Raw genomic sequence first — 418381 nt, 5'->3', positions numbered from 1 at the left:
TGTTCGTAACCTGTGCAAGGTGGATCAGTCACGTATATCCTGCTAAGATGTTTGTCCTTCAGTAAGTCTGTAATCACAACACTCTGAGCCGGCCCTGCAGGGCTTCATCTTTAGCTGCTGGCCTGGTCCGGATCAAGTCTTTAAGTTTGGTAAGTACGGTTTAGTAGGGATCACACGCTGCAGACGGCCAGGTTATCCAAAGGAAGAGCTATCCCCATGAAGGTGATTAAGTACCTAAAGAAAGGCTGGGTGAGAGGCAGGAGACAACTTTGTTTGTCATTTTGCACGCTCAAGGAAGGTGAGCTCATGATAGGATCAAGGAAAACCAGATCTCAATTTGTCTGACCTTTTCCCAATCCTCACTCTATACACTATTTAACGTTGTAAAATAGTAAAACCTTCCATGAGGAAGTGCGGAAGGTTTAATTGCCTTCTGATTGGATTATTTGTGGTTGTCATCTAACAGGTCAATTGAGGAAAAACCTGCTTATCTAATATTCAAAATTTAACACAATTACAAATCCCTTTTAAGTCCCCACCACTTCAACACAAAAATTAAATATCAAGCATCAGCCACAATGTGAAACAAGGACAACATCTTTGCTTTGGAGTTCAAATTAAGGGTACAGCCTCATTTTCATGTAAAGAAAAGCAAACACACTACTTACAATTTTACACTCTGCTGTATTAAAGTGATTCATTGGCTGAATTAAAACCCCAAACTGCTTCTCCATTAAATATGTCACTTGTTATTTGTACTTGTACACACCTTTACTCCTTGAACATCTATATATCTCAATATCCCATGTACATCATTGCGTATTTTTTAATAAATGATATTTATGTGTCATGTACACTACGTACCCAACCTTCATGTATTTCCTATTATAGCTCACTGTTAAACATTGTTTTCTGTCCTTTTCTCTGCTCTGATCCAAAAACAATTCTTATTAAAAAGCCAAACTCATTTTTATACAATCATCCAACAAGAAGACATAAGCTTCATTGTCTATCGTGTTTTACGTTTGAACATTATATGTTTTTCCCCCTGTATACTGTTTTTTTTTTGTTTTGTTTTTTAAACACTGGTCTTATTAATATTGAAGACTTTGTCTTTCCTATAGCCTTGTTAGTCTGTTTAATCTTTTCTGTTAATGATAAATGTATTTTTCTTGGATGCTTTTCTATTAGGGCTGTCAGTGTTGATGCCAGTCCAAAGTTAACATTAATCTGTGTGACTTTGTCTCTTTAGGTTCACCGTAGTAAAGTAGGGCAGCAGTTGGATTCTACTCACTTAAGCGCCTTACTGCTCCAATTGTGATGAAAAATAAGGGTATGGCTCCTTTGGATGTCTCATTTAACATAAAAAAAACTTGCAGGTGGCTCTGTGGACAAGTCAGAAGCAATCTACACCTTGTGATAGCAAGTATTTCACTTCTTTAGTTCAGTTTAGCTATTCTCATTTCTTTTTCTACGTGCAACAAAATATTTTTGTCTTTGGTAAAGCTAATGTCTTTATGTTTGATCAAAAAGATGTTTTGTATTTCTTTCAAAACAAAAGCAGATATTAATCCTAAGTGGAAATAAAGTACCCTTGGCTTACAACAATACAAACTGCAAATTAAAAAGCAAAACAAAGAACAGTATATTGAGGATATCTCTTAACTTAATTGTTAACCATCAATGCGTCATTGTGTACATGCACTCCTGCATATTTCTTAATGTATAAGATAACAGCGTTAAACTCTGTATTTCATAGAATATGCACTTTAAAGTCATTACCTCTGGTTTCAGACTAAACAGTGCAGTATCCAATCAAATAATAAATCTATTAGTGAAGTTCATAAATGTATCAATTTGTAATAATCTGATTAACAATCAGGACATAGGTTAAAATTGCTTCATATTTTCGAAATGGACTTCAAATGTAAAATAATTCATAGACCTATGATTTAAAATGAGAAAAATCACAATAAACTTTCACAATTCAGCTTTTGAATGTAATTTTACAGAACAGTCTGACAGCCCGTATTTTATATCCTTAAACATTTTAGTATTTAGTGGTAATGCATTATTTTCCCAGTTTGGAATAAACTAACTTTATCACTCTATCACAGTGTTTCCCAACCATTTTTCCTTGGAGCTCCACCTAAGAAAAGTGGAGCCCCCCCCAGGACCCAGAAGAGAAGAAAAAGTGACACCTTTCCAGCAAAAATCCACAAAGATTTTAGTTGTTTCACTGGTAAAACCCTAAAAACAGGCCTATGCCTGTTTTTCTGATCAAAAGACTGTTGTATAAACTACTTAATAACTGCTTCATCATGGTTTTAATCAATATTTGCAAATCTATTTTTGGCAGCTTCAGAGCAGACAAAGCCCCACAAAAGTGAATGCCCAAATAATATTTGTCAGTCACATGTTGATTTTCACACATTGCATGATAAAAACAACAAATACTCTGCATGACAGCTACAGAGGTGTAAAAACAAGGCCTTGCCCTTGTAGTGTAATCTCAAGAAATCTGGACACCAGGTGTCCTTACAACAGGTGTTGGATTACCAGTCAGGCTTTCCAGGACACAACCTGTGTCCTGCGAAGTTAGCGTTTGATAAGAGGACTAAACACAGGTAAGAAAGGTAAACTTGGGGATTTAGGTCCTCAGCCCTGACTTCAAAGAGTCTTAGCAGGTGATTTTGGGCTCATCCCTTCGGGGCTTAGGCTGTGACGATCTGACAAATCTTGACCATCAAATCAGGTGTCTACTTAACGCAGCACAGCCAGGTTGATCGGTGAGATGGCCGAAGAACGGTCTGCACATCCGTTTAGTGTAGCCGTTTGAAAGGGTATTTAAAGGGTGATCCCATTAGGCTGGATTGAGAACTCCAAAACAGGTCCAGGAAGGATTCTGACAGCAGCTCCTGGCAGGGAACATTTACAGAACACATGCTCCCATCTTCGTCACGGAGGAGGAAATAACCTTCAGTGTTGTGTTGGTCAAAGAGGATAATTAACAGATGTCACAGAAGCCAATTGCAGGTTACATAGCTGTCAGAGGTCTGAATTTCCACACTGCACCTGCTTAAAGGTTGTTTCTGACAATTGATGGCATATACTCAATCTGATCAATAGTGATGATCACCAAAAGAATGATATGTTAATTTGAGAAGCCATATTCTCTAATTTAAGCTTTGTAGAAAGAGGCATAACCAGAGGAGCAATACTTTGCACAAACAAACCAAGTTTTTATTAAAACAATCTGATAATCGACTGCACTGAGGAGCTACAAGAAGGTCAACTGCCTCAACACATGATGGTCAAGGTCAGCATGGCAGGTGCGGGAGCAACAACCATGCACAGATCAGGAGGCAGAATCTATGTTGTGTCAGCTGAGCGAGTTAGGGTTAGGAAGGCAGTGCACTGATGAAAGATAATACAGAAGTTAGGATGAGAGTTTTAATTGTCTATAGTCACACATTTTGTCTAAAGTGTTGTAATCAATACTAACTGTTTTGCTATTATTTAAAATTTAGGGTTTACATAGAAATTGTCACCAATGTAGGAGATTTTTTTAGTGCCTGACTCATCTAGCTAGTGTGAAACACTAGCCCATCCTTTATCATGTTAAGTGTTTGTTTAGAGTCTTGTCATGTAACCCTTGGTTTTTATCAGATGGCTAAACAAGCTGAGTGATTATCATCACCAGGGCAGGAAGGGTGGGCAGTGGCAGAGGGACTTATCATGTCCATCATATTCGTTTGGACCTAAACTCATTTGCACCTCGTCTCTTGGCCCCAGAGCCTCATGTCTGATGTGAGAGGATGACACCTCCCCTTCCGTTGCCCTCTTCCTATGAGCCCCTCTCCTCATCTAATGAACTTGAGACAAGCGCAATTACCGTTAATGTGTAGGATAGGATCTCTGTCCCCTCTGTGCCATGAAAAACATCCGCTCACCCTACAAACCCTCCTCCTGAGATTGTATCTTTAGCTCCTCCTGACACCACACATGTAAATCATTCACAACAAGAAGTTTGCTGTAAGGGTGGGTTATGTGAAGGAGCTGCTATCTCTGAGGGCTTGGATCGCACAAACATGGAGCCGAGGTTTGCTATCACCCACACTCATCTCACACAAACACAGACAGCCCAAACAATGACAAGAACTAAATCTTCTGATAGCACAAATAACATCCTGATATAATTATACAATCAGGAAATTAACAAGACAGTGTGTCTGCTGCAGCAGGAGAATGTACCCTGAACTGAATATGAGGGAGGAGAAGAGGAGAGAGTGGACGGCAGAGGGCTGGAGGGGTTAAACAACACTTTGAGTGCAGGGTCCCTGCACACAGACCACTCTGTAAAATCTGCTAAGATTGCAGTTTGGCTCAAGACAGTCTGGCTGCAGACCACAGATCTCAGACACCTCACCTAGCAGACTACGACAGTGAGGCACTGCTTGTGTCAGAACGGAAGGGTTAGGCTACTAAAAGATATAAGTTAAAGCTTGACATGCAAAACCTGATTACAAAACGTTTCATATAGCCGACCAAGTCTGCTTACAGGAAAAAGCTTGTCCTCCATGGAAACACTCAAACACAGCTAACAAAGCTAAGGCTAAATTAACAAAGTTGTGTTAGCTATATAAGCTATGTAGGTAACAAAACTATGTTACTAACGTAGCTATACTTAAAGCAAACAAAGTTACTTTAATTATGTAAGATAATGCTTCTTTTGCTAAAGCTATACCTGTTTTAAAAGTAGTTTAGTTAGTAGTCTTACTACGTAGCACAAAGCCATGTTAGCTTTAGCTAAAGCCAGCTACCAGTTGCATAGCTACTTCTAAAATGGGTCTATACATGATTTAATTCCAGTTTAATTTCATGAATGAAATTGCACAACTTTGTTTATGAGTGATGTTGAATTAAGATAAAAACAACAACTAAACAATGCAAATTACATCCCTTTCATTACAGAAGCAACATTTCATGGTAGTTGTCTGCAAAAGGATCTGCAGTCTGCAGCTAGATCCCTCTCGTATGACTGGATCAGGTGATAACATAAGGGATATTTACATTTTAAAGAAATAGATCAATGCGATCAATTACTATATTCGAATAGCAATGAGACAAATTTTAAAAATGTGACTGCTCTAAAACCCACATTTCCTACACTGTTGAAAGAAAACTATTAAGAGTTATTAAGAGTGTCTTTGAACATGTATACACTAGAACTATTGCCTCGCAGTAATGTACCTCTGTGAGGTGTAAAATTGTTCAACAGTCAAATCACAATGATGAGCAAAGAAATTCCTTTAATGGGTTCATGCTTAACACCCCCCCCCCCCCCCAAAAAATATAAAAAAATAAAAAAACACAAAAACAAAACGTATAGCCACTTCAAAAACAATGCTTCAACAAAGACAAGGCTCAGGTGCAGGTCACTGCAACCTCACAGTGCCATCTGACCTCCAAAGTCTAATCAGTTCACCCTCAAGTCCAAGCGAAGGTTTGCCCGAAATCTGGCAAAAATCCCTTAAAGCATTCTTGGAAACCGTGTTGACAGGATGTTAGGTAACAGTGACTGCTGACTGTGCGATGTGATTGTTGTATTAGTTTTGGATCATATTATGATTAACTTGATAATATTAACAACTCTACTTCTAGTCATTCTTCATGACTTTTTCTGCAAAAGAGCTATATATATTCAAACAATTGTTAACGGTGTCCTCTCTTGAAAAGTCACTGAAACGTGTCTTAAAAACGGTATTTTGCTGACACTTCTGCAAAGACATGTAGCGAGACTACAACACTGCTGACGTTTTCTTCCATGTTTGATCATTAAAACATACCAGTTTGTCCAACAACGCAGATGTACTAGCTTGCCAAATGTGAATTCATGCAGCACAACAGAAACATGTCAGCAACTGACATCAGTGCATGACACATTATTTGGCAACAGGCTGATGTTTGTTAAACAGGCTGATACCAATGTTCAATTGATGAAATGTAAGTAATTAAAATAACAGAAAAAAGCATACATAAACATTCAAAACCAAAAACTACTCAAAACTTTTTGTAAATTCTTGTTCAGTTCTGTATTTATATGATTTCTGAAATATTCAAGAGACAGCCCTATCAAAAGTTTTTCTGATTTTAATAAATAAGCACACAAAATCTCAAAAAGAGTCAGAGATCCACAGTTATGTGGTTCTTTCTGATGTAACTGTATAACTATAGCTGGATCAGCACAAGACCCACACATTGCAACAGTACTAGATTGTGCTGGTGAAGAGAGAGCTAAGCTAAAAGGCAAACCTTCCAATTTATTTATCTATGCTTAACCCTCACCTATTACTATGAATGTTAGGTAGTGACTAAATGATTGAGATCTGCTGAGCTCTGCCTTAGCTTGGACACTGAGCAGAGCACAAAGCTGCTGTTCCTTGGTATCTAAAGCAGCCAGTTGAGGTGGTCTAGGTGTCTGATAAGAACACCTCCTAGTCTCACCCTTTTAGATGTCCTCTGGCCATATACAGGAGAACTTCGGGTAGACCTAGAACTTGCTGAAGGAATTGTCAGGGCTGGGACTGCCTCAGGATCCTCCAGAAAGAGCTGGAAAACATCACTGGTAAGAGGGGTGTCTGGGTCAACTTGCTTTACCTGCTGCCACCATGACTCAACCCTATATCGGGCTAGAGAAATGGATGGATGTCTTTTACAACTTTTTCAACAACTAAGACTGATTTAATACTTTTATATTAATGTCTATCCCCAAATCTAACCGAGCCTTCTATTTACGTGATCAAACTGATCTATTTTCCAGATATGTTGCTCCGAGGGACTAAGCAAATAAAGAAAACATTTTGTTGACTAATTTTGACAGCATGTCACACTTCTACAAAGCAAACAAAAACCTCAAAGAAGCATAAGTAGTCATCTCTGGCAGTGTACTCAGAAATAATGATGACTGAACGTGAAGTGATCAAGCAGGTGAATTAGTGTCGACTTTAAGTATTCAGTCGCCTTTGTTTCATTAATATGAGGTTAAGTACTAACTGGGTGGAGGAGAAATTACGAGGACACTGACATGACGATCCATTTGTCAAAGTCAAAGAAAACAAAGGCCAGAGTGAAAATTAATGAGTTCCCTCAGATTACCCATCCTTCCAAAGCTTATTTTTCCATTAGCACTCAGAGCTGCTGAAAGGCCCAACCTGGAGAGGGCTTTAGCTGAGAGACAGCTGTCAAGCAGGCTAAGAGAGCAAACACTACACTTTTATCCATACCAATGAGCAAACACACACACAGACAGGCAAGCAAACACATGTGTGCGCAAACACAATTCAAAAGGTGAGAGGTAGTGCTCTCTCTGACACCCACGGGTCCTGCTGCCTGAGAATTTTTTCAAGCTCTAGGCTCCACTCCCTCGCAGCTTAAACTCCTGTTGCTCTTGCATGTGTTTGCCTCGCTGCTGTTTGTGTCACAGTGTGTGCTGAGGAGGTGAGAGTGTGTGTGGATGCTTTTGTTCAGATGACACGAGTGTTTACTTTGGGAAATCTCTGTTTGGTTTGTGTACGCTGCAGGCAGTTGACACGCTCAGTGACATTATCATCACTTTCTGAATCAGTTAACAGCCATACTCACAAAGTTCATCAAAACAAAAAAACAATGGGTTTTCAGGCAGATTTAACACCTAATATCAAATTATATTATAATTTTATTGTTAGATGAATATGTCATTCAGTACAGTTTGATATGCTTTAGATCATCATACAGACAGAATTAACAGTGACTGTCATCTACAACACTATGGTCTGGGAAAAGGCTTTGAGAGAAAATGCAGTTGGTCTATGAAACAAGACAGTGCTCTACCTTGACAAATTATTGCATGTCAACCTAAAATAATAAAACACAAGACTCTAGCGAGGTGTGATCTTGACAAGAAAACACAATTTGAAGGTGTTTTGGCTCTTCAATAGGTGTTTTTTTTTCTATTTTCTTCCTAAATGTTATCAGCAATGCATTGGTAAAGTACAGGAATACTCAAATTCACAGTCTAATACTAGAAAAGCACTTGGAGAGTATAGACCTCCACCATTGGCCCTATCTCCCGATAGTAAAGAATCCTTTAAAAAATTCCTGGATTCAGAAGGTGATCTGGATAACTCCCAAAATCTAATCAGTTCTTCCTTATACCATTTCTGACATTTCTTGAAAATTTCATCCAAATCCGAGTTACTTTTTGAGTTATGTTGCTAACAAACAAACTAACAAACTAACTAACAAACCCTGCTGATCACATAACCTCCTTGGTGGAGGTAATTTAATATCTTATCTCTTTTTACACTTACTACTAATTTTAATTTCGCCGGCTAAAACTGTGACTGAAAGTGTTTGTCAACACACTTTTTTCCATGAAAAAGACTAGACTACAACTAGCCAAAAATAGATCTTTGATGACTAAAACTGACAAAAAGTAAGTTGAGTTTTGGTTAGGATGACTTAAGTGAGACTAAAATGTAATTTACTTTCTGTCAGACATTCAAAATCCATGCTATTTCTCCACTGTGGATAAACCCATCAAAATACAGCACATATGTAGAAAGCAAGGAACCTAGGTTTGGCAGGATGCACAGAACACACTATCATGATTGGTACTAGATTTAGGCGAGAGAATAAATGCTTGGACTAAAAGTAAAGACTAAAATGTAAGGAGTTTTTATGAACTAAAACTAGACTAAAATGTTTTTCAGGGAATATTGGGATAGTAACAGGGAAGAATTGATTAGATTTTGGTGATGATCCTAGCACCCGTTCGGTTTTCCTTGCACTTCGAATTTTGAACACCATAGTAATCAATGGGAGTGTGAGTTCCTTGGTGGCGCTGCTTAGGTGTGGGTCTGCCACCTCAGACGGCCATTCTAGTGTTTACTTGTGTCAGATGGCATATTTTATTAGGTCTCATAAACTTAGCACAAAAAGTAAAGAAGTATGTGTTTGGTATATTATTTCTTTGTTGTAACAATGCTTCTTGGTAATAAATCTTATACCCTTGGAAAGCCTGTTTATTACCCTTTTAAACAGTGCTACATTTGTAAGGAACATGCATTTGAAGGATGAGCAGCAGAGCTGAGTATGTGGGTTGCGCCCATGAAAAATGTGCCAAATCTTCTCTGCCAATGCCAAACAGCTTATTTTGCTGTTGCTATTGACTCTTGTTTTGAGCTTCTGGCAGCACCTGTGAGTATGGGCCTTGCTAAAGTGGTCAGCAGGTGTCTGCTCCAAGAATTGGCATGCCACATTTGACTGATCTGGATAGGGCCCGTGCGATAGGGAAACTTCAAGCTGGTGTTCTGCAAAACCAAGCTGGGACATTGTTTGGAGTGAGCCCTAGTACCATCTCCAAACTGAAGGCCAAGGTCCCTATAACGGGGGATGTCAGAGACAAACCATGAAGTGGGTGTCCCAAGAAGACGACATCTCAAGAAAACTTACCTTTTGTGAAAGTTTATTTAGAGCTCAAATTTGGGCCATTAAATACAAAATTCAGCAAAGAAGCTTTGGGGCTTGGTGACAAGTGTTAATTAAAATAATCCAATTTGTAATTATAATGCAATGAAGAGGTTTCAAATAGAGAATTTTGCAGATGAATTTGGTGGTGATTTTTTTTTCAATTTCACACAAAAACACAGAGCACCCAGATCATGTCACCAGAATATACTCTCTAGAAACAGTCTTTACAAGTCATACTCATTTAATCCAATCATCTCAATTGCAAAACCCTCAAAAATGACTTTTGTTTTGGATGTCACAGCTGAGCATATGCAGTTGAAGTTCAACGTCACAACAGTACATGGTAAAAACATCGAAATCAGGGGGCTTTAAATAACCTAGATGACATACTGTGTGTGCCAATCAAGCAGTGATGCATGGGGACCGGATACTTAAAATCAAAGCTAAGTTATCAAGACTTGTGTGTATTGGAAAGAAATTCTGTCAGCTCTATTCAAAATAAACTTCATATCTTCTTTTTAGCTAGTGGCAACAAAAAACATACAAGTCTGGCTGTAATTTGTCTTCTCATGTTTATGTGGCAGGGTGGACTCTACAGATGATCTGCACACTGAAGTGACAAACTATGATGTTAATGGTTCTTCTTTCAGGGATAGGACCGTTGGTTTTGGACCTGAAACTGCTTAGCCTGTATCTTATAAAATGAATCCCCCTCTTGAGACCCTTGTCTCTGTCATTAACTTGTTCCTACATTCTTTCAAGCACTTAATTTCAGCAACAAGTAAATCTGTTAGGACAGATTGGCAAAACAAAAGCGACAAGAGGAACTGAACGATGGCAGTGTCTTGTTGTCTCTGGGTCAGCCACTCTCTTCTGAGAGATCGCAAATGAGCAGCATTAGCTTAAGAAACAGATGTCTCTTTATTGTTGCCGACCCAACAGGCATCAGGGTTAAATCCTGCAACAAAGCCTGATGGTGAGCTCATGAACACTATTCACACTTTATCACTAGTCTCCTGATGCAAAGTAAGGGAACAGCGCCCCTCTCTGTCCACCGAGAGCAATACCAACAGGATGACTTCCTTCTCTGCAGGGCAGTGTGTCAAGGGCAATTAGGCTAAACGACTCAAGCAGGAGGTGGGTGAAGGCAAAGACAGCATGTCTGCGACACCTCTGTGTCACAGAAAAAGGATTATAAGGTTGTCCCGTGATCAGTATACATACAGGCACGCACACAGAAATACAGGCTGTCCTATTAATTGGAAACTATTATAAGCACAACAGGGGTGCAAGGGGCTTTGTCCCCCAGAAACTGGGTCATGAATGAAGAAGGGAGAACAGAGGAAACTGCATACAAATTGGATGTGGGGGTGGGTCACTATCACCTGCCCACCCTCATTGCACATGGTAGTGTTTGGCTGAAATTTCGCTCAGCTCAGATGAGTCCGCCTTAAACCTCCTTTTGTGTTTCTGTCAATAATCATGTTTGCACTCTCATGATCCTATGGCTTTAGCACTGATAAGTTATTTGCTGCTGCACCCCTACCACCTACATGACTGACTGATGTATGGCTTTTTCTGGTACACAGAGATCAACACGGCAGTTACTGACATGTTTTCTTTTCTTCTGCTGCCTTTTATCTCTTCATTCTGCCTCCCAGTTTTAAGGCGTTTGAGCAAACAGAATCTTAAAAAGAAAAAAAAGCATAATACAAAAACAGCATGAGTCAAACTGTACAAGGAATGCTTGGAAGTTCATGTTAGGATACATACTGACAACATGAGGACATGCAAAAGATAACCTCAGTTATATTTTTCCAGTTACATGAATATTTCTTGAGATACTAAATCAAAACAGCTGAGTTCAAATCATCAATTTTGACAAAATAATAATAATAGCTTGGATTTATAAAGCATCTTTCATGAGACCCAAGGTCGCTTTAGAGTGGAAAACAAGACACAACACAAAAGACAAACACTAAGTTGAGTGTATGCAGGGGGCAGGTTTAGGAGAGACTGTAAGCTGTGGTGAACAGGTGGTTCTTGAGGAGTTTTTTGAACATGTTCAAGGATGGAGCATTGCGGATGTTTTCAGGAAGGGAGCTCCAGAGGATGGGGGCTGTAAAAATATAGCCCTTTCAAAGATGTTAACTGTAGCAGAAAAAAACTAAAGAAAATGTTATAGGGTCTAAAAAGTTTAGCAACTGTTTGTTTAAACCAGCAGTCTTGAAAGTGGCTTGAAATGCTGTAATGTGATCTCTTCTAGCCAATTTACTCCATCCAAGATGGTCCATTCAAACTCCTTGATCCTGATGCACTCAGATTTTAAAATGTCCCAGACATATTGAACAAAGGACCCGCACAGAGAAAGACCAACTAGCTCATTTAAGTTCCTTTATTCTTTACCAAAACCAGCTGTTACATCGCTCTCTTCAAAACAATGACCCCATTGAAAAAAAGAAGTGCTCTTTGTTTTGCAAGACATCCAAGCTAACACCTGAGCTGCCCAGTAGTGGTTAATTTCCAGTTAGACAACAATGCCAATCATATCACCTCAGTTTATAAATGATTACAGATTTCTTATTATCAATTAAAACTTTTTTATCTTTTGCCAAAAGATCAGTCATTGTAAGGATTCACTTTGTTAAGCTGTCAGACACCAACAACCCATGCTCCATTACAACATTATGATGACAAAGAGACTTGTTTTTCCCTAAAACCCTGCACAAACCAAAGGATTTTTAAAGTTTAAAAAAATTTATAATATGAGAGACCCCACACATGTGGACACATAACAACAGATTTAACTGTCCTGTTCTTATAATGCAGGGGTGTCAAAACTATGGCCTGAGGGCCAAATGCAGCCCGTGGTATAAATATGGTCCACATTAGAACATAAAGCCTCTGTTTGATTGTAGTGTATCTCTTAGTTTCAGGACAAGGCTGTGATACTATGCTAATTTTGAAAACAAACATTTTGCAAGAATATTTTTTGCAATTCATTTAATTATTTTTTGTGACTACATTGAGACAACACTTTGAATGGCAGACATATTGGCGACCAAATAAATAATGGTATCTTGATTTATAATGACCTGATAGCTTATGGTAGCAATAAGCAGTACCAGTGGCATTCCAGGGGTGGAGCCAGTGGTAGCCAGGGCTGACCAAGGCCTCCTAAAAATCTTTAAAATTACTGGCTGATTTTTTCTTCACCCATCAAGGAGCCATTTGAACATACTAAATCACTTAGCATATCTTAACCTACATTGGATTGGTTTTACTAACTTTAATATCCTCAAGTTGAGGAATATTAGAGTGGCCCCACCATCCTTTTATTTTGCTGTACGTGGTTCTCAGTAGAAAACGTTTGGACATCCCTGTTATATTCCTGTGTGTGGTGTGCAATGAGATGGCCAACACAGCACAAAACACACAGATTCATTCACCAACAACCAGAGTCTCCACTCTCAAAACTCCATGTTTTACAGGACACGGTGTATTACTAGTGGTGTTTTTTTTTCAAATTAATGAGTTTTTCTTCCATTTCATACATCCGTCTAACTCAATACTTAAATTCATTATCGTTGCCACAGCTGTGCTTTGTTATGCTTCCTCCTTTAGTCAGCTTGCTCCCTGATTGGCCATTTCTCCATTTCACATGACAACCTCACCTGTCGTCAATGTTCCCCTCACAGGAAAATCAATAACTTGCTCAGAAAACAGCGCCAGAATAGAGTGCAACTAATGTAAAACATTTTTTTTAAAAACATGCTGCGTAAACTATGTCATCACTGTTCCAAACAGTTCTTTATAATTTAGAACAACTGCCTGAAATGTTTGATACTTTGAAGTGTTCACTATCATGTAAGAAATCAATGCCAAGTGGTCAGGTGTGGATAACATTAGCGGTGACAGCACCACCAGCCTTAAGTCATCTTTGCAGGTTAACGTCCACAGGCCTGTGTTACCTTGTTTAGGGCTGAAGAAACCAGGTTTGGTCAGAGAGAGGCCTTCTGCTGATAAGGGTTCCATATCTGCACACAGATGGCGGTTTTGTATATTGCTGATTCATCGAATTTGTATGTGTCGTACGGTGCTATTGGCTCTGCCATGATGAACTCACAGGGTTAAGTTCTTATAGGCTGGCTGGAGAGAGACCTATTATCTTAGCAGCAGTGTTGGTTTAACGTGTTTTTGAACTAAATGAAGGTTACTTGACACCATGACACGTCCTATGACCTGACGCTAGTGGTAAATGGGGCAGCGGAGGGTCAAGTGCTGGATTAGGGGGATAACACACTGACATTACTTCAAGCTTAGGTTTATTCTCTATATTGTATCCAACATACAAATAGGACATAAATACCATTCAACATTGATTATTTTTCAAAGCCAAGCAGCAAAAGATTACTAGAAATACTAATCATGTTATCTTGGTTGTAACTAATTTCAACTGACCTTGGATTGAACTGTAAGTTCAGGGGCTCTGGATGAGACCCCCATCTGCACTGACACCCAACGTTTTACTTTCCCTTCAGACTATTTTGTTAACGGAGCCTGGTGGCTTTGAAAAGTCTGGCAATGTAATGGCATATTCTTAATTAAAACTTCTTTTTCTATATTATTAAGATAAAACAAAAACAAGCACTTTTAATGTAAAATCTGATAGTTGGAAATTCTGACCTTTCTTTAATTCATCAGTCATGGTTACAATAGTCACAGATAAGAAGTCTCAGACAGACTAGATTAGATTAAATTAGATTAGATTATATTCAATAAAATAAAATAAAACAAAGTGAGCTGAAGAATGGGGTAAAAATAAAACTTTGAAGTTAGAAATAAACAAGTAAGTAACAAGCAGTAAGTCTGTTATCTCTACTTTTCAACACAACTCTGTCAAATCTCTCAAACAGCTAAGATTGAATTTACAGACGAATCTTTAAATATAGAATGACAAAGGTCTGATTTGATCCAATGCAGGTTGATTATGGAATCTCAATAACTCTTTTTCTTTATAAAACTGAGAAATAAAGGGGGTAACAATACAACCTTTAAATGAGCCGTCTTTAAGTTTATTATGGAATGACAGAGACATTGTTATCTGCACCTGCTCTGCATCTGACATTTTGTTTTTTTCCTAAAATTAATATGTAGCTTGTTGAGATGCTCTCTGTCTAAAATCATGTTAGTGGACTCAAATGTATTGATTATGCCATGAAAACAATCACTCAAACAATGTGCCACACTTGTAAACCCCAGACAGACATTTGTCAAGTTTTCTTTTTGACACACTAAGTCTGCTTGACTTGATCTCTTAGGCTGAGAACTGTAACTGTAAAACCAAAGGACACCTGGATTATCAACAATGCTCTAACTGAGTACCTATAGCTGGAAAGGTAAAAGGTCAGCGTGAATCTACAAGACTGAAACGCTGAGCCAGAGTGTGCAGGACAAGCTATGTAACAAGCAGCAGAGCTACAGTAAACCTATTCATAACATTAAGGTTGATGCATTAACTGACTTGTGTTAAACTTTATACCAGTGCAGAGCTTTAAAAACCCATGCTCTCAGATCTTTAAAGGTTTGTTATTGATCCAGATCAGTTTATCTTTACACCGCTACAAACTGTTAAACAAACCTTCTCACATATTGTTTTGCAAGTGTTTATTTGTAAGGATGCACCATAATGGATTTGGAAATTATTTGATATACTGATATTTACAAATTAACTTTAGCCGATATCAATACAGATATTTAAACATAGTTCAGACCTAAAACTTCAGTCCTTAAAGCAAACAAGTGAAAGTCTGAGGATAAAATTAACATATTTCAGTCCTTAAAACAGACATTAAAGAGTAAAGAATGCCGATGAATAAAAGGATGACTTAAGCTAAAACTCCAATAACACATACAATGCTTAACAAATTTATTAGACCACCAGCCAAAGTAAGGTTTATGCCACAGCTGCCCTAAATGAACAGCATTGGTAATTACCAAAATCAATTTTTAATGTTTCTGAAATGGTTAATACACCAATATGTAGAAGCTCTTTAACCCAAATGATATTTTTAATGCTAAAATATAAATATTATTGTTATCCATGAATTTTCAAATTCACTGATTTACAAAAAAACTGAAAAAAATAGTAAAGCACATTACTATTTCTTGATTAGTATGTCAAATTATAGTTATTTACTTGCATTCCTGAACAGAAAAATGAGTTTTAGTGGTTGAATGTTACACTTGTTTAACTTCTGACTTCTCAGAGAAGCCCAGTGAGCCAGCTCAAATTTGGGTATAAAAAGGTGAATTCAGTTTGAAATTCCTCATTCCTGTTCAAAATGGTAAAACGTTTTTAGTTTTAGTTTTTAGTTTTAAACAAGTTTTTGAAAGATTTCTAAAATATTTATATTTTTTCATTTTTATGACAGGTGGTCTAACAAATTTGTTAAGCACTGTACATCGTAATGCCAACAAGTACAGTTGAAATAAGCAGATTTTTAAAAAATATTTATTTTGAGGCTTCTTGCCTTTATTAGAGAGAGATAGGATAGTGTATAGAGCCAGAAACAGTGATGAGAGAGTGTGGAATGACATTAGAGATGGGTGTGGTTTGGGTTTTTTTTAATACTGGTGCTAAATCAATACATTTAGCATGGTGCCAATGCCTAAATGGTGCCTGAATCGATACTTATGAGAGGAAAAAAGTGTGCTGAAAATAAGTGAGAGACTAAAAGCTGTCTGGGTATCATCAATGGCTAACAGAAATAACTTGATGCCAGTTTTATATGGGATAAGAAAAGGAAATGTGGTATAACTTAACACATAAATTACACAAATTCCTTGATTTTACTTTTTTTATTTGGTTTTGGTTTTCATTTGGGGATGGTGGGGTATTGAAATGAGGGTATCAATATCTATGTTATAATTTAGTGCAGTAGGTATCTGATTTGTTGGTACCAGAACTGGATTTCAACACTAATCCCTAAAAAACATGGTGAATGAAACACAGACCGGACCTGAACCTGGGCCGTGGGCGATTGTGTCGTAGACTTTACATCCTATTTCACAGCTACAGGTTAAAGCAATCTACTAGAGCAATTCCATATTTTTTCAATACCTTTAAGGCCCTATTATACCCAAAAATAGCACCAAGTTTTTTTCAAACACTTTCATCACAACATCACTCAAACCTACAGTCTATATGACAAAACCTGAAAATATTCAATATGGTTGAGAATTTGTGTCAAATCACGTTTCACAAGGTAAGAAATGAACGCTGTACTTTGAGAATAGTAACCTATTTACACACAGGAATTAGAAAATTAGTCTTATATTACAGCTGGCAGAACAGAGGAAAGATAGTGTTAAATCTCACACGATGAACCGGTGTATTTTCATAAAGGCAGACGCACAAACACAAGCACACATGATCAAATTGCACTCTAACTAAGCCATGCTTTCATTGCACCACAAAAAGTAAAAGGCTGCAGGTTTTTTTGTGGAGTACATTAAGAAAAAGTCACCTACACAGTTAGCGTGGAGGGCAAATATAAAAAGAGATGGGCTTTTGGAACTGAAGAAACAATGAATCAGAAAAGCAACTTGAAACAGCACCTGTTATGGAGCATGAGGACCAGGGTGGAGGATTGGGAAGGACAAAGGCTGAGTATTATGCTGCTGTTATAAAGACCAGGTAAGCCTGTTTGCTTAAGAGGTGTTGTCCGGTGCCCCAGCGGCTATGTATAGCGAGGACGCCCATGGCCTTTGTTTTCTAACACGAACAGGGGGTGTTGAGAGCGAGCTGTGGACACTGATGCGTGACTGAATTAGACTAGTAGCACTGGGTGAGACTCCAAAGGACACCTGGATTATCAGCTCTAGCATGAATACAGACAATCGAGTTAAACTGATACGCAATTTTCATAATGGGCTGTGATACATAAATGTTTGTGGTGACTACAGGGACATTATCGGGCCAACAATCTGCAAGAAGTCAGTGGTTATTGCAGCATTTAATTATCTTTGAGCTTAAAGCTTTATTTTCAAGCTTTTTAAGCTTAAAGAGTTGTATTCAATGGAGCCAATCATCATTAGTCATTTAATATTATAATTTCAGTTTATTTCAACCAATTTCAAGCTGAGCTGAGATCTTAGATTATGCCAATCAACAACAAATACGTGTGCTAAAATGAGACACTAATTGCTTAAAAACTGTTTATTTTAAATTCAGATTCAGAAAAAAGTGAAAAAAACATAAAGCAAAAATTGCATATTGTCAGGGAAGCACAAAGAGGAAATACTAAAGATTTTATTTTAATGCATTTCACCACAATAATAAGTAATTTTCAGTTGTTTTCTTGAGTTCTGGGTAATTATTTCCGCATAAAAATTCTCAACTGAAAAAAAACTCATTACCACTGTGAACCATTCTTTTTTTATCCCAAGATAAAAACATAAAAAAGTCAAAGTATTTAAAATTAAGTTGTTGTCATGGGAAATTAGAGTAAAATAAAAAGAATTCATGCATCTACTTTACCAAAAATCAGTTTGAACTTTTCCTGCACTTTTTTTTTTTTTTGGCTAAATGAGAGAAGTTATTTAAATGTCTCCATTCAAAAGTATTCAAGTTGATCTTCATGAACTTTCCACTTAATCTCAATATTCAGAAAGTGAAGAATTTCATGTACAGATAGTGTTGTTTCCAGATCTTACTGGATACTAAAAATGTATTTTTCTCTGAAAATAAAATTAAACTAAAACAAAACATACATCGCAGAGACTTGAATAATAAAAATCGATCCTCTTATGGGTCCAATTTACTTAATGTATTTATTTATCCTTTATTTTGAGTTCAAGGGAAACTCAAATTTTGACACTTGATATTTCCTATTTGTTAGTAATACATAGATATAAAGTCTTCATTTTTACACAAAAAGTTTTTTAACAAAGCAAAGGTTGGAAATGGTGAATGTCTGTCTTTCAACTTGATGATTTCAAAATGGTTTATAAACGCTGTTGAATTTCCTGTTTACCTAACAACTCCTTTTTGCAGCTATAAAGGATATACCATGTATATTTATGCAGAACTGTATCTGAAGAAAAAACTATTTGTCAAATGTGTTGTTAAACCGGGAGGTACAGATATTTTTTAGGCCACCGGGTTGAAAAACAGACATTGGTCATTTAATCTAAATCTGTGTTGACAGTGGATATAAGTTGAGCGTCAGCAGTATGCCACCCAAACACTAATGTGGGAAAGAAAAAGTCTGCAGGGAGATTTGTTGAGCCTTACTGATGCCTGTCTGTCCTCACCTCAGTGTCGACCTGCCAGCGCGTCAACAAAAAAACAGGATTAATTCATACTTCAAACAGAGGGTTAGGTGCATTCATGTGCACACTTTGGACTTGTACACAACACTTTTTAACCCTTTTTGAAGTCTGCGCTCGTGCATTCAGCCAGAGTTTCATTGTAAATCAGAAAAGCTGCTGAATACCCAACGCAGAGCTCAGAGAAAGTGGAATCAACCTGTTCAAACAGAGATGGGCTGAGAAGTGTCATTCCCACGGCGAGGTGTGCCAGCGAGCTTTGAAAGTGTGATGAGTCAGGGCAAGCTCTCGGGTATGTTGCCACAGAATTAAACACTGAGTGTGTCCTGTTTGATTTTAAGAGCCTCTCTGCTTAAATGGTCTTGTCTGTCAGCGCTTACAGATTCCACTAAGAGGCCAGGACAAAGAACTTTCCCGTCATTACTCTGTTGGGATTTTCCTCAGTACTGCAAATGATTGTGTGTGGTGAGAATAGGTGTGAGATAATTTGAAACAGGGAGGAAACAGTTTGATGCAAAATATATATTTATATACTGTATCACTGGTGCTTTTTCCAGTCACACAAAAGCCTACAAGTTATACTTTTCAGGGTTTCTGCATTCCTCAGAAAACCTGAAGACACTATGACAAGTTTTAATCCACGGTGTCCCAACACTTAGAATATTTTTCAGAGGTCTGGACCACCTACAGCTTTGTGCTTCCTCGCTCCTCCCATTCTCTAACACATTACCTCGCATAACTGTGAGTCCTAAATTCTAACGTAGCTTTGTGACGAGTACATTTCTGACAGCTTTTAATACCTCACCTTTCACCCGTACTTTGTCTAAAGAAAAGAGCAATCCATCATTTTTGAGGAGAGAATAGCATAGCATTTAGCGGGAGATGAGTGAGAAGTAACATGTTTGATCTGCTGAAATATTTGCAGAAGGATTCCCAAACGAAGGAGTGCCTAAGCATATCTGAGGGAGTTTCCCCAAATGTGCACAGGGAGAACAATCACACAGCAAAAACTCCACCCAAGGATCATTTGGATCACTCCAATTTTTTTTTTGCTATCATTAAAGATCTACTATCACCTTACTAGATGAGGATGACTCTTTCTTAACTGTCAATGGCATCATTTCATTAAAGATGTTTTAGGGTTCCAGCCTCAAAGAGGGACAACCCTGTTGTTTATGTGCCGTTTTTTATTACTATATATATATATATATATATATATATATATATATATATATATATATATATATATTCTTTTTAACCTGTCCTGACCTGTCCAAGAAGTCAGCAGCACATGTCATAAGAACAGTCACAAAGAAGTGACAGTATGGATTAAAACATACAACTTTAGTGGTGCAATAGTGTTTTCAAAAAGAAGTGCAGGAGCTTTAACACAACAACAAACAACAATGTAAGATTTAAAACACAGGCACTGTTCAATGGTCTCACACTGTCTGTCCCTCAGGATAGAACAGAAGGCTCCAATTGGAATAACTTCAGAGAGTTTCAGTTCAGTCTGTAAAGTATTCCATGCAGAGGGGGCAGCAAAGCTGAAAGCTCTATCCAAATTCAGTCCTTACCAGAGGAACAGATAAAACTAGTGTAGTGCAAGAACGCAAGGCACAGCAACTGCTTGTTTTCTGCAATAATGCACACAAATAAGGGGGAATCAAGCCTAAAAGAGCCTTATAAATTAGGGTCAGCCAATGTGTATATCTGCAAGCACTCAGAGAAGGTAAGTTTGATTTCATATACAAATCACAATGGTGGGTGAGACGATTGCAGCCAGTGACAAATCTCAGTGCTGAATGAAAAACAGTGTCCAAGGACTTGAGACATTCGGATGACACACTCAAATAAAGCACATCCCCATTGTCAAGAATGGGCAAGAAGGTCGCTGTCACTAATTTCTCTCTGACCCTGAGAGAGAAGCAGGTTCTATTTCTGAAAAAGTACCCAAGCTTTACCCAAAGTTTAGTGACAAGATTATTTAAATGTGCTTTAAACGAAAGCTCCTGATCTAAGATAAAACCCAAGTATTTGTAATTTAAAACCTGCTCTATAGGTTTTCCTTTGGATGTTATATTTGTAATGTTCTGTGGTAGCACCTTTGTATGAGAGAAAACCACAAGCTTGGATTTATCCGTGTTTAAAACCAATTTAAGATCATAAAATGAGACTGAATAACACTAAAAGCTTCTTGTAGAAACTCAAAAGCCTGAGTGAGTGAGGTTGAACTGCAATAAATAATGGTGTTGTCTGCATAAAAATTATGAATTATTACTATTATGAAATGTTCAAATTCCCATGAGTTAGATTCGGGTAGACACATGAAACTTTCCAAAATGACTTGAAAGTCCTTGCGTTATCTTTGAACAGAAATATGGGCCTAATCAGCCAGATGGTGCCACTGTATTGACTGACAGAAAAAGTGATTTTTGAGGGCCAGGCCCCTAAAACCCTTGGTCTGATTAGCTAGAAATGCGACAGAAAAGTCTGACTCAATGTGCTCTACAAAAAAGCCTTGTGGACCATTAAAGTCTGCTATGGTGGATTTCTTACCACTTTGTTTTTTTAGAAAATCACATTTTTGACATCTCCTCCTACAACATTGGTCTAATTGGTGCCAAAGGTACTCTTCAAACATAGCTAATTAAAACTTGCATTGGGCTTTTTGCTAACTTTTTTTTTTTTTAAATTTGAAGATAGCCTAAAATGCCAGCTTACGCAGCAGCTTGAAAAAGGTTATGTGAGAGTTGCATTTTTGATGCTTTTTTTTTTTTTTTTTTTTTTTTTTTTTTACAGCATTGCAGTAGCAAGCGAATTAAAAAAAAAAAAAAAACATTTGAAACTGCTTTGAGTGCTCTAGGTTACCACATATAGCTTTGGTTATCCACCTTATTCCTGGGGCTGCTACTGTAAATCTAAATATGGGTGAAACTTCCGGTGCTAAGGCAGAAGTATATAATTACATGTAATTTAATACAGCAGCTAATGACAGATGCTAACTACGAACAACAGTTGTTTGATAGAAATTCACCGTGAATTTGTATATATTGATATATTTTTGAAATCACATGTTCACATTGTTTGTTTTGTAAGCTGTAAGTAAGTAAATTAGGTGGATACTACAGTATTCCTGGGGGGTCTACTGCTGTAAATGTGGTTGGTACTTCACGTACAGTAGCAATAATAGCTAAACACGATTCTTCCAAGGGATTACTAAAGTGATTTAGCCTCAACAGTGGTTGTTCTGAAATAAATATTTTCTGCAATAAATACTTCTTAATTTTTGTTAACTCAATAAAGTTAAATGAGTTGAATGTTTAAATAATATTTTCTGTAATGCTCAGTACCTGTTGCTTCGGTTGTGGTACAAATTACAAAGTTAAATATACAGTGCTTAACAAATTTATTAGACCTCCAGTCATATTTGTCTCAGAGACCATTCAGCATCATGAAGTGCTTTAATGCGGACTCTGTCATTTTCAGTGAGCTCTCCATGTTTACCATTTTGAAGAGGAATGAGGGATTTCAAACTGAATTCATGCAAATTTGAGCCGGCTCACTGGGCTTCTCTGAGAAGTCAGAAATTAATCAAGCATAACATTCAACCACTAAAATGAGTTTTTCTCTTCAGGAATGCAAGTAAATAACTATAATTTGATATATTAATCAAGAAATGATTATGTGCTTTACTATTTTTCAGGTTTTTTTGTACATCAGTAAATTTGAAAATTCATGGATAACAATAATTATTATATTTTAGCATTAAAAATATAATTTGGGTTAAAGAGCTTCTACATATTGGTGTATTAACCATTGCAGAAACGTAAAAAGATATTTTGGTAATTACCAATGCTGTTAATTTAGGGCAGCTGTGGCATAAACCTTACTTTGGTTAGGGTTAGGGTGGTCTAATAAATTTATTAAGCACTTTATGTCTTTAACAACAGTGTTTTGAACATGCAGTTCACTGTTTAAATGCATTTGGGATGTAATTCTTTCAATATTAATTCAAAACTTGACATTTACCAAACTGAAGAGCTGATAACTTCAGTCATGGATAATTTTATGTAATATAATTCTCACATTTTAAGAGGGATTAGTTGGTGGAATAAGGATTTCAGCGACCCCACAAACTAGAAATGTTATCTGAAGGTGGTGTCCAAACTCATTTAACAAAACGTGATCGTTTATTACTATACTGAAGCTGAAGCTAATAAAGTTAGCTAAATATGCTTGTCTAGGTTATCCGAGGTAGTGTCATCACTTTGTACTCCTAAGTAGAGGCCAGAGAAATAATAATATTGTCCCGATCGAGGTGAAGCAATTGAAAGTTACATATTGCAATGTCCAAATTGCTCTAAAAATTGGGTTTCACATCTCGTATTCAATGCAAAGCCTGATTTAGATAGAAGGGACCAGGGGACTAGGAATAAGGTGGATAGCAAATCTAGCAAAAAAAAAAAAAAACGTAATTTGCAAACATTTATTATATTTTTAAATGAGCGCGTTATTGATAAATGTCAGCTTAATGACAAACATCTTTGCCATAACTACCCAGTATAAATACAATGTGTTAAAATAAATTCGATCACATCATATTTATGATAAAAGATTTCATCATTATAAAAATCAAAACAAAAAATGTGTAAGCTTCACAGTTATAAACCTTCATGTGCACATCATAAGGGGATTGGTCAAATTTGCTGAAAAGCAGCAATGATTGAACAAAATGAAAGAATGTACGGAATTCGTTTTAAGTGTGTCCATGGTAGCAGATGTGACTTGATAACGTCCCAGAGGGGCTGACTAAACCAAACACACTGGTTAGCATTAAACAAAGATTTTGTTGTTCTACTTTGACTCACTAGTATTAGCTATGCTACTGAAGGTATACAACAAAATATATTTTAATAAAAGAAGGATTGTTGTATCAAAATAAAATAAATACTGATTGACAGTGTATGACATGACTGGATTAATGTCATATGCAATACATACCAATTCAATCCTACGTCCTCCACGCCCTTACATTCCACCTCTCTACAAACAATTGTTTCTGCATTAACGCAGTATGTTGGTACTGGATTTACATCTTAAGCTTCAAAATTGTTCCATAGGACTGGAATTCCCAGGTTGAAGTGCTATCTGCAAGAGGATTCATTGACGTTACTTTGAGGTGTTTCCTGTTAATACCATCTTCAAGATCTCTTCCTTAAAGCAGTTATCATTCATGACACTGCCCCTGCGTGCTTGACTGGCCTGTCTGCAGTCTCAACTGGTCATCCATTGAAAACATCTGGCACAAAACTCCTGAGAAATTAAATGTTTGGAATGAACTGTACGCGTAGATGCAAACAGTCAAACTTTTCATTCTGACTTTACCCACAGTTTCTCCTGATAACCTTCACAGTATTTTCTCTGAGTTACTTAAGGCTAGAATGCAACAGAATATAAGTGGAAAAATTCCCTGTAAGCAAGTAGAAGGGGAATTGAAAATGATTCCCTACAATCAGCGCATGACCATAGAATGTAAACATGCAACTGGTGCAGCCCCCATGTTCATAATTACTGTGACCATCTTTACAGCCCAGCTAAATCTTCAGGCACCTGAAAATAGATCATATGTAGGAGAGTGGAAGAAGCCAGTGAAGTGTTTCTACAAGGTCCATCTTTACAAAATATTTAACATGAGGTTGAGATAGAGGGAGAAACTGTTCACTCTTTTTTTATGCAGCATACAGAGCTAATGGGTGCTGTGAGGTCATCTCCTTGCTCCTAAATGAGAAGCAAATGTTTTACAGGACAGATTTATGGGGCATCATCAGCTGAAGTAGTGCAAACTGTGCAGCTCAGTAAAACATGTTGAGTATAAGAGCAGGTACGCAATGAAAAGGGGGTTTATGCAGTGGCCTACTAATCATACTTTCAGATTTGTGGAGTTGTCCATGATTTAACTGTGTTCTCTGTGTTCTCATAGTCTTTAGACAATATATTATATTTTTGTTTAGAAGTCACGGTAACTAGCAAGATTAATTGTCTGGTTGATACGCACTAGACATGAAAAAAGCAGACCATCTTAATTTAGTGCAGTCTTGTGGCTTATATACTTATAAAGGATATTGTTATCAAAGGAAAATAAGCACAGCCAAGCATCAGCTGTAGCCACAGTCACTTAGTGCACTTAGATGCACACATAACAAGCTACAAACAAGTAAAAATTACTTTATCACTGTTAAAAAAAACTGTGGTTTTTGCCATGTTGTTACCTTTTGTCTTGGTTTCTTCTCAGAAATTTTCAATAAACATGCTGTTTGACTACCAGGTCAAAGCATGGCAAGGGAACTTCAGAGCATGATCAGATTTTGCTCGTTAATGCATCCTTGACATTGTATTAATTGTACCTATTGAATTTATTGCTGATCCTGTGGATCTGTTGGCACTGACATTTGAATGTGGTTGCTTATTTGCTGCAGTGAATGTTTTGGATTTGTTTGTCTTTGTTCTCTGATTGTTTAGATCATTTCAATAAGGCAGGGTAAACTGTAAACTGAATTGCCCTTCAGGGATTAATAAAGTTGTCTGAATCTGAATCTGAACACCTAGGGAAGTTTGGGGCTAGTTGAGGTGTATACATGCAAGAGCAAATTTAAATCCTAACTGCATTATGTTTATAAGCTCAACTTTGAAAAATGAAACTCAGTATGATTTATGATTTCAGCTGGGCAAAATTTTGTACATGTATTTTAAAAATCAAATTTAGCTGGACTGATACCAAGAATGTCATGTCACAGTGATGATCACAATTTAGACTGGCACCAAGTGCACTGACATGAACAACAAGAAGGAGGCTGAATCTAAACTCAGATAGTCTGAGAGCATTTTTTATGAAACCCTTGTGCCTTTGTTGCAGTCGTCTTCACCTAAAAGTGATCATATTCTGTGTTAAGCTCCGCATCTAGCTGAATAGAAAAATATGTTTTTCAAGTAGTCGTTAAAGAGTGTTTAAGATGCTGTAAAGTTGGAATCATTTACATTCATGATCGCAACTGAAAACTATCAGTTACAATCAGTCCAATACTAACTCAAGGCCAAAAATGTCAGCCTGTGGGTGGTATTTTAATAAGATTCTGGTGATCACCAAAGTAAGCAGAACTAGCCATCCCTTTGCCAGACACTAAAAAGAGTACCAAGATATTCTGCAGATTTAGGAAGCCTGGGAAGGTGGTGATTATCCTACTTGGACAATGACCAGGACGTAAAGCTGTCATCCTCAAGAAATTGATGATGGCACAATAATTAAGAGGTTAACAAAGTTAAGAGACCAAGGCCTTTGCCAAGGTGATCAGTTACAACAAAGCAATGCCTTTCAGAAGCAGTGGGGATATTCCACTTCACAAAAGTGCTCCCAACTGTTACAGTGCCACAGTATTCAGCCACTTGGATGTTTTTCCTTTTCATTGATGTTAAAAATCAATCATGGCCAATATAATTTGGCTTTTTGATGAAAACAAATCTAATATCAAAGTAAAGTCAACTGAATAAAAATATGTTATGAAAAATCACTGACCGCATAAAGATTCACCCCCTTTAAAATGACTGACCTAATTCAACAGAGGTCAAGCCAGTGGGCAGCTGGACCTAGTCTCACAATTAGTGAAATGGGGATGACCTGAGTGTGAATGTGTCTCAAGTGTTTGTAGTACGAAGACACTTGTGTCTGGAAGGTCCATTCACTGGTTAATCGGTATTCCTGGCTACCATTATACCATGAAGACAAACGAACACTCCAAGCAACTCAGAGAAATGGTTATTAAAAAATAGTCAGGGGACTAATGCGAAGAAAAAGACCATAGCACCAAACATTCCCCAGAGTTCAGTTAAATTCATCATCAAGAAATGGAAGAAATATGGCACATGTGTAAATCTGCCTGGATCAGGCCATCCTCACACACTAAGTGACCTTGTAAGAAGGAGACAAGTGAGAGAGGCCACCAAGACATCCATGACGACTCTGAAGGAGTTACAAGCTTCAGCAGGTGAGATGGGAGGGACTATGCATACAACAACCGTCGCCCAGGTTCTTCACCAGTCAAAGCTTTATGGGAGAAGGGAAAAGAGAAAGCCACTGTTGAAGAAAACGCAAATTAAAACTACTAGGGTTCACCAAAAGGCATGCGGGAGACTCCATGTTCAAGTAGAATAAAGTTCTTAAAAAATGCATTTTTTGGCCATGAAACAAGACTCTATGTTTGTCAGACAACAAACACTGCACATCACCAAAAACACACCATCCCGCTGTGAAGCACAGTCTTGGCAGCATTATGCTGTGGGAATGCTTCTCAGCAGCCAGCCCTGGAAGGCTTATAAGGGTAGAGGGTAAAATAAATGCCCCAAATATGGGAAAATCCTGGAGAACAATGTTTTTAGTCTGTAAGAGAACCATGGCTTGGAAGAAGATTTACTTTCCAGCAAGACTATTAATCAGAGCATGCAGCGAAAGCAACACAGAAAAGGTGACGAGGACAAGGTGAATGTTCTGGAGTGGCTGAGCCAAAGCACAGACCTCAGTCCAACAGAATTTGTGGCTGGACTTGAAAAGGGCTGTTCTTGCCCAATTCCCATACAAACACGACAGAGCTAAAGGAGTTTTGCAAAGAAGAATGGAGTAAAATTGCAGTGTCCAGATGTGCAAGCCTGATTGAGACCTATCCAACCATTTTCAGTCTTGCAGCCAAAGGTGTATCTACTAAATACTGACTTGAAGGGTGTAAATATTTACAGTTGAAACCAGAAGTTTACATACACTATATAAAAAGGCACATAAACTTTTTTTTTCTCACCGTCTAACATTAAATCAGATTAAACTTTTCCTGTTTTTGGTCAGTTAGGACTACCAAAATTATTTCTATTTGCTAAATGCCAGAATAATGAGAGAGATGATTTTTTAGACATTTTTTAATTATTTTCTTGAGAGTCAGAAGTTTACATACATTTCATTAGTATTTGGTAGCATTGCCTTTAAACTGTATGACTTGGGTCAAACATTTTGGATATGCTTCAACAAGCTTCTCACAATAGTTTGCAGGAATTTTGGCCCCTTCCTCCTGGCAGAACTGGTGTAACTGAGCCAAGTTTGTAGGCCGCCTTGCTCGCACATGCCTTTTCAGCTCTGCCCATAAATTTTCAGTGGGATTGCGATCAGGGCTTTGTGATGGCCACTCCAAAACATTGACTTTGTTATCCTTAAGCCACTTTGTAACCAGTTTGGCAGTATGCTTAGGGTCATTGTCCATTTGGAAAACCCATTTGCGCCCAAGCTTTAACTTCCTGGCTGATGTCTTGAGATGTTGCTTCAGTATTTCCACATAATGTTCTTTTCTCATGATGCCATCTATTTTGTGAAGTGCACAAGTCCCTCCTGCAGCAAAACAACCCCACAACATGATGCTGCCACCCCCATGTTTCACAGTTGGGATGGTGTTCTCAGGCTTGCAAGCTTTCCCCTTTTTTCTCCAAATGTAACGATGATCATTATGGCCAAAAAGTTCAATTTTAGTTTCGTCAGACCACAGAACATGTCTCCAAAAATTAAGGTCTTTGTCCCTGTGTGCATTTGCAAACTGTAATCTGGCTTTTTTTATGTTTCTTTTGGAGTAATGGCTTCTTCCTGGGAGAGTGGCCTTTCAGCCCATGTCGGTACAGGACTCGTTTGACTGTTGATAATGACACACTCTCACCAGCTTCAGCCAGCATCTTCACAAGGTCTTTTGCTTTTGTTCTTGGGTTGAGATGCACTTTTTGGACCAAAGCACGTTCATCTCTGGGACACAGAACCCGTCTCCTTCCTGAGCGGTATGATGGCTGGACATTCCCATGGTGTTTATACTTGCGTATAATTGTTTGAACAGATGAACGTGGCACATTCAGGCATCTGGAAATTACACCCAAGGATGAACCAGACTTGTGCAAGTCCACAATTCTCTTCCTGATATCTTGGCTGATTTCTTTTGATTTTCCCACGATGTTACACAAAGAAGCAGTGTGTTTCAGGTGTACCTTAAAATACATCCACAGGTGTGCCTCTAATTAACTCAAATGTTGCCAGTAAACCTATCAGAGGCTTCCAAGACATGACATCATCATCTAGGCTTTCCCAAATTGTTTAAAGGCATAGTAATCTTAGTGTATGTAAACTTCTGACTCTCAAGAAAATAATTAAAAAATGTCTAAAAAATTATCTCTCTCATTATTCTGGCATTTAGCAAATAGAAATAATTTTGGTAATCTTAATTGACCAAAAACAGGAAAAGTTTAATCTGATTTAATGTTAGATGGTGAGAAAAAAAGTTTATGTGCCTTTTTATATAGTGTATGTAAACTTCTGGTTTCAACTATATGTAGTCACTTACATTACATATTTTATTTAATTGACATTACTTTGTAGAAGTGTTTTCACTTTGACATGAAAGAGATTTTTTTTTTTTCAAAAGTCAAATTATTTTGACCATGATTGATTTATAAAAGCAATACAAGGATAAAGCATCCAAGGGGGTTAATACTTTTTATGGGTACTGTACCTTAAGGGATTCTGCTTGAGAGAGGAAAAGGTAAAACAGGAAGATAAAGTTGAATTTGAGAAGTGGTGCCATGTTGAAAAGAAAACACTTAGTTTTGATCCCCTGAGGGCGATGAATATTGGCATTAAACTGGCAAAAAGAAAAAAAGAAAGCATAGTTGCTGGATATATATCATTATGTGAAAATAAGTGGTTTGCCAAGGAATGTTGCCATCATGTTATATAAGAAAAAAAAAAAGTTCATTCACACCAGTAATATTGAGTTTCTCTTGATTACTTGTAAATAATACAGGAATTAACTTTCCCTATGTTGTTTAAAAATCCTATCAGTTAAACTGTCTCCTAAACAGCCAACTTGATTTACCCTTTTGTATGCTGATGACATTATTGTTTTGTATTGATTTGCTGACTGTACTGCTTTCTGTTGAGAAAATACTTAACTGTGGTATTGATTAGTCTATATGACAGAGGGGCACGTCTTATTACACCTCCAAAGAAGAAATTCAAGTGTATTGATTGTAAAAAGATTATGATGGACCCCCAAAAAATCAATGTAAAAATAAAATGGAGCTGTGTAAACATTTCTCTCTCCTTTATAGTTTGAATCAGCAAATTAAAAATAGCCGAAGAGAGTCAAAACTACTGTAAGTGATTGCCAGTCTATAAAACCCATTTCAGTATTTAGATATCAAAGCTTATTTCAAATATACAACAACAGAGTCATATCAACCTACAAAAATTGTACGACCAGACAAATAAAAACTTCTACATGGTACTGTCCGCAGAAGTTAAGAAGTTTAATGGATCAGAGTTTCTTATCTCTGTTGGTGTTCCACCATAAAGAGAGGTAAGGTTTCATAATGGCTAATTGCCAGTACTTAATGCTCTCCTGCTGAGACCTTCCTACAATATGCACAACTGAAAAGGCATCAGGCTCTCAGCTGACAAATGGTTGCCACAATCACACTTATAGCATTAACCAGCTTATGGTGTAAGCACACTAAGATGAGCCCAAACAACGGATGTCTATATCAAGATTAGTCAACTTATAAAACCACCTAGGCAGATTAGGTGTCTAATTCGACTGACCCTCTGAAACAAATCTGGGTTTATTATCCAAGGAGCTCCAAACCTATGACTCAAGCCAAGTTCTAACAGCTGTTGCAGGAGACAGATTGCTTTGGATCCTCTCCACTAGATGATCCGGTCTACCAATCCTTATCAGGCTATATACGCTTAAGGAAATCAATACCATTACCTATTCACCTAATGCACAACTATGACTACACCACTTTAATTTAATTGGGATAAGTTGGAAGTAATTAAAGATATTGAGATAAATAAACGGCTTCTAAATCATATCTATTTAAAAAAGACACAGGCAACTTTTCAAATGCATTTTTACACCTAAAAAAAAGATGTCTTGTGGAATTTCAGTGTTTTTGGCAATTTAGGGAAATTTTAAAAATGTATTTGAATTTTTACTATTTTGTATGCATCCAACTTCTATGATAAACATGATCAACCAGCAACCAAGTATGTCTTCAACTTTAAAATAAGGGGGAATCACACTATTAATATCCATGTTTGTTTAATTCAATGTATTTTGCACAACTGTTTGCAATTTTTTTGTAAAAACTGTGCATACTTGCATTGTTTATTTGTTCAGAGACTCCTAGAAGATGGACACTTAAAGATGAGAGACAAGGCAAATGATTAATTCTCTTTATTTTTTCAATGTTTAATGATGTTTAATGTTCAATGAATGTTTAATGTTTAACATTTTCATGATATCAGATTATTCTTTAAAGGTATCTTAGTGAGATAATGGAGGTTTGATGATTGTTAACCAATTTTGCAAATATTTTACCTATTTATATATTTATTGATTTCTACTTTGCTTATATGCTTATATGTATGGCTGCTTATTGTCTGAAACCTGATTAATCTCAATGAGGCTTTCCTGATTAAATATAAACTAAAAAAAATACAATTAAATTAAATTAAATAAGAATAAGAAAAAGTAATTCTGAGACTGATGTTACAGTTGAACCCATTATAGAAAAAGTAAAATAGGAATCAAATAACAGAAATACACAAACCCCTCATATACATACAGAATGTATACTGGGCAATAACATATTTAGAGAAAGGAAAAGACTAAAGTTAAATGTGTAGATTATTTTACAATATATGTGAGTCAATTAAACTACCAATTGATCAACCATCCGTAGAAAGTCAATTACCAGATACTTGGACACTCCTAAACTCAGTTTGTAAATATTTTAAGAAACATCTGGAAACTTTTGCTCATCGCAGCTTTTTTAATTTCAGGACAGTTTCATTTATTCATTTATTTATTTTTGAAAAAGCAATTTGAAGACATCACCTTCGGTTGTGTTTTTGTTTTTTGTTTATTTTTTAATTCTGGACGTTTTATAGATCAGGAGATAAAAAAATTACATACTGTTTAGTCAACAGATTCATTAATGGATTAACAAATGGATTCAAAAAAATTTAGATTCAGAATAGCAATGTTTATGTTTTTCAAAATAAATCACTTTCCTGATAATAGAGTATGTGTCTGAATGGGTTTTACATACAGTAGTAGACACAGACTGCATTGTTTCCAAACCTGCATCTAACTGCAAATATAAATCATTCAGAATGGAAAAGAATATTTACAAAGATACTTGCTAAACACCTTAAATTCAGTCATCTGGTACATAACTGTACATCTTTCATAATTAGGAATTCAAATTCTAAATATCTGGGGGGTTAGATCCTTTCTGTTTAAATGTTACACAAGTTCATCCTGGGCTACAAATAAATCATTCAGATGAAAATAATCACCTTTAATAACCACTGGGCCATGAATATTGCCTTTTATTAAAGGTCACTATATCAGAGCTTGCAAGCCTCCAATCTGTTCTGTAACAAAGCACATTTACACACATGGTGTCTGCATGCTGTGTTCTTATCTGACGATGAACAATTATTAAAGTAATGCCTCCTGCAGTCACTATATATGATTATGACAGGAGGTTGGATATAAAAACTTGCAGGCAGGTGTTGAAGGGATGAGGAGTGACATGTTTTGGCACCAATAACAAAGTGATAAATGATGGGGAGGGGGTGCTTATGACAACAAACTGAGATTAACAGGTCAAAATGACAAGGATCGATGATGCCCACAAAGTTGTTGTGAGTGTGTCACGCCCCACGCAGAGAGTGTTGCGGTCTGTTGACCGGCTACATGCAGACTGCAGTTTGGGTGTCTGGTGATCACACTCAGACAGACTCCACAGCTTTACATGCAATATGGTGTCTGTCAAATTCACAGATGAACAGCAGGAACTCGAAACGCTTCATGCGAGCTCTTCATGCAAGCTCCTCATGCAAGCGTCCGAGAAAACAGTGAAGGCTGGACCAAAGTGTGCCCTAAAGCCCTCACGGCAGAGGGGGGCAGAGATGTGCGCTCGCCTGTGGGCTTAGTCCGATTCACACTGTGATCCAGATGGCACCAAATGTGGAGGCCTTTTCACAAACAAGTCTTCATCTTAACTTGCTGTACACATGAAAGAGGCAAAGGTTCCTCTTTGGTACACAAAGCATAGACTCAGCCAGCACATGGCAATGACTGTCACAAAAACAAAGGAGTATTTATGCAAAGTTCATAGTGACATTCATCGATGTTAATTTTCAAACTGGCAAGATGCCATGGCACACAACTTTAGTCCCAATCTACAATACACTCTTTGATGCCCCTTTGTCTGTGGTACGCTTTCGTTTTTTTTTTTTTTGTTTTTTTTTGCTATACTCATCAATGATAATGTTTATGGAATTACTTTTAAGTTTTTGAGTGGTGTCCGTTCTTCATCTGTTTTGGTTTTCAGGGTTTTAAGCCTCAGTTTTTATTTGGGAGGCTATAAGATAGGTTCAAAGACACTCAAAACCAAAATGAGCGCTTTTTATTGTTGCAGTACAGATTTTTACTGACTGTGCAATCCCTCAGTTCCCCTGTCAATCACTGAACCATAATCAAAATACAATAAATGTCACAGCATTGCATTGACTAGGAGTTGCATGGATGTAGTCTCTAACATAACTAATTGGTTTCTGAGTCAGTATGAAACCCACTAATGGTGGTCACCAAAGTTTAAATTCTGTTCCATCAATTTTTAAATCTATGCCAGTCAGAACAGCTACATCCAAACTTACACAAAATTATCTGTAACTTTTAACCCCTTATAAATCACAGCAGATGGATTTTTTTTTTGAAAAATCCATCCTCCATACACTACTACACTACTATAAGAAACTACAGTTTTTTCATCAGGAGCTTCAATTTTATAAGACCTGAGGTCGCCACTTGCTTAGAACTTTTTGGGCAATGTTGTGCCTCCATTTATTAAGTGGACAGAGAGAGAGAGATTGGAACACTGAGAGGAGAGAGTAGGGGAAGGCATACGTCAAAGCCTTAGATCAAACATGGATGCATGATTTAATCACTAATGTTAAACTGGTCCCCAAAACTTTTTCTGATAAATATTTTAGATGGCAATATTTTCATGCTGGAATTAAATCACAAATTCTTTTTGTAAAAAATCATCAGGCCAATATTACCAGCACTAATATTGAAACAAAATGCTCAATTTTATTTCTGTTTTTTTTTCAAGCTTTTGTTCTTGGGTTTTTGTGCCTGTATTGTAGAAAGGGGAGTGGACATAGTCTGAAACTGGCAAGAGAGAGGAATAACAATAAGGAGAAAGAGAAATTGCCTGGGCTACCTGCTTTAGGGAGAAGAGACTCTGTAAACAGGGCCCACAGACTTAGCCTACAGGCACCCTGCAAAATGTTAAATCCAAGCATTCAACCTCTTTATCTAAACTTCAAGTATTTATGTTTTCTAATCCTGCACTGGCTTATTTAACCAGCCAAGTTAAGGAGTCCTCACTTATGAAATTTGAAAAGTAAAAAAAAAAAAAATCCTGAAATTGTGTAACACTAATGTGTCATTTTGATCTGAAAAAGAGAATTATTGGGCTTAGATGGTTTCAGATTGAAAGTAACAGAGTTTGGAAAGTTACAGTTTAACCTCAATTTACAAGTCAATCAGGGTTAATCTTTTTAATCTGGCAGGTCACAGTGATTATCTTCAGTTTTTGCTGGGTTCTCTGAGCAACTGTTTCAGTTTTGATTGCTACAGATTTAATAGATTTAATAGAAAAGAAAGTTAGTGGAAGACAATAAGAGGAAAAGTAATGATCAACTCTAAAAATAAGAAAAATAATTAAAATATCAAAAATGATGCAAATGCATGCAAACTAACAAAATTACAAACTTAATTTTAATTTAAAGGCTTTGCAACCAAATATTTACAATGTAAAGATTTTTGTGAGATACTGTACACAATTTAGCACTCCTTTACTTTACTACCAGATATATTAACCAATTAAATAACTTAATAAGTTCATAGTATTAGATTTTAAAAAGCTGAATGAATGTGTTTCCCAAGTCCTTAAAACACATTCATCCTAAACTGAAGCTTTGTGTCTGTCTTTCTATTTAATGCTCTACACAAATATTGTTCTTATATGTATAAAAATAGTCACATGCACTGAATACTTCATGCTAGAAAAATCAATTAAAAAAGCAGCTTAAGGATTTACAGATCCATAAAAACTGGCTGAGACATTAAGAGAAGCTGTGTTACTTTGTTCTGTGATGACTGTAAATGGGATTATGGTGGGATAGGAGTGGCTATTGATTAAAATGGGCCTTCTGGCACAGTATGTACACATGAGAAGATATATAGGTGCCAAAAAAACAAAAAGGACCCTACACAATCATTTCAAGTTGAGTAAGCTAAGAAAACTGAAAGATAATTGCAGTTTAATCATTACCCTGAAAGATTTGAGGCATTTCAGGAAAGGATTTTACCATCCCTCAGATGTGCAACACATTCAGACCTTGAGTTTCACCCTGAATACTCAGCATCTTTACTGTTCTGTAGTGCAAGTTTGCTCTAACTAAAGAAGATACATTTTTACCACTCAAATAGATAAGTAGGTAGGTAAGTGGGTAATAGGAAGGCAGATGGACAGATAGGTATAGATACTTCGTTGATCCTGGGAGATAATCTGAAGCTCATGGATGAGTGAAAAAAAACAACTCTATACAAAAGTCTAGGAAAATACCCTAAAATTCTTAACCAAATTCCTACAAGTTTCCTGGAAGATTCCAGATAATTAAATTAAGTTTCTGTGAAAATTTCCTTAAATTGCAAAACAAGTTCATGAAATTTATAGAAAATGTAAAGGGAAACTCCTGATGAGAATTTCTGCAGGTTTCAGGAAAGAATCCTGACAGTTTTAAATCCAACAGAGAAAAAAGGACAGGAAATTCCAGAAAATATTTCTTGAAAATTACAGATAAAAAATATATTTTCTTTTCAATAAGAAATTCCAAATGTTTGGGGAAAAATACGCCAATGTTCCTGGGAAAATCATTCTACAAATATTCTGGTGAAATCTCAGCCAAACAATAAATAATTAAGACTGGTATTACTCTTTTTATTCACCAGTTATCTCTGACTCAAATTCAGCCTTTATAGAAAGCATTCAAAACCTTAAATTTCTTTAAGCACTTACATGAAGGAGCTGAATAATTTTTCAACAATTAATAGGGCAGTTATAAGTAAATCAATTCTCCCCAAAGGGGCTGCTTGCTACAAAGCTATGCAACTGAGCCAGACAAGTCTTCAAACTTCATGTACACACTAAGACAACATTCAAGTGTTCACTGATCTGGACATGTTTTGCACAATAGTGTTGATCATTTGGAGAGTGTTTCTGCAAGCTAGACATATCAGGAACTCTAGAGCACCTTCCAGCATGTTTTCTCACATTTATTCAAATTCTGGTAGTTTACCTGGTCTTGAGTGGTGTCTCGAGGGTACTGGAGCTCTGCTGCAACAAAAACTACAGACTGAGCAGGGCGTTCAGACAAACAGCCTTTGCACTGCAGAAATCTTGTGACAGAGCCCTCTTCTGGGTCCCAGATGCTGTTATATGCTGCATGTATGAGAAGCACAAACATTTTGTTTGTTAATAACATAAGCGCCCTTGCATGCTTCTAGATCATTTCTCATTTTCAAAATAAAAGTCTGCATCAAATTATGCAGTTTTAATCTGTATTGCTGATTTGAAGACTTAGTTCGTTTCGCATGTGACGTACTGCCTTGAGGCATTCTGTGTATTACATGATTTATCACAATTATTACTTTAATAATTTTCCAGTCAATCCAGTTCCAAACCCACCAGTGAAACTGTTACCACAACAGGGTTGTAGTGCAGCCTGCAGAGTTTTTAGAGACTTGACATTTCTGACCACCAGAAATGTTGGGTTTTGATCTGATGGCTGAGGTGGCTCACACTGGCAGTGGCCGCTTGATTCTGCAGCATTGACTGTGTTTTTTCTCAGAATAGAGAGAGGTTTAAATTCACAGTCAGCACTTTGTAACGCACCTGAAAAAAAAAAGAATTCATCAATGCTATGTTAGACATGTCTACTTGAATTTCTGGTTTAACTTATTTACATGGGGTGATGTTTCTCATAGGATACCCTGTGCCTGAGGTAGAAAGTTCATCTTGCACACTGAGCAGAAGAGTCCCAAAGAGCACGGCTTCTGGTCTTTGCTTCTCTGAAAGCAGAACAAGAATTCAGTCCGTGGCTCTTTCTTGTCATTTAAATTACCTGGTCTTTAACTGTAAGTTTGTTTTGGATGCAGACATTTAGAAATGTTTCAATAAACATATTTGACGGGTTAAAAAGACACATTTTCTTATTGCCTCCACAATTATGTTATGTGATCGGGTGGGTTTGTTTGTTTGTTTGTTTGTTTGTTTGTTAGCAACACAACTCAAAAAGTCATAAACGGATTTTCATGAAATGTCAGAAATAGCAAAAGGAAGAACTGATTCAATTTTGGGAGTGATCTGGATCACCGTCTAGATCCAGGAATTTTTTAAAGGATTCTGTACTATTGGGAGATAGGGCTGCGCTGTTACCACTTTACACCAGGAGATGACAGACATGAGTAACTTATTCAAAGTTTTGGAATTTATAGAGTTTGAAAGATGAATGTCCGGTTAAGGAGACGAGTCGGAGCGTAACAGAGAGAAAGACAGCGAATTGTAGCGAGAATACTCACAATGCTGGGAGGAATAGAGGAATATTCACCCTCTGCCATGACTTTCACACGTAGCGAAGCCAATGCTTTGCCTCACTGTGTCTCCACCCCACCAGGGAGGGAGTAATCGGCAAATTAGATTTTGGGAGTGATCTAGATCACTGTCTGGATCCAGCAATGTTTTCAAAGGATTCTTCACTATTGGGAGGTAGGGCTTATGGCGGAGGTCTGCGCACTCTGAGTGCTTTTCTTGTTTTAAATGTGTAATAGACGCCTGAACAAAAGGGGCAATATAACGTGACAAAGTAAGAGGACAATGCAGGGAGGGAATGACCAAATTTACAACAGCAGCAACAAAAAATAAACAACACCAAAAAGATAAAAATAGAGCAACAACAAATTAATAAAATATATTTATATGTATAACAATGTACAAGGTTGCTGCACACTTTTTGATTCACACAAAGTTAATAAAATCATTAAATTAATACAATATTTGCACCATGTCACCTCATACTTTTTCAGATGTCATGTGGGACTAAGTGCATGTTAAACTGACATCACATACCTCTTTTCCCATTTAGACATTTTTTTTATATAAAGATTTTTTTTTTTTTTTTTGGCTTTCTTATCTTTATTTGAGATAGGACAGGATAGAGTTGGAAACGGGATGAGAGAGTGGGGTAAGGCGGTAAAATAGCCACAGCCGGACCCAAACCTGGAGAACCTATGTACATTGGGCACAACCTGACCACTACGCCATACGACATTTTAATTCTCACAGCCATCATGATGATGTGACTCTTTGACATCGTCTGTGGTGTTCCTAAAATCACCTACCAAATGTTTACTGTAGCCCTAATTTTTAAGCTGTCCTTAACTGTATTTTGTACCTTTTAGCTAAACTAGAGGGACAGTAATGCACTATCTCTGAGATGAACACAAGCGCTCATACAAAGATAAGCAGTCCCAGATAATGCAGTGCCCCCCCCCCACCCCCCCCCCCCCCCACCCCACCACCTCCATCTCAGTTTGAGAGTTTACTGTATTGCCATCGCTACTTAGATTGGGGATCATGGAGCCAGTGTATCATCTCATCCAAATATGTTTCTTTGTGGGCGTTTAAACAAATTCCAGTTGTTTTCCAGCTCTTCCACTTGCTCTTACAAGCTTTAAGCAAATGAAACACATTCAACTTGGTTGTGATGTTTGTCATTTCCAGCTATGACATCTGACTTCCGAGGTAAATGGAATGCAGCAGAAGTTCCTGAATGATGACTTTTGGGATTTTATAGAAAATCTGCACATATTAATGATTTTTTTATTGCACCAGTTTCGAACCGGTACACCCAAGAAGTCTTCTGAGAAGAATCAAGGACATTTGGAGCAACTCTGTGATGTGCAAATCGACACAGACACATAGATGCACCACCAATTATAGTAGTAAGATGTTCTATACAAAACATTGCATTAAGAAATAGACGATATGCTCCTTTAGTGTGATTGGCAAAAAAGTCAAACAGTACCTGACATCCACTTAGCTTTCTTTTTGGAGAAGTGTTGTTAAATCTCTTGCATCTCTTCCTGCAGGATCTCTGTACCTTTATAGCTTAGTTGGAAAATAAGGATAGCTAAGTGTCAGTTCACAAAAGTGTAATTGGTCAATAACATTGCGCCTCTAGGGATAATTCAGTTAACTTCAACTAGTGTGTGCAACACCAAGTTAGAAAAGTATTAAGTGCCATCTGAGTTGAGGGTTCTCCTCTTTTCAGACTGTATTGTAGCATCAAAAAAATTTAAAAAACAGCCCAGAAAGTTAAATTTCACCCTGGAATACAGTTAAGATTAAGCTGTATGAAACAAAACCATTACATTTAATGCTGTTGAATAATTTAGTGTTAACACTTAGACATTTCTTGCAATTCTCCCTTGATAAACAGAAGCAGAAGTAAAAATTAAAGAAATATTCAAACAACAATAACTTCAGCATTAGGGAGGCAACAGAAATTTAAAGATGTAGCCATGCATTTGGGAAGCAATCAATCAATATAAGGCCACGATGGTCTCAGTTACTGGGTTTGTCCTAAATAATTGTTCCTAAAATCTAAGAGCTACTATTACAACAGTTACAGTTGTACAATTCCTCTTCTAGAAGTTACATTTACCAACTAATTTACAAAAGCAAAAAACACCCGAACATTTCAATGCACTTTGAGGGTGAGGTGCGATTTCCTCAAGAAGTCTGGGTGAGTCAATGTGTGAATACAACAGGAAATATTCACCCCAAGCAACTGAGGGGGCAGGGCAGCTAAGCAACAGGTTTGATCTTCATACACACAGTGAAGCTGGTTCATATACTGTTTTTTTAGGTCACCATTCTGCTCTGTTGCGCATTCATTGTTAAAATACACGGTCTAAATATAAAGGCAGGAACCCAACAATGTGTCAAATTCTGTTGCTATGTCCGTGATCTTGGATATGCTGTAAATAATACTGTGACCATGACAGAATCCTCTTAACATCAAGGTTTGTCTCCCAAAGATTTCAGTGGGATGCTCTTCAATTATCAGCAGTGAAAAGTGCTTACCTTTCTGTTTAGTGTGCTGACTTTCTTCCCCATCAGTTCCTGAACTGGCAGGACTACTTCTTGCTGGTCCAACTTTCTGCAAACCCCCTCGGTCTGCTTTCTTGGGAGTCACAATGTCCAACTCAATCTTTGTCGAACAAACAGGTGTGGTAGGAACATTTCTAAGACCTTTAGGCCCCCTTGCACCAACTGGAAGCTTTCCAGCTTCAGACAGTCTGTTTTTCACTCTGCGTTGTAACGTTTGTCCTGTTTGCTGGCAGGTAATACAGCTATCTTCCTGATTTTCTGGCTGACAAGTGTTCCTTTTTATGGAGCTGTATAATTTGATTGGTCTGCTCTTCTTCCTCTGGGTCTTTACTTTTACCTCATGGTCTGTTCCTGTCTTTTCTCTCTTCCTCTGGCTGTTCCTGGTCTCAATCTGTTGAAGGCTGACTCTCCCTACACTCTTCACATTGTAGCCTCTACCTGTTAATTAACATCCAGTTTTAACATTGGGAAAACAGAAATACAGGTGCATCTCAAAAGACTTGGACTTCATGAAGCACAGTGGACCAACACCTCTAGATAACATAGTAACCCAAATCATCAGCAACTTATTTCCTCTCTTCTTCCCAATTATGGGACCTTGATTTATTTAGTATAGTTCCAAATGAAAAGAAAAGGGCCCCTCTGGCTGCTCAGTGGTATCAGTACCAGTGACTGGTTCACTAACCATGGTATGACTGTGCTTGATTGGCTAGCCAACTCACCAAACCTGAACCACACAGAGAGCAAATGCTTTTTGTTAAGAGAAAGGTGAGAGAGATATCAGAGCGAATAATTCAGATGAGCCAAAGGCTACTACCAGTGTAACCTGGGCTTCCATAACACCTCAGCAATCCCATGTGCAGATGTCCTCTATACCAGTGGTTCTCAAATGGTGTGGCAAAGCACACTAGGTGTGCCATGAGAATTTGTACAACCGTGCGACTTCTATTAGTCACAATAAACCCATTCTTGTCCCTGTTTTCCACTTATCGCCAATGGTGCCCCATTTTCTCTTCTCTTCACCACTTTTTACCCATTTGTCTTGTTTTTTTTTTCTTCTACCCTTCTCTGCCACATTTAACCCAAGGTGTAAATATATATATATATATATATATATATATATATATATATATACATGGTATATATATATACCGTGTATATATATGTATATATATAGAGAGAGTATATATATATTCAGTATATATATATAAATGTATAAAATGTATATGCAAGTTCATAAACTGAATTTCATATTAAGTAGGCTATTCAGTGTAATGACTAATGATTTCTTTGTTTCGTTCAGTTTGAAAAAAGATCTTTATCATGATCCCAAAAGAGGGAACTAAGCCATTAGCTATTTTTTGTGTGTACAAATCTTTATTTATAATTGAGTTAATTATTCTTTTTTTGAACAAGGCTTTAAGTCTGTTATTATTTTCAAATAGTTCAAGAGAGACCACTATAAATGAGCAGTGTTATTAATGGTTTTGTGCCAGTCCAGTCGCTGTTGTCATTACATTAGTTTAAATACCCACACTTTAATGATGAGAGGATTTGCCATGAATTTAGTCATGCATTAACATTTTAAAATGTTCGGGGAAAAAAAAATCCAGAAGTTTTAAACTTTAAAGTGTTTATCAATTACAAAGTTTAATAAATTAGACACTGATGTCACAGAACTTTTAAATGTCATTTTTTTCTCAGCCAAAAATACTTTGTGCTGTTTAGGGGGTACTTGGCTGAAAAAAAAAACATTTCACAGGGGGTACATCGTTGAAAAAACGTTAAGAACCACTGATCTAGACCATGTAAATGTTTCATTTGTTGAATTATATTAGGGGGGAAAATAACTTTTTCATGACATTCTATATTTTAGCTGTATCTGTATTATTTCAGACTTACCATGTTCTAATTTTTTTTATTCTATAAAGCTGCAGTGAGCCAGAATGACACACTGGCAGAGTCACCAACAATGGAAGCTAACCTTCTAAAATTTCAGCTGTGGCACAACAGCTTAGGTGACATCGAAACACTGCCAATCTATTTGGGGAAAAATGAGGGACAATAAATTTCATTTTAAAGTTTAAAGTAATCAAATGGTTTGTTGTTAAGGAATTTAACATGATTTCTAAGGTACGACTTTAACAGTTGCCAAAACATTGAGGATGTATCCTTAATAAATTTCAAATATAAATTTCACACATATCCTCATTCTCACTTCTACGGGCTGACTATTTTGACTTGCTTTTATTCACCATGTGTTAAGGATATATGGGTTTGGTTTGTGTTTATGTGTCTGCTCTTATGTGTGTTCCTATTTAACTGTTGCTTCACTTTTATTCGTCTTATGCTTAGTATCAGGATTTTTTCTTTTTGTTTTAACATTCTGCTACTTGTTTTACAAAGTACTGTATAAATAAAGGATAATTATTATATAAGATTAAGCTTTACTCTACTTATTTTGTAATTAAATCTCTTAATTATTACATCTTTATTATCAAACTACTACCCAGTATTTTATTATTAAGCTGTGACATGAGAGACAAATAAAAAGCTGTAAAGAGATGACTTTGTGTTTTATCCTGGTGTTTTACTCCTGTTGACTGAGCCATACCAAAAATTGAATTTTTGGAAAAACGGGGTAAATCTCTGAGATATTAATTTATAATGATAGGAAACATTTCTGTGGAATTTCCACTTTGTGATTTTGGTCAAGCCTTGCACATTTCTTAAAATAAAAATGTTGTCTCAGTGAAGCTTTAACGACTCTGAATTCAGTGTAAAGGACAAATTAGTCTAACAGGCAAAAAGCATTCATTCACAGCCATTACTTTCAGTAATGCGGGCTTCCTATTAAGTGCTTTTAACACACATTGGTCAGCCTCTCCTCTCCACGCTCTGTGTCCTGATGATGTTAACGAGTGGTCGTGCATGATTAAGGGTCTTTGGGAGGCAGCTGATGAGCAAAGAAAGGCTTTAATGGAACACTTGCCTGCTTTGCTCGTCTGCACAAATCCCACATTGGTGAAGTTTGAGCTGTAATGAGACAAATCACATCAGCGTAATCATGTTTAATCTTATTTTTCTGTCTTCCCTCGGCCCAGCCCGTTTGATGATTGTGCATTTGGCATTGGCTTGATTAAATGACCACGGCCCCTCAGACTCCAACAATCAAATGTGGCCATTAAACTGCTGATTACACAAACTACTGTACTGTGCACACAGGTCACAAAATAATCTGTGTTGTTGTTAACCATGAATAAAAAACAAAAGAAAGGTTAAGGTCTTAATGGCAGTAAATTATAAAGGAGAAAAAGTAAAGGACTTAAAGCATGGAAATGCCACTGTAAATCAAGGAAAAGGTATCTTAATTTGTTAGGCATCATTATAAGCTACTTATCAGAAAATATATTTTAGACATTTTGTATAAGAAAAACATTTGATCATCAATTTATTAGGTTTCTCTGGTCTAAGCTGAAACAATCCAGCAAAAAATTCTAAACAATGACATTTAGTTTGGTAAGAGTTTAAGGAAGTTGTTAATATACTTAAATGGTAATTCTAATCAATCACTATATTTTAGTTTGCTTAAAAATAAAATGTAAAAAAAAAAAAAAGAAATAGAAACAGTCTTGTAATATGGCTTCAAGATAGTTTTCCCTTCTGCAAAATGTGCTTTGCATCTTTTTAAAATATTGTTCATTTGGTAGCATACAATTTTAGTGCCAACAAAAGGGCATAGGTGGTTTAGTTTCTTTTCTTTGCAGACATATAGGCCAGCTAACACAGTTTTCTGTCCAACTCTGCAACAGTGAAGCTGTTCAGATTTTTCTAGTTTCTACTCACTGATCTCACTGGAGAGATGATTTTAAATCTGAGTCATATATGTTGGTGCACAATATCTAAGTTTGAGGTGTACAGAGCTAACATGACATAAGAATTTTAATCTTCAATGTGACACCAGCTAAATATCAAATAATATCAGTACTTATAAAAAAAAATATATATATATATATATATATATATATCCCAAAGCACTGAAGAGTGGATAGTTTCTTTTTAAATGCCAGAAGTTATAGGAAAACTCCCTCACACTGTCTAAATTACACAAATACACTGGACTGATTCAGCACTAAAACACTGGTGGATGCATTGGCTTCTCCAAGGCCTTTGATTTTACTGGCAGAACCCAGGCTTGTTCAGTTGGAGGGTGTTACATCACAAAGGAGTACCACAAGGTTTGGTACTGGGCCCTCTGTTATTTACCATCTATTTAAATGTCCTTGAACAGAATATTTCCAATGCATCTTTTCATTTCATCACTTGCACAAGTTCATGCATATCTTCATCATGCTTTTTATAAGGTACAAGATCAGCTTTGTGAGCAGCAACTTATTCTAAATGCGGACAAAACTAAAGTAATATTTTTTTACTTCTTTAAGAACAACTTCGATTACACTGTCTGAGAAAACTGTTTTTAAAGACACTTGTGAAATTAAGGAGTTATCCTCTTTTAAGTACTTAGGGGTTCTGATTGACCAAAAGTTGACTTTAAAAGAGCATATTCAATATGTTCATTTAAAGGTGAAGGTTTTACAGGGATTTTACCACAGAAACAAGTCCTGTTTCTTTTCTATGGTCAAAAAGAGACTGGTTGAGTCTACCTTTCCTCTTTTCTTATATTATAGGATGGATTGCACAACCCTTGTTTGTTTGAATTTGTGCAATTTGTTGTTCCCAAAGTCCAAACTAAGATGGTAAAAAAGGCTTTTAGGTTTTCTACACCTTTTCCATGGAACAATCTGCAGACTGAATTTAAACTGTAAAATATGATGACTGAATGCTTTTAAAGCCCGAGTGAAAACTCTTAAACCAATTGTTCTGTATGCCACTGTTTCAGCTGATGTTATTACTTTATCTATAGCTTTGTGAACTGGGTGTGTCTGATTTTTTAAACTGTGTGTGCTTGGTCAGGTCTTATGGAAAAAAGGATCCCTGATCTGAATGGGACTAACCTGGGTAAATAAAGGTTAAATAACTAAAAATAAAATAAAAACTGATTAGAATTTTGACTGTGAATTACCAGGTTTATACATATATGCTTGACATGAATGCTTTCCAAATATGTAGTCACACTCATACCACTTATATTTGCAGCACAGGATTACAAAACTGGAATTGAAATTGAAAGGTTGAGTGAGGCATGTCTAAAGCGTCCACGTTCCTCGGCCATATTCTACAAACACATCATTAAAGCAGAATTAACTGATTATCTGCTGAAAACAGATTTATGGCTATTTTAATGACTTGTTAAAACGCACATTCAATCAGCGCTGCCAATTGTTAGTTATGTTTTTAACTGAGAATGGCCTTAATAAGATGTGCTGTCACAGTGGATAAGCAGCTGATCTCAGATGGCTGGAGCCTCATCATATCCACATTTAAAGCTGTATTTGTGTAAGAGTGCAGTATTTCTAAGAGTGTATATACTCATTTTCTGAGGCAGCTGTAACACACTTAACTGCTTAACAGCCTGGGCTATGTCAACAGTGACACGTTGTACAGTTTTATTCTTAAAACACAAACTTTCGCTACAGTTATTCCTTGACTGAGTGCTCCTGCATTGAACAGTCTTTGGGAAATGCTGATTTTAAGCCTGTTTCAGTTTTGATTATCTTGAAGGCGCATCTCAGTGTGTTCGAGCAAAAACTATAATGTAAAAAAAAAAAAAAACAAGGCAATGTTCAGCCTGCCCTGATTCCCAAGGTGTCAAGTAATAGCTGTGCTCTGTCACAGCTGGGAGCTCAAGACAACCTTTGGCAACCAAGGAACATAAAATTTTCCTTGACAATACAAGACCATCAAAAAAATAAGCTGTTGGTAAAGTAGTATAAGCACTAAATAACCCATTTAAGGTTGGTCAGACTGGGCAAAATGGCAAAGGACATCTGCCATGGAAACAGCAGCAGTCTGTATATTTTGTGAAACTGTATAAATAAAGAGTGTAAATCCTAAACCTTCCCTTATTTTTTTCCTGGTCTTAAAAAAATGTAGTTTCATTGGCTGAAACTCAGCCAAACGGAGTGAGTTAAAGTGTTATATGTGTTAAAGAAGAAGAAGGAAGATAGAGACTGCTATTGGCCTTACCATGACCTGGAAGAGAAGGTGATGTGGGTGCTCCACATCATTAGCACAAGAAAACTCTGGATGCAAACCAGTTTCAGTTACTCAACAAATTTAATACTTTTTAAGATGTTTTTCAAGACCCTCTGATTATATTTTAATATCCCACTGCATCTTCAATTTCTAACATGTTACACTGGTGGCACAGTTATGTGCTAGTTTTGAGGAGATTGTAAGATAAAAATGAGACAACATAGTCAAGAAAATGCAGCTAGTGGATAGTCTGATCTGTAGCCTGTATTTAAAACTGAATATAAAAACAAAAGCAGAAAAACTGGCCTACAACCTCATTTGTCAAATATAAAAATTCTAATACTTTTTAAGACCCTGCAGAAACAAAACCTGAGCCCTGATAGCAACAAACATAATTTCCAAACTGCGGGCTCTGAAGATTTTGTTTCTTTTGATTGCTGCTGTTTTTCAATATAATCTTCACTTATTACTCGATATTCAGAGGTTTCAATCTAATAACTGGCACAAAGGCCTGGGGAGCAAAAAAGACAGCTCAGGTCAGTGACAGCTACTGTGAATGCAAAATGAAACCTTTTTGCATCGCCTCACAACTGTAGAGGTAGAGTTATTTAGATAAACTCCAGATATTGGACATTTGTAACCCTTACATGAGGCACCTGGGACACTATGGCATAACTAAAAATAGAGACCTGGACTTTGATGATACAGGATCTTGATCCATCTTCAGGATGCTGTGAAATGTGTTCACACCTCGAATTAAGGTGTCCTATTTGTTATCAAATCACCCAGAAGCAATTTTAATGCAAGGTTTAGAAATACCAATAGTTATTAAACTTCTCTGCAATGACTTTTATCTCTAAAATGAAAACAAAGTATTGAGTAGCATGTATGCATAGTGTAGGAGAACTCCTGCAAGATTAATTATGAAACATTGGAAATGAAACATCATCTTAACTATGCAGAAACGGAGTAAATGTACGGTTTGTATTCCTAATGAATTACCTTCAGTGAGATCTGTTTCAGTATTGATGAGAAAGGCAATCATTGGAACACTTTTTGCACAATAACAGGCATTCAACATGTTGGGACTTTATTTGTTGATAGTGTTGTTTTCTGTTTATTTGCATGGTTACACATTCTGCTTTCTTACAGCATCCCTTATTCCATGCGGTTAATTACCTGTAGAAGTGGAGGAAGCTTGCTGTCTGGATCTGGACAGTCTTCGGAGCTTATTATCTGTCTGCCTAATCTGGTTTTCTTCTTGCTTTCCCTCCTCAGAACTCTTCTCTGGGTTGGTTTCTTCTTTCGGTCCCTGTGACAGCTCTGTGCTCTCCCTGCTAACTGAACTATTACTCTGCTCATTTAAAACCAAGGACTGCTCTCGCTCTGCAGCCTGCCTGGATCCAAAACTCTCTGTCTTCTGAGGAGTCTTTGTCTCATTCAGTGGACTGCTATCGTTCTCTTCTTCCTCAAAAAGTTCTGGAGTAAAGAAGATAGTCTGGTCCTCTTCATCTACAGGGTCTTCAGCAGAGGGTGGCTCACCTTCACAGCTGGAAGGAGACTCTACAGACAGATTATTTGTCTCCACTTTGACCTCATTGAAAGAGTCTGGTGTCTCTTGTTTTTCAGAGATCTGCTCTTTCTCTTTGCCCTCTGAATGATTCAATGTTTCTAGGTGTTGGTTGAAGTTATGGGGTGTTTTCTCTTTGAAGATTGGCTTCTTGAAGCGGGTGCTGACAGGGCTGGAGGTGAAAATGCTGAAGAGGGCCTGAGCTTTGCTTTTTTGATGTGATCTGGGCTCTGCTGGGGGGTTGTTTATAGTCTGCAAACACTCTGCAAGAAGAAAACATATACATTAATGTTACCCAAGACAAAAGAGGAAACGATAAAGCCTCTGGAAATTTGCCTTTAAATACTGAAAATGTTTGATAGGAAGCTAGATTAGCTTAGGTTATGTGTATCATAGGGTTAATTTGTTCAACAGTGACTAAATATGCCTCCTCTTCCCAAAAAACAGTAGAGGACAGGATGTAATGAGAAAAGTGACAAAATTAATCCAGATCACTCATAACTGATCAGTAAAATCAAGGTGAATAAAATCATAGTATGTAAAATAAGGGTTAAATATGCCATACTAAAGAAATACAAAGGAAAATAAGCTAAAATGCCCATGAATAAATAATTAATCAAGAACAATATTGTTGATACAAGGTAATGCATGTTGTTCAAAAATCACCAAAAATCGGAGTGAAATTTTTAGTTTCTGATGGTTGAAAACTCTAGTAAAACATATTCAGCTTATGTTGTCATTTAGGTCCCTTTTTATGATTATGTGGGCTTTCTGTTTCATAGTTAGCAGTTTCTGCATGCATCTAGATGCATCATAGTCAAGATGGTTAACGATGGCTGTGAAGTGCTAGCTGCTACCTTAATATTACAGATTTTATTTTATGATGATATTATTCGATTTCTACCTCTACCAAAGATCAACACAATGCCATAAAAAGTAGATCATCAGATATCTGCATGTAACTCCAGCAGCTTTGATTCCATCCTATCCTACTGGACCTCTGTTTGAACAGTGCAGTAGAATTTCATCACGTGCACCTTTACATGTCGACAAAAAACTAATTCTGTTTTGTACTCAACTTGTCCCTGGGCAGTTCTGTGAAATATGTGATTGAAGAATCTAATTCATACATATTCACATGCCATTGATGCAGCAGTGGGAGCAATTTGGGGTCAAGTGTCTTGCCCAAGGACACATCAACATGTGACTGTAGGAGCTGGGGATCAAACCCACAAGCCTTCTGGTTGCAAGAAGACCAACTCAGACTACTGAGCCACTGTTGCCCAAATATGCGAAATACATTCTTAGATCGTTTACAAATAAACAGAGGATGCATGGTCTAAATTGCACAAATACACTGGCAAAGATTGGGTACCAATATGTTGCCAGTGTGTTTGTGCAATTTAAAAATTGTGCAGAAATTCGCCCCCATTTTTTACTGATTAAAAATGAGAAGTTGTCTGATAAAGGGTGCCTTGGACTTTCTTTTTCCCTGCCATAGATCAAAAAAGGAATCAAACTTGTTTGATTTCTACTACAGACATATCAGAGATTAAAATTCTGGATGTCTAGATTTGTGTTTTCAGAGGCTTAAAGACTCCCAAGGTGAGACTGGTATGCAGAGTCGCATGGCCACTGATGCTGTTTTATGAAGAAATAAATAAATTTGGGCTTACGCTCAATATAACCCAAACAAAGGTCAAGAGGATTTAATTAAAAGCAACAGTCCAACATCTGCTCATCAGCTCGCTCCAGCACCACTCAGGCACGCAAAAGACCTTACAGTAATGAGGCAAGCCACTCAACTGATCCCATGGCCCCCGCCCCCAACATCCTTCCCCCACCCCAAACTACGAGGGGTGGGGCCGTAGAGGGGTATGCTGCTGCCACCACACACAATTCAGCTGCTCTGCCTTGTCGTGACCTCTAAGACAATAGGCGTCCGCCTGGACAATGTGCAAACACGTCACCTTAACATGTTTTCTTGTGGTGATGTCATGCTTGTACATTCTTCAACAACAGAAAAATGACAGGCAACCTTAAGCTCGCTGTCTTTTAAAGACACAGCTGCCTATGGTGCAGGACTAGTTAGGAAAGAAAGACAGAACCCAGATATTGGGACACCATAAAAACTTATTTCTAAAAAAGTCTGAACTTTTCTTATCAAAAATATCTGATTACACTCAAGTCTAAATAAACATCTTATTTTAGGGTATTAAAAACAACAATAAGACCTGTGTGGTTTGTTATAAGTAATCTTATGGAAATTTCATTTCAAGACATATAAGGAATTTCTACTTTTGCTTTTTGTGCAAATTTAAGCAATCAAGGGCTTACTTTTTGCAGTTTATATCATAAAATAAGTTTCTGACAATAAATTGAACCAATACACTAGCTTAAACTCGAGTTTTTGTAGTTTAAAAAAAACAGGGTAATTCAAAACCTTGACAAGCTTAACTAGTAAAGCATTATCCACTTTAGGCCAAATCATTTTTATCACATCCATATTAAAATCAACACAAGAATATTATGTCATAAGAAATGCAATTTAAGGGAAATAATAAAAAGGCGGAGAAAAGCATCATTTGATTGAGCCTTTTGTTAAGTGTAGTCTCAATTCTGGGGACTCTCTTTAAAGCATTTAGCCTGTGGCTGTAGTTCTGTGGCTGTTGGATCCTAAGCATGCTCCAGCGAGCTCCATGACTGCCTGGATTGCAGATTGTCAGCCTTCAGGGTTTTTAGTTAGTGAGATCACTCTGTCCTATGTAAAACCAAAGGGTAACAAAACGAAAACTTAACCAAGAAGTAATTTGTTCTAAAGCCAACCAAATCAGGAAAGGTTTAAAAAAAAAAAGGTGGACTTAGGCAGCAAATATACTTAAATTTTTAGACAATGATCATTGTAAATAAACACTCTTTCACCAAAAATGTAATGTGAAGAGTGCTATGCACAATTGCATTTTTTTTCCAGGGTCTTCCTGTATATATTCTAGAGAAGAGGTTTTCAACTGGTTTGGCATTAGGAACCATTACCACTTATGTGAAATTGGGACCCAAATTTCAATTACACAAATTCATTTAATGGAAAATGTATCAGTTTGGACCTTACATGGAACAAAACACGACTGAAACAAGGAAATGGGACAACAGACAACACAAACATTTCTTCATTAAGCATATCGTTACATTTTCCCAAAATAATGGGGATATTTGGTAATTTCACGAGGAACTTGTTCACTATCTTGGGAAAAGCAGCTTCAGGATTACTACACAAGTTAAAAAAAATCATACAGAAGACTTTTTAAGACAATTTCAGAACCTATGCTGAGAAAAATTTACACCTCTTTATGCATGATAAATGGTCTAATAATAACAGGGAAATGAGAGTCCTTGGTAAACTGGACCAGGGCTGAATATTCTGCCCAAATTGAATGATTTCTGGCACATTTAATGTCTCTAACCTATCAATATGCTTTATGGTGAAATAATCATAACACATTATAGGTGATGTGCTCAGCTGATTCTAAACAATTTAACTATTAAGGGTGGGCTGCATGAATAATTAAGAATGTAACCTGTAGCCCTGATGTTAGAGAGCTGGACAAGTAATTTACCATGGTACAGAGTATATTTAATCACAGTGAGTCTGACAAAATCAGAGAGGGGTTTGAGATCCTCCCACAGTAAATCTAGAGCATCCAGCACTGAATTCCCTGAGTTCTGGAGAAGATTTGTGCAACAATTTATGGAGGAAGATGTTTCAGAACTTTGGCTGGTAAACAGAGACTGAATGAGGACATGCCGTAATCTCAGTGACTTCGAAAATTTAAAACCTATCACTGGTTAAAATCTGACCTTTCATAGCCTTAGATTTTAAATGTGCAATTCAAGACTATTTAAGACTTTTCTTAAATAGTCTGCAGGAAACCTGAGCTTTGTTATCCCAAGAAATGAAGATAAATGAGGTATAATCTTGGGAAATTTTCTTGTTACCACAGGAAAACTAAGCAGAATAGGAAGTATTGATGTATGTCTGCTCAGGACTTCGATGCACCAAAGACTTTCCTGGCACACTTTTTTAAGACATACCTTCGGGACCCACTTCGTGGCCCACCAGTTAGTTATTTCAGCCTGTTAAATAGCCCTCGATAAATAGCTGACACACAATTTTCCATCGATTGGTCTTCTGTTTCTATTTGTCCTTTACTGTCATTCACATACAATCTGTTCTTAACTCCATAATTGTTTTCAAAAGCATCTTGTTTCCTCTTTTATTGACGTAAATCTTGTTGTAAGTGGATAATTTTCTGTTGGCTGTCTTTCTTTCTTTCTGGCCTGTTTAGATCATTTAAATTCCTCAGCAGTTTAAACTAAAAAAAAATAATTCTGAGACTAAAAAGGACACATCAATAGGAAGCTCAAGGGTTTTCTCCTCTAATCATCAATCTTCTTTTGCTCACCTGCGTTTTCGTTTCTTTCTGCTTTTAGCTGTGTATGAGAGAAAAAGCTGATGTTGGAGGGGCTCAGGGGTTCCGACAGGTTCACACATGAGCGTGGTGTCTCAGGTTCAGGGGTCTTTGTTAGACTCTGTCCCTCTGCAGGTAAAGTTGAGTGACCGTTTGGAGATGCAGAGCTCAGGGTTTGACTGTCTGTGTGGGCCACCTCTGTCTTCTTCTGCGCCTGAGTGAAGGTCGCCAGAGACTGCATGGCATTGCTGAATGTGTCATGATGCTGGACAAGCTGGCGGACCCATTTAGACAGACCTGAGATCACACAGGGCACACATCACACAGAGACAAACAGTTTTACAGTGGATAACTATTGCCATCTAGTGTTCAAACTGAGAGCTAAACATCAGTTAGTACCTGTGATGTATTTATTTGGATTATTCCTGTACCGATCATCCACTAGAATCAGAGCCCCCCAGTCATTCCTGTGACGGATACACCTGCAAAAAGAAGTTTGAACATTTAACTTTAAGGATAAAAAGCAAAAATAAAACCATGCATACTGAAGAGGATGGACATACCTCCCCAGGGCCTGGTTAAGAGCTCTGTAGGCCTGGATTTCATACCAACGATGGCCTGGGAGAAGACCCCTGGACTTGCAGTGCTGGTCGTTGTACTTCATCTTCTGTTCAACCTACAACCATCAAATCACAGGCTGAATACAAAAAGATGAGTCACTGAGTAGTCAATTCACTAGTACTGCAATGAAATTAAACAGGTTGTACAGAAGGCTTTTGAGAATGATAAGGAGTGCTTATTTTGCTTTTAAAATTTGGTTTTATGAGCAATCACACCTCAAATTTCTGTTGTTCCAAACACAAATTAATTTGAAATCAAATAAGGAAAGGGGACCTTGTAATACAACACGACCTGTCTTTATGCTAGTAATTCCATGAATGAAAAGACAATCAGAATCGTTTAAGGAATGAATAAAGAGGAAATCTCAAGTTTGTAGTATCCATGTAAAGCACACTGTATATGCCCACTCAGTTATTGCCCCTCATGCCTCTCTTTCAGGCGAACTCTTCCATCCCTTTACCAGCCGTGGAACAAATGCCTGACCCAAAATAAATGCTTTTTTTTTTTTTTTAATTTTGACATATGTTAAACATGTAAGAGAGCCAATGCATTGAGGACAAATAATAAAAGCATTTCTCCCTAAAGTCTGTGAAGAGCAACTATGATCAAAACAGAGGAGGCAAAAAAAAAAAAAAATTCCACAGTTGTTGTGCTTCTTTCTATAGTCAGCTCACGTCTCAACTGGCTATCCATAAGTTAGCAACATAAGTTCTCCATGTTGCGAATGATCTGATGTCATCAGGATTCTCACAACAAAACACTGGTTCCTAAAAAAATTGATCTATAAATATTTGTGACTAAGTGGTTCAGATTACCCTTAACACACCTGACACTACCAGATAATTGGACAAAACTAATTTTAGAACCATTAAACAGCTAAGGATTTTGTGAAACCTTTTAGAAGGGCAGAAATCAGACCCAAAATCGGCCAGATTACCTTGTAGTGCTGACTCTGCATTTGTCAACAAAATCTCAACTACATAAACTATGTGCATTTGATCAAACTGGTTGCTGTCCATCAGTTACTTAATTCCTCTTATTGGATTTTAAATGTAAGGGATCAAGATAAGCTGTGGTAAAAATGGAACTTAATTTGACACAGAGTAAAATTAATAAAAATCATTTTTTATGTCAAAAAGTACAAAAACAACCAAACTTGCAGAGGGAGTGTTTATTTTGCTCATTCTGTCTTTGATAACACTCGCAAGAAGTACTCTGGATGTCTATTGAAGTGCTACATCGGGTTCAAAAAAATTTCAGTGGGGTTTTTTTATTCCATCAACGTTTAAGCCACCCTGAACACAAGATAACATTATGCTGGAAGCATAATCTTTTTCACACCAGATGCAAACAAAGACTGCCAAGGCAAACTAAAACATTTTGACAATAAAGCTGGTACAAAAATTTCAAGATGCACTAATAAACAGCCTAACTTGGATGGGCTAATTTATTCATTACTTCCAAGCAACCAACAATTCATAGCCTCATTTTGGTAAATGAAAAATTTATAAAAGAGCTTGATCAAAAAATCAAGTATGCATATTTAAAAGTGTTTGTCTAATTAAACAAACTGATTGAAAGTGGATGAAAAGCAAATTTTATGACAATTAATATGAACTCAGTTGTTTTGGAAGTGATCCTGACACAACTTATTAACAAAGCAATGACTCACTATAGAACACCTATTATAGATGCTGCCATAATGGCAGTAGCATCTGGAAAAGATGGTTGTACGCATGTCAAATAAGAAAGTACTGGTTGGATTAATCTTGGGTATAAAGGTGAAAATTAAGAAGATGACATATCTGGGACAAAGTAAAGCCCAAACAAATACAACTGAGGACCTAAAGGGGTCGGTTCTAACTGCCCCCGCAGACTGATATGTTCTGAAAGGGGAAAAGAGGGTCCAAACAGAGAATGGGGGGTGCGAGGGGGCAAACAAGGTGGTCTAGGTGACATGAAGCATCCCTGCACAGAAATGCCAGGAAAGCATCCATCCATTTGCATCTGTCGCTGCTGATTTTAGCACTAACCTTTCAGAATTGACAAGTGAAAAGTTCAGCTGGCGTCTGACGGGATGCCATGCAAGGCAGCCTGCTGAACGGGGCTTTAACTGCTTTTGACAGGTACCGTGTGTTCGCCCTGAGCCACCAAACACGGGGGCCGTGGCAGGTACAGCCTGCTCCCTCACGCGCATCACGCAATGCCACTGTGGCCTGTCTGGGCATAAACAAACAAGCAGAGTCACAGGAAATCCTAAATGTCGTTCCAAAGTTGGACTATGACTAATAACACCTTACCGAGAAGCATGCAAACAACAGAAAAAAAACCTGAAAATCTTATTATCTACATTTAGAGAATTTATGGGCTGTATCAAGAGATATTTAAATCACAGGTTTTATAAGTGCAAACACTATAGCAATGAAGAATGTCAGTGTGATGCAGCTCCTTCAGCCATGCCACAGGAAGTCTTGTTAACACTGCTGGCTTCATGGTGAGATGTTTGCCAAAGTATGAGACACCAGAGCAGTTAAAGAATCTACTTCTAAACCCTCAGCTCGAACAGAAAGGCCAGTAGCCTCAAGCCGACAGTGTCATCTAAATCCAATCACAGTCCACTTCAGGGTTCGAGCCATCACGTCCCCGCTCTGTGCCATGTCATAGTCCAATCCAACATGACAGGTTGCATATGTGAAAAAGCCAATTCTGGCTGCTAGCAAGTCTCGCAAATGTGCAAGAAACCACAAGCTAGAAGGGATTAGTTAAAATGTCAGGAGATCACTCGCTTGCTTTGGCCTTGTCCTCTACAGCTACCTGTTCATCCTTAAAAACATATATTTGACCAGTAGGCATGATTCGCAGCTGAGCGCATCTGTTTGAGCTACATTTTACGCAGGGTGTGTGTGTGTGGGTGTGTGTGTGTGTGTGGGGGTGTGTGCATGCGTCGGTGTCAGTGTGCACGCCCCTGGCAGTCCAGGACATCTTGTGCCTGTCACTGACATTGCTGAGCGCCTCATCTGCCACATAAGGCAGAGCTGACAGCTGAGTGGCTTCTCTTGAAAACAGTGTCCATGTGTGCGTGTTTGCTGCACACACACTCACAAGGACGTCTGACTATCACACTGCTGTCCAACATGCACGTGGAGCAACTAACACCAAAGCTACAAACTTAAGACAACTTATTCTTCCATAGTTTTCTTTAAGAGATACACTTACAGCTGACAAAAAGTAAAAATTAAGTTCCTTGATATGAGGGCAGATACTTACTTTTGCAAAAATCACAGCTTCTGAATGCTGCAGAACAGACCTAAGTTTAGAACCTGAATCAAGTCTCTCTTTAAATAATGTTTCAATCATCCCAGTCCTGTCACAGTTTTTCTGACACAAATCACGACTTTCCAAGACTTCTACAATTGAAGTCAACCTTCTCACAGGAAATCCCAAATATCTTGAAGTTTCTATCAATTTTGGGTGCGGGTGTAATTTCTATTAACTAAGAAATCTTGGTGACATTAATCTGCATTATTTCTAGATCAACCTAATCAGTAGAGGTATCTTTACTGCACCCTCCTGGTAGTCTGAAAGAACTTTAAAATTAACATGGCAAACCTTTGCAGCATAATTAACTGATCTAGTCTCATGTTGTACTGAAAAAGCCACTGAAGTAGAGCCAACTAGCATGCATCAGTCTATATTCACATAATTTCTGCAATCACAACACACAACAATTGCAATACAGAGCAACTTCTGATAATATCTGTTGTAGGGCTGACAGCTTCCACTGATTGGTCAATAGTTTGTTTGAAAAGCTTTTGTCCAACCAAGATCACCCTGGTTGGCGTTTTTTTGTAAATCAGTAAATTTGAAAATTCATGGATAACAATAATAATTATATTTTAGCATTAAAAATATCATTTCGGTTTAAGAGCTTCTACATATTGGTATATTAACCATTGCAGAAACATAAAAAATGATTTTGGTAATTATCAATGCTGTTAATTTAGGGCAGCTGTGGCATAAACCTTACTTTGGTTAGGGTTAGGGTGGTCTGATATATTTGTTAAGCACTGTACGTACTACAAAGTGCAACACAATTCTGATGGTTAGTTACATTTATTGAAGTTAAAAAGAAAGCAAATTAAATAATGAAATAAAATTAGGCTACAATTGTGTTTTAGGGATCCTCTCTCAGGAAGTGCCACTTCCTTATATTTGATTTTATTTACTTTCCAATTTGATGGTAAAGTAAAGGAACATTCAGTAATTTTAACATCCTCTACTGGGGTCCAGAACCCCCTAGTGGGGGCACCAAAGATCTCAGGAGGGGCAAGCCATTGTCTGCTCTGAGGTTGTCAAAATTAAATTTGTAAATATTAAGTAGAATCATGATAAAGCACTTAAACAGTTTTATTCAATGGACTTTTGGTATGAAAAACCTGTGAAGAGCCACTTGCTTAGGGTTTTATCAATTAAACAATTAAATGGCTGTTGATTTTTGGCAATATTATGTCGATATAATGTTTTTGTTTGGGTCTTGTGGGGACTCAGCTTGTCTTTGAAATGTGTAGGGGGGCTCCAAGGAAAATGAAAAACTGAAAAAAAAAAAAAAACTCGGAGGGTGATTGGATGAACATTCTGTCTGTCACATCTTTACGGGCCAATCAAAGAAACAAAACACGTGACATATAGTCGTTACTGAGGCTCACCACTACGGAGGAGTAAACTCCATAGAGAGCTGCATAACGCAACTGTTGACATGTCACTACACGACCTTTGTCATTTTTGAAAAGAAAACAACTCAATGATGTTCTATGTTTGTCTTTTAATGAAGAAATTTCATCAAGTTCTGATAAAACTGGCACTTTAGCAGCATCCATGCTAATGCCTTATGCCATAATTCAAACCAGTCTCTTGTTGCAGCTTGCATACGTCACAACTCAGCCGCACCCGAAAGTACTGCCCCTTGACGCTGATTGGTCCTGTCACTTTCTAACCGGTCCCAAACGGTTCAGATTGGAGCTTTGCAAGATGGATTTGCCAGTAAGAAACACGGAAACGGGCAAATCCATCTGCTTTGCAAGGTTACTGCTCTACTTCATGCAGGAGTGTTACCTTTCACATTCTAACAAGAAATAAATCTCTATCATTCACACAGTGGTCTAATGATGCCTTAAAGCTGAACTTTTACATTACAGGAATAAGATCAGTTTCTCAAAGGGTGTTCACTAAAAATTTTTTCAACCACATTTTTGTTTGCGAGTTGATCCACTGAAAAAATACCATATCTGGACCTGGAGAACACATTTTAAGGGCTGCTTCTGTGACCCGTTGAATCCTGGCTGTATGATGATGATGAACTCTAATCTATTTGCTCTCTGCCTCAGTCTCTGTTGGTGGCAATGACGTGTCTCTATTTGACTGGTATCTGATCAAAACGTTGTTTAATTGAATGCTTCAGGATGCTGAGGGCTTTTGAAAAATAAGCTATAACAAAGATGTGAGGGCACTGAATTTTGAATAAATAATAATTGAACGTATGACATGTGCATTTGGAAAAGAGAGAGAGGAAGCTCCAAAATGGGGCTTGGATCGTGGAGCCTGTCTTTGCTCTGTAAAACTGTCAAATCAGTAAATGAAGTTTATAAAATCCCCTGACATCTGCAGACACAAACTGACCGCTGTCTCATAGGAGTGAATCATGCAGGCAGTGCATAAACTTGGCGATGTGCATACTTTCAACCTGTGCAGTTTCTTTACTAGAGAAAGAAGAGAGAAAACTTTTTCTTTATTTAAACCTTTCATTTTACCACTTCACCGCTACAGTGTTAGCATAGTGCCATATTTAAAATAAAAATGCTGGTCGAGTGCCTGTCAACATCAATGCATCATCTTCTTTCTCTTCCTCCATGATTTTCACACCCTGTATCATTTTATCGCATGTTACGTCATAATAACAGCAAAAACAAGTGCACTGGGCCACACAGATAACCGTCCGTGCGAAACAGTATGATGTCCAAGCTTACAGCATTGGCATATATATACATGACTGATTTAAGCGAAGCCTCAAAGCAGATAATTTGCCCCATGGAATTTTTTGAATGGAGTCAAATTACGCTCCATCGCTCTACTTGGATCACCATCCTCTCCTCTCTCACTACCTCTACTACACTTTCTCTCTGTCTCATCTCTCTTTTTTTCCATAGTCTGACCGATTCAATTCTGGCTGGATGAGAGCTCATGGACCAACTAAACAACCAAACAATGGGAGGATGTCAGTCCAAATGATTTCACTGTTTATAATTTGACAATATGCGAAAAAACTGTGAGGCGTTTGCTTGTGTTAATATCTTATGTTACTGTCTGTGTTTTGGTACACAAAGTTGCCAGCATAGTGGTGTAATATAGACTGTGTAGCCTCCTCTGCTCTCTATTTGTAGGACATATCAACTTAACATTACTTTGGCATCTTCATGAGACATCCAAAGGGCTTGAAAATGTCTGAGTATCTGCCAATCTCTGAATTTGAATGGACCACTTTCTCTCTTTCTCACATTAAATCAATCTGTAATTCTTTTTAGAAGCCTCAATACTTTTTTTGATAGCATTAATTAATAAAATATTGTGTTGTTTGAAAAAATGGTATTGAAAAGTGTTAAAAAGTATTAAAAAGAATCAAAAGAATTAAAAAGAATAAAATAAAAAATATAAATATAATATAAATATATTATATATATAATATAAACTTAAAAGTATAGAAAAGTAACACAGCATAAAAAATTTTGATATCCTTAAGTGGGGGTCATGTACATCATTGTACAGCTCTCCTTTGATTGATAATTCAGCTGATGATATGTGTACAATGTCCAGACTGAGACTGGAGCATCTATCACCCACTCTTCTTTATGATTTCCATAAACTCTCCAACATTCCTCTGAAATCCCCTTTATCCATCCGTTTTACATGCTTGCAGGCCTTAAAATTAAACGTCTCTTGTGGTTGTCTTTAATAAAGGGCAGCAGCAAGAGGCTGACTGAGCCCGTCGTTAAATTTACAGCGATGCCTTATCAGTTGTAAGTGTCTTTTTATTGCTTGTTAAAGCCGCTTATTGTTTGACTCACTCACGCAGGACGTGACTGTTCACTGCAAACATGCTATTGGAAAAACTCAACATAAATGTAATTCCACCTTGGCAGGGCTTTCTCTGCAGAGGACTTTTCAAGTTCAACCTTTGATCTTTGTCACAATAACACAACAGGCCAGTAAAAAGCCATGCTATGTGCTTATGCTGGAGCGTCTGAGAGTTATGCCTGTCTGGGAATGCAGGCCGTGCAGGCATGTAAAGTGCTACAGCAGTTTAAATGGAGAGAAGCTGGGTGCATGCCTCTTATCCTAGCAATGGGGGGCTGCCATGCGAGTGTGGCGTAGAATGAATGAATTAATATGTCTGGGTCCATGTGTGCTCTTAAGAGAATGTGCACATGTTAGCAATAGTGCATGGAAGTGACAATGTAAGAACATGTCACGCATCTGTGTGTGAGCATGTGTGGGAACCAGAGAGCTAGTTTCAGCATAAGACATACGGTGTAAATATGATCAGGTGTTAATATAGAGCATTCATGCAGGTGAAAATGTCAAAGAACAGAAATGAACCCCAACATGTTAACAGAGTTATATAACAAAGCAGTGGAGCTACTGGTGTTAAAAATCAAAGGAGGGTTTCCTGTAGCTGCTCATGCAGATTACGCAGGAAGAAAATAACAGAAGTGCTATTTGAATTCATACAAGCCATGTATTTAATTTTGATTTAGTTCAACAAGCGATCAAAACTGACTGATCAAAATGAATATTTTCCTTGCAGAATAATTCTGAGGGACATACATTGTGATCATGTAGTCGAAATTGGAGCCATGTCTGTAGTTTGGTGATATTTTCACATAAAGGAGGAGCTTTTTCGGCCCGGTACAGTCCTTGCAACAGGTGAGTAGCAGGAAATATACATTAGAACAGACGGGTCGACAATGATACCCATGAGGAGCTTTTTAAAATGCTCGATTGATATCAGAGAGACCAATATTCAACAAAATAACATTAAATTATAATATCAAATTGTTGCTTTAATCTTTTTTAATCATTTTAATTTTTTTTAATTTAACATTTTAGACGATTTCCCGTGATACTCCATTTGGAATATCCATTTTGAAAATCTCTATTTGAGGTTTCATGTAGCCCTTGCACATGACCCATCAAACAGACTGTATAATCTAAAACAAATGGTATTAAAATGTTTTGTATTGGCAACTTCTTTACAGCGTCATTACTACTACTATTGTTTTATGTGTAATTGTGTTAGTCTGTCCAAATACCTCTGAGCTTCTGAACACATGATTAATGAACTGTAAAAAAAACGCCAGACCTAAATTTCACGAATATGTTGGCAATATTGACTGTTTTCCCTGTCACTGTAATCCCACTACATATCAACCTATTAACTTAGTAATCACCTTACTACCAGTGTTACTGTTAATCATCCAACTATCTGTACAATGAGAGCATGTAAAAAAGATAAAATAAAATATTAAGCATTCTTTTTTAATGCGGGCTCACACTCGCCAATTCAAGTGAATGACACATAAGCTAGAGTCCATGGAAGAGGGAGGGGAAAACGTCAGAGCAGTTCAAAGGGCAAAGGACATCTTGAGATGCGTGGAGAAATGAACATTACTTTCAATGCACAAAAGGACATGATTGTGACAGTGAAGTGTAAACTGTGCCAGGGCCAGAAACATTTCTCCATTGCCATGAACTCTGCATGAAACTTTTCCTGATACCTGCAAAAGCAGCATACTAACACAAAGCTAGAAGCTAAAGACCCCCAGGGCCTGAGTGAGGCTATATAGATAATGCATGATGCTGATACCCACCATGCAGCCAAAGCAAGATTATCAACAACAGCAACAGGTAACCACAAAAGCTGAGATAAATGGGCTAGTGGCAGCATATAGCATGGAGGAAATATTATCAACTGTTACCTTGTTCATGACATTTTTCTGTGAGGGGCTGTTTTGGTCTAATTTTCACAATTTAGCTGTCATCTTTGTTGGATGAAAGAGCAGAAATGGGAGGTCTTGTGTGTGTTCTTATTAGAATAAGGTTTGTGTTACACAGGGTTTCCACTACATGTAATTGATCGTGGCGCACCGCCACACCAAAATAAAAGCCACCATGCCTTCAGAATTATCTTTTTTTTCTTCAGATGTTAAAAATGTAAATTATATTGTATGAATGGATCCATATAAACATACAGTCTATATTTGCGCACATTTACGAATCATAATAGGACTGTGAAATTGTTATCATGAAATGTGACACTGCTCTGTAACTTAATTTTGAAAAATGAACACCGGAGTCGCAACTTCCTGTCTGTTGTCACACACAAACGGCTGATAAACTTCACTTTCATTTAGTTTAGTACATCCCTGATTATAATCCGATGATTAGCGGTAAACCTGTGTAGATATATTCATCATCAAGCATGAACAAACTAAAGTTAGCTTGTTGAATACGTGAGTGATAAATGTTTGTAAGTTATCATAATATGAATAACTTTTATAGGCTGAGGCTTACTTGAGGCTCCTCTGGGATGAAATAATTGCGAGAGGACGTAATAAAAGCAGAATCCCACTATAGGAGTCTTTCATTCAAATTATATCCCCAGGCTGTTGTCATTAGTATAATCTTAAAGTGTTTTTGTATGTTTGAAAGGAGGGAGGCAAAGTAAAAGCTTAAAAAATATCATTTTCATTTTTTTTTTTGTTTATTCTGTGGCATGTCCAAGTTATTTAATTTAACAGAACTAAAAAAATGTCTTTTTCTTTCAGTTTTCAGAATACAGACATTTAAACTCTTAACATTATTTTGACAGCTTTGGAATATCCATGTTCAATTTTTAGTTAAGGTACCCCAATGATATAATATTTGTAAAAGTCATGGTAATGTTACCATATTTTATGTTAAAATTTCTGGGGGTAGGCAAAGCCCTCCCCCACAGTTTCAAAAAATCCTGGAGGAAACCCTGAAACACATACAATTAGTTCTGCCTTGTAACATCACTTCTTGTGTTGACATTACTCACATTTTCTTACATATTTTACTACATGGAATAGTGCCATTACATTATATTACGCTAACATGGGAAGTATAAAGTTAAACATTGTATTTCTCATCAGCAATTAAGGAACAGAAGATCTCCATGGGTAATGAAAAAGTAATGTAACTAGTAGTGTAAGTAGTTACTTTAAGCTGTAACTAAGTAATGTAATGCATTACTATATTAGAAAGTAATTATTAGCCCTTTACAGTTACATTGTTATATTGCGGTATTACAACCCCCCTTTTCCCCCCCCAAAAAAAGACTGTGATGGCGTACTCAACCCATGTCTGAGCATAAGATCACAGAAAAATGTTTTTATAAGCTCTGTCTTCACTTTTTTTGTAACCACACCTGTAGCTTTAAGTTGCATTTCTGTCCTGCTGATGTGTGTTAAGCTGCTACTGACACTACCACATTTCCTGGTGTGGGCATTCACAATAAGCACTCAAGCAAAACATGAAATATGGCATACCATGGCATCAAACAGGTTTTGATGCCATGGTATGCCAGGCTTTTTACTAGAATCAAATTTAAGTTTGTTGTTCAGGCTTTGTGAAAATCATTTGTTTTACCAATCATTATAAAAAATAGAGATATATGTAACATATCACCATTTCGCTAAAAACATGGAGATATGATTATAAGTCCATATGACCCAGCCCTAATACCTGGGTAAGTTAGTCTGTCATTTGAATGCCATTACTAGTACTTCTTGTATTGACAACATAGATGTAGACAGCCATCATTATTTGAGTGTGATGCCTTTACTAGGTTCTCATCTCTGTATGTCAGGGTGCTGCAGAAATATCTATGCTAGTTTAGCATGCTACAAGAATTAGCTGCATGGCTTTTATAGTCATTAGTGTCAGTGTCCCCGTCCTCTAAGCAGTGTAATGGGGTTAGCTCAAAGACCTCTGCAGCCCCTGAGAGCCTCTCTGGGGGCCACACTGCACTGGAGATATGAAGAGGATGAGTGAAAAAGAAAGAAAGAAAGAAAGAAAGAGAGAAAGAAAAAAAGAGAGAAGGGAAGAAAGAAAGAAAGAAAGAAAGAAAGAAAGAAAGAAAGAAAGAAAGAAATTCCCTTATCATTTCCTTGCTAGATTACATCAGTTTTCACAGTTAACAATTCAAATTTAATACATTTTTTTATTTGAATCAGGAATATTTCTTGCATTAGTATGTTTATATTTTACCTGTTTGATGTAGGTCTAGGTATAATGGTCATGCTCTTGCACCATTTCAGAGCAGTCAGAAAATGCTAAAGTTATCATTTATTTGGAGTCAGGAAAAATATGCTGCAAATAAATGTAAGGTATAACATATGTAAAGCAACTGACAGTCATAAAACTGGAATTTATATCTATTTTTAAATATAATCTTTCACATAAAATAAAGACATTTTAATTCTCCACTCATCCTACAGTTTGCTGTCTCCACAATCTGAGCAAGCAAACTTTTAACATTTGGAAACTTTATGATGACCAAATAAAGGGCATCAGATAGCACCCATGTAGCTCTTATCTGTTCTGATTGTCGTGAAAAACTTTAAAACAAATGAAATGCACAAGCTTTTACTTTATAAACAATCCCTCTCCAGCAGAGCAGACACCTTACACAGATTCACTGACCACAGTGAGAAATAAGAGATACTAAGATTCTTCATAGTGAATCAAACCAGGACAGAGTAGTTAACAGACATCTAGTTCTTCTCTGTGCAACCTGTAGATGATTTCAAAATGCAAGTAGTCCTTCATGAATGTGAATGTAAATGTAATTCTAAGTGAACTAGCTACTGCTATAACATTATACTACACATAAGTTTTCAGATTGTTATTGTAAAAGCTATCAAATATATAAGATCTGTATAATGTTGAGATTATCTGATGAAGTCAAGTTTCTTCATCAGAAAATGTCTAAAGTTTGTAATCCAACAATCTCTGCTGCTTTAAGAGGCACCAGGCAGCAACAGACACTGCATTGTCAAGGATGCTTCCAACCTTGCCTGCTGCATTTGTATATACTTATCACACTTCGTGCTGTGAGGTCATCACAATATCGAAGAATGCAAATGCAGATTACACCCCATCCCTGCTGTAACCACATTTGATAATTCCGAAGAAAGGCTAATAAGAAGTGAACCACAACACCAATCCTTATTATCAGTTACTTATATTTTGTTGTGTTCCAATGGTTTATGAATCCAAATTCATAAGCCTGGTGTGACTTTAGAGGCAGAACAAAATCAAATTTTCTGCAGTCCTCATCACCAGCCTTCCCTGATTCAACTGCACAATTATGATGAGCTTTGGCAGGAGACAGCGAGCTCTCAAAGGAGCTCAGCACTTGTAGCAAATAAACAAAGGTTGTTGATGTGAGCACAGAATCTGTCATTAGAAATTCAGTCTCTTCACGCTCGGTCAGCTCCACCTTCTCCCTAACTAGCTCTGGCTCCTTCAATCCTCCCCCCTGGTGTTCTGCTCAATCCACACAGCTCCTGTTTTATTCTGCATCAGGCACATTATTTTACAAGTTTTATGCAATGGAGTTACAGCGAAACATCCCTTTCATGACACTGTAGTCTGACTTTAATAAGAAGTTTTTCTCTCATGTGTTTAGCCTTGCAGCAGATTTCTAAATCACGTTTTATCATACTGACTGGATGTAGAATCAGGGGGAATTTTTGTAAGAAATGTGTGCAATTAGTTGACTCAACAGTTAAATAAAGTCATCCTCAATAGTCAGCTCTGTAATTACAAGTTGATTCAATGTTTGTATAAATGTAGGCCCACTGTATTGGTTCAATGTTGTGTTTGCAGATTTTCAAGTTCATATCACAATGTCATGACTGACACACAGCTGTTGGCTGCATGTAACAATCAATCATGGACATATGTAAGTAACATAACAGCAATGAAAAACAAATTTCAATGCTTACATTTTTTTGATTGTCTCGTCACATCCCCTATAAACCATCACATAAGTCAACCTCTCTACCACAGGATGTTATTAAACTTCTCTTAACTAATATCCTATAGTATAGAAATGAGATGACTTATGACGCTGGCAATAAAAAAAAGGCAGAGACTTGTGTGAAATGATCTTTGGTGATTTAGTATTACTTCATTTATGAAGTGCTTTTCATTGGCCACTAAAAAGGTAAATGTGGGTATACAGGTGTAACTGTTGGCCAATCTGTTTTGTAAACCAGACTCTTGGGCATCATTCAGCTGTGTTAAATAACCTCTGTTCCATTTAGACCCTTTTTTGAAAATTTTCCTACCTGGCTAAAGAATCTGAATTAAATTCTTCATGCAGTTTACAGGTTAAGTAGTCAATAAGATTCCTGTTTTGGTTCAAATACCAATGATGTACCTGTGGACCAGGAATGTTACCTCAATAAACCAAAACTCATCTTAACAACAACATGTTAGTTTGTTGCAATTTTCTTTTTTTTTTTAAAGATTTATTTTTGGGCCTTTTCATTCCTTTATTTGATAGAGGAAGGACAGTGGATAGACTCGGAAATGGGGAAGAGAATGGGGAGAGACATGTGGTAAGGGGCCACAGGCCAGATTCGAACCCGGGCCGCCCGCGTACATGGGTAGCGCCTTAAACCACTCAACCATCTGCGCTCCCAGTTTGTTGCAATTTTCTGTCGTCCCAAATGCTCAACCGAAGGTGAGAGGTTTATCAATGGTCTGAAATATAAACTGTATTTTTAGTTTGGAAAAAGACTCAATTATTTGCTCACAGCTGGCCCTGATAATTGGCAAACAAGTAAATAACACAATGATATTTATTGTTGTCCACTGCAGAGCAGACTCAGATTTGGCGTGATTTGTTGAAGGAGGGGTTTTGCTTTTAAATTATGACCATGAATCTCAAAAATCAACTTTTGTTGAGTTTCAAAACCTTCAACATTCTTTCTTCTCTCTGTCCTCTCTTTGTTCTTATAAAAGTCTGATATCTCTCATGATTACTTTATCTCTTAATGTCAAAAAGATTTGTTCTATGAATATAATTTCAGAAAATAGAAAATAATAGATTTTTAAAGTACTTAAATCAAAGTGCTGTTAATGGCTTTAAAAAGTAACACCAATTTTTTAAATCTAAAAATAATCTAACTAAAATTTTGAGAAAAAGAGACAACTGTTGCAAAAATTTAATGGATTTGATGGTTTGGACAACAAATAAGGTACCATTTACACTTTCTTCATTTTTTTTTCTTGCTTCTGTCTCGGTACAAAGGGAGAGAACAAGGACTTTATGGTGGTGCTTGAATCTCTTGAATTGTTCAAACATATTTCATGAAAAACAATTTCCCTATGAGAACAAGGAAAGGAACAGTCAAGTCCAGCACGGAAGAATTACCTTCTTCACAGCCATACATTGGATCATCTACTTGTACTAAAACACAAAGTAAAAGACACAAATGTGGATAGGAATAAGGATCAACATCCTGAGAGCTGACGGTGGTGAAGCTGACAGCTTTGGCTAAGGTGAAAGGGTCTGGGAAGCTTCAATCAGCCACACGTCTCCACACACTGACAGATCAGGTTAGTGAAAGCTCCGTTGTGCCCTGACAAGAGGACGTGGAGGAGTAAAGGGGAGGAGAGATGGGAGGCGGGGGAGAGAGTCAAACTTAAAGGTCAACTTTATCTGCTAAGGACGGGGCAAACACAGCAACATCGCTTTGGGATTTTTTTTTACGGATCACCAAAAAGAGATGCTCTTATTTGGCATGCATTTGAGTGTGTGAGTGGGTGTGTGCATGAGTATATCTGAAAGGTATATTTTTGTGCTCATGGTATCCTAAGTTAAGGTTTTTGGCCAGAACAATGAATATGCAAATATTTCACAGTATCAACAATAAAACAATGCCAGTGGAGTTAGCAGTGTAATTCTGACAACAGGGATATTTACAATATATTTTAATATTTATTGATAATAATTACATCTGATGACAGATTTGTGAATGTTTTTTTTTCACTAACAAAGCTGACCAGGGTACAACCTCAGGTCAAGTCAGGAATGGGTTTCAATTTCTCAGTCAGTTACTTTTTGAACTGACTGGCCAGAGAGGATGTTGTCTGGGATTTCTCTGAGGTCTGAGGCTTACAGGTGTGTTCACATAAGCTTTTGAGTTCAGGGGTACATCTGTAGTCCTTTAGGTTCAAAAGGGTCCTAACTGAGTTAGATAAGAGCTGTATGAATTCTCTTAAAAAGAAGGAAAGAAGCTCCATTGCTTCCTTTATTTTCTCCTTTAGCATACGATATGCTAGACCATCCTTTACAAAAAGAGATTAAACATGACCCACAATTCCTTGCGCCAAATTCATGTAAAGTGACACACCACTCAGCCTTTCATGAAAACAAGCAATCAAAATGATCATTGTATATTTGAATGTCATCTTCACTGAATTAAACAATAATTTTCATTTAATCAAACTTATTATTCATACTGATGAATATGAGAGGAGAAACGGATGAGTGGAAGACTATTTTTGAAAATAAAACTAACTTATTTCACCAATGAGATTTTCTTCTATTTTTCTTTTATCCGACATCCAATCAATCTAATAATAACAAATTTAAACTGCGCTAGTGACACTTATTTAAAATATTTAAAATTCAAGTGATGAAAATTAATCACTGACAATCAAAGAAAAGTTTCTGATGTTTTAAAGATATTTAAGATTCTATGAAAGCAATTGGTGTTTTTCTGTAATAATTGATATAAAATAAGATAAAAAAATATTTAGCTGTGACAATGGAGTGTTTATCTGAAGTTGTAAGAACTGTATATGTTACTTATGAGATGAATGTAAGCAAAACCAGTGTATAGAAATAATGGTATTAGTAGTTTAGAAACTAGGAAAAATAAAATTAGAGCAAGATGGTTTTATTACACAAATACAGCAAAAAGGGAATTAAAAATCAGTCTTGAAATATTACTTTATATCAAACGAGTTTCAATTAGGGTCTTTTATTTCTTTTTTTTTTTGATTTTGGATTTTTGCCAATACCCAATATATGCTGATATTTACAGATTTATTTGAGCCGATATCCATACAGATATTTAAATGTTTTACACAATTTAAGGTTTAAGGAAAACACCTTTTCTTAAAACACACTTTAAGATTTAAAGAATGAGGAGAAATAAAGAAAAAGATCTCAACTTAAATAGGTCTGTTGGTCCAGCCTAAAACTCCACTAATTTATTAGTATATCAGGCAAAATTTTACAGTCAATGTATGCCGACATTCACGGCCAGAACATCGTATGTAAATATTGGAAGAAATTTTGATATCTGCCGATATACCGATATCAGGTTGATAATATTGTGTATATAAAACCTTCAGATGTTCAGACTGACTTAAAGCTGCTTTGTTCTAAAAGGGCCTTTCATAACCTGTGAAACCTTTATGAGTACATATACATCCCTGAGATTTTCATGTTTCTTCATTACACAACTCAGAAATAAATAGATTTTAGTCAATCATTATAATTTTTACACAGTAGTCCCAAGTCACATCCATCACATTTGCCTTATCTATCCCTATTCTCTTATCAACACTTTTCCTTGATGCAGGAAAAGTTTTCATTGAGGTCAAAGAAAATGGATAGGATAGGATAGGAAAGAATTTCTTTTTTACCTTTTTGATGGCCAGCAGATGATTGCTATTGGACTGTGCTGTTTCAGTGGGAGTGTTTAAAAATCAATAAACACAGGCTGTTGGTTTTGAACAATGCGTCTAATGTAGTGAACTGTATCTGATGTTTTGCAAAACAGTTTGTGCAGTGCAAAACGTGTGTGGCTGAAAACTGTGTAATCTGAGCTGACAGTTTGCTCCATGAGGGTCAGGTTTTTATTACAGTGTATAATTTTTTTTTATTTGGTGTGTAAGGAATTGTAAAAAGCTGGAAAGTGCATGGCATGGCATGGCATGGCTTGGTTTGGTATGGTATGGTATGTAAAGTCCTATCATATGGTATCGCATCATATCAAATCTCTGTAAGAGTCTGGGCAGAATATCTAGAGAATATTTTTAATTGTATTCACCTGGAGGTCTTTGATGTTTGGGAAGGGAATTCCAATAGTAACCACGGCTCTAGCGTTGTCGTCTGTAAAGTCTAGTCCTTCACTCACTTTTCCTCTACAGACAGCAATCAGCAGTGCACCATCTAAAAACAAATACACACAAAAAGCATTAAACAACATCATAAATAAAGAATGTATACTGTCATTGTCAACTATCTTAGATTAAACTGTATTGGCCCAATTTTGATTGTGCATGTTACAGCTCTCACCTCTTTCCTCACAATACTTGATGGCATCGTAGTACATCTGGAGCAGTTCATCAAAATCCCCTTTTCCTCCTCCACGAGGCTCTGTGATAACAGTTTTCTTCAGTTCCAGCTTCTCCCAAAGACCTGTGTTGGTCCACCTGTCTCTCAGTTTGTCCAGCATCTGACCAAGTCAAAGAAGGATTCATGTCATAATTGAGAAAGTCAGCCTCGGTGTTGCTCGAAAAAGTAGAAGTCAGCAGCACAGGATTGGAATCCTGAGGACACACTGAGTGAGATGTAGATTTTCTGCCTGACACACGGAAGATAGTTGTTTATTTGGCAAACATTTGCTGTTGTGCCTGTCTCTTTATGTGTTCATGTTTCTTATATGTTTGTATATGTAGCTGCTATTAGTCTGTTGTAAACTTCTTTAGCAGCTTCATTAGTTGCAGAAAGGTCTAACCAGTGGTGTAGCAGTCACAGAAAATAAACATTCGTATGGCATTCGTGCTGTACTATAGCATGGGCAGCTGCACTGCTCTGATAGACTAGAGTGGGAGTAATTTACTCTGCAGTGCAACTTGCCAGCAGATCGCAGTGCGGCGGCTGTATGTGGAAATTGGAGATAAAGCAGATGGAAGTCGAAGAGTTGAAGACTTTTGCAGTTACTGTATGTGTTTTTGTAATCTTTTGGAGGATTCTGAAGCATTGTAGGAAAGGTTACAAATAAGGACAAGTCCAGCTAATAATTTATGGGGAAAGGTATCTTCACAAAATTCGGAACTGAATGCCGAGCAACTTTGAGTAATCACACTGCAACACATAAGGAAGCTTTTGCAGCGTGAAACATTAAGTTTGCAGCAAAGAACAGAGAGCATCCAGCTGCCAGATGTTTGATGTCCTGAAACAGCAAAGATTTCATTTCTGTAGTAGCTCCATCTGAAAGCTGATGGGTTTAACCCCCCTCTGTAATAAAATCACTGTTCCTGCACTATTGTTGGTGCAAAAAGTCAGCAGCTCTCAGGGGAAGCACATTGATCTAAAAGCCCTCATCCTAGCATGGCTCCACTGTCTGTGCTGTGCAGATTATATCCTTGAATAAGCATGGCTTCACAATCAAAGAGCAGCTCCAGTGGATTGGAAACGTGTTAGAAGGGTCAAGTAGAAGTTCTTCTCAGAGTCAGCAGAAACTTCGCAACATGGGGAAAGTGACAAACAGTGAAGCCTGAGCCAAGTGCAGATGGTGCCACCAGATGGAGGGAAGGTGGTAGTATTCAAGAGTATACATTTTCTGTTAACCAGCATGAAATCAAGCTTTAGAAACAAACATTTTCTCTGTAGGTTTTGTGCAGAACAGAGAACATCAAAAGCAGACAGCGAAATGAGACTGTATGAGCGCATTGATATTTCCTTGCATGCCACAGTGAGAGTGGTGAAATGAAGCATGGGGAGGATTTCGTCAGGTTGTTGCCTCCTAAAGCAAGTGAGGGTGGGACGTTTGCATCAATAAATCATGTCACATTCCCTAAATATGCAGTGTTACATTGACAAGGACCCCCCTTACGTGCATTCTCAACTCAGTAAACTGTTTTTCCTTCATTTGCTTTCCAGCGTAATCCTAAGCGCAGGATGAATAATTCATGTTATGTACTTTAGGAAGATCTACCACTAAACAAAACAGCCATTATCTGCCAGGCTGCACTTAGAAAGGAGCTGAATCCATGAGGCAAAAGAGCAGAAATGATAAAATGAGTTTTTTTATTTTTGATAAATTTGCAAACATTTCTAAAAAACTTTTTTTTACATTGTCATTATTGGGTGTTGTGTATAGAATTTTGAGGAAAAAAATGAATTTATTCTATTTGGTATGGGGCTGTGATATAACAAAATGTGGAAAAAGTGAAGCGCTGTGAATACTTTCCGGATGCACTGTATATGACACCTTTAGAACTTTATTCATATCATGCTCACCTTTTTTGTTCTTCACAATATAAGATCCAAATCAGCTAGGCAGCCTATAGTGATTGACCAGCAGTATGCCTGATCAGAGAGACTTTTTTCTTTGATGGCCTATTTGGTCATCATTGAGTCTATATTCAGGACTATAATGAAGCTATAATTCCTGGTTCTGGCCTCATTCTCTTTAAAACTGAAAAATGAGGAAGCTTTATGGAGGAGAAGCAAAATGTCTTCAAGAACCTCAATCAAGTCCAGTTGCCCCCTTGACAAGGTTTAGACCATGACCTGGATACATGAGAACCTACACAGACATGGCTACCAGAGGCTATATGCAGCAGTCCAGCTTTGTATGTATGGACTTGAGTCAGAGCCAGATGATAACTACACTTTCTACATAAGTGAAACAACACAAATGTGACTTTGTATGCAGACTCAAAGGTAACTCACTAAGCTGATCACATGTTGAGCTCAACAGAGCAACATTATTTTAGTGGCTCCTATGCTTCCTAAAGAAACAATGATGGACCTTCAAAATAGTTGAGATCACAGGCTACAGGTTCTTTGCAGATGACGTCACACAGCAGTGGTTCAGCATAGAGAAACACTATCAAAAATGCCATGTTTTGAGCAGTTTACTACTAGGAAAAGCATTCAATGTGCAAAAATATAATCATTCTTGATTCTTAACCAATTTTTGTGTCCTGAAAGCATTGAAATCTTCAGGCGAAACAAAGTTGAAAGTAAAACTCGACAGAAGCCTGGACGAGTGGCGTCACACAATGCTTGCGCATGGTCAAGTTCCACAAAGTGGTCCGGTTTAGTTCAGTGCAGTTTAGCACATTAAACACTGATCTTGCCCGAGTTTCCTAAGCTGATGTCTGTCCTCTCTTGGTGGAGAGAGGTCAAAGACTTCCTAAAAAGGGCAAAAAGGGGTGGTTCTGCTCCTGGACCCAACGAGATTCAACATAAAGTGTACAAGTACTGTTAGTGACTATGGAGGAGACTCTGGAATTGCCCACCAGATGAGTGGCTCATTGCAGGGGGATGCTTTATCCCAAAAGAGGAAAACTCGTCATGCATGAAGCAGTTTCAGACCATCTCACTTCTTAATGTGGAGGGGGAGGTATTCTTTGGAATTCTGGCAAACAGACTTACAAACTTCCCGTTGAGCAACAAGTACATTGATTTTTCAGTTCAGAAAGGGGGAGTTCCAGAAGTTTCAGGTTGCATTTAGCATACAAATGTCTTCTCAAAAATAACTAAGGATGCAAAGTGCAATCAAGGAGACTTGACAGTCCTGTGGCTTGATATACCAAAAGCGTACAGAACTGTCCCTCACAGACTGGGGGAACTCAAACTACAGGCATACCACGTCCTACAGAAAGTCCAGCACCTTCTGCAGGAGGACGTTAACCGCTTCAGGATGTGATTTATCTGTGGGGATTTCACTGACACTTGGAAACAGTTGGAAAAAGTCATTGTCACTGAATGTACAGTCTCAGTGATCCTGAGAATGGTGGAAAAGCCAAGGAGAGGGGCAGTTCTGGCAAGTGGCATCCAGCAGGCTCTAGTCAAGGCATTCATGGATGATCTGGCAATAACTGCAAGATCAGTCCCAGGAGGCAGATGGCTGCTGGAAGATCTATGCAGGATCATCAAGGGCGCCAGGATGGAATTCAAGCCATCAAAGTCAAGAAGCCTTGTCCTGAGGAAAGGGCGTGTCCAGGACCGCTTTTGGTTTAGGATTGGTGAGGTGCTGATCCCGACAGTAAGCAAAAGACCATTAAGAGCCTGGCAAAGTGGTTCAGTGCTTGGTTATTATAAATATGTTATATGTTACAATAAACTGATTCTTAAATAATTATTTGGTTATTTATTTGTTAAATCTTCCAGATGTCAGACTCATTTGCATGTGGGGAGGCCTTTTTAACAGCATAGGTAAACTTTACATATAATACTGGTCTGTGAAACAGTCTTAAAGTTGCTCCTGATGTGGCAGGTAGGCAAAAAAGTTAATTTCTAACCTGGCCCTGTGTGAAAAAGTAATTGCCCCTGTTGTTAAATCATGAGTTAACTGTGATTAACCACAGTTTTTGGAAACCTGAGTTCAATTTTCCTGGCCACACCCAGGCCTGATTACTGCCAGATTTGCTGAATGAAGAAATGACTTAAATAGAAGCTGTCAGACAAAGGGAAGTGGACTACAAGATCTCAAAAAGAAACACATCATGCCACGATCCAAAGAAATTAAAGAACAAATGAGAAACACTGACTGACGAGACAAAAGCTGAACTTTCTGGACGGTGTTTGGCCTGTTACATCTGGAGTAAAAATAACAGCATTTGATAAAAAAACATCATGCCAACAGTCAAACACAGTGTTGGCAGTGTGATGGTCTGGGGCTGCTTTGCTGTTTCAGGACCTGGACCACTTGCTGTGATTGATGGAACAATAAATTCTGATGTCTACCAGAAAATTCTGAAGGTGAACGTCCGGCCATCAGTCCGTGCTTCAAGCGCTCTTGGGTTATGCAGCAGGACAATGACGCAAAACATACCAGCAAGTCTACCTCTAAATGGCTCAAAATAAACAAAATTAAGGTTTTGGAGTGGCCAAGTCAAAGTCTGGACTTAAATCCAATTGAGATATTATGGTGTGACCTTAAACGCGCAGTGTTAAAACAGTTCTGCAAAGAAGAGTGGGCCAAAACTCCTCCACAGCGATGCAAAAGACTCATCAACAGTTATCACAAACACTTGATTTCAGTTATTGCAGCCAAGGGTGGCACAACCATTTGTTAGGATCAGGGGGGCAATCACTTTTTCACAGAGGGTCAGATAGGTTTGGATTTTTTCCCCCCTTAAAAAATTTAATTATCATTCAGACACTGCATCTTTTTATTTACTTGGGTTGTCTTTGTGAAATATAAAAATTGGTTTGATGATCTGAAACATTTAAGTGTGATAAATATGCAAAAACTCAGGAATCAGAAAGGGGGCTTATACTTTGTCACGGCACTGTATGTATGGTGCACAACAACACAACACATGCCTTTAAACTGGTAATGACAATGTTTCATAAAACATTCTGTGGCAGAATTTATCAACGCATCACTGATACTGGTTTAGTATCACCATGGTTCAACACCACCATTACATCAAACAGGTTTTAATATCACTTGATTTTTACTAGACTCAAATTTAAGTTTGTTAATCAGGCTTTGTAACAATCATTTGTTTTTTCATTATCAAAAAAATGAGATATGATTGTAAGTCCATAAGGCCCAGTCCTAATACCTGGGTAAGTTAGTCTGTTATTTGAAGTCACAGGACTGTTGTGACACAAACGGCAAATCTGCAAGTGTGAAGTGTTTTACTGTGCAGTCATATGTGTCTTTAGCACCTTCAGCAAATGCTTTCAGCCATGGTGAGTGTAAGAAATTACAGACACAAAAATTACATACATGAGCAGCTTCATGAATAATTCAGGGTCAACATCTGACAGAGACGTGGTGTTTAGTGGGCAGACTGGGCCGGGCTACAATACTTCCATCTAATGGCTCACTTCACACATGTATAACTCAGTATAATTAACAGATTTTAAATATGAAAAGCCCAGATTGCAGTTATCATCACCCTGACAATTTCTCACTGGAAGAGCTAAGATAGAAACAAATGTTTTTTTCAGCAACAAAGCTTTAATGTTTGCTTTATTAACTGAAAACTGAGTAAAAAAATGAAGTGGTCAACAGTAGTAATAATAAGTTAGGATTTTTTAAGCTTAAATCATATGCTTGTCTTGGTCTCTCTAATGTGCAAACACATTCTTCTTTCTAGTATTTTAAAAGAGAATGAGTGACAAAGTTCTTCTTATCCCAGTTTACTTCTACTCTCTAATTTGAGAGAAAGATTACCTAGAAAAGGACCTTGGCAATTGATAAATGAAAAATATTCTTTAATTGCAGCTGTATTTAGAGTAGCTGTTGTTCAAATATTATGAACATACAATTACAAACATTATTTGAAGAGATTATATTTTTAGAAGTGAAGCGCAGTAGCCTTTACTTTCTGTCACATTTACACATTGTCAGTTTAGACCTGCTTTCAACATGAACCATAAACCCATTTGTCCTCAAAAGACAGAAAAGTTGTGAGGTGAAAGTAAATTTATTTGTTGCCCACCGCTTTTAGACTTTAACAAGACATCCTAACGGAGCACAGTTGGGATTCCCAGGCATCATAAATGGGAATGAGCAGTATTTAGCACATAAGAGGGCACAACAAAGTGTGAATTATTTATTGCCCTTTCTAGGCATGGTAGGTGCAATGTTCAGCCTCTGCCAGTGACACGGTAAAGTGGGCCAGGCCTCTGCCAATTGGGACAGGGTGGTGAAACAAGTAGCTAGAAGCAGTGAACTGTAGTCTTTCTCGCACTTTTACACTTCCCCTCTCACTATCTCCCCATCTTTCACTTCCACCGCATCCGGCCTCTCTTTCTCTATCTCCTTCCCCTTGTCCCCGGTGTCAGTGAGCTGTGTGGCGACACATCGCAGCTTCTCTACTGCCTGCTGAATTATGGAAGGGGTCTGGAGGCGACGGCATTAATGAAACATGCAGCCAGGAGCCACATTTCGCAGTGGCGAGGGGAGACGTGTTGTTGCAGTGTAAATTATTCAGCCCCAAAATATCACAGCAACCATCACGCCAAGACGGGTGGCAAGAAGCCACCTGCCACCTCTGGCCTGCCACCCTTCCCCTGTCGTCTGCTCTACACATCCCAGCCACACCGCCGGTGACAACAGAGCACTGCAGAAACACTGCAGCTGTCCAGAGAAGAAGACAGACACTGAGGGGGCTAATTGTTTTCCTTTGACTGAAATAAGCTAAGAAATGACCAGAATACAAAGTTCTTATTTCTACTGAGTGGAAATATGCCTGTTATTTTTGTAAAAAGGCCATCTCTCATTACAATTAGTCTCTATTTTAATAAAATAGTGGTATGTGTTCATGAAATCACGACTCTCTTCATCTGATTAAACTGCTACACACCGTCTAAATGGCACCAATACATTGCCAAGGTTTCAGGACCACTAACTTTTGCATCTTTATGAAACTCCAAAAAGAACCTGAGAAACATCAAAAATTGCCAGCCTGTGGAACTGAACAGACCACCACTGTTCTCTTTTCAGCTTGTGGCAGCTTTAGGCTGGCCACAAACTAGACGATTTTCAAATCTCTAACCACTTTAAAAATGTAGGAAACCACATAGATAGGGAAAAATTCAAACAATTTTTCATCTTATTATCCTCTTAGCACACACATTAGATGACTCAGCCGGACTGTGAGACCACTCAGACCACACACCTGCCGATCTGCCAGCGACCTCATGTGATCATGTGATTTTAGAAGAAGTGGTATGCGTTACAGGTACAGCAAAAATCATAAAAAAAGGAAAAAAATCTAGACGAAATCCTGGTTGGAATAAAGGTACAGTTGTGTTTATGCTTGTGACTGCTGAAAGCATGTCTGATCTGGCTGGTGATGCTGCCTGGCCTGCTCACTCTCATTGGTTGTTGTGGGTACTCCATCATAGGCACCTAGATGCTTAACATTTATGTTTCAGGATCTGGGAGTCTATGACCGGATTTGGAACAGTAAACAATTGTTTTGGCACTTTTTGGTACAGCTGTAGTATCAGAAAGTGAATCTTAAAAAAAAAACATGGTTTCAGAAAGTATTGAAAAGTACAGAAGGGTTGTAAATTCTCTTGACCTTAATTGGCAATCTGAATGAAGTGAACTACTGTATTTCCCGTTTGTAGTGTTTAGTATTTTATGCAACTTAAATCATCCATTTAGTGTAAACTGCATATTCATACTGCACCTATGAGCTCCTCAAACAACAAGAATTGAAAATAAGAAACACTATAGTAACAAAATAACTTTGCACAACATCAGTGTCATGCTTTGTGACAAAACTTTATAAAATTGCAGGGAAAAATGCTTCATACAATACAGATGACAATATCCTTCATAAAATTTACTGTAAATAAATCCCATGAAAACCAACACTTGTTATTCTGTCACTAATTACACTACATTGCCTTGGTATTATAACTAGAAAACCCATTGAGGAAAATGTTAACTTTTAAACTCATGTTTGATTGTTTTTTCAGATTTATTTTGGGGCTTTCGCCTTTATTAGAGAGATAGGACTGTGAAAGTTCAGCAGTTATTCATCTGGAAATCAAACATTACAAAATAATACAGTTTGCAATATTTTGAAGAGCCATAAAATTGCTGTCTTTCTTTGAAACTGTCTCATGAGTATTAGGGTTGTCAGGATATCATAATATTAAACTTAAATATACGATTGAAACTCAAAGGATATCTACACAAGTGCCCACAATTAATCTAATCACAATGTCATGCTGTCCAATTACATAACTGCATAAAAGGCAGGAATTAATTTTGCATTAAATAGTACTTGCAAGGTTTAATAAAATACATCGACACCGTCCTAAAATATTGGCTTAAGTCATATTTTCAAGTTTTTCAGGAGACAGAATAAACTGAATCAAATCTAGAGTGAATCATATTTTTTAACCATTCTACACAAAAAGGTTATGACAACAGATGACTATTGACATACAAATAATCCTGTCAATCAGTTTTGTTAAATAAGAGAATTTGATGACTTGGGCCAATTTATGAACATGCCTTTGTGACTTAGGCAATTTTCAACCTGACTTAGGCCATATTACTTCTGGAATAAGTGACTTAGGAAAATCAATATACTTCTTTTTTTCCGGTACTGTGACAGACCATCAAGAAGGGTAAGACACAAACATCAAAAAATGTTAGTAGAGCACACAGAGATTCAGGAGACAGAGTCATGCTGCTCCATCTCTTTAATGACAGTCTAACTGTCATTTTCACTGGATGGTTCCTGATCAGAGTCAGAATAGTCATCTCCTACCAAAAAGGAAAAACATTTAAACTCTTTGAGGCATATCTGGTGCCAAATCTTACCAGTGCATTCTGTGATATCAGCCATCATTGGTCCCTGCTGTCTACAGCTGAGAGGCAGAAGAGCTACAAATGCATTGAGATGTATTGGTTTTATGGATTTATCCACAGAGGAAAAATATGGATTTTGACAGCCAGATGAAAACTAAATTGCATTTAAGTCTAGTTTATGTTTCTAGATTAGTTTACTTCTTGATGAAAACTAAACCAACTTGAGTTTAAGTCATCAAATATGTATTTTTAGCAGGTCTTATGTCCTATTCGTACAGGACTAGAATTACCTAGGGACCTCTGGTAATTTGTAACAATCATGGAGGACATTTATGTTTTTTAATCCCATCCAAAACCAGCCATGTCTGTATTTTGCGGAGTAAAATTTCCAGGGCAAATTACCAGCCATATTTCAGTGCAAAAAGTCCACAGGTAAAACTAATCCTATAGGAATTGGCATCTCTGTTATTTAGGGGGTAATTATGTTTTTTTACAGTCCATGCAGCTTTTTCTGCTCCTTTTTACAATTGAAAAAATCATAGAGGCTGTGTAGGAGATCGTTTACAAAGTTTTGACACATATAGGCTATTCTCTTCAGTTAAAAGTAACAGGAGAGGTTCATATTTCACATCAGACGTCTCCCTTTCTCATACATTAAGGGAGGGATGCTCGACTTTCTCTTTTTTCCACGTCCGATCAGCTGCAGATACATACAGATGACTAATGTGACTTTGATGGGTAACAGAAGTAAGAGGAGATATTTCACTAGTTTATTAGTCGTGGACAGCTTTTTACAGATCTAAAACATATTAAAATACATAGAGAGAGGGAAAAAGCCTTTTTGTCTATGATAAACTCTGGTTAATTGTCTGTGTTGGACACATGAAGGAAACATCTCCTGCAGAATGCAATGTGCACAACACTGTATTTTTGTATGAACTTTAAAAATAAAATCCACTGTGTATTTCATTGCTGCAGCCATGCAGCACCTTCATGTTTTCCTCCAGAAATGTCTGTAAATTTTACATTACAGACTTCACTTATTCTGTGTGAATGTACTGCACCAAACACTGACATCTGGAGTATTTCACAAATGTCAGAGTATTTTTAGTTTTAGATGACTAAATTAACAATGGTATGGTCCCAAATGCGTAATACTTTTGAAAAACATTCATTGCAGCTGCAGATTCTGGAGCTTCTCCAGTCTTTGCTAATTATCAGTAACTGCTAGCTTCATGGAGCTATTTTGTTGACTAAAATGACTAAATAACTGCAACATTTATAGCCTAGCCCAGTGGTTTTCAAAGTGTGAGGCAGGTGCCACAGAACTTTAGGGGAGGCATGGAACCATAAACCAGAAAAAAGGTGATTTGCTTTGCTAACCTCTGCTGTGCACGGAGCAAAATTGATAGACTTATAAATTAGTTACTATAGGGACAATGCTATAGAGTCAACTATTCAAGTTAGGATTTTCCTGCATTGATCCCGATGATGCTCAAGTCACAGTGTTTAATTTGCAAAGATTTACAAGCTAATGACAGCATGGGGCTGTGTAAACCTTTGGGTCATTTTAAGACTGAGCAAAAAGTCTTGTGACCAAAAAAAGTCTTGTGACCAAACTAGGGGAATTTTTAACAGGAAGTGAAAGGACTTTTGGTCACTAATAAGTGCACTGATAAAAAAAACAAGTACCAGGAAAGGCTGAAGGTGGAGAATGGTCTGCTGTTATGTAATCCTACATCAACTGTACAGATGAAAATGTATAGTTCCCACTAAATAAAAGGAAAAGGCAGATGTTTAAGGACATTTTCAAACCAAAATATCAAAAATATATTAAAGTTAAAAATGTTTAAAGTTTAGATATAAATGTTTGAAATGTTGTTGTTTAATTTTTTTTTTTTAATTTGAATCTTTTATGTGGGTGGGGGTCCCCCAAATGAATAATTTTTTCTTAGGGGAGGCTCACTCTCCCACACTTTGAAAACCCCTGGCCTAGCCTTTAAGGCAGTAAAACTTACTACTTATAAATAGGGAAAGAGTCCTGCAGCACAGCAATAACTTCACTAGCTAGGTAGAATTTCTTTCTTTTTGAAGTGGCTGCCATCTTGAAAAGCCTATAAAATGGCCTAAGTCTCACTCTTGACTTAGGCCATTTTACAAAATGGGTAGGATCACATGATCCGTTCAGTGGAGGATGTTGGTGATTTTACCAGAGGTGCCCAGCATCATAAAAAGCTGATTGAGGCAAAAAAAAAAAAAAAAAAATTTTTTGTCAAAAAATGACTTAGGCCATTATCTTATTTACATGCAGAAAGGCCTTTAAGTTTACTAGAGTGCCACTATTGCACATTGCAAGTTATTTTGAAAGCAGTGCCGTAAAAACTCAAAATTTAGCATTTTTTCATGCTACTAAAACTTTTTAGGGTTTGAGTTAACAAATGAACACTTCAAAACTGTCATTATTTCACTGATAACCAAGCAAGAACACTCATGATACCATTTGTATTGTATTGTAGGCAGTATAATCGCAAGCGCACATAATTACCAAATTGTGAAGCGCTAGTCTATACTATTTTTAAATTATGTCAAAAATTATATGTTTTAAGCAACCAATATCGGGTAATTTTGTGTTTGTATGCAACAAAAAAACTAGCAAACTCTGATTAGAATATCAAAAACTGCAAGATAATGCAGTGGCAAGTGCTACAGGAAGCTGCTCTCATCTTTCTGCATCTAATTCATGTTTTGTGCTGCTTACTTGTGATGAACCATGATTATTCTCTGCCGTGGGTTGCAAGTTCAATCGTCCAAGTTCAACCACATAATGTTCAGTTGGAGGGTTTTTAGAATTGAAAGACTCTGAATCTTCTGTGAATGTAGGGAGGTAAAAAAATCGCTATTTGGGGACGCTCGGATGGCCTTTGGTCAACCACCATGTGCGCTGGCAGCCCAGGTTCCGGTTTCTAGATTGTGGCTGCTGAGTTTGGACCTGCTGTGCCAACTCAATGTAAGCAAATAGTATTCCAGCTCTCCCTCATCAAACTCATCAAATACACAATCCAACAACTCCAAAACGCTCTCGTGGACAAGTTATGACATGTACACTCACCACGCTATTAAATAATCATGGAACATTACAAGACGGAGATGATTTAAAGCTAAATGCAAAGCCGGAACTACACTCCAGACATGGCTGCTGCACTGTGTCACTCCGCCCAGTGGTTCACTCAAGAAATAGTTCTGAGTATTTGCTTCATGCGTCGTAATGTTACATAATTATACGTTATTATTTCATAGCGTGGTGAATGTGCAGGTCACAACTTGTCCACGAGAGCGTTTTGGAGTTGTTGTGTATTTGATGAGTTTGATGAGGGAAAGCCGGAATACCATCTGCTTACATTGAGTTGGCACAGCAGGTCCGAACTCGTGACGGCGATCTAAAAATAGCTTACAACGACAGCTAAAGGTAACGAACCTATTACTGAGACTATAGGGATTATCGCAATGGACGAATTTGCCAAAATGTTGAAGTATCCCTTTAAGATTTCAGCTTTAATGTGTCATGTCTTGCTCTCCATTGGTTTGTCATGTTGATGTTGATGAATATTAAGCCACTCTTAAAGCAAAAATTCATGCACCTAGTCTTTGTTCAATGGCTCATTAGGTTATCGTCAAATATGTATCTAAATAAGTAGAAACAGGTGAACCTGTTCGAAAATTCAACCGGCACTTAAAGATGAGGGTTTTCATGTTACAGACACTGATTTAAGGAAAAGCTGCAGTGATACCTGGACTTTTTTTAGCTTTATAATCTCTTATTTGTTTCCAATATTTCACTCTATCTTTCCAATTCACTGACAGCCACAAACAGCTGCAGTGGGTGACAGTATCATAACAAATAGATGACTACAGCTACATTTGACCTCTGTTATCCATGTCTGAAACTCTAAGGCTCCAAAAAAAAAGCTCCAGCTTAGTGAAACAGCAGTAACCCTGAAGTTTCCACTGTAAAAACTCTTATAAAACATCACCTCAGCTCTAGAGGAATCAGGAGGGATATGCTACATGGGACAAATTGACCCATGACTCTAACTTCTCCCAAACACAGACAGAAAGTGTCTCACTGAAATAACAGCACTCCTGGAGCTGTGTGATTGGTGCCTCAGATGCCCCTGAGCTGCAGCTGAGGACGGTGCGTGCTGGTGGGTGTTCACCCTGCTCTCCGCTTTGACTTTGATTTGACACGTGCTCTGCAGAGCCCAGGCGCCAGCACTTGGTTCATCTTCACACAGACAGCGAGGCGACATCACCTAATGGCCCTTATCTCAGTCTCCTTTAAAAGCATCTTGCATTCCCTGCCATCTTTTCACCTCAGCAAACCTCTCTTTTCTACCATAAACCATCCATAACCCTCTCCTCAGTGGAGCATCAGTCCTTTCCTCTGGTGGCTTTGACCGGACAGCAGGGCCCTTTGTGGTTTTAATGGGAGTTAACTGGGGGGCTGTTGAGGCTGAAGTGCTACAAAACCACAGTGAGGCTCCATGGGAAAAGGTGTATTCGAGACCAATACTACAGGCATACTTTATGTGTCTGGACATCTTAAAAAAGAAATTTACTGATCTGTGTGCTGCTGTCCAACATTAGTGTGGTTCAAGACACCAGGATTTTAAATTTCAATATGACACTAGTAAAGATCAAACAATAGGAATGCTAAGGATGGTAATTTCAAGAAAGTTATTGTCAGAAAGTCAAAAGCAAGTCTCTGAAACAATCACTGCCCCTTTCCTTAGCTCTCTGCCTGTCTGCAACAGCAAAGTAATCTCAGTAGGATGCTCAAAGGGACTTTCAAAGCTAATTTCAGTGACACTCTGAAAAATACAGAACTTTCCTGCATGTTAGTGTGGAGATGTCAACTAGGATTCGGCAGTACCCAGTGTTTTAAGAAAATGTTTCTTTCACCAGGTCTAAAAACAAACAAACAAAAAAAAACATCCAGCATTAAGAATCACTGGAAGAGTCTTAAAGAACTCCAGTCCGTGTCCAGTACATTTTTGTTAATATCAGTGGGATTTGCAGCAGAATATTTTTCTTTGTGTTGTCTGTAGGGATGATGAAATTCTTTCAGGTATTCAAAACAAGATCCATGAGAAAGCTGGATAGATTCCTAACAGTGGCAAGCTAAGTCCTGATGTGACACAGGCTTTTATTTAAGTCTTATCCCTGATGTTGCAAATGTATTTGTGTAATTAGACAACATGCAGGAGTGTGCATCTATCTTTTGGAATTTAACCCTTAGAGCTCACGGCTATTTTTTTCACCATCATGTCTCATTTTTTCTTTAAAAGCTTGTAAAACATCAACCCTAGGGTGAACAGTCAAGCTCTGAACATCTATTTTTTTTTCAGGACAACCTAGGGTTTAAGAATATATCTACTACAGTAATTTCACTTGAATTTTGAAAAGTTAAATGACTCTAAAGACAAAAGAAAAAAAAAATCAGAATATGAAATCCAGAGATTTTTATTGATGACACACAGTAAACAATAATGACTAAGCTTTTACTTTGCACAGACTTGTTCTCCCATCTCTTGGGGACAAAACAGTGAAAGAATACTTATTCTGTGACTGATGGTTTCAAAATATCTACATATATACAAAAAAATCCATGCGCTTTATTGCAGTTAGAATTATTTGTGCCATTCCTTTAAGCAGTAGAGACACAACATCTTGCTATTGAAGGACAGCCCCTCCCACAGTGCACTGCATGTTTATTGCCCTCAACAAATATGGTGCTACCCACCGAAGAAAGCTGCAGTAAATGATCGAAAATGGATTAAAAATGGACAAAAAGACGCTTATTATCAGATCTGACACCGTGGATTTAATCTTTAAAGACTCTGAAAAGTCACTGAAGTTCCGGGCTCGCTAGAACGGCGTCCTCAAAGACTACGGAGACATCAAGGGTAGCAAACAAAATGATCAGTTTTCAGAAGAAGAAAAGAGTGCCTATGACATGGTTCAAAATTTATTAACGTTTTTCTAAACTGTTTCACTTCTTGTTATATATGACAGCGCTGTCCTCAGAGACCCCAAGAAGTCAGCCAAGATCCAGGCTCACTAGAAATGTTCTATAAGAGCTATGAATGCATGAAGAACATATTTAGAAAGGCACAACACAGGGCTTTTACAGGAGAAATTAAGTTAGCGTCTATGGCTTACGGTTCAAAAGTTACCAAGCAATTACCAAAGGGGTGCTCCGTGAGCTCTAAGGGTTAAAAGAAGACATTCCCCAATATTGGATCCATACTTTTTTTGCTGTAATAAAAAAAGGCATCGTTACTGTTTGATGTTTACTAGAACAGTATCTTAAAAAGCGAGTATTGTGATAATCTCTCTTTATTGTGTCTGCAGGCCTGTGTGCATCTCTGCTCTCTCTGCCCATCACAGAACAAACTGTATGAGGTGCTGATAGCCATCACCTCGACACACTGAACAGGGATGTCTGGAGATGACCTATCCTCTTTATGTTGCCCACACACATGTGAACACACACATCACAGGAGGGCAGACGGGACTCAGTGGCACCAACAAGGCCTCCATGGGCTCCAATTAATACCCCAGCCCTTCATATCCCCTCATCTCCTCATCTTTAAGAGCTGACTGCAGATTAAATATTAATGTGCGTGCATAGAGAGGGAGATAGAAGACTCCTACATGGCTATCAATAATAAAAAAACATCCCACAGCTCATGATCGCTCCTCAGCTGGCAGCGCAGGCTCACAAAAAGGAAGGTAAAATGAGAGAACAATGAGGCCTATAGTCTTAGTTTCCCCCTCATTTTGGAGGGCGGTTTCATCAGCTGTTTGAGGAAGCAGCTAGATAGCAAGCAAACAAGGACTGTAGAGGAATCAAACCAATGATCACTCCATGTGACACCATGAAGTACAAGATGAGCACCAGCTACGTGGATTTGCCAAAGGCAAAAACAAAACTTGCCAAGGGCAAAACATAACTGTGAAGGGCCACTGTTTGTTGGAAAACATTGTATCTTCTTAACAATATATTACTCAGCAGACTGTTAGTGACACCTGGCATTCATGATATCATTGAAACAGCACACTGAGTTTGCTAAAAAAAAATCTAAATTGGTTGTCCCCTGGTTTAACCTGAACATCATCACAAGTAGAGTTAATAGATAAGAAATATTTAAAGAGAAAAAAGGTAAAGGTTTTGTCTCCATTGTAAATATTGGGGAGCTAAAGGGATTACATATAATAAAGTTTTTTATTTTGGTAAAATAATGTTCTACATGATCATTATTTGTTGTTTATAGTGATTACATTACTGAGTGTGGAAATGTCTCCCAGTGCTTTGCTCACAGAGGATTGATCTTGTGTCCCTGTAAATAATAATGAAAAAGATCTAGTTGGCATCAAATTTACTAGTTGGTTTAGGTATTTATTGATATTTTCATTAATTTAGGCCCACAGTGCAAGTTACATGTTGTGGCAAAGCTGCAACGAAGCCACCAACCACTAGACGGTGTCTGGGCTCAGGTAACTGGACCTGCTCTATTCACTCTATTTAAACCAGCACCGAGATTGTGTGGCATCCTGTAGGAATGAAGCTGGCTAACTGTCATATAACCACCAGACCAATATTTAACCACATTCAGCACAGGTATATGGGTGTTTACCTGCAAGAGAATTGGAGGATGGTGATGTTTGCAACGCTAAAAAGATTTATCTGATTTACTCACAAGCATTGTGATTGAGCTGTTACTGGTCCTTTTTATTTTTATTTTTTTTTAATTGTTATTTTAAATATATTCTGCACCTTTTTAGTCTTATTTTATAAGCCAGATTTAATCTACGATTTAATTGATTTTATTTTGTGGATTCAAAATCACAAAAGTGAAAAACATGTAACTGTATTAACATAATTTAAAACACCTAAAGTTCCATAAAAAGAGTTGAGCTTCTTCAACTAAAAGTTAGGCTTTATTTTCTTTCTGGATTTTGATTGCTAAATACCATACTGTTAAAAACACGTCTCTTTCATTATTTACTCTATACAGTGAATGAAGAGTGTGTTTTTCTTATCTGGCCTCACATGTGCTGTGCTTCCCACAGTAAGTATGTCCATTGACCAAAATTGCAAATTAAAGTAACACGTAACATGTGCAATGTGGACAAACACACAATGATAAATGAAAATCCACTTGACCCTTAGTAAGCTAAAGTGACAACTGAGCTCCGGTAGACATTAATTATTCATGAACAAAAACGCACAGCAGACAAAGGAGGACAAAGTGTCTATGAGTGCGCTCTCACAGGCGCCCTCATTAACTGAAAGAGGATACAGTTCTGTGAGGATGACGCCATTAACAAGTACTTGACAAGTACCTCTATTGATTAGAGCTGATCTATTGTAACATACAACACCGCTGACAGCTGCCTCTGAACTGTGAGATCTGCTGGAATCTGGTCCAGGCTTTAAAAACTGGAGCTGGTTTTGTTAAGAGCAAGTTGACAGAAATACCTTCAAAGAACTAAAGCAGAACTAAAGCAGAGAATATGACTCCAGGTTTTGTCATGGTGTCTAGTGCCTCCAAGTGGTGAAAAGTTAAAATTTGTGTTTGCATCACAAACCATCTACCATATCTTCTTATCTGAAATGTAAATTTACTTCAGTCACAAAGCATCATTGGGCATTTTGTTTCAACAATGAAACCCTAAATCATCTGTGAGTACAACTACTTACTGCGTGTATCACTGAGTAACCAGAAAAAAAATGATGATTCTTGATGATTTATTCCTCAATTGTAAAACATAAGCCTGCTCTGAGGCTGTACTAGAAAAAGCTGTGCTTTAAGGTACATTAAGTCAAAAGTTTGCAATTAACTTCTCTTTTTAAAATGCCCAAATAAGACAACTATGAAAATGTTAAGATACACAAACTGATTATTTTAGTGTTTCATACTGTCTAGCTAAATAAGACCAATGTAACTGAAAAGTAGAGCACAGAGAATAGAAGATAGAAAATAGAGAATAGAGCAGTTACTGAGTAACTTAAATGAAACAAATCTAACACATCCAAGTCTTATTCATTACAGCTTAATTTCATAGGATATGTTTTCTGTTTTATGACAGTGTTTTCCAGATGTGGATTTACCTTATAAGATGGCAGAAAGCAGAGCACACCCTTAGCCACCACCTGGCAGACATGTAGAAGCAAAGCGCCAACCTCGTCCTGGAAGGCATACGTCTCAGCATGTTGAAAGGTGGCACACAGTTTTCTGCCTTGGGGTCCCGCACCAACAGTTCCAACCCAAACCTAGAAAACATAGTTGATACTATTAATTGACTTTAGTTAATGGATAAATATGAGTCTTATATAAGGCAATCAAAGCAATTCATCTTGTTATTGTTATTCTTTATAAAAAATATTTTGTTTTAATGTGATTTATGGCATTTTTTTCCAGAATAGTGAGGAGTTGTTTGACCAATTTCTCCAGACTTCTGATCTGTAGCCTAAATTGTAACATCCTATCTTTAACAGAAAAAAAAAAAAACAGAAATCTTATGATCATTGTCATCCTTGATTTAGTGTCTGCCCTGACTGTAAAACCCAGATTTCCCACAACCCTGTGTCTTTTTGATAGCACTACCATGTCTCCTCATTTCCCTCCTACCTCTACCTTAGTAGAAAGAATCAAACCTGTGAGGCTGTCTGTTGAGTTTCTACCAATTAAACAGTCAGACTGTGACATCTGCTGGGCAGAAGTGAAACTGGGGAAGGTTTAGGATTTCCAGAGGTTTTAACTTCAACTTGATCCACCTTAAGTATACAGTATATATCAAAGTTTTGTCAACACACTGACATGTAAATACCTGGTCCTAATCTAGATCAATGTATATATTAATATATCAACTTTAAAGACTGGGATTAATAGATAGCTCTGATGTCAATGAAAAAAAAAAGAAATATATATTTTTTTAATTCTGCATAGGTCTTGCATTGATATGCTGGTCCAACAACAAAAGACACTGTAAATATTTCCAATGTATTTAAGGTTATTGCATATATAGAAAAAATAAATAGAAGTATTCACATGAATCATCCTTCAGTGGTGGAAGCATGTTGCCTTTTGTGTCCACAAAGAACCAAGACAGATGAGCAGACGCACACACAGCTTCAGGTTAAAAAGCCAAATGCTTGCCAACAGCTGTTCCAATTGAGTTATCACAGATTACAGTGATTCTTTTGATTTATTCATTTCAAAACCTTTCACTTCTGTGCACTGAGGAGTCAGGAAGAATAAAACAACAAATAACCAGAATTTTACTTTTCACCCACCCACCTTATGTCCCTTTCAACCAATGCTTGATTTCAACCAATAAATAAAATGTTTTAAAATGTATTTATCAGTGTTGTCTCTTTAAGGTAAATTCAACTCTGTTTCAAATTACTTTAAAAGGTAGCAAACAAGCAACATGTAAAAGGCAAAAAATTAGAAAGGATTTAGAGAGTAATGCACACTAAGATGAATTCAATACAAAGAGTAAAATAAAAGATGGGTGATTAAAAAAAAACAGGGACAAGATATAAAAAAACAAAGCTATAAAACAGTTACTTAAATACAAAGAAGGGATGAGTAATAATTTTAAATGTTAATTAAACTGAATTAAACATTTTTTTAAAGATTAAAAGAATACAAGGTGTCATTTAAATACATTAGAAAAAATGAAACAATCATTGTTAAACAGAATGATGATAGTGATAACAACTTAAATAAAGAATATACATACAACATAATTTTAGATTCATTATGCTAATGGTAAAAAAAAAGCCAGATTGATTTAAATAGTCTTATATTGTGTTTTTTTTTTTTTTTTTAAGAAAAGCAGGAAAGTTGCAGTTATTAGTTAAAGCCTTGGACACTTGGTTTAACCTACTTACCTGAGATTTGTTGATGACATGGTTGGCCTCCAGCTGGATGGTGAATTTAACACCAAGTTCAGAGGAGAACGAACCCATGGGTGACAGAGTTCCTGATGTCAGCACGATGCTGTGAACTGACCCACTCAGGTCAGAGAAAGCCTGCCAGAAAGAGACACAGAGGTAAATAATGCTGTTATTAAATAACATTATAGTAAAAGTACTGTATATGTTGGCAAAGAAAAACTGTTAGAGGTAGAACTGTAATAAAGCTAATAGTTTAAAGCATGTTAATAAAGCATGTTTACAAAGCCTAATTGTGACAACACTTTTGAACTTTTGTGGAATTGGTGTGACTAGATTAACATTGTTTTGAAATGTTGAGGAAGCACAAGAGGAGCAATAAGTATGAAACAAAAAAACCCTGTTGGCACAAGAATTGCAAGGCAATTTAACTAATTATTAAGACTTATTAATGTTGGCCCACAATGCTGGTTTAATGTTGTGTGAAAGCTACTATTCAGCCACCTGCCACAGATATGCCACTGGGTAATGGGCCTGCTCTCCTTGCTCTACCGCTCAGATGTAAACCAGCACAGTATACCCATGGCATCTCTTGAGGCAAAGCAGCTAAACTGGTTTTGACCATTCAACTGGAGTAATGTGTACCACATTCTGTACAGGCATGTGAGCGTTAACTTGCAAGACTGGCGTTTGCTTGCTCTGCTAACATTAGCCACACTCTGCAAACCAATTTGACAATGACTACCTGCAGAGGAATGCACATCACAAGGTGCGAAATATTGCAGTGTCAATTAAGAAGCTGTCAATTTAATTAATAAGAATGTAATAATTGTTCAAAGTTGTTATCAAACAGGCAACATCCAACATGATTTTGGGCAGTGTTTCTCTGTACTGAATAAATTTTGCAAAATTTTAACTGTTTTTTAATTTTTAAACTAGTTGGCTAGTCTGAATTTAAAAGCCTGTTTAATCAGACAGGAAAATGAATCATTATACTGTATAAATACAGTGCTTAACAAATTCATTAGACCACCTGTCATATTTGTCTCAAAGACTGTCCAGCATCATGAAGTGCTTTAATGCGGACTCTGTCATTTTCAGTGAGCTCTCCATGGTTTACCATTTTGAACAGGAATGAGGGATTTCAAACTGAACCCAAATTTGAGCCGGCTCACTGGGCTTCTCTGAGAAGTCAGAAATTAATCAAGCATAACATTCAACCACTAAAACTAATTTTTCTGTTCAGGAATGCAAGTAAATAACTATAATTTGACATATTAATCAAGAAATATTAATGTGCTTTACTATTTTTTCAGTTTTTTGTAAATCAGTAAATTTGAAAATTCATGGATAACATTAATTAAATTTTAGCATTAAAAATATCTTTTCAGTTAAAGAGCTTCTACATATTGGTGTATTAACCATTGCAGAAACATAAAAAATGATTTTGGTAATTACCAATGCTGTTAATTTAGGGCAGCTGTGACATAAACCTTACTTTGGTTAGGGTTAGGGTGGTCTAATAAATTTGTTAAGCACTGTGCATCCCTAGCACACACACAAAATGCTAGTCCTCCCTAACAGTTATAACCTGTACAGTGGCAAAGTGCTAGTCCTCAGTTTCTATCTCCAATGGCGGCCCAGAAGCCGAACAACTTGACCACACTACTATGACTCTTACATTGTACACACAGACAAGGTGTAACAGGGCATAAATATCTCGCCTTGAATAGGCAGCATATAGAGGGATTATAAATTCTTTATGTTAACAGACTACAGTAAAGCATCAGTGGCATCTCCATGTCAGGCTCTGCCACGTCTATCCTCTCACCACAGCAGGGTTGAGGCACCAGAAGCTGAGCGTTAGGACTTCTGTCTTGACTTTAACACTCTGCCGTTGTCTTTGGCGAGGTCGGACAAAAAAGCCCTGTGCGTCAGGGACATCAGGTGGGACCTGATTTGTCCATGCATAGGTCCTCTGCAGAGCCACACGGTAGTCATCAGCAAACCTACACACACAGGGAACAGCTGGTTTGTATCCTTTATACATAATGCAGACTGGTTTGAGTTATGTTATAGTTGATTTCTGTTTGTCTCTGACCTGCAGTTATCTCTAAAGAGGAAGTCCAACACCACAAAGAGGCTTTTTAGGACAATTGATGTAGCTGAGCTGATGGTTGGGACTTGCACCATGTCCTCTTTACCGTTAATGAGACCAACACGCTCCTCTTTCTCCAAAACTGCAGCCAGGTTTTGCTTTAATATTAAAACAGAGGGAAACTTGTGAGAAAGATTACATGCTGCAGCTTACTATTGAACATCTTAAGCCAAAACACAGAACTGATTTCATGTGTTTACTTATTAGACATATTCTGCAGTGCTGGGCAATTAATTGAAAAACAATCATAACCAACATTTAGAGCCAGTAACTCACACAAACCTGCTGTGTCCATGTCCGCAGGGCAAGTTTGTGAGTTTAATTTTGTGGAAAACAACGATAAAACTAATAGCAATAAGCTATGATTAAAATAATCAACCCTCAGTGATGGCAGTTTTTTTAACAATAGCCAGATAAAAAATTTAAAATACATAATAATATTTAATATAATTGTATAATTATATATATATAATTATATTATATATATATAATTATATTATATATATATATATATATATATATATATATATATATATATATATATATATATAAATTTTTTTTTTTTTTTTAAACAACAGTTTGTGGTATTTTTTGGTATATTATCCTTGTTGATGTTTAATTGTAACTCGTGTCAGTGCCAGTAACTTACGTCAATGTCAGTTTTCAAGGAAAGAACATCTGTTTCACCTGAAATCTTTATCAGGAGTTCAGAGCAGGAAAATTCGTTTGAAAATGGCCGGTCAAACTTGAATAATCACCACTCCGGTTTAATTACTACTAAGGGCACAAAACTGTTTAAAGAGAACGGCATTTTATAGATTTAGCCAAATAATTTTGTTCTTGAAGTACTTACGATTGATGCATTAAACTTTAAAATACACAAAATTTCATTTATTTGCTTTGAAATTACACAGATATTTACAGCACAAACCGAGTCGGAGGTGGAATAACCATTCATTAACCGTAATCGACAAGAAGAGTTCAATTAATCATGATTATTAGTTTTGCCATAATTGCCCAGCTCTTTTCTACAGCCACCTTAAGTTGGCTTTATTGAACTCACAACAAGACTTCACAGTTTCAAAGAATGTTACACTACTACTTTATTAATTTAATTCAATATCTCTGTTTTCTGTTATGTTTATGACTTAAATCTCTGAATGCTATCCCTCTCCTTAATCTGGACAGCTATAGTAGATTTCTGCTTGATATCTGAAAGCAAACTAAAAAAAATAAGTTGTCAGTAAGCTGATGGTTAAGATATTGATTTTACCTTCAGAATGTCGAAGGTGTCAGCAGTGATACCGAGGCCGTAAAAGATCCCCACTATGTCCTTCCCACTCCAGACTTTAGAGGCGCTCTCATATCCCCGCTCTGAGAGGAGGCACTGACTTTCCTGGATCCAACTGCACCATGGACAAGAAAAACACATCTTAGCACATATCTGCTCACATAATGACCACAACAGATGTCAAAGGGGTGGTATAAGGTACTCATCAACAGTAAGTGTGGAATCAACAGCTGATTACAGCCAACATGGTCCATGTTTGTAAAGTAGGCTGTGGCGTCGGAGAACCAATTTAACAGAAGGGACTAGCTGACGGACTAGAGCATAGAGACTGGATTCACAAGGGAGTAGGGGTGATCAATATGTAATTTCACCATCTTCAAACAGGAGAAAATATGACTGTTGTCTACTGTGTGCAGTACTACTATAGTTATGTTCCTTAAAGAACAATGTTAAATAACTGAAACTATTCCTCTGAGCAGCTTAAGGCAATCAAATGACCTACTTGATAAGGCTGTAGCAGAAGTCTCTGAGTGGCTCATGCTTTGAGCGTCTGATATTAATTTTGACCATCCCATCAAGATCATCTCTGGACATCATCAGACTGTTGTTGTCTAAAGTGTAGCTGGCACTCTCCCTTGCACAGTCCTCGATGTTATGGGCCTCATCCAGCACTAAGATCTGGCCATCCAGGTTGATATCCATCTGATGAAAATGAAGATAGAGAGGGAGACCCATCAGAACCAAAAAATTTCCTTCAAACTTTCTCCCTGCTTTTTCCGTGATTCTTTAATTTTTCCTCCAAACCCTACTCACGCTCTGTCTGATCATCGGGTCCAGCAGGTAGTTATATGGGCAGAAGATGATCAAGGCCTCCTGCATTAATTCGCGGGCTGCGAAATAGGAGCATGAGCGGAGCCGTTTGCCTAGAGAGACCAGGTCTTCAATGTCCCAGGCATGATTTAGCCCATGGACCCTCTGCAGTGTGGACTGATCCCGCATCCTCTGCACACCATGGTAGTAGCGACATGATCTACCCTGAAATGTCATATTTTTGATTAAGTACAACGTTTACTTACACAGGCACCAAAATGTTTTACATTTTCAGAGTTCCCAATGTGACATAATTACATTTTTGTTTTGTCTGGCAAACAAAAAACAAGGCTTATTCAATTAGGGTTGGGAAACGAAGTGTTTATTAATTATCTATATTTTATACTCTAAAACCTTCAAATGACATATTTATGACAGCTGCTTTTATTCTGCTATACATCTCATGTTGGTTTAATGTTTTTCTGATCAAGTGATTGAATGAGGAGTATAAATTTCCCTCGTTAAGTGGTAAAATTGTCCATGTATCTGTAACATGCTATTTTAATAGAAACAAGTGGTGGATAAAAGTTGTAGAAAAGCATGCTGAAAATCAATTTAAAAAAACATTAAACTGGAAGTAGTTTGGTAAGAGGATTAAAATCATGAGCAGTCTTAAGAAACAGAGAGAAACTCCAGGATTTCCGATTCTAACATATATGGGCTGTTTTATTTTCTCTTCTCTTGTTTCCTTTTGAACTAAAGATGACTTACTGTGTTTCATATATGATCCTTCTGCTTCCTGTGATCAGGTGTTGCAGCTATTGTAATGGTTAACATGCTCTGACACTCATACAGTGAATGTAAAAGATGTGTAAAGATGCAGCATCTCATGTACCAACGAGTAATTACTCCATCAAACCAGGTGTCTACTTTAGACATCCCACCCTGTTCATTATGAGTTTAACAGCTGGAGGTGACACTGAATACTGTACACCAGAGGGCTCAGTAACTTCCAGTCACAATAAGAATGTCAGGATTGAACTGTAGCACAATGGCATGCTAAGCTTGGACACTTTGTTGACACTGAACCCTGTCTACTACGAGGCACTACGAGGAGGGGGTTGGAGGGTTTAAAGACCATACAAAAAAAAAAAAACACGCAAAGGTAGGCACCTTACAGAAAAGTTTCAAAAGGCAGCAACAACCCCAAGTAACGAAAAATGAAGCCAGTGCATAATTGCACAAATACACCGTTTTCTTATGCCCCCCAATGTCGATGCCATTAGTTCACAGCAGGAACGCATAATATTGAATTTTTGCCAATATCCACTATGTTGATATCTTCATGTATTTTTTGCAGATATAGATACCAATATTTAAATGTAGGTCAGACCTAAACCTTCTGTCTATAAAACACACAGGCTAAAGTTTGAGGATGAACACCTAAATATGCTGAATGTGGTTATACATCAGTCCAGCGGTTATATATCATTATAACCTGGCACAACCTACATTAAAATACATCTCAGTTTTGTGGACCTGAAAACCACCAATTGCTCTTCTCCTGCGAGATGCCATCTGTCCACTGTGCTTGTTTTCAACCAGGCAGAAGAGCAAGAAGAGCTAGCCCATTAGCCTGAGCTATAGGTCCAACTTTTGGTGGGTGGCTGAACTACAGATTGGACATAACATCTAAACATCATTCTAGGCCTGCATTAATAACATATTAATAATAAGTTCAATCGAATAGTAATTCTAGTGCTGACTAGTGAGTGTAAAATGTTTGTTTAATTAGCTAACTGCGTACATCTCTAATCCAACGATGATTAATTCTGCCTCCAGAAACCAACATGGCGATGGCCACCATACTGTTTGAGGGTTCAAAGAGGCTGTCGGCAAACCAATCGGTGAAGTTACTGATCCTTTATTCCTGCAGTCCATGGTTAGGACAGACGGCTGACTGATGTGTTTTTCTTTGCATAAATCACTGTGTTCATACAGCATAGTAACCTGAACCTGACCAGACTACACCCTGAGGTGACGAAGACACAGAGCAGTGAGTGAGAGGGGTTATGACTCGGCCATATGACAAAGTGAGACCATTGCCAAGGGAGGCAAACACCTCCAATGACAGCATAATTGTCCTCATTACAGTAGGCGCCTCAACTTTAGGACAGTATGGGGGGTTACAAGTGTCTCATGTCTCTATAAAAAGCTCCTCAATGGCTCTTGACCTTTCGGTGTGTCAAAAAGAGCCTGCTGGACAATTGTGGATATTGTAGCTGCATAATTGGATCTCTGAGACTACACTGTTGAAAGAGTTTTGTCTGGTTACATGTGGGTTTATGTTACATCCATCCACCCAACCATGACAGAAGAATAATTGTAAATGAAGGAAAATTAATGTATTAGGATATAAAAGAGTTATAAAATTCTAGGTCTGATTTATGATGTTTGGTCTTTAGTGCAAGGAGGGGATAAACATTTTTTAGGAACAAAGTATGTCATTTCAATTGTTTTTTTCACCGACATGTTACGACACAAAATTTCTATCCAGTTTAAAGAGGAGACCCCTCCAGGTTCATATAAATTCACTGTGAGGCAAGAAAGCAAAGATAAACAGAGACTTATCTGCTCTGAGTGATGCACTTAAGCAGATACCAGTAGCTGGCAATAAACCAGTATCAGTAATTTCACCAGTATGATTAGTGTCACAAAAATCGATTTTCGCCACACCGTCATCTGGGGTCAAAATGCATGTGTTGCACTGCAGTATACACAAGGCATAACCGATGCCAATGATAGCTCAAACTACCAGTCATAGTGGTGGACAACAAAGCATAACAGTGATACAGCAGCTCTGTTTGACCTCCATCATCAAGAGGTTTTGCTCCGACACTTAAGAGCAGCCACATAAGTAGTGGAACATCACCCAATTCAGTCAATGTCATTAACGTGCAACACAGCAGTGAGGTAAAACCTTGATCTCTCTTGTACAAGCTTGATGTGTTTAATGACAATGGCATACAGCAAGTTCCCTCGTGTTGCAACTCTGTCAGCCTGTCTGGGCTTTAACACAAGTCGTGTGCCAGATCAGCTGATTTGTCTTGAGCTCAGAGCTGTAGCAATTAGCATTACATACATATGACAGCATAAACAAAAGTTTTTTAAGATATAATTTTAGCTTTTTAGGCCTTAATTTATAGACAGATAATCAGATAGAATCAGAAACAGGGGTTATGACTTAGTTCTTCGTCTATTCCTAATGAATCCAGAGATTTTTTAGGGAAGGTGTTCATGTGAAGTTACTGGGTTATATTGTGGTTCGTTCTTAGTTGCTCATTGTGGCATAACATGCAATCGGTGAGTAGATTTTGTGAGGAAGATAGTGGTATTGATAACAGTATAAACATCATAGCTCTAGCATATATTTAACTGATAGTTGATGGCTGTTAAAGAAATTAAAAAGTATTTGGAAAATTCATTTATGGATTTGAGTACTTCAATAGAAAAAAAAAGCTAAATTCTCTGCTCTGAGCTTCTCAAAAATGATTTTTTTCTGATTTCTTTCTTCCTTTGTAAGTTGATGGTCTTTGGACAGTGGGCAGAACATTTACAGGACTTCATATTGGCCCCATTTTTTTGACAGTTCATTACCAAATAAACTAATTAATAAACAAAACTTTTCTTTATTTATTTATTTATTTAACCTTTATTTAACCAGATTAGTCTGTTTTTTAAGGTAGACCTGAAGGAATATCTGATAAAAACAGAAATCTACCATATACCATAAAGCTTTTTGATTAAGGGTCCATTTAGATCACTGTATCTGTATGACTATTTATAGCCCCATCTCAAATCCACAGTTTTACTTCTGTGAAGATAGTTATTCTACATTTATATATTGAAAACAAGTTTACAGCTCAGTCTGAGAAAATAATAAATACAGAAACTGAGTTTATCTTCAAAACAAATAATTTCATTGATTAGATATTTCTTTTTCCTGCTTTAATCTTCATGTGAAGCTTAAAGTCAATTCAGTTCTTAAGCAAAGACTAATTATTTCCTACTCAATGATTGCAAATTGACCTCTGTCCTCCCTCTTTGCAGATGAAGGGCCAAATTTAACACATTTTATGCACAATAGCTGTGAATAATTTTTTTTTACACAATACCAACTATTTTAAAGCATTTAGGGAGAAAACTGTGAATACCAAAAAGACTTACATGTCGTGTATTACTTTAAAGTTAAACTGAGTTTTAATATAAAGCTGTGTGTGTTTGTTAGTATTCATGCTCACATCTTTGGCGTCCAGCAGGTCCTTGCAGCGTTCATTACGGTTGGCGTGAGGCGCCACCTCTGGGTTGACACAGGTGTGGTCTCTACTGGACAAGATGGTCATGGGTGTTCCTGAGTAGACGGTGCGCTTTAACTCGTGAGCGATCTGGGTGATCTGTTTGTGGGTGCGTGTGCCAAAGAAGATCTTTCTAATCTTCTTTTTGCCTTCTTGATCTTTGTCCTTCATGCCATCTTTGGCTGAAGCACATGAGCAGCGGGAGCAGGGTTCAGGGGACTGGAGGAAGAGAAAGCCAAAAATATTGAGATTTCATAATCCTGTACAAAATCCCTGATGAGTCCCAGATCTGATTCTAAATACTAGCAACTATAGCTTTTATGTTGAGTTTTTCAACAGTCACTCAGGGTCATGTTGATGCTGTAAATTCTGTTACTTCCATGCAAACACATTAAATAGCTTTCTTGACGTAAGATCCAAGTTACTCCTTTAGCATATTTAATCAAAGTGTATTTTATTGTTTTTTTTGGTCATGTGTTTCTTTCTGTTTAATGCAAAAGAATGGTTAAAAAAAAATAGGCAGTAACAGTTAATTTGCTTTTTTTGATTACCACATCAACTCTTTATTTATAAAGCAGGCTTTGGTGATCAAGCAGTGAAGCAGCTCTGTGGCAGAAAATGGAAGATGTTTTAATTTTTATATTTTAGAAAACATTATCATTTGTACAAAATTTTTTTACCATATATGTTTGTATTTTTACGTTCTTATACAATCCTGATACTTTTTGAGACTATATATGTTGACCTCAGACCTTCCACTTTCTTCCAGTCACAGCATTTGAGTCATTAAAGTTCCAATAAAGCATCCAAAGTCAGAAAAAAATAGCTACATACTGTATGAGGATCACACACAGCCTATAAAGTCTCTCTGTCAGGCTGTCTTGTGCCCTCTTGAAAACAAGACATGAACAAACATATAGAATTTGCATCTATACATACGGTGTCCTGTCACTCAGCAGCAGGTGACCTTTAGAGGATGAAAGATGATCATCCACTTTTGTGTGGGCTGAGAAAATCTAGCTGCTTCATAATTGGCTGACCGGTGACGTGTTGGAGTCTTTCTTTCTCCACCTTCACAGGTGAAGTGTAGCCAACAACGCTTATGAAACTGATCCTGCTTATGTGATGAGCTCTTTTAAGTGGGGAAGTAGTGTACCGATATGAAACAAGGCAATAATAGTTTTCAATTTTCAATTGTTTAAATTTTTAATTACGTTTTGATTTTGACTTTAAATTCTAGTTCAGTTTTAATATGTTTTCATTGCTGGTTTAATTTAGTCTGTTGTTTGTTTTTTAGAAAATGCTTGCCTTTACTCTAGTTTTCATTAGCCTATTTTTTTTCAAAGTTTTAATCATAAATGAGATACAGGAAGGGATGAGAAATCCAAAATGTCAGAAAAAAAGGCTTATACTCAAAATATAACATGGTTCTAAAAAATATACTAAACACAAAATATGAACGACAACATGTACAAAAGCGAACCATAAAACTTGGGCTTTGTCTGAAATAAATTGACAGAGATTAAAAAGTTTCTTTCTTTCTACATTTATGTTCTGTGTTTGTTTTTCAACACATGACACCGTTTAAGAACAGTTTCTCTTTTTTTTCAATCTTTCTTTATTGACACAAATGTTTTTGTTTTTTGTTTTTGTAAACAACAAAAACCGTAATATCCATTCATCCATCCCTTGTCTACACTGCTTATCCTGTTTGGGGTGGCGGGGGGCTGGTGCCTGTCCCAGCTGTCAGTGGGCGAGAGGCAGGGCACACCCTGGACTGGTTGCTCCTGGCACGCTCACGTTACCTTCAGCCAATTTGGAGTCACCAGTTAACCTAAGGAGCATGTTTTTGTGGTGGTAGGAAGCCATAGTAAAACCTTAATATAAAACAACAAATGCAATAGAGAATTTTAATAGTATTGGCATTTTAAAATCTGAGTTTAATTAACACAAATTAACTCTCTTTCAACCTCCATTATTTCCTTATTATTCATTATTTTCACATTCGTAAAGATGCTAAATGACAGGTGTTCATCATTAAATTTGCTATCCACCTGTACCTTACATAACCATTCAGCTTTAGCTTCATTTCCACCAAGCGTTAAGTTTAAGTGAGCACAGTTTGGTACAGTAAACCCCAAAATCGTTTGCATTTCAACAGATACATGTATCCTCACTTGGTGGACAGTGCTGTGGGCAGTGCGGCAAGACTCCACCACCAGAACATTTTTTTTATACCTCACAGCGCCTTACAATTCCCTCTGCATGTCCTCATCACTGACAATCGCCAGAAAGATCTGCACCTGTGAGTTCATCCATGGGATGGTTTTTTGCGCTGACATCATTGATTAAAAACATTGTCCTGATAATATTCTTCTTTCAAAATCCACAGGATATTTATACATGCAGGTTCTGTGTTTGCCTTCATTACCGCTGTTGCACAGGAAGTGACGATTCTTTCCTCAATCAGCAAACTACAGTGTGTCTATTGTGTGTGTAGCGCCACCATTTATGGATGGATAGGTAAGCTTGGCACCCCTACGGACTTTGAAAGAAAAGCATGACGATACGGGCTGGTTATTTGGGACCCTTTCCAACTTTTGATAATAGAAAGGCATATAAACACAAACCATGTTGTATCAAACTGAACCAGACTGTTCAGTGGAAACGACCTTCCATATTTAAGGCTCTCAAAGGATTATAGTTTTCCATTGTGATTAATTGGAGATTTTCTGTAGATAATCATGATTAATTGCACCCCGTTTATCACATTTTAAAATTCCACAATTTTGCATTTTAAACTGTTTTTGTGTCCTATTTGATTTTTCTGTTGTCTAAGTGTATTTGGTTTCATGTTTAGAAACAAACCTACTTTTATTGGTTGATCAAAGATTTCAACAAGGACTTACCTGTGGAAAAAGGAACTTGTTAAGGATTGAAAATGAAATAAGACACCCTTACAAAGGTTCAGATGGCTTTTGATTTAGTCACTGAGCTGTCTGAAGTTTGTTTTTATGAAGTAAAATAAGACATGAAGTAGCAGTGTTGAGCTCAGTTTACATCACTGTGGCTGCATGAAGATGCTGATGTGCCTTAACCAAAGTGTATTGAAAGGGATAAAAAGCATGCATTTAAAATAAATTAGTGCACTAATTGTGGACCTTGACTGATTGCAATTATCTCCATTAATCTTGACGGTCCTACTTATTTTCTCATTTCAAATTCTTTTTCTACATTTCAAATTAGTTTGTTTTTTAATCAATATCTTTGAACTCATGTTGAAATCACACTGAATTAAAAGCAACTCCAAATGTCGGCTAAGCTTACAATAACAGATTTGATCTGATGGAAGTAGTGACCAAATGCAGCTCTGTTTTCAGTTCATCTGTATCAAATGGAACAGGAAAACTACAATTCATTCAAATTAGATTGAATTATTATATTTGACAGAAAACATTGTTTGACCTCCTATTACATGTTTATGAATTGTAAAATTTTAAGAAAAATACTGATGCTTCCTGCAGCCTCTTCCATTTCCATATTACCCTTCATCATAGTGAAAGCTCAATTATATTTTGACAATTCCTGCAGCTCTTTGGTAGTCTTCAGAGGTAACAATAAATGTGCACGCCTCATCCACTTTATGAAATTATCTTTAGACTCTCATAAAATAAATAAATAAATAAATAAATAAAATTGTCTTTTTCTTCATTGATGAGCATATTTGTGTTAATATCAAACCATCATTACTTAGATGCTTGACATACAGGTTTTAACACTAATTCCTCAACAAATTACCTGATGACTCTACATAGGAATGAGCGGTATGTGTCGTCACGCATGGCAAACTATGATGGGGATCAGAAGGTAGCACTTCTGATGACTGACGAGGAGCTCGAGTTTCCCGGCGGCTCAGATTTTCCGAGCATGTTTGCCCATCAAATATTACAATGTGTGATGGAGTGTAGGCCAAAGGGAGCCCTTAGAGAGCCGCCTCTCAGAGTTAAGAGGGATAACGAGCCCTGAGCTCATGTGAAAAACAAACAGAGGTGCTGCAGGGCCCCAACACCAGTTCAGGTTACCTTTCTCCTCTGGAACAGTTACGCTCCACAGCCTGGGCCCTGAGCCCGATCACCTTACCTGCTGCTGCCACATTAAACAGAGCCATCCAAATATCCTGCCCCAAGATGGCCAATAATTACTTATTCATTGGCAGGTGGGGGGAGGAGGGAGTGGGTTTTGAGCAGTGTGGAAGGGCCTGCTGATGAATAGAGGCTCTTGTCAAAAGCTGCAGCAGGAAACAGCTGACACAAGAGTATCCTTTTACACGCCTGCCTCCCCAAGATGCCACGACAACAAGGTTTCAAGCCTGGCCCCACAGCCCGGAGCAGACACCCCCTGGAAAGGAATGTAGATAACTGGCGAAAGAGGCAAACGGGACGCCAGCTCTACTGGCAACAAGGACATACCAGCTCTTTCAGCGAACGGCAATTCCAGTGGTGTCGCTCTTTGGGTGCTATTAGCAAAAAAAAAAAAAAAAACTAACTTTGTTCACCAAACAGCTACAGCCGGGGAATTAAACTATCACTATTGCGATTAAGCGTGTATCGAAAATTATGATAAAGCCCCAAAACTGTGGAAAGATTAAGCAGCTTTTGTTAAAGGTCAGACATTAAGAACTCCCTAGCCTACTTGACAGCATCACTTTTGAGAATTTCCAGTTATCTAGTTTTACATTCTATAAGGTTTTTACTAAGCAAGTGAACTGAAGTTATCCAAAGCGGGGCACACAGCCAAAAAAAAAAAAACAAGTAAAGGAAAACTGAGTTAATTACATGAGCAGAAGCTCAGCGCTTTCTGACATCCTGTCCAACAAAGCTCATCAAAGAAACAATTATTTTCAACACGTGGTTGTGGTTTCCCATGTTTTACAAATGTGTATTGCTTAGTTTATTTGAGAGGGGAGGAGAGCACTTAGGATACTTCAGCTAAAAAAATCTTTTACTTAAAAAAGCTAACTATATTTGCAGCTCTGCTCACAGCCTCTCAAGATATCCTGTTCAACAGAGATTTTGAAAACCACTGAACAGGAGTCCCCTGAGGGTAATTCTGCTGAAGAAATCCTACAATAAAAACAGAAAAAAATATATAACAGCTGCAAACCTTAAAACATTTTTGAGAGAACTGCATGTGGGCTGATTTAGTCAGTAATACAAACAGATCTAACATTAGCAGCAGCTCAGCATCCCTTTAGCTTTTTAAGATACCCCTACCCATGGTAGGACAGAGTACAGCCATGTTTTGTCACGACTTTAACATGCTTACTTAATGAAATGGAGAGTTGTATGAATGTGTTTTACTTCAAAAAAATGTAAATAAGGGATCTTTATTTTTCACAATTTAAAAGGTTTTACGGTATAGACATACTACACTCTTGTAAGTTTATCAAGTTTCTTTAGGTATATCAAGTTTAATTTGTAAAGCCATACAAAGTTTCCACTGTGCACCTGCACTGCAAAGGTGTAAGTGTATGCAGCGGCTAAAGCTCTCTTGAATTGACAGAACAGAGGTCAGTGGTGTTACTGAACACCTAAGAATATTCACAGGTAGGCTTCTGTTGCTCTGCTCCCTGCCAACACCTGAGAGATGGAAATCTCACACTCCAGGGGGCCAGTTTGAGGGCAGCGAGGGGCCGCAGGCAGAGGATCACTTAGGTATCACTGGCGCCTCTCACTGGACGCCAATTTGCTCCTCATTCCACAGCTTTGGAGGGCTTGGAATTCATTCCAATAAGGGTGGGCTTCAATAGCCAATACCTGGGAAGACATGACACCGAACACCCCCTCCTCCTGATATGACCACACTGTGCAGGTAGAGGCCCTGGCAAATATCTGCCCTCCGAAGCACCTGTTTATCCCTCGGGCGCAGTAACCAGCGGGTGAACCCCATTCAATATTTATCCCCGTGGCTTTCACAGATCAGCGGCCCAGGCGAGGCAAACCCTCTTAATTAAAACTGGAGCTTGCTTCAAAGGAGCCCATTCAGGCCGTCAGTCAGCACTCGCGGGACAAAAGAGCCCGGGTCATGTAGCTGCAGGGAAACCAGAGCCTGACGCGCTTTTTCGACTTCACTTTCCCTCCTCCTCTTTTTCCACCTCCCACCATCCGGGGCTCTAAATCCAAACAGCACACCTGTGGCAGGTTAAGACTCACTTTTACAGAGTCAAACCATTCCTGTGAGCATTTCTAATGATTATGTTTTACCTCAGGTTATTAACAAAGGAGCCAGATATCTGTAAGAATATAAAAGCTATTTGTATTTGATACACCTGGTTTTGTTTTATTTCTGACAGGTAATGATTTAGCATATACAGGTACATCTCAAAAAATTAGAATATCATGAAAAAGTTCAATATTTTTTGTCACTCTTTTCTGAAAGTGAAAACCATGTGTTATATAGACTTGTTAAACATAGAGCGATATATTTCAAGCCTTTATTTCTTGAAATGTTGATGATTATGGCTTACAGAAATGAAAACCCAAAATTCAGTGTCTCAAAAACTTAGAATATTACATAAGATCAATTAAAAAAGGATACTTTAAACAGAAATGTCAGGCGCCTGAAAAGTATATTGATTTCTATGCTTCCAATACTCGGTTGGGCCTCCTTTTGCATGAATTACTGCATCAATGTGGCGTGGCATGGAGGCGATCAGCCTGTGGCACTGCTCAGGTGTAATGGAAGCCCAGGTTGCTTTGATAGCGGCCTTCAGGTCATCCGCATTGTTGGGTCTGGTGTCTCTCATCTTCCTCTTGACAATACCCCATAGATTCTCTGTGGGGTTCAGGTCAGGCCAGTTTGCTCTTACTTACTTACTTTTCAGAAACCTGACATTTCTGTTTAAAATATCATTTTTTTATTGATCTTATGTAATATTCTAATTTTTTGAGACACTGAATTTTGGGTTTTCATTATCTGTAAGCCATAATCATCAACATTTCAAGAAATAAAGGCTTGAAATATTGCACTCTGTGTAACAAGTCTATAACATGGTTTTCACTTTCAGAAAAGAGTGACAAAAAATATTAAACTTTTTCATGATATTCTAATTTTTTGAGATGTACCTGTATATGCTAAACTTTGTACCAAAAACCTTCAATTAGTAATTAACAAAAAAAGATTAATTACAAATGTTCAAAGCTTCCAAAATGAATTGTCATTTTATATTAGGGCTGTCAGCATTAATCTTTTTGCAATTACAATTTCATAATTAGTAATTAAGCATTTTAACCGCATGCTTAATGCCCGCCTCAGCACACTTTGGTTGAGCCACTGCCATCTCTCCCTGAAGCCACAGGGATGTAAAATATTTCAACCACAGCTCCTAAATGTCTCATTAGTTTAAAAACTCACCGACGGCTCGGTGGACAAGTCAATAGTCATATGCACCTTGTGTTTTTAAACATTTTCCTTTTCTTATCTGATTCTCGGTCTCCTATTTCCTTTTCAATCCATAATAACTTCCTTTCCCACAATTCAGCTAATATCATTATCCTCTAACACCCCAAAATTGCATATTTTTCTTTAAAAATTAAAGCAGGCATGTATCCAGACAGGAAGTCAATTACCCTTAGTTTAACACAGAACAAAACTAAAAATAAAACAAAAATGTTTAAGGAAAAATTGTGATATTTCAAAAAAAAAAAAGGGGGGGGGGGGGTGCAATAAATTAATTGAAATTCCAGGGATGCACAATATCATTGACCTGTGACCAGCAGATATTAGCTTAAAAGGCATTTATTGGTATCAGTAGATCTTAAAATTTCTTCCTATATTGAAAACCAGTATTTTGGCTATAAATATCAGCATTTGACAGGAAATGTTTGCCCTTTGTACAAGTAAGTTTGTAAAGTTATAGACTGGACCAACAGACCTATGACAGTTAAGGTGTTTTTCTTTGTTAATTCTCAATCTTTAAACTTCAAAGTGTGTTTTTAGTATTCAAGTGTGTTTCTTTGTTCATCCTTATGACTTGAAATGTGTTTAAGGACTGATGTTTTAGGTCTGAAATACATATTTAAGTATCACTAACGATATCAGGACCAGCTAAAATAAGTACAGAATTATCTGCATATCGAACATCTGCAGAAAAATCCAAAATCATGCATCCCTAAGAAATCTTGAAATAAAACAGTTAAAATGTTTCCTTCTTTAACAGCCCTACTTTATATTATTACTTTATTTTACATTTATCATCTATTCTGACTTTGACGTACATTCGTCTTTGTGTTACTGCAACACCTGAATTTTCGCTCTGGGGATCATAACAGAATATCTGTATTATTTTGTGTTCTTTGTTTTAGTGTCTTCTTTCTTATCAATCAAATATAATTCTGTATTTTGTCCCCATGATTGAACATTATTTGTTCTTCTTGTGAATTTTTGGGATTGGGAACTATTTGGGGAATTTGTGAAGGTTAAACATTAGTTTTGTTTAAACATTAGTTTTGTTTAAATTAAGTGCTTTAGATACCTTGTCAACTTTAATTGATATGAATTTGGCTTTTGTTTTAAAACAATTTAGAATGAGTGCATTCCCTGTGATTTATCTAAAACTGAGGGTAAAAACAAGGACACAGCCATCTGTTTTCTGATTTTATATGTGCTGAGATGTTATACAGCATACAGTTTGTATTAAGATGCATGAGGGTTCTTTTTCATTGTTCTTGTTTATTTCAAAAAGAAAAAAAAATATGACCAGGAAAATTTGAAGAGCAAATAATTGCTGACTATTTTCTCTTACACTGCTCCTATTTCTTGTCTTTTATTAAAATATGAGAAGTTTTTGTTAAGACATACCTGTCTGTTATATTCAAGTGTGTCTCACTGTAAGCCTATCCACACCTAAAACTCTCAACACAGCCTTGGTCAATTTGGTGGTGTGTATCGCCACCCAGTGGTGCTAGTTAATAGTGAAAGTAAACCCCTGGCCTGACACAAAGAAAAAATCTGCCTTAAAAACTATACTACAATGCCTGCCTCATCCATGACAAGGTAACCAATCTGATTTGATTTTTGAATCGCTTCCTCAATTTTAAATAAGTTGCATAAATAAGAGTATATGAGTCGAAAGAAGAAACAGTACTAGTTTAAATGTAGTGTAATGATGCCAGAGTATACAGAGATTTGGAGCACTGAAAGCATACAACAGACTATGCTTTCACATCAAGAGAAGCATAGCTTAAGCTCATTCGAGTAAGGATGTTTTCACTTACACAGCATGATGAAGACAAACCCAGTGCCGGGCTGTGTGGCTCTGCTGTCCAACTGTGAGGACCTGGCGGCTCATTCTCCAGCTCCAGCTCATCGTCATCGATGAAAACAACTCCCTGCTCTAGACGCTGCCTCTTACGGCTCTGGGGATCAAACACACAAACATAGTTGAGTCACATTTTTCAACAGCATTTCTGCAAAAGAAATAGCAAGATCATTTCACAGGGCCATTTCTGGTAGTGTTTCTCTATGCAGATATCATTCTTCCCCCCATGAGGAGTTCTCCGATGCTGTGTCACGTCCTCTGCAAAAACCTATTAGTAATGTTTCAGTGCTGAAATGAGAAATTATCCAATTGGGTGTCTAAGGCTCCGCTTTTCCTCTTTTTCCATTGTTGGTGGATCCAAGAAGCTATTAATAAGCTGTAAACCAAAAAACATCTTCATGGATAATTTAGGTCTGATGAATCTACTTTTTAGGTCTTTGAAAATTCTCACTTCTGAATAAAACCATAAAAATAAACAACACACATTATGTGTCTGTTTCACATTCTCTCCCTCTGCTCTGTCACAAGGAGACCAAGTATTAACTTTTAAATGTTTTAAAGAAGCTAAAGAACAGTTTTTGAAACAATGAAAACATATTCAATCTTTCATCTGTATCAGTTCAAGATGTATGAAAATGTCCTTTTTTTAACCCTGTGAGACAGCCAACATATCCAGCACAGTAATTAATAAAAATGCCAGTATAAATGTGCAACAGCATGTGCAAAGGGTCAACAACTACCTTGGGCTCCACAGTTCTGATGCGTTTCCTTTCTTGCCGGAAGTCATCATCTTTTTCACGGTCAGAGGAGGACTGTCCAGTCAGGAAAGATTGGAACTTCTCAGACAAGCGAGAGGCAATAGTTGGTTTCTTTGGCTCCTCTGTTACAGAGCCTGAAACCCACAATTTACAACTTTTATTCAATAAAAAAGTATTTTTGTTTACATAGAAACTTTGTCCAGATTAATGATAGCAAAACTTAACCGAGCCTAAACTGAAAGAAACAGAAAAATAATTACCATGTGCAGGTGCTGGAGAAGCTGGCTGTGCTGTGTCTTTGCAGGGTGAATCAGTGAGGTCTATAACAGGAGGTTTGGCTGCTGGGGTAGTTATGGTCCTCTTGGCCTTGCTGTGACACTCGCACTGACAGGAGCTAACATTAGACATCTTCAAATCTCCGCAGCTCGTATCTGTCTGGCTCTTGTCTACTCTGGGGCTCCCTCCTTGTTGCTGTTTAGCTGTTTTTGCATGTTAAAACAAAGAATTAGCTAACAGTAACTCTGACCATTGGATAGTACAAGGGGTAAGTCAAGTACACAAGTCAAAAGATATTTAGAACTTCTAGGAAGTATTGAGAAAGATAAAAATCTGTAATCTGGATCAGAATAAACAACATACATATATGAGTGTTTATGAAAACTTTGATAAATAAAGAGGAAACAGGATTTAACAAAAACATCGGTGACACTTCATGTAAAAGAAACATGTTTTCAAATTAATCTCCACACCAGTGTCCTGTTGAAACAGCTTAGTATAAGTTCTGTTTCAAGTAATGGTGTAAGGTTTACACTAAATCCTACTTATGAACTAGTTAGTTTGTGACTTAATCACTGTTTTGTTGCACCACAGAGATGCAAGGTTCATCTCAACTAAGAAAGCAAAATGTCCAAGCTAGCTTAAACATTGTATCAGTGATGAAGTTTTAACTCGTTGTGATCAAAGTATTTCTAATGCAGTGCTGCATCCTGTGTCTGTCTCTGAAAAAGGCTACAATCAGAAAATAACCTTCTAACTAATGTTAATCCACAAACAGACACTAAAATGTTTTTTTTAATTTGATGTGAAAATATGTGAAAGAATTTTGTTGTGGACAACCTAAGTATAAGGCTTTACTGACAGCTGACAGTGATATCGAGTGATGAAACCATCAATTACAACATTGAGTAGGCTAATTTAAAATTGTTCTAGTACTGGAAAGATGAAATCATCTCCCCTCATGGCAAATTAAAGCAGGAGTTATCATTGTATATGTCTGAAGGATGTAAAACCCAGTAAACCCAGTAAAACCCTCTGCTCCTCCTCGTCCTTTCAGTTATACAGTGCCATGAAAAAGTATTTGCCCCCTTCTGATTCCTGAGTTTTTTGCATATTTATCACACTTAAATGTTTCAGATCATCAAACCAATTTTTATATTTCACAAAGACAACGCAAGTAAATACAGAATGCAGTGTCTGAATGATTATCTAATTTTTTAAGGTGGGAAAAAATCCAAAACTATCTGGCCCTCTGTGAAGAAGTAATTGCCCCCTGAAGCTAATAACTGGTTGTGCCACCCTTGGCAGCATTAACTGAAATCAAGCATTTGCAATAACTGGTGATGAGCCTTTCACATCGCTGTGGAAGAATTTTGGCCCACTCGTCTTCACAGAATTGTTTTAACTCAGCCATATTGTAGGGGGTTTCCAGCATGAACATCCCATTTAAGGTCATACCACAGCATCTCAATTGGATTTAAGTCTGGACTTTGACTAGGCCACTCCAAAACCTTAATTTTGTTGTTTTTGAACCATTCAGAGGTGGACTTGCTGGTATGTTTTGGGTCATTGTCCTGCTGCATAACCCAAGAGAGCTTGAGCTTGAGGGCAGGAACTGATGACCAGACGTTCACCTTCAGGATTTGTTGGTAGACAGCAGAATTTATTGTTCCATCAATCATCAAGGTCTAGGTCCTGAAGGAGCAAAGCAGCCCCAGACCATCACACTGCAAACACTATGTTTGACTGTTGGCATGATGTTTTTTTTTGTTTGTTTTTTTTTTTATCAAATGCTGTTTTAACTTTACGGCAGATGTAACGGGCCGCACACCTTCCAAAAAGTTCAGCTTTTGTCTCAGTCCGCAGTCTTCATTTGTGGATAATGGCTCTGAACGTGGTTTGCTGGATGGCTTTGTAACCTTTTCCAAATTGATAAATTTCAATCAACTTTGTTTCTCATTTGTTCTTGAATTTCTTTGGATTGTGGCACGATATGTTTCTTTTTGAGATCTTGCAGCCTACTTCCCGTTGTCTGACAGCTTCTATTTAAGTTATTTCTTCATTCAACAAATCTGGTGGTAGTCAGGCCTTGGTGTAGCCACTGAAATTGAACTCAGGTTTCCAAGAACTGTGGTTAATCACAGTTACCTCATGATTTAACAACAGGGAGCAATTACTTTTTCACACAGGGCCAGATAGGTTTGCATTTTTTCCCCCTTAAAAAAATGAAATAATCTTTCAAACACTGCGTGCTGTATTTACTTGGGTTGTCTTAGTGAAATATAAAAATTGGTTTGATGATCTGAAACATTTAAGTGTGATAAATATGCAAAAAACTCAAAAATCAGAAAGAGGGCAAATACTTTTTCACGGCACTGTAACCATATTTTACATAAGACTTTATACCTACCAGGAGTTAAGAGTAACATTTAAGGTGTAACTCTTACTGAAGCTGGAGGTATCTCAGCTGATAAAACATCTTAAATGTTATTAGTGCATAAACTCTGTCATAGATTAGAAATAATGATCAGGATATGTTTGAACTCATGCAGAGCCTGGGATACTATGCATTCTCATCGGTTTGAGGATACAAGTAAATTTATACACTTGTTTTCTTCTTTATTGTCATCACTCAGAACAGACTCACCAAATTGAGCCTGCTGCCAGCCCAGTGCTGAGCACAACAAAGCCAAGCTCTTCCCACTTCCTGTTGGACTCTCCAGTAAACAGTGCTGCCCATAGTTCAGACCTCGGACAATCTATGAACAAAGTTTAGACACAATCACACTGTCTGTTAACCACCTATGTGGTTATCTTTAAAGTTAAAAAGCCAATGGATATGTCCAAAGCCACATACTTTCATACTATTCATACCAAGTACACTATCATGATGGTAAACTAGCAGCATAAAAATAAAAATAACAGTAATGAATGTATGACTATTGTTGCAAAATAAATGCCATACCTACAGCAAAGTGGTTATTCAATGTAGTTTAGACTGGAGACATACGGTTTTGGACACAGCCAGTGAGATCTGTACAATATACCTGTACCAATAGATTAAAATGGGCTTGTGCTGTACAAGACTAATTTTCTAAGTACTTACAGAGTTCATCATGGCCAGCTGGGAGGGATATGCTTTACAGGGGAAGTGGATCTTTACCCCTCCAATGGTGTACTCTACTGGGGATGCAGCCATATTTCTGTGTCCCTGTTTCATAGAAATGTTAATCATAAACAGTAAAAACAGTCAGCACACTTAGTACAGTAGTAATGTCTTTGAATCTGGACAGAGCAGTAGTGAATAGACCAGCATCACCTCTTGAATCAGAGCTGTATTATACTTATCCTTTATCTAATTTCTCATGCCAATAATCTCAGTCTGGGTCTTGGACAGCTTGCTATTAGCATATACCAACATAAGGTCAAAGTAATGATTGTTTAGGAACTCACACCATTTTCTCCAAAATTCATTGCTGTTCCTCCCCAAATCAGGTTCCTTGTTATGTTTTTTACTTCAAGTTCCATTTATTATTGGTGAAACTTGTTAGGTACATTTTAACACATGCACTGTAATCATGACTGTAACATTACAACATTTAGTTCAGACAGTGTTCTGACAGGACTTCTATGAGAGCTGATATCAAGAAAAACATCACTGGAAACTTCTCACACTCGGCCACTTTGAAATCCTTTTGTCCTGAATACTAAAATTACAGCAGTTTGTCCTGATAAGTCTTGCTGATAGGGTTGCCATAATGTCAGAGTTTTAACTTTTACATGATACAAGTAAAAATGAAGCAATATTGATGACTGTTTTGATAACAAGGGTAAAACACATTAGTCCAACATGCCCAACATTGGGTCATGTTTTTTACTGTTAAAAATAACCGGCAAATGTATGTTCCTTTTCTGAATTTATCAAATGCATTCGTAGGCTTTCAGTACACAAACTCTGCCAGTGTATTTGGGCCACCTCAGTACCATTTCATACTTTGCAAAATACCAAAATATCAAACATTTTGACAACCTATGAATCACATATCAAACTGTCATTGGATTCACCTCATTGTTAATTTAAACACATATTCTTTGAGCAATACCACACAAATATGAGTGGTTTTGTACTGAAAATTACCACTGCCGTGATTTGGTTGTGTAGAGATAAACACAGCAGTTCACATATTCAGCACATCACAGCCTTGTGTATCATACTGGTTTTATATAACAGTTTAACAGCTAAGTCATATAAGGAGACTTAAAAATGAGAAAGAAATAGAAAATTATAATGTTTCCACCACCAATTCAACTAGTTCTGTATCTCAACTGAAAGGTGGAACTTGCTTCCAGTCAACCCAGTATTATCCTGCACCAGATGCCAGCAAGATTCATCTGGACAAATCCTATCTGCTTAAATGTTAATTTACAGTATTCACAACACCATTTATATAAACTGTAAAATGTTACAGTGATGTTGTACTTTATATTAGTACAACTGGGATGCCTCTCGTTCAAAACTAAAGTGGTCTTCTTTTTGACACAAAAACAAGCTTGGTGAAAACTCACTACCAGCTAAGATTAGACAATAGTTTCTCTAGTGCCGGAAAAATGATTTGTTGGTTTCACATGATACCCGTGTTTGTTTATCATAAACCTCAAGTTGTTCCCTAACGTTAGCCTACTTACCTGAGACTTGAGGAACAGCCACTTGCTAGCTTTGCAGGACAGTTACCTAGAGAGAGGAAAAGGTGCGACAAATACTTCAAACGTTACAGTTTTATTATAACACCAGTATCTCATATTTACACGGGTAAAACTGGACAGGAAAAAAATATAACGAGTCTGTTCGTCTATAACGAACAAGTTTGACGAACGCTAACCGTACCTGCTCATGTCATTTTTTCCATTAGCCTTCCCGCTCAAGTCAACACAAATCAGATTGGCTAGCCATGAAGTTAGCTGTGTTGCACAAAGGAACTTCCTAAAATTAATTTCAAAATAAAAGCCTCAATTCATGTAACCCCTACTGTTCTGTAGTTTGATGCATTTGTGTTTGTTTGATTTGTGCTGTATTGTCCAGTCCAAACTACAGCTGTGACTCAATTCAGGTGTAGCAACCCTGGCAGGACCCTTCATCTGAAACCTGAGTTGACAGATCAGACCTATCTTGAGAAGGTCTGGTCTACTAAGGATTTCTGGTTTTGTCACCAGTTGTCCCAGTCCCTTACCTGTTCCTTGCTGTATAAAATGTAAATGTGTTTAAAGAATCATGGCAGTTTACAGATGCATCCCATACAAATGTTGAAACCATGACCACAATATAGAACCGCTTGAGTTTGTAAGTTTACAGACTCTTACAGAGAGTTTACAGATCTGTTCCCACAGTGTATAAAACCATGCCCACAGACTGCAAATTAGTAGGTAAGGATTATTAACAGACATACATGGTTTACAGACAGATCTGTAAACATAAATTTCATAGTTACAGGAGGCAATTTTCTTCTCAGTTGATAGTGGTGGGCTCCCTATTTCTAGAAACACTTCTTAGAGGGATCAATTGGCTACCCTTTAATATTTTTGTGGGAACAAAATGTTCCCTTATGAAACTAGAATTTCATGCTTTTATTTTGAAAGACAACTTTAGCGCGTTGGAACCATCTTGACCATCACGGAAGTGACGTTGGTAAACATCCGCACGGCACCGTCCCGGCTTTAAAGGTACATTACAATATATTTTCATAGGTAAATTAATCACACGCAAATGCAGAGAAGCAGAATATAATGCTCAAACACGAAATAAATACATTTGTTTTTAGTTATCTTACTGCTCAGATGGTTAAATAAAGCACGTGGCTGTATTTGTTTGGCGTAATACAGGAGAGAGTACTGGTTGTAATTTTAGGTTAACGGTTGCATTAATTTCCGTCCATTATAAAATAAGTAGAAGTGTGTTGAACTTTGTCATAAATTTGCAGTAGCTACAGACCCATACAGACCCATCTTACAGACCCATAATTAATTAAGTAATGTAGCCTACTGCTAATGCCATTTGTGAATCTAACTGAAAATACAACTCTGGAGCATAATATTTTTTGTTCTTTTTCCCTTCCATTTCTGTTAACATCAAAAATAACAAACAACACTGTTAAATTTAATCCAGCAGTTTTAGACCAGCCCTTACACTTCCTCATAATGGCCATAGTAAAGGCATGTCCGGGCAAAGCACTTGTCAGGCAGCCAACACACACTTGAACTCTGTGTAGCATGTGCTACAGGGCTTGAGTCACTCTGTTCAGATAGCAGAAGATTTAACCAGAGATAAACCTACTGGTCCCAGTTTGGAGTACAAATCAGGTTATTCTTCCTGGCATTATTGTAGTTGTAAATGTTAATGCAGTGTTTGTTTGATCAGTCACATGCCATACTAAGTTGTTCATGTCGACACCACGCATACTTTTACAATAGTAACTGGCACTGCATCAGCAAGTCTTATGTTGTCTGCTACTTCTGTTTGTGTCTTTCCGTCTCTCTGGCTGTTGGCTCATCACAATCGCAGGAGATGCCTGTTCAACACGGGTCTGCTTCTGCTTCCTTGCCACTGTGTCTTTGCTGAATGTTGCCTAGTGCTGTGCACTCATGGTGGATTCACCTTGTGTGGTAACTAAGTTAAGAATTGGCACTTTACTAATGAAGTTGTATTGATTGAAACTAGAACAAGTTTGCAATAATTCATTTGAATTGTGTAATTTGACTATTCTGTTATATTTTGTTTTGTAAAACAGAAAACCGAAGATACATTCATACACAATTTTACACCCTTTTCACGATAATGAGTTAAATTTGGTAGTTTCTGCTAATGTCTGTGGTCTACCACGTTTTTAAAATTGTTTCAGATTTTAAAATTGTCTTGTGTGTCCCCAGCATTAGACACACACTAGGCCACCAGCACACCATTCTCTTTGTGATACCTTTTCAGAGACAAGAAGTACATGCGAACTAGACTAACACATTGCAGCGTGTAAAATGTACTCGGAAGGTGTAAAGATAAGATTTTCTGAGGACAAACAATCACTGAGAAATAAAAAAAAATGTTAAAGGAGATGGTTTACCATAAAACTTTGAATAAAGGCCCATCCCATTTTAAGGCGCAGTCCCTTTATTAATAGCCTGGTTTTGCTGCACCTTTTGACAAACAAAGGCATGACTCAATCAGACAAGCCTCTGCATTTAGTGTCAAAACAGTTTCAAAATAGTCCCAGTATGAAAGCAATTGTTTTAGCATCTCTCAGGCAAAATTTGTGATTTTAGATATTCTGATGTTTGATCAGCTTCATATGCAAGCAGAGCACTGGTAAGGGATTGTATTATTCTAAGCGTCTCATACAGCTACAGGTTGGCAGAAACAGTTCCATCATACAAAAAAGAAGACCAAATAAGAGGTTTGCACTTCCCTTGGTAATCAGGTGTAAATTTATAATTGTAGTCTGCTGTGCACAAGTATTGTTTGAAGATAATTAAAGGCCTGTCCTGAACTGAGGCCTGTCCTGCATAAGGGCAGGGTAACATCATAGACTGAAGTAAATAAAAGTCCAGGCTATCCATTGAAGTTTTATGGTACAACATATTGCACAAAGAGAAGAAATGAGTGTTGTTTTTCTCAATGTGAGTGTCAAATGAGGGGGTAAGATGAACAAACAACAGTAAAATATTCTTACTCATTTTACCAACTGAAAAATCAGGAGGCAATGACAATCCAGAAAATAATAAATCCTCCTTACAAAACATAGAATTACTTCACTCAAGGGAGCTTTTTATTTCAATAGGGTCATTTCCAGACAACTGTTTTTCACATTTACACTGTACACATGCACTTTATGCTACTAGCACAGTAATTATCTGAATCAGGGATGTTTTTGAAACAAAAGAAATACAAGAGTAGATTCAAGGGATTCTCAAAACAGTGTATAAAATCATGAGAGATCCAGAGACAATAATAGCCTGTGTTAAAAGAGAAAACATGGATATCATCATTGCATCAACAGCTTCAATTATTAAAATACAGATGTTTTATGAGGTACATAATGCTACAAATTGTGTTAGAAATTGCACTTGTCTTAGTGAAAATACGTCATAATGTAACAAGGGTTCACATGGGCTGTTGATGTGTGTCTGGTGTGCTTTTTGTTTTGCAGTCAATCATTTTTTGTTTTTTTTTTTCTTTTAATGAATTAAACATTTCTGGTGTGTGACAAAAACATGAGGAACAAAGAGGGCAACACCAGGGCAAATTGTACTTAAATGTTAAGTTCTTTCTACTCTGAGATTTAAAAAAAGGAAAATTATTTGTCTTCAATCATCTTCAGTTTTCATTTTAGGCTCCAATCAAATCACCCAATTCAAGCTGCATTATTTAAAAAGTATATATATATATATATATATATATATATATATATATATATATATATATATATATATATTAAACAACTATAACAACTCCCTTTTCTGAGACAATTAAGTTCACAATAATAGTGCAAAAATATTCTCATATAAAGTCCATGCAGAGTGTTTTTACCCACAAACGAGCCTTGTGCATACATCAGTAACAATGCAACTACAGCTGCAGCATGGAAGGACAATGGCTTGTACATGGCAAATACTATAACCAGTCAAACAAGGCAGAAAAAGTTTTTGCAAAAAGAGACAAAACATGGTGTGGTGATGCAAGACAGGCAGTAAGGAGTGACTGCTTGTGACTTGGCTTTTTTTTTTCCCTATTCTCGGGATTGTGTGGCCAAACAAAGACAAGATGACATCACTGCCACCTCAACACAGCCACATAGGAAGCGTGGCAGCATAAGGTGACCATTACACATGGATTGTAAACATCAGTTTTTGTGTCGGTCCCTCAGAACCAAAGGAAGTCTTTGTTTGAAAGCCACCTGGATACTTGGCAAACACACAGGGGAAAACATGTCATTGCAGAAACAGACACGCAACAATTTCAGCAAAAGCTTCGGCAGAGTTGAGGGCTAATAAAAGGAATTCTAGGAGACATATAAAATCACTTTTGATGTTTTAAGAGGGGAGTCGGCTTAAAGAAAGTGGAGCAAAAATGAAAGAAACTGTCAGAAATAAGTTTATATTGAATGACAAGATGATTGGATCGATGCCTAAACACCTGGGACACAGTGCTTGTCTGTTCATCAAAAAACAATGGATTTTTTGTACTAAGTAACACCTGAAATTTGGCTCCTTTTATGACATTTGAATTGATTATCTGCTCAAGTTTTCAGTTAGATATTTTTTATTTTTCAAAAGATATTTTTTCCAACTCCAAGGAGACTGTTTTTGTGCCAGATTTCTGTCCAAATTAATAATAAATGAAAGCCGCACAAAAAAAAAAAAAAAAACATTTGATATTGGATGACTATTACAGAGGCAAAATCAAAGTGCAGATGCAGACCAAACAGCTGCACGCTCTTTGTGTGGACAATTTGTGCATGCTGCAGCTGTTCCAGTGAGACAGCCTTCATGTGCTGCTCAGACAAGGGCTGTCATGATGCTAGACTTTTAAACTTTGATTAGATACTAGTAAGACTTAAATAATACTGATGCATGTTTTGATTCTACAGAAAAAATATTTGTCATAACCCAATATTGGGACACTTTTTGTTTTTAATTAACAGCAAACTTTAGGAAAAAGTCTCAAAACATCAGAAATGTTCAAAAGCTTTGCTCAGACATGCAGGGTGACCCAGGTGCTAGGATGTATTTTGCAGTTTAAACTTAGAAATCATAATTTAAAACCTCACAGGGACTGAGATGTGTAATGTATGCATGCTCTTAAAGAAAGAAAAGAAATGCTACCAACCCTTATTCGATAAATTTATATATCAATATACAAAATGTAGTAGCTTATGGTGTGACTGTAGCAGCGCCTTCAGTTTATATTCAAGACAAATTTCCAGTGATTAAATAAAACACCAAGAATACAAATACATAAATATGTGTAAAGACAGGGTGAGCATACAGTGATATACAGAGAGTGAGAGGAGAGGAAAGCTGTGGTGGAGCTCACCAAAAGTTAATCATCCAATAATACAAGAATGTATAAAAATATATATATATTTGTTTAAACGAACACTTACTTCAATTCTCATCCTAAAAAATGCATATTTACACCAGCATCATTAGTCATAGTTATTTCTCTCCACTTTTTTTAGCAAAAATGAAGGGTAAGACACGAATGAAACTTCTGATTATGTAGAAAGAATCTGTGGTAAAAGATGCATTTTAAAATTAAAAAAACAAGATGTTTTATTAAAAAAACAAGCACCCAAAAGACAGAATTTCAGGGTTCCAAATCTGAACTGTACTTTTGCAAAATCTAAAGTGTTGAAGAGAAAACAGTCAAATGTAAATGATTAATTTTAGTTCAAAGATTTGAGTCATAATTGTACATTTAAACCCAAAATTTATCTTTTGCAGTGAAAGTCTGTCTTTTAACGAAGTATAAATTATTTTAGATAAATGCAGATTTGGGCCTTCTTCTTTAAAAAAAAAAAAAAAATCACAAATCCAACCTACTTCTCTTTTTGTGTTTTTGTTCTTCTCAAAAAAGCACCTTTGAGAGATAAGGAGAAAAACCTGGACTTCAAACAGATAAAAACAACTTTTTAAACATTGTTGTGCTTCCAATCTACATTTCTTTTAGCATTAATCCTGATTTTTTTTTTTACTTTTTGTTCTATTTTTCAAATTTATGTAAATTAAGTAAGAAATTTTAGACTTAAAGGTGCAGTGTGTAATATTTAGCCTAATAGCATTTAGCGGAACAAACTTGGTAAAAATGAAACATAATCTTGAGACTAAATTAGTGTTTTATCACCTGAATACTTTTTTTTTTAATAATTATTATGATCATAGAGTAAGCCTTTTATTCATACATAGGGAGGGTCCCCTCCATGGAGTCCACCATCATGGATTATTGCATCTCGCATGTTTATACAGTACCGAAGAAGGGAACAAATAACAGAAGCCCATTTTTTCATTCCACTGATTGCCACAATTACCGCCAGAAGTGAGCATCACAACATAGAATCTGACTGTTTCATGTTGCTAATGTTCCCTAATATTACACACTGCACCTTTAAGACAGAATTCTGAGTAAAAATCAAGAAAAGGAATTTCATTTTAGGATGCTAAAGCCTGATTTATATCTTTGCATTGAAGCTACACTGTACCACGTATCGTAGATTTGTGTAGCCCTGATTCCTGCACAGAAACCTACACAAAAATTTAATTACATGTTGAAATGACAAAGATGGAAAACCCAGTGATTGGTCAGCTAGGACAGATCCGGTGACTACCATTCTCTGAGGTATGTCTACAGGCATAATGTTTGCAATCTGATGTAAAATAAAAATCTGAAGGTGATGAGCAAAATCATCTGAACACATCAGGAGTGCATTTCCTCAACCATGTCTCTCAGTGACTGAACAAGTGAAAAAAAAAAAATTGCTAAAATTGCAGTGTAATCAATTGCCTTTCAATATTTACCAGCTCAAATTCCAATGTTATATGGTGTTTTAGTCACTGAGGTTTACTGGACACAAACGAGCAGAGAGTGGCAGAGTACTGCAGAGCTTGTAGTGAGCTATGTAGTGCTCAAAATGTCAGGCTACAACAGCATAGATTCAACACCAAAGTATAAACCAGGCTGTAGTTCAACCACAAAAATCTAATTTCGACCCATGTCATATTCAGAGCTAGAGCAGAGTTGGTATGAGCTGTGATTGTTAATGACATGTGAAAAGAAATACCAAAAGAGGCAGCAGGTTGATGTTTAGGTGTGTGCCCATTTCAGCACACACACACTGTGTTTTTGTTATGCTGCTGCAGAATGGGCGACACATTGTTGGTCTCTTTCTGTTTCTTCTCTGCGTTGTGTTGGCCCAGCGGCGGCCTGTCAGCAGTCCTGTCAGCAGTCCTGCGCCGTGCTTTCTTGGCCGGCGGGCCAGTGGGCGACAGCGAGGAAGCGTCAAAAGTTCGTTTGCTGTTTGTTGTCCTAGTGCTGACCGTCCTGTCAGGCGGACTGGACTGACTGGGTAATTCAGTGCTACCGTTGGAACACAGAGGGGTCAGAGAGAATGGGTCAGACAGATTCATGTGGTACAGGCTGTTGCTTCCTGATAGTCCGTCTCGTCGCTCCAAGGCAGGGAGGAGGTCACACATGGTGGAGGGAGCGTCTTCCTCTGGAGGCCGCTGAAGAACAAGATAAACAAAGTAAAAACAAACTTCAGCAATCGGGGTCTAAAATTCACAGGCACCACTCACTTGCCAAAAGAGTGTACAATCTTAATCTTACCAATAAATAAAGTGAAGTGGGGCACCAATGACAGATGTGCCGACCAGTACTAAGCAGTGGGGGAATCAGTGCTCAGGTATTTTATTCCAGAAAAAAATGTACTAGAGTGAAGAAATTTTCTGCTACAACCAAAATCAATGAAAACTTGGACGTTAGATCATAGTTATTCACAGGGGTGGAAAGTAACTAATTATATCACTCAAATTACTGTAATTTGGTAGTTACTTTGGGTACCTGTAGTCTTTGTTTTTTAAATCAGTACTGCTACTTACAAAGTTTTAACCACAGAAACTGTACTTTTACTTGAGTTCAGTACTCGTATTTTTTCCACCTCTGTTGACTACAAAGTAGCATATAACAATTGATTCCAAATCACAACCCAAAACAGCCCATGTTTCTGGTTGACTGTTGTTGTTTTTGATCTGAGACACATATGCACCATAGATGAAGTTATCTACAGAGTTAGAATTCCCAACTGTGACTTAAAGGAAAAATTTACAGGTAAATATGTTGGCTTGTGATAATTCTACCATGTCTACAGTGTAAAGATGAAAAAAGTTCTGAAATCGGTGCTTCCTAGCCTTAGATATTTCATGACAAAGGTCAATTCAGCCAAAGGATTCAAATACTCTAACACCAAGAATGCACTGGGCTAGGCAGTGAAGACACAAGACAAATGGTTAATATGAGCCATCTTATAACCAGTGGTCAGCATACAAATGTAGAAAAGTCCTTCACAGTAAGTCGCTGTGCATGTGATTCGCATTGTATGGATGGATGCCGCACTCGACCAAACAACAACATACCATAACCATGTTATGCGAGGTTTATCACAGCTTCCAAGAGGAGAGAAATATTATTTAAATTTACATGCACTTTACTTTTTCAGTGTTTATATAGAACTGTCATGTTTTTTACTTTTGTACTCCATATGCACAAATAAGTTATTATTGTGCAAATTTTTTATTTTCAGATGTTTTATTGCTCAAAAAGTGAGGTGACTTAACAAATATGTTCACATGGGCATGAACATAATTATTAACAAACTGTCAATGGGTTATTTGTGTATTTCTACTTCTTACTGAACCGACATTGAAGGATTTAAGTCAATATCGAATTGAATCGATATCGAATCGCAACCTAAAGAATCGAAATCGAATCGAATCGTGAGGTTCTTAACAATACCCTATACCCAATACCCAGTCCTTACTTGAGTACAATAGTGTACTTTTTCTCCTCTGGTTATTGATGCATTATTGGTGCAATGCTTGTTGCCATTTATGCATGTAGGAACATTTTTAACAACCATATATATTCAGCTGAGACTTCTCAATTAATTAATCTTCATAATAACTATCTTCCACACAATACAGAGAGGAGGAATAATACCCTCAAAATTATGCTGCTATTACAAATCAAGGATGTAAATCAAAGTAATTATACCTTTCTATTAACATTTTTTTTTCATTGTAAATGAGTCTTGAGGACAGTTATTTGTGGCACCGATGTTTTATAATCCTTTTCAAATCAATTTGTTTAACACATATCAAGCCATAAAGTGAACCAGTCTTTCACCATCAAACCTGTGTTTTGTGAAGTAAAAGCACTGGTATTCTCAATAGAGTTTAGTGACTTGACAGATGTGCCACTGCATGCGTTTGTGGTATTTTGATGTTTAAATGATTATTTTCAACCAAACAAAATAGATTGCAATAACTACAAAAAAAAAAAAAAGAAAAAAAAATCGACAGATTAGAAAACTGGCAATGTTTTTGTCAAAGGTGTCTGTTGGTGCTTGAATTCTTCTTTTTAGCAACAATTAAAGAAGATCAGAACACAGTGAGATAGGAGGAAACCTGGCACTAGAGGCCTGTTAAGTGGAAAAATAAGGAATGAAATACCTGCAACTATTCATCAACTACAACTAAGGGTAGGCAGTCACACGTCTACTGAGGACTGTAGTTGATATATAATTTGTGGAGACACCACAAATGTTTGTTTGCAAGCCCTGATAAAGGGCTTTTTTCAATTTTTTTTTGCCTTTGCTTGGCTAGGACAGTGGATAGAGAAGGAAATCAGGGTGAGAGTGGCCAGACTGGAACCAAAGCTGACCGTTTGGTGGATGACAGCCTCCACACCTGGGGTGTGACCTAACCCCTGAGAGATCAGGCCTTTGAACTATATGCTCCTTCATTTTTACATTCTTCATTCTGAAAGTGCCTGGCATATAACATTTCCTCTCTTTTCCAAAAGCACCAAACCCTCATAATTTATTTTCTGCAACTCTGACCACATTAAGCAACCGATCTTGGCCTTTTATAAAAAAGAAACTTTTTTTTTTTACCTGAAGGAGAGGAGTGTTAGCGCGGGAGATGGAGGTGGGAGGACACTGGGAGATCTTTGATAGGTCAAGCAACACTTCCTCATTTTGCAATGTGTCTTGGGAAATCCCAAAGTCCTGCAGGGCGATGACAATGGCACTGGTGTTGTCGGCACGCAACATGCGCTGTCGCCACCTCAGCAGAGCATGGCTGACCAGATGGCGAGCACTCGAGACTCCACAAGGTGCCTGCAGCATGAAGCCTTGCGGTTATACTCACATAGTCAGTGGACTTCATTGTGTTATAAATGTTATTTATGTTTCATTACAGGACTAAAAGGAACATTTCACAGAGGCAACTCTTTCTTGAACTCACCATTGCCTCATCATTATTCTGACACATGGATATGGCTTCTTGCGGTGGCACCATGTTCCACAGACCATCGCTGCCCAGGATGATGTAACGGTGTTTTCTGGGGTCGAGTATCACCACACTTGTGTCAGGCTCAGGAGAAACTACAAACTCCCCGCTGTAGAAGTCATAGCTCCACAGATCACCTGTAGCAGAGAGGAGAGCAGAAGGCTTCAGCTGCATGATGACTTCCTGGAGGAATGACTTCCTTGCGAAAAATTTATGTTTTTTTATTTGCTGGTCTAAACAGTCTGCAGAAAAGTCACAGTATTTTTGTAAATGCCAACAAAAAAACTTTCAACCCTTGACAATGTTTGATTAATAGGAAGACAGAAACCTCTGTAGGGTTTGCTCAGGGATCCAAAAAAAATTAGATTTAACAATGCACTCAACTTGGTATGTAAATTATCACGATGCTAGGTTCGTAAATATTTTTTTCTCAATACAATTTTCTTAATCTCTTGTTGAAAAAAAGTCAACTTAGCAATAAATGGTCTTATTTTAATTCTCTAACAAAAATGCTAATTTCTATATCTGTTCTACTTCTTATTAGCTAAAGTAATCTTTTTGAATTTTGAGATTCAATAGGAGGTTTTGGGCAGATCCAATACTGATCTTTATGATGGTATTTGCTGTACCAAAGTCATTTTTTCATCATGTTTTATACCTGTTATTTATCAATACAAATGAACAATATTTGCCTGCAAATTGATGGGCAGAGAGATGATTTACAGAGGAAAAAGTGTCTGTGTTAACCCTCAAGTATGTTAGTGGTTTTTCTCTTCTGCTGATGAGCGTCTCATGATTGTAACGCCAAAATTTTCCATGTATGTGTATGGCTCTGTATTAGTGTTTGTTTTTTGCTGCCTGCATATCATAAAACAGCTTGAGTGTGGTAATCTGTGACCAGCATCAAAAGCCAGAGCTCAGAAGCTAAAAATCAGTAGATTCTGGTCACCTACTACCAATCCAGTGTTTCCCCTACCATTCTATAAGGGGGGCGCCCCACCCCCCCAAAGCTGTAAACCTAGGGGGGACACTATCAGAACATGTCTTTTTTTTTTTTTAACCGTTATAAAATCACAACAATCATGGCAACAGAAAAATAATATAATTGTCTTCACTTCACAGGTCATTCACTGAGATTATTGTTGTTTTTCTTACCTAGAGCTCGAGCTACTGCCAGGAACGGTATCTGGTCGATGACGGTGCTCCGACGGACCGGGCCGTTGTGACTCAGCCTCGGCCTCTTCCAGACAACCCGGTTCACTCCAGACTTCTTGATTACACTGTTGAAAATCAAGGTGAGGAGAAGACAGGGGCTGTTTTATATGTGTCCTCCTGATACCACAGAGAATTACAAGATGCAGGGTTTTGGGGAACATCACAAAATTCAGTTTATTTTTTAAATGTTCAGTTTAGTTTAGTTTGTTAAGTTTATTTGTGTCAGGGACAATGTATGAAATTACATTAGTCTAAAACAGAGAGAAGATGCTTTGTACCAGATTTAGCTTGCTAGCTAATTTCCATCTGTCATCCCTGGGCAGGTAAACAATGACAATGGAATACAGAATCAATCAATCATCTACACACAAGCATGCACGCACACATCTGCATTCATTCAGCCACAATACATATTTCATAGCAAAGGATATCAAATTACATATATTAAAATCCAAATATGATATTCTTCACAGTTATAAAAAAGTGATTTAGGGGAGCAGGTGGCCTAGTGGTTAAAGGTGCTCCCCATGTACGCGGGCGGCATGGGTTTGAATCCGGCCTGAGGCCCTTTACCGCATGTCTCTCCCCCACTCTTGACCCTGTTTCCGACTCTATCCACTGTCCTCCTCTATCTAATAAAGGCACAAAAATGCCCAAAAATAAATCTTAAAAAAAAAAAAAAAAAAAAAAGTGATTTAGATGCCAGATTAATGCTGACAAGACTGATTCCTTAAAATCCCCTTTTTCACTTTGCGAGAGGAAATGTGGAGGTCTGTGCAAAGTTTCAGATTGGTTGGAGGACTATTCCATGCTTTGATAGCTTTGAAAGAAAAAGTACTGTGCAAAGGCAGAGCCACACTTAGGAATACAACAGTCTCCACTGGAGGCAGACCTTGAAGATCTGCTAATATGCTCAGAGAGAAGTTTAACAAAGCTCTTCAGTGGCTGAGGAGCCGCATTATGGATCATTTTATACACTAATCTGAATACAGGATTAATTATCAACGCTGAGCATCTTATGTTTATCAAGTATATCACAGTGATGATACTGTTGTGATTTTCTGTCTAGGATTTTCAGGGCTTGTTTGTGGAGTGACTTGATGGGTTTTAAGACAGTTTTGTTTGCCTGAGACCAATACGATACACAATAATGACAATAAGATAAAATCATAGTATTTAATTATGTTTTAGAGGCTTCAACTGTTAAAGAGTTCCTAATGTGTCTAAAGTTTGCTACGTTATACTTCAATGTTTGACACAGCATTTTAATATGACTTTTGAATGTAAGAGTGGAATCTAGTGCCACACCCAGGTATTTAAACTCATTAACATTTTGATCATTTTTCCATTGACATAAATATTTGGGAAAAACCATATTTCTCTGTTTGTTTAAAAAATACATTGTGACAGTTTTGTCAGTATAGAGAGTGAGACAAGAGTCCTGAAGCCACATTGTAACTTTTTCCATTGCCAATGACAACTTTGCAGCCACTTGTTCAGGATCTTTCCCACAGGTAAACAGGACCGTATCATCCGCATACATCAGGGTCTCCACACCTTCACACACTGATGGAAGGTCATTGATGTACGTGCTAAACAACAGTGGTCCTAAGATGGAGCCCTGTGGCACTCCTGAAATGTGAGCTTTTAAAAACAATGTTTTATCGTTTATCTGCAAATACTGGGAGCAAATAAGACTGGATACAGCTTAATACATTAACGGAGAGTTTAAAAGTTGATAACTTTGAAAGGAGCAATTTCGGAAAGTGTTCACTGAAATCTCTTTATTTGGTTGATATTTAATTCTCCTGTTATAGCTGATCTTTCAAGGTTTGCAATCACATCCTTTAAGAAAGATTTGAGTGTATATGGAGATGAGTTGATTTTGTTTATTCTGTTTTGTGACTTGGGTGTAAAAAACTGTTAGCTCTGGTTTAAGACCAGATGCAGACCGGAAAATCTTAGGTTCTGTCTGACAAGCAATATTTGTTGTTTTTGAAAATGGAGTCTAGTGGCCATAAAAAAAACAGTTGCAGCTGCTATGGTCTAGAGACAGCTGCATTACCACTTTGATCTATGTAATGAAGCTGCTTCATACTCTTATCTGCTAGCCAGTAAGTTCATTTCCACTCAGTTTTTATGTTGTGAGTGCATCTCATTTACACCAATAGCACTGATAAAAAGGCATAAACCATGTTGGCATATCATTTTTATGCCATGGCTTAACCCAGTGACCCAAAATGAAAACATCAGAATTCTTCTTGGCAGCTGTGGAGTTTGCCCTGACATGTAAGCAGCACCTTACCATAATTCTTATCTGTAGACATACCACAGAGAGTTAAACACATTATCCCAGGAGGCAGATAACACTTTGATCTGCTATTGTGAAATACAGATGCTTCTTGTTTACACTCACTTCTTTGTTGTTGACAGGCTGGTGACTAATGTAGATGAATAAGCTGTTACTAAACCAGACTATGTTTAGTCCAAGACATGAATGTCCTTTTCCTTCTCTGAACTGCCTCCACTGCTACACTGGGTGCTCAAACTGCAAAAACAATCTTGACTAAAACAGAACAGACTGGCTCAATGTGAGCACCAGTGGTAACTATATACATAACATGTCTTGACAGGGTTTCAAAAAATGCTTTTCCTGTAGATTTTTGTTTCTATATAAAAACTTTTTGAAGCAAGAAGAGCACAACATATTAAAAGCTACTTATGGCTCTCTCCATGAATTTGTATGCTTTTTGTGATTGCTGCAACCTAAAATGCCCAATTTAACAGCAATTTTGCAATCAAGTTGCAGTAAACTTGGCAAGGTTGTACTTTTTCAGTGATATGGCAGGAGCATGTGCAGTAGTTAATATAGCTGCAAATAAATAAAGGCTCAAGATGATACTAATCAACCATGCTTTATTTACATAAATGTGTTAATGTTTAAAGTGTCAATCCCAGCTACCACTGCAACAGGTGGGGTACACCCTGGACAATTCGCCAGTCAACTGAAGGGCTGACATATAGAGACAAACAACCAGGCACTCACACCAATGAGAAATTCAGAGTCACCAAATAACTAGGGATGTTCCGATACCATCTTTTTCCTTCCCAATACGATACTGATACCAAGGTACTGGATATCAGCCTATACCGAGTATTGATCCGATACTGGTGGGAATTTTCTGGACTGACTGTGCAGACTAGCAAATTATTTTAGGCCTATATTTGACTCAGAACACAGCTGAACAAACAGAATCATAATGTACAGCATCTCTCATGGGGAACCCATGCATGAACAGGAAGAACATGAAAACTCCACACAGGAAGATCCTGTCCATGGGCCCTGGACTCAAACCAGGAACCTTCGTGTTGTGAAGGAGTAACACTGAAACCCTGCCCTTCTGTGCAGCCCATAGTAAAGATAATATGAACCTTAATTTGCACATTCATACGCTCTGACTGTTTTTAGTGCAAGTTCTTTTGTATCTATCATTGCAGCGATGTGAAATCAGTCTGGATTATGTGTTTAAATTCTTAATATTTTTACCACTATATTCTGCTCAGAGTGTGTGATGGCAGGCTTGATTATGTGCTGCTAACAAAACTGCCAACTGCATACATAGAAACTCGGGATTAACTAATCACACTCATAATCAGCTTTCATTCACAGAGTTCTCCTTTGTTAGGGTTAGTTAAACCAGATAACAGTAATATAGTCAGTGTGTGGTGCCTTGCTTAGTTGTGCAGGTCTCTGGAGGGACTGAATTGTGCAATTTTACATTAAAATATGTGTAGAAGCAGGTTAGGGTTAAGACTTACCTTCCTCCGAGACCTTCAATACGCTCCCTCTCTCTGGGTAGTTCAGGTTTGTGGTCTTGCGTGACTTCCACTGCTCTTATGAATGGGACTGTGGGGTCATCCTGCACCCCCAAAACCACTGCAGAGTCCCCAACATGGGCCACATACATGCGGTTTCCTCTGATCACTACGACACTTGCTGTGGTGCCAGATGTGCTTGGAAGGCCGGTCAGTGTCTTTGGCCATTCAGCTGAAAAAACAAATGAGAGAACCTGAGTCTTAAAACTTATGTTTTCTAACAAAAGTAATATCAGAGTTATGTAATTGATATTCAAAGTTACATTATGTAGAACTATTGCCTTAAATGCCTGTATTGATTGTATTAATTGAGGTCTTTTATTTCCTCAAATATTGACAACAGTTTTAAAGGACAGATATTGTAAAAGGGCATTTGTCTAAAGTGACTTTCCAGGTGGAGCCACAGGAATTACAGACAGAAACCACTTGTTTATCATTGCCATGGAAATGTTGTATGTGACATGAACAACAAAAATTATCCTCTAGTTCCATCTGTCAATCGACCAAGACTTTGTCACGTCACAGCAAATATTGTTTCCTTTTCCAAAGAATTGGTACAATCTAGAATTGTAATACACCTGATGATCCACACCCAAACGTGTAAACACCATATTCTACTGAAATACAAGAACTACAGATTCAGCTGAAGTTTGCAACTTTTGACAGAAAATTAATGCCTCAAACCAGGTCTACACAATTTATTGTCATTTTATTGTTACAGCAATATGAGCCTTTGCACAAAGGACATCACAAACCCCTGAATTTATGGCAAGATATCAAGACCTAAAATATGTTATAAAGCAAAGCTTTCTCACTCATTTAGCCAAGCTCTCAGTCTCAGGTACCCACAGATTAACTGGTAACAATTAAGTGGTGAAAATTTGCACTTTGGATTTATTTTGGACTCAGTATGATATCATGCAAATAACTTTAGCTGGAGATGACAAAATATTAGTTCATGAAATGTAAGAAAATAAAAATGTTTTATGAGGAGGTCAAATTTACAATGGAGAATATCATTTCAAAATCAATATTTCTTGATCCAAAGCACTCTCTGTTGACCGACAGTTTTCTACTAATACTCAGCCCCATTTGAAACACACTGTTTTTATCAACTTCTAATCTCTGTTAAAATGCATCCATGCACAGAGCCTGATGACATCAACGTACATTTCAAAGCTCTGTTCATAGGTCAACTCCTTACGGTGTAAACAAAGTTAAGCATGTGCTTTACAAACACTATCTGTGTACACAATCTGTGAACAGTAGCTTAACAGCTGACATGTCCAGGCACATGCACACAGACACCTGAGCAGACTGCTGCTGTCTGTACCAGTAGCAACACCCTCAATGGGCAGGCTTTATATTTAGTAAAAATGAAATTTATGCTAAACATTGCATATGGGATACAACATAGACCGAGACTCAAAGAAAAAAACGTATCAATATGTGGATTAATTACAGGGAATTAACTTGTGAACATAATGTACTTCGAGGTACTAGCTTTCTGAGGCAGACTGTAATGATGTGTTCATGTGCTTTTAGGGTGCTCGGAGATCCAACGTTGGAAAGTCACTGATCCTACTCGGTGGGTTTACAGTTTTTAAGTAGTTGAAAAAATCGACTTGGTAAAAACGATGTTCATTACTTGCCTTATCTTTAATATATTTTAAACTTAATTCACCAAAATCTTTAAAATAGCAAAAAAGTACGACTGTAACGTCCCAGCATCCGGATGGGTCGGGGATTAAATGACGTACATTGTGTGACGGTATAGCGTGTGACCGTGTTATATTGTGACTTTCGTCAGAATGAGTTTGCGGTTGCTATGTTGAAATTCAAAGAGTATTCCTCGAATTGTATTTTTCTGTCAAAATGCACCCTCGGATACAGTTGCACAACAACCGATATACGAACATTTTTTATATGATTCTTGTGAAAGTCAAACCATAATGATACCCGTGATTAAATAAAGATTATCTTTTTTGTTTTTTAAATAAAGCTTATCCGTGTTAGCAACTCGAAGCTGAATACGTCAGTTACTATCGTGATGACTACAGATGTTGAAGACGGAAACTGTGCCAAAAGAATGCCTCTTCATTTAGAGTAACATGTAAATAATGTCCTTAATAATGTAAACAGTCAGTAGGTATGTATTAATTAAGTTAAAAAACGCCCTGCATTACTGAGAGATTTTTCTTCTTTAACATCTATGTATTTACGACAACCACTGACGCCAGCCAACACGGACGCTTTTTATTACAGCACACTTACTTTTTTTTTCAAGCTTTGGTACTTTTCAAAGCGATATATTATTAAAGTGGACGTGGTATGGAAAAGTAACAAACTACCGACGTTTTTGAGAACATAGAGCTTTATAACAGAACTTTGCAAAGTTTTGGTAAACTTACGTAGCTTTTTCCACATTGCATGATGGCAGGCTATAAATCCTTTGCGTATAGCAGCACACACCTCCCGGTCACATTCCGACCAGAACCCCCGTTGTTTCTTCATGAATTCCCACAAATACTCCCGTGCAAACTGTGCAGCCTCGCGCCCCCCGTGTCCGTCAAATACGGCGAAGAACGCCACCGACCGGCGGGAACGACACGCGGGGCTCGGCTGAGCTCTAGTCGGGCTCTGACCTCCCGGTAAAGGTGTTTCCACTAGTACACTTTGGTCTCCCGTTCGTACTGGTTCACATTGTGCTTCTGAAACCAGAGAGGTCCCGAAAGGTTCAACGCTCCGGTCTGTGTTGCCGGCCGGTGAATGAACGGTGAGGATTCCGCCACTGTTCTCATCAGGTTCATCCGACGTCGGCTCGTCTTCTCCCGGCTCGGGCTCCACTATGACCTCGGTCACATCTTCCATGTATTTCCTGCCTCCTTGGTCGGTGAAAACACTCACTCGCATTAAAAGATGGTTTTCCATCGCTCCGGGAATAATCCTCTCTCCGAATTTTTGGTTCTGTTAGCATATAAAAGTAAAAGAGTACACTTAATGTAGCACTACGTCCTGCCTTTGTTTATGTGCGAGCGTAGTAGGCATGCTCAAACGCGATGACGTCGGACGTTATCTTCTTTGAGCACGTTGATTTACAGTACTAATGGTGCTCGAGCAGCTGTTGCCCTCTACTGGACAGTTTTATTGAAACTTTAAGACTATCCAAAATGATATTCCTCTAAAATGTCGATATATTGAAATATACAGTGCTTAACAAATTTATTAGACCAACACCCAAAGTAAGGTTTATGCCACAGCTGCCCTAAATTAACAGCATTAGTAATTACCAGAATCCTATTTATGTTTCTGCAATGGTTAATGCACCAATATGTTGAAGCTCTGTAACCGAAATATTTTAAATGCTAAAATATAAATATTATTGTTATCCATGAATTTTCAAATTTACTGATTTACAAAAAAAATGAAAAAATAGTAAAGCACATTATTAGTTTTTGATTAACATGTCAAATTACAGTTATTTCCTTGCATTCCTGAACAGTAGTGGTTGAATGTTGTGCTTGATTAATTTCTGACTTCTCAGAGAAGCCCAGTGAGCCAGCTCAAATTTGGGTATAAAAAGGTGAATTCAGTTTGAAATTCCTCATTCCTGTTCAAAATGGTAAAACGTGGAGAGCTCACTGAAAATGAAAGAGTTCACATTAAAGCACTTCATGATGCTGGATGGTCTCTGAGACAAATATGACAGGTGGTCTAATAAATTTCTTAAGCACTGTATATTGACAAGTCAACAATTAAAGTATTGAGATCCTGCAAGAATTTTTTTTTTCAAAGACACTTAAAACAGTTAAAAGTCATAAACCACTCAAAGGAGGGGGTCATATTTTTCCATTTACTACAGTGACTATGACAGCCACTCTCATGTGAAATAAAAGTTATCATGTTTAAGAGAGATGAGTTTAAATTGTCAATATGAAAAGAATATTAAAAGTTTAAAAGATGGAATTTTATTACAACAACAACAACAGGTTTATTTCACACACAAGCAACAATTAAACAATGTACAACATTTTCAGCAATTGCCTAGTTGTGTGAAAAGGGCTCCCTCCAAGGAAGTTATTTAAAGCTTTCAATAGGGGGCCCGATTTTCTACAGATAACAACAACAAATATGATATCATTAATCTTGAGTAATAACCAGCTTTTAGAGTTTCCTAAAAAAAAATAATTCAGACACAGACTCCCAAAATCTATTCAGTTCTTCCTTATGCCATTTCTGACATTTCCTGAAAATTTCATCAAAATCCGTCCATAACTTTCTGAGTTATGTTGCTAACAAACTAACCAACTAACTAACAAACCCTGCTGATCACATAACCTCCATGGTGGAGGTAAAGAGCTTTCTTAATGTCATTGATTGTCCATCATGGGGTCCTTTATTAAAATGGCCGAATTCCTCTATCATGTAAAACCTTCTTTAAGTTAAAAATCCCTGAAATTATATATTTTTTATCGTAAACAATAATGAATTTCATTGCAAAATGTAATCAGTGACTTTGTTGATAATATGCATAAATTTAGACTGATGCTTTGTGTGAGTATACATTTCATGGTAGATCATACTCTACCACAAAGGTAATTACTGTTCTGTTAGTTTGTCACATTAACAACCTTAAAGACTTAAAGAAAAACTGCAAGCTGATACAGAAATTGACTGACCTCAGTACTCTTAGAACATTATGCCCATATTGACGATGGTACTGTCGTTGACTAATTTTACTTACTATGTTTTGAACATGGGACATTTGCTTGTAGTGGAGTATTTTTTCAGTGTGGTCATTGTCTCTTACATGCATTTTAGCAAAGAAGAGCCATAGGTGTTGCCTATCAAACCGTTTTTTTCCCCCTACATCTCCGTTTAGGGGTCCCATAACCTAATAACTTTATTGTCATTGTGAAACTTCTAAGAATTCTAAAAAAAAAAAAAAAAAAAGACGAAAAATAGAAAAAAAAAACAATCAGTGACTCCAATTCTAAGAAGCTAACACAAAACACACCCAAGCTCAACAAAGTAATAAAAAAAGATAAATATAACTTTTTCAAAATCAAAGTGGTAAATGAGAGCAAATATCCGCAAATGTGATCATTTAACAGTGCAAAGCTGTATGACATCATTAAGTTAACATTTAATTGAATGTTATATTTTCAGATATCATCCTTATTATTAGTTGCACAGGATTACCTAAAGGTCTAATGGCTACAATAGATGGAAATAAGCAGTAGCTGTGAACTGTAAGTGAATCACCCCAGTTTAATGCTCTCCACTAACACTATATATTAAACTAATTGCATTGTCTCTAATAAAATAAAATACATTTGAATTCACTTCTTATATTCAGGATTTTCTTTTTACAATCAATAGAAATATTTTGTTAGCATTGCACAACGTCAATTCCATCATCCAATTCTGAAAGGTACAATGTTCTTTTTCAACATAACTTGAAGTATATTTTCAGTCCATATTAAATAATTTAGAGAGACAATGATTAGTTGGCTATACAGTGCATTCACAAACTACTCAGACCCCATTCACTTTTTCCAATTTTGTTATGTTGCAGCCTGATGCCACAGTCACAAAACAAAACAAAAAAATCCTCATTAATCTACACTTAGTATAATGAAAATGTGAAACACAATTTTAGAAATGTTCACAAATTTATGAAAAATAAAAACCAAAATATGATGTCAGCATAGCTCTCAACTTAAATTACTTTTGGTATGAAAAGGAACTGTTGTTAGGTTGGGTGCTTAAATCTTGAAACATTCGTGGGAACAACTTAGTTGCAGCACCTTAAGTGATTATTTGGAGAATGTGAATGTGAATGTGAATGATTATGATCATTTGAAAGGATAGTTAGATTTTGGTGAGAAACAGTTGTTTGGAGGTGAAATGTGTTTATTTTCTTACTGTATAAAATCATTAAATCAAGTAATGCAACTTTGTTTATTTTCTAAGTCTTATTACCTTTTATCCATTAGACTATTTGCATTTTAGCTTGCTGAATAGGCTTTAAACTTTTTTAGTCTGTGATTTTATTATTGAATTCACATAAACACGTGTAATTAATGGATCATCACATTGTGTATTACTGTAGGGTAGTTGTTACATTGCTCTTTGGGAGGTTTTTGTTCTGTTCTGTTAAAAGTAAATTAAAGCATGTTGTTGACAGAATAAGATTGGCTATTGTTTCCTTCTGTCAAATGACGCTGCATGAGGTCCTGGTAAACTACAAGTTGACTGACCAGCTACATCTGCTCTTTAAAGGAAACAAAACAAACATCATGGTATCAGTTAATGTCACCCTTAAATGATTGGTATTGCCAGGAAAAAAAAAACTTGAACGGGGCAGCCAAATTTACTCAAGGCCTGAGTGATTCTCTTAATTATATCCCACGTGTTGTTAAAACTTAAAACAACAACCCTGACGAAGGAATAGACGATTCGTTCACAGTATTTTGAGGTCAAATATTTATAACAACAGAGGATAAATACTTATTTTTGTTTTTGCATTAAAAAGACATATTTCTGCATCGCCTGCACAATTACGTCACTGCGTCAGCGCCAGTTAATGTTTGCGTCGGGACGGGGGGACGGAACTGCTGTAGGGTCGACGAGTAATTGAAGATGAAGGGAGAAAATGGAAATTAAACCGCTGGTTTTATTATCGTGACGGCAGTTTGATTGTTTAAAATTCCCTTTCAAGGCGAATGTTATATGAGGCCCCGCAGAGGACGTGTTTTAATCGCTGTGAGGTAGCGAATGTAGGGAGTGTTGGGGAGGGCTGTAGCTGCTGGGCTTTTTTTGGAGAGGGAAAACAACATGGCGGCGGTGGAGCTCGAATGGATCCCAGAAACACTGTACAACACCGCTATCTCCGCTGTGGTGGACAACTACAGTCGGTCAAGAAGGGACATACGCTCGCTCCCAGAAAATATACAGTTCGATGTCTATTATAAGGTAAGACTTAGCGGGGAAGAGGCTCAGGTATATGTGGCAGCAAGCAGTCTGTACGAGTTTGGAATCAGCTGCTAACACTGTTGCTAACGTTAGCTGAAATACGGTTATGTTAGGTTAGCTCTCCAGGGCGAAAACTGTCTTTTCTTGTCAAGAAAAGGTCTGTTTGCTTTCGGCACCTTATGTTTCACAATACCGAACAGGGTTCACGCTCGACCATTGCTGAATAAGAAGCTATGAACGCCATTGATCCTGGAGCTAATTACATCAGTGATTGTGCAAATGGATTGTGTCACCCATTTAAAATAATACTGTTTGATTGCTGAGTAAGATGTTCTCATCACTAGGCTTGTGTTTTTCCAAGGACTTCACAAAATGCTGCGTATCCCGATACATGGTTAATTAGAATATGTTATGGCCTTAACCGCACCCCCCCTGCTGTATGTGACTGACCCCACTGTGGAGGTCCTGTATACTTGCATTGTGTTGGTGTGTTTTTGCGACCTCAAGAAGCTCATTCACCTGTCAAGCCTGCTGATGAGATGTGGTTGGTGAACAGCTTTAATCAGACAATCAGAAAGGGGTACATAAAGACATACACCTTTTCAAAGCAGGGAAGATAGTGTAGTTTACGTCGTGGTGCTTGTTAGACTCGAGATAATCTTTCTGTTTAACCTTGTGTTTTCATATGCATTCATAAGCGTTCTTGTATTAGAAATTGCATATATGACATATTACTAGAGGATACCTCTAGAAGGAACCACAGAGGTCAGGCTGTATACATCTACCTGATGTGTAGGGTTCTAACTACAAACATGGCAGTGAATATGATAAAACTAACAAAATCAGCATCAGTGATCAATAATAACATCAGGTCAGCGCAGGTCCAGTGCCAGAACACACCTTTAGCACCGAATGTACTCTCCTTGTAGAACATTTTATACATGTATTGGTTTCCATTGCTTTGGTGTTACTCAGTGGCTGTGTGAACTTGTGATGTTTAGCCAAATGCATTTGGGGAAGTTGTTATCACAACGGCTGTTGAAAATAGAGTCCTCGCAAATGCTTCTTGGCGTCATTTTCCCCTTTTAATGTCAAATATACTCATCAGCTACATACTGAATGAAAAACCAAACAAATACAAATGGACTTGGGCTTTTAGAGCACCTTTCCAGTGGTCTGACTACTGAAAGTGCTCTTACACTGCTCTCACACCTTCCTGTTCAAACCCATTCATTTCACATTCACACATTGATGGCAGAGGTTGTTATGGAGTTTTTTTTTTTTTTTTATCCCATTTGCATACGCCATTACATATACTGATGCAGCAGTGGGAGAAATTTGGGGAAAGTGTCTTGTCCAAAGATACATTGACATGTGACTGGGAATGAACCCATGACCTTCAGATTGCCAGTCAACCGAGTCTACCTTCTGATCCACAGTTGCTGAAAGTCATCAGTTTACAGGTTCAGTTGTTGAACCGATAAACCAATCTTATTACCATTGTTTTAACAGGTTAAAACGTCATTTTTCTGAAGCAGAATTTATCTCTCACAAGCGAGTTCGACAGGCATGTTTGTCTGTGTGCAGTGACAAGGACACATCATTTGGATTTGGATATTTATGATCTTTGTAAAATTTTCTTTAAAACTTTTTGCCATTGTTGTTCCTGCTGCAGTGTTGATTGTTAAATCACTACACTGCTCATGCCACATGTGTGCATACTGCATCACGTATGTGTTGTGTTAATTTTTTAGGACGTGCACAGCTGACATGCCAAACTAATGTAGTGGTTCCATGGAAACCATCATGTGTGCGCATTATCAACAGCAAGTAAATCTCCAGAATCTCCAGCCTTAGGAGGCAGTCTTTAATCAGATGAGGCAAAGGATAAGTTAAATTTCAGATCAAGCACACATTCACCTCAGTAGATTTGTCTTGTTTGACAAATTAGCTGTAAGGGTGCTGTTTCACTTGCTATTTGGTTTAGTAAGTTAAGCATCTTTGTTAAATGTTGTCATTAAACCTATGTTAGATTATATTTTGTTATTTATATATATTCTTTTATTTGATCAGCCCCCATGGCTCTTTTCATTGCAGTGTTGCCTCATAGTTTGAATGGTAACACAAATGAGATATGGGCAACTGACAAAATGGAAGAAAAATAGAATATGTGCTTAAATGAAGGACATCTAAACTGACAGAGATCTCTAGCTTTTACTTAAGACAGAGTGGGCCTTGATAGATGGCTAGTAATCAGGTTTCCTAATATTTATGTTCTTGATTTCAAGTACAAAAAACAAAACAAAACATGGAGTTTGATTTGGATTTGAATATAAAACTTTCATTTAATGTCAACTGTAAACAAACACCAAATAAACTTAACATAAATGCATTTAAATAAAAAATACAATAGCTTATATAAAGTGTTGCACCCCATGTACGCTGGCATTCTGTGTTCAAGTCCTGCACGTGGCTCTTTCACCGCATGTCTTTCCCCACTTTCTCCTCCCTGTTTCCAACCCTATCTACTGTCCTATCTCTCTAAAATAAAGGTAAAAACAATCCACAAAATAAATCTTTTGGGCTTGTTGGCCTGTCTACTAGCTCCGCTCCTGATCAGGATGTGAACCATTCTCCTTGAAGCGGAGAGGGGATATGCTGATGGCTAATCTCCACAGACAGAAAACTTTATAGGAGTGTTGGTGCTGAAGATTATTACACAGACATGCTTTGTAAATCAGATCTTGAGATGGAGCAGATAGAAGTGCCATAGTTTTAGGTAGGACTGAATGACCTACAGAAGCTGAGGTCTTTTCTTTATTCATCCTCATTTTTAAATCTTAAAGTACCTAAAAGACTAAATTTTTTAGTGCTGAACTACATTTCTATATTTGTATCAGTACTGATATTGGTATTTCCTAAAATGAAATACAAGAAAATATTTTTGACATGATAAGATATTCAATAAAATCTATGAGAGACTGATACTCTTATTCAACATCGTTTAGCTCTCTTAAAAACACTCTGGTCTGTGAGGCAGTGCTCCTCTTAAGGCGACCACCTGTATCCTTATGTCGCATCTGTATCAGCTGCAACAGGTGACATCCATAGTGTCAGCTGCAGAGTCTGGCTGCCTGCGGTCCATACACGGAGGATTATGTGCGATGTGTGAAGTGCCATTGGGCTTGTATTTGAAATGCGCCAGTAATATAAAATGAATTGATTTGTCACAAGTTTCAAACATCGTGCCCAACTTGAGTCTGAAGCCAAGGCCAAGTTAACCTAAAGACTCATCTGCCTGTCTAGCACACACACAGACACTATCCTTGCTGTCATCACACCAGTGCTATGAGGAAAAAAAACCTCATCGCACAGACCATTTTGTGTGCTGCACTGTACAGCTGTGCTTGTTGTCTTCTTTTATGCCTTGCGTTAGGGTGCAAGTGTTTTTTTAATTGTCTGGAAAAAAAGATACCCATAAAACAATGCATGAATCAGTTTCTGCATTAGTTTCACATCATTAGGATAACGATAATCATTATTTACAGTCTCTTTCATAGAAACAGAGGCATTTACATCTTCAGTCACTTATAGGTCATTTCCACCAAGCAGTCTGGCTTAATTCAGTGTGGAACGGCATGCATTTTTTTGCGTTTCCATAGAGCAAAAGTTGGAAAGGGTCCCAAAAAAACAGCCTGTACCGTCCCACTTTTCAGCACCCTTCCATAGGGGTGCCAATCTTGCCTACCCGTACCAAAAAGGTGGAGCTACACACACAACAATAGGGGCTGCACTGACGTCACGTCAGCACGCGACTCAGCTGCTCGCCTCCGGGCTTCAAAACACCGAAGTCTGCGCTGTGAGAAGTGGGCAAAAACGGGAGAAAAGCGGACTAATATCTGCCTAAATTGGAAATATTTGGACTCGACAGAGATCCAAACTGTTTCCTAGTCCATGGATATTGATATTTGGCCACAAATCAAGTTTCCTGACAGTTATCTAGACCTGATTTTAAGTACACATAGCAGAGCCCAAAGGCTCACATCAACCCGATTCATCCGCGATGGATGAGAAACTAAATTAATGCGGAAGTTTTGTGATTACGAAGCCTTGGATCAGTTCATTCTTCTCTGTAACTAGTTATTAATCTACTTCTTACTTTAGGTAACCTGTGAAAACATCGCTCTGTGGTTGTTGAATGTGTTTGTAAAACTTCAGGCTGCAGACTATTTTAAAACCAGATCAGCACACCCAGGATTTCTGACTTAATCTGGTTTGATTTTAACACCAGCTGAACTTTTCCTTTCTTTTTAATGCGGTGAATTCTCACAGTGCAGCTCTAAACTTTCAGATTTTGTCATATCAACTGTTCTAGACTAGATATATTCACATATAAATGTAGCGTTATGAGTCAAACTGTCTCTGTACACATATTCCAACAGCTGTGGAGCTGTACTGACAGTGGTTAACATCATTAAAATATAGTTATTTTTTTAAAAAGCACTTTCAGCTGAAATAAAGCTGTTTACTGCTTATTCCCTACTGATTTCTGTCACTCTTCCTTTCTATAACTCTGCTCCTGGAACAGCAGACTCGCGCTGCATGTGACTTCACATTCATCGCCTTTACAGCCCGCCCACTAAGCGAGGGCATGGGTGTCTGTGGAAACACAAACTATTTTGGTTTAGCATACCAAACCATACCAAACTGAACTGAATCAAACCGGACCCCCCAATGGAAACACGGCTATTCTGGAGGAATTATGCATTATCCAACAAACTACAACCAAGGACCTGTTTCATGTACAGCTTAAAATATTTTTACTTCATTGCTTTTCTCATTCTTGCTGCCTTAGTGAGTGGTATTGTGTTTGCAAAGTTTTTCTGTCACATTTTATATCTGCTACTTATCAGTACTAATCTCAAATATTCCCTAAACAGTGATATGTCTAGCTGCAGCTCAACCTTTTATATCACATGCTCACATGCCAAGGCTTTATCATTCAAGTTTACCACCACAACCAAAGAATATTACCAGAATATGGCAAATTAAATAATTCTTCAGCATGCTGTATTCCCCCTGGTCACGACAGGGGGACAATGGGAGCATGCACATATGGCAGCCTGGGTTGGGTGGAAAGGTGCTGATCAAAGCTTTTCTTCTCTGCCGATGAGCACCTTATGTCCATGGGGCTGATAGGCTAGCTTGTGTTTTTGTGTATGTGGTTGTCATGTGAGTGTTTGTTTCAATGTGTGAGTATACCTGAGACCAAGACAAAAATCTGATATGTTTGAGAGGTCCTGTGAGAGATATCCTTTGTTAAATGTCAACAAACTTGTTCAGAAAGTTCTAAGATTCTTTTAACCAGATCGTCTGTAAAATTGTCTCAGACAGCAAATGTAAAAAAGCAGTAAACTTAATAGACTTGAGAACAAAATTCCATCCCCTATGACCCATATATAATGGCTCATTAAGCAAAAAACAGGACTGCTTTTGAGTTTAATCATGACAGCAACCAGAATTTTGAAAATGTGAGCTCATGAATACAGCTCTCTTTTAAGTTTTGGCATCTGTTCCGTCAGCCACATGATAACTAAATCTGTTTATGTATGGTCTACTCCAGGATCTTACTACTTGACCAGTGTAAAGTGGAGCTAAGACATTTTTCCTTAACTAGACACTGGAAAACACTCATGTTTTGGGATTTCACCATATTTGTTTATGACTGCTAAACTGTCTCTGACTTTTAGAAGTAATGAGAAGGCAGAAGCTTTCCTCAAAGTTTCCTTACATGGTGGTGGCTTGTGAGAGAATATGTGTCATCAAAGAGATGGAAATGGTTACAGTAGAACGAACATAGTCTAAACACACCCTAAATCAAAATACAGAATAATTTCTTAACTGTCACTGATAAGGGAATCAGTAAGATTAAGTATGAATGATGTTGATGGATTGAACCAATTGGGAATGGGTTTTCAGCTGGAACCAGTTCTTGATTCCCTTCCCTAACTGTCTGTGGTGTAATGTGATATGAATGTTGGCCACTTGTGTGGTATATTGAACTATTATGATTAGCTGTGCTCTGTGATTGTAACCTTGCAAAGCAGATGGATATGTCCGTTTCCTTGTTTCTCACTGGTGAATCTATCTTGCAAAGCTTCCATTTGAATTGTTGGGGCCCGGTTAGAAAGTGACAGGACCAATCAAGCGACGAGGGGCAGTACTTTCAGGCATGGCAGAGTCATGACATAAACAAGCAGCAGCAAGGCTGGTGTAGTTATGGAGGAAGAGATTAGCATGGATGCTGCTAAAGCGCCAGTTTTATCAGAACTTGACCACAATTCTTTGTTAAAAGAAGAACAAAGAAGTGAGCAGTGAGTTGTTTTCTTTTCAGAAACAACAGAAGTCAAGTACTTACATGTCTACAATCGCCATGTTTCGTGTTATTCCTCAGTAGCTGCGCACGCGCAGCTCGATAGCGGCTACGTCATGTTTTGTTGCTCTGATTGGCCCGCAGAGATGTGACAGACAGAACGTTCATCCAATCACACTTTGAGTTTCTTTTCAAAGTCTCTGCCTTTTCTCAAAAGTTTCCTATTGAAGCTTTCCCAGATGGATGTGTGAAACACATCCATCTGGCGTCTCAGGTTACTGTGATGGTACTTTTTCCAAAAAATGTAAACAGATGATGATTCAAATATTGGACCTTTAGTTCAATTTCCAATTTCAACTTGTGTTGCTCACCAGTTAATTAGAGAACTGTTTGTGATTATTGTTGCTGGTGAAATGCAAACTCAGAGAATCATCGTCTTTGATGAAGAGAAAATCAGGTCGCTTGTCAGTCACAGTGCAAAGTGTTTGGATCAATCTCTGTTGATGGATATGATCATTTTATTTCTTTCCATGCCTTTACTAACTTTAAATTCATTTTTTTGCTTTTTATAAACACAGAAAAAAATGTGGAAAAAGGACATTGCTTTGCAATCAGTGAAAGATTTAATTGGCAGATGAATAAAATATATACAGACTCACAGAGGCACATAGATAAAAAGATGTTTATGTCTGCTACCCTTACATGTTTAACATGATTCTCACTCTGCAGGAAAGCTGCAATGACCCCTCGTACCCCAAACTGCAACATCATACTTAAAACAGGTGTTTCTGGATTTTTGTCCCAATTCTGTCATTACACTGAAAAGTGCTGAGGCACTTTTGCATAATTTGTGCTGGCATTTATAACAACAGACGAGACTTTGTACGATAAAATGTTCTCTTTACTGAGGAACTTCTGGTTTCACGCTTTCAATCCTGATTTGCAATGCGAATTTGGGTTAAACCATTTTCTTGTCTTCTGTGATAAAAGCAGCGATATGCCTTATGCAAGACTGAAAAAGACAGCTTGTGGCCATGTTTTAAAGCCCATGAAGAGCTCTCAATCTGCATTAAATGTCACGGAGCAGATATTGTTTATTATGATGAGCTGATATCTTACTATCATATGTGTGCAGGCAGGGTTTGAGGTAGCGTTAGTTACCTTTACTAGGTCCCCTTTGAAATGGGAACTGGGTCTAAGATGAGCTCCTGTTAATGTGTTTTTGACCTACATTTGACCCATTTGTGTGAGACTGCTTTCACAAGTTAGCTTGGTCATCACTGTTATGAAGGCATTAAAGCTACAACAGTCACTACAACAGCAGCACCATACAGTGTTGTGTAATTAGATTATATAAATGCGATCTGAATTTAAGTTTTGTTTCTCATGTTTTCCGTGTCTTTCTGAACCACTCACAGTATCTCAGACACTCCCTGCTTTTTTGGTTCCACTTAGAAATACTATTTTATAGAGTATTTTTTATACTTGTGCTGTGATGTTTGGCTTGTGTTAAAAAGATACTATATTCTTAACAGTTACCTTATTTGATATGCCACATTGCAAGCGGTAAGAATATTGGGTTTGGGTAGTCTTTGCCACAGCAGCGACCCTGCATGTGGTTTTGTGAAGGAGATTTGGGCTATACCTGACACAGTGGCGCAAACTGAGCCTCAGTCCATGGGAAGATGCTCTGGGTGTGCAGCTGGTGTGATCTTTATCTACATGATTTAACTGATTCATGATGTGTTCTGCTTGCCAGAGTTATATTCTACGCTCTGTCATTTATTCTGTTAATACATCCAATTACAAACAGCATTGATTTAAATTTTTTGATTTAAAGAGGAAAAACTACCTTCATAGTGTCAGATTTGGGCTTTTAATGACTTGTATTTTGTTGCCATGGTATCAAACAAGTATCAACATAGTTAGACTTTTACTAAGAGTGGGTGTAAGTGTTCCTTCAATAAAACTAAATAGATAAATGAATAATTCTCCATTTTGACTAAACATTTACCTCACATTTATGTAGCAATCAACAAGCATTTCACTCTAAATGGTTCTTAATTTTCTGAGCCTTTAGGCCTGACTTCTATTTTTGAAATGATTCAGTCAGTAGTACACTCAGCAGCTGTTTGGTCACTTTCAGTCACTGGGAAGTTTCTCACAATTTTGATGACAAAGTTAACTGCTTAATTTCCTTCCACCCCTCAGTGTTTTAACTCATCATTTTTGTAACCTTTAAAAAATTTGCTTCGTAGAAACTGGGAGTAGTTGTGGAAGTTGTTGACTTAACATGCATGAAAGACATTCAGACTGCCTAGTCTTGGTTTTCAACATCCTCCATGCTACATTGGTTCCACCTAGCAAAATGCACAGGTCCACCAAAACAAAAAATCCACCTGTGCACCGATGACAGTGACTTTGAACATACACAGACCTGCCATAAACACAGAATAATATAAAACTGAACTGAATAAATTGGCTGTGATTGCTGCATCTTTAATCAGGGGCTGTGAGCAGACCTGGTGCTAGCGTATTTCTATTAGTGCCTAGCTGGTGTTAATGGGAAAGATCTCTGGGGTCTTGTCCACACAGAGATGAAAATCTATTCCTGTTTCCTTTAAAAAGTTTTACTTGAACATGAATAGTTTCAAGAAATGTCAGCATAAGCACAAAACTATTCAAAATGAACTATGCCAGGCATGTAAGTAGCACTGTTAGGCTGCAATGAAAATGCATCAGAAATAGAGAAGATGATTATGGATCAAGCACCCAAAACTTTCTCCTGGCTGCCCTTCTTGTTGCACTCAGCAATGGATCTAATATCATGTGGTGTATGCTGTTCTTCATAACCATTTGTTGCTCATGGGGGTAGTAGAGTACTAGATGACATTTATGTATTTTGCCATTATTGTTGATGTTTTCTGGGCTCGCGCATGCATGTTTAGTGGGCTATGACGTAATTGTTTCAGGAAGGATGCACTTGGTTGTACACATGGAGATGAAATTGTTGCCATATAGAGATTTGTTCACTCTGGACCTGGTTTCAAAAAGTAGCATTTTTTGACTCCCAAAACGCAGGCTCCATGTGAATGAAACGCCAGTACAATAAAATACCCTTGTGGATACTCCTAAATGGGCTCCGTGTAGTTGGCCCCTTGGTTGGTCATCATTCCCAATGTTTTTTTGAGAAGCTGAACTGTCCACAGAAATTGACTCCACAGAAAAATGAAGAGAAAAAGATACTAAAACCAGAGAAAATGCAAAACAAAGCAGTTTTTCGAAATAAGAGGTGATCTCTTTCTGACATATTAAAGACTGTTAGCCAGCTACTTCCAACTTAAGCTGGGTGTCTGTCTCTCTGTTTAGATGTCAGATAACTGAAAGTCTTTGGATAAAATTGTTAATTAAAATTCTCTACTGTAACATGAGAACAGGACCTAAATCACACAAAGTGTCTTGGTGTGCCCCTGCTGTCACTTTTGGAAAACTCTGATAAACATGTTTTTTAATAGGTAAAACTTGAGTCTGCTGTTGGTTTAAAAGTTTTTATACAATTTTTCACATTTTAGATTCAAGGCAGAAAGGATTCTGGCTTCCTGCTGGATCTCTAACGTGAGGTTGTCAAATAGGAAATAGATAAATATTTGTGAGATTTTTTTGTGACTGTGCTTCATCGTGTATGAGTTGATTGAGTTCACTTGCCGTACAAATGGTATGCAAGTAAGCAGCTCTCATTCTAAACCTCGGCAACATTACTAGCCAATCAGAAGCCCTTTAGATTTCATCTGATAAATACTGTTAAGAAGCCCCCCCCCGGCCCTCCCATAGACCCCACCATGGAGAGCTACTGAATATAACCGCTTCCAGCTGAGTGCATTTTGATGACAGGCTAGACATCAGCAGATTTTTTTGTATCAACTACACAACAGACAACATTTTAAAGAGTACCGTATAACACAAATGCAATAGAAATCATTCAAAGTAAGATGACACCCCACCATTGCTGAGATATTTTGACCTAGTCTGATTAGCTGTACGCTTGTGACTAGATATAACACTCCTAATGGATCTGTTGACATGGTTTATTTGCATCAATAGTGAGCATCCTTCCTCACCTCATCCCTCTATCTCTGTATGTCTTTCAGCTTTACCAGCAGGGCCGGCTCTGCCAGCTGGGAGGAGAGTTCTGTGAGCTGGAGGTGTTTGCTAAAGTGCTGCGGGCTTCAGACAAAAGGTGAGAACATAATGGGGGTGAAACTGTGCCTGAAACCTCACACTGTCCTCACTGACCCATCAGTTATCTTACCTAACAGGTCTGTGTTCCCTTTAAACAGGTGGTTATCAGAGTGGGTTATTCTTTTTGTGCTAACAGCTAAAGTCATTGAACACCAAATAGAGAGAGGGATTTTTAAAAAGTGGATGTTGCCACTTTGAAGTCACCCACCAATTTGTGTAACACTGTTTTGAAGCTTAAAGTTTAGCATTTTTTCATGGCCAGCTTCACTTATTTTAGTCTAGTGTGACCACATTTGGACTACAGGAGTAAAAGGATGTTAAAGACTTGTCAATCACAGGTATTAACTCCATACCATATTTTATCCTTTATTTTACTTGAAGACCACATTGTGGTCGTTACCATAATCCCATAACAAAAATGTATGGTGGGGTAATTTATCAGCTGAGAAGTAGGCACATTTTCTAATATTTGTAAAGTGCCTATTAAAAGTTTACATTCCCTCAGCAAAAAAAGGTTTTTGCAATATAACAAAACGAGGCCAAGCCACATCATTTCAGTTTCCCACCTTTAATGTGACCTAAAAACTGTAAAGTTTAATGAAAAAACAAACCTGATTACATAAATATTCACATCCCTTGACTGATACTTTATTGACACACCTTTTTATTTCAATACATCATCCATTCCTTTTGGTTTGCAGTCTACGTGAACTTGGTAAAATTAGCCCACTCTTACAAAAGGGCTGAAAATCTGTCAGATTACAGGGGTTTTTCCTGTGCACAGCCCTCTTTAATTCACCTGACCTAGAAAAAAGTGTTTACATTTTTTGCCAGTTTCTGTTTTTTCTGTTTTATAATTTTTTTTGGAATTCCATTTTTTTTCTTACACTAATTTTAGCATAACAAAGAGTGTCCTGTTTATGTAAGTGAATAAAATGATCTCTAATTAAACAGAAATAACCTTAAATCTATTGATAAAGGGCCGCAGTTGGCCTAGGAGCCGCAGTTTGGATAACCCTGATATAAAATAATTAACCAGTGTTGCTCATGAGCAGGGCCAAAGCGAGCCAGCCCCACCTCCAAGGGCACACTGTGCAGACTTCAGAGCGGTTCGCAGGGTACGTTCTGCAGAGGGGATTTACCCCTTCTGCTACTGATACCTCCCCATGATAAATTTTCAGCCCACAGGTAGCTGGGGAGGTGCGTTTTATCCCTGCCTCTGCTCCAGCTGTCCAACTTTGTTAAAGTGGTGGCCTAATATCAGCATTCACCATATGACCTAAACATTAATGACACAAGACCAAAACTTGAGATTTTTGTGCATACTATGGTCCGATAGCTGCGAACGGCTGAAGGTCTCACTCTGACAAGTGGAATCAGGTAGGGATGCATTATATTGGATTTTTGCCAATGTCCGATATACCAATATTTTAAAACTCATTTTGGCTGATACCGATACCAATGCAGATCCAGGATTACAGCTTTTTCTGCACCAACTAAAAACAAAGGTTTGACCCTTTCCCCTTCCAATAGACAAATAAATTCAAGACTTAAAAAAAAATGCTAGAAATGTTTAAAAAATGTAGCCCATGACAGAGTCTTTGATTTATTAACTTGCGCCAGTCAAGAATGTATTTCCCAATGCCCAATCCAAATAAATGATTGTGTTCATTTTCTGCTCTCTAGAGACCCCTTAATCGACCATCAGAAGAATGTTCTTTAACTAATAGGCTTGAAAATCCTGTCCACATGTGCGTCATAGCAAAAAAAAGCATTTAAACCAGAGATGAAGGTGTTACAAAAGTTCATTCTGTGGCAGAAATTTTACTGGTGACAGTTTACCACCCACCACTAAAACATGTGTCTTGAACACCATATTGCACAGTTCATCATAATAATAGGAAAAATTGGTGATGCATTATTTGGTCTTTATGTAGAAATGTGTGATGGTTGATTTCCATTTTCCCCTTTATCATTGTGTCTTGGATTTATTAAAGGTTTAAATTTAACACGATCTATAAATGACATCAAATCTCCTCTGTTCTCTCATCCCCAGACACCTCTTGCATCACTGCTTTCAGGCCCTGATGGACCATGGTGTGAAAGTGGCCTCAGTCCTGGCTAACTCCTTTAGCCGCCGCTGCTCTTATATCGCAGAGTCCGATGCCCACGTCAAAGAGAAGGCCATCCAGTTTGGCTTTGTACTGGGTAAATGTTGGGGAAGGGGCACAGGGGGTTTACACAGACAGTGAGATGGCAAACAGAAGCCATTCATTCACTCCACTGATGTCATCATAGCTTCAGCTGATTGGAAAAGTACATCAGAAATAGGCCAGATCATTGTCAGCTGGCTGTGTTAACTGTTATAGTTCAATAAATGCATAACTTTCAGATAAGGGAAATATTTCTTTCGCTTTGATGCGATTCCTATCCGATTGGTCTCTTTAAGCTGTGTTACTTCCAAAATGAGTATATGTTTAAAATAAAACAGAATTTATCCTCAGTTTTCACAGGTGAAACATGAAACTCTGATCCATACACACTTTGAGTAATTTGATATTTTGGGGTTTCCAGGTGGCTTCCTGTCTGATGCTGGCTGGTATGGAGATGCAGAAAAAGTGTTTTTGTCGTGCCTGCAGCTGTGCACACTCCACAGTGAGGTCCTCCACTGCTTCAGAGCGGTGGAGTGCTGTGTTAGGTGAGTCAACATTGTGTTTTAGATATATATTATTTCAGAGGCATGTTTTTTTTCAGAAATAATCATACATTTTCCAATCTGAAAAATTGTCCTAGAATATTTTAATCATTCAGGAGGATGGTAGTTAAGCCCTAACTCATTATTTTTAATGATGCATTAAACATATCAAGAATAATATAATAACCACTAAAATGAAATCATAATAAATCAAACAAGGAACATTTTTATGAGCTGTATTAAGTTTATTATCAGGTAAAAGGGGATTTTGATTTTAATTACTCTCCTTTGTTATGGTTAATCAATGATATCTGAATCAAATGGGCTCCTCAAAGCATCCAGTAAGTAAACTGCATAGGTACACCTAAGATTGTTATTCAGGTTTTTTCTCTCATCTCCACAGGCTGCTTCATGTCCGCAATGGGAATTGTAAGTACCATCTGGGGGAGGAGACCTTCAAGCTCGCTCAGTCTTACATGGACAAACTAGCCAAACATGGCCACCAGGCCAACAAGGCAGCGCTATACGGCGAGCTCTGTGCCTTGCTCTTCGCCAAAAGCCACTATGATGAGGTACGCATAGCTGATCATTACTGTGATATTACTTCTTTGTGGGTTTTTTTATTTTAAAGATTTATCTTTGGGTCTTTTTATGTTTTATTGAGATAGGACTGTGGATCGAGTCAAAAAGTGTTTTTGCTCAATATTTAATTCAGACTCCCACTGCCAGATGTGGCTGTATCTCTGGCTAATGGGCCTACTCTTCCTGCTCTACTACCCAGATGCAAAACAGCACAATGGCCTGATGCCTGGCAGGCATAAAAAAACATTAGTTAGTTAGTTATTTAGTTTTAATTTAGGTAATGGAGAATGTTGATACACTTTGTAAAAAGGAAATAAGTAGGCTATACACAAGGTATTTTATGAAGATGTCTTATGTCTGTTGCAAGGGAATAAAAGTTTACAGATATATTCATCCAGATTACATAAAAGAGGATAACTTACACCCACATCACTGCTTCCTCCTTCTTAATGCTGTTGTTGCCATTTTAATTTTGTATATAATGTTACATAATGTCACATTAGAATATGAATGCAAAACTTACAAATTTATGTGACAGTCTTGGCTTTAGATGTGAAAAGGAGTAACCCTCCAGCTGGTACAGCTTTCTTTTATATCACTTAAGACAGGAACCTGAAAAAAGTTTTACAACAGATCTTTGTCTTTATTTTGTCAGGCATACAGGTGGTGTATAGAGGCTATGAAGGAAATCACTCCAGGGTTGCCTGTCAAAGTAGTGGTTGATGTCCTCCGGCAAGCCTCCAAGGTATCTGTGGTCACATTATTTAAATGGTTTTAGTCTTTGATTTTTTGTTTTTTTCGAGCAGCTTGTTTAGGAAATCCTTTTGAATGAACGTTTGTGTGATTTGTGACTCTTCTTTCCTCTGCAGGCCTGCGTGGTGAAGAGAGAATTCAGAAAAGCAGAGCAGCTGATCAAACATGCGGTGTTTCTAGCAAGGTAACAGTCTGTGTCTTGATGTAGACTCAACATAACTTTTAGTCCCTTTCTGAGCATGAATTCTGATTCAGTTTTTTGTGTCTTACAGAGAACATTTTGGACACAAGCATCCCAAATACTCAGACACGCTGTTAGATTACGGATTTTACTTATTAAATGTAGACAACATATGCCAATCAGTCGCTATTTACCAGGTATGAAGAGTAACAATTTTTTTTTTTCAATTTCATACTCCTTATTTTCTTTTAAACCAGTGTAGAATGTTGTCTTATTAAAGTTCTTTGTTTTTTGTGTAAACTTCAGACGGCACTAGATATCCGACAGTCTGTGTTTGGGGGAAAGAATATACATGTTGCCACCGCCCATGAAGACTTGGCCTACTCCTCATACGTGCACCAGTACAGCTCTGGGAAATTTGACAACGCTCTGTGAGTACAATGACTCTCACAATCTTTGTACTATTCCTAGACCAACAGCTAATTACATTAGACATGAAGCACAAGACTGTGACTCTCCACTGTAATGATCTGTTCTGTAACTCTGTGCTGAACGTTATGTTGTTTAGCTGCAGGCTTTCATTGTGTGCTCATCACAGGGATTTAGCCCTTAGACACTGTGACATATGATGGAAAGAAGCTGAGGGAAAGACCTTTTCCCTAAATTGGTGACATTGAGAGTTTTCTTTTAGGAAAAAAATAAAAGAAGGAGGTTTTTAATCCTCCATTTGGGAAAAGAAAGTCAAAAAGTGTTAAAATCACAATTAAGACCTTTGTTGAGAATATATGTTCATAATACAGAATATATGTAAAGAATACATCCTTCATAAGCACCATGAAGTCGTGATTTTAGGAATATATTTTGAATAGAGTCAAAATGAGCAGAATAAATCTCATAAACTGCAGTGATTACAATTACGTATAAAAATTGAAATGCTGAATTAAGTTAAGATTATGCAAATTAGGATCTTATTTGAGAAATACATGTTGAGTTTTAACTGAGAAAAAAGTAGCAGTGTCAAAGAGCAACTTTAAAGTAAATCAGAGGACAAAAAGGTAAGAGGTTGATTATATTTTGGTAATTAGGATAACATAAAAAATAATGCAGGAATGACAAAAATAAGATTAACAGATTCTACAAAAAGTATACAGAATGAGTTGGTCATGATCCAGATGCATAAATAATTGTGAGAAGATAGCTGATACACTATATTGCCAAAAGTATTCGCTCACTCATCCAAATAATTGAAATCAGGTGTTCCAATCACTTAGTTCCAGTGAAAGAAACTTCCATACTAAGAGATTTTGGACAATTCCACGCTCCCAACTTTGTGTGAACAGTTTGGGGATGGCCCCTTCCTGTCCCAACATGACTGTGCACCATTGCACAAAGCAAGGTCCATAAAGACACGGATGAGAGAGTTTGGTGTGGATGAACTTGACTGGCCTGCACAGAGTCCTGACCTCAACCTGACAGAACACCTTTGGGATGAATGAGAGTGGAGACTGAGAGCCAGGCCTTCTCGTCCAACATCAGTGTGTGACCTCACAAATGCCCTTCTGGAAGAATGGTCAAAAATTCCCATAAACACACTCCTAAACCTTGTGGAAAGCCTTCCCAGAAGGGTTAAAACTGTTATAGCTGCAAATGGTGGACCGACATTATATTAAACCCTATGGATTAAGAACGGGACATCACATAATTTCATATGCGAGTCAAGGCAGGTGAGCGAATACTTTTGGCAATATAGTGTATGTTGTCATTTGGAATCATCAGAGATTATCCCAAATGTAGATTATGGAGACAAAATGACAAAAGATAATGTTAAAACATAGAAAGAAAAAAGGCAGTTTTAAACATTAAACCTGCAGTTTTTAAAAAGTAAAGATTAAATAAAAGAATCAGTGTGGCATTTCTGAGAATTGTCAAACAAAGTAACTCTTAGGCAACTTGTTTCCTCAGTGTTAAAGAAAAATCATTCCTCCATTTTTAAAAGGCCTATCCATTAAATTCTTTTTAATGGGTCTTTATGGGCCAGATTCACTCGTCACACTCGTTTTTCACTCGTCTCTAATCTGAGCTTCAAAACAACGTTCTTCCATGGAAACACGTTGTATTTCTTGGAAGTGTTTAGCCTGTATAAAATACAGTTTCTTTCCAAGTCTAAGTTGGGCTCCATGTTTGAGTCAGCTGCTGTGCTTTCCTCTCAGATTCCATGCAGAACGTGCCATAGACATCATCACTCACATTCTGCCTGAGGATCATCTGCTGCTCGCCTCTTCCAAGAGAGTCAAAGGTGAGAGCAGCTAATGTGTTACACATACTGTGTTAAGGGCCGGGAGGGGAAACGTGCAGGCGCTTTATCTTATGGGGAAGTTCTTTCTCATATATGGGATGTATTTTTTCATGTTTTGTCATTTTAATGAATAATATGTGCAAAAGGTTTTGGAATTTCTCCAGGATATTGCTTTTCCTTTTAGATAAAAAAAGTTTCATCATAATCCTTGGGGAAACATGTGCTCTACCAAAGTGTATCTTCGACCTATGGTTTATTTTTTGCCAGCAACAGAATTAGTGTTTCCGACTTTTAAAAAATGTTACATGAAGAACCCACAGATAAAAGAGTTTTTATGATTGAGCAAGATTATTTCTAACCTAGAATAAGTTGTTTTATCCAAAGCCACTAGACTCAGGTGGCAAAAAGAGTCATTTTACCAGACAGGAGTTGCCATCTAACTCTGGTATATTAAAAGGTCTGTTTCTCCTTATATAAAAAACACGCAAGCTTTTTTCATGGTTGGGCTTTGGTGATATGACGTGCTGCAGCCATTACTTAATGTTTTTGGCTGCCATTGGTTTATTTAGGTATGTAGATTGAATTCAGAGTGTGTAAATTTAAGTTATAGGTGACATAACTACCCAAAGGGAATTACAGAGAATTATGTATCATACATAACTCCCCATGGTCCCTTTTGGATCTTGTGTTCTGCTAGAGTACACAGTGAAAAAAGAATCAAGAAGTGCTAGGTCTTCTAGGATACAGAGAATCCAGATCTTTCTAAAAAAAAACCTCTGTATTCAGCATTTGAAATAAGATGAGTTTTTGTTGATTTTTTTATTATTTCTGCAGGCACTTTTGTTACCTACCCTAAAGGGACATGTTTGTGTCAAAGTACACTTATCAGTGTAAACGTACTTTAACACGCATAATAAATCAATGCTTGCACAAGTTAAAAAGCCTGGATTAGGTGATGCATTATTGATAAACCTGTATGAGCTCACTAGACACGTGTGCATGTTAAAAAATATTTTGTTGTCAGTTTTTCACAATATCAGTCAAAAATTGAATATGTTAGAAGACAAAAATAAAACTATAGTACTTGTTTCTATACCACAGCAAAAAAAGTGGAAGACTTGAGTACCAAGTATTGTGTAATTCCTTGTGTTTATTATTTTAAATGCAAGAAAACTCCTGCATGCTGTCTTAATCTTTAGAAATATGATGGGAAGGTATTTGTGTGGTTTAGTCAATGCTCTCTTTTTCTTCTGCAGCAGCTCTTGTTGAAATCTGACTGTAGATATGAAGCCTTTTTTAATCCTTGGTACTTTTTCATACTATAACTTAGATAAAAAGCGTATCATTTTAAAACATGTTAGCTAAAAGTATTTGAGTTTCAAAACTTTTGAGAACTATGGTTTTTGTAATGAAAAATCCTTGAGCCACAGGTGAAACTAGCACCATCAAGTTGCTGTTATGTATTTCATCTCCCAGTTCATTTTACTTTTGCTTCCAAAATCTGGCATAAATCTGTAGCTATATGAAATCCTGCACAGAGATCTAACACATCCCATGCTGTATTTTCTTCTGCTCAGCTCTTATCCTCGAGGAAATCGCCATCGACTGCCACAATAAGGAGACAGAAGAGCGCCTTCTTCAAGAGGCTCATGACCTTCACCTCTCTTCACTGCAGCTAGCAAAGAAAGCCTTCGGAGAGTTCAACGTTCAGACAGCAAAACACTATGGCAACCTCGGACGACTTTACCAGTCCATGAGGAAGTTCAAGGTGGGGTTTGATGATATGTCACACATGTTCTAGCCCAGTAATCTAGTTCTTCAATTGAAATACATAAATCATTTAAAACAAACTTGATGAAGTTTAAGTTTCTTCTTCCATTGATTTGTATGAAAATAATTAGAAGCACGAGCAGCCTGAGATTCATATCAAAGGTCCAGAGTTTGTCCTGAGAGCATGAATGTCCTTTTTTTGTTTTTACCTGTAAAATATTGGTGGATTGATTTTTGTTTGAAAAGAAATGATATCATGCCCACTCAGTTTCACTTATTTTTACTGGTGTTTGATCCACATCTGTGTGTCTTTGTGTGTTTATTTCTGGCTGTCCACGTATTCAGGAAGCAGAGGAGATGCACATCAAAGCCATCCAGATCAAGGAGCAGCTGCTGGGTCACGAGGACTATGAGGTGGCTCTATCTGTGGGTCACCTGGCCTCACTCTACAACTACGATATGAACCAGTATGACGACGCAGAGAGGCTCTACCTACGCTCCATTGCTATAGGTCAGACACAAGAGAGATCAGGGGGATGTGGTTGATAAATACAGCTGAATACTAACCTTGCAAAGCAGATGGATATGCCTGTTTCCATGTTTCTCACTGGCTGAACCGTTTGGGCCTAGTTAGAAAGTAACAGGACCAATCAGCAACGAGGGGCATTACCTTTGGGCGCGGTGGAGCCGTGGCGTAAGCAAGGCCAGTGTAGATATGGCGGAAGACGTTAGTGTGGATGGTTGCAAAGCGCCAGTTTTATCAGACATTGACAACATTTCTTCGTTAAAAGAAGAACGGAGAACAGCACTGAGTTGAGTACTGACATGTCTATAGTCGCCATGTTTCGTGTTATGCAGTTCTGTATGGAGTTTACTCCTCGGTAGTGGCTACGTCACATGTTTTGTTCCTCTGATTGGCCCGTAAAAATGTGACAGTCATAACATTCATCCAATCACATGCCAAGGTTTTTTTTTTTTTTTTTTTTTTTTCAAAGCCTCTGCCCTTCCCCAAACACTGTGTATGAAAATTCTTGGATGCTCAATTACTTCTTGGTAATCTGACTGTTACAGAAAGAGAAAAAAAGCTTTGTTGCTGCACCCTAGAACAGCAGGTGTTCATGTTATTTACACTAAATAGTAAAGTCTGGTCAGGTTGAAAACCAGCAAAAATCTTCTTTCATTGTCTTTCCCACCCTCAATAGTCCAAAGTGGGGCAGTGAGTGAGTTATTAAAGAACAAATTGGTTTGATATTTGGTTTCATGTCTTATCAGATTATTGTTCTCAGTATTGCCTATCAGCTTTATGATGGTTTCTTGATTTTTCATGTAGGGACGTCTTAACATAAAATCAAGCACAAGTACTTTTAGGTTTCACTTGTGAGACTTTTTTTTGTCATTTTTATGTAAATGTTTGAATTTAAGATTTTTTTTTTTTTTTTTTTTTTGCAATGATCAGAATTTATTTAAATTTCTAAGTTATCTTATTTGACTTCATTTTACCTCAAACAATAAATCATTTTTAAACAACAGCAAACAACAAGGGATGCCAGGTTTCCAGTGGCATAATATACTTTTGAAAACGCACAATTTACGCTCTTTAGTTGCCGTCATAGCCAATAAAATGGGTTTCTTTTCTTGACCATTATGATTTGTTGGTACTTGCCATTACCCAAAACGGCCATGCAAGGGTCAGTTTTTTTTTACTACTATAAGATTATAGATATTTGGTTAAGTATAAACTAACAGGAAGTATTCAGTCTTTATTTCAAGCATGTGTATTAGCTCTCTACTACTTCTTTGAAAGTTTTTACACAACTGATCACCAAAATACTCAAAAAAAAAGTATGAGTGAAGAAATCAAGATTTAAAGTTGACTTTGTTTAAGATAAGTTTTACATGATGTAAAATTGAAACAATAGGAGTTTAAACATTTTTGATCTGTTTTTTCAGTTTTCAGTCTGAAATTAAGTGAGAAAAAAACCTAAGCCATACGAAGCGAATGCTCCTTACTGATTTGTGATTCATTTCCATTGTGTACCCTTCGAATGGCTCCCCAGCTGAACACAGAGTTCCTGCTGGAACTGAAAAACACTTGGAAAAAAAATTTTAAAAGATTTTTAGAACTTATTGCCACAAATGTACTAATAGGTCATTGCAGCTCTAATAATCCCTCTGTGATGTTTCTGTATGTTTTTCAGGTAAGAAGCTGTTCGGGGAGGGCTACAGTGGGCTGGAGTACGACTACCGAGGCCTCATCAAACTCTACAACTCAGTGGGAAACTATGAAAAGGTGTTTGAATACCACAACGTACTCTCCAACTGGAACCGGCTGAGGGACCGGCAGTTTGCTGTGGCAGACGCCTTAGAAGACGTCAACACTACGCCGCAGCAGACCCAGGAAGTTGTGAAAGCCTTTCTATTGGCCCAGAGCCTGGGCCCGACCCGCCCCTGTCTTGGCTGATTTAATGAGGGAAGAGAGGAAAAAACAGACATGAGGGCTTTTGCCTGGTGAGAACCGTAATGAGCCCAAATGTGATGCTTCGGTTGCACACAGTAAATTAGTAACACAATAAATTCAAGCGTCGCCGGCAAGTCAGCTGCCAGTACACATGGACATACAGAACACACATTTAGTCGTGGATTTAAAAAGTAGAGAAGACACTGTTATCAAACCTCATCGACACCCACACCAACCATGGAGATGCAACTGCAGACTGAACGCAGCTTCACCCCACAGAGCAGAATGAAGCATTTCTCTAAGAGAAAAGAGGAAAACATGGCTGAGAGGGGGGATTAAAAAAAAAAAGAAACCTCAAACGTCCTATAAGGATGACTGATAACCTTTCCTCTTCTCTTGTCTCGCTCACCTTTTTCTTTCAGTTTGGAATCGGGAGGGCTTTTTTTGTTGATGTTGCTTTTTATATTTGAACCAGTGTAGCTCTGAATGCCATGAGACTCATCGCAGTATCGACCATTTTCTCCAGGGCTACGCACACGACTGGACCCCACACACAAATACACATCTGCTTAACGCGCCTCCATCAACATCACTTCAAGGAACAGAGATGGAAAACGATGGATATTTTTGACACTTGTACAGTGAAATAATAGAGCAGATTGTACACTTACATTTTATTGAAGGCTTCTTTTTTTCTTTGTGAAGAAATGAAAGTGCACCCTCAGATAACTTCTCGGTGGAGAGATTACAAAAAGAGGAATGTGTTCAACCAGTGGGTTTATTGTTACACACGTTACATTTTATTTGATCTCTTTCCTTAGTACTGATCTAGAATAATTAAAAGGCCAATTATTTATATGCAAAAGTATATGTTATGTAGCCCTTTTGTTTATGCTTTTTCTTACCAAGTGAGCCATGAATGCTAAAGAAAACAGCTCAACACTTTTACTATAAAACAAAACACAGGAGTGTGAAGAGGAAGATGCTACATGTACAGATGCTCAGACGCCCAGTCTTTGATTTTTTTATTTTTTTATTTTTTTAATCTCTAAGGGGAAATCTGTTAAACAAACCTGGGCCTTAGGGTTACAAATTTTGGGATCTTGATGATGAAAAGGTACAAGAAAACCTGGGAAAAATACATTCTTAGGATTTCTGCAGCTAGCAGCTGTGAGACAGGCAATGTTTGCTGCAGAAATCCTGAGAGCAAAATACACTTTATTATAGGAGTAGTTGTAAAATATGTTTTTGTTCCTCTTTTACAGAAAGAAACCCTGCAGAGATGCCCTTTTTAAAAAGGAGAAAGCTTTTTTTTCCTCTTTCTGAAGCTAGAAACTCTTCAAAGCCACTAGACTCCGCTGACATAAACACATTGCTGGTCCACCGCTATCTCAATCAGCTGTCAATTTGGGTCAATAAAAACGACAGTGTTGTTTTGATTCAGCTGTTGGGAAAAGGAGAACAAAGTAGGGATGTGCTCATTTAGGTTACTGCATGTTAAAACATAATGCAGGTACATAAACAAACACAGGGAATGGAGTGTGGCATCTCGTATGAGTAGCACAGTTAGTATTTTAATCTAAAAGATATAACTAAAATATATAAAGGCTGTGTTAGGTTAGACTGACTTATCAAACTGAGCACATTCACAAATGTGATTGTTAAGGAGAATTAAAGGTAGGGTGGCACTAGCTCCACCGATGCACACAGCCAATTTTAATTGACATAATTTACCTGCTGACAAATTTTTTCAGAAAGCACACTCAATTTCAGTGTTTCCTTACATTTTAACTAGTCAGTCTGAATTGAACTTTCCATCCAACAGTCTAAGAAATAAGCTGACTGGGAAAATCCCTACACCAAAGTCAAACAACACAAACTACATGGTGGCTGAAAAACTTTAGCTTTATCCCAAAAGATAAATGTTTCTGTCAGTAGAGTCAATGGCTGTGAAAGTGATTCAAAAACTGTTTCTGGGTAAAAAAAATAAATAAATAACTGGCCTTTATATAAAAAGGTCTGTTTCTTCAGGGACTCTTTCTGTAAAAAAAAAAAACACAAAACTTCAGTGGAAGAACTTTGATCTGCTGCTCTTGCCTGTAGGGTTAACATTGCACCCATTATAGCACAGTTATTCAAACAGTTTAATCTGGATAAACATGATCCAAATTTGGTTATCCACTCTTTCCATAAGAATCATGTAATCCAACTTTACTTAATCACAGTTTTTCAAGGGAAAATGAATTCAATTAACCTGGGAATACTAAATCTCAATTCTGTAATCCCAGTAAACTTGAATTAGATATTTAGTGCTTGATATTGATGTTGTTTGGATAAATATTCTGTAAGGGTAGATTTTTCATTTTCCACAACTTTGAGGTGTACCTTTTTTACTTTGTCAGAGAAAGCCCTAAGGCAGCATTGTAGTGCAAATATCACTGGCTGTGAGCCAAATCCTCCCATCTCCAAAATTACCACTTTACTGGGAATGAAAGGAGTGTTGTATTTTTAAATTAATTTAACACTGAATGGTTGTAGTCAGCATCTTTTTGACATTTTTTATTGCTTTAAAATTTATTAAAACCCACTGACAGATGTAAAAGATAACTAATATCACTGATTAATAGAGAAAAAAGAAAAGTGGAGATACAAGATTTTGTCCCAACGCCAGCGATATAGTTTTAAAATGTCTTAAAATATCAACTACCATGTAAAAAGTAGTTTTGATTGGCCAGTCAGTTTTAATCTAGCCTTTTGCGTGAACCAGGATAATCCAGATCAAAGTTGTCCTAATCCTGATAAAAAAGTTTTCAACAGCACAGACTTGAGGTTCTATCTGATTTTTGTCTTTTAAACAACCTCAATCCCAAAATTTGAATCTGATAGCTGTAATTTCATCAGATTACTAATGAAAAGTCAGACCCTGGTGTAGTTTATAATCTTTTTCTGCCTTTTCATCATTAAGACCACGCAGTTTGTTAAAAGTCAAGCCTAGGTTTAAAGTCCTCCCCTCTAAAGAGTGTTGTCATGTGTGATTGTGTCAGTAAACACAGATAGAACTGGGTGCCCAAGTGCTCCACTGATGAAAATGAGCCTTACACCAGCCTGCAGTTATCTGTCTGTAGACGGACCCATACTTCTAAGTGCTAATTAACTACTATTAAACCCTTAAGGGCACTACAATGGGGACCAATATTGTATTTTTGTGTGTTATTTGTGTGATTGAGTGTGTATGCATTCGTAGTCGGCCTGTAAACATGAGCATCGTTCCTTTTCTGCTCCAGTCAGATCACCTATCAAAACAAAACAGATTTCTTCAAAAGTGTTTCACCTTTTAACCCCACCAGACTGTTTCATTGCAGAAGCTCATCAGTTGTTTTCTCATGAAGCTGCATGCCTGACATTGATGATCCAGTTACGTATCTTTAAAATGTCAATTTCAGTATTCAAATTTTGAAGGTTTGTGAAGATACCACACATTTAATCTTCAATACAGTATTATTTTTGAATTAAACCATACTTTTACCTGTTTGATACCATAGCAATAACAGCAGAAGTCTCAGACACATCTTAATTGTCTTAATTGCTTAAATACATTGGCGCAGTGTGGTGCAGAAATTCTGATAATAATTTTTTGCAATTTAGGGAGTTGTTTACAGCAGTTAAGATTGTTGAAAAAAACTGAAGAATGGTAAAAATGGAAGCTTTTAGGCTTAGAATTAAACAGTATCAATGCCTGTTTAAATACCACTGCAAGAAAAAAATCAAAGTCCTATGCCTCTATCATTCAATCATTTTTTTTAATCACCTAATATTGGAATGTGAATTACTGCAAAATGTGTAGTTAAGAGCTCAGAAAAATACTTTTCCCCTCAAATATATTAACTAACCAACACAATTTAACATTAAAAAAGAAGATGCTTATCCAGAGATATAAAGAAGCGACATTCCAATATTTGAACAAGATAAGGACAAAAATCTAGCCTATACGGAAGTCTGCACAGTTACTGTCGATAATCTGTAAAGCCCTATTTTTTCGTGGGTCCAGAACCACAGTATGGGCACCACTTGAGCATCAGTATCTTGTCTTGTGGGTAACTTAGGCTAAATCTTTCAAAGTATTATTGTACCTGATGAAGACGCCCCTGGAAAACGTTTAATAATGACCAAAAGAAAATGTTTTCAGTATTTTAAATAGAAGAATTTCAACATTGCTTCTGAAATAGCAGAAATGTACAAGTCGTTTTTCAGACCATAGATGAATTAAATTGGATCCGTCTGTATGATCTAGATCTCTTAGAGTTCATTTAGGACATTTTCACTTCAGTTTGGGGGATATTGACCATTTGAATTTTGCAAAATGATTTTTTTAAATTGACACGAGTGTCATGATTGCAGCTCCATGGAGAAACAGCTGCTGAGACTTTGCTCTGATGGAAAACAAAAAAACAGAGTCCAGCTTCAAACAAGTCCAAGCATTACTACAGCAACATTTCTCAAATCTGATGCCTTTGAGAAGAATCCCACTGTTTGTGTTTTTTCTGTTGATGTAAAGTGAATGAGGAAAACAAGCTTTGCCTTGCTGTTGCTTCAGTGCTGTCGGGACATCTCCCTCTCTAGCAGTGATGTGAGTGGCTCTAGCTGAGGAGGTCCAGCCTTAGCCCCTTCCCCTTAAACGGACGCTCAGCGACACTCTCGGTGCTTTGGCTTCAACAGGCGCGCCCTCCCACCCTCCTGACAAATACATTCACCGGTGGACACACAGAGCTTTTTCCTGGGCAGACGAGGAATTGAATGTTATGATCCTTGTTCTGTAAAAAGAGAAAACAGCAGACACACATATCCTCATGTCCTATGATAACTGCAGAAATTAAATCCACCCTCAGTTGCTCCTGAACTAAATTTGGTACTTCTTTTGCCACCTGTTGCATTGCAGTCTGGTCTATGTGGGCTACTGTTTTGGAGCAAATGTAAGGAAGATTCTATACCCTCTGCTATGGACATGTCTTTTTAGGAAATATCAAGCTTTTGCTTTCAAGACTGCAAAAGAAAAAAAAAAACAAAAACAAACAAATGGAGCAGGCGGTCATGGTTGCAACATTTTCCATGGTGGGCTTTTTCAGATTGATATTTTAAGAGTCAAAATCGCAAAGGATCCCAACAGAGAAAGACTTGGAGTAAGATGCATTTTTTCCAGAAATAGCCACTTTCTTCAGAGTTGCCAAACTCTATTAATAAAAAGTCATTTTACCCTGCAGGACTCTGGAATCTCTTCATAACATCTTCCTGCATTATTCAGTTTATTTGTGCTGCAGTGTGTAACTTTGGTAATTTTAATGGTCATATTACATTTCAGTGAAATATATTTGTGTGGAAACACAATAACAAAAAAAGAACAAACTGATTGAAACAGAGGTAGACCAGCAACTCCATTGTCCTTTATGGTAAAATGAAGTGGAGTTTGGTGGCTTTTAGTAACCTGATGGCTGGTGTAGCCAATAAAGAGGCATCTCTCCTTAATCAAAGCACATTGCATTCACTTGTAAAGTTTTAAAACAAAGGTAAAAGTTTCTCTGAATTAACAGCCCAACTGCTCATCAACAGTAGGAATGCAAGATGTTGGATTTTTGCCAACATATTTCCAAACTTCTAAAACTCCACAAACTTAGTGTTCAGCGTATAAGGTGAGGCCAGGGATGGGCATTGTTTGAATATTCAGTTATTTCTAAAAAAAAAAACAAAAAACAAAAAAAACAACATTACATGTGACTACAACCTTAATTTAAAGCTGTGTTTGCCTCCCTTTTTTTTACTTGCTTTAATTTGGAACTACCACCAGATGCTGGCTGTAGCGCATTAGATAACTGTTTTCTAACCATCTTTAAAAACAAAAAAAGCAGCTTCTGAAACAACTGTGGTGCTAAGAAACTAACTTCACTTTTACAAAGAAACAATCAATTTTAGAGAACATTTTTACATAAAAGATCATTAAAACAATCCATTTGACATAGTGTTGTGTTGTCAAGTAAAAAAATGTTTTCCATGTTAGATTCAGTAACGCTAAATCTGTTAACATGTAAAAGGCGATTTCCATTATGTCTTTGCATCAAGCTAAACAATCACAGATCTTCTTCTGAGCCAAACTCTCAGAATCTTTAAAATTTCTTGCAACTTCAAATATTAACTTTCTTTGAGATGCACGTCCCTTACTGCCAATACGTGAGACTGATCAGCTGTAGATATCAGCAGAAATTTTCATATCTGTTGATACTGACATGCTGATAATCTTGTGCATCCCCTGTCAACAGGGCTGTTTTTGTTGATTAACATTAAAGTTATCTCAGAAGAAGATAAAATCTTACAAAGATGAAACAGAAAATCAGCTGTTTTACTTAATCACCAAATTATCTCATTAATATGAAAACAAATGGCTCTTTATTTCAGAATACATGATGTAAATAACTTAATATGAAAAAAAACATGTTTTCTGAATTGAAAAATTATCTGGTTAATGAAGGAACAAAGAGCTGTTCTTTTCTGAATTTTTGAATTAATCATCCCATTAGTGTGGAAACAGGGCTGTGTTTTTCTAAATGCAGTACTACCTTGTTAATTTGAAAAACCTTTTTTTCCCCCGCTGTAGTTCTGACCTTTTTGTTAATTCAGAACAAGTGAATGCATCATGCTTCCACAGTCTTTTCTGAAGGGAAACTTGCATTAACAATCTGACAGCAGCAATACAAAAAAAAAAAAAAAAAAAAAAACAATTCTAAGGCAGCCTTTCTATGATAGTGTTTGCCCAGATGTATTTGTAGTCATTAAGGTCTATTTGAAGACAATGAAGCAAACAAACTGAGGAATTCCAAAATGATGTCTCTTTTATACTAATTCAAAGCCAAAAAAGTGCTTTTTACCAGTGTTGAAATATAATTGGGTGTTTTTCTTCTAACAATAACCCTGAGAAACCAGCTGACTGAAGGAATGTAAGACTCAGAGGCCAATCAAACCAACAGGTCGTCTTTGTGTTCAGCTGATATCAGAAAGGTAAAGTCTGTAGTTTTATTACTGGAGGGGTCAGAGGGTTCAAGGTTGAGGGCATGCTGGGAAAAACTGGACAGAAGTTAAAGATGTTTTAACAAAGCTGTGCCCTGAGAGCTCAGAAGATAAAATTTCATGAGGGGATGTTTTCACTGTTGTCCTGTTACTGCTTCACTGTTAGCTGCAAAAAAACATTAAAACTTATATCACTGATCACAGATGCTACCTGCTTCTCTCTCTTGTGTTTACACTTTGATTACTTATGATGGATAAAGGACTAAATAGAAAATCCAGATTCCAAAGTCTCCCTTTTTTCATAAAAGGAAGCTGATCAATATTAAAGCCTTAAGCTTAATTTTTACCCTTAAGAAGTTAAGTCATCATTGTTCTTGTGCAACAAATAGGATTTTTTTTTTTTTAGAATTTAATCAGATAAAACAATTTGTATTTGTATCAAAAACTTAATCTAAATATGGTCGGCCCTGTTTGTCATAAGTCTGATGCTCACTTAAACCTTTCAGGTATTAGTGATATATATTTATTTATTTATTTATCTTTACCCTCAGTGACATCAAGCCTGGTACTGTGATGGATGCCCCCGTTGCGATACAATGGTTCGTGAAATTTCATCCCTACTGGGTATTCCACAAACTCTAAGTGATATTATTAAAAAGTGGTAGCGTTTAGGAATAACAGCAACGCAGCCACGAAGCAGAAGACCACATAAAATCACAGAGTGGGGTCAATGATGGCTAAGACATGATGCGTAGAAGTTGCCAGAGCTCTGCTGACTCCATAGCTTAAGAGTTCTGAACTTCCACTGGCATTAATGTAAGCACACAAACTGTGCGGCAGGAGCTTAATGAAATGGGTTTCTATGGCTGAACAGCTACATGCATCCTCACATCACCAAGTCCAGTGCCAGGCATTGTATCCAATGCCTGAGTGATGTAAAGCATGCTAACACTGGACTGTGGAGCAGTGGAAACATGTGGAATGACAAATCCCACTTCTCTATTTGGCTGTCAGATGGATCTGGTGAATGTCGGGAGAACTTTACCTGCCTGACTGGATTGTGCCGAGTGCGAAGTTTGGTAGAGGAGGGATAATGGTATGGGGCTGTTTTTCAGGGTTTGGGTTTGGCCCTAACCTGACACGCCAGATGGATGTTTCACACATCCATCTTGGAAAGCTTCTATAGGAAACGTTTGGGGAAAAGGCAGAGAGGCTTTGAAAAAAACTCGAAGTGTGATTGGATGAAAGTTCTGTCACATCTCTACGGGTCAGTCAGAGCAACAAAACATGACGTAGCCGCTATTGAGCTGTGCGTGCGCAGCTACCGAGGAATAACACGAAACATGGCAACTATAGACGTGTAAGTACTCGACTTTTTTTTTGTAAAAGAAAACAACTCACTGCTGTTCTTTGCTCTTCTTATAACCAAGAAATGTTGTCAAGTTCTGATAAAACTAGTGCTTTAGCAGCATCCACGCTAAGCTCTTCCTCCATAACTGCACGAGCTCTTGCTGTTGCTCGTTTACGTCAGGACTCTGCCACGCCTGAAAGTACTGCCCCTTGTCGCTGATTGGTCCTGTCACTTTCTAACCAGGCCCAGATGGTTCATATGGGAGGTTTGCAAGATGGATTCGCCAGTGAAAAACAAGGAAACGGGTGTATCCATCTGCTTTGCAAGGTTAGTTTGGCCCCTTATCTCCACTGCTTTAGCATACCGAGACATTTTGGACAATGCTATGCTTCCAATTTTGTAGCAACAGTTTGGGGAAGGCCCTTTTCTATTACAACATAAAGACATGGTTTGATGAGTTCGGTCGGTAGAACTTGACTGGCCCGCAGAGCCCAGGCCTCAACCCCAATGAGCGCCTATGGGAGAAACTGGAACGGAGATTGCGAGGCAGGCCCTCTCATCAAACATCAGTGCTTGACCTCATAAATGCTCTACAGAATGAATGGACACAAATTCCAACTGAAAAACTCTTGTGGAAAAGCCTTTCAGGAAGAGTGGAGGCTGTTATAGCTGAAAAAGTGGGCCCAACTCCTTATTAAAGTACATGCATTTGAATACAATACCATTACAGTCCCTATTAGTGTAATGGTCAGGCAGCCAAATACTTTTATCCATACAGTCTACATCTGGATAACACTTCTGCCTTTTGTAGTCAAAACAAGAATTTCAGCAGCAAGAATCACTGGATTTGGAAATTCCAACTGTTGGGGAAAAAGTTCTTAAGCTCTGTTTTTACTGATAGAAAAGACTAATTAATTCCCTTGTTATGAAGAAGTACTCACATGCCTTTGGTCAAAAGTAGACTTTCATTTGAAATGTAAACAGTTATGATAAAATTTTGCTAATTTAACATATTTGATGACAATAAAATGTGTGAGATAGTGTGGAAATAGTCATTAAGCCGTATCATTGGATGTGATATCTGTTAAAATAAGACAGTCTGAGAACATAGGGTGTGGCACTAATCTCCCTCGTAGGCCTATAAACAAAAGTGCAACAACACTTACAAGCTAAAAAATTTTTTTTTAAGTGCAAAACTTATTTACTAGTTTCACAGCCACTTGCATTAAATTAAAAGAAAGCATGAAAATTAATCTTGCAGGTTTTTAAATCTGAAAAAATAGCCATTTTTGGCAGGTTCAAAAAGAGAGTAAAGCTGTGTTCAGATTGTCCCTAAAGGGACAAGGGGCAAAAAACATAAATAACAGAGTTAGAGGTGGGCACCATAAACTATTGTGCACAGGAGATGTTTTTTTTTCAGTTCATGACTCTTCAGTGGCTCTGTACTGAAGTAGGAGCTTCACCGTACTACAGTATGTACAGTAGTAGTACATATGTGCAATTCAAACATTAGAGAAACAAACACTTCATAAGAGAGCATGTTTTTCTACTGCACTGTCCTCTTATGAGTACTTCTTTTACAGCTAAATATAATAAACTCATTTTTTAAAAACCATCCCAACTTAACAGATATTACAACTTATTCAAAAAATTATCTGTAAAACTGTTCCTCCTCACTAGTAAAAAAAATAGGTTTACCTTTGTTCAAACCAAAGTTAAGCACATTTTTAGTAACATCACTGTAATATTCTTGCTGCAACTAGGATTAATATATAACTTTAAACAATTAAGCTAACTTTATTGATTTTATTTACTTATTTTTGTATTAAAAGAAAATGAATAATACAGGTTCAAATAATGCAGTCTAAGAGTACAAAACAATCATTTTTTTTATAAGATTTTATTTTATTAATAAAATCAGTCAGAAGACTCCACAAACATGCACAAAAGCAGAGAGCCATAGAGAGCCACATGCACAAAAAAATCAATGCATCAGTTTAAAAAACAGCATTTAGCAAAATCCATTCAGCTGATCTTTAATTATATTTACATTAAATCCTATGTTGCATTAATGCAACTAGATCTCTGATACATGCATCATTTGCATAATCCTAGTACTGGTGCAACCCTTATTTCAGAAGCTGTACATAAAGCAAGAGGTCAAATATAACACTGTTGTTGATGTGAGTTCATTTTTAGGTCATTTGGTACCTCAACAACAGCCATTTATTTCAGAGTTAGAGCCCTGAAAGAGAGAGGTTAATGATCAAGTTAATTATTTGAAACTCCCTTAAAGTAACCAATGCTTTTGCTCTCTGATAAAAAAAATAGAAAAATTCAGGAAACTAAATGTAAACCTTGCCTCCAGGAGAATATAACTGACTGCTGAGTGTCTTTCAGCTCTTCTTGTCGTCTTTCTCCTCACTGGTCAGGTACTCAATGTGCGTCCTTATACACCACATCTGCAGAGAAACAAGCAAGAGCTTAGTCATTGCAGAAATAGGAGACACTTATGATATTGTATTCAAATACAAGTACTTCTTACTCAGGCTTTAATTTTGTAAAGTTTAAGTTTGAAAAATGTAAGTTTACTTCTGGGTCACGTGACCGTCTTTTCTCGCTTCCTTACTGCCTTATTGTAACAACAACAAAAGGAAAAGACATACAAAATCCAGTCCTTTTTTTTAGAGTTTGTTTCTTCGTTTCAACGTGTTAATTCAAAAACCAAAAAAAGGTTACTTTCCAGAAACAAAAAACAAGTGAAGCAGGCCGTTTTCTTGATTTCCATACGGTCAAATGCTCTTTCAAATAAATTGTGCTTTAGTACCCTGACCCAGCACGACACTGCCATCACTGTGCTGAGTGTATGCCAAACATAGCATCTTGTCTGATGGCCAAAAGGCACCATTTTGGTCTCACCAGACCAAATAACTTTCTTTCACTTGACCATGGAGTCTCCCACGTGCCTTTTGGTGAATTTTAGTCAAGATTTAATACAAGTTTTCTTAAACAGTGGCTTTCTCTTTGCCACTCACCAAGGAAGTTATGTGATCGGCAGGGTTTGTTAGTTTGTTTGTTAGCAACATAACTCAAAAAGTTACGGACGGATTTTGATGAAATTTTCAGGAAATGCCATTAGGAAGAACTGATTACATTTTGGGAGTGATCCGGATCACCGTCTGGATCCAGGAATTTTTAAAGGATTCTGTACTATTGGGAGATAGGGCTAATGGCGGAGGTCTGTGCTCTGTGAGTGCTTTACCAGTTAGTGTTGTTATTGTTTGTACCTCTGCTGACAGAGCAAGCAGGCGACCTGCAGCTAGCAGCACAGTCACTAGATTCTGCATCCACAGAGGCAGGTACATCCACTGGGAGAGTAAACCTTTCTGAGAGCCGTACAAACACAGAGGGAGGCAGTGCAGTCCACTCACCACCCACAGGCCAAGAGGGGTCCGAAACCCTGAGAGCACACACATATCAATAAGCTCATAATCTGTAATGAGTCAGCATCAGCTCATAGTCAGTGACAGATATGTTACCGTTGTCCATGATGGCTCGTATGAGCCAAGGGCTGCTGCTGAAGCTGTTCTTCCAGTGATCCCCTCTGGTGTTGTGGTTACACACAAACACACACCACTCCACAGCAGACACCATCCAACCCCACTGAAACACAAGCACAACATCAGACAATGATAAAGCAGCGGACAGCCCCTGTTGCATCAAACATTAAGTGCATTACATTAGGTTAATTCAGAGTTGAAAGTCTTTTAGTCCACTAACAACTGTTTGAAATGTCTTTTTGTTAAGGAAAGCCAAAAATAATTTATCGATATAGAATATTAACAGGACTGGTACTCCATGCACTAAAGAAACATGCAATAAATTTCCCAAAGTTTACAAAATGGTAGGTTTTTCATCTAGAAGAGATGGCTTAGGCTGTATCATTATCTGTGTCATCATTGTCAGATGTTGCTTAAGCCAAATTATGTCTCATGTTTCAAATAAATAAGTACATTTATCTTACACCTCTTCTACTCTTGATGATCTCCAAAGTGGCTTTAATTTAAACTGGCTGTCACGAATAACAGTATGTGAAAGTTAAATCACAGCTTAATGTTAGCTTCAGGTATATATTTGCGTCTCCTGGATGTGTGACCTCAACAAGGCGGCTCCACAGCATCCCTCTCCCCAGGTTGTCCACCACTACATCCAGCCAGGCCCCGAACCTTGACACCTGACCCAGCCTCCTCGCCAGCCAGCCATCCACTCCTGCACAGAGATCATCATAATCAGAAACAACTCACATATGCTGCACATTCAGAAAATATTCCTGATGATAGAGGAGCAACTTGTTAAGTTCATCTGTTGAATCCTTCAGGGCCTAACATGTCCTGAGATTCATTCTGCTCCAATTCAAAGAGCTGGGGAGCTCTAAAGCCACAGAGCAACACACTTTAAATTTAAGTTATAACTACATGTGTTTTATAAAAGCTGAATATGTCATAGGCTTATATCCCTGAATGAAGACACTGCTTGTGGTTGCAAGAGGTAGAGTCACCTCCTGCTGGACATTTGAGAGAATGCAGGAATGCATACTGCAGTTAACAAAAAAGGTTTTACCACTTCTTATGTAGTATATGTTCTAAAAGCGTAACCTTAGACTAATATTTGACATCACTGTGGCTACGTCCATTTTTGTACACAGTACCAGAGTCAAAGAATAAAGTAACTAGATGGAATACAGCCATTACATATTTTGTTTTTCCCACCCATGCTTTTTTCCTGTGATAGGACAATATTTCCTCTGTTAAAAGGTTCAGAGTTTAAGTTTATTATTTTATCAAAGTCCAGTACTACTTTGATAGTTAACTACAATGCAGCAGCATAAAGTCCACATGTCAGTCCAGGTGAACAGCAGTGAGGAGGAAGCTGTTTTAAAATGTACATTATTCTTGTTGATCCCTAATGTTAGTATTTTGTCTTTTGCATTTTTGTTTGAAAATTTTCTACACCTCTTGCTGTTTGGCCTGACTCCTGTTGATTTATTTTCAGAGTTCCTTCTTTGACTTTGTCTCTCAAACCATTTGTTAAATGCATGATTTTACACTTCTAATTTATTTAAATTATTCTTATACCAGACTTTAATTTTTTTAGCAGATACAAATTCTTCCTGGACATCTAAAAAAACAAACAAACACACAAGCAAAAACTATTGAATATACTGCTATTAGATTCAGCACTAAAACACACAAAAAAGACACCAAAAAAATTGCTTAATTACTTTCCGCATAGTTGAACCAAAGAAAAGACACTGAGAAATGTACTTGAGCTATTTAATTTACACACAGTTCACAGCTCTCAAATGCTGGAATCATATATAAAAAAATACCATCAAGAGCAATGGAGATGGAGTATAAAAAGATGAAGAGTGCAGGTTTTTCATATGCAGCCCATGCTGTAACCACTAGAGCAATCCTGATGTAACCTGAAAGAGACAAAAACACTCAGAACTAAGGTTGTAAAAAATGATTGATACTTTGATACCCTTTGACAACTCAAGTTCAAAAATGATAACATCTTCGTCTCCGATGTACAGCATAAAACTACTAAAACTAAAAAAAAAACAACAAAACCTTGATTAATTGAGACAGGAATCAGTCAGTCAAAGACGAATAGCACAAATATCCTGGCAACATTTCAAATCAAGTATTAGTGTGATATAATTTTAAATGGCATCATGTAGGTCTGTGAAAAGGATACAATTACTGATTGCTATCAATCTCAGAATTTCTGTAGTTAATTGCAAATAATCGCATCCTTTAACTGCATTTTAAATTTCCACTGTTTTACTTAAAAATATATTTTTCTGTCATTTTGTATTTCACTATAATCTTAAACCAAGGGTAACTGTTGTGCTGTTTGGATACTACATTTTTACAGGTATAGTGAAGATCTCAACATGAACTTAACAATGGATGAAGGAACCTGTTATGGATTTAAAGAGCAATAAAAAGGTAAATGTTTGATAACACAAAGTCCAGATGACTTGTTCACTGAGCTGCCTGTCTGTGAGGTTTTTTTTAAGTGAAATGAGACATTAAGGAGCAGTGGTGGACTTATTTTACATCACTGTGGCTGCTGATCTGGCTTAACCAAAATTTGTTGAAAAAGACAGCAAATCCTGCAATAAAAAGTGCATTTATTACAGACCTTAGTTGAATGTAATTAACCTTGAGAGCCTGGGTATCATATCATGGTTTTAAAATCTGATATTTTGTCATCCCTACACAAACAGTGACTCAAGGCAGTCAGGTTAAAGCTCCTGTAGGGAAAAACCTGTTTTAGTTGATTTTGGCACCCTCTATGGACAAAGTGATATGTTATCTCTTCACTATTTATCCTGTACATGTGAAGTAAAATTTTATCCTGCTGTCTTTTAGTGAATATATTATATATTATATACCAAATCTTTGCCTTGTTTATTCTCAGTTAGGACTATTTTTGCCAAGCTATGGACTTATTTGTCTTTCAGGTATTAAAAAACATAATAGAAATGATTACTTTTGACCCTGGTGATCTTGTTTGCTATTGTAGCTCAAAAAAAAAACGCATCAGTACCAATTTCACACGCCCTCAATAACTCAAATAGCTTGAAACGGGCTGAAATTTGGCCAAATGTAAAAGTGGCTCTATCCTGACATTACAGTTCCAAAATAACAAGGTTACCCATAGTCTCTTTTCGAGACAATATTCTGCTCTAAAGATGTAAGTATTGGCCTGCTTTAATGTAAAAAAAACTTCTAAGTACACTGTACTATTCAGGCTATCTGCATAATGTTTAATATAACAGCCCATGGCATGTTTGCAGTGTCAGTACCAACCTTTACCGGGTACACGGCTGCCATATGTCATAAAATATAAACACTAATAAACAAGCTACACAAATACAACAACATTAAATTTTATTAAGGGTCTCTCACCAATGATATTCGGCCAGTACAGCAGAATGTGTCGTCCCATGCCCGCTCATTTGTGATAAAAACAGCCGAGCCTCACCGCGGAAGAGAAGATGATGCAACCTGCCTTGTTTACAAACCGACCTGTCTATCTGTTTACAGCGGGCACATTGAGCCAGTTTTGATACATTCGCAGACCTCTCCTTGTTAATTTAAACCAGCGTGCTAGCAACGAGGTGGGGAAGTTTGTCGCTTTAAATGTGGTGTGCTGTGTGCGCTTTCTTGTTCACTGTATGACGTATATGGATGACGACGCAAACGCACGCTGACAGCACGTACGCCGAAGCCCATTCATAAAGCTGCCAAGTTAACAGAACACTATTTTGACAAAGAGATGAATTAAGTACTCAAAATTTAAGTCAAACAATGTGCTAATAAACACAAAATGTGTGTTCATGTTAAGGATTGTATTGGTACACTCTAGCGAGAGAAACAAGACGTAGCGAGGTAATTAATTCAACAGCTGATATGTATTTCAAAGTTATCGATCGTGATATGGCAACAGTTGAATGCCGAAGTCGTCAGTTTGTCCTAACAAAACTGGAATGATCTTTTTTATTTTGAGAAGGCGCTAAATAAGTCGTCTAACAGACAGAAAAGCTTAAACGTACCCATTTATGTAGGGGTTTTGTTTTAAGCTTATTTTAAACGGCTTGACAATGATTGTAGTGTAAAGGGGAATTTACGGAAGCCCTGGACGAACAGACACACATGCATTTTTTCACTCTTTTTCTGTTAGTTTTGGATAAATTTCTCGACTCATTAATTGACTTGAGTTTATTGAATTCAGTACCATGTAATTTGATAGGGACATTACAACCCCCAACAGGATAGAAAATGGATGGATGTATTATTTCAATACAGTATAAACTGGTGTAGCCTACTGCCAAGAGAGTACAGCTGATCATTTCAACCTTTTATAACGGTTAAAGCTTTGCCAAAAAGGTTCCAGTGACTTTGAATAGCAAAAAACAATTCTGTATCTGTGTATGCAGCCTTGTCTCCCAATCGTCTTATCCATTGCAAAGAAACGCAGCTCAACCTTTTGAATCATCATGATATTTTGGGTAAGGCTTCCTAAGTCACATTTCATATATCAATTGTGAAACTATTACATCTGGTAATGTCCTAACACAGACGGTCTCGCATTTATCTAGCAAATTATCTTAAAGGTGCATTGTGTAGAATTTGGAATTTTAGCGACATCTAGCGTTCAGATTTTAGAATGAGCCGATCTGTTACCAAAACATCACATCACTAAGCGACGAGAGCCTGTGAAGACCAAAAAAGACCGTGAACTGGACATCATTTACAGCAGTGAAGAGGTGAGGGTTTATTCATTCATTTTTGTAACCATTATTTTTATAGATTATAGGTCAGTCTTCTTCTCCACCTGCCTTCCAGGTAGCTTTCAGGACCGGCGGGCAGGTTCGTATTTAAAAATTGTGTTTCGCTCTTTCTGTCTCCAAAAAGTTGCCGGTTCGTTATGTCAGCCTCCGTGAGGGCAACTATGAAAATTTAAAAAGCTTTTTTCTAATTTTGTAAAAAGAAAACAAAAGTTTAAAGGGGATGATTGTGCACTTATTTTAACATAGGCTACTTCACATAAATATATAAACATTATATCCCATTTACACCGTTTCTGTTTGGCGAAATGCAGCCAAATTCTACACACTGTACCTTTAAAGTGAAGGTCAGATATTTTTTATGTTTTCTCATAATAATAATAATAAATATAATAATTTGGAGTAATAATTTGTATTAATAATAATTTTTCTGTGACTAGGCAACCAGAGCAGTTGGCAGCAAGAAAAAATGCACTCTTAAGTTATATCTTGGACTTGTAGTGTTTTTCACAATTAAGCTGAACTCCTGGCTAGCTTAAAAGCTAACAACAACTGCCAGTAGCTGCGACGGAACACTGCCTGATCAACAGACTACTGAATGCTATCTTTTGAGATAGCATGGGGCAGCACGTACAATGCGGAAATGCTTCACCTGCAAACGGGACATGGCGGGGTAAAAATGCCTTCAATTACGGAGATGAAGGGAAGGATGGCGGCAAATTTTACCGGATGTTCAGAGAGCAGGAAAAAGTTTGGCGCATGTCTGTGCGGAGGTGTGGACGTTTCCATCGCAGCCCGCTGGACGCCACACAGGTGTGCAACAAAGTTTGAGTCTGATAAATAAAATAGTAATTGTGAAGCCGCTTTGACTTCCGTCTCTTCACTACTTTAAGAAGACATTCAGAGTCAGTTCAAGGTGAAGTTCTTCATAAGCCCACTTATTCTTGTTTGGCCTGTGAAAATAAAATGTAAATTTAAAATTAAAAACGTGTTTGCCTCTAGAGGTTGTTATTTGGTTAACAACTATTGGCTGTCACTGAAGAAACCTGGTGTGAACTGTTACTAAATTCTCTAAAGCCAAGTTATCCTTATCCTAATGTTTACCATCCCTTGAAACTCTTCTGTTTTTAGTCTGCAGCCCTGTGCCAGTTTTATTTATAATCTGTTATCTCGCCCTGATGCAAATTTCTTGTCTGAATTCTCTGATTTTATGTCTTTTGTTGTCTTGAATTATAACAAAGTGATTTTAGCTGGTGATTTTAACATTCATGTTGATGACTGCGCAAACAGTTTTGCTAATGAATTTTTAAACATCGCTGAATCTTTTAACCTTGTTCAACATGTGCCTGGGCCAACTCATAAACACAGCCACACATTGGACCTTGTCTTTACTATAGGTCTTAATGCTAACTCCTGTATCCAAAAGGACGCTGTTTTATCAGACCACTGCCCCATTGTATTTAATGCCCTCCTGCCCAGCCTTTTTACTCCTTTTTGTGCCCCTCACCTTTCTTTCCGCCCCATAAACCCCACCATTATAAACACTTCTGCATTACCTTTGCAGCTGCCCTATGTTTTAGCTCCCTCGAAACACCCTCTGCAAACATAAATCCAGACAATGTTGTCTTTTTTAACCTCTGCTTGCTCATCCATCTTGAACACCATTGCTCCTCTAAAAACCAGGAAACCTAATCCCAAACTCAGCCTTGGCTCAATGAAACAACCATTGCTCTGCGACAAAGCTGCGGAAAAGCAGAGAGGAAATGGAAAAAAATAAACTCCAAATCTCCTATAATTTACTCAAAGATTCCCTCTCAAAATACCAAGATTCAGTCAAAGCTGCAAGGATAAATTATTTCTCTGATATCATTGCAACAAACCATAACAGACCCAAGATTCTTTTCAATACTATCAACTCTGTGATTAATCTATCTGACAATTCTATCCAAGTCTCTTCCACCCTAACTTGCAAGAATTTCAGATAATTCTTTGTAGACAAAATCACCAACATAAAAAACCCAATCAAACCTTGAGCCAATATTCCACCAGACCTGCCACGAATGATGCCTGTTTTTAATCACTTTGCCCCATATGTCTTCCAGAATTACAAGAAATAGTTTGTCATCTTAAGCCCTCATCTTGCCCTTCTGATTGTATTTATTTTCGTTTTTTAAAAGAATATTTTCATACTGTTGGTCCCAGCATCCTTTCCATCATCAACAGTTGCCTCTCCACAAGATTTTTGCCCTCTGATTTCAAACATGCAGTAGTACAGCCTCTTTAGACACAAATCTTTAATCAAATTTTAGACCCATTTCCAAACTCCCTGTGGTGATTTGCAGTTTTTAGTTTTATTGTGACTATTTCCTGTGTAACCACTTCCGGTGCAGAAGTTTTCTCTGCTGGCTTTACAGAGATTGGGCGTCTCTGCTGGCTCTGGCTCTCGTGACTCTGGCACACCTGCAGCTCATCACCCAAATCACCACGCTGCTCTTAAGCTCTGCCTCTTGTCTACACTGGCGCCAGATGATTCTGCTCACTCCATGGTATTGGCCGACTCTCTGAAGCTCTAAAGTTTCCACTGAGTAATTTCTAGTATTTACTACAAGTGTACTTACCTGTGACTAATCCTGCCTTCTCCTCCATTCATTCCAGTGCCTCCACGAGCCGCCTGCAAGCCCAATCTCTGCCACGCTGCCACACTCTCTCCCTTGGAGTCCTCTACTCCTATTACTACTTGACTACTTGAGAAGTTCCAATCATGTTTTAGAGAGAACCACGGCACGGAAACTGCTCTTTTAAAAGTTCTTAATGACTTGTTTTTAGCAGCAGATGATGGCAACTGTTCAGTTTTAGTTCTTTTAGATTTGAGTGCAGCGTTCGACACAGGTGACCACAATATGCTGATCGCCAGGCTCAAAGATTGGGTTGGGATCCAGGGACAAGCTCTAAATCTTCTTAAATCATACCTGGAAAACAGAAGTTTTAAAGTATGCTTCGATGATTTATCCTCCTCTTCGGCCCCCCTTGTCTGTGGGGTTCCTCAGGGGTCTGTTTTAGCTCCCCTCCTGTTTTCAGTGTATATGATGCCACTTGGCACTCTCATAAAAAAACACGGCTTAAACTTTAATTTTTATGCAGATGACGAACAGCTCTACCTCCCACTAAAAAGCCAAATCCCACAGTGACTACAATTACTTTTCCACTGCCTCCAAGAAGTAAAAGACTGGCTGGCTCAAAACTTTCTACTCCTAAATGAACAAAAAACTGAAATAGTCCTATTTGGCCCACCAGACTCCACCAGCACCCTACAGAAAGGCCTTGACCCACTATGATCCCAGCTTCAACAATCTGCAAAAAATCTTTGTGTGATTTTTGACTCTGCTTTTAAGTTTGAAAAACAAATAAATTCTGTAGTAGTGAAAGTCTGCTTTTATCAACTATGTGCCTTAGCAAAAGTTAAACTGTTTTTATCTTTTACAGACACTGAAAGAATTATCCACACTTTTATAACATCATGGCTTGACTACTGAAACTCCCTCTATCTGGGGTCAGCCCGCTTTGTCTCACCTGCAATACGTGTAAAACGCTGCAGCCAGATTTTTAACAGGTACACGCAAACGGGAGTACATCACCCCTGTACTCGCCTCCCTTCATCGGCTCCCAGTTGATTTTAGAATACATTTTAAAATTTTATTGCTGGTTTTTAAATCTTTCCATGGTTTAACCTCCTCCTATTTATCAGACCTTTTAACCCCATATACCCCACCTTGGTCCCTCAGATCCTCTGGGCAGTCCTTCCTGGTTGTCCCTAGAGTTAAACGTAAACTCAGAGGTGACCGGGCTTTTTCAGTGGCAGGTCCACGTCTGTGGAACAATCTGCCTCCTCAAATTAGAGGGGCTAACACTATACATTGATTCAAGGCTCAGCTCAAAACCCACCTGTTTTCCATGGCTTTCAATACTGCTTAGACTTCTCTAATCAAAGAAACATTCTCCTCTGAATTGAATGTGTACTCCCTGCCATGTTATTGTGTCTTGTCTTGTCTATGATCTCCTATGTAATGTTTGGTTGTTTCTAATTATGCTTTAAGTGTGAAGCACTTTGGTCAGCTGAAAGCTGTTTTAATGTACTATATAAATAAAGTTTACTTACTTAAGGTATGAATGTTTGTTTTACTCAGATTTTTGTGGGTTTTTTTTTGCTAAATGACAAGTTAAATTTTGATATCACAGTTGAATCTGAATTCAATGGCTTTAAATAACATGAAAATATATATGCAATGACTGACAAAAAGTATTCAGTGGTATTTTTTTTGCGGACAGTAATGCATTACAGTTTCTTCTATTTGACATCACAATGCTTTGCAAAATAGACTACCAATGCTTATCAAGGAGTGTAGTACTTTACACTCGAATATTGACATTTGGGCCAGAATTGATTAACACCACCATGTGATACTCAAATGTTTTCTGGGAAAAAGTTTTGGGGTTTAGGGTGAATTCAGGTAAAATTACAGATATGATTGGAGCATCATAGCTCTTTAAAACTTAGTTTACAAGTAAAAAAAAAAGAAAAGACAAGTTAAAATTTGAATGTAAACTTCATTTTAAAAAGTAATTTCAGTGTCTGGCCCATTTTGGCTGAACTGGTTAAATGGGCCACCATTTTCAGCTGAACCAGGCCACATAAATCTACGCTCGTAAACAGATTTTAAACAGAAATTAAGGGTGATAAACAATTTTATGAGTCTAAATGCATGGAATTGCAAAGTCTTAGCAATCCTTTAAAAAATTATGTTGCAGACACTACAACAAAATGACAGCCACAGGAACAAGGAAGTAAAAAGAGACAACGAAAGGAGAGGAAAAGGAAGGAATACTGAAATCCATGGTACAGTTTTGATAAAGTTTTTGTCAGCATATACAGGTGCCACTCAAAACATTGAATATCATCCGTCCATTTTCTATACTGCTTATCCCGTTGGGGGATGGGCTGGAGCCTATCCCAGCTGTCATTGGGCAAGAGGCAGGGTAAACCCTGGACTGGTCGCCAGTCAATCACAGGGCTGACATATAGAGACAGACAACCAGGTATGCTCACATTAACACCTACAGCCAATTTAGAGTCACCGATTAACCTAATGAGGATTTTTTTGGTGGTGGGAGGAAGCCGGAGTACCTGGAGAGAACCCACGCACAGGGAAAACATGCAAACTCCGGACAGAAAGGCCCTGACTGGGTAGCGAACCAGGGACCTTTTTGATTGAATATCATGTATAAGGTATTTTTTCTGATGTTACATCAAAAAGTTAAAAACTTTTATAAATTCTAGATTCATTTCATACAAAGTGAAATATTCCAAGATTTATTTTTGTTTTAATCTTGTTGATTATGTCTCACAGCTCACACAAATCAAAAAAACCCCACTATTTCAAAACATTGGAACATCACAAAACGTCAGTCAAACAAAAGGATTTATAATACAGAAATGTTTACTTTCTGGAAATTATGCTCAGTTGTGTTCTAAGGAATTGTGCTCTAAGTGCGCAAATTATTGCATCTATTCGATGTAGCATGGAGCCAATCAGTCTGTGGTCTTGCTGGGGCGTTACGAAGCCCAGGTTGCTCTGATACCAACCATCAGCTCATCTGTATTCATGAGTCTGGTGTCTCTGATCTTCATCTTGACAATTCCCCAGATATTCTCTATGGGGTTCGGGTCAGGCAAGTTGATCAGCCAATCAAACACAGTAATACCATGATAAGCGACTATTTTCTGCCATTTTTTGCCTTCACTGGCTGGTGGCAAGTCCTGTTGGAAAAGGAAATCAGTATCTCTGTAAAGCCTCCCAGCAGATGGAAGCATGAAGTGCTCTAAAATCTCAGCGTTGACTCTGGACTTAATAAAGTACAGTGGACCAACCCCAGCAGATGGCGAGGCACCCCAAACCATCACTGACTGTGGAAATGGAAACACTGGACTTCAAGCACCTTAGATTCTGTGTCTCTCACCTTAGGTTCTAAATGAAATGCAACATATCCTTCATCTGAAAAAAAAAAGGACTTTGGACCATTGAGCAACAGTCCATTTTTTTTCTTTTCTCCTTAGCCCAGGTGAGATACTGATAATGTTTTCTGTGGTTTAGGAGTGGTTTGACACTTGTAGGCCATTCCCTGGACATGTCTGTATGTTGTGGCTATTGATCCACTGACTCCAGCCTCAGTCCACTCCTTGTGAGGCTCCTCTAAATTCCTGAATCTGCTTTGTTTGACATTCTTCTGAAGACTGTTGTCATCCCTGTTGCTTGTCCATCTTTTCTTAGCACTTTTCTCTTTCAGTCAACTTTCCATGAATATGCTTTGATACAGGCTCTGAGAACAGCCTGCCTTTTCAGCAATGGCCCTATGTGGCTTACCCTCCTCGTGAAGGGGAGCAATGATTATTGGCCACAATATTCTAATATTTTGGGATAGTTGATTTTCGTGAGCTGTAAGCTGTAGTCATCAAAAAAAAAAAAAAAAAAACCCTACGTCATTCCCCAATCTCTCCCTGTTTCTGGCTCTCCCCTGTTCTATCTCTCAAATAAAGAGAAAAAAAGGCTCAAAATAAATCTTTGAATTAAAGAGTTTGCATATGAATCACTGTTGGTTTATTTTAAATTGAAAAATGTAGTTTAGCTCTATACTCCAGCTTTGATATTGAAAAATGATTTTATTTTCTTCATATTCTTTATCGTACAATTATTCAAGAGGCACGTGCTGGAGATATTCTAAGGTCAAACAGTTTACCAAAAACTCGTCCATTGTTTTTAGTTGAATCCACCCCACTCTTTTAATAAGGGGGCAAAATGTGGTTGTCCACTCCTTGTACAGGCCTAACAGGAATAGCAGTCTCCACTAGGTGGCGCTACTTACTCTTGATAACAACCTGAAATCACTGACACATGCATACATTGTGGTATGTATGACTGCGTCTTAAAGGAGTAAAACTGTTTTTATTATTTGTAACAAAGGAAGGGGGGGAATAAAGTTAATGACGTTGAAAATTAACTGTTTCTGTCTGTCAAGTCAGCCTTGTTTACAGCTGTTTAAAGAATCTGATCAACTGACCTGTAGAGTCAGATCATGTGACAGAATGGAGGCGTCGCTGTAAACGTTCAGCCGTTCACCACATAAACACAGCACCAGGAAACCAATTTCACAATTAACGGATAACGGATAAGGAAACGAACTATTCCGATCATCTCAGTTTTGGTAACGTTTATTTCCTCACATCGCAATGAAATGAGGGGAGCATGGGGGCCAAAGAGTCGAGGATAGGATTCCTGTCGTATGACGAGGCCGTCAAGAGAGGTAAGCCGCCAAAGCAACGGGCTAAGTCCACCTCTTAGCTTAGCTGTCAGCTTCAGGCCAGCTCTGTGATAGAGGAGGATGTCCTGATCTACCGTGAAAATCTAGCTGTTTAAGAGGCGTCCATTGTTGGACATGTTTAAAACCTGTCAAAGTAAAGGACACATAGTTTTCAGAACAGTTATGATACGCTGATAAGTACGGCTCAGTTAAATTTCAGAAGGCCGGGCGGGTTTTTATTTTATGTCAAGTTAAACAAACGCTGTGCCTGTGTTCTCCGCAGTCGTCTTCATTAGAGAATACGCTGCGTTGGGTGCAGCACGAAGGCATTCCCTGTTGAAATAGCTTTAATAAATAGCTTCTAACCCTCATTAGGTTTATTAAATCTACCCCGATTGATTGGATAGCCCAATTTATGTGTCAGTTTCACGGATTGATGTTTTGTGGTGCGAGTGTCTTTAATTGAAAGCAAGGTCACGTTAAATTGAGAGATTATTGTACAGAGTTTGGTGCGGCATTCTAGCCATAGCCACGAAGGCGCTGCTAGTGTCGGCTAACGAGGAGGGATGGGCAGGCTGTGCCAAAACAACATAATAGCCCGCCTTGAATGTGTCATAACTTCTTGCCCGACTTTGCAGTGCACCATTTTCTCTAGCTGTTGTCACCAAAAATTGCTAACTGTTATGTACGTGCTACCATTAGCTTGCACGTCTGTTAGCTCGACAGTTAGGTAGCTAGATAGCTACAGCTAGAGGGGAATGCCTCTAGACTGTTTGCTTTAGCCTTCGTCTAGCGGATTTTGAGCCTAGCCATGTGATATAGGCTAATCGTCTGTGTTGGTGGCAGGGTACTTCTCAGACAGGTTGTTTTCTTCTAAACAGGTTACACTTTAGTTAGCCACTTAGCTCTGCAGTGAAGGCATTTTGGAAGAACATATGTGCTTGTTGTCACTTCATGACAATTTAGCTTGTGGACGTTTACTTAACCCTGGAGGGGCCATTCGTTGATCCCTCGTAAACATCACCCAGAGCCTCCGAGTGCTGCATAAACCGAGACATCAGCCACATTCTGTTATTAATGTTATATTTATTTATTTATTCGCTTGGCATCACCTCATATTTTTACTACAGTAAAGTAACAACCAGAGCAGTCGATCCTTGTAACAGAGGCGAGGCAAGTGTGTTTACATAGCACCACTCACTAAGTAATTCACAGTCCTTTACAGAGTTAGAACATTTATAACACTAAAGAGCATTAAAAGCTACCAAAATTACATTAAACATGTAATGTAAAAAAGATAAACAAAAATATGAACTTAAAAAAACAAAATTATGTCCTCAAATCTTGCATCTGCTTGGTGCCCCCATAGTTCTGGCTCTGCTAGCCCTGACTACTAGGGATGCACGATATTATCGGTAGTATATCGGTATCGGCCGATAATAGCTTAAAAAGTCAATTATCGGTATTGGCCGATAGTAAAATTTACACCTATGTGTATGGCCGATAATATGACGTCATAATTAAGCGCACGCGATGACGCCTGACCTGCACAAACAACAACAATAAACCACATGTCAGCTGTGTGGGAGAAGTCTGAGGTGTGGGAACAAGACAGCAAAGTAGATGTTTGAATCGCTTGTAAAGTACACCAGATGCGTGGAGGAGCTCGATAACATGCCTTTAACACCACCAGTTTAATTTTGCATCTAAAAAAACCCACCAACCTGATGACTACAAGGACTATAAAGAATGGCAGAACTTAGTCATTCAACAAAGCTAAAAAATACAGCAGTGACCACCCAAAGGTAAGGAGCTGAACAGGAAAATCATTGAATTTATAGCTCTTGATAATCAGCCTTTCAGCGTGGTGGAATATACTGGCTTGTGATGCATTTAAAGCCCCTCTACATTATACCTAGCAGGCGCTTATAGCCTTACCTGAACTGCAAAACTTCGTTTCCAGTCACGTAGAGAAGCTCTTCGTTAGCGCTGAACATATTAGCTTCACCACGGATATATAGACATCATCACATTTAGCCTCACTGCCTCTGTGGATAGATGAGGACTTTACTCTTTAAAAAGTCTGTCCTACACTCACAGGAGTGCTCACTCAGCAGCTGCAGTTGCAGCCGCCTTTGATAACATGTTTAGATAGAGACAAAAAGAACATGCATGTCGTCCTACGTGACATGCGCGAAACATGGCAAAAGCAATGACGGACTTCTGAGTGCCGTCTCCTGTGCACACTCAAAGGTGCACGAAGGTGTGTCCAGCATTGGAGATGTGGATGTCACTGTGTTGTTACAGCGCTGTTTACAGTGAAATGCCCATTAAACTTGGTTGCTTAGTTAGTTTGTGCTGTTTAAAGCAGAATCAGGAGAACTACTTTAGTCGAAGTTTTATTTCTGTTCATCTTGAGACTCAGAAATTTAGAATTATAATTAAGCTCTGAACTATAGCTAGTTTTTTTTTTTTTTTTTTTTGCATTTAAGAATCTGTGTTGTTGTTTTTTAAAGCCCCTTGTCAGGAGTATCTCAGGGATCCATCCTGCAAACTGGCTGAGTAATAAGGAGAATAAGTCTAAATGTATAAGCTATTTCTTTTTTGCACTGTGGAGCTCAGAGTAAGCAGGTTGTTTTGCTGCTGCTTATTGCCCTCAAAAATGCAGATGACTTTGGCTGTACTATTAAAAATACATGTAAGCATTTAATACACATGTAACCCAAAGACATTACTGGAAGTTTGTCATTAGTGTATGGCTGTATTTGAAAAAAACCAAAAAAAACCCCAATATATCCTTCAGTTCTGATAAAAATCAAATGTTTTGTCAGTTTGTACAAAAATAGACTACCAATATTTAAAAAAAAATTGTAGTCCATGATAGAATTGGTGTTTATAACAGTGGAAAAAAAATGTAATTAAATATCGGTATTGGCCAAAATTAGTTTCAAAATATCGGCATAACGGATATCGGCAAAAATCCAATATCGTGCATCCCTGCTGACTACACAGTCTTCCTTTTCCAATGGACAGACCCACTTGTCTTTCCTAATCGAAATGGTTATTTAAGGCCAGAAATACTCTTGCGGTTCACCTTGCATTTGCATATTCATCTGGCTGCATCATCAACGTTCTTGTATTATGTGATCGGTGTGACTAGAGGACATCAGGAGAGAGCTCAGGCAGTATACAAGTACCTGATGAATAGGATAAAAATATCAATTACACTAAACTAAATTCTGATTTTAATAAATAATCCTAAGGTTTAAAAACTATGTTTTTTAAGTTGTAGTACTTTGTGCAAATAAACTGGATATAAGCTTTGTTGTAAATTTCTTGTACATTTTTTACAGCCTGTCATGGATGCAAAATGGTATCAAAGCATTTTATTCCATAATGATTATAAAATGTGATTTTTTTTTTTTACAAAGTATCTTTATCAACAGTTTATTTAGTTATAGTTTAGTTTATCTGAAACACCTTTTTATTCATGACAATAGTAAAAAAGAAAAGAAATAAAAAATAAAAAAGCAGGTTGGTCCATGTCCATTTTTATAAATCAATCAAACTAGATAGTATTGAGAGCTGTGATGAGAAAGGGCTCAGCAACCAAGCTTGACAGTTTAACAAGCACTCATAGTAAAAATGAGCAGGCTTTTTTACAATTATTTTTCACCTCACAGGGCCACATACAGACACCTTAGTCTACAGCGATGACTCCCTCACTCATGGTGTCACACTTTGTAAACATTTCCCACTTGAACATGAACTAATGAATAACACATGCATACTTATCAACTAGCAATGCAACATGAAAATTAAAGAACAGTAAAATAACACAGTCTATCCCTAAAAGCAATCCCAGAAGTCCCTGCTCCAAGTGACTGCTGGATCACCACAATAGGATTGTATAAATGCCTTTAATCCAGCGACATTTCTTGACAATAACATCCTCTTTGATTTGTTAATAGTGGAAAATGTTTCCTTTTTGGGTCAAAACTTGTTCAGTTTCCTCCTAAACCTGTATATGAAGCCCAAATCATCTTTTCAGCTATTGATTGATTTAGGCTTCATAAACTTCCCATGCACGAGCACACATGGTTATTGTTTAAGTCAGACTGGAGTTAGCTGTGCCCAGATGCAGCTGAACATGATAAAATTGACCATACTGTGGTCATTAAGTAGCCACTTTATTAGGTACATCTTAATAGTACTGGGTTGGACCTCCAGAGCTGCTTAACTCTTTGACACATAGATTCAGATAAGTCCTGGAAGAAATCCTCAGAAGTGCTCTATTGTATTGAGATCTGGTGACTGTGGAGGGTAGAGTGAACTTACTGACTTAGTCAATACACCAGCAACTATGTAAGCTCCATGCATGAAGTAGCTGTTGATTTTTTTATAATTAGCTAACAACCTTATCTGAGGAGAATGCTGCTACACTAAAACAAAAAACTCTGGACTTTAAGAGGACATATAAATACCCCTGAGAAAGCGACAAGGCAAAAAGTCTAGACTTTTGTATCTCAGTCTTTGCAAATTACCTTGCTTCTAGCTATAAGTGCATCATTGAGAAACTTACAGCCAAATTAACTGTTGTTGTAGAACTGAAAATCTACATTAAATTTAGCGTAGAATAAAGCTAGCCAGGCTTGTGCAGTAAGTTATGCATTGTCGTTGCAATTATGTAAGATGTGGGTGAGCATTTATCAGGACAATGTTAAACCCTGTGGCCTTCATGTTGAACTTTACTCTCTGGGTTGGCAACAGATAAACTTTGTCAGATTATGAGAGAGAAGCTGTTACACATTCATCCAGGACGCTGTCACATCTGTAACAGAGTCCCACCACAGACTAACCTGTCTCCTTTACATTCATTTGACCAAAGCGTAAGCTATTTCCATCTGGGAACCTCCACTGCTATTTAAGTCGGTGTGAGACAAACCTTGATTATTGCCACTCATTGTGTGGTGGTTTGGACATTCCTCAAGCTGACTGCCTTTCCCACTCTGATGATCACATGTGACCACACACTCACAGGCGGTGGAATTATGCAGCCATCCAGCCTTATCTGACGAGTCACATGGTAGCCTTCCCTAATTCCCACATCAGTCTCCACTGCAGCAATTACAGGGTCGGTTTTTATCTGAGCTCGACCTGGTAGGACCGCAGCAGGATAACAGTTGGGGAGCATCCTGTGTCCTTAAAGGTTATGCTTTGATTTGGTCCTGTAGTAAATCCTGGTTCATTCAGACTTCCTGCAAGCCTGGTTATAAAGGGCTGATTGTGAACTCTGTCTTCACTTTGTTTACAATTTTCTGATCAAAACACTGAACGCTGCCACATGTTTAAATATTTTAAAATCTAAAGTTGACTGTCCGACATCCAGTTCTCCTTCAGTACACATGCATTTAAAAAAAAATCCATAGTAATGTTTGCAAAACACTGATTACTGTTGTCTAATATTTCTGCCTCTCCTGGTACCACACAGTTGTTTACTTCACTAACATAAGGTAGGAATTGTGATATGAAGCCCACTATAAATTTAGTATGCAGCAATTCAGTGATAATTTATATTCAAATTTAATTTTTAATAGGATGCCCAACTGTCTGATCTTTAGGTATTTTATCCATGCAGTGCAGGCCCATTTCATCTTCAAAACTGCAAAGTAAGTGTGGAAAGATGAATAAAGTTATTTTGGATTCTGTGAAATAATAAAAAGCTAAGATCAATAGTAGCAGGAAGGACTTGTGTACTTTTTTGTCAGTTAGGTCTGCACAACAGAACATGAAGGTTTACAGCAGGTGAATAAGCCTAGACAAACTTCATTTATTTTGGAAAACTTTCAAACTTTTTTATATTTTAAATGTACATTGCACTAAAATATGAGGTAATATAAGTTTAATATATTATGAATTAAAGGTCACCCTATCAGGACTAAGCAGAAAAAAAAGTCTCATAGCAAAATAGAGACCTACCAGATGGGGTGGCGATTCAGCCCATCAGATTTAAAGAGGTGAAAGTTGTCTTTGTTTTCCCAAAGATTCATAAATGATGATTAAACATTTATTGGCAAAGGCTGACAGTTTTCTCTGCTGGTTCCTGGTATGCCTAATTAAAATGTGTGATAAAGTGTATCTGGAAGGAAGGTAAAGATTAAAGTCTGCATGCTTCACTTAGAGAGAAAGGTCATGAACAGTGTAGCCAATCATGGTCTTGTGAGGAAATACAGTTGCAGTGTTAGATATGATCAATTATGAGATCAAATCTAGTGTTTTTCAGATCCAGTTCTTGTTTCTGGGCAATTGTCAAGACTTTGAATTCCTAGATATTGACGCTTTTTAGCCTAACAGGGACAAAGATAAAACATTTATCCCTCTAGGATTGTGAATGTTCAACAAAGCAGCCATGTGATTTTGTTGGGGTTACATAAAGGTCAGTGTTTCAGCAATGTCCATTCCAAAATAGTGGTACTGTGGCAATAAAATACTTCCTGAAGGCGCAGCTGACTGATAAACATCAGTTTGGCAGCCTTACCCACTTGTGGGTCAGAGCTGTCAAAAGCCCTATTCAACCATGCATAAAACTTCCTGATTTTAACTGGGTGATCTGCATGTTTATAGCCTGACCTGCCATATAGACTGTTTTATATACCCTCTCCATGGATATATTTCACTTCCATATGAGAATGCTCCCATATAAAACATTTGGAAAGGGTAGGACGTCTAAAAAAATTCTCAGACGGTGATTGGGTGAACTTTCTGTCTGTCTCATTCAGTACAGGTCAATCAGAGTGACAAGATAAAATAAGGTTGTACACATGTGCAGGTCCATTAGTAGCCTGAGCTTGGCAAGCAGACACTGCCATAGTTTATGAACAGCGGAGCTTGTTGGTGGATAAAACTCATACTGAGGCTAGTTGAGAGAAATGCTGTTTCAGTGCTTTGCACTTTATTTGATAAAGAGATGTGGTACATTTCTTTATTTGTGGTACATGCTATACTTTAGCTTCATCTGAGCTACATTGTATCATTATCGTCTTCCAGTACAACCAAACCTTACCTGCTGCTACCGCCTATGTTCTCCTCAAACTGATTGGTCAAGTCTGTTCTCAGACCAGGCACAATCATTTCAGAATGGAGCTTTGCAAGATGGATCTATTTGGTGACAGACATGGAATATGGCCACTCCATCAGCTTTGTAAGGCTAGCATGTGCCACCCCTTGTCTGAATTATCTCAAGAAAGCAGCCTGCAAATCCTTTATTTAAGTAGGAAAATAAAATTTTGATGGCACAAAGGTTCACATTTTACGACATTTTATGTCCGTTTCTAAAACAAATACTGTCACAATAAGAGTAACAATTTATTTCTATGACTGTATAAACTTGGTGTTTCTTCTTCTTTTTTTTTTTTTTTTTTTTTTGCAACAAAAAAGGTGATTACATCATTACTAGTATTGGCTAAGATCAGTTTGGAAGTACTGGCATATCCAATATTTTGATTTTGAGTCATAATTTGATCCAAAAGAGTAGCAACCAAACTTGGTGTTTCTTCTTTTTTTTTTGTTTTTTTTTTTTTGCAACAAAAAAAGGTGATTACATCATTACTGGTATTGGCTAAGATTAGTTTGGAAATACTGGCATATCCAATATTTTGATTTTAAGTCATAATTTGATCCAAAAGCTGCAGCAACCAAAAGGTATCGTACTGTCAAAATCACATTTTGTGCAATTGACACAAATTTGTTTGGAATTGAAAAAAAGAAATTGCTTGATATTTAGGTACCAAGGACTTGTATTTTTGTTACTATGCTATAAAACAGGTATCAGTATTAATGATTTTACTAAAGACTGAAGTTTAACAATCCTGCTGGTTTTCAGTAGTCTGTCACCAGATTCTTAGTGTCACTCTAATTGCCTTTTCAGTGGAGGCAGCATCTTCTTTTAACAAATGTTGCACTCTTCAAGTCAGTTATTTATTTGGTTTTTGAATCAGTCATAATCAAACAGTATCACATGATGACAAACTGAAAAATCAATGAATCAGATTTGGTAATTACTGCATTCGTCACAGATACAACTTCTGTTTTTTTTAACTTTATTTATTGTTGTTTTTGACATATACAAAACATATTGGTAAAATGAAGATCATGACATATAAGACAACTTCTGTTTTTAATTTGTGTTTTGTGGCTGGATATTTTTTAACTGTTGTCATTTTGACTCTGGATTATATTAAAATAAGGCTGAGGTGAAATTCTTACCTATAATGGCCTTTAGCTTTTGTTAAGCTACATGACTCAATGTGTTCTCTTTCCCAGAATGAACCCAGTTGTAACACCCCCATGTGCAGACTTGGTAATGATTTTCCTATATGGTGATATGGATCAGATTCCTTTTTGCAGATTTCCAGAGTACCTGGGAAACCCTCCTGGGTCATCTGATCCTTAGTGGTTGACCACTGTGCACTTGAGCATTGTAACAGCAGGGATCATCAGTCTGACTCCTATGACACTCAGCCTGATAGTCACCTGAGATGTTCACAGTCTTCATTTCTGCCTGGCGTCAGCAGGCCTTATCAGCCTCAGGGGCAAACCGCTGCTTTGCATTCTTACCTTGTGTTCCTGGTTTGTGGATGTGGGTTGAATGCTGCCGCCACAAAGGTTTACAGTCTGCCATTTGCAATGGAAACATGGGGAGGCTTTCATTGAGATAGGTGCAAATTTGCATAAAAGATTGCTGTATGACAACGGAGCATTTTAGTATGGCTGTAGCTAGCATGACTGTTAATTTGACAATTTATGATTGCATGCAGTAAGTTTGTATAATGGACTTAAACATGAATATAAACCTCATGTTGCATGTTCTTAGCATTACAGTTTAAATATCCGTGCTCTTTGAAGAATAGTACACTTTAACAGTTAACTGGTAGGCTGGCACAAGCTTCCTAATCTGAGAGTGACTCAATCATTTTGATCTCAGACTTCCTGTAACCTGCATTTATCACTAACAGACGGTCTTAAGCTTTAAGTATTAGTCAGGATATCGGCAGAGGTGTGTTTGTTATTTATTCACCTCAACAATGCAATGCACTAAGCTTTGAGGAATGATATTGCCACATCTTAAATAAAGAATACTAAGGGAGACAACCCTTGTCCAACACTTTATTTCAGTACTATTATCTCCTGACATAGCCCTTTTAATGTTATGACAAGGCATATTCAGATACAGTACTTACACTTCAAATGGTAACCCTAATGCACAGTTGAGTACCACTACTGGTAACAGGTTTGGTATAGAATAACTTTTTGAAAGGCAACATATGATGTGAACCCTTGTAAAGTTTTCATTTTTAAATGACTTCTAACAGCAGTTTTGAGTTACCCACATAAACCACTTCATTTAGCAGTCCACTAACAGATTGTTACTGTTGCAACATGGGGAGCAATTAAAACATGTCCTGCTCAAGAGCACACCTTCAAATGATTATGTAAGAAACCACTTTTAAAGCATTTTTAAAGCTCCCAGACTCCATTCACAAAATAGTCACAGAACACAGGAGATGCTAATCTACTGCTGAATAACCAGTTAAAATATTCATATCCCTGTGTTTTACACTACGTCTTGTCTTTGATCTAAGCTAACCTCTTTAAAAAACTAAAGTCAAGTCACATTATTAACTTACAGTGCTGTGAATCTCCCAACATCTCACAGTTTGATTTGATTCTTTGGGGCATGATTCAGTCCAAATTAACACAACATTTACAAAAAAATCCTTCCAAATCTTCAAAGAATGGAATCAACATAAGCCACAAAGTGAATAAAGTTCCAGTCATGTTTCCTATCTCACCATTGTGTAGACTCTGTGAGACCGCACTGGTAAACTGCATGTGTCATATCATGATGTGATGTAGTACATTGTACTGGAAACTGCCATAATGTGGGTAAGCCCTTGTAAGCTGCAAATTATCATTTGGTGTTAAAATTGTCAATAAAATGTGTTAAAAATAATATAGCTTTTATGTTTGCAACGCTTTTGTCAGCTGTTGGTAATAATAAGAAATTCACAGAGAAACAAAAATTACATTTGTTAGTTTTTTGTTTAACTTGCAAAATACTTGGATAACATGAATACAATTTTAATATGAATAACATTTGCATACTCAAGTCAGCTGAGTTTTTATCAGTGAAAAACGATGTTAATATGTATTGGAAGCCTTGATGAACACTTAATCAATCAATCAATCAGTCAATCAATCAATCAATCAATCAATCAATCAATCAATCAGTCAATCCTTTATTGATCCCCCGGGGGGGAAATTGCCTTTCAGTTACATCCCGTCCAAGAAACATAAAAAAAGACATTGACACATAACAGGGGGAGGACAGGAGCAGGAGAATTCTATTGTCCATTTAGAATTAGTGGGCTGTGGTGTGAATAGGAACACTGGACTGTCATTTGCAGACCTTACATACTGAACTCATTGGGTCATGCCTCCTCTTACCTGACCCACTGTATTCAGTATACCTATTTATATTGACTAAATCCAATAAAAAGTAAAGAGTAGCCTGTTTGATTGTGTTTTAAAAAATGCATGATGTTTCCTTTTTCTGGCCCTTTTGGGTCCTGCCCTTGATGATTATCCTGTATTGCTGAAGAAAAAACCGAATACTGGCATAAAAAATAAACTAAAAGAAGCAGTGAGAATGAATTAAAACTAAATCGAAATTTAATTAAAAACTAAATAAAAATAAAAACTAATTAAAAAAAAATCCCAAACCATTACTACTTAGTTAGCTGCATGACTGACAAGCCAGGTTGGATGAAGACAAGAAGGGTTTGAAAAATCTGAAACCATTAAAAACTAGAAAAGCACTCAGAGAGTGCAGACCTCCGCCATTAGCCCTAGCTCCCAACAGTACAGAATCCTTCAAAAAATTCCTGAAACCATACAGTGATCCGGATCACTCCCAAAATCAGTTCTTCCTTGTGCCATTTCTGACATTTCCTGAAAATTTCATCAAAATCCATTCACAACTTTTTGAGTTATGTTGCTATCAAACAAACAAACAAACAAATTAACAAACAAACAAACAAACCCTCTCAATCACATAACCTTCTTGGCAGAGTTAATCATAGAAATTGAAAACTGCATTTCTGGTTTGAATACATTTTTTGCATACTCCCCAAGCAATTGTAACAAAAATAAATCAACCCACCATGGCAGGATTATACTACCAGCTAGGTCTGGTTGATTTAGAGCAAAAATCATAACTCAGCATTTTTAACTGCCGAAACAAAACACGTCTCAATATTGATAATAAAACGGAAAACAAAAATGTCCCTTCTCTGACAGCTCCACATAAGCCACATCCTAATGTTACTCAGACACTTTCTTTAACTGCCAGCTGGACAGTGTCAAAATCAACATGAAAAATTACAGTTTTGATTTTAATGCAATGACTATAATCTCAGAAATAACCCTCTTTCACAATTATCATGATTTTGCAGTCTTCTCTGAATTCTGTTGTTTAAAATAACATGAACCTTTTACAGAATGTATTTTTTATGCTGTCTTTAGCTAAACCGAAATAAAACGATGACCAAATAATCAAAATAGCAGTCACTAAGTTTGAATTGTTAATGAAAATAAGCAGTTGTTTTTTTTTTGTTTGTTTTCTTTTTTTGCTTCAGGTATTTTATTAATTTAGGACAGTGATTAATTTAAACTTAATTATGTAGGCAAGCTTTATTTTCTTCATCCATCATGGCAGTATTTTTTTTTTAACTGTAATTTATCTTATCTTACATAGAGCCTGAGAAATCCTTATTCTAAAAATGGGAACATGCCTCATGCAGTTTTATTGATAAGTAAATTACAGTGATTAAATTCTGTGTTTTAGTGCTGGAAGTCTGCAGGTTCCTCATGTTATGTACCTGCTTCAAACTGTGTTTATTAATCTACAATGTTTGTTTCCTTTCACAAACGGGAGGAAGTGTGGAAAATGTTTACCATCTGATGCCGTGCGGACTGACTTCATCATGCTTTACTGCTGTTTGTTTACATCATACTCAACATCAAACAGTAACCACCACACTGATAGCAAGAGACATGTAGTTCCCAACTAACACGGTGTTTAAATTTGTACTATGTGGCTAATATAGGAACCCTCAGTTGTATATTACACATCCCTATAACCAGCTGGTGTTTTGTGAGGTAAAATGACTGTTCTATGGAGTTCTTTGGAGAGAGTGAAGCATCTGCTCTAGGTTTAAAAAGATTCCTCTTTTTTAAGAAGATCTTTCTGTGTATGGTTCCTGTCTGAAAAGTTGTCTGACACCTAAAACAACAATCAGATAAAAAAATCCCCATTGCAAAACAGCAGGGATTATTGTATGATTATTAGGATTTGTCAGATCAATTAATGAGTAGCTTTGAAAATTAAAACAACCCATATTTATTTTATTTTCTCTTTCAGCCTCGTTGAAAATAACCTCAGGGTGAATGTGGGTGAATGCCCTCAGGGTGAAAAGTAAAGACCTCTCTAAGAGCAGCTCTCCCTGTATGTTTGTGCCTGCAGGCGTTTGTTGGCGACAGGACTCACGTGAGCTCAGTATTTACATGCTGCTCCAGACACTGCTGTGTTTCCAGCAGCCTCGGTTTATTTTATAGGAAAGAAAGGTACCAGTTCACAGCTGGCACTTTGCTGGGTGCTGATGCAACATTTTTGTAAGGTGGCTGTACACTAGAAAACCTGCTGCCAGTGTGTGTGTGTTTGGACTGCAGGTGTGTGAAAACTTAGAGGGAGAAAGATAAGGATTCAGTGGTGTGTATCAGGCAGTAACAATCCCCTAGGCTTTGTCTGAGCACTGTGTGTTTGGATTAAAACTGTGTTGGTGCACTGTGTTGGAGCCATTGTTTGCTCTGCATTGAATTGTAACCATTGCAGTTAATGCAGCCCAGTGTCCACCAATACACCCATTGCATCACTGCATCAACAATACACAAAGTGTTCTTCATAATGTGAACTGCTTTGTTTTCTGTCCTGATTTGTCCGTCCACACGCAACGGTCTTTTCTGTTATACTGTGGTTGTAATGTGTTTTAAGTAATACAATAGAGCACTTATTTTCTAAACATTTTCTTTATTCACCGCTTAGTTCCCTGCTTGATCTAACGCTGTCTAAATGATGAGTTAAAGAAGAGTCAGACACTTTTGGAGAAGGAATGACAGCCAACAGAGATGGTAGATGAGTTTTTTTGAGTGTTAAGTTGTTGTGGTGATGATAACCTTTCACAGCATGTCCTAGTAGCATGCAAAGTGAGTGAGTGTGGCAGCAGCAATGATTGTTTCCTATTAGAGTGTCCTAACAGCATGTTGATAATGCAACATGATGTGATAGGTGTTTTCAAACCTATGCTCCCTTCCTTTTTTTCTACTCCTTCTGTCCTCAGGTCGATGAATGAGGAATCAGAAGCAATGAAAGAAACGTCCAAAAACTTTTTTTTTTCTTGATTTCCATTTTCATTTGGCCCAAGAGTTACTCATGGAATAACCCTGTGATCTCTGCTATCCCACAGTGATGCTAGCAGCAGTTTGGATTCAGATTTGTGGTCAAGCTGCAGCAGAGTTATATCAAAGAAATGAGACCCACAGGCTGGGCTTTTTACAGCATCCACTGGCCCATAAAGGAGGAAACGCACTTCTTCTGGATGCTAAAGCACATACTTTACAGTGATAAACTGATATTCTGCTCAGATGTGTTGTATGTTCAATGAATGTTTAGACAGAGGATGGACAGCAGTGGTGATCTATAAACAGGCTGTCTGCAGGGACCGTGGGTTTATCTATCCTCCATCAGTGGTGCATCACTGATGGACAGTCCACTCTGGCTGATCCGTCAACCGGCTGTCTGTTTACCTCTGGCATGTCACTGTTCAGATTGAGTGAGTGCAGGCTTCAGCAGAGTGAAGGTGTAACAACAAATCAGATAATGAGCCCTTCAGCAACCCCACTGATCTCCTGTTTATTTATAATACCTCTCAGGAAATAGCACAGCTACATGATGAACTTCACTGAGTCCTGATGGAAATGGATTACAGTATCCATCCTTACTTTAAATTACCAAAATTTGCAAGCAAACTAATGCACACTGTCTTAGTTGCAGAAATACATACATAGTTATTATGAGAGCTGTGCATCTTCACTGTTATCACAGTTCAATTTTAGTATAGTTATCATGCCAATGATTTGGTTCAGTATCACAATGCATCATGATTCATCAAGATGAGTTGCATCCTCAGTTATAAACTGTAGGCTGTAACTAAATTATATGAAGTAACAATAAAGAATTAAAAACAAATACTCTTGTTTCAAGTAAAAGGTTTGCCTTTATAAATACACAAACTGCTTTTTATAAAGACAGATAAATAGGCTGATTTTTTTTAAACAAAAGGCTTAGTTAGATTTCCCCTTTATTTTACTTTTAGGTTGACAAGTTTTTAAAATTATATTTGATAAGCACTGATACCTATTTAAAATAAATGGCCCCATCACCTTCTTCTCTCTTACCTCCTTACCTCTTACCTTGAAGTGCTCAGCAGTGCAAATCGCTCCCTTTCTAGTAGAGGTCGACCGATACAGATTATTAGTAGGTCATTAAGCTGATAACCAATTTTTGGAACTGATAAGCAAATGTGACACAATTTGAATTGCATGATCAAAAAAAACTAAGGAAAATAAAGAATTTAGCCCAAGCCTATCGGTATGAGAAACGGCATAGAGCTAAACAGTTGGTGCAGGAAAATAGGAAATAATTCCATATGCTCACTGTGTTGGTGACACCCAGGCTTAAGAGTTGATTGGCTGGAACTCATGCTACATCTAGCCTATCAGATTGTGATGTACACATGAAATTTGATGTGACTGTGGAGTGAAAATAAACCCAGAGGGGAAGACGCACCTTGCAGTGGAGCCAAAGTCACTTGATTAATTGTACTGATTATTACCTCCGCCAAGGAGGTTATGTGATTGGGTGGGTTTGTTAGTTTGTTTGTTCATTTGTTCGTCTCTTAGCAGCAAAACTCAAAAAGTCATGGACAGATTTTGATGAAATTTTCAGGAAATGTCAGAAATGGCATAAGGAAGAACTGCTTAGATTTTGGGAGTGATCCGGATCACCATCTGGATCCAGAAAATTTTTGAGGGGTTCTTTACTATTGGGAGATAGGGCTAATGGTGGAGGTCTGCGCGGTTACCACTTTACACCAGGAGATGGCGGACATGACTAACTTCAGTCCCAGCAGCATGTTTGTAGTGTGTTTCTATTCAAAGTTTTGGAGTTTATAGAGTTTGAAAGATACACACCCGGTTGAGGAGATGAGTCGGAGCATAACAGAGAGAAAGACGGCGAATTGTAGCAAGAATACTCACGATGATGGGAGGAATAGAGGAATATTCACCCTCTGCCATGACTTTCCGTCGTCCGGTGAGACCATGGGTGCTTCCGCCATGACAGTCCACACGTAGTGAAGCCAGTGCTCTGCCTCACCATGTCTCCACCCCATCAAGGAGGGAGTAATCGGCGAATGAGATTTTGTCCACACTCCGGTCTGTCTCAGGCATGGCGGCGCAAACCATGTCTATTCAAATAGAGCAGATTAATCTGAACAGTTTGAAAAACATGCAAAGTAGAGCTGGGCAATTAAATCAAAAATTAGATTAAATCGCAATATGGCATGCTAAAATTTTCAAATTGCAGAAGATGCAGTCTTTCTTTAACGTGAAATTTGTGCCAAAATAGGAGTTTAAAACTTTTTTGCAGCAGTTATGCATTACAGATCATGCAATCAGCCACAGGCAATTTTTTAGAATAGTCTACAAAAATACTACTCTTTTTTGCATTTTTCTTATTAAATATGAGAATTACATAGTAATTATAACTTCCTTCAATACATCAATTCCTATCCAATTTGCAATGCAAGTCAAAATCATCACAATTAGATGTTTTTCCAACATTGTTCAGCTCTAGATTTATCTAATATTGTGATGGTTATAATACAGAATGATTTATTGCTTGTAATTGTTGGTAAGAAAAAAAAAAAACACAATATAAGGAACTTTTGCAATATAGGGGAAAAAAAATCCTAATTAGATTATTTTCCCCAAATATTTCAGCCCTAATGCAAAGTATTTGGTCATCTGCAAAATACAGCATATTGCACAGACTCTGATTGTAAATCATCACTACATCAACATATGTCTCATCCTGTGGCACAGCAACAGGTCACCAGGAGGTCAGTGGGTGACAGAGCTACTATGGCACCACTGACAAAGAAAAGTAAACTTTTGAGGAAGTTAGAGGTTTGTTAGAATCATTTTTATGTACAAATGAAACTAATGCCGTTTTAAGGGAACGTTGTTCTCACACATCTAGACAGAGTTTGATTGTACCTGGATTTTTGAAAATCAATCATTTTGAGACTTTGCTTATTTATTTACTGTGTCATTTGATGGCATGTTTGCTGCACAAATGTGTCTGTCTCATAGTAATGTTTGGCATTATGGCATCTAATAATCATGACCGTACTTTTTCATAACGGTGTGAACTGATGAAATTCTGCTGCTGGAAAACTGTGCAGTCTCTGCAAGTTTGTGTACGCTTGCAGACTCACTCATAGTGCCGGTTTATGTTACTTAATAACTTTAATTCAGTCGCTGCATCGTCATGTCTCCTTCTTGTCTCACCGTCTGTCAGTCACACATCCATCAGCTGTTCGCTGTGCGTATCATCAATCAGAAGCTTAACATGTTTAGCGCGACGGGTCGTTGTATACTGAAGTGGTAAACTTAGCAAAACTAACTCAGTTTGAGCACCATAGAGTCCACTGTTATCTCCAAAAAGAGAAGTTTTAGCCCCAGTTAAACACGCCCTGTTTGTTGTCTGACATCAGACAGAGCAGAGTGCACACACATTAACACATGCTCATCTGTGCATAGTGTCCAACACTGTCAAAGCTCATCTGAGAAAAAAAAGACCACAAAACGATAAATTTATCCATTTCTCTGAATAACAGCAAACATGTTATTGACAGAAAGATGTCTTTGAGTGTTTTAAGTATGGATGTCCTTAAAGAAGATGAGAAATAGTTCGATTTTACTGATGCCGCTCTTTATATTTCAGTCTGTTGTAGATAGTTTTTAAAGTACTTTCTGGTCTGATTTGAAGAACATTAAAATGTACAGTTTGAGTCAGAGTTAGACCAGACAAACTGTGTGTAACTGATAAGTATAGAAACCTGAAGGGTTTTTTTTTTTGTTCTTATTTTTGTTAAGATGATTTAACATGCATGTATATTTTGATCCTAAAACTGAAGTTGCTGTATCAGAATCCATCAATGAGAGAATTTTTGTTTTTTTTCCTTTTAAGATTTATTTTGGGCATTTTTGTGCCTTTATTTGATAGAGGAGGACAGTGGATAGAGTCGGAAACATGACGTGTGCACGAAAGACGTGCAGTAAAGGGCCTCAGGGCCATCCACATACATGGGGCGTGCCTTAAACCACTAGGCCACCTGTGCCCCAATGAGAGAATTCTTTTAGTATAATTCAACTTAAAGTGATTACATTGATTAGAAACATATTTTTCAATATTTTAGGACCACTTTAAAGCCTACTGAGTCTTAATTGTTGTACAGAAACTGAACATTTTGAAGAAGCTGTGCTGTAACTGATTTAGCAAAGATTAAAATGTGCTTATGTGTTGTAAATGTGTTTGAGCTGAGGTTTTTATGGGACAAAGGTAGCTGCTGGGCTCTGCAGTGTCTTTTCTCCTTGTCTTGTGAACACTGTCAGCTCTACATTACAAGACACACAAGGCTGCTCCTTTCTTCTGCCTCTGAAGCTCTGTACGCTCTGCTGATCCACGTGTGTGATTGGCTGCCTGCAGGGCCACTAAAGCCTGTGATTCAGCACTTCAACGCTAATCATATCTGCGCTCCTATTGGGTGGCTTTTATCTCTCGTTCATACTCGAGCCCGACAGAAACCATATTTTGTTAACAACACCTGGCTGTTCTGGGACACATTTCCAATTCTGTCTGTTCTGGGACATGCTTTAAAATTTAACCAGACACAGAGGCAGAAATGATGCTCTCTTCTCACACTGTTTCACACATCAACACCTGGAAGCTGCTCAGGAAAACCAGCTGTTTATGTCAGCTGCTTGATGGCACAGCCAGGTTTATCCTCTCATTTGGTCAGAGTCCAATGCTTCTCAGTGTTGACAATCTCAGGAGATGAATGGTTTGGGTGTTTCTGCCCCCTGGCTGTATGCACACCTTGTATGATTCTCCACAATTCTGTGTATCAACAAAGAAAACATAATGAATTATCAGTTAATTTATGTTACTTTGAAGGAAATAGTCTGTCTGACTAAACTAAGTTTTTGAGTTATGCAGCTGCTTTAAATATGCATGATTAGCTGCCTAAAGTATTACTGATGGCACCCTCGGTAGCACCTTTAGTAGTCCAAACCAGAAGAAGTTCTTGGTTAAAGTAAATATTATGATACTTTATTGAAAGTAATCCCACATTGATGGTTAAATGTTGTGTCTGAGCTTTAATGTAGCCACCCACCACTAGATGGGGCTGTTGTACTGTGTTATGGGCCACATGTCTGCACTGTTGATTTTAGGTTAGTTTAACTGGTACAGCCCTACAAGGTGCCATCTAACCATTGTATTGGTACTGGCATTGGAATGAGGAGTGTAGGCCTTCAGCGGGAACTACAATCTCTTCTAGTGGTGGTTTTTAAATGTTAAAACTCAGTTACGTTTAAAAGGATATTAAAAATGTTCAAATATTCTTTTCATTATTTTGTTTTGTTTTTCTTTCAGGTATTAGACATGTGACAAGCAAATGAAAGATAGGAACTTTTGTTGTTATGTAGAGGTTATTGTGTGGACAGCTCCTTGAAAACTGTAATACTGAAGGTGTTGCAACATGTTACAGATGCTGTGTTAGCGACTGTGGAGCTTCCAACATGTTTCTTCTGTATTCAGTTCAGTCCTTTATGTTCAGTCTTCAATTAGAAAAAGTGCTCTGAGAACATATATATGGCCTCCGTATTTTTAGGGGTTCGGAGGTGGGCCGCGAAAATTTTTGAGACTTAAAAGTGGGCCCTGAGTTGGAAAAGGTTGGGAACCACTGGCTTAGACACAATGTTTAACCAGCATTGTGGGTCAGCAGTCATCTGTTCCAACCATTATCCGCACCGCCTATCCCATTTGGGGTGCCAAGGGCTGGAGCCTATCCCAGCTGTCCTTGGGTGAGAAGCGGGGTACACTTTGGTCACCAGTCAATCCCAGGGCTGGTCTACACTCAAAAAAATCAATAGTTATGATAACCAACTTCTTATTCTGGCGCAGATTTGTGAGAAAGACCAAGTTTAATCAGTAAATCAACTAGTAGCACTGTGCAAAAGTAGAATGTTATCCTAAATTTATCTTCACAGCTGACTAAGTGAAGGCTCATACCTGGTTTGGTTGATCTGTGAGAAAATAATCTGCTAAACAGGCCCTTGGGTAGATTTATGTATGGGACTATTTCCTCATTTGTTACAATGACTTCCTCAAGTATTGTTATCACAGTGAGACTGCTGGTCAACCCGCAGCCCAACTGGGACTCTTAGGAAGTCTCTGATTCCCATAAAATAACAACTTTGATTGTTTAGCCGCCAGATTTTGTGTTGCCAGACTCTGTCCTTTTGCTTCTTGTAATAATAAACTGTCTTTAATGCTGACATAGTAAGCATATTACACCTTAATAAGTAAGGGAATGTTCATAGCCCCCAAACAGTCCTTTTAAATCTCAGCTGTCAGGGACTAAAAAGCTTTAGGTGATGTTGTTGCCTGTTCCGATTTTTTTTTTTTTTTTTTATCATGGGCCCTTCCACAGCACATGCAACAGAGGGAATGAGAGAGAGGACTGTGCTTTAGTGGCTAGTCAAGGAAGAGTGAGGGACACAAACAGCAGTGACACAGAATATGTTATTTCCTGATTGTTTCACAGAGGTTACTTTAAGGAAACAACTTGACATGAAGATGCAGGATTTTGTTTGTACTGAAGTAGTGCTACAAGTGACTCTGCTCTGCCCTCTGCCACAGCCTCCAGTCTGCTGTTTTAATTCACCAGTCAGCAAATCCATTTATTCAGTTCCTTTATCAACCTATTACAGTACACGTTAATCTTAAGCCCAGTTTAGAGCAAAGATTCGCCATAAGACGAGACAGTTTTAGAACTTCTCTGTTGACAGTTGCAGCTTTCTGAACTGAGGTTTTGCAGCTTGAATAAATCTGTCTGATGCAATCGCTGCTTGTCCAGTCACAGATAGCTTGTTTCAGGATATTGCAAGCAGATAAATGTGAAAAAGGGGAATTTACATCTGGTTTTGTTAGGCTGTAAACGCCAGTTTTGTTGCATAAAGTCTCGCTATAAATGCGTTTTTTTAGTTTTCACACAGAAACCTCAGCCTATAAACACACCTCTGCAACTGATGGAGACCAGAGTGATAATGGGTAGAAGTTTCTGTGTTAAAACTTAAAAAATGTAGATCTAATAATTTTCAAGAGACAGCTGCACTCATTGACAGCGCTGTATGAGATGATACACAAGAAATTATAGGCCTTTAGGAGCTGAACTTATCAGTGGAAAATGTGTTATAGATATCTGCAGATATCTTTCTTGTAACCACAGAGCTATGATTTTGATGACAAGGAGGATTTAATAATGAATCCCCCTTGTGCACCTACATGCGGTATGAATGTGAACAACAATGATGACAACAACACATAAAAAAAGGTTAATGTGCAGCACTGCCCCTATATAGAGTCAGATTTATTGTGCAGTAACTTCGGAAATAAATCGGTTTTGAGAGTTGTTGCCATGGAAATGATGTGTCTCCTTCAGTTGCAGCAACTTGTAGGTGTTTAATCACAGAGTGGACCGTTGCAAGCAGTTGCAAGTTTGAACTTGTCTCAAAACGTTGGTCTGAAGTGTCTGATAGCAGAGGAGACATGCCGCAAAGTCTCCTGGTCCTTAGAAATTTTTCTTTAAACTTCCCAAAGAATTTTAAAAGTTTTGAAAGAAAGTCTACACCCACAATCAACCAAATTCCCAAGTATTTCCACTTAGATTCACAAAAATCCCATAAAAGATATGTAAGTACTAAAAAATTCTTAAAGCACTATCCCCCCACCCAAAAAAACCCCAAAACAATCAAACTCTATCCAAATAAAAAAAGTATTTCTTACAAAAATTCAAGAAACCCCTGAAAATTGTAGAGCAAATTCTCCAAACATTCCTAGAATATTACTTAAACTTGAATTCAGCAACGATCTAATAGCAGAAATTATTACTGTCTGTAAGGAAGCCAAAATGAGATGTCCTCATATGTACACCCAGGGTCTCAGGAGGTCAAGCAAATAAGGCTGCAATTAAAATCTGTTTAAAAACCCGGAGTAAAGCAATCTCATGTTTATAACTAGACTCTAACTCTTGCTGCTTTAGCTTAGTTCATTAGACAAGTCCTTGGTGGGCAAAAAAAATCTTCAAAATGACCAAGATTTAGAAAAACTTGCAGATTTTTTAAAGTCTGCAGTGTTAGCTCTGCTTTTTGATATGCTGTCAGATCTCTTTGTAATGGATAACAATGACCAGTGTCATCATTATTAACTATGATCAGAAGTGTGTGTTTTCTATTCTTTTTGTTATCCCCCACCCCTGAAATAAGTGAGATGGATGTGCAATAATACCCTGACCATCCCATAGGACACTTCATTGTCTCATCAATCCTCAGCTTCATCAATCCTGTCAAACACCTGCGTCCTTGTATTGCTCTCCAAAGCATTTTCTTCTAATTTATTTGCTTCATTTGCTCATTCAGATCACTTTGTTTGTGCAGCGAGCAGTAGATTAGATGAGGTTAAAGTGTCAACAGAAAAGGGAACCAAAGGAGAGAAGTTTGTGTTTGTAATACTAGAGAAAATGTATTTTTTAGTGTGAAGCTGAGTGACAGCAGTTAAGAGTTAAACTAGAGAGAACACTCATGCTGTGTGATGTGTGAGTGGTTAATGTTACTGTGAGGAAGAAACTATATCAGGCCAACCAAGATATGCTTTTTTTTATAGGTGAAGGGGGAAGTGTGTATCTGAGAACAGTGTGTTTGTCCTCGTTGAACCTTGAAATTAGATGTTTACTGACTACGTCTCTGCCAGATTCTCAGTTTCACAAGTTGAATCAGATTTTAGTGTTGGATATGCTTTTACTGTTCCTTCCTTTCCTTCATTTACATCAGTCTACATTAGTCACTGTTTTACTTACAAAATGCATGTTTATCATGGTTTTGAATTAGCAGTCTGTTGTTCTGACCATCAAATATTTATAGCTGGTTAATTTCTACAGGGCTCCTGTCAACTATTACAAAGACTTACAATATATTTTTGAAATTCAAGGTCATATGAAATGAAACATCTTTAAAAGTCTTATTTTTACTAGTGAGAGATCAGATTTTTGTATTTGCATGTTGACTGAGACATGTTATCAAAATATTCTTCAAATCTGCACACTCTTTTTAGAAGAAAGTGATTGGTGAAGATGAAGTAACCTGGCTTCAAGATTACAATGACAAGGAAAGTTGGCAGGGACAAACAAGAGGAAACATTAGACATGTTTGAATTTGTCATAATAAAATTTAAAGTGATTGAGTCTTATGAAGTCTGAAATGCCAAAATATCATTTAACAGTCCACTAACCCAGGCACATCAGTAATTTTTTAAAACTGATTCTTGTGAGCTGAAGTAGATCCAATATTGATCTACCGGTGTGGATTTTTATCCATTTTTTAAATCTTTTTTTTTTGTCATTGATTTCCCCTAGCTTGAATGCTAACAGCCATATTGTTTCCCCAGAATGCTTTGTGAGGGGCTGTTAAACAGAGGCAGGCTGTTCAGTCATCACCTCATGCATTGTGCATGCTTAAACATGCAGATCATTGTGGAGACCACCTGACTAGCGCATGATGGAGAGAAAGAGAGATAGACAGGCTGTGATGTGGCCCTCTGTGTCATTGTTATTCTAATATTTGGTTGTAAAACTGAGGGTAATTAGCAGGAAATACAGCTTTAAGTTGAATTATATTGGAACATCTCTACTGCTTTCATAAGATGCCTTTTTTGGAAGTGGAGGAGACTTTGCCGGATAATTTTGCTCACAGTTAAAACCTAGCAATCAGGAACACCCGGGGCACATTTTTAGGCAAAACAAACAAAATTTGTGATGAAATTATTATTAGATAATGATAATATTTTCGCATGAAATGAATCATTTGTCGTCTTGCAAGGACTTGTGAAATATTTTGTTGGCGGTAAAGAAACCCTGGACAATCAACTCTGATTGAATCATAACCTTCAAACTGAGGCCATAGGTGGCAACTCGACTCTCAGCCCCCTCAGACTTTGTGTCAGAAGCAAAGTCCTCAACACAAGAAATGACCAGGGGTGTTTGGTTTGTTTTGGGTCTGTCTGTCCAGGTCATCAGTAAATATCTCAAGAATGCTTTAAGAGATTTTCTTCAAACCCTACACTCATGTACGGTTTGACTTGATTAAATTTTGAAGGAACAAGGTCAAAGTCAGGTCATTGTGATCTCAACCTTTCTGAACACAAATATTTCAAGGATGCACAGAGGGATCTTGGTCAAATTTGGCACAAAGCTACACTTTGACTTGAGATTGAACTCATCAATTTGGTCAAATGTCACGGTGACCTTACATATTGTGAGGTCACAGTGACCTTGAACCACTTGGCGTTTGAAGTGGCCATACTCTTGTCTTTCATCAAAAAAATGTTTTTTGTTTTGTTAAGCATGTATATGCATACAGGCAGTGTTAGTCTGTTACTTCTCACTCCAAACTAACATAAACAATAATAGACATATAGCAGAATGCCAACAATGCTAAGCCAGGTGGTAGTTCATTTTTTAATGTAACTGCTTTATTTACATACTGGTTTTTTTTTTGCAGATGTGGTGACCCGTCTGGAGGAGGAGATCCTTCTCATTTTTCTTTGCTGTCAAAACCTTTCCAACATTATTTATTCATTTGAATTTTTTTAACCAGGAGAACCTCTGTGCGATTCAGAATCTCAATTTACAAGATTGTCCTGGCCAAGACATGTAGCACACATTTAACAGAGTTTCAAACATGATACACTAAACATAAAAAAACACTAAAAACACAGATCAACCACTCCTGAGTCACAGAGCAGTGTCACCAATCAGAACATCTATATGTATCTTCCTCCAGTGCCTTCAATCTACTTTTAAAACAATTTTTAAGAGACCAGCTCTCCAAGACATCCCCTTTCCAGGCTACAGGAGCAGTATACCTGAAACTCCTTTTACCCATCTCAAGACAAACTTTGGGCACAGATAGCAAAAGTAAACTTTGTTACTGAGTCACAGAGCGAAGACTGTACGTTTTTGAACTTGTCACATGAATAAAATCACACAGGTATGATGGAAGCAGGTCAAGAAAGGTCTTATTAATGAGGACATGCTAATCATTTAGCCTTAAAGTGGTCAAAGAAGGCCAAGCTACTGGATCATACAGACTACAATGATGAATTAAGAACTTAAGATTCATCATAAACCTCAGTACCTCATGGTCCAGTAACACAAGAGAAACATAATTTTGAAACTGTTTTTTAGAAAGTTTAGTTCCTACTGTGTTCATAAATTAATCTGTGTACAATGACACAGCTAAAAACACAAGTACTAAGATTTTATTGAAAATTTCAACAACTTGTGAAGTTTTGCTGTTATTTTGACATTATATGACAGCTAATTGACATGTGTGGTGCTGTTGGTGAACCATTATGATTTATCCTTTAAACAACAGGCGTTCACAGCTCTTATTTGTTTTCACGTTTAAGAAAGGATGGAATTTTAGACCAGTTGCATGTCCACACTTGATGTTTCTTTTTCCTCAGAACTTTGCAGCTGTTTTTTTTTTTTTAATTTCTGATTTTTGTCAGTTTTTTGGTCAGCCTTGAAAACAGAATATGGGCAACACTTCAGTCACTACCTTAAAATATATGTCAGAGTTGAACAAACAGTCGGTGTTTGGAGCAAAATGTGGATTTGCACAAACAGCTTTATGTGCTTTTACAAGTTGCTGGGATTATAGAGCAAAAAGTCAAATGCTGGGATTTGTTGTCATCTAGATAGTTACATGTGTGAGTATTTCTGCTGGATAGTCATTAGTGTTTAAATCTGAGGCTGTATGGAGTCTATCACCCTCTACAGGCTGGTGTTAGAACACATTAGAAGCAGATGTTTGAGGCTGATTAAACTCTAAATTAGGTGTATTACTTACACAGGTGTTAGTAGAGTTGTTCTGACCAACATTTGACCCAACAAAGTAAATGAAAGCTTGTATAAGTTGGCATGAGGCCAGATAATAAGTAAATTTATTATCTTTTCAAAATCTCTATGTGCATCACTGTTAGAAACACAGACTGCCTCTCCATTCATTTATAGAGAGTTTCCTTGTCAGTGCTATAAATATATTTATTCGATTGAAATTCTTTTATATTTATTAAAGTTTTCACTCAATTTTTATTTTAAAAAAGTTATTTTTTTATTTATTTTTTAATCACTGTACAACCTCAAAATTCAGAAGAATTACCTTTACAAAGGATTACCTCCTAAGGTGCAGAACAAAGCGGTACAAAAATAGCTTTGTTCCTGCTGCTAATACAAGGCCCGACAAGCTGTAGTGATACTTGCACATATCTATTTGATCTGTTTATTTATTTTGGTTCTGAACATGCTTTTACCTCGGCTTTATTCTAGAGGGTTTTTAATGCAAGTGATTTTCTGTTCTCTTTTATTGAGTGATATTCCTCCATCCTACATGTCCTGATCAGGGAAACCTTGAGCACTTGAATACTTTTAATTCTTTTTTGTGCTTCACGTTACACGTGCTATGTGATTTTGTGTCCAGTGGACGTCACAATCTGCACGGCTGACAAACAAATCTACCTGTGGGCACAGATAAAGGAACCTGGACCAAAATCTGGAATTTAAAATGTTCTACGTTATTCAGTTAGTTCCTACTTGACTGGTTTAAAATTTGTGTTTTTTTTCTCTCATCAATGCTCTCTAATCCTGAATATATTCTATAAAACAGAGTAGAGCAGCTTAAGCTCTTCTCGCATGAGACTGGAATTACCAGAGGATCTCTTCATCCGAATATTGTGCAGCACATTTCTAAGGGATAAGAGGAGTCATCTTTTAACTTGATTTTACTGACATTATCCCCCAGATATGATGACAAAGCTCTGTGTAGCACTCTCTTGCTTACACACTAGAAATAGACTTCTAAATTAAAGCACTCTGAGCAGCTGACAAGAAAGACAAAGGTTTCTGTGCGCACACTGGAGTGAAGGTCAGATATGACAGTGCACATTTAGCTGATAGACGATGGTAAAATTACCCTTTACCATTACCTTTTTATTTCTGGCATTTATTTCTGTGCCCTTTTGATGTGTTTTCAAAAGTTGTCATATATTGAACTAGGCTGATGATGCTCAGACCACTACAACTTTAAGGTTTGGCTGTGACAAAGTATTTTCCCGTTCCTGATTTCTTATTTTTTGAATAAATGTTGCATTTAATTTTTCAGATGATCGAACAAATTTTTAATATTAGACAAAAATAATCTGAGTAAATTCAAAATGCAGTTTTTAAATGATGAAAAAGCCATCCAATCTCAATATGGGCTTTTATGTGTTTTGCACTTAGGAGAGGCTTTAGTATCAGGCTCTTGGCCACATCTCTTTCAAAGGTCCTTCTCCCACAGTGGCTGAGTTTGGCTGGGAAGCCAGCTCTTGGAAGAATCATGGTTGTGCCAAAATTCTTCCATATGAGAATTATGGAGGCCATTGTGCCCTTGGGAATCTTCAGTGCAGCAAACAATTTTCCACCTTCCCCAGATCTGTGCCTTGCAACAATCCTGTCTCTGAGCTCTGTTCCTTTGACCTCATGGCTTAGTTGTTTCTGTTATGCATCGTCAGGTCTTCAATAGAGAGGTGTGTGCCTTTTCAAATCATGTTCAATTTGATTAACCACTGGTGGACTCATGTCGAGGTGTAGGAAGATTGAGAAAAATGGGAGGCACCTTAGCAAAGTTTCAAGTGTTTTTTGTAAAGGGTCTGAATACTTATGTGAAGTTTTTTTTTGTTTTGTTTTGTTTTTAAATAAATTTGCAGATGTTTTCTAAAATTCTCTTCCCACTTTGTCATTATGGGGCACTGAATGTAAATTAATGAGAATAAAAATGAATTTTTTTCAACTGTATCATCAGGCTGTAACATAAGAAAAATGAACATAACTGAATGGGTCTGAATACTTTTGAATGCACTGTAAATTATATAAATTCAATGGCATTTAATCACATAGCCACCAGTGTTTTTTTAATTTACTTCCAATGCATTCTACAGGCTTGTATTCACTTGTGTATAGTTGCTTTCAAAATTGGGAAGTCATATTTGACTGTTCTTATTTTGTACTTATTTTCTGCCTTCTCATTCCCACTGTGACACACTGTTAAAAACCTTAGACATTAAACACTTACTAATAATAAAAATGATGAAAAATGAGTATAAACTAAGATTAAAATTACAGAGAAGTTACAGAATATGAATACTGAATCTTAAAACGTTGTTATAACACTGGGAAAAATGTCAACAGATGCCATAATAAATTTGCTTAAAGCCTGTTCTAATCTAGTGTGTCTCTCCTCTACTGCCAGTGTATTTTATTTCAGCAGCAGTGCATTCTGGGTAGTATTTGCTTTTGGGACTGCATCCCGATACCATCCCTGTGTGTTTGTACATGCTTTTGTATGTTTTATTGCTCTGTTTTCATCCACTTTTATTGCTGTTGTGCATCAGAGCAGCATTAAGGTGCTTTGAATATTTTAATTTTAAAAATGAGCCTTGACACACTGAGCACAAAAGGACTGAGAGAACAAAAGAACACAATTACATTAAACACAGTTTTTTAATGTGTTAAAGTGACAGTCAAATAGCTTTTGCAGATTCTTTCCAAACATATATTATGCTCATCAGTTTGTGAAGTCTGTAGGCATTAAGAGGATAGGTCTGTGACATGTTTAGTTGAGCTTAGGATCTCCGGAGACAAGTGGTTATAATAAAAACTTCACACTTAAACTTCTGGCAGTCAAAAAGGTCTGACTTATATATTTTTTCTAGATTCACTAGCCTTTTGAAGATGACACTTTGAGGGGTTTATTTGTTTAGAGTTTTGGGACATCCTCCAATAATTTCTAGTTTGTGAGCAGTTTTTACGTTTGCAGGTGTTACAAATCTTCACCTGTACACAAAAAAAGGTTGGCCATAAAAGGAATCATCAATCCTATTTTGATTTCAGTAGACAACCTCCACTTTATAGTTGAAGTAATGACACAACAAGACTCTCAATCATTCATTTAACAATGATTGGGTGTTTCTATACATTTAACTCCACTCATTTGATTAGATCTGTGCCTAAATTCTGCCTTTAAAAATATCTTTTACACTTCATGTAGGCCGCATTCAACCGCACTAGTGCAATGAAGGTAACAGGAATTTGATTAGTAGTGCTAAAAAATAACCAGACTCTTCTCTTCTTGTGTCCTTCTAGTCACTGATGTGGAATTGAAGCGTCTGAAAGATGCATTCAAGAGAACCAGCGGCATCACATATTACATGACCCAGCAGTGCTTCTACAGGGAAGTGCTGGGAGATGGAGTTCCCCTCAAAGTTGCAGAGGTGAGTTACCTGCAGCATGTGCTACTTTATATGATAATCAGGTGTAGTCAGTCCTGAAATGTTGTCAGTATCAGCTTAGATAATAATAGCTAGAGGAAGTGAGTGTTAATAACGGATGAAGGACAAGCTTTGTGCCATAACCTCAGTCAGAGGAAGACTAAAGGTTTTGTCCAATGCCATGTTTGAAAAATGTATCTGGATTGAATAAAAATGGGGGTTCCTGGTGAGAAGGTTTTGAATGGACTCGTATTTAACTTGTTTGTCCCTAAGAAATGCAATTCATGAAGAGGCTGGTTCAAAAGACAAAATCTATCTGAAAGTGGATAAGTAAAAAATACACTTTGTCGCCCAGCCTCTCAGGACACCTTGTGTTGGAGTTGCATGTACCCCATGAACACCGTTTGATCATTTTTAAACTTAAAATCTCAAAAACCACTCATAAAACCAAATGAAAACTGACTTTCTCCAATGGATTTCATTGGACGTCCAGGCAGCAGTTATCTGAGTGTATAGGAATGGCTATACGCACTGTGATTGGCTTATCGCGTTTGAGGGCGGGACCTAGCCGTAGTTCAATTCAGGCAACTTTTGTCACATTTTCTGTGGATGCTCTATCATGGGAAGCAAATAATTCCTATGCCTGTGCTTTTCCTGAATTTTCCAACTGGCTGAACAGCACATGCAGTGCCTACATGTGCCTGGATTCACTGCCTAGCTTCACCCTGTTGACTGTATATTAATATGGACAGGGCTTCTCTTTTTCCTTTCATTATAGCTAACTGAAACCAGAAAACATGCGGACATGTAGCGCTGGTGACACATTTTGGAGCCAAGATACATACAGAAAGGAACTCTATAAACTCCAGAGGCTCCATGGGTCAATGAAAGTTTTATTTAATTTTAATTTTTGTTAAATTTTTTCAAGCTATCCTCCTCTACTATGAAAATCTGTAACAGAACTCTCATGCAAGCCTTAATGGAGGCTTGATCGTGAAAATAGATCATTGTGTCTTAAATGTTACAGTCGTCACTGCCCTTGAACTTCCATGCATCGGTTTTGTTGAGATAAACATTTAAAAATAAAACCACAAGATGTTGCTGTTTCTATCAACTTGTACAAGTTACAGCAAAATTAAATGAGAAAGTTTGATTAAGTTCTGCCTTTTTAAAACACATTCTTCATTATGTTTTTCTGCTCTAGCTGAACTCCAGGCAACATTTCAACACTGCCCCTATGATTAGTGGCAGTATTGCGACGTTTGATCCGTATCAGTGTATGGATAGAAAGCTCTGTTCTAATCTGTATCAGTTTAAAACGCAGAGCATATATGAGCCTTAAGGAGAAACATTTGTCAACAGTGCTGCTAATCGAGATGTTTAAGATATGAAAATTTCTGCTGATACTTACATTCAATATTTTGGCTATAGAAATGTGCCTGTATCACCTGTACATATTAACCTTACGAACAGTTAAGTTAGTGAAGTCTTAGGTTGGACCAACAAACTTGGTTCAGCTAAAATCTTTTTCTTAATTCATCATCATTCCTTACATTTTAAGTTGTGTTTTATGGACTGAAGTTTTGGTCTAAACTACATTTTTATCCATTGATCTGATATCTATGTCAACTGAAATTAATTTGTAAGTATCAGTTTATTGGATATCAGCAAAAATCCTATACCCTGCATCCCTAACCTTGATATTAAATAGCGCAACAGCATCCGAGGAAGAAAGTCACCCATGACCCATGTGCCATCTGTTATCCTTGATTAGGTGGTGAATATATCTATAATGCAGCCAAGCAACAGGGAGCTGTAAATATTCTGGCTTCACTCCCTGGCAGCTGTTGCTTAGTCCATGCTAATATACATTTTATGCTTTGGCCTCTTTAGGCCTCTGCTTCATCTCTTTGGCCATATTACCCATACTGCTGCCGATCAGCAGAGGGATCTAAACATTCTGGCTTCACTCCCAGGCAGCTGCTGCTTATTCCATGCTAATATACGATCTGTGTTTTAGCCTCTTCAGCCCTCTACTGCATCTTTTTGGCCATATTACCTATACTGCAGCCAATCAGCGGGGGAGCCAATCTGCTGTCATTTTTGGCCAGATACATCCAAAGATAATTATCAGTCAGTCATATGGGCTGGGCAATAAATTGGAGGCAGTTTTTCAGGGGCCTCAACCTCTGAATCTTGCAGAAACACAAGTCTCCTGTGGTGCATAACATGATGCAAACACGATTCTTACAGAGCGGAGTAATTCAGAAAACACTCAAAACAAACCTCTCATCCTCAGAGTGCTTTGAGTGTCTATAAGGGTTATCCTTAGTTTAAACACTGCTCAATATCTACAGTGCATTTACTATTAAAGAGTTCATTAGACAGAGCAGCATGCCACCTCTCTCTCCTCCTTCCTTTGTCACCATGGCAGCTGTTACTGCGGTGACAGCGGTCCTGATCTGAGGCTGCGGCTGGTCTCATCTAACAGAAACAAGGCTGCTGCAAACTGAGACAGTTCAAAGAGAGCATGAGTCAGTATAGAAACAGACCTGCTCCTCATAATGTGTTCACCTAATTTTATTTTTAAACATATTCTTCTCAGAGATTTGTTTTCTTTCATGGTTCTGGTTTACAGATATAGTGGTGCTAAACAGAGAGCATCCAAAAGGCCGTCGTGTCTTAGATAAAAATAGAGTCTGCCTCAAACAGAAGACAGCTAATTTGATTATGATGCCAGTTATTATGGTTAAAATTATTCAAAGCTGTTGAGATTTACATTTTTATTAGTTTGAAAAGAGCTGACTTTGTCTCACTTTAAGTTCAGAACAATACACAAAAATTAAAAGAAAGAGAATCTTAGTTTTTGACTTAAAGTAAACTATTTAAATAAAGATTCTCTTTTAATCTTTGTCGTAGCTCTAAATAAATGCATGTTTACATTCATCCATGGTATGTAATCTCTTCGCTTAATATTGATAAACTTCAGCTGCTAGCCATCTTGTTGAAAGCAGCATAAATTTTCATCCCCTGTGGGCGAGAACAGTAAATGTCATCACACATGGCGTGGGTGCAGAGCAGTATTAATGCATGGCTTACTAACTTCAAAAGGGATTTTCCCAGAATCTCTAGTATGCTGAATCAGTCATGCCCGGGGTGTCAATAGATAATGGCTAAGTCTGCACACCCCATGCACAGAGGCTGCTGTCCTCGAAGCTGGCGGACTGGTTAATATTAAAATGATCTACAGTATGTCCAAGAGTTCATCTTTCTGAGTTGGGTTTTAAGTAGATATCTAGTATAAAAAATAGGGGAGCCTTGTGGGTATACCCTTACATCTCATGTTCAGAGACTGTTGCTTGAAGCAAACAGGCTCAAATGCAGCATGTGGCTTCTCTCCCTCATTCCCTTTTTGCCCTGTCCCCTGTTTCTAACTCTTTCCACTGCCATATATCCTAAAAAAGGCATAGAAAGCCCCCCAAAATCTTAAACAACAACAAGAACAACAGTCATGTCCGTGAAATACTATTTCACAGACATTGGCTATAAAATCTTTTGGCTTTTGTGTGACTCTGACTTTTGAATGGATATCTTTCTTCAATTCACCAGTTACATTTTCCACACTTGATCATTTTAAGTACTTTGATACTTTTCAACACTTTCAGTGTAGTACTGCACTCCTGTTATTTTAATTTTTAATAGTATCAAAAAGTTCCAATTCTTAAAAAAAACATTTTAAGCCAGCTAAAATTCATAGACAGGGATGTCACTAAATCTCCCGCTATATAACAGCCAACAAAATACAGCAAGTTTCAACGGAGGGCATAATCTGCTTTTGTTTTTCTTGTTTAACATCAATTGCTAAAGAAGGCAGAGACATGGTAGAAGCAAGTAAAGATTGTGAGTTTTTTCTTGAGGAAATGGACAAAACAAAAACAGAGTAAATATTGCAGAAGATGAATGAATGGCACAAATAGCCCAAAGAATGTAATGCAACACTGTAGTAAAAGGTGATAAAATTGCAATGCCAGCCCTTTTTGATTAAAGTTTAACTCATCAACTCACACTAAGTTTTGTTTTTTACACATTAAAGTGTCTTTTTTTATACATATCATTGTGCTATTTCCTGTATTTCAGGTGTACATTTTATTATTCTCAAGTTTGTTTATTGGCACATTGCACTGTACTTTACCTACTTTGAGACTGACAGCTTGTATGGTGCACTTGTGGCAAAATCAAGGGTCCCCTAGGAATGATGGTGCTAAAAAACTAATTCATAGTTGGGAAACACCCTTTGATTTAACTCAGTAATTCCTCCTTTTGCTGAATCTCATCCTTTGCCACAGGCAGGAAGTCACTAACTCAGTGGATGCATTCACTCGTGGTGTAGAAGTGTTCAGTATTAAAAACAACAATAATCCATCAGAAACATGAGCAAAGGAATCCCAGAAGGGAAGTTGTTAAAAATCACTTTCCCCTTTTTTTCTTTGAAAATTTTGATAAGATCATTCAAGCTTCTAAGGACAGAAGCCGACAGACACACCTCAGCCTATTTGATACACCAAAAAAATGCTATTATTGCCATATTTTTATGTTCTGAGGAAGGAAAGCATTTGGTAAACTGTGATAGTTAAAGATAGTGCAGATTATGAGCTTGACATAGGCTCACCCTGAGTTTTGGAGCTGAAATGATCTGAAAAATCTCAGTCAGGTGCACCTCTATTAAAGAGTCGTAGCTAAGCATTTATTGGGGTAATATAGAGAAGATATTTCTCCATAAAGTTGAGAAGAAGCAGCAGATGCTCTCCTTGGCTGGTAATTGTTTCTGTCTCTAATGCAATAAGTTTGTCGAACAGGGTTTGTCCTGTAAATTTATTTCTACATCTATCATGACACAAATAAGGTTTTACTCTTTGAGTCTTGAGAAAGAAAAATGTACTTTCTGTGTACATGAAGTGACCTTTAAGTTTCCAGTGGAGTTCCCCAAGTCTGAGCAGTTGAGTACTTCTGCTGTCCTATATATGTAATATTTCGAAGCGGCTTTAAAATCCAGTAGATTAAGACATTCACTCAGCAATTTTATGAATTAAAAGTAGATGACACTACTTTATTAATCCTGATATTCTAAAGATCAAAAAAAGTGCTGCCTTTGATGTTTAACAGTTTTAAACGTAAGATGTTTATGAAGGAATCAGCTGGAAAGTGATACCTAACTGCATTTTGCAGGACTGTGGATAAAGAGCTGAATATCTAAGAACTCACAAAACTAGAAATATGGGTTTTTATGACACCAGATTTAAAAATTTCTGGTAAAAATCAGACAAGTCAAAACCTGCTTTGGAACAACGCAGTCAAAGATTTGTTTTGATCGAGGGGGGGGGTAGTCAAGTGGTAGTCAAGTGGTTAGGGCGCGCACCATGCCTCCGCATGTCTCTCCCAACTCTCCTCCCTGTTTCCGAGTCTATCCACTGTCCTCCTCTATCTAATAAAGGCATGAAAAAGCCCCTCCAAAAATAAATCTTTAAAAATTTGTTTCGATTGACCTGAAAATGTAGACACATTCCTGCACAAAGAGGGACTGAGATACAGCAACAGAACAGCGATTTCTGTTACACATTTCCTTATGTAGCAGTCTTTTGTGTTGCATTCTTTGTTTTCTGTCCACACACGTCACATCTGTCATGGTGACTAACACACGTCCAATTAAAAGAATGAAAAACTATGAATTATTTTTGTGAGTGTAGACATTTCAGTGCAAAATTTTAACATGAATATCTACTACCTTTAAAACTTGTGAACATTTTGACATCCTTACTAGAAATTCTCATGTATGGTTGTTCATTAGAAATAGAAATCCTCTGGGTGATATGATGTAATATGACCACCATACTCTGATCCCTTAGATATAACTAGTATTTATCACGTTTTGCATTTTTATGCAGCAAAAGGGATTGTCAAGTAGACAGACAAACAACAATCAGCCACCAAAACTTACCTTAAATGTCATGCACCTGACAAACTGAACTTATGTCTGAGTTTAGTTATCCAAGTTTATTTACAAATACTTTAAACAATGCAGCTACAGGAATTTAAGAATTAATAGCTGCTTTATTTGAATTATAATGATAACCTTAGTAAAGATAATCAAACGAGCGGCTTGTTCAGATGCAATATCCCCAGATAAAACATGATGTCATTCATACCGTCAGATTTAAACAGGCTAGAAGCAGTTTCATACTAACATGTAGAATGTGGAGGAAGTGTAAACTGTATTTTTTAAGTTGTTGCTCACTACATGTCATAAAAGTGCTACAAACAGGAAGTTTGATGTTGAATTTAAAATTTTTCACAGTATGACACACACTGACTTCTTCATTAGTTAAACCACAAGTGAAGCTGCTGCTCCTGTGTATGTGTGTGTGTGACCCACTGACACAGACACACTTCATTAGCTCACTGACTGCAGAGTCACCTCCTGCACACTCACACACGCTCACATATATTCGACACGGCTTCATGGTTCTTCTACACACTCACCCACACCTCTTTAATCTTCTGTTTCACGCTCTGCTGAATGACCACAGCGCCCCCTCACAGCGGTTTATCTTAATTCTGTTTAGATGATGATAACAATTTGTTATAATTTGGTAGTTTGCTGTAACGTGCAGTAAAAGCCAATCTAGCGTCAGAGTTAACAGTCAGTGGTTTGTGTCAATTATTTTTTAAGATGAAATGCCAAACATTTGCCCTGTTAAGATAAAGATCTGCTGGTATCTGTTATGATGTAGATGAAAAGTCTTTTTCAGTTTGGCCTCTTGGTTTGGCTAAGGATGTCACTATTTCTTCCAGCTTAACAGGATTTGATTTGATTTATTTATCTTGAATGTACAACAACAAAAAGAAAAATATATTGCTCAGTGTAGTTGTGTCAACTTGCCAGTCCAATTTCATACACATAAATAAAAATATACATATGTATATATATATACACATACACATATGTATATTTATACATATCTACATACATATATACACACATATGCACACCCCACATTGTTCGAGAAGGGGTAGAATGAAGCTCAGTGCTTATCTTGTCCTGCCCCTACCTTACATTACCTTATCAATTAACAAAAGTGTTTTTGATATCTGAGCAGTAATCTATATTCTTACCTGTAACAATGCAACATAACCAATACATATATACACATAGCCTACCTTTACACACGCACATCAAAAAAATACATATATACTGTATGTAGATGCACACATGCATCTATGCTTACCTATATACCTACACATACAATCTAGAAGAGCAAAAGTACAAGTCTGTACTTGCTCCATGTACACTTCAATTCATGTTACTTCATGATGAGATCTTGGTACCTGAGCAAATAATATACCCTCAAAACATGTAAATATACATATAACCAGACATACCTATATCAACTTACGTCTTCTGTAATACTTGCCCATCTACTTTTTAGATTCATATTCTTTGTATTGATCTAATAATACCTGCATGTAACAAAGTTTGAAGCTCTTTATGTTATTACACATTTTAAGTTTAACATCCAAGCTGTTCCAAAGAGTAACCCCATGGACTTAGATGCACATGCTTTTTTGAGTTGTACGGATTGACGTCTGTCGAAAATTAAATTCCCCCCTTAAATTATACCCACCTAATTTACATGTAAAAAATCTCATTATGCTCTCTGACAGCACTCTATTTTTTGCTTTAAATATAAACTGAGCAGTTTTAAACTTAATTAAATCCATAAATTTTAATACTTTTGAAGTTAAGAAAAGCGGGTTGGTATGATCCAGATAGCCTGCATGATTTATTATCTGTATTGCTCTTTTTTGCAGTGTGTATAACTTCTGAAGGTTACTTCTGTTCGTATTCCCCCATACTTCCACACAGTAAGACAGATATGGAACAATTAAGGCACAGTATAAAGTATGTAATGTATGTTGCTTTAGTATATATTTGGTTTTATTCACTATCCCAATGCTCCTTGATATTTTAGCACAAAAACATTTTATGTATGGTTTCCAGCAGAGCTTATGGTCTACTACAACACCCAAAAAAAGGAGTGTGAACCACCCATCAAGTTTCAAGTTCATTAAAAGCAGATTTTGTTTAAAAGGGGACATAAACAAGACTGAAGAAGATAGACTAATGTATCTGCTAACCTGTTGATCATACAGCAGACATTGTGATTATGACATGATTAAAAGTTAATTTCTCATGTTGCTTTCTGTATTTCAGGTGATCTACAGCTCGTTTGGAGGCTCGTCCAAAGGGCTGCATTTCAACAATCTGATCGTGGGTTTGGTGCTTTTGACAAGAGGACGCGATGAGGAGAAAGCAAAGTGTAAGTTTCCCCTGATCATTGATTGTTTTTAAACTGCTATTACCATACCTCCACCCTACCCTAACCCGCGAAATTTGCTTTGCAGTTTATAACGCAAAATCTATAAATCGCGGCAAGACAAGAAATGAATTTATCATACTAAGAAATTATTCAATATATTTCTCCTAGAGATGCATGGATTGGTTGGTCATTGGCTTATTGTATAAAAAAGATATTATCAGTGGATCAGACTTTTTTGTTGTCAAGGATCAGATTACCTGTAGTTAAGGTGTCTGTGGCTGAGAGAAGTACCTCATCTGTCTGCAAAAGTTTGTGCATTAGTCCTTCTTGTAAGCTTACGCCTCACCCTTCTGTAAAGGGTAGAGTATGTGCACATGTGCATTCATTTCATCACAGATTCATGCTACCAACTGGCCTTGCTTTTAGTCATTTTTGCAGATCTGTGGGTACAGTGTCAGGGGGGAGGGGCAGTGGGACACAAATGCAGACCGTAGGTTTCAAAAAGTTATCCTAGAAGGATAACCACTAAATCGCAAGCGATAAAAGGGAAAGGGGAGAATACCAAAGCAAAATGATAAGCCCAACTAATAACTCCCGCTCTAATTAATAGTAGAAAAGAGAAACTGAACCACTGCCGCCGTGCAGCTGAAAAGAAACTTAAACTTGTAGGGAGAGTGAGACAACTGTCTTCAGAAGAAACTCAAAGATGCCCAGACTGGGGTTCAAGAGAGAAACAAAGAAAAGCTGGTTATACCTCCAGCATCAACCACTGCCTCTGGGGTAACTTGTAATTTAAATGAAAAAAGCTCTGAGGAAAGAGTCGACAGTGCTTGAGAGACTTCCCATAGAAAGACACAGGAAAAATCCCAAGGAGATGCTCTCAGTACCTCTGAAGGTGAGATAATGAGTCTGCACTGAGAGCTGCAACCCAAGAGCATATATAAGCTCTCCACACCTGGTCTCACTCAGTGCTGATCAGCCACACACACCTGGCCCAGCCCTGATTGACTCAGCCACATACACCTGGCACAGCACTGATTGATTCAGCCACAGCGAATGCCCTGTGTAATCCCCCTCACATACAGTGGTTATCATCAGAACATTGTCTGAGCACAGCATGACTACTTTCAGTGGATTGTTCATAAATAAATGTGGCCTGAGAGTTATGCACATTTAGGGTCAATACTGAGTTTACTAACAGGTAGACTATATATATCAGTTTTCCAGGAGGCTCTTAAGCCCTATCTTAGTTGCACCTCTTAGTTTGTTTCTAGATTGATTAACCTTACAGGTGTCAGTAACCTGTAAAGGATCTTTCTGTAACAGCTGTCACCTGGAGGTGTTCATCTGCAGGTGGTCAGCAAGTTTTGATTATGAAATGCACAGTTTAAGAATACTGACATAATGTCCTGTACAGGGAGAAGTGCTATCAATGGAAAATGTGTCAAACCTGGTAAAACGCTGCTTTTTTAATTGTAAAAGTTGTAGAAAAAGCAGAACAGACCTTCAAAAAACAAGATTACCTACCCAAATTAACTACATGCTTTTTCAGACTGAATTACTACTATCACATGACCTATGTGTATGCTGAAATACGTCAGTTTTGCCCTAGATCTTTGACTTTCCTTTATGTCATAATCGACATCGCACTCATAAAGTATATTTAATTAAAAGAATAACAGAAAAGACAGCTGAATAAAATCAGAAACTCTTAACCTGCTCTCCACTAGGTTAGGGGAACAGTGTGAAAGAGTCTGCTTTGTGAGACTGAAAACTCTTTTGCTCAATATACCTGACATACCCATTTCTCGCTTCGGAGTTCAGCCCTCTGGATTAAAGCATTTGACACATTAATTATAATAATCTTTTGAACATTAAAGTTTTATCAGAGTCTACCCTTTCCAAAGAGCCTTTCAAATGCAAAATGTGCATAATGGAAGCAGGAGTTCAATGTGTGTTTCTCCCTCATTGTTATTCTGAAAGCTGATGTTGATGTGTTGCAGGCTGAATAATCCATCAGGATGCTATTGACATTGTAGCTTCTATCGTCTGCACAGAGGCCTGCCTTCCTGTGATAAAGCTCAAGTCTCCTCTGACTCTGTGCGTGTTTGTGTGTTTCTGTGTGTGTGTGCTCACAGACCTCTTCAGCCTGTTTGCCAGTGATCTGGGTGGATATGCTGCCAGGGAAGACATTGAGGCAGTTCTGCAGGTTCTGGATGGAGAAGTCCCAGCGTCCCTCAAGAAGTGCTTCAGTGAGGTCGGTAAACACAGCACAGCACGTCTGTCACGACTAAAGACACACGCATGTGAACCCCATAAACAAGTCAAGTGTGTCTGCAAACTCATGTGATTAGAATTCTGAAGAGGGGAGCTCAGACTGATAGCTTTCCTATCACCCACATTCTCCTTCAGGCTCAAATCACACAGTTTGTATTCATTACTACAGAGGAGTTTGTCACATGCTCATAAAACAGCTATTGTTAAGAGTTTCACACATGGAGCCAAAGAGATAATACAAAGTTTGGCTTCATAGCAAGATATTGTTCTGCTTATTAGAATACAAAAGAGCCTTTCAAGTCATAAAACCACCACAAACAACTCTGGATAAAAAACAGATTTAAAATTGCTGCCTTACAACTCCAAGAAAGTTAAATATCAGAAACATTAAGGAAGTTACAACAAAAATGGCAGGAAGAAAAGTGTAATTAGCATTTGACAACTATTGCAAATATGGAAGCTTCTGTTTGTTGTTCATACTGATGAATTATTTTTTTTTTGCTGGTGAAAAGTATAAACAACTTGACTCTGATGTTCTTGTATAATTGACTAGCCACTTTCAAGTGGCTAGAAAATGCAGCTGTTTCCATCTCCTGTTGGCTGCAGTGGGTGCACTGTCTGTCTTATTTGGGAATACAGCTTTGTCTGTGCCATCCTCTGTTGATGGCTAGGTTGTGACAAACACTACCTGCACAAATAAAATAAGATCATAGAACTTCTACATTTTTACCATAATTTTAATGGAAAACACCAATTTTTATACACATATTGATTACATCAATTTTCCCCATAATAATTATTAAAACATTGCAAACTGCTTTGGCAATGCAGACTGATGTTCTCCATGCCAATAAAGCTTGTTGAATTGTGTTGAATTCACCATCTCTATCTCCCTCTCTGTCTCTGACTGACAGGTTGCTTTTTTTTTGCAATTTATTTTTTGGTCATGTTCCATTGGTTGATGCCATCTTTCAAAACTTCTGTCGGAAACATTGTTTCCCTCTCTTTATCAAAGCATATTTAAATTGTCTAATGAACTGATAAATATTTACCAATTTCAAAAAAGTTGGGGCTTTGTTTGAAATATGAATAAAAACAGAATACACTTATTTGAACGTCCTTTTCAACCTCTGTTGAATACAGCACAGAAGCTATTTAAGGTTCCAAATGTTTTTTTCTTTTTAAAAAATATACTCAGTCTGAATTTGATGCTTGCAACACATTCTGGATGTTGTTAATATATGGTTTTTGCTTTGTATGTTGGACTCTAAACTTGCATTTGTAGATGCAGCAATGTACTGTGTTAACTGACAGTAGTTTGCCTAATAGTATCCAAGCCCTTCAAAGCATGATGCCATGATGGGCTTGGATAAGACGGAAGGTAACAGGGATTAAGTATTGGTTTTTGGACTTATGCCTTACATGGGGCAATTTCTCCAGATTTTCTAAAATCTTGATGATATTATGGACTGCAAGTGGTGAACTTCTATGTTTCTTGTAACTTCGTGTTGAGAAATGGGAAACTAACAGCACTACTTTCCCATGAAGTCTTTCACAAGGTGGAGAGCCTCACTCCATTTTTGATTGTGAATGAATGAATGAGCCTTTTATACTCAATGATGGTGCTGTCACCTGTTAGCAGTTAAATAGGTGTTGAGAAAAAGAAGAACTTGCAAATCAGTGTATTCTGACTAAATTCACATTTTACATAATTTCCCAACTTTTTCAGAATTGGGGTTTGTAATTGTATGCTAGTCCTATCATTATTAATCCTATGAAAACAGAACTCCTGCAAATGAGCTTGGTATCATAGTTTGCATCATTCTATTTAAATTAATCTTAAACAGTGTTTACTTTTGAAGCCATTTTGGACTCAGATTTAGTCTTTGTTGTGTCACAATTACATCAAATTTGCTCTTATGATTTCTTAAAACAGTTTATTCCCTTATTCAGCATTAACGTTGTTGTCTTAATTTAGACACTAAAAATGACTGAATGGATAACTGTTGTCATCGGTTTCTTCGCAAAACTAACACTGGTCTATGCATAACTGTTTTTAGACTTTAAGACTGCTTTGCAGCAGAAATCCAAGCAACTGTTGATTGGTACATTTTTTCAGTAACAATGAACAGGTGGACTATGTGGACACAAACTACCTGTATGATATCTGGGTGGATTTTGACAGAAATCTTGTCTTTCGTTTGACAGACCAACAGTCTAATAATGTTTTCTGTTGTGTTCCAGGGTGACAAAGTGAACTATGATCGTTTTAAGAGCTGGCTCCTACAGAATAAAGAGGCCTTCACTTTGTCCAGATGGCTCCTGTCTGGAGGAGTGTGTGTCACACTCACAGACGATAGCGACACACCCACGTTCTACCAGACCCTCGCCGGTGTCACACACTGTGAGTACCAAAAACACTGAATGATATTTAAAGCATGTTGTCCTTTTTCATGTTGTGATTTTGAATATTTCCTTCATCCCTTGATTCCATTTGTATTTCCATATATATCTTCTCTACTGATGTACTTTCTGCTGAAGCTTGTACTAAATCTGCCCCTTATAAATAGCATAAAATGAAAGTCTACTTAAAGTGTATCTTATAACACAAGAAGCACAGAGCAGTCAAAATTATGAAAAGACATATATCATGCTTGTGTTTTATGACACCACGTTATGTGATCAGATTTTAGGGTAATTTTTCTATAACTCTAAAATCTGTATTTAAATCTGTATTATTTTGAGAAGACAAGACAGTAGATAGTGTTGAAAATCACAGAGAGAGAGATCAAAATTACATGTGGGGAATGGCTGCAGGACGGTCTCAAATCAGGGCCACCCCCTTAGAAGAACAGTTGCCGCACCAACTGAACTGCTGGGCTATCTGCACCCCATTCAGATGCACTTTTAGTGCCTCATCTAAAAGTTGGCTGTGTCATATAAACTGATGCAACCAGAATAAAATGCTGAGACATGTGCCGCTATAACAGCAGCCGGCTGCACATAGCACATGACCTGACAAGATTAAAGATTCACTCCCATTTATTGTGTAGAGCAAGTGGCCATGTCACTGCAACAGCCATGCTTGGACAATGTAAGGTCTTAAACACAATATATATGTCAGTATACAAAAATGAACACTATAAACCGACAATTTTAAATATGAAGTTAACTCCATGACTGTTGAGTGGTCATTCAAGTAACTCCGTGCCACTGGACTGTAAAATAACCCCTTAGACAAACTATCAGTCTACTTCTTGATATTTGTTTGTTTTTAATTTAGTGCTATCACTTGGAAATGCTTAAACCTGACTTAAGCTGTGATCTGCTGTAACCTTGCTTAAAAGTGTTTGCCTTTCTCTGCTTTATCTGTATAGTGCCAAGTAGGAGGTTACCCAGCTGTATTTCCCCACCTCTTCTGAAAGAAATCAGTTTGAAAAAAATATAGTTAGCTATCAGAAATACTGGACATTAATTTGCTGCTCAAGTCATTTGGCGGGGATAATGGTTATGAATATTAATCATACTTATTTAATATTGTGCCTATAATCTCGTAACATTATATCACAGTCAAGAAATTTAGATTTTAAAACAAACATGTTGATTGTTATCTGACTTTTGATTTGCTCATCTAAAAGATAAATTTTATTAAAGATTTTAATTTTTCATACACATATATATGATAACACAGAAAATCAAAAAGTATACAGTGATCTTCTTTAAAGTAAATTTAGCCAGGCTTTATTTTGCCAATTAAGGACAGTGGACTGGAAAAAACGTGTCTTGTAAAGAGAACCTGGACTCTGACTTTAATCTGCTTATCCTCTTAACTTTGTGTCTCTGAATGTGTGTTGGAGAGAGAGAGAGGGAGAGTGACTGACACTCCTGATCCATGATTCTTTCTAGAACAAGAACGTGAAGCTTGACTCATGGCCGAGCTTAGCAAAAAGAACCCTCCGCTAACGTTTTAGCAACTGATAGCACCGTAACATTCTAAGAGCAGAAATTTGAGGGAGGAAAAGGTCGGGATGACGTAGATTTCTGTGAGCTGTTATCAGACGGAGGTTAATATGCTGAAGGCTGGCGGTGGCAGCACCTCTCCAAGGATGTTCCCTGGATAATGGTATGGTATCTCTGCTGCAGGTCGGAGAGAGTCGCACCTCTAGGTGGGTATCTGGTCAGAGGAGTCACCTAGTGAAGTTAGTCATTGTGCTTGCTTTTCTGTTATAGCAGCATTACATGTTTTTTTTTTATTGTCATTAATGGAAAAGGCAGCTTTACTTAAATAAATATATTGGCTTACTGGTACATATGTGCTAATTGTTAAGGCTTATTTATGCTCTGTTTTGTATGAAAATGGATTTATACATTTAAATGGTGCAACTGCCACTACCCGTATACTCGCATGTGTCCTTTATGCTGGGACGTATGTTTGAAAAACAATTATCCACTAGAGGGTGCAATCTCTCTCTTCTCTTTCCTTGTTGTTCAACTGGTGTCCAGTTCGCGTCCCGTTTGATCTCCTCTCAGTTGATCTGCAGTTGTCTTTCAGTGTGCCTGAGTGAGGTAACATCATACATATCGTTATAGTTTCAAACCAACTCACATGATGTTTCCTCAAAAAGTTCCAAAATTTTCTGAAGTATTCTCTGTTTTGGCTCAAAAGTTAACTACATCACATGCTAACGCCCCCTTAATTTCTAGTGGTATTACAACATTTTGTATGTTCTCTAAGCACCAAGAAGTGTGCCTAAATATGGGTGACATGAACGCAAGAAGGCTCCCTCTGTGTCTGTATATTTGCGTATCAAACATAGTGCATAAATGAGCGCATAGACTTGCAAGAAGAGTTGGATTCTTAAGTCTTATTATGGTAAAAACTAAGGTGCAGGGTAAAACCTCAAACCAAAAGTTCAGTGTAAAAATTCCTTCAAAGAATCACACAGAACTCTGTTTTCAACACAGTTCCTGTGCAGTGATATTTTTCTCAGTTGTACATCACATACAATTTATAAAGTTCTTAAAGAGTAATGTTTTTTTAATTGGGCTCTATGTGCTACAAGTTTGACATGATACAGTTAACAGATTTTTCTGGAAAAAAAAGTAAACTATTCCTTTTATTCCTTATGTAGGCAGTCCTTGACTGAAAATGTTTTAGAAATATCAACTAAAAGCTGTGATTTTGTCAAAGACAGGCACAGATGGTAAACGTGAGCATTTGAGAACATTAAAGGCAGGATCCCTACAGAGAAAGACTTCTTCGTGAAAGAGGAAGACAAGTTTTTGACATGAAATATTACTGTCCTGCCTTCAGTCATGAATACAGTTGTTTAACCTCGCAGGACATGGGGATTGAATGTCTACAGATGAATCAGTCAGTTACTTATTTTTGTGCACAATACAGATATTGTTTTGTCTGAAGGCTAACTCTAACTATATAGGCACAAGACAAACAAACCAAATATTTGAGACAGAGGCTGGCCAGCCAAGTGCAGTCTTTATAGCAGTAGTATGACAAACTGAGTGTTTTTTTTAATAGAGCATGCTTGATTAGGTACATTTCCTGCAGAGATGACCTATTTAATACTTACTTATTAAGACCCTAAGTAAGAATTAGTACTGAATGAGTTTTAATGACAGTTCAGCCCTTTTTATGAGTCATTTTCTCCTTTCCCATAATCCATCGTCTTTCCTAACAGATTCAAACAGACTGGTGTGTCTCTGGTCATCTGAATCTAAAGGATGGCCGGACTGAAAGCTCATTTACGTCTAAGAGCCTTCAGCTTTTGGCAGAGTTGGCTGCCAAACTCAAATTTTTAAGTCTACAGTCATTCCAAGGATTTAAGTTCAATCAAAGACACTGACAGTGATGTTACCTGGAGTAATACCATAGCTTTACATCAGCGGGAGCCTTGAATAACCACCATTATAACTTTCAAATAAAAAAAAAGAAATATTAATAGCTTCTAAAACACTTTAACCAGGATGAAAAATCAGCCAGACTTAGCAAGATTTAAATCAGTTCAGAGGATTAATGATTAATTGATTAAAATGGTAAACTTAAATGCTCCTTTAATGTTAAGGATTATTGTATTTATTTACTACAATTTGGATTTAGTTTCACCTCTTATTACCTCTTATCAAGCTTCACTGCTGCCTACCGTTCTTCCACTGTTGTCTTCTTTTATCTTTGGGCATTCAGTTGTTGATACCCTCATTCCCAGCGTAGGCTGGTGCATTACTCTATAGAGGAAGGGAGTGCAGTTTCTAACCAGTGGATTAAGATGTACACCGTAGTTCATGATCTTAAGGCTAACATATAATTGAAAGTTACAGTAACCTCCTAATAGAAGATCATTTTAGCTAAAGAAAGTATTTTTCTTAAGTTAAGAGATGGGATGTCAGTTTCTTATTGTCTCTAAAATTTGTAAGCCTGTAGTTGTCATTGATCAAACGTCCGGGCCTCTGGGCTTTATGAATCAAGCTCAAGTACTGGCAAATCAAAGGAGTATTAGCCATGACACCTGTTAATCATTTACACTACAGAAGACTTAAAAAGAAGATGTCATTGTACTTGACATGTAAAAATAAGACAATTTAGAGAGATATGTTTTGTCGTTATTGTGACTATAAGGATTGGTTCTTACTTAAGGTATACTAAAATGCAAAACAATCTCCTCTTAATGTATAAGAAAGGGAGGACTTAGCCCAACTCTCCCATCTCTTCCAGCAATCCCTGCTCATTCTCATTGTAATCATGAAGAGCCATAAATAGTGAATCAGTTCGGAGCACAGATTTTATTTTTCAATTAGAATATTGTTAATTGGCAGCAGGAATTCAATACATCTAACACACTAGTAGGACAAACACATATTGCTGTATCAATATTGTATCCCATGCTCCTATACAGGGTATCCGCGGGGTCTTGAAAAGTATTAAAGGTGATAAATCAATTTTGGGAAAATTAAGACCCTTAAAAAGTATTAAAAGGTCTTATCATGACTTTATAAAGTCTTAAATTTTGAAAGTATTTTTTCTGAATTAGCTGTCCAAGAGTTTGAGTCCCAAAAACATTATAAAAGTGTGTGAATTTATTCATTTTTATTAAAAAACAAAGATGAACAGGTACATAAAAAACTAGGCTATTGTGGGTGCGTTTGTAAATTGTCTCTTAGAGTGCCAGATCAAGCTATATCACTGATGTAAACGGTTACAGCTTGAAGTGGTGGTGAGGTATTAAAAAATATTGAGAAGGTCTTGAAAAAGTCTTAAAAAGGTATTAAAATTAACTTCAAGATTCCTGCATATACCCTGCTATAGGATCCCTGATTGAACACCATGTTTCATTAAACCACATGCCATCAAAATAGAATAAAACCCAGCTGTAATGACAAACGTGAACTTATCTGCTTTCATATTCACCAGGACTATTAAATCATTTATACAAAAGGCTTCAGTTTATTCAGAGAGTTTATTCAGATAATCAGAGTTCAACACATCTGCTAGCCTAAGTTACTAGGACTCAGTTACTTATTTTATGATTCCTTTGTTGGAACTAACTCTCTTGTTTATGCCAAGTTTGTGGCTGAGCTTTGAGACAAAAAGGTAGTCCTGAGTCTGTGCAATGTTGCTTAATAATTTATAGCCGTCATATTATTTCCATCTCCATACAGCCCCTTTACGCTCTAAATCATTGATTTTGCACTCAGTGCTCCCTTTTAGTTTGTTTAGGTTGAAATGCCTCAGGCAGGAAACAGAGGTGAACAGCCACAGTAAAAAGGTGACGGGGTTCCTCACAGTCAGGTTCAGGTCAGCTCTCCTGAGGTTTGCAAATACTGACATATACTTCACTCAAGAGGATGTACTTTCAGAAAAATAACACTCTTTCAATAGCAGATGCACTGATTTGACATCTTAAGAGCTGTCAAAGTTGTTGTCCAGGCTCTGAAATGACCTCAGAGTATTTAAGTAAAGAATCTCCCCTCTGAAAAACATTTCTCCCAGCAGTTTGTGAGTAAATCTAACTGAATTTCCCCTCATATTTAAGTGTATCAACAGTAGATAAAATAATGCAAAACAACACACTGTATTATGATGCTTGTAAGAAAACAAATGAAATTGATACCTCTTTCAATCCCACAGGAACAAAAATGGAAGAAGTAGACACAATGCTTCAATGCAATCATTTTTTGTCTTTAATTAACAAAAATTGTTGGAAAACTCCTGCACACTACTTATAGATATATTGCCAACATATAGATGTAATTTAAATGGTGCTCTCACTTTCTTTCGTGCATTTTTCAATATTTTTCAGTAGGTTTTGTCATCCCTTTAGACACCATTTTTTTTCTCATTTTTGTCTTAAACTATGTTTCCATCATGCTGCATCTGTCATGCTTCATGGAAACTTTAACAGATTTGCCAAGTCAAACTAAATTTATTTAAATAGCTCATTTAAAAATAGCTAGAGCAGACCCAAGTGCTTTACAGACAAAGGTAAAAGAAAGATAGAAATAAACATATATACTAGGGGTGTAAAGGTACGTGTATTTGTACTGTACCGATTTGGTATGGGCCTCTCGGTACGGTAACGATGTGTACAGAACGAATACATGTGGAATGAAGCTCGCATGCAGACAGAATTAACAAATTAACTTGACCTTCAACTATCAGCCTTGGACACCCACACCTCCCCCTGCACCTCCTGCACCTCGGAGCAGGGGGAGAGGGGACTCCTTCATGTCTGCGTCTGTGTCATAGGTAAAGTTATCCTCAGATTTCACACGGCTCTAACTTCTTTATCTGCCAAGATGGGCTGGGAAAAGTTCTCCCAAACTTTGCAGTAGGTCCCATTGGTTAAAAAAGTAATCCAGTGCTCAAGTCTGTGTTGAAATCAGCAGGAAGGATGCTAATTTGCATACTTAACAAGCTAACATAAGTTGTATAATGATGCATTCAAGTTGGCTGGGAAATTTTAGTGTTTAAAGAATGGGTAAAAATATGTCAATATACCAATTGTAAAAACCTAGTAATTCAAAAATATATTTATTTATTATTATTTTTAATCATTGGAGAACTTTTGGAAGGAGTTCGCAGCATTATTTATAATTGAAATGTTATTTATTTAGCCAATTTATTTTAATACAATTTGATTTAAAAATAAAACATAAAAATTAAAATTTATTTATTCGCTATAATTACCGTACTAAAAACTTACTGAACCGTAACTTCAAAACCGAGGTACGTACCGAACCGAAATTTTTCTGTACCATTACACCCCTAATATATACAGTACATATAAGGACACAATGAACAGAGACAGTAAAGAGACACTGGGTAATGTTAACAGAAAGGCATATCAAAGACAGTTAAGTTGAATATGAAGTCCAAAGGAAAAAAACATACTCTGAGCTGTGATTTTCAACTAACCAAGACAGTTGGCTCATCTACTGTGGGGAAGCAGTTTGTTCCACAGAGGGGCCTGCAACTGAGAAAGCACGATCATCTCTGAGTTTCCTCTGAGCCTGAGGGACAGCCACAGGAGACTGATCAGAATACCAGAGTGATTGTGCTGAAATGTAGGGGATTAAAAGTTAAGATAAATAAGGAGGAGCTAAACCATGGGGGGATTTCTGAAAAGTAATACAATTTCAAAATGAATACTGAAATCAACAGGGAGCCAGTGGGGGTAAGAGAGCCCAGGGGTGATGTGCTCATGCTTTCTAGTGCCTGTTTAAAAATCTGGCAACAGTGTTCTGTACATACTACAGACATGGGACATGGGGAGGACCTACTGACTCCTATGTAGAGGGAGTTATTGTAGTCTAAGTGGGATGTTATGAAAGCATGGATGACTTTCTAAGTATCATGAAAACTTATAAAGTCTTTAACTTGGCTAAGGAGCTTAACTTGTTATTTTTTTGTTGATCATATTTAAATGAAAAATCAGAAAATCACTCCGTATTTTTTGGCAAACAGTTTACAGGATAACTTACTGTGTTATTGACTATTATGCAAATTAAAACCAGTGTTGATGTTTGGACTGCATGTTGCAGTGATGCAAAATGAAAATGATGAGTAATTTCCCAAATTCATCAAAGCTTCAAAAATATGTGTATTAGAAAAGGAAAGTATTTGAGTTCAACTGTTTTTGGTGGGAATGAAAAATAAAAATTGAAAAAAATTGAAAAAAATTAAATAATAATTATGGTAAGCTACAAACATCTGAAATGTCCAGATAAACATATTTTTTTAGATAACATAAGACATCATTCTCATGATAAAGAACAAAAATATGGCTATAAAATGACTATAATAATGTTTAAAGACACATCTCATTTCAACACTTCTAACAGGTGAATTTGCTTCCTAAACTGACATATTTTTAAATATCTGAAGCAACTAGGTCTCAATTTTTTGCTTTTTCTAATAAAGATTTGATTGATTTTAACAGAGTTGTTGATTTTTTTTACACATTAAGTGTTCTTTTCACACATTGTGTCATTTCCTTTCCCTTTTGGGTGTGCATTTGAAACATTTACCATTTTAATTATTGACACATTGCAATGCACTTTTTATACTTAATAGAAATTGTCACCTTGTGTTGAACACCTCAGTCAAATTCAGGCATGTTCAGACAAATATGGAACTAGAACACAAATGCAGAGCTAAGAAACACCCTTTGATGAAATCAGTACACCACCCTTAAACCTTTAAAGCCAATTATATCATATTTGATATGCAACTTTATGAAACCTCTATCTATCTCAACATGATCAATAAGTAACTTAAGAACCTTTTAATACATTCTGATAAATTATATAATTGCCCTTCAGTGGATTACCAATTGAAAGATATACGTAATGCAGCAAATGTGGTACAAAAATGTGCAAATTTTGGTGAAGAAGGTTAAAAAACATCTCATTTCCAATATAATAATTTTCTGGCTATTATTTGAGGTATCAGGCTTTAAAGGGTAAACTGCAGATCAGCCCTTGCCACCAGTTAGAAGTGATCCACTCAGTGGATAGCTTCACTCATGATGCGAAAGTTTTTAACATCAAAAACAATAATAATGCACCTGCAACAAGTGCAAATGAGTCCCAGCAGTTATCGATGTACAACAGGCAACATCTAAACACATGTAAACACTCTTCCCAAGGGCATGATGTCCCCCATATTTGAAATGGCAGTTAGGCAGAGTGTAGATCAAGTGCCTCTTAACAGAATTGGATAAATACTTAATAGAACAAGACTGAAAAAAAACTTCAACTATGAAGCCCATTTCTCTGAGAATGGGGTTGAAGTTAGACTTCAGGAGTTAAAATCAATTCTGAAATGTTTAACACTGATATTCAGTTATTCAGAATTTGTCTTTCCGAATTGTAGCTTTTCATCAAACTTGAGAATTAGTGATTAAGACCTCAATAAACCAGGTTAAAAACTAATGGGATTTTTTTTCCTCCCCTATTTATAGCCAACAAAACGTGACAAAACCACTGAAATGTTATTTTCATTTATTGCCTGATACATGTGAAATTGATGGTCAAAAGTAGCCTCCAACAGCTGCATACCTTATTATAGATTAAAGGTCCTCAACAGAAGATTATTTTTAGGGATGATATTGGATTTTTGCCGATATCTGATATGCCAATTACAGATTTATCTAAGCCGATATCGATACCGATGTTTAAATATGTTTTACATTACTAAAATTTCAGTCCTTTGAACACAATTTTAGGTTTGAGAAAGAAAAAAGAAACAAACTTTTTATCTTTAAACACACTTTGAAGTTTAAAGAATGAGAAAGAGTAAAGAAAAAGATTTCAACTTACATAGGTCTATTGGTCCAGCCTAAAACTCTACTAATTTATTAGTATACGTATGTGGTCAAATTATACAGTTGAAATATGCACAGCCAAAATAACGGATGTAAATATCGGCAAAAATTTTGACATATGCCGATACTGATAAAGGGCCGATAATATTTGTCTTTTAAGTATAATGTTTTTTTAATCATCAAAGTCTGGTCCTGGGCCTTTTTACCCTAATAGTGTCTATTAATTTCTGTTTTTATATATTTTAGCAGTTGGCTTTATGAGGTGCCCCACTTTTCAAAGGAAATACAAATTGTTATTTGTATTGTTTCATTGTGCTATCATCTCAGCTGTTTGTCGGATATTTATGCCTCTGAAACAATAATTAATTTAAAGTATATCTTCATGTTAGGATACTTTATACATTCCTTTTCTGGCCAATCAGCCTGTTCTCTACATAGCTCTGATTTGTAGTCTCATTTAAAGCAATCCAGATTTGGTCGTCTTGCAACGTCTGTATCTGGATCAAGGTGATCCAATCAAATGCTGCTTTGAACAGCTAGCTCTCAAGGGACACCGATAAGCTGATCTTTGATATTGAGAAATACAACTTGAATCGATTCCTGTAATTCTCTTCTCTTTCTGCTAATTAGGTCTGAAGGATTGGCAATACCTTTCTTAGACAGGCCGTCTTTAAAGATTCACTATCACTCAACCGCAAGCATAAACATCTCTGTGCCTGGAAGCTGTGACCAATAACTGCTAAAAACAAGCTTCTTGGAAGATGTTTTATGACCTGACTGGGAAGTCTTAGTCCGCTTTGTGCCAGGAAGTGACCGTCATTTTATTTTCTCTTTTGTGTGTATGTGTTTGACACCTGTCATATGAAGTGGCTTCATGCCCAAGGCTAGCTGGATAGCTGCTGAATCCTATTACCTTAATCTGCAGATTAGCATGTTTAAAAGGGAGGCTGGCCCAATGACCCTTACAGAGCAGTATGTACTATATTGGTCTGATTTGTTACATGGTGAGTCATGAAACATCTTAGATTTGCTCCGCTAACATTGCAACCATCCTTTTCACTCTTCATGCTAGAGCCAATTATGCAAGATCTCCAATTCACCTCAGTATAAAAAATGATAACATTTTTATGTTCTCACATGGCATATATAACCTGTTGTCAAAATCCTCAATACTTTGACACATTTAGATACACATACTTAAAAATGATACTATCATTTATTTAAATGAAAGAATCAAAAAGTAACAACACTTTGGGAAAACTACATCTGTAGGTGCATAGGAAAGAAATAAGTCCATTGAAAATGGCAAGCAAACTAAATTGAACCAAAACTGCAATTTTGGATCATTTGAACAATAAACGACACCATTTTGGGTCTATTGATCTTCTAATTTTGTTGCCCTGGTATTGAAAGAGGTGTCATTGTTTGATTTACATTGAAGTGAAAACTATGTAGAAAGAGAATCGCAAAGCTTGCTCTTGTTTTCTATTCGTCAAGTTATGGCTTGATTAAACAATATTCTGAGTTCTGGCTTCAAGAAGCATTTTAAAAGTGATTTATTTAAATTCCAGTGCACATGGTCATGGAAAACACCCTTTTGGACTTCAATTTCAGTTTTTATCTAATCCCCTGTACCACAAGTTATTAGGCAGGATTTATATTAAAATGTTTTACTTCATTGCTATGTCTAAATCCTTGGCTGAATCAGCACTTTGCCAGTCCTGCCGTTTTATATTCTTTGCTGTCAGTTTTCTGGAAGCTCTGCTGGCACTGAAAGTTGCACGGGATTCTTTTAAGGTTTGTACAAGTGCATATTGAAATTGACTTAACTTATATGCTCTGTCATATTTAATGTAGTTCAATGTAGGTTTGTAGTGTTGAAAGGGCTTTTATAATATGTCAAAACCTTACTGTTCAAACTGTTTCCTGAAATCATGTAAACAAGAGTAAAGTTTTGCCTCTTAAAGCAGTCAGAGTTCATCTTAGTATTAAACTATTTATGATTATCAGTCCTACCCTCACTTATGGTTTTGAGCTTAATGTAGTGACAGAAAAAAAAATCAAACTGCAGATTCAAAAGCTGAAATGACATTCCTCCAAAGAGTGGCAGTGGTAGCCTGGAGTAGAGGCCCTGATCCTATGCATTGGATGAGCCAGGTGGTTTGGACATCTGATAAAAATTGTGTCCTGGTCACCTTCTTTTGAGGGTTTTTGAGTATGCTCAGCAGGGAGGTAACCCTGAGGAAGGCCCTGAGCTAACTGAAGGGATTGCATCTTATCAGGCCTAGGAATGTCTCAGAATCCTGAGGAGGAGCTGAAAAAAATATAGTGACATCTGGATCAACTTGCTTAGCCTGCTGCCATCACAGCCTAGATAAACATTGGATGGATGGATGGATGGATGGATGGATGGATGGATGGATGGATGGATGGATGGATGGATGGATGGATGGACGGATGGATGGATGGAAAGAATGGATGGATGGATAGATGGATCCATGGATAGATAGATGGATCCATGGTTGATCCATGATTGATCAACGGATGCACAGATGGTTCCATGGATGGCTCCATGAATGAATGGATTGATGGATGGATGAATGAATTAGACAGATTTATGGCTGTCATGAATGCATCTTAAACATGTTGTCTTGGTTTTGGCTTTTCTGTCAATAATAATGGTAACGATATATGAACCACCAACTAAGATGATCAACGAGTGTCTTTAACTGTAACTTTATTACTGGATAGCCCCTTGAGATGACCCATCTCATTTTAGAGGGGGTCCAACACAGAACATAGAAAAAAAACACATTTACATAAACATACATGTAACAAAGGCTCTCAATTACCCACCTCCCCATACATCAGTCCCTTTTTCCACTATACCTACATACAAAGACAAAAGAACATTGTGCCTTGTGGTGTAGATTTTAGAAGGAGTCAAGCAAAAGATAAGTTATTTTCAATAAAGAGGACTAAAACATAGCAATATTAGAAACAGTAATAACAATAGATATGCCAGAGTGGCTAGAGATAGTATGATATTATGATAAGAAGACATTTCCATTAGAAGCAGAGACATGGAGTTTTGAGGTAAGTGAATAATGATTTCTTGAACAGGCTCAGAGAATTAATTGTTCTTATGGCAATGGGTAAGTTATTCCAATCAGACGGGGCTTTGAATTTAAATGCTCGTCTACCAACTTCCTTTTTGGTGAAGGGAACGCAGAAGGGCTTGTCTGAGAGGGTATGGTGATGTGTAAGGTATTAGACGTTGTTCTAAAAAGGCAGGACTTGTCAAATGAATCATTAGATTGTCTGGAGCCAGTGGAAGTGTCATCTTGCTTTGAGAGGTAACCAGTTTAGAGTTTCATACAGGGTACAGTGATGGGTTAGATAAGGGCATCTTAAAATGAATCTACAGAGGCTGTGGTATATAACATTGAGGGGCTGAAGGTGTGATTTGGTAGTGTTCTGATATACAGTGTTAGCATAGTCTAGTATTGGTAGTAGTAGTTGTGTTACAATTTTTTTCTTCATTTGCTGAGTGAAACAATATATAGAGCGATATAGAGTACCTAGGCTCCAGTTAAGCTTATTTGTTATGGAGTCAGTCTGCACATTGAAAGACAGCACTGGGTCAATCTAGAGACCTAAGTACTTAAAAGAATTTACATGCTCCAAAGGAGATCCATCAATTAAAGAAATATTTAAGGTTGTAGAGTCATCAAGGGCTTGTCTTGTGCCAAATGTCATGCTGCAGGATTTCTTTTTGTTCAGCAGTAGTTTGTTGGATAAGAGCCACCTCTGAATAGAGCCAAACTCTCTTTAAAAGATTTTTCAATGGCAGATCTATTTTTACTGGATGTGTAAATTACTGTGTCGTCGGCATATAGGTGTACGTGGCAGTCAGAGCACATTTTAGGGAGATCATTAATAAATATTGAAAAAAGCAGTGGGCCAAGAGATGAGCCTTGTGGAACTCCCTTTTCAATGACCAGATAGTCGGACCGGCTGCCGTTAAGACTGACACACTGACGCCTATTGTGAAGATATGAATTAAACCAAAGCAGAGTACTCTGAGAGACACCAATAGAGAAGAGCTTATCCAGAAGTAGGTAGTGATCAATAATATCAAAGGCTTTAGTTAAATCAAGGAAAACTGCACCAGTGAGCTTGCCTTGCTCTGAAGCGATAAACACATCATTTGTAAAATTAAGAAGGGCTGTAGTTGTGGAAAAGTTAGGTCTAAAGCCTGACTGGTGTGGGGACAGAATGTAGAAATCATTACAGTATTGTGACAGTTAGTTAAAGATTAATTTCTCAAAGATTTTAGCAAAAGAGTAGATAATAGATATTGGACGATAGTTATGTATGTCATAGGGATTGCCTCCCTTGTGGAGTGGAGTGACAGAGGCACTTTCCTAGGCTAACGGGGAGGGCATTAGTTGACAGGGAGAGGTTAGATCACATAATGGAAATATCAAAATAGGAGCTGCTAACTTAATAAATTTAGTTACAATACCATCTGGTCCCGATTTGCAGTCAGCCTTTAGTTTGTTTACTGTACGTAGAACGTCAGCAGGATGGATTTTACAAAAAGAAAAGGAACTTGTATAGGGGGAGGTAGTAGGAGAGTCAAAAGCTATAGGAGGGTCAAACACACAGGGGCTGCTAATAGTGGAGAAGTGTTGATTAAAGATCGTTGAGGACTGCAGTTCTCCTTCCAGCTGCCATCAGTACCACCAGGCCTCACTTCTCTTGTTTTCTTGCTTTTCTGTGCAGAAGCACCTCCCTGATTTGTCATTACTATGTTGTTTTTTTTTTAACTCTGTATGTTTTTTTAAACTCTGTGTTTTTGACCCCTCTTGTTTCCTGTCCTGCAGTGGAGGAGTCTGACATTATCGACTTGGAGAAGCGCTACTGGCTGCTAAAAGCTCAGTCCAGAACTGGACGTTTTGACTTAGAAACCTTTGTTCCGCTGGTCTCTCCCCCTATCCATGCTTCACTGAGTGAAGGTAAGACTTAAAAGTCAATAGTAACAAAATAAAAGTCATAATAATTACAAACACATTACAAAAAAAAAGGAAGACAACATAAGATAAAAGTACGTCTATAAAAGTGAGTTTCTGGAAGTGATTAAAAGACGTCACTGGTTCTATATGCCTTATCTTCTCAGGCAGGTTGTTTCACACTAGAGAAGGTTTGTTAGCATATTTGAGCCTCACTTTTTGAATCTTAGACTTTTGAAATCTTTACAGGCTTATCTTTTTTGTAAGTATTGTCTGATGTTGTGTTTTTCAGGCTTGTTTCACGCCTTTGATGAGAATCGGGACAATCACATCGACTTTAAAGAGATCTCTTGTGGACTGTCTGCATGCTGCAGGGGGCCAGTCGCTGAAAGGCAGAAATGTGAGCCATGCTGTGGTTTTAATCAGTACAGATAAATTTATCCCAAGGCTTCATAAATCCAGTATTTTCCTCTTTGTAGCTGTTATCAGGGGATTTAATGTAAGCTGCACAGTGAGGGTGTTTTTGGAAAGTGGAGGATTGTAGGTCATTAGTACACAATCAGTGGTGCTTGAAATTACATTTGCAGAAAAGGATTTCCTGCTAATAGACTGAGCAGCATTATGTGGCTTTTCTAAGCCTAGGAGAATATGTTTGCATCAGTATTTTGCCTCCTAACTATCTTTTTTCTTTCCGTTTTCCTCTGCTAGTTTGCTTTAAAGTGTTTGATGTGGACCGTGACGGAGTTCTGAGTCGAGATGAGCTCCATGAAATGGTTGTGGCCTTGCTGGAGGTTTGGAAGGACAATCGCACAGACACACTGCCTGTAAGCTCATGTATACACCCACACACTGAGCAAAGATACAGGTAGAGGCTGAAGTCTTGATTCACTGAAGGATTATGTTGCTTTTTCACAAACTAAACCTGTGCAAAAGAGTACAAAAGACTTAAAATACACAGGAAGGGGTTAATGCAGCCCCAACTATACCGCAGAGAAAAGACAATATCTCTGTGCTGGTTGTGCATTTTCAATTTAGGCATTATGGAGTCATTTAGGGAAAAATTGACTTTTCTATGCAAATGCAACCTCATAGCAAAAAGCCTCTAATTTCCAAACATTGACACTAACAGTCTCACACAGTCAGGGTGGGGAAAAATTAACCATCTGCTGAAAGTTGATGGTAACTATGTTGCAGTGTTTATGAGAGAAGTCAAATGCAAACTTTTCTATGATCAGGAAAACAATTCCACCCCTGTATGAGTTAAAAAATGAATGATCTGTAAATTAGGTCTTTCAATATTATTTTTAATCTACAATTATGAATGTTACCAGGGGATTAAATAATTTAGGGCTATCAGCAATTCACAAGTTGTCTGAGAGTGTTTTGCGTAAAGGAAAGGTACAGACAAAAAAAGGGGGAAACCTCACAGAGCAGGAAGACATTTTAGCTGTTTGTGCCTGAATGTAATTCTTATTATCTTTGTGATTCACATCAAGAGAGGGATTCAATTGCAGTAGAGTATGATGTGAAATTTTTGCAAATGCAAGTCTTTCTAAGTAAGCCCTGAGTGTGCACAAAGGATGTTAAAATTTCCTTTGATAACTGGTTTGTCCATTTGTGACACTGAAGATAATCTTTTATGTTTGTATTTTTAAGCTCATAAACTCATTTTGTATGGCAGAACAAATTCAAAAAATTAATTCATATTTAGAGCATCTCAAATTGCTCTCAGACTGACATTTTCATATAGGACAAGAAGAGAAACTGGTTATTATAATTTAAAAAACTTTTGTACCATAAAATTGTTGCTGCTTCATTTTTTCACCTCTTGAAGTTAGCCACTGAGCCGTTCCAATTATGCTATCCATACCTTTGTAGCCCTTATGGAAGTGAACCTGGAACTTAGGTGACTTTAGGGTATTTAAATATTAAATCCGCACCAGTTAATATGACATTGAACATCTTCTTATCAAGTTTTAGTCCTTTTCGATCATTGTTTTTCTTAGCTGCTAATGCTAATAGCCATATTGTTTTCCCAGAATGCATTGTGAGGGGCTGTTTACCAATGGCAGGCTGTTCCATCGTCCTTAGATGGCCTGAAAAGCTTATAATGGAGAGAAAAATTGAAAGAGCCTGAAATGTGGCCCTCTGTTTCAGAAACTGCTTTGAATAATGGTTTGGAAACAGCCAATGGAAAAAGTGTGAGGACTTTTAATGAAAATATGTCAATATTTTGAAAACTTTCTTTCACAGAATGATTATTTTTCACCTCTTGTTCTTTTTTGCAAAAAAAGTTTACAAGTTTGTGCAAAAACGTCTGCTGTTTGTAACAGATAAAAATCTTTTGAGTTTTAATTTCAGTTTAAAGTTTTCTTTTGTCTTAATAGTCCCCTTACTTTTTTGTATTTTTAAATGGTATTAGTGCCATACACATAGTAGTAATAATAATAGCTTGGACTTGTAAAGCGCCTTTCATCGATCAATCAATCAATCAATCAACCAATCAATCAATTAATCAATCAGTCAATCAAACTTTATTTATAAAGCGCTTTTCATACATAACATGTAACTCAAAGTGCTTTACATAAAAAAAAAAAAAACATTCCCTCAAACCCATCCACCCACTCCCACTTTGCTTAACATAGACAATTAAAGTCATTCAATATGTATAAAAGCTAAGAACTAAAATATAAAATAGTATAACTAAAAAATTAAGGTAGGAAAAGAATAAAATTCATAAATAAATACAAATTGAAGGCCTAAAATAAATAAATATCATAAATATAAATAAAATAAATAAATATCAATCGAATGCTAAGCTAAAAAGCTGTGTCTTGAGTCTGCTCTTAAAACATGTTCTCTGCAGCCCTGAGGTCCTCCGGCAGGCTGTTCCATAGACGAGGGCCGTAGTACAGTTGATTCCATGTCTCCTGATGACACTGCCATGAGACCCAAGGTCACTTTACTGAAGAGTGGAAAACAAGACACAACACAAAAGACAACTACTAAGTTGATTGTATGCAGGGGGGTAGGTTTAGGAGAGACTGTAGGCTGTGGAGAACAGGTGGTGCTTGAGGAGTTTTTTAAACGTGTCCAAGGATCGAGCAAGGATGGAGCACATATTTTTAAAGCCTAGGTTATCCCGAAAAAAGAATGTTCAGAACTTGACCACACCTTTTTAAGAGCTTTTTAAGAGAACAAGTCCATGTGAGACAAAATGGTTAAAAAGTAGCTGAAGGCTCAGAGGGTTCACACAGTCAAAGTAGAATATTGAGAATTTCTTCAAGCAAAAATAAGCTATGGAATATAAAAAGTAAAAGGAAATAGCCGGAAATCGTTTATTTCACCACTTTCAAACAGTTGAATGCTTTGTTAATCTTACATTTCAAGACCTTGACTGTTGTGATTTTTCCACACCAGCTGATGAGGATGAGCTGCTGCATGGTATTTGCAATTTTATGCTAATGTGTTTTGTTATCTTGCAGGAGCTGCACAGTAGCGTATCAGACATTGTAGAGGGCATCCTGAAGATGCATGACACAACCAAGGTGAGATACACTACTCTTGCTGACAGAATAATCAGCTTTTTAACCTTCAGATGTTTATCTTTTGACTTTTGCTCCAAAAAAGAATGACACTTTCTAACGCCAGCGTTGAGCTGGATCAGTTCCACATGTTGTCACTGGAAGCTGGAGGGTTGGAACTAGAAGGTTGTCAAAATGTACAGTACTAAGATTTTTTTAATACCACGTGTTGTAAAATAACACAGTCTGCATTCCTTTAATGATTGTTAGTATCCGACATTTTTTTAACCGTATTGTATCATATTTTAAAAGAAAGGTGCTACAAGATAAAAAGAGAGAGAGGACTACCACATACAAAAGTTGACTGCTTAACTCTGGTTTTACTTAATCTTTTTTTAGGAGAACTCTCTCAGTTAGTGAAATTGATTAAGCTGTTGTTTTCCTTCCTCTCCAGCTGGGTCACCTGACCCTGGAGGACTATCAGATCTGGAGTGTGAAGAGTGCTTTGGCCAATGAGTTCCTAAACCTGCTTTTCCAGGTCAGTACTCACATCCTGCTGTTATACAACTTTGTTTTTGCTGAAATTAAACTGAATTAGCCGATTTTCTAAGTATTTTATACATGTTTTATGTGCATTTTTTCATGTGCTTGTCTTGGTCCAGGTCTGCCACATTGTCCTTGGCCTGAGACCTGGTACTCCTGAGGAGGAGGGACAAATCATCAGGTACATATCTGTCTCATGGTGTTTTCATACATCCACAGAACCCCTGAAAATTTTACAAATGTTTTTAAGTGAGCTACCTTTGTGAATATAAACAGGCCATTTTTCTTAACCCTGACTTAATCTGCATATTCCTTTGTGAAGTCAGGATGAACCAGTTTGTGAAATTAACAGGAAAGCATCACAGAAATCCCCTGTAAGCAGGGTTGATGATTTCTGTAATGGTAAAATCTCCTGTGTAATTGTCTCACATGCAATATTACATGCAGCATTGATATTAAGGCAAAAGACACTGTAATTTAAATATGAATAAGAAACTCAAGAAGATACTAGGGTGAGCCTGAATTTACAGGACTAAATGTTTGAAAACAGCCTTTTTTACAGATTGTGTGTTAAACTTTGTAGAACAAATTGGTTCAATGGTTGTGCTTTAGTAACGTGTCTTTTCTTTGTCTCTGTGTTTGTGTTTATGTGTAGGGGTTGGTTAGAGAGAGAGAGTAGACATGGGCTGCAGCAGGGTCAGAACTGGTTCCTCATCTCCATGCTGTGGTGGCAGCAGTGGAAGGACTACGTTAAATATGTAAGTCAGCTTAAGCACCGGTTCAGACCAAAGACTTGTGACACTACAAGACCATTTTAGAACATTGCTGAAGACCGTTGCAGATGTGTGAACTGAGCTGACGCAGCTCTGAATAAGACTGGGTGATGGTGTTACTGTCAGTTTGTGACATTTCCAACAGCTGGTTTTAGAATGTCAGGCATACAGAGTGTTTCAACAGCCAATCAGCACCTTTAATCAAGAGAGGAAGTCTGCTGTTCACATCAGTTTTACTTTTTATGAATGGGATACATTGTACATTGGTAACAGTATATCTCTAGGGATATAGTTTACCTGTTGCCAGTTAGAGCAGCGTTATCATCAGCCGTTTCCCTTGTTAAATACAGTCTCAGTAGTCACTGTTTGCTCTGCCTAACATATGCAGCACCAGTAAGAGTGAAAACTGAACCAAAGATGGATGTCACTATTGAAATGTCGTCTCTCCTAGTTGCAGTGGTGTGAACTGACAGGCTTTCAGGACATAGTGGCCCGTTACAGGCAGTTTAAAGTTTAATCTCATCTTGTCATGAATCTTTGGTCTGAACTGGGTTTCAAAGATGTGTAAAAAAGATATGGACTTATAATAACCCTTTATCACTTATTATATAGCAGCACACTGGGATAGATGTAGTGAACTCAAAGAAAACAAACAGCACATTAATCTCAGGTAAACAATGACAGGGCAGTCCCTGCATCTGTCTTCCCACACAGGAGCATAAAGGCATCGTGGTGGAGCAGCCGTCCATCCTGAGCTCGCTGCGGACCCCCATGGCCACAGCCACTGTAGAGCACAGTCCACCAGACAGACTGGGAGGACTGGGAACCTTTAGTCAGGTCAGCCCCACTGAGGAGAGGTCACCTGATGCCATTTCCAGTGCATCTGAAGCTACAGAGAGCGGTGAGTCTGGACACTGCAGTTAATCACAACGCTTACTAACAAGGATACTGCTGCTTCTTTATTTTCAGGCTTTAAATTATTATTTTTTTGTTTCCCTGCTGGTTTAATGCAGCTTTACCATTTTATTCAGAAGCTGCTGTCCAAATACGAAGATGAAACTAAGACAGGAACTTTTCATGATTATAGCTGTGGTACCCAGTTCACAGTGCGTTTATAAAATAGATTAAGCTGTTCGATGGGAAGCTATGTTAATTTGTTGCTTGTTACTTGCCTCAGATCAGCCCTAGAGTTGTCAAAATTAAAAAGGATTTGATACATTTTCAATATCATGTGTTTTAAAACAATACAATCTGTTATTCAATGAACCGTAGTAACAAAAAGAACCACAATTTAAAACTGCATTTGTTGTAGTGGATCTCTTTTCTTCCACCTCTGCAGATATTTTTTCTTTGTAGAATATTTGCTATCAAATATCGCTGAAGTAATCATAACTAAAAAACAAGGTGAGCATTAACAAACAAGCAAGCTGCAGCTTAGCTCACAAGCTGTGACATCCAAAGTCACTGAGAAATAAATTTTTTTAACCTCATGTTTTTTTTTTTTTTTTTAAAGGTTGCCTTACAAGTTAGAGAAATGTATTACTTTCTGTTTCTGATTGATAATTTTTTTCCCTCTAATCTGTCGCTGCAGCCTTGAGCCCTCAGGTAGCTCCCTCAGCTACAGAGAGCTGTTTTGCCCGTCAACACAATGTGTCCGACAACAACAATCAGTGTTTTTCCGGAGCTAACGGACACCTCCCCTCTCAGCTGGCAGCACAGAGACCCGGAGCAATCGACAACCAGCCCCTGGTCAACACTGACGCCATGAAGGCAAGTTGGTTTGTTGTGTCGTGAATAAAACATAGACTGTTTGGCTTATTTACATGAAATGTTTTAAATCTAAACTGTTTTTTATTTTCAATGTGCTCAGGAGCTTGGTCATGAGTTGTCATTGGTCAAATGTAGTGGAATGAGGCTTTTTAATCATTGAGATTTGATGAGAACACATTGGATATATTTTATAAAAAAATGTGATTCAGTAGATTTTTAAAAACGTACAAAGTAAAGTCAAATACAAATATTAGGTTTATTTATTTGATTGTGAAGAGAAAAAATTGTTTTTGAGTCGTGATATTGTTAGCCTTGCCTTATTTTAAAACACACCACAGGTCGTCAGAATTTAATTAACTTAAAAAGGAGTACACAAACCAAAACCTCTGAGCTCACTGGTTACAAATAATTTTGTCTACTTTCTTTGAATAGCTTAACCCTGCAATCCAATAACCTGGCAAGATTCCATGTCTGTCATTAGACAGATCCATCCTGCAAAAGCCTCAAGCTGAACTTGTTCTTGGTAGGAGATACATCACACCAACCAGTCATTTGAGAAAAAAGGGACAGTATCAATCAGCGTAGTCTTGTTTAAGCGACTGCAAGTCTGTGAACATTGGCGACAAGTGCAGGGATTAGCACAGAGGATGCTAGAGCAGCATTTTCTTTAGTGGTCTTCATGCTACTTTTTACTTTTTAAACCTTGATTCATTGCTAATAAGAATCAATCACTATCAGTATTTTCTAAGAAAAAAGTTGTGATTCAATTCAAACTCCTTCCAAGAATATTAGTTAAATTTAAGCAGACACACTAATGAATTTAGCCCCACAATTCCTAAGACAAGTTAAAAATAGAGGACTGTATCTATTAAAAACCACAGGCAAACTCTGGCACACTGTCTAAATTGCACAAACACCTGGCAGTGTTTCAATAGGCACCAAATATTGGGCATTTTTTTGTTTTAGTTGCCAAAAATTTTAGGAAAACTGCACACTGTCTCTATTGTTTTTGTACAATGTTTCTGTGCAGTTTGGGCAGGGCTCTCTCTTTTTGACTTGTGGCAGCTTTGTTTGAAAAGGCAACAAGAAATTGGGAGCTTATTAAAATATTTGGTACTTAACAATGTGAATCATCAAATAACATGGATGATATCATTCTTAAACAAGCAGTAACTAAAATATGCTGAACATTTTAACAACTGTAGTCCTTCCCTAGCTCTCAGTCCTGAAGGACTCATATTATTGTTGTGAATAAAATAGCACTCTTCTTGCTGTTAAGAGAACTTGGGTATGAGGAAACTCACATTAAAGAGACAAGTGTATGTTGTCCTTTACTGAAGGGTAGTTAAAGTAAAATCTAATGAGGTTTTATCCTTGAACAAATAGGCTTTAGGTTTGTTTGTTTATTTCTGTGTCACACTGAAATAACGTATTTTAGAAAAGATGGCATGTAACCTCCAGTTTTGTCTGCACATTTTAAATTTTTAGCAGCTTGTGTGATTATTTCCAGATAAAACAATGTTTTAGTTTGAGCTCCAGTTTTGGCAAGGTGATGGCTACATCAGATAAATCTCTCAGTCAACACTGATCATGCATCATGTTCACAGCTTTTCTCTGCTTCATGTTTGTCATACGAGAACAGGGAAACTCCTCCGTCTCAGAGAAAACTCCAAGATCAATATGATCACTCAGGATTTATTGTCTGAGCTGATCGACAGAGACATGCCATTACGACACAGCTGTGATCTGGATCTTTGAGCCGCTGGTTTATATTTACAGACATCTTTAACACGTACCAAACAGTGTGTTAGAGGAATATTTCTTCCAGATTCCTCTTAGTTCACCAGATTCCAAGTTAAGAGTAACTCCTCCTCTGCTGGTCTGAGCTCTCAGTGACCAGATGATGCTTCCTCTTTCTTCTGACTTATCTCTGTATTTTGCTGTAATAACAGTGGATACGATCCCTGTCTATTATCTGTAATTCAAGCAGGCAGAGTGCTGTTTTTTTCTGAACATGTTTGAATGCTTTGTCCCTGCAGGCCCCCACGTTAACCATGGAGGGCGGCCGACTGAAGCGCTCCTTGCAGCTGCCACTGGGCAGAGACTTTGAGATTGTGCCAGAACCGGTGTGGCGGGCACTCTACCACTGGTACGGTGCCAACCTCAGCCTGCCACGACCGGTGAGTTTATACTGAAAAAACACACTCATTATCTACTGTGGATAGCTGTCACTGTGATGTTAATGTGGGATTTGTGAGCTGTACATGGCATATGAACAGGTTAGACTTAGGCAAGCGTGGATTTAACTGATTATACATTATTGGCATATCACTGCAGTTTCTTTAAAATTTGAGAATGAATAAAACAATATTTATAAGAAAAGTAGGTGGACTGGTGTTATAGCCAGATAAGTCTAAAATACATGTCATGATGCTAAAATGAAGTAAATGTAAAAATAAATACATTAAAAACAAATAAAGAACCTGTGCATCCAAAATTGAATAAAACATAGTCTGACCATTTGTCAATTTATAATAAATAAGTCTTCCTTGAAATACTTCTTTTTTTTTACCTAAAACATCACTAATGCAATAAGACTGTCAAGATTTTTTATGCCTCATGTTTAAGGGCTACAGAGGAAATCATCACTTTAATGATATTACAATACAAGCTTTTGCAACAAAAAAAAACAACTGAAATGTCTAACTTTATAGCAGTATGTAAGAAGAAATATTTTACGAGCAATTCTTTCTCCCTCACTCATTATTGCATAGGTTCACATCATTTTAATGCAGTCAGATGAAATTCAAACTAGTTTTTTACCACCATCAGATGAATTGTTCCAAATTTTATTATGGGAAAAAAAGATCTTGATTTACTTTAGATTCACAAGAAACATGTTAGCTAAAGCTGGCATAATAAAATGAATAAATATGATTTTGAGATTCAGATTAACACTGCTTTAACATTATTTTGTAGCACATTTCCCCAAAAACTGATCTCAACAACCCTATCATGTATGATGCATACTTCAGCGAATGGTTAAACATATTTCTGTCCAAATATAGCTCTGATGTACCACCAACTGTCATTGCTTAATGAAGCATTGTTTTTCAGACAAAACAAGCTGTAAACATAGTTAGAATACTCTGGAGCAAGTGATGCACAAAATCTAAGAACTTGGCCATAATGATCCTTAAAGCCATTCAGGGTAGAAATCTGACAACTCATTGTTTTTATATATATATTTATATATATATATATATATATATATATATTTATGTAAGGGTTTTTGTTTTTATTTTGCTCTTTAATCCTTTATTAAGGGAATAATGTAGTTGGTAGAGAACTACAGAGGTAATACTTCCCTCTCTCTGGCCTTGTAGGTGATCTTGGATAGTAAGACAAGCCAAGCAGAGCTGGAACTCTTCCCCCGCTACCTACTCTTCCTCCGTCAGCAGCCGGCCACACGCTCCCCCCAGTCCAACATCTGGGTCAATATGGGTATGACCAGCCTGCGAATGTTCCCTCCGTATTTACCCGCAGCAAGAGGTAATGTAAGCCTGCAGCAAGACCAGAGCAAGCCGTCGACAAATGCTTCATTGAGTTCCCTGCATCCCTCCCTTTAATCTTCCCAAAGTGGACTGATCCTGCCCTGGCAGTGCTCTGGAGTGGGCGGTGGGATAAACCAACAGCCCATGAAGGGGACAGACTGCTGATCTCTCGAAACGATTTGAATCTTTCAATTGTCACAGACTTTGCTGCTCATGTGTTAGTTTTGACAAAACACTTGTGGTGTCTTACATTCACTTTCATTATTATTTTTCAGTATCAAAGTAAACAAACTTTGAACAGTCTTGGACCTGATGATATTGTGGCTCAAGTTGGAAATATCAGACAGAGCTTTACAGCAAGGCAGTAGACACACACGCTCTTTGAATTTGATTTGTCTTGTTTAGTATCCTTAACCAAAATTAAAAATACTTCTAAACCAAGGAATGTTGATCTGTTTCAAATAGATGTTCACCCTTAGCTCCAGATTGATTTCATCTGAAAAAATGTTTATTTCTGCTGGAAAAAGTTTGGCATTTCCCTCTGGGTCTCTATCCACATTGCTAACACAGCAACATTTCTTCAGATGTTACAATAAGGATAGAAAGCTCTACTTTGAGTCAGGTTCCTTTTTTACAATTAGAAGAAACCTGATGAATCATTTTATTTCTCAGGTTTTCCAAAGTAGAAATCACACATCAATCGTTGAATAGATGCATAGGAAAGTAATGTGTCAGTCAAATGTTACACTACATTCACTGGCATTGTTTCACAAATACTAGACCTTCATCAGACAAACGGTTTGCTGTAGTGTGCAGGACATCTTAAATATATAGTTTATGCAAGCCTACAAAGAATTAACATCATGATGTCAGAGCCCAAATGATCCATTGATGGGTAAATGTCCAATACCTGCATCCTGACTGAGAGTGCACTTAGCAAAACCAATCACCATTTTACCCCTGCAAATTATGTGCATCATTCACCAACATTTTTAAAATATTAATATTTGTTCCCAAGAAAAATCTCTGCTAGATTTTTGACTTGTTCTTAAACTGCTGAATAGTTCATGTCTGTGTTCTTAAATTAATGAATGCCATTTCCTTACAAGCTGGAAGCTCAGGCATGATTTTTCCCTAATTAACATGGAGCCACACCCCTTTTTTGCCCATAAATGGGCATGAGACTGCAGAGCTGTGGGCACACAGCACATACACAGAAGTCACACAGGTTAAAAAAGAGAAGTAGAGAGAGCACAGGCCAGATTGAGAAATTTAAACAGTTGCATACAAGATGTAAAAAATTCTGGAGCAACTAGGAAAGGATATATTGCAAGGCTGATTTAATGACATTATATTAAGTACTGTCAGTATTAAATTACTAAATACACACAACAACAACAAAAATATGATCATTCATTTCACTAGTTCAGACAGCAGTGCTGTCAGAAATTATCATTCTGTTATCAGGACAAAATAGACAACTGTGGCAGTAAAATAACTGGAAACAGAAGGGAGTAGTAGATCATATCTCATATTGTTTGCAAATTGAATATGAGTTGGTGGAAACCCACATTTATTCTAAAATCTGACGCTGTGAAGTGATGGATCATCTTTAAATACAATGATAAGTTACCCATAGGTGGGTTTATTGTTTCAAATAAGTGTTTAGGAAAAAAAATCTCTCTGGAATATTAAGTTTATATTCATAGCTTAACATTTAGCAGTTAGGATCAAATGTTGCGTTATGAAATCATAGTTGTTCAAATCATGTATTTAATCATGTTATTTAATAATACAAATGTGCTAATTTAAGCAAAACAGTAAAAAGGAAATGTAAGTTGTCATATGCTATTTTATATTTTGGAATTTTACAACTTGAGGTCTGATAAGAGTAGATATAACAATTTTCCTTTTTTTGCAACTTTATAATTTCAAGTGTTACACCTCATGGTTTACATATTTAACTTTTTTTCCCCAACAACAAAATTAAATACAAGTATATACAATTTGGCAAACATTCATACATAACTTATGTCATGGCATTAATCTGTTCTGCATAAGAGGAAGAATTAAACATTCAACAAACAGACTGGTACGTTCTCTCAGACACACTTTTCCATTTGGACACTCACACCCATTCACCCCTACCTACACAATATAACTAAAGCAAAGAAATGAATAAAGGGAGTATGAAAATAAGTAATTTTTTTTTTTTTTAAGAGCAGTTGGTGAATGATGTCCGGTGTCTCTGAGTAGGCATTGCTGTGTTTCATCACCAAGTTGTGGCAAGACTACCAGTTAGAGAGGGAGTCTTAAAAAAAAAATAACGTATGAAACATGTTGAACAAGCTGATAGAAGCATCGGCCCATCAGTTTGAACAGAGCTGAGAACAACAAACCCAGAGGGAGTTCTAAAGTAATTAAACCACTTTACTTATTCTAGCATATTAAACTGTTGCATATTCAGATGATGGCATAGTAAGCCTTCAAAGGATTTGCAACATTACGACACCAGCTGTGTTTCCCACCCATGGTGTGACTTCTGAGGACATTGGCATTTGTTTTCTGAGCCAGCCTTATGATGAGGTGCCTTTTCCCCACTTTCTCTTTGGCTTCAGTTTTTAACCCTGAAGAGATCCATTTGTCACATAGTAGGAAAAAGGATTCATTTTCTTGTTACGTTATGGAGACTGTAAGCCAGACTCATTTCAGTCATTTTATTCCAGTTAGCTTGTCTTTGGTATAATCTATGCAATGGTAGAAACCCTAGATATAGACCCACTCAGTCCCGTGCATGTTGTCCCTTACATCATGTCTAAATGGATCTATTGGACAAGTCTAAACTACAAATGAGAGTGGAGATGTGTACATTTGCTCTGGAGTAATCAGGTTGGAGATGGCATCATCAGCTCTGAGCTCGAGAGCACTGCTCCACTTGAAGTATCAGGTTTCCCTGGAGAAGCTTTGGCCTCCATCATTCTGAGTCAGAGCAGCTACTCAACATTTAGTACCTCTGTTGTGCACAAGGCCATGTATCTGCAGTGGATCTAATTCTGCCTCATATTCGATATAATGTCCTCCAGGAGCTTGAGGGCAGCAACATAACACTTGGACAAGTGTACAGGACTGTTTTTTTCTGGTTGAGTAGCAAAGCTGTGCAGATTGAAAGAAGTATTAAAATCACTTCTTTGAAGAATAATGTGAAACTGATTTTAGTTTTGTAAGGCTTTAAACTGATTTAATAAAACTAATGTGTTGTTTTGTATTTGATTTAATCTAATCTAAGTCCACTAAATGCACCACTTTGATTGACAAATCAAGTCTGTATTGATTGACAGAAAAGCCCTTTCTTGCTGCTTCCTTACAACTAATCCTCAGTCCCCAGAATGTTGTTGGTGGTATTATTCATTTGTCTGCGTCTGTGCCTCTTCTAATTTACAATAGAGGGTATGCATTTGCATCACTTTCCCACCTGGACATGCCCCCTGTGTCAGACAGCCAAACAACCAAAAATATGTCTGCCTTTAGAGATTGGAATGAAACAGACAAATATCAGCTTTGAAACACCCTCCCCTACATTTATACATTATAGATCACATAGGTCCACCTATTAACTGTGCCATGTTTTTGTAAAAATAAAATATGGGTCGCATATTTGAGGAGGTTTTTGACCCTGTATAAACCACCTCTAAACTCATCAGAGACAATACAGTGGTCTAGTTGTACATGTCTGAACCTGAGTCAGACCCCACTATGTGAATGAAACAGCTCATCTACAGCTTTTTAAATCAAAGCTAATGTTGCTAATCCAGCTATGTGAATGACACAAGCTTATATCCAGGCTATTACTAATTTTGCTAATGTTATTAACTTGTACTTAACATCCAAAAAACAGAATATCCTGGTATTTTAAGATACTTCCACTTTGTCATTAGATTTATCACTGATAGTTGGTACTAACCCCTATTTTAGAAGGAGCTGCAGCTAGTCCTACAATGACTGCCTAACAGTGAAGAGGCGCACCAGTGTAAATTGTTTGATTTACATAAACAAGTCTTTCCCAACTGTTGACAAGATATTTCCATAAACAATAAAGTCCAGCTGCATCCCTTTTAGGTCCTCTGAGGCAGAAATGCAACGTAAAGACACATCTTGGTCTTTGCAGCCAACAACAGAGCAGCCTCTAGCTGAGCTCGACATTATTGTTGAAGCTCCTCACTCGCCAGGAAAAACAATGGCAGACTAGCAGATGTTTAGCTCAGAAGTTGTGGGTAGATACCAGGTGAGGGGTGGATACTATTATGACTGTCATTATAATGTCACAAAGAGAGACATTTATCAGGCTGAGCAGGCTCAGTAGCCTATGATTGCTCTGTCACTGACTGATGCCTCTGGCATACCCTCGATTTGAAGTCCTTCCAGATGGGAAAAAGTCAAATGATCATATAAAGATTTCTAACAGGCTGTTGAGATCTTCACTCTCATCTTTGTGTTCCCTAGCGGGCAGCGTACCATCACCCAACGCTCCTCTGAAGAGGGTCCTAGCCTACACAGGCTGTTTCAGCCGCATGAGCACCATCAAAGACATCCACCTTTACCTGTCCCAGAGACTCCGCATCAAAGAGGAGGACATGAGACTCTGGCTCTACAACAGTGAGGTATGCTGCACACTGTCACCTCTAACTTTTATGAAATGCCAAAGACTAATCAGTCATGATGATATAAAATTTCTCCGGATGACTGGTTATGTTAACAGGATTCGTATTACAAAGTTAAAGCCTTTAATTATTTTAAAATCTAAATTTGTGTTTCAATTTAGTTTCCAGTCATCTTGTCATGTTATCCAATAATGAGCTTGAATCAAAAAGTGGCTCATTTAAGTATTATTGGTATTCACAGCTCAACCTTGTTCATGTATTCAGAACACTTTTAGGATGATAAAAACTTTGTTGAGGAGCTCTAAGCTAGATATGACTTTTTTTGCTGTGAAGTTTTCATATGCCTGTTATACCTGCTGCTAAAATAGCCTTTTTCAAATATTTAAACCCCAATGAGTTATTGTGACATGCAGGTCAGCATGTTATTACAGCACATAGTTTATTGGTGAATAAAAACAAGAAACGACCCAATATTTGGTGTCCACCACTTCTATTTTTAAAGCAGGCATATTAAAAGGGGTATTGATTATGTTTGTTCATTTCAAGTATCATATTAAAGTTCTGAATTTGGATATTGTCATAAATCCAACAGTATCAACTCCAAAAATGTCCGCATCTCTTTACGTTATATGTACATAAATGCAAAACTAAAAATGAGCTGATGCAAAAGAAACAAAATGAAGCTTCTTAATTTTTCATCTGCAGAACTACCTCACTCTCCTGGACGATGAAGATCACACACTGGAGAGCCTGAAGATCCAGGACGAGCAGCAGCTGGTTATTGAAGGTAAGGAACACACCTCCATGTTAATGTCTAATTTCTTTCCAGGAAAAAACAGACAGACATTTCAAACTACTACAGGGCTCTTTGAATCATGCTTCTCTCTTTCCACAGTCAGGAACAAAGACATGAGCTGGCCTGAGGAAATGTCCTTCATTGCCAACAGTAGTAAGATGGACAGACACAAAGGTAAGCTGGAAGATGATCACTAAGCTTCTTTGTTCCCTGAGGGCCACATAGAAGGTGGTTTGGTTGTTGTGTTTGAATTCTGCTCATTTTTGTGGAACATGGGGGATCAATTAAATTTTCAGGAAATAATTGACATTTTCGAATCGTAAAAAAAGTAAATATTTTATGCAGTTCTGTAAAAGATGTTGAGTCTTGTGTTTTAAGTCTGATCAGTACGTCTTTGTTTTCTACTCCAGTTCCTACAGAGAAAGGAGCGACTGGCCTCAGTAACCTTGGCAACACGTGCTTCATGAACTCCAGTATTCAGTGTGTGAGCAACACAAAGCCCCTCACAGACTACTTTATCTCTGGAAGACACCTCTATGAACTCAACAGGTGATGTCTCGGCTGGTTTCACTATTGCATAAACTCTGCCACTGTTTCTCTCAGCCTGTAGCTTTAACTAGCATGTTTTTTGGGCATTTACAGAACAAATCCCATTGGGATGCGAGGTCACATGGCCAAATGTTATGGTGACCTGGTGATGGAGCTGTGGAGTGGGACACAGAAGAACGTAGCTCCACTTAAACTGAGGGTGAGTGGGGTCAAAAACATTTCAGTTTTCAATGAAACAGCCAACAGGGCTAAACTACACCCACATTTTTTATTTTCTTTAGAATGAAACTTTGCTGACTGAAAGATGCGGCAAAACACTAAAGCCATTGTCTAATGTGTATTGTTACTGTTTATTCACACAAGTACATACAGATTACATTCATCCTGTACAGAATGAACATGAAGCAGACACCATAGATGTTTTTTGAAGATGTTTTGTCATGCTTTTAATTTTCCTCCACTTCCTGCAAGCTGAATAAACATGAAGCAAAACTCACTGCCTTCAAACTTTAAAAATGCTTTAGACTGAAATGGAATTATATTAAGCTGTCAATGCCATTAATAGTTGTAATATCATGTGTTTTAGATAAAATTACTGTTATTCTAGTAATGGATGATACTGAAAATTACCAAAGCTTTAAAAAAAAAAAAAAAATTAAGATCTTAAGTTGCATTTTAACCAAAAGCTGCTGCCAGTGAGGGAGAGCAAGAGAGCACACTGTCTTAGCTGCAAAAATGCTCTTAGAAAGTTTTTGTTACAGTGTGCAGGAGTTTCTCTGCATTAAAAAGAAATAATCAAATACTGGGTGCCTAGTTCATGTATGTTTGTTGCTGTGGTGTCAAAACATTTGATTTGACTAAAATCCTGGTGCCATGGCAGGCATAAAATTAAGCTTTTGATGTCATTTCTTTCTCTGAAGTGGACGATAGCAAAGTACGCCCCACGCTTTAATGGCTTCCAGCAGCAGGACTCTCAGGAGCTGCTGGCCTTCCTCCTAGATGGCCTTCATGAAGACCTGAACCGCGTCCATGAGAAACCGTATGTGGAGCTGAAGGACAGTGACGGCAGGCCGGACTGGGAGGTCGCCTCCGAGGTCAGATATTACACACTATAATAATTTCTCTAGGAGCAAGTTGTTCAGATTAACATAGAAAAAACATAAATTAACACTGTGACATGCAGATGTCAATAAATTTTCCACCAGAGAGATGAAATATAAGGTAAAATCTGAAATAATACTGATGCTAAAAACAGCTCATAAACCAATAATACATACACAAAGTTAAATGACGACCATGTGTTCCAATCTGTGGAGTTATAGGACTGCTAAAGGAGCTATTTAAAAAATATACAGTGCATTCAAAAAGTATTCAGACCCCTTTCACTTTTTAATCTTTTTTTTGTTGCATCCTGATGCTACAGCCAAAAAAAGTTATATTTTTCTCTTATTAATGTACACTAAATACCCCATGATGACAAAGTGAAAAACAAAATTTTGGAATTTTTTTCAAATTTATGAAAATTAAAAAAATGAAATATCACATTGAAGTTAGTATTTAGACAGTTTGCAAAAACACTTGAAATTTAGCTCAGGTGCCTCCCATTTCTCCAGATCATTGCTGAGATGTTTCTACACCTTGATTAGAGTCCACATGTGATAAAGAAATTGGTTGGACATGATTTCGAAAGGCACATACCTCTCTATAGAAGGCCTTACTGTTAACAATGCATATCAGAGAGAAAATCAAGCCATGAAGTCAAAGGAACTGTCTGCTTTTAATCCTTTATTAAAATCTAATAAAGGATTAAAAGCAATATAATTATTAGGCTGCCCCTGAAAATAACCTCATTATCAGAAAATGTAGATTTTCAGGTGAAGGGTACTATTTGAAATGTATTTTTTTTAATTTGAAATTAAGAATAATTCCTCATTAAATATTAAATCCAGCAGCTGATCACAATTTTCACAAAATAATCATTTGACAGCCCTAATAATGTATTTATTCATGCATTTACCTAAGTCCTTTTCCTTACATACAAAACTTTCCATACATCTGTTTAATTGATTTTTTAAAGTTTTAGCATGATGTACAAAATGTAAATAAAACCAGGCTTTCCTAAATCATTTATTTTTTATCTTTAGATTAATTTTAAATGATTCATGTATTTTTGTTTACATTCATTCTTAGAATTTGTATGTGCCAAGCTATCAGTAAATTGGTGTTGTATATTCAGAGAAAAAAATAACAAATTAATATGAAATTAAATGATTAAAAGGATCCTTACATTGGTGCCTTTTGAGTGAAAACTATTCTTAGATACAATTAATGCATTATTCTTGACAGTTTTTTCGAAGCTTTAAATTGTTGCTGTTTGTGTTGCTGTTTGTCCTGTGGGGAGGGATTTACAGGATTAGTGGAGAGTGATCTCACTACTTACTGTTAGTGTTTTTGTGTTTGTGTGTCCATGTTTGTGTTCAGGCATGGGAGAACCATCTGCGCAGAAACCGCTCCATTGTAGTGGATCTGTTCCACGGTCAGCTCAAGTCACAGGTGAAGTGTAAGACATGCGGACACATAAGTGCTCGCTTTGACCCCTTCAACTTCCTGTCCCTGCCACTGCCCATGGACAGCTCCATGCACCTGGAGATCACAGGTGAGAGAGGGGCAAGAGGAGACTCTGAGCATGAATGTTATATAACAGAACCTTTGCTCATGTGTAATGTCGTGTCATGTTTGTAGTGATCAAACTGGACGGCTCCACGCCTGTGCGGTATGGCTTGAGGCTGAACATGGATGAGAAGTACACAGGGCTGAAGAAACAACTGAGTGAACTCTGCAGTCTAAAGCCAGAACAGATCCTGTTGGCTGAGGTCCACAGCTCCAACATCAAGGTATGAGTCTGTTTTCATACTGATCAAATTAAAGGGAAATTCTTTTTAATGAAGAATCTTATATAAGGTGCTTGGCAATATTAGTGCCATTAGCCTCCTATGATTTCAGCAGTCAGAGCCTCTTCGAACAGGGCACTCTTGGAGAAGCTAGGCTAAACAGTGTAGCAGGCAGGTACAGTTTCTCTGCATGATGTAGTGTTATGTAAATATGGGCTAAAAAATTATGTTGGCTAAATTGTATGCCATATTGAACATTTTTTAAGTGTTTCTTTTTTTGCCCAGAAAACCTTTGTGTTTGGCACTGTTTTGCAATGTAAGCTTTGGCTACTGGCTAAAGTGCTGAAGTGCTCTTCTGTGTCAGCGTATCTAAACAGCTGTTTGGGTTTCGTCAGAGGAAGCGTCAAGCAACTAATATAAAACTAGTTTCTTTCTTTCTTTATTAGGATCCCCGCAAGTACTAGCAAAAGCATTAGCTATTCTTCCTGTGGTCAGACAGGTCATACACATCAACACAATACAACACAAACAGCTCAACTCAGATTTCCACTTCAACAGCTGATACATTGTTTTCATAAGGTAAACATATTGTGTTGACTATAGCTTTTCTTGTTTTAGCCAGTAGAGGAATAAAGCAACGGCCATAAACTTACTTGGATGTTATATTTCTGCTCAGCTCTTCTGGTCAGGGTTGTTTTCTCTAATTTAGCTTTAAAAAGTTGAAGATGGTTGTTAAAACACTGGCGCCAAGTAAGTCAGGGAACTCTGGATGAAGAGTGATGCAGGCTGCGGGCATCTGTGAGCTGCTATCCTTGATCAGTAATTATCTGAAGAAGTGTTAGGTCCCACCTGTGACAACAATAGCTCTCATGGACATGGGCTCAGAGTTTACACATCTACACCACCAGGTAACTTAGGATCTCTCCTACTAACTAGTCTCCACTTAAGTTTATCTCCCCTCTTTCTTACCACTGAGTCTCCATCTGTAGAAATTCCTCTTTGTACTTTGGTCCATACGTGTATCCCCTTGTATCTACATCTGGCTGCTCATCATCATCACTTGAGTCGAAGTCACCCCCTTTGGTGATGTTTTAGCTTAGCTTCTTGTTGTTTCCTCTGGTGAAGCCTGCAAATCCAAACAGCTGTTCAAACACGCTCAAGTGGAAGAGCATGTAGATGAAGCTTGCATTGTTGTTGTTGTTGTTGTTGTTGTTGTTTTTTTTTTTAACTAATTTTCACTTTAAATTACTTTACATTGCACAGAGCAACTGTAACAGTCTGCTATGCTGCATCACCTAGCTTCTCCAAGTGCATCCTGTTTGAAGGGGCAACGCACACTGAAATCTGTAGAGAGTAATGCCACTACCATTGCCAAGTTCCTCATAGAACCCAACTTCAAAAATACATTAATATCCCTTTAATTCAAAGTATTACAGTATATGTTTGTAATCTGTGATAATCTGTTCAAATTTCTGCAGGCTGCACATAAAAAACTGATTGTCTGCAGACATGATCTGCCACTCTGCTGCAACTTGTGCTCGCCATAGAAAAAAAAGATTAAAGATTAAACTAGGACTGTCCTGCATACGCTCATATGCCACAAGAGTACACCACCACTACTCTAACAACATCGCTTATTTACTTCTGATTTATAAATTTTAGATATTTGTATTTATAGATATTTGTATTTTGTATGCATTAATTTTCAGTTGAGTGTTGAACAATTACCTGTATAAGTCCACAAAATGCATGGGATGTAGAAGTTGTCAAATCAGTGTGTGATCATGTGTAATGAACATGATCTCAGCATTGATCAAACAATGTTAATTATGTGTTTTGCTACAATCCGGCAGCCCTAGCCTGAACCCACCAGCAGAGGACAATCATCTAATGACTGTTAATCCAAAATAATCCACATGATTTATATGTCTGACATGTAAGTACAGCTGACAGTCTGCCACAAGATGTCATGCAACCCCAGCATCATTTTCACCTCTCACGTTGATAGTTTGACTGCAAACAGAGGGTCAGGCAGGTCTTTTATTCTGTGGCTATACCAGAAAACCCTAAAAGCTTGGTTGTAGTTTCCAGAAGATGAATTGTCATCAGACTTGAGCTCATCAAGGTGAAATTAAACAAATCAAGGAAACATTCTGTAAATGTTTTTTTCTGATCCACAGCATCATAAAAAATCTGCTCATCTACACTTTTTTGGATGAAATTAGAAATTGTAAACAAAAATATGGTGCCATAACACAAGAAGGAGCGAATGAAAAGGGAAAAATTAATTTATTTTTACAAAGTGTCATGTGAATGTGATTCAGCTGTCTAAGATAAAGCTACTACCTGTTCCTCCTTTTTATCACTCAAATCATTCTACATGAGTCTAATGTTGTAGCTGTTTGATTTCCAAATATTACCTTGACTGTGTTTTAGATAGTTTTACCAAATACTTCAAACTTATCCCAATGAGAGATCTGGGTCAGTCTTTTGGCTCAAATTGGCCTTAGCTCAGCCACCACTCCCCCAAAACCCAGATTAATAGCATTTCAACAATCTTTGTAACCTAAAAGTGCTTTTCAGAGTTTTTTGAATGCCTCTACGTTCTGCTATTTCAGTAAGAACTATCCCCGTTCTGCTCCCTGTACTTTGTAGTTTCCAAACTTTGTTGTTCCCCGAGGCTAACAACACACAAACAAAAACAAGAGTTAAGGGGATGACTAATAGATCCTATAAGAAGTCTGGCATTATATCTTCTACACATTCATCAAATACAGTGTTTAACAAATTTATTAGACCACCTGTTATATTTGTCTCAAAGACCATCCAGCATCATGAAGTGCTTTAATGCGGACTCTTTCATTTTCAGTGAGCCCTCACGTTTTATCATTTTGAACAGGAATGAGGGATTTCTAACTGAATTCACCCAAATTTGGGCCGGCTCACTGGGCTTCTCTGAGAAGTCAGAAATTAATCAAGCATAACAGTCAACCACTAAAACTCATTTTCTGTTCAGGAATGCAAGTAAATAACTATAATTTGACATATTAATCAAGAAATATTACTGTGCTTTATTATTTTTTCAGTTTTTTTGTAAATCAGTAAATTTGAAAATTCATGGATAACAATAATTATTATATTTTAGCATTAAAAATATCATTTGGGTTAAAGAGCTTCTACATATTGGTGTATTAACCATTGCAGTAACATAAAAAATGATTTTGGTAATTACCAATGCTGTTAATTTAGGGCAGCTGTGGCATAAACCTTACTTTGATTAGGGTTAGGGTGGTCTAATAAATTTGTTAAGCACTGTACATGAGGATATAAGACATAAGACCTGATGTGGCTCATCATCTCACATGGATTTAGCCCTTTAATGCCATGACTCACCTCTCCACGTGCCATTCTTCTGCCAGAACACGCTTCCTCCTGACACTGTTTTAAGGACACGTTGCTGTGGTCATTGCAGGTTTTCTGGCTCAGAAAGGAGCCAGCTGGATTAGTGTAAATATCACTAATCTAATTGCTCCTGCTCTGCGAAAAAAAGAAGAACTTTCTATTTTTAGTTCTGTGCACTTCTTTACTCAGCAGGAAAGTAAGCAGCTTCTTTCAGTATTAACGTTTGGCAGTTTTCTTCCTTTTCTGTGGTGTTGTTTTCTTGTCTTTTCCTCTGGAAACTTTAGGCAAGGAAGCAAAAGAAAACACATCACATGGCAAGGCATGAGTTAACAAGAGTCTGTAACTATTTCCTTCTACAATATATAGCTTGTGTTTAAACCTTCATGATTTCTGTGTATCTGTTTTCTGTTACCGTCCTGCTACTAGTGATGAACTCTGTTATGTTTTTTTTAATTCAGAACTTCCCCCAGGACAACCAGAAGGTGCGTCTGTCTGTCAACGGCTTCCTGTGTGCATTTGAGATCCCTGTGCCAGGTTCACCCACGTCTCTGAGCTCACCTACACTGACAGGTGAGCCTGTTGAGTTATCTTTTAACTTCTACCTGCAGGGATCTGTCTGAGTCCTTATAGATGAATTTCCTCATTCCTTTGTACGGTTATCTTCTTTTTCAGACATCACCCCAATCGCTAATGGTTCAGCTGCGAATGGAATCCTGGGGAACAAACCTGTCCTCATTCCCAATGGAGGACCCAGCACAGGGGTCCCCTGCAGCCCAGAGACCCCGCTTGCCAATGGGGTTGCAAACGGACACATCACGCCGATACAGGAAAGCCCCTTCATTGGATACATCATCGCCATGCACAGGAAGATGGTGAGAGTTGTAGAAATATTCAACACATCTGCATACACCTACAAACACAGCTTAATTCTCACTCACTGTCATACAGACTCACTTAAGAGCAAACGAACCAGATTATTAGGGCGCAAGCACCGACCTAGACATGAGGATCCTATTGAAATGCAAGAAATTTTTATTTATCTTATCTATTTGGGGCTTTAACATACTAAAAAACCCACCAAACTTTCCAGAAAATTGTTCCCTAGTTACTATATTGGTGGAATCTTGCATCGTGCAGTGGCCCCATGGTGGTTCCAGACGTAAGATAGGGGACTGGGTAAGAGCTACAGGCATAGAATTTGGTACACATATGTATCAGGTATGCTTACAATACATATTTCCAGCTTTTCTTTTTTAAATTGAAAAAAGGAGAAAAACTCTCCCAACCCCTCCCCATCAGAACAAAGGACACACAACTCCATGTATAAGATTATTAAATTAAATTGAATTAAAAAGACATTCTTGGGTGAGGATACACTATACCTTGTTTTGACATATGTAAGTTCACGTGCGGTTTAATTGTAAAGTGAGCAATTTTAACATATGAGGTGGGATGCAAGGGAAAACAGGCCAGCCAGTCCAAGCCATAGTCTCATTAAAGAATAGACTAACACAAGACAATACTTGTGAGGCCAAAAACAGTACACTGAATATTTAGGAAATGGTACTGAAATGAAAGAAAAGAAAAAAAGTAGATAAAGATGAGTTACCGAGATAGACTGGAATCAGTGGAGGGCAGATAACCTAATAGGAGAAGCCAACTAAACACATTCAGGCAAGACATCTAGTCCCCCTACATATGATAGAAATGGGTCCCATATTGAATAAAATTTGTTCTTAGTCTCTCTCAATGAGTATTTTATCTTTTCTAACTGAATGAAATTCATTAAGTCACTAAGCCGCATGGATAGTTTGTGTGGGTTTGTTGGTTTCCAGTGTAATAATATTCTTTTTAGGCCTTTTTAGGCCTTTTTTAACTTTGTTTACCATTTAACCAGTGCTACCAACATTTGGCTATTATAATGTTTTGCATTATTACCCACGCTGATGAAATCGGCAGGGGGTTATGGAAAGGGTTCCGTATCTTTCTATCTTTATTTTTTTCTTTCTTTCTTTGTATGTGTACAAGATAACTCCAGAACGGAAAGTCGGATCTTCACCAAACTTTCAGGGAATATTGGGATAGTGACAGGGAAGAATCGATTAGATTTTGGTGATGATCTGCGCACCCGTTCGGTTTTTCTCGGACTTCGAAATTTTGAACACAATAGGAATCAATGGGAGCGTCAGTTCCTCGGTGGCGCTGCTTAGGCGTGGGTCTGCTGCCTCAGACGGCCATTCTAGTTCTGTTTAAATTTTGTTTGATTGTACATGATATTTTTTACCCTCAGATGTAGCTGATTATCCATCTTATTTTATGGGATTTTTCATATACTACCTTCATCAGCTCATCCTGCTCCTACTGAGATCTCTTAAACACACACAATCAAACACAAATACTTCTCACACAGCAGCTTATCCCACTCTACCTCTCACTATATCTTTGCCTGTGTGTGTCCTCTCTGTTAACAATATTCATCAGCAGGTTTTAAATATCAAGTGAGCCAAAAAACAACCTCTTGTTTTGAAAAAAGTTTCACTTGCAATTTCATTGTGACTACAGGAGAAGTCGCTCTCTGTTACTGATGAATTCTGTCATCATGATTGAAAAACAATAAGTGTACAACAACTAAGAAAACAAGTTGGGCTCAAATTAATGATTTAAGAAAACACTCTGTTTCCTTAAATTGGTCTATATCAGTGATCTGGAGCAGGTTTTGAATCTAAATTTGGGCACAGATTTTAATGCAAAAATTAGGCTTGAATTATCTGAAGTGAGTGGAAAAAAAGGCAATGGAGCAAGTAGACTTGATTGTCTTGGAATAGGAGGTTTCCATTCAAATTAAAACACCTAATCATAAGACCCTCGAAAAGTACATTTTGCTTGCTGCATAGCAAATATTTTTACTCGTTACCATTAAATCAGGCTTTGTTTTTTATGCTTTATATCTAAGTTAAGATGTTTATATGGACTTGTGGCTCCTAATAAGTGTAATTTTTACTAGAAATCTGACAATCAATTTGAGTTTTTTGCAGGGCACAGGGCAAGGAGAGGTCTTTGACGAGGTTAATGATCCAGCATGACTGAAAAAAGGAACCATTATACTTGGTTGGCAGAGTCTGTGTGGGAAAGGTTGCTGTTATATGCACTTTGTTTGTCATAAAACAGAACGATGATAAACATCAATGCCAATGTTTGAGCTGTTCTGATTTCCACATTCTTTTGTCCCCTGCAGATGCGTACAGAGCTGTACTTCTTGTCGTCGCAGAAGAACCGACCCAGTCTGTTTGGCATGCCTCTCATTGTCCCCTGTACGGTTCACACCAGTAAGAAGGATCTGTATGATGCCGTCTGGATCCAAGTGTCCCGCCTGGCAAGCCCGCTGCCCCCCCAGGAAGCCAGCAACCACGCACAAGACTGGTAGGCTGCCAGCTGTGTGAGAGAAGGCTGATTGTGAAGGGCTGACTTGGGCCATGGTGTAACGTAATGCAGTAAAGATCATTAGGATTGGCCTCAGTTGATCCAGACTATCAGAAAAGGAGCTGATCTGTATCAGTGATCTAAAGACAGATCCATTACCGCTTCCTTGTGTAATTTACTCCCAAAGTGCCCCGATCCAAGAATAATTCTGTAAAACTTGTGATATCACACAGAGTATGTGACTGTAGAGAAACAACAACAAACTGCAGCTTTGTTTTGACTTTTTGCAGATGTAATATGATTCTTGCCCTTAATTTTCCCTCTTTGATCCACAGTGACGACAGTATGGGCTACCAGTACCCCTTCACTTTACGAGTTGTTGGTAAAGATGGTAACTCATGTGCCTGGTGTCCCTGGTACAGGTGAGATTATCTTATATGTCTTTGATTTGACATATTACACCTTCCTGATATACAGTGCTTAACAAATTTATTAGACCACCCTAACCCTAACCAAAGTAAGGTTTATGCCACAGCTGCCCTAAATTAACAGCATTGGTAATTACCAAAATCATTTTTTATGTTTCTGCAGTGGTTAATACACCAATCTGTAGAAGCTCTTTAACCCAAATGATATTGTAATGCTAAAATATAATTATTATTGTTATCCATGAATTTTCAAATTTACTGATTTACAAAAAACCTGAAAAAATAATAAAGCACATTAATATTTATTGATTAATATGACAAATTATAGTTATTTACTTGCATTCCTGAACAGAAAAATGAGTTTTAGTGGTTGAATGTTATGCTTGATTAATTTCTGACTTCTCAGAGAAGCCCAGTGAGCCGGCTCAAATTTGGGTGAATTCAGTTTGAAATTCCTCATTCCTGTTCAAAATGGTAAAACATGGAGAGCTCACTGAAAATGAAGAGTCCGCTTTAAAGCACTCCATGATGCTGGATGGTCTCTGAGAGAAATATGACAGTTGGTCTAATAAATTTGTTAAGCACTGTACAGAGATACCAGTTAATGCTACAAAGAAGTTCTGCTGTAACACTACCTTTCTTTTTTTACACTGGACAAAACCAAAACATCTCTTTGCTGCTTGAGAAAATAGAAGGAACAGTCCTGCCTTAAACAGGCTGTGCAGAAAAGATCATTGTCCAAACTGCATGTCTCTGACTTGGTGGATGGATAACACACAAAAACATTCAAAAATGTTTCAATCTATCACTAAGTCATGGATTTTAAAAAAATATGTTCATATTAGTTGAGGAATTGTGTTATGTGTAGTGTAATATCTCTTCAGCATTATGTAATAAAACAATTTTAATTTTTGTTGCTAATAATATGAAAATTACATTAATGTTAAGAAGGGCAAAAGTTTTTAATCAGATTAATAAACCTTGAACTGACAAACTGAGACTTTTGATCAGATCTGTTTTCATGTTTTTTTAACTATGGAAGTTAATCCTTACTGGTGTTGGCAGATTCTGTCGGGGTTGTACAGTCGAGTGTTGTGAGGACAGAGCGTCTGTAGGAAATGCTTACATCGCTGTTGACTGGGATCCCACCGCCCTCCACCTCCGCTACCAGACTTCCCAGGAGAGGGTAAGAGCATGTGATGATTTAAAGCTTTATTTTTGCACTGCAGGACCCACAACCTCAGTTTCAGAGTGCTTCTTGCTAGTGCTACTTCTTCCCGCTGTAGTAACTACTAGGTCTGTTTCAATCTTGAAACCCTTTGACAGTCATTGTAAATCATCATCCCTTAAACCATGGGCGACTCCCAACCCTTCCCAGCTTTTTGCTGTGCAAGGACAGCAACTGCAATATCCTACTCCAGCTGCTGAGCCCTCAGCTCCTGTCCCTGGTGGTCACCGACATGGTATAAATTGAGGAAGGACTCACCTTTGCCAGGGAGACTTGCTAAAGGGTGATTGGCCCTATTGCTGTTAGCATGCTAGACACAGAAATGGAGCTAGATAAGTCACTGACTGAGAGCAAGAGATGCTAGCTGATAGCTCTATCCTGTGTTTCACAGGATAGAGCTGGAGGCAGATATAGATTCAAATTTGTCCAACACGGTGTGAAATATTATTTGGCTGTGCAGCTCGTTAAGAACAAAAGAAAGGGCTAAACTTGAGTTGGGAAGATATGGAAATCGTTTTCTCTGTGATTCCAGTGAAGCCAGAGGTTAACATTTGATGTGAGACAGTCTGGCTGCAGACCACCTCTGTCAGACACCTGCTCTGCAGAACACTGCTACCAGACACCTCCACTGTAAGGATAGAAACAAGCAAAACTTTCAAAATAAAATCGGATTAAACTTTGGTTAGGGTAAGGGTCGGGGTTGGGACACCAAAAGTTAGACGTTAAAACCTTACAAATTTTGTTAATAGGCAAAACCTATTAACAAAATGTTTAATCTAGTCGACTGAACAGTCAGCTAACAGGAAAAAATCCTCCTCAGTTAAAACACCCTAATGCAGCTAACGTATCTAAAGCTAACAAAACTAGGTCAACTCATGTTACGTTTGATAAAAGTGACATAGCTATGTTAGTTAATGAAGTTAATTTCACAGAGCTACATTAGCTTTAGATACATTTAGTAAAGCTGACATTGCTTACGTGATGTAGCTTACATTGCTCACATAGTTAACATAGTTAAGATTAACTGTCTAGCTACATAGTTAAACCTTAGGTTGCAAAAGTGGGCCTACATTTGTGTTATTACTTCAAAAACAGAAAAGATGTACCGGTGATTTGCGTCACTTCCTGACGGTGGTGCGCCTCACAGTAGTTGTATGTAGGCCATCTTAGAGCTGCAGTCTGCAGTCAGACTCCCCTCTTTAAATGACTAACAGGCAAGACTTTGTTTTCCTACCACCATTCACCATTGAGTCTCTGTTGAACAGTGAAATGTAAGTTTGTTATGATTGTTATTGGCATTCACTCTTGTGGTATGAGCTAGACAAAGGGACAAATTACTATGTGATTTATATGATCCGAGATAATAACATTACGGTGCAGATTTGTCAAAAGTTTTCTTGCTGGAGTGGAGGCTGGATTTGTCACTAATGTGTTCAAAGAGTCACTGAATCAAAGCATTGATTGACTTTGACCGCACAGTGTCAAACAGATTTGTGGCTTGTAATTTTAAGACTTGATTATTTTGGATTATCAGCTGCACCTCTATGCAGAGATCTGTTAACAGAGACTAATAAATCATTATAAGAATGGAGGAGCTGGTGTGTCATTGGCACAGGTAATATTCTGCTTGTTTATTCTTGTCAACTTGCATCATTTTATTGGAATATGCCAAGGCTGGTAATTTGTGATTATTAAATACAGCTTAAATTGGAAATGTACACAACACTTAACATGCTGAAAACACTTTACATAGATTTAACATTGAGAGTAAGGGTTTTTTCACCCTCTGCAAATGTTCCTCTGCCTACATTCTGCTGACAGTTTTTTTTTCCAGCACAGACTTTTAATTTTACAGCACCACTGTGGTTAACCTAGACTTTATTTGTAATGTTGGAGATATGATCAACCTGCAACCCTGAATGGGGTAGCAGTGTAGAAAATGAATGTATGAATAGATGGATGTGTGATAAGTGAACCTGCTGAACAGAAAGTGATGTAGTTCAGATTTTGGCCACACAGCGTCACCAGTGAGCTGCTCATTTAGTTCAGGCAGCTACTGAAACGGGTCTCTAAAGGTTGAGGAGAGTTTTAAAGAACGCAGACAAAAAAATCATCTATCGTCTCAACTGTATTTCCATGCAGATCGTGGAGGAGCACTGCAGTGTGGAGCAGTCTCGCCGTGCACAGGCCGAGCCCATCAGCCTGGACAGCTGTCTAAAGGCCTTCACCAGTGAGGAAGAGCTAGGTGAGGATGAGCTCTACTACTGCTCCAAGTGTAAGACGCACCGGCTCGCCACCAAGAAGCTGGACCTGTGGAGGCTGCCCCCCATCCTGGTAAGGGCGAAACTTTTCCTCTATATCAGACCAGTGGTAGACAATTTCAGTAGTTGTAGGTATTACCCTGATTTTTGTTCTCCTCTTCAGATTGTGCACCTGAAGCGCTTCCAGTTTGTTAATGGTCGCTGGATTAAGTCCCAGAAGATCGTAAAGTTCCCGCAAGAGAGCTTTGATCCAAGCGCCTTCCTGGCCCCCAGAGACCTGGAGCAGCATCGCCTGCACTCTCGCAGCGAGAGCGAGGACCTGCTGAGGGTTGGGGAGGACAATCTATCCTCCATCTCTGCCCCTGCTGGCTTCTGCAACCTCAACAAAGGTACAACATACAACTTTTAGCCTGATCTAAAGTTACTGCAAGTCACCCATAAACTAAGATTCAAGCATCTGCCAAAAGACATGGGCTGTGTCCGAAACCATTCACTCATTCCCTACTCCCTATCCACTATATAGTGAGCAGCATATAGTGGACTATATAGTGGACTCAACTGCAAAACACAAAAATGATTTCGGACACTACTCTGGCTGCGGGCGATGACGTCATCGCCGTCTCACATTTAAACGTTTAGCAGCAACGGCTCGTAAATTTCCTTGACAACGGCTGACGATCAAAATTAATGGTAGAATTTCAATAAAAACTGCTACAAAATGTAACGTATTTTCACAAAAAATAGATATACTAATAGATAAAAAAAAAGTTGTTTCTATAGTGGCAACATAATATACATTTTTTTGTGTATTATCACTTATTTTTGCATAAAGCTGATGGCCTCATGTCTTGTAATCATCATAGGGGGAAAAAGTTACTCTGTTTTGAATCCTTAATATTATCTTACAGATTTGGCAAAACCAATAAACAAAAAAGCATTTTAAAAAGTTTTCAAATATGTTCCTGTGCTCCTCTCATTCGTCCGTCATGCTTGAGAGCAGCGACCGCGATGCATTATGTTAAATATTGCTGAGCTAGTGACCATCGGTTGCTCACTACTTTTCACAATGCATTGTGGGATAGAATGAGTGCACTATATAGTGAATAACAATGCTCACTCAGAATTCGGACACCACTACAAAATGGCGTATTCACTATATAGTGCACTATATAGTGAATAGGGAGTGATTTTGGACACAGCCATGGTCTTGTAGTAAGAGAAAATGCACTTCTGCACACAAGCAAATTTGAGTTGTTTTCACAAGATGCTGACAAGTTCACCTGTTATGTGGGGAAACCACTAGTTATCCTGAACAAATGTTTAAACTCTATTCATCACAAGGAAAAAATACAGCGAAAAATAAACTGTTTTGAAGTATGTTTCCCTTTGGGCAGAGGTCTCAAACATGTTGCCCGCCTCTCACCTACACCTGGCCCCATCACTGTGTCAAAAATTTAATACAATTCAGCCTGCATCTTTTTTTTTTTTGTTCTATTTTTTTCTAGTTTCTGCATACTGATCACACTGTCCTTTTATGATTTTTGAAATAAGACATTAATTCTATAGAATAAAGCATTTAATTTGGCCTTAAATGAAAACTTCACGCCGGGGTTGTGAAGGATGTGTCAAGGACTCGGCTGTGTTGTGTTTTTGTCTACTTGTTGGTTAGATACAATACAATACAATAACTTTATTTATCCCTGCAGGGAAATTCAATTGTCTGGATGCTCTCTCATCTGTTTACAATAGAATTATAAAGTCTAATTGCGGATGGCTGGTTACAAACCAAAAAGCAAAGTGGATGAACACAAACAGTGCAACCCAGATTTTTGAAAATTTTCAATCACCCAAATCTATTCAATACAGATTTTATACATCTTATTTTACACCATTTTCCATTGACAGGTTTAAGATTTGGTAATCTCTTGAGGAATTTCTTTTTTATCTTGGAGAAGCCAGCAGTACTATCAAAAGAAAATGAGATAGAAAGCTCGAGATGAATACTGAAATTTACTCGTAATCATTGGAAAAGCTAAAAACAAAAAAAAATCGTGTATGAATTTCCCATATGTCCATTTATGGCTTCTGTATAGAGAATTTCTGCCACATTTTATTTCCTGGCACACATTTGCAACCCACTGGGAAGAGTTCTGTGACCCACTTTTGGGTTCTGTCCCAACCATTTGAGAATCACCGCCTTAGAGGGCACTTTTTCCCCTTGGAGAGCACTCTAGAAGGCATCCATTATAGGGTCATTAGCAGTTAAATAAAGCTGAAAAACAGTTCTAACATGCAACTTACATGAGCTCAGCACTACAGTCTGTTATTTGAGAAAAATACCAATGGTTTGTGCCAAAAGGAGATTATCTAGTAGGGTGCTCTGATTCAAAAAAGAACAAAAGTACATAAAAAATAAATTGATTAATCAGTCTTGACCAGACTCTGCAGCCTTACTTTATATGTGTACTGGTAAGCACCTGTAAGCACTTTAACCTAGACAGACTGGGTTTAAACAGCAGAGAAGTTTCAGGCCCACTTACACAGGAAGCGTTTATAACTCTGTGGTTTCTCTGCAGCCTCTCCTGCCTCAAGCAGGAAATCGGCACCTTCTCTCAGCCGGACCAGCAGCCCCTCCTGTAGCCCAAAGACCAGCTCCGGGGGACGCAGACAGGGTCGGCTACGTCTTCCCCAGCTGGGCAGTCGGCACCGCCTCTCTAACAGCAAGGAGAGCCTGGACGGAGCTGTTAACGCTGAGGCAGATTCTCGGGATGGTGCATCGCAGGCAGACACAGAGGGGAGCACAGGAGGGACGGCGGCATGCAGCCATGCTGGATCAGGAGATGGGATCACATTAGAGTCACTGAGCAGCACAGAGGCATCCAGCAGCCACTGTGATGTGGTTTTAGTGAACGGTGAAAGCAACGGGCTGAGCTCAGACTGCAGCACAGAGAGCAGCATGGACCCTGACAGCTCACTGCTGCAGCACAGAGACAACATGTGTCTGGACGCCATCTACAACCTCTATGCAATATCAGTAAGAACACCCATATTAGTTTTTTTTTTATATCTATAAATTTGGGACTTGTTATGCCTTTTTTTTTTTAATAAAGATGGGTTGAGAAAGTAAAGAATGACATGCAGGAAAAGAGCCGCAGGTGACACTTGAACTCAAGCTGCACATGTACAAGGGATGCAACCTAACTGCTTATCCATCTGCGCCCCGCAATTGGTGCACATGTTGAAGGATGCGCTTGTAAATAGGCCAGATTTTTTTAACTTACTTTAGGTCAAAATAAGTGTAAGATTCAATAAATGCCGGAAGCCGAGCCTTTGGGCAAATGGACGCCATAATTTAACAGCTCTGGGAAAAAAATGAATTTCTTTGTCTTTAATTCCGCTATTCACAGGTTTATGTTTGACATTTTACTTTAATTTATACAACGTTTTTCCTATCTTGCTAATGAAATAGTCTCATTTTGGTGTTTTATCTTCAGAAAATGGCAAATGGCTAAGAAAATAAAGTATTAGTACTATTTTAGACCTCTAATAATGAAAACAATACTAGTTTCTAACCTGTTTAAAAGAGTTCAGAAATCAGTCTTTGTCCAGTGGAATAATCCTGATTTTTAAAATTAACTAAAAAAGCCCTATGGGGGCGCAGGTGGTAGGATGGATAAGGCGCACGCGCACCCCATGTATGTGGGCGGCCCAGGCTCGAATCCGGCCTGAGGCCCTTCACCGCATGTCTCTCCTCGCTCTCCTCCCTGTCTCCAACTCTATCCACGGTCCTCTCCTCCATCAAATAAAGGCACAAAATGCCCAAAAATAAACCCTTAAAAACAAACAAACAAACAAAAAAAGCCCTGTAGACCATAATAACACATTTTGATTGGATTTGACCTCAAACCAAACTGTAAGTCATTTTAAAGTGGTGCTCAACCAGTAGCTATTTTGAGCAAGCTGCATATTCCTGTTTGTGGAGCATCAGTTTTAAAGGACCTATAGTTCCCTTACATCGTTTTGTTTGACTTGTTTGAATAAGGCCTGTTATCGAAACGTGATTTTAAGGTCTCTATGAACATGCCAAGTGAATAAGGGCATTTTAAGAGTTGCTTCTTATTAATTCTTTTAACATATGACTCCTATTCCAAAGACCACCTCAGACATCTTCTTTTTTTGGGTCAATTTAGCACTTCTTTCTACGGTATTTCTCCTAATTTTAATCACAACTTTCATTCACATTGCTCTGCTCTCTGTTGGTCTTTAACATTGACATGAAGTTCTGCCGCTCTCAAAAATTCAAGCAGCTCAGCTTTGTTTGATGGCTTCTCAGGTGATCGCCAAATAAACCCCTCAATAAGCAGAATGAGGTGTACATGGGTCGACATTGACTGACACTAGAAAAAACATGGTTGCCATGCATGATAAAAATGCTGATTCAAGGGAAATTTGACGTGGTCTCTTATTTTTTCCTTGAAACGTATATCTATAAGCTTTTATTTGGAAAGAAACAGACTCTTGATTGTTATTCTAAGTGTTTAGCAACATCAAAGAAAGGATCCCTACAGAGATTAACCTTTTTGTTCAGATGTTTTCCTTGTATAAGTGCAGAAAACACCATTTAATTTAAAAGAGTTGCTTGTATACCACGGTCAGAAATGGTTTGTAGGATTAGTATAAAAAGTTACCACCTTTATAGCAGGTGAAAGCACAACAAAGGTAGCAGTAGACCAGCAACCCCTGTGCTCTGCCTTTGTTCTTTTAGTGAGGTCTAGTTCCTTTAAAAACAGCAATGGTGCAGCTTTTTCTGGTTTAAAAATGATGTAGGAAGAACAGTTGGAGCCTGACAGTGACACAAACAACAACTTTTAACAGGCACATTGGTCCTAAAAGTTTGTTTGAAGCACTTACAACCATTTTTGTTGCTACACAATCTATCAGAAAAATTGAACAACTTTCTGTTTAAATTCAAATCAAGTCTAATATTAAGCCAACTCTCTTCTTTTTTTTTTCTTGCTCCTCTTCCTGTCGTCAGTGCCATTCAGGAATCATGGGAGGAGGGCACTATGTGACGTACGCGAAAAACCCCAATGAGAAATGGTACTGTTACAATGACAGCAGCTGTAAGGTAAGACAATAGAGCAACTTAATCTCTGTCTTCACATATTTTGTAGCACTTTAGTTTGGCCATTTACCATAATCACTAGCCATATGTATTATTCAAACTATTACAGTTTCTATAAAAAAAAATTAGTCATTAAACCTTCAAAGATTTAGTTGTGTGCTGCAATTTGAGCAAAATTCTGTTTCCTTCTCATTCAGTGAGCTCTCCTGATATAAAGCATAACTACAAACATTGGATTTAAAAGTGTTTGTGCTTTGTTTAAATAAGTGGCTAAGTAAGCATTTACCTCAGAGTCAAGAAACTGAGTTACTGATATAGAAAGTTGAACAGTTGGTACAGTTAAAAAGCAGCAACCAAGACTAACATGCATTAAGCAAACATTATATTGAAATCTACAGTAGCAAAACTATGGAGGCCCACAAGCAGCTCCTGCTCTGAATAAAAGAAAGAGCAACATTGGCCCAATCAAACTCACAGGCTGGAGAATACTGTTGTTTCTCAAGTTCTTTTGGCCTCTAATATAGAGTGATTCTGATACCAGTATTGGAAATACATCCAACTGAAGAACATACAGTTCAATATATGACAAGAATTGACGACGGTTATTATTAAATAATAACCTGTGACCACAAATTGTAGCCTCTTACTTTTTATCCTCTTAAAGCTAACCATTGTGCCCTTCCAATGCTACTATCCATGCCTTCGTATCCCTTATGTCAGCTTTTTGAGTAAGCCTGGAACTTATGAAACTTTTTTCGTTTCTGCTGCTAGCTTTGAATGACGAACACCGTAATATATCCAACAATGCTTTGTGGCAGGCTGACAACCAATGGCGGACTGTTCCATCATCACATCATGCTGTGTCAAACTTTGCATGCTTAAACATTCAGATCATTTTAGAGACAGCCTGAATAGAGCACAATGGAGAGAATGAGAAATAGATTGCCAGTGATGTGGCTCTCTGTGTCATTGTTTTTTTTTAATTATATAATAATATTTCCACCAGGAGGTTCACTCCGAGGAGATTGACACCGACTCTGCCTACATCCTCTTCTACGAGCAGCAGGGCGTCGAGTACTCCCAGTTCCTGCCAAAGATCGACGGCAAGAAGATGGCCGACACCAGTAGCATGGACGAAGACTTTGAGTCAGACTACAAGAAGTACTGTGTCCTCCAGTGATCGTCTTCCATCACACCTGCTACTGCTGTGAGCGGGGACATTCAGATCGTTGTGGTCACAAACTGCTAACAACCAGAGTCGGACTGTGCTCTCTGTGTTTAGGGACGTGTTGCAGCACTTTCTACACTTGATCACAAACTTGGATGAGTGCAAACATTCGCCAAGGCGACAATGAAGCCCTGGTGAAAAAAAAGCACTAAACTGGTGCACTTTGCTGAGCCCGACAAAACAAACCCTCCTCGTCCTCCTACCCCTCCACTCGCCATAACCTTCGTGCAACATTTATACGCTTGCTTATGCATCTTTGAATGTATGCCTGTGTGGCCAAGTCATGAAGTCCTGCATCTATCAGCTGTGATGTCAGGAGATGAATCGACAATTAAATCTGACGTCACCTGGATATATCATCTGAAGAAAAGCACAGGAGTTCCAGGTGTAAACTTGAGGCCAACGATTGGTTTTAAACGGTCAAATTTGATGCAACATGATGATGAAATGTGGTATGTAATATGTCGGATACTCTATAGACATTTTAGAAGATGCTTCTCCAAAGGTTTTATTAGTGGTAGTGTCACATAATTCATATGCTACCTCATCACTTCATGCAGTGTCAGCCAACTCCACCCTGATCATCTATGACAGTATTAATAATCATTAGAATGTTGAATTCCACTGTAGGAGTCATGGTGCACACATTTCACTGCGCTCTCACACATCCTTATATGGATATGAAGAGTGTGTTCGATCCCGCTGCTGCCAAATAGCCTGCATTACCCATAATGCCCCTGAAACTCAGAACACTTTAGTGTCACTCTGGGTATGTTGAGGAGAGGTGCCATGATTTCAAAAAGGAGACGCTACAAGATTAAGAGACAGTATATGTTTTTGTTTTTGCATCCTGTTTTTTTTTTTATATATATATAAATGATTAATTTTATTGTACTTTATCTTCATTTTTTTTAAGACTTTAAGAGCCACTTCAGGTAAAGGAATGATATCAATCTCAAAGTTACACAGAGAGGTGCCAAGCACTGTTCACCTGCTGCAGCTCTCAACAGTTAGTCCATGTCCACACCGATGTGTTCATTTTAAAATGCAAAACCTGTGAGACATTCAGACCCAGAAGTCCAGTCCGTGCGAACTAAAACAGAGAAAAATGGCGCTGTAAGAGAAAAAGAAATTATCAAATGGACAGCCACAGTCTTCACTGCAAAAATTACAGTTTCATGGGGTACATTTCTCCAATTTCTTGTGAAAAATATCTCTCTACACTTTCACCTTGCAGGTCCAGATAAGTGTTATATTTTCAGGCCTGAGTTGCATGAAGTAAGTAAAAAATGTGCCAATGCATCGAGCAAAATTTACTTGTTTCTTCAAGTAAGATCAATGTTAAGGAGAAAAGCAAACATAAGCATTGTTGTGAAGCAGTTCATTAGGGATGCACCAATATTGGTGCTGATACCATGCTAAAGTACGTTTACAGTATTGTATCTGATATCATTTTGAGAGAATGAGAACATGTCATCCTCCTATTATTTGAGCAGGTTGGCAAAGTTTGAGTCATGTCTTCAGTTTGGGGATATTTTAGCATAAATGAGGTTGACATAACACTGCAAGATGACACTGCAAACTATGCACTGCTAAATTCTCAAAAAGAGTGAGGAAGAAACTAATGAAAAATATAAACTTTCAATATACTTTACGAACTATCATGGTTACTAAGTATTCAGATTGATTCTGACATTTGTCCATATTTGGTTGGGTTGAGTACCCAAATGTAAGTACTTCTACTTGGTTGAGAGGGGTCTGGCTGCAGACTGTTGCTCTCAAGCACTCCCTCTTGCAAACCATAACTGTGAGACACAGCATCCATCAGAATGGGAATACACACTAAAACCTTCAAAAAAATAATTTTAAACTTTCGCTTAGGCCAGTGTAATAGTTAAGGTAAGGTTAGGATACCAAAAGTTAAAAACCTGACCTGCAAAACCTGATTACAGAATGTATAAACAAGGCTGAGTAAACAGCCTGCTCACAGGAGAAAAGCTTGTACTCCATGAAAACACTCTTAATGTAGCAAATGTAGCTCCATTAGCTGCATAAGCTAGTAGCTGAAGCTTAAGCTCACAAATCTCATGATATACCAACAAAGCTGTAAGCCTAATGTCAGCTACATAAGCTACATAGCTGTGTTATCTGTGTAACTCATGTAGCTACTGTACCTCTAAATATCTTTGCTAGACCTAACTTAGCCACATTGGCTTATGTAGCAATGTTGACTAGCTAGCACATCTTTGTCAGCTTTAGCTAAAGCTATCGTAGCTATAATGGCTTACATTGTAACATTAACTACGTAGCCAGTGAAGCTATTTGGCTTTGGCTAAGGTTAACAAGTTAAAGCAAGCCACCATTAGTGTAACTTCTTCTGAAACAGGTCGATACCTAATTTAATCCTGGATTAGACCTTTGAGCTTTATTTCTTTTTATTGCTGAAATGTTTGTTAGTCTGTAACATTTGTAATCTACATTTTCCCCCCAAAAAACTCTAAAACTGTGAATACTGGAAAATTACAGGACTTCTGTTTCGACGGAGACAGTGTCTCAAAGTAACGGTCTGTGAGAGGGGGCATCCAAGATATACAGTCTACAGCAAGACAAGAGTTGGTCTGGAAAAATAGTGCTATTGGTGTATCACTACAATTTATTTAACACATTTGAGTAATCCCAGGCCCTTTACATCTTGCCATTTTTCATGGCTGCTGTTAAAGAACAATGTTCTGCATTTTATTGGGCTACTGCTTCTTAAATGCACAGGTGGAATTCCTGTGTCCAGCTACATTATCAGCAAGGAATCTTTATTTGTACCTGTAAAGGTTAATTTGTTGTGCAGACAGGAGTTTCAGTGTTCCAAAAATAAAAACAACAAATAACAGCAAAACTAATTCACAATTTAAGACACATCCTGGTACAAAATACATTAAAAACTAACATTAAAATGTTAAAACCAACATAATTGGTCAAATCAAGTCACGATAAAGTTCTTACATAGACACCAAATCAGAAATTTAAAACATCCTTTCATAGTTAAAGGGATTGTGCTTGCTTTGCTGAGAATAGCTACAGCTGCAGGCACGAAAGTGTTGCTGCAGTGTTTTGTTCTTCCCTCAGGAGTAACAAACCAACAGCCAGAGCAAAGAAGCCAGCTCAGACGAAAAACCCACGGCAGGTAGCTGTGAATGTGCAAATCAAACAATACTGATATCTGTTTCAACAGCACATCAAAAAATAGAAGTCTCGTTAAAGGATCTTAGTTACATTTTCTTGTTGCACTGTTTGACTCATTACAAGCACCACAGACCTTACTTTTTGCTTTTTATACTTTGAAATAAGATTCTTTGTGTGGACTTGTCTGGTTTATGTGGCTATAGAAATTAGATATTTTTACTGATTTTTAGATAAATATACTCTTGCTAAACTTTGAGATTTTTTGCAGTGAAGTGGATGTAACTTTTCTTCATTTTCAAGGAAATCCCTCTTAAGATACTGGTAAACTGTATTATCTAATTGATATCTATATTCAAAACCAGAGCCTCAAGATGAGGTGTTTATTTGTTGTGTTGAGAGCTGCAGCAGTTTGCCTCCTGACAGTAAACGCTTCACTACATAACTGGACCTCCAGCATTTCATTTTTTTTCTGTTCGCTGTGTCTAAACATCATCTTCCTCTAAACTTCCGTTCCTTATGTCTTGTCTTCTTCATGTGAAAGTTTGAAATAAACAAACCCATGCGTTTTGCTGTGTGGAGTCCAGCGGGGTGTGAAGCAGCACATGTGGAGCTCCTCGGGCTCGGTCTAATCACTGTGAACTGAAAAGCAGCTCCTGAAATTCCCCCTCCTTGTCTTCACTTCTTTAAGCTGCTGTATTTATGACGAGAAGGCGCCAGCGCAGATGTTATTGGAGAGATATTTGTCACTGAATGAAACTTTATTTTCCTTTGCATTTGTTGAACAAATGGAAATGTACAGAGTGATATTTATGTTTGTTTGCTCCGTCTTCCTTTTTTCCCCCCTCCACCCTTCCTGCCTATGTCCATGTTTCAAATTTCATGAATTTACTCAAAGGGAAAATTTGTCTCTTGAGAACCCAGCTTGAAATGTTTGCTTCATTTTAAAGGTGCAATAGCTGTCAAATTATCATGTGTTGGCTGTGAATGATCCCTGAAATCGGCTACCTGTGTGATGCTAAGCTAACCACACCTGTAGCTTAAACTGTATCCGCAAAAACAGTTCAATTCAGCATAGTTCAACAGAAGTGAGCTTGGATGCTCAATCGATCAATATATGAACCACAAGGACGCTATGTTAAGCCCCTTCCTTCCTTTCAAGCCCTATCCACTTGTTACCAACCCCACCAGAAGAGTTGTTCGGTGTGTCGGCAGGCAGTGCAATCTACTACTGAGCTGTCTGTGAGTGTCTGTAGCCACTTTTTATTTAAGTTCATTTCCGTTGGATCTGAACCAGAGTTGTTAATTTAAAGAACTTTTTTTGTAATGTGTTTGTTGAAAGAACGTGACATCGCACTGACATGAAAAAAACATGTACATAAAAAATGTGTTTTGTAAATAAGCCAATGAAAACGATGTATTTGAATATCAACTGTACAAAATACTGTACTTGTAGTTGTATATGGAGTGATACCGTTGATCTGTAACAAAATACCCAAGCAACAAATTAAATTCTGCAGAGGAAACGACGACACCGGACTGACTTCAGTGTGATTTGTTGTGTGACTTTGGGTTTTACAAGATAAATATGGATAAAACATTCTAACTCAAAGTAACCAATCAGATATCAAGGAGAGTGATTTTACATCTGTTTCTGATTTGTAAAGTAACTTTTTATTCAGGAATTATTTTTAGATGCATTTCACTTGTAATTCAAGTCTCATTTTGTGACTTGAAAATTTTGCACAGACATTGTAACATAGAAATCATATACAGTGTCTAGAGAAAGTATTCACCCCTTAGATGTTTTACCCTTATATTAATTTTAAAAATTAAAACATGTAATGTAAAAAACGTGACCACATAAATATTCACCCCTTCAAGTCAGTATTTAGTAGATGCTCCTTTGGTTAATCTTCTCCCAAGATCTACAGACTGATTGATACTGATTGACAGATAAGATTGTCCTCCAGGATTTTCTTATATTTTGCCACATTCATTTAACCCTCTACCTTTACAAGCCTTCCAGGCCAACTGCTGAGAAGTATCCCCACAGCATGATGCTGCTACTACCATGCTTCACAGTAATTTAGAAAGATAAATGTATTTTAGTGGGTACATTTAATCTGTTTTACCTTTTTTTTTTTTAACAATAATGGTTACAAGATGAACAAACTTAACGGACTCCACCCAAAAACATTCGGTATTTACTGCCAAGTGTGCAAACATATGTGCTCATTGCCTAAGGCTCTGCTTGGGCATAGTTTTCCCAGAATCCTTTTGGACATAAGACACTTTTGCACCATGAGTAAAGTCTCTAGCTGTTTCTCAAAGCCAAGGAGGATCCTCAATTGTCCTCAAATGGCTGGTTTTGAAGGATACCACGTTATCAACTGCCGTTGGAGGACTGTTCCAATCTGGAGGATCCTTAAAAGTTTTACAAAGAATGAATCCTTCAAACAGAGAATTTCTAAGGATGCACATGTGTATCCTCCATGTGCAGGAATTATCCACAATTCATTGTGGATAATTGTGCATTATTTCCCTTCTCTTAACAAATAAATTGTGAAATGCCAGGAGGAAGTCAGGTGCTAGCGTGATCAATACACTTTTAAATGTCCTGTTTCCACTGTGAATATGTTGTCATCATCATTTTATATCACCAAAGTAAAGCTGGGCGAGTAAAAGTAGTGCCATATAATCTGATTATATTATACATTTATTGTATGATTATATTGAATAATCAATATGATTAAACAATCATATTATTCTATATATTATGATTATATGATGATATGATCTAGCTTATTTGATGGTGGCAGGTAAAACTTGTGAAAATTGTTGTTAGTACCCCTCCCATTTTGATTTCTGATGCCACCGTGTATATGGGCGTGACCCTTCCTATAATATGAAATAATCACGCACACTCTCTAGCCTGTTCCAAATGTGTGTTCAAGAGTTGCAAGGGAGGACTCTGGCCTCACCTCCAAAGGTCCTAACTCAGGAAGATCCTTCCCCCAGAGGAAGGATCCTGGACTTTGAGAAACAGCTTCTGACTCAGGTAGAGAAGACCCACCTGCGTGGAGCAACCATAATACGCTGTGCATGGTATTCTGAACATGATAGAGGAAGAGTGACTGGCTCAGTGTGCACCTTTCACTTATGCTTACCTACTTAGAATGGCATAAATGTTCAAGACTAAAGTATGAGATGGAAATAAGGGAAAACTGCAGCTGAAGAAGAACACAAGTTTTATGGGAAAAAAAACTTCAACAGGTTTTTTGTGTGTTTTGGATGTAAATCTCATTTTTAAGCAGAGGAAAGTTTCCACAGTTTAGTTTGACTTGAAAAAGTCAAAAATAAACCAACATGAATGTACAAATAATGATAACTCTAAAAATGTATTTTCACTATATGAAAATTAGGAGTATTTTATTTTATTCATTTATTTATTTTGAACATGTATAAAAGTAAAAATAAAAATAATTTAAAAAGTAAAACAAACAAACAAACAAACAACAAAGAACAATCTGAAATTGTCACCATAACAAATACAGTCACCCATGCTTTTGTGAAAAAAAGGGAAAAAAACAAGAAGGCTGTTGACAAAATCTTGCATTTGACGCATGTTTACATGTTCAAAAAGGAGTAGTCAGAAGTAAAAACGTATTTTATCCTACCCCTTTATTACCAGTTACTCCAATCAAGATTTTATTTATTCTTTTTTTTTTTTCCATAACTATAATATTTACAACACTGAAAATCTATTCAGAAACCAATGGTTCCTATAGTATATTGACTATAATTTAAGCTACATACAAGCAGATATACAGATAAATTTTCACCTATCTGTAATACATCAGTTCTGTACATACGGAACTCTATACGCACACACAGCAAAAAGACATTACAGAACTGGAGAATAAATCCATGTTTCTCCTAAATCCTGCCATCACCGTCCTGGGAAAACCGCTGCTCTTCATCCTTGTATTTATTTAAGATTTGTATTTGGAATGTTCTTTTAAACTTACCAATGGTTTTACATTTCTTTAATTCACCTGCTAAACTGTTCCATAATTTAACCCCTGAGACTGACACACACATGCTTTTTAATGTTGTTCTGACACGATGCATTTTTAGGTTCAGCTCCCCTCTTAGATTATAACCTCCTTCTCTCTCTGAAAACAGTTTATTTATATTGTTTGGGAATAAGTTATTTTTTGCTTTGAATAATATCTGTGCTGTTTTAAACTAAATCAGATCGTGAAGTTTAAGAGCTTGTAGTTTTAAGAAAAGTCTGTTTGTGTGGTCTCTAAAGCCTGCATTGTTGATGAATCTGATCGCCCTTTTCTGCATTATATTTTTTCAAGATTACTTTTATATGTGTTTCCCCACACCTCTACACAGTAGGTCAGATAAGGTAAGATTAATGCAAAATAGAAAATATACAGAGCTTTTTGATTGAAGATCTGCCTTGTTTTCCTCAGGACAGCAATGCTCCGTGCCAACTTTCCCCTAACATAATTAATATGTGGTTTCCAGCAGATTTTGTGGTCTAGAATTACACCAAGGAATCTAATTTCATCTACTCTTTCTATGTTGACATTATCAATGTTTAATTTTACATCTATATTTCTCTTATAATGTCCAAACAACATAAAATTAGTTTTGTTCAAGTTTAAAGACAATTTATTTGCATCAAACCACCTTTTTAAGGTGTTTAATTCTTTTGTCATCACCTCCAAAAGCTGCTGTAATTCCACACCAGAACAGAAAATATTTTTGTCATCTGCAAATAACACAAATCTTATTACATCAGATACTCTGCAAATGTCATTAATATACATAATAAATAGTTTTGGTCCTAACACTGATCCTTGAGGCACCCCACATGAAATATTCATAAGACTTGATGTATTCTGATTTATTTGTACGTACTGTTGTCTATTTAGTATATAACTCTTCAACCAATCCAGAACATGACCTCTGCAACCATATTTCCCTAATTTTCTTATCAATATATCACGATTGACTGTGTCAAATGCTTTCTTCAGGTCTAAAAACACTCCTATTGTGAACTTCTTTGTATCAATACAGTCTGTTATTTCTTCCACCAATTCTATCAGTGCCATGGATGTCAATCTATTATTTCTAAACCCATACTGACTGTCTGTTAGCAATTTGTGTTTCTCAACAAAACCATCAAATCGTTTGATGAATAATTTTTCTAATATTTTTGAGAACTGGGAAAGTAGTGATATCGGCCTATAATTTGTGAAGCAGTGTTTATCACCTGCTTTGTAGATGGGAATAACTTTGGCTATTTTCATCTGATTTGGAAATATCCCTTCCTGAAAAGACAGGTTAAAAATATACAGTAGTGGTTTTGCAATACCATCAATAACATTCCTCACAGTCAATCATATCAATATCATCTACATCTGTACTGGTTTTGTTCTTAAATCCTTTGACTATATCATAAATTTCTTTTTCTTCCACAGCTGTTAAAAACATTGAGCTATTGCTACCCTCAACATTATCAGTAGGATTGATTTCTGTCCCATCGACCTTTATTGCTTCTGCCAATTTTGGTCCTATATTTACAAAAAATGAATTAAATTCATCTGCTACTTCCTTCAATTTTTCAATGCTGCTTCCTTCATCTTTGAAATACTGAGGATATTGATTTTGTTTTGTTCTATTTTTAATTACACTGTTTAATGTATTCCATAATCCTTTTGTATTATTTTTTATTATATTCAAATCTATTACTAAAGTATTCTTTTTTACAAGTTCTCATGATATTGGTTATCTTATTTTTATATTTTTTATATTTATTTTCTGCTTCAATGGTTCTTTGCTGAATTCTCACAACAGCTTGAATTCTCGATATAGGGTGTTCTTTTTTTTGCAGGCATTTTGTAGCCCTTTAGTCATCCATGGTCTTCCTGTGTATTTTTGTTTCTTTTTACATGGTATTACTGGACAGTGTTTATCGTGCAGTATTTTGAATATCTGTAAAAATGTTTCATAGGCTTTGTTAACATCGTTCTCTTCATATATGATATTCCAATTTTGCTTTATTAGCTCATTTTTGAAAATGTTTGGTGTCTTCTCTGTTCGGATTCTTTTATATGTAGCATTACTTTTGTTTCTGTTGCCCTTATAATCACAGTCATAAACAGCAAAAACTGGTAGATGATCACTAATGTCATTGATTAATAACCCACTTTTAATATTATCCTCCATTATATTTGTATATATATTATCTATTAATGTGGCACAATGTGTTGTTATTCTACTTGGTCTTGTTATCAGGGGAAATAGCCCCATGCTGTACATGGTATCAATAAATTCTTCAGTACTTTTGTTGTGATTCGGATTTAGCAGATCTATATTAAAGTCTCCACAAATGAACACCCCTTTGTGGTTTAAGTTTGTAAATAATTCCTCCATGCTGTTTGTAAGAATGTCAATATTGGATCCTGGGGTTCTATATACGCAACTGAAAATTAAGTTTTTCTTTTTCTCCATCCAAATTTCAACTGTAAGACATTCCATCACATTGTCAATAATAGTTGTCATCCTTTCAACTCTTTTAAAGTTTAAGTCTTTATCAATGAACAATCCAACCCCTCCTCCTTTTTTATTTGTCCTATCTAAATGAAGGAATTCATAACCATTTAATTCAAAGTCACCACTCTTTTTAGGGGTTATCTTGTCTCCGATATGGCAATTACACTGAATGGTCTTTTAAACTGTCTCAGATATTCCTTAATGGCTTCGAAATTTGCATATAAACTTCTACTATTGAAGTGAATCATTGTTATTCCATCTTTTACCTTTATCTTTATACCAAACTGATCATCTGTGTAATAAGTGCATTCCTTTGTCAGTTTGTTGAAGAGAATTTTGTCAGGGTCAGTGTTGTTTTCATACTCTACTATCTTAGGATCTGTGTCTTCACAGTTTGTAATATGTAGTCTGTCGAACATTTGTGTTGGTTGTTATAGTTTCAGTCATATCCACATCATACATCAGCAATTTCACTCAATAACCGTCATCGGTCTCATCAACTTGTTTGGTTTTACAGTGTGCTCCCAGTTTTAGTGTTGCTAGACACTTCTGTAAAACAAGTGATATTACCAACTCAGTCAGTGATTTCCTTCCTTTGGACTTGGCTGTGACCTTTACACCTTACCTCATATGAGTGGAAAAAAAGAGCACAAATATTATTGTGTAAAGCCTATTAATAAAAATGCATACGATGAAATATTCCTAGTGTTAAAAAGAGTAAATATTACTCATTTTCTTAAAGTAATAAGTTGTAGAATCTAGTAGTTACTTATACTCAAAATATTGGGTAAATTACAGAGTGCCTCAATTTCACTGAGTAGATTTTACAAGTTGTTTTTGGCCTCTCTCACTACTCTCCGTCTCACAAGGGCACTCCGTTTGTGAGGAATGATCCAGGCAGATTTAAACATGTGCCATATTCCTTTCATTTCTTGATGGTGGATTTAACTGAGCTCTGAAGGAAGCTCAGCACCTCGGGAATTGTTTTTTTATCCATCTCCTGACTTATACTTTTCAGTAACCTTTTCTTTGAGTTGCTTAAAGTGTTCTTTTGTCTTCATGGTGTAATAGTAGCCAGGAATTGATCTCAATTTAACTAATTGTGAGACTACTTGCACTAATTGGCTGGACCTCTGTTGAATTAGGTCAGTCACTTTAAAGAGGTGAATATTTATGCAATCACTTATTGTACATTACATATTTTTTGTTTAATAGACATTACTTTGTAGAAATCTGTTTTCATTTTGACATTAAAGAGGTTTTTTTTAATTTACTTTTTTGTCAAACAAAAGCCAAATTATACTGCCCATGATTGATTTATAAAGTAAGTGATAGGGTCAAACATTCAAGGAGGTGAATATTTTTTTATAGGCACTGTTCATAACATACATTTAATTTTTCATCCCTTATTGTCCTTCCATGCAGGAACTTGGCCAAACAGAATTTCATCTGAAGTTTCTGTTTTTGGTCTTCCTCATCCTCATCCTCTTTTCAATCATCATAGTCTGCCACCTCTTGAATACTCTTCCTCCAAGGCTCTCAGATTGTCTGGCCAGCTTTGATATGAAGTGTACAGCACACTTCAGCTCTCTGAACCGGCTTACTGATTTCATCATATCATTAGCCACATGTGCTTTCAGTCTTGATTGTTTTTTTATGAACTGTGACACCATGCTGGGACTGTGCTTAACTTCTGCCATGTATGCTTATCACTGTGTATCACAGATGATCACAGTGCAAATGAGTTTTAATGTGTGACAATGTGTTCATTTTTTTTGTCAGAGTAAATGAGATCTGCAAATTTTGCCTGACTTGGTAAAATTGTTTGAAGTTTTGCCAGATGGGAATCAACTTAATTTAGACTATGGATGATTTGGTTTAGAGAATGGGATCAAGTGTTTTAAATACTGTGATCAATTACTAGTAAATTTAGTATATTTCATTGCTCTGTAAAGCGAGGTAAATTGCTTCACAGTATGAAATGTATAAAAAAAATGACCTCGCCTTTCCTAAATGTGTTTTTAAACCCCCTTTCAAATATGTAAGTTAAACAGCAACATTTTTAAAGACGTTAGAACCAAAAGTAAGACCCTCTTGTTGAATAGGTTAAAGTGTGACATTCTCTTCGCTGCTCAAACCACCTGCTGCTACCGTTCATTTCCTCTGCAAATGTTGTGGTCGACATGCACGCTAACACAGTACAGCTAGGCTGGAGGCTCTGACCACGCACATTTAAGCTTTTCTGTGTAGCTTCATGTTTATTCAGTGAGAGCATGCAGAACAGGGACACAATAATGACCCGTTTCTGATCAGCATGTTTGAAGAATGCACTGTATGAAGGTGAAGTTCTTCTAAAAACCAAGGTAAGGCTGATTTAAGCTGTAATAGTTAGCATGTAAAGTCCATGTATATTCGTATTTCATTTCTGCTGGTGCTGTCTTTCGTTCAGTGTTTCACATTTTCTTAATATTTTCTCAGTATTTTTCTTTGTCATAGTTATATTTACTTAAAAGAAAGTCTTACATTGAGTGTTTGAATCTAAGATGATAGATTAAAAAACTTTAGTCGAAAATATCTCATTACCCTTTTCTTAAGTTACAAGTCCTCACAACTTCTTAATTCAAGATATAAAAGGCACAAAAGAGGTCTGAGCTCCTTGCAAGAAGCAAAATCACTTTCCAGTGTCTAAGTGTATTGAAATGAAATATCTTCATCTAAATTAGTACATCCAGTTAAAAGGCACTAAACAGCTACACAGCTTGCTATTTTGGATGTTTGTTTTTTTTTTCATTTCAAGCAATTCAGGATTTATTTTTGCCATATTTTCATAAAAAAGATGTTTTTCTGTACTGGTAGCTTAAGTATGATGAAGTGTTTTTCTCTAGGAATTAGATGCTAAGATTAGAATTTTGCAGTCTATCTTTAAATTTGCAGATTCCCTGATACCCCCTGAGTCAAAGCGCCCTTGATGAACAGGAGACATGTCTGGTAACTCAACAGATGACTCTTTGTGTTCAGGTGAGGATTCATATCCTGCTGAATTCTCTGACACTTTGTGAGCTTGTACTCAAGCCAACTGTTTTTCCTGTTGTCTCTTTCAGAGCCGCTAGTCTACAGCCTGATTGGGGCCCTCTCCTTCACCATCGTGGCGTCTACGATGCTTTGGGTCATTTACATCAAAAAGTAAGACAGGTTGAAATTATTTCACAGAGAATTTCTTGTCATGTGTTTTCATCCTCTTATCATTTGCAGAAGCTGCAATGAAGAACATTTATCATGTCTTGAATATAACTAATCGGCTGGACTAAACCAACAAGCGCAGCTACCGCTGAGCTAGAGCTTTCTCTAAAACTCCTTTAATGCGGTTTAGTAAACAGGAAAAGACAATAAAAGACTTTCTGTCACATTATGTAAGGCAGTGGTTCTCAGTCACAGCTTTTTTCAGCCCATCTAGAAAAACTTATCATAGCATAAAGTCTATGATGTATGGAAGCCATATGCAGACATACAGTGTTGTAAAAAGGTATTTGCCCCTTCCCTGATTTATCAAATTTTTTTTTTTTTTTTTTTTGCATATTCCTCACATTTAAATCACTCTGATCATCAAACAAATTTTAGTAATAGTCAAAGACAACCCCCGTAAAACAAAATGTAGTTTTTAATGATGATTTCATTTATCAAGCCTCCCTTGTTAAATCATGAATAAATTGTGATTTACCACATTTTTTGGGAAAGCTGAGTTCAATTTCATTGGCCACAACCAGGACTGATAAGTGCCATCCCGTTGAATCCCTTAAGTAGAACCTGTCTGACAAAGTGAAGTATACTAAAAGACCTCAAACAGCAACACATTATACCGCCATCTGAAGAAATCCAAGAACAGAAGAGAAGCAAAGTCTTTGACATCTATCAGTCTGTAACAGGTTACAAAGCCATTGCTGTGACTTTGGGACTCCAGCAAACCATGTTGAGAGCCACTGACCTCAGTTAAGGTCAATATTCCTAATTCAACAATAAGAAAGAGACAGTGCAAAAATGGCACCCATGGGAGAGTCCCAAGGCCAAAACCACTGCTGACCACCCCCCAAAAAAACAAAACAAAACAAAAAACCCACAAATGCTTGTCTTACATTTGGCAAAAACAGCTTGATGATTCCAAAGACTTTTGGGTAAATATTCTGTGGACTGACCAGACAAAATTTGAAATTTCAGCAGTCAAACATGGTTGTGGTAGTGTGATGGTCTGGCGTTGCTGTGCTGCTTCAGGACCTGGACTACTGGCCATAATTGATGGAACCATGAATTCTGCTCTCTGATAGAAAATCCTGCATGAGAATACCATTTGTGACCTCAAACGCTCATGGGTTATGCAACAAGATAATGATCCCAAACACACCAGCAAGTCCACCTCTGAATGACTTAAAAACATAAATTAAGGTTTTGGAGTGGCCTAGTCAAAGTCTCGACTTAAATCTGATTGAGATACTGTGGTGTGACCTTAAATGGGCAGTTCATGCTGGAAAACCTTTGATTATGGCTGAATTAAAACAGTTCTGCAAAGAGTTGGCCAAAATTTCTCCACGTGAAAGACTCATTGCCAGTTGTTGCAAGTGCTTGCAGTTGTTTCTGCCAAGGGTGGCACAACCAGTTATTAGGTTTTATGCAGCAATTACAGTTTCACATAGGGTCAGTTATTTTGTGTGGCTTTTTACCCTTAAAATTAAATCATCAGTAAAAGTTGCATTTTATATTTTCTCAGGTTATCTTTTTCTAATAATCAAATTTATTATATTTAATGATCTGGAAAATTGAAGTCTGATAAGTATGCAAAAAAAGAAACAGGGTATATAGAGCAGTCTCTATGGTTCATAGTATAATAAAAACATATTGAATAAAACTTTCTGCAATAAGGGTTTTTGAAAAACACAACAGGCAAGGAGTAACCAGGGAATCTCTAATCATATTAACACCATGTTGAACTTATGTAATATTAGTAAATACAAAAAAACACAAAATGATATAAAACACTCAGAGCATGTTTCCATGTTTGAGACAGCAAATAAAGCTACACTGTTCAGTGCACAGTGCTCTATAATATATTTAACTTCCTTGTAGGTATCGTGCTTTGGTGAGGAGGGTTCATGATCTGAAGGGGAGTAAATTTTTGCTGGGTGTCAGCCCTCGGCTTGAATTTCCCAGCACACCTGTGAGGCCAGTCCCAGCAGTGGTGGAAGGAGAGAGGGAGGACCACAGAGATGAGGGCCCTCAGCTCCCCCAGCGGCAGAGCAGCACCGTCCGTCTGTCCTCCGGGAGGCTGTGGAAAGGCCGGCAACAGGTGACAGAAACACCTCCCTCCTCATAAACACATGATGCAAAGAGAGAGAAAGAGATTTCACCATGACAGATATTTAATTTTCAAGATGTGTTTGCTTTGAGTAAGCAGTCAGATGCAAAATCACCAGAGGAGATCAAAAATAATATGGCTGTGTATGTTTTTCAGCAGCTTTGGCTTCCAGTGTTAGTGCTTAACCTGAGTTATCACCTCAGCTCAGTTGTTCAAAAGATACAATTTAGAGGAAGACTGCTCACTTTTTTCCATTTTGTTACCAAGGATCTTAATTTCATCAAAAATTTGAAATTGGGTTGTTGTAAAGATTTAGACTAGAGCACAGCAAAAAAAAAAAAAAATCACAGATAACTATTACATTCCTCAGAGTGCGCATTTTCACACAGCTGTATTTCAATACATTTCGTAAAAAGTATTTTGCATTAAAAGGTTTTTTTTTAACTCAAGTGAAAGGTGCAAAATGTGTTTAGAAAATAAATTAAGATCTTTGCCCTTGTATTTCACCACAAAGCATCATTACTGACCTTATCACATTACCATTCTGTCTGCTTCTGATGCTACAAAGAGTCCTGGTTTCACAAAGTCAGATCTGAACCTGCTGCAGCTGATCAAAGCGGGGAAAGAGGGCGTCTTCTACCAGGCCAGGATGGCCAGAGGGACATGTAAAGGCCACAGCATGTTCACCTGCAAGATCAGCAAGGAAGGTACTTACTTCTACTGAAGAAAAGTTCCAACCCTAAGAAACAACAGATCTTTGAACCTCTGCTGCATTGCTGCATGGACATCTAAGAAATATGAGTCAGAAGTACCACAGTGTTAATACTGAGGTATTCAGTGGTTTCAGTTGCACTTGTGCATAAACAGCCATGAGAGGGGTAAGAATTCAGCTTTAACCATAACCTTTTGGCACTGTCAAAATGTTGCCAATGTATTTATGCAATTTAGTCAGTTTGCAAATGATTGTCAAAATTTTTGTATGAAAAAAACCATGATCCAATAGTGCCTAAACCTGCTCTATTTGTTGCTGTTAGAACAAAGCAGGTGTCAATATGATTAGAAATGTACTATCGTAGCAATGTTTAAAATTTAGTTAAATTTAATTCAGGTGTCTAGATTTAGTCAGTGTACCAGATACAAGCTAAGTATTTATTTCTCTTTCTTTTTTCTCAAGGTGTCCGGCCCAAACACGTGGAATCAGAAGTTTCCATCATGAGGAAACTGGTTCACCACAAGAACATTCTGCAGCTTCTGGACTGGAACACTGTTGAGGGTGAGAGACGTTTAAACACAGACTTTTATCTTCCCCCTGTTCAGAAGTCATAAATAAAAGGTAGCTGAGCTCCCTGCCCTCTCTTTTTGTGCAGAGCCTTACATTTTAATCATGGAATACGTGAGCTACGGCACCCTGAGGACCTTCCTACAGACCAACAGAGTCCACTTGAGTGCCGACCAGGAGCTCCAGAGCCTCCTCACCATCGCCTCCTACCACATCGCTCTGGCCATGCAGCACCTGCACGCCAAAATGGTAACAACCTCATGTGATGTCATCAGCTGTAGATTAAAGTATAGAAAATTATGCTGTGCCTGACTGATGCCATCTCTTCTCAAGATCATCCACTGTGACCTGGCACTGAGGAACATCATGGTCAATAAGTTTCCCTGGGAGGTCAAAGTGGGCGAGTTTGGCCTGGCCCGAGATTTATCCAGTATGGCGAGCCGCCGCAGCAGCCGCTGGAAAAACCCAAGAGTAAGACAACAATACACTCAAGTCCAATCTCCTTTTCCTTTTCTTAGAGGGGTCATTTAATGGTAATGGATGTTTGGTAATAGTCAGTACTTACTATTGGGGAGGCAGAACAGCCGATCATAGCCCGATTATCTCCTGACCAGATGGATTGATTGCTGCTATTTCAAATTTTGATTGTACAGCTACAAACTGTTACAGAGCCAATAGCCCAACTTTAGGGCATTTTTTTCATGATTTATGCTTAACAGGAGAAACCTCAGTAGGAAATAATGGCAGCAAGGGAAAACATTACTGGTACATTGTGAGCCCTAACGTCATGGCTGACAATTGGTGTTGAACAGTGTTAGGACATAAATAGTGGCCTTTGGTCATGCATTGTCATACAGTTATACGGTGTGACCTGGCGACCAGCCGCAATGTTTGTACAATTGTGCAGTGTATGCGGGGTCGTTCCTCTGAAAAACACAAGCCTGCCAACATTTGCTTGCAATGAAATCTATTGTTTCAAAGCGATATAGCCTTTCTGGGGGAGGATCTGTGATGTGGAATGATCAAAAGTTAACATTTACTTTAGAAAATAATTACTTTCTCTGTTATTCTGAGTTAGTATCAGAATTATCAGATAGTTTGATTCAAGTATTTATAAATTATTTTGTTTTGACAGTTTTTCTAATTTTTGTAGCAGGTTTCAACATAGATGGGCAGATAAGATAGGATGGGTGGGCACAAGGAAAGGTGAATGTATTTTCTGTCAATTGTTCGAGAAAAACACATTTTTTTGCTCGGACATCTAATGTTTTTGTTCGTGTGGAGATCCACTCTCTGCATGCCACAGTAGTCAGTTTTATTTAGAGTTCTGTGTTTGTATGAAAAAATGTAAATAGACAAGAACAAATCTCCATAACTTGTGAAGCATTAACCAATATGACTGTCTCCTATAGTCACCTGGGTTCTCTATAGCATATCATTGATAAAATAAGATTAAAAAAAGCAGAAACAGCACATTTATAGCGAGCAGTGGTATGGCGAGTAAGAGTTCCACAACTGTTTCAAAGGTAGGACTGTGATGAATGCCACCTTTGTGATAAGATGGTTCATGAAATGTCATCCCTGCTGCATATTCTACAGTGTAAGTGATATCATAAGAGAGTGGAAGCATTTAGGAACAACAGCAACTCAGCCACAAAGCGGAAGACCACGTGAAATCACAGCAGGGTCGATGACGGCTGAGACGCACTGTCCTTAAAAGTCACCAACGCTCTGCTGATTTCATAGCTCCAGGAATCTGAACTGGTATTCCACTGTTTTATCAGTGATTGGATTCAGCCCCTTATCTCCTATGAAGGGCAGTCTTAATGCTTCAGCATACCAAGGCATTTTGGACAATGCTATGCTTCCAACTTTGTGGCAACAGTTTAGGGAAGGCCTTTTTCTATTCTAACATGACTGTGCCCCAGTGCACAAGGAAAGGACTATAAAGGCAAGGTTTGATAAGTTTGGTGTGGAAGAACTTGACTGGTCCACACAGAGCCCTGACCTCAACCCCATCAAGCTTCTTGGGATGAATGGGCACAAATTCCCACAGAAAAACTTCAAAATCTTGTGGAAAGCTTTCCAAGAAGAGTGGAGGCTGTTATAGCTGCAAAGAGGGATCAACTCCTAATTAAAGTAGCATTGAATACAATGTCATTACAGTCCCTGTTGGTGTAAAGGTCAGGCATCCAAATACTTTTGTCCATATAGTTTCTTCATCCAAAAATAAAGAAATTATATCCTCCAGTGTGAATGCACTTCTGAACTTTTACAACTAAGTGTAAGTCTATAAAGTGTGAACCTGTGAGGGTCATTCAGCAAAATCCTTTGTAACAGGAAATTGGCGTTAGAGGTGTGGTCTTTATTCAGACAAAGACTAGGAGTGAGGTTAACACCGTCATTTGCTCCTCTGTGGTGTTAGTTACATTTATGTGTAATAAATCCCATGTTGTATCGTCCATACTTACAGCAGCGGGTTCCACTGCGCTGGTACCCACCCGAGTACTTCAAGAACAACTACTACAGCTTTAAAGGGGATGTGTGGGCGTTTGGCATCGTGCTGTGGGAGATGCAGACATTTGGTAAGTTAATGCTATGGTATTGCTATGACCACACCTCCACGGCCTTATCAGATTCTTTGTTGAATATTTTGAATTAAGCTCCTCGTAATTTTTCCTTTTCCAATACCATTTGCTCCTACAAGTGGTATGACTCTTTCAGCATCTCACAGTTTGATTCCATTTTGATTCTTGTGGTCATGACTCCAAAGAAAATCCATCCTCCTCTCAAACTATTTCTCAGATCAAAAATATATTCCAAAAGAAAGGTGCTTTAGAGAAGAATGAGCCCATCAAAAATTGCGGCCAAGTCTGTGCTCAGTCTAAACTGTGCACATGTTGACAGAGGCAGTTGTTTGCATGCTATTTTAGTAATAAGAAATAAGAAAATACCCAATACTAGGTGCCTTGGAATTATTTTTTATTTGGTGCCACAGTAGACAGATATACGATTTGTTTATATCATCATCTAAGTTTAAATTCTTGTGAGGTGCTTTTTTAGATAACCATAACTTTATGTTGCATCTTCAAAACTATGTTGCAGATTAAACTCACACATAACAGTAGATACAGTGGTGTGATATGGGCTGCATTGTGGCATTTTAATAATTTCAAAACATTATTTTTATAAAGCTGTCAGTTTTTTGCGCTGTTCTTTTATTGGCAGAAGGACAAAGAGAGGATTAGTTCGGCTTAAATGGTCGTTGACCCAAAGTTTATTAAAGATTACAGATAAAGTTACAAAATGTCACAAATATCAGCCATCTGTGTGTCTTCACCCTCGCTCTGGGCAGAGATAGGAAAAGGTGAGCCCCCAGAGAAGAAAGCTCCAGAGCACAGAGAAGTGTCTCTCTTTTAATCCTCTGGGGAGGATTCTCCTACACTTTCTGGTGAGGAGGAGTACTGTGAATTACAACACTTCCCAGTCCAGTGTGGCCTCCTCAGTGTGCAACAAAGAGTGGTCTCACTAACGTTAACCTTAGCTGTTCTCCTCACTGTATACAAAAAGAGCCACTCACTTATAACTCTAACCTTAGCAGAGGAAAAGGTTAACTATATATGGAAAATACAATGTATTGTCTTGTAAGCATGCAACCCCTCTGTGTTAAATGCCTCTCTCAATTGTACAAGCTGACCTAAACTTTTACATCTAAGGCATAACACTATCTCTTACAATGCATTCGTGTTTAAGCCTTAGAAATATTTTACAAAGCAAAAGGTTAAGCAAAATGTCTAAAAAGTTTTTACAAGTGTTTTTGATTTTACTAGTTAAGAAAGAATTAAGAACTGAGATCAGTTAGTTATTTATCAATTTTACCAACTATAACAGTTGGGGGGGGGGGGCTAAATGTTTAATTCATTCCCTATAAGAACCTCTTACTCTTCTTGGGCCCTGGGCACCTTTGCCCCACTTTGATTGCACTATCATGCCCCTAACAGGTGCCTATTAAAGACTATATTAAATTGGATATATAACACAAAATATTCTTCATTCTTCTAATCATACCAAGGTACATTTAAAGGAAAGCTGGTAACATCGGATTTGTTTGACTTTGGAATATATTTCATATCTAATTTTTGTTATTGTAAATATATTATTTTCAGGTACACTTCCATACCCCAACCTGGAGACATCAGACGCAGTGGTGTATCACATCTGTGTCGGTCATAAGAACACAAACCCAGAGGGATGCAGACCAGAGATGTAAGTGAAGACCGGGGGGGTCACGTTTAATTTTAAAACCAACATTTAAAAATCTGTTTCAGAAAAGATTGCCATGCACCAACAGCATCGTCAGCAAATGCATGCAGTGTTTTTTGCACCACTGGTTTGACTGAAATTTGGCAATGCAGCATTTCACTAACAAAGAGAACACCAAGGGTATGGATTATGAATAGAAGAGAATGAGAAGGTTGGATAACGTGGAGAGCCTAAGGTTCCTGAAGATGAAGGGGGTGGAGGATTTCTAGGAGCTTTATTGTCATTTTAGAGCAGGGTGGTACTGGAGAAGTAACAAAGAGGCAAAAATAAAAGATATTAATGTTAAAAAGCAACACAGGATATGGTACAATAAGAACATACTACTCCTCTGCACAGCACAGGTTTAGTGAAAACCTTTGTTGAATTGGGCTCTTTACTTTAAAAGTCTTTACACGCTGTTTAGTTTCAGTAGTTGTTATTGTCAGGGGCGGAAAGTAACTACATTTATTTCATTCTGAAACAATGTGGGACAATTTTAGCAGAGGACTTGATTCACAACAGATTCACAATGCTTCATAACTCTTGAATGCCTTTAATGTCTGTTCCTCACAGGCTTCACATCATGAGAGACTGTTGGTTGGAGCCGTACACTATGAGACCTTCATTCCCAGATATTGTCTCCATGCTGGAAAACATCATTGAAAACGATGCGGTGAGGAATAGATCATTATTGAAGCAACAGCTCATGCATGTTTGTAACACAAAATGTTAACAGTTTGTCTTCATGCTTCTGTGTGACTGCTGTTTTGTAGTTGTTTTTTAACAAAAACATATCTGTATGTATTTTCACCCCAGGATTATGTGGATGTTGAGAGTCCGCAGCTTTTGGTGAAAGATGAAGCTGAGTACAATGAGGCAAAAGGTCTACTAGCAGCCAGTGTCTCCCTTGAGGATAAAAATCCCATCTAAATAAATGTACACACTTATCAGAGCAAGGATAGTTATGCTCAGATGTGTGCTTTCAGAACAGAAAGACTGTGTTTAGACTATGTTTATCTATGGCTACAACACTTATTACTGTATGATGTTAAGATTATATATATATATATATATATATATATGTATATATATATAGAAGTATGGACAGCATTTTTACATAGTAAATGTTGTTATGGGTAAAGTCCCCAAAAAGTGAACCTCAAATTTGCGACTAATGTAACTGACATGTATTTGGATTTTCTAGTTTGACCAATGTCTCATCTGCTTACACTGAGGAGCTAGAGCTTATGACTGAATGCAGCCTGTCAGTAGTGAGCTCCAGATATTTTGGCTTCACTTTATAAGAACTGTTACATCATCCATCTTTTTATGAAGTTTATCTCTGTGTCTCATTTTTGGGTTAGCATTTTTCAAAGAAGTCAAGGAATCTCAGGATTATTTTTGCTTCAGATGATGTATGGGACAGATCTTCTCTCACTTGGGAAGAATTATATTTGTTGGCTGCATTTGGAGGAGATTTTGGAATGGCATATTGCTCTTCTGTGAGGTGGTTAGTCCTTGGATCAGAAGTGGCCACAAGTCAATTTGAAAAATCAACAGATTGTAAAAATGAAGTCAATATTTAAATACTTCAATGTATATCATGTGTAGATATAATTTATGAGAGTAGAAAATCATGTATTATATGTAAAATGTGTTTGTACACTCTTGTCATTGAGAAATGAATTCTCTTGATCTTGAAGGTATTCTAATAAAGTTAGACTCGGTCATTTTAGTTATTTATTTGTTAGGGGTGGGCGGAAGTTTTTCCCCTGCAAGGAGGGGGAACAGGTTGAAAAAGTCTGATTCCACCTACGCTATTTTTACCCAGTCACTAGCGTACTGACTCAGTTTACCCGTCACTAGTCTATAACACACATAAAAGGGCTTATTTTTCTCTGATGAGGCCCAGTCCTTCTTTTAAGTGGACAAGCATTAGGTTGAATTGACATCTGCGTACAGTCCTAGACTCTGCGCTTAGATCTCTTCCGTATTCTGCACATTTTCAGGAAGTTTCCGTATATGAACCACCGGTGAGACCATCCATCACATCATGCTGGTTACCGTATTTTGTATTTTCGAGGCACACCTAATGCAGCACGACCAATGGCCTTTCCTGTCGACGACGGATGGTACATTCAGGAACGCCCATATCTCCTCTGTGAACCAATAGGATCCATTCTGGGAACATGCGTTTCTACGACATACTGTTGCTTTACTAACTCACTTGGTCCTACTTTACTCTGTGGCCTGCACATAATAACACTAAAATAATGTCTCTTCGTGTGTTAGAGATAATCTTCTTCTTCTATTTCGCCTCACATATTCCTATTACTTTATTTATTGACTTACAAGCGCTGTTACCCGGACATGTGTACCCTCAGTCGGTAAGCACCAGAAGTGGAAAACCCCCGTAAATATTCAAGTTTGACTTAGTGGTTTTGCACTCTGACTCGGTCTTTTCTGCAGCTGAAGGATCTTCTGAGCTGGTACGCAGAGGACTTCAAGGACCCGATGGTTATGGATCCTCCGGAGTGGTTCAAGTCCTTCGTTTTCTGCGAGGCTTTGGTTCAGTTGCCTTTCTTTCCCATCGCAGCTTATGCCTTCCTCAAAGGTTAGTGGACACCAAAGGTATGGTGCAAAGTCTGTTTGCTGCATGAACACTCAGTACCAGGTTGGATTAAAAATACGTCTGTTTAATGCAGAGTGGCTCAGACATCAAGTACATTAACACGCTCATGGTGTTTGTAAAAGTGCACGGCTGACATTTGAATTCGGCATTCATAAAGTGACTTCATTAATAAACATTAGACAATGTGTTTATTCAAATGACCACTTCTGTATTCCCATTCAGCCCGTGTGAGAATTTTTATTACATTATTTATTTTATGAATGCATTTTATTTTGAAAGGACATCTTATGAGGGACAGGTTGTTTTACAGGACTGAATGATTGACTCTGAAATATTACTTCTATATTTCTAAACCTGTTTTCCAGTTGAACAATGCGCATTAAACTAACAGCTTATCTAATGGAGTTTTGCTCTTCTTTAACTTGAGAGACCAGCACAAAACTAGCTCAAACCTGACCTCTCTTGGATATTTGTCATAGTAACATAAAAATGGGTCTATGGTTAAAGGGGAGGAAAAGTAGGTAAACGAAAGAGTATCTTAATAACTTGATTAGATCTAGGCTAAGCCTCACTTTATTTATTTTTAATACTTTTATTATTACAATACATTTTCATCTCTTACATGGTGATGTGTTACGTGAGTGTATTGCATTCACTTTAGGAATGTTTTGCTTTTCTAAATTATCTGGACGGTCATTAAAGTATTATGAGAAAACTGTCATTGACAGTCTGAAACATTTCAGATGCAGCATCATAGCATGTTGTAACAGCTCAGCTGAACCTGGAGTTAACACCGCAACATCTCACATTCATCTGGAAAACCTCTTATACAAGGCCTTTAGTAAGGTCAGGACTTAAAAAAAATCTTGTAAGGTAATTGGACAAATGCTCTATCTGTCACATTCGTGACCGGTTAATTAGAACAACGACAAAATAAGGTAGTAGACGTGCAGCAACAGTACTAACCTGAGCTGTACAGGCTAGCGCTGCCACAGTGTATGAATGGTCGAGCTTGTTGGTGGCTTAAACTCATGCAGAAGCCTATCAGAAGAAGTGCAAAACCATCTCTGCTGAGAGAAGCTTTCGTCAGGGCTCTTGCTCTCGTTTTAGTAAAGCTATTGCTATCAGCTTCCAGTACTACCCGACCCCACCTGGGTCTGCCACAAACATCATAGATTGGAGTTTTGTAAGATGTATTTGCCTGATGACAGACATGGAGTCTGGAGAAGCCAAAGAATTAACTGACAAGGTGCAATAATATTACTGGATTTTGTACAAATATGACTTGGCTAGTGTCTACCACAGCCTGTTGTTTGTGAACTGTTTGCATATGTATGTGTATGTATAGTCAACTGTTGCCATGAGTTCTCTAGCTCTTGGCTAAATGGCTGCATTTATTACATTAGTTAAGGTAGATTTTTATGATTTCAAACCTGTAGGGCTTACTTGAAGATTAACAAGGAAAGAGAACTTTTTGGTGCATTGGCTTATACTGCAATACATTTTGTCAGAGTCAGAGGAAAAAAAACAACAAAGCTCATGTGCTCAGGAACTATATCTTCAGTTTTTGGGCTGAAAACTTCATCCAACAGAATTTGGGCATCTACAGATGCCTTTGGTTGTAGGAAATAGGTAGAAACATTAAGTAACTGATTGTTGTAAAATGTTGCCACCAGCTGATATTCGATATATTCAGACACAGTACAGCTGCTCTCCATGGGGAATTTTTTTGTTTTTGCTTTGACTCATCACAAGAGTACAGTGGAAATACATTTATTATACACCATGATCATGAATTGCTCCATTTTGTTTTATACATTTTTTCTAAACAACAATTTCTATCAAGAATTCCTTTTGTGGTTGATAAAATTGTCTCTTTTCATCTCTCTCATTCGTCAGGTGGCTGTAGGTGGATCAGGACTCCAGCCATCATTTACTCCACTCACGTTGCGACTACACTGGTCCCAATCCTTGCACACATTCTCTTCTATCAGTTCCCTCTGGAGCCTCACCCTGGTCCTCAGAACCTGGGGGAGCGCTGGCTGCTGGTCTCCATATACGCTCCTTACCTGCTGGTTCCTGTGCTGCTACTCCTCACAATGCTGTTCTCCTCCTCATACAACCCCACTGCCAAATCCAAGCAGAATTGACCTATAAACCACGCCACAGCTTATTTCCTCTGACTTTCAGTTATTTTTTCTGAATCTGTGTAAGACTTGAGTAGGCTGTGTGACAGTACTGTGATTTTAAGGAGATTACTCTTGTTCAAAGATTGCTTTTAATTAAAGGTAACACTAGTTTAACAGTTGTTTTTTGGTATTTTTATTGACACAAAATATTTTAAAGTTTCCTAAATGACAAATTTGTTTGTTGATTCTCCAGTTACATTTATAATTGCATTTCATCAATTATGATAAAGGAAAAAAAACAAGTAGGAATATTCCCAACTACAGACCTGCAGCTGACACGGATGGTGATGCCGTGTGTGTGTGTGGGATAGAGTGAGAGAGAGAGAGGAAATGACTGGAAACACTTCATCCTCAGTGTGTGAGACTTTTTTGAAAAGGATTTCTGTCACAGTCTGCCCCGTCTTCACTCGTACAGTGTAAGCACATAAATCGTTCGCGATGGTCATGCATCGTAAGTGATTCAGGTGCATGTCAGTGTACATTCTGCCGCGACCGTTGTAGGGTCAGCTTGAAATTGCACAGTGTATGCCAGGCTTAGGTTAAAGAAGTCTTTACAGAATTGCATTAAAAAATAAATATCTATCATTATCTGCGGGACTCTTCTGTTGTATCAATATACCAAGGACTGCTACATTTGTACATTATATTAAATAAACTGCCAAATAACTGTATAAAAATTTTAGTAATAATGTATCTTTTTCATTTTCAGTAGCTTCTCAGTAAAACTGTATGTCTATAGCTGTTTCCTTAGTGTTTTTTATGTAAAAGTGTGCATTTAAATAGTATAATAAAAGGCAAATAACAGATGCAAAAAACAGGTAAAATAGTTAAACAAATTTGTCATTAAGGAAACTTCAAAATATTTTGTTATCAATAAAATCAAACAATATTTATCCAACCCATACTACTCTTATTTGAGGATTTTTCATTAAAAGTGGAACTGGATTTAGTAATGAGTAAATGATGAGATGCTATTATAAATGTAGAAACTGGTGAATCAATAGGAAATAGCAATCACAAAGTCATCAGCTTTGACCTCACTTAAAAGATAAGACTGAAAATAATACTTTCAGAGAAGTGCAACTGTGATAAGCATTATTACAAACAAGGTGTTTGTTTTTTCAGTTAGTTATTGTAGTTCACAAGGTTGTGTCATCAGCATGAGAAATACAATCACATTTTCATATATACTTTTTATTTCAATTTGAATTAAAAAAAAAAAAAAACAGGATAGTTCAGTCAGACTCTGACAGAGCTGGTCACTGAGGAGGATGTATTCTGGCATATAGGGGTATATGAAATGACCTAGTCTGTTTTATAACCTGTCTGGAGAGAGAGATGAGAGTCTGGGGAGGGTATGTTTCTGGCCCTTTTGCTGGTGCACCTTACACAGGATTTTAGTTACCTGTCATAGGGTCTAAATAGCATGCCTCAACTTGATAAATGCTGCTCGTTTGCCCCATCAATATGCTCATGTCCTCTCCAGTGAGCACCCACAAAAACTTTCAACATCAGTGCTCTTAAAAGTAACTGAAACCCTGGACTATATTGGAAGTCATACAAAGATGAGCAGTTGAATAATAAGAGTCATAAATGAAGCAAATACAAAAAAGGGGATGGGACAAAATGAAAACAATATCAACTATAAAATCCGTCAACAGCTCAAACCAACAACTGAGATTTCTACCAGTTCATGCAAAGTGCCATGTTAAGGTGTGCAAATGTACAATAAGAGTGTAAAAAGAGTTACCTGAGGGCTGATTTTTAGTAAAGGAAACACACTGGTGATAAATGAGACCTTCCTCACAGGTGACCTGAAACAACAGTCTGAGGCAGTTTGTTTTAAACGGCCTAAAGCCCAGCCTGCCAACTCCCTGAGATTTTGCCGTCTGTTTTCACCTTCATGAGACTTATTAGCCATTTAGGTTTTCAAACTATGCAGCCATACAAATGCTTTAAACAGATTCAATAGATTTTCTGTTAAGGAGGGTCTTTACCTCAGAACAAACAGATAGCATTTCATTTTCCTTAGATAGTCTTTGCTATATATTATTTTGAGGTAGCATCAACATGTGGTTAAAGGCAGTTTTTCTTTTTTAGTCAGTGAGCTTGGTGGGGACTTTGAGAAGCAGTGTCCTTACCTTTTTTCGCATCTTTTAAAGAAAAGAAGAAAATAAAAATTTACCAACTGCTAGAAACCTTTTGGGAAAGACACTTTCCACCGTAGGTATGACCCTGAAAACTTCCTATGCTCCACAGATAACGGAATTACTAGAAGCGTGACCACAGTGGTCTTTGTCCACAGCCTTGAATAATGAAGAGTCCAGTATATTTTCAGTGTAGCCTTTGTTCAAGAACGTCAGTCAGGCAGTTTAAAGACTTAAGTCTATTACTACTTAATTTTTCAGCCACCAGAGGGCGTCATGTTTTAATATGTGGCCCACTGGGTCAAGTCAAAGGCCTCCTGTATGTTTCCCTAGTATCTTGATTTGCATCAAACAATACATTTGTTTTGAAATAATCTTTTTCCTGTTTGAAAATTATGCTTGGCCATCAATACATAAACATAGCTTTTTTAAGTTTTCTATAACATGTATCTCCTAAGGAATGAAGATGAACAAAGAAGACTTTGATTATTTTAGCCTGTTAATAGTTAAACTTGTAAAAAAAAGTCAATTTTTTATTCTTCTAGACAGAAGACATTTCACAGTCTAAGAAATGGTGGTTACAGATTAAAGAGATGCAAATACTTTTTACATCTTTACTCTGAATGCCACCTGCAACAAGATAGATCTCAAAAGTCCAAAATGCACGATTCTATTTGCAACAACAAATGATCTATGGCCACACTAACAAGCTGTTTTTGAGTATGACAATTAATTTCATCAACAGTACCTAGCTTTGCAGCATGTACCACATATTTCCCCTGAGATCGCACAGGGAGTTCTTCGCTCAAGGCCAAAGAGAAACTCTTGAATGCTGGAAGTTTAAAGAGATCCACATGACCAACATGATAAGGCCTCTGGAGCTCGACAGCTGGACTGCTCTGCAGTGCTTCATCCTGCCATGAATAAGTCAACGTAAAATAAAATAAGGAAATCTTAATGAAGCTTTTCTGATGATCAAAAGCAAATCATAGCATGACATTGATAGGTCACTCTCCTGCTTCAACATGTTTATTTACTCCAAAAACCACAGACATATGTCTGAAAGTCACTGGGTAACACCATAACACCATAAAGGTTTGCCTAACTTCACATTTCCTATTAGAAACTTCTGCTTAGCTTCACTCACCTCTGCTGTTTCCTTTTTCCTTTTTTTCTTCTTTTTCGACTGAAGACTCTTTTCAATAAAGACTGAACTTTACAAGGTTAATAAGGGAGAAATGTTTTTTTTTTTCAAGTGGTGATACTTTTCTGGTTTGCACTGCAAGACATTCTCAAAGCATTCTGAAGTAGCTTACATTACAAGAGAGAGGGCAGTCACTGCCATCAGGGCAAAACCTCATATCTCCAAAATCGCTTTTCATGGTATAAAAAAATGCTGTATTTTTTAAATAATTTGACACCAAGTGGTCATGATCACCATCTTATTTGCATTTTTAATTGGCTTAGATTTGTAAAACCCCACTGACAGATGTAAAAGGTGATCACTAGCACTAATTAAAAAAAAATACAAAATTAAAAATGGAGATGTAAGGTTCTGGCCTGACACCAGCACAGTGCTTCTTAGAAAAATCATGCATATAATGAAAATGATGGCTTAGTTTGTAGTAAATAGTGGATCTGTTTTTTCACTGAGAAACAAGTTTTCCTCTGACAAAATGCACTTTTTTGTTTTCTAGAGAAATTAACAGAATTTATGTGGACAAAACAGCGTTGTTATCCCAAAATGAGAAAAAAAGACGCTAAAGTCCCAGAGAAAAAAAGGTCAAATTTACATCACATTAGTTTATAACGTATGTATGTTGAGAATAGTTCAGAACCACACATCCAGAGAACAACCACAATCGGCTCTGTAACAGAGTTAAATTAAATTTTGAATTTCTTAGGGCCATCTTATCAAATACCAAGACAGTTCATATACTTAAAATGTATGGCTGCATCCAGGTTCTCATGGGAAAATAAGAACCTTACTGGGGGACTAACTCTCGCAGCGGAAGGAACGGTTAGGCCAGCCTCCGCGGAGGGATAGTGGATAAAATGGGAACAGGGCACTATTTGTCAGTATTGTTTGAGTCATCAGCAGGAAGGGAGGACCTGCCCCCGTCTGTTGTGATGTGACAGCTCTGTACAGTGATTTAAATGTGTACAGTTTGTGTCAGTCATGTGAATGACAAACAGTCGCGGATGTACATTTAAAAGCAGTGGACGGCTGCTTACAGTGCTAACGTTAGCTGTCCTGTGAGACTCGACTGCGGAGGAAACAACGAAGTGTTCTTTTATTTCACACGGATGAAATTGATGCCCTGTGGATGAAACGTCCGTGTTTTTCAAAAGGAGACTTATATCCTTCTTGTCGACCCTTCCTGAAGAAAATAAGGACTAACGTTTTTGGATAAAGAACAGCGGCTATGTTGACATTTCTGTTGCATCCTTGAGGTTTTGATGCTAGCTCGCTGATGTTTGCTAGCATTACATGCTGTTTCTACTTTTTTATACCATTAAGAAGCGTGTTTGATTAGCTACAGATGAGATAGTGTTATTTAGATGTTATTGTGGGCATGTTTGCAGAGATTTACCATGGGCAGCAGCTATGACTCTATGTGTAGCAGCCTCTGCGTTGTTATGTCACAGTCAGGCTAGCAGATAGCTCGCTCTCTGCAGCTGCTCTCAGTCTTTTGCATGGTCATGTCCTGCAGGGTTGGCATCATGTAGACTGTGTCTCTGAATACGTTTGGAGACTGTGGATACACAGAGTGTTAGTGAGCCTCCTTGGAGAGTAAATGCAAAGCTGGATTGCATCTATCCAACTGGGTCAAAGACTGACAGCTGGCACTGATAACAGTTTAGCTCGGGATTGTTGCTAGCCATGCTCAGAGCCGTCTGTTCTGTGTGACATTACAAACATCCCAGCCTGCTTAATAAGAGGGCATGAGAGAGCATCATGTCCTGACTGTGACTCTTCTTTATGCAATAAGAAGGGACATCAGCAGAACTAATATTTAAGAATATTTTTATTACTGACCAATTGGCTGATCGCTGCAGAATTAATCTGTACATGAAATGTCATATAATTAAGAGAAAAACAAATTGAAATTTCCTCCAAAACTCCAAAATTAGGACGTCAGATTGCCTTTTTTTGTCTAACCATCATCCTAAAACCATAGGATTCTTCTTTTTCTATCATTTATAACTAAGAAAAGTTGCATATCCTCACATTTATGAGTCTGGGACTCACATCCTTGGCAATTGTGCTTGGAAGATTGACGAAATTATTAATCCGATATCAAACCAGCATCCCATCATGATGAAATAAATCTGCAGTGAAGGAAGATCAAGCATCTCCAGTACTGAAGGGATTTTTTTGCTCCAGGATTTTTCAAAGCAACATTTACCCACCTGCTCATCATAATGGAGACCGTGGGAGATTTTGAATACAGCAGAAAAGACCTGGTTGGACATGGAGCCTTTGCTGTGGTGTTCAAAGGAAGACACAGGAAGGTAAATACACAGCTTGTGTCTGCAGTGTTTCTCCCTCTTCTCTTGCAGGAAAAAAAAAAGGGGGCAAGCTTCATCTGAAAATCTGGGTCAGTGCAGGATGCAGTTCTGCAGCAGAGGCGGCATATGTAGGCTGTTACCAATTTTAGAGGGTGGTAAATGTATTGCTTGTGGGACTTAAAAACATAAACTGTTGTGATTGTGAGAGGGGATTTTGATGTTATTTGAGGAGTAAGGTGGATAAATGTGTTGATGTGGTTTGGTTCATTCATGAAACTAGGATGAGTCAGGCAGCAGTGAATGACTTGCTGACGTAAAGATGGGGCAGGAGGGAGGATGGGGTGCAGTGTTTTTCCTTTTTAAGGATCCAAGTGTCTTCCTTATGTAACAACAGTACATTCATCCTTATCTTTATTTAAACTTTATTATTTAGATGAGGGGTGTCTTAATAGGAGAGAGTTGCCAAGAATAGCGACATAATTTAATTTAAACAACAAACCAGGCAGAAAAACAAAGGAGGTCAACATTAAAATGTCTTGTGTTTATACACATGAAGCCTTTATTCAGTAGATTTCAACAAGATGATGCATGAAGATTTTTTCATGCAGTATGTGCAGAAACCTGACACATTTCTTTCCTAATTCAACCAAAAGCTTAGAACCAGAAATACTTAAGCAATCACCAGGGTTATATTCAAGCATTCTAATTGTTCATGCACAATATGTGATTAGGAATATATAACACACAAACTCTTAGTGAAATATCTGTAAAATATGTCCATTATATGCAGGAGAAGCCCTAAGAGGAGGTGCATTCATAATTTATATTATTCCAGTTTCCTGAGATAAAAGGGCATTTGACAAGATTGTAACTTATCCACCCTGTTATCTCAGGATAGAAAACACTGTTTTCCTATGATGTAACAAATTAGTTCAGTGTTTTCTTGAGATCTTGAGAAATGTACATTTCATCATGGGAACACAAGTGTTGCTGATAAAACTAATCCCAAAAACTGGGGATGCACAATGTTGGATTTTTGCTAATATCTGATATGCCAATATTTGAAAATTAATTTTAGCAGATACTGATATTAATAACGACATTTATATGTAGTTCAGACCTAAAACTTAAGTCCTTAAAACACACAATTCAAAGTTTGAAGATGAACATATGAAAACATTTCAGCCCTTAAAACACACTTAAAAGTGTAACGAATGATGATGAATAAAGAAAAAGACTAAAGCTGAAGTAGGTATGTTGGTCCAGCCTAAAACTTCTTTACCGTATTTGTTTGTGTAACTAATATTTACATCCCATAGGCTGATTTTTAAAGCCAAAATATCAGTCGTGAATATCGGCAGAAATGTTCAAATCCGTTGATGGTGTTGGGTGTCCCTACCAAAACAATTAAAATGTTCTATTAGCAAGGTAAAACAGGGTGAGGTTTTTCTTCTTTGTTTTTTTAGTTATACAATAAAAATACTTAACATGATGTACAAATGCATGGGGAAGTATAAATAGACTAAGAAATATATCAATAAATTGAATTTCCCTCAGGATTAGAAAAGTATCTATCAATCAATGAAATCTTAAGAGAACTGTGCACCCAGTAAACATAAATGCTAAGAGATGGGATCTGTACAGTAATTATGGATGCTAAATGATATCTATGCTTGCATTTAAACTTAAACTAAATTAGATATATGAAATTACAGCAGTGAGTGAGGAGCTGGCAGTTTAAAAAAACTCAGATTTACTTTGTTACTCTCAGAAAAACTGTGTGAACACTGAAAGGGGTGTGGTTATTTATAACAGGACATGCTGTTGGTGGGTTTGTGTGTGTGACAGAGATGCAGGAGATGACATCATGTTGTCCCCATTGCTGCTGGTGTGAAACAGATGGTGCTGAAGTCCTAACCAAACGCCACATAAAGCCTCCCATCACTCCCTGCTGCTGTAGCAGCCTCAATCTCTCAGTGGAGAAGTTCCCTTTCCATTTTATCCTTTCTGATAGTGGATGTGGATATCTGAATTTGATAGCAGCTGATACAAATACTGTTGGGATTTCAGTTTGAAAATACTGTATCAATCGTACTATTACCTTGGGTTGCTTAGATACTAAAATGTTAAACTTTGATATGATACTGGTACAAATCAAACAATATGGATACCTGTTCTGATACTACAGCAAAATTCTAGGCAAACTCCTACACACTGTCTAAACTGCACAAATGTGTTGGCAAGAGAAACACGTGGTTATTTTCTTTGGTTGCAGCACCCTTTGGTTAATCGTATGACTGAAGAGGTGCAGTTTTTTCAAAGCTTTGGTACTATAAAAACACCAATCCTCATTAAAGCAGAGATTACAACATAATATATGATTGGGATAATTTTGTATGGCTGGTTTCAATTAAATCTTTGACATATCCCTCTCCTTTTCAGATTTAAAGCATCAAACTACAGACATTTTTTTTGTTTTTACAATATGCTGCTTTGTTCAGGGTTTCTGCATAATTTGATAAGCAATTTTGTTTGTTCTGGAGAGAAAGAAGCCTCTGTGGATAAATTTAGTCCTCTTTAAGACCTCATGAACAAATGATTTTAGATGTGGGTTGTCACATTATCTAAATATTTAAACCTTGATATGGTTCTAATAAAAATCAAATGATACCACAGCAGTAAAGATCCTGGTGGTAGACACCCAGTATGGGAAATTTTTTTTTTTGTTTTGCTTGTGGCAGGTTTTTGTTAAAATATGTCTGAAGATCTGAAGAGTTTTTAAAGCTTGGTGCTGTTAGATATGAATGCTTTTAAAATAACAGTGATTTTGTCATTTTGAATGGGTGGAAACAAAATACTATAGTATAGAAAAATGTTGATATATCTTGTTTTAAACTTACCAGATTATCTACAGACAAGCAAAGCTAATGTTGGCAGCACCTTAGCTTGATGGCCAATAAACTGTACTATCAGTATGGTGCACAGACTGCTTGACTCCAGCTGCCAATACTTGTATCTACATCTGAACAACTCCACTGCAGACAGTCTTGTCTATTTGGAGGCACATCCCTATACTGCCTTACATGCCTCTCAAGCGCATGGTCAGTGTACAAATATTTAAGTCTTATCATCCATGTGTCATTTAGTCTATTTATAGGATAATGCAGTCCATGTCAGAGGAGCAGGAAAGTTAGTCATATGCAGTGGAGGTGATGGATCTCTTTGCTTGGGGTTTTTGATTGTTACACTTACTAAGAGCTCATGGTACATTAATACAAATAAATGATAAAAAAGCTCAGAAAAGACAAGGCTGCACACTCTGTTACGGGAGTTTTCTTTGAGGTATTTATATCACCTTGCTAAAGATGCAAGTTACTGGTCCACGTTGAGTCTTATAAACTGATGACTGATATTCAAATATTCCAAAATCAAGTCCCATCTCTACTGATGTGGATTACTGAAGCAATCTACCATAGCATTTGTAAAACACATTATTATATCTGTAAGACCCCTAAAACATAAATATTAAAGCAAGATGCGATCTTCTATTACAATGTCATTCTCACACCTTTGGGTCAGTGTCTGGCCGCAGTGTTGCTGACGCTAATCTCTTTGTCGCTCCATAATCAGCTGTGATTCATAAATGAGATCATGCATTATTCTGGAAAATGAAAGCTCCTGTTCCTGTCTGTGCAGAGGAGAATTGCTTACTCTGCAGTGCTTAACTCCCCATTATGTGGTGCACTACCCGGCCATTACTTTAGTTTCTCCCCCACCCTTCCCCTCTCCTCCCCCTCTCCTCTCCTCACCCCTCCAGCATTACATGACGTGCCAGCGAGGTCACTTCTCTTATTTTTTCATTGGGTGTTGTGTCGGCTGCTCAGTCACACTTGGCTGGGCAGACTGTCAGTGATCTGGGGATGGATGCAGCTTAGTTGGCAGTGTATTATGGACACACACTCGCACACACATGCTCTCTCAACCTATACTGGACTCTGTGCCAGGCTCAGTGTGAAGTGCACCCGCGGGACAAGAACATCTCCTTTTAACCTACATTCATTTGGGAAACATGTCCTTTTCATCCAAAGTATAACTTCCTTTGCTTCCTCTTGTAAAAACTGGCTCTATGAGGCAAGGAAATTCAACTATTGAGATGTATCATGATCAAACTTGTTTCAAAAGCACTGGTGAACTTGTAAAGGATCTAGTTTTCTGTCAAGTTAACACTGTAGCAGTCAGGCATTCATTTTTACCTATGCACCAGGCAGTACTGTTTTTTTTCCAAACTGACTGCTTTCCATTTTAAGAGGTCTGGATGTTTGTCACTTTTCAGGTTTCAGTTGCTGTTAACTTTCCAGTTCAACTGGATAAAGGATTTACTCATCACTTGCCTGTAAACTATGAGCAGTGTTGGGAGTAACAGAGTAATACGTTACAGTTACGCTGTTACTTTTTATGATAACTAGTAGTGTAAGGCGCTTCTTTTTAAAATCATTAACGCTGTTACAATTACTGAGAATTTAAAACACACATTACTTGTTACTTTTACAGCCAACAAGTTGTTGATGAAGGTCAGTAAACATCTGGTTTGGCAGATGATGTGACAGGACCGTAAGTACATCAGCATCCTGTGAGAGAATAGAGCCTCTGCGGACACACACAAACAAACACAGGCACTAAAGCACGCACACACATCATGGCTGAGCACTCGAGCGTGAGCTCTCTATCTTGGAAACACTAGCATTACTTTTCCCTCCTCGGGATAAAGGACAAAAAAGAACAGGGAAGTAAACTTTCCCACCACCAAGAACAGTTATTCCAACCTTGTGAAGTACTGAGTTAAACACACGTTACAGCTAAGCTAGTTTCCAGAGAGCCAGATGCTACAAACACCGCTAACCCAGGTACAGCTAATGTTAACCTGGCAGACCAAGGAGGAGCCACTCCATGCAAACAACCACGGCTGGATTTTAAATCACCACCAGCTGTAAAGTGTGTCACCAAGGCAGCACTAACAGACTGATAGCAAGGTATGTTCTTAAAGACACGCTGATATAAGCTGTAGAGTCTGCTGCATTCAGAGAAATAATGAGGAAAAAAAACATAAGCTGAGAGAGGACCGTCATGCAGAAAGAAATTTAGAGAGCAGCTGGGATTTATTCTGTACACCTTAAACAGTGTGCAAATGCTTTAACAGTGTCATTTGTTAAAGCAAATGACAAAGTTAAAAAATCTTCTAGATGAAACACTAGAAGAAACCTTACCAAATTGGAGCTAGTGTCTGTATGGCTCCTTGGCACAGCCTCTTTTGAGTTCCTATCTGCTTTAGAGAAACATCGTACTCAAATTTAGCTTGAAAAGGTCTACATTTTGGTTGTTCCCTGGGATTTTAGCAATTACTGTCTTTGTCTTGAAACAACAAAGCTGGTTGTCCCATGGTATCAGGTTAAATTCTTAAGAAAATGACGTCAAAAAAAGGCGTCAAATTCCCATCTTATAAATTACCTTGAAAATGGCACACAGACTTAATAAAACAATTTTCTCAAGTTCAGCTAATGCAGTCAGGTTTCTTCTGACCTCTGTGATTGTTAAGATACTCTTAAAACTGGAAGCAATATCAAGTTAATTTAGATAATAAACAAAATTTCATAACTATTAAAAATATCTGCTGAAAAGAAATGAATTTTTTTTCCACCATGTTTCTATCACCATCTCTGTTTTTCACAAGGGCACTGTGACAGTCTCTCCTGAGTTTATTTCTGGGTACTCAGCTGGGTGTTTGCATGTGTAACACATGATCCCAACGCCTGTGAGCTCACGTGATCTCAAGCAGTCTTTTTATACCTGCTCCAGGAGCTCATATGGAAACATTATCCAAGTACAGGGGTAAAAGTCCCCTCTACCCTATCGTTAGCTTTTAGTGTAAGTAGGCTGGCTGCTGCGCTGGCTGTCACCAGAGTGCCTCATCATTCAACGTGTCATTCAGCACGATAGGGTAGTCTGACTGTCAGAAACCCAAGTGACCTAGTGTTACTGGAACGTATAAAATTTCCTTTGTCCTTCAGGCCGGCTCTCACAGAGATGCTGACAGAGTAATTTAGGCCAGCAGGCTTTTAGACCGCACTCAGACACCCACGAATTTCTTATTTAAATGTCAGTTTCTTTTCAAATAAAATTCAAGTACAACTGCAGTTGGCTTGTGAGAGGGATTCATCTGCTCGATTTATTGGCTGCCAACTTCATGCAGAATTATTGTAAATCATTGTTTTCAGATAGAAAAAAATGTCAAACTCAACCATTCAATTTTTCATCCTGTTGCCATAAACATGACATTAAAAGCAATTAAGTTATGCTATTGAACCATTAGTATAAGTTATTTAAACTATAGACTTTATCATGCTAAAATTTGAGTTTTAGAGGAAAACTTAAAAAAGGTAACAACTTTGCTTTAAAAACCGGATTTACCAAGGTTAAGGCAGCTAAATGTCACCAGAGCATCTCACCAATGGGACAGTAATGTGTATCACATGGTATGGATTGATATGGTATCGGATCTTATCTGTACCGGATAAATTGTATTGTATCATATCTAAAAGATCCTAACGTAACATATTGTATCTTAAGTTTTGTATTGACCCCCAATATATTGTATCCAAGTTTATTGTATTGAATCCTAATGAAACCTTTGTAACATATGTTTCCTAACCTATCCCATTTGTTGTACAGTACAGTATCCTTCATATCCTGTCATATCTAAATGCATTATATCTGTTGTATGGTAAATATCCTAATGTACTGTATTGTATCCAAAATTGTATCGTATGGTGTTGTATCTATGTAGCCTAACCCATCATATGCTATTATTTCATCACTTGTTGTGTGTTATCATTGCAATTGGGAGAGACTTAATACACATCTAATCCATAGATGCCATAATCGGAATGGAAGAGGGGAGGGTTATGAATGAGTGGTGACTTACGAATTATTTCCTACTTGAACTTTTGCTGAACTCTGTATTCTGAAGTGTCATACCCTTATGTATTGTATCCTAATGTATTCGTATCATAGAACAGACCTGCAGACAAAATATCTTCTTTTTTTTCCAAGTTTTTGATTATTTGCTGATTGTTTGGTAGAAGTGAAATAATCTTTTAGTCTATAAAATGTCAAAAAAGGAGAAATTCTCACTTCAATTTCTCAGAGCCAAAAGTAATGTCTTTAATCATTTTTTTTTACCAGCATTTAAAAATCCCAAACCTTTTTCATTTATTGTCACTAATAACAAAAAAGCAGCAAATCTCTAACTTCAACATACTTGAACTGGAAAATGTTTGATACTAAGAATTATAACTGATATTAATAATCAGCTAATCCACTTATCAGTGCAACCATAGTTCAGAGCTGTGTTCTAGTAAATCAAGGCAAGTAAAGCAAGGCAGCTAAAATGAATGCCATTTATTGAACTAGTGTAAATATGGTCTCTTTCTATTGATTACAAGATGAGACAGCCAGGATACATGGAGGCTTATCCTCCACACTAAACATCATCCTGAGGGCGAGTGTGACCCAGCTGTGTTTACAAGCCCGTTTGTTCTCTTTTTAAGTGGGAGTAACATGTTCATGCACCTTTTCCAGTGTTGAGTGTCAGTTTAGAGAAGGATGGAAATAGCATATTTAGGAATAACATAACCTTTTCACATATGCACTAAACTCCTCATATTATGGTAAATTATTGGGGTGAATTGCATGTGTGAATGCGAACTGTGGGCTTTATCCAGACTTTTTGCCTGCAACCCTAAATAAAATATCTGCCAGGAGTTGGTGTGAAAATGCAGCAGGAAATATTAAGGAAAATTCACTGTGAGTGGGTGGGGATGAGGATGTTTATATGCAACCGCTGAGCTACCAGTTTGATCTTCATGTCAACATAAAGCTGCGTCATACTCTCTGGCTTGCTAGCATGTTCTTTTCCAGTCCTTCATTTATGCTGTGAAAATGTCCACTCACATGTCGAATTGATGTGATGGCAAAAACTGTCATCATAGTATCGGGCTCTGTTGCCAAGTCTGTCATCTTGCATGTGATGCAAGCACTAAATTGATGTCTGCAGCTCACTTTTACATCCTGTCTTTTCCTTTGAGACCCCCCTTCTGGCAGGAAAACTTTGTCAAAGAGCAACTTGGGGAGATCTCTGAGGCAGATTGCTGAAATTCTCTAGAAATATTCAGGAATGTATTTGCAAATGGGACTATAAACCAAACCTCTATGTTTATATTAAAGCTACATAATTAAACATTTCACAGTGTCAATGACATTGGCCATAAATGTTTATCTAAGTTTTTTTCCCTCTTCCTTGTGCTCCCTGCAGAAGACTGATTGGGAAGTGGCCATCAAAAGCATCAATAAGAAGAACCTGTCCAAGTCACAGATCCTGCTTGGCAAGGAAATCAAAATCCTGAAGGTGAGTATGACCCTTAATTGCCTCTCACTTATCTCTTCAGTGTAATCAAAGAACAATCTGATACTGACCTTGTGTTTGCCTGCACCTTTGGCAGAAAAGAGGCCTTGACTTTATGGATAGAAATGTCATTAAAGAGGCTCCAGTAGCTGCTGCTTATCTTCTAACTTGTTTTGTGTTTTTATTCAGGAATTGCAGCATGAAAACATTGTGGCACTTTACGACGTTCAGGTAAGATTTTAACCTTTTCTGCATTATATTAATTTGAGTTTCATGGGAATGTAAGGGAAGAGATGCTTGTTTTTCATCAGTATATCATTATTCCTCTCCATGGGAGTTGTTATTTTCCTAGAGGGTCTTTGAAGGTGGGTGGGTACAGTATGTCAGAGAACTCTTCTGCTCCAGTATCTAAAAGGCAAATGCTAAAAAGCTTGAATCATAAGAGTCTGTATCCTTAATCCCCCAAACTGTCAAGAGGATCTGTAACTATTGACGAGTCCTTCAGTTTGCTGCTGAGTAAGATTTCCCTCTGTCTTGCCGACACAGCTGGATGATTCAGGGTTGAATTATTGCAGTTGTTCCGTTCAGTCAGTCCAGTTGTCTGTGTTGTATAGCCTCTACAGTTACTCTACAGGTATGCAGGGTCTACTAAAAGCCTGACACTGTGGGGCCATGAGATCATAGTGACAGTAAACAACCTTGAAAATAATCATCAAATGTCCCACAGATACAAACTGCCTACATCAGGCAAAATCTGAAATGCGTTTCCTGTTTTCTGGGTTAGGAATATCATGTTTATTGATATGTAGTTTTTTAAAACAGTGCACGATAAAGAAGCATTTGTGCATTGTGTTTTTATATTGATGAAGTTGGTTGTTTTTGTACCAGAGTAGTCTGTTTGTCTGCTTGCCAATATTTGACCAACTGATTTACTAACCTAAAAGAATTAACAGGCTTACTATGAAACTTTTTGAGCAGATTTTTGTGGGAAAAGGGCTTCTCACATCTATTTCATAAAACAGGTACATGGGAGGACAATGAGCCCATCTAAAAATTACAAGAAAACTCTCACAAACTGGCTAACTTTCATAACAAATAATTTATTACAAGATTCAAGACTAGACTTTAATCAGGTAATGTTGTTAAATTATCTTAAATTAGCTTGTTGCTAAACATTTGAGTTCATCAAACTTAAACTTATTTTCTAGGATTAGGTTGAAATGCTCATCTATGAGGAGAATTGCTTCAGTTTGAAACATCTGCCTCTTTCTACAGAAGTCATTCAATTTTAGAGGAATAATTTACAACAGATTAACATGCTTTAATCACACCCTTGATAAACAGCTACCTGTGTCTCCCTTGCTTCTCCACTCTTATAAACTTCAGAGATTTTGATGTGAAGCTGCAATTTCATGTGTGCATCTCTAAGAATAGATGCTACAAGCCTACAACACCAATACAAACCACTTTAAATGCTTTTGACTAAACTGTGAAGCCTGTGGAAAGTATGACTCAGTGGAAAAGAGTGCATTGTTCTGAATGTGAAAGGCCGTACAGTGAGTGCAGTTAGAGCACAGTGGTTGATGCTCATCTGTGGGACCACGGTCGCATGTTCACTGGAGTCATGTTTCACACATCCTTAACAGTTTCAGAACTTCGTGGATTGAAAATAATGTTCTTAGGCAGTCACTGCTTGAGGCAGGATATATGACTGTGTTTTTTAAAGCCTCCTCTTTTTAGCAATTATCATCGACGCATAAAAGATGCTAATACCTTTTCTGCACAGAGAGCTTGGTTTCTCCTTGACTGATGGTGTTTTATGTGCAATGTGTCTGATTGCCTCAATGCAGTGGTTTTTGGTCACATAGCTTAAACACATAGTTTTTACTGAGAAACTTCTGTGCTTCATTTACTATAGTAATTGTAAATGACCGGGCTTACCTTAGCTTGTACTCTGTTTTTTTTTTTTTTTTTTTTTTTTTTTTTTTTTACCAACCAGTTAGTTGTAGAAGTGCAAAAAACTGCAGTTCTGCAAGTGTCCAGTTGAGTCTGACTGCCAAAACAAGTCACTCTCTATCGGCACTCATATTAAAATGTCTGCTTTAAAAGCAGAAGTAAACTTCTTTGCAATCTTGTACAAAGCAGTGTTTGTCTCTATAGCTCCTTTCTTTATTGGTTCACATTGTCTGGGAGGTGAATTCTGTTTATTTACTGATTTGTTTTGATTTGATCAAGTCAAAGAGTAATTTATTAATTGCTTAAAAAGAAGCGTGGCTGACGCACCGGTAGTCGAGGGGTTAAGGCGCACGCCATATACGCAGGCGACCCAGGTTTGAATCCAGCCCGTGGCACTATTTCCTGCATGTCTCTCCCCGCTCTCTCCCCTGTTTCCGACTCTATCCACTGTCCTATCAAATAAAGGCAAAAAGGCCAAAAATAAATCTTAAAAAAAAAAAAAAAAGAAGCGTGGCTGAGCTGACTGCCACTTGAGCTGGTTGTACTTGTTGATCAGGAGGTTTAAGGCCTGCCTTATTCCACATGCTTGTCTGTTTTCTTATTGATCTGTGGTTACGTTATGCCATTTCTGATATAACAGCTGCTATTGTTTGGCCTCAGAAAACTTCTGCAGAAATCACTAAAAGACTGCGCCCATGTTTTTTACAGCCTACAATTTTTGCTGGTAGGAGCACAAAATTAAAGCTAGTGTTAAGGTAAAATCTAAAGGCATTCAGTCTTTGTAATCTGCTCTCCTGTCAATCAAATTTTTTACCTGTAAGTGCAGAGAAAAGTGGTTTTAAATTGGTTATAATTAACTACTCTTTCTTTTTTTGCAGGAATAGCAATCAGAATCAAGGTTTACTGACAAATATGTTTAAAAATACAAGGAATTGTCTTTGTGATTTTTAGGTCCAAAAATTGAAGAACCCAGAGATATTAAAGTAGAAAGTAAGTGAGTAACAGAACTCACACTGTCAGGGACTAAAATGACATGGAAAAAAAAATATCCATAACGTAAAGGAAAATGTACGATATAACCCTGTATGTCCAGCAGGAGAAATAAAAGAACTGTACAGTTGAGAAAGTTGATTTTTGGCACAAATATGTATTTTACAGAATAGAAATAAAAACAGTTGCTGTATAAACAGATGTTATCTAAGTCCAGTGAGCACTAATGTAACGCATCATGAGGAGATAAAAAAAGAAGAAATGAGGTGAAACATTTGATGATGAAGCACTTCCCACATAGCAGAGGTTCTTCCTGTGTTTGTGTAAGCCTCCCACGGGGACCTTCCTGATCACTCCAACCACTCCTCCACCCATCTCTTAATCCTTTCATCAGACCAGCTGATGTAAACTCTTCCAGAGGCAGATGACGGAGGACGGAGGAGCCCAGTTGTTTTTCTGCAGGCAGGATAAGACAGAATATTTTACGGCCATTAGTGACAAAGCTTAACAAAAGGTAGTGGTGTAGAAGAAGGTTGTCAAGATGTTGCGTACATTGAGGTTGTTTTTATATCTGTTGTTTTAAAATGGGACAATCTACATTATTTAAATGATGGATAGTAAAGGGCAAGTACAAAAGCATTAACATTTGTTTCACCAAGATAATGGATTTTGTTTTAGGGGGAAAATTACTCAATAATAAATGGTCTTCAGTAGTCAGTGCATAGTCTTGGCGGTAGACAGACATGGAAATCTGGCTGCACGTTGTGCATTCTCAGTCCTTCAAAGAGCACTTTGTCAATTATGTGGTTTGAGTTGGTTTGTCCGTTTACTTCCCGTCTTTGTTTCTTGATGTAATCGGTCTGTTTTTTTTTTTTTTCCCCAATTCTGCCTCTGTCACATTCACAGAAAAGCTTTAAGGCACACATTATAACTGTCTGTTTTCCAGCTGGCTTTCTTGTCCCCTGAAGCATTGGCCTGTCTGCTGCTGGTGTAATGGTGTGCATTTCCTCTCTGGGTGACTATCAATAGACTGCTTTGCTGCAGCTCTTTTGTAACAAACACCAGCTGCCACTTTCCTTTCCCTCTTTTTTATTGTTTCCATTCCTTGTTGACTTTGTATATTTAGCTCACTTTTCCCATGTTTCCATTGACATCACATTCCTCACTGGCTTCTCTCCGGCTGCATCAGCTGTTGTTGTTGTTGGAACCACGTGCTGTATGAATGCATTTACACAACAGAACAGGAAGTGTAACCAGAACTGCTTCGTGCAACTGTCGAGTCATGCCAAGTTTATTTTGAAGGAGAAAAAGCATGGATATTTATTTGTTATTAAATGCCTTTCCGAGGACTTTTTTTAGACAACAACATTTCGTTGGCGACGGAAGTTATCATTGATTATCGTTGACAACGGCAACGAATCATTGCATCACTAGTATCAAATCAAAGTTTAAAATTCAGGTATTTTGACAAACCTTGGGGTAAAACAGCATTAAAAGCAAAGGGTTTACATTACAGGCCCTACTGCTGACTGAAGCAATTTACTCAAAAATCTTTAGAATTTCATATCACCTATACTCCAATTAATGCCAAATAAGGCCCAGATTAAACATGCCTGCATGATCTTTTTAGTTTCAAAGATGGAAGCATCTGCCAACCAACAGTCTGAAATTTTGACACAGATTTATCGTAAGAGTGATGTTCTTGCCTTTATCATAAGATTAGAGGTTATCTATTTCAAGTCTGATGATAATGACCCACAAACCTGGCCCTCTGACTGGCCTGATGTCTACACTCACTAGTTACTGATAGTTCTGCTGACAGTTGCTAGTGGTTGGGGAAAGGGCAAGACTTTGAGTCAATAAGAGCCTCATAAAGAGTGACGACTGTGCATGACCTTTTGATAGTGGTTCAGGGTGTGCAGATACTCAGACAGCAAAGGATACTGAGTTCAGGCTGGTTCTGGCCAGCTGAATCTGATGTTTAGATGAAAGATTTCAACACTGGGATCAGATTGTTTTTTAGCAGCACCAGATGAGTAACAGTGCCTGCTGGTAGGTCTGTAGATTGCTTTGCCTGTTTGTTCTTTGATTAAATAATGCCTGAATAACTCAGTTTTTAAGAATCTTTCTTGTGTTCAGACCAGCCCAAAATCAACATGATCGTCTTGTAGTGCATACCATTATTCTTTTGTTTCTTATAATATAGCAGAGATAGGGGTCTCTATGTGTAGCCCCTGAAAGCTATGGAAATACATCTGGTTTGGAATCTTGTCTTAGAATCATTTTAAGAGCTTATTAAAACAAAGCCTTTTTTTAACAATTTGCCTTTAATTTTACACTCAGTTTAATACCACAAAATCTGTGGTCTCCAAAACCAAGTACACTGAAAATCTGCAGGGCTACAAAGTCCTGAGAAAGAACTGTTAGTGTTTCTTTTGTGCGTTCAGCAAAGAACAGAAGAAATGCTGAGGTAGTACGGTGTGGTGTTAACGCATTATGTCACATTGTGGTGCTGAGTGAATAAACACTTCAATTGTGAAACTAAATGGAACAGTCAAAGACCATAAGCAGTTCTGCCCTGTGTTTATTCAGTGTTCAGCCTGATACAATGCAGTCTGCTCTATACGGCACAGTGTGAATACAAACATAAAGTCAGCTGGGGTGTGAGCTTTCAGTGTCTGGGACCTAAAATATTTCTGTCTAGTTTGGAGAAATCTCTGCTTCACAGTCACTTAATTTTAAATATCCTGCTGTGAAAAACTGAGCTTGTTTGTGTTGAACTTCTTCTCCTCCTGCATATCTCCATCTGTCATAAGCTTGCTGGCATCCTGTAATTAACAACTGATACTAAAGCTTAGTGCATGTTTGTTAGCACAGAAACATACTCACAATGAAATGGTTTAAATAAGGATACTTTAAATAAACAACACTTACCATGCTCACCATAATAGTTAATGAGTTTAAGAATAACTTTCAACAGTGAGAATAGCATTGATTCAATTTCCACAAGCCCCCTGGTTGCCTGTTTTTAGCACTATAAAACTATAGTTATGTATAGTGGTTCTTTTCTTTTGAGTTCATACAGCTTTAAGACACTAGCTCAGACATCAGCCTTCAGCTAAAAGATGCGGTGTAGCTCGTCTTGGTACTGACACTAAATGAGTCACATTTGTACGGAATCCAGTAATATAACTGGACCATGCCCGTCAGCACTTTTTTCATTTCTCACAGTGACTTTTCTGTTGGGCTGGGCGATAGGGCCTAAAATTGATTCACAGTATTTTTTGCCCTTTATAGTAACAATGATTTCTGGATGTTGTGAAAATGGAAGAGATAAAGCATTTCAATGCACTTTTACAACCCCCTGTTTTCCTCTAATACAAATCTGTGATGGTACACTCAACTCATGTCTGAGCACAAGATCACAGAAAATGTTCTTATATGTTTACGTTTTCACTTCTTTGTAACTGCACATGTAGTTTTAAGTTTCATCTCTCTCCTGCTGAGGTGTGTCAAGCTGCTATTGGTTAAACCCTGTCATCCATTGCGGGCGTTCACATTAAAAGCACTCGAACAGAATAAATACAACAAAGTTATTGTGAATAACTTGTTGATAATAGCATGTTTAACATTAATTTAGCTTAGCTTTAGCAAAATTGCTGGTATGTATTCAGAGCTACCGTCTTCACAGCTGCTTTTCTAAACTTGTAAAAGGACTTAAAACAATCGGAAAAACACTCCTTTGAACAGTTTTTCCACCTGTTAGAAAAAGAATTGCCGCAGTACTGGGCTTAAGACAAACCAAGTTGATCCATTGCAGCATACCGTTTGTGTAAAACTCCAGACAGGCTGACAGAGACGCTGTGCAGGGTAACTCACTGTCTTTTTCTGTTATAATAAACATTAAAATTAGAAAGGAGAGAAGACACATTTTACATGTTTATTACAACAACACACACGGGTTACATTAGCTTGTTACCGGGCTGTTCTTTAGTGTTGGAGCAAAACATGCTGATGACTGGACTCCCACTGAGCTGTTGTCTATCATATATCACACTTCTATGCTAACAGTGGCATTGGTTATGCCTTGTGTGTGCACTACAAGGCAAAAATTTAACAGGTGATGGTACTGGCACTGGCTTACTGCCCACCACTACCCTCTATTTGTCAGCAAATGTGTATTGTCTATGACAGGTGGTAACAGCAGAATTGATGTTTTGCAACCGTACAGTTGTACTCTGAGACCTTCGTCAGGTGCTAAAGTGCACCAAACAGAATTTGCTCATATTGCTGCCTTAAACAAAACTTTGACCTGATGATGTAGCAAGATGAGATGTCAGAAGGAGAAAGCACTGCACATACATGTTGCGAGGAACCGATCTAACTAACTACCATTACCTCTAGGGAAACCCCAAAACACACTAGGTGTTATATACTGGTGCAACTTGTTTTTAAACACCTGTGTTTGGCCTCTGCCAGCTCTTGTAAATGCAGCAAACCTCACTGGTGGCTTTTGTGAACCCCCGTCTGTTTCAGTGGGTAAAGAGCTACCTGCCTGCCACTCAGAGAAGCTGTGCATTAACAATACTCTGCAGGGCTCAATGTGGGAAAATGTGTGTTCATGACAGATTGCTGCTCCCTTTTCTCTGCTGTACTTTAGAGATCTGCTCATTTGGTGCTTTTAATGATGGTCTTAAGTACACAGCTGAGCAGCTCCCTGTCCTCCTCCATTGAGCTTTTAATGTTAAGCAAGCTGCAGCCATGTGAAGCAGACGGCTCTAATTATACGGTGTCTTATGTCGAGGTTCTATGCTTCACTTCTTATTCTCTCTCCTCTTTTCACTTTATTGCTCATCTTTTTTGGTAACAGAGATGACAGGAAAACTTGATTTAGCATTAAAGATTATTTACTATTTATTCATCCAACACTGTTTGAATTCAAAAGTCCAATAGCATGCCAAATTGTCCAAAGTAGGCCTTTTTGAAATAGTTTGGGCAGCCTTCTATTTTCAAATACAAGTATATAGAAGAGAATAGAAGAGAAAAACACCAAAGTTGCATTGATTTGAAGAAAGCAAAGCTGCTGCTATTGTATGCTGTGCCATCCTCATTTGTCATCTACAAAATATCCAGTTTAAAAGTGTCTTTTATATAAAGTTCTTCTTGGCACATCAGAATTACAGATTTTTTTCCCCCAAGGTACTCTTACCAGCATTTTTCAACAGCAATGTGGGTTTTATAGAGGACATAATTGTCTCAATTGTAACGAAAGCAGCTCTATAAAAAATGAGGCCAGTGTAGCTGTGCAGCTCTGCTGAGTACGAACAGCATTTAATCACAGCCATTTAAAAAAAATCATTATGAGCTATTATTTGCTCTCTTCAGATGACAATCAAAAGAAAATAATTAGGCCATGTGAAGCTGTATGTGGTGGTTTTGTTGTATGGTTGCATGCAAAAATTATAGTTGTTTGCTTTCTTCTTCACCAATGGACTAAAACTCTTCTACAGTCTTTAAACAAGTTTGGACATCTTGCTGGTTAAATGGACATGATTTAAACTCAAGATTCTTAGGTGAATTTGAAGCTCTAGTACACCAGCCTCGAGACATGTTTTTTTCAAGGTCAAAACTAACATCCATGTGCATCACTGTTTTTTTGCATTGAAAATAACTTTCAAAGACTGAAACATTTGCATTGATAACAGACATGGATGGAAGTTTGTTTATGGAGGGTCTTGGGTCATTAGCTAGTCCTCACAAAGGCTGATGTTGCTGCTGAAGAACATTATGTTCTAGCCTGGAGAGGGGCCCCTAGCCCACTGTGTGTATGTGTTGTAATTACACAAGGTATTGAGGCAGGACAGACAGATAAAGGGGGGCTGAAAAAAAATGGGGGCAGTACATTTTCTTGGCTAACTTCAAGGGGAACAGTGAGTTTTCCTTAAAATCCTGTGGAGTGAACCTTGCTGGCCTCTGTCCAAATTCCTGCACAGAGCTTATTTTTCTCTACAGACGTTAAACTGGCTGAAACTAATGTTCAGAGTAAAAACATCGCTGCTCACTTAGGCACAAAAACATTAAGCCCTTTTCACATGAACTCCTGAAAATGTATAGAAAATTTCAGGGCAGACTTTTTAAACTTCGCTTAATATTATTTGATTTTCACTTAAATCTAAGACTCTTCCATACCATGGCAGAAAACACACAAGTCTGTGTTTCCAACTTTGTTAGTTTCTTAATTCTAAAACTCAAAGTGCATGCAATCTCCAGCACACTGTCTAAATTCCACAAATATATTAGGTGTTTGGCGCAGAGATGTTGCCAGTGTATTGTCTCTTATGCTTGCTACAGTTTAGGGTTTCAATATGACAAGATCTACTTTCATCGTCACTTCTTCCCTATAGCTCACAGTAATTTTTCCTGGATATTTCCTGCTGTCATGCATCAGCTCAACCTGACTTCTTTTGGAAATTTCACTCAGAGACCGACAGATGAAGTCTTGATGAAGTTAAGGGGGAAAAATTTGTCCACTGACATTCACACATGCAGCTCAGCCTGAACATGGCTAAACATTTTCAAGAGTTTTGTGCATGTGTGAAACAATTATACTTACTCACACTCCTGCACATGCACAGTCATCTGAATGGAGCATGTGCTCGCGTATAACATATTTGATGACCGCTCACATGATCTGCAGAACACATGTGCCTCTGTTACATAACAAATGTTCCACAGAGACTGTAATAGAGCGAGGAAGTTTTGAACACAAATGAAGGTGCACGTTTTTGGGATGTTCTGATCTTTTGGCTGTTCCTTTTTGCCTTCTACAGACAGACAAATGTATGTACTGATGGAGGTATTTTATTGATTTAAAACTGGAAAATGTCATCTTGTTCTGTCTGGCCATATTGTCTGGGCCTTTGGTGTTCTATCGCCATCTGAGTATCCTGCTTTGTCCGTCAAAATACTTTGTAAGCTTCTGTTTTAAACCATGCAGAGGAATTTATTCCTGTCCCAAATGAATTGTAACTATTTTGTACATGTTCTAGATGTGGATATGTATGGCTTATCATGGAATCTATTGTTAAACCACGTTTATAGGGAATTACAATTAAGTTTTATATCCATAAACATGTTTAACTTTAGACATATTTTCTGCATGGGTAAATCAGATCTGATAAAATTGGATATGGATTAACTAATCCAATTTTTTGTTGCATGTGGAGTAGTTTCTGAGTTGAACATTATTTGAGCAGCAGGCGAGGAAAGCGGACATCTTCAATTGAAGAGAAAAATGTATAAAATTTGTGAAAGATGTCAGAATTGACCTACTCTTTTCCCCCAAAGATGAGAAACTGTTGGCAAAAAAACCCTAAACATTTTGTGTATTATATAGGGGTTAACTGCAGCTCTGCTCGCTGCTCCCTCACTGGATGTTTTGTGTCTGAGCAAGAGTAGTAATACTTGTGCTATTTTCATCCCCTGTATTTGTGTTGTTTGTCCTTTGTGTTCACATACTATTCTTTTCCCCCTTGCTTGAATTCACAGAGATCCTCTGTTTTGATCTGATTGTTGATGTTATATTCCCCTGAGTTTATTCTTTTGCTGTCTGTTAAAGTGCTTTCTAAACATTTGTTTTTAAAGGTGCTATATAAATAAGTTTTGTTAAAAAACTATGGTCAGCAAACCACTTTCTAGTAGTTTTGGCACTGTAGGCAGTTGCCAAATCCTGCTGGGAGAGAAAATCAACTCTATGAAGCTTGTCAGCAGATGAAGGCATGAAGTGCTCTGAAATGTCCTGGTAGATGGCTGTGTTGATAAAACACAGTGGACCAACACCAGCAGATGACATGGCACCACAATCATCACTGACTGTGGAAACTGAAAACACTGGACTTCAAGCAATTTAGATTCCATGCCTCTCCACTTTTCCTTCAGAGTCTGGGCACTTGATTTCCAAATGAAATGCCAAATTTAGTTTCATCTGAGGCTGGCTAGAAAAGCCAAGGATCCTCATTAGGTCCCATTTTTAAAATGTACATTTCTAAGGATAAATAAACAGGTTTACAGCCTGGAACAAAAAACAACTCTGATATCAAGCATTCAAAACTGTGTTAATTTAAACTGTTCTGGTTGTATTTTATAACACACCCATTCTGATTGTATTAAGGCAAGGAGTGATGCATAAATCTGCATAACAAGGTCTCAGTCTTACCCAGACTACATCTATGTTTTCTGCAGTGTATGGTCGTAACACTTCATACACTTGCAAAATAACAAACTTCTTCCTCTTTACGCAGGGCGCAGCCACACTGAACATCAACAAACAGTCCTGACCTTTTGTCCTCTGCCTTAATTAGTGTTTTCCTTCTGCAGCTGTCAGTGACACACACTCATCTGTCATTGTGCTCCGCTGTTATGTTAAAGCACGCGCTTTGCTCTCAAATGACACCAGTTTACTCAGAATTCCCCGGATTACACTTGTGGGACTGAACCTCACTGGTTTTCCTCAAACCAAACACACTAACACATACGCACTCCTTCCCCCACCTTTAACCCCCTTCTCGTGGAGCTGTGTCCCATCCCCCCATATTGTTACATAACCTTGCACTCCTGGAGTTGCAGCGTGACGCAATAACTGAACAACGCACTGGACTCTGTTGATTTTGGCTCCTACTCACTCTTGGCAGCATGGATTGTTTTTGTGTTTGTGTGTGCACATTTATTGTTGTCAGTTTCATACCTGAGGATAATAAAATCTCTTCATGTTTCCATCATCTGTCCTGGCTACTACAGGGAAAGTTAATGATGACAGAGGGACTATTTTTAACTTTGTTTGGGAATATTTTGTGCTTGGACAGAGTGTTTGGAGCTGTATCAATGTCCAAAGTCCACATATTTCTTATCAGATATGTGAAATACACTTTCTAGGAGGCATTTTTAACAGTTTGAGCTGTTCAAAAGCATCTCCTTACAAACAAAGGCGCCCCTGTTAACCGCTGTCCCCACCTGCCTCTTGAAATTCATCCCACTTCTGAGCAATTAGGCAACAAACCAAGCCGAGGCATCCGACCAGCCAGAGACGACAACACTGGAACCTGCCAAAGCACAAACCTGGAAAAAAAAGAAGTGTTTCTCCAGGCAGCAGCTTTTCTTAGAAATACTGTTTTTTTTTTTTGTTGTTGATATCAGTTTATCTGACATTGATTGAGCAATAATGTTCTGTAGTGAGCTCTAGCGCCTGTGCCTGCTTTTGTGTGTTTAGGTGATGTGCATGTGACGTATGATGAGTTATCCCCATCCCAGGCACCCTGACACTGTACTCCCATCCCCCTACTTCACCAGAATGTACTGCATAATACACCCTCATTATGTAATCCCCCTATAGCCCCCCTGCCCCGACACACTCTCCCATAGATACAGTCAGACTGGATACTGGTGGCCCTTCCCCCACCACCACCTGCCCCAGTTGGAAAAAGCACAGTGTTGGATTGGAAAAGACTGAGCTCCTTAACTACCAAAGAGAAGCCCATTACCTTGGGGTCACATGCAGGTTGACTTGTATGTTGGCATGGTGCTGAAGCTAGTGATCAGATCACAGGATTGGAATATGTGAACAGTTAAAGGACTTTAAAGATTTTGGACTCCTTTATGTTGTTGTGAGCTGTTAGTAAACTGAGCAAGGCCGTGAAAATCAGGGGCAACAACAGGGCATACTTTGAGAAAATAATGTATTGACTTGTTCACCCTTAACCACTTCCTAGTAAACTAAATAATTTACAGGTGCTACATAATATGAGAAGAAATGCATACACTGTTGTCAATGTCATTAAAAGCTAGAATTAACTTCCATATACCTTTCTTGGCAGGCTTAAATGTTGGCATTGTATACTTATAACCTTTTCACATGGTGCTTTCACACATGCACAAAACTCCTGATGTTTTCAAGGAATGGTGCCTTTTTCATTCATTCCTACCTTACCTGTATTTTTAAAAGTTTCAATGCGTGTATTTCTGAACTCAAACCATACAATTATCAACCCTCTGATACTGACGTTGTATATGACAAGTGGCACAGGTTATTAACAGTTTGATCCATAAATCGTGGCCACGTTTTTTCCTCTGGAAGCCCTCTGTTTTGCTGTTCTAATGATGCTATTCCCACCTCCATAGCCCTTACAGTATCTTTTCTAGTGAGCCTGGAACTTGGGTCCTTGTCTGGAGTCTTTAAAGATGAAATCCACTCCAGTAACTCAGACATCGAACGTCTTTTTAAACGCCATTTTTTAATCCATTTTTGGTGGTTTCTTCCACTAGCGTGGTATTAGCCATCATGTTGCGTTCCCAAAACAGATGTCACATGGGCTGTGTCAACCAATGGCAGGTTGATCTGTTGTCATGTCATAGTTTGCAGTACAGTGCATGTGTAAACATTTTGAAACTAAAGGAGAGGGCCTGAGTCAAGTAACATTAAAAAATACAAAACCTGAAATTTTTACTATACTGCATTCAAAAAAATGTGATATTTCCCGAAAAATACTTTTCTTTTTTTGAAAATAAAGGTATTGTTTTAAGTAAAGGCATTATTGTAAACTTAAAGTCCTTCCTGCAGGTTTTTTTGTAAATCTTTCAAGTACTGCTGAATACAAAAATAATTGCAGCCTTTTATGGGATTATGTAATTGCACAGCCTGACATTGTGATTGGGATTAGATTAATTGTCCAGCAATGCCTTTGCCTGTGTTCTCAGACCAGAGTATTGTCCATACATGCAAATTAACTGTTGCATTATATTTTTGTTTGCCAGTGTGGTCAGCACTTTTGTGATTATTGTGATTCTGTCAGAATTAGCATAGCGTTGACATAAGGCAAACATTCTCATTATATTGTCATGCAGTGGGTTATGTTGCTTTGTTTGCCATCTCCACATCATTCTTTTCTCGTCATGTTTTACTTCCTGAGATCCCCCAATCTAGTCCCACATGGATAGTCGCCCACCATAGTGCGGCACTGATAATATTCAGAAGAGACAGTGATGTAATGCTGAACTGATTTAGTCAGTTTCATTGTTGTCTCATGTATAGTAGCTTTACTATGTAGGAATTCGAATAACTCAGGTAGGTTTGCATACAAATAAGTGAATCCGTCTGATGGCAAAAATGGTCTCTTGCTGTTCATTTTAAGTTGTTTTGGCAAGTTTAGAATCTTACAAACTGGCATAAGTGATCCTTTCCAATATACCTATTTATTCGGGGACTACTGACAGTTTGCAAACAAATGTGTGTGGACCCAGAAGAAACTTAGAGGATAAAAAGTAAATGGACAATATGATGAATATTTGAGTTTTTCAAATGTAGAATGTGGGGAATTAAAGTCCTTTCCAGCAATTCTATCCTGAAGAATCTCTTTCATGTTATTTAACATCTCTGTGCTATACACACCATGAGATTGCATGATAGCATTCAAAAATAACTGTTGCTGCTGTTTTCTAGTTTTGGATTATGTTTTCTCATGTCTGTGTGGAGCAGCCATCAGCCGCTTCATGATAAATGACTTCTGTAACTGATTCTATGTTTCTTCTCTTCCAGGAAACACCCAACTCTGTTTTTCTGGTCATGGAGGTGAGTGCAAACGTGACTCGATATTTCATACATCACAACACTTGCTTCACAGTGCTTAAAGACCAGCAGAGTTTTCCTAGAATCCTTGCATATTTTTCTATTTACAGTGGTTTTTAGTGTACATTTCCCCTGCCTTTCCTTTTTTTGGCATTTTCCTCTCTTGTTCTCTTCCCCATTTGTCTAAATTTCCTCTGTTCATGTTGAAAACATCACCCTCGGCATGCTCCCCTACTTTCCATGCTTATTTCACAACACTTTCCTCTGGCTGCAGGGTAGAAAACAAACCATGACAGCAACTCAAGTTACTCAACGAATGTACACCCATCTGTTTTCTAGGAATCATGTTCCCCGAAAGCCTTTGCCAAAACACTTGTTTTGATCTATGTTTAGACCTCTCTACAGTACACCCCATCAGTTATCCTGCTGAACTGCCATATGACAAGGTTACATTAACATATAGATACCTACAAAGCAAAGGTTAAAGAGGAGAAGGGCAGTTGGTTGTTTTACATAAATGACACTTTGTGGTTCAACTGTAAAATGCTTTATTAAAGGAACACAGAGAGGTCCACACCCTTGTTGCTAAGTCTGTGTAAATTATGTTTAGCTTAGCATGGGTTTCCCAACTTTAATGTGATCTTTAGATTACACAGACTGTGTCATTTAAAATACATGGCATCAAAGTACTGAAAGTATTGAACATTTTTGCAGTCATTCGTCGACTTCATACTTGAATCAAACAATTTTGTTTTTGCTTATCTACTTAGCTGTATTTTTTTCACTTTTAACTCACTACACCTTAACTCATCTTCTCTTATTGTCCCTCCTGAGAACCAACTGTACTCTGACAGAGGTTGTCAGCACAGATAAAGATAAAGTCAATCAGCAGATTAATTAATGAGCCACCCTTAGACAGTCTTAATACACTGAAATGTGCTTCTGAGCTTCTCATTCTTGCACCTGGATGCAAATGTTGCTGATGTTGATTGTTTGTTTCCCCACATGCAGTACTGCAACGGAGGTGATCTTGCCGACTATCTGCAAGGTAAGCATCACACTAATCTGTCTGCACCCTGCATACACACACAGATTATTGTTCACCATAACAACATTGCTAATGCTGCCGAGGAGGAAAAGCCATGTGACTGCAGCTGTTAAGAGTGTAGGTGTGGGAATGTGTGCAAGTTGTTGTGCATTTATTATTTATGTGTAATGGCTGGTTTGGAGAATAATGTAGGTCTGTATCCTGTGGAAGAAGTTAAAGAGTGTGTATGTGTACAATAAATGAGTTTAAGTGTGTCCTCATATCTTCTATGTGGAGGCGTCTGTCACTGTGACTGAGTACAAAGGGTTCCTTCTTTAGTTCAGAGCCAGTCAGCACAGTGTTTAGGCTGTACTGTAGTGCTAGTTTCTAACAAAGGTCAGCATTTCTGCTTGTGGGCTTCAAGTAGGCTAAAGGACAATTCTGATGTTTTTAAATATATGCTTCTTCATTAAGTTAGGAGATTTATCACACATTATGTAAATTCTGCCGCCAGGGGGCTCTCAGTTGAAACTATATAACAAAAGATGTGGTTGAGGGTAGCAGGGAATTATGGGTATGATTGACTGTGAATCAACCCCAACCCCCAGATGAGAATGAGCTGACATATGTAAGCCCTTGTTCTAATGAATTAAACAATGTTATGTTACAGTATGAGTCATCTTATCATCTTATAATATTGTTACACCATTGATACTGAAGCCAGCTAATGTTTACTAGCATTAGCTGCCAGTGCCAACAAACACAGAAACCTTGGTGTGCCAGTTTGACTGGTGTTAAATAAACTGGTCACAGTCCAGGCAGGTGTTCTGGAGGCGTGGTTTTTGAAGACTCTGGTTTACCTTCCAAGTACTAGTAAACATGCAATTACACTGTTTTAAAAAATAGACTTTATGCTGGCAGAGAGATTAACATCATGAGAAGAGTCTACATTCTCTTGTTGAAAAATGCTGAAAGTATTTGAGGAAGTGAAAGTACTGAACATATGCAAATAGATACTGTAGGTTTAGCAATTTTCTTTGACTAATTTAGGAATTTCATTGCAAAAATTCTACATATTGTGTCTTTAAGCCTTGACTTGTATTGTGCTTTGTGCTTAAGGATGATGTGCTGTTCTTCTTCAAGAGTTTTTCCTTCACCATTCAGTACATAGGATGATAGCGATGATATGTCCATATTTTTTTGATCCAATTCTCATAATTGATACAAAATAGCTATTCTGCATAAAATAATTAAACTTACAACAGGCAATAGATGTAATTTTATTGCAATGACTTATGAATGACACAAATAGCACAACCCACGATATAGCACATAAAACGATGACACCCTGCCAACTCGAGACACCAAATCAAATTAATAACGTACACTGTGAAGTGGACTTAATACTCTGCTTGCCTTGATGAGTGCTAGAGCCACAGAAGTTACTAAGTGCAGCTGTGCTAAAAGGGTTTAGATTGATGCTTGCCACCTGGGGTCTGCCGAAATGAACCAACATCTCATTTAAGTGACAAAAAATTGAGACAATTCTGTGTCCTTTTAAAGCTTTCTATCAGGGATGCAAAACATTACCAGCATAATGTTTGTATCGACATAAAAAAGCCAAAAAAATGAAAAGTCCATATTGATAGATTTGAAATTTTCAGCTGATATGAATGAAAAAAAAAAACAATCTTAAAATAAGTCAGAAAACTGATTTATAAGATAATTTGTTTATACATTTTGTTCATAAAAAATTTTAATTGTGAAACTTCTTGATCAAATCTTGTCAGAAGAACAGTGCCATCATTCGTGTGGTATTGTGCATTGACTGTTTTGTTCCTTGTTAAAACTCCCCACACTTCTTATTTAGAAGTTCAAAGAGTGTCAAAAAAAATCACAAAATATTCAGGAGGTGTTAACATTTTTGCTGTGTTCAGTTTAACAGGGTTAAAAGCAGTCCACCTCCTGGACTCCCTCCAAACGAATGGCAGTTTGCCAATCCATCTGTTAGATAACTACAGGTGCCTCTTATCCATAAAAACACTGATTGTGTGGCTGGAACTGCTCCTCTCTTATCATTGTACTTTTGCATAAAGCACCTGCCCCACATTAACAGTTTCCAGAATGGGTCATGGTCAGACCAGTCATGGGTGGTTGTGAAACAAAACCCAGAGTGTCACAGAGTTATACTGTACAAAAACTGTCTGTCCACCTTGATCTCATTAGTCACGTTGAACACTGCGGAGGTAAACGACCATCTTACTCATTACATAAGAGGATCTCACTGGTGAATGATTCCACCACTTACACAACTTTTCCATGTTAGAAGTTAGAGCTCCGTGGTGGGCAGAGAGCAGCTAACCCCTCCAATCCTAGATTAATGTTGATAAGCTTACTGGTTGATCTTTCCCTATGCTGCAATCACAATAGCTTAATAAAGAGAGAAGGAGAAAGAGACGAGAGAGAGGAATCCTCTTACACTCACATCGGATTAGACTTATTTCACTATCAAATAAGAGGACCTTCATCGCCTCAGTTTACACCATTTACTTCAGGATTATGACTGTAATTTGATAATGATTAGCTTCACTCAAGAGAGACTAGTAAAGACTTTCCATGGAGCTTTGGCTGCAAGCAAACCCTTATGCACTGTCTTAATTGCCCAAATACGTTGGCAGTGTTTTGATACCATAATGTTGCCAATGTATTTTTACAATTAGACAGTGCTCTCTTTCTTTTTTATTAATGTAGCTTTAATACTTCTGACATACAAATCCTATTGAAACCTGTTTTGATGCCATGGTGCAAAACAGAAGTTGTGGATGTCCAATTTTAGTTTATTTCCTGTTTTTAATTCCAGTTTAATTCAAGTGTCAGCAACTTTGACAACCTTAATTTAAACCATAAGTGTACTCATTAGACAGCAGGAAGCATAAATGAGATCAACAGGCCAGCATGAGGACTGAAGTTAGGACCATGCATCCTTATGATGTACTTAGTGGAATTTTCTTGTAACAAATACAGTTATGTTTTTTCTTTTATATATGTTGTTTGTTTGGTATTCAAGTAGTGCAACAGCATGCTCTACAGGCATTGGGGGTTTTTTCCATCCTTTTCTACATGTTGAATCATTTATCTTGATTTTTGTGCTTTTAACATGAGCCTTATGATATAATGGTAACCACAGTAGAAAGACAGCTTTATGCAGCACCTTGAAATGCAAACAAAATCACTTCTGACTATTTCTTTGTAAAACTCTGACCCAAGGAGGTTTATTGTCCATCAAAGTCCTTGAACCAAGAAAAAGTGTTTTAAATAAATGACTTTAGAGAAATCCTAGAGTATCACAGAAATGACTTACTTTGGAAGTAAAGCTTGAAGCTATTAGACTGATAGAGGGCCATTTTTTGATTTCTAAGCAACCTTTTAAATGCATTAATTACTCATAGAAGACAAACATACTGGAGAACCAAGTAGTAAAGAGACACTCTGCTGGCCTGAAACTCATGAAAACATGAAAAGACATTGGAGAGTTCTTAGTCGTATTACCTTAACATCATTTTATATGCACTGACAGAGCTGGTTTGATTTAAGTCATCTACTGATGTGGTTTATGCCTTTTTTTCCCTCTTTTCTTCTTAAGCTAAGGGGACGCTGCGAGAAGACACCCTGAGGGTTTTCCTGCAGCAGATTGCTGCAGCCATGCGCATCCTCAACAGCAAAGGAATCATCCACCGTGACCTGAAACCACAGAACATCCTGCTGTCATATGCAGGCCGCAAAAAATCCAACATCAGTGGCATCCGCATCAAAATTGGTGAGAGAATAAGTTACAAAATCGTGTTGATGGGGAGGTATTTCCAGTTACAACAAGAGGAGTTTTACTGGAAGCTAGAAGATATACTGTCAGTATTTTCATGATCTATCTATATCTGTTTTACTGAGAATTTCTTTTACTTCTCATGTCACTTTTGTCAACTTTGATGGTTTTGGCAGTGCCTTTTCTGGTGCACATAACTGTTTATGATACAGTGCTGCTACTACAATGACATAATTACAGTTAAAAAGGAAAAATTCAGCAAATGCTATCCTCAAACTTTGTTCTGTATGAAAACACTTGTTAGACTTGGAAAAGAGCTGGGGGCGCGACAAAATATGCCTGAGGTGACTGCCTCACAATCTAAAATGCAGGGAAAACCCTGTGTACTGTTAACTGCAGAATGAGTTTTATGTATTTTATACATGCCGTTACTGTGAGGTGATTTTTTTTTCTGTTGTTTTGATACTTTTGGATACTGTGTGTTTAGAAAAGATACAATCTGCTTTTTTAGAATCATTGATTGTATCAAAAGTACCAAAGCTTAACAAAATGAATCTTCGCAAAAAATCACCTAGTATTAGCTGCCAGGGGTTTGTATTTTGTTGCATTACTCCCCTAACTTTCAGCCAAAAAGCTGCTCTTCTGTCCACCCTCAAACAGTTTTTGAAATTGTAGCTCTGCAGCTGAAGCATTTATCATGGCACTGATGTTACTCATTATTGTTTGGGTCCTGTTTTGAGTCCTGCTGTTCTAGAGTTTAGTTTTATGGGTTTTAAAAAAACGTATTTTCTTACTGGTTTGTGTCCTTTTCCTGTCCTGCAGCTGACTTTGGCTTTGCAAGGTACCTCCAGAGCAACATGATGGCAGCCACTCTGTGCGGCTCACCCATGTACATGGTCAGTGTGTTTTACTGTCTGTGTTTGACAGCAGCTGATCTCAGTTGCATTTAAAACGAGCCGTCAGCTTTCTCAACTCTGTGTTGCATAACTGTGCTGGCCTGCTCTGGATCTTTACTTGTGATCCTTTAACCTCTGCAGGCCCCAGAGGTCATCATGTCACAGAATTACGATGCTAAGGCTGACCTGTGGAGCATAGGGACCGTCATCTACCAGTGTCTGGTTGGAAAGCCGCCATTCCAGGTTCACATTCTGCCCAATTTACCAGTTACATACGCAAAAATGTGCTTCTTCTCTAATAACTTGTGTATTTATATTTTTAGGCCAATAGTCCCCAAGACCTGAGAATGTTCTACGAGAAGAACAAGAATCTGCAACCAATGTAAGCCTTGTTTATGTTGTTTAAGCCTAACATCAGTGTTTGATGGGGTCTGTCCTTGATTAAAGCTGATTATTAATAAGACAAAATTATTAGTGATTGATTTGTAGATGTTCAATAAAAATGACAGAATTTATGAAATGAGAGGACAATAAAAGAGAGCGGATAAAAATTTGAAGTGTATTATTGTATGCATTTAAATTGTTATATTTTTGATGCATGTTTTAAAGAGGATTTATTTATCTATTTTAAAATTTGGCGTGGGCATCTAGACAGACAGACCTGCTTTATTCAAATTAAGTGAGAGTTGACGTAATATCAGGAAAGCAATGTGGTAAAAAGGGTTAAACAGAATACCTATAAACAAATACAGACATAAAAGATTATTGAGACTTCAACATTAAATCTCTATGTTTAAGATAAACTGTAGGCATGAACATAGGGTAATGAATAAATGTTTTCATGCCCAAAATTCAACTGTGTCTAAACACAGCCTCAGCTAACCCAGCTGTGGACTCTCCTCTATTTACATCTTCATTCGTTCATCGTACATTCCTCTCATCCTCTGATGTGCCTCAGAATTCATGTCCTACTGTTTGATGTACATTGCAACTAAGATTTATTAGATCACAATAAAGTGACACTCAGTAAACTTATTAGAAACAATGTTGTTAATGTTTCCATGCTTCATACCCAGCATCCCTCGGGAGACATCCCCACAGCTCAGTGACCTTTTACTTGGGCTGCTACAGAGGAATCAGAAAGACAGGATGGACTTTGGTGAGTGGTGAAATAAAATTGATGTCTTTTACTGAAAAAATGGTGAAAGATTTCTCAGATTTCCAGATTATTGTGTTAAACTCTGCCCTGTACTGTTTGTTCAACAGATGCATTTTTCAGCCATCCTTTCCTGGAGCCAACGTCCACCATTAAAAAATGTAAGTTCATGTTGCCATCAAAATAAGATCATTTCTTACACATGCGCAAAATCAATAACACACACTGATCGTTCTGGAGCATGTATTGGCAATTTGTGCCTATCTCTGTGGCACATCCCTATCTATCTCTTTCTATCTCGGTGTGTATTCTTTGCAGACATCAGAAATTAGAGTATGATCCTGTCTGTGGCAAAAATAGCACCGTAATTGGACTTGAAATCTTTCAGAAGTGCACAACAGTCTTGAATAATTCCTGAAATTCTGGTGTGAATGCCTACGGTTGAAAACTTTATCCAATATTTTTCCTTTCAGCCTCTTGGTGAAATTTCTGTAAAAAGTAAGGCTAAGCTCATGTGTCAGCATGACCAGAAGTATTCAGGAAAAATAACCTCAAGACAGTTGAAGGGGCGATGAAGTTTAATTTCAACAACTGCTTGGATTTTAATAACCACAATATTGGTGTCTTCCTGGTCTTTTCTGCTTGGCTTTATGTTTTTTTCTACTTATTTGTTATAGTAGCGTTTTTACAGTTACATGTAGTAATGGTATTACTGTAAAAAAAAAAACTGTAATCAAAGTATCCGACTTGCTTTGTCAGCCATCTTACATTTCAGCATTGCCTTTTGAGGTCCTGTCTTGCATCCTACCCAAAAGTGAAAACCTCTTGCTGTGAGGAATGAGTGAACAAACAATTTAAGATCATAGGGTCTCTTTCTTGAATTCTTGACTTTCTTAGAATTTTCAAGAGTAAATACGTGAAAACGACTTTAGTGACTTAAAAAACACGATTAAGTGTATATTTTTTTTCTCTCAGCGTGTCCGGTGCCAGTCCCCAGTGCCTCCAATGCAGTGGCAGACAGTTCCTGTGGCAGCTCCCCATGCATTCGCTACAACTCTCCTCCTGTGAGTTTTATTTTCTTTATTAATCTTCATTCAGAGGGGATTACACTCACACTCTAACAAAGGTATTAAAATATGCCTCCCTGCTGTGCTTTAGCCTGCATGCATCTTGGAACACAAGCACTACTTGAAAAGCAGTACAAGGTGTCATGAAGGGGGAAAGTAAAGACTCCAAATATTTGTTTCATTTTAGCCCTTTTACTTAAAGATGGCCTTACTTTAAATCCTTTTTAAAATGTTAAAACAATACAATCTCTTGTTATTTTAATAATGAATAGTATCAAAAAAGTATTGAGCTTCAAAACCTACAATTTTTCAGTCATTTTTTAAAGAACGGGAGATATCAGCAGTGCTCTGTTAAATTTGCAATCTGTAATTACTGATCTTTATCAAGTGCTTTTGTTGCCTCATACAGAGGCAAAAGTTACACTGATTTCTCTTTCAAACACAGAGAGCAGAAGAGGTAAAGTCCAAATAATTGTAATTAGAATGATAATCTACTATGGTATTTTCAATACCACATACAAAAACTATTTCTGGTTTTGGATTGATCAATAATAATGGATTTAATAAAAGTATCAAAGCTTTGAAATATATTGCTTTAAGTTTGAAATTTTTATTCAAAGCTGCAGCGATAGAAAGAGAGAGCATCGTCTCATATTCAGACTGTTCCAGTGCATTTGTGCAGTTCAGACCATGTGCAGGAGTTTGCATACATTTTTACTAATTAGCAACAAGAAGTAACCCAATTTAGATTTCTAGAACTTCAGCTTTTTTTGTTGTGTTATCAAACCAGTATTGATGGAGTTTGATTCTTACTGGTATTATATTGAAGTTTGATTATTCTGTAATCCTCTGTTTAATATTGCTCCACTGTTACTAGTCTAAGCTTTACTCCTACAAATACTTCCACTACTTGTTATAGCAATCTCTTAGATCTCATCTCACAGCAGCAGTGGGAATAAAGGGCAAGTCTATTTCCCAGGATGTCAGAGTTCTCTAGAACAATGTGATTACATTAGTTTGACAGTCCAGTCAGCTCTGCCTTGCCTGGAAGCTTTAATTGCATCATTCAGGAGGCACACTACTATTTAATCCTGTTTTTCCTCTTCTCCACCATCCCTCTCTCTCTGTCTCTGTCTGTGAACACTCAGTCCCTTCCAGACATGCAGACACTCGCAGAAGACGGTCTGTCGTCTCCTCCGCTTGGCCCACCCAACTTCCTGCAGCTCTCCAAAGAATCTGCAGGAAGCACGAGCAGCAAGAACTCTTCCTGCGACACTGACGACTTTGTCCTGGTGCCTAACATCTCTACTGACAGCTGTAAGTTTCAACACAGAAAAAACAACCGATTTCCTCTAATTAAATCACCCAGGCGTTATTTTGTAATTATTTCATGAGGACGGTTATTTGGCCTTTTTGGTAGATAAGCTGCTTTCTGCTCATATGCAAAATGGACAATTGTTATCTGTAGGTAAGGAAAATGTGCCAAAAAAGGATTTAAATAAAATCCCCATTACATTTGAGTTAAGGACTATCCCAAGCTTACCAGTACTATGAGTAAATTAAAGAAAATTAAATACAAAATTGTATCATTTGGCTGTATTTGAATAAAAAAAGCCAACTTTTTCTGTTAAAGCCAGGGTTCCTACTAATCCTTAGAAAGTCTTGGATTTGATTCTTGATTCTTGATTTTTGTTTTTCTTGCTAGTGGTCTAAAACTGATGACAGTTGAGACATCTGAATATTTGAACAAATACTTGCAATAATACAAGAAATAAAGTCTGAACATGTTACTATTATTAGGAGTCTCTGTTGCTTTCACTAAGAAGGTACTCCTTATTTTGAAATAAGAACTCATCAGTCCTGACTTTTTTTTTTCACACTGGGAAATAGACTTCAGACTAAATTGTTTCAAGGTTTCGCTGAAACAGACAGGAATATAGCCTGTCTATATATAGAGTTGGGTAACAATGAGCTGAAACAGATGTGCCTATTTTCTTATGTCAGTGTATATTTAATACAAATAAGACATGACTTATGAACTCAGAAGTGAACACGTGGACATACTTTCTATTCCAGCATATAGGGGTCCTAAAATTGTTCTTATTTATAGACACACCAAAACTTTGATACTCATGTAGTCATGTCACATTCATCCCTTGATCCCTACAGCAAACATGCTAACACACATACACTGAGCACATGTCACCAAATCCACAGTCAGTAAGTTAGACAGCTGCTCACCATTTCATGCTGTAATTGTAGACATCAGTCCACAAACAAGAGACACTCAGACTCGGCCTTTGACGAGTAAAATGAACCCTCCTGCCCTGCACCTGCTGCTACACACATACACAAATGCACCTGCAGGCCTGCACTCAGACAATGAACAGAAAGCATCGACAGTGTCAGCTGGCCTTCTTGAGTGGTGTTTGATCACCTGATTAATGCTGATGGAATCATCTTTAAAGCCTGATATATCTTCATCACCGTATTGTTTTCTTCCTCCTCAGATGATCAGCCAATGGGAGTGGGTCGCCGACCGTCCAGCGAGTTCCTCATGTGTGGAGGGTGAGTATGGTTCTTGTATATTTTGGAGACCATAATTACATTTTTTTACTTGTTTGATAACTTAGACTTGGCCCCAAATCTTAACAGGTGTTGAAATTGTGAGTGAGCCCACACATGACAACACATAGCAGAAGATTAAAGAGTTTTCTTCCCAAAGTGTGTGGGGAGCAAAGATATCAACAGAGCAGCACAGCACGCACAAATAGATTAATTCACCAACAACCAGAGTCCTCACTCTACAACTCGAAATTGGACTAAATCTCTCATTGTCAAACATGTTTTTAGAGTAAACAAACATGGCCAACTTTAGACTGGAAGTATCGGAGATGATGGTTTTTGATGGACTACAATTCACTGAAAATTCAAAAAGAAAAAGGAAAAACTATGAATGAAGTTGTTCAGACTGTGAATATGGAATGTTTGTGTGAGTGCACACACTGGAAGTGAATGAAAATTGATTTGCTGTGGTTGTTGAGCTTTCTTTCCTCAGTCAGCTCACTTCCCAGTTGGCTATTTCCTAAACATTTGACAATCAGCAATTAATACTGATTCTTTGGAACAGTGAAAAAAACAGAACTTGCTTTATTTTTCCAGAAGGAGGAATCAGGGCCAGATATTGTGGACCACACAATAAAGAAAGTCTGGAAGTGTTTATGTGACCATGAGAAACCTAAAATCATCCCTGAAACTCAGATATTAGCTATCATGTGGAATTCGGTTAGATTTTAACCAGCTGTAAGAGGGTCTGAAACAGCTATAATTTTGCCCTTTATTGCCTTTTTTCAAAACAAGAAGGGGGTTACAACTCCCTCTTTAATTCTTTGAAAATCAGAGGGTCTAACAGCAGGCTGGTAGATTTTTAAACTATTCAGTTATTTACAAAATGACCAAATGTCCATGAAAAATATTCATGAGTATACCTCATGATTTACACCACCAGAAAGCTCTGATGCTCAGGATTCTGACCGTGTTAGCCCTTCAAGGAGAAAACCACCACAGCAGTAACAATTAATGCATATGTCAGGCTACAAACAAAAAAATAATAATGAAAGTGACACAGCTCATCGTGAAAGGCTCTCCTGTGCTCTCCTGATTATATTACTCCATCAAAAACAGTCCTGCTGCATCAAGAAAGAGTTCCCATAATCCAACTGTCAAATTTTTGTCCAAAAGCATGATTACACCCATGGATCCAGATGATCCATGATCCATGGACTGGTTTTGTATTGTTTCCAACTGACGCTGTGGTTTTCAATTGTCCACTGTAATTGTTGTAATAATGTCTTTTGTCCAGGCAATTATTAAAAATACAATATAGAAAAGTTTCTGTTGACCTTGATCCATTTTGGAATCCAGGTTTGAAAATGCCTGTTTTTTCCTTACTGCAGCTGCACTACACACCACACTACAGAGTGTTACCTTTATAAAAACATTTTTTTTGTGATTGTACTCCAAATGGTTCGCAACATTTAATTTGGGCATTCCTGGATAGGCATATTTGACTAATTTTAGCCAGACTTCTGAGGGGTTTTAAGCTGCCAGACTCCAAAGAAAGAGTTAACCTGGAGTTTCTGATCTTGAGCTGCCTAAAATTTCCTTGTTTGTTTGAGACTTGAGCTTTTAAGGTAGGTCAGATATACCAAAATAACACATAATTTAATCAAATATCACCCATAATCAAATAATAGCACATAATGTACAACAAATAATACTCCTATAATAATATATCAAAAACCGTATGTACTATTGATAACAATGGCTGAATACAGAGACTACTGTATTATCTTCTGTCTGTGACTAACCCAAAAAAGGGGGATTGTTTTCTGTTTATGTTGTAAAGTGTTCACATGTTAAACCACAATAACATTAAAAGAGACTGTCAACCCTGCATATTTTCAAAAGCAGCCCAGCAGTATCACAAATTCATCAGCAAGGTTTGCAGGGTATGAACTGGATGTTGACAAGAGTCAGAGCAAAAAATAGATCAACTTTGTACAGAAGATGTGACACGATGCTGTGAATCAGATTCCACCTCACACACAGCCTCGAGTTCATGTGTGTGCATGTGTTGGGTCATATCATCTAGTCTGGATGTTTCTGTGCCAACGAAGCTTCCTGGGTTGTTAAATTTCTCTGACCACCAAATAAAGAAAACACCCTCCCTCCTCTCATCCTGACATCAGATATCACAAACACTTTCTGTCCGTTTGTCACGCGTGAATCCTCTCGCCCACCTCTAAATCTGCTCGATTAGCGAGTTATGATTCACTGAGCCAAAACAACAAGGTGGAGCTGTGCTAAATAAAGCTCCTGACCCAGCGAGGGCTGCGGGATAAGAATAGTCTTTTTATGTACCCTCTAAAACTGGCCTTCAATAACAAGCCTTGAATGTTATTACTGGGTTCCAGCTGTGTATTAACAGATAACATACTCACATGTACTCTCACACATCCTTTAAACACAGTATTGGCCACTGAACTCTCACTCAGCAGAGTTGATCATACTGACTGTACTGACTGCAGGAATACTAGGAGTCATCCGGTTACCTGCCATTTTAAAATGACACAGCCTACATGCTACTTAATTTCCATTTTCTAGATCAGTGGTTTCTTACTGGTTGGGCATCAGGACCCACCCCTTGTGTGAAATTGCAACACAAATTTTCAAAAGAAATTCAACTGCTTTGACCCTAAATGGAACAAATTATGATTGAAAGAAGATGATAAAACAGCATGTTTAAAAAGCACATCATTACAGAAGGACATGCATGTATATATTTTGTTTTCTCAGTTTTCCCAAGACAGCATGAAAATTTAGTAATTTCATGAGGAATTCTTTATTATTTTGTGGGGAAAAGATTTGCTTTGTTATCCAGGGAAGAGAAGATAAATACATTGGAAACTTGAGGAAGATACAGAAATGCACTTGTCATCAAAGGACAACCTAAGAAATGTATGATTGTACTATATGCCCACTAGGGCTAAAACAAACAATTATTTCAGTCATCGATGAATCGGATGATTATTTCCTCGAATCACCAATGAATCGAAAGGTTTTTTTTTTCCCTGGGGGGAGGGGTGCAAAAACTATCTCTCTTCTCTGTCACACATACACAGACACACACACCACCCAACTGCTCCCCTCGCCCTGTGACTGCAGCTCACGCTTTTCCTTCCTCTCTTCTGTTGAAATTTTTAGCAGACATTTTGGACACAAAATGCGGCAAATAGATCGCTAATGTCTCATCTCCATCATAGGACACTGTTGATGATGAACATATCTACTCAGTTTTTCTGCTAATCATCAGAATATAATCAGAGAAGTACTAAACTAAGCGAAAGTAAAGTTTATAAGCCATCTGTGTGTGATATACACAGCTCTGTGCCACACCAAGTGACGCCATAGTTGCGCGGCACAACTAATCGATATGTAAATTTGTTGCCAACACTTTTAATTAGCAATTTTTAGCGATTTTATTGATTCGTTGTTGCAGCCCTAATGTCCACTTAGGGCCTCACTACATACATCATGGAATTTTTTCAAATTTTTCATTTTCCCGTCAAATATTCATGACCCATTGGACACAGTTTCACAACCAACTTATGGGTCTAGGCCCACCAGTTTATAACCACTGATCTAGATAATTATACTGTTAAACTGTGTTGCTCCTATGACATACCATTCATCCACTGTAATGGTTTGCATCCTGGCAGTAGGCCAAGGAGAGGCCCATATCCAGTAGTTTTCTGATTTATAACCATTTCTAGTGACAGTCCCTGTGGTCTGGATAGTTTTATATAGGTGCTACCTGAAGGGTTGTGTGAAACTGAAATGAAAAAAAAATGCAGACATCCTGCTGCTGTCTGTCACTCTTTGTTGTTCCTCCCCCTCCCTTTTTAGATAACCTACAGCCAGACAATGCTTTACACTTCTTCCACCCTCTTGTTTTAACGTTTGCACATAGCCTCTGGCAAAACAGTTCCCCTTTCGTGACACTCACTCTGTTTAGTCTTTGTTGCTGTCTTCACCCCGTCTTCACCTTTAAGTCTGCAAGCTTTTCTCCCTCCCTCTATTTTTTCTTCATGGCAATAGCTCTTTTCTAGATACATAAATCAGTTAATAATGGACACCAACAGAGGAACCACTTTTTCTGGTTTACAGGAGGCATCCTTGCAGTCTCTTGTCACACTCAGAGCTCATAAATCAGAGGCTTTTTATCCTTTGTATCCTGAATTGATTGCAGTTGAGGAAGATTTAGGTAGATATAGGTAGATAGACGTAGGAACAGGGATACTCTGTGGGCTAGAGAAGAAAGCTAGAGATTACAATGAGACAAAGAGATACGGTGCTGAGGGAAGAAACAAGAAGTGACAAATGACATAAAAGAAAGAGGATGGCATGGTTTGATACCATCCCCCTCTCTTTAGGCTGCTCTGTAAAATCCAGGTCAATGTAGAGGCAACTGACTTGTCTCTCTTTTCTTTACAACCCTTTAAAGCAGCTGTTCACTGACCTACAAATTCAGCAAGGAAAAAACCAGCAATGCATACCAAATATAAAGCCTTGGCTGAGATCAATAAAGCTCAGAGGGAGATGGAAGGTCTCTGTCATGTGTCTGTGTATCAGGTGGTTGTGGAGAAGAAAGCACAAGGTTTATATCTCTAAATCCAACAAAGACACTGCTGTCTGCATCTTTGTCTGTACTAGTCTTTGCCTCACGTGTCCTTCACTCTCTCCCCATAGACCCTCCCAGGCTGCACATCATTACATAAGAGTGGTTCCCAACTGGTGCCACTCTCTAACGGCCATTTCCTTCATTCCTCCTCTTTTTTCTCTTTATATGTAAGCAGAGGCCTTCTGTGGGTGACTCGGTCATGACTCGAGAACATTTTGTCTCCTCTAGAATAACAAAAGAATGCAAATGAGCCATGTCTCTTTTGCACTTCCCCTCCTGCCTCTGCTTAACACAGAGGCTCACATGTGCCACTGGCTGGCCCTGCCTCCAAACCCTCCCTCTGCAGAGATGCTGTGAGATGATTGGTGCTGCTTCTGTGTTTACATGGGGAGACTGGCCCCTTTTTTTTTCACCCACTGACTCTGCCCTCATGAGCAGAAATGCTAAACTTAACTCCTCAATACGCCCTCATAGCGAGTTAAGGAAGAACCTGCGGCTGCAGAAACAAGGAACTTCCTTTTAAAAATTAACTACAAGGGTCTTTTAGGGGATTATCATGGGTTTGGACACCACTGAAGATGTCCTGCACGCATGGAGACAGCAGCAGCAGCTTCGAGCAGAGTTTTTAACCACCCTTGCCTCGTTTTTCCCCCCCAGGCAGCCGCAGCCAACTTCTGGACAGACCCCCATGGTGTCCCCAAGGGCCGAGACCACCCCCATCCCTGTGCCCACGCAGATTCGCAACTACCAGCGCATCAAGCAGAACCTCTCCAGCAGCCCGACGCCCCCAGTGTACACGTCCCCCAGGTAAGAGCCACTTTTAGAGGTTGAGGAAAACTCAGTCAATTCAGCACAATTTCAATGTTTGTTTTAGATATATATATATATACTAGTATGTTGATCAAATTGTCTTGTCAGAGCTACCATACTTGAATAGTATGTGTTTAAAATTATAAATGTTTGTAATTTTGATGATCTATCACATCAAGAAGTAGCAAAGCTTTTATAAACATAAGATCTCTGGTCATATTTTAACCCAAGATGCTGCAAATGAGAATGCTTAAGGGACAGATATTACTTGAGTGTTCCTGAGCTGTTTAACAAGTAGAATTCTCAACAGAGGTCCCTTCCCCTCCAGATTTGGTAGTTAAACTGTAAAAACGCTGAATTAAGTAGTCTTCATTTAAAAATACTTACTTCTGCAATGTTTATATACAGACAAATCTATAGATAACATTTGATTTTTACTAAATATCATATGAAAGTTTAAAATCAGATATAGTGACTACCCAAGTAGGTTTCTCCTCATTGGCACTTCATTTTCATACTCTAGGTATTGAAAATCAGGGCTGTTATTTCATCAGCTATGAAGTTTCTCCCAAATTACATCAGCTTGAGTTTGGTAACCCCCACCCTGTGTCAGGGAGTGTTTATTGGCAGCTTTGTGTAAAGACAAAGCAGATATCGAGGTAGAGGAAGGAAGATGAGTGGCACCTTTATTTCTGTTGTTCTCATTTAAAGGAAGACTTCAGTGGGCTTTTTGTATTGCTCATGTGTTTGTTATTTCAGAGTTTGGCATTGCATGTTCCTTGGTGGCCTTGTATTCATTTCATGGTTTGCTACCTTTGTCTTTTACCTGTAAATACCTCCTGGGGTGTCTTTTTTGGCAACCATATGAGTTAGAGCCTTGAAGTCGTTTTTTCAGTTTTTTCACTCTCAGTTTTCATGTTTGTTTGCTGCAATCACAAATATTTTCTGTTGATAACAGGCAATTCAGTCCTTCTTTTGTCTCTTTTATATCTTTAAAGAAGACTGTTATTTGGACTTGTCGAATGAATGGTGAGGGTGTCTGCTCAGGTTGTATTAAAGCTGTAACACTTTACTTTCCCCTTTATCATACAAAAGTCTGTCCTTTTTAATTGAAGATCTCAGCAATCACACAAGTTCCTGCAAACTACTGCAAATTCCTTGCAGCTCAGATTATAAGTATGATAAGAGCAATCTGCAAATACAGTGCCCACACGTTTATTTTCTTTTTGAATCAAAACTGTGTCTGTACTTGCCAGTGCCATGGTCATGGGTTGACTAACCAGCAAAACTGGCTGAGGTATACAAGGAGGAAGCAATTAAATACACTTAAGAGCTCATAATGTGGTTATGAAACAGAATCAATCTATTGCTGCAGATTCTGAAGGAGCAACAAAAACAAACAAGACAGTCTGCTATTATATTTTCTTTTAATAGTTCTTTTAATACCTGTTACTGCTTGGTTGAATTTAAACAAGATAAACAGCAGGCAGACAGAAACAAGGGAAAAGGGGAAACAAGTCGTGAAGGGGATGTGAAGGGTCCTCAGTGATGCAGACTGTATTTCTTTCTGCTGCACGGCTGTGAAGCTCTGATGTTGGTGGTTCAGATGATATTTAGTTGCATGTTCCATGATTCTAATGTTATAAGGCAGTTGCCATCAAAATCATTGAGGTTGCTTTTGTATTTGCTCATTTTATCCAGTGCTCTCTCACTTACTTGCGGCAGCTTTTGGCTTAAAATAAAAAATAGTGATTTTTAAAGCTTTGGTACTATTTTGAAAATATCTGTCATTACTTTATGATAGATTTTGTTGAAGACATGATGATGAACAGTCTTAAAGTATTGGAAATTTTGACCAAGTAGGATATTACTGGCATGAAAAATAAAATAAGTATGCACTTTTGGATTTTTCCTGATGGCTTGCTGTTGTAGGTCATATAGAAGCATCAGTATTTGGTTAAATTTGTTACATAACCTCTCAACTTCTTTGGCTCTGATTGGTTTGTCATGGCTCTTAAAAAAGTTGCCTTTGTATCAACACAATCCTTTCCTTTCTATTTTCCAGGTCTGGCACAGTTAGGCGGTCCAACACCAGTCCTATGGGGTTTCCAAAGGTGAGCTCGGGGTCTCCCAGCTCCGCAGATGTCCCTCAAACAGTTAGCAGGCGTCTTTCCACTGGCAGCTCCCGACCTTACTCCCCTTCACCTCTAGGTAAGAACATGTCTAGACATGTCTCTGCTTTCTAATAAAACTGCCCGGACATGATTGGAAGTAATATGCCTTTCTGTTTACAGTTGGAACCATCCCTGAGCAGCTGGGCCACTGCTGCTGTCATCTTCAGAACCATGAGCCTCGCAGCCGCAGCTCGTCAGGAGGTCAGTTCACACCCAAAACTGGGTTAATGTACGGTTAACTGTGCCTACTAGTTCACATAACATTCATGTGATTGTCCTGGTATTATAAGAATGAGCCACAGTTCTGAGTCTTTGTTTTGATTCTCTTGCATGTCATGACTCTGCTGTTGAAGGAGTGCGTGAGTCACCTTGAGTCACGATCCTTTTTAAAAGACTGATGTGGTGGTTACATGAACTCTGCAGATGTCTAACAACTTCTTTTCTGTTTGTGTCAAGAGGTTTGCTGTCATGGTGACCATGTTTTAAAAGAGGGAAGCTACAGTGCACATAGTGTCTGAAATAAAGCCTCATACAGACGGAGAATAGCGCTTACAGTCCCCAAATTGGAAAGTCACACAAACAAGAAGATTATATGACTTAGGCCAAGTCTCTGTGCAAATGTCATGAAAGTGTTACAAGAAGCATCACACCCTGCTGCTATCTTCTGCCCGAGGAGGCTGTGAGACAAATAAGTCATGATGTTATGTCTTTTCTGACATACCAGATTTCATAATTGGTACCAAAAATCCCTTTTTAATTTCTACAAATTCTTATAGAGAATCCCTGTATTAATTTTTTGGTGTCTGAAAGTACACAATGTTTTGGAAATGGTTCAGTAGAGTTCTTCAGCAGATGGTTGGGCTGTTTTAGCTGCCAAATTTTCTTTTTTGGCCAATCTGTTGTGCCTTTTACACATACACACCTTGAAAATTCCAGAAAATGTTACTATAGTGTGTCCCAGAAATCTTCCAGAGCTTTTCCTTCATATATGCCCCTCTCAGTGAGGCTTTTGTTGTGCCAGATGTGGAAGTCAGGGGTCTGAGGAGGCAAAGACATATCATTAAAAGTGCACGGCTGAAGTCCTTCCAAAAAAGTTTTGCTCCTCAGTAAATAAAGGTCCATCCTCGTAGGAATCGTCTCTGTAAAATTTTCAGACACTTGCCTAACAACAATAACAGTCAGAGCCTCTTAGCAATAAAAGATGTTTTCACAGCTTCCAGCTAGAGCAGTCTACTGATGTCATTCCAAAATATTTTGCTTGTATTTGTCAGTCTTTTCCAGAAAGCATCCTCTATCTTTTGTACTGATAGCAAGCCATTCTTTTGCCTCTTCCAGGGTCCCCTGTCCCATCCTCTCAGCTCCTTGGAGCTCGCCTACAAAGCGCCCCCACCCTGACTGAAGTCTACCAGACCAGACAGAAGCTCCACAAGCAGTTATCAGACCCCGTTCAGCCCTCATCGTCCTCCTCCTGCAGTCACTCCCCTCAGCTGGGCAGACCGGCCAACCTCGGTTCGTCTCCCACTAAACTCCTGGGTTCCTCCCCACGCACATCTGACTGGCTGCAAAAGTCCCCCCTGCCCACCATTATTGGGTCTCCTACAAAGGTAAAGGGCAGTATTTATTAGCTTATCAACATGACCTGTGCTGCAAAAACTCTTATCTAAGCAATGAAATGAATGAGATATTTTTCTAAACTCAGGCTGTATTTTTACCTCCACCAGGGACGTCATGTGATCGGGAGGGTTTGTTAGTTTGTTAGTTTGTTTGTTAGCAATATACCTAAAAAAGTTATGGATGGATTTTGATGAAATTTTCAGGAAATGTCAGAAATGGCATAAAGAACTGATTAGATTTTGGGAGTGATCCGGATCACCGTCTGGATCCAGGAATTTTTTAAAGGATTCATTACTATTGGGAGATAGGGCTAATGGCGGAGGTCTGCACCCTCTGAGTGCTTTTCTAGTTCTTATTGTATCTTGAGATTACCGTGTTTATCTGAATTTGTCAGGTAAATGTAGATTATAATAAGCTTAATGAGATATTCTTGGATTGAAATTAGACAAACATAATTCTACCAAATAGCATTTTTAAAAATTTTAACTGTTATTTCTTTCACCTTTCAGACCATTTCTGCTCCATTCAAGATCCCCAAAACTCAGGCATCTTGTAACTTGATGGCACTAGCAGACAGCCCTGTGCCCACCAAGACGTTGGCAGATGCCAGGGATATTTGCGCCCACCACTGCAGCCCGTACTTAAGTGGACGCCCGGCTGCCCCTGAGGCCAGCAGAACCTTTGGCAGGTTGGTGTTCTGTCTGTTTCCTTCTCATACCCAGAGCAACTGTGCCATGAACTGATAGTCTGAATAGGCCATCTGTTAGTTGTGTTTTTTATTTAACTGTGCAAATAGAATTTAAACTAAATAATTTGAACTATCAAAGCAAGTTTAAAAGTCAGCTAAACTCATTTTTCTCACACTGCAGTGAGGAAAGAACATTAACAGTAAAAAGACATTTTACTGACGTTATCTGTGGTCCTTCTGTAGGTCTGTCAGTACAGGTCGTCTGTCTGAGCAGCCAATCAGAATCACTCTTGGTGGACAGGCCTATCAGGGCAGCACTGACAGCTTAAACACTGAGCGACCCATGGACACAGGTACACATACATTGTCAGACAAAGTAAACAACAGATTGCATTTGTTTGGTTATTTAGTTTCTACATGTAATGAATAATGCTTTTCTATAATATTTTATTTAAAACTTTTGCATAAGCAATATGTAAAGTGATGATTTGTACTTTAGAACGATCATGATTTCTCTTCATCACAGCCCCTGCAGGTCCCACTGGGCTAGTTCAGGGAGGGTCAGCAAGTCCCCGCACCGTCCTCTTCACTGTAGGTTCACCGCCAAACAGCAGCACCCCTCCCACCTGCAGCCATCTGGGCACACGACCACGCACCACCTCAGGTAAGGACCCTACAGCTGAGTGGAGCTAAATTCATGTAGTTTACAATATAGGCAGTCATTTTGCAGAATTTCCGAGTTTACATGATTAACTGGTAAAAAAAATACTCTTTAAATAACCTCAGTTAATTTTTTCACCCCCTTTACTGAGACTTGCATTGATGGCTGAAATGCAGACTTACAGCGAAAATTTGCCATGAGAAAAGCAGGCTACAAGACTTTTTTATACCACTGATAGATTTGAGTTGATTTTAAAGGTTTGTAATTTATTCAATCAGCAGCAGCTAATTGATAATCAAAATGAATGGATTTTCATGCTGTGGTCATGTAGACCTTAAAAAACTAATTTTGGGGTGCTTCAGCTTTCATCAGGAAGTCAAACCATATATGACTATGCATATATTGAAAACGTATAAGTTTATGCTATGAAAATGATTGTGATTCAAATTAAACATTTAAAGAAGTAGAAACACAAAAAACTGCAAATCTAGCAGCAAAGAGCTGCAGCTCAGAAGGAAATCCTGAATACTTTGAGTTAAATTGTATATTTGTCAGATGTTAGTGATATGAAAAAAAAATCCATCTATCACAGTTGGATCCTTTCTATAATATTGGCAGAAAACATGATACAATAAGATTGAAATACCAGAAAGCACTTAACGTAACTTAACCTGGGTAAGGGATATTTTCCTCAAGGATTATGTTGCAGCCACTGCACTGCACAAACTCAAATATAGGCAAGTGTTTGTCTAATTTATAGTGCAAAAATCTTTATTTTTGCTTTTTCAGCCTTAAAATAATATATTTATCTGGATTAGTTTGGTTTAGTTTATTTGTTTCAGAGACAATTTATGAATTAATGTTAGTCTCAAAAAGAGAAAGCATTTGTACCAGGTGTAGCATACTAGCTTATTTCCATCAGTAGTCCCTTGGGAGATACATATAGGGACATTGTCATGAGAACACAGCTTATGTAGGTACAAGGATGTATTTTTTACAAAAAAATTTGATGAATGCACTTGCTAAGGTATGCAGTTTTGCAGTTGGTGACTCAAACAATCAAAGAAGGAATTTTTACATTTTTAGCACCTTTTAGTAAACCCCAAACCCCCATGTTAGACCAGGCCAAAAGTAGGATACTGGTGCTCTTAGTGCCATGATGAGATGTGTCATGAACCCCAGGTTAATGCCAGGCACTCTTAAAGATAAGAGTGAAACTATGTAATTCAAATGCCTGTATTTAATCTGGGCATTTATTGTATAATCATCAAGAAAGGAGAAGACACTGACCACTTTTGTCTGCACATGGCCTTATTCAGGATGTTGAAGTGCTAGAACAGGGTTCTGGTTTAAATATTCTTTAAAGTAAAGAAGTGCCCTCTGTGGAGATATTTCTCAATAATATTAATCTTTTGATCTTCTGTTTTTCCCACTTGTTCTCCTCTCAGTGGGCTCCAACAGCTCAGCTGGCTCCTTGTGCTCCACCAGTGGTAGGGTCTATGTTGGCTCTCCACCTGGCATGGCCATGGGCTCCTCTCCTCCTGGAGGTTTTGGTGGAGGGCAGACTGCCACTGGGGCCGAGGGAGCACCCAGCAGCCTGCGATACGTCCCCTATGGGACTTCCCCACCCAGCCTGGAGGGGTTCATCACATTTGAAGCCCCTGAGCTGCCTGAGGAGACTCTCATGGAGGTAAGGAGATGTTTGGTTTCTCATTTGCAAAAAAAGAAGAATGAAACCATGATGACTGTTAAAATGAGAAATACAGATCTGATCTCTCTGTACACACCTCAAACCACAGGAAAATCTGACATGACTATCTTTAAAACCACATAAATAAGGAATGAAAGCCCCAAAACTGGTCTGATTAACGTGTAGTAGTCACTAGACCTTACCCCTCATTATTACACTTGTTTGTTATTTTGCAGCGTGAACACACAGACACCCTGATGTACCTTAGGATGATGCTCTCTTTCACGGACTGTGTCCTGGAGATGGCTGCAGTCAGAGCTGGAGGGACAGAGCTCGGTGTGTCAGCTGCCTCTATCTACCCTCCCCAGGACAGCGTGGTGGTGGATCAGATCAGCCAGCTCAGCAAAGAGTGGGGGTAAGTAATGACTTCATGTGGAGCTCTTCACAGGTCAGAAATGACTGACTCAAACCCTAAGAGACACTAGAAACTTGTTAGATCCAACCATTTTCTTGACTGCAAAGCACTATGCCACTTGTCTGAGTGAAAGTTGTTTAATGAAATGCTGGCTTGCTAATGAAAACTGACAGGAAATGCTGACTGATTAGAAAGAAAAAGGGATGTCAGATACAGGACGCTGGTCTCACTTTTCTCATTGAACGTGGTGGCAAAATCATATTTTAGCTCTCTGTTTTTTGCTGTGTTCTTTTGTAAAGGCCACTTGTTTTTTATTTTTGTGACAGAGCTGTCAGCCTTAAGTCGGTCAAACCAGTCAGCTCAAATGTTACATGTTTGTAAAAACAGCAGGGACCACAATGACCTCATTAAAACCTAAATCCACCAGGTGTTCAGAGCCAGAGAGAAAGACCTTTAATCTCATGTTGTCTGAGGAGCCTCTTTGTTCTGTGCTGGTGCTGCAGTGCTTCAGCGGCTCAGTTGGTCTCATAGTTTGTGCTTGTGCTGCCCCCTACAGGCAAGTGGAGCAGTTGGTGCTCTACATGAAGGCTGCACAGCTCCTGGCATCCTCCCTCCACCTGGCCAAAGCTCAGATTAAATCAGCTAAACTCAATCCTTCCACTGCAGTCAAACAAGGTAAGAGCTATCAATTTACATGGACCTTAACACCAAGATTATCTGCTCTGTTTCACCCTTATCAGCAAGAGGATGATGTTAAAACTTATCCATCTCTTAACTTCATATTTATTAGTGGTACTGTACTTTAAAGAGATAAAATCATGACATTTTCAAACACCAGTTTCCCTCTTTTCTTTTTCTTTAGTGGTGAAAAGTCTGAACGATCGATACAAAAGCTGTATCTCCCTCTGCCGGCGACTGACGGACAAACTGAACCACTTCTTCTCTGATAAGCAGAGATTTGTGGATGAGATAAACAGCGTCACTGCAGAGAAACTTATCTATAATCATGCTGTGGAGATGGTGAGTCTCAGATACAAAATGTCAAGTCATTAATTATCCTTTTTATTTCAGTTTTTTGAACCCCTCACCACTGCAATGTAGTCTTACGTAGACTAGTACTTATTTATTTGATATTTAGTTTCAGTGCTTGTTCAAATAGAGCAAAGTTCAAATTTGGTGACAAATGTAGCTGGCAATTAAAGAGTTTGATCGATTTTTTTTCGCTTCTGCAACACTTCTTAAAAAAGAGACCAAAAACCAAATTAAACTGGATTACAAACAGAATTGAAAGCAATCGTCCTTTCTTTAACATCATAAATTACAAGAGTATCTCCCAAATATTAAGTGTTTAAAATACTTCAGAGTATTAAAACACTTGAGGCTTTTTAACAGCTTCCTCTTGGTTTATCAGTTAGGGTTGGTGGCCAGGATACAGCTCCCAAAATAGTAAAATTCAAGTATTCTAGCAATCCTAAAGACACTGGTGAGCCTAACATGCCAATTATGTGTGTGTTTAACAGGTCCAGTCAGCAGCTCTAGACGAGATGTTCAAACAGACAGAAGATATTGCCTACCGCTACAGCAAGGCGGCCATGCTGCTGGACGGCCTGTCCAAGATCCTGCAGGACCCGACGGACATAGAGAATGTGGTCAAATGTGAGTAAAAATACTGATACTATGTCACACTATATGTTCATACAGGAACAGCCAGTATGAACACACAAGTTGCATGCAAAATAGTTTTTCTCATATTTAAGTATTTTTCTTAGACTGACTGGAGAGTCTGAATTTTTCTATAGAGGGAAAACATTTATTTGACTTAAGTTATTATGCATCTGTTAGAATACATGTCGAATTTTATTTACTGCTGACTAATTGATCTACTAAAACAAGAAACAGTCAACTGATTAAGCAAGAGACATATCTTGATTAGTTATTTATACTCTGTATATAATACACAAGTAAATATAAGTATACCATTAAAGTGTGGGGTAGTAAAAAGGTGATACCATGGTTTCACTTGGCATAGCTATAACTCATTATTGTTATTGTTAACTAGCAAACATAAAGGGGTTTATTTTAATTGGGCTATGCTTGCTCTAGATGAAGGTTGTGTAGTTTTGGTCTCATAAAAATGCTTTTTTGACTGTTTTTAAGTTGTTTGGTGATAATTAGGAGCTCTCTTATGCCATCAGACTCTTAGTCCCTTAGTTTTAATTTTTAAAGACTGGGCTCAAGTGGCATTGTGTTGTTGTGCATGGAGCAAAAAAAAAAAAAAATCTTGAGTTGTCACAATATCGTTTCTCCATACTTCAACAGGACTCAGCACTAAATTTTTAAGATACAACTTAGATAATGTGTTAAAGCTGCTTACAATTAGGGGTGCCCTGATTAGGTTTTTGCTGCTGACACCAATGGTTGATCCCATAGGAGTGAGACTTACTGATTGATACTATTATCCATATTGAGCTATTTATTGTTTTGGTTTAGCTGTATGGAGACTTCCTGCAGATGGCAGCGTAACCTCATAAAGGAAGCGCAAAAGTCATCCTTACTCGGTCAACAACACGCTTTTACAGAGTCTGTTCAGCAGAGCAGCACAAAAACCTCCCAAGGAGCAATGCAGCAAGCATCCTACAGTAAGGAGAACTGAACTACACAATGGGATGATTCATTCTTTACATGTGTAAATTTAAACACAATTATTAACAGTCTAAGAAAAAATATAAAGCCCACTGAAGAGACTAAACCGTTGAAATGGTCTAATCAGAATCCACATATATATTAAAGAATTACTTCTGTAGTCTGTGTAATAACTATTTTTCCTTTAGTGTTTATCAACTCGTTTTTAACATGGTTTGTCCTGTGTTTTTTCTGCAGACAAAGCAAGCGTGGACCGCAGAATCTCTGCCCTCTGCTACTGCACCGTCACACTGTACGAGTAGCAGCGCTCACACAAACACACAGAGGGACCTCAGCGCATCCTGAGACTGTCGACCTTCATCCTCACAGAGCCGCAGGTCCCTCCTGTAGCAGTTGAAGCACTTTTCATTAGCTTGTTTTCATCTGTAGATATCATCAGTTATTATTTTCTATGGCTGCATCACAGACTGAACTTCAACTGATGCACAAACCTCCAACCAAAGATGACAAACAGATCCAGAAACTGAAGGCTGAAACTGGATAATGACATAAAGCATGCACTTTCAAGTGCAACTTTTAAACTTAACATTCACAAAGACTATTGCTATCATTCAGGATATCATTTATTGTTGTTTTTTTTACAAGAAGAAAAAGACGATGCTTGTGACTCTGAGACTGTCAAGAGTCTTGAGTGAAGCAGTTAATCTTTTTAAAACCTGCTCACTCTATGATATCCATGATTATTTACTCTGTTTTTAAGTTGTTGTTTATCTTATTTATTGGTTCAGAAGATATTCCCTGCCTGTCTTGAAAACCTAAAGTATTGGAGTGGAAGAAACAGAAGAAATAAGCAAAAGGCTGACGGCCGATCACTGTATCAGATCAACAACACAAACTCCTGTTACAGAAAGCAGGCAGTGGAGTAAGTCAGCGACATGTAGATTTTTAACTGCTTTGTTTAAAAACGTTTTTTTTATTTAATTTTGTGTGTGTGTTGTTAGCCGAAGCACTTTATCATGGTTTGTGGAGGAAGAGGAGGAGTATCTATAACGCGTTCTAGAAGTAGAAATGTGAAGATGGAGGCTGGAGAAATCACTCCTCTCCCACTCTTAAAACGTACCTGCTCTGTGTGCATGATCAACAAGTCAAGAGAATGCATATATTTCCCATAAGGCCGAGGAACCAGGGAAACTCGGAACAGCCAAGAGTCATTGGCTGCAGCTCAACTTGACAAGTTACCTTAAAAAAGTTTGATTTTACTAAAATACTACAGCTGTTTATGTTCTGTCAGTATCTGTAGCTACTTTTTTTTAACAAGACTTGATGTTTGCTAAGATGTAAATATTTATAAATACCATGTGTGGTGCATGTGATGATCCTTCCTTCTCTTTTTGGGGGGAGGATTGTGTGTCTGCCTGTGCGAGATCAGGGTTTTGGAGGTTGTCAATGATGCTGTCAGCTGTCAGTCAAAGAGCACAAATCTTTATATGTACATAACTGAATTTGATACCTTTTCTTCATGTCTGCCAAGAGGGTTTGATAAGGATTAAACATTTTTTGGCACAACAGGAGTGTGCTAAAGAATAAAATTTAACTCATGGCAGCTTCAAAACTTTGCAGAAAACCTTTCTACACAGGACTGTTGAGATCAATACACATTTGTTCAATTGGTCTCATGAAATGTTCTGAAATGAGTGTAAAATCATCAGATTTAACTCATTTGGTAAAATTTCAGCAACTTGAAATGTCAAATCTGCACTGCCTATCGTCCACTTGGTTCCTCTTTCTCCCTAGAGTCCTCTGCTGTGCTCCCAACAGTGTATGTACTGTATGTATGTTTGTGTGAGTGTGTATTTATGTATAAAACATACACACAAGCTCTAGCCAGGTGTGCATTAAGGCCAGTAGAAACAGTCAACGATGGAAAAAAGGAGGTGCCTTCTTGTAAAAGCAGGCATAGGCCTACTCCTCTGTACAGGTGTGAATAAATTCTTTTTCAGTGTAAAAATGTGTATAAATGCATTCACAGGCACCGTGGCGGCCTGTTTTCTCTGATGTACTGTTCTTTTTCCTACACATATCTGAGTTTTTAAGTTCCCTCATCCTTGTCTTGAGCACTCTGAACCACACGAAGCCTTTTACTGCACACACAGAGACGAGGGACGAATCAATCCAATGACACCTGAATCTTTGCCCTCGTCCATGGACTGTTTCAGATAAAGCATGGGTACCAACCAAGTCTGCATTTTACCCTGTAGAACCTCTAGATCATTGAATGTATGTACCCTGTTTATTGTTTTATGCCCCTCTCGCTTGTTCTGAATGCATTTTGAAGAAGCCCTGCTGTCAGTCATGTTCCTGAAAATGCAACTCTTTTCCAAGCACCGATTTTTTTCAAAGAGAAATGTCAGTGTCGTGTCTCACCGAGAGGTGTCGCTCTGTTCTTTATGGAACACGAATACAGTCTTTGTTATTAAAAAGAGAAAAAATAAAAATGTCTCACTGTGTTTGATTATTTTATCAAAATTGTCTTCCTCAGGCTGAAACTACTGATTGTCTTTTTCTATTCATTTTGTACATTTCAAGGAGTAATATTTAAGTTTAGGAAAAAAGCTGAACAGATTTGCAGAATCCAATTGATTTCCTTAAATTCCCTTTTTTTTTTTTGCCCCAGCAGCAGTTAAAATCCAAAGACTTGTGGATTTAAAAATCTTTACAAAACAGAAAGTGTTAACCAGCAGTTTTGCTTTTAAAAAAACGGGAAAGATAAAACGATGGGTGAAATATCTTAAAAGGTTAGTAAAGATTACATGTCATAAAGTGTATTTGTTTAAATTTTTTGTCAATATGATCACATTGCACAATTTTTTAAGCAGACAAAGCCTGTTTTTTTTGTGAACACAATAATTTAGGCATTTCATTAAGGGTGAAATAACGAATGACCACTGCCTGCTTTGACATTGTCAAAATTAGATGTGTATTTTTTTCAAAATCATGATTCAAAAACAAGATATATGACAGTGAGAGGAAAAAAGGTTGGGAACCACCGCTCTAATGCACAAGTTTCAGAAGTTTATGATCACTTTTGTCTGCTTATAACTCTGAACCTGAACCCTTTGTGCTTTTTTATATTTTGAAAGTCTATCGCCTAAAGCTGCACCCTCCTGCAAAATTTGTAAATACTTGAAATAGCTGTCCGAACGCCTCCTCTTCAGTACCCTGGGGCTACCTTTTCTCCTTATACCTACTCTGTATTTCCTTGTAGGAGGAGGAACTCAGATGGGAGCTTTCTATTCTGATTGGTTCTCATTTTGATTGACTTTTAAAGAGACCAATTGCCGACTGCGTTTTCGAATCCTCATTCAGACGTTGTCGTATTATCGGAAAAAGAAGTTTTCAACTCTAAAACGTCCCATAAAATCTGAAAACACTGCTTAAAAAGAAGAGGACAGTTATCATAGCCACCTTGCCACGTTGAAAATCTATCTTCAGTACACGCAGTTATCGTATCGCATTCGTTTAGGTTTTTCCAAATGTCCAAATGTACCCGCTTCTGATTTTTTGAGTCCTTGTAATTGGTTACAGAGTATTAAGTTGTCACAGTTGTTATTTTTTTCAGTCAAGAATTAGGAGCTTGAATTAATTCTTGGCGAAGAAATGCAATTGCTTTTAATTCCTTTGTTACAGTGGCGTCTGAAGTTTCGTTAACACACTGAAATTTCGATAACATGAAGCATCCAAGGTGGACTTGAATGCAGCACCACTTTTCACCCCAGCCAGCAGTGTCAATAGCTCGAACTCCAGCGACGCAGCTAAAGGTGCGGTTTCTGTCTGATTTAGCTTGTCTTGTTTACGTTTCCTGAATGTATAGCTTGTATTTGTTCATATATTTTTGATATAGCTAACTTCAAAACTATATTTTCAATGCTGTTGCTGACATTAGCAGCCAAGCTAAACCAACTTTGAGGTGGATTGTGTTCCTCCGTTAGCTAGCTATAAAGTTGTAGTGACCCATTTGTTAACAAGCCTCGATATTTTTACGCTAGTTGTAGTTTTTAATGACTGTATTAAGGTATTTTTGTTTACACATATGTTTACTGTCTGCTTGCTGACGCTATTATAGTAAAATTATCTAGTGTTTGTTGGAAGAGAACGATTATGATAGTGAAACATGCAAAAAATATACCGTTAGTCAATCCTGTGAATTGAGTAAATTACATGCATTACACATTTTTGAGACCTCTGCATCCTCAGCGAAATAAGACTTAAACCAATGAAAAAATAAATAGAACCACATACCTGCAGTGCACGAATAATGTGGGAGCAGAAATCCCGTTCATCTGGATCTTTCTACTGCACACGAACAAATATCAAAGTCAGTCAGTGATACAAATGTCATTCTTCAGGATCAGTTTTGCCTGTTTCAAAAAAGAAAAATAAAGTAAAAATCTTTATATTGTTTCTAATACGTCAGTATGGATATCCGCTGTATTTAGGCAACATATAATTTAAATTTTCTGATTTTTGTTTGTAGTAAAAAAATGTGAAATTGTGTTAATTGTAATCGTAGTACATCAGATTTACAGGTCAGGTCAAGTTTCTTTTAGGTTTTGCAGCCACTGAGATCGAAAGACTATGAACAATACAGCAGATGTAACATTAACCAACATATTAGTCAAAAGGTCATTCCATAAAGCGATGTTTACTGTTTTGCACATTAAAGTTGAATGCTTAAATGTCATAATTGGAAACATCTGGAGAGGAAACTAAGATACTTGTTCCCAATATTGAATTTTTTATACACTGCTGTAATACAAAAACATATACTCACTCACTTTATTAGGTACACCTCTAGAATTGTGTTTGACCCTCTTTTGCCTTAAGGACCTCCTTACTTTTTTGGTTTGATTCAACAATGTGCTGGAAAAATTCCTGAGATTTTAGTCCATATTACTATTACTATATTGACCTGAAAGCATCACATAGTGGCAGCAGTTTAGTTGACTGCACATCCAAGATGCACATCTCTCATTCCACCACATCCCAAAAACTCTCTTCAAATAGAGATCTGTGAATGCCATTTGAGTACAGTTAGCCTCAGCGCCTTCAAGAAACCAGTTTGAGAGGATTTGAGCTTTGTTTCATGGCAGGTTTTCCTGCAGGAAGAAGCCATCAGGATATGGGTACAACGTGGTCATGAAAGGATGGACATAGTCACTCAGGTGGGCGGTGGCATTTGAATGATGTGCTGTTGATACTATGAGCCCAAAGTGTGCCCAAATATTATCTGACACACTGTTGCAACCCCATCAGAGACCTGAAACGATACAATTTAGGATGGATCCATGCCTTAATGTTTTTAATGCCAAATTCTAGCTTAACCATCCAGACTCAAATAAGTTTCCTTGAAAATGCTAGATGGAAAAAAAACACAACAAAACTGCAGACAAAAACAATCACACATGACTAGGTGTGGCACATTTATGTGATGCAAAAGTGCTTGTGTTACTAAATGTACATTGTGTTTGTTAAATAAATGAAAATTAAATCTGAATATTACCATTTTAGATGTCAAGAGAACAGCTGGTGGTGCAGCTGGCCAGGAAGTCGTTCAGAACAGGGAAAACTAAACCTCTGGAGTTCAGGATCCACCAGCTGAAGAGCTTGCTGCGCTTCATCTCAGAGAGACAGGGGGACATCGCAGATGCTGTCAAAAGAGACCTTGGCAAGGTAGAATAAAGAAAGAACTCAGTGCTCGTTTGCGTATTTTATTGAGCTTTAAAAGATCAAAACCTATGTGCTGTCAGACTGGACATTAAACACAATACTGTAAGAAAGAACTCAAACATTATCAAGTGTATTTGTGTCTTTTTTGGTCAAAAAAGAAAGTCCTGTTACATTCGTTATAAGCCACATTCATCTGTGTATGTAAGTCCATATATGCATCAATATGTAACAAAGAAAAAGTTAGGCCGGAATTTCTTAAAAATGTGTCAATGCAGAAAACAAAAATAGTCTAAAATGACACTTTTCTTCATCCTAACAATGATAAAATATGTCTGTACATGAGACAGAGATATCTCATTTTAAGAAAATCAACAATTAAAATATTCTTGCTGCATTTGCAGGTATTTTTGCTTTTTACAAGCATTTCAAGATGATTTTTTTGCTTTTAAATAAGATGTTAGTCTGAACTTGTATGATTATTGCAATCTTATAATGTGGGATATTTTTGCCTCCATTTTATACACATGCACTTGCTAAGAATTGAATTTTTGCTGGTAATTGGTTGAAACACAGTATAAATATATTGGAATTACTGGATAAAGCACCTTTGAGCTATGTCAAAAAATGTTGCTCCCCTGTACGTGTCCAAATTTGTAGTCACAAGGTTAATCAGAGTGGGTTTTGCTGAAATGTAACATCATGCCTAAAACTAAACACATTAACTTTAACTACCTCTTTTGTTTTAAGTGTATTTTGTCATCATAAAATGTTCTTTAATGTCTGAGGAAAATGACAAGGAGGATTTGGAAATTTTATGTTCTTAAAAATGAATTAAAGCACATTAAAAACTTATGAGTAACTCTTGACACAAACATTGACACAAAAGTTACTGGTTAGTTTCTGTCTGTTTGCCATGTCTATTAGACCATAAAAAATCTAAATATTTCTCAGATCAAAGATTTTTCATTACCCTGGATATGGTAATACATCATAAATAATGATGCATGATTAAAGAATCAGACTCCTTAAATATGATTGATCCAATGTGGACCTAACTATCAAATGAGTTTTTTTTTACTTGTACAGTGATGAGTATTCATGTATGCTCATGCTCACAGATCAATAATATGCCTACTGTCTGAATTTTGCTTTCAGAGTGAGAAGGGCACAGAGCTGTTTGAGACCCTGGGGTTGGAGGGAGAGATTGAGTTGGCTATAGATAAGCTGGCAGAATGGGCGGCTCCTCGGCCAGTGGAGAAGAACTTCCTGACCATCACAGACGAGGTTTATGTTCAGCCAGAGCCGCTGGGAGTGGTGCTCATCATCGGGGCCTGGAACTATCCCTGGGCTGTCACCCTGCAGCCGCTGGTCGGAGCCATTGCAGCTGGTATGAAAATACAAAAGACATCATTTGAACTTTGAGAAGCTCTAGAGTATCACCGAAGCTTGTTGCCCTCACATGAGAAATAAAATGTGTTTTCTTTGAATTAACAAGATAATTATCTCTAGTGTTGGGGATAACATGTTGTAAAATTAATCTGTTAGAGTAGTCAGATTACTTTTTTGTTGTAATGAGTGATGCAGCGCACAGGTACAACAAATCTTTGTTTTTGGAGAAAGTAATCTTTCAGTGAAAAATACTTGTGTTTCTCTCTCTTCTTTGTCACTTAAAAAGTATAACTTCTCAAAAGCATGTGCACAGTTTCTGTTTCTCTCATACCTGTGGGCAGGTAGCTGTGTAGGTAAACATTCATGTGCATTAGTAAACATGTTTATCTTGCTGATTCAAGTTGTGAGTCAATAGAAAGGAAAGCATTTTCTTTGTGTAAATATCCCCATTATGTTTGCATTCCAAAGAAAGGGAAAAGAACAGTATCATGATGAAATAGAAGTTGCAGAACCTGTTTTGTATTGTTTTCTTTGAAACAGATGTATCTCATACTGTATATCTCCGTCAGATTCATAGTTTTCATATGAAAGAGATGTGTAGTTATGTAGTCTGTTATTTCTGTTTTAAGGCTGAAGATTTATAGGTTATGGGCCATTAACTAGACTGTAGGATGAATGAAGAGTCAATACATCCAAAGGTAGATGTACACCAGACTGTGTGCCATTTGGACAATATCACTGACATGTGTTACATGTTGCAAAATGGTTTTAGTAACAGAAATGTACCCTAACCCATCCTTTTCTCAGAATGTTATTTGACACAAGTCCAGTCCCTTTTAATGTCAGTAATCTTGTAGCTTAAAAAGTTAGTTTTAAAAGTAACATTACAAAAAACAGATCATATCAGAACTATGAGGAAAAATGTCCAGAAAAAACAACTCTGTTTTTCTGTATTAACAAGTTAATTACCCCCAATTTATAAAGTTGGTTGATATGAAATATTTAAAAAATCTGCTTTGTTTTTCAGAATGATTAAGATACTGGGAGGTATAACTGGTAATAAATTAAAAAGGCAGGTCATTTAGTCCAAGTTATCAGTACACAAAAAAGACAATCAGGGATAATCAAAAAGAAGCAGGCAGAAAGGTGGAGTAAAAATAGAAAGATCAGACATCATACCTGAGGAGACTGAAGTGGACACAAGGAGACATAAGAGAAAATACCATGTGGTTAAATAAATAGATAGGTGCAGTTATTAAGGGTGGGGCTGGCTTGCAAGGTAGGAGCATGGGGAGTAGGCTCTGAAAAGACGGAGGAAGGATGAGTTAAAACTTCAAAACAAAAACAGGAAATAGTGATGAAGATATACATGGAAAAATGTAACTTTATTAACTTGACAGACTTGGCTGTACCACATATGTTGTATCTTCTTAATTGAACTTTAGCAAATCACAGCAATTTGCAAAGGCTGTATGAGTAAACAGATTTAAAATGAACTAGGACAACACAGTATATGCAGAAATAAAGATTCATGCCACTGTAGTCTGTTTCTTCCGGAGATGTTTTGCGATGGTTTTGCATCTCAAAACGAGTACAAATATTATCTTGTGCAACCGTAACATCACAAGTTACTGTAATTCAGTCTTCATATGATGAGCTAATGTTTCCTTTAACTCCAGGGGGCACTCATGGTTTAGATGCAGTCAGACTTGATTAATATGATATGTGGACATCAGAAGGATAATTGTTAGTGAGTTCACATCTAATGGGGATCCAGTATAAATAAATACATAATTATATTTTTGAAAAAAAAAAGTCAAGACAAATGGATACTACAAATTAAACCAAAAAAAGCTTAAGATAAGATGATTTTTTTTTTTTGTTTTCTCTGAAGCAAATCTTTATTACATCCTTACACTGTATGCATCTCTGTAATCCTCCAGGTAATGCAGCAGTGATAAAACCATCTGAGGTCAGCTCTCACTCTGCTCAAGTCATGGAGGAGCTTCTGCCTAAATATCTTGACAAAGTGAGCATCGGTGGTCCTCTTCTTGCTCTCAAACTGGTGTTAATGTAAAGATAGTGTTAATATCTGCATGTTTTCTGTGTAGGACTTGTACCCAGTGGTGACAGGTGGAGTGTCAGAGACTCAAGAGCTGCTGAAACAGAGGTTCGATCATGTCTTCTACACGGGGAACAGCACAGTGGGCAGACTGGTGATGGAGGCAGCAGCTCGACATCTCACCCCAGTGACCCTGGAGCTGGGAGGGAAGAGCCCGTGCTACATCGACAAGAACTGTGACATAAATGTTGCGTGTCGGTCAGTCCACTTTATAAATGGAAGCTTCGTCAAACCCTCCGATGAGCGATGCATTGATCAAACACAAGTACCAGCTCCAATAATTGAGAACTGATCTAAAATGATAGAGGTGAAAATGTGGCTGTCCACATCCTGGTGCATCCTGTTTATCCCTGTTCTTTTTATACATTTATGAGCATGTTTCAACGGATTGCATGTTATTTTGCTAAGGGATTATATATAACCAGACAACATTTTTCTTTTACTAACACAGCCGCATCACATGGGGAAAGTTTGTAAACTGTGGTCAGACCTGCATCGCCCCAGACTACATCTTATGTGAACCGTCCATGGAGAGCAGAGTAGTGGAAGAGATCAAGAAGTGCATAAAGGTTGGTGTTAAGTAAAGATTGGTGACTTATCTGTCTATTATGTAGTCAAAAATAAGACAACAGTTCACACCTCTTGAAGTAAAAAGAGAATGTTCAGAGAAACATACAGTATATCTGCATCTTCTCCCTGAAAATCTGTAAGTTGTTTTTACTCAGGAGATGGCATAAATTTGAACATTATGCTCTTTTACTCCAAACATCACAGGAGTTTTACACAGAAAATCCTAAAACCTTTGAGGACTACGGGCGCATCATCAACCAGCGGCACTTTAAGAGGGTCATGGCTCTGATGGAGGGGAGCACAGTGGCTGCAGGAGGAGACAGTGATGAGTCTCAATGCTACATAGGTATGTCATATGTCATATGTTGACCAAAACATGTGTTCTGTATTGGACAGTAGAATCTTGTTTACTTCTTTTTTATATGAAGCATTGTCAGTAACGTTTGAGCCTGTTCTTCCTCACCTAACAGAGCCCACCGTATTGAAGGATGTGACGGGAGAATCAAAAGTGATGAAGGAGGAGATCTTTGGTCCATTGCTTCCCATCATCACTGTGAGCGGTGTGGACGAGGCCATCCAGTTCATCAATGAGAGAGAGAAACCTCTGGTAGTGTACATCTTCTCTCATGACAACAAGGTAAACACATCACCACCTGATGACCTGATTTTTTTTACTCCTGTTTTTGAATAACTAATACCAGGCTCAGACTACAGAGGTGTTGAATTCCTGACTAATGTAGAAATCTGGCTGTATCAGAATCAGAATCAAGTTTCAACACCAAGTACATTTTTCTGTACAAGAAATTTGAGGAATACCTTCACTTATGGTCTTACCCCCTATTTTGTGGCTGAAAGGAGCAACCGACCTGCATCAGCTGAAATCATTTACATGGTAATCTTAAACAATTAGAAAAGTCCATAACAAAAGCAATGATGTAAATTTACTGCTAATGAAATAACATGCTGCTAAAAGCTGAAACAACATTATTAAAGGTTCTGCTAAAACCTGATTGATGTAAAGTTAAAAACATACAGTAAAAAAGACAGTAAAAAAAGCACTGAAAATCTGAAGCTTTTCTTTTTTTAGTTTCAATCAGAATCCAAAATCAGAGTGTTTGGCGATTTTAGTACCAACATGAGCTGATTTACCACTTAACACCTAGTAGCCTTACTCAAATCAGTGGAGGTTTTCCAAGTTTGTTATCTCCACACTGGCACACTTTTTAGTCAATTATTCAACAAAATCTTTCTTCTACTTAGTCTATGAAATATTAAGGGTAAAAAAGCATTTATAAACTGTAAATTCTGGACCATTTTCATCACTGATTAATCCCCAAAAGCTGATTAATACTGTATTTTGGCTTTACTTTGTTAGCTATCATTACAACCAGGTGAATGCAGGTTTTAACATGTATGCTTTCTTGGTAACAAGACAAGTAAGATATTAAAACCAAATATAGTCTGTGACACACCTTTTTAAAATTCATATTTCTCATTATTTATCTGAGCAAAAAACAGTAAGAACACTTTCATTTGATTTTATTACTAGAATGAAAAAGGAATCACAACATAATAAATTGTGCTTTTAATTTTGCAATTTTGAGTTCTCAATAGACTTAAAAAAAAGGAGGACAGACCAGAAACCTAGCCTACTCCTCAGACATGCTATATGGTGCACTCAATGGGAAGGTTATTATTGAAATTGTTGGTGGAAATTTGTCAATAGGTTTTTTTCTATAGCAAGAACTGGAGCTGAGAAAGTACCTTTTAGTTTTTGGGGGTGGGGGATATCAGGTGGGGACATGAGGCTTTGCCTTCTCTGAGATTATCAGAATCAGGTTTGCATATTTTAACCAAACACATCATAAAGCATGTTTGAATAGTTTTAACAAAACTCTTTAGGTAAGAAAAAGGTGTAGAGCTTTGTCTTAGATTTCCTCAATGTAATGGGGAAATTTGTGATGTGTTTGACAGTAATTAATATTTTTGCCCAGGTGGGTCATGGTGGGCCTCAGCTTCCGTAGATAAAAGTAGGAGGGTCTCAGAGGAAAAAAGGCTGGAAACCAGAGCTTTATATCAGCATGCCTCTCCGATTAGTCATTACTCGTTCAGAAGGAAAACACCTGGATCTCTGTTGATCACTTGGCCAAATTCTGAGTATTCTGATGTTTAGGGGGGAGAATTGGTTATAAATTGGCTCAAAACTTCTGCAGTCGGAGCCTCAAATAATTTGTTGATAAGATTGAACCTACAATACTAACCCTAACTCTTTCTGATCCCCAGCTGATCAAAAGGGTGATAGCTGAGACATCCAGTGGAGCTCTGCTGGCCAATGACTGCCTGGTTCACTTCACTGTCAGTGCTCTGCCCTTTGGAGGAGTTGGTAAGGTTTTACACTTAAATTAACCTGAAGCTGACACACCTTCACAGCTGACGCCTCCTCTCACTTGTCTCTTAGGTAACAGCGGGATGGGCTGCTACCATGGCCGACACAGCTTTGACCAACTCAGCCATCTGCGTAGCTGTCTGATCAAACAGCTGAAGATGGAGGGGGTGAACACCATGCGCTATCCCCCTCACACCGCCAAGAAGCTGGGCTGGGCTCGATTCTTCCTGCTGAAGAGGGTGAACACAAGTAGGCTGCGGCACTTAGCCATGCTTGCCATGTTGGTTGGCCTGGCTGCATTTGTGATCCAGGTGAACAAACAAAAAATACACAAAACACAGGATTGCTGGTAAATTACTGCCCCATTATTAGGGTTCAAAATACGAAAATAAATAAACTTATGCTTTAATTGTGAGGTCTTTGATAGTGTTATTATGTGTCCAAACTTTAAACTGCAGTCTATTGTCCTTTCTGAAGCCACACAGTCATTAGGCCATTATTCATATTAATTCTACAATGGTTTATTGGTGTCCCAATTTGATATTGCAGAAGCACAAGAGAGTAGGGCACTGTGGGATACGCTCCATGTACACTCACAGTCAGACATGCACACATACAGTGCATCCACGACCCTGTCTCACCCCTGTAACGCCTCTGTAAAGCCAACCAAAATGTTGCCAATGCATTTGTGCGGTTGCACTCCTTTTCTATGGTGGCAGCTTTTGCTTAAATATGTGAAGATCTGAACTTTTTTTTTTTTTTTTTTTTTTTTTTACTTTTACACTCTTTGTCACCATTGATCTCAAAGATAAAGCATGAAAGTATGGAGAGTTTAGAAACATCACCTTGTTTTATGTAACAATTACAAAACCTATTGGATTTCATAGAAAAATATGTGTTTTGTAGCTGTGGGGTATTTATGTGATGACTGTTTACAGCATTTTAAAAGTTCAATTTTTCCCGAGATATGAGTCCTCCTCCCCCGACATACCCACAATCCTACTGTTCTGGACTTTAACACAACAATGGCTTTGTCTCATGCAGACAATGTGTGGTGTTGTCTAGGAAATCTAACCTCATAACGCCCGCTTATCTACCCTCCCTTTAATTACCCAGCATGCTTCACTCTCCTCTGCTAAATGGCTCCTTTTGTTTGGGTCCAACCCACCACCTTTGTTGACGTGCACACTTGCTTTGCTCCTGTGGACAATTAAATGATCTGTTATAACGTCTGACTCTGTGTCATGTTTCTTTCAGAGATTCCTGCGATGAAGATGAAGACGAGGAGGAGAATAAGGCAGTCTGAGGTCATACCTGTGAAGGTGTCCATGTGATTATTCACACCACACCGTCCATATCATTTCTAATTCATGTAGACTTTCATGTTTTATTTATGTATCTTAAATTTCATCTGTAGCATTTTGTTGTTACTGCATGCTGCTATTATAGTTTTTAATGTTTATATGAATTTTATCGCAATATAGTATGTAACATTACAATTTAAAACAAAAATCAATGCACACATAGAAAACAACTAAGATCTATTTGAATTATTATTATTTTAAGATCTCCGTCTTCTTTTACATTTCACTGTGGTCCAAACTTTCAGCTATTAAATTCCAACTATAAAACATATGTTTCTCTGTGTCAACTCTGTTTCACTTTTTTAAGGATGAGTCTATGAAAAGAAAGATGTTTTGTTTAAAAAAAAAAGCTAAAATTGTAAATAAAATGCAATAAAATAAATGTGAGCAACATGCAAAAAAAATTACATGAGAGGAGGATTTTTTTCTCTTTCTTTCTTTCTTTCTTTCTTTTGAAATTTGTTACTGCTTTTGGTCTTGTTCATCTTTCTGACTCCGTATTAAACTTAGTCCAATTTCTTCTTAGTCTTGTCCAGACATTTTCTTCTTCTAAATCAGTCTCCTTCTGTTATTCAGTGTTATACCACTATTCTCTCAATATCAATTTTTTGTCTTTTTTTGTCTTTTTTGTCTTTTTATTAACAAGCTCCCAGGTTTGTTGTTTAAATGTGCTGTTATCAAGACATACTGATCTGAGTGATGACACTGAGGAATAAATAAGGTCAGTCCATAATGATGATAATAAAACTTAATTATTAGACAGAGGCTGAAGTTATGTATTGCATCAAGTAAAACTCCAGTGAAAGTTAGCCAAAGAACAACTGAGGTCTTTAATTCGAACAGTGCATTGAAAAAATGTGTATTTTTTTTTGGCAAGAAAAATGTTTTACATCATGATCAAACTCTTTAATACCTTCTGACTAACCAGAAGGAAATAAACCTCAGAAAGCTCTGGAGTTGTTGCTTGACTGCTGTTGACTCGATTGCTTGTTTGTGTTATAGTTAAAGTAGATGTTTTGTTTGAATTATGTAAGTGTTATATTTCACTGAAACAATCACCTGGACTGAGAATGTACATATGAAGACACCTGTAACCAATCAGGTTCACAGAAATCACAAGCGATGTCCTGTTTGGCCAATCCTCAGGGAAGAGATAGTCTTGAGTCAGCTGCTGAATCTTGGCTGACATTTTGCTCCTTCTGTGTCGAGTTTCCATCATTGATTGACTGAGATTTTTATTTTGAACATGTTAACAAATAAAAGTTTTTACACTAATGCAAAAAGGATAAAGAATACATAAGTGAACATAAACAACACTTCAACAACATATTTATTAGAGAGCAAACCATTTATGTGTTTAATAAGGAGAAAGAAAGTTCTCCAACCCCTGAAATTTCTCAAAGTGTTTATTGTTTTAAAATGTATTATGTAAGCAGTCATAAGAAACTGGCACTGCAGTACTATCCACTGAATATGTTCATGTCAGCTTCAGCTCAGTGTTGAGAGGAGAGATTCTCCAGTGCATCTCTGTCCACATTTACACATGACAATGCTCCACAGGCATACAGCAATAGTGTTTTCTTTTTTCTTTTGGGGCTTTTTGCCTTTATTGGATAGGACAGCTGAAGAGAGACAGAAAACATGGGAAAAGAGCGTGGGGGAAAACATCAAGAGACTGGAAACTGATCCCACAACTACCGGTTGAGGACTGCAGTCCCAGGACAGGGGTGCCTGCTCTACCTACTGTGCTAAACCAGCACCTGAGTAATAGTGCTTCATGACAAAATATGTAAGGCCTATCATTCAAAAACTAGAAATAAAAAATGCTTCTGATTTAGCCCAGCTGTGTGCAGGTGGAAATGGAGTTATGTATTTGTGGGGAAAGTTTTAAATCAGAATTTTCATTATTAGAAGAGTTTATATAGCTTTAAATCTCTGCAATATATGTGAGATGTTATATAAGGTGAATTTTGTGTTTTTGGTTTTGTGTGTGCATTTTTGAAAAAACAGGACATTGTTTCAGGATCTGTTTATGTTATAATAAGTCACCTGAGTCATCTGAGACACACTTTCATGGGGCTGTCACACTTTTTCAATCAGTGAATCAATCTTTGATTGTACAGTGACAAATCACAACATGATATTACTAGAACCTTTATAAAGATAGCAGGTGTCCACACAAAAACAGCAACAACAATGAATTAGATACATTTAAGGCCATACATTTATCTTAATGTTATTTTCTCTTATAGGACTACAATATCAGTAATAATGGTTAGAATCTGTTTAGTATTAGAGCTATTAAACTAAGCATTATTAACAAAGATAAGATCATTTGTTGACAAATACCATTTCCTAGTAAGCTGTAGTTTCCCCAAAAGCAATGGTTTAAAGGTGTTATTGTGATGAGGGAAACAGAAATCTGCATTTATTGCGCCACCATGGGAGCATGACTGTGTGTGTAGGTGGAGTCTGTTATCAAGGCTTTCAGTGTTTGAGGCGGTCTGAATGAAGCTGCTGGTCACAGCTAGTAATGTTCCCTGTAAACTGATCCTGGAGTAGCCTGCATGCTGAGCTCAGTCTGTGTTTGTGTGTCTGCAGCGTGTCGGACATCTGAAACGCTTTGGATCACATCAGTGACCGATTATTCTGCAGAGAATTTACACAGAAAATCCACTTGATGCTCGTTTACTTAACCTCAGGTGAGTTTACTGTTTAATAACTGTAACTTTTATTTTATACATTGAATACAAAACATTTTAAATGAAATGAAATAAAAGGCAGATGTTGCTAAAATGTTTGATGACAATTGCTGAATACAGAAGGAGCATGTTATTCTAGAGTTAAAAGCAAATCAGCCTCAAAAACAGATCAAGGATCATTCTTCACCTCTTTACTGCCTTAACTAAGCCTTCAATTTAAACAGCCTAATGATGAGGTCTGCTGTGATATCAGGATTTTAAACTTCGACAACAAACAATTTGTATATCTGTTTTACTACAAACAAAAATACAACTCAGAAGCACTCAAAACTGGGCACTTTCAGATATCAACAATTGCAGGCAATGCTCTGGTACAGAAATATTGCCAATGTTTTTGTTCAATGCTGACTGTGTGCAGGAGTTTGCAGTTTCAATGGATTCATTCTTCTCCTCTGACACACTTTTCTTCTAAAATGGACGTTTTCTTAGCTTTCTTGCTATTCTTGATCATTAACAAAGCTGAGATTGAACAGTCTAAAACTGTGTCAATTACAGAGTTTGCTTTCCTGGGGAGTTCAAAAGTAGGAGGGACACTTTTTTAAAGATGAAATTAGACATTATATCACCTGCAGCAGCTAGCTGCAGCCAGAATGGCCAAACAGTGTGATGGCAGATGACCTGCTTGAGACAGTGTGCAAGTGATGTGTACAGCCACAGCCACTGATGAATATGGCTACAGGGGTCCTTACTACACCTTGGTTCTTCACTTCCTACAGGACACAACCGGCCTCCCCTCTTAGTGCAGGAATAGCTCCCCTTCTTACCTGTCTTTCCTACAGGTATCACTAAAGGTTGCACACATCACCCTCCTGTGTCAACCATGTCCTGGGCACTCTGTCCCATGAGGGCTTTCATATAAAACAGCAGTATTTCAGTTACAGATGATTTATAGAACTATATTAATGCATTCACAACAATAAGAGCATTGTTAAACCAGTTTCATTACAAACATCATGGTTTAAGATCAGGAACTGTTCTGCTTTAAGAGAATCTGAGAAAACATAAGATGTGTCTTTGTTATTGAAGAATTATACTGATATTAAAACAGCACAGTAAAAAAAACAGATGTAAAATCAGCATCATCATAAGATGTTAATTGATGTAGAGTACAATACAGTAACGACAAAGATAAAAAATCAAAACAGAATTGTACCCATAGATATTCCTTGAGGAATCCCATATTCGATGAGTCTGTAATACACAAGCTCCAGGGATTAAAAAAACACGTATAGTTTCTATCATAAAGAAACACTTATTTCTAACCTTTTTAGATCATTATCCTGTGATTATGTCTGCAGCTCCAGAGACTCGTCCTGCAACGGTCTGCATGGAGAGACAAGCAGTGAGACGGGCCAGAGAGGCCTTCCTGAGTGGGAGGACTCGACCGCTGGAGTTTAGACTGCAGCAGCTTCACGCCCTGCAGAGGATGATCAAAGAAAAAGAGCAGGAGATCTGCACCGCTCTCAAACAGGACATCAACAGGGTGAATGCAGATACAGCCCTCTGCAACACTGAAATGTACCGGTGCATCTAAAAACATATTAGACTTATTCATTTCTTGATTCAGTAAGGGAAACTTTCATACATTCTAGATTCATTACACATAAAGTTAGAAAATGCCATCCTTTTGTTTTATAATCTTAACGATTTAGACTAATATCAAATATCCAGTACCTCAAAATATTACTTTGTTACACAAAACTGATTAAAAATGATTCAGTATTGACCACTTGAAACGTTTGTTCACTTATACGACCAGTGCTTAGATAGGGCACCTTTTCTTGAATTCCTGCATCAGTGCAGCATGGTAGGAATGGAGGCCATCAGCCTGTGGCACTGCTGAGGTACAATGGCAGCCTAGGTTGCTTTGATTGCAGCCTTCAGCTCATCTGAATTGTTGGGTGGAGTGTCTCTCATCTTCCTCTTGATAAAACCCCGTTGAACCCTGAGGGGCTCAGGTCAGGTGAGTTGGCTGATCAGTCAAGCACCGCCTCTAGTCCAGTCCTTGTGAAGCTCCACTTAGTTCTAGAATCGGCTTTGTCTCATGACTGTGGTCATCCCGGTTGCTTTTACACCTTTTCCAACAAAACTTTCCTTTTCCAGACAACTTTTCAAGAATATGCACAGAATATGAAACACAATGACAAACATGATAAAGCACTCTGCTAACAGATAGACATTTTACTAATGACTTTCTGTGGCTTATCCTCCTTATGGAGGGTGTCAGTGATTGTCCTTTGCTTTGCTTGTGTTTTGGGTTAAATAGGGCTATGTGAGTCTATGCGAAACTACACATTATGCCAGTGGAATTGTTAGACTTATAGTGTTACATGCACATCAGTGTAGAAAGCAGTTCTCCATGTCCTTCCCTTCAAAACAAAAACAAAAACAAAAACAAAAACAAAAAAAAAAAAACAAAGATGCCACTGTGGTGAGCACCAACATGTTGTACTGGTGACATACTTCTGTCAAGAGGGCTGTCAATCAAGACATTACACTCCTTTTTACATAATTACATCAAATCTGCACAGAAAAATGAAAGCCTAGACATACATCAGCATTCTAAGAGCTAAAGACCTCATTTTCTCTTCTTTTAGTGTGAAATTTTTCACATATTCAGTGTTCACCAGTCTTATTTTCAGAACCCTGAAGTGTTAAGATACAGGTAGTAGGTTGGATCCTCTAGAAAATACCTTTTATATAATTTTTTCAGAATCTGTAGCTTGTTTTTATTGAGAGACATCAAATATGTATCAGATTTATAGATAGGAATGGCCAGGTTGTGAGAAAAAGCCAGGTGCAGGAATTTATGCATTCAAGTTCAAGGCAAGAGACACAGAAGACATCCTTTTTTTCTGATTTAAAGAGGACCAAGAGTAGAACCTCGTAGAACATCTTTACTAATGTTAAGATGCCTTGACTTTTAATAACTGGAAACTCTAGTCTATTCTGTGTTAAAGAGAAGGGATAGTCTTAAAAACATTTAAAGGACTGAGTAACATGCATTAGGTAGGGAAATGAAAAATACAGAGCAGCATTTATTATTCTCTGTAGCTTTAATAATACTTGTAGGCACAGATAATGTAGATATTTATGCTCTATGGATCAATATATTTGGACTTGTCTGGATGTAAAATGTATTTTAACTCCAGACAGAGTTTACTGGGAACTTTCAAGTGCACAAGAGTCAGTCAACCCCTGTAGCTGAGATGTTATAATTCAGCACATTCACGCTATTCAACAAATCTCTACACCTTTTGTGTGACCTTGCAATTGTAACAATTTTTATGAATGCTCTGCTGTGACAAAGCAGACATAAAATTAAACCTTTGGCAACAGAATACCATTTGTTCTCATAACATCATAAGCATTTTCAACCTCTCACAGCTATTCTTTTGGTTAGAACCTCCCAAAAATGCAAACACATAGAAATAGATAATTTAGCAAGTTGCTGATCAACCACCTACACCATGGAGCTTATTAATATAGCTTCAATGTTATCTTACAACTCTGTGAGCCTTAATTAGTCAACAAATGATCAATATTGTCACAAAGTAGTTTATTGATTTAGAGAAGAGATTCTCACAAATAGATTGCATAAATAGATAGTACTTCTTCTGCGCAAAAAATAACGTGATCTAAAACAGTGTCATCTGCATATCATGACAGTATGCTGTACTTTCTTACAGAGTCAGTATGACACACCACTCCTGGAGCTGATTGGCATTGAGAATGAGATCAAGCTAGCGATAAAGAAGCTGGCGGAGTGGGCGGCTCCTCGGTCAGTGGAAAAGAGCCTGTTCACTATAAAAGATGAGGTTTATGTCCAACTGGAGCCACTAGGAGTGGTGCTCATTATCGGAGCATGGAACTACCCCTGGTCCGTTACACTGCAGCCACTGGTTGGAGCTATCGCTGCTGGTAAGAAACCACAAAGTCACAAGTACATCAATGATTCCTCATAGTGAAGCTGATGCCAAAAGCCAGAGAGCAGAGTTATCCTGTAGAAGCTGACATTCCATCCATTATCTGCAGTGCATATCCCGTTCGGGGTCGTGGGGGGCTGGAGCCTATCCCAGCTGTCATTGAGCGGTACACCCTGGACTGGTTGCCAGTCAATCGCAGGGCTGACAGGGAGAGATAAACAACCAGCCACACTCCAACTCACACCTATAGGCAATTTAGAGTTACCTATTAAACTAACAAACATGTTTTTGGAGAGGAAACTGGAGTATGTTGAGAGCCCATGAATGCATGTGGAGAACATACAAACTCCTCACACCAATGCCCTGTCCAACCAGGATTTGGACCAGGAACCATCTTGCAGTGAGGCAACAGTGCGAACAGTGCATAGACGTGTAATCTTGAAGATTAATGATGGATTTACAAGCCTGTTTTTGCAAACTCGTGCCATGACAACATGAAAAACCTGAAGGCAGAATTTTCAAAATAGTCTAACAGATAAAAATATAAATCCGAAACTTTCCAATAAAACCGAGGATTCTAAGTTTATTTGTTCTAAAATAACATATGACATGACCTTGTAAAGTAATTTTGGGTGCCACATTTAATTACAGGAGAAATTAAATAATCAGTGTGAAATATGGCCCATGCCAAGGATAGGTGAAACAGTCTATCTGGTTTCACGTTAATTCCATGATGCACATGCATGTTTTTTTAGTGGTATCTAATAAACCTCTGCCCTGGCTGCAGCTGGTTAGAGCTTTGCTGGGGAGTATTTGAGGTATCCACAAACCTTACAAATACAAGGAATGAAAAAAGCAAATCTCCACAATCTTATAAAATGGCCAACCCTATGGTTACTGTTCCCTTGTGCCCTTATTTTTTTTCCGCTTGATATTAGCTTAAATTATAAAAAAATAGTTACAATCCTAATTACAGTCCAAACTGCAGAGGATCAGAGGAAGATGATTATTCAAACACAATATGAAATGAAAAACTCCATCCAGATGTTGTAAGACTATCTCAGGTCAAAAGCTGCTGGTCTGTAGGTGTCATTGACAGAGAAATCTCCTGTTGTCAGCATCAGTTAGACAGCTTGGTCAGCCCTGCATTCTCAGCCTCCTACCAGTCCGTTCTGCGTCACTCGGTGATCTCACTCCATTCACAGGAACCTGTGTTCTCTCTCTCTCTCCCTCCGTACAGGCAACGCAGCTGTGGTGAAGCCATCAGAGCTCAGCGAGTGCTCGTCCCTCCTCCTCCGGGCTCTGCTTCCACGCTATCTAGACAAGGTCTGAACACCGGAGCTATTGTTTAAAGAAAAAGCTGCAGTAACGTCAAAGCCTTGCACCAACACATCACAGTGAACTGTGGATATGTTGGTCTCTAAAGCTAAAGGGAGTTATTGCATCAGCTGGGCATATTCATCTGAAACGCTAACTGTAAAAGGGTGATTTAAGCCAGGGCCTATTTTGACCTGGTGTGTCTCAATACATACTCATTTGTACAAAATGTTTTAGCAAGATTTTAAGGCCATTTTTGCACCTGAGTCCCTCCTTCTGACAAAATCGATCAAAACTATGATTGTTTGACAGGTCTAAAGACTTTCCCATCAGATTTTCCAGTGGTGTGGGATGTATTCAGAGTGATCAGATCTGCATCGATGAATGCCATGTCCACATCAGTTTCAAACTGTAAAAGTTAAACATCTTTGTTAATAATGTTTAGATATCCTGTTGTTTGGGGAGGGCCCTGAGGACAGACAAGGGCACACTTTTGGATTGTCATGTGAACAAAATTATGGCCAACTGTGAAGCGAGCTGACTGAAGACCGAAGAAAAGTAACTGTTACTCCCCCAGCTCATGCCATAACAGCCCATGTTCATGCCGCCTCCATGAATTTTTTGGATTGCTTTTTCCTCCACATTAGTTAACTCTAAAGTTGTGTTTGGCTATGAGTGATTTAGTGAATGATTTAGTTTTTAGAGAGAAGTGGTGAAAGGTTGACTGTTTGGTGTGTTTTTTGAAGCTCTATGGAAACAAAAATGTCTAATTTATAGTTTGCTATTGTATTTGGGCTTTCTCATATTTTCAGTATTTGTTGAGTTGGAACTGTGTGAGCCAGGCTTCAGCTGAATGCCAGAGAATGAGCTGAAATGGTTGTAATATCAAACTGGAGTGCAAATTTGTTTGCTTTTTTTAAGTCACTGACAGTCTTGCCTTTTCCTATCATTCTAATGTCTTTATTTTTTCATACAAATAACGCAAAAAAATTGTTTGATGATTACAAATGTCTGCAAAAGAAGAAAAATATCATAGTTGCGAAGTTTCTTGAAAGGAGAAGCTCTTTATGGAAATTACTTGGATATTTCACTGCTATCAGGATAAAATTACATCTCATTTTAAGTCACTTCTGAAAATTTTATTACTTTGTCAACAGAAATTTTTATTCTAGAAATTTTGTTTACTATGTCAGTTAATGAAAGTGTTTTAAACATTTTAGCTCTCTTTATTTAGTTTGATTTCTTTAATGATAGATCAGACGCTAGTATTCCCTTGAAGCCATCTCTGGTTGTGTGTTTCTCCACTACAGACTGAAGCAATCTTTTAAAGCAATTCCACATCTTATGCATGCTTTTATTACCTATTACCACTGGTTCTTTGTTCTTTTATTGTTGTATGTTTGATACTTTTTAGAATATGATGGATGAATGTGCTTATGGTTTTTTGTTTTGTTTTGTTTTGTTTTGTTTTTAACCAGGATTTGTACCCAGTGGTGACAGGTGGCGTGTCAGAGACTCAAGAGCTGCTGAGACAGAGGTTCGATCACATCTTCTACACAGGAAACAGCACAGTTGGCAAAGTGGTGATGGAGGCAGCAGCTCGTCACCTCACACCAGTGACCCTGGAGCTAGGAGGGAAGAGCCCGTGCTACATTGACAAGGACTGTGAGATCATGGTCGCCTGCCGGTAACGCACAAACCAGAGTCACACATACATCAGTACAGCTGAATCACATGCTGTTTCTGAGGTCTCATGATGATGCTAACTGCTGTGTCCTTACTATGTGACCTGTTGATATTTTCTACTTAGACCAACCAATAGTAGCTTATTCACTTGTATTTAGAGAAGAAACAATATCTACCAACATCCAAGAAATTTTGATGGTGTCTTGGGTGGGAAAAATCCAATGTCTGGCGCTTGGCTCTCTGCCCTTATACATTTTGGCCCTTGGGAAAAAGTAATTGGGGAACCCTGCCCTAGGTTCTACAACTCAAAATGTCTTCCTTTGGCATGGAGTTCAGTGAAGATTCTGCTTTTGATGATGAAAACCAAAACAAAATCATATCAGCTCCTCTAGATGCAAAGATGTATCTGAGTTCACACTGAAGTTTGTCTTTGCAGTCGTATCACGTGGGGGAAGTTTGTGAACTGCGGTCAGACGTGCATCGCTCCAGACTACATCCTGTGTGAGCCGTGCATCCAAGGACGGGTGGTGGAGTGCATCCGACAAACTCTGCTGGTACCACCTCAGATCTACCTACCTAAAAATTAACCAAAACTAAAGATACACAGCCTGAAGATTATCCAACACTTTCTGATCCATCCCAGGAATTTTACGGCGCTGATCCCAAATGCTCACCAGACTATGGACGAATCATCAACCAGCGTCATTTCATCAGAATCATGGGTCTGATGGAGGGTTACACTCCTGTGATTGGAGGACAGAGTGACGCCTCACAGCGATACATCGGTACGAGGAAGTAAAAAAGTAGAAATACTTGCTAACTGTGCTGAGGAGAGTTCTAAAGACAGTGCACTCAATCACAGATAGCCCGGTTCAGACCATGTTTAGATTTTAATTTTAAATTATGTATTCACAGCCACGAGGCTGAAGTACTTTTTCAGTCTTTAAGGAAATTCAATTCTTTTGTTTAACAGAGCTGTGATCAAGAGATCTGATTGGTTATCAGATAGAGATCTTCCCAGGACGATCTTCCAGTCCTGGTGTTACAGTTTAATGAGTGGCCTTTTTTTTTGGTGACATTTAGCTGAAGGTGTCTGTTAATGTTGTTACATTGATTGTTGAAATTAGGAAAGATCCCTGCAATTTTTTTTTTATGAGTAAGTCAAAATATGCCCTAAGATAAAGTATATTAATGTAAAACTCACACAAACACGGCCATGGAAGCACTTAGCTGAAAGTCACCAGTTAACAGGGTCTCTTGTTGAACAGGTACACTGATATTGTTTCCATTTAATTTTTCATGAATCTTTGTCCACTTCTAAAACAGAAATTATTCACTTAAGGCTGTTTAACAGACATGTTTGTGACTGTGTAGTGACAATAACTATGTTCAGATGTAGATAAACTCGATCTAACAGCTCTTCATAACTTTAGCCAATGTTGTTCATGCTGTCACATCCACATCCCCTCTGCCTCTACAGTCCTACCAGTAATGCTTCTACTGCATCTTATTTCTGAGGACTTTCCGGCTTTATCCTGAACATAATCTGCTTCAGGGCAGGTTATGTTCAGGATAAGTTCTTAAGTTTGTTCATGTTTCATATTTCCTGAACTTGAAACTGTGTAGAAGCCCCTGTCCAGCTCAGCTCCTTTTTTACTGGCTTTATTGCAAAGTCAGCAAGCAATGATCAGGAACTTCTGACTTTCTGAGAGGGGTCTGGCTGCAGACCATAGATCTTAGACGGACCCATCTCAGAGACTGTTAATCTGAGAAGCTGCATCTGTCAGAACAGATACACATGCTTAGACTTTCAAAATAAATCAGTTAGTTTAGGGTCAGGATTAAAGTAAGATTTAGGAAAGCAAGGTAAAAGTAAAAAAACCTGCAAAACATTTCTTAGAGCCAAGAAAACAGTCTGCTTACAGGAAAAACTCTGGTCCTGCATGATAACACTCTAACGTAGCTTATGTAGCTCAGTTACCTGTGTAAGCTTTGTAGCTATCATAGCTAACGCTCACGACACCCATGGCAATATATATTAGTGGTGCTACAAAGCTAACATCAGCTACATGGCTATTTTAGCAGTAGCTCATTTGCTAAAGCTCACATTGCTAAGGCTAACTTAGCTACATTGGCTAACTATGAAGCTAGCATAACTATGTTAGCTTTTGCTAAGCTAACAAAGCAAAAGTCAGCCGTTTACAACATGTCTACACATAATTCAGTTCTGTATTGACCTTGATTTCTGTTTATTCATGAAAATGTCACTTAGTCTGTAATATCTGCAGCATAGTTATTTCATGAATGTGACTGCCAGAATTTGTTTATGAATAAAATTAATTAAAAGAAAATGGAAATATTTTGTACCAGAAAATTAAAGCACATTTGCTCTGATAGAGACGACATCTCACATGAACGGTCTGTGAGAGGGGCCTTGTGAGATCCTACAGCTAGAAAGTCTTAACTTTTTTGATCAAACACCCTAGTCTGTCCAATAACATGGTAGTTGAATGGGAAGTGACTTAATTAACATATTTATAGTGTGAAAATCTTAATTTATTTATTTTCTGATAATCTCCATGCAGCCCCTACAGTGCTGAAGGATGTGCCCCCTCATTCCAGGCTGATGCAGGAGGAGATATTCGGCCCCCTGCTGCCCATCGTCACTGTGAGTGACATGGACGATGCCATCCGCTTCATCAATGAGAGAGAAAAACCTCTGGCTCTCTACATCTTCTGCAAGGACAAGAAGGTGAGAGGATGCAGCAGCAGGAAGGATGGGATTCTCACATGTTGTCTGTTTCTTTTCAAAACCCATCTCTTTTGTTTCTTTTAGGCGATAAAAAGGATGATCGAGGAGACAACAAGTGGAGGAGTGACGGCCAATGATGTCTTGATGCACTACACGCTGAACTCGCTCCCGTTTGGTGGAGTTGGTAAGAATCAAAATGCATGATTTGTTTTTGCATTTTCACACATGCACAAAATGCCCCCAAAATTTTGAGGTGAGCTGCTTATCTGAACACCATCGGACAGATTATCATCCTGACTATCTGGACAACTTCCAGATAGCCTTCTAGTAAGATTTCTGTGTAAAGTCAGGGGGAGTCAATACGTGAATACAGAAATATCCAGAGAAACTCAGGCTGAGCAGCTGGGGGTTGGTGATGTTTATACCCTGAATGACTGGTTTGAGCTTCATAGAAATAGTGAAGCTGCTACATTTTCCCACTCCCCATAATGTTCATGTCCACTCTTTGTTAATGCTATAAAATGACCAGTTATACATAGCATTGATATAAAGATAAATAAATCATCATAGCATTTGACTGTAGGACTGTCCACCATGTTGCATATGGTGCAAGCATTCTGCAGCATCCTGTTTATGCCATGTTGCTTCCTTTCTGAGCGCTGACTTCCAGGTTTTGTATTTGATCCCCTCCAGGTCAGAGTGGTATGGGCCGTTACCATGGCAAACACACCTTTGACCAACTGAGCCACCAGAGGGCGTGTCTGGTCCGCTCTCTGGATATGGAGAACGTCAACCTGTCTCGTTACCCGCCTCAGGACCGCCGGCGGGCCCGCAGGGCGCGAATGGCACTCAGGTCCCCGCTGATAGACATGTCAAAGAGGACGTTCATCTGGGCTGTCACCGCCACCGTCATCGGCTTTGGCCTCTTTGTCACCCTGATGGTCATCCTCCTTATTGCTGCAGGACTCAACTGCACCTGCTGGTACTGGAGAGGCATCTACAACTACTTCTGGTGAAATATCTGTAAACTCTGATCACAAAACAAGTGCTTCTTAGTGTTTATGTTCAAAACATGTTTTTATTTTGCTATTGTCTATCCACAATAAAAGATTTATTGTAAAGGTATTTTAGTTTATTTTTCTTTTTACACTAATAATTCTCTAATTGTTATTATGGAAACCTAATCCTCCAACAATATTCCACTCTTACTTCCAACACTGATTACATATGGATCTGATTTCTGAAGATGTCACTCAGAGATTTACAGACTCAAAAACTACAGGTACCTGGGCTCTTAAATTTTTTCCCTCACTCTCTCTCTCTCTGGGTTCTTACTCTCTGAACTATCCTTTCATGAGAAAGGCATACAAAAATCCTAAATATAAATCTTAAACAAACATAAATGTGCTAGTGTGACATACCATAAATAGGATATAAAAAGATCAGCTTTGGGTGCACATGGAAAACTATCGTACCCCCACCAGGGACCACCCCTTTTGCACAAGAAAGTCTGGTTTAAATATATTTTCTTGGGACCACTGAAGTCCTGTAAGGACTTTCAGAGTTTCTTACATGCCACCAAATCCACTGCTCCACAGGTACAGTTATGATTACTCTACGTGGGCACAAGATGGCAGCAGAGAGCTAAAGCAGAGTTCCCAGGCCTCAAATGAACAGATAAAGATGAAGAAAGGACCCAACCCAAGAAACACTGTGACCTTATTTGCAAATCATTTTTCTTTATTCACTTTTTAAAGTTACAAATCAAATCTATAAATGAAAGATGTAAAGACACAGATGTTTTGTAGTTAAAGGCAAAACATGTAGCCAAGATTTAGTTATGTTTTGAATACATGTTGTTGACAATAAACCTCCCACCACACAAAGTGTAACATAAAGATAAGATGTGACAAGTTTAATGTGTTCATTTTACTCCCAAAGTGCACTTCAGCCTCTCTGAATCACATTAGCAAGCATCCCATTAGCATCAGGCTCTCCCTGCTCCTCTGAGATCCTTCTAAGCTCCAAACAGACATTTTTATCACTTAATAGTTCTGTGGATGTCAGAGATTCAGCTTTTAAAACAGCAGCAGGAAACAGCTGATATCCTAGCTGCCCATTTCAGCTCTAACAGGCTCGCTGGAGCTCCTTTGGGTTACTGGAGGCCGAGAATACTGTGAAATACTAGCAGAAATAAACTTCTTTCCTACTTCAGTGGATAATTAACATGTCTTTATACCTGGGCCCCCTTTTACATATGTGTATGAGTCTCCAAAAGATAAAAAGGAACAAAACTTTTGGAATTGCTGCAGTGTAGTTTTCAGGCTGCAACTGAAACAGGAGATTCAATTGTGCCTTGTAAATCTTTAATTTTTTTTCCATGTGCCTTGAAAAAGTCAAAATAGAGTTTATTTTACAAATTTCAAAGCCATCAGACGCCGCTGACACACACTCACACACGCGTCTAAAAAAACTGTATTTCTACTTTGGCAACATCCACAAACAAAATGTGCATCTAGGTGTACAAGCTGTGATTCACTGCCTCATTAATTCCTCATGTGATTTTGCTGCTGTAACTTCATCTCCTATTTATCCCAGTGTACAATGCGTACAAATTCTTTGTTCTCTCGGCTTCCAGTTTTTATGAAGACCTGTTTCAATTTCTTGTCCATGGTCGCAGAGGGTTTACATTGTTAAAATCCTTCTTTGTTTGGGGTTTCTCACACTCATAAGATGTTTAGCTAAAGAGAATTCTCTCATCAGTTGACAAAAATATTATAGTTTATTGTAGGATTTAATCTCATTTTGCCAATATTCAGTGTATTTAGAGTTATTTCCTTCGTCCATAATTTTAATTTGTGTTTTGGAGAGATGATGTTGCTCTTGGTTCTTTAATTTTTCTTCTGTGCTTTTTCTGAATGCTAGAGAAAAAAGATCCACCTATTATTGTAACTTGATGTCATTAGACACCAAAAATTATAAAGTAGGGCCAAGATTTAAAAATCTATGAAATACACTTTAACCTGCAAGCAGCTCTAAAAAAGTAAGAAATTCAAAAGGACGTTTATTACTTCAGTTCCAGTCTTGTCAGACTGAATCTGCATTGATTAACCAGCTGTGTGGATAGTACTTTATTTGTGTCAGTTAGAGTTTATCACTCAGGTCTGATTGGTGTCAGTGCTGTTTCAGTCCCTGTAGGTCAATGAACATCAGGACAAAGAGTTCAAACCCTGTCAACATTAAAGGTGTTGCACCATCTGAGATCGTTTCAACTTTGACTGCAGTTTTACTTAAATCTTAAACCTACCTCCTACTTGGTGTGAGGTCCTCCATGAAATATGCAGTCAAATAATAACAATGATAATAAAAATAACAGTAACAACAATAATAATAATAATAATAATAATAATAATGGATTAAAACCCGGGCCGCCCGTGTACATATGTGCGCCCGGACAAGGTAACACTTTTAACAGCGTACATATTCTTACAGAAATTTACAGCTACAATATGAACCCTATTTTTAATGAACACATACTCTAACTGAAATACCAGCAGAGCCCATGTATGCATTATCTTATTAATCAATGCTTGACATGTTTACGTAGACTCTCTTCTTCCTGTATCTAGAGAGGGCTCTGAGTCAAGGTTAGAAGGCTGCAGGATATAGAGGACATCCTGAATGCATGGTGAGTTTCTAGGATGCTCTGATTGGTTACAATTCTTAGAAATGCTGCATGACAGGATGATTCACCTTGGACATGAAAAGAAAGATGTAAGCATTCTGAAATAAGACATGATGACGTTCTTTGTTGACATGTTGTATGTATACTACGACATTAGTGTGATAAAGAGTGTTACCTAAACAGTCAAGTGGAGTTTTATATTTATAGACGGATAGTGTGATTCAGGACCTTCATTCTGGCGTCTACAGCATCATGTTTGACAGGTCTCAAACTGTCTGACCTGTTTTTGAGATATGTCATGATGTCAGATGACTCACGCTCTGCAGGAGACTCTTCTGTGTAGAAGGATGTAGGTGCTGCTGGATTCTAAAGTTTACTTCTGCAGATATTTGCCCTCATTTGTCCTCTCTGCAGAAAACATGCGCTGCCAAAGAGCCGTCAACTAAGCAGCTGCATGACTGAACTCGGCTGGCAGCAGACCTCGAACACTACAAACACACACTCCTGCTCGGAAGGAAAAATATCCCTGCCCGCACATATTTTACTGTGCAAAGATTTGGCCTTAGGGCTCTACATGTGAGGTACAATGTTTCTCATGTCTCCTATTTAACTCGTAACACTGCATAGAATTCATTTTATTATGGAATAGAAACCCTGTTATTCTTCACTTTGAATCCAGAAAAATGTAAAGGTGAACATATGTTTGCGTGCGTATGTTTAAGTGTTTGGAAGTCATCCTGCAGAATATTTGGCTGCTACTGCTGTCTGACTTTGATTAGTGGGTTATTTTTTCAAAAACATTCCACAGATGACAGTTTTTGAAAAAATATGTTTCAGTTGAAGCTAAATGTACAGGAACACCCCAGCTTCATAAGGAATTACCTTTATTTTTTCTATTAAAATGAAAATAATTGAAAACAAAAACTCTGTCAACAACAGCCTGACAGTAAGGTACATTTTTAGGATGTATAAAACATGGACATAATCTCAGTGATGTCACTCATTGGTTTCTAAAGAAGCCCAATGATGGCAGTCACCATATTAGAAATGCTGTCTCTGCAGCTTTCAATCAGTCGAGCTTCAGACAAAGAGGTGAAGCTGAGGTGGGGTTTAAGTCGACTGACACACATCTTTAAAGCAGAGATCAGACCAAACGTTTTCAGCACAATTATTAGCTGACCAGACAGTTGTGGGGATTCAGGATCCATCGGCCCCAAAGGTCTGTTGTTTCAGCAGATGCCAACATGTGGTCAGGGGCGGAGTCAGACAGCTCAGAAACATTTAAAGCCACAGACACAAAAACAGCTCGTTCTGAGCAGGGCTGAAACAGAGGGGTTTTTAAACATACAAGAATCCAATACTGGGGTGGTTTTTTTCAGCAAGAGACTTCACAGGCATGTTTTGGGGACCTCTGAGACCAATATAAACTTGTCTTAAAAGGGTAAAATATCTACCCTTTGAAGTTTTAAGGATCATGCTGTTCCCTCCTCCAGTGCTCACAGTGGTTCAGTCTACCCCAACCCCCAAAATCTTTTAAATGCATTATTAAATGAATTTGCATAAAAGACTAGATACATCAGTAAAATATAATGAAAAAAATCAGGAAGTAGCTTGTTCAATCTACTGAAAATGTACCATAAATTCTGTGTCTGGCAGATTCAATTAAGCATTGTTATTCACATTCAAGTTTAAAAATATAAATGTTGGTTGGATTAACTGTGATGAAAGCTATTTATTTGTCCTTTTTGTTAAAAAGGTTATTAGTATTGTTTATTTAGATTACCCTGCAATTAATGAAAAAAGAAAATTACGTGGCTCTTTTATTAACCAAAGTTGCCAATCCCTGCTTTGGAGCATCAACTCTTCTGAAACCTATTAACCTGATTTTACACCTGATAAAGATAGTAATTATCCCTAACTTGGGAGGTTTTGCCCTCTGCCTCACTAGCTAAAGTTAGCTGCGATATGCTAAAAAACTGAATCTGGGAATGAGCATGCCAACTTTAACAACATTATTTCAATCAGGAGAGACTTATACGAGTTTAACAATGATTTATTTTACAAGTTTGGAAATGTTTGGCAATATTTGGAATTGTGAAATGTCTTTGGCGTATAGACTCCATCGTGATGTCTTTGAGAATTTGAAGGGGTAGTGAGGCGGACAGTAAAATAGGATACCCCACTGGAGTCTAGACACTGGTAGTGGTGATGGAAGCCGTAAGATAAGATAAGATAAGAGACTTCTGAGGAGTAGAATTCAGAGGAGCTTGACCCAGATGCTGATGAGATGTATTGGAGGTAGCTGGGGAGGAGGAGGGTTGCAGCAATCGCACTGAAATGACTGACTGTGAAGGAAAGAGAACAGATTTTGAAAAATATCTGCTGCAGTATGATTGGATTGAGAGAGGTTGTGGCTGAAAGGGATTGGCTCAAAGCTTAAGTGAATGGACGCCCATTGATGATTACTAGAGCAGGAGCAGGTGCAGGAAAAAGGGGGACAGGTGAGTGAGTGGTTACTAATGAATGAAAGGATGAATTGAAATGAAATAGTCTTCCTGCTTGAACTTATGCATAAGCTTCATATCAGAGGAAAGAGAAAGCAAATCATGAAAATCTACCTGATAGTTTCACATAGAGAGTGTTGAGGGAAATATCTTCATCTAAAATTAAAAAAAAAGGAAAAGTCTCCAGCAACAGATGCTGATAATGCATGAGGTATTTTGTGTTTTTTTGGTAAGATAATTATGACAAATGATCTTACTTCACTAAATACATTTTTTCTGGTGGATAAAGGGCCTGAATAATCTCACATAATACATAAAAAATGTTAAAAAGTAACAGTGCTGAGTTTAAAACTGTATTGATATTATGGTTGAATGGTATTATTTAAACTGTATGCTTTTATTGTGAGTAAAGTTTCTCTAAATGTAGGGTGGCTTATTATAAAGTAAAATGTCTTGCAATATTGCAAGGATGGATGCATATATTTTCTAATAAATGTAAACAATAAATGTAAACTGGTGGTAAAGTCTGCCTTTATACATTATTTATTTCTATATTTTGTTAAAGTTAAAAATTTTAAAAAGCTGCCACGAACTTTTTTTTTTAATTTCAAAATAAGAGAAGAAATGATTCTTGCAGTAAGAGGTTTTATAAGGTTTTATTGCATTCTGAATTTTTACACAGCAAAACATGACAGCTGTAGAAAAAAACCCAGACCTTTATATCCATTAGATATGAAGGCAAATGTTTGCACAAATATCAGATTCCCCCTAAAAAAGGCTTCATCCAAACACGTTCAGAAACAATGCTCAGTCAGAGTGCATGTGTAGAGCACCTGTGGGTGGGTCAGTCCAATCAATGTTGGAGTTGCAGCTGTGAGATTTACCTGCTTGAAGAGGGATGCAGCTAATCAGTGTGAGGGAGGAGTCACTTTATTTGTTCCTGTTTAAAGAAGGCGCAGAGGAAATGTTCTGTTTGCAACAATGCAGTCCATGCAGCTTTTTGTGGTCGGCTTGGTGCTGACATGTCTCAGGCTTAGCGACGCTCGATTTCTCAGTGTGAGAGGGCCAATGTACCCTCAGGTTGAGGATCAGAAGCCTGCAGGGGTGGAGGCTGAGTCGGCAGCAAAACCTGAGAGAGGGAACTCCAGGGAGTCTGCTCAACACACTGCAGAAGTTCTTCAGAGGAGGACGTGGCCAGAACTCAACCCGTTCTCCTGGAAGTTTCCAAATGATCCAGTAGAGCCGGAGCACAAAGCTCCTGTTAAGTTTGAACCACAGCAGCAGAAGAAAGAGCGTGTTGCTGTGAGGTGTGGGGAGAGTAAGGTCCAGGTGGAGGTGAGTCAGGACTTGCCAGGTCTGAGCCGGAACGTGAAACCAGAGGAGATGACACTCGGTGGTTGTTCAGCCACAGATGTCGATGACTTGTCCCATGTGCTGGTGTTTGAAAGTCAGCTGCACGGTTGTGGAAGCAAACTGGTGGTATGAGTTTATTTCATTTATTTTGCACTATGAGTCATGTCACTTTAGCATTTAAATAATCGTTCTGTTTCCCCAGATGACAGAGGATGCCTTTATTTATGCCTTCACACTGGTCTTTAAGCCCAGAGTCTTAAGCAGAGGAGGCATCATCAGGAGTCAGAGCGCCATCATCGGGGTGGAGTGTCACTACCCGAGGTGAATGGAAGCCTGGATCAGCCTTAAAAGACCCTCAGTAATATCTGTCGGACATTTAAAAGACTTGTGTGCAATATGATATTAAATAAACTTTTTTTTTTACATCCTAATAACTGTTTTTGCTTTCACCCTGACTTTTATGCCAACCATACAGTTTGAAAAAATATAACCAATTTCCTGAGACTTGCAAAGACTTGATATCTTCAACTACAACTGGAGTCCTGTTGACTATTTCCCATCATGCTCCTGATTGGAATGACTTAAAAATCATTTGCACTTGTGCAGAAACATGAAATGGCTCTTCTTGCATGTGCAGTTGTTTGTGTAATCTGCACCGATGAGGTTGTAACACTAGCTATGTAGGCTAGCATTTTGAACTAGCAGGCAATACTTAAGGCATTTCTTCATTTGCCTTAAGTATTGCCTGCTAGCATTTTGAACTAGCAGGCAATACTTAAGGCAAATGAAGAAATGCCTTCCCATGCTTTTTAAAAGTAAACTATTATAGGACTAATGTTTGATTTACATGGCCTATCCCTATGGGGATCATTAGGGATACTGGCTAAATGATAAGTCCTCCTGTAGTTTGCACCAGAATTAGTCTGTTGACCATGTTCTTTATATTTTTAACCAGTTCAGTGCCACAATCACAGTCAAATTCTCTGTCTACACTGTAATGCCGTTCTAGACTGGGTGTGTGTTTGCCAATCGCACCTGCTTCTTCTGCTGTTACAGTTCTTTCTTTCTGCATCTCAGTAAATCTCCAAGTGACTTGTTGGGCCGGGAAAATATCACAATAAAACCATTCTGTACAAACTAGGTAAACTTCCTCAAAGAAATGCTTAACCGAGTTTTTACTTGGAAAAGAACAAACCAGAAGTGTGATTAAATTGTGTTTATTTTGCCCACCACGTATTCTGCTGATGCAGAAACAGAAAACTCCAGCAACAACTTCTTCAGATCTGCACTTTTTGGCTTGTAGCATTTATCAGGGTATTCTACTGGTGGGCGTGCATATTTGCAAAAATGAGGTAAATATGGCTCTTACTATCATTTTCTTGCCCTCTATTCTCTGGATTCTCCAATACAACCCAGCTGCACTCTGCCTGTCTCCAATGGCTGCACTACAGACCACAGCTGTCAGACACCACCACTGTCAGGACAGAACTACAAGCAGTTAAAAAATAAAAAGGTGTTATAATTTTAGCTAATATTAGAGTTAGGGCAAGGAGATCAAAACTTAAAAGCCTGATCTGGTTAAAAACAATGCAGCTGACGTACCTTAAGCTAAAGCCAATGAAGCTACTTTAGCTTATGCTACTTTTGCTAAAGCTAGTGTAGCTACGTTAGCTTACGCGTGTAAGCTAATGAAGCCAAGTTAGTTTTCATAGCTAAAGTTATTGGAGTAGATACATCTGTTTTAGCTTTGTTTGCCAAAGCTAAAATTGCCTAAGCTAACATGTCTACATTAATTATGTTACCTGGAAAGCAAACGTAGCAATGTTGTCTTATTTAGTAATGTTAATTACATGGCTAGGGTAACTACATTAGTTTTAGCTAACGCTAACATTGCTAAAGTAGAAAATGGGAAATATCTTGTACCGGCAAATTACATCACTTCCATCCTGACAGAAGTGGCGTCTTACAGTTGTGGTCTGCAAAAGGGAGGGTCTGACAGCTGTGGCCTGCAGCCAGACCCCTCTCAGATTTTCTGTCAGGTGCTCACACAGGAAGAAATCAAAATCAAGCACTTATGATGCCAAAATGCAGACACCATACAACCAGTCTGAGGTTGCCATAATGCAGCCACCTGCCACTGGGTTGCCACTTCAGTTAAGGGCTACTGCTATGCTGCTATACACAAAAGTAAACAAAGGTAAATTGATAGCACTGATAACATCTCGTAGAAACAGCACAGTTTAGGACTATTTTAATGTAGAAAACGGGTTTGGCTGTGTTGGTTAGATTGACTGAAGCATTACGTGACGACATTTGGCACTGGAATGTGAACATTAACTAGGGATGCACGATATTGGATTTTTGCCGATATCTGATATGCCGATATTTCAAAACTCATTTTGGCCAATACCAATATTTAATGACATTTTTTTGCACTGTAAAAAAACACCAATTTCATCCTATACTACAAATATTGTTTTTTAAATATTGGTCATCTATTTTTTAGAAACTGACAAAACATTTGACTCTTATCAGAAATGAAGAATGTAGTGTTTTTTTTTTTTTTTTTCTCAAATACAGCTTTACACTAATGAAAAAGTTACAGTAATATCTTTGGGTTACATGTGCATTACATGCTACATGTATTTTTAACAGTACAGCCAAAGTCATCGGCATCTTTGAGGGTAATATACAGCATAATAACCTGCTGACACTGAGCTCCACAATGCAAAAAAGATTAGCTTATACATTTAGATTGATTCTCCTTATTACTTAGCCAGTTTGCAGGATGGCTCCCTGAGATACTCCTGACAAAGTGCTTTAAATAACAACAACAACAAAAAGATAGATTCTTAAATGCAAAAAATCTCGCTATAGCTCAGAGCTTAAACATGATTTTAAATTTTTGAGACTCAAGATGAAAAAAAGAAATAAAACTTCAACTGAAGCAGTTCTCCTGAATCTGCTTTAAACAGCACAAACTAAATAAGCAACCAAGTTAAAGGGCATTTCACTGTAAACTGCTCTTTAACAACACAGTGGTAATCCACATCTCCAATGCTGGAGACAGAGCACCTACGTGCACCATGCATGAGAGACTTGGCACACGGAAGTCCGTCATGCTTTTGCCATGTTTCACGCACTGTCACCTAGCAAACATGCATGTTCTTTTTCTCTATTTTCCATATCCAAAACATGTTATCACTCCTATGAGTGCAGGACAGGCTTTTAAGGGTGAAATCCTCATCTATCATCATCCTCATCTATGAGGCAGTGAGGCTCAACATGCTAACAGGATGAACACTTGATGTCCATATATCCGTGGTGAAGCTAATATGTTTAGCTTTAAGGAAGAGCTTTTCTACATGACTGAAAAAGAAGTTTTGCTGTTCAGGTAAGGCTATAAGCTAGGTATAACATAGCAGGGCTTTAAATGCATCATTACCCTGTGGGAGCCTGTATATTCTACCACACTGAAAGGCAGATTATTAAGAGCTATAAATTCAATGATTTTCCTGTTCAGCTCCTTACCTTCGGGTGGTTGCTGCTGTACTTTTTAGCTTTGTTGAATGACTTAAGTAGAGGCTGTTGACGAGTTTTCCCTGGTATGAAGTTTTGTCATTCTTTATCTTAAGAAAGTCCTTGTAGTCGTCAGGGTGACGGTTTTTTAGATGCAGAATTAAACTGGTGGTGTTAAAGGTGTGTTGTTGAGCTCCTCCTCACATCACATGTACTTCACAAGCGATGCAAACAGCTACTTTGCTGTCTTGTTCCCACGCTTCAAACTTATCCCACACAGCTGACATGTTGTTTGTTGTTGGCGCACGTCCAGGGTCATCGCGTGCGCTTATGATGTCACATTATTGGCTGTACAGATCGGCATAAATTTTATTATCGGCCAAACTGATATACTGCCAATAATATGGTGCATCCCTAACATTAACCCATGTAGACAAGTGAAGGTTGGCAGTGCTACTATTAGCCACGTACTGCAAACCAACCCCTATCTAATCACTGCTGCTCTGATCAATATAGCGTAATTTACCCAAAAGCTATTTTTTTAGCTCTACCTTTCATTAAGATTACTTTAAGAACAACCCTCTGCATAGTGTTACAGCCTTGCTTTTGCACTTGCACTTTCCTTAAAAAGGCCACACTGCCCAATGTTGTGCCGAGAACTGTGTCTACCAAGAATAACATGCACCCAATGCTGCTAATATGTCATGGCATCTGATGTGGCTAATTCACAATCGACAAGTAACCCATTCAGCCCCACCTCAAAATGACCAAACTTCCCTTTAAATGGACTGATAAATGAAAAAACAAACCAAAGGAAAGCAATACCAGGAGCAGTCTTGGAAAGGATTAAAATGCCTCAAAAACTGTTAAAAAAGATCAAAAAAGACAATCCATGTGATTGTGGATGTGATGAGTCTAAAAGATTTTATAAACACAGTACCTTTTATTGACTGTCTTATTTCAGAAACATGTGCCAGAGTGTGTGAAAGCATTGACCTGGTTTCCTTTTCCTCCTCCGCCTCACTCTGATACTTGTCCTGACACGCTGATGATCCAGAGCTCCTTCTGAAAATTGTACAGTCAATCCTGGCTCAAGAAAAAAAAATCTTCTGGCTGCTGAGGACAATAAATCCTCTGATCCAGCAGAAATGAATGATAACAAACACGGTTTTAGAGTTAAGTGAGCAGAGCTGTGATTGTAATTTATCCTGAATTTATTTTTCTGTAACATTCCTAACTGATGTTTGATCGCTGTTGGAGTTCAAATTTTGTCAAACCATTTCAGGATTTCTTGAAAGTCTCATTCATGCTGGGACTCACGTTGTTGACAACAACATGCCAAGACAAGATATTTTTATTCTCTGTGAGGGAGTTTTTCCTGGAAACACTTCACTGTTAATCATCCGGCAGCTGTTTTGTATCCTGCAACATCATGGTTAGAAAAGAACTTTCATGTTCGTCACATTATTGGTGAGATTTGTTTTCTGGCCGTTCCACTGACCTCACTGTTACACAGCTCTGCTCCATTTCTCTCCGTGGTTCACTGTGTGCTTTGGCTTTCCAGTTAAATGCATATAAACATCTAGAATTTCATTTTGCATATCAAAACAGGTATGCACAACAACATCTGTGGAGGGTGTGTGATCTGTGCCTTTCATCTCTTCATCCCTCCTCCTCCTCACAGCTTCAGAGGCTCATTCACTCAGCACATGGGGCTCAGAACTGGCTGTGATACATAGCATCTGGATGCTTTTTTTATACATGTGCACATTTAAAAATAAAGTCTATTTCTGCAACGCTGTAATACAGAGGTACCCACATCTTACTAGTTGTCTTTCTAATACTAATCCTGTGAAAATATAGTTTGAATATGATCTGGATCATAAGCTAGATCACAGAATTTCATATTACTTAATTTTTTTTAAACAATAAGCTGCATTGGCACTGTGCCAAGTTTTTGCCCACAAAAACCAAACATTTCCTGTGGTTGCAGCTTCCAAAGAAAAGCCTTAAGCTAGGTAAACAGAAGTTGACTTTTATTTTGCAGGAAAATTTGACTACTTACAGGAAATACCTGAATGTGGTGTTGTGCTCATCAAATGCAAATGCATCAAGGCTATGGACAAAACAGCAAACATTTTTGTTCAGTCCATAGTGAAATATGATGAAGGTGTTTGTGTGCAACCACAATCAGAGCTGCAGTGTCCTTCAGTTTGAAGGTTGTTTTAAAAATACACAGAAAAAAATCTGGGACATTTCAAGGGACAGGCCTCTCAAAATGGGGACGTCTGGTCAGCCTTTAATGGCCTGGATGTAGCTGTAGAAAAGCAGCAGTTTAATCAGACCTCGACCACATATCACTACTACATGCAGGGTTGAGCTATGGGTGGGGTTTAGTTATACTGAAAGCTGACTGCCTCGACTGTGAGAAATACCTCAGATATACCTTTAGCATTCGGCTTGTTTTACCAGAACTGGACCACATCTCCATATAAAATAAAGAATAAAAACAACCCTAAAAGCTTTTCATGTTGGGAAAGATGTTTTCACTCTTCTGCTGACCTGCTTCAACGTGAGTATGTGATGGGGGAAAAGGCTACTTGCTTGGCTGCTGGTGCAGTGATTAGCTTGGAATTAGCCACAGCTGCACTTTTGTCAGAACTGGACAATAGGATATTTCTTTATTAAAACAAGCACAGAGAGCAACACTGAAAGGTGTCAGAGACAGAAACGATGTTTTCGCTCTTCTGCCAACCTGCTTCAGCGTGACATTCTAATAGTTACGGGGAAAGGGTTAGTTGTTGCGAGTGGTTGTATACAAGCCCTGCTAGTTGAGTGATTAGCTTGGCCTTAGCCACGGCTACAGTTTTGTCCAACTAGGACAAAGAGTCTATAAAAACAAGGGCAGAGAGCAACACTGAAAGCTTTCTGTGACAGAAAAGATGTTTTAGCTCTTCTGACCTGCTTTGGTATGGGTTTGCGATTATTATCGGTGGGGTTGTCCGATGTATCTAGGGGCTGCTGCTGGTGTAGCTGTTAGCTCAGATGTAACTGTAGGACAGTGCCAGTTTAATTGGAACTAGGGGTGGGCGATATATGAAGTTTACTTGATGTATCGCAGATTTTGCCACGCACGATGTATAAAATGACTATATTGTAAACACTGAGTCTAGATTATGTGGACGTTTTGCGCCGTCAGCGTGCATTTCTCACTGGAGTTTCGCTTCTCCCATTGTCCCTAAACGCATCTCTCACAGCAGAGCGGTCACTCCCCCGCCTATCCAGAAAACTCTCCTCCGCACATGCGCGTTTTTGTATCAGCGGAGGAGAGAGAAGCATGGGCGAGGGAAGGAGGTAAACACTATGAGTAAACAGAGCAGTGAGGCGAGTTAGTGGCTAGTTAGCTGCGTTCAGAGACAGACAATGAGAAATAGCGCTGGGTCTGTCATCTGCCAGTGGTTCAGCTTTAATAAGAAAGAGGTTGAACTCATGTGGTAATCAATAAAAAATGCCACAAAATAACTCTGAGATAAAGGCAACAGTGACACAACACGTTGCTAAAGACATGAGCCCAGTGTTGTTGAAAACCCAGGATATGTGATTTGCCTGGGCGCAAACATTTTGCTGAAAACTCCCTGCCAGAGTCATACATGTCAGAGAGAAGACGGCCCAGCAGCGGACAAATGTGATCCAGTCCTCCATAAGTACAGAGCCTTATCTCAGCCTAACAGTTCAAAACACAGACAACTAGGAGTTTAAATGTTCCTGCCTCCGAATGAGCTTTGTCCCCCCATGTTCACACAGGAGAGTTTCCTGAATAAGCTCTAAAGACGCTCTCATGTTATGAACTTGTAAGAAACTGGTCCAGCATTCATCAGCACAGATAACAGACTAATATAATCACAGCTATGGGCCTGAATAGAGGACTAGACTGCAGGGTTTTGACCTTTGGCTACAAGCAGGATTGGTGAGTTTTGTGAAGGTTTGCTTCACTATTAATGAGGAAAATAATTATTTTATAATCGGAAATAGTAAACATAACACAGAAAACATTTCAGAACTCTCCATACACTGAAAAAGACCGAGTATTTCACGATTTATGTTTGTTTGATTTGTCAGTAAAAGTTTGAATGACGTCCTTTTCAAAATAAAACTGCTAAATTTGACTTTATAGTGTTTTTACCCTTTCCGCATACACTTCTTTAATCCAATAGAACAGTCTATTTTAATCATCAGACTTGTGTCATTTTGGGCTGAATTAAATATTATAAAGCCACATAGAGGACATTTCAAAGTATTGCGATATATATCGCGTATCAGGATATAGCAAAAAATATTATCAAGATGTACATTTTAGGCCATATCGCTGGACCACATCCCTTTTTAAAACCAGAGCAGGGAGCCACACTGAAATGCTGGTCTTGGCAAAGATGTTTTTGCCCATCTCCTGTAGAGATGTGTCCCCTTCCCGCACAACAGAGCACAGAATAAAGGGAAGATATTTTCTCCTGTGCTGTGTTTGACTTGATGTGTGTGCATGTGTTTGTGTGAACGACTTTTAACCAATCAGATGCGATAAAAGAAAAGCTGGAGGGGAGGGGCTTGGAGGGGTGGGGTGAAGTTGCTCAGTGCTCCATGCACCATTCAGTCTCCACTCACACACACAGATAGAGAGAGAGAGAGAGAGATGAGAAAATGTAGCCACATACATCTAAGTAACCAGTAATAATAAGTTCCTTATAAATAAGGACCGGTACCAGGTTGTGTAACATGGCTTTTATACAAAACTATGTAAAACTTTGTCATTCTTTAAGTTTTATGGTTTATTTATTGCCCCCATGCTCCAATTACAGTTTGATTTATTTGGAAAATATACTGAAAAAGCATTGTAATGTATTTTATTATTATTATTGTTTAAATTTAATGGAAATCACAGAAGATTACTCACACTGTTTTATGCTATATATAAAATAAATAACTTACAACATTATACATATTAAAAAGTTAAAGAACTGGTGCTTGTCTGACAAAACATAGTTATATCAAGCATTATGTAAAATTTTTGCTATTCTGAGAATAGAATGATTTAGTCAAACAGTTTTTGGGGAAAAAAACATGCAGTTATATCAATCATGGGTCAAAAATGCTTAGACTTCACTCTCATCTTAGGAAGTCATCGTAAAATATATTAATTATGGTACTTTTGGTTATTGCTGTACTGCTTGGTGTTTTAAGCAGCAAATGATAATCTTTGAAATAAAAGTAATTGGTTGCATCACAGTGGAAAATTATGATAAAAATGCTAAAAATAACAAGAAGGAGCCTTGAAACTTTTAATGATTCTTTAGACATTATGATAGAATAATAGATTAAGTCGGGGTAATGAATGAGGCTAGGTTTGCTGGTGCAGCTAAAACCAGAGAAAAAGAGCTGTTAGTGCAAACTGGGAACAGCTGTTGGCACATTTTAATTGGGCCTACCAGTCTATACTGGGTACTTGGTGTTGGGTCTTAACAACGGATGCCATGGAGTCAGCCAGGAACAAGTTTTCAAAATGGTAGTTTTCCAATGAAATAAAAGCATTGCGAAATCATTTAGGCCTGGTTGATATGACTATTGACATTATAATATCAATACACTCCATTAAGGTTGTCTTGAATGTGATATCAGTTAAAAATAGAGTTGTGATAATGCTTAATCATCACGATCCATTACGCATTTGGTATCATTTCCCCACGCTGTCAATGTTTGTGCACCTACGTCTGTGTTGGTTTTATGTGTTTGCTGAGAGTTGGTCAATAATAAAACTTTCATCTGTGTACTGAACATGCATTTTAGCCTGCAGTATTGATTGGTTTGGGGAGTTCACCATTGTTTACCATCTGTCAAAGCTGTACGTCATTAGCAGCTATGTAAACAGACTGAGCCTGTGTTAGTCATCTGTTCTCATTAGAGCATCGATTTGCTGAGATTATGGTTGTTGTGCAAACAGCATCATTTTCTAAGGAGGGAATTTCTGTTGCCATGAACTGCTCTGATGTCAAAGGTGCCATTTAAATATATATGTCTTTATTTGTTTCTATTACAGTTTATTACACAGAAGTTGGATCTGCATTAGCAGTTTTATGATCAGGGAGAAGAAGAATAAGCACTACCTCCAACTTAGCCTTGTGTTTTTCTTTTCAAGACCAAAGATACAGTCAGTGTTGTGTCATATTTTGAGGTATTTACAAAGAATGACACATTTACAAACTAAACAGAATATGATCAGTCTATCTATATATTATTAAAGATACACTTTATGGACAAAAGTATGTAGTAAAAGTAAGACATTTCACCAGCAAGGATTGTAACGACATTATATTCAACTCAGGTACTTTAATATGGAGTTGGTCCCCCTTTACAAGTATAACTGCATCTACTCTTCTTGGAAGGCTTCACAAAAGATTTTGGAGTGTTTTTGTGGGAATTTGTTTCCGTTAATTCTGTTCAGCATTTATGTGGTCAGGCACTGATGCTGGACCAGAGAGCTTTGCAAGCAGTCCATGTTCAAGTTCATCTCACAGGTGCTTGATGGGCTTAAGGTCAGGCAGGGGCGGACTGGGACAATAATTCAGGACGGGAATTTGATTCCATCCCAGACCACTACCACCTGATTAAAGCAAAACACCAAGAGTGAGTTAGGTTGGGCACCTACTGATGTAAGAGTGTAAAATAAAAAAACAAAGGCTCTGCATGTGCTCACACACAGCTTTTTCTGTTTCTTTTTCCTACAAAATAAATGTTTCTGTTGTGTTGCAATAACCTGTACTCAAGTCACATAAACGGAAATTATTCTGTTTCATCTACTGCTACACTTATAATGTGCAGGCTCTTAATCTCAATTGGATTTTACCTGGTTAAATAAAGGTTAAATGAAACAATGTAATACAAGGATTTCAATATTCATATAATTCATTATGTTGTGTCTATGTGAGTTAACTATATACTAAAATGTGCAATATAATTTGTTAAAACTTAAAACATTTGTTTTATTAAGTCAGTTTTAGCCCAATCAGCTTCCACAAAGTGGAACTAACCTCCTCATTAAGCTAGTCGTTCTGTATAGGCTAAGGTTGTGTGTCTGTGTTGTCACCCTTACTGACGAACATGTCAGTAATTTTACAGCACTTTGCTGCATCTGCAGCCAGTGCTTTTATTTTTTTTGAGCCTCTCCCTTTCTGCTTCACCTTTCCTCTTGGGTTGGCCATCTCGCTCCATTTTTCAATGTTGTGTAATGGACTGTTCATGGCAGGTTTGCTGTCCAGTGTTAATGTTAAAAAAATTTAGCCAGTTCAGAGTGTGACTGTTGGCGGAGTTCTAAGATTTTCGGAGAGTCGGTGAACATACCAGTTAGAGAGATGCGAGAGTTTGCTGCATGATGAGAGACGGCGAGATTCTAGGAAGTCACGGCAAGTAATGTTTGTTGTGTTGGCAGCGGCTACGGCCACAGTAGCCTGTGTACTTCTGCAAAAATAAAGTTGCAGCGAAACTAACTAACGTCGCACCGTCTGCTTGTTGAGGGACGTTACAGTAGAACTATGGGTGTGGGAGGAGGGGGGTGGGGGCGCAACTTGGTGTGTGTCTGCCTGCACTCTGCAGTAGAGAGCCTCAGAAAAAGAGAGGAGGGGGTGTGTTTGTGCCCTACATTGTTGGTCAATCAGAGTGAGCTTCATTGAGGCAGATACCCTGATTGTTTATTAAAAAAATCATGTGCGACCCAATCCGAGCCCTGGTCCCGACTCTTGGCAATCGCTGAGCAGGCCAGTTCGGCGCCCAGGCCACCGGGGAATGTCCTGGTGCTCCCGATGGCCAGTCCGCCACTGAGGTCAGGGCTCTGCGAGGGCCAGTCAAGTTTTTTCACTCTGAACTCATCAAACCATGTCTTTATAATCCTTGCTTTGTGTCCTGGGGCACAGTCATGTTGGAATAGAAAACGACCATCCCCAAACTGTTGCCACAAAGTTGGAAGCATAGCATTGTCCAAAATGTCTTGGTATGCTGAAGCATTAAGATTGGCCTTCACTGGAGATAAGGGTCCAAGGACAAAACCTGAAAAACAGCCCCATACCATTAGCCCTCCTCAACCAAACTTCACAGTTTGCACAGTGTAGTCAGGCAGGCAATGTTCCCCTGCTCCACCGTCCGGCGTCAGTGTGCTTTACATCACTCCATCCAACTTGGCATTCATCTTGGTGATGTGAGGCCTGCATGCAGCTGCTCGGCTATGGCAACCCATACCATGAAGCTGCTGCCATACTGCTTATTTTTTTGACATTAATGCCAGTGGAAGTTCAGAATTCTTCAGCTATGGAATCAATAGAGTGATGACGACTTTATGCACCATGCTCCCTAACAGTTGTTGACCTCTATCTGTGATTTTATGTGGTCTAGCTGACTGTGGATTATCCAGCAGGGAGGAAATTTCACAAACTACCTTATAGCAAAGGTGGCATCCATCACTGAGCTCTTCAGAATGAAACATTTTCTAACTCAAATTAGTTTGAAAACTCACTGTGATTGCTTTTAGCTAAATAAGGACGGGCCTGATATCGGTCCTTGCCCAAGACCTCCAATAGCTTAAATCACCCCTGAGGATGCAACCTTGTCTCTACAAGGTTAAAAAGAATCTTTGATTCTCATCCTAAAACAGTGTAGCCACTGAATGGAATTCATTCAGGTTATTTTTGAATTATCTACATTTTGCCAGTTTAAGTGCTGATGTTCAGTAATAATGAAAAATGGAATTGATTGAATGCCTCAGTCAGACGACAGCTACCCTTTAGCCATCAACCTATTTGAAGGGGAAGTGTTCTGTTATAAGATCAAGCAGTAATGTTGGCCAGCAATTTTGGGATGCTAACAGAAGCTTTTGTCTGGCATTATCTTATACTTTATCAAATAAACTGGATTCCTCTCCCCTCACATTTTCGCTCTCTTCAGTTGTTGACACACAGGGAGCAGTCAAATTTGATTTGTCTTTATCATTTGAAACCTGAAAACGCCCTGGTGTTAGCTCAGTGTGCAGAGTCTGGGCGTAAGCAGTCGTTGCTGGTGTTTTGGAGCAGGTTAACAAGGCACAAACCTGGAAAACAGCTTTGAATATTTCCTGCTTGGCTGAAAATATGTGGCAGCACAGGGGTTATTTTTGAAACTGAAGCTTTTTGTCATCTGCTATCACTGAACGCCCACCCGCAGTGACTCACACAGCAACATTATACGCTTTATTAATTTCTTTGTTTACCGTGTTTGAGACGTTTTCGAGTATGCAGAGGATACATTTTTGAGTCTGCTTGTCTGCACTGAATCATCATATTGTTGTCATATTTCTCTGGCTCTCTGTCTGTTCTTTTCGCCTCACTTGTTTCCTGTTGGAAAACAGTTATGATGGTTTATAAAGCTGCTGCACCGTTTTCTAATCCTTCGCTTTTTCTCCATTGCAGTGACAGTTTAGTCCAAGTTCGGATAAGCAGAGGGCTTAAATTCTCCAAGTCCTATCTGCTGACTCTCTAATGGTCACTGTAATTAAATATGTTTGTTTTAAAACTTAAAAGTCTGATTAAATTGAATGCATCAATGTGTCCTGCATATGTAAAGTTTAAAGCATAAAACAGGCTAAGGTTACATGGCCAACCAGTTAACCATCCTTAAGTGTCTTCCTTTCTCTACAAATGAAAATGACAAACCTCTCATTAATATTGATAAAACTAAATTCCACATAAAAAGTAATATTGTCAGAGTACCACAGAATGTCACAATTTCTAGATTTTTTGGGGGGCGTTTGTTTTGTTTTGTTTTGTTTTTTTTTCTTTTTGGATAGGAAAGTAGATAGCGGAGGAAACTGTGGTGAAGGAATAACATGTAGGAAAGGATCCACAGGTTGGACATGAACTGGGCTGCCCACTAGGAAGATTGTATCCTCTGTACTTGGACTGCAACCTCAGCAGGCTAAATTTAAATTCATTTAGGTTTTATTCAATTTTCATGAAACTGATTCAACAATTAATCAATCTTTATTTGTGTACTGACATCCAACTAACCGGTTCATCTATTTTTACACTAATACTTTCCAACTCCTTCTGGGGGATCCTCAGGTGTTCAGAGACCATACAGGATATATAATTCCAGTGCAGTCTGGGGTTCTCTAAAGTCTCCTTCCAGCCAGGCTCGCCTGGATGGCCTCCAAAAGAGGGTGCCCAGGAGGCATCTTGATCAGATGCTCAAACAACCTCAACTGGTTCCTTTGGATGTGAAGAAGCAGCAGCTCTACTCTTAGTTCACTCTGGGTGTCTTATATTCTCACTTTATCTATAGGCCTGAGCCCAGCCGCCCTCCAGACAAGACTCATTTTGTCTGCTCGTATCCACGCTATCATTCTTACAGTCATTATCCAGTGTTCATGACCAACCGCCTCACACTCAGCTGCAATCCATCCCAATGCCTGCTGGAGGTCCCCAGCCGTGGAAGCCAAGAGAACCACATCATCTGCAAAAAGCAGAGTTGGCATTCTGAGGTCCCTGAACCAGAAACCCTCAGACAAAACTCTCACTTTAGAAATACAGAGACCTGATGGCTCGCTGCAGCAATCCTGGGATCCCATATTCCTGCAGTACCCCCTACATGGCCCCCCAAGGTTCATTATTGTAAGCCTTCTCCAAGTCCACAAAACAGATGTAGACTGACTAAGCAAACTCCCAAGCTCCCTCAAGAAGTCCTGCGAGAGTAAAGAGCTGGCCACTGTCCCACAGCCAGGACGGAATCTGCAAAATTTAACTGGCTCATGAAATAAAAGGAGATAAATAACTTAATGACAATATCATTCTGAGTAGAACATGTTAAGAACAATCAGTTGCAAAATTTAACACGAAGGATACATAAGTGCACCACTGAAATGAAACAGAATGGAGAAACAACTAGACACCCATGTATGAGGAAATACAGAGGTTTTTTTGCTGCTTCTCAATTTGCATATTTCCCATACTAGTCATCCTCTTTCATGCTTTCAAATCTGCAAAGTTGTAGTTCCATCATAGACATCATATCACTACAGATCCTGTAGTTGACATGAGTTTCTCTCCAGATTGCAGATCGATGTTGCACAACATCTCTACATGCTGCCTCTTGCACACCAGCCTTGAATGCTTATAGCTGTAGGGCAGTGATGAAAATATTCACACTTGGCAAGGTCTGGGCTGTCATCACTAAACATCTGACTCACTCTTCACCAGCAGCGTGTTGTAGTTTTGGTTCATCTTTTCACTCTAGATTTTAAAAGTATTTGTTTTCATTTAGAGGAAGAAGAAACCAGGAAGTGAGTCAGCATGTTCCATTGAATTTCGTACAAATAGTTTGAAATAGCTGATTGAGTAAGTATTTGGGCTTTTAGAGCTCTGGGGGTCAAGGTGAAGTGTAAGATAAAGGTTTTATTTGAGGTTCAGTATGTAGAATTTGCACTGAAATGTCTCAATACCTAAAATAAAACATGATGTATTTTAGTAAAGTGCCTAGTTTTGCAAGCCAGAGAAATGCTTAATTTCCATGGTTGTAAAAGGACGTGTCCACTACTACTGTAGCTGCTGTTCTGTTGCTCTATCTACTGGCATTTTGTTAGTATTGCCTTTGAGAGTTTCTGGACTAAAACATGTTGTCTATAATATATGAACAGACAGTGAATGACACTTTTATTAAATATTTTGCTTATGCTTATTATTTCTTATTATGCTGTCTAAACTCATCAAGGACCCACATAGTGATGAGGTTTAGACTAAACATGTGTAGAACTCAACTGTCTGGTTCTGGAAGTAAAAATCCCATCAACTTTCTCCATAGTGGATTTGATTATGACACCATGTCCTGAATGGATGCAATACAGGCAAGCATCAGCTACAAACTAAGCTTGATTACATTGGTTCATACTGAAGAGTTCTGACAGCATACCAGCGATGCAGCGTGAAGTGGCTTGAAGCAGCACGATGTGACACATTTTCCCCCGTTCCTATTTTCCTCTCTGCTTGTGTTGAGATCAGTGAAGAACAAAGGAACAGGTAGATAGCAATGCACAAAGAGTGTCAGAATATTTCCTTGATTTTTTTTCACTTACCACTCTTTGGAGCGTATTCGCTTGTTTTACAAAGTGTAGATAGCTGTGTATTGATAATATCCACGTCTGTCTTAAATCTGTTGTGTTCTGATTTGTGTCAACACAGAGACAACTATGTGGCTCAAAGCTGTTTAATGTGGGTCAGTAGAAAAAGCCACAAGTCTGTTTTCCTGCTTTCAACATAAAAGCACCAGATGTCATATTTTTTTACAAGGAGAAACTGAAATTCATCAGTCAGGGAATTAAAGTGTGTGAGCAATGTAACACCGTGCTAATGCTTGCATGCTGTTAGACATACCACAAGCTACCTGGGTGTGGAACAATTATATGTGCTCCCATATAACACATAAGTTGGTGCAATATCACCCTTTATCAAAGAAAAACATGGTTTATTCAAAATATTGGGAAAAAACAACCTGCACTACCACAATCCTAGAGTGTCACAGTAATGTCTTGCATTGGTGAAGCTGATTACTGCACCCAAGAACCTTAAATGTTGGCTACTGATAATAAATAGTAAATGGACTCCTGTTAGATCTAGTTGGACATCTTAATGCAATTATTGGCAGCATGTATGTGTGTCTGTCTCGATTTACACGCAACACCATTGTCCTTGAAACCTCTTTAAAGACTTCTTGGTCGTACTGGTTCGAAACTGGTGCCATAAAAAGCATAAATATGTACATATTTTCCATAAAACCCTAAAATGTTGCACAGAGTCATCATTTGGGGACTTTCCCTGTACAACGTATAAATTTTTCTCTTCTCTCAGTTCTTCTTTCGCATCCATGGGGGGCTTTCTTGGCACCGTCCCTTCCTTTTTGCTGTTCTGTTATGTTGTCAGGTCGGCCTCATACACAAAGATTTGTGGTATTGTTGCTATGTAGTTGCTCACTTACTTGCTTCCTAATACTCCCGGTTCACTTTGCCGCCATGCTAAAGAGGAGAAAGTGTTTGTTCTCAAACACACGTGCTAAAAGAAAGAAATGACTAATTTGGATTGGCACGGTGAGACCGATGTCTGATATCAAAATATGTCAATACCGGACCTGGAACTGATATTGAATTGGATCTGGGTCATCTCTAGTCAGACTATAATCACATACCTTGGTCAGAAGAAGCTGTGCATTTGTTGAAAACTGCATTTGTTGTCTTGTTGCTTCTGCTTACATGTTGTTACCTGTCTTTGCTGTATCCATTTATATCCAGTACAGTACTTTCACTTACCCAACGCTAGTATGACCGCTGTTGAATCAAAGTCCAGCCACTGGGTTCCCCAACACTCCATATTCACAAACTGAGGGCAATGGATGCTATGCACATTGGACTCTGTTGGACAAGGTCCTTAACTCAAAATGAGAAATAAGCAGTGAAGTGGGTGTGGCTGATCAAGACTGGTCTCTAGTCTGCGTATGTGGCAGTTTTTATACTGTTTATTTAAAAACCCCTGCCCCTCAAACATTTTCCTGGTCTCTCACCAGTAAATTCACCAGTTTAACTAGTGCACTAAAGCTTCTGTTCGTTTGTTGACACTAATAGTTAATGCAAGAAATATTAGGTGGCTTCAGTATGGAAGGTGTTACAACAAAAGCAAAGCACAATGACTTTTACTGTAACATAACATTGTTTTACTCATTAAAAGTAGGAACCTCTATGTTTTAGTTGTTGTCATTGAGTGTCTTTTTGATAGAATTTATATACTGTGCATTTAATGTTGATAATAAGTGGTTTTCTGTATCACTGAATAAGTTTGAGCAGTAAAATCAGCCTTTTCTTCCTCATAGCTATCAGTTACTGCAGCGTCAACCTAAGAAGCGATTAACAGGGGCACTGTCAAACTTAATGAGCATGTCTGGACGACATATTGGACTTTCTCCACCACTCTGAGGAGGAATCTCTGACATGGCACAATCAGAGGGTCCTTATTTGAGGAGTCTATCGTCTTGATTGAGCTCAAGTTTCGCCAATGAGGCACCAGCCGGGGCCTGAGCTCCCAGGGGCATTAGCAAAGTGGGAAGGAAATACAATAAAATGTCAGAGCCAATTAAACTGTAAATACATTAAGGCCTGCTTGCCCATTGCTTGCTTATTTGCAGGAAAATGATTCTTGGGAAGTTGCCACCATCCATTTTTGCATAATGTGAAAACACTGCAACATGCAGGATGTAAATCATGCGTCTGACTCCTCCCTTGCCATTATGACCATTAATTCAGCTCTTTGTGAAAGCTCAAGACAGCAGAAAGATGAGTGATGGTTTAATGGAGAGCAGAGCAGGCTCAACTCTCCAACATGTTTCCTCACTTCCTTCAGCCATTAGGCAAGAGTGCAACATTTCTAAATGTAACACCTGAATAATAATAAAGGCATGTCGTTAAGGAGCAAACAAATGATTTCTTTCATTATTCTTGAATGACATAGGATTATTGATTAGTCTTGTGTTTGCTGTCTGATTGATGACATTGTTTGTGTCAAAGGTATTCAAGGATATGAGAGCAAAAAGACTGTAAACCATAGACGTAACCTCAGTGTTGTCCACTGGCACTGTGGAAGGGCAGGGGGACCCCAAATAGCCACACTGCAAATCATAAATAGCAATGACAGCACCTAGAACCTAATAACTGACAAGAGAGAGAGATTTATAAACCACAAACCATGTGTGCTTCTTAACAAAGTGGTCCTGACTGAACTAGCTATTTCAGTGCAGTTTCCACTTAACCAGCTGACAAATTGTTTTCATAAAGTAAACATTTCATGCTGACTGTATGTTGTCCTTTTATCACCGATCAGAAGAATAAATAAACAGCTGTTAACATACTTGGATGATAAATTACCATTCAACTCTTCTGGTCATTGTCGATTTTGACAAATTATCCCCGGAAAGTGGAGGAAGGTCAGTAAAATACCACTGTTTAGTCAGGCAGGGAACTCTGGATGAGGAGTGATGCAGGCTGCAAATTCTGTGAGCTGCTTTCCTGATCAGCAATGTCTTGTAGAAGTATTGAGAGTCTCACTCCTTTTAGCAGTAGCTCCATTGACATGGATTCACAGTTTACACACCTACATCAGGCAACTCAGGATCTCTCCTGCAGATAAGCTGAGGTGAGAGCTTGTACTGCAAAATAGTGTCAAGCACACTAAAAGTTTTCATCGTAGTGTACGCTATAAAAAACAATGTTGAGTGAACAAACTATGAAGTATTGGGTGCACTTTTAATAACCTAAGTTGGCTACTTGATACAACAAATTATGCTGGGTTTCTTAAGTAGCGTAAGTACCAAGTGAACACAAAATGTTCTGCCCCCTCAACATTTTCAGCTACTAGCATGTTATGTCAACTAAATGGCAATATGAAGTACTAAGATGGGCCCCTCAACTAAAAAAACCTGTGAAACTTTGTACTTAACTTTTTACATTGGGCCCTCATATTCATTTTTACAGTGGACAATTGAGCCAACATTATTTTTTGGCCTGATTTTTTAATTAAAACTCACTGAATTATGAGGAGCACCAGTACTGATATATAGTCCTGTGTAGCTTAGCTTTCTGGCCAAGAGGCAGATCTCTGGAGGCTAATGTTACTACTATTGCTTAATACCTCATATGACAGAATACTGAAATATCCCTTTAAGGTAAACGGAAAAACATTATATCAATGCTGTAATTGGCTTTCCTATTGGACCACCTTGGGTGTTCATTGCATACCCAAAAATATGCCCCTCCATGTGAATATTTTGTATAGTTCAAGTTGGAGACAGGGGATTAGATGTCTGGGTCATTATGGAAAAAAAAAAGGTTAAGTCAAAGGACTTTTAAGGGATAGATGGGACATTATAACACAGAGATTCTAGTTAAAAAAATGATGTGGGAGAAGGAGCTCCTCAAAGGTTAGGCCACTAAAATCTGGATATCATGGCAAAAATGACCATTCTTACTGTATGGTTTAAAACGACCCCAATCGTTGTACTTTATGGGGACTTGCTCTACACAACCAGTCATGAACCACAACATCCAAAATTCACTTCTGTATCTAAAAAGGTAACACTGCTTGCACTGCTTTCTCTGCTTGGTGGGGAATAAAAATGTAACCTCCTGAAATGCTTCAAACTCATCCAGCGTGTGCATAATTTAAAAATGGCCTGTTTCTTAGTCTTGCCATTGCTGTGACCTCTGTTGGAGGCCACTAATCTGCTCATGTGGTGTGTTTTACTGCTGTTATGAATGAGTTTTAAACTTGGAAGTTCTGAACACCACAGAGCTTTTGACCACATCACAATGCCACAGCTGCATAAGATTATTCTGTGTTTTTATTATACCAACAAACAGAATAGATTAAAGAGCCCAACTTTAGGCCCTTCAATGAAAATAGTTGACAGAAAAGCTATTGACACTGCAATTAGGTTTGCCAACATTTTCAGTAACAAAGGACAAAACATGTTGTTTGGAGCTCAGTACCACAGTAGTGTGGATATGATTTGTGTGTTGTGTACAAACTAAAATGTGCATTTGATCTGTACTCTCTCTAAAACTGTATTATTATGTATTTCCCCCCAAAACGACTTTAAACTGACAAATTATGCCACAGAGTGCAATCTGAGATTCATTACAGATGTAATTTAGACAGAAAATGAATGAAACCATGACCTAAATTGCCACACACTGTCATTTAAAGATGAAATTATGACAGTGGAAATAAATTATTCCACTGTTAACATGGTGGACCTTTGATTGGAGCCTTACATTATAAAACAAACAAAAAAGATTTTACAGCCTATATTCCCCAATTCTAGGGAAATTTCTTACTGCTCTTGGCAGCTTCAAGCAGACCTTTGTCACAAAACTGCAAGAATAGAAGACTAACTTGTTATTTGGTGGAAACCAAATGAGTGCCTACAGACCTTTTGCATCTGATATTACACAGTCTGTTCTGTCCAGCCCCACATAGATGGTAAAAGGGGTATGTTACTCATTGGATGCTGTGCTAAATAAATACTCCTGTCAATGAATTCCCCACAGTAATTTGTGTAGTGCACATTTTGGAAACAGAAAGTTTGCAAAGAATGAAATGTTATTATCAGATGCCTACAAATCCTATATAGGGAGCAGTGTGTTAAATTAGGGAATATAAGCAAAAACTAAAGCCCAAAACACACACAAACAATCACCTTTGTTATTCTTTCTGAACAAACCCACACTAGCTGCACCCAGACCTACAGATGGACGCACCACACTGCAGCACTTCACTCCACTGCTCTATTCCAAACATGGCTGACCACGGCTGGCAGTGTTTTTTGGCAGCTGTAACTCTGTATTGGAGGGCATAAACAGAAATTTAGCGCTAGAATAAGCTGCTGGTGAAATATCACTGCTTCTATGTTTTTTTCATTTATATGTTTAGGCCCTAAGTGGGCTCTCAGCTCTTTTATCCAGCACCTAGCCCAGCTGATGTTATTTGGTCCCTTCTGTGGTAGCGCAGAAACAAGATACAAAAGTCCAAGATGGTGGACTCCATGCAGGGGACCCTCCCTATAGTAAAGGTAACAACTTATTCTAAGTCAACAAAAACAATTTCATATACAGGAAAAAACACCAATTAAGACAGGCCTATTTATTCATATTATGCTTTATTTTTACCAAGTTTGTTCCTCTAAATGCTACCAGGCTAAATATAACACACTGCACCTTCAAGAAGCGATATACAGCATTTTTGATTGCAATGTCTCATTTGCAGTAGGAGCACTGAATGAGCTGATGTTGGCAACATCAGGATTATGGTTGAAAATGTGATCCTGTTTTCATTTTCAACTGAATGAGTTGTTGAAAACTGAAAGTACATTAGTGAGTTTCTCTTTCTGTAGTGTGATGAGCATATTTTCAAATTTGAATGAAAAAATAAAAAAGCAGGTATTCACTAGGACAGCGGCATGGCTTTTGTATGGGTAAAAAGATGATAGATAGATAGATAGATAGATAGATAGATAGATAGATAGATAGATAGATCAATAGATAGATAGACAGACAGGTAAATAGATGCCATGTTAGTGTTATCATCGGGAACTGAATAGTGTAGAAATGTACTTTTTAATTCAGAAATTAAAAAAGGACTTATATGCAGTTTAAATCACAAAAACTAGAAGTAGAAATTAAACCTGCCACCTGAATAAGTAGCAATTTTAATCTTAAAAAGTCCAGAAAAACAAAACAAAGCGCTTTCTCAGCTGTAACAGCCATGTAATTGTGCAGCTGAAGTGCTTTAGTCTGAGAACTGGTCACAGTGTGCTGCTGCTGCTCCCCTGCCATGACAGAGAGGTTTTGTACAGCTGTATGGCCAGGGGAACAAAAGAGTTTCTGAGTCTGATAGTGGCCCCGTCCACACGGAGATGAAAACAATATATTGCTGTTTCGTTTTGAAAAAGTTTTCCGCAAAGATGGGATTGTTTCAGGAAATATCCGCGTAAGCACTGAACCACTGAAAACGACTGAAAATGCTGTAGTTCATATGCCAAGACTGTACATGGTGCTGTATTGCTGCCATGGAAATGCACCAAAAGAGAGAAGAAAATCATAGAAAACTGACACAAACTTTCTTCTAGTTGCCTTTCTGGTATGTCTCGGCGTTGGATTTAAGAACATATGGTGTATGCGTTTTGCGGCGGTGGTAAAGGAGCATCAGATTTTGCTGTAAAAGCCATAACAAACTCTGTAGCTTTTGTATCATGAACACAACCCTGTTGTCAACCATTTTTGTTTTGGCCGCACAGGTGTCTTAAGAGAGCTACGCTATGTGTGACGTAATCGTTTCAAAAAAGATGCAGCGGGCCGTCCACACAGAGACAAAACGGTAGTTGTTTACAGATTTGTGCACTCTGGGACGTGTTTTCAAAAAGTATCATTTACAGTCACCCAAAACGCTGTTTCCATGTGGATGAAACGCCAATATGACAAAAAAACTTTTGCATGTACTCCTGAATTTGTCTCCGTGTGGACAGGGCCTGTGACTGGAGTTTGCTGCTGAACTCACTCCTCTGCCTGGTGAAGTTGCAGTCCAGGGGGCGGTGGGCATTGTCCTGAAAAGCAGTCTATCAAGTGGTCCTTCACTCTGCAACAGTCACCATAGGGTCCAGCTCTGTGCCAACTACAGACCCAGCCTTCCTCACCAGCCTGTCCAGTCATGATACACTTCCATTTAAAACTTGCTTCTGTGCTTTTGATGCTGTACAGTTACCTATACGTGCTGATCAGGAGCGGGTTTGTGAATGGCTGCCAGCTGTCACTTTGTTGACATGATCAGGGCTATGTAAATAAAGCCATTGTTTAAAGGTATAATCACAACAACACTGGGCCTTAGTGAATGCATTGTGGTTGTATGAAAGTTTCCATCTCAGACTTATCAGATCAGTTCAGACCAGACTTAAAGGGTTCAGGATAGTGCTGTTGTGAGAGACTGCGTCAGCTTCAGTTAGTTATATAACCCTCATTAATTATTCATGGTGAGGGGCTGCTTGACACAAATTTCAGAGCAAACACGTCAGCATACAACAAGAGGCATTCAGACAATCCACCTGGAAAAATCAGAGGTCATTGTTTCTGAAAATCATGTCGTCCGGACTGCCTTTCTATAGATACAGTAGGATGTTTGCATTACAGACCCAGGATACTGCCAGCTTAAGGATACGTTTGATCAGTAATTCATGCATGTCTTTTACTGGGGGTCTCAAACTCCCACTGCACCCCTCCCCCATTTAACCATCTGCCCAAACAACAGACAGACCCCTGACCATCGGCTTACTGTGGGATAAAACCTGACCAGACTCACAAGCCTCTCACTTCACCCGCCAGGACAGCTCTCTTATTCACACTGTGTGGGTCTGTGTACAAAGTCTGGCCCTACAGAAATACAGTACTCACAGTCTTAACCCAGGGAAAGATTGGTGTTAAATCTGGTAATTACAGGGATTATGCTACAGACAATCTTTGTGAGTTTGGGGTGATTTGCAGTTTGTCTGAGACAATTTTTGTGCCCAATCACATGGAAATATCTTAAGTTTTTAAGTTTCTGTGGCTCATTTTCTTTGTTCTGATTCAGATGATAAAAGTGGTTTACTTGTATTTCTTCCTAGGGTAATTTTATGCTCACATTGCTTCAAACCAGGCCTGAAGCACACACTTTTTAAATCTTGGCAGCTAATTTGAATTTGGTCTTGGTCTAGATTGAAAAGCATTTTAGTTTAAGTCACATCTGAGTCATTTTTAACCTTTTTTGAAGTCTAAGTATGAAAACTCAAAAACATTTTAGTCCAGTTTTAGTTCACATTTTGGTCTTTACTTTGAGGTAGAGCATTTTTTCTCTTTGTAATCAACTGAATTTTGAATCAATATAGATTTAAAAAACTCATATTAATGTCCTATCAATACTTTATTTCATTTCAAATAAACTGATGAAAATAATTGCATACCTTATACGCACAGTGGAGAAAGACATCCAGCAGTCCAACACTAACATTTTCATCTTGTTTTAGTCTCCTTGGCGAACTTACATTTTGTTAGTTTTTTATCACCAAAGACCAATTTTTGCTTTTCCAAAGACCTCGGCACACTAGATCCATCTTTTCATCTGATATTACTGCATGTTTAGAAATACAATCTTGTGTATTGCTAATCATGTTTGCACAGCAACGACACTTTCGTGCTCACTGGTAGAGCACAGAGTCAAACCGTAGTGCAACCATGATGGGCCAGACACGTACCCAGTGGATGTCCAGGGTTTAAACATCGTGATTTGCCAATGCATTATGTGGAAATCAACCATGAAACATACTAACTTTGCAAAGCAGATGGATATGCCCGTTTCCTTGTTTTTCACTGGTGAATCCATCTTGCAAAGCTCCCATCTGAACCATTTGGGCCTGGTTAGAAAGTGACAGGACCAACCAGTGACGAGGGCCAGTACTTTCAGGCATGGCAGAGTCGTGACGTAAACAAGCAGCAGCAAGAGGCCAGTGCAATTATGGTGGAAGAGCTTAGCGTGGATGCTGCTAAAGCGTAAGTTTTATCAGAACTTGACGACATTTCTTTGTTAAAAAAAGAACAAAGAACAGCAGTGAGTTGTTTTCTTTTCAAAAAAAAGTCGAGTTCTTACATGTCTACATTCGCCATGTTTTTGCGTTATTACCTGTAGCTGCGCACGCGCTGCTCAATAGCAGCTACATCACATGTTTTGATGCTCTTATTGGCCTGTAGAGATGTGACAGACAGAATGTTTATCCAATCACATGCGGAGTCTTTTTCAAAGCCTCTGCCTTTTCTCAAACGTTTCCTATTGAAGCTTTCCCAGATGGATGTGTGAAACAAATCCATCTGGCATGTCAGGTTAGAAACATACTAGATGAAGGCCAAAATTTGTACTCATAGCCACAAGCCTGGATTGAAATGTTAATTTCCATCTCAACTTGGCACAGCGCTATGATGCTCAAGCTTGAGCCATATGAAGTGCTCTTTTAGGATGGGTGAACCCACTGTATGTTTTCAAGGAGGGAAAGAGCCACAGTATCATATTCACTACTTCATTCTCTTTGTAGTATGACATTTGCCACATTCTACATTTTTTGTATTAAAGTGTATCAGACTCAGTGTACAGGTTTTTAGCGCTGACTTTTTTCTTAGGTGAACGAGGTGATTTCGCGCTACATTCAATGCGTCGTTTCCTGAGAGTTGTGGTGATGGCTAGTCAGTGTGGCAATCCTCTGGTGACTTAGAAAAATTTCAAAAGAGGGCTTTCGCTGGAGGATCTCCAACAGGGAAGGAGGTTAATTCAACCAAATAAAGGAGAAACCAGTGGTGTCTGGCTGTGGTTACCCCGAGCTCTATGACACAATGTGACTGTTCTACCAGCACAGGCATGAAAAGTAACTTACTTGGAAGAAAGTGAGGGAGGAGGTCGTATTACCTGGTAAGTTGTGAAAACATTTATCTCTCACTTGTTTTCAGCCATCTGCTACCAAGTTAGCACTGTGGTTAGCACTGCCTGAGTTAGCATAACCCCGCCAGGCAAGCAAATTTTTCATTCACCACGATTGGTGACAACTGACTGAATTCCAAATATAGGAGAAGGAAGCCCCTCCCTTGGTCTTTTAGGACACTCATGTACATGCAATTTGACGTCAATCTGAAAGAAACTCTGAACTGACAAGATGTTGAACCAGTTAACGTTAGCTGTGACGTTGAATTTGATTGAGTGTAAGCAATATTATTTTATGCTGTTTAAAAGTTGTATTCAAAACCAATGGGCTCTATGCACGGCAGGGGGTGGCGTATTTCCGGTGGAAAATAAGACCGTTTCACAACTTCCGCCCAATGATAGGTGCTAGGCCAAAACGGAATCTAAACCCTCCTATACTGCCTTAATTTGTCTGTTTCGTTGGGTTTTTTTGTTTCAATTGTTGTTTGTGTTTACTCTATCATCATTGCTTGGCATCCAAACATGCTAAAATGATGTTTCATAAAAAAGGTTAAAAGCACTTCTGGACATCGTTACTGCGTGCTGCAATGTACATCTTCAGCTAAATTTAACTCGTCATTGACAGTCAGCTCAGGTAACTCACGAAAACAGCGAGTAAACCGCAACGAGCCATCAAACGCCTTTCTCTGCTCCCTACTGGAAGTGTGGGAGCGGTCTAATGCCCAGTGCGGAAGCAGTTCATGCATAGAGCCCATACTACTACTGCCACTGCTTATATTACCAACAAAGTGTGATGAGTTAACTAGGATTTTCCCTGACTGTGTCACGTCTTCTGCTTAAACTTTGGTACGTCCTTTTTGTTTTTTCCCTCCTTTTCCAATTTTTGTCTTTTCCTGTTTAATTTTGCCTTTCACTGAACTTTGTCTCTCATTTTAGATTCTGTTTCTTGCCTCCCCACGTATTATGTAGTTTTCCCACCTGCAGTGATTGTCTGATCCCTTTCACCTGCTGTTGACTGGGCTTTGTCTTCCTTGCTCCTGTTTTTTTTCCTAATTCCTCTTATTCCCTTGACTTCTGTGAAAGATTGTCTTGTTAACTTCAGTGAGTATAACTTTCAAGCCTTCTTCCCTTCATGTGTTTCCCTTGTGTCTGACCCAGTTTATGCACTTGGATAACTGAGTTTTGCCTGCTGATTGTATACTTTTGCCTTTTTTTTCTGATTGACCTCCTGCTACCAAATTTGAACTGATTAAACAGTTTTTGACTTTTTGCATGTGTATATCTTCTGGGTGTTATGGATGCATCAGAACACAAATGTAGTGTTCAAATATTTCCAGTCAAGCCAGGGTACGGAGGGAAATGACCCTGTGTTTGAAAAAACTTCTCCAAATTATCCAAGTTTAAAATTCTCTAAAACTAAATCAAGAAGATTGCTAAACAAGTGTGTACCATCAGGGCCAAAGAAGGAACCAAACATAGAGGTGCAGTACCTTAATCAGCCACTAGAGGCTGGCTTTAAAAGTGAGATAATCCCCACAGATCTCCATGTTAAAATGGCACACTTTACAACAAAAACACGTACTGTTAAATGTTTGTTCTGCAGTAGTTAATTTCTTGGCTCATGACATATGACAATACTGTATACTAGTAATATCAGACAACTATGACTTTAACAATAATCTTCCATTAAAACCTTTGTGAAGTAAGGCCCGTCCATTTAAGACCTGTTTTTAACTATTTTACAAATGACAAATATATCTAGAATTTAAAATCCTTTTAGACTTGCACCCAACTTTTGAGGTTTTTGATGCAAACTTCATACATGTGAATGGAAACGGCTGAATTTATCACTGGGATTTACTTGTTTCTACTGCCAGCCCCCCATCATTTCACCTGCAAGATGTCTGAGTGAAGATGATGAGTAATATAATCAACAGAATTCACTGCAAGCAAGTGGAGGGGATTGATAATGTTTATTACCTGTTATGTGGACAATGAGATAGGGATGGTTTCAGGTTTTCTAAACAACCTGATTAGGGGGTTTTCAGGTGCAGCCCTCCTGAAATGTTTCAAAAATTTTCAAAACGACAGGTGAGAAAAAGTAGTCTAGGGTTGCTGATTAGTTGTATCATCCTTCTTTATTTTAACCTAAGTGAAAATTCTTAAAATATATAAACATAACATGAATAACATGATTTTTTTGAAAAGAAACAAGTAGGGGCCACGCACTGTCTGAGCTGTTTGACCAGAGTTTCATGTCTAAAGCTGTCTGTCCTTCCTCTGGAGCCCCTGAGGCTTTTCTGTCCCAATTAGCAGCTCTGCATCTGTGCTGATTAGTCGACAGTTTTTCAACCCCTGCCAGCAAAGGAAGCCAACAAATGGGAGAAGGAACTCTTGGCCTAGATACCCAACTATTCTGAGTCCTAACAAGGTGAAGTGGCATGCATGAAAAACAAAGGCATAATCTGTTTTCCCTCTGTGGGACAACTGAGGACGACAAAAAGATTCAAAGTGAACTACTTCCTGTCTCATTCAGCTGGGAGACAAAAGGAATGGATTTAGTCCACGCTGGGATTTACTTTAGGCCATTTTAAGCTGCTGGTATGATTCCCAGCATAAGAGACAACAAGCAAAAATATAACTCAAGAATAAAAATGTCAGTGTTAAAATAAGTTTCTGTGTTAGAAACAAGAAGTTAGAAATTTCTTGCTTATGACGTTTCTGCCTTTAGGACATCATGGGCCTAGCATAGATGTATAGTATGTTGATGTCTCTTCAGAGCTTCTGAGATTTAATTTTAGCTGTAGGTAGCTGTGGCTTTTAATGAATGTAGTTCTATGACAACAGGTGTACCTACCATAAAAATATCATGACTTCCTGAATGAAGATCCACTTTCAGGTGGATTTTTTTGTCACAAACTTACAGACATTGTGAACCAGGATATGTGATTAATCCTCTGAGTCTGACGTTTGGGTTTACAACAAGAAGAACCAGTGAGCCTTTAACTTGGGTGACTTTCTGTGGTATTTGAAAAGTTAAAGCCACACTTTTAACCTTAACATGGAACAACCTTTAATATATTTTTAACCCATTTTCAATCGTTTCTGCTCAGGATTAGTCACCTAATTGTTTTCCCACAATGCTTTGTGTCGGGCTGTGACAACCAATGGCAGGCTGTTCAGGCTGTCCCCATGCCATACTTTTTTAAACTGCGCATGTATTTCCTGGTGTAGACAACCTGAATGGCTCATAATGGAGAGAAAGAGCAACAGAGCCTGTGACGTGAGCCTCTGTGTCACTGCAGACAGAAACTGATTTGAATAATAGCTTAAATAGAGCCAATACAAAAGAGCACAAGGATGTCTTTTAATATTTTGAAGACTTTTTGACACAGAACAATTATTTTTTCACTCTCCAGGCAAGACACAACGGTTAAAAGTTGGTTTAGAGCTTGAAGTGTTAAATAAAATAAAGGGGTTTACAACAAAAATACAAGATCTCTTATGGATCTAGTTTCACTGGAGCTACCATAGCCAGCCTAAAGGAATTTCAGGACCTTTTGTGCATATGTGAATTAAGTTTATGAGTTTTTGTTCTAAAGTAGAATTGAAACAATCGAGGTAGTAATGTTTGACATCTTTTAGCTCATGAGTTTCATGTGTTTCAGTTGTTTTCTGTGAACTATTCAAGTGAACTACTCTTTGTCATGAAGATTTGTAGAGACATATGATAACACTGATAGCTGATCAATACTGGATCAAAGACTTTATCCATAAGAAGTTTTTTCCTCCTCTGTTTCACCTTAGTGTTTGAAGAATCTAACTACAACAAAGAGAAACACTGGGTTCAGAAGGCCCAGGTACAATCTGGAGTCTCCAACCAACAGTGCAATGACAGTGAGTGCTGTCAGAAGGGGCCCCCTTAGGGAGACTTCCTAACATGGCAAAGCAGATGGATACACCCATTTTCTTGTTACTCACTGGTGAATCCATCTTGCAAAGCTCCCATCTGAACATTTGGGCCCGGTTAGAAAGTGTCAGGACCAATCAGCGACGAGGGGCAGTACTTTTGGGTGTGGTGGAGTCAAGACGTAAGCGAGCAGCAACAAGAGGCCGGCGCAATTAAGACGGAGGTCATTAGTGTGGATGCTGCTAAAGCGCCAGTTTTATCAGAACTTGACGACATTTCTTTGTTAAAAAAAGAACAAAGAACAGCAGTGAGTTGTTTTCTTTTCAAAAACAACAAAAGTTGTGTACTGACATGTCTACAGTCACCGTGGTTTATGTTATGCAGTTCTATATGGAGTTTAGTCCTTGGTAGTGGCGCATGAGCACCTCGGTAGCAGCAACAACGTCACATGTTTTGTTGCTCTGATTGGCCTGTAAAGATGTGACAGACAGAACGTTCATCCAGTCACCCTTTGAGTTCTTTTTCAAAGGCTCTGTCCTTTCCCAATCGCTGTATATCAAAGGTTTTCCAGATGGATGTGTGAAACTCATCCATCTGGCGTGTCAGGTTAGAGATTTCCTGCTGTCATTGCAGATATTGCACAT

The 418381-nt window shown here is 37.9% G+C and overlaps 11 protein-coding genes across 20 annotated transcripts; 8 read left to right on the top strand and 3 right to left on the bottom strand.

Moving 5' to 3' along the window:
* Positions 1 to 47465: 47465 nt before the first annotated feature.
* Positions 47466 to 114346, bottom strand: brip1 (BRCA1 interacting helicase 1). 2 transcript variants are annotated; one of them, XM_041795811.1, is made up of 21 exons: positions 114285 to 114346; positions 114086 to 114131; positions 112506 to 112610; positions 112047 to 112158; positions 109384 to 109602; positions 109106 to 109257; positions 108322 to 108462; positions 98993 to 99265; positions 94695 to 94916; positions 94384 to 94583; positions 93864 to 93996; positions 92534 to 92688; positions 92264 to 92441; positions 90430 to 90570; positions 88642 to 88803; positions 70511 to 70670; positions 70263 to 70384; positions 52992 to 53104; positions 52828 to 52910; positions 52423 to 52725; positions 47466 to 48225 (listed from the first exon to the last, which is right to left on the bottom strand). In XM_041795811.1, the coding sequence occupies exons 3-21, from the start codon at positions 112596 to 112598 to the stop codon at positions 47564 to 47566; spliced, it is 3624 nt and encodes a 1207-aa protein (XP_041651745.1). In that variant the 5' UTR covers positions 112599 to 112610; positions 114086 to 114131; positions 114285 to 114346; the 3' UTR covers positions 47466 to 47563. The 2 variants fall into 2 exon arrangements, with proteins under 2 accessions (XP_041651745.1, XP_041651753.1); XM_041795819.1 differs by lacking the exon at positions 98993 to 99265.
* A 5317-nt stretch (positions 114347 to 119663) lies between these two features.
* On the bottom strand, positions 119664 to 132636 carry LOC121525872 (protein phosphatase 1D-like). Its single transcript, XM_041812067.1, has 6 exons — positions 132010 to 132636; positions 129542 to 129770; positions 125663 to 125787; positions 124463 to 124644; positions 124111 to 124335; positions 119664 to 121663 (listed from the first exon to the last, which is right to left on the bottom strand). The coding sequence occupies exons 1-6, from the start codon at positions 132527 to 132529 to the stop codon at positions 121262 to 121264; spliced, it is 1683 nt and encodes a 560-aa protein (XP_041668001.1). The 5' UTR covers positions 132530 to 132636; the 3' UTR covers positions 119664 to 121261.
* A 3570-nt stretch (positions 132637 to 136206) lies between these two features.
* On the top strand, positions 136207 to 165167 carry appbp2 (amyloid beta precursor protein (cytoplasmic tail) binding protein 2). The gene is made up of 13 exons (XM_041802432.1): positions 136207 to 136576; positions 147098 to 147186; positions 149245 to 149396; positions 149763 to 149886; positions 150287 to 150455; positions 151121 to 151210; positions 151335 to 151402; positions 151491 to 151596; positions 151706 to 151830; positions 153610 to 153695; positions 155273 to 155463; positions 155811 to 155976; positions 157664 to 165167. The coding sequence occupies exons 1-13, from the start codon at positions 136439 to 136441 to the stop codon at positions 157924 to 157926; spliced, it is 1767 nt and encodes a 588-aa protein (XP_041658366.1). The 5' UTR covers positions 136207 to 136438; the 3' UTR covers positions 157927 to 165167.
* Positions 165168 to 168231: 3064 nt separating this feature from the next.
* Positions 168232 to 178457, bottom strand: si:ch1073-145m9.1. Of its 5 annotated transcripts, none has more exons than XM_041800194.1 (7): positions 173308 to 173560; positions 171717 to 171812; positions 170484 to 170596; positions 169867 to 169990; positions 169615 to 169787; positions 168685 to 168789; positions 168233 to 168572 (listed from the first exon to the last, which is right to left on the bottom strand). In XM_041800194.1, exons 1-6 carry the CDS (start codon positions 173345 to 173347, stop codon positions 168724 to 168726), a joined length of 612 nt encoding a protein of 203 aa, XP_041656128.1. In that variant the 5' UTR covers positions 173348 to 173560; the 3' UTR covers positions 168233 to 168572; positions 168685 to 168723. The 5 variants fall into 5 exon arrangements, with proteins under 5 accessions (XP_041656146.1, XP_041656128.1, XP_041656119.1 ...); XM_041800185.1 differs by having other exon boundaries at positions 168690 to 168789; XM_041800178.1 differs by having other exon boundaries at positions 168233 to 168789.
* Positions 178458 to 181841: 3384 nt separating this feature from the next.
* On the top strand, positions 181842 to 279291 carry usp32 (ubiquitin specific peptidase 32). Of its 3 annotated transcripts, none has more exons than XM_041813278.1 (34): positions 181842 to 182045; positions 210809 to 210936; positions 219203 to 219308; positions 221447 to 221565; positions 223830 to 223989; positions 238315 to 238446; positions 238733 to 238840; positions 239149 to 239264; positions 241926 to 241988; positions 242419 to 242502; positions 242627 to 242688; positions 243163 to 243265; positions 243995 to 244181; positions 244872 to 245050; positions 247090 to 247230; positions 248437 to 248602; positions 253105 to 253262; positions 253968 to 254049; positions 254158 to 254232; positions 254469 to 254607; positions 254701 to 254806; positions 255528 to 255701; positions 257089 to 257263; positions 257350 to 257501; positions 261359 to 261470; positions 261573 to 261772; positions 264136 to 264320; positions 264656 to 264742; positions 265814 to 265934; positions 268119 to 268310; positions 268401 to 268626; positions 270814 to 271271; positions 273273 to 273365; positions 274369 to 279291. In XM_041813278.1, exons 1-34 carry the CDS (start codon positions 181988 to 181990, stop codon positions 274540 to 274542), a joined length of 4821 nt encoding a protein of 1606 aa, XP_041669212.1. In that variant the 5' UTR covers positions 181842 to 181987; the 3' UTR covers positions 274543 to 279291. The 3 variants fall into 3 exon arrangements, with proteins under 3 accessions (XP_041669212.1, XP_041669220.1, XP_041669203.1); XM_041813286.1 differs by having other exon boundaries at positions 243965 to 244181; positions 248437 to 248554; XM_041813269.1 differs by having other exon boundaries at positions 243965 to 244181.
* Positions 279292 to 286565: 7274 nt separating this feature from the next.
* si:ch211-167j9.5 (tyrosine kinase receptor Cad96Ca) lies at positions 286566 to 297206 on the top strand. Of its 2 annotated transcripts, none has more exons than XM_041799451.1 (12): positions 286566 to 286703; positions 287256 to 287358; positions 287442 to 287523; positions 289456 to 289675; positions 290253 to 290391; positions 290859 to 290957; positions 291052 to 291212; positions 291297 to 291434; positions 293437 to 293548; positions 295130 to 295229; positions 295839 to 295938; positions 296082 to 297206. In XM_041799451.1, exons 2-12 carry the CDS (start codon positions 287322 to 287324, stop codon positions 296193 to 296195), a joined length of 1302 nt encoding a protein of 433 aa, XP_041655385.1. In that variant the 5' UTR covers positions 286566 to 286703; positions 287256 to 287321; the 3' UTR covers positions 296196 to 297206. The 2 variants fall into 2 exon arrangements, with proteins under 2 accessions (XP_041655385.1, XP_041655377.1); XM_041799443.1 differs by having other exon boundaries at positions 286573 to 286703; positions 287275 to 287358.
* Positions 297207 to 297438: 232 nt separating this feature from the next.
* tmem97 (transmembrane protein 97) lies at positions 297439 to 300676 on the top strand. The gene is made up of 3 exons (XM_041799463.1): positions 297439 to 297652; positions 297735 to 297879; positions 299797 to 300676. The coding sequence occupies exons 1-3, from the start codon at positions 297539 to 297541 to the stop codon at positions 300045 to 300047; spliced, it is 510 nt and encodes a 169-aa protein (XP_041655397.1). The 5' UTR covers positions 297439 to 297538; the 3' UTR covers positions 300048 to 300676.
* Positions 300677 to 304329: 3653 nt separating this feature from the next.
* ulk2 (unc-51 like autophagy activating kinase 2) lies at positions 304330 to 357160 on the top strand. The gene is made up of 27 exons (XM_041801128.1): positions 304330 to 305749; positions 314115 to 314207; positions 314394 to 314435; positions 328738 to 328770; positions 329779 to 329815; positions 333438 to 333611; positions 334437 to 334510; positions 334652 to 334753; positions 334834 to 334892; positions 335587 to 335669; positions 335777 to 335827; positions 336642 to 336730; positions 337882 to 338050; positions 339244 to 339301; positions 344634 to 344783; positions 346852 to 346997; positions 347081 to 347161; positions 348296 to 348564; positions 349084 to 349262; positions 349506 to 349615; positions 349789 to 349926; positions 351372 to 351613; positions 351850 to 352028; positions 352585 to 352703; positions 352891 to 353048; positions 353549 to 353684; positions 354909 to 357160. The coding sequence occupies exons 1-27, from the start codon at positions 305660 to 305662 to the stop codon at positions 354971 to 354973; spliced, it is 3126 nt and encodes a 1041-aa protein (XP_041657062.1). The 5' UTR covers positions 304330 to 305659; the 3' UTR covers positions 354974 to 357160.
* Positions 357161 to 358437: 1277 nt separating this feature from the next.
* LOC121527347 (aldehyde dehydrogenase family 3 member A2-like) lies at positions 358438 to 368639 on the top strand. Of its 2 annotated transcripts, XM_041814283.1 has the most exons (12): positions 358451 to 358489; positions 359822 to 359893; positions 360240 to 360401; positions 361554 to 361785; positions 363731 to 363816; positions 363899 to 364107; positions 364361 to 364478; positions 364684 to 364825; positions 364950 to 365116; positions 366763 to 366862; positions 366938 to 367176; positions 368123 to 368639. In XM_041814283.1, exons 2-12 carry the CDS (start codon positions 359876 to 359878, stop codon positions 368135 to 368137), a joined length of 1488 nt encoding a protein of 495 aa, XP_041670217.1. In that variant the 5' UTR covers positions 358451 to 358489; positions 359822 to 359875; the 3' UTR covers positions 368138 to 368639. The 2 variants fall into 2 exon arrangements, with proteins under 2 accessions (XP_041670225.1, XP_041670217.1); XM_041814291.1 differs by lacking the exon at positions 359822 to 359893 and having other exon boundaries at positions 358438 to 358489.
* A 2160-nt stretch (positions 368640 to 370799) lies between these two features.
* LOC121522990 (aldehyde dehydrogenase, dimeric NADP-preferring-like) lies at positions 370800 to 381761 on the top strand. The gene is made up of 10 exons (XM_041807704.1): positions 370800 to 370931; positions 372290 to 372474; positions 374681 to 374912; positions 376158 to 376243; positions 377713 to 377921; positions 378357 to 378474; positions 378564 to 378705; positions 380506 to 380672; positions 380757 to 380856; positions 381366 to 381761. Exons 1-10 carry the CDS (start codon positions 370910 to 370912, stop codon positions 381686 to 381688), a joined length of 1584 nt encoding a protein of 527 aa, XP_041663638.1. The 5' UTR covers positions 370800 to 370909; the 3' UTR covers positions 381689 to 381761.
* A 5990-nt stretch (positions 381762 to 387751) lies between these two features.
* On the top strand, positions 387752 to 388645 carry LOC121524930 (zona pellucida sperm-binding protein 3-like). The gene is made up of 2 exons (XM_041810525.1): positions 387752 to 388340; positions 388417 to 388645. Exons 1-2 carry the CDS (start codon positions 387843 to 387845, stop codon positions 388537 to 388539), a joined length of 621 nt encoding a protein of 206 aa, XP_041666459.1. The 5' UTR covers positions 387752 to 387842; the 3' UTR covers positions 388540 to 388645.
* Positions 388646 to 418381: the final 29736 nt, after the last annotated feature.

The sequence above is a fragment of the Cheilinus undulatus genome, linkage group 2, assembly GCF_018320785.1.
Source record: "Cheilinus undulatus linkage group 2, ASM1832078v1, whole genome shotgun sequence".
Classification (NCBI taxonomy): domain Eukaryota; kingdom Metazoa; phylum Chordata; class Actinopteri; order Labriformes; family Labridae; genus Cheilinus; species Cheilinus undulatus.
This window is presented reverse-complemented; position numbering and strand designations above follow the sequence as displayed.

Bases quoted from the DNA above. Each gene is read 5' to 3' on its own strand.
- LOC121525872 (XM_041812067.1), bottom strand. From the start codon at position 132,529: ATGGAAAACCATCTTTTAATGCGAGTGAGTGTTTTCACCGACCAAGGA. The intron at 125,788-129,541 runs GTAAGTCTTAAC...GATTTTCAACAG, and splicing joins ATTGAAGGTCTCGGAGGAAG to TGTAATCAAGAAGTCTGGAG. The intron at 121,664-124,110 runs GTAAAAAAAAAA...CTTGTTCTTCAG, and splicing joins CTAACACTCCTCTCCTTCAG to CGGCCTCCAGAGGAAGACGC.
- tmem97 (XM_041799463.1), top strand. From the start codon at position 297,539: ATGTCTCTTCGTGTGTTAGAGATAATCTTCTTCTTCTATTTCGCCTCA. The intron at 297,653-297,734 runs GTAAGCACCAGA...TCTTTTCTGCAG, and splicing joins GACATGTGTACCCTCAGTCG to CTGAAGGATCTTCTGAGCTG. The intron at 297,880-299,796 runs GTTAGTGGACAC...CTCATTCGTCAG, and splicing joins AGCTTATGCCTTCCTCAAAG to GTGGCTGTAGGTGGATCAGG.
- LOC121522990 (XM_041807704.1), top strand. From the start codon at position 370,910: ATGCTCGTTTACTTAACCTCAG. The intron at 372,475-374,680 runs GTGAATGCAGAT...ACTTTCTTACAG, and splicing joins TCAAACAGGACATCAACAGG to AGTCAGTATGACACACCACT. The intron at 380,857-381,365 runs GTAAGAATCAAA...GATCCCCTCCAG, and splicing joins GCTCCCGTTTGGTGGAGTTG to GTCAGAGTGGTATGGGCCGT.
- si:ch1073-145m9.1 (XM_041800178.1), bottom strand. From the start codon at position 173,347: ATGGGACGACACATTCTGCTGTACTGGCCGAATATCATTG. The intron at 169,991-170,483 runs GTCACACATCCA...CTTGTGTTTCAG, and splicing joins TGTGGAGCCGCCTTGTTGAG to TGGGGTTGGATGGTGTCTGC. The intron at 169,788-169,866 runs GTAACATATCTG...GTGTGCTCTCAG, and splicing joins ACGAGCCATCATGGACAACG to GGTTTCGGACCCCTCTTGGC.
- LOC121524930 (XM_041810525.1), top strand. From the start codon at position 387,843: ATGCAGTCCATGCAGCTTTTTGTGGTCGGCTTGGTGCTGACATGTCTC. The intron at 388,341-388,416 runs GTATGAGTTTAT...CTGTTTCCCCAG, and splicing joins GTTGTGGAAGCAAACTGGTG to ATGACAGAGGATGCCTTTAT.
- usp32 (XM_041813269.1), top strand. From the start codon at position 181,988: ATGGGGGCCAAAGAGTCGAGGATAGGATTCCTGTCGTATGACGAGGCC. The intron at 241,989-242,418 runs GTGAGATACACT...CTTCCTCTCCAG, and splicing joins AGATGCATGACACAACCAAG to CTGGGTCACCTGACCCTGGA. The intron at 245,051-247,089 runs GCAAGTTGGTTT...TTGTCCCTGCAG, and splicing joins TCAACACTGACGCCATGAAG to GCCCCCACGTTAACCATGGA.
- si:ch211-167j9.5 (XM_041799451.1), top strand. From the start codon at position 287,322: ATGTCTGGTAACTCAACAGATGACTCTTTGTGTTCAG. The intron at 287,359-287,441 runs GTGAGGATTCAT...TGTCTCTTTCAG, and splicing joins AGATGACTCTTTGTGTTCAG to AGCCGCTAGTCTACAGCCTG. The intron at 290,958-291,051 runs GTGAGAGACGTT...CTTTTTGTGCAG, and splicing joins GGACTGGAACACTGTTGAGG to AGCCTTACATTTTAATCATG.
- brip1 (XM_041795811.1), bottom strand. From the start codon at position 112,598: ATGGCTGCATCCCCAGTAGAGTACACCATTGGAGGGGTAAAGATCCAC. The intron at 70,385-70,510 runs GTGAGAGCTGTA...ATTTGTTTTTAG, and splicing joins CAAGTATTGTGAGGAAAGAG to ATGGTGCACTGCTGATTGCT. The intron at 53,105-70,262 runs GTGAATACAATT...TGATGGTTGTAG, and splicing joins CAAACATCAAAGACCTCCAG to GTTGAACAGAAGATGAAGTA.
- ulk2 (XM_041801128.1), top strand. From the start codon at position 305,660: ATGGAGACCGTGGGAGATTTTGAATACAGCAGAAAAGACCTGGTTGGA. The intron at 348,565-349,083 runs GTAAAGGGCAGT...TTCACCTTTCAG, and splicing joins TTATTGGGTCTCCTACAAAG to ACCATTTCTGCTCCATTCAA. The intron at 349,263-349,505 runs GTTGGTGTTCTG...GTCCTTCTGTAG, and splicing joins GCCAGCAGAACCTTTGGCAG to GTCTGTCAGTACAGGTCGTC.
- LOC121527347 (XM_041814283.1), top strand. The intron at 363,817-363,898 runs GTGAGCATCGGT...TTTTCTGTGTAG, and splicing joins TGCCTAAATATCTTGACAAA to GACTTGTACCCAGTGGTGAC. The intron at 365,117-366,762 runs GTAAACACATCA...TCTGATCCCCAG, and splicing joins TCTTCTCTCATGACAACAAG to CTGATCAAAAGGGTGATAGC.
- appbp2 (XM_041802432.1), top strand. From the start codon at position 136,439: ATGGCGGCGGTGGAGCTCGAATGGATCCCAGAAACACTGTACAACACC. The intron at 151,831-153,609 runs GTGAGTACAATG...CTTTCCTCTCAG, and splicing joins GGGAAATTTGACAACGCTCT to ATTCCATGCAGAACGTGCCA. The intron at 153,696-155,272 runs GTGAGAGCAGCT...TCTTCTGCTCAG, and splicing joins CTCTTCCAAGAGAGTCAAAG to CTCTTATCCTCGAGGAAATC.